Source organism: Hesperophylax consimilis, chromosome 14, assembly GCF_061612785.1.
Source record: "Hesperophylax consimilis isolate HC1 chromosome 14, BYU_Hcon_1.0, whole genome shotgun sequence".
NCBI classification, from domain to species: Eukaryota; Metazoa; Arthropoda; class Insecta; order Trichoptera; family Limnephilidae; genus Hesperophylax; species Hesperophylax consimilis.
The window spans coordinates 24,051,270-24,563,099 of NC_142849.1; the positions used below are offsets into that span (position 1 = coordinate 24,051,270).

The 511,830-nt window shown below is 34.0% G+C and overlaps 3 protein-coding genes and 1 long non-coding RNA gene across 6 annotated transcripts; 1 reads left to right on the top strand and 3 right to left on the bottom strand.

Moving 5' to 3' along the window:
• Positions 1-873: 873 nt before the first annotated feature.
• Positions 874-12,737, bottom strand: LOC149418095 (cytochrome P450 6j1-like). The gene is made up of 9 exons (XM_089639322.1): positions 12,530-12,737; positions 11,921-12,050; positions 10,450-10,662; positions 8,710-8,891; positions 7,624-7,760; positions 7,446-7,540; positions 7,073-7,199; positions 4,703-4,960; positions 874-1,649 (listed from the first exon to the last, which is right to left on the bottom strand). Exons 1-9 carry the CDS (start codon positions 12,715-12,717, stop codon positions 1,462-1,464), a joined length of 1,518 nt encoding a protein of 505 aa, XP_089495448.1. The 5' UTR covers positions 12,718-12,737; the 3' UTR covers positions 874-1,461.
• A 3,252-nt stretch (positions 12,738-15,989) lies between these two features.
• On the bottom strand, positions 15,990-435,640 carry Atg16 (Autophagy-related 16). 3 transcript variants are annotated; one of them, XM_089639325.1, is made up of 15 exons: positions 435,240-435,640; positions 433,395-433,496; positions 429,167-429,341; positions 424,087-424,249; positions 420,908-420,996; positions 419,465-419,518; positions 405,943-406,186; positions 401,157-401,262; positions 400,351-400,493; positions 42,916-43,036; positions 32,804-32,983; positions 32,259-32,343; positions 17,747-17,896; positions 17,016-17,124; positions 15,990-16,332 (listed from the first exon to the last, which is right to left on the bottom strand). In XM_089639325.1, the coding sequence occupies exons 1-14, from the start codon at positions 435,340-435,342 to the stop codon at positions 17,025-17,027; spliced, it is 1,815 nt and encodes a 604-aa protein (XP_089495451.1). In that variant the 5' UTR covers positions 435,343-435,640; the 3' UTR covers positions 15,990-16,332; positions 17,016-17,024. The 3 variants fall into 3 exon arrangements, with proteins under 3 accessions (XP_089495451.1, XP_089495450.1, XP_089495452.1); XM_089639324.1 differs by having other exon boundaries at positions 419,465-419,521; XM_089639326.1 differs by lacking the exon at positions 419,465-419,518.
• LOC149418097 (uncharacterized) lies at positions 45,923-52,459 on the bottom strand. The gene is made up of 3 exons (XR_016303153.1): positions 51,896-52,459; positions 51,444-51,492; positions 45,923-51,328 (listed from the first exon to the last, which is right to left on the bottom strand). It is a non-coding gene; the product is annotated as an uncharacterized LOC149418097 (long non-coding RNA).
• LOC149418098 (uncharacterized) lies at positions 116,975-324,203 on the top strand. The gene is made up of 14 exons (XM_089639323.1): positions 116,975-117,233; positions 184,913-184,951; positions 219,006-219,045; positions 263,316-263,686; positions 267,486-267,646; positions 299,751-299,952; positions 319,120-319,214; positions 319,314-319,470; positions 319,792-319,876; positions 319,987-320,231; positions 320,554-320,803; positions 321,179-321,349; positions 321,752-321,918; positions 322,145-324,203. Exons 4-14 carry the CDS (start codon positions 263,340-263,342, stop codon positions 322,512-322,514), a joined length of 2,250 nt encoding a protein of 749 aa, XP_089495449.1. The 5' UTR covers positions 116,975-117,233; positions 184,913-184,951; positions 219,006-219,045; positions 263,316-263,339; the 3' UTR covers positions 322,515-324,203.
• Positions 435,641-511,830: the final 76,190 nt, after the last annotated feature.

A 511,830-nucleotide genomic window follows, 5' to 3' on the forward strand; every position in this document is an offset into this window, starting at 1 on the left:
CTCGATTCAAATCACCCGCGCCGGTACAATCTTCCTTGTTCAGGGAGCAGGCGCATTAGAAGATTAGGGCATTATGGCGATATGTAAATGGTAAATATATATGGGCGATATCAAAAGTCAGAAGAAACATCCACCGATTTTAGTTTTGGGATGATCTTGTGGCAGTTTTTTGACAAGTGTGAATTTAGGAATTTCACTTGACAATCTCATTTCGCTGATATAAATAGAATTTTTTTATTAAAATGTTCAATATAAAAGCGCAATTGAGATGTAACCTCAAAACTTGCATTTCTCTTTTGAGATTCAATAGGATTTTTTTAAATATGATAGGGAAACAATGTCATCTTTCATCATATCAACAATCGGACCAGGGGCATCGTCAGTTTCCAAGTTGGGGGGGGGGGGAGCATTTTCTTTTTTATTGAGCTTACAGGGAAGGAACAAGAAGTAGTCAGAATAATTCAAGAAATATTTACATACAAGCTGAAGTGTTCCCGGAGTTGTTCAGGGTTATGAACCATGTATCAGTTTCCATACCAGTACTTCTTTATGGTTTCCTTCTTGTCTCTCAGTCTATAAGTTCCCGATTCAGTTCACAACATGATTCCCTTTACAGTTTATTTTCCCTGTCCTTATTTCAGTTACCTTCCCTGTCATTCTATTCTACTTCATGGTTCTCTTTCTGTCACCCTACCTGATTCCAAATCTCGAACTCCTTCACGGTTCTCTTTCTGCCTCTCTTCCCAGATCCCTCCTTATCTATCCCTCTCCCAAAATACAAATATTTATTTATCGTAAATTATTTTTTGGGTATTATGCCGTGTTGCAAATCTTCCTTCTTTAGCCAAAGTTTCAGACAGCATTAGAGAGTCCAGCATCAGGCAGATGTGTAGATTGTGTTGAAGTATGTGTTTATGTATGTAGAAGCTTTACCGTGTTGCGCCTGTCAATCGTCTCATGGGCCGTATTTCAGTACAATTAGTTAACATGAATACTGGCCTTACGACGATTACCAATAATACCCCAACAATAAATTACGATGATAATTCTTTTGATGGTGAAAATCTCAAATCACATACAATTATTGATTTTTAAATTTTTTATATTTTATAAACTTAAAACGTACAATGGTTACTTACGTACTAATATAAACACAACATAATAAAAATAAAAAAAACAAAGTTAAAAACTACAGTCTTACAAAATATTTATATTAAATTTAGTTTCTTCTTTCTTGAATTTAATCGAATGTTCCTCTTTCTTTATATTGGTCGGTATTTCTTGGAAGATATTTACCGCTTTATATACAGTAATGAGTTCTGTAATTTTGACTTCTTTCAAAATGTCATTACATTTTTTCTAATTGTAGAGTGATTGTGTTACAGAAAACGTGTAGGAAGAACAGAAGTAAAATAACAACAACAAAAACGGAAAGAAAAAAACAGTTTTTACAATTTTTATTTATGAATAGGTCTCTCCTTGATTCCTCGGACTGAAGGTCACGGTCAACTCCTGCGCAGGCCTCATGACAAACACGTTTGGGTCTATTGGAATGGGCCTCGCGTAGCGGTCTCCCACAGGACGAATTACGAAATTCTTTACTAGGAATGCTAACACAACCTTTGCCTCTACCGTGCCTAGCTTCATACCTGCAAAAAATAAATATATAAATACATATATTGAAATCGCTTTCCAATGGAATCTTACCAACAAATTAATCTTCTGTTAGCAGTTGGTTTAATTTTAGTTACATCATATTTTCATACATTGTAATGCATGTCAAAACTATCCTGAGTTACTCTTCTATTTATTTTTTGGCAATTTATGTATTATAGCTACAGAAATAAGAAAAGATTAAGACTAGGTGGAAAGAATACTTCCAACAGCTCTTGAATCCCAATAACAACCTGACAGTCGAACCAACTCACATTCCGGATGAGCTAAATAATGATGAAACGACTAGAGCGCCATCGGTGGCAGAAGTAAGGGCTGCCCTAAATAAATTGAAAAACAATAAAACACCGGGAGGAGACAATATCCCGGCAGAGCTCTATAAATATGGAAACGAACATCTGAAAAACCTGCTACACAATCTTATTGTAAAAATATGGACCGCCGAGAAAGAGTACCAGAAGAGTGGCAAACTAGTATAATATGCCCCATACATAAAAAGGGAGACAAATTGAAATGTGAAAATCACAGAGGAATATCGCTACTTTGTACAGCGTATAAAATCTTCACAACGATTTTGAAAGAAAGACTAGAACGTCATTCAGAGAACTTGCTGGGAGAGTATCAGGCAGGTTTTAGGAGGGGGAGATCCACCACTGATCAACTCTTTACTACTCGACAAATCCTGACAAAATGCTGGGAATTCGATATAGACATATATCAACTATTTGTTGACTTCAAACAGGCATATGACAGTATAGATAGGGAGAAAATATATGAAATACTCCTAAATTTTGGTATACCGCCCAAAATAGTCAAGCTTGTAAAAGCAACGATGGTTGGTTCACGATGTCGAGTAAGGATAGGAGGTGAAACAACGGAGGATTTTAACGTCTCCCAGGGGCTGAAACAAGGTGATGGCTTAGCTCCCACTCTTTTCAATATTGTTCTGGAGCACGTCGTGAGGAAGACAATGATTGCTACCGACTCAAACATTTGCTACAAAAGCAATCAAATAGTTGGATATGCAGACGACCTTAACATTGTCGGAAGATCCTTACAGGCTGTAAGAGAGGTGTTTGACCCTTTGGAGACTGCAGCAAGAGAGGTGGGCTTGCAAATCAACGAGAACAAAACTAAAATCATGATGCAAACCAGAACCCCACACCGCAGAATAAAAGATAAAGTGAATTTTAAAAACTCCTATAACTTTGAAGTGGTCGAAGAGTTTGCCTACCTGGGCTCCATCATAACGCAGGACAACGAAGACCCAGTAGAAGTAAGAAAGCGCATCACAGCCGCTAACAACACTTACTTCGCGTTGCTGCCAGTGTTCAAATCCCGAAACGTCCATAGGAAAACCAAAATAACCCTGTACAAAACAATTATTAGAACGGTCTTGGCCTATGGATGTGAGGCGGGAACACTGACAGCAAAGTCTGCGGAACGGCTGGACACCTTCGAAAGAAAGGTACTTCGAAGAATCTTAGGAGCGGTGCGAGAGGGAGAGGCATGGAGAATCCGCCACAATAAGGAGCTATATGACATCTACCAAGCTCCCAGACTCTTTACTCATTTACGGCTCCAAAGACTAAGATGGGCCGGACATGTGCACCGAATGCCAAGCACACGTGTACCAAAGAAGGTTTTAACAGGACACCCGGGAGGCAAACGAAAGGCGGGCAGACCTAGGCTGAGATGGGAGGACGATGTCAGGAAAGATGCCAGAGGACTACTCCATGTTGCAGATTGGAAGACGACGGCCGAGGACAGAGGGCGGTGGAGGCTCATGTTAAAGGAGGCCAAGGCTCGAAATGGGCTGTAGCGCCATTGAAGAAGAAGAAGAAGAAGCTACAGAAATAAAACTTCTTTCTCCATGTATTCACTGAATTGGACTTCATCTACTAATGATTTTAGAGTGATAACCTGGATATTCTCATTCTTTTGATGCAAAACAAAAATCCAATTTCAATTTATTTTTCACTTCGTTACTTCTTGAACGTATTGTCAAAGAAACCAACAGAAACAAATCGCATTTACAGGCCAAAAAGTGGACACTAACTACTGTAAATGAAATAAAAGCATTCTTTGCCGTCTTACTGGAAACGGGGATAACAAGACGAGCCACCATTTTTCTTAAAGGAAAAGGTATTCCAATGAGATAAGACGATCCAACCTCATATGCATTCGCTGTAAGATGGACTACATGAACTTTGCACGGTAAAACACGTTTGTGAAGCGAAATAATTATAATTGTTTTAATAATTTTTCTAATTGTAAATTTGCCGTTTTTTTGTTAGAAGCATAACATTTCATTTTTTACTTATTTAATTTCAAAAAGAATCATTAAAATTTGTTGATATTTGACCAAGTTCTTGCATTTTTATTTACCAAAATTTATATCTAAAAACTGTAGAAATTTACATATATACTTGCAAAGTAAGCAAAGCACTAAAACTGTTCACCAGTTTCCCGTTTGTACTGTTCGTACACTGTATACAGGGTGTCCGGAAACTCGTAGTACAAGCGGGAAACTGGTGAATCTACATCACATTTGGAGTCGATTTTGTAGTATATATTTTTTTTTGATTTGAGCTTTCGTTATCGAGTAAATCGAGTTAGAAGTTGATTTTATTTTTTTTTAAAATCAAATTCTTATAAATTATTACTGAAGATCAAAGTACCCAACTAATTAAAACTATTTGAAAGTAAAAAAAAATGAAGAAACTCGGATTTGAAGCATTATTTTGAAATCACCCTTCATTTAATCCGTTGTAATCATAAAATATTTCTGCTCTGCAGGGTTAAAATGTCTGTTGTTCAACCCTAAACACCAGAAAAAACTTTAACCCTAAAATAGCCGAAAAATATATTTTTTTGGTTTTTTTTTTTTTTTTTGTTAAATGCTCAAATTAAAAAACTTTATGTTTATTTGGGTTCCCCATGTGGTGTAGATTCTCCAGTTTCCCGCTTGTACTACGAGTTTCCGGACACCGTGTATAAACAAATAATATGTATAATGTTATTTTACCTATACAAGTTCTAGGTCCATCACCAAACGGCATATAGGTGCTCTTTGGGCGTGTTTCAGCCATGCCGGGCGCGAACCGTTCGGGGTCAAACTTGTAGGGATCGGGATAGTATTGGGGGTCCATGTGGATAGCCAGGACCGGAACTGCCACGGTCATTCCAATATGGACCTTGACCTGGGTGTCACCTTTCTTCAGGGTTATGGGCTGGGTGCACACGCGGCTAAGGTGGATCAATGGTGGATAGTTGCGAAGGATCTCTGGAAAAGAATAAATTGTATTTTATCTACATAATAGGGAATTCTCGTGCATTTTGTAAATAATTTATTTCAATAAAGATAATTATTTTATTATGTGCCTCTTTTTTTTCTTTTTTTTTTAATGCATTTTCAATTTTTTGTAGTTGTTTTAAAAATTGCGTGCTATTTCGGCTCTGAAAACGGTCATGCGCCATTTTGACCGCTACGTCACACCTTTGCCGTTGCCGCCGCCATCGGTTTGCAGGATCTACTCGGGCCGGTCAACAGTGACGTCATCGTTCGCCCTTGAACGCTTGATCAATCACCGGGCGTTTTTAGCTAAATTGAAATATTTCGTTCGCGCCTGTTTTTAAAGTCATTATAACTTTAATAAATGATTTTTGAAAATTATAAAAACTATGTATTCTTGTGTCTGAAGTGTTTCTACATGTGAATAATTAATAATAAGTGATTTTTTGGTGTGAAGAGAATTCCCTATTCATTAAGTCAATTATTATTAATTAATAGTTTTATGCAGTAATTTTAGGTCATATTGCAGTATTATGTATTAAGACCCACTTGGTCATAAATATGTATAGGTTTTTTTTTGTGTGTTTTTATCTAGTTATAAAAAAGTTACATTTTTTTTATCTAGTATACACCTTTTAACAACTTATTTCTATTCCATTAACCCCTTCAGTAATCATTTAAAAATTAAAAATTAAAAAAAAAACACTTTTTTTTTTATCAATGAATTTTATTTAAGTACTCAAAATATATATCCTCATATAAAAGCCATTTCGGGCCCAAAATGGGACTGAATATTGATGTTGTGGTGCATAGTGTGAAAAAATAATAATTTTTTTTCTTTAGTATGAATTCCGAATTCTAGCACATAATAGCCGCCGAGTATACTCGGGCGTGGTCCTTAAGAGGTTAAGGACACTTTACAATACATCTAAAACTTAATCTTTATAGTATTTAGGCATAACCCACGAAAAGCAGCAAGGCTTCTTTAACATCTGTCGGTAATTGATTAAAAATCTTGAATCCATTAAAATAGAGATTATTTTGGGTTCTCTACAAATTTCTTCTTAGTCACTAGTTCTAAGCCTTAGTTGTAAATCACTAGTTATAAGTCTTAGATGTAAGTTACTAAGGCAAACTTGAGGAATTCTGCAGCATGCAAAGGCTCTTTAACCCTTAGGAGTCGGAGCCCTGCAATTGCAGTGTCGAAGAATTGTGCCCACGCACGTCACGAAGCACTGCAACTGCAGTGTCGACCTTATACATTCATTTTGCCTTTGGATATTACTTCTACTGGGTTTGTTAAACACAAACATCTAAATGATACTTTGTCAAGTATGGCATTATCTTCACGTTGGCCTTAACAAAAAATTATTTTTATTTATTGAACATTCTTGTCGGCTGTTTACACCTATGTATTTAAGTATGAGCTTTAAGTCGTATATGCACTGAATAGGTTTTTAGGGTAACCGGATAAATCATCAAAATGATAATTCATCACATCTTTAAAAAGTTATATAAAGTCATGGAAAGTGATGAAACAACAAATTTATTAACTGGGGTAGGTTAGGTTAGGTTAGGTTTAAATTTTTTTTTCCTCGTTTTTAATGACTTTATATCACTTTTTAAAGATGTGTTGAATAGTCACGGTGTTGAGTTATCATGGAACCGGTTTTTAGAGATTAGTTTGGGTTATTTTAATAATTTATGCATATTTCCTAACCTGAGAACTTAACTTTGATTGAGAAAAAATTGAACTTTAATGGATCTTTTACTATCTCCCAACACATAAATAGTAATTTTTTGTAGTATTTAAGTTGAAACCAAGTGCTATTCATATTTTTTTTTGCGCATTAAGCATGCAGCAGAATTGAAAAAGTTTATCATTGATAGTTAAGTTTCAGTAGTTAGTTGCTAGCTCTAAGTTTTATTTATAAGTCATTAGTAATAAATCAACTCCTAGGTGTAAGTCTAAGTAATAAGTTACAGGTGAAATAAATTAAGTTGTAAAGAGCCCTTAAGGTCATTTTCTCATGAAAACAACGCTAAAGAAATAATCAATAGTGATTATTCAACATTAAATCAATTTCAACGAGGCAAGCTAACCTTGTAACACCATATCCAGATAGGGAAGTTGATTGATGATATCATAGTTCAGTTCTCCTCCATTAGCTGCTGCGGCATCATCTAATTCTGCCTGCAGTCTTGTTTGTACATCGGGATTGCAAGCAACCTGCATAATAATAAAAATATTATGTAGTATAAATAAAAAAAACACTTTATGGTTTCAAAAAACATGTAACAAAAAGTAGGAATCAAATAAGTAACTTATATCAATTACTAACACGTGTTAATCAACTGACATAAATCGATCTAGAGATAAGTATCAACTACGGATGTAGTTGAATTTGTAAATTGTTAATTGATAAGGAGGCTAATAATGTTAATAAATAAGAATTTATATAAATCGTTAACTTACTTCAAAGAGTCCGAAAGACACGGGCCCACTTGTAGTTTCAGAAGCATCCAAGAGCATTCCAAATATTCTTCCTGCCAAATCCAGTTCACTGAAGGCTAAAAATATGTCATATAAGTATGGAAAAGTACTGCGAAATAAGTAAAATAATCATTTATTCAAAATATCGATTAAAACTAACTAGCATGTCCATCTGCGATACTGTAATTGGTTAAAGCAGTGTACATGTCATTCTTGGGCAATCCAGTCTCTTTTTGACACTTCATGATATCCCTGGCAGCACTGAATGACAAGTCAACAATTTCTTGCGACACGAATCTGGAAAAAAATTCAACATTTAAAAAAACAACATACAGAACATTCAACCCCTTGTTAGCCAAGGATACTATTGAAAAATCATCTCTCTTGACATAACTAGCTAGTCTGGAAAACTAATTATAGTAGATTATATACTACAGGGTTTTCCAATAAGAGGTGTTATTTTGAATAGCCCGCTATTTCGGTAGATGTTACTTTTGAAGCTGTCATTTTTTGACATTTGACAAGTAGAAACTACGCCATTAATAAAAATGGAACGATATACGCTTCAACAAACGCATTGAAATTATTAAAATTCACTTGAGTGAATCAAATGCAAATCATCTTGAGTGATGAGGCCCATTTCCACCTCGGTGGCTTCGTCAACAAGCAAAATTGTCGCATCTGGGGCTCGGAAAACCCAAGAGTTATTGTTGAAAAGCCTCTCTATCCTCAACATGTGACTGTTTGGTGCGGTTTATGGTCCGGCGGAGTCATTGGACCTTACTTTTCGAAAATGAGGCTGTAGCAACAGGTGAATGGATTGTGCTATCGAGAGATGGTTAATGATTTTTTATGGCCGGAATTGGATGGTATTGATCTGGACAACGTTTACTTTCAACAAGACGGCGCTACGTGCCACACAAGCAACGAAACCATTGATCTATTACGATTGAATATCAAAATAACACCTCTTATTGGAAAACCCAGTATTTTTATAAACATATAAACATGTTATCTGGTACGACGGTACAATTTACAAAACCATAATTTTGCATAAAAACAAGTAAGTTATTACGAATACAGAATCAGCTGGTGCACGACGAAACTTTAGCATCAGTGATCAAGAAGTTAAGTATCTAAGTTAACTAATCTCTATAGTATATAGTAGTTAAAATATTGTTCACATTTGATAATTTTTTGAAATGTGGTTTAATAGCAGGGGATGAAGTGTGCACTTTTTTTTTACCTGAAATACTTGGCCAACCAAGGGGCTACCACAAATGTGGTGGTAAGTAGACCAGCCCAAAAATCTGATACGAAAATGGAGTTAGAGATAACCTTGAAGGGATTTTGAGGATCGGCATATGAATCTATATTTACTCCAAATGTTCCCAGAGCGATGGAGTCCGTTAAAAACGACGCAATCAGCTGTAAAAAAGAAATAAAATTACATTATACGACTATTAGTATAAAAAATCTATGTTGTAACGTTTAGAAGGTAGAAGTACAATGTACATCTACATAGACCAGGTGCTCGATTCTCCATTAGCGATCAAGAGTTATTTGTCAAGCACCATCAACGCAAAAATTTAAGGGGTCGTCTGATTAAATTTGTCGAATGATTCATTTATTCTTGAATGTAGAAGGGTTGAAGAGATGATTAAATTGTTGGCTCAGTGAATATTGTCTATGTTTCTGATGATCATGACGTTTTTATGGTGATAGTTTGAAATGTCTCCGCATAATTTTTTTGCTCTCCTTAGTTTCGACATTTAAAGCTGAAGAACGGAGACACAATGACTACCAGCTGACATACTAAGGCTTTGTTAAACCTAAAATTCCTGAAGAAGTTTTCGTCTGTCAAATTAGCGAAAGAATGGAGCCTCTTGCGGAATGTTCTTGTTGGTCTCAAAGCAGCTGCTTCAGATTGCTCTACAGCCATTAAATGGGACCTTAAAAGATATTATAAAAATAAACGATGCTCGTTCTTCGAAGGGCGTGCGAAAAACGATCTTAGGTTAAGATACAATGGACTAGATTTTGACAGCCGTCGAAGATAAGTCTGGCGTCTAAGTGCGTACCTTCGATGAGGGTAAGAACGTTGACCAATGTATGTACTTTCTACAGTGATTGCGAGCCGATTGGAAAATCGGGCCTCAGATTGCAAAAATTAATCATCTACCTATATATCAGTCTCTGTAGCATAAAAGTCTAATAATTTGGCTTTGAGTCTGGAGAAAGTAAGCTCGATTGTTGCCACAGCAAAAAATAAATTAACAAGACCTGACGTCAGAAGAGATAGACTTGCCCTAACATGAAATCCGGGTATCGTTTGGGCAAGCTGGAGACAAACCACGTGACCATTTTTTGGCACCATGAGTGTTCGAAAATCTTTGGATAATCTACAATATTAGTTGAACGTCGAATGCCGAAGAGCACAAATTAAAATATCTGGACCCTGAGCAGAACAGCAAAGTTCGCTAATGGAGAAATATTTGGGATATATGTAGGTTTCTAAGACTCTTTCAGAATTTAGTATTATAATCCGACATATTTACACAGTTAAAAATGCTAACATATTGCTTGCAAGTAAAGAAAAAGTTTTTAAAGTCGCTTACTGGTGAATTTTATTCTGAAAATGTAATTAGCACTTAACACAAAACTAAAAAAAATATTTAATTAGACTAAGGTGTTATAAAAGTTATACCGAATTCACTTTTTTTTGTTTCATATTTAAATATTGTTTCACAAAACTATTAAAAAAATTTGTGGAATGTCTATGGTAAACTTTTGTATGCAAAATGAAAGCGTGGAGATCTCTATTTCTAAGACTGTTTAAATCATATTTCCCACCGTAAAACATGAGATAGCATGAATTTTATGAGTCCGTAACAGACTGGGAGAAATAGCCCCCAAAAAGACAAGGGTGTTTGACGTCTGGGAGAAATATCTCCCGAAATTGCTATAGAGGTTAAAAAAAACTTACATCTCTAGCCAAGAACTCCGTATTAGGATTGGCCTTGACCCTCTTGTTGATGTGAGCCACCATGACCTCTGCGCGGTTTGCCATGCTGACGTAAGACTGCTTGATCCTGCCCGGGGTCACGTGCGGAGTCCACCTCGCCCTGAGAGCCTTCCACACCTCGCCCTTATTGGAGAAGGGGTTGGTGCCCCACATTGGGTCTCGCTCCAGATTTACCTGAAATGGGAAATTATTGATTAGTGATTTTTGATAAATAATTGTGAGTACATAATTGTCGTACTTAAAGTGTTAACTCAGCACCCTCAAAAGTGATTTTCCACAAAACGGTGCTGTACGAATTATCTCAATTTTATTATTAACTAGCTGTACTCCGTAACGCGTTACTGTGGCTGAGTCTGTCTGTGCAGATAGAGAAACAATAGCGCGTTTTGCTAACATCCAACAGATGGCGCTGGTTTAAAAAAAAACATGTTTTTACCTGTCACTGGTCACGTCTATATAATATAGATATATAAAAACAGACATGTATTTAAATGCAACATTGTGTCAAAATTTCAAAGCAATCGATTAAGAACTTTCGGAGATTTAAGATTTTGAACAAACGAACATTAACATTTTTATTTATATAGATTCTAGTTGTACCCCGCCACTCGTAACTGTGGCTCAGTCTCTATTTGTTGCTTTTACTTCCAACGGATAGAGATGTTTTTTCAAAAATGAATGTTTTTCCTGTCAAAACTTGAAAGCAAATGGGTAAAGAACTTTCGGAGATTTAAGATTTTGAACAAACGAACATTGTCATTAATCAGCAGTTTCAACAGTGACTAACCTGCGAGCCCTGCGACTGCTCGCTGCCAATCCGCGTCGTGCCTTCCACTACAGACTACGGACCTACTCTACTACGCCCGGCTTTGCTTGAACCTTAAAAAGAGGCTACGGTTTATCATGGACTCCTCGGGTTTGCATCAGCACCCTGGCCACTGACCTGCGCTTCTCACGCGCATAGACCCTGCGACACCTTTGCTGGTACCCGGCCTGCATCTAGAGGTATTAGGCAACGGAATATAGGAATTTCAAAGGTTAAATAAGGTCAGTCTAAAGAAAGTACCATTTGGTAAATGGAACACCTTAACACAACTAAAGTTAAATATAACTGATCATTAAGGTGAAATCAGAAATTCTACACTTCGAAGGCATTTACTGAACACAAAATATTATGAACAAGTAATATTTGGAATTTTAGAACATTATTTATTGATAAAATTTATTCGTGATGAGAGTTTAATTTCTTATCTTTGTTATGCTAAACTGTAAGATCATTATCTACTAATGATTGTTATCTAGTTATATTGATTGTTATCAATTGAATAATTTTTTGTAATGTAACCATCGTCTAATTCAGTGAGCGTAAATATAACATAGAGAGAGTTGTATAAATAATTATCGCATGTTGCTAATAAATGAATGAACCTACCGTAAAGTCATTATCGGTGAAGCATCGGAAATCTGTGACCAAAATCTGCCTCGCTATTTCTGGGTCCCTGGCGAGAAGAACTGGATCTTTACTCTTCATGATGCCCACAAGTGGTGACGTGGTGAACTTACTACAGAGAAAAGAACATATTTTAAAATACATCATTTGAATTTTGATTTTGTTTTCTGGAATTTATGAATAAATGAAAGGAATATTGGAAGTGGTAATGTAATAAAGGTAACACAAAATAATAAACAAGCAACACAAAAATAGATAATCTGCCAAATATCCTCTTCTGCTAATCACAATTCGTTCAAAAGCTGAAAAGGACTTAGTACGGGTAGATTCACAGAATTTGAACAATTCATCAAATTTCAAAGATGATTTTCAAGTTCCGTGAAAGTTCTATTGAAGTTCTGTCATTATTTCACTTTAGTGATACAACTGGTCAATAATGATATATGTAATAACAAACCATCCTTAGAATCGGTATTTTGGAAACTTTTTAACTGTCAAAAAAACATAATATGTAGCACTGAATGATGCCATTTGAGACAATGTTACAATTGAATTTTTGAGAAAAATCTGGGCTAATTGATGTTAACTTACTTGTAGAGATCGGAATACATAAGTCCAAAGTGTCTTCTCCCCAAGAAAGCATCCTTGAAGTTTCCAAATAAGAAGTCTGGCTTGATGAATGGGATCCCTCGCTTCTTCCAGTAGTTATCATTGGCGGTGAAATACAGGTAGAATGATCCCAGCAGACCGCTGAGCAGGAGAAGGAACTCCACTAGCATCTTGATTGAAAAGATGTGACACTCGTAAACAACTACAATTACTTGGCAAAAAAATCACATTTTAAGCAATTTTTATCAGAGATTAGACAGTGCAGTAGGTGAAACAAATATTACTAAAGATTTCTAATCTGCTCATGTAATTTTTTTTGATATATAAAAAATATTGATCTTACGATAACAATAATAGTAATCTTAACTTCTTCTTCTAGTGGCCTCTCCTATCGGAAATTGGCTATCATCCGTCTTATCTTCACCCTGTAGACTGCAGCCCGGAACAATAATTACTAATTTAGGCTTCGAAGCTAGGGGGTGTAGTGACCCTCCCTAGTGACTTCTTTTATAACTTTCCACCAATCTTTCTCCTTGTTATTAGTTAGTAATGTTGTATTTGTCGCTCCTTCACGATTTGAATAAGATAATGACATTTTTTGCGAAATGAATGTTTGAAATGCCAAGCATTCAAACCATTGGGCAAGAATTATGATGATCTGTTGTATAAATATCTCAAGAATAGACCGCATAGTTAACTTAAGATTAAACGCGACGTTCGTTATAATCTACGTGTTAATATATGGTGTGAGTTTAATTATTTTATTAAAATATGCTTTTTGCACGATATGCTTTACAATATTAAGACAAATTATTGGTTTGCACCCGTGTTTCGCAATATAAATATGAATAAATAGTTTTGTCCGTGTAAAAACTAAATTGTTTTTAAAAAGGGATACAATATTGTATCGTCGATAGATTATAAGAAACATCGCATATAACCTTCCCTTTATAGGTCATAAGCTAAAAACGGATAGTTTTGAGACCTGAAACATTAAGGTCTAAATTTATTTATGTTTACACGTTATGATCGCCCTTATGGGTTGTAATCATTCTGAGGTAACACACAGAGGTCTTGAATCGAACCAACCGCCCAGAAGTTCGCACATGTTGAGTAAATTTACAAAAATCGCGTCCTGGTCAGTTTCTCTATAAAATTATCAAAGCAGTTATTCTCCTGTAACGCAAATAAATAAAAGTACATTTTTTCTTACCAATCTGTCTTTTTGTGATGAAAACAAAAATTTTAGAACATATTTTTTTTTTGAGTAAATGGACACCGGTCAGAAAAAAGACCATGGAAAATCGAAAATTTCAAAAAGACTAAGTAAAAAAAAAAAAAAGTTTTTTTCTGTTCATCAAAATGAATATAGAATGCATAAATAAAACCATTAAGGGCGTATAGTTAAAAAAAAAAGTTGTCCTATAAAGGGTTAAACACTTTGTTGTCTTTATGATGTCAAGTTTAGTCTACCAAATTCATGATTGGATTATTCATTTATCCAATGTGTTGTAATTTGTACATAATACACTGTCCTTAAAAAAAACACACAAAAATGTTAGCACAATTATTTAAAAAAATGTAATTAATATTTCTTGCAACGTCACTGCACTAAGATAAATACGACTACCCTGTATAAGATTTTAATCATACAAAATTGCTACCTATCACAATAACTAAGATGACTGTCAATTATATTGACACTGATATTCATCTAATCACTATCATTTATCAGTGACAAGTGAAAAAGTCATGACATTGCCAGAAATATCAAATAACAACCTGCAGCAATTTTATCTTATAATTTTGGTGATTTTATCAATCCAATATTCAATATAAAACTAACAAATTGTTCACAAAATATTTTCATTATACGGTCTGTCATTTTAATACATTAAATTGTGGCTTTGATGTCATATTTTTTTAGGCCTTCTTTCTTCAATCTCAGTTGGGTTTGTTTGGTCTCAGTTGAGTTTTGGGCACCATCTTACACGGTTCCTTGTTGAGTCTTTGCCATTTTATTTCCCTTTCTCCATCAAAAAACATTGATTTATCTCTAATTTGTTGGTTAAAAGTTCCCTAAGGCTTACATCAACAATTCATATCTCAATGGTTCTGAAGTTCATCTCATAAAATCTCAGTTTTGTTCAATATATTTTACATTGTAAGTAAGTTCCTTATATAGTAATAATATTTTACTCTTTATGGCAAGAAGGATTCTCGGGTCTGTCACAAATTTAAATTGACCCAAAGCCATCTAGTCAAAGTTGAAATTTCTACCGATTTCTTATTTTGGTTAGGTTTCTTCATATTATCAACAGTGGTGTCTAATAATGTCGAATTTTTCAAACTTAGGGTTTCAAACTTAGCGTTGGGAGTGGCGGGCTTTCTGAAAATGGGACATTTCCGGATCCCAACGCTTTTCTTTGGGCCAACGGGAGAGGGTCCCTAAAAACAGAACGGTCTCGTTCAAAATATGAAGTATGATCGCGTTCTGTGTTCAGTATAATGTACAGCCAATTTTGTTAATTAATAGTCATAAGGATATCCATATAAAAATTCCTTTGAGCTATTCTAAACTTTATCGCCAGGATTTTGGTTTTTATTCTTATTGGGAGTGGCTTAGTCCTTTTGCCCATGAAGCCAGTGGCGGCTCCAGCACTTCTATGATGGTGAGGACTGACATTTTTTATATCATCTAGTATACTGAAATCTCACCGAGAATATAGTATAAAACTTTTCAAACAAAAATTACACATAATCAGATGTCTGAACACAAAATAAATTAAAATTTCCGTAGGTATATACCAATTTATAACATAGTATAATAAAAATAACACAATATCGTGTAAGATTATGGTAAAACTTAATTTGAATGAGTGAGATTCCCGCCCGAATTTTCTTGAAATAAAAAATCGATTCAGTATTATTTTGGCACTAGGGGATTCAATGGACTGTCCACACGGTATTTGAAATTCACATACAAGTGTGCATGCGCGGTTAAGAGGATTGCTTTTGATCGAGAAAGAAACACAAAGAATGTACCCAAATGCCTGAGGGGACATTTCGGCTTTTCTCCGTCCTGCAAGGTTTTGTGCACTGGTCGCTAGTTCTAGTTAGTAAGCGTCAAAACGCGGCGTGGAGAGGACCTATCATTTGAAAATGATCTGGAATAAATTGTTATACTATATTTCTGAAAATTGCTTTTATGTTTATAACATTAATTCATTTTGGTATAGACAACGCTTGGATTGTTTTTGTTTAGCAGGTTTTGGGAATATCTGTTCCTACCGTCCCCCTGTGAAGATCCGCCACTGCTCTGAGCAGTGGGCTCCTACAGGGTATTCACAAAAAGACATATTCTACTAAATAAATAAGGTAGCAAACAATTTGAAAAGAAAAACAAAGTATTTAGTATTAAACACAATGTGTATTTGCTCTTTCTTCAGCATGAATTAAAAATAGATAAAAAAAACATCTCAATCAAAAGATTTGCCAATAGAATTAGAAACATTCAATAAATATAATCAATGTACCATGGACAGCTGCTGATCATAAAAATATTAATAATATTTAATATAGTGAATGTGATGTTCGATATTTCATTGCTCAAGTTCATAATCCTAATAATAGCTTAATATAATTATATTTGTATCTCGCAATATCAATGTTATATAGGTACATAAATAATGTATATGAAAAAACATTTTTGTTATGATTTAATTAATTAACAGGCTAATATTATCTTCTTATGGAGAGACTGCAAGGCAGACGCGTTAATATATCTGAAAAAAAGAAGAAAAACGTGTATTTAAAAAAAAATTCTAATTTGCCATATGAATAAATATGCAAATAAGATAAAAACAAAGCAAATTTTATGGAAGTTTTGAAAATAGAAAACAATCATTTGTTTTATGTGAGTCAACGATTCTAACTTTGAAAATCACAATAATTATTTTTATTTTTAATTATTCATAAAAAAATTGTATGTACAATAATTCAGATTTTACAAGAAGTGTTTTTTTAAAATTATTTAAGGAGAAAACATAGATACAGACAGTAAATAAAAGATAATTTTATAAAATAATAACTTGCGAATTCGCCTGCATCCTAACTACATATTTCTCACAGATTGGTTATTTTACATCTTAAGATTTATACAACTCATTTGAAGAATTGGCTTATGGATTGGACATGTGTGAAATTTTTTTTTATCAATATATGATGGTATGTACAACACTTGTAAAATAGTATACATTTCTGAACGAAGAGAAAAGTATCTTGTTGCATCGCTAATATGTTTCTTGTTCAATTTAATTTAAATTGTGAATTTTTATTTAAAAACAAAAACTTCACATTGCAACTCAGGTTGCAATCAGGTATGGGCATGATTTTTTTGTACGCCTATTCAGTGCTTAAAACATATACTTGAAAAAAAGCATTTTAAGTAACACAAAAATAATCTAACCAGACTCATTCATATACACTGGTCCCCCCAAAGAACTGCGCGCTTGGAGCGATCCACACTGATGAGGGACGAACCGTGGGGATGCCACCCTACGGACGTTACAGCAGTTCTGCAACAAAAACAATATTCAGTTTCCATCCAATGAACAAGCAAGGTTAGTGAAATAAGCATTCGATTGAGAAGCAGAAAATCTGTAGCCACACTAGCGATGACCTTTAACCACAACATTCCCGATTGGCGTATGCTGTAAGGCTGAAGGTAGATGGGAGGTGGGATAGAGGAAAGTGGGGAAGTACCTGGCTATTCAGACCTGGGCACCGAACACGACCAAAGGCATTTCAAGCAATTAAATTAAATTCTGAATGGTGGTCTTACACCAGGGCGATACTGAGAATATCTTCCAGAGATTCAAATGCCAGTGTGCGCAACCATTTTTTTTTGATGAATTAGTGTTATTACATAATTTACTCATTTAAAATAATAAATAGTATACTTTCAGCATGTTCCAGAGTGGAATATAATTTAAGTATCCCTCTGGTTTGGCGACCAGATCAGAATAGCCAGGTACCCCACTCCTTCCTCTTCCTCATCTCCTTCCCCTCCCCAATACCTTCAGTCGCATAACATACCCCAATTGGGGATGCCATAGTCTCACTGGCTGCAGACGGTTGTGAGCAGTTAGGACTCTTGTGCGGTTTATAAAAAATAAATAAAAGAAGAAGATGACTCACGAGTGCTCCCCCTTGAGGATGGAGTCCAGCTTGACAGAGCTGACTGTCCAGAGGAAGACGCTGCCATCGGCCCCGCCCGCCGCGATGTGTCGACCATCGGGGCTGAATGCGGCGCGCGCCCAATCGCACCCAACCTTAAAGGCGTCATTACTAAAAAAAAAAATCAAATATTTTAAACGATCATTATTTTAGCCCTTGAGACCTGCCTGAAAACTTCGGCAGTAGTCGTCACCACGACATGATACCGCACGGCAGAACAGATGAATCATAGGAATCTTGCCATTGAATGAAATTTCTGAAACAGAACATATTATCTTTAAAAAACCTTTTTTGTATACCTATCTTCACAAATGTAAGGAATATAAACCCTTCAGTCAAACTGGTTCGGTATAGCGAACAAACAGCTAGTACCCGTAGAGTCTATTAGTACCCGACAAACTTTAACCAGCTATTCCTCAGCACATTTGGAGTAAAAAATGTTATGGGCGCTTTGCTGTCCGGTAACATTTTTTTTCCATTTAAAACAAAAAATAAATAAAAAAATCCACACTCCGTCACTGTCATTTGCATTGTTTCTCGTGTTCAACAGCTGTTATTAGCAAAGTATGTCAAAAAGGGTCCTCGCTCTTTCGTACACACTAAATAATAATAGTTAAAAATGAGAGGAATGGTGCCGTGCCATTTCGTTGTGATTGTAAAAGCGCGCCAACGTAGGTATGTACGTACATTATTCAACGAAACTCGAACAAAATATTGCCAGATGGGTTTTCAAACTTTGACAAAGGATAAAACATTGGTGACATGTGGTGAAAATATGAATAGTAAATTTTTTATTAAAAAAAATGTTACCGGACAGCAAAGTGCCCATAACATTTTTTACTCCAATTGTGCTAAGGAATAGCTGGGTAAAGTTTGTCAGGTACGTGCCGATACACCCTGTATAGTCTAATGGAAATCGTTGTATTTCCCTTACTATCATGGTGAAAAATATGATCCAGACAGTTTTAGAAAGAAAAAACGCAACGCTACAAATTTAAACATAGAAGCTAAAAACAGAATAATTAAAATAAACACCTATATAAAACCCAAGGTTCCGACCGCAATTTGTGATAAATATATGAAACTTTGTGACAATAATGTTTATACTACATTTGACTATTAAAATATGTATTTTTTTTCGTCATCAGTTATTTTAATTCAATTTTATATAAGTAAGATAAGCCATTTTTAAAACTTTATTGTTTGCATTAAAATTTTTAATATATTTACTTCAAATAATACAATTTGGAAGCGTATTTCTTCACCCTTCAAAACCAGTTTTCAATTTTTGGATACGTTCAGAAATGTTCAATTTATTTGGATTTTATTGCAACACCGAAATACACACAAATTCCCCCGCCATATGAGAGTCGTTAAGAAACGGAGACCGGATAACTCATCAAAATGATAATTCATCACATCTTTAAAAAGTTATATAAAGTCATGGAAAGTGATGAAACAAAAACTTTATTAACTGGGTTAAGTAGGTTAGGTTAGGTTAGATTAAGTTAGGTTTAATTTTTTTTTCATCGTTTCTAATGACTTTATATGACTTTTTAAAAGTGTGTTGAATTGTCACTGTGTTGAGTTATCATGGAAGAAACATAACAGACAATATGACAGAGGATGGGCAGAGACCTGAAGGGTTAAAATAAAAAAAGAAATCTTAATTGGATAATTAATCTGTCATACGATAAATTAAATAAAATTGGTGCAAAATCAAGAATGAACGTTTGATATACTGAATAAATTTCCGCCGCAAATCGGCACACAGCATTAGTATAACAGACTATAAAAATGATTTCAGTTAAATTATATTGGGAAATAGTTAGGTACCATATATAAGAATTTTTAGATAATAGAGAACAGAGGAGCTCGAAATTGTATTTTAAAACCCTGTAGTAAGTGTTCAAAAGGGAGATATGTAAATAGAAATGTTAGAGGGAACGCGCTCCCTTTAATTCAATTCTTTCAAAACTTCAATTTTAAAAAACGATAACAATTAAGGCGATGCACTACGTAGTAATTCAAAATCATGTGTTTTTGGTTTAAAAATTTGGTCGCCTAGAAATGTTTCAGATGCTTTATTTAAATACTGCGAGTAGAATACATCTTTACCTTTGAAATAATCGAGTAGTTTTTAGATAAGTCTTTTTATAAGCCTAGAAAAAAATAATGTATAAGGTCTATGAAAACTGCTTTAAAGTTCAAAATCTCCTACTTATGAACCCATTTTCGATTATGATTTAATTGTATAATGTGGCAAATTAAGTTATTTATAAAATGATCGGAAAAAAATTACATATTTATGCCTGAACATCCACAAAATAAAATAAAAGGCACTTTTTGGCCATGTTTTTTTCTTGCAAAATCAAAACAGGCGGATGGTGTTAGGCGGAAATTTAAACCTTATCGCCATCTACGTAAGGGGTGTTATTGATAGCGGCTCGATTTAAAATATTACATAGTGCATCGCCTTTTGTTTGAAAAAGCTTTCGATAAATCCGTTAGTTGCACTTAAAGATACTCTGTGAATTTTTTCATGCGTATAACATATTAAATAAATAGAACAAAACGAGTTTTTAATAATTTTTGGATTTTACTTTGGGAATTTTAAATAATTAACGTTTCGGCATAACAAATGTATACATATTATCTTCAAAATAACATATTTTTTTTTAGAATTTAAAAACTTAAAGAGTTAAAAGGAAACTTGTTATAAATCGGTAGAGATTGGGAAGGCGGAAGCTTAACTACTTTTAAATTTCTCGAAAAAAATGACGTTAATGAAGATATTTTTATGTTGACGAACACATTTTCTATAACTATTTAAAATGTGCCATTTTGATTTTCTGCATAGCGTATTCGTTGTTATTCGTGAATTCCGCGATATTGACGTCACGCTGATAGCCCAGTCAATGAAGGGAAAAAAAGACCCAATGTCGGAACTAATTCCCCGGAAGCTGAATTTTTCACAGATGTTAGAAGACCTTTAGACATGTATTTTTACAAAAGTCCCCGACTTTCCCCCTTGTGCTTCCTTCCCCACCCCCTCTTGAATATATTTTTCAAGGCCTTTCGGAATACGCTAATATCTCCTTAATGGTTTTATTAAATCAAATTATTTATTTTTTATTTAGTTTTTAATTAGTTATTCTAAAAAATTGTATTCTTTCATTTTTGCGAGAAAAGCTATACAATCTCTACAATTTATTAGTAAAGGAAAAATATCAGTTTTTAAAATAGTATTTCAGAATATATTTGCACATAACTTTTTTCTGAGCCCGTTAACGAAAAAAAATAAATCAACAAAACTTGTAGACAATATTTCTAGCTATAAAATAATGTATATAATAATGGGTTTTAATTTATAATAAGGCACGTAGGCTGTTAATAAGGAGCACGGCGCGCGGCGGCTCGACCGCGCAGCGGTTCGCGGCGCAGCGAGAAGTTACATAAACCTAAGGAAAGTAATGATTAATTCGTGTGTTTGCTTTATTTTTATAACAAATTCATCTAACGTTGAAGAGTTTTATTGTTATTTACGTTTGATAGTTCGGATGGGAGGGGGGGAATATAAATATTTTCCCCTGTCCAATGAAGCGCTTTCATTATCCACTAACCGCCGTGCCCCGGTCTGGCTAAACAGTCATATTATGTTGTTTGTTTGTTTGTAACTTATTATTTAAATAAAGGTATGTGGGAAATTTATGGGAATCAGTTTACGCGTCCTCAACAGTAACCCACATGCTCCAGGAACATGAATATTCTCGGGCAAACAGAGCCTACACTTTAACAGCAGCGTCTCTTGTCCACGTAATGAGAAAAGAATACCGAGATATTGATGGGAAATTAAGACAAATAGAAAATATGTATCAAGATTTAGTTACGTGGAAAAAAGATATGGAGGAGGTTAATAATTATGACAATCTAAAAGAGACGATTCCATATACTGAAGCAAGTGAAGACAGGATTAAGGAATCTTCGATTAGGACTGCCAAGTTGTGGCTTTACCTTCTACATTGAATCGACCTCATGCTTAGATTTATATTTGTCCGGGAATCGGAAAATGCACTTAAATACTATTGTTGATAGGCTTCAATTTTTCCACCGGCAGGACATTTACCATACAAAAAATCAGCACATATGTATGTTCAAAGTATGTTGCAACTCGAATCAAGAATAACTAAAGAAGAATATTAACTATTCACTGAAAATGGGTGCTTTACAATAAGAAGAAGCGACAGATATTGGTCCGGTACGTGGACGGACATGATCATCGAGCAGTGTCTCATGCGACCAATGAAGTCAGTAGGAGGTTTGACACTTGGGCGCGGAATCACTGACAGCGCTTTGTCAAAGTGGAAACTTGGAACCACTTACTGCGTGAAAGTGTAAGAGAGCATTGAAGAATTCATCGGTTTAGAATTTCATTTGACTGAACAGCATGTTGAGCTGCGCGAATCACGGAAGAAAAGGGATGAGCTAGATATAGGAAAATATACATCATGGCTAAGACACCACAGCCCGTTCACCAAGCTCTCAGGGGAGCTGATGTCCTTTATCTTCAGGGTTTGTTTCAGATAATAGTGTCAATTGTGATAACGCCTATGAGGTGGGCCTGGCAGCAATGCAAAAAATGAAAGGATGTAATTTTGGAGATATACGACTGAAAAGGAAAGACATGGTGACTACCCAGCAAGATTCAAATCCGCAACAGTTCGGACGAGACAAGTTGCAGTAAACCCCCAACAGCTATTTAACAGAATACTGTGCATTATTGATAGTCCTAGCAAGCTTTAGACCTACTTAGGATATGAATTGGCTTCAAGACCCCTTCTATTTTTTATGAAGTCTCCCTTCGTAAAGGAACAAAATCATGTATGGCGAAAGTATTTAGCGAAAGTATTCTTGATGAAGTTGATTTGGAAAATGCTGCAATAGTCATCGATGGGGGATACCTCCTATACTCTGTTGTTTGGCAAACTGAAACAACTTACGGAGACATCATTAAATCATACTCACGTTTCGTCCATACTAAATTTGGCAAACATTCTATTGTCGTTTTCGATGGATACCCTGAAGAACCAACTGTAAAATATGAAGAGCAAATACGTAGGTCGGCTAACAACTCATCGTGCGATATTGCATTAAACTTCACTATACGTTGTTTGACTAAGACGGAAGCTTTCTTATCTAATAAGAATAATAACAAAAAATAATTATTGAAGCACTGTGTCATGAATTTAGTGAATCTGGTTTGAAAACTGTCACGGCCGCAGGTGATGCCGATATTGACATTGTACGTACCGGCATCGAACAACTAAACATCTTCTCACAAGTGATTGTTGTTGGCACGGATAGTGATCTTTTGGTATTACTTGTAAGTCTTGCTACTGAAGAAAAATCTATTTTTTTCTGTAAAGATGTTGGTGGAAAGGCCCCTTCAAGAACTTTCTACATCATAGAGAAGCCTATAATGTTACTTAAAGATATTCGAAAACATATGCTATTTACCCATGCCATTACGGGCTGTGATACGACCCCATCTTTATATGGGTTAGGAAAGATAAAAGCTGTTGATATGATGAAAAACAATCCCGAAGCAAAACGCGCAGCGAAGCATTTCTGGAAAAAGATGCAACTGAAGAGAACTTTTTGCAAAATGGGAAAAAATTCGCTCTCGCCATGTATGGTCTTGGTAGCTACTCTAATTGAAACGAAGCTCGATACTATAAGTTTACCAGACTAACGACAAAATCAGCTTTTAAATCTAAATTTGACTTGACAAAACTACCACCGACTTCAGAATCGTGTCATCAACATTTGTTGAGAGTTTATTTGCAAGTACAGTTTTGGTTAGGAAACAAACTAAACCCTATAAACTGGGGATGGAGGTATGAAACTGTAAATGAAAATGGTGGAAAGAAGAAATTTTTGAAACCTTTTTCTCCTGATGACCTTCTTTCTCTGGTGTCCTGTTCCTGCAAGTCTGGATGTGGAAATTACTGTGGCTGCAGAAAATCTGGATTTACCTGCTCTGCCATGTGCTACAACCGTAACTGATTATCGTATCTGAACCAATGGTCTGAACACACCCCAGTATGATGAAGAAATGGAAGACTCTCTTGACTAGAAAATTATTTGAATATTTGCCTAATTTTGTCATAGATAATATTTATATATAATATAATTTACAAACCGTTTTGTCATTATAATATTTTTAAGGTATATTTTAAGAAGCTTGTTTGAAAGTAAACCATTTTAGATCTATGCTCTATTTTAAGTGATTTGTTGTTTCGGTATTTTATTGTTGATAGGTGCACATAATAAAAAAGTGAGAATTACCACAAAAGATTTTTTAGAACTTCGCCATAACATAAGGTCTGCAACATTTTAATGTGGTGAAAGGGTAGTCCCATGCTGTCGTAGGTATTTTTGGCTTATTTCACATAACTTCATTTAAATAATGAGTTACAAACAAATATACAACATAATATGACTGTTTAGCCAGACCGGGGCACGGCGGTTAGTGGATAATGAAAACGCTTCATTGGGCAAGGGAAAATATTTATATTCCCCCCCCCTCCCCTCCGAACTATCAAACGTAAATAACAATAAAACTCTTCAACGTTAGATGAATTTGTTATAAAAATAAAGCAAACACATGAATTAATCATTACTTTCCTTAGGTTTTTGTAACTTCTCGCTGCGCCGCGAACCGCCGCGCGGTCGAGCCGCCGCGCGCCGTGCTCCTTATTAACAGCCTACGTGCCTTATTATAAATTAAAACCCATTATTATATACATTATTTTATAGCTAGAAATATTGTCTACAAGTTTTGTTGATTTATTTTTTTTCGTTAACGGGCTCAGAAAAAAGTTATGTGCAAATATATTCTGAAATACTATTTTAAAAACTGATATTTTTCCTTTACTAATAAATTGTAGAGATTGTATAGCTTTTCTCGCAAAAATGAAAGAATACAATTTTTTAGAATAACTAATTAAAAACTAAATAAAAAATAAATAATTTGATTTAATAAAACCATTAAGGAGATATTAGCGTATTCCGAAAGGCCTTGAAAAATATATTCAAGAGGGGGTGGGGAAGGAAGCACAAGGGGGAAAGTCGGGGACTTTTGTAAAAATACATGTCTAAAGGTCTTCTAACATCTGTGAAAAATTCAGCTTCCGGGGAATTAGTTCCGACACAAAACCTTCATTGACTGGGCTAGCCCAGTCAATGAAGGGAAAAAAAGACCCAATGTCGGAACTAATTCCCCGGAAGCTGAATTTTTCACAGATGTTAGAAGACCTTTAGACATGTATTTTTACAAAAGTCCCCGACTTTCCCCCTTGTGCTTCCTTCCCCACCCCCTCTTGAATATATTTTTCAAGGCCTTTCGGAATACGCTAATATCTCCTTAATGGTTTTATTAAATCAAATTATTTATTTTTTATTTAGTTTTTAATTAGTTATTCTAAAAAATTGTATTCTTTCATTTTTGCGAGAAAAGCTATACAATCTCTACAATTTATTAGTAAAGGAAAAATATCAGTTTTTAAAATAGTATTTCAGAATATATTTGCACATAACTTTTTTCTGAGCCCGTTAACGAAAAAAAATAAATCAACAAAACTTGTAGACAATATTTCTAGCTATAAAATAATGTATATAATAATGGGTTTTAATTTATAATAAGGCACGTAGGCTGTTAATAAGGAGCACGGCGCGCGGCGGCTCGACCGCGCAGCGGTTCGCGGCGCAGCGAGAAGTTACAAAAACCTAAGGAAAGTAATGATTAATTCGTGTGTTTGCTTTATTTTTATAACAAATTCATCTAACGTTGAAGAGTTTTATTGTTATTTACGTTTGATAGTTCGGATGGGAGGGGGGGAATATAAATATTTTCCCCTGTCCAATGAAGCGCTTTCATTATCCACTAACCGCCGTGCCCCGGTCTGGCTAAACAGTCATATTATGTTGTTTGTTTGTTTGTAACTTATTATTTAAATAAAGGTATGTGGGAAATTTATGGGAATCAGTTTACGCGTCCTCAACAGTAACCCACATGCTCCAGGAACATGAATATTCTCGGGCAAACAGAGCCTACACTTTAACAGCAGCGTCTCTTGTCCACGTAATGAGAAAAGAATACCGAGATATTGATGGGAAATTAAGACAAATAGAAAATATGTATCAAGATTTAGTTACGTGGAAAAAAGATATGGAGGAGGTTAATAATTATGACAATCTAAAAGAGACGATTCCATATACTGAAGCAAGTGAAGACAGGATTAAGGAATCTTCGATTAGGACTGCCAAGTTGTGGCTTTACCTTCTACATTGAATCGACCTCATGCTTAGATTTATATTTGTCCGGGAATCGGAAAATGCACTTAAATACTATTGTTGATAGGCTTCAATTTTTCCACCGGCAGGACATTTACCATACAAAAAATCAGCACATATGTATGTTCAAAGTATGTTGCAACTCGAATCAAGAATAACTAAAGAAGAATATTAACTATTCACTGAAAATGGGTGCTTTACAATAAGAAGAAGCGACAGATATTGGTCCGGTACGTGGACGGACATGATCATCGAGCAGTGTCTCATGCGACCAATGAAGTCAGTAGGAGGTTTGACACTTGGGCGCGGAATCACTGACAGCGCTTTGTCAAAGTGGAAACTTGGAACCACTTACTGCGTGAAAGTGTAAGAGAGCATTGAAGAATTCATCGGTTTAGAATTTCATTTGACTGAACAGCATGTTGAGCTGCGCGAATCACGGAAGAAAAGGGATGAGCTAGATATAGGAAAATATACATCATGGCTAAGACACCACAGCCCGTTCACCAAGCTCTCAGGGGAGCTGATGTCCTTTATCTTCAGGGTTTGTTTCAGATAATAGTGTCAATTGTGATAACGCCTATGAGGTGGGCCTGGCAGCAATGCAAAAAATGAAAGGATGTAATTTTGGAGATATACGACTGAAAAGGAAAGACATGGTGACTACCCAGCAAGATTCAAATCCGCAACAGTTCGGACGAGACAAGTTGCAGTAAACCCCCAACAGCTATTTAACAGAATACTGTGCATTATTGATAGTCCTAGCAAGCTTTAGACCTACTTAGGATATGAATTGGCTTCAAGACCCCTTCTATTTTTTATGAAGTCTCCCTTCGTAAAGGAACAAAATCATGTATGGCGAAAGTATTTAGCGAAAGTATTCTTGATGAAGTTGATTTGGAAAATGCTGCAATAGTCATCGATGGGGGATACCTCCTATACTCTGTTGTTTGGCAAACTGAAACAACTTACGGAGACATCATTAAATCATACTCACGTTTCGTCCATACTAAATTTGGCAAACATTCTATTGTCGTTTTCGATGGATACCCTGAAGAACCAACTGTAAAATATGAAGAGCAAATACGTAGGTCGGCTAACAACTCATCGTGCGATATTGCATTAAACTTCACTATACGTTGTTTGACTAAGACGGAAGCTTTCTTATCTAATAAGAATAATAACAAAAAATAATTATTGAAGCACTGTGTCATGAATTTAGTGAATCTGGTTTGAAAACTGTCACGGCCGCAGGTGATGCCGATATTGACATTGTACGTACCGGCATCGAACAACTAAACATCTTCTCACAAGTGATTGTTGTTGGCACGGATAGTGATCTTTTGGTATTACTTGTAAGTCTTGCTACTGAAGAAAAATCTATTTTTTTCTGTAAAGATGTTGGTGGAAAGGCCCCTTCAAGAACTTTCTACATCATAGAGAAGCCTATAATGTTACTTAAAGATATTCGAAAACATATGCTATTTACCCATGCCATTACGGGCTGTGATACGACCCCATCTTTATATGGGTTAGGAAAGATAAAAGCTGTTGATATGATGAAAAACAATCCCGAAGCAAAACGCGCAGCGAAGCATTTCTGGAAAAAGATGCAACTGAAGAGAACTTTTTGCAAAATGGGAAAAAATTCGCTCTCGCCATGTATGGTCTTGGTAGCTACTCTAATTGAAACGAAGCTCGATACTATAAGTTTACCAGACTAACGACAAAATCAGCTTTTAAATCTAAATTTGACTTGACAAAACTACCACCGACTTCAGAATCGTGTCATCAACATTTGTTGAGAGTTTATTTGCAAGTACAGTTTTGGTTAGGAAACAAACTAAACCCTATAAACTGGGGATGGAGGTATGAAACTGTAAATGAAAATGGTGGAAAGAAGAAATTTTTGAAACCTTTTTCTCCTGATGACCTTCTTTCTCTGGTGTCCTGTTCCTGCAAGTCTGGATGTGGAAATTACTGTGGCTGCAGAAAATCTGGATTTACCTGCTCTGCCATGTGCTACAACCGTAACTGATTATCGTATCTGAACCAATGGTCTGAACACACCCCAGTATGATGAAGAAATGGAAGACTCTCTTGACTAGAAAATTATTTGAATATTTGCCTAATTTTGTCATAGATAATATTTATATATAATATAATTTACAAACCGTTTTGTCATTATAATATTTTTAAGGTATATTTTAAGAAGCTTGTTTGAAAGTAAACCATTTTAGATCTATGCTCTATTTTAAGTGATTTGTTGTTTCGGTATTTTATTGTTGATAGGTGCACATAATAAAAAAGTGAGAATTACCACAAAAGATTTTTTAGAACTTCGCCATAACATAAGGTCTGCAACATTTTAATGTGGTGAAAGGGTAGTCCCATGCTGTCGTAGGTATTTTTGGCTTATTTCACATAACTTCATTTAAATAATGAGTTACAAACAAATATACAACATAATATGACTGTTTAGCCAGACCGGGGCACGGCGGTTAGTGGATAATGAAAACGCTTCATTGGGCAAGGGAAAATATTTATATTCCCCCCCCCTCCCCTCCGAACTATCAAACGTAAATAACAATAAAACTCTTCAACGTTAGATGAATTTGTTATAAAAATAAAGCAAACACATGAATTAATCATTACTTTCCTTAGGTTTTTGTAACTTCTCGCTGCGCCGCGAACCGCCGCGCGGTCGAGCCGCCGCGCGCCGTGCTCCTTATTAACAGCCTACGTGCCTTATTATAAATTAAAACCCATTATTATATACATTATTTTATAGCTAGAAATATTGTCTACAAGTTTTGTTGATTTATTTTTTTTCGTTAACGGGCTCAGAAAAAAGTTATGTGCAAATATATTCTGAAATACTATTTTAAAAACTGATATTTTTCCTTTACTAATAAATTGTAGAGATTGTATAGCTTTTCTCGCAAAAATGAAAGAATACAATTTTTTAGAATAACTAATTAAAAACTAAATAAAAAATAAATAATTTGATTTAATAAAACCATTAAGGAGATATTAGCGTATTCCGAAAGGCCTTGAAAAATATATTCAAGAGGGGGTGGGGAAGGAAGCACAAGGGGGAAAGTCGGGGACTTTTGTAAAAATACATGTCTAAAGGTCTTCTAACATCTGTGAAAAATTCAGCTTCCGGGGAATTAGTTCCGACACAAAACCTTCATTGACTGGGCTATGAGCGACGTTGGTGACAGCCGTCCTACCAGACATTGAAGTTTTCTATCTCATAATGACGTTGTAGCTAGTTGGAACCGTTTCGGAATGTGTGATTTTAGATCGTTTTTGAAATCAACAATTATGAATGACAATTTAAAATTGTTTATTTTTTGTACGATAGTCATACATAATCAGAAAAATAAACTTTAAATCTTCTACACATTTTAAACAGTATCCGATGTTTGTGGCAATAACCCATTGTTTGCAAAATTGAATTGCGCTAAAGGCGCTGATAGTTACATCTTACTTCTAAGGTTAGAAGGCCGCCCTATATACAGGCGACAATGGTCGCAGAAAGTCTATCCGCAGTAGACTTTTTATAGGTGTACAGTAATAAGTTTCCAAAGATGGTGACATTTTTTCACAATAGTCCGTCACCGCAGATGTACAGAATAAGCACCCATCTAAAACATGACATGTCGTCCGGCCAATTATACAAGCAATTGAAAAGCGGCAAACAGCCGGTACACGATCATCTATTATGGAGTGCCTCGAATGAAACACCTCACTTTATCAGCTGTTACCATGTTTTGCACTGCGCGGCACTACACGATAACTGGGCTCAATAACGCCGGTAACAAACAAAAAAAAACAAAGACATTCAAATTAATAGACTTGCCCTAACATGAAACCTGGGTATCATCTCATGAGCTACAAACCACGTGACCATATTTCGGGCACCTGGAGGGTTCTAGAATGATAAACTACGAAGTCGTACACTGGCCACCGAGAGCACACATTGAAATAACCAGACCAGAAAAGTAAAGTTCGCTCAAGTTAGGCAAAGGTTTTGCAATGGGTAAAATAAACACATTTATAAAAGTGTCTAACTAAATAGTGTAACAAAATATTACACGGAAACAATCCCGAACTTTTGTATACACGATTTGGGATTCGCAGTTAAGTTTTTTATGCAGACAGCAATTTTCGCGCCATTGTAGGCGCGAAAATTATAATCTGCTCATGAAGGCCTAGTAATTCATAAGCAGATTATATCTTTGAGGACCAAATGGTGATATTACAATGCGAGTTGGCTAAATAGGGTCAGATTCATGTATTGACAAATCACAGAAAGGGGGACGGTAACATCGCCTCCCCCTTTCCCTGATTGACTGGTCTATTAATTTGAATACCTATGGTGTAAACGCTTGTACAAAAAGTTCAAACGTTTGGGATATAAGAAATTCTAGGAATAAAAAAAAGAGAAAAAAGTTGCCTTGTCTTGACAAGCAACATACACATTAAACCAGTAAGAGACAATACCCTAAAATAAAGCCAGACTAGTAAGTGAAGCAGCCATGCACAAGAAATAGCGACGCGGGGCCCTGGTGTATTGGACAGACCTGAAGTTGAATTTTCCCTATCAAATCTCTAGAATAAAGTGGGAATTTTAGGGACTAATTTTGTCGACTAGTTTATGTGTAATTTGGATAAGTGTGCCAAGGATGCCAAGTTATGTGATTAAAGCTATCTACAGGGTTTTCCAATAAGAGGTGTTATTTTGAATAGCCCGCTATTTCGGTAGATGTTACTTTTGAAGCTGTTATTTTTTAACATTTGACAAGTAGAAACTACGCCATTAATAAAAATGGAACGATAGACGCTTCAAAAACGCATTGAAATTATTAAAATTCACTTGAGTGAATCAAATGCAAATCATCTTGAGTGATGAGGCCCATTTCCACCTCGGTGGCTTCGTCAACAAGCAAAATGTCGCATCTGGGGCTCGGAAAACCCAAGAGTTATTGTTGAAAAACCTCTCTATCCTCAACGTGTGACTGTTTGGTGCGTTTTATGGTCCGGCGGAGTCATTGGAACTTACTTTTTCGAAAATGAGGCTGGAGCAACAGTTACGGTGATTCGATTGTGCTATCGAGAGATGATTAATGATTTTTTATGGCCGGAATTGGATGGTATTGATCTGGACAATGTTTACTTTCAACAAGACGGCGCTACGTGCCACACAAGCAACGAAAGCATTGATCTTTTACGATCGAATATCAAAATAACACCTCTTATTGGAAAACCCATTTAGTAAACAATATCTACATCTTTCAGTGCCAACTGTTAAGACGAGACGCCTAAAATGAAGCCAGAATCTTAACGAGGTTAAGCGAAGCGCCATGAATCAAATCTCTTTAAATAAAGTGGGAACCTTAAAGACATAAGTGATGAAGTCGTGTAAAACAATATACGGCGCGCGGCCCGGCCTAATGGACGGACCTACCGTCGACTTTGCACTAGATGGCCTAGAAAATATATATTTCCGTGAGGTTTATTTTAATCATTTCTAATGAACGTATTACTAAAATCTCAAATGTTTCTAGAAGAATCTCTCGGGAAGTTACTAATTCATCGCCTAGAAAAAAAATCTGGTGCTCTCCGCTAATTTTAAAGTTGAAAAATATTTAATAAAATTTTCAAACCGTTTTACATAAAATATTTTAATTTGAATGTTTTTATTAGTCTTAAATATTAATAAGATGCATCCATAGGGATCCCTCTAGATACATTTGAGATTTTAGTAATACGTTCATCAGAAATAATTAAATTTGAGCGTCGGGCAAACCCCCGTTATTAGAGTCGTATGTCGCCTTAAAGTTGTTGTACCGCGAATTTGAGGTTCACTGCAGAAAGGGCGTAGCAGATAATGTAGATATCCTCGGGCTAAATACGTATTTTGGGTTCCCATCTATCATATTATAATAATTAAAGCCATTCTGCATCGACCGGTTTGATCACAATCTTCGATACTCTGGGTTCAAATAAACAGATCGGAATGTTAAAAGATTCAGTTGTTTGATATTTCTAAACAAGATATTATTTATCTTGAAGGGTTTAGTGGGAATACTGCATAGTATAACTATACCTGAACGATCCAATGATCGCGTTCATCCGAAGATCCAACAGTTTTATAGTGTCATCTCTTACACACGCTAGCAGGTAGTTGCAATCTGAAAATAAAATCTAATTAGTCAAATAAAATCAATGAAAGTCGGTCTATCGATCGTCCAATTCTTAATTTAATAAAATATGACATACCATTTTTTTAATTATACTAGTTCTGTAACCCCACAAAAAATGCTCCATAAATTTAATTCGCAAAAATGGTTTTCTCAAAATATCAAGAAAGAATATCCTCGATAAAAATACAGAAAATATAAAATAAAAAAGATTTGCCGAAATAATGTGTGTTGTTGCCAGCTAAAGACTTATAATGTTATTGCAGTGGTTGTCCGGACCAAACCATGTTTAACGACTGAAAACGGCACGACCCTCTCGACACAATTAGATTCCTCCCAGGTTCCTATCCCCCTACACGGGATGTATCGGCCCTTCAAAACTGAACAGTCTGTTTTACTGCACCTTGTACTTCCCTGATTTAATAATCTTTAAAATAATTCCTTAACTCACCTCTAGACAAATCCAGTGACGTGACCTTCCCCTGCAGCATGATTTGATTGGCCGTGGCGTCAGACCGGATGTCCCAGAACCGGATGCTCTTATCAAAGTGACCGGATATGATGGTGGAACCGGAACCGTCGGAAGTTACCAGGTCGTTGCAACTGGATCCGGCGAACTTAGTTTCTATGCCTGCGAAACGAGAATAAGTTATGGTACATAAATGAGGAATGAGAAAACAAGTCTGTTCGGACTAATAATTTGTAATACTATAAAACAAAATGTGAGACAAATCTATAAAATACCTAATATCTATTTTAAATTTTCGACCTAGTTGCGCCGTTTCTTGAGCCAACTTAAGTTTTTTTTTTAGGTTTGACTCAGGATTGAACCATCATCCCCAGGGACTAGAACCAACAACGCTAACACCTAAGCAAAATTCTAATAGGATAGTACCTAAATTTATTTCGTATATTAACTGCTGTAAATTTTTAATTATAATGTTATGCAATTTCAGAAAAATGTATGTATTGTCATCGACAATGAGTTTATCTGCCGAGTTTCAGCTCGATCGGATGTCGGGAAGGGGGTTAATTTCCACTTGATTTCATTTCATTCATTTATTCAAGAAACAAATACTAATTCAAATGGATGTGAATTGATTTGAGATTTTCATGGTCAGAAGTATTAAGTGATTTATTTTTAGTGTATTCGTCTGAAATGTTGGCTAAAGAAGGAGGTAGCGCAACGCGGCATAGTACCCCAAAAAATAAGTATTACAGTGATTTATGTTTGGTGTATTCTTCGGAAACGTTGGCTAAAGAAGGAGGTAGCGCAACACGGCATAATACCCCAAAAATAAGTTTCACAGTGATTTATTTTTGGTGTATTCGTCTGAAACTTTGGCTAAAGAAGGAAGTAGCGCAACACGTCATAATACATAAAAAATAAATCACTCAAAAAGATGTATTTTGAAATTGGGTTCACAAATCGTCTTCAACTGAGAATACGAACATATCAATATAAGAAGGTCAAAGTATAAGTCTTTCGTAATTGTAAAAAGCATTCACTTTGTGGCTCATCATAATTTATAATAAAAACACATAAATTTGTTTTTGACCACGATAGTTTTATTTTCACTCTACCGGTTTCGGAAGATCCCTTCCTTCGTCAGGAGAGTATTTAAAACAGTTTTAAATATTCTCCTGACGAAGGAAGGGATCTTCCGAAACCGGTAGAGTGAAAATAAAACTATCGTGGTCAAAAACAAATTTATGTGTTTTTATTATATATATAAGTCTTTCTTTCCAAAAAACTTCCACCACTAAACAGTTTAATTTAAGATGTATTTCTCTAAATAGTATAAATTAAAGTCGCTGTTCGTGTCGGTCTGTTTGTGCGTTTAGTTCTTCTAAACTACGCAACTGATTTTGAAAGGGTTTTCACTATCATTTAGAGAATTTCTTCCTTCTTTATATGTATAAAACATGCGTATTATATTTATAGAAAGTAGAGAAAAGTCGATGTTTTGTTATCAAGACGTAAAAATAATATTTTCTGGCGCTTACATTGGTAACGCTGGCTAAACCTTGTGAGATACATCAACAATAATATACTACGGAATTGTATATCTTAAAAAGGCCCACACAAAAGTCCGTGATGGTATATATCTATCTCCCTAGGATAACCCACAGCAACGCCAGGTACATGTCAGCTAGTTAAAAATAAGGAATAGAGCAGACTACAAACATTAACACAACAAAAAATGGGATTTTTTCACATCCAATGCCCAAGTTTTAAATCGGGCCAACTCTACACGGGAGCTGATGACAGGCATCGGAAGATTTAAGATTGTTTTGTTCAGATATCTGCAAAGGGGCAACCAATAAGAAAATCTAAACCAGAATGCCAATATAATAACTAAAGCTGATAGAAAGAACATTGGATTGCAGGTCACTCATCCTCAAAATTAATTTTAACTTCAATAACCTTTAACTACCGTAATTTATCAAATAACTCGACCCTACTCAACCAAACCAAAAACAAGCTATGTATAATACCAATTGTTTTTAAAGATCTGCCGATAGAAAGGTTTATAAAATTGGACGGTTCCGCTGGGCAGGGCATGCAGCAAGGACGTGAAAAAGGCCACTACTGAAGAGGGTTCTCTGTAATAAGCCAGCAAGACGACGGAGTTTTAGGAGACCTATATTTAGATGGATGGATGTAGTAGAGGTAAGCGGACTTCAGGTAGAGCAGGAGACCAGCAGGAGTGGAAAGGTTTCCCAGAGGAGACAAGAACTAATTCAGTGGCGGCTCGTGACTTTTTGGTGTACTAGAGTGCTAATATTGCAAAAAATGGCATTGTTGTAGCTGAAAATGATTTTTTTTCGAAAATAAGAATTTTAATATGAAAATTTTCAGGAAATTTCAGTTTTCATCTACAACAACATCAATAATGCCATTTTTGTAGTATTAGTACTCTAGTACACCCAAAAGTAAAGAGCCGCCACTGGAACTAATCAAGTATTTGTAGTACCTACCTACCGATGATGACGATAGTGAAGAATGATGAGCTTATGCAATTATTAATTTCCCTTGTGTCCCTGACTGTAACTTCGGTTCAATGAACTCTAGAATGATCGCCTTGAATTTAAGCATAATTTAACAATTTATAAGTGTGTTTGGAGAATCCAGATAAGCGATACCAAGAATATAATATTTCTAACAGAAAATTATTTTTAATGCCTTTTTAAAAATTGGAACTGATTTGTCGGGAATTCAGACTATCCCCATTGAGACACGAAGCGAAAAATTGGTTCCATTTTTTTAAACTCCAATTAGTTCAGTTTGACATTCAACGCCCTTAAGCCGAATGACCGGAAACTACCGAATTCGGTCCCTGCAAACTGCCACAGGCGTGATAATAGTGGAACACGTTTCGATGAGATATTAGAACACAATAGCGCCTCAATGAATATCTCATGAATTTCACAGGTCTGTGTAGAGTAAAAATTAACGCACATCGCGAATAGATAATGAGACCATCGTAAGATTTTATAGATGATGATCTGCCAGATGATGATCTGCCAAAAATTATGACCATTCGAAACGCCCCAAAGGCAGACCAAGGAAGAGGATAATGAATTGTGAATTTGAAGAGGGTTGGAGCAGGACGGGAAGGACTGAGGGCTGAAGGTTTTCAACAACATTTGCGGAGGAAGCCAAATCCATCTGTGTCCACGCCGCTATAAGCTTAGAAGTCACCAACACTAATGCAGCAAATAACTCGCTATCACAACACATAGCCACTACAAAAAATTACTACACCTTTTTCATGATTCCTTGCCAACATACAAAACTAATTTATCATTTTATGACTATTAATTTTTTATTCATTTTTACAACAGTCAATTACAATTACAAACTTACAATTAAATTAAAAGAGGCGAAATTACTGATATTGGATGGACCGACGTAATAGGTACTTTAATCATGTATATATAACTTATAATCTGTATCAATTAATTATTATTTTGTGAGTTTCAAAAGGCAACTAATTTCAGACCTATTTGCTAGTTATTAACTTGTATTATTTATTAGCTTTAAAAGAAAAGTCTTGTCTCTATTCCTTCCAACGTTTAACTCACATACTCCTTAGTTTATTTGTTATTTATTTTTTTGGACGGATATTAATTACTGTATGCATGTACGGTCATACTTGATATGTATATTATACTTTGATTTACTTTACCACTATTTAAATTCGATATTAATTACGGCGTTGGTATTTTGCCATTACTTATTAGTTTTTTTTCTATAGATAAAACAAACATTATTTTTCTTCTTTTTTTAAACATTTGTTTTATAATAAATATCAGTATATTATATATAGTTATTTTGTATTTACCTGACGAGTAAATTATTTTACTGTTTTCAGTCTAACTGGTTTTGCAACAAACATGAATAATTAAATGCATATATGAATATACAATGTACATACTTAGTTTACACTTGAAAGTTTTCTTTATTTACAATATTATTTTATTTGGATTTTACGTTAATCTTAGTAAAAGCATTTGATTTATATATTTTTTGTATTTAGTTATGCTATTATCCATGTATTATGTTACACTTACATACATAAACTGTCAATATACTCTGTAAAAGCCCGATAGGGCGTGAATGAATAATAAATAAATAAATAAATAAATAATGTACTGTGTATGTCTGAATAAAAATATTTTAAAAATACAAAACAAAATAAGCTGTCATAATAGTGATGGTTTTTCAACCATAATATATTAGGTAAGTACCTACTAGGAATAACAGCTCATCACGTGTTAAATCTGACAAGAAAAGTATTTAGTTTGACAAGCTCAAAAAAATGTAATCTCTAATGTTCATAAGTAGCCGCAACTTCCTCCCATTGTTAATACCCTTTAATGATAATTTGTTTGTTCAATATCCAAACGAGGCGTCACGAATTCTTCTTGAATCAACCTGATACACGTGGGAAATTAAATACATATGGGAAAAGTTTAACAAATTACCATGAACGATGTAATTTTTTCTCTCCAAAAACGGAATTAGGCATGATAAAAGTTGAGAAGTAAAATGATTAATTGGTGCGTGCTGGTATGTCGTTAATTATCATTAAATAAGTCAAATAACTGGAGAATCAAAAAGTCAAATAACTGCAAACTTACTTGATTTGAATGTCAGTAAACAAATCAACGGGTTCAGCAGTTATAATTGGTAAACAATAAATCATCGATTGTGAAGCGTGCAGACAACCAATTAAAGTGCTTTACCGGTTAGTCAATTAGCGAAAATGTTAATTGACGATTAATAAATATCTATAAAATTTGTAACCATGGGGGGGGGGAGTTGCCAGAAATATTTACTGTTTCGGACACAACGGTGCGTTCTTCAAAGTAAAAAACAATGACACAATAAAATACCTAACCATGACGAGGTTCATTTAATGTTCGAACCGTAAATATATGAAGCAGCATAAACAATCAAACGATGAATTCTGGCATCACAAAACTTGTACAGCTTTTTCTATCTGAAATTTCTAGACCTACGTAACTTCTAAAAAAGTTTTGAATTTTTATTTATTTAATGGAAATATATTTGTTTACAAGAATATGTATATTTCGATTTATATTTATAATAGATTTTAATTATATTCGTAGTCCTCCTCACTAGGAGATCCTTTGTTGAGGGGGACTAGGTTTTGGAAGTTTTCAGCGACTTCTATGATTCGACTTCATGTTTTGGGTAAGGTTTTCCATAAACTTCTACGACGATGTTTTAAGTTTGCTAGTAAGTTCTTTATCCGGCAGTTCCTTAAGCAAAGATTTAATGTCCTTGATGTAGTTATTTTTTGTTTTGAATTGTTTGATACTAAGCGGGAGTTTGTTATATACGTTTACTGCTAAAAATGCAGAGCTTCTTTGTCCAAATGTAGAGTTACACTTTGGTATATTTAGTATCTCTGTTTGTTTGGCTCTGGTTTTATGAGTATGTAAGGTGTTTGCCTGTAAATCATTTTTGAGGTGATGTACTAGAATGTTTTTGGATTAGATTTTTTGTATATTTGGAACGTCGAATTGTTTGAAAATTTCTGTTTTTGACGTCCTTATGGGAACTTTTATTGTGGTCTTTATGATGCGATCCTGAGTTACCTTCAGTTGTTTAACGTGTTTTGATGCTGCTGAGCCCCATCCTATTATTCTATATTACAATTTAGAGTGGCATAAAGCATAGTATACTCTATTTAAATTCCTAGTTGACAAAATATTTCGTAATTTTCTGAAGAAATTAGCCACGTTATTTTCAACGTGAGCTAAATAAATGTATAAAAAATAAGACGAGAGACGCCTTGATGACAAACAGTTTGTGAATATTTACAAAGAAATCCAAGATTGGTCCATTATAGGTTCTCGCTGTTATTTGCTGTATTTTCTATTCATCGGTTAATTTTTCTAAACTCTTCAGGCCTCTGCCACATTCTGTCAGACGGTCGGAGTATTTCCACTTTGCCATAAAATCCAAATAAATGGAATATTTCTGAACGTATCTGAAAACTAAAAACTGTTTTTGAAAGGTGATGAAATATGCTCTCATATTTTATTATAGAAATTAACACATATTTCTTGAAATATAATTTTTTTGAATGAAAGCATAAACAAAAAAAGATCACTTTGTTTTTTTAAAACTAAAATTACTGATAGCAAAAAAAAACATAAAACACACGATTATTTTATTAGACAAATGTATTATGTATTACTGTAATGAATTGTCTGGACCTGGATTAATAGGTACCATGTAGGTACCCAATTCGTAGAAACGTTAGTTTAACAATATTGCTCTCTTAATATATAAAATTTGTGTTATTTTTATTATTTTGTAAAATCATTAACCACAACACAGGCTTGTCATAGTGAGGTTAAAAATTCTAACGTAAAAAAAGATACAACGAAGAAACAATTATAAACGTTTTGGTCACCTCACTTTTTTGTCGTTTCATATAAAAATAATTAATTAAAAATTCACGAAGTTTCATAAGTTATTTTCAAATTGCGGTCAGTTATTTCTGTTTCATAAAAGTGCACATTTTGATAGTTTTGTGGTAAATTTCTTGGTTTTAATATAAAAGCGTGATATTTTCTCTTTCTAACAACGTTTAGATCATATTTCTAACAATAACAGTAAGGAAGACACAAAGATTTCTAGGAGACCATATAGGCCAGTGCAATTAGCGATTCGCGATCGAAGTAATTCCGATAGTCCCAATTTTTTTTATATATTATATAAACTGATCCCCTGATGTAAAATCTGAGTTTCCGACCTTGGCGCACCTGTGCTCTCGCCGCCATTTTGAAAAAACTGGCCGAAATCGGGCCAAAATCTAGTTTTTCCCAAATATCTCATTTCCAATGCAAATTTCGGCTAAAGTATCTTAACAAGTATAATAGAACATAAAATAACCTACAACTTTCGTACAAACAAATTTCTTCTATCTCTAATAGGTACAGAGGTAGAAAGTCGTAAAAGTGCGTATATTTTTGAAAAACAAGTTTTTTGCGCGACTAGGTTTGGTTTTTTATAAATACCTCGTTTCCAGTACAATTTTGTGAAAAATTTATTGATAATAATAATAAGAAATAGGTATATAATTTATATTTTTTATCTCTATTACGTATCCAAACTCTAATCCACCAAAACCAGGCCAAAAATTGAAACAGAGGTTAGGTGTTTTAAACTTGGCATTCCTTGATTTTATTTTTCTTTAACAATTATTGTTCTAAGAACATATACGTTGACAACAATCGTCATGCCTGTGTCAGACCTAGCTATAAATATAGTAGATAGACTATTTCAGCATATCGGTCGCCATACATTCCCATTGGGAAGACCACTAAAATAGGCCAAGCCACTACATTTGTGCTCGCAGCTTGGTCTGACATGTCTATCAACGTAATCACAACATACATTTAAGATTATTAATACAATTAAGACGATAAGGTACATAAAAAAGATAAAAAATTGGTATTTTCGTAAAATTAACATTTATTGACATTCTTTTCTTTATTAGTTAAGTTGTCAACATAACAAAAAATAAAATTAATGCTAGATCAGTTTAGACAGAAGTACGAGCCCTTGACTATAGTTTCTTACTTCTGGCCCTGAATAGCTTCTTCATCTGTCTTATCACCCAAATTTGTGGCGACTGGGTCATCATATTCCTCGTCATCGTCATCAACGAAGTCTTCTACAGCATTCTCGCAGGAGTTGCCATTGCAATGAATGCAGAGTAGGGAACATTTCAAACCCGACTTTCTGCAGGTGCACTTTCCATCGCAACCTTTTTTGCATTGACATGATATGAAGTTCAGAAAGGCCTGAGGTGCAGCTTCCTTCAACATTGTTACTGGAGTAAGTAACCCAACAGCATCCTTTTTCCACCCCCATTCAGTCGGATCTTTATCGTTACCAAGCCAAGTCTGCACTTGCAAGTATGTTCTTGAAGCGTGTTGCTGGACTGCATCTTTGGTGGGTGGTAGCCTGGATAAATTGAATTTGTTCTTTTTTACTCCTTTGACAAAAATGATGTACATTAAATTTTCCAAATTCGATTTCTCGTTGCAGCCATACAAAAGTGCAAATAGTTGTTCGGCAGCCAAAGTGATTGTTTCTGTCTTTGTTTTTGGGTCTTGAAATACACTAACAAGTTCATTCACTGAGTGGTTCTTGAGAAGAATATTACAAAATTTGTGTTTGCCTTGACCGAACGGAGCTTCAGTTGTATCGCAACCACTTATGGCATGAAGGAATAAAAATGTTTTCAACTATTTCAATGTGTTTAAAACATTTGTTCGAGTAAAACGCGTTAGGTGATTTACCTTTTCCAACTTTTTGGTAATATACGTTGGGAGGTGAGAAAGCTGTGAGGAGTACCAGCAGGTCAATATCCTGACCAACGATTATGACTACATCATGTTGAGATGACAACGAATTTGCTGTGTTCACTATGAGAACGTCAGCATCCTCTTCAGCTTGTACTGTCGTTATGTGGGATCGTGCAAATGAGGTTCTGAGTAGGGAAATAAAACGAGACTTTTCCTGTGGCCCTTGTGGGTGCATGCTTTCAAAAAACAAAACTTCAGCAGAAGTTGTAACTCTAGCACGCCGTGCTGTTTCCACCCCTTTAGTGCTTTTCTTTTCCATAGAATCTGGGTATTCATCGAATACCACTACTGCATTGGATCCATAATGATTTTGTACATACCTGACATATTGCTGGAAAATTACTGAAAAAGGTTGAGAACGACCCCATACAACTTTGTGCAGTAAATATCCTCCATCAATTACGTGTATTTTACTGCTTCCCAGTTCTTTATTATTTGGTAGAGGGTTGAATGATGAATAAAATATAGACTAGGCTATACTATACTATAATATATAATAATACTATAATATAGGCTCAAGACGTGACACGCGGCAACTGAAGGGAACCGGAGGGGAGGAGTAGAAGGGTGGGGGGTAGCCCCCCCCATACCGAAGTGCCCTCTAGTAAATTTATAGATGTATGTATTTAAAAATGCAAACAAAAATCTAATAACGTGATAATAAACTGTGATAGATTTTCTGTGCGTACCTACCTAGATTTGTTTATTCTTTATATCTGTAAAAAAAACTATATAAACATATAAACTGCACAGCCTTTTTTGAAATTTTATGTTCTACATAATTGGTACCAATAAAATTTTCATGAAATTCCACTGGAAACGAGGTATTTATAAAAAACCAAAACTAGTCGCGCAAAAAACTTGTTTTTTCAAAAATATACGCACCTTTACGACTTTCTACCTCGGTACTTATTAGAGATAGAAGAAATTTGTTTTAACAAAAGTTGTAGGTTATTTTATGTTCTATTATACTTGTTAAGATATTTTAGCCAAAATTTGCATTGGAAATGAGATATTTGGGAAAAACTAGATTTTGGCCCGATTTCGGCCAGTTTTTTTCAAAATGGCGGCGAGAGCACAGGTGCGCAAAGGTCGGAAACTCAGATTTTACATCAGGGGATCAGTTTATATAACATATAAAAAAATTGGGACTACCGGAATTACTTCGATCGCGACCCCCTTTTTGGCGCTAATTGCACTGGCCTAATATGAGTTGTTCCCAAAAGCGAAAAAATTTGCCTGAACTTGCGAGGTCATCGTGGTTAATTTTTTTTCCAGTAATGAGTGGAACTTAGTTAATAACAATAAAAATACATGAAACTCTGGTAAAATGCTATTTTTCCAAAGGAAAGATAATTTTAGTTTTCTTTTGGCTGTTATCTATAATCTATCTGATTTGGGGTAACGCAATAAAATCAGAATCTTGGAATACGGAATTTTGTAGCTGTGGTATTCGAAAAACTGATCTAAGATGTCAATTTTCACAAAATTCATAAAGGGCCACTTTTTCGAAAACTAACGATTTTTTTCTAAATCGTCATGTGTTGGCCTGTCAGCCCTCCAATGGATAAAGACTTTTAAGATATTCTATAGGTATATTAGAATGTTAAACACAATGAAATGTTGAATGAAGTTGATACTCACAGGCTCTACTTCTAAGGTCCCAGATCTTAAGGGTCCTGTCGTGGCTTCCTGTGATAACTTTCGAGGGCTCCCCTAGGAACTTGGCGGCCATCACCTTGCCGCTATGCCCGGTGAGGGTATGCTGTGAACAAAATAAAACTTGGAATGAGCAAACATTAATAAACCACAGTTTTTTTTTCTAAACAAGGTAGAGGTAATGCTAATTCAAGTCTTAATAATGGTGACTGATGTCAAAAGGAAGATTTTCAACGGTTGAAAAAAAAGCCTAGTTAGTTCGTAGTGATTCTCACTAAGACAATAACGAACAGTCAACCAATAATAGATTTGCACATCATAAAATTTAGACGAAAAATAAAAGTAGATAGATAATTATATAAATAAACAAAATACTAGAATAAACAGAGTAGGTACTTAAAAATTCATAGCTTGCATCACTTAAATGGCCATTTTAATAATTGTCCCTCATTGGTAAACGTTGACCATGTTACTTTTCTAGGTGTAAAAATTGATCAATATTTAAAATGGACTGAGAATATAATATTAACTATTTACACATTAAATATTAAAAAAACGAAGTTTTTTCTAAAAAACAATCAGGAATGTCTTCAGTAAAAAAGGGTTAGGACGGGTTGTTTCGCAGAATTTGAACAATTCATCAAATTTCAACGTCGATTTTAAAGTTCTGTGAAAGTCCTATTGACATTCTGTTATTATATAATTACGGGCGAGATGCTTCACAGAACTGAAATAATAATAGAATTGGAATGGAACTTTTACTGAACATGAAAATTAACTGTGAAATTTGATGAATTGTTCAAATTTCTTGAAACAACCCGTCCTTAATATAGATCTATATGGCTCTTTGCAAATCGCTCTTAGAATACGGTATTATCAGATGGGGGAAGAAAATGACAATATCCTAAAATCACTCATTAAAACCTAAAAAACGTAATGAAAATTATTATAACTTGTTCTGTTTCATGTTTCATTTGGATTAATTAGTATTTATTTCTTAGATTCTTAATAAGCAATACTCATTTTTCTCTATGCAGGCGAAGTGTAAAAAAGAAAATATACATATTGGGTTATTTGAACCCCGCCCAATTTTGAAAGATTTTTTCACTGTCTTTACGTTTAATGGTGCAAAATGCTACATAATACTATTATTATTTAGTGCTGTCTTGCAGAGTATCCCATTTATAGGACGCCACAGAAAGGACACTGACCTGCGGCTTTATAAGGCCATTGGCAAGGTCGTAAAATCAGCGAGGTGTGTGATAAGTATGGAGTATAAAGCGAAGGATGGGAAGGTTCGTGAATGAAGATAAATCATGACAATAATTAATACTCGAGATGACGGAGAAAAGTAATTAAACTGCTAATAAACACATATTACAAAATATAGGCGCTTATGAACGCACATAAATACTGTAATATAATCATTTTTCTTTCCAATGATCACAGTAAAATAAATGAAGGTTATATTAAATTTTATTACCTATAGATTTTCATTACATCGGAACAAGTTGTCATTCATTACATCGGAACAAATCACAGAAGAATATATATTTATTTATTTAGAATTTACGGCACAAGTGCCATTTACATACAAAGTGTTTATTTTATTTTTTTACATAGTATTAAATTTTGATGAGAAAACATAACAAATAAAATAACAGTAAAGAAAGAAGCAATGACAATAGACTGTTATTTAGTTACCTAATTAAAATAAGTGGCGTTAAAATGTGTTATTAGTTCAGCTTTATACTTTACAAGGGGAATATTAAAAGAATCTGCGATTTTAGCATAAAAGTTCCCAAGTGTGTGCAATCTATTTACAACTGAGTTATATCCTGAGACTGTTGTATGATTGCCACAATAATACATACAAGAGGACCTTGATCTAATGGTAGGTACATGGAATTGAATCAACATTAATATGTCAGGGCTATCCAACTGATAATTTATAATTTTCTATAAAAATATAAGATCAAAAATTTTTCTTCTATCACTTAACTTAAGCAATTTCAATGAATGTAATAAGAAATCATAATCTATTGTTTCTAAAAGAATTCCAAGCCGAAAATTAATACACCTAAAAAATTTGCGTTGGACTCTTTCAATGGTATTAATGTGATTATTAAAGACAGGTGACCAAATTGTAGAGTTGTATTTTAGAATACTTCTAACGAGAGATGTGAACAGAATTGTTAATGTGTTGATATTTTTAAAATCCTTGGAAATTCTTACTATAAAACCTAACATTTTCATAGCCCTGTTAGTGATAGAAGTTATGTGATCAAATATTATGCCTAGGTCAAGTATTTCGATTACAGAGTCAAGTCAACATTACACAATCAATAATTATAGATTATTGGTTGTTTGATTTAGTGTAACCTCATAACTTGGCATATATTCGTAGCTCGCACATGAGCAAATAAATTAGCGTTTTTCATTATTTATAACTTTTCATTACATCTGAAAAAGTTGTCATTCATTACATCAGAACAAGTTACAGAAGAATATATACTTTCGTAGCTCACATATGACCATTTTATCATTACCTATAGCTTTTCATTACATCGGAACAAGTTTTCATTCATTACATCGGAACAGTTTACGGTAGAATATATATACATTCGTCGCTCGCATAAGAGAAAATTAAAATGACATTAATGACCATTTTTCTTTATTTTTAAATACTCTAAATACACACAGCCTTACTAATAAAGTGGAGTAATTTTTACACAATAAGGAACAGCAGTGAAAAATATTATGGCTAAAATATTTATTCAAGAGAGAGTACCAAAACAGTGTGCAATATTTTATTTTATTTTTATTTTTGTTTATTGCAGAAACAAACAGTACATAATTACATAGATGACAATAGTTACAAAGTTATAAAAGTTAGTATAATAATTTGTACCAATGACATGTCGCTGTCATATATACATAGGAGGTATATTATACATTTACGGTTAAGTTACATTTTTAAGTTAAAGGCATATAATAGGCAAGGCAGATTTCCGAAACTACCAAAATATGTTTATTATTACATCGCTAGGTGGCAGTAAGGATGCCTTCACCGATGTACAATATTCAACATTATACGTGAGTTATGAAGAGACATATAGATATTCAAGTAAAAAAACAAACCAATAACAAAATGTGGCTTGTTTATGGAACTTACAATTTGGGTAGAGTATTTAGTATGATCTTTTTTACAAATGTTTCATCATTTGCTTGTTATTGTAAATCATATTAGGTTTGAAGAGCTGACAATAGGTTTTTAAGTTCGCGATATTATGTGAAAGGAGGAAAGCAACCGTAAGCGGCGTTTTGCACCGTTAGCGGTTGCTTGGTTCCTTTCGTGGTCGCGTTTCGTTAGGGACTGAAGTGTGGGTAGGAGTGAGCGCTATTCCATTGTAAACGGTGTTTGGGATCTCATGGTTCAAGTAATCCATTAAATTATTATCAATAAATTTTACATGTTATTTAATGTTATCATGTTATACATTTTATTGTTACTGTATTTGTAATGTTAAAGTGTTGCTTTGCTTGATTCTCCGTAATGGCAATCTTGTATTATTCTTCTTATATATTGACCTCGAGAAATAAAATAAAGTTTTTTTTTATATTTTTTATTTTTTAATTTTTTTGTGTTATTTAGTACAACTAAACAACAATATTTTTTAACCATGGCAGTAGCTGTCGTGCAAGGCCGCAGAAAACCATGACAAAACTGCAGCGACACTCACTCTTTATTTTAATAAAACAAATATAATAATGAGAGTTTATTCCAGAATGTACAAAAATAGTACAAATATTGACAAAATAACAATGCATTCATACATAGAATGGAACAGAAAAGAAACAAAAAATATAGTATATGTTAATAAATGTTCATGGGGGATATTTGACAGGCTCCTGTTTCGTTTGAAGGCCATCAGGGGGGACTCCATCCAGGCAACCATGGCAGTGATGATGGTATTCTTCGACTGGCGTAGTCTGCGCCATAAGCTTCCCCTGCGGTGGAACAAAGGTTTATTTTAATATACACAGGATGTTAAGGGACGTACTTGACTTACTTTAACCAGTGATTCCTGACATTATTTAGAGAAAAAATGTAAATAAAATTTTGTTCTCCTGTGACTTTTTCAAAATGTCACCGGAAATGTCACATCGAACATCAAAAATGTCACCGGTGACCGTAAATTCATTTACAGTTTTTACTGCAAATAATATCAGGATTTACTGGTTAAAGTAACTCAAGTACGTCCCTCAACACCCTGTGTATATGTTTAATACATTACATAAAAGGAACTTCAAGGAAGGGTTCTTCAGAGTGAGCTCTTCAGGAAGTTATCTAAAATCGTATCAGAATCTAAAATTTGAACAATATTTACATTAGTTTCAATAACACGTAACAGATTTTTCTTGCATTTTTTAAGTTTTTCTGTTCGAATTTGTGTCGCTGCTTTTCGTTTTTTCTCCAACGCGGATATAATATACTGTGGGTCACGAATGGGCATTGATCTTTTAAATCTAGGATCTATGATTTCTGGTAATAAACAATCCATAAAGAAAGTACTTAATCTGCTTTCCATCTTTTCTCCCCAAAATTTGTCATCTCGTTTTATTATTTCTATCTTTAATGGAATTGCTTCACCCAACCAGACGGCAAAAATACATACAGACTTATTGGAAATGTGAAGTTGACCCTGTACTTGATAATACCAGTTGTGATTTGTATTTGTAAAAATTTTTTTTTTGTTTTTATCTTCCTTCCAGAACGTAATTTTTTTTTTTGCTATTGCTTCTTCAAATAGCATCCCACTAGCAGAAATCGGACATTTAATTTCTAATATTGTACTATCATTTACCAAACCATCTGGAGTGGCTCCTAAGAATGGGAAAATTTCATCAATAAATAAGCCACAGTCATCGACCACAATATTTTCTTGAATGCAAAGTTGCCTTTTTGCAACTTGCTCATGGTCTCTACCATATTGCACAGATTTTATATTATCTAGAGAGCGGCCGTATAATATTGATTTAACTAAATTAGCACAACTGATGGTTTGACTTCGTTTACAGATATTACCAAATAAAGAAGCTGTTAACATGTTTCTTCTGCGTTGCAGCCACTCCCCGCTATCAGACTGCAAGACAGTTCGTCTTTCAACTGCCTTCTTTTCACTTTTTGAAATGTCGAGTAGCTTTAAGAATTCTGCCTTAGCACATTCATATGCATCATGTTCCATATCCATTTTTTCGCACAATTCGCCATAATGGATATCAGGTGCTCCTGATTTTGTAAGTAAATGTCTCCCTTGTTTTTTTCGTAAAGATCTTTTATCGTTTGTTTTAGAAGCCACTCTTCTTTTTTTTCTTTTCAATTCTAATCGTTTCAAAAAATTACTAGGGCTCCTGTTGAAAATCTGCTTATGTAAAGAATAATACGGTCGCTTGGAATTGAAAGAAACTACTGCAGCTGCACAACGACCCATATATGACTGTTTTAAAGAATAATTAATTCGTTTTCCACCAATAAATTTTGCAATAACTCCATTGAAACTCTCAACAATATTACTGTCTAAACAATGTACTAGACTCCGGGCATTGTTGACAAGACGAGAATTAGCTTCCATAATTTTTGAAAATATAATATTGTTTTGTAACTTTGGAACGTGATTGTGGTCTAATGTTTTATTTGGATCAATTTTAAATTTGCAGAAGTACAGTAAACAATCTTTATGTTCACCGAAAACATGTTTGGGTCCATTTAATAAATCTTTCCTTAAATCGATAATTTTTTGGTCTAATGTACTATTTGATTGCATCCTGTAATTTGCAGCTCCAACTACCGCCTTCCTAAGACGAAGTTTGTTGGTTGAAACAATTTTTCTAAATTCCAAAGGAAAGCCGGTATCTTTCGTAATTTTTTCAATTTGATTGCTGTAGTTTCGAATTAAGTGGTTAGAGCATTCTATTTTCTGTACTGTAATATTGGGATATGGGTGACTACTTCTGATTCTGGCATAAGTGCTGGAGTCTCCATCGGCAATGAGGGTTGAATATATAAGACCGTACATACTTATCGATTGTTGAAATCCGTCTAAAATTGCTTCAGCTTCCATTCCGCTTGAAGAACCAACATAATTTTTGAAGCATGTGTGCTCGGGCACAGGAATTTTCAAATTTATAGCTCTTGCGCAGTTCGTACAGTACTTATTTTTAACTGCCATGTAAATAATTTTTTTTGTGCGGTAACCGATTATCGTAGCAGCTCCTGAGAGGGCGGAGTAGTTGGTTTTATAAGATCGTTTAGACCAACATGCATCAGCTACTACAGTGATCATTGGCGTCCCGTTTTCATCAACATCGCCGCTTTGAATAGCCAGTTTTTTTTCTTCATCGGCTGCCGCAGCCATACTGGTAAATTTGGTTTTCTCCCACCATTCACAAACCTTCTTATGGCATTTTCCATATCCAGCAATAGATAAGGACGGAACTTCAAGGGTAGCACATATTTCTTCCATGCCCGAATAACCCGATCCTATGCTCATTATTCCCGACACAAAAGATTCGTTGATGCCAATGCCTTCTTGTATGCTTTCGGACGTTTTAAGTTTAAAATGTTTACCACATAACACACATTTTAAATTAAAAGTAGAGTTCAAACCATTTCTATTTTCTGAGGTAAATCGTAAATGCTTTAAATTGCAGTTAAAAAGGGAATCATGTTGACTAATACATTGGAGTTGTTTAAAAAAATAATCAAATTGTACTACTCTCCGCCCTTCTATGCAAATATCATCGCTTTCTTCTATCGCCTTTTCAATAACAAGCTCTTGCTCTGATTCTTCACAGCTCCATCCTTGGTCATTGGTCACAGGTTTTTTCCCCAAAAAATTGCTGTCTTTTTGGTCCTGAACATAAAATAAAATTTTAGTAAAATACAAACCTATTATTACGATGTTGGGAACACGCGTCATAGAAATCATAAAAATTCTCGCCTTTCGACAATATACTTCATGAGGGCTAAAGCAGGTGCATGTAACAAGTGTTCCGATATATCAGGAATATAGGTAGAGATGGCAAAAAAAAACGCGAAAAAATATTTATGGTTCGAAAATAGGGCATTTATAAGTTTTCTTTGCGTTTCAAGGCATTTGAAAGTGTTTCCAGTGATTTCTATTTCGCGAATTAACGCGAAAAACGTGATTTTGGCCGTATTTCAGCTAAATTATTCTATTTAGCGAAATAGGCGCGAATTTCCCGAAAATACCGGGTATTGACTGACAGGCGTACGAGAATGAAGGAGCCCACTATTGAAACGTGCGCAATGCTATCATTCAATCAGTAAAGTGCCACATCCATTGTTGCATGTATTTACCTGTATTTCAAATATGCCTACTTTATTTCATTTTTGGAAGCCTGTCCTACCTCTTTTTACAATTTTGTTACTATTTTATGTGTAAATATTTAATATTTTTAATTTATACTGTACGCTGAATTTAAACGCTTTCCGAGAATATAGCGTATTTTGTAAGTCAAAGAACCATACAAATTGGAGAAGCTGATACAGTAATATTTAGTCCTGTACAACTAAAGAATAATTGAGAAAAATGCATAAGGAAGGTAGTTTCATGTGAATGTGCAGGGAAAAGTATTATGCCTACTTTATTTAATTTTTGGAAGCCTTTCCTACGATTTTTTATAACTTTGTTACTATTTTATGTGTAAATATTTAATATTTTTATACTGTAGGTTAAAATAGCTTTTTGACATTACCCATTTTTTGCGAAATAAATTACGCCTATTGATGTTAATCGCAATCTGCATTTGTTGTGTTTGTGTTCGACCCGTACTTAGAGTTTCCTTCCTTATTAATTTAATATTAAAAATAATTATTTATAATCTTTCACATGGAAATATGTACTTGCAAATGAAGGTTAAACATATATTTTACCAAAAATACTTAAAATATGCGCTAAAAACATTCACGAAATACATTTTTTTCTATTTTGCTACAAAACGCTAAATTATGCCTCAAAATGCTATAAAACCCTAAATTTCCAATTGCTAATGCTAACAAAATCTGAAAATTAATGCTAAATTTTGCCATCTCTAAATATAGGTAAATAGGCTATGAGAAATCGTCTTTTCAAACTTTGACACCTCATATCTCAGAACAAGTTAAATGAAGTTAGAACCCTATCCAAATGAGGTGACGAATAGTAAATGCGAGATATTTGAAGTATATAAGTACCTTTTCGACAGTAGTGGCTGATGAACCAATAAGAATATCCTCGTGGTCTAAATCTTCCAAGTTTGGTCCTTTGTGTGCAATATTTACAGTAGACTCATTTGGTTCTATCGTATGTTGGTGTTTTTGCTGTATTTTTTCCTAAATAAAAAAGCAAAAAAAAAAATATATTATGATGAAAAAGTCCAGAACCCCCCCCCCCCCCCCCCCCCCGTGACTCCAACGCACTCAAATTAATTTGTTGCTCGAAGCATACCTTGTTTGGAGTATTTTTTCCGGCTGCTATGGATAAATCATGTGTTGATCTACAAAGAGAAAAATAATATAATTATTTGAAACTGTACAACACAACACATAGATAGAATATCTTTGATTTGACAATGTGTGAATGGTTACGTGTTTATACGCGGAAAGGTGATATGAACTAAAAATGATTCGGCGTGAGATGGTAATTTTTGGTTCAATTACCAAACGTGCCCTATGAAAAAACGTTCTATCTCCCACTTAGTCAGAGCGCGTAAAGACAATGAATTCTCTCACACACACTTGCATAAAGATGCCGCCAGTAAACAACATGACGTTAGTGCTAACCGTTAGGAAACGGAACGCATATTAAATGTTGGATATTACACGTTTCAAAGAATTTGACACTTGAAAATATACAATGCGACAAATTTATATGAAAAAAGAGAATTTGTGAGTACTTACTGTTTTCGTAGCTTCTTTAAATTATTGCAATGCTTCAAGTGAGTCGGTATTCTACTTTTAGACCCATTAATGAAACATTTTGATGGCATTTTCGAAATATATACGCCGTGAAACAGGGAGCGATAGCTTCAGTACCGTTCACGGGGGCTTCTCACCCGTAATAAGTAAAATACTGTGAAATGTCTTGAAAATTTGGTGCAAGATGAAGTATTTATTTAATTGTTAATATCCACAGATATCATAACGATAATAAGAGGCCGTACTTCTACAGATGTGTGTATTATATACATATTTTAAATTAAAAATATTGTGTAAAAGCGTTTTTAATGCGATAATCATGGATCGAAGTTTTAAAAGTGGGTTGTATGGTGTATCAATGTTTTTATTTTTTATAGTCGAATGCCTACAACAACTACAAAAAAAAATAGGCAGACTGAAAAATAATAGTCCATTAATTGGTATAAAAAAATATGAAGTCTGAGAATGACATACGAAAGGTAGTATTAAGCCGTTTTAGGGAGCCGTTTTCCAGCAAATCACCATTATGCCCTATAACCCACTCTTAAGTTAATTAGTGTGCTGGGGAAGGAGAGAGGTGTGTGTGAGTGTTTGTGTGTGTGTACGTGTGCGTGTGTGTCTGTGTGTGGTTGTATGTGTTATGTTGGCGAATTTAGTGTGCTAAAAAAGTTTTTCTTAAATAGAGGGAGAGAATCAAAAAATATATCGGTACTTGTGCTTGTTTGAATTGAGTTGAATGTTTGAAGGATGCGAGAAATAGGGGAATTGGCTGCAGCGTTTGTATTATTACTAGTCGTGTAAAAAAGGTTGGTGTGTCGAGTTCTTTTAGATGGGGTGTTAAAATTTATTTGGGATAGAAGTTCTGAGCAGTCTATTTCGTTATGTATTATTTTATGGAGAAATGTCATGTCAGCTACCGTTCGCCTGGATTTCAGGGATTGGAGAGTGCAGATATAATTATTGTTGTATTTATAACCTAGGTACTTAATAAATTTATTTTGTATGCGCTCCATATTATTGACATAGTAAGTGTATTTGGGATTCCAGACAGGCGATGCATATTCCAGTGTACTTCTGACTAGTGAGGAATAAAGCATTACTAGCGTACGTGGATTTTTAAATAATTTACTCAGACGCAGTATGAAACCTAACATTTTGTAAGATCTAGCAGTGATTGAAGAAATGTGCGTATTAAATATAAGTTTACTATCTACGTAGACTCCAAGGTCAATATAGTTGTGAATGAGGAATACTTGGAACAGGTGAATGAGTTTGTGTATTTAAGAAGTATGTTTACGAGAGATGGTAAGGCTGACAAAGATATTGAAAGAAGGGTAAATGCAGATAACTCCATTAATAGAGGACTGAACGCAGTTGGCGCTAACAAACAATTGTCCAAAGAAGCAATGTTAGCAGTCCACAATAGAGTGCTGGTACCTACCCTCGTGTAAGGAAGTGAGGAATGGAACTGGCAGAGAAAGGTTGGAAGAAGACTGAATGCTGCAGAAATGAGATCCCTGAGGTGTATGTGTGGTAAAACCATATATGATAGTGTGAGAAATGTGGAGATCCTTAAAGAGTGCAAGGCTGATGTAAGTTTGATGAGTAAGATCAAGAAAGGGACGCTTAGATGGTTTGGGCATGTAGAGCGAATGAGCGAAGAAATTAATGTAAGGAGAATATACGATGCAAATGTGAATGGTGGCAGAAGTCGGGGACGCCCGAGGAAGACATGGCACGACCAAGTGAATCCGATACTTGAGTCGGGCCATGTTAGGAGTCAGAATAATAGAAGAGTATGTATAAGACGATGTATGAATGTGACTGAGGCAAGGAGTGTGTGCCAAGACCGAGTTGTTTGGCGGTCCGTCTTCTCTACCTACCCCTGCGGGGAAACGGCGTGATGGTTTAGTTAGTTATATTTTTTATATAGGTCAACAAACGCCGATTTCGAATATATAAATTTTATTACATATACTATAATATAACAACTATATTATGAGTCCGTCTCAGTTTAGTAAGGAGTTGACCCAACTGAGTTAAAAAAGAAAGCTCCTTGTGACGTAACGGGCGTTTTAGTGGACATTTGAAAATTATAACTCTAATAATTATTTTAACTATCAAAACTAACTAAAAATAAAGAAAAATATACATTTTTTTTGTTGTTGTTTTTGATAAACAAAAATGGACTGCAGTTCCTCAACGGTGAATGTAAAATCCTTACTAAAAGAAACGTAAAAGAGAAACTGATATTTAAATTAGTTCATAAAAAGATAAACATTGTTTATACAGCCAAAGAGGGTTGTTTATATGTTGTATAAGACGTAAATAATGATAATTTCTCATCGAATTTCGGAATGTTTTCAAGGTATTTTAACTGTCCTATATATTTTTGAAGATGATTTATACCATTTAAGAACCTAGATAAATTTATTTTCTATATAAATGTTTTTATTTAATTTCGTATTATATGAAAAATTTCGACGATTTGAGTAAAAATGTTTGTGGTAAGATTTTTTTCATAATCATTATTAAAATATTCCAATTTATATATAAAAATATATTTATATTTATATTTTATGGATTATTTTCTAATCCTACACCTTTCACCCTTCTGACTAACTTAGTTTTTTAACTACAATACTTACTCATTTTATATTTTATTCAACGAACTGTTTTTACAAGTATTTATGCATTTCTTTGAGAAAATCTTAAGTGCACATAAAATACTAACAACATATTATTAAAGTAACAAAAGAAATATATTTAATTCCGACGCGAACTTTGTAAATTGAACAGAAACCGTGAATTACCAAACTATGTGTTTAGCCGATTAATGCATATTCCCAGAATTCGGCGCGAAGAATTCGATACAATCTGTGTACGGAATTTCACACACAAGACTGTAAGGCTGTATTGTAATATACAGCGAAGTCTTACAGTAACAGTTATAATGGTTCGAATGACACGAAACCCAAGCAGTTTTGAAGTTAACCAGCGGTCCCATAGTTTAGTTAGTAGCGCGAGTGATACGAATCGAAGCACCTAAAGCTGCTACCACGTGAATTACTTAGTCTTACACAATGAGGAGCAAAGAGCAAAATTAGTCTTCTATTCTCAAGAGAATAGTGGAAAACGGGGATACTTTAATTTTTTAATGATAAATGTATCTTTGCCAAAGCATTCTATTTCAATAAAACGCTTCGCAAAAACACGTGTAAATATTTTACCCCCAGAGCAATTTGGGATATTTCTCACAGATGTAGATTTCGAACGAGAACACTCGTAGATTTTTTTTGGAAGATATTTCTACCAGCCTACCACGGACTCATAAAAGTCATGCTATCTTAATTTGTATTATCTTGTGATATAGAATTTAACAGTGTTAGAGAGAGAGAACACCACGCTCTGTATTTGCATACAAAAGTTTACCATTGAAGCTAAGGAATTATTTTAAATAATACTATGAAACAACATTTGCCATTTGAAATACGCATATAAACACACACATACACACAAAAATATATATATATATTATATTATATTTATTATATTATATTATATATATTATTATTTTTTTAAATTTGAATACCGTACAAGAGTCCCAACTGCTCCCAATCGTGTAGTGTAGTAATTACCGTTTACACGATAAAAATCATCGAAAAGCGATATAAAAAAAAAATTTATTGTGTATAATGTTAATTGTGTTTAGTGTTAAATGTGTATAATGTTAATTGTATATAATGTTAATTGTATATAATGTTAATTGTGTACAATGTTATTTGTGCATAATGTTAATTGTGTATAGTGTTAATTGTGTATAATGTTAATTGTGTATAATGTTAATTGTGTATAATGTTAATGGTGTATAATGTTAATTGTGAATAATATTAATTGTGTATAATGTTAACTGTGCATAATGTTAACTGGGTATAATGTTAATTGTGTATAATTTTGATTTGTAATACTAACATCGAAAAGTGTATTTCATCTGCTTTGAAATACAGGGAATTTACATAAAATCGAACATAATGTGAAAATATTCTCCGCGCAATCCGTAATTTGGAGAAATACATTGCTATAAATGCATTGAAATAGTTTTTATAGCATAATATTATAGACTTAGCAAGGTAAATTAATTTGTGGCCTGTTTTAATGGTATGTAATGCAATATAGTATGTATTTTGAAAATGGAATCTAGGTCTGGGATAATTTTATGCAAATACAAAACAAAAATATTTCCTTTAAAATTAAACAATAACTTTGTAAACATCACTAATATATATCGTATAATACAGCCCTGATGAAGCTACGGTTTTAGCGAAACCCGGTAAGCATTAAGTATTTACCTATTAGTGATGTTTACAAAGTTATTGTTTAATTTTAAATTATAATGTCACATCACAAAGTAACCGCTTCATATGAAGAAAAAATATTTCCAATAAATACTTTTAAGAAAAGTCACCGGAGACCCAAACGTAACCTAAATTTTTACTCCAAATAAGCCCAGAAATCACAGATATGTCCCTCAACACCCTGTATATTCAGAAAACAAGTATTTAGCATTTACTATGGGTCAAAGCCACCACATTGTACGGAATGTAGGTACTTACAAGAATTCTGTGAGAAGTTTAAGTATTATTAGTATTTTGTATGGCAGAACGGTAACAGTGTTCTCTCGACCCGAGTAAAATTAATGATGTATGGATACTGAAAACTATTCATCTTACTATATTTGCAAAAGCGTCCGTAACTAACATTGAGCTAGGTCGCGGTTTCGAACATATTGATAAATCCATAATTTTATTGAACAGATGCATCGAGGTAAGGAATATAGGGCGAATAAGCAAGCTGGAGAAAGATAGTGGTGTATGAACTCCGCACCAATCTAAATACATAAAAATTCTGAAACAAATCCAGAAAAATCGTATTTGCGTTTATGTGTAAGCGTAACTTGTCCGAGGTCCATGGACTGGTCCAGGACTTACTAGACGTCAATTAATAGATTTACCCTCGAAACCAGACATTATGCAAATCTTGCAATACTTAATTTTAATATAATAGTCGTCACCACGAATTATCTAGGTACCACACGGAAGAACGGAAGTTCTATCACAGCATAGCAAGACAAGAGTAATGGTGCTATTGAAATGACGATCTAAAATAGTAGATAAATTAATAACCTTACAGCTTTTCGTGCCCATATCTTCCCAAACGTTAAAAATGTCAAAAATGTCGTACCTTCATAAATGTAAATAATAAAAAAACATATATATCACACGGAAGTGAATGGTAGAAAGTCAGGGACACATAAGGAAGACATGGCACGATCAAGTGAATCAAATACTTGAGTGACAAACAGAAGAGAATGTATGAGACAATGTGCATGAAGTATGTAGTGAGTGCCAATACAAAGAAATTGTGGAGAAACGGCGTCATGGATAGTTAGTTGATAATTTGGTAAACTTTATTATGCATGCTTCGATGTTGTGATGTTGATTGTTAAAATTGCCTCGCAGAAATGTAAGAAAGATTTATGAATAGAAAAAATACTGATCCATAAGTTTAGCTGAGCTTGAAGTTCTATTAACTGAAAAGTTGTCACAATAATGCAAAAAATATGTTCCGCTTGTATGGTCTTTTGTGAGAATTGTAACGGTTCATTAAATTGATGTAGGCTATTCGGGTTTTTCCAAATATAAAGAATTGGAATATGTGTATTTCATTCTGATGATTGAAATTTATTACTTTTCTTCAAGTATTAAAGACATTCTATAGGAGATTCATGTCAGGTGATACAGTTAAAAGTTGTGACAGATATCTAACTTTGTTATTCATAAATTAATTTAAACTACAAAGCAGACAACTTTTTCACACATGTGAAAATGTACAGCATTTGTTTAAACATCGGGGTTGTGTTACTTGTTTTGAATGCCCATACATATCTATAACCATTTTTTATTATAATTTTAGTTATATTTTTTTATGTGAATACCGCACAACAGTCCCAATTGCTCCCAACCGTCTGGAGCCAGTGAGACTATGGCATCCCTAAAGGGGTATGTTGCGAGGCTGTAGGTAGTGGAGAGGGAAGGGAGATGGGGAAGAGGAAGATGAGGGAGAACCAAGCTATTCAGATCTGGTCGCCAAACACGTATTAAGCCATTTCAAGCAACGTTTCATTTCTGAATGGTGGTCTTACACCGGGGCGATACTGAAAATATCTTCTACTCTAAAACATGCTGAAAGGATACTATATATTATTTTAAATGAATAATTTGTCGAACACGTCGGGATTTGAACCCGCAACCTTCGGCTTGCTAGTCGAGAGCCTTACCCCTTGACAAGAGAGGTCGTAGATCTAACTTAGTCTGATAATTCAACAAAAATTTTCGAATTCTTTTTGATTTAAAATATGAAATATCTGGAACAAACAACGCGGCGCATTTCCTCATTTTCAAACAGCTTAATTGGTATTTTAGAGCGCTACAGCTCATAACGGAACTGACGATGTAAGAAAAAATCAAAAGTAGCGCTAACCCAGAAATTATGTGTGAAAAAGAGCTGTGTAACAGAGCATCAGTAAGCCGAAAGTTAAATACACACTTATCATACATATAGATATAAAACAATTCAAGGGGCGGGTATGGGTACCGCTGCCTGGGAACCATTTATTAATCGAACCATCAAGTCACCCCGAGAGGTTCCCTACGTTGGTGACTTAGCAGGGGTGCCCGTGTTCATGGAGTGAGGCTTCACCTTGTCTTGGCGGCGGATGAGTATGCCCACCAACTGCGTGGCAGGCCGAATCGGAAGAGACTGGTTGGGGGAGACCTTTTGACCTCTCCAGCAAGACTTTAATTTATTTATTATGGTATATTTGATATACTAAAATATTAGGCCAAATAATGAATACATGGATATTGGATATATGCACAAAGTACAGTAACAACAACATCCCCAAAGATGACAAAGGCCCCGAGGGAATTACTTTCCGTAACGCCTAATACAGGATTTTCCAATAAGAGGTGTTTTTTGATATTCAATCGTAAAAGATCAATGGTTTCGTTGCTTGTGTGGCAAGTAGCGCCGTCTTGTTGGAAGTAAACGTTGTCCAGATCAATACCATTCAATTCCGGCCATAAAGAATCATTAATCATCTCTCGATAGCGCAATCCATTCACCGTAACTGTTGCTCCAGCCTCATTTTCGAAAAAGTAAGGTCCAATGACTCCGCCGGACCATAAACCGCACCAAACAGTCACACGTTGAGGATAGAGAGGCTTTTCAACAATAACTCCGAGCCCCAGATGCGACATTTTGCTTGTTGACGAAGCCACCGAGGTGGAAATGGGCCTCATCACTCAAAATAATTTGCATTTGATTCACTCAAGTGAAATTTAATAATTTCAATGCGTTGTTGAAGCGTGTATCGTTTCATTTTTATTAATGGCGTAGTTTCTACTTGTCAAATGTCAAAAAATGACAGCTTTAAAAGTAACATCTACCGAAATAGCGGGCTATTCAAAATAACACCTCTTATTGGAAAACACTGTATAATGTAAAATTCTAATATTTTAAAAGTACAAATTTAAAAATAAAAATTGTGATAATAATAGAGTCAAAATAATGGATAAATGACATACCTCCTTCAACAAAGTCGACCAAGTTTTTAGTTCAATCGAATAAAATCGACCGGTGATCTACTTTAGTCCATGGTCGATACAAAGTATTGTGAGTCATCGAGTTGACATCAGAATATCTGATCGACACGTGCAGGAGGCTCGCATTGACTGCGAATGCCTCCATTAAGTTCGATTCCGTGCGTGGAATCCAGAACCGTGGTGTTTTCTTTTTATAATTAAACATACCGTCTTCGATTTAAGAATCCAAACAATGTCATTTAAATGTTTTTCCAGTAAATATTCTCCAAGTTTGTCTCATCTGGAGCTGGGTGTAAATAAACTGCAATTGACAAAATAAAAAATAAAAATGAGTGAACTCAGCCGTTTGACTTTCATCTCTCCGTAAATTTGTTTGCGTGTTCCGTTTCTGGTTAAAGATGGTGGCCGTGTTGGATACTACATTTTTATCCCGCCAGAGTTCGCATGAGCTTAGATCCCACCATGAGCAATATTATGGTACCTATCCTACTGAAGAAAGTTTGAAAAAAGAATTGTCATTTCTTTGGACGGTATAATTCCTTGTTTTAATAAAAAATATTTATGCTTAGTATTAAGGTAGGTATGTAAGTACCCATTTACAAGTCGTATGATTTCAGAGGAAATTTGGTTTTAGAATTTTTAAACATATTTTTGGAGGCGAAGTCTATTGTTCAAAGAATTACTACTATTTATGTTTCAGCTTGGCAACGACCCATCTTAATACATATAAAATATAAAGGATTGCCTCATTTTAGGTTTTGTACATCCTTTTTGCTTTGGCCCTAAAATTTTATACGTTAGTTGGTGTCATTGAAATACCGGAGGAACAAACACAGCTTTCCTTAACAATCATTAGAAGAACAATTGCGCGGAAATTTTGACTAATTAATTAGCTCTTATCATAAATTAAATATGATATCGTATATTGCCATCGGTGACCGGATAAATAATCAATATGATAATTCATCACATCTTTAAAAAGTTATATAAAGTCATGGAAAGTGATGAAACTTTATTAACTGGGTTAAGTAGGTTAGGTTAGGTTTAATTTTTTTTTCTTTAATCGTTTTTAATTACTTTATATCACTTTTTAAATGTGTGTTGAATGGTTCCATGATAACTCAACACAGTGACAATTCAACACACTTTTAAAAAGTGATATAAAGTCAGTAGAAACGATGAAATTTTTTTTATCGTAACCTAACCTAACCTAACCTACATAACCCAGTAAATAAAGTTTTTGTTTCATGACCTTATATAACTTTTTAAAGATGTGATGAATTATCATTGTGACGATTTATCCGGTTACCGTGTTGAATAGTCACTGTGTTGAGTTATCATGGAACCATTGCCATCACATTTGAATTTCACAATAATGGCGAAACACAGTTCCGCAAATAAAATTCTCAAGACTTTTGGATTACGAAACACATCCTTATGGCATTTCTTCTGTTCTTCTCTATTCTATTATCGTATTGCTCTTCGTTCTTCTTTCTGAAGACAGTTGTGTACTCCACCTTATCACAGAATTGATCTACCGATCTGCAGCAACTACAACTTTCCCCCTAATAACGACTATTAGCACTTAGTTAGCATGCTATTACACCAGCACGCCAGCCCCATTACCCTGATGTGTTCTGCGAATCCTGCTCCCTCGTCCCGGTCTTGCCGAGACCCGGCCTCATGAAGTTGGCCCGTCTCGTTCCTGGTGGTCTCTTCCTGCCACAAATTAGCGCACATCGCTATTATTATTTTTAGCCGTTCGTTTCGCTATGCGGAAGTACTATGAAGATGCGACTCGGAGATGATAGCTCGCAGGAAGAACAGGTCTGGGCGCGCGACAGCCAAATCAAGAAGTCAGTGCCGTCGCTAAGTAAATTTCATTCTACTTCCTCTGTCTAATTAACATGTATGCAGTAAAATAACACACAAATCAGCAGTTAAAACGAATTTCAACAAAAATCGCCGCCATTTACAAACCGTAGTTGTTGATGGCACCCAGCCTGTACTCTAGTCGGCCTCGGCTGGCAGGCAATTTGTATAAAAATGATGGCCCCGAGCCATAGACTAAATACATCAATGCCCCGAGCACAACGCACAGGAGTCCCAGACTGCCCAGAGCCAGTAGGTTTATGGCATTCCCTTTTTTATGTGAGAACTGCACAAGAATTCCAACTGATCCCAATTGTCTGAAAAACTGTCTGTGCAGCGAAACTATATCATTCCCAATTAGGGTATGATGTGAGGCTGAAGGTAGAGGGGAGGGGAAGGACATGGGTAAGAGGAAGGTGGGAAGTACCTGGCTGTTCAGATCTGGTCACCAAAAATGGCTAAAACCATTTCAAGCAAAGTTTCGTTTTTATACAGTTGTCTTTCACGAGATCGATTCTAAAAGTATCTACCACTCTGGAAGGTTCGGCAAATATACTATGTACATTATTTTAAATGAATAAATTGTGAAATAACATTAATCAAATTAAAATAACACGGATTTTTGAACCAGTGACTTTCGGATTCGTAGTCGAGGATCGTAACCACTCAAACCACAACCGTCAACCACATTTGTCTAATTGGGATGTCATTGACTCCTTTTTTCCATCTAATTCCACGGCACATGTTCTGAAATCTTCCTTAGTGCTGTGCGCGCTAAAACCAAGCTCCCTTCCTTATCATACAGATAAAAAAAAAACAAAACATTATTTTTAAATTCAAATAATATTCAGTCAGAAAATGTCTACGGAAAAATATCAATCACCACAAAGCAAGATTTTATTCTTTCGATAAAGATTTGGTATTAGAGCAAAATTGTGTATCGTCTAATAATAGCATATAAACATTATTGATTGCCTTATCACAATCTCAATCACTGATATTAGGCAGATGATTAAATCAATAAATGACGCAAGTATTACATAAATTTACGAATAAAACAGATTAGCCCCCCTAGAGATCGAAAACGAAATGAGAACACCCAAAGGCATTTTCATTTTGATGAGTTTACTGTGGACTCTTCATCGTCATTTTTTTCCTTTCTCCACTAGCTTCAGGTACAGAAAATACCCTAATTGGGGAAACTTTAGCTCAATTGGCTTCAGAAAAGACTCTTGTGTAGTATTCACAGGATAAAACACAAATAATTCATTTGTAAATTATAATATGACAATAAAAAAAGAAAAAGGAAAAAGTATACAGCTTATGATTAATTCGGTTTTTTTTATTATATCATGGGTGCATACAAAAATTAAATAATAAAAAATATTGGTGGCTTTCATTAATATGTTATTGATTTTTTGGAAGTGAGTTTGGATAAAACGTAAGCATTAGTATCACTTGATGTAGCATGAGACAAGATTCGGTACAATTCCTAATTCATAACCTGGATGATCAATACCATCAACGCAGGGGAGGTTGCTTGCGCAATGATGGCGGGCTTGGTCAGTTGAGCAATTGAACACTGGGTGGGACTCGAAGCAATTTTCAAAACAGCCACCGACCGCCGGACAGTAAATGCAATGGAGATAAGAACAAAAACGTATGAAATGTTGAACATGGGGAAATAATTCCATAAAAAGCTTAGATTAAATATTTATTCTTAAAATTCTAAAACGAGGATATTCGTTATTCGAATACGCTTTAATTTAATTTAACCGGTAGATACAGTTTTAAGGTGCAATTCGGGGGATTAGGATCACAGGGGCCTATCTCAAAACATAGTTTGTAGATAAACGAAAATAAAAATTGGAATGCTAATTTGCCCAATTGTATGCCCAACTGGTGTATCCAAAAATATCTCTTAAACATATGTATGTACGAGATGGAGATTCATGCCACTAATAAATATGATTATGGCATTACCGAAGCCAAGCTTAACTCAAAATACCATTTTTTGTAGCTAGGCCTCTGTGATCCTAAGTCCCGAATTATTTACCGCAATGTAAAAGGAGCTAAACCAGAAACGTACCTTCGAAAAGATCTCGGTTAAAGACTGTCAAAAGCGTCACGCTTTGCCCAAAGGCGGAAAGGAACAAGCCGCAATTTCTCAAGTAGCCCGTTATAAGAGATAGAGCAATGCTTTTCAGACCAATACATAGAGAGCAGAAACTCTCGGTTTTAATACATTAGCTGTACAAAAAACCTAAAAGAATTATATTTAAAACAAGGAATAGAGCATTAAAAATTTTCGAAAAGGTGAAACCAAAGATATTTTTGAAATTTTTAGATCCATTAGGCGAGATACATAAAACGACCGCGGTACAACTGTGGAAAACCAAACAAAAATCATTTAAGATGAATAACGTTAAAAATTTGTTTTAATGAGAAGGTTGGGACTCCGACAGACGATATGTTTAAAAACTTTCAAGTAACAATGTAAAAAAAAAATTATTTCAACTAAAAATAACACATCTGAAAACTCCATTGCCCAACTAAATACTCAATATTTTAACTGAGCCAAAATAAACTGGATATTTCAAATTTTTTTCAACATTTTTTGGACAGACGAATATTAACTTTCACGATACGAAAATATAATATAATGTCACAACATCAACAAAAATACACAGAATATATATAAACGAAAAGAAAACAAAGATAAAAAAAACGAAAGCCAAAAAGTTGCTGATAGAACAGAGCGATTATATGTTTGCAGACATTATAAAGAAGATGTCAAGACATCTAGATAATTAATACCAAAATAATAAAATAAAAACTACATGCCGCCCACAGAACATGAAACCTTACTGAGGGGACAGTGAAATTTTTTTCCGTAATTCGTGAGCCACAATCACGTACTACCTTTTAAAAAAAAATCCAACGGTAAACACAAAAATTTTTTTACGACAAAAAATATCTGGCTTGACTGAGGATTGAACCTTTATCCCCAGGGACTGGAGTCAGCCGTGCTAATAACTGAGCAAAATCCTGATTGGGTAGGACTGGCATTTATTTCGTATATTAAGTGCTGTAATATGATACAATATCAAAGAAAGTCAGCGTAAATCTCCGAGTGTGTACGCATGATTGCCAAAAAAATTTGATGAAAAGAATACTTTGTCATTAACAAATAGTCTATCAGAGTCAGGAAGTGGGTTAATTTCTACTACAAAGATTTGCGTTCATTCATTTATTCACTAAAACGAAATTGAAAATGAAATAGAGGTATTTAACAATTTAACAGTTTACATAAAAGTTATTTAACAGTTTACATAAAAGTTAATTAACAGTTTACATAAACGTTAATTAACAGTTAACATAACATTTTTTAAACAATTTGATGGATTTGCACAGCGCTTTGCTAGAAAAATATCATATGTGTACAATGCAGTTATCTATTATACTTTTCATATGGATTGCAATTAAAGATGTCTAGTTTGATAGCACACCATTATTGTATTGCACAATCTTAGCGTGCAGGAATTTTGTTTACAATACTCTAACTGGGAGAACTTTCAATTCAGATGAATATACTCGGGTATAGCAGATACATTGTATTTAATAATCCGTCTAATGATAATACGGACGTAAATTCCTCTGTTTATTAACAAAATGATAAACAAAATTTTAATCGGCTAATCAATGATGGATTGGTGAGAATGGTGAAATAGCAGAAATTGTAATCGTCAAGTTATCGCTGTCTACTGAATCAAGATTATATTATATTGATTATTAATTGTTTGCTTGACAGCAAAACCAATAGTTTGTTGTGATTTCATCAGGTAAAATGCAAAGATTGTTTTCAAGATTATGTAATTTATCGACACACAATGCCAAAATATCTGTTTGACAGGTTTGCGGTCGAGTGGCCAAAATACTGTCAGGTTCTGGAGTATTTTTTGTAAAGACAAAGAAAATAAAACGGTTACGATGGCAACATGGACATGTAACCTCTAGTTCCGACTAGACTAGAGATTCTGTGTTCGAGTCCTAGAGGAGACCTTTTCTGAACTGACGAACTAACCATCACGACGTTTTCTCGAAGGGTAGGCAGAGAGGACGGACCGCCAAACAACTCGGTATTGGCACAAACTTCTTGCCTCATACACATTCATACATTGTCTCATACATACTCTCTTATTCTGACTCTTGACATGACCCGACTCGAGTATCTTTTTTAAAATTATTTATTTATTATTGAATTTTTTTTATACATACGTGGATAGTTACATAAAATATTGAAAAATGTATAAAAAATATTGTTTAAATATTGAAGACAATATTAGTGATTTTTAAACGAAAATCTGAAACAGAAAAATCAGAAAAGGAAACGGTCACATCTGGGACCAGATGTGACCGTTTCCTTTTCTGATTTTTCTGTTTCAGATTTTCGTTTAAAAATCACTAATATTGTCTTCAATATTTAAATATTACAATTTGAGGTTTTACTCAATTAAGTTATTCCGAAAAATTAATATTCATTCTAGACTTGCAGAAAAGTCAACAGATGTCGCACATTAAAAATAAAAAATAAGATAGGTTTATCTAAAAAGACGCTGTCTGGATTGCATTTAGTTCGGGTTGAATCTTGCGATCATACATAAAGATAGTTGCCAATAAAAATGTGCGGTGAAAAAATGAAGACAATGTTGGTAGTTCTTATTCGAAGTATGATACAGTTAAAAGTGACCGAGTAGGATAGGGTCCCATTAGCGCAGTTGGTAGAGCATTGTCCCGGAAAGACAAGGGTCCTGGGTTCGTGTCCCAGATGTGACAGTTTCCTTTTCTGATTTTTCTGTTTCAGATTTTCGTTTAAAAATCATTAATATTGTCTTCAATATTTAAATATTACAATTTGAGGTTTTACTCAATTAAGTTATTCCGAAAAATTAAAAAATATTGTAATAAATGTACATAATTAAAAAAAAACCCACAGAGGCGCAGCCTGAGTGTGGGTATAAGTATTTGTATCTTATTTCCATGGTTTAAGTGGAGATAGAATATCAAATATAAATTTAAGTTATTTTAAAAGAGTAACTGTAGAGATGCAATACAAGAAACTAAAGCATGAAATATATGTAAAAGTTTTAAAATAAGGTAAATACTAGTTTTTAAAGAAGACATCTGAGAAAGTGAATTGGCAGACAAAGCATTACAAACAACAAAATATATCCGCTGTTTTGTATGTATGTGAAATAATAAAAAATAATCTCTCTGGATATAAATGTTACTGATAGCTTTGCTAAAACTTATAAGAAAAAATATCTGATTCACTTGATCGTGCCATGTCTTCCTCGGGCGTCCCAGACTTCTGCTACCATTCGCATTTGCATCATATATCCTATCACTCCTCTTTTCTCTCATTCGCTCTACATGCCCAAACCATCTAAGCTTCCCTTTCTTAATCTTACTCATTACGCTTACATCAGCCGTGCACTCTTTGCGAATCTCTACATTCCTCACACGATCATCATACATGGTTTTAACACACATACGCCTCAGGGATCTCATTTCAACAGCATGCAATCTACTTTCATCCTTTCTCTGCAAGTTCCATGCCTCACTTTTATGTCTGTTTACGACACTGTAATGCTGTCCGAAACGTTGGCTAAAGAAGGAGGTAGCGCAACACGGCATAATACCCCAAAAACAAATCACTATTTTTTCTGTTGTTTATATACGAGGGCCATCCAGAAAGTAAGGTTAGAAGGGGTACCGAGGTCGGGGGATTTTTTCGTTTCGAAGTTGGCGCACTTGGCGCGTAGGAGAGATCTTAATGGCCAGTTTGTGTGATCCCCCGTGTTTGTCAGTATTTTTTTTCCAATAGTTAGTGCACATATGTTCATGGAAGAATTCCAGAAATTATTCCATTCCCATTATTATTATTATTTTTTTAAATATAAAAACGTGCAACGAAAATTTTTTAATTAGTTTTACGAATCCGTATCATGTTTGTTTTGTTTCTTTTTTTTTGCCGCATGAAGCGAAGGATCGTTTTATTATTTTTGAATTATATAAATATATGTACCTATGCATATAACAAAAATTTACTAATACATAAAAAACCGTAAATATTCGTTATTATCGTCTCCTATATAGTTTCCATTATGTGACTTGAAGCGTTTTACCTATTTACAGTCTACACGAAGGTACTACGATCATTTTTATTACAACGCTTTGTTATGTTCCAAGGAAGTAACATTTTAACGTCAGTGTTGTGATCAGTTATTGTTGAAATGATTGCATATTTGTATTATGAGCCATTTAAAAGCCTAACATTACGAGGGTAAAAAAACATTACGAGGTTAAGTTTAACGATCCTTAAATTGACCATCCATTCAAAAAACACATATAAATTAATTTAAATAATTTGAAAGCCTTATATTGAAGAATTATTGCCTATAACTAAATGAAGGATATGAGCAATTTAATTATTTAATCCATTACCATATAAATGGGTAGCAATACATAATTTATAACGTAATATTATGACTTAAAGTCTACTTTAAACATAAATAATAAAACTACTAGGAAGAACATCCTCTCACAGGAAAACTCTAATGGTAATCTGTACGGGCTTGAGCGTGATTTATCTCAAATACGTGTTATTTGAGTTGAGCATTGTAAAAAACTGAATGCATGTGTTAAATAAGATTAACTTGATGTAATCCTAGGATAAGTTTTTTTAGTGATGTGCATACTCGAGACATGTTTCGTTTTCGAATAAACAATTATATATGAAATCGAAACATAAAAAAATAAGTGCGACCTTCCAACTTAAATAAAACCAGTATTTTTTTACAAATGTCGATTTCACAGTTAATTTTCGATGTTTGCTTTTTTCAAAGCCCGCCAAAACGATCGAAATCTGGCACGTACGGCGTGGAGTGATTTGTACCTCGGTTTTGTCGAAACAGGTTAATCCCATTCGGGTCGGTACGAAATCAACAAATCACAATAAAATTATTTGGCTAGATTTTCAAAATAGGTGAATTCTTTTCAAATAATTTGTTTGCCGCAGTATTTGCGCAAAATTGTTCGCATTCGAATGCACGCCAGAAACCGCCGACCAATCACAGAGCGTTTAAGTCTCTTAGGATTTTATTCGCTTTTAAATGATGATTTATTAATTCTTCGAACGATAAAACTTATATATTCAGAATCAGCGTTTGTTGATCTGTACGGGTATATGTTTTTTAAGCCATAATATTTTTTACACATAAGTATGAGCCTGAATGGAGTGAGGAAGGGAATCAGAGGTATTCAGATTTGGTCACCAAACATGGCTAAACCTATTTCAGTTAAATTTTAGATCCTAAATGGTGATATTTTTCCAGGGCAATGCTGAAAGTATCTCCCACTCTGGAAAAGGGTGTGAAAATTCTAAAAGATTATTTATGGAGGATTGTCACTCTCAGGAAAATACTACAACCTTAGAATTAGTAACTTCAGGCAAATACCCTATAACATTAATAATATTTTATTTTATTTTATTTTTGTTTATTGCAGAAACAAACAGTACATAATTACATAGATGACAATAGTTACAAAATTATAAAAGTTAGTAAAATAATTGGTACCAATGACATGTCGCTGACATATTTGCATATGAGGTATATTATACATTTTACGGTTAAGTTGCATTTTTAAGTCAAGTTAAATTAGTGTGCTGGGGAAGGAGAGAGGTGTGTGTGAGTGTTTGTGTGTGTGTGTACGTGTGCATGTGTGTCTGTGTGTGGTTGTGTGTGTTATGTGGGCGAATTCAGAGTGCTAAAAAAGTTTTTCTTAAATAGAGGGAGAGAATCAAAAAATATATCGGTATTTGTCCTTGTTTGAATTGAGTTGAATGTTGGAAGGATGCGAGAAATAGGGGAATTGGCTGCAGCGTTTGTATTATTACTAGTTGTGTAAAAAAGGTTGGTGTGTCGAGTTCTTTTAGATGGGGTGTTAAAATTTATTTGGGATAGAAGTTCTGAGCAGTCTATTTCGTTGTGTATTATTTTATGGAGAAATGTCATGTCAGCTACCGTTCGCCTGGATTTCAGGGATTGGAGAGTGCAGATATAATTATTGTTGTATTTATAACCTAGGTACTTAATGAATTTATTTTGTATGCGCTCTATGTCAAAACGTAATGTTGCCGTAGAGAGCCCCGCTGCTGAGGCTGGTTCAGAGCCAGACTTTGGTAATTTACTAATTTTGTTTAAGGACGAAATTAAAGAATGAAATTAATAAAGTGTTCATGCAATTAAAAACAATGAATGATGCGCTAAGAGAGTGTCACTCCAAAATTAATAGCCTCGAAGTCAAAAACAATGAACTTCAAACTAATTATAATCTGGTATTGTCCAAATTAAACCGTCTTGAGCAAACCTCATTAAAAAATAACGTGGAAATTATTGGCATACCGGAAAAAAGAAATGAAAATTTAATAGATATCATAAAATTGCTAGGAGCCAAGGCAGGTGTTGATGTTCTCCCAAATGATATTGATGGAATCTCTCGTACAAGGGTCAAGGAATTACCCAGAGAAAATCCTAAATTTACTCGTCCAATTGTAGTAAAGTTCACAGCCAGCCGCAGTAGAGATAACTTTCTTGCTGCTATAAGGAAGAAAGGCAGTCTTAACTCAAGTGATTTGAAGCTTCCCGGGGACTCCAGAATTTATGTCAACGAGCATCTGACTGCTGCAACCCGTGCGCTCTTCAAGACAGTGAGAGACTTAAGCAAGGATAAAAACTTTAAATTCAGATGGATCAAATACGGAAAAATTTTTATACGCAAAAATGAAACTAGTCCCATTATTCAGGTGACATTGGAATCTGACGTGACTCAGGTTTTTTGCTGATAATCTTCTTAGATTTAGCATCGTCTCGTGTGACTATAAGCTATTATCAATTTATTTTTCCTATCTACCTTATCTTTTTTCCTACTTTAAAATATCATCCTTTGTACTGGTTTTTCTTTATTTGTATAATATTAACAACTAACTCTTTTAAAACTACCAACTTTAATCCAAATTATCCTACAATTACTCTGCTTGCGTTACTACAACACCACTCTAATATTTATAATTTACTAGAACATGCTTACAACTATTTTATCAATCTTATATTTTATATATATTATCAACTAAATGTACTAAAATGTTGAATGTATATTATCAAAATGTGACTGGACTGCGTTCTAAGACTGATAGATTTTATCTTAATGTTACCAATAACAACTATGATATTATTATGATAACTGAAACTTGGCTTGTAGACAGTATTGCTAGTGAAGAGCTATTTGACAACCGTTACCTGGTATTTAGGCGCGATCGCAATGAGCAAAAAAGAGGAGGTGGAGTAATGATTGCGTTGAAGAAGCACCTCATAGCTCATGAACGTAAGGATTTTAACACGAATGCTGAAGACATCTGGGTGACTGTTAAGATTAATAATTTCATAAAAATTCATTTATGCTGTGTTTACATACCTCCAGGAGTCAATCACTCACAAAATATAAATGAATTCATGGATAAATTATGTGAACTTCGAGGACTACATCACGATGATCATTTTGTCATATCGGGTGATTTCAACTTACCTCAAATTAACTGGTCTTTAAGTAATGGTAATAGTATGCATATTACGAATGGCTCTAAATCTGAAATTATTTCCAAACTATCTGACACCCTTTCATTTACTGATCTATCACAGTACTGCACCTTTCCAAATAATAATCATACATACCTAGACCTTGTTTTTAGCTCGATCCCTGTAATTGTATCAAATACTGACCAGTATCTCATCCCTGAATGTAAACATCATAAAAGCATTCTTGTTGACATTAACATATCTCTGGAAACTCCTATGGTGGACAACAAACGAACAATCAATCTTTTTAGGAAAGCTAACTATGAAACAATAAATAACGTCCTTAGTAGTATTGATTGGGATGCAGAATTTTTAAACCTATCAACCAATACTGCTATTGACCGCTTTTATACAATTTTATATGAAATCATTCGATTAAACGTCCCGTCAAAGGAAGTTCATATTAATAATTCTTATCCCTATTGGTTTAGTCCAGCCCTAATAAAACTGACTAAGGAAAAATATAAAGTGTTTAAAATGTGGAAAAGGTGGTCCAATCCTTTAGACTACCATGAATTCTGTATCCTTAGATCAAGGCAAAAGAAATTGTCTAGAGAATGTCTTAAACAATTTATAACAAACGCTGAACTTAATATATCTCGTGACCCTAAAAACTTTTGGTCTTATGTTAAAGGAAAAAGAAATAATTCTGGTTTGCCTCATGTTATGAAACTGGGCGAAGTGACTGCTGAAAATCCTTTCGCAATATGTAACCTGTTCTCACAGCATTTCGTCTCCACCTTTAATTACAACACTATTTCCGATGTACACTCTACCAACTATCATTTTGACAATCAAGTTAATATCTCCTCGGTATCAGTTTCAAAACAAAAAATAGAAAAAATAATCGATACTATTTCTAGCTCACTGGGTGCGGGTAGTGATAAAATTCCGGCTTTCTTTATCAAAATGTGTAGCAAGGTAATCTCGAAGCCCCTATTATTGCTCTTTCAATCCTCATTGAAAGAAGGTATCTTTCCTGATCGTTGGAAGAGTGCTCTCATCACACCTGTTTTTAAGTCTGGGGCTAAAAATGATGTCCAGAACTATCGACCGATATCTAAATTACCAATCTTTAGTAAAATTTTTGAAAAAATTGTTCATGAACAACTATATAACTGCATCGAGTCTGTAATACTCGTGAACCAACATGGCTTTATGAAAAAAAGATCGGTTGTATCTAATCTTGCCATTTTCATTGAAAATATTACTAAATCAATGGATGATCAAATCCAAGTTGACGTAATCTATACAGACTTCTCAAAAGCGTTTGATAAAATTGACCACAGTCTTCTTTTGTCCAAATTACTAGCTTTGGGAATTCATGGGGATTTATATAGATGGTTAGTCTCCTATCTTAATGGGCGCACTCAGGGAGTAACAATAAATGGCTTCATCTCTGAGATTGTAAATATACCCTCAGGTGTGCCCCAAGGATCTCACCTGGGACCGTTACTGTTTACAATTTTCATCAACGACATTCTAAAATGCTTTAATTATGCAAATGTTCTACTTTTCGCTGATGATATGAAAATATTCCTGCCTATTAATTCTATAATTGACTGCTTTAAACTACAAGAAGATCTGTATAGGCTTAATGATTATTGTATCCGCAATCGTCTCAACATGAACACTTCTAAATGTTATGTAATTACCTTCACTAGAAATAAAATTAAGTTTGACCATAATTATCATATAGCTGGCCAACTACTCAAAAAAGTTACACAAATTCGTGATCTAGGTGTTATACTTGACAGTAAACTTACATTTGAGGCTCATATTGATATGATTGTTAAGAAAGCCCTTAGAATGCTAGGATTCTTATTCCGTATTGGAAAAGAATTTAATAATATCATAACACTTAAAATATTGTATTTTTCTTATGTTCGCAGTCATCTTGAATTCGCTTCTCCCATATGGAATCCTCAATATAATATTTACATAAATCGCATTGAAGCCATCCAAAGAAAATTTGTCCATCATTTAAATTTCAAACTAAATTCAAACCTTGACGTAAACAGCTCGATGGACCTTTATGGACTTAAGCCATTAAAAACTAGAAGAGACTCCGCAGATATAATATATCTCCATAAAATTATCAATGGCTTTATTGATTGTTCTCCCCTTCTGTCTGAAATTAATTTTAGAGTTCCGAGCGTTAGAACTAGAGAAAAATCACTTTTTCATCTCCATAAATGTTCTACTAATATAAGACAAAATGCGTTTATATTCAGAGCCTGTAGTATATTTAATAAGAATTTTAATGATATGGACATATTCTCAAGTAATTTAGGAACCTTTAAAAGATATGTAATAACTAACATTAAATAATTTTAAATATTCTACTTGAAGTTATCATGTTATTGCTTTGAATCCTTTCCAGTTACTTACCTTCCAATTTATACTCATGTGTTCAATTTAGTTGTAGGTATACATTTATTATATTGTTATTATTGCTATTGTGTAGTGTTATTGATTGCTGCTGTGTTGAAATTTTACAATACATTTTGTTTTGAATTTTAGTTGGTTATTAGTATATCAGTTAAATTTAAATTTTTGAAATTTAGCTGGTTATTAGTATATTATTTGTGTTCCTAGATCTGTTATTATTTTTTATTTATTATTTACAATTTTGAATTTTTTGTAAATTTCTCAGGCCACGGGTACAGAACCCTTAGTTTCTTGTTTTAATATTTTTTATTATTATTATAATTTTAAGTGAAAATCTGTTATTGGATTTTATCTATATTATTTAGTTTATTCTTATATATGTAAATAATCTGTTGATTTTCCCAAATAAATAAAATAAATAAATAAAATAAAATAAAATAAATATTATTGACATAGTAAGTGTATTTGGGATTCCAGACAGGCGATGCATATTCAAGTTTTAAAAATATGTCGAACTACAGTAAACTATTGGCAAAATCAAAACGCTGGCTGCCGAAGGCGCTAGAGTAGCACATTGGTTGACATTCCTTTCAATGTCCGTAATATTGAATTTATTTAGTACATGGAGGTGGCGTTTTGCGTTTTCTATTTTGTATTTTAAAATATATTGATAATAAAAAACATATTGTATAAAAATGATCTTGTCTTTGATGAATTTGTTTAGTGAGACGGGTAAAGAAAACCTTGTATAATAATAAAAAATAAAAAAATTTAAAAAAACGCCCGGGTTGCCGGAACTAAACTGAAAAAAACTACAAAACAACGTTGACAGGTTTGTTATAATTGTAGGAAATGCATTGAATAATAAGTAATTAATAACAGTAAATAAAAAGTACCATGTAATATTAATTAGTGCTTGCCTTACATAAATAGATTTCATGATAATAATTATAACATCTACATATAACATAGTTAACGATCACCAAAATGAACCAATACCAAGTGGAAAGTCCAGGATTTGCAGTATGAGAAATTACCCATTGATAATAATAATAATAATTTCTTTATTTAGGAAAGTTTACACATTACAACTATACATATATATTATGGTGAACATTGATTTGTAACTTTTATATTTAAGGTTATAAAATTTACAAAAATGAAGAACTATTAATACAAATATAATATTGTGAAGGTAAAAAGAAAATAAAAGTAGAGTTGAGGTTTCTCAAATACCGCCTCACTAGGCTAGCCTGTGTTGAGGCAGAATTTTTGGTGTTAGTTCCTAATACCTTTGAACATACGTATACTTGTATTAAGAAGTATTTGCTCAATAATGTGTTGACTTCAATAACTGCAAATTTGAGTGAATGCACCGGTGAAGGCCCTATTCTTATTTTTGATCCAAATTTTTACATTATCTTTGAAATTTTTTTGTGAATCACATTGTTTTATGTTGTCTGGAAGAATGTTGTAGAGTCTTGTCGCAAAGTATTTAAAGTTTCGTTGACCAAACGTAGTATGTGTTATCGGTATTTGTAGTAAGTTTTTGTTGTTGCTTCGAGTACATCGTGTATTTGAAATTTTTTCGTAGAAATTGTGTATATTTGAGTATAGATGAGTAAGGATAGTTATTGAAAGCAAAAAAAGTAAATCGCTACGAAAGAAAAAATACAAAGCTCGAATTCTCTAAAAACTTATCTGTACACTTTTAAGCATATTTGAACATTCCTCTAAGTAGTGATTTGTTTTTGGGGTATTATGGCGTGTTGCGCTACCTCCTTCTTTAGCCAACGTTTCGGACAGCATTGCAATGTCCATCATCAGGGCAGATGTGTAATCTGCAAGTTCAATTACACATCTGCCCTGATGCTGTCCGAAACGTTGGCTAAAGAAGGAGGTAGCGAAACACGGCATAATACCCCAAAAACAAATCACTTTAATACTTTTGGCCGTGAAAATCTCAAATAATACCTTTCTATGTAAATTAAGAGTTGCGGAGTGCGGTGTATTCCACATTATATAACATAATATACGAGTATCTATGTATGCACATGCTAACATTGTTTGAACCTTCTGTTTAACGCCGTGCAAAGGGCCCGTATTCATGAACTTTCCGGGAACTTTACATCACTGGATAAATAATAGTGTTCTATGTAAGTTACAAGTTAATATGTTCTAGGCACTTTTCACAAAACCTCTTGTTGCAGATTTAGTTACTGCAGAAAAACTACTACTAAAAGTGCTCCGAGCGGTAAGGACTTTACTAAGTTCAATGATTGAAGGGTTCAAAAATCAACGAAATTCAATGAAACTTATTGATTTTTTTTCACATGTAGCAAACATGTCACTTTGAGGATATACGTCTCAGTATAAAAAAAATCGCTATCCGCGTTTGTCTGTTTGTGCGCTTAGTTCTTGTAAACTACGCAAAAGATTTTGATAGGGTTTTATATACAGGGTTTTCCAATAAGAGGTGTTATTTTGAATAGCCCGCTATTTCGGTAGATGTTACTTTTGAAGCTGTCATTTTTTGACATTTGACAAGTAGAAACTACGCCATTAATAAAAATGTAACGATACACGCTTCAACAACGCATTGAAATTATTAAAATTCACTTGAGTGAATCAAATGCAAATCATCTTGAGTGATGAGGCCCATTTCCACCTCGGTGGCTTCGTCAACAAGCAAAATGTCGCATCTGGGGCTCGGAAAACCCAAGAGTTATTGTTGAAAAGCCTCTGTATCCTCAACGTGTGACTGTTTGGTGCGGTTTATGGTCCGGCGGAGTCATTGGAACTTACTTTTTCGAAAATGAGGCTGGAGCAACAGTTACGGTGAATGGATTGCTATCGAGAGATGATTAATGTTTTTTTATAGCCGGAATTGGATGGTATTGATCTCGATAACGTTTACTTTCAACAAGACGGTGCTACGTGCCACACAAGCAACGAAACCATTGATCTTTTACGATTGAATATCAAAATAACACCTCTTATTGGAAAACACTGTATCATTTAGATTTAGAGAATATATTCTATTCTTATAGTACATGCACATTATATTGAAAGAAAGTAGAGAAAAGTACTCGGGCAACGCCGGGTAAGCTTTTGCTAGTAATGTAATAAAATAACTTTTGAATACCACTTTACTCGAGTAAAATGCATAAACCAATCGGATTCGATTCGATTTGAACCTTCATCAAGATTTTATAAAATATATTAAACTAATTACAGAGTTATAGTGTACAGGTAACAAAGAATAGGGAGAAAGCATATGTACTTTGGTGGGGGGCGAGGGGGAGGTGTTTAAGAAAGAGGGGTTAAAAGTGGGTGCAGGGAAGGGGAATACGTTTAAAATGGCGATATTTGATAAATCTATTTGTTTCTTTAATGAATTGGTTTTATTTATTTTTAAGGCATATTACTTTCAAGAACTTCTAGGTTATTAAGACGTAGTTTTATCGTATATTAGCCATATTCAAAGCATATGTACCCGAAGATTTATGAAAAAAAAAGATTTTCTCAATTACATGATGTAAATTTCGAGAACCTACACTGTTTTGGCACTGATGTGGAAGTTTTCTCTCCCTCTTATATGTTACCTGTAAATCTGTAATTAATTTATTATGTTTTATTAAACCTTGACGAAGTTTCAGATCGAATCGAAACCAGTTGTTTTATATATTTTACTCAAATAATGTGGTATTCAAACTAAGTAATTTTATTTTTAATGATAAAGTAATCTTTAAGACACGAGTTTTTTTTTATGTAAAATATTATTTTAAGCAATAGTTATTAGCCTGATATTATGATAAAACCTACATAAGTTGAAAAATCTTCCTCGTGAATTGAACCCGTGCTCTATCAATTACGCTTCGTCGGCCTTTTCAATTATTTCAATTTGCGTCGATTTTTTCAATTTATATAGGTGTTTCAGTCTAATAATTATTGCATAAAAATAATTTAAGTAATTTTATTCTAATTATAAAACTTAGTTAAATGAATACTGATTTTAAAAACATACCTGACGAAATCAATTATAAATACATATATCGATTTATATATATAGCATCTCACTATACATAGATTATGTTTTTTCTCATAAAAATCAACCTCACTAGGACTAAGCCTGTATCGAGGTTAACAATTTACATTTGAAGCAAACATAGAGTAATCACAAACATAAAGTAATACTACATTCAAACACAAACAAATGTATTAAATGAGTTACCAGATGGGTAATTTGACAGTACATTGTAGCAATATTTGTACCTTATTAATAGTTATACCCAAGACAGCTAGGGTGACATTCAGTTTTTAGTAAATGGGACTTATTAATATAAAATCTTAAATAAAAAAATTAAGACAATCGTCTGTCGATACAAACTTCTTAACTAATTTTTTTAAATTTGACCAAGGAATTGGTAGACTTAATATGTTTTGGAAGAATATTAAACATAAGTGGTGCCTGATAAAAATAGTTTCTTTGATCAGAAGTTTTAGTATGTACCTACGGTCAAAAAAGTTCAAAGTAATATGTATACAATACTTAAAATGGGAGGTAAAGATATCTGGAGCCACACGAAGACAATGCAAAACGTTATTGGATGGTAGAGGAAAGGCTAAAATGTTTTGCAGATGATACGAAGGAGAAGAAAAAGGAAAAAAAAAACGGGAGAGGCACACACATAAGACGAAGTAGAAGGCAGATGAATAGCTCAAGAAATTGATCAGCCTGCAAATGAAGAGTCTGAAGACTATTAAAGATATCAGAAAGAAGTTCAGATTGCTGCTATCAGTGGTCGCCTAACATATACATTGATACGGTATCTGATGTTTAATAGTCATCAAAATAAAACAATCAAACAAATAAACAAATTGAAAATTGCCAACCAGGTAAGTTATCAATATTAAAAGCTGATATAAATATAGAAATGTTGGCCTTCTAGAATCAGCCCCAGCAGTATTATGTATCGTCCGTCGTCCTCTTCCGCACAAATGGATGTTCTAAAACATAGTAATAATTCATGAATAAGACATTCTCTGTACAAAAACATTGTACAGAGGCGAGAATAACTCGCACTGTTACCAGTTCTCAGCACAATCCATTCTGGTTTAAATACAAACACGTGAATGTATATATTGTGTATTGTAATGTTGTATAACTGTGATTTATAGGCGACTCCAATAATCGGGGCTGTTGGGGGTAATATATTCATCATTGCATTGTCATTACAACATACTTACGTACACAACAAGTACAAGACCTACAGGGGTGTGAAAAACCAGCATCAATATGTTGTACGGTTACATACTATTCATAAAAACTAATAATTTAGAACTTTGGGCATCGTAATATTAAAAAAAAACTTACTTTGACGCTGTCGAGATTTTTTTTGTATTAATTTGTAATAACTCACATTTTTAACAAAATAATGGATAAAAATGAATTAATTTGAAAAAATAGAGCTGGTACGCCGGTCGAGAACACAAAATATTGATTCAAATCTATCTAGAAACTCTAATCACTGAGACAGTTTGTTTAAGATTTTGTTGTCTAAACGCTCAAGACACAGACTAAAAAAGGGTTTCTTCGAAAAAAAATTATGAAGGGTATCCGCGAAATTATAAAATTATGCAGAAAGCGACTTGGACAAACGTCAAAACTGAAATCAACAAAGTTGGAAAGAAAACCCTTTACTGAAGGAATTGTTAGAAATTTCTCCAAATTTAGTTCGTCCTTTTTCAAACACTGCTCCTTCGAGCCGGATACGGACTGATGACATCTTGATTTACAGTCCGGCGTATATCATAATTTCGTTTGTACCTTTCGCAAGCACCCATACTTAGAGGTGTAAAATTGCGTTACGCAGATTGATGTATATTACAAAAATAACTTCATAGCCATTGGAAAAACACTTAAACAAAATAAATATTACTATGTATCGCTTTACAATGTAATAACGTGAAAAAACAAGGTTAGCAGATAACAAGATCGAGCAGCCTCACACTAAAATTACTTCATAGCCATTGGAAAAACACTTAAATAAAATAAATATTACTATGTATCGCTTTACAATGTAATAACGTGAAAAAACAAGGTTAGCAGATAACAAGATCGAGCAGCCTCACACTAACAATTAATAAGAGACTGAAAAGTAGACAGTTGCCAACAGCGAAGTAACACATATAACTTATTGCTAAATACGTACAATAAGTGATACAAAATAATCAAATTGTAATCATTAATGCATTCAATAAGAATACAATATTATGTGTGGTTTTATTAAACTCATTTTACTCCTAAGCGAACGTTGGTTAATGGGTAATTGATAAAATATTACACTCTTGATGTATTTATAATTTTTACGCAGCAGATGAAAAAATCAATTAATTACTTATTAAAGGATGCCAACATTAAGATTTCGTAACTGATAATCCAGAGGAAGATTGATGGAAGATGGGGAAGAAGATTGGTACAACAAGCGCAGTTTTGTGATATTCCGGGCTGCAGTATTAAGGGATATTAAGAATGCCCTGATGAAAGAAAACTCTGATGGGAGAGGGCATCAGAAGAAGTATCGATGCTACATCTCTATTTACGAGAAGAAAAACGCTAATAATTACAGATCTAGCCCGCAACTGATGGGCTGACGACAAAGAGATCTGCCGCATTTAGAAATATTTAAGATGGATAATATATCAGAAAGCTGATCAATAATAATGGAACTTGAACAGAAACTTTAATTGACTGAGCGTAGCGAAGTCCTGTTTCATCTCGACAACTATATCGTCTGTCTATAAATTTGTTTACGTGTTTCGGGTCCAATAAATCCGGTCAAAGTGGTAGCCGTGTTTAATAGTACATTTTTATTCCACCAGAGCACTCTGGCGCACGAGTTGTCAAATAAAAATAATTGACAACGACAAAAGACGGAAAAAGTTTTAGTCGCATCTAAGAAATGAACCCAAGACCTATACCTTGCCACTGATACAATTTGGACATATATCAATTCTCTTTTAACTTTATCATACTTCGAATGAGAGCTATCAATAGTATCTTCATTTTCTTAGCGCTTATATTTTTTCTGCTGCGTTTCGAAAGGAATATAAATATACTATTTTTGAACACAATGAATGATATAATATATACATGACACAGGGTTAATACTTAAAAATTCAATTCTATTATAAACAAAGATATTAGAAGAACGAGATATGCTATGTTGGCCGCCGGACCGTAGGCGGAGTACTACCTAGTTAGGGTACTTTGAATACTATCGGGACGTGTACGCACAGAAATCAGTTCTATGTATTAGTGCGGATACCTTAGCCTAAGCGAAGGTGTGCAGTAGTATTGGTGAACAAAACCGGCGACACTGGACAAAACAATTCCACACAGTATGAACTGCTCATAGCACATCTCGTTCTTCTAATATCTTTGATTATAAATATTCGAAGTATATCTATATGATTCTTCAATAGTTCAGGTTATACACATAATTTTTTATCTATATTTATCGAGTAACTCGAAGTAATTCAAAGGAAACCAATAATTCAAAACAGACGTAAATTTTCCAAGAAGTTATTATTTGAAGTAGATTTATGCGGCGCCATCATACAGGCAAACAACATAGCAATAGGTTTCGTTAAAAACGGATATTAGGGACTGAGGATTCCGTCCCGCGCATCACGTTCAAAAATAAAAATAAAATTACGTGATTGCTTGTAGGTAACTTCAATATATTTTGAGGCAAACGATGAATGAACGTCACTCGTAAGCGAGAATTATACATTATATAATTACTATAATAATGTATACTGAAAACACATTTAAAGTAAAATTTTAGATTTCAAATATCTACTCTAATGGTAATATTACCTTAGGCATTTTAATAATTTGAGTTTTTTTAAGTTTTGACAATACAGTTTTTCGACCAGGTTTTAAGATAGAAATTTGAAGAGAAAAATATTTTTAAATGTAGACTAACTAATCATGACTCCCGCAGAGGTAGGCCGAGAACATGCTTCATTCACATTCATACGCCGTCTAATATTCTCCGTTATATATTTTGAACTACGAAGAATAGGCTTAGGAGTAGGCTTAAGGTTGTTTCACCGAATTTGAACAGTTCCTCAAATATCAAAATTAGAGTTCAAGTTCTGTTAGAGCTTAATTAAGGTTCTGTTATCATCCAAGTACTGTGAAGCAACCGTCCCACGGTGAAATAATAAGAGACCATAAACAGAACTTCAATTTAGACTGAATTTTTTAAATTCTGTGAAACAACTTATCAGAGTTAAAATATTTATTTATTTCTATTCTCCAGTAATAGGGAAAATGTTAATAATCAGTTACTGTATGTAAATTGGTTAGTAGTAGTGTGAACAGCTCACTAGGAGAACATTGCTGAGGTGTACGCATGCTTTGCAAAGTGTTATCTGTCGTAAGTAAAAACACAGTATTCTCCTTGAGACTCTCAAGGAGGTGGTTCCACACATGGAACCAGTATTGTATATTAGGTTAATAGGAGTCAAAGTAGATCATATATACAGACAAAATATACTACCTGATGTGAACTTAATGAAGTAGGTAAGATGAAAAGAGAATTGAAAAAACAAAAAGTAGATGATGATTGATGCCCGTATTTTAAAACATTACCAAATAATTGTACAAAAATAATCTATTTTTATATATTAATATCATTTATCGTCTCTCCAATTTTTTTGGAAAATAAGTTTTCAGAAACCTTCAAAACATAGTCTGTATTTTTATGGGTTTAAATATTGTATCTCCTAAATCTACCGTCCCAAAGATATAAACATATTGTAAATCCTCCAGGAAAAGTTTTTATAAGCACAGATATTTTTTTTCTCAATATAATTTATATTTAGGTAAAACGAAACTAGAACCAAAAATATTGCATTTATATAATAACGGGCAAGAAAAGATACAGAGGAGGCAAGAAAATGGCAAAAAAATCAGAAACTCGAAGCAAGAAGAATGGGAGAGGTGAGAAACAAAAATCAACGATCAATTTATTCATTTATTCCTACCTATCCTTAATTCCAATATTGGCCCATTAGGTTGCCGTGTATACTGGTCGATTAAACTACAATCTTTTCCAATTATCAGAGTACGTGTTCCAAGTCCTAACAAAACAGTGCCTCCGGTGTAATGGTTTCACAGAGACAGGAGTGCTCCTGACTGGGGTGGTAAAATCGTAACGTATGTTCAACGAAATTCCATACCAAAATATTGCTTCTTCAATAAATGCAAAATTACTTTGTGGCGTCATTTTGATTACATATAATTAAAATACTTTGTTGTTTGTTTTTGTTTTCAAGCTATTTTTTTAGGATTTTAATCAGCTATTCCTGAGCATATTTGCAGAATCAAACGGAGATGTCATTTTTCTGTCCGAAATTTTTTTTTCAGTAAAAAAATGAATAAATTTTTTTTTTTCCATTACTGCCACGCATTAATTTCTGCCACTATAGGATATAGCCTACTCCGTCTCATTCCAAGCAGCATATCAGATGAGACAGTGTAGCAGTATGATTAGTGACGAGGCTTCATAGATATTTTATTGTTTTAATCGAAAAAAAATCATAGGTCAGCTATATTTTTTACACAAAATGTGTTGTAGCTGGTTAAAGTTTTTCAGATACGTGTTGTTACACCCTGTATACGAATGAAGCCCTCATGTACTTAACAAAGTATTTCAGAACAGGTTCAGCCAGTGTTCATGCTTGCAAAATTCGAAAAGTAGTAGAAAAATATAGCTAAAATTTTTAAAGTGTGTTCTTATTAGTGTCAGGAGCGTTTAGAGATGATTGGATAGTAGAAAGAAGAAGTCGGGGACACCCGAGGAATATTTAACGCAATATCTGTTCTAGCATCAGAAAGAGATAATGTAGTTTTTTAACAGTAACATTGTGGTATGGTAGTGAATTGTGGAAGAAGTCGAAGACGCCTGAAAAAGATATTAGCAATAGCGAAGCATTGCCGGTCTACTAGTATATTTGATTACTACAGTTCAATAAGCTTCAGGGTTGCTGGCAATGATATGAAAAAGAAATCATAGAAGGTACAGGTAAATATTTTGAAATAAAAAATATTTTAAATAATTATAACAACAACAAATTGTGTTCCTCTCCACAACGGTGAAGCCAGTTTAGTTAAGTCCCACGTAACACAGACAAGTCAGTATCCATACAATGAATGAAAAGAAAATATTAATATGAATGAATGAAAATATCAATGAATGAAAAGAAAATATTAATATAATTTTGCGGTACAGTGAGAGACGTAGGTACGTAGACGTACCTACAATAAACCTTCTGGATTCAAAGAAAAAATGTGTACTCCACTTCACCACGAAAGAATTATAAAGTATTATTTTTTTAAAGTTTCTAAATGAGAAATATGTCTAAGGATAAGTTGTATAGCTTTAATAGACGAGCACCCACAAAAACTTTAACGAGAATTAGAAAAAATACACCCGGAAAACCTCGTATCAAGAAAGACACAATAGTTGTTTTTTATTTGGATTTTGAATGTGATCTTGCTACCGTGAATGAAAGATCAAGAAAAGTTAGATAGCTAATACATCATCAAAAATGTGTTTGTGTCAATGAAATAAATTTGGGTCAGAGAGACAGCGCTGAAATACGAATCAAATCGATATGTCACGGCAGATGTATAAAATTACACGAAATTTGACTATGACAAAGTGGTATTAAGGGATCAAAAAATGTTTGAATGTTTAGGTATAAATATAAAATTTATTGAATAGTAACGCAAACCCGTTAAAAATCACTGGATATATTAATAAAAATGTAAGAATTGTGAAGGTGAAACTTACAAAATATTTGCCTTATCAAAAAATAATTATAGAGACGATCAGAAATAACTTTAGAATAAACACCGTTAGTAAAATTTAAAATCGTTTGTGTTTCAGATTTCGATCTAACGAAAATTTAAACAAAAGAAATACACATTTCAAACTTGAAACAGAATTCTTATTAAAATAAAATAATGCTGGTACTAAAAAATATCGCTTGGTTCCATAATCGTTTTTAATTTTCAAAATTAAAAGTTCATTGAAGGTGAAAATTTTAACGTATTACATTATGAAGTAATATTTCACATCACACACATCATCACTGATAACCGAAATTACCATGTTTGATATAATTTCGGTTATTTGTACTTATGATGATGTCCTATAATTGTAAAATTCTAGTACCCACATGAAAAGAATTAATACCGTCGTTAATAAAATAGATGGTGGGAAAATGGTCAGCATAGGTTTGACATTCAAGTAGTTGACCGAGGTTCTATTCTTGGCCGTGGAAATTTATTTTTACTTTTATTTATAACATCAGTTCCAATTTTGTCAAAAATTAAAAGTTCATTCGATGAATTGAACGTGAATAATTTTACGCAGTAATATTTAAAATCTCGCACATATAACCAAAATTAATATATTTAATCACTAGACAACAATGGTTTCCAGTGATTTTCACAAACAATAATGTATGATCAATAAAAGATCTAAATAAATCAATAATGAAACACCTAGAGCCCATGTAAGGTATAACGCCGAAGTCACGCAGGGTTTAGTGTCTATTTGTCCTTACAGTCAGTTACAATTTAATCCTGGGTAGGCCCTTGAGCGCATTCCTTGTGGGACACTTGAGGGTCTGTCTAATTAACAGCTCCGGGGAAATTAACTATGCAGAATGAGGTGACGCAGCGAAAGAGATAAAATGGAGACTGAGTGAGCACTGTACCAACTGAGAGGTGTGCGGTGTGACCATGATTGCAGGAGATAAGGAGAATGTAACACGTGATGAATTCTACTGAGTAAATTACTGTCAGTTGTGACAGAAGTGATTTGTAAGTATGCGTATGTTTAGTTATTTAAAAGAGTAATACGATATTGAAAATACATTTATGAACAAAAAATATGTGTAACGAAAAAATATTCGAATCAGGTAGGTACTGATCTTAAGCAAGGCTTTCCACAGTTGATTTTAGTAGATAATAGAGCATACCGTGAAGAATCACGGGATAATTTGAATTGACACATCAGATTCTCAGTGGTATATTATATACAGGTAAGTAATTTACACAATTATTGACAAAATCAGTTCCAATTTAAAAAAATGTCACCTGAATTCGTATTTTTATAATAACTTACCAAGCGAAACAAAAATCATACAAAAAAATAAATGTTTGAATTCCTTACTAAAAAAAATGCAAGAACAAACTAACTTACCATCACGCCATTTCCCCGCAGGGGTAGGCAGAGAGGACGGACCGCCAAACAACTCGGTCTTGACACACACTTCTTGCATCATTCACATTCATACATACTCTATATATATTCTCATACTCTTGACATAGCCCGATTCGAGTATCTGATTCACTTTATCGTGCCATGTCTTCCTCGGGAGTCCCCGACTTCTGCTACCATTCGCATTTGCATCATAATTTTGGATGGAAATAGATGATAAACGTCTAATTCAACGAAAGCAAAGAAACCTGAATGAAAAAATATCTGATACCATAAAATAATTAGTTCAAAATGAATTGAATTATGTTCAGTACTAAAAAGAATCCAGAAAAAATATTTTACCATTTTACTTTTTTTATTTTTTTTATTGAATAAATAGTTAGTACCTACATATCAACAAACAAGTCCTGCTAAGCCAATTGAATTGGCTTGTCAACAGGTGCTTAAAGTTTAGTTACATATACACTTTTATAAGTTATAATTTACATCTTATATCTACAGAATCAACATTTTTTTCATACAATTTTTCATACATATTAAAGTAAATATTTTTTTTCCGATAGCCAATTTTTCACCATATATTTAACCTTATTCATAGACTTACATTGCTTTATAGTGTCAGGTAATACATTAAATATCTTCGGTATGTTGTATTCAAATGTTCTCTGTCCGTATTTATTATTAAATTTCGAAACTATTAACCCGTCATTGCGCGTGAATTTAGTACTGTATTTATGTTCTAATTTTTCTTTATGCTATTTTTCTTTATACTGATTGTTCTAGAGATAATTTAAGGTGCTTGTGAACATTGGATAATATATTTAGATTTTATAAGACGTCTTGAAGGTGGAATTCAAACTAGAAGCTTTCCCCACACCGGGCTAGCCACTTTGGAAAGCAATAAAATTGTACATAATCATTTTTAAAGAGTTATTAATCTATTTTACAGCGCATGGTCACCTTGTTAATCTAGAATGCAACGAGTGCAGTGGCGTTGATTGATTAGGAACACGGGAGGGTAATAAGCAATTAGCGCAGCCGACTGCATTGTCCCTCTGAGCCGAGTGCAACAAGCCAAGCCAAGTTCACCAGAGCCAACTAGCCGACTCCATAAGCCAGGCTTAGGCTAGCAATAGCAGTATGCGCTGGTCTATAGGCACATAATAGCTAAATCATTCTAATTTCACTTGAATGTGTATGGCTTCACGTAGGCCGCAGTCAAAAGACCGTTAAATAGGAAATAATAACTTTATCACTGTTGCAGCTGTCAATATTTCAGCTCGGGTAGTGAACGCAAGACGCGTTTAGTCTAAATAATGACAAGTTTACGGAAACAATTTTCAGTAAATAGAGCAACGTGCGAAAACTGTTACGTTAAGCGAAGACAGAAAATGAAATAAATTAAAAGAAAACGGTCACCTTTAAATCCAGAAGTACGAGATTTAAAAAAATAAAATAAAAACCGTATCCCATTATATACCGACGTCTAGAAGAAAGAAGAACATGTTTCTTTACTAATTGCAAAAAAAATCTACAAAATTATATTGATAACTCTAATTAAAATCACAGGAATGTTATTAAGAATTTGGTTTCAGGTTCTTCAAAGAATAGAAGATACCAATGCGAAGCAATTATATTAAAGAAAAAGTTGACTACAAAGAACACTAAACAATAAAAAACGTTTGTTTGAAGGTGTGATTTAAGAATAATACAAAGGCGTAATAAGTAAGCTCACATGAGAGAGTAATAATATCGCATCCCCTCAACTTGAAACATTATTGTCATAAAACTATTTAAAAATCTTTAATTACCCGCTTTAACAATGTTGGTAACTCTTTAAGAGCTGCGTAAGAGATATTATACGAGCGTTTTTATTTTCGTAATGTAACATAACTCCATAATTTAATATCATTCCATTCCATATATACAGGGTGCAGCAAAACAGACCGTGAAGTTTTTAATGGCCGGTACATCCCGTGTGGTGGGGGTGGGAACCTGGGAGGGGTCTCATTGTGTCGGAGGGTCGTGCCGTTTTCAGTCGTTACGTTTAGTCCGGACAACCCCGGGGCTTCGACGTCCGCACGTTTTTTTGAAAATTGTTATTTTTTCGTCGCCACACAGCGGGCCTTACGGCTGCAATTTGCAACTTTTTCCTGTGAGGCTACCCGAAGAGAAATGTTTTTAAATATCGGCCTCACACCTTGGAAGAACTCAAGGATGGAATTCGGGAAGAAATCATCGCTATACCAGTTGAGATGTGCCAAAATGCGGCCGAAAACTTCAGAATCGCTGCTGGTGGTCATCATCTTTCTGATGTCATATCCAAGACTTAATTAGATGTACCGAATAAAATCAAATAAGCCCCATTTCTGTAAGTGGTGCCGTTTTTTTTTAATGGCCCTTCAGAGCTGCACAGTCTGGTTTTGCACTGTCTGTTTTAGCGTACCCTGTACAACAGAACTAGGTGAATATCTGTGCAAACACAATTATTACTTTAGAAAAATAAAGAAATGGTTCAGAAACATTTTTGTTACTTGTGGTGTATTTGGCTTGGGATGCTGGACGAGCGAACCAAATATGACAATGTAATTAGTTTCAGAGTCACATAATGCCGCAAGCGGAATAAGGTTCCGCTAACTGTTAAAAGCTTTTAGCAAGAGGAATTTTATGGGCGATCGTCCGGCAAATAAACCAACTGTTCACCAGTCTATGGCAATAAATACAAAGTCGCACTGAATAAGGCAGAAAATTGGTCAAATTTTGTCACGAGTGTGGTAGCGTTGACCAGTCTTGATAATAAGCAATAAAAATATTAAGTACATTTGAGACATGGTCGTCTGGAAATAACAATATTTGCACAATACACGTGATTGTTATTTGTAGACAATTGGTAGCAATATACCCATTTAAAATGTGATAAAAAGGTTTGGTTTTTTAGAAAAATGAATCAAATCACGATATTTGAAAATTATTCAAAATGCGAGACACCTGAAATCAACATCTATATATGAATAAAAATGTAAATGTTAGTTTGTTAAAATAAACCTGTGACAGATAAAAACATGTTTTTTTAAAACAGCGTCATCTGTTGAACGTAAAAGCATCACGAGCTAAGGTTTCTCTATCTGCACTGATAATCGGGGTACAGTTAGTATTAAAATATTTGCACAATAAAGCAATATATAAAAAAAACAACTGTAAAAAATAAATTCGGTAGTGCTTTTGTATCCGGTGGGTATTTGTTTTAAAAGATAACATTGTAAATTCTGATTTTAAAAGAACAACAGATTCGAGGAAATGACAAACCCAATCTGTTAAAACTTAAAGGCAGTATTGATGAAAAAGTAGTTGGTGGTTGAAGTAATAACAATTATTGACAAAGTAACGAGGTGGAAAATGATAAGATTACCAAAGTACGGTAAACTGTTAATAATTAATGAGAATATTGGAAGGAAGCAAGATATCTTTTACGGTGGCCTAGTAACTACAGTTCAAGGATTCGGCCACAGACAGCAGTAGCCTGACTTTTGCCTGCCGGCGGCAGACAGGAAGCAGCAATTACAATGCATAGAGCATAGAGCGAAACAGCATAAGATCGCTTTAATCCATAAACAGCATCCGGAGCGCAGCGAGATCTACTGATTATACACGATCCCACCGCAAGCAAAGAAATCAACTTGCTACCAAGCGGCTGCAGGGTTACCTAAAGGATCGCTTTTGACACCTAAATTGCAAGGATCATAGACACGGATACTTCATTCAACTATTCAGCCAAGCCGTTGTTTTTTAAACCAGGAAGTGTCAGAGATGTCAAATTTTAATAGTCATCGTACTGACTGTGTTGCAAACGCAACGGGTTTACAGCAAAGAATGAACTTCTGACAGCGAGAAGTGGTAGCCAGGAGCCATATTCGCAGAAGCCGTTGAATGACTTGTTGGTTTATTTGATCGCATCTGCTTGTACAGTATTAAGAAACATGAAATGTGATATCCTGTTATATTTCATTGAAAATTATGAAATACATATTTGCTTGTAGGGACATTGATGGTAACTAAAATTATATCAGATAACTCACGGGTTTGGATAACAGAGAAGTTAATATCTATGCGAGTTACATAGTTCAAATCTAACCGAATAATTTGAAATATTATGATCGCTGGAAATGAATGTTTTTCTGGCGCATTTAAGAACAAGTACGTGCATTTATGAGACGTACATTAAAAATATTTTTTAAATGCATTTTTATCTATCACACATTTCAGAGGTCAAAATTCATAATGGAAACGTCGTTGAAACTTTTTTAACGTTACGTTAACCCTTCAGGCTTTTAAAATATTTTTACCACCGACACGGTGAAATTTTGGAATGCTTCGGAGGTATTTTAAATGTGGTACGCACACATTTCTTATTTCTGGAGTTATCTTAAAAATAAATGATCTTCTAGGAACAAGATAAATTTATATAACTTTCAAAATTGTGATGATACATTTTTTAGGGATTTATCCACGGAATCATGCATAACTATTTGAGACAAATCGAGAAGAATTATTATTTGTCTTTACAACGACAAAAAATAATATATCTCCGCATTATAGAAAAAAATATTATAATACTTATGAGGTGTGTTCAGGATGAGCCTACCCACCAGCTGAGTGGGAGGTGCTGGTTTGGACGCTTTGTCTTCTTTCGACCCAATGCCTTGCGCCGCAGTGGGAGGGATAAACACACACCGATCCCTAGATTCCTACCCAACCCTCATACCTTTTACATTCCCAGAACTTCCATTCTTTAAAAAAGACCCACAACACAGCATTCCCTAAGATAGGCCGTGAGCCTAATTGTGCGTAAATGCAAAAAAAAGAAATAAACAGTTTGTGGCTAGTAATGTCTTTGCAAATCTTGAGAGGTTTACCAAGAAATTTCAAACAGAAAACGATGTGAAAATTGCGAAGCGTCATCGTTAGATTTAGCGGCATCCATATAGCTTTATACTTTACGGTACAATTTGACCAGTGAAACTTATTGACGAATGTTTGACTACAATATCCTTTATTTGATAGCCTTTATTTAATAGTGATAATAGTTTTTTAGATAAAATGTTTAATAGTAGTAATTTAATTTGTTTTGCGGTATTATGCCGTGCTACCTTCTTCTTTAGCTGATGTTTCGGACAAGCATTGCAGTGTCCATTATCAGGGCAGATGTGTAATCTACGGTTGTTTTTTTTTTTTTTTGATTTTATCGATTCTTTCGTAATCCTCTAACTAGCTAGGGCTTATAACAATACCCTTTCATGTTTCTAGCTGACTAGTACTACGGCTCATTTGGCCTTATTACTATCACCATCTGATGGTTGTATTTACTTGACTGATTTTATATTACATTAATGAGTTTTATGAGGAAAAATTCTTAACTGGATAAAAAAACCTGGTGAAGTGTGTGCTTATGTATGAAGATGCGATACCGTGTTGCCAGCTACAACCATCTAAGGGCTGACATTAACATATAATTTCAAAATAGTTTTGTGTTTAGTTCTGGTGTAGCCGCCAATTACCGGATACCAAGAACTACTGAGCTTAACTCCATCGTCTCTATTAACGAAACATTGGCTAATGAAGGAGGTAGAGCAACACGGCATAATACCCCAAAAACAAATCACTATAATACTTTTGGCCGTGAAAATCTCAAATCATAAATGATACTTTTATTTTACAAACAACATAAAATAAAATACCTGAGACGGGGTATTTGACTTGTCACACAGAGGATAATGAAATCAGCTAAGGTTACTGAGTAGGTGGTCGAGAGGAATTATTTAAAAACAAACTCCTTCAATAGCCAAAATGTCACCTTCACCCCATTGACACAGCAATCAACAACACGAAAAAAGCAATACCCCACTTAAACCTTAAATGGGCGTTAAATCAAATAACACAGACTACGAACCCTTTCAAAAACGGGTTATAACTTAAAATATCAGTTATTAAAGGTGGTAAGCGATAAATAATACTAATATGAATAATTTTGTTTATTGGGACAGGGTAGCAAAGGATTTACGAAGAACATATAATTAATTAAACAATGCAGGGGCCGCTCATATGTGGGATTGATAAATGGACTACAAGTAGTGTTATTCTGTCTTCTTTGTCCGACCGACAAAAGAAGGCGTTAGCCGAAACATCCCAATAAATTCACGTGACTAAGCGATCCAAGAAAAGTTAGTATTTCATTTGAATTTTAATATAACGATAACTCCTTTGGATGTTGCTTACTGCTTTCCTCGCTTCGAAATCTTAGCGAAGGAATTTGATAAACATTATTTACTAAACGGTGTTATTGACGTTGTGTTAGTAATTAAATGCTTTAAAATAAAGGTAAGATGGAGATAATAAAAATAAATCGATTAACTTTGTTAACAATCTAAAGGGACCTTTATCTTTCTTGTGGAATGAGGCTCTAATGACAGAAATGTTTTCCGATTAATTAAATGGATTGAAGCAAACGGAATGTGAAGTACTTAATACAGATAAGAAAACATTTTTAAATAGAATACTGATTTAGATGTAGAAAATGTTAACACAATAATTATTAAAGGAGGCGAGTCAGTGGCAACAACGTTAAAGTTGTAGCAATAAAGTTGTTTCGAGCAAAGGGAAGTTGTAGATGTGTGTAGATAATAATTACAATCAGTGGCGGTTCTTCCCTTAGGTCAATTGGTGTTTGACCCCCCAAAATTATAAGACAACAATAATAATATTCAATTATGTGCATCAAAACAACTGGTCTTATTCTTAATTTATTTAAAATGTACTGCGAAACAGCAAAGCTGCAAGCGGCGGCGGCTAGTGACTAGGAGTGACATCTGTTGTCTCTAATAGAAGCTAGAAGCTTTCATTCACAAGTCCATACGATTCGAGAATGTCCACTTTCGCATCTTCTGTCCCTATGCGCGCCATAGAATAAACGAGATGGCACTATAATTTTTGTCGAAGTAAAAATTAGGTACCGAAGAAAGCTTAGGGACGCTTAGGTCATGACCGTGAGGGAGAGAACACGATGAATATTATATGTTTTACAGAGATGGTGACATAAACACATGTCGGTTTTTCATTTTACACGCTTGTATTGTGTAGAACAATGGTTGTTTTTCAATTGGATAGTTCGGAAAAGGTTTAGAATAATTATTTATGTTGTTATGAAAACAAAAACAAAAAACGTAAAAGATCACTGTCAAATAGAATCAAACTCTTATTTTATTTACTTTAATGTTGTGCAAAACTAAATTAAAACCTAATATCTTAAAAATAATTTGCCGTAAGTACATACATGGATTGTGTATTAATTTCCAATTTACTATATTAACAATTTTTTTTTTCTTTTAAAAAGAAAGACAAACATTCCCGGGTTACGAGTAACCTGACAATATTTGAAAATCTCCTACTACCACCACAGTAAGCTGAAAATGTTGCTTGTGTTGTGATGGAGGACTTAGCCAGCCGAGGAGTTGAACACACTACGCCTGGGTGGGACCCAAACGCGATGTCAACTCGGCCACCGACCGGTCAAAATATAGATAATAATATATGGACTTTTTTCACAATATAAAATAAAGATTAGTCACACATTTTTTTTCAAATGACCTACCACTACTGGATCCTTAGAGCCGCCTCTGATTACAATAATAGAACAATTGATTAAAACAATATTAACACAATCTTTAAAGAGATAGGTTAGTTATCAAGATGTTTAAGCAAAGGGAAGTTTAGGTTTACGGCAAGTAAAACTTACACAATATTTAAAAATTATTTTTAGGTTTAAAGAAAATGGTAGTTTTATAAAGATGTGTATTACAAAAATAAATAGAACACTGATGTAGACAATGTTTAGCACAGCTATCAAAAAAGGCGAGCTAACGATTAAGATGTTCCGCTGCCAATTAAATGGTTTCAAGCAAACGGAAGTCAGTGTTTGGGAAGATAACTACAATGATATTAAAAAATAGAGCTTTGATGAGAAGAAGCAAAGGAGCGCTTAATCGTGAAATGAGAGCTTTCGTTAAATGCTGGGAAAATATAAAGAACATTCAGAATGATTTTATTTATAATCTGTAAAGTCTTCAGACAACACCGGATGTTCAATAATATAAATTATATATTTTTTCTTGTGCTTGAGCATTATGAATTGAAAAGGTGTCTGGTTGTGAATTCAGAACTAATTTTCCGTCTCGTTAGAATCTCTCAGTCACGAGCTTTGTGGTAATGCCGCACTTTGGATCCTCAAGGAACTATACAGCAGGGCCGGTCCTGTGCAGGCCCAATTGGAGCAGTCCGCTAAGGGGTCGACTTGCCAAGGCGCCAAGGAGCCATGGCACTGATAATTACATAAAATCAAATACAGAGCCCTTGAGGTTTTACTAGCGCTATTTGGCTCAAAGCCACCTGCCCTGAGTACAGTGCCTTAAACTATGCTTTTGGTGTCTTTGGTTGGTTGAGACACCGCTCGAAATTTATTAAATGATAGTCAAGGTAATACCTACTAATATCTGAACTCGTTATTAAAGCAGCCAAATTACATTACACCAAGAGTTATTATAAAAAATAAAAAAAATCATTTTACTACTCTATGTGCCGAACGCCTACTTTTTTAACTTCATCTACATTTTTCAGTGATAATACTTAAGAATAATATAATGCCGGTGGTATGAACGTAACGGTACTGTTGTGCACACGTAACATTCTAAAATTTAAAAAAATACCCCATTAATTTTTTACGATATTTTCAGTACATATAATGGAGTTTCTTAAAATAGTTGGTGGAGTAATGATCAGCATAGTTGCCTTGAAGTTGTTCGGGGTGTGATTTTTTGCAGTGTCTATTTTTTTTTAAATTTTGCTAATCGTGCTATTTTAAGGGTCTGATAATAATTAAAATATATAATGTACTTCTACAAAATAAAAACAACAAAAATTTAATCATACTTTGCAATCATAAATCGAACGTTCTACTGCTTCAGCCCACATATGCTTTCATAGAGTTAGATTAACCGATTAGAAGCTGAGTAAACAAATGCGTCGGGTTCCCAACCAGGCGTCGCGGGTAAAATCCTATCCTCCATCATTGTACAGGCAAGAAAAGACTCTTTTGCAGTAATCACTTGAATAAAATTAATGCTGATGATTATGCAAGTAGGAGGAACTTAAACATTTTGAGGTTAATCGTTATTTCATTTTTAGTTCAATCGGGGATATAAAAAAAGGAAAAATACCTCATCTTATATGGTCTTTTCCATAATTATGGAATATATTCCCAGGATCTAAATGAATTTAGTCAAACAACTTAACCAGGATTAGCGACATACTCGTAGTAACACTTACAATTAAATTTGGCGATACTTTAACGGCTGCGCGGCCCTTTTCATACAAAACAAAATATCCAAAAAAATTGAAAATGTTTTTTTTTTAATCTTAAGGGATAGCAAATATATAGAACGTATATGTGCTAATTTATCTGTTTGTGTTATAAATTATAAAATATAGGCTCTTCAAAAATTGCATTTTTCAAGATTTTAGAAACAATTTGGCGTTTATGTTTATTTAGTGAGTTTATGATGATTATTTCTTAAAATAGTTTTGCTCTGTTTATTCTACCAATACGATGAAATATAAAATAAATATTAAAGATGATTTAAAAAAACATTTTCATGGTCTTAAATTCAAATAGCCAACGACCGACTTACGCTAGAACACAAATTTGTTGGATGTAAATTAAAATTTATACCCAAAACAAAACAATTTTTTAATTTATTTTTATTTTTTTTTGACTCTGCAAGTAGGGTAAGATTATTTGTTTGGTAAGTAGAAAAACTCGCAAAAAAAATCCAAAGTTGTCTCTAAAATCACGCAATTTTTTTATTGGTAATTCAACATTAAAAAAATAAAGAAAAAACACATATCCAGACTAGAAATTTTTTAAAGCTTTGGTTAAAAAAAATAATTTTTCGGTTTGCTTGGGTATTATAGCCTGAAATCGAAATTTAAGTTTTGTATGAAAAAGGCCGCGCACCGTTCCTAATATCCAATTTCTACCGATTTATAACAAGTTTCTCATTAACTCTTTAAGTTCCAGATTTTTTTTTTATTATTTAAGATAATATCTATACATTTTTTATGCCGAAACGTTAATTATATGAAATTCTCTCGATAGAAAAAAATCACAAAGTCAGCTCAGAAAATTATTAAAATTTATTTGTTCTGTTATTTAAAATGTTATAGGCATGACAAAAATCACAGTGTATCTTTAAATGCAACTAAAGCATTTGTCGAGAGATTTTTGCTATATTTCAAACGAGTCGTGTTTTATTAAATATTTTCACAATTTTCTTAATTATTTTCGTTTTTTTAATATTAGCGCCCTCCCTCTAACATTCTTATTTACATATCTCCCTTTCAAACCATCTTTGAACGCTTACGACGGGGCCTTAAGGCTAAATAATACATGATCAATACGACAAAACTAATTTATTTAATTTTCCCACATGTAGAACCAACACTAGAAAAAAATCCCCAATTCCTCGAATATGTGCGCAATATAACGCAAAATTTCACAATACAGACATTCTTAGCAATAATCTTAAGAAATATCAAGAAGAAATAAAGCATAAGATTATGAATTATAACGTGACTATGAAATGTATCGGGAGCATCTCCTATCCTTATTCTAAATTCCCTTTCCTCTACCCCTTACCTAAAATTAGATTTAAGATTATTGCTAAGAATGTCTGTATTGTGAAAACGCAAGATTTTACAATACAGACATTCTTAGCAATAATATTAAGAAATATCAAGCAGAAATAAAACGTAAGATTATGAATGACAACGTGACTATGAAATGTATCGGGAGCATCTCCTATCCTTATTCTAAATTCCTTTTGTTGTACGCATAATCAAATTGGCCCAATTTCGAAGCAATTCAAAGCAGATCAGGTCAACAACATCGCAAATGTCACATGAAGAAAGTGAAGTTAGCAACTAAACGCGAAATGAAAAAATCACTGTGTTTTTTAAGATTGGTGGTGCCAGTCAAACAAATTTTATTAGGGAATCTTTATAAGTAAGACGGTAAGTTTTTAAGCTCTTAAGAAATATGTGTTATTTTTGAAGATTGAAGAGAACAAAAAAAATTATCTTACAGTTCTTAGACATGTTCTCTTTTACCGTCCGTACTATATCCTCAAACCAATCTTCACTAATCCCTAGTTATATGCCTCCACCCCCACTTCAACACTTGTTCACCCGTTAGCGCGCTCCCTATAAAATTCTCTTTTTTAAACCATCTTCTTCTTCTTTTTGAACGCTTACCAATCTCTCGGGCGGTATCAAAAGGAACGGGTGGATTTTTTAGCAAGTTTTAAGTGTTCTCATTTTCTTATCTTTTTAATTGGAGGTAACTGCAAAAACTCACTTTAGAGATAACGGCAACTGTTTGTAACGAGAATTTCATTTTAAAAATAAGTAAAACCTAGAAAGGTTAAGAAAACAATATATTTTCGGTTGGAATTTTATTACAGAATGTCCCGAGAACCGGTGGTCAAGTCAAGTCAAGTCAATAATTTATTTTTAATTGTTCTACCTAGACAAAGTACAATACACAACAATTACTTATAAATAGAAACAATAGGCACGATTCATTAGACCACATAGATTAATTATGTTGGTACTTAACTTTTAAAGCAGATAATTCGTGTACCCACCGAGGCAGTCTCCTATGGTTCATGGCTGCATTCCTTGGCTAGTTTCAATGATTATTGGGTACTAATATGATTGAGGAATTACCGTCGATTGACGAAAGCCGACTGCAGCAATAAGCTGCACGTTACATTATTTTTCTTGTTTGGTTTCTTGAGGAAATTTGTGGCATTAAATTGGGCATAGTTGGAACTGATTGAAATAGAAAAAAAAATTAAGCAACTATGCCTTAACTTGTTGAACTTATCCATACAGCAGAAATCTGCTTTCTGTAGAGGATTAATGATGAACTCTGGCACTATGAAGTTTTCACAGCTTCTCTGTTTTATTTTTTTTAGCTAAATGCACGTTTTTCCAGTTTGTGAGGTCATTTTCATAGCGGGCTACGAAGAACTGAAATATTGATCCATTTAACAGTTAATTTATTTATTAACTCCCTTTTACGGGGCCTTTACATGAGAATATTAAGAAATATACTATATTTATTGTTCTTAACTGAATTGCTTCATTAACAACATTTTATATTTGTTTAAACATAAATTGAAGATGTCCATTGACTTGGTATAATTGTTTAATTAATAAAATTAACATTTTAATTTAATCAAGTAAACTAAGACTCTGTATTGTCCTCTCACATTATTTTTATTATTCGATACGGAAAAAGCACTTAAAATGCGATGAAATCTTGAGCAAGTGTAGGTATAGATAGTAGTCCTAGAGAGAGACCGTACGTGATGTCTAGTATCTTCTGTCTTTTTGATTTTAATGTGAGACGTGTTAGAAGGAAGAAGACGATCGTTGATGACACGTGTAAGACCTCTCTCTGGGAATACTAAAGTAAAATTTATAAACACGTGATATACTTACTGAAAAGGCGATTATCATCTGACAGCTAATGATAAAACAGTTTTAAAAATAAGTTCATTTCTCGTACAATATTGTTGCCATGCAAACTGGGTCTAAATAAATCACAATCAAAGATATTTCCTCTCTAACGATCAACTGACATTTAAAATCAAGTTTATGTCATGACAGAATCGATGAGCTTTCAGTAGCGACCATTACCCTCGAAGACCAAGCGTGAGACTGTCTCGAAAATTAATATAAAAAATACATTCATTGATCTAGTCGTGCCTGCAAAAACTTTACTAATTTCACATCAGATAGCATTATCGGACATGTTTTCATCTATGACAAATCATATTTCAGATTAAATCCTGCTCTACAGATTATAAACGAATTAAGGCATCAATGGAATATAAAAGAGGTATATATGTTAATAGAACCTTTTTAAAAACCAAACGAATCGAGTCAGATTTGGCGCCATTAAAAATGAAATTTACTGAAATGATTTGGAATACAATCGAATCGGAAAAAAACTGATAGCAGACGCTTTTTCCACATCGATACACAAAACAAGAAAAATGATTGTAGTCAAGATACCAGAAAGACAAGAACAGGAAGTGCAAATTACAAGAAACGACGTTAAATTATCAAAACTTTTGGAAGTAAATTTAAATTAAGATTAACCTATACTATATTTGTGTGAAGTCTGTGGCGGACGGGATGCTTGGATTTGATAATAATGCAAATCTAGTTTCATTCAGAAATTGATGAAATTTTGCACACTTGGTCTTCAAAACAACAGAAAGGTCATTGTGTACATAATATTTACATATATAATACTGTGTAAAGCCCGGGCAACGCCAGGGACTTCAGCGGGTCAAAGAAAAACGAAACGGTTTATAATAAACTTTGATAAAACCGCTAATCACGAACATAAAACCGCCGATTTCAAAGAACTCTTCACTTCGTCAGGACAAAAGTAAGTATCAAAAATAATTTTTAGATTTCCTTCTGATGTAGAAATAACGTTGCAAAATACAAATTAAGTATTATTACAAGCGCAGACCCTTAACCTAACGAGAAATAAAAAAAAATCTGTTCCTCGTCATGTAATTTGTAACACCCATTGTTACTGGGCAATACATTGGGCAATACTGGGCAATACATATTTATAATAATAAGTAAACGGAAATACTCAATAATATTTCTGTGCTCCTGGTATTTTGTTCCCGTGGACAGTTTCATTTGTTGATGTTTAGTTTATTTATAAAATACCCAGCGCAGACCCGTGAAAATTTCTAATTTTGGAACAGAAAATAATTTTCTGTTTCAATATTATGTATTTATTTCGTGTGTTTAAAATTTGACATGCATAGTAATTTTTCAAGTTCACTAACAATGTTCATTCAAACAGTAAATTTGTGATCACCTCTAAAATTTACAATGTTTGTTTTTGAAAGGCAATGACCCTGATGTAAATATTTTTTTAATAAATATTGAGCTTCACAAATCCTACAATTATAAGATACCTTGATGATGCTTAAAACAACTTATCTATGTAACCATATTTTAACGTTTTACCTACTCGGTCGATTAACTGCTAGAAAATTATTCTCTCAGCATACACAAGAAATAACAACTAATAATATACTGACACCGAATACAGACTGAAACTAAAACCACTCAACTTAACAAAAAAAAATAATATATTTCAGAAAAAAACACTATTTATAATAACTTAATATTATGCATACTACTAAATTTTAATAATATGTTAATGAAATCCCCAGCACGAGAGATCCCAGTAAGGACATCATTATATCTATTTGATGCAAAAAAAAGATAATAAAACACTTATTATTAACCAACACCACACATCTAAAAAAATTTCTGTAGTACTGTATAGGCCTCCAAACGAGGAACCAACAAAAAAGAGTCATAATATCGTCAATATCAACGTACCGGTTTAGACAGATTATAGAACTGTACCAGCGTATCCAACAAACATAGGCTGAATTTGAAGAAGCTCTGTGCAGGCCACTCCATATTTTTTTATGAATATGTCTCGTCATGAACGTAACGGACATCGATTGATATAATTTCTTGACGTGGGGGTCCGCAATAGTCAGAACAGTTCCAGCCATAGACATATGAATATTAGTAGACCTGCCCTAAGTGATTAAAAGCGTATTATCCCCACTCCCCATACCGGTTCCATTGAGCCGGCTGGGCTCGCGTATGGCTTCCAATGAATCAAAAGAATGTGACGTCATCATTCTTGTTCGAACTAGCGTCGAGCTACGGTCGAGTTCGTTTTACGAAATAACGCGGCAAAATGGTCGGTTGCGCTATGAAAACTTGTAAAAATAGAAGTGAAAAAGAGAATAAACCCAATTGTCGTATTACATTCCATAGGTAAGCATTATTTTAATTTGTTTTAAGCTTATCACATCGTATAATATAGATCAGTTTTAGAAACATATACTATCACGCGATGGACGCGAACAACAAAGCCGTGTCCACAAGAATCAGGGATGTGCCTTCGCCTTTTGCGCTTTGATAAAATATGTATATATATATATATATATATTTTTTTTTTATTAATTTAAAAAAAAAACATTACATATTACAGTGATCTTTGGCTGTCCAACTAGGAGATAAACCTGTTTTAGGACAGTCAGAAATAGGCAGATTTATTAAATGCGATTCTTGTTTTGTCTAGTGTATTGACTTTTACTTAATTATTGCTCTTTATAAATAATTTGAAAAGTTTTCTTGGTTGATACAAGCAGTTGCTAACTATATATTTTAAATAATATAAAATATATAATAGTATAGTAGATATATATAAATATATAAAGGTTGTATCGGCACGTACCCGACAAACTTTAACCAGCTATTCCTTAGCACATATGGAGTAAAAAATGTTATGGGCACTTTGCTGTCCGGTAACATTTTTTTTTTAATAAAAAATTTACTATTCATATTTTCACCACATGTCACCAATGTTTTATCCTTTGTCTAAGTTTGAAAACCCGTCTGGCAATATTTTGTTCGAGTTTCGTTGAATAATGTACTATGTACCTACGTTGGCGCGCTTTTACAATCACAACGAAATGGCACAGCACCATTCGTCTCATTTTTAACTTTTATTATTTAGTGTGTACGAAAGAGCGAGGACACTTTTTGACGCACTTGCTAATAACAGCTGTTGAACGCGAGAAACAAGGCAAATGACAGTGACGGAGTGTGGATTTTTTATTTATTTTTTGTTTTTAATGGAAAAAAAATGTTACCGGACAGCAAAGCGCCCATAATATTTTTTACTCCAAATGTGCTGAGCAATAAATAGCTGGTTAAAGTTTGTCGGGTACTTGCCGATACACCCTGTATAATAGTATCATTTGGAACGTCTATTTTTTCATGTGTTATTTCTTGTTGGAACTCCGTCGTATTAATAAAGGATAATAAACCAATCATTTTTAAATTTATTCCACTTTAATGGCGTTATTACTAATAGTTATTAATAATAATAATTTTACACAATTCATTAACAACACTTAATATAGGATAAAATGATTGGTTACCAATTTTGAAAAATTGGTATGTTTGGAAGTAAAATGTAGATACAGTGAGCATGTTTGGAATGAAAAATGTATGTGTCATTTTGCTGGCCGATGATATTTTTATCTATTAAAATTAAAAATATTATATTTTTCTATCGTACGTCGCCACCGATCATATATTATCTTTGGATCATACTATCACACGTCGCAACGGACCACGTGTTAGGTACGCGCGTTGTTTCGTATGTATGGTACTGCTGGAACGAGAAGGAGTGCATATCACGTAATGCGCTAGGTTATACCGAGTGGCGATGTGTGATAGAAAAACATGTTTTTTGTTTTTAATTGAAAAAGTGTTATCGGACGGCAAAATGATGTCCAAATTTTTACTACAAATACTCTTAAGAATCGCTGGTAAAAGCTGTTTGTGTATAATTTCATTTGTTTTTTTAGTTGTTTTCCTTTTCTATTATCTTCTTAAAAGTGAAATGTTATATATTTTCTTAAAGATTTCCCAAAAAAGAAGACTTGAAGACAATGTGGCGGCTTTCATCCGGTAAAAGTGAGCAGACAAGTGTTCGTAACCTTCGTATCTGCTCAGAACATTTCAAAGAGACAGATTTTATAATAAACAAACATGGCACACGTGTGCTACGTGTAGGTGCGATCCCATCGGTCTCTTTGTCACCTGTTACAGAAAGAATTATCGTTAGTATATTAATTCTTTAATGACTAATAATTATTTTTTGTAGTTATTCATTACATATAATTATTTTAATTTTACTATCTATCCATTTCAGAAATTAAGCGACAACTTCTCTGAGAAATCATATGTATGTCTTTCTCTAGCTGATGAAAGGGCCAACAATACTTATTGGATGAACCCACAAGAGAATTCTGATTTTTCTCTCGTTTCTTGCTCACCTGCTCTACACAGCACACATGTCGTGAGTTCATTCTTATATTTAATCATTATTTAAATAAATATTTTATAGATAGTGCATGTCACAAATTTGTAATAAATATGTACATTTTTGAAATAAAATAATGACTATATACCTAATATTGTCAACTTTTTCTCGTTACGAAAAGGAATGCGAACCAGAACCTATGACTATGTGCTTCACGGAGATCGAGGCCGTAGCTGCAGCTGCACAGTAGGGTGGAGTGACATTGCAAAAATCAAATCTCGGTATTGTAATAGCTGCCAAAAGATGCTTCATGTCATTCATATTCTCGTAAAAATACTTAAAAAAATCTAAACTTATGTCTTCATTCAACAACCTAGCGATTTCGTAACGTAAAAAACGTAAATTTAGCCTTTTTTTTCCAAAATCTGAGTACAGTCTCAAAAATATAAAATAATATCCATTACTTTCAATCGAATTTACCTTATTGAACATTACATGTTTTATAAAAAAAAAAACACTGCATAAATTGCTCTTAAACTAGTGAGTTTGTGAGCGCTGTGGAGGTGGGGGGGATAATTTCGCTCCTATTGTTTCGTCGCAGAAACTAGATACGACTTGCATCTAGTTTCGTTTCGGCTACCGCTGACCGTAGACGTGTTAGAATCCTTGTCCGATTAAATTTTAACACATATAATTGTTGTAAAAATGAATGCAAATTACACGAAAAGCAAAATTTTATGTCCAATATTCGGGGCACCAACTGAAATGAACCCTCAAGTGTTACCTACTGTCTCAGAAGTGATTAAACATTATTTGTTCTTACGATATGAGCGTAATCTTAACTCTACAAAAAAACCGTCAGTATTCGAAATAAAAAGTGTTATATCTGCAATTGTTGAAGGAATTTGGAAGCGCGCTTCTATTCCCATTGTTTCACACAATCGAGTGATGAAACTGATCCAAGATCATTATAACGAATACTTAAAACTTAAAAATTGGCCAACAAAAGTGTGCATTATTATGTTAAGTTAAATTCTTATAAAATCAAAATGAATAAACTTTTCGATATTGCTTCATGCAAATGTAACAATCTGAATATGTGTTCCTGCGAAAAGACGCGCAAGGTACCCACCAAAGAACAAGCATTCCTTGAAGACCAAAGATCCTCGAGAAAAATGATGCTGGGAGCAATAGACACCGACACAACAAAAAATTACATCGGAAAATGAGGATGCAAGCTCGTTTATCTGAACTTGCTTCGAAGGTCAGCTCATCTACAGCATCAGCGACAAAACCACGTCAACCCTTTTTTGATGAAAACCAATCATTTTCTTCACATTCTTCGCAACCCCCAGAAAATTCCCGTATGATGTTAAAACTCCCCACTTTGGCCAGAATCTGCGATCAGTATGGTTTGTCAGACAGGTCGGCATCAGCTGTTGCAAGTGCTACATTACAAGATTTTGGCATAGTAACCGAAGACGACTCTAAAATGGTGATTGATAGGAGCAAACTCAGACGAGCTAGACAAACGTGTCGCACTTCTTTAATAAAAACATGGCAGATGTCGTCGGAGTCAACAAAAATTCGAGGTCTATATTTCGATGGAAGGAAGGATAAAACACTGTCTCGGGAAAAAATAGGGGATAGATATCATCGGAGAACGATTTCAGAAGAACATTATTCCATTTTTATCTGAGCCGGGGTCTCAATTGGACATGTTACACCATCATCAGGAACTGGCAAAAACATCGCAAAGAGCATGTTACACCATTTAAAAGTGAACGGTTTTAATTTGAATGATTTATCAGCGATTGGATGTGATGGGACTGCTGTCAATACAGGCAAAAGAAATGGAACTATTAGATTCATGGAATTGGAATTAGGTCATCCGTTACAATGGTTTATCTGTCAGCTGCATGCAAACGAACTTCTCCTTCGCCACTTGTTTCAACACGTAGATGGTGCTACAACAGGACCTAAAGGGTTTTCAGGACCTATTGGAAAACTTCTTTCAAGCAGCTCTGAAAACACCGTTATAAATTATTCACCAATACACTTTGAGATGCACAAACTCAACGCAGAGGAATTGAAAAATTTGAGCACGGACCAAAAATACTTGTAATATAGGAACAACTAACCCTTCAGTGAACCTAAACATTCTTGCTGAATATGTTGTTAAAGCATATGCTCCGACATGGTTTGAGATAAAGAGGCACCCGTCGTGTAAAGATGGGGCATTACATGACTATAATAAAACTCACCCGATATTTGAGAACCGATCTACGAGATATAATTAATCCAGCAATTCAAAGAAACGCCTATTTTTGCCACCCGGAAAATCTGCTACTTTCCATGATAATGGATGACAACCTTATTGTAAGAGAATTGGGTTTGAGACGAATATTAAATGCGCGAGATAGATGTCCGAGTCCATCTGTTGTTAGAGACTTTATTATTCCAACAATAAACTTTTCAGCAAGTAAATATTACGATATTATCAACTGGCAGGAATGCGAAGTTACACCGCCACCGATACTATCCGAAATCAGTAATGATGGCCTAGTCGATAGATGATAAATAATTTCGGTGAAGAAAAGGACAGTATTGAATTTCCCAGATTTCCCTGCCACACTCAAGCAGTCGAGAGGTGCATCAAATTAGTTACCCAGGCATCGTTGTCTACAGTTGGGCCTGAAGCAAGAGATGGATTCATTCGGGCGACAATAAAATCTAGGCATATAATGCCTGAATTTCACACCAAATCTCATTTCAAAACACGATAAATATTATAAAACTTCGATAACGTTTAAAAAAATTCTCTTTGTTAACGTATTTTATTTAATAAAAAAACATGTTTCTCAAAAAACACGAAAAAAACAATAAAAATCAATAATCCTCTTCAAAAAACCAAAAATAGACCCCGCCTTGAAACTATGGTAATTTTATTTTTATTTTCAGATGTGTTATGCACCTTATTAGCTATAAAAACCCTAATAAAATTGTATTTTTGCCATGAATATCGCTTGTTTATAATACTTGGCAGAGTTTTCAGCGACTTTTTTCATACAATTTTTTTCTAAATATAAATGTGCTGGTTGTTGAATAAAGGAATGTTTCGATCGAGTTGATTTTTTTAGACGAAAGAGGTGTTATATAAAGGCAACTTTTTTTTGCTATTACAGTACTGGCATCTTTAAAAAAAAAAGTCCCATACAACGTCACTCCACCCTACTGCACAGTCATGTGTGCTCGTCAGTTGTATGTTACCCACTCCTATTCCAGAAAGCATTGTGAGTACCAATTGATTATTGACCTTTGATGACTTCAAAAACATATTGTATTATAATGTAGTGCGCGGATCACCTAGTAACCGATTTAATGTTTTATACCTAAAAATATAATATTATGTCTCTATTCCGCAGATTCAGGAGCCCCAACCCGTCTTTATGGAAGAACCACTTATAATATCAAAAACCACTCAAAAAAATAAAGCAATTGAAGTCAATTGCAAAAAAATGGAAAACTTATTATTAGAAAGTAAGTTACTAATTAGAAAATTGAAAAAAATTAACGTTGTTTATAAACGTAAAATCTCGCAACTTACTTGCAAACTGGAAAAATGTAAATCAAATCAAACCTCACATGGCGATATTTTAGCTAATTCTAAATGTTTTGAGCTCGTTAAAAGAGTAGAAACAAAAAACCAAAAGCTTAAGTTACCTAGAAAATATTCCGCATCACTTAGAGTATTTGCTTTTACCCTTAACTATTATTCTCCCAAAGCTTATCAGTACGTTAGAGAATATTTTGATTTTTGCCTTCCTGCCCCACGAACATTGTGTAAATGGCTTCAAGTGATTGATGGACGACCTGGTTTTACAAAAGAGTCTTTTCGTGCTTTGGAGTTAAAAGCGTCGACTACAGGATATAAACTTGTTTGCAATTTGGTCATAGACGAGATGGCCATAAGGCAACTTGTGGAGTGGGATGGAAATAATCATCATGGCTACGTAGACTTTGGATTTGGCGGAGACAAACTCCATCATGGTCAGTCCGTTGCAAAAGAGGCACTCGTTTTCATGATTGTTGCTATAAACGCCAATTGGAAAGTACCCGTTGGTTACTTTCTTGTGGATGGCGTATCTGGTCGGCAAAGAGCTGACCTCGTGCTTGAGTGTTTAGAGGAAGCTGACAAAGTGGGTATTGATATTGTGTCCATGACGTTCGATGGTTGTCCCTCAAATATTTCTATGGCTAAGATACTCGGTTGTTCATTAGAGAGTAATAACTTGAAACCATCCTTCATTCATCCGGTTACGAAAAAGGAAGTGGCTATTTTTCTTGACGCTTGTCACATGCTGAAGCTAGTACGTAATGCATTCGAAGCCAAAAAGATATTGATTGATAGTAAAGGAAATGAAATAAATTGGAATTACCTTTGTAAATTGAATGAGATTCAGGTGCGTGAAAAACTCCACGTCGCAAATAAATTAAGGCCAATTCATATTGATTTCCATAACAACAAAATGAAGGTTAATTTGGCCTCACAATTATTTAGCAATAGCTGTGCTAATGCTCTAGAATTTTGTAGAAACGATTTAAAACTAAAAGAATTTGATGGTGTAGAAGGAACCGTATTCTTTTTAAGACTGATAAATGATTTATTTGATATTTTAAATTCGCGTAATTTGCATCAATTTGGTTTTAAAAAGCCGATAAATGCTGAAAATTACAATACAAATATAATTTTTTTGAATAAAGCCATATATTACTTAAAAAATATACGCATTGCAGCAAACAACAAAAATATTATAAATACGAATCGAAAAACAGGTTTCCTCGGTTTTTGTATTTGTATAGAAAGCACAAAACGGTTGTACAATACCTTAATAGAAGAGAGGCAACTATTAAAATACATACCTTTGTATAAATGCTCACAAGACCATTTAGAATTATTTTTTTGCAACGTTAGATCGGCTGGAGGATTTAACAATAACCCAACAGCTCGGCAATTTATGTCTATATATAAAAAATCGCTAGTTCATATGGAACTAAAACAAACAACAACAGGCAATTATATTCCGTTTGAACAAATTTCAGTTTTAAACTGTTCATCGGCAGTAGAAAGAATAAATATTACATCTGGTACATATTTTGAAAATTGTAGCGACAATGACGATAGCATATGTTATTTTGACGAAATAGATAATTATTTAAGCCAAGACTTAGTTACGGTTCAATTGAACCTCATTGTTGTGACATACATTTCAGGGTTTATCGTTCGACACTTAGGAAAAAAACTACGCTGCAATCAGTGCATTAACGCTCTGTTTTCCAATGAAATATACCCTGAACATAGATTGATAGTAATTAAAGATAAAGGTGGATTACTTTATCCTTCAAAGGATGTAATTGATGTTTGTTGGAAAACAGAAGTCCTCTTAAAAAAACTTCTGGCACAAAGTGGAGGAACCGTTATTTCACCAAAGTTTAAAAAATCTTGGATGGTAGGTAAAATTTTAAAGGCATTTCTAGCTACAAACCTATTTCATTCATTGTACAGTCATCAATTCGATCAATTTCCTACCGAAAATCACATTCACGACCTTATAAGAGCTATTGCTGACAAATATACCGATGTTAGACTACATTATTTTTCAAAATTGATGTCTAATTCAGGGAAGTCGAAAAGACAAGTTTATACGAAAGCGATTTTATTTTCTGGGAACTGAAATTGCTTTATTCATTTACTTAATATTTTATTAATTTTATTTTATACATATCACGGGTACGTGTTGTTTACATTTTTACACAAGGTTTAGTAATAAACAATAGGTTACCAAAAATAATTATTTGAAATGATATTGAAAATTGTGGTTTTATGCATCGAAATCTTTACTTGTTATGTTATCTTTGGTATATTCATTTGCGAAACTGTGCAGATGTCATCTGTGTAAAAGATTAATTTACCATTTACACATAGGTGTATTAGAAATAATAACAAATAATAGAGTTCTACCGAGCCGATCCCTCTGATATGAAAATATCTGGAGTCGGTGAATTATTTTCCCATTTGATCTCTGGTGAGTTGACGTGTTGTTCTTGTATTGTTTTGTATTTATATTGCTTATATAATGCACTTGCATAATGTTGATTGACTAGATGATAATTTGTGGAAAAGTGTGTGAAAGGGTTTAGTTTTTCCTATGGGGAAGATTTAACCCGGACATAAAATTGGAAATTTCAGCACCTATTCTATATAAAAAATATATATTAATTAATTTAATTGCCGGCAACCCGGGCGTTTATTGAATTATATTTAGTTAATGTTAGTAAGTTACCCGCCTCACTAGACAATGTATGTTCTGTTTTAATTGTCGTATTACGCACATACATAGGAATTAATAGACGAGAAGATAATAGCGAGGGGTAAAATCAACTGTTGAAGAACGAAGGGGGTTAAGCTGACTGTGATTCGTCAATAAATCAATCTGACAGTAAATAGGCATCTCGCATTATAATATCACCATTTAGTTCTTAAAAGTAAAATCTGCTTTTGAATGAATAGACATTTTTATATGGGAGCGCAAATTACTCGCCACGTTATGAACTAATTTGCGAAGTCCAAATTCGGCAAAGTAAATTTCTTCTGTTTGCAGAGTCGTAGTTAGTTTCAGAGTATTTAGTTAAGAGACTTTTACAAATGTTTCATAATTTACTTACCCCAGTAAACAACGATGAGCACACTTGAGAATCGCTACATTGTGATGTGATAGTATGTGTTTCTAAAACTGATCCATATAATACGGTGTGAATAAGCTTAAAATAAAGTAAAATAATGCTTACTTATGGAATGTAATACGACAATTGGGTTTATTCTCTTTTTCACATCTATTTTTACAAGTTTTCATATCACAAGTCAACATTTTGCCGTGTTATTTCGTAAAATGAACCGATGATGCCTCGACCATAGTTCGCACAAGAATGATGACGTCACGTTTTCAAATTTCACTTGAGGCCATACGCGAGCCCAGCCGGCTCCAATGGAACCGGTATGGGGAGTGGGGATAATACGCTTTTAATCACTTAGGGCAGGTCTACTAATATTCATATGTCTATGGTATTACGTTGTTTTCGATCATATTCAATTATTAACCTATCAACTGTGGGAGGGACTCCGGAGTCCTCCAAACTAAAATCGAAGATTTTTTTAAAATCAATTTTAACCCGTGTTTACAAAGGAACTGTATGAATAATACGGCCAGAATCGCTTGCGCTAAATATTTCTTTAGGAAATATTTTTTATTTGATAAACGCAGCTTCTTTGACGGCGTTGGAATATATTATCTTCCACTTTAGAACGTGCCGCAAACATCCTTTAAATTATTTTAAATTAGTAAATCGTGAAATAATTCAAATTAATCAAATAAAAATTTTATTTGCACGCTGGGTTTCGAACCCGAAACTTCCCGCTTGCTAGTTGAGAGCGTTACCCCTCGACTACGGAGACCTTCATATCTATGATTTGTAATTTTTCTCACGGACACGGGCGTCATCACAGTCAACAGATTAATACCTTCTTTCTATGTTGGTTCATCTTTAAAATATATTTTTATTCAGCTGTTATTATTTATCTAGCATCGATAATATAACTATTGTACATGTTGTTTTCTCTTAAACTGTGCTTTTATTTTAGTACATTATTTAAACCCCTGTAAGTTGTTTATTGGATGCTGTTCTCACAAATATACTTTAATTATTAACCCTTTTGTCTTTTTCTTTTGATTTCTTCCATTGTCCGTATATATTTATATACAGGGTGTATCGGCACTAACCCGACAAACTTTAACCAGCTATTCCTTAGCACATTTGGAGTAAAAAATGTTATGGGCACTTTGCTGTCCGGTAGCATTTTTTTTTCAATTAAAAACAAAAAAATTTAAAATTTCCACACTACATCACTGTCATTGGCATTGCGTTTCGTGTTAAACAGCTGTTATAAGCAAGTGTGTCAAAAAGCGTCTTCGCTCTTTCGCACACACTAAATAATAATAGTTAAAAATGAGACGAATGGTGCCGTGCTATTTCGTTGTGACTGTAAACGTGCGCCAATATAGGTACACACGTGCATTATTCAACGGAATTCGAATAAAATATTTGCCAGATGGGTTTTCAAACTTTATCAAAGGATAAAACAGTGGTGACATGTGGTGAAAATATGAATAATAAATTTTTTATTAAAAAAAAACGTTACCGGACAGCAAAGTGCACATAAGATTTTTTACTCCAAATATGCTAAGGAATAGCTGGTTAAAGTTTGTCGGGTACGTGCCGATACACCCTGTATACATAATTTATATGTATAACTCGTATATTTTTTAATAATATTATGCATAGTCTTAGAATACTGTTATTATGTCGGTGTATATAATACTGTTTTACTAATTTCTTGCAGACATATTATGATGCTTAAATGTACCTAAAAAAATGTTTATGCAAATATTATACCCAAAAAATAAATAAAAAGCACCTTCATCGACAAAATACTCCCAAATAATACCCCACACCTGGCTATGTGGTGGTGAGAAGTACCTAGCTATGTAAATCTGGTCACTGAACACGCCTAAAGCCATTTCAAGTAGTTGGGGCGATACTGAGAGTGTCTACAAAAACAAGGAGCAAATAATAATGTAAATGCTACGTATTATTGTGATGAAATAATGTTTGAAATAATTCGCGTAAATTAATTTTAATTAAAAGTGATAATTACATTATTTTATTATTAATAGGAAAAAAAGCGGTTGTGACAACCCTAGATCATTGTTCGAATGTGGCCGTTGCTTAGAGTAATAATATAGCCGTTGTCAAGTGTGCTTGTCGCTGTTTACTGGGGTAAGTAAATTATGAACATTCGTAAAAGGGTCTTAACTAAATACTCTGAAACTAACTACGACTCTGCAAACAGAAGAAATTTACTTTGCCGAATTTGGACTTCGCAAATTTGTTCATAACGTGGCGAGTAATTTGCGCTCCCATGTAAAAATGTCTATTCATTCAAAGCAGATTTTACTTTTAAGAAGTAAATGGTGATATTATAATGCGAGATGCCTATTTACTGTCAGATTGATTTATTGACGAATCACAGTCATCTTCACTCCCTTCGTTCTTCAACAGTTGATTTTACCCCTCGCCTTTATCTTCTCGTCTATTAATTCCTATGTCTGTGGTTCCAGCGATCAGACCACGAGATATCGCCTTTGTGCCCGCTAACGGACCTTCACACTTTTTCCTCTCCCGACCGTCAAAAATTTATTGAATCCCGTGATTACATTTGTGGATGATTCAGGTAGATTCTCCACGGCAAGTGTCGCTGGTGCGTTTATCAAACTGTCAGAAAAAATGCTCACTTAATGCCATTATGCGCCGGAGCTTCACGATTACTTAGCATGATCGGGGGGCCGTGGTCGATTCTATTTCTGGTCTAATGGACAGGAAAAGCCACGATGTGCAAGAATGTATTTAATTGAATTAGGAATTAGTCTTACTGCTAACGACTGTTATAAAATATTATAAACAAAACCCAACTACATAGTTTGTTAAGAAAAAAGACACGACAGAAACGGTAGAAGAACTTTATGCTTTAAATAAAAAAATATTGTTCATTGTTGTTGCAATCTTAAATTTTTAATTTCGGAATTTTTTACGAGTGCGTAAGAGATTTTTCAGAAGCAATTTCTTCTAGTCTAAGACAGCTATGATGTGGTAGCATGTGCGGAAGAGTTAATAACGTAAGTAAAGGGTGTTAGCAATGCGGAGGAGAATAGTGAATGCGGGAAACGATGTTAATAATGAGGTAAATGCAGAAATGAAATCGATTAGAATCGATTACGAAGTTTAACGCGTTCAGCAAGGATCGGGTATCGGTCTTAATTTATAGCTCGAAATGGTTAAGGCAGATTGATTGCTACGTAACAAGGATATAAATGAAGAGTTTAAATGAATAGCGGAACGAATAGAAGAAGAGATTATATGCAAAAGATTGTAGCGAAAAGATCGACGGTAACTTGGTAGTAAACTGAAAAAGGGAAAGTAAAAAAAATATATATCAACCGTGAAAAATTGGAAAAGAAAGAAGAAATGAACGGTCAACGGGGTGAAGGACTAATCTGCCAGCAGAAATATGAAATCTTACAAGGTGTTAAGAGTTTAACCGGAAGGCATTAGTAGGTATATAGGTAATAATGCAAGATAAATGCTTCACAAGAACCACGTATTACATGTATAAACGTTTGGATAGAATACCTAAATAATATCAGAGATAAATCGGGTACAAGTGAATTAACAAAAAATAATTGTTGAATCAAAACATAGTCGATATGAAAACGTGCGAGAAAGTCATGGAATGAATAATCCAAATAATGATCATTTCAACTCCTAGGTCGGTAGTCCTAACTCCTAACACTCTTCAGACCCGCGAGCATTTATATTCACGCTCGTTGGTTCTTGTAGTTGCGAATCTGGAATATCTAATAAGTTAATCCTAATAGGCATGCCTGTTCCGTGCTATACCAATCTCAAGTACCTATCACGTCAAATCATACTACGAAAGCTTGCATGCTGCAACGTATTAATAAAATCTCCGTGCGAATATGAGATATGTTTTCAAGTCGTCACGCTACTCATGATCATTTTACTCTGAAGTTAACCGAATTGGGTTTTTTCACAACTGTACAGTTAAAAATAATCGGGCATCAACTATGACAAGTAATTTGTGAGGGTCTTCAAAATGTGTAGTGTAGCCATGGGAAAGTGGACACTCTAAGACTTACGTTAAATACTTGAAAAATGCTGAAGGCAATAAAACTATGTTTCACAGGCTTCGGGTGACGTTGTCCAACTTCCTTTGTATTTCTGTAATTCGAGGCAGAGCTACACATTTCTGTGTTATCTTTGAATCCACGTACAAGCACTTTCTTCCAACCCTCAAGAGCCCGCGAGTCGCTCAGTAATTATTGCATAATGGGAATTCGCTACAACAATTAGTGGAGAGGTAGCAGGCTATATGGGAGACTTCACTAGATTATCACCCGAGAGTCATGTGTGAGAGAAGTTAACCTGAGACAATGGTAGGAAAAGATTACATCAGTAAGATGCCACGAAACCGCTTCACACGTCAAATGGAAGACAATGTGAAGTAGGGTTCCCGCAAACTGAGGCTGCTAGGGAGCTGCTCATTTATCTACCCATCCTGCAAATCTTGGGTGCGAATCTCACCAGCTCTTTATTTCATAAATTGAGCAACAAACTGCGCTTTGATCTCGTATCTCAGGAATCAATTAATGCACACTTGACAGACTTTGAAACGACACAAAATAATAAAAAAAAAATTAAGAGAAGATATATGTGAGATGAGCAAGGTTTCAAAAACTTTCCAACGGTTCTTAAAAAAATATAATTTTTAGAAATGTTGACTGTTAAATTTAATTTTAATATTCGTGTTTTAGCATACAAATATCAGTATATAGTGTCGTAGTGAATTTGATAACTAAAATTACTTTCGGTAAAAAAATATATAATAATAAAAATAAAATAACTTTGTTTGAATACCACTTTATTGTGGTGTAATACCAATTATACAATACATAATTATAATAATTAAAATAAAATAACCCTGAAGTTAATAAAGTTAACAAAGTGTTTGCTATAAGTGAAAAAAAATACATATATGTATATTTTTAAGAAGTCTTCATTTTATAAACGTTTTTTAGGATAGATCCATCCAACATTACATTATCATTGTTATTCATTGAGCAGGCAGCATTTTGCTGATGCTCTTGTATCTGATTTATTTGTTTTTGTTTAGTTTTTGACAACAATTTTTATATTTATTTTTTATTTTCATCGTTCTTCAAAGTACAATACCGTTAAACCGCAATTAAGCAGTTTGTCAACAGTAATTAATCAACTCAATTTAACAGAAATTGAGCTGTTTTAAATTTTAGAATAAGATAATCCATTCTTCTCTCCGAATAAGAATCCAATCGCGCTTTAAATAAGTTTATATTTGTAGATTCAATGACATGTTGTGGAAGTTTGTTCCGTGCGTCCACTACTCTATTTGCAATGAAGTGATTTCTAGGATTAGATGGAAAAGGTACTTTGATAATTTTATTGTTGGTGCTGAAGATTTCTTGGATGTTAGGGCAACTATAATGTCCAGATAAAATTTTGAATGTCTCAATCAAGTCACCCCTTTCTCTTCTTTCTTTAAACGTTGGTAATCTTAGTTCATTGAGTCTATCAAAGCTCTTGGTATTTTAGTAAATCATCTCGGTAGTCTCTCTATTAGATCAATATCCTTCGCAAAACATGAACTCAAACAAAAGATGTGTAAAAAATGGCGATTGGAGTAAGGTTTTAAAAGACATTTTTTTTTGATATATGTCACAAAATTTATGTATTAATGATGATAGGATAGGAACCTTGATATAGTTCCATAAGTATAAATTATCAGAACGTGCACGTTAGTATTATATTATATTAAATACGAGGTTATATTGACATACCTATAATGTGACGTCTACGTAGAATAAAATGTAAGGAATAGAATTAAATCATACTTTATTTAGAGTTATTTATTCTTTATTTATTCTTGAAATTGAAACACATGAGTCATTGTTTGGGTGTAAATACTTCTACGTTGAGAATTTACTCGAAATAGTATGGAGATGTGAGAAAATAATCCACTTATACAAACAGGAGCATAGACACAACCTGATCTTTGATATAAGAAAACGTAATGAATTTCGTTACGGTATGTTTGAAGGTGTCAGAGTAATATTACACAGCAAACAGACAGACATTCCGAATAGATAATATTCTCATGTAATTGGTTTTTTTTATGGAGAGTGAGATGGCGTTTTGAATTATGAGACGAGAAGCTGCGAAATAAACCAATATAACGTTTATTTAACTAACAAAAATTATGATAGTTGGTGAGGAAACAGAAAAATAATCAATATTATCATAAAAGCTTCCCGTCTTATTGCGATGTATAAAGCAAGCATTTCCGTCCATTAGCAATATCACCATTAACTTACAAGTTCAAGTTATGAATAATAATCATTATTATGATTAAAGGTTCACATGTGACGGACATGGAGTAATCCATTTGGTGTTGGCAGTACATTTCCTGCGTTCAGATAATCGAAGGGTTCGTGGCAGGGATTACCAGGAAAGACTAGATACTCCAACGCCTGCCATTGCGATGAGAAATCTACCCGCACGAGTGCGATTAATATAAATCGAATTAATCATCCACCGCGTCTATTACGCAACCAAGTTCAACGGCTCGCTTAGCCCATACTCGGCTAGGAACAAACGGAGTGTCACTGCTTCCACACGCGAATCTGCTCGTATGAGTGCACGCGACCAGAACTGGCTGCAATGCTAAACCAATGAGCAGAAACACCGACAGCAAAGACATGAACATGATTGCGACATAGAGAAATAGAAACGCCTTTGCTATGAACACACAAGTCGAAGAACTATAATGCACCGAATCACCTCCTATGAAAGCACGCGAACATAACAGCCAGCAATGCGGAACAGCCGAGCGAAAACACCCACTGCAAAACCATGAACTTGAACCAACGGAGAGCAAAAGAAACGCCTTTGCTATGAAGACACAAGTAAGAGAACTATAATGCACCGCAGAAGAGATAGAGCAAGAACACCAAGTGGAAAAGCAGTATGCCAAACAACAGCAAAAAGAAAGGTAGACGAAAGCTTTCAAATGGGTCATCGCGAAGCGAACGAACTCAAAACCACCTTGCTACTAGAAGGTAAATTACTAGCGGAGGTTCTCAACTCTCTTGGTTCCCCGATCGGCGGAGGTCTTCGGCTCGGCAGGTGTTTCTTTCTTTCGCGCGGGATGGGCCAGCCTCACCTGTAGCGCTGTCTCGCTCGGGAACCATCGGCCGTCCTTCGGAGTATCTCTTCCTCTTGCGGCTGCAAGGTTAAGGTTGCACACTATGTTATAACCGACCAACGGGGAACGTTCAAGTTCAGTGTCGCGACGGCAGTGGTACGCGAAGGTTGTTCACATTTCTCTTGAAAGTAGCTCTCACGGTCTCCCTGCAGGCATTTCATCCCCTCTTGTGGAAATCTAGCTAGTGGAAGAAAAGCCGTGAATTGTTTACTGAATTCGGTATAGAACGGTCAGATATTTTTTTCAAACTCCATCGAAGGACAATTTACATTTTGTAAATTTTGTGGGAGCAGATTGTTTACAAAAGTGCAGTTGCTGTGATAACGGTATGTATTTTAAGGAAATTACACTTCTTTTAGATATTAAGGAATCATGTAAGGTGAAACCACAATTCTCTTAAATGCTCACAATATATTTACCGCGTTTTCAAGGCTAAGAAATAAAACGCATAAAAAAATAACATTTGCGATAAAAAATTAAGCATGTTAAAAAACCATTGTAACATTATAGTACTCATTTATAAATAAGTGGAAAAATCTTTTTTTATACATTGAAATTATAATATTAATATATTTTTTTATAGAAATTCCACAATCAGATAAAAATGAAAATACCAAAATAAAATGTTCAAATGATTGTACAAGGCAAGAAATAAATATATAACGTAACTTTTTGAAAAGAATTAATGCAACGAAGAGCGCAACAAAAAGCCCATAATACATGAACGGCTTTCCTTTCCCGCCAATAACAAGCAACACTGCGCCTATTAACTACAAGCACGTAAAATCGCAGTACATAATATTACATCACTGTACGGGCTTATTGTATTGTTGTAATGGCTATTTACATATTTGATGGTCGGAAAATTCACGTTTGACGATGTTTCTTAACAACACACACAATACAAACCTAACAACGGAGGAATATCTTAGCCACGGATTGACGTAGTATAGGGGGAGCGAACTGATTTATGAAATGCGCAATTGTAAGGGGAAATATGTAGTTACAAAGAGTGTCCGTCTTTGTACGCCCAGGTTAGCCACAGTAAATACTTGGCGAAGTATAAGTATAAAACAATTTAAAAAAAAAACTGCAATGCATAAAATAAATTCTTAACACTATGCAATATACCAAATAACTATTTTTAGCAGGGTTAGCCGGTTTTAACCTTATTAGACGAAAAATTAAAAGTACTAATTTATCTTTATTCCATAATATACCAAAATAAAAGAAGCTTAGTTAAATTTAGAAGTTGCTCAAAACATAAGCGAATCATGGTGTTGGTTTGTGAATAATTAAAATAAATAACAAGTTAAATTTATGACAATACATAATTATTTGTTGTTACAATTATAAATTTATTATTATTAAAGTTATTGTTATAAATACTAAATAACTCAAATATAATTTATATTTACTTAAAAAACTAAACAAAATTAAGTAAAGAATATAAAAAATGTATATAAATATAATGTTAGAACCAAAAGGTTACACAGAAACTTATACATAAAAAAGGAACATTCAATACAATAGAATCGCTCTAAAATTGGAAACAAGAAAATTTAAGAGATAAGTTTGGGATATTTTAAAATATTAAATGGAACTGAAAAAATTTTTTTTTTAAAACATTGATCCGTAACTATTCGCACAAAGTTTTGTAAATAAAAAGGGCATTTTTCATTCGGTGAAATGGACAAGGACCGTTTTTGAATAATTTACTTGTTTAAATTAAAATTAAAAAAAACTAATAGATAGATCGAATAAAGAGCCCAAAAATACTATTTAAATATGTGTTAATTTGTTTAAAAAAACCTTAAAGAACAAACATTTTTCATCAATTAGAACAAATATCAGGAGGGTACCATCAATTTTAACGCAAGCATAAGAAACGTTAAAGTTATAAGAAAATACACGCACATCAATTTTAATGTAAGGATAAAAAACGGTCGAAATTGCCACAAAACGCCGATGAAGCAAGATTTTCCTTGTATTTAAAAAAATTGCGATTCAATGACCACTCGTCAGGTCGTTTTGCACGTGCATAAAATACCTGCGCGGGGACGCTTTGATAAATAAACTGCTCTAATTGCACGCCATCCTCGCTGTTAAAGAAATAAATAACGACGGCATGTATCAGCGAAAATCCAGAGCATATTAAATATTACAAGAAGGGTGCAACAGTATTAAAAACCCATAAATAATAATGCATTCGATGTGTTGATTTTGATCTTTTAGATCTTTTTACGAACCAAAAAATTCTTCGGTCAAACACCTCAGTAACAAGCCATACAATTTATGGAATAAACAAATATTTACAAATTTCCTCGTTTGAGCATTAGGTTATATTTATTAAAATTAATAGAAATACGTCAACGGTCTCTAAAGATATGAAGTAGATAGGAATTAATATTGACTAGGCAAACAGAATGGCAACTTCAACTTACATGTACAACAATTTCTAGTAAATTATTATGTTAAATACAAACACAGAAAGCTTTAGTTTAATAAAGTTTAAGCGTTCATTGGACAACGTATTAAGCTATTAGTTGCAGGTAAGATTGAAGGTAAAACTGATAGGAATAAGTGGAATAGAGCAAGTGGGTTTTAATTGAAAGCATTAAGCATTAACTCATTCGAAAAGCAAGATAAAACTTTAATGCAAAATACCATTAATTCAATTAGTGTCAGCAGGAGACGCTTGATAATTAACTAAGCCATATTAATACAGCGGAGATATGCGAAGAAACTGGAGTATCCAATATTATTGAAACGGCTTCTATGCTACATAAGTACAATAAAATTTAATTGAACAAGTGAACTTATAAATGATGGTATTCAGGATGCATTTCTGCGGTACCTGCCCGCGCCGCACTTTGCTCCCAATAATTTATAGGCTAGCTTTCAGTGGCGAGTATATCAGGTTTAATAGCTGAGCTTTCAGAATAAATTTAGTCCAGGAAAGCTTCTGCGTTCTGTTCAAGGATGGCGGCGTCTTACCAAAAGAATCGCAGAACAGGGTGACTGCATTACCATCATTCTTGGGACTGTCCCAAGAGGTAAAAACGCCAGACCACTCAACATTCGGGACTTGAAAACATCCAGTTTGGGATGCTTTGTTAGATGCGAGTTTGCCGTGATTTTTTGGTGCGCTACGCGCAATTTTAGGACCATTAAATTGCAGACATTTCTTTTGTTCATAAATTACGATACTCTCTAATTGGGTCCGGGGCTTCGTTAAGTAGTCATACCGACTGAGTTACGGGCACAAAAAAGGAGAAGGTTTAAATTTTTTGAGAATAGGGTCATTGATTCAGCGAAGTCAGTTGAATGTCAAGACGTAGACTAAATAATGTATTTGAACAAGAATTTTTGATAAATTCTCTTTCGCATAATCTGTGTAACAAAACACGAAGCATTTTTATGTAAGTAATTTCGTAAATTTAATACATTCATGTGTTTCACATTTAAAAGAATTTTTATTTTTATTATATAATTCAATTATATTTTTCGTCGATCATTACTAACTCGATTTCAACTCTAAAATATCATCACTCTAAAACGTTCTAGACAGATTCGTCAATTTTATCAAAAAACCAAAATTAAGTAGAGAAAAAATCCAAAATACCTATATTAATATAAATAATACAATAAAACATATTTTAAATGAAAGGACGGCGGATGATAAAACAAATGCAGAACTGCGGATACAAACATCACTGATGGCTCCGTTATAACCTCTACCTCATTCCCATAAGTGACGTTTGAAACAGAAAGAGAGGCTACAGCAAAGCTCTCAGCGGCAGGACCATATCTCAGTATCGACGCGTGCTACCAAGCCAAACGCCATGCTTCCAGTCCACTTGCAATAAATGGCTACGTTTGTGTCCAGGCCGCCATTAACACCAGGATCCTTTGAGTGTCCAATAAATTCCGCCGATATTCTCCGGGAAGGTGTCAGGGGCCCGCGCATGCGCATTACGCAGGAGGGTGAGAGCCAATGGGTGAAATACTATCAGACGTACCGGGTGCAATAAACAATCTCACTTCATTACATTCCCGGCTCAATAAAACTTCGTATTGCCAGCTTGTATCTGATAAATTTTATTATGTGAAAACTATAAACTGTACGATGGTTTAGCGAAATCCCTTTACGGGGTAATGGAAGCGAACCTGTGAATTGCCTTTCAATATTCACACATTGTTTAATCATTCACAATGATATTTACGATACACATGCACCAAAATAAGTCTGAATCTGATAGGGTATTCCGTGATTGCTGATTTTATTACAGGAATCTCCAATGTATTCGTTAAAATGTTAATTATTTTCTCTTGGGCGGTTAAATTTGGAAATGTGGATTTTTAGATTGAAATTATTTATTTGTCCATGATTTTGAACCAAATACTCTTCAATTGATAGATTGTGGTTTCGACATCATTTTGAGAGACTCCATAGTTTTGTTTTTCCTCAAGTGCAATTTGGAAAAATTAAAAAAATGTTGAAAATTTGGTGAATTTTTAGAACTTATTTTTAAAATTTATTTGTTTATATTTGAAACTACAAACATTAACTACTCTCACCAAGTATTTCGTAAATGTTGGTTTTGATTTAGATACTGGTATTTTAACATTTGGCAAATTCCGTTTTACTTGTCTAAATGTTATGTTAAGATATTCGTACCCGCCAAATATTCGCTTCATTGTAATATTAAAACCTCACCAAAAACCCTAGATTTCCTAGATTTCGGATAGGACATTGCTAGTAGATCATTTTAGAGTCTCAATTTTCTTTAAATCAACTCTTTTCGGACAATTTAAAATTGCGAAAAATCTTAACTGCCTGTTTTTCCATGGTACACGGATTTCCACCTTTAAAATCTGGTATCATGATTTGTGTTTCTTTTATAAAATCCAATTGAGTGAATAATATTTATAGCCTATCTTGGGCTTAATGTGGTAAATAAGATCCTATGCACTTTTAATTAATGTTTTATTGAAATATTATCCTGGCCGGAGTGCATAATGTGCAGCGAGTGACTTTGTACCCGCCCTGTGAAGAGTAGATAAGAAGGGGATCCCGATTGATTGAAGTTTTAATGGAGAAGTTTGTTGATTTATGTGGTGCAGGTATTTCTATAAACGCGCAGGCTTTTATGCAAGGCAGCAATTTGAGCCACATTGCAATAAAAGCATTCAAGCTGTATGCATGTACCTATAAAATATACATGGGTATATTTATATATCTATACTTCACGGCCCGCCCCATGAATGATATACATTGTATGCTATGTGTCGAATTATCAGTGCTAAAGAAAAACATTCAATAGAATGTAATTAAAATTTAATTTACTGTACGCTTGTGAAGCGAAATAAATACATCGTCCATACCAAAGATATTAGAAGAACGAGATATGCTATGTTGGCCGCCGGACCGTAGCCGGAGTACTACCTAATTAGGGTACTTTGAACGGTATCGGGACGTGTACGCACAGAAATCTGTTCTATGTATTAGTGCGGATACCTTAGCGATGCCTTAGCGTAAGCGAAGGTGTGCAGTAGTATTGGTGAACAAAACCGGCGACACTCGGCAAAACAATTCCACTCAGTACGAACTGCGCATAGCACATCTCGTTCTTCTAATATCTTTGGTCCATACAGATAAAGGCTTAACAATCAAATGTGAAAGTATCTTTCAATGAAAGATTTTACAAAATCTAGTTCGGTTAAGTATTTAAAAAATCCTCCTTATAAGTAAGTGATTGCATTGTATCGTACAGCATTAGATGAATTATCTATAAAACAAAATATCTATTTTACAAAAAATAACATAAGGGTGATTAAATTAATACCCAAGAAGTCAAGAGCGAAGCCGGATAGTAACCCAATTATCGAAAACTTTAAGCAACAAAAACTCAAAAACTGAATTTTTCTCACTTGTTTATTTCTTTTGTATCTAGATATGTATCAAATTGTCTTGTTTGTTTTTTCATTTTGCAATTTATGATGATTTATATTTTTTTACTTAGGTAACAATTCTCGGACACCATAATGCGGGCTTTGCCTAGTTTTCTGACCGAGAAAACATAAAATTATTGTAAATGTTCAATAATGAATAAAGAAAAAAAAACGAAAACAAGCTAACGTTTCCATGGAAGAGTTGCATTTTTTAAATAAAGAAATATACTCATCGCATACAATAAAATCAGTCTAAAATTAAAGACAGGTTCAAAGAATAACAAAGTTAAAACATCAATAGTGCGTGAACTTCATGTTAATTTCAAATATTTGACAGCCAAATTCGTATCGAATCTGAGCACGGTTGATCAAATTGTGATTATGATCGCACCTCAAGTCAAAACAAAATTACCTAAGCGATTTTTCGCGTCGATTGGACATGCTTATCAATTCAAATCAACTGCAGCCCAATGAGCACTTCTCGGTTAGTGGAAGAAAAAATGCAAACAATCGAATAAACCCGGTAAGCGGAATTACGATTCAGTGTCGCCAACGCGCAACGAAGCAAATTACATATTTATGAGCATTACTAAGCTGGTACGCCCTCAAATGACACTTTCCATTCAGAATCAGGTACGTGGACGCATTGCAGTTTTTGACACAGTTACGAGTTAGTGAAAATGAATATTGCCAAGTCGTTAAACTTCTTGTCAAAGGCTTTAAATGAACTTCCCTCGAATTTGACATTTACGCAGTGATTCTATCGAAAGTTTTCAATGGTTATCAAAGAGATTTCTCTTGACATGAATTCTCATTAACTATAAAATATAATCGTATCATATACTACAAGCACCCATCTAGTTATTACCCGGCTTCGCCAGAGTTTTAATCTTTTTCAGAATCTTGAAAAATACTTGGCCAAACTGAATTATATATTTTTTAAAAATCAAAAGCTATAAAAATATCTAGTACTGATAGATGCACCTCTTTTAAATTGTGTTATAAATTATAAATAAAGAAATCAATTTTTCACAATTTTATAGGCAACCTTGAATTGGCCTCAAAACCAAATTAAAATTTTGCATGAAAAAGGCCGTGCAGTTGTTCCTCTTAAGAGTTGAAAATTTACGAATATACGATATAAATATTTAATACGACCCAATTCGTTTAATGTATTTTTTGCAAGTCATCAAACAGCTCTTACATAAGCTGAGCTGTGGGAGCGATTTTCGGCATATTATGCCAAGTTTACAAAAATGTGTTGAGCGATCGTGCCATATTTAAAAATATATGATAAACGGCGAATTCTAGGTGGATTCATTAGCTTTAACCGCAGCAAGCAGTTACATATAATTTCATATCAATATTTTTGAGGAATGGTATTAAATAAATAATAAGGTAAATGTATAGACATGACACTAATCGTTCGAGTGGATAAGCAAAATATTATAAATAAATAATCATGATAATTAACATATACATATTTAGATATTAAGTACATAAGATTCAACAGTAAATATCTACAGAAGAAACAAATTAAATTTCATCTTGGTTTTTACTTATACTTCTTATATTCACCACGGAATGCTTGGACTTGTGGGTGTCTCTAATTTGAGAGAATATAAGCGTTTTCTCCATTGCATATATCCGCAGTCTGGGCGCACTGACTGGTGGATGCCATTGCATTGGCACGCTTTAAATTGGAATCAATATAACTGGCTCTGATTAACGGTGTTATGCAGCGATGACCGGCGATGTTTCGTATGATGCACTTGCTTGCTTGCATACGAGAACGGGACTTGCCTGTGCCGGGCGAGAGCATGCGCCGACCGAGCCCTGTACCGTTTTCAAATCGGTTTTATTAGATTGTACGTAAATTACGGCGCCGATAGCTGAACGAACACCGTAATCAAGTTATACGCACTTTTGACTTCACCACTTAAATAAAATTTATCTACGCGTGCGTCGGGGCGAGTGATCAAATAGAACGTAAAACTTACATTTTTCCATGTGCTTCCCTTTTCACTGTCTCTTTACACACTGCCTTAATGGAAAAAGGCGTCCGAAACGTTGAGAATGAAGGAGGAATTAGCGTAACAACAAATTCGTTGAATGTAGGTATGTATACACGGTGTACAGAAACGGGTGAAACTGTATCACTCAGAGAACCCAAATAAACACTTTTGTTTTTTAATTTCAGTATTTATTTAATTATCATTTTTAACTTTTCCCAGTTTTCAGCAACCAAAGGGTTTAAAAAACATTTTTGAAGCCGGGTCTACGCTTCGAGGCAATTTAATATAAAATGACCGTTTTTATTCAAATTTAACTTTAAAAACTCCAAACTAGAACTCGAAGTTACTCAAAAACGAAAGTTCTAACCCAAAAAGTTACCACAAAATCGATTCCAAATGTGATGAAGATTTACCAGTTTCCCGCTTGTACCACTTGTTTAGAGCATGAAATGTATGAATACCGCACAAGAGTCCTAACTGCCCGGAGACGTACAAACCATTGCTTTCCCAAAAAAATGCCTCCAGAAAGGCCGAACAACGCACGTGAGCCGCTCCCAACTGGCAAATAAATAATTAAGCAGTTAAAAAGGCCACATAAAGTTCATGAAATCAATATTGTGACTATAATAGTGTATTCAGGCTTTCCAATCAAGTAATCATTAAGTCACTTGTTATTTTGACTGGAGGCAAATGATGATGCATGTTGAGAGCCTGAGAGAGTTGGGAAAATTTTCAGATAGGGAAGCGGAGTGTTGGAAAGCACTTCGATATTTATAACGGGTCACTAAGCACGGATAAAGCATTTTCAAGCAAAGCTTAGATTTTGAATGGTAGCGTTTCACCAGGGTGATATTAAGAGTAGGCATCACTTTAGAAAGTGCCTCAAATACACTATTTTTAATATTTAATTTTAAATATGTGATATAATTATGGGCATACATTTTATTCAAATGTACAATAATATCACAATAAGACAGCAATAATTGTTTGGAATTAATAGTAATAGAAACCCAATCCATACAAAACACTGAAAGCATATAATCGTTACTTTCACAGTCATTGAGATTATTGTGTAGAATTCGAAAGAAAATAATTAAGAACGATTTATTAGTGGAACGAGAGATTTCATTTCAGATATTGTGTAGTAAGAAGACAACCGCGAAAACCAATAAATAATAAAGTTAATCGATAAGAAGGTGATCTGTAATCTGTAGAATTGTATTGTATGAAATCAACGCTAACGGCAGCCCGCGCGGAATTACTATTATTAACGACCTTCATTTCCTCTGCATCTAGTTCTAGTAACAAAGTCAGTAAAGGATTAATATTTCTAAGTATCAATTTGAATGATATGTAATGCATTATTTCAGCGATATAAGGGTGAAGTTAGCCTAACGGAATCAATATCTAGTTTCGGAACGGTATTATCATAATCTTGGAAATAATCGTTTACAAAGTTAGGTTATGACGTTAGGAGAATGATAAATGAAAATAAAACGTCAATTTCGAGAGACGATGAATGGGAATTCCCACGGAATGGTTAGCAACAATTGCGCCGAACGAGTTCACGACTGCAGAGAAAGCGAGTACAAAATAAAACAAATGTACAAATTTGAGCAATGAGGCAATTGCATATCCCTAACTCCTGGGAGAACATCCGAAGGCGGAGGTAGATATTCCGATCTAACGATTCTCATAACCCCCGTGACCTAGCGCCGGTTACACCGCGGCTATCTCCTGCACCAGCAGTACATTCTGCTGGCCTGATACCATCGACAATGATGTCGGACTCCGAGCCACAACACACACACTGCCAGGATGCATTACTTTCCGTGCGAGATTACCCCGGTACAGCCAGTGTTATCGCCTCCTCGTTGCTCCTGCAACCCTGCTCCCGCTTCTAGGTGGCACTAGATCTGGGAGATGTTTGTTTAATTAACTTTATCGGGACAACAAACATGTCCTTAGATGGAATGCGCTACGCAACGCACACGCTCTCGTTACAGCGGAGACCTGACCGCAAATCTAACCTATCGCTAACAAGCATTCGGACAATATGGTTCACGCCTATCTGGCCAGCACAGCGCCAGCCAGCTTACATAAACAGCACTTGCACTAATCAACTGAACGGCTGCGCTGCGCTGGTGCGTTAACAACAAACTACAAAACTCCAATAATCCAGATAGAAATATTGCATTAACGAGCAGGAATTTAGTATTAATTATAAATACTTACGCTTACATCAGTTGATTAAAGTAATATAAATCAATAGCACTGCGTGCGCTAGAAAACGGAAGTAATTATAAGACACGCGATATAATTCAATGTAGAAACAAATGTTATATAATATATTAGGTAGCATGTTATTTCCTCTCGTTAGAGCAACCAATATCAACAAGACGTTTAAACTCGGCAGAGATTGCGATAGGCCGGTTAGAGTAAGCTCACACCACAATATGCGACTTAATTGAATAACAGGTTAGGCAGAGTTTTAAGTCTTGGCGCCGATTGTTAAATCGTTGCAAATCTAACAATACCATCGGCGGCGGAGACGTCGCAGTGGACAGGTACACGGACGGAACATACTCTACTCTCTATACACTCTACACTCTTACCGATAGCGGGGATAAGGGACCAGGCCCTAGGGGATCTACATATACAACAGACTAAGAAACGAACAGCTTTCTGGACTCATTTACTACAACGGATTTATTTCATGTCGCTGACAATTGCTAGAGAACTATTACAAAGTGAGCAGATTGTAATCTGAAGTTTAACCAAGAGTAAAGTCCTTCTTGATATTATTAAATGCAGTAAAAAACAGTTTAGATTTAATAAAATAGATATTTACCCACATGCAATAACTATTGTGCAAATTCTGATTATGGACAATCTGAGTTTCTACAATATTTAACTTCCCACGAATGTGAACATTTTAAAAACTTGCAATATCAATGAATACGTAAATACCAGTTTCATAAAGTCTCTCTTTAATTATATGGCATTTAAGTAATGCATACGTAAATGGTAGGCATTTAACGCAAGAAGGATAGGTAGTTTATAATAAATATAAGTTTTAAATGATATTCAAAGTTCACTCTAGTTCGAACAATGTATTTAACAGACAGTGGAATTTCGCTGTACTAACTTCAATAGGTTACCTTCTTAAAAAAAACATCACAAATTATGTGGATCGGATTCTTTTTAAACACGAAGTAATCCCAGTGATTTTGGCGCGAGACTAAGACGTACAGGTAGCATTTTAGATTTGCGATTGTAATAATAATTACATATTGCATAGAGCGGAATGTAAACATCCCAAATTCTTTACACTTTCTGCCCACTGCAAGCCAGAAGCGTTCAATGACCGTCGCAGAAGGTAGAGAAGAGTGATAGAAGAGCCGCAAGTCAAGGTGGAATCCAGGCCGTTACGAAATTGTAGCGGACCTACCACCGCAGTATTTGTAGCACGAGCGATCGAGTATGACTGACTGATTTGCTGTGTGTAAAACTTTGCAGTTCAATTTATTACGAAAAAGATGCCTAGAAAGACAACTCAAGAATAGTTAAAGAAATATGTTTCTGCTGAATTATAATGGTGTTTAAAAACATCATGTGTATACCATGTAAGAACACGGAGAGTTTGAAAGGAAATGGGTAACTCGATGATTAGAACAGCAGCAGGAAAAGCAGATAGTCTCGATTTCAAATCTCAATAGCGGCAATATCCTTTCTTCTCTTGCGTTTTCTAATTATTATAGTTTGTATTTTCTCATGCAGACAGATGTGATAGTTGGAGTCGTTTTGAAAAGAATTGAAAAGAGTTAATAAAAAGATATCGCAGAGGATGACGGAAAACAAAATTCAAAGCAGTTGCAAGCAACTTTAAATCGAATCGCCATACCGAAAAATTAAAGCGCTACATTCTGGACTAATCTAAACCTGCAGATAATTTTGCATGGGACCATAATTCCAAGAGAATGGCCGGTTTATTATAGATAATTGTATTCCTTCTAAAAGCGTGTAGATGCCCTTTAATTTTCCCTTAGAAAAGGTTCTCACTTAATTGAAAGGGATAAAGTTCACTATTCTTAGCATCAACTACGAGCATGGACTGTGATAACAGGCGATGTGACTGGGAACTGTATGGTCGTGCAATTATTCAGATCAGATAGTGAACCATATCTTTTCTGTAGGGAACTGCATACTTGGCACCCGTGTCAAGCCTTGCAGGGAATTTCTGATACGTGCTATCCATACCTCGGCTCCATCCTGAAGATAGTGCTATCCATGCTCGACCCTCTGTCCTAAAGATAGACTACTGTAGACTGCAGCCCCTATGCGAGGCGGGTTCAGTGGCATTGGAAGAATTTCCCGAAGCGGGGACTTACTGATCCTTACGTATGCTACTACAAGTACTTGTGCAATTTTCCTTTTAAAACGTTTTAACTGTCGTCTAGAATCTAGATTATCGACATTCTTTTGATGACATCAGTTTAGTTCTTGGTAAAAACTTTCTTAGATATCAGCGCAAGTATATTTATTCTTCTAGCGGTGCATTAATAGCAAATTTGTATTTTTTTTTTTAAATTTGTCAATATGGACACGATTTTAGAAATAAATTTAGTCTTCACTTGTGCTACTTGTTCCTAGCAGCATTTATTTAATTATAGTTATTAAAATTTGAATACACCTGGCTTCTTGATTACTGATATTCTACAAACGATATCGGTTAAATTCTTGTTAACAACTTTTTTACAAATCGTTGATGGTATATTTTTTCTTTAAGCGGTGCATCAAATATGATCATAACGTCATAAAATGGACACGTTATTAAAAATGAATTCGTTCTCAACCAAGTTGTACCAAGTGATAATATGCAATAAAATAGAAAGCCACAAGCATGAGAGGTACACATCAGTTAGTTTGGGATTGTTCCAGTTTGAAAAATACCGTTTTGTTTCTGGAATTTTAGTCGGCTTTTCAAGCTTTGCTGCGGTTTAGTTTTACCGTCTAAAGGTGCAATATATGTTTTAAAACACACCTAGGAGTGTTTGGGATAGGAACGTTAATTTCTGAAAACATCGTCTGGCGTGAGTGAGGTTATAAAGAACCACAAATGCAGTATAAATACCTGTATGGCTCAGAAGGCGAGAATATTTCATTAGTTATACATTACACGTATGACCGAGGTTTATTTTTATGATGGGATATTGACTTTAACAACGTATAATGGCGCAGAATCTTTAGTCCCTTTTTCTGGTCACTTCTTTTAGATCTGAGCACGTCCGCTGATCACAAAAAAGTACGGTTATAAAACTATAAACCTCACGTTATAAATAATAACAAATTAGGTATCCACTACCCAGAAGCCGTTCCGCTAACTTTAACCGAAGACTTATATTATTTCGTACTTAATAATATATTATTGCATTGACCGTAGGAATATATCGCACGGTGAATACCAAAAAAATCAAGAAAGGTTTCTAACAATAAAGCAGCAACTGGTAAACAAAGAATTTGGTGAGAATAAGTGGTATAGCTTTTATACTAGACCCTAATTTCCATTCCTAAGGCAGTGCTTCGTAAGAAAAATCATCACTTTGAATTGAATATTAATCGAGAAATTTATGAAAAACTTAAAAAGATTTTTTTTCTTATAATCTTATAAGTTTCAAAACAATCGCATTTAGGTACTTTAACCTAAGGCTCGATATAACTATGGACACTTTAAAAAATATTTAATGGTTAAAAATAATATAAGGTCAAAAATAAACGCAATTATTTAGAAATCTAATGACAGGAGTATCATCAAATCAACGCATCCAAAGGACGATGAAACTAAAGGGCAAATAATCTGAATCAAAAGATTCTTCCTTCGAGATATTTTAGCGATTACGTCAAGCAGCAAGGTGGATATTATGTACTTTAAGATAAATCCAGTTTTTCCCTCGAAGCATCTCCCGTCAAACATTACATCGAGATGACACAGCATCACAAGCGATTATATTCAATTAGATACGCGAATTCAAAGGGAAAACTAAATTGCACACAAGCCGCCAGAGATTTTTTGTTTGTAACGTGGTAAAATTATACGTCATTATAATTTGCAGCGTATTCCCGACAGAACACAAGGATAGTAAAAGTATGCAGATTTATTATGCAAGATAGTGCGTTGGGTAATCAATTATTGCAAAACGTTTATTATCTCATTCCACACCTTAATGGGATCATTCGTAATGGATAGCAAAATCTCATCGAAACTATTGATGCTAATAACGGATTACATAGATTCAGATCGTGCCATTGAAGTTGTGAGTGCAGGTATAGCTTCCGTTGCCATTTACTTGTTGCAAGCGCACTTTTCCACAACTTTACAAATAATATAACACTTGTACCAAAGTAACATTTAAAAATATCTGTTGAATTATTTAAATATTTTGAAATGTTCACAGGGTTAAGTTTATTGTATTACCGAGCCATATGAAGAAATACAGGCATGCAAAGTTTGTTTTACAGGTAGTGCAATTACTGCTAGCGTTGTGCGCCATCGAGAAAAACGACGAACAAGAGCGGAACACCCGTTTACAGTTGATGTCGGCAGCATGATACCTTTTTTTGCAAAATAGTTCGCATGATGAACACAAGCTGTCAGTATTTGTGTTTCCCCTTGCATTTCATTCCTCTTCAAGACCAACAAATCACTACCATAACCTTCCCCAAAACGTTCCAAAAACGGTTGACAATATAGAGGAGCTGCGAAAAATTATGAACTTGAGGATAAGAAATCTCCTATAAAAATATAAAGTAATAAACTTTTTCAAAGTAATGGAAATGTAATTATTAATAATAGCCGATATCCAATTTAAAAGCAGACTAAATCACCTTTTAGTCACATGTGAAAAGCTTAACGGGCGGATATTGAACTGATAAAAAGATTGATATATATGGCGTCGATCACTTTTATACGAATCAATTAGGCGGGGCCGTAAAACATAAAATAATATCCAATTGGCGTCGCGGTGAGCCGAAGAATGGGTTCCAATACGCGAGATTTCTATACGTTCCTATACCAGGGATCGATCAACACGGCAGGATATGCGGGTTCATTATTATGGGACGACCTCGCGGAATATATTGCCAGTGTTAATCGGCGGTGTCATTGATCCTGGAAACGCCGGTTCCATTCCCAAACTCAACCATAAGCGGTGGCTCGTAAAGTAATAGAAATATTATTCAGTTTCTCACAATTACTGCCAAACGGCCAGTAATTAAAAGAAATACGATGCCTTTGCTTGCTTTAAGACCGCCACAAAAAACAAACACAAATAGACAAGCGAGGAATATTGAAAAGAATTTAATATTTTACCAAAATCTAACATAATTTATCGAGGATATCAAGAATATTTATGTGGCGTAAAATTTCATTTCCGTTTAGTAAAAAAGATTACAAAACTAGTTGATGAAATAAAAAAAAATATATATTGATGACTTAAAAACATATTTTTTGTCGTAAATGCGTAGAGAGCTTATTTAGGATGACAAGAAAACTAGAAGGAATGAAAGTAAGGATGACCAGGTAGTTGGAATTGAATAACTTCCAGACTAGACCAATCAATGCTATGGCGGGGGTATAAGAGGACATCAGAAGAAGGATAAGAGAAAAAGTGGTCAAGTGAGAATAAGACTAGAAATAGACAGCAGGGTCTCGGCTGCCTCCGCGATTAACCAGAGATGCTGTGGTGCAAATGATTCCGACAGAAAGAGAGAGGAATTTCTTGACAGAATAAGGTGAAGTGATGCAATTGTGGAAGGTAGTGCGGTTAATCGAGCACAAAGCTTATACAACCGAGTACCAGCGAAGATTGTCAACAATCCAGTTTATAAATAAATGTGGTAATTAATTATTGAAGAGCGATGAACTTGAAATAGAGTAACTTTTTATGTTAAATTGTAATAAGAATTTGTATAACGTGTGTCTTAACGTGTGTTTTTTATTGTTTCAGGTAAGAGAAATTTAAAAAAAAAATTGCTACGACGACAAACACGGCTCCGGAAAACGTACCGGTATGTGATTTTAATTAAGTTTATTATTTAAAAGAAGAAAAAAAAAGATTTATGTAAACTGGTTGATACATCCTTATTCAGTTTAAAACCAGATGCAGATTCATTTAATTAACTGCAAGAGTTGTATTTTCATATTGAAAATAATCGCAGAGAAAGGGCAAGAATATTGATAATCCAATATCACGATATTGTTTGTAATGGTTCGTGAGAGAGATTACTGAATAGATAGTGCGTCCCGAGACGTGGTTTAGTAGAAAAGTCGGTTTAAAGCCTCGCGTGCGACTATGAATTCCGATATTCAATACAAACCTGCCGGACAAAATATTGGATACTTTGATCAAATCTTTCGATGGTTTATTTACTATAAGTGTTGATTGTAGAACATTAAACGATAAAATCGCTTCATAAAATGAAAGAATTTAGTATTTAATTGAAGAAAAAAAATAGATTTACAAGTATTAAAGATTTCATCTTGACTAAATAGTGGGATATAGTATAGGACTGGAATGCGATCCCTGTGGTACTCCCATTGATATGCTGCATGGCGTTCGGCGCCTACTTAGAAAGTACGGGGGCGACTTGCTATATATTCGAGGAGACTAGATCTGCAGCAATTTACCATTTCACTCTTACAACACAGGAATAATAATGCGACACAACATGGCCCATACCTCATGTAGGAGTATATGAGATAGAGACAGGAGATACATGTTAATGCGAAATACAATTTTATGTGTGTTTTTGATGATCTCTCAAAACCATTTACTTAGTTACCTAGAATTTCGCATTTAACTACAGCTTCAGAATATTTAAATGGTAACTGGAAATGGATACTATTTAAAGATCTTACAGGAATGTTACAATGAGGAGTTAGTGGAAGATCATTAAGAATACAGCAAATTTTTGATTTTCCTTTTCCAGTTTGAATACTTCATCGAAAGGAATATTTTAATGATACATTATTTCTACAAGAAAGCATACTTTTATAGATCGCTTAATAACTACACTAAGATACTTCCAATATAATTTTTGCGTTTAAATTACAGCTTCAGACTCTGAAGTTAGTTCAATGGATACCATTTGAATGTATTTCATGAAGGAATTTAATGATATGTTTTTCGAAGAACTTGTTGCATTCTAAGCAAGCAGACCAAAATTGGCCATGAAAAAATCTCGCCTGGTAAAAATTATAGCACGCCGTTATTTGTTATCAAATTTAATTAGAAGACCTAGCAGTTTGTGGGCCTTTTAAAATATATTAAATATACAATAACGATTAAGAATGTAGACAAGTAAGCCTGTAGGAGGCAAAGTTCAAGATGTGAAAAAGAAAACGAGCCATAGAGAGATGTTAAGGTGAATATGGAGCGAACGTCCCGAAGATGAATAGCCATCGGACCGAACACTGCGGGCAAGGTACCGGGGTGAATAATGGCATGGCGAAAACAATAAGGCTCATACAAAGGTCATGAATACACGGCGCGGCCTGATTTATATGGGGAGAAAATCACGCCAGACTCGCCGCGTCTGCGCAGCACAGTGCACAGAGCGTCGTCTATGAAGGGTTGACCGTCGCCTTTGGTCATTTTGACTAGCTCCTTAATAATAACAAATAAATTCAAACTTTTCGTTAAAATATTTCTAGCTATTTTTATTATCAATTTGAGAGGCGGGTATGTGCACCGCCCCGTGAACCATTTATTGGATAACCAACATCACTGCCGTAGATCAATCCAAGTGGTTCGCTACGTTTGGTGACTTAGCAGGGATGACCGGGTGCATGCGATGTATATTCGGGTATTGGCGGCGGATGCGTCTGTCCACCAATTGCGTTACAGGCCGGATCGGGAGAGACTGGTTGTGGGAGACCTTTTGGCCTCTCCAACAGGACTCTCTCAGAACATCGCCTAGCACCGCAGTGGTAGGGATGGAATCATACGTCCGTCCCTTCTGGACACACTGATCCCAGATTTTTACTTACCCTTCGAACCTTTTTCTTTCCCAGAACGTCCCATCCTTATTTTCCTAAGAATACCATCCACACAGCATCCCCAAAGATGACGTATACCCTGAGCGGAATTATTTTCGTCAAGACCTCCTGTGTGGAGCCAATGTAAAATAAACTAGACTTTTAAAAACTGTGCAAGAATTCCAGGAAAAAAACCTTCAATTACTTAGAGTAGTTTTAATTTTGCAAGTTGCTCCTTCTATATTTTATTTTTCCCTACACTCTCTAAAATAATTAATTATGATTAAAAATTTAATATAACGATAATTATTGAAATAATGTTATAAATAGGTATAATGTATAAGTGCTGAAAAAAATTTATGATGCACTGCCGAAAATCATTAAATTCAAGATAACTAGTAAGAACCACATAATGAGTAAGTTAGGTAAGATATAATTCAATAGTACCTATGTAAATTATAATTCGTTAGATATTTAAAAATTCAAATGAACAAATAAGTATTAATTAATAACTAAAATAAATTATGTGGAGTATATAGATAATTATTTAGCAAGTTAAATATACATTTGAAAGCTCATGGTGGTCATGCAGTTGAGATCTAAAAATAGTTGCATTTAATAAAAAACCAGATCACATCACAAATAAATGATTAAATATTAAAAACAAAAGTGTTCAGAAGTTAAAAAGTCATTTTACTTAGTCCAATTTTGTGAGTAAAGATCGCCTACAAGGTTTATAATAAGTTGTTATGAAGATAGCAAAATCCATTTAATATCATAATGATTTATGTGGAGGTGAAGAGGAGTTCACGACCAAACCGCTGCGGTGATATAACAAGTACAAGACGACTCAATTCAATCAACCAGACTTGTGGCGCGGAAAAGATATAAAGCATTGCTGGCAAGGTCGTAAATAGACAGAAAATAAAATATACAGAGACGGTGACGTCGGTTAAAGATCCCCTACACAATATCTGGATCTGTACAGAGATATCAACACCACAAGAAAACATTTTATCTCTGCGATCTGAGATGGTAGAGGAGGACTTACCGTAAGTGAGAATATTTACATATAAATAAATCAGGAGTAACATTACACCTGCCCCGTGAGAGTATTCAGTATATATACCAGTCTTCAACAACCTTCTGAACCTAAAGGTGAACAGCTATTCAACAAACGATAAATCAGAGTTTCTCTAATAACAATAACAATACAAATTACTAACATGAGGAGATATTCCTTCTGAGGTAACCGTATGCTACCTGCATAAAGAAACTGTAAGGCAGCAGGAAATAAAAAAGTGGTTAAGAGGAAGCTACAAGCCAAAAATGTGTAAATTCTTGGTATATCTTATATAGTAGATAATAGGAATTTAAATCGCTTGACAAACGGAGTCCAGTACCGTTCGATTTCAAGCACAAAACTGGTTTTTATTTATTTTGTAAATAATTTTGTAAGAAAGCAAAAAAGTTAATCAAGTGAAACTGTCACAGAAAATCTTAGCTATAATACTGTATTTTTTTAAAGTTGTTTCCTTTATGCGTTCATACATTTCTATTGAGAAAATATTTTTTTTACTAGTTTGCATTTATATTTTTTATTGAGTAATTTATTATTTTAATTGTATTCTACACAAGCGAAGCGATAGGAAAACCTTCAATTTATCTAAAGCATGTTTTTTGGTATTCTTAATGTACACCAATTCGTTATAAAGATTAATCAAAATAGTGATTTGGCATTAAGCTTCGCCTTAACGTAAAGCCTATTGCTTGAAGTTTGCATTTCATACATTTTTAGTAAAAACCGATTTTCGAAAATTGACAGAAGTCTTAAATATTAAGGGGAACGGCTGCTCTGACTTTTTTAAAATAAAATTAAAATTTGGATTTGATGTTAAAATACCCAACAAAACTATATTTTTTTAAACAAAAGGTATAGCAAATATCTAGAACGCATTTGTGTTTTAAATTATAAAATGCAGGCCATTAAGAAATTAAATTTTTCATTTAAAAGATAATTATTTAAAAATATAATTTTGCTCTATTTACTATACGAATACGATGAAATATGAAATAAAAAAAATATGCATCATTGAAAAAGCATTTCGGTTACGTAAATAAAAATTACAAACGACTCATTTATGTGGGAACACAAATTTGTTGTATATAAATTAAAATTTAGATCCAAAACAACGCTTTTTTTAGAAGGGTTTTATCTTATTTTTCATTACATCGAGACAGTAGGTGAGGCAAGATTATATTTTTTATTATTGCAATTAGCGAAAAAATGCCAAAGTTGCCTAAAAAATCATGCAAATTTGAATTATTTCATAATTCAAATTTTTGTATTTTAAAACAGAAATAAATAAAATAGCACATATCAATACTAGATATTTGCTAAATCTTCTAAATCAGTTTGGTTGGGCATTTTGGTATAAAATCCAAATTTAAGCATTGTGTAAAAAAGGCCACGCAGGCGTTCCTCTTAACATTATCTTCACAATAAAGTTATTTTCCAAAAATTGGTTAAAATTCTAATTAAAGATTAAAAATCTTTCTAAACTTTGAGAAACATATTTTTGATAAAGGTGTCAATGAAAAGCTTGTTTTATTTACTGTTCATTTAGTTTTCTTTTTGTAAAGATGACCGACCATCTTATATTATTTTATCCTCGATATGAAACGAAAACGTCGGAAATTAAATTGAATAAAAAATAAAACAGTTAACTGATAAAACTTGATACAAGTATAAGTTGGTGCAAAAGTAATGTCATAATGTGAATGTGTCATCATTTTTTCAAATGGCGTCCAAATGTCATTGTGCTTTGACATTTATGCTGTGGACAGATAGTGAATTCGTTGACTACAAACAATAGAGCGATACACACCTGAAGAACGGGGAATTATTTTTGCTGCTTATTTCACTAATTTCCGGTCTCTTGTAACGCGGGGAGCAAAAATAATGTCATAATGTGAAATGGCTCCCGTTTTGTAAGAATAAAAAAAGGGCTCTGTTTTCACAGAAAGTTTATTTGAAGGTTTGCGCGAGACGCTCAGCCAAATGCTCAGTTGTTCACGCACATGGTGCAGGACGACGACAACATTTACGCTGCAACAGACTGGAAATTGGTTCAATAAGCAGTAACAATAATTCCGTTTTCTCCAGGTGTGTATCGCTCCATTGCTTGTTGTCAACTAATTTTCTACATGTCTTAACATAAATGTCAAAGCACAATGACATTTGACGCCATTTGAAAAAATTATGGCACATTCACATTATGACATTACTTTTACCCCACCTTGCACTATGACATAACAACAATAGCAGAATTAATAACATTAAACATAGTTATTTAACAAGCTGTTTTTATAGATGGCAATTACTGTTTTTTTTACACATATTGCTATTGAGCGTTTCGCTTTTTTTATCGCTGATAAAAAAAGCAATCAGAACACAAACGGTCCGGTATGCTTTGCAAGGTGAGCGAAAGACGTATTGTCCCTTGAAACATTCGTGTATTGTTAATGCCGATTTTTAAATAACGTTTTTGACACTATGAATAGTGAAATAAGAAAACGAAAATTTTAACAAAAAAATTCGCACGCAAACAATTATAATGTAACGATCCAAAAACAATAAAAAATAATATAGTTTTTCCCAAGTGTGAGATTTCAAGTGACGCCAAATTATATTTTAATCGAAAAAAAATAATGGGAAGGTTTGGGTTTTAACCTGTTCTGTTATGTATTTATCATTTGCTGTTTTTTCACGGGAATTTCTAAATAATAAACAAAATACTCGATTACGCAGACAATACAAGCTTTAGGTCGATTAAAGCGAAAAATGATCACTGTTTGTAAACGGTTGCAACCAAAACAGTAATATCTATTAATCTACTGCAAAAGTAGGCCGAAAGGCCGTATACCGTAATGTATTTTAGGATTACGAGGTAATTCGACACCAATCCAATATACGCCAGACTCTAATAAACTTTTGAAGAAGTTACTTTTCAAATTATATGTTATCTACTTTGGATAATAAAATATCTTGGAATGTTTTCTGAAACATTTAAACCCGATACATCATTTTGCAGTACATCGTAAAACCTATTCCTGCTTATTCGCCAACGTGAATGAATTTCAATATAGTATTTCCAATCAGTTTCCAACTATTCTTTGTCACTCCAAATGTTCCTGGCGCAATATCCCGCATGTGTCGGTACTAAGAATTATGGCTTTACGGTCATTCTGAAATTCTCGTTTCTCACTAGGACATAAATTGTATTACAACTCATTTGTTTAAATGACCACATTTCAATGGCATTAAACAACGAACTGGTTACAAAGTATTTTAAACGATTTAAAAGGGATCTAGAAATGAACCTAAGCTTAATTTAACAGACAATCAGGCGATGAATAAATAAAATATTGAATACTAACTCAATAAAGCGATGTGAATGCAATGCTACAGGTTAATTTCCTAGGTATGGTTAGGTGCCAAGTGGTCTGGATCAAAAGATTACGGTATAAGATAACAGTTTACATAAGATAATCATTTTTACTGTACAGCGCGATCAAATCATTTGAAAAAATCACAATAGCGTTTGTGCACAACACATGGCTTCAATAATGGGAAAATGTTGGGTACTTTCCAGAAAGTCACCGACTTCCCCCTAGGCAACGGTTAACAATACTGTAACAGCGAGAACCTTATTAAATATATCACCCGACCACCCTGCAGGCCGTAGTTAGGTAAATTCAATGGTCACATACCATTAGGAGGACATTCTGCATTCAGAACTTGTAATAGTATGGTCAGCGAGTTACTGGATAGTGGGACGATACATCATACGGAATATAGGAAAGGGACTGCTACAAGATGCATAATAAACTATTAACCAAGGCAAAATAGAGCCAGATCTGACCAGCCCATAGAACCTTTCAAATGGCTCTGCTTTGATGTAGACTGCAAGAGGTCGGAGCAAGATGAATTTGCGTGCGTTTCTTAGGCAACAAGTTATAGATTCCATAAAAAGTCCCGTTTTAATTTTACACGGACAAACTCATACACGAGAATCAACGAAATGGTTGTTAGTTAGGAACGATTGAGAACCCATTTTATTAAACTAAAATCTTTCCAAACCAACATTGTTTCCCATTCGGATTCTTAAAATAATATTTAATAAATCCAGCAAAGTAACAATCAAAGATACAAATTTCAATTGTCCATGTTCAATGAACTCAAATTTGTTTTGAATTTAAGTTTCATTTAAAAAATTGAAAATGATTGTATGAATAATAATATATATAATATTGTGTTTGAAAATAAAATTATCATAATTGAATATTTTAGAATTGAGAATTTTGATGGATCTGCGCTAGTGGTATTATAACAAGCGAGTATATTTTACAGCATCAGTCATGATGCAAGCAATTTCTAGAATATTATATGCAATAATTTGCACGCTAGAGTTCCATAAAAAAACGTCGGCATTCAATTTACAAGAACAAAACTGAACAAACTCATGACATCTCAAAGGATGAAGAATGAAGGTTCCGCCGCTTTATTAAACTTAAGCCCTTTCAGAACAGCACACTTGCCAAGTAGTATTATGAAATCCCAGCAAATAGATAATACGTGCGATCCCATCAATCAAGCTACAATAATTTCAATCGCAAAAGTTAATTATTTGAAGATGATTATTAGCCTCGTGGCTGCTCGCATCACTGTGAGGTATTTCAAGAGTTCATCTCAGAATCTGGCGATGTCGGTGAATCTCAATGGACCCATTGTTGGTGGCTGGTGTTCGCGTGTCAGGCGGCACCAGATATGGCGTGATGAATTATATGCCCCACAGGGAACAATCACTCTTGCCTACCCATAGCTCGCGCACTGCACTTTGCAGTCACACTATGAGAAATATCTCTCCCAAGCTCATGCTCTCCTGGTAATCCCATATCGTCGATTACTTTGATATTTGATGAGGAATGCTCGTATATCGATGCATTAATACTGATGATCCAATTTATATTAATTTCTGCTCTTCCATTAATAATATGGGGTTCGTGACACCCTACCTATAAGGATAAACTTTTCCGAAACACGAATAAATGAAATTGTTTTAAACAAGGTATTTTTATCGTGATTTTTTTTGGACTACTTTGCCGTGTTGCGCTTCCTCTCTCTTTAGTCAACGTTTTGTACAACGTTACTATATCAACCATCAGGGCAGATGTGTAGACTGTAGTAAAGTGTGTGTCTAGGTATGTAGTAGAAGCGATTCCGTATTGCGCACTCCAATACTATTAGAGCCGGTATATTTAGTTTTTATTTATAAGCTATTTTTGTTAAATTTAGGCATATATAAAGCTATATTGTAACTGCATTATATGAACTTATTTTACAACGGATTGCGCAAGTGCGCCATCGATGATTGCTATGCGAGACTATTAGTAACATTGCTTTTTCATGCACGCATTAAACATCAAATTAGAAAATACTTCGGTGTTAATGACGAATGATTTAAAGCTTCATAATATCCTACGAGTGGTACCTAAGCATAAATGTATCTACATATTTACGACAGGCAAAGGCTGACCAAGAACACACCGGACGCTGTGGCGTCATTGGAAAATACAAAAGCAAGAAACCATTTTTTTAAATGATTACGAAATCTACGAAATTACCCATCATAAAACGTTAACAATCTATTTAACTCAACACATTGGAACATTCAAGTGATATGATTGACACGACCGTTAAATAGGAACCAGTGCAAGGTGATGCAATGGCGAATGATAGTCTGTATTATTACCAACAAGTATTTTGTAACACAACATATATATTATTATTTATCTATACGATGCTCGGGTGTAATAAGGTTTGAAGAAATACATAATCGAGTGTATTGAAAATTGGGTTTCAATTTGACTGTGAAAAGAAATATCGCATTGGTAACTGATAACTTGTCGGCGTGAATTATCAGGCGTACCACAAGGGAGTATGTTGACACCTGCTTTGTTTTCTAATATAATTAAAATAAAATCCACTAAAATATATTCGCACTTCGATCCAAACTAAATAGTTTGCTTTAAAATACTAAAATGTTAAGTAACTAGATTATAATAAACTGATATTTCCAAACCATCAACACAACATTTTTCAATAGATTGTGACAAACAGAGTAAAAGAAGAGTCTTGTGCGCTTTTCGATTTCCACAGATTTTTAATTCAAACCAAATAATTGTAATTACGCTGAATGGCTTAATCATACCTTCAGCGCAGCAGAATAAAACGACAGTATTTTACGTCATACATAAAATGTATCATCCATTTTTTGGACTTTTAACAGCGAGCAATAAAACTTAAACGCACCTCTAGGTTCAAAACCTTCACTCCGCCTCGGGGCGTACGTAATAAGAGGTACACTTGTTTCTTCAAGAGCAATAAGTACTTCGAGGTGCGTGCATGTGTTAATAATATCTGACATCACAACATCGTGGTGAAATTTTAATAGATCAAGCACAGTCAAGAGAATCTTTAAATTGCCGATGGTTGGGAACTATTATTACGCTGGCGACTTTAGATGGTAGGAATGCATAGATGCTGATAGTGTTTACACAATTTTATGGAGCCAAAACGTAAAGAAAACCGGCTCAAAGTACTTAAAGTATTAAACATATTGTGTGCGTAGGAAATACTTATTTTTTAATGATGTAAGTCTTTTAAAATGTCTTCTTCACGAAGATATGCGTTTAGTGTAGGAATTAATAATACACACAGAAATGTGCTGGTACGCGAGTAAATTATAAAGTACGAAGAAAATGATCGGTATTTACAAAAAATCAGTCAGAAACACCAAAGATTGGAAATATTAAGGAACGCGTGTGGCCCAAAAATGCCGCAAGGTAAAATTTGTCCCTCAAAGAAATAATTACTTACCCCGTGGCAAGCATTATCTAAAAAAAAACTTAATTTTGTGGCAGGTAGAAGACAGGTTTAAGGAAATGTGCATTTATAAATAATCAACATAAAATTATACGAAAAAAAATTTTTGACAAGAAAGGAATTTGAACATTTTCCTTGCACGTTCGCTAAACCGACATACTGCTAAAGAGAAATCTTTAAGATTTCTAAGTTAATATCAAATATCAATATATTGAAATATAAAATTATACATTTGTTTCAAGATATGACTACTATATATATTATCAAAAACAATGGTGACATTCAGTAACCATTCAACAATGAAATTTTGTTTGAATAGCTTTAGTAATTACCCAGTAATAAACAGGCAAAACACCACTTAATTTATTGAGTTAACTATTATTAGAGTTGTTAAATGTGGAAGTAATAGAAAAAGCTAGTTTTCATTCTCCAGTCAATAAAAGCTACAAACCGCGACGCACCACAAAGAGACACCAACGCGTGGTTGGTGACAAAACCGAAAGCAATCCTCCGCAGATCGCGTGCTGGTAAACACGACTCACTACTATGAGTAAATAAATCAGTAAGTTAGTTTGTCAAGTGTCATCGTCCACGGCGCAGCGGCTTTACGCTTCGGAGGACGTCGGATGCGTCTCCGGTTACGTTGAGACAAGGTTTCAGCGGACTGTATCGTAACCAACAACGTATTGTCGTAACTTAAACCGACGAGAAAACGAAAGGTTTCGCGTGTAACGTCTTGTTCTTCTTGATCGTATGGCGACATGTGGTATTATGGATCCAGAGCAGTGGTGTAGATAACCACCTTGCAGTGTCTGAAAGACCATAATGATCTTCGTCCTGAATATGTACTTTATTATATTATATACTGGCGCAGACCCATAAAAAATCACGGTACATTATAATTGACAGATTCATAAAGCTAATAGCATTTATAAAAAGAATATAAGCCTCATGATCATTGCTTTCCAAAAAGTAAATTTAAGGAAAATAAATAAACATTTCAAATATAGAATTAAAATAAATTAATATCTTTGGTACCTCGTATATCGCTTGTCTGAATCGTTCCGACAATCAATGCAAATTTAAAAAACCAAAGCAAATCGCAGAGCTATATAAAGTTCATTAAACACGAGTTGCACGTAGACAGAGAAATACACCACCGAAATTATTATTATTTTTTAATTATTATCTAACAGCTCGTTACATGCTCTGGTCAGATCAGAAGAAAATTTAAACAAAAATCAAGCTTCCCAATTGAGTTTTTTGAAGACCAATGCTAGCTTGTTGAAGAATTCTTGCTCATGGAAGAGAAAAAATCATACGTAGGTAACGGGAATAAGAAGAGTAAAAAATATTTTAACTTAGAGTTCAAACTGAATATATCAATGATTTGATTTACTTCGCATGCTGAAGAACCGTTATTCTTATAACGCATCATTATTTCACACATTTTATATGGACCTGATCACTGATCATGCAATAAGCATGTTATATTGCTATCAATGTTATATGTATAGTAATTGTTTCATTTGGCCAACGCCGATCTCCCGCAGGGAAAAGCGAGGGCTTAAAATTAATCAAAAATCAAAAGGAAAGGAAGACAAATTATGAAGATAAATTGTTTGAGCAGTAGAACAGTTAAATAAAAAATACAAATAAAATAACAATGCTTAGAAGTCCAAATAAGCAAAAAAACTAAACAAAATTGTAGATTTAGAGAATATAATTTATTGAAAATTACGTTAATAAATTCACAGTAGAAATGGTGAAAATTTTATTGTAAGTAAATATGATTGTTTCAAATATATCGTTAAATTTATTTCTGTAAGTCTACGCGAAAATAAGAAGTATCGATAAGACCATTTTACAGATAAATGGCCATCAATGATTAGAGAAGCAATAATTTCAAACTATAGTAGGTATTAAATCAATTACGGTACAGTAGTAAATAAGAGTTTTTCTTGAATTCTTTTGAAGAGAAGAATGATTGAGATAGTTAATGGACATGCGTTATAATTGGCCCCTTATTGGGGAACAGGATAACTATTTTCTAGATCGTATAAAATGATTTTTAGTCTTTTGCCGCTCTTAAGAAAAAGTCTAGCATTTTCATAGCCTTATTGGATAAATTTAATGGTAAATGCAGAAATTTATGGATATTTCAAGGAAAGAGTAACAAATCTAAAGTTGCTCTTCAAGAAATAGAAATATTTGCGGAGAGCAAAGGGCTTCTCAAGGACACTTGTTCTTGCGGTCAAGTGCTTCCCCTATAGAGTCACGTAATATAACTGAAGTATTCCATTCCAAGAAGCAAGCGAAGTTAAAGTTACATTCTGGAGACAGCATCTCGATAATAGAATATAGCTGCCAATAGATTCTCAACCACAAATAGCGTTAAATAAATAGCACACTGCAAAGCAAGAAAAAAAATGATTCAACCTAACTCAGTTACACTATAAATGAGATATTCAAAGGAGATAATTAAGTACAAATCATCACGAACCACTTATGTTAAATAAAATATCATATTAAGACAACAACAGTTGATTCACGAATCACTTATGTTAAATACAGTATCATATTAAGACAAAAACAGTTGATTCCCCAAAGCCATATATATATATGTAGTAAGTTTTAATACAGCTAGGTGTACTTTTAAAGATGTTTCTTGGAGATTATCGGGATGAAATATATAGAACGAATTGAAAATTAACATAAAACACATTTAGGGTAGTTATTGAACCAACATAGCCACACGAACGTTGGGTATTGAACATAATTCACCGAACTCGGAGGTCTTTAAGTGAAACATAACTGTTATTTTAGAAAAAGAAAAAAAACTTCAGCAAGATTTGAGCAAAGAAAGTTAAACACGTTTTTTTGTAAATGATTTTGAGAGAATGAGTCTTATTAGGAAAATTATGAATTTAAATCACGGTGTTTGCTATTATTTACGTGGATAAAACGCTGAAGAATATTTAGCAATATTTTTTGTGGACGTAATTACTGACACTGCTTTTTATTTACCTGATATCAACACTGTCATAATTCATTCGAGACACAAATTAGGTAGTGGAAAAAACAAGCCTAGAGGTCTGCTAAATGAGCAAAAACAATGTTTACTGGTCATATTAATACTTTATCACTATTAGGATCGCGTTCATTACGGAGCGTTCAAACGCAAATAGAAACAAAGATAGTCAAATATCGCCATTAAAACAAATTATATGAAGCTTGCAAGCGCCGCTATTACCTGGCAAAATATTTCTGTTCTCACGATGAACTCTTCAAATTATTACACTAAAAAAAAAACAAACAAGTAACATGTAGGTATAATATCAGATGGGAATAGTGTGATACGGTACACGGACCACAGAACCAATGCCCGCAGGGGACAATCCATGTTTAGAGCCGTCGAAATATCCTCTAGGTTCCATGTACCTATCTAGCAAGAATACTTAGAAAAAAGAGTCCAACAAATTTTTAATAAACAGCACTCTTCCAAGATGTAGTTTCCCTCGGGTTATTGAGCTGCAGTTCTCGCTTACAATAAATGAAATGTAAGGGAAGCGGATAAATATATAGGAAATTACGCAGGTATAATCACAGTGTAAGGAGTATCTAAATGGAGATCGGAAACCCTCGTTGTTAGCAAAAGTAAACAATCCTTTATTGGAAGAACAAAATTTAATACCCGAGTGTCGGACTATTATTGTTGAAGATAGAGATGTTGGGGTCGAGTGTAGTGCTCTGAAATGCGAGAGATAACTAGCAAATGGCACAGTGTATGAACTAAACGTAATGAGAGCACATTTATTTATGACGCTGATACAATCACCAGGTTTTGAATTATTATTCTTGTACAAACAAATGGAGGGATAGAAATAGAGATGCGACTGGTCATACATAATAAACACAGATAAAGTAGACGAAACCTTTGCAAGAATTCATAGGAATCTAGAATGCCCAACAGATTGTTCAACAGATTAATTCTTGCTGCATAATAATTAGAGACAAATTATTGTGACAAAGTCTCGCGATGTTTCCAAGAGGGACAACATCGCATCTTTGACAGGGTTAGTCAATAGTACCTGCGTTTAGTGCTCGGTTTAGTTCGTCCTAAGCTCTGTATCCGATCCGATGGTTCTTGGTCGGGTTTGTTTATTGGCTCAGGTCATGGCGTTACCCGAAGCGACCGCTGAAGATTCCCCCCAGAGATTGTTGACGGAAACGGCCATTGTTTGGTGCCAGACCGTGAACTGGCCAGCACTTCCGACATCGGCCATCCGTGGGGTAATTGCTGAGGGCAGTGCATCAGCGCACGGCATCAGGTGGCGCGCCGGCCCGTGCCCGTGCCCGTGCCCGTGCCCCGCTAGGGACTGGAGACTGGGGCCACAGGAATGTGAGCAGATTCGCGAATGGATACACCAAGAGGACTACCTAGTCATGCTTAGACATTATTCTAAGACACACAAAGCTTTCAATAAACCGCAGACCATAAAAATAACGCGGCAATTACGGAAATTCAAGATAACTTTCAGCAACTACAGGACATATTTAATAATGTATTTTTTAAGAATTAAAAATTAATAAAATTGGGAACACTTTGAGGTTAAAGAAAGTGAGTGAGGGATGTACGAGATGGAAAAAAGAAAGGTTAGATAGAGTAATGGCTATTTACATAAGTAACCTAAGAGCAACGAAAATGTTTAATTTCTGAATTAATTAAAATTTAATTTGAAACCACTTGTGCAAATATACAGTATTTTATATTAACTATTTGATTATTTTTAAAATAAATATAGAAGTGTTGTTGCTACGCCGGGTTACGCCTGCAATCCATCGTATCTATCGTAAAATAGCGCACATTGCTTAAAAGCAATAAAATGTACATAAATAGGAATAATTAGCATCGCAGTTCGATTCAGCGAGACTCAATACATCGCAACGAGAGGAGAGTTGCCCTAAGATATTGCTGCATGCAGTTAAACAAGTTCAAACTTAATGAAATGGATATGTCGAGCTAATCTAGTTTCCACCAAACCTGTAGAATATGTAATGACTCTAATTGAATAGCAATAATGCGCACGGGGAAATACGGGTAAATATTTATGCCCGGCCAAAAAGCACACAGGTACACGAGAATCAACCCAATCGTGATGTGTGGAACCACACTAAACACAGTACTTAACTGCGGTAATGCTAATTTACAAATCATTAGCCGTTAGTTTAGTCCGTCACGACCGCGACCAGCGACCCACTATGTGCTTCGGATATCCCGTCACGGTGACATTCTGGCTTTATATCATGATAAACATTCCGCACGGAAGGTATTTAGAGGCAAACCCGTGTAATTTCAATTCAGAGATAGCGCCACTTTTGCACAAGAACAGATCGTATCGCATCATTAAGATAGATTGGAAAGGGCGTCGAAAATCATGATTCGCGGCTGAAGCGATCAACCCATGTACTTTATGAGCGTTAAAAAGGAGATGAGAATGTTGAAGAGGCATTTCAATGCTTTTCTCACATTTACACATCCAACCTCGGGTAGTTAGCTTTTGATCTAGCTAAGCTAATCAACGACAGTTGGGCATTCTAGCCCTTTCGTACTCTTCAATCGGCAACAGGTTCTTGATCTGGCAGCCCAACTAGCCAATATCATCTTACGAAATTTGCCTTCATATATACATACAACTTCTGCCAGGTGAGAAAAAACACGTGCGCTGTCTGCTAAGCGAACCATACAACATTGAAAACGAAAATATTTTATATGCAGCCAGGAAAGATGTGCTCTGTTTATTTTTAAATTACTTAACAGCGCAGAGAGGTTGTTGCACCCTCAGCGTCAATAATTTGCATTTACGCAGAATACTTTCCATCTCCATTTATGAGATATTTTTAATAATTGCGGTTGCAGAAAAGGATCCGTGTTTTTCAAAAACGAACGTACGTGATCTATAACATGTAATCATAAGGAAAGGCAGGGAGGGAGGGGCTATTAATTTGCAAAAGGGTTAAGAACTTCCCATTTTCGTGAACTTCAAATCGGTCTTAATAAGAACCCTCGCTTGTTCAAGAAAAACAAGGGAATTATTATGCAGCAAAATATGATCCCTGATCTCTTATCGAATGCACGCTGAATTCTTGCAGTGAAAAAGGTAAAGAAAATAAAAATAAATTCAATAATTTAGATTGATTTTTGGGGTATTGAACTGCGTTGCATTTTCTGATACTTCATGATCCAACGTTTCGGACAGGGCGTTATTTTTGAGTAACTTGACCGCGAAGTGGAAACTGTAAAGGAATTCGAAACGTTTGACAAGGAGGACAGCACGGTTTACTCAAAAGTCTAACAACATTGACCGTGAGAATCTTAAATCATATCCAAAGATGCAATTGGTATTTACACTTCATTAGGTTGCAGATATTTTTTTTACAATTTCAAATATTCGTCCCATTAATAAATAATGGACATGTTGAAGTACAAATAAGGCATATCATTGCAGACGGAAATCCCATGTTATATGTACGTTTAGAGCTAATTACTTGATTTCGTATCCTGACAATTACTCCTTGGCAATTAAGCGAAGAATTTTTTTTTATTTTATTTTTTTTTTTTTATTTTTTTTTTTTATTGAAACATATAAACAAGGTTACAATTTTTTTAACAATATAAACAAAAATATATCAATCACTCTCCTAATAAAGCAGCTGCTTGTGTTTAGGAGAGGACAACAAAAATATTTTTACATTTGTTTAAATTAAACAAAAAATATTAGTAATAAAACAAAAAATAACACAAAAAATAACAATAAAAGTAATAAAAATATAGGTTAGTTAATAAATGATTCAAAGAATTTAAAAGGAAAAAACATATTTCTAAACAATAAGTAAAGTTATGAGGTGGTACAAGAGTATTTTAATTTAATTTTTTTTTTATATTTTTCGTAGTTTTCTTCCGATCGTATATCAAGGGGTAATTTATTAAATAATTTTACACCCTTGAATATATAGTGATGTTGTGCTGTTGTGGTTCGTGCTAGTGGCACGGTTAGTCCTCCAACAGATATTATTCTTTTGCTAATATTCAATTGTGGTAAATTATTTTGACTAAAGAAATCTTTATGTATTTGTAGAAGTGCAATTTTGTCATAAATTTTTGTAAGTGGGGGAACCGGGAAATCTTGAAAAACATTTATAGTTGGGTAGTAATATGGCTTTTTTAAGATGATTTTTATTAGTATTTTTTGAATAGTTTCCAGTGGGAGTAGGGATGATTTATATGCACCCCCCCAAGCCACGATTCCATATTGTAGGACAGAGTGCGCCAATGCATAATAAATATCTTTTAGTATTTTTAATGATACAATATTTCTTAGTCTAAAAAATATATAGATTAGTTTTCTCATTCTGTCTACTGTGGAATTTATTTGACTTTTCCATTTAATGTTATTATCAATAATTATTCCAAGATATTTTATTTCTTTTTTACTACTAATGTTTATACAGTTTGAATTACAGGGTGCGAATTTAAGGAGGCAATTTCTTTCGTGAATTTTTATGTTTAGATTTACATTTGAGTTATTCCCTGTTAGGCTATAAGGTATAAAATGGGTTTTTTCGACATTCAGTGTCAATAAATTTTCGTCAAACCATAGTTTAACGATATTTATTGCATTATTAGCTGATACTACGACCTCATTCCATGAATTTCCTTCAATAGTTATAACTGTATCATCTGCGTAAGATATGATGTTTCCAATGATTGGGAGTTGAAAAAGTTCATTAACATATAATATAAAAAGTAAAGGTCCCAAAACAGTTCCTTGTGGAATTCCAAAATCTATATTTTCTATTTCACTTAATTCGTTGTTTACTTTAACCTGTTGAGTTCTTTGATAGAGATAACTTTTTAACCATGTTTTAGCTTTGCCAGTAATTCCTATATTATTTACTTTATTAATTAATTTTGAATGTGAGACACTATCAAAAGCTTTACTGAGGTCAATGAATATACTTAAGCATTTTTTGCCTCTATCTAATGTTTTGTAAATAATCTTAGTTAATTCTGCAATTGCGTCTTGTGTGCTAAGTTTATCTCTAAAACCGTATTGACTAGGGTTAATACTTTTTTGGTTATCTGTATAATCAGTAATTTGTTTTTTTATTACTTTTTCGTGTATTTTTGCAATGTTGGATAATAAGGATATTGGGCGGTAATTGTTTACTTCTTTTGGATCTCCGGATTTATATACTGGGATTATAATGGCTTTTTTGTAGTTAGACGGGAATATTCCGTATTTAGTACTTACATTAATTATATGCGTAATCGGTTTGGTTAGAAAATTGCAGTATTTTTTCAAGATTTCTGTAGTTATACCGTCGTATCCTGGCGCACTACCATTTTTAAGTGATTGTATTATGTTTTCAATATTTTTTTCTGAAGTCGGTTTAAAATTTGAAAGATTGCTATTTGTTATTTTATCTTCATGTATGTCATCAGGTTGATAATTTTGGTCAATTTTATATGCAAGTTTTTGACCGACGGTAGCGAAAAATTTGTTGAAAATATTTGCGCACATTTTTGGTTCACGGATAGCATTTATGTTAGTTCCATTATTGTTTATGACATTTATTGTAGACTTATTTTTATTATTTTTATTCATTATTTCATTTATAGTGTTCCATGTTTTTTTAGGGTTTTCTTTTGTGAGGATTATTTTCTCCCTGTAATATTTTTCTTTTGTGTCTTTGATAATTTTAATGAGTTTGTTCCGGAATATTTTGTATTCGTTTTTTACTTGGCTACTGGTAGGGTTTTTTTTTGTGTCTATGAAAAGTTTTTCTTTTTTCCGGATAGATATGAGTAATCCTTGCGTAATCCATGGTTTGATTTGCCTTAATTTAGAACTTGGTTGATTATTTATAAAGGTTGTACAGTCTGCGATATGAGCATTTAAAGTTTCTTCAAAGAAGTTTGCGCACATGTCTGGGTTTTGGCAATTTAGTATTGAGGACCAAGATTCGTTACTTAATTTATTGTTTAATTTTACATTGTTCAATTTGGAAATTATGTTAATATTTTTTCTAGAGTCATTTAATCCTAAGTTTTTATTGAAATCATAAATAAAAATATTTGTATGGTGATCTGTTATATCATTTTTCCATATAATAGATTTAATTTTTTCTGTGTGTTTAATATTGCTCCATATGTGGTCCAGGCATGATGGCGATTGGTTTGCAAATTCTCTTGTGAAATTATTTACACATGATATAAAGTTCATTTCATTCATAGCATTTATATAATCTAATTTATTTTTACAGTGGTTATTAGGACCAATATTAATATTTAAATCACCTATTACGATACAATTTAGATGGTTTTTGTTACATAGTATTTTTTTTAATTCTTCTATAAATAAAGGTACATCAGAACTGTGTGTTCGATATATTGCGATTATATTGAATGGCATATTATTTAAAACAAAATTTAATGACAAACAGTTTGCTTTGCATATGTGTATTTCGGTAATATTGATATCAGTAAATTTTTCTTTAGCGTATACTACAATTCCACTATTTTTATTAATCTGATAATTTGTATTGTAATTTTTGTAGTTTGGGATGATTGGTATATTTATGTTTGCATGTATGTGCGCCTCGGATAGTATTATGAAATCTGGCTGTGAACATAATGTATTTAGGGATACCAAAAGTTCATCCATGTTTTTATTTATACTTCTAATGTTTAGGTGCAAGATTGTTAGTCTATTTATTATATTGTCATAGATCTTATTGCATTCACTGGCTGCTTCACATACGTATTCTTCTATATTTAGATTTTTATCAATTTCGCTTAAGTTAAAATTTTCCATTGTATTTATTTAGGTGTGATAAAATATGTATATAAAATTCTACGAGTAAATGAATAAGTAATAATGCTCATAATTAGTATAACACTATTCTTGCTCGATTTCAGTTCATATCTAAAATTGTAGGTTTTGATTTTTTCTATAAGATTTATTTTATGTTTAGATAATACTCGGAGACATAGTGAGTGTTTGTTTAATTGACAGAAATAATAAATTTGATTCGTTCTTCTTTTTATAATAATTACAATAAAAAAAAGCGTTTGTAAGAATATATCAATAGTACAAGTGAACATATAGTGTAGAGATTTATTGCATATAGAATATTGGCAGCATGATATATGGATTAGTAATGTATATAATAATAATTTTGACAAATTAATATATCTATAATTAGACTTTAGTATTCTGTAATTTACTAGCATTCGATAAATGCAGTTGTGGATTGTTATTGTATTTTCTATTTTCTGGTAGGAATATACAAATGTAGAACGTAGATGTAATGAATTGTAAAAATAAACATAAAAGTGTAGTAAGTAGAGATGTGTTATCATGAAGAAAATATTTAGGTTTTTTATCTTATATATAGAGAATGATTTAAATTTTTTGGTTTTAAATACATATATCCTGACTTTAAAGTATGTAGAATGATGAAAGATTTGTCGGTTTTTTAATGTATAGACTATATTATTATTATTTTTTATAGCTTGTGGATATTCAAAAGTACATGCGTATTTGTAAGACATTGAGAATAGATATGAAATATTTTTATAGACATCTTTAAAATTTATAACAATATTCCAGTTTTTGTTCCGTGAGAGCAAGTATTTTTTTGTAATATTGACAGTTCGTTTGATTATGGACATTTTTTTTTTAATTTTTAGTATCATTTTTGAATATTTCTTAGAATTTTCAGTTTTAATAGTAGGTATACTTGTTTTATATACTGGAGATTGATAGGGAACATCATGTTTTTTTAAAGAATATGTCATAGCATTATTAATTTTGTTAGTTTTTAAAATTTTGAAAGTGCAGGTACATGCATAATATATTGACAATAAACATGAGTTACTATGAAAAATATACCTTGAATCCAAATTAGTATTCAATTTTCTGTTGTGCGAATGCCAGCATTTTTTTATAATATAAACAGTTGGTTTTATCATTCGCATTATGATTGGTAGGAAATGACAGTTGAAATCTCTCATTTTGAAAAGTGCAGTTTACACACCTCGGTTGATTTGTTGAGGCACATTCTTTGAACAAGTGAGCAGCTCCACAGTGCGAGCAGGAAGGCGAATTGTTTTTCTCTTTCTGGTTGCAGTTTCTTGATGTATGTCCGTAACGTAGACAGAAGTAGCATTGTATTACTGGGCAGGCGTCGCCAACCGTAACTCGCTGGTAGCCAATGTTTATTTTTTCTTTATTTAATAGAATCTTCCTGGTTGTGCTGTCTACTTCTACTATGTAGTTAGCGGTGTCATTGTATTTGTTTTTAATTATTGCTTTTATGTTAAAAATAGAATTTTTTTCTGTTTCTTGCGTTACAATTTTGATATCCTCATTTTTGTTCAAGATATCGTCAGTAAAATCTTCTTTGATAAAGTCGTTGAAAATTCCCTTGAATATCATTGTTGGTTTTTTCTTTGTTAATTCTTTGCAGTCAATATCATGTAGATCTTTAGTAATTAAAGTTTGTAGTTTTTTAGCGTCTTCTTTATTAACACAATCGATTACAATTCGATTTTGGGAGATTTTTTTAATGCCTTCAATGCATATTCCTAATTGGCTGGTTTTAAAGTGCCTTTGAATTTTATTTTGTATTTCTGTTGATGTATCTTTATTTTTTGGAGTAATTAAGATACTGTACTTGTTTTTTATATTTTTTTGTTTTTTTATATCAGCAGGTTGATTATTCTCCAGAAAGCCCATTTTGGTAGCAACAAGGCTTATATTCCCTAGCAGTTCTGTGAGTTTTGGTGACAATTTCCCCATTTGTTCTTTTGTAAACTTATTGCTTGGGTCCATTATAGTATTTTGTAAGGAATTTATAATTTGGTTTGCCGCAGAGATGAAAGAAAAGGTGTCACTGGTGTCCATGGTACTGCTTCGAAATGTAGAGCGGTAAAAGGTTTAGCGGCCCTGCGTGGACGATGTTGGTCGGCGGTCGAACGTCGTAGCACGTACACACACACACACACAAACTGAGTTCAACACTGGCCTATTACCGAGTAAATCGCTGTTTATCAAATGTTTTGAAAGCAAACTTTTTTTTCAAAAATTCGGATTTAGGTTATTACAGATGTACTAGTACAGCTTGACACTTCTTTACTACACTGCTACTGCAATTCCGCATATATTAGTGCACTATTTTTTGTCAAATACGTTTAGAATATTTACTTGTTTGATTTTAAACAGGAACGAAATTCACAGCGTGTTTCTGTACAGCGGTATTATTGTTGTATCTTGATACTTTTATATTAATTTTATATTAATTTTTTAAGTATCTTGATACTAATTGTAATTGATACTTTAAAGTTCCATTATTATGGGGACAGTTTAGCGACATGTACAGCGTACACTGTAAAGCTGCAGCTAGCCGCGGGGTGGATGCTAATTGTTATGGCGTTAAGTATAACATGATACCGCAAGATTCATCTTAGTCTATAGGATCCGCTGGCTGGCTGCATACCAACTACTTCAGTCTGGATAACAGCTGCATTCAGTTGCGGTTCAAACAGGTATACTGATGCAAAATGCAAGGTGCAACCGGTAAGAAATGAAGGAACATTTGATGTATTAATGGATACATGTATCGGTTTGGTACATTACTCATGCTATTGATGTTAAATCCGAGAAAATAAATTCAGTGGCTGAACGTAAAAGGTCTGTTTTGGAATCCTTGTGGTATGCCATGGTAAAGAATTCATTAATTTATTTATCACTGAAACTATTTCGATAATATGCATTAATTTACAAGCATCAGAAAACAACTGAGAAAGGGGTTATTAGTTCTGAGCTATCGCGTCAGATTTGAAACCTTTCATATTCCTCCAATATATACGGCGTTTTTACCACCCACCTTCATAAATACAAGATAGGTGGAGATCTTTGGGTGGGTTAAATGCGTCTTATAACAAAAACTTATAACAAAACGTCTCGTAACGAAAATCAAACAAAAAAAAATAGTACGATAGATTAGTGGTTAGAGCAGATACAAGGAGAGCTGGAAAGCAACGAGCTGAACTCCAGTCGAATTAGCAATCCTCTTTGTGATTTTTTTAATACAAATAAATAAATGAAAAAAAAATTTTTAGATTATTTAACATCATAAAAGGACTTCATTGAAAACTTTGAGGAACGCCATAGTAAAGAAATCAAGTACTCATTGCGAAAATGATTTTGAAATAGTTGTATTGTTACTACATTAAGCCATATATTCCACCGTATATCCTGGGCGTGTGATTTGCCCTTTTCCATTGTTTATGCATCGATTAGAAATGTAATGTCTTTCCTCCGTTAGAACCGAGAATAAGATGCTTTTGCGTCTTTCTTGGCTGTAAATCCAGCGAGCACACATTGATGTGTCAGAAGATATTTAGTGAAAAATGAACCTGGTTGGAACGCGAACCATTTCAATGTTACTAGAACAGTAAATGATATGTCTTCAGACTAAGTGGGAATAGTAATGCTCAGAGCAGTCGTATCGACCAAGGAAGAAGTACGGCCGAAGGTGAATGATGGTTAGCACGATCACAGTAACGCAATCACAAATCAAATAAAGCATAAGTCACCCCGGGCGCGTTTAGGAGACTGCCAATGATCGGATTCGATGCCTCGGCCCTTTGGCAAGGAACGCTAACAATGTTACCAATGTTGCTTAGTAAAAGCTTTCAATGTGAATTGAACACGATAAGCAAGGAGATAATTGAACCTTGCTAAGTCGAACTGAGAAGTACCTAGACGAAATAAAAGCATACGCATGATTGTGAACAGACAATACAGGAACATATAAAAAGACAATAATAAAAAAATTGAACAAACGGAATTTAAAATAAGGTATTAGATACAGTCCGGCTTCTCTTTGGAATTTCTGAACCCCGTTTTTAAAACTAAAAAAAAAACACTCCTCTTTTTTTGACATCACGCCAAATGAATATGAATATTTAAAAACTTGTATTAGTTTAATGACTTCAGAACTCACCAGTCCAAAGCTTTTTTCGAGAATTGCGATTGGGATCAAAAAGTGATCATAGAAAGTAACAAAGAAATTACACAAATGTGGGAAAAAATAGATTTTAATCGTAATTCTTATCAAAGTAAGTTGGTACACATCGAAATTAGCAGTTAAATCAATCAAATGACACGAAGAAATAAAACAAATGTAGTAAAAAGCGTAAGGGGGCTTTTAAGTCAAATTACACCGTATTAAGTAACATGTGTTGAAGATAATGAATAATGAACCAGCGATACGCGTCAGATTTTAAATACAAAAATTATATCCTCTGGTATTCTTAGTCGGGAATAGTCAATCTCGCAATAATTTTACATTCATGACCATCGAGCTCGTAAAACACCAAAATTAATTTCAAATTCAGAACTAACATAAAAAGATTATTTAGTTAAAATCACAATACACATATATTGCAACAACAACTTCGTAGGTAGTTTACTAGTATGTTAGCAACAAAATTTTATACATACCTTATAATATTCTGAAAGGTGCCAGAGGTATATAAAATATCTTACGAAATCATTGATTTTCAAAATGGGTGTTAAAAAAAGCAGAAAAGGTAATTTTATAATCTATTAGTAATTCGTTACAACTGATGGCAAAAAGCATCAGACATTTATCTTTTGATAGAGAATAAAATTTCGTTGTCTGACGTGCGAATCGATAGATTTGGACCAAGAATTAATCAATTTGCCGTCGATTTATTTTAATGTTCATGTAACTCGATGCAAATAAGAAGTAAAATGAAACGAATCGATCCGGAACAGAAATCTATAGGAATATTACTACAAAGCAATCCCAGCATAAGCAATTATAAAATTAGAGATACGAAACCAAAAAGGTGAAGATGCAAATTACTTATTGTAGTATGGTGGTAAAAACAATGTTTGTTCTAAGCGAGTGCGCATTGGCTGATAAAGTCCCAAGGAGTGTTTATATTAATTATTAGCTCTGGTTGTTAGGCGTGCAAGTAAAGAAACCGGAGAAACCAATTATCGTTTATCTCGAGTATTTAACTTCACTTAATCGATGATTGCTTCAGAAGAAGAAATTATTTCCGTTGATTTAAATCATTTGATAGTTCAACTAAGCAATAATACTCACCGGCCAGCTGTTCCCGATGCACGAGTGCTTTTCAACATTTCAATAGTAATTGATTAAAGAAGGGTAGGCGAGTGGAATTGGTATACAAGGAAATTACACCGATACCGAAGGAAGCTACCTAATAGACCAAATGATTGGATAGTGATTAAAACAAATAAGAAGTTTAACTACAAAAGTTTGTAGTATCCGATGCCTAGTCTATTACGATCGGCAAATTGCTTTTCGCAGAGTCACTCTGTGTTGCTGCTCGAGTATATGTTAATTGGCAGAAGGTGGTATTATGCGAAGTGAAATACTCTTATGAGGCTCTTTTGTATCTTCCTACGAAATGCTATGTACAATAATTGTAAGTAAGAACACACAAAGTTTTAAATAATTGGATTGCTCGAGTACGACGAGTCTTACCATGAACCTAATGGGTAAAACATACCTGTGCGACAATAAACTATGCTTAAAACATGATTATTTTCATGGCGTGTTTATAATTTGCCAGTTTGCAAAAAGCACAACTGAGAAAACGTTAAAATTGATTTAAAGATACGATGAAATTGATTATTTTATTGGCTTGCCGAAACACATTTCATGGTACATGGTACCAAACCGTGTGAAATGTAAATTGATATAAGGAGAGATGACTTCACAATTTGCTCCTGCAAAATTTAAGATCACGATTTTGAGATAAATTTGAATGTCCACTGAGATGAAATGATCCAAGGTAGGTAAAGTTATTAAGGAATAATGTTGTCGCACTCTGGGAACCAGGTGATCGATGCCGACAAGCGGCACGACAACCGTTAAATCGCCATCTCAAAAACAAAACTAACAATAAATAAGGCAAACCGTAGTAAAGTCGGCGACTGTGGGGGACATTCCAATTTATAGGAATGGTTTTGGGATGCAGATCGACTATCGATAATAAATCAAATAATAACCATACAAGGAGAGTCTAATTGATATATTAACTGTCTCGTGAAGAAAGGGTTCGTTAGATAGAATTACACGATTTTAATTAAGATGATAAAAACCAATAAAAATGCCTCCCGCCGCTGTAACCACATGAATTGAATTAAATTAAAACAATTGAAATAAATTTGTATATTAAGAATAAAAAGAATGTTTAAGATAAGTAAAGATTTACTGTACCTTTTAGGGATAACAAAGGAGATTTAAGATTAATAACTAAGACTATAATTTTGATAGGATATTATACATTATTGGACCATTGGTGGTATGTTTCTTCAAACGCGCTGCTTTGGACATACGTCTTCTTTAAATAACTACAGTTTTTCAATACCAGGCGGATCTCACCCATCCAAAGCGGCAGTTATTTATGTTTAAAACGCCAGCAAACTAATCCGCTCAGTAGTATTTCTATCTGTGATAGCATGGTTCTTTTTGTGATGCATTTTCATTTCACATGATTTTCATTTTTGTCACAACTTTCTTGTTAGTGTTCAGAGATCGTGTTAATGTTAGTATGCATTTATGCAGTTATTTTACTAAATACTATTCTCACTCATTATTTGCGTATATCGTGGCTCTTTCCTCGTGCAATCACTTCATTGAGTGAGAACTCTCCATAGAGAGAACCCTCCACACAATTCTTGTGGGTATTGGGTAGCACTCCACCCACTGGGTTGTAAGTAGTAAGCAGTAGGAGAAAGAAGGCAGATAGAAGAAGCAAGATGCAACCAATAGCGGAGGAGGTAATCAGAAAGCAGATAATCTGCATAATCAGGCTGTGAACCAGAAACGGAGTCAATTGCATCGCAAACGGTCAGATCGCTCCGTTGACACAGTAACATGCAAATTGTCCACTTCTGCGAAATAAACTGTGAACAATGCAAATATCCGAGACACTATGCGAAAGATACCCATCGGACGGCCCACAAAAGTAGCGAGCGCGGAACACGAACAAACTGCAGCCTGGAAATGTCCGCTATGCCTTGATAAATACGTGACGTGAAACAATATTTATGGGTTCGATTGTGTAAACCAGAGTTAAACAAACTTATTTGACACACCGCCAATTTTCCAATAATATTTGTTTTATCGTTTTTTGTTTACTAATAAAATATTTAATTTTGAATTGATTCAAACTGCAGCCTGCAGAGTAAAGATTGTCCCGATGTTAGCTAAAGTTCTATGGGAGGGCTACGAGGAGAACACCTTCAAATACATTTTTTTAAAAGCAATACTAAACACACAAATATAAACACAATTCGTGGAAAGCACATTTCTTAAAACTGTCGGGATTGGTGGTTGTAATATAACTTTTGTACGGTTACTTGAGATATAAAGCACGTAGAACATACAAAAAACGGATTATAGGTTTCTCGCAAAGATGCATTATTAATAATTTGACCAGTCAAAGATTTAAATATTTAAAGTGATCAGATTTTTTCATCTTCTAAAATTCCCTGTTGCCCTTACGGCCACGAACACTAACTTTGGGAAACATCGGTGTAAGCATACAATAATGACGTTGGATATCGAATTGGTTGACGTATTGCTTTATTGTGTTGTGTTTGACATACTGACAATCGTGCTGACAATGCAGCAATAACATTATGATCTATCAATTACGTGACCCGAGGAACGCAAAGTGAACCGTGGAGATTCCAGCGACCATAATATTACAATATTAAACAACCATAAATATTAATGAAACAAGTAGTAGTGCAATGCACGAAAGGAAGCCATACAATGAAAACGAAACATGAGTTAATTTGTTCGAGTGAATGCGAACCTGACCTACGAATTTCTCGACGGGAGCAACAACCTCAGATACTTCACATACGTTAATGTAAGTGGAACTACCGTGGCTTACCAAATAGTTAATATCACAGGGGAGACTTAATGTAGAAAAAATGATATATTATAAAACGTGTGTATGGTTAGAGCATGTACAAATGTAAAATAAATATGGAGATTCAAAAATAATACAAGGATGATGTAAGCTTAATAATTTAAAAAAGAGAGGTTTCATATTTTGGACAAGTTGATTGGATTGATTGGAGAACGATGAGCCAGAATATGACATGCAAGCGAATAAGAGAAGAAGCCGGAGACGCTTCAGGAAGAGATACCACGATGAAATTAATCAGATACTCTAGTCGGGTTATGTCAAGAGTCAGTGAAATAGAAGAGTATGTGTAAGACGATGTATGAATGTTGATGCAACAAAGAGTGTTTGCCAAAATTGAGTTGTTTGGCATTTCGTCAAATCAACCTACCGCCGGAGTTAAACCAGAGTTCAAAATACTCTCATAATCGCTGTAGAGATTACATAACAATTTATAAGTGAACGGCTTTGAAATGGTTTGGTTAAATGTAGTAACCAGAAATGAATTGTCAGTCGATGTCTAAACATCGTCTCCATTCGTTTTTCCTGAGTTTCTTCAGAAACTCAATATTACTCTAATTGGGAAAACCATCATTCCGCAGACTCCCAGTAATTGGGACTCTTCCATGGAATTAATTAGTAGTAACAAAAAACATAATTGAGGGGACGGTGAGTGTGTTCGTTACTAATTTCTTGCAATTAAACGGGAGAAATACTACAATAAAAAACATCGATGGATCTTTGAATTCCACCGGTGATTATAGTCCGCGAGAACTTTGCTCAGATCTGAAACGAAAAAAGGCGGCATGTATTCCCTTCCGGAAGTAACGCTCCACGTGTTCGCCTATTTATTGGTCAAGTCCAGGAAGCAATCCGCTCTTGGGTGATAGCCAAACCAAACTTGCGGAACGAATTGCCCCATAGATGCGCCGGCATGCACATTGCACATGCGTACCTACTTAGTTCTTGCGCAACGGTACTGCATATATTACATACATCACAGGTTACGGGAGGCGGGGAAGGAGCACTGGTCTCACCGGCCAGACTGTAATATTGCATAAGAACCATCTAAGCTGGGAGATAAGAAGGCATTAATAGATTAAAAAGCGGTGATGTTACCTCATTGGAAGAAGATCTGTTAAAAAGTTAGGAAGATGATTAGTATCACGACTGCTGAAGTTAACTCATTATACAACGATGGAATAAAACATTAGCCCATTTCAAAGGAAACGAAAAGTATATTGAAAGTCATGGCGACTCTTTAGGCTTCGGATTTTCAGAAAAATAAAATACACAGAACTTTTGTAGTTTGTTCCAGCGTGGAAGATACTGTAAATACAAATTCAGAGTCTTTTGTGGTCAGATCCAAATATCCAACAATTTTGTAACTCCACCTTCCACTTCTATTTCACAACATTTGCTTTCATCAGCTTCACAATATTTCCCAAATGGAAATGCCATATCTCCACTGGCTCCAGGCAGCAAAAAATAATCCCACCAACTATAAAACATCGAAAATCAGGGCAATTGAAAACAACACGGACTGTAGAAGCAGCTATAAATAACGTTATTCGCTTTAAACAAAGGTGCACGAACCTATGTACAGACCCCTCGAAGAAGATGGGAAAACATTGAACTAAAATGTTTAAATGTTTTCCCGAGCACTTTATTAACGGTGTGAGAAAAACAATCTGTATAGTGGATAAGTGCTGCACTTCCCTTGCACTGCAAACTAATTTGCATTCTGCCAGCTACGAGCAGTGCTTGTCTTGGCTGGCGTGTGGGAGATGACATGTTCGAGTAAACTGACAAGTGGTGTCTACGAACGGGATGCCGTGAAAGATCCTACCTTTCATCTTCAAAGATTGAAGAGAACCAATACTATAAAACGAGAAGTAATCAACTTTACAAGCTAAATCGGTACACATGGTCTACTCATTAGGATAAAAATGAACAACAGTAGTAATATCAATTAAATTAAAAATAAATGTGATCAAATATTGAGAACGCTCATAACATCATTCAATAAAATATACAAAGAATTATACTGATAGCTTAAACTATTGCAGACGGGCTGCAGGAATGTGATGGGAAATAAGTTCTTACAGGCAAAGGAATTTATTGGATTATGGACAATTAGCAAAAGACAATAATCGTATTATCAGAATGAACAACAAACTCAACTGATTAAACAAGAATCATATAAAGTAAAATATATTGATAGTTAATAGTAAAATATGAGATAAAATATATACTAAGAAAACTTATGAATCTGAAAAGAATGCACCGTGGGAATATGTTATACAAAACATGTTATTCACAGCAAAAAGTTTTCAAACACAATGAAAAGAGTGATGTAGTATTGATTTCAAGATAGTTGCACAGTTAGAGATTTAGAGAAGGTCACAATAAAACAATAATGAATACTATTCAATGTCACACTAACATAAACATACAAAGCTGCAAATATCAATTTGCCAAGCAATGTGACTACCCTAATTCAGGATGCAATGAATGGAACGTTTGGTGACTATGGCAATGTCGGTGTAAAATGCAAATACCTTTTTGTAAAGCCACAGCGGATCGATAGAGGTACTCAAGGCGATCGATGGGCGTTTGTAATGAATCTTCCCTTAGCATTGAATACTAAGTAGGAAATGAGCCGGGCTGAGTGAGATCGGGAAGGAATGTATACGACTATTTCTGGTTGAAGATCTCAAGAGGGAGGAAGAAAAAAATAGGAAATACACGATGACTGATTTATGACCAATTTTTAATGAACATAAATATACTTCCATTACTTCTCCCGTATGATGGGAACGCTAAGTGTTAGACTTAGTCTAGATACACAGTAATATGAGTCAAGAACTGCAGTTCCATGATTTTAGCCTTTCATTGAACGGGAGGCATTTCAATGTTAGACTCTTGAAATAATGAATGCTCGTAAGCTTATTTTACAATTGTAAAGAGCCAGTGGTCTAAATTGAAGTATCACTAGATTTAGACAGAATATTCACACCTTTTTTCAGCCGCGAAATACAGAAAATTCTTTACAAACACGTGAGCGTGGATGCAGCCGTAAAAAAAGATAAATTCGGATCTTTAAAAATGGCATAATAAAAGACACGTAAGACGTATTTAATATTGAAAAGAAAACTTAATTGGATCACGTTGCATGAACAGAATTATTGTTTGGATGAATAGAAAGAGTTTGTAAAACTTATTTTAAAGAAGAAAATACCGAGATGTCCGAAAACCGTTGTAACGATAAAAAATGTAAGCCAATATCAATCGAATTCTCTGTTAAAATGGCCTGACCCGTGAAATATGGCTCAACGCGTATCGCAAAAAGACAACTACAACGCACGCTACAAATCCACTGTTAATCTGTGCCGCCGCTGCATTGTCTGGGATAAGCCAGATTAACAACAGTTAGTCATCCGGCAAAGTCTCCGAATTATAATTCTGCAGAGACGGAAATACTCACCGCAGAGTCTCAATCTCCCGGCGACCTCAAAAACCCAGTCACGATGTCCAGTTCTAGAAGAAGACTTATTATTCAAATGCACCGAACAGTATTAAATGCGAATTATTCGGAGCGTAACCAGTATTGCCACCGGATTTTTCAGATTGATTATGTAAGATGATCTGATCAATTAGAATGGTGGGTAAATAACGAACCAACTGACCATTACGCTATTTCCCTAAATGGTGGGTAGTGATGATGGAACGCTGCGTAACTCTATTTTGGCATACACTCCTTGGTTCATTCATACCAATACTTCGTCTCTAGAAATGATCGAAATCATTATATTATTCACTTGTCCGTCCACAAACTCATCTTCCATCTACCCTCTCTATATGTCTAAAAAATTTCACTTCCATACTCAGGGTTGGTATCAGTGCGCCGTTGTAGACAATCTGCCTTGCTCTATTTGATAGTTAGAACGGCGAACAGGTGTAAATATTTCACGATGCATGTGTGATATCTAACAGAGATCAATCTTACTGAGTGAATGTTATGATGCAAACTCTTTCTCTGGTATTATGTTATTATAATAGGTGGTTGTGAAAAATGTCAATTGGGCTATAAGAACTTTGACCCGTTGTTTACTGTTATAAAAAAAAACTGTTAAATGAGAGGTTTTGATTACAGAATGATCTGTAGATACGATATATCAAAACATGAATGCAGCAAAACAAAGAACGAAACCAGTTCCTAAAAGGTATTTTTTACAGATTTTGATTTGGTTACATGATGAACAAGCTACAGTCAGATTGAGATCAATGACTTGTGATAGATGTAGAAAATGGTTATCATTGATGGACTTTAAATTACACGAAGCATCACGGATTAAATCTGAGGATTTAACATCTGTAATGGCATCGGCCAGGAGAAGAACAAAAAATAGTGGCGCCTGGTAAATAGAAGCCTTAGAACACGTATAGGAAACACAAGAGAGTACTAAAAAATTCAATGAGATATGAGTTTTTATTATAATTATTATAAGATAAATGGTTTGGAAATCATTCCCACGTCACAGACATAGCTAAAATAATGGCAATACTTAAATGGTAAAAAGATTCTTGATTAATTTGTGTTTAATTGGCATCTACAAGAAAATAAGTCAAAATGAGAATCACAGTAGAGGTGATACGATGATATCAAAAGTTGCGGGGCTTAAATAGCACACCCAGACTCAAAAGAGAAAGTACTGGATGGACAGGAAGAGGCCTATAGAAGGAATTTGTATTAAAAATGATTCTTTGTGATACGAACAGATAAACAAAGCGACGATTAAAAAGAAAATTTAATCATAATTGTAAAGAACGTCAGTCCGTAACACGTTTTTATAATAACAAACATAAGATTATAAGACGTACGACAAGATCCCTGAGGGTACAAAAAATCAGTAAAACCAATAATAAATAATCGAGTAAGGCAAAAGTCCTTGGTTAAATTTAATAGCAATCTCATATTTTATTCTGTCCAGGTTTCTTCAACATGACACGAATGTAGGTATATAAATTTCCAACGGCCATTTAAAACTCGGGTTATATTCAATAGAAAAATATTTCACCCACGCTATTGGCAGTAGGCGGTAGTCCAGGGGTACGAATTGTCCTTCCATTTGGCGATGGCGGCGGCGACGGTATGGAATAAATTACGATTAAAGTAAATGCACGTATTTAATATAGTAAAGTTGCTAGAGAAAGGGAAACGAAGAGGGATAGTGTTGGAGATGACACGTTGGAAAGCACGTGAGCGGAATAATAATGAAGTAAAGACTAATGCCCTATAAGGAAGACGATTAAATCCATCGGATTGATTGCAACTGCAACACAGAAATGCGACAAGTGACAATACGAATGTCGGTGTAGAAAATATCAAATAAAACAAAATAGAAGCTTTGCAAGAGAGACTGCGATAGAAATAGTAACAGAAAAAAATAACACAGCAAAATTTATAAACCTTTGTAATATAATATGATATTCTTGACGTTAAGCTAACCAACACAAAAATATTTTTAATGCTGTATTATATTATCGACCCTTTCTAAATCTAATTATAAAGTTATGATATTGGTATCATAGGTTTATAATAATAACAAAAGTCAAACCACTGATAAATATCAAAATAATAATTTCTGTTTTCGGTGCGTTAGTTATTCCATCGTGAAATCTGGTGAAATGAATTCAAATTTGCTTGGAATTTAAGTCATTTCAAAATTGGAACTGATTGTGATAAGAATAATTCAAACAAGCGATAGAGTACCTATGTACATATAATCAGAAAATTGTTTAAATTTATATAATTAATTGATAATTGATGTTTGAAACCATGTTTCCTTTTTTTAATTTGTGGCAGTTTTCAATTTTAATTACTCCAATTTGTCAATTTAAATATATTATAAATAAAATTATCAATATTTTTTTTTGAAAGGCGAATGATCTTAACGTTAATATTTTATAAATGCTTTCAGTTACACAAATCCTGCAATAATTACAGTATCTCGTGATTTTTAACGAGTCTGCGCGGAGGTTTTCGAAAACACAGAACAGAACTACAGGCATGAAATTATATCATATGGATGTGGTTCCTAGGATTGGAACTGTGTGGACAGTTAATTATTAAATAATTTATTTAATGTGTGCAGAGTTGAGTCACAAGAAGCCCAGCGCAAATACGCCCGTATCACATTAGCATAATGATACGTCAACCTCCTGGCAGTGACGAACTCATCTAAATTCAAGAATTTAGTCGAGGAAAATACTCTTACGGTAATTATGATATCACGATTGTTTGATAAATATTCATTAGCACTTACATCGGTCTCAAGGTCTCTGAAAAACACACCGCAAAAAAACGCCGAATCTATTCTGGTAGGCGATAACGGTACACCACCGAGCTTCGAGGGAAAAATCATACGCGCTGGAGGTGTTTTCGGTAACTCCGATGGAACAGTCAGATTGTTGATCTATGAGAAAACTAATAGGATTTTTTTAAGACAGCCCTCGTACGTACATATCTAACAGGTTTTTTGAAAATTTAGCTCACGGTTAAGAGTGAATTCTTGAATACATTGAAGGGTAAATGCGTTTCGTGAGAGGTGGTAATATTTTTACATTTCCCACAGGGCCCATTTTGGTGATGTTGTGCGGGATTTTTTTAGGAGAGGAAGGAGTGAACACGGGTCTTGAAGAGATGCATGTTGTAGGAGGGATGAAACGCAGAGACCGGAAAATCGTTGCACAGCCGAGCTGTTGAACCGTGTCGTGGAAATGACTGTTCTCATGTGACAGATGGCGCGCGTTTGGCATGTTTACTATGCACGGGTGCTGCAGGGATCAATGTCACTAGTTCTTGGAAACATCTCCCATTTAAATACCGGTAAAATAAGAGCTGCATTCACACCTGACTTCTGTGCTCTAAAGATTCAAATATGTTTGATATAATAACGAGGAAACGCGGAAATATGACAAGTTAGCAAGAAGCGTTAGTCTCTTTTATGTAGAATTCGTTAAACAATCTATTACAGTTATAAAAATAACTCCTATAACGCGGAAATTCGTTATTTTCGAGGAATAATTAACTTTCTTTATTTGTCATAATTTTTGATAAAGCTGACAAAAAGTAAATGGGTTTTAACGAGCGACTATCAATTCATTTTATTATTCGATACAAATGATTGGGCATGCGGAATGATCGGGATTTGGTTTAAACCTCGGCCAGCGGCCTTTGAAGGTAGTTTCTAGATTGTAAACAATGGGACCCAGTACAGCGTTCATGTAATTACACTAATGATTTGACCACTGCTGAAAATTACCGGGTACACATTATACTCGTATTATAACGATTGAATCTACGGGGAAGATTAGCTGTTGGTATCATGTCTAATTGAGCGGATTCGGAAAACGTTAGAATGGCCTTGAAAACGAATAATGGCCGCCTGGAACTAATCAGGACAGCTACGAAGACGTGAGAGCATTTTATTTGGAAACATTTCCTCTGCGTCCATAATGTGTGCTGCTCCAAGCTTCTTACGGGAAATCAATTTAAGAATTACTCAACTACCGTTGTACATTAAGAAAAATGAGATTGAACGATTGTCAATTCAAAAGTTTGGCAGCAAAAAACAGGAACAAAAAAGACTAATTCGAAGGCTGTAAGTCGACAGTTCGGTTTCTGGACTAGCGGGCTTTTGACCCCCCACGTAGCGACCGTGGAATCGTTAATTTGCCAGGAAATAAATGTAATAAAGCGAAAGAGCCGATGTGATGTACTGGAGAACGTGTCCTATTATGTCATCCACAGTTTTGTGACGAAAATCGGACACCGGACCGGTTTCACGAATCTGTCCAATTAAGTTTTTCATGCGCGGAATTCCAGTAAGGTGGTAAAATGGAAATCAAACGACAATCACGCTGCCATTGTAGGCTGGACAAGGAAAGCGTGACACGAGACGAGATGAAACAGGAGACAACAGAGGAAGATTAGAATTCGTGATGGAGAACGAGTGAATGGAGGAGATTGAATTGGAAGGTAGCCACGTTCGCATTCGAAACCTCTTACGGATGCTTCCGTGTCTCTTCATGAGGTCGGCGAACTTATTCTTTTTTGCGAACTCCACAACATGAGGTAATACTGAAACCACCATCGATAAATTACCCGTCACCATTAATTAACTCTTTTCTCCACACTGCGCACTAGGAGCTACAGAACTGAACAAGGAAAAGCTGTATTTATGTATCTACGACTTTGGGTTATGATAAACAACTTTATGTAGTCACGGAAAAAAAAATAACAAGATAGAACGGCAAATACAAATAAAAAAAACTAATGAGTAAGCAGAATCAACTTTAAGCTACTTTTTATCGTCATCTCAAAAATCCTTACCATAATCGAATTACATGTTTTTTCATACTTTAAATTACATGGGTTAAGGTAAGGGCTGTAGGAAGGGATTTATTATATGAAGGAGGAAAACAGATGCCGGTAGGACGTTCCACATACGAGTAGACTTAACACAAAAATTAGTCGAAGAAACGACCCGTTTTTATGAAGCCAACACCAACTGTGAACGGGTGTCCGTCCATTTTCGCACACATGCACCGGTGCACAGGGGATCAATGCTGCAAGCTCCTCAGAGCAAGTTTCATTGAAATATCTGCAGAACAGACTCAGAATGCCTACATTGGGTCTGTGCATAAGATATGGTAATCGGTCTGTTAACAACGGATTGTCAATCAGACAGACCGCCCCCCTTTGAAGAGAATCAAGTAGGTTTATCAAGTATTTTGAAGAGGTGGTTCCTAAATTCAATTGTTGAACGAACTTGAGATTTTTACAGGGTTAGCAGCTGGTCACCATTGAAGAATGTGCTAGCCCTATTATACAAGACCCCCCAATTCTGGAGCCCCGATATTGGAGTCGGTCTGAGATACTTAGGTACTCCAAGCATCTCAAATATGAGCAATAAGTCGAATGGATAACACCGTGAAACTATAAAAATAGGAAGATAGAACTAAAAGCTATAATCCAGCCGATCTCGTCTCCTGGATATGGGCCCTTAATTAAAATATCTGTCAGAGCATAACGGTAATGCGACACGTAACGGGACTAAAGTAATCAATAAAAGCTTAGTGATCATCAAAATTAAACGAGATTTTCTTTGATTATTGCAAAAAGCAGAAGTTTTATGCCAAGTTTATTTTGCGTACCGCTGATATACAGTGAACAGTTTATTGAGAGTCGTAAAATAATGAAGAACTCTGTAAGAGGGAGTGAATAACATAAATAAACAATAAAACGAGGGTTAATGGATGGATTTATTGGCAGAGCTCATTTAAACACCAGGTGCATCTAAATAACGTTGATGACGTAAATGACGTAATGGCTCAAAGGTGAGGGAAGACATATGGATAGCGAAATGTCTCGATTAAAATATAAGATTTGTGATTATGTAGGTATTTGTAGAAATGAAACGTGCAAACAAAATTACAGACGGACAAAATTCAAAACGGTCGAGTTAAAACTGAACTTTCCTGGGCTTAGGTAATAATTACGATTATTTTTTTTCCGTTACAATATCAGTGGCGGGTTTGGTTACCGCCGCACCGGCAACCATTGATTGGATCACCAACGCCCCTGCCATAGGTCCCGCTACGTTTGGTGACTTAGCAGGGGTGGTCTTGGCGGCGGATGAGTCTGCCCATCAATTGCGTGACAGGGCGGATCGGGAGAGAATAGTTGAGGGAGATCTTTTGACCTCTCCAGCAGGACTCTCTCGGAACTTTGGTTGGTTTCATACATTCATCATTGCTGGACATACTGACCTTCAGATTCCTACCCACCCCTCATAATTTTAACCTTCCCAGAATTTCCTTCCTTTTTTTAAAATACCCACCACACAGCATCCCCAACAATAATATAGGCCCTGAGAGGAATTATTTTCCTCACGGCCTCAACGTGTGAAGAATGCAAAAAAATAATATTATTTAAAATATGTGGTTTTATAAATCCCAATTTATCGAAAAACCGTTGGTCAACGGTGGAACACGCCGTTTTGAACAAAACGCTATAATTTGCTTCAGAAATTCTGTGAAATGACATAATAATGGGAGAAAAAATACATTCCTAGGCAGGGTCTACTAGCTAATGGAGCGTATCGTGTGAAATTAGCGGTTTCTACGGTGCTCGATAGTCAATAGACTCCATAGACACCGACAAGCCTTAATACAAAAAGTATTGCACTATTCCTAATGGCTACAAATAATACAATCGAAAAATTATTCACAATTTGAAATAATAACTTCATTCAACATAAAAAAATAGATTTCAATGATAAAAAAATCAAAACAACGACAAAAGGAAGTCATCAAAAAAACCCCTTCACAATTCCCAATAAATTTAGATTCAGATATTTTAAATTGACATCAGCGCAGATATTTTACAAGATAACCTTTGATAGCTTAACTAACAAATTGCATAAAGGTATTAGGCTGATTTACTTTATAAATATCTCATTAATAAAGATGACTCCATTAAACAAGATAGTACCTTCTTAAGGACATTAAAATAATGTCGATCAATGAGTGGGAGCACAAAATACTTGCAATAATAATTACATATTAAAGCATAATGGAGGGACAACAATCTTAATGTAATACACTGTGTTGAGTCTCAATATGGCTGCGTCATTATTTTGATACCGTACCAAAGCGAACTAGCATAATAATGATCATTATTGCACATTGGTAAACAGATAGCCTTTAATTTTAACGCAGAAACTGGTAATCAACTCCAGTTACATGGGCATTTGCACTAGCTGACAATTGTAATTACAAAGTGGATTGTTACAATATGCGAAATGCAAGATGTGTTTATATACTCAAAGGTATAAACATAATAAAATGATATTTGAAGTGGTTCCGACTGTTCGATGATGCCCCATGGCTGATAGCTGAGTTGGTAGCTGTACACTGGTATTGCTGGTGTATTAACGGGAGAACACGTTTATATAGCGGACTGGCGATTACTCCCCCGAGTATGTCCAATAGTGGTGCCACCAACCTGCCGCGCGGCTGGGATCTCTGCCCATCCAGATACTAGATAACACATTGTAAGGTGGAATGCCGAAAGTAGCGCTGGTGACAGTGCTTTTGCAAGACCTCGTATACATACGCAAACAAGTATGCCATTTTGCCCAAGATAAGCAAACGAGAAGACCACTACAGAAATAGTAATCTATCCACTTTACACGAGCTTGAAATACATGCTAGACATTTTTTATATAGGTATAAAAAAAAGCTTTCTCAAAATTAATAGTCTATTTGACATCCAGTTTTGAATATAAAACAAAACGCGATCTGCATGGCAGAAACAAAATGTTTTTGGACTAAGGTCATAAATTTTCGATTGATCTGTCTAATAAATTAATTAATGCATATTATTAACTGTCAGTTTGCATAAAATACGTCTCTAAAAGCGGCTAAAATTTTATCATAATATTAAACAAATGCAAGACTTTTTATAGCCTGACAAACCGCTCCTAAAAACTGGTTATGCATAATTTATCTCATAAAAAGCTAGATCGAATAAACAAATATAATAGCCGTTACTGATATTGAAATGTAAATGATACTAAATAAATAACAGACAATGTGAACAGCAACAGTAGAAATAAACTGATAAATTCAATGCAGTCAATAAGTTAAATTATATTGGACAATTCAATTTCCAACGAATAGATGTGCATAATTGGCGCGCTATATCTCTCAAATTTGACTCGTGCAATGCGAAATGTATCGAGCGTGAAAGGGATATTCAAAGTCCGATAGAAATAGAGCGTAATAAATATGTCATAAATAAATTGGTAACTAAACGTGAAGGAGTAATACGTATGCATGTGCTACAATGTATTGAAGAACCTGTTGAGAATTCCTTCCTGGTTATTAAAATAGATATGGGATCTAAGATGAACGACAAACTATGCGACATATTAGGTTTCTTAAAAAGTATAAAAGTAAAAAGTATAAGTAAATTTAAAGTTACTAGACATAATTTAAAAATGATTGAAACCTTAAAATAAGCCTGAAATTGTTGACTCGCTTAAACAAAAATGAGTTGTTTAATTGTGTTATGTCGAAAAATCTTTAAGACGATATAAGACTCTAATAACATATTACTAAAATCACAAATGTTTCTAGAGGGATCCCTGCGTTTGTATCTTATTTATATTTAAGATTAACAAAAACAGGACCTTGCCATTACTTTTTTTTATGTAAAACGGTTTAAAAATTTATAAAAAGTTTTTCAACTATAAAATTAGCGGTAAGCACCAGATTTTATTTTTTTAGTCGATGAATTAGTAACTTCCCGAAAGATCCCTTTGGAAACATTTGAGATTTTAGTAATACGTTCATCAGAAATAATTAAAAATAAACCCAACGGAAAGATCGATTTAATAGGGCAAAATCGACCGTAGGTCCATCCATTACGCCGGACCGCGCGCCATATATTGTTTTTACACGACTTATCACTTATGTCGTTAAGATTCCCACTTCATTTTAGAGATTTGATAGGGAAAATTCAACCGCCGATCTGTCCAATACACCAGAGACGCGCGTCGCATATTTTTGTGCACGGCTTCATTTTCACTTCGTCGTTTATTCAGATTCTGACATTATTTTAGGGTATTTTTTCGGCTAAAAAGTTGCACGAAAATGGTTATTTGTTCAAATTAAATAGCCTGATCAAATATCTCTGTAGGCCTTATATACTTTATGGTGCGTTTAAATATTTTTTTATAAATGTAAATACTTTTTTTGGCTTAGTGGCATTTTAAAAATATTGATTGTTTATTAGAGTTCAGATGTATCAAAAGAAACAACAGCATTCATTTATAATAACATTATAAAAAAATCGTTAAACTATTTACAGACAAATATAACTATTTTCAAAATAAAGGTGACAGATTCGTATAAGCACGATAGAAAAAGCAAACAAAATATATTTAAACTTTAATAAAGACTAAGAGTTTTGTTGAAGGTCACCATTAGCTTGAAACAACCTTAATTTATTAAATAATATGGGAACAGGGAAACGCGCCGGGTGGCAAGAAAACCATTTAACTAAGACCATGGAACAAATTAGATGTATTACCCGTAAAACCTAATCGAGGTTTACCGTTTATGACGTCAAATTAATTATACATTCAAAACGGCCATCAATAACTATAAATAATGCAACCTGGGGGTTCTGAACCTGAACGTTCACCCTTGTGGACAAGAAATTAATATGAAAAAATAACGTCAAGTTTAAAAAAAAAAGATAAAGACAAGAATAAATAATATATTGATAGTCAAAAGTCAGAGATTCAAAAATGATCGGTAAAATAAAATTATTTTTTTCCAAAATGGAACTTTAAGTTTGTAAAAATCGAAAATGTGCAGTGTGCTTGAAAGCATTATGAGATTATTATTCTGATTACAATCATAAGTACTCGACGATGGGATCGTTTTATCGGTTTTTATTTATTTATTGTTCAAGTAAATTAAAATAAGGTGATGTAAGAAAAAACTTCATTGATCATTTCGGCAACAGACTACCAGAGAACCAACACCTCTGCAATCGGTCACACCGAGTAGTTCGTTACGTTTGCTGATTAGCAGGGGTACCCGGGTTCATCGGGTGAGGTTTGTTCCAGATGCGCCTGCCGCCCACCAGCTGCGTGGCGTACCAGATCGGGAGAGACTGGTTTGGGGAGACCCTTTCACCCCTCCAACTGGTCTCTCGAGCAATCGCCTCACGCCGCAGTGAGAGGGATATATTAATATGTCCGTCAGTCCTGGACACAATGATCCCTAGATTCCTACTCTACCCTCATACCCTTTACCTTCTCAGAACTTTCTCTCCTTCCTTTCTTTAAAAACAGACCTTCCACACAACATCCCAAAAGATGACATACACTTCTGTGTAGGGTTGATGTAAAAAAAACAGTGCACAGTCTGTAAATATCACAGAGATGATATTCTAGGCCATGTGGGAAACGAAAATTTTTGACAAAAAAAATAAATTTCAACATACACAAAATAACACTAACAGACCAGTTAGACAAGCGTACAAAGAAAACATATAAACTCCGACAGTAAATTCAAGCTTTGGACAAAGACACTACCAATACCATGCTATAAAAGCTTTCAACAGTGTAAAACTTGAAATTAAAATTGAGGAAAGTAAAAATAATTTCACACACAAAATTACAAAATGGATTAAAGAACAAAAAAAAAATATTACCAAAATATCATTGCATAAAATAAAATAAAAACCTACACGTAACACACAAAACCAATATAAACACAAACAACTCACAAACACACGAGATTATTTTCAATGTATTATTTTTTAATTTTAAATATTTTATTATGTAGGTATTATGTATTTTTAATTTTAAATGTATTATTTTTTCTTTTAATGTATTATGTAGATTATATTTTCATATTATAAAATGAAGGCCTCAGCACGGGCAAGCCACCCAGTGAGGCCTACATTACTGGAAAACTTAAAATGTAAAAAATATTTACCAAATAAAAAAAAATAAAAAAACGGTCTCCTGTGAAGAGCTATTGTAAACAAAAACTCTACCAATACAGTATCTTTACTTAGTAAGTTATATAAAAGCAAATCAATTAAATAAATAACGATAAATTAAGAAGTTTAGTATCTGTGGGGTCCCAAACGATTAAACGAACCTTCAAACAACATATTATTACATCTGCTATCACGTAATGAATTATGGCCTATTATTACTTGCATGTTTGTAGGTGGCATCCACCATTTCTTCAAGGGGTGCATTCAACGTCACATTCGTTATCCTAAATAGTTGGTTTAATGAAGCCGTTGGGGCGTGACGCTTCTTTGAGAGCCAATAACTGGTTGAAGGCTTAAAATGTTTATATTTAGCGGCAGGTAGTCATCTTTCGATCTAAAACTAGTTTTTAAAATAAAATGAACTTGATTATTCAACCAATTTAAAACAAGCCAATTAATACAAACTATGTAAATAATAAAAATAATTGACGCCATAGCATAATCAAGTCTGACCTAACCTAACGGTATTAAGAGAGATACTAGAAAGCCTCAATTTTTATACGATGGAATTAGGTACAGCCTGATTTTTCTAATACGTTTTAATCGATAGTTACCAACCTACTATTTTTTAAGAAAAACAATTAAAATCCTACTTAAAAGTGGATCAATTTTTTAACAAGAGTTGAATCAAAAGTAGTTTTTAGAAATATTTAAAAAAAAAATTATAATTTTTTTACCAATTTTTTTAGAATACAAATTTAACATAGAACACAGCGCCCCAAAGCGCTTTTCAAAATAATCTATTATTAAAAAGGTACAGCTAAAACAAACAAACATGTGTTTGATATTGTTGCCTATAAGTGTTGTTAGTAAAAAAAAGTACGCAACGCAAGTGCGAAGTCGATTACTGACAACCACATGATATATCTTCCACGTAATGATTGATGGAATCCAAAAAATAAGAAATACAAATAGCTCTCGTAGAAGTTCCGGAGACGGTCGGCAAAGCCAAAAAACGTATCCATAAATAGAACGGTTAACTCCGAAAAGGTGAGTTGTCATTTTGTAGCGGCAATCCTTATTGGGAGATGCCGTACGAAGCAAAAACAACACATTATGTGATTTTTTTATCGAACGAATTAATTATATTGCTTGCTGCTTAAAATGTGTGTGAAATTGTGCGGCAGTTATTATAACATCGAGAAGTCACACAGACAAAATTAAAACACCTCAGTGTCAGATTTCAATAAAGCGTTTTATTTAAACTGTGAGCATGATGACATTAAAAAATCTTGCTAATTTATTTCAAGTAGCTTGTTGTCCAAGTACCGTACAAAAAATAACAAGAATTGAAAATATGTTTCTGTAGCGGTGAATTCTGGCGTCATGAAATATGTTCAGCCTTTTCAGTCTGAAATTTGTAGATCAATGTAAACTTTTAGCTTGCAATGTCAATTATATCATTAGCTATTATGGAGCGTTGAATATGTATTGACTTAACTGACAACTAATATTACAAGACGTATTTTTTGAAAGTTCACTTTTCCGTAATGAATGAATGCAAGTCTTGGTAGCGGAAATTAACCCACTTCCCGACTTCCAACCGTGCTGAAACTCGACATATAGACTCGTTGTCGATTAGAATGCAATCTAGAAACTATAGGCGCCAAGTACACACAATCGGACATAAACGCATTTCTCTGAAATGAGGGACATTACAGCAGTTAATATACAAAATAAATGTCGGTCCTACCCGATCGGCATTTAGCGAGGTTGGTTGATTTGTCGACTCCATTTCCTAGGTAGAAAGGTTCAATCCTGAGTCAAATCATTTTGAATATAATTTTGTTTTAATATTATAACAGTAAAATAAATTATGGGTTGATTTTTTATTGTTCAATTAGAATAAAAAACGTTAAAGTTGGGTAGCAAATTTGAATACTATTAACATAAACATATCTGGGTACAGTTGGTTTATCAATACGTACTATATATGTTGATATACCGAATTTGACCCCGGCTTATGTCTGGTCAAAAGATATAACTGCGTGGGGGTCACATAAAAAATATGTTAATAAATAAATCATCGGATACCATAAGCGGTTTCAGAAAAAACTTGCACATACGGTGATCGGACGCAAGACAGCTTGTCAGTAGGTCATGTTAGTCATTCCTTACGGTGATACCGACGATTGGTACACAAACAAAAGGGAATTTTAAAGAATTCTGGTATTTTGTAATTCCGTTATTATTGCTAAATTATAATGGTACCATTCCAACACCTTGCGGTTTATCGCACTTTTAACATAATTCACACAATTTTGAATTTTGTTATTATTATTCCGTTATTGTTTGAAATTGGAATTAAAAAATCAATTTTCTAATTGTATTGTGGGTGGTGCAGTAAATTTATTGTCAATTAACGTTAAGTTCATGTGATTTAAACTAAACTATCTTGGTACTCTCGGCTGCACTTTTATAAAATAATTTCACTGACACTAAGGACGGGTTGTTTCAAAGAAATTTAAAAATTCTTCTAATTTCAATGATGACTTTCAAGTTCTGTTACTATTTCAGTTTTTTATCATGGTATAATAATAGGACTTGAATAGAGCCTTCACAGAACTTGATAATCAACTTTTGAAATTTGATGAATTATCCCAATTCCGTGAAACAACCTATCCTAAATCAGTTTAGGCTTTATGAATTGAAAATATTAGGTGAACGTATTTTGGAAACTAATAACTTATTTATGGACTATTATATGTATGTAATTTTGTGACTATCAAGTTGTTTGGACGATTATATCTAACTGATTAGATTATATTTATCTAACACAATTAAGTATCTTGCACAAATATGCATACATTATAATATTAACCTCTGCCTTAGGTCACCCCAAGTGGTTCGCTACATTTGTTGACTTAGCAGGAGTGCTCGGGTTCATGGAGTGAAGGATGTGGATTACGTGGCGGTCCCGGTTGGGAGAGGTTGAGGGATACCATTCCCCTCTCCAGTCAGACACTCTCGAACCATTGAAATTATTGCACCAGAGTGGAAGTGGATTTATACGTTTGATACTCCTGGAAATACTGAACCCAGATTTCTATCCACCCCACAAAAGCTTTTCCTTCTCAAAACCTCCTCTCCTTGATTTCCTTAAAATTCCCTCCAAAGATAACATAGGCTCTGAGAGGAATTATTTTCCTCGGGGCCTCCTGTGTGGAACTTATGTAAGTCCTACAACCTGGGTTCACTATTTCCTTTCCCCGAAAAGGCCCTCCTAAAGTGAATATCCTGCAGAGGGTTATTATTAGGAAGGTACCAACTAAAAACATTAACATTACATCGCTAAAAGTACGTTTTTATAAATTCATGAAAAAAGACTAAGAAAATAAAAATAGATCAATCATGCACTTAAAGGTGCTATATTTGACATCGGACATCGGGTCGAACCGACAACAACTCCTTGATTGTATATATGTTTCATAATATTTTGTTGAATTTCTGCTTAAAAAAAGCGTAAATATAAGTAGGTCAAAACACCCGCTTATAGGTGCAGTATTTGCGTCACAGTTACGGTGAAGGCATTTACCTATCCTCGTCCGGTGACACCACTATCCGCGTGTGGGCCCACGGCTCACATCCCACGGTGACCGGTGACCGGTGACATCGGACATCGCGCATACGGGGACGCGCCGAATAACCTGTTGCGTAAAGTAACGGGAATCGCTGGCTGCTCCCTACAACTGTTATCGGTTCCGCTTACCTGCAACAAAAGAAAACGCACAAATCAAATTAAGCGAACATTGAGTAAATGAAAAATGCGTCGAATTGCAGTGTTATTTTTGGTATCAATGATTAATTGCACTGTTTCATTTTCTGTATTCATGCGCGGTAAGAAAATGTTACCTTGAAAATTATATAAAAATATGTGAAATGTGAAACTTTCTCACCAATAATAAAATAAAAAAATTATAAACATGCCTTTTAATGTAACGTATTATTGTTGCAAGGATTATTTAAAAAGAAAATATTACATAAAATCGTCAATTTACTCTGAAATACTAATAGTTCGATCGACTTGAAAACATTCAATGCTGAATGCTTACTTGTGTAATTTGGGACAAATCCAGTTTGCGCAAACTAAGGTTTGTGCCAGCCGTTTGCGCGGTTATAGTTTTGCTGTCTTAAGGTACTTGCTTACTTGTGCAAAATTAGAGGTGGTGCCAAAAAGATTGAGTATGTAGACGGAGCTTTATCGAGTTTATTTAAAAAGGTTGAGTATGTAGATGGGGCTTTATCGAGTTTATTTTAAAAGATTGAGTATGTAGACGGGGCTTTATCGAGTTTATTTTAAAAGATTGAGTATGTAGACGGAGCTTTATCGAATTTATTTAAAAAGATTGAGTATGTAGACGGAGCTTTATCGAGTTTATTTAAAAAGATTGAGTATGTAGACGGAGCTTTATCGAGTTTATTTAAAAAAAACTACATAAATTTAAATAAAACGCAGCGTTGTAAGTCACTCTTTTTAGCAGGCAGATTTGAAAAGGAAAAATGATACGTTTAATAATTGGAAACATAATTTCAAAAGACATAAATTATATTATCAGCCATTCATTGAAGCCTACACTAAGGACGTGTTGTTTCAGAGAATTTTAACAATTCATCAAATTTCAACGTTCTTTATCGGGTTCTGTGAAAGTCCTATTCAAGTTCTGTTATTATATCATTATTGTCTAGTTGCTTGACAGAACTGAAATAGTAACAGAACTTGAAAATGAATTGTCTCTAACATCACACCAATTGATTATTAAAATTAAAAGATATTAAAAATGCACTGAAATGCAAAGTAATGAATAAGCACAGATCAGCCATTTTACCGGAATATTCTCATGTTTGTTTACATCAGATAAAATCCGTGTATTTTTCATTATGTCAGAACATTGAGAAACGTCTTGCATAATTATTTAAAGATGAAAAATCTTCATGCTGACTTTATTGAATAATTCATAAACATTATGCCTTTAGTGTCGCAGCTATTAAACATAAGATAATAACAATGTGATATATTGACCGGTCAGACAAATAACAAATTATTTAGAGGTTAAATATGCATGATGGCAATTTTTCAAATGCAGTTAAATCTAAAAGGTATTTGGTAACACGAGATACATAAATTAAGATCGTAAAGACGAGTGAAATTAAACCGCAGTAATCCCAGTAGTCCACTGAGACTATTAACAAAACACGGTTATTTTTTAGTAAGATGAATTTTCTCAAGACAAGGAATTTTAAGCATAAAGCCTTTGCGTAGGAACTTCTTGCATTCCGTTTAGTTGTGAGGTAATATATTATTATTATCTTGTTTAATTCCGTTAGATTTTATTGAACTGTTATTATCTCCTGAATGTATTGAATAAGTACACAGTTTTCATATTGCAACGCAATAAAAAATATTTAATATAAATATATTACACACTTGTTTATTTTTTTTAACATGTATGACGGGTTATTTCACAGAATTTGAACAATTCATCAAATACAATTTTAATTTTCTAGTTCTGTGAAAATCATATTCAAGTGCTGTTATTGTATTATTGTGAGCCAATTGCTTTACAAAAAACTGAAATAATAACATTACTTGAAAAACAATGTTGAAATTTTTAAAATTCTGTGAAACAACTCATCGTTATACGTTTAGTGTAGCATGGGTGTATATTAGCATCACATCGGTACTTCTTCAGCGTAGCATCATTATTCAGAAAAAGACACAGACATAGGAATTAATAGACGAGAAGATAATGGCGAGGGGTAAAATCAACTGTTGAAGAACGAAGGGAGTAAGGCTGACTGTGATTCGTCAATAAATCAATCTGACAGTAAATAGGCATCTCGCATTATAATATCACCATTTACTTCTTAAAAGTAAAACCTGCTTTTGAATGAATAGACATTTTTACATGGGAGCGCAAATTACTCGCCACGTTATGAATAAATTTGCGAAGTCCAAATTCGGCAAAAAAATTCGGTTCTATTTTCAGAGTCGAAAATTTCGTTTAAGTATTGTTAAGACACTTTTATAAATGTTCATAATTTACTTCCCAGCAACCAACCAGCTTTGTGTTTCGCGTCCAGACGTTTCTCGATGTGATAGTATATGTTTCTAAAACTGATCTATATTATACGATGTGAATATGCTTAAAATAAAGTAAAATAATGCTTACATATGGAATGTAATACGACAATTGGGTTTATTCTCTTTTTCACATCTATTTTTACGAGTTTTCATAGTACAAGTCAACATTTTGCCGTGTTATTTCGTAAAATGAACCGATGATGCCTCGACCATAGTTCGCACAAGAATGATGACGTCACGTTTTCAAATTTCACTTGAGGCCATACGCGAGCACAGCCGGCTCCAATGGAACCGGTATGGGGAGTGGGGATAATACGCTTTTAATCACTTAGGGCAGGTCTACTAATATTCATATGTCTATGGAAAAAGACAATTTTTTTTATATGCGCATCAGTATGCTAAAAAGCAGTAATGTGTGGGCGGTACGTCAATTTCGTACTGTTTAAAATTATAAACTTTTATGTGGGATTAGACAAATTGAGTACCTATTCTTGTGGATTGTGAAATAAAACTAAAATTACTATCTACCAATCAACTACTTCCGACACAACTTAAATAACAGTTCAAATAAAATAGTACCTAATGGAGGAAACAAATGGAGCAACTATCTAAAGCCAAGTGTTATAATATGGCCAAAGATATAATAATTGGCAGTTAACATAATAACAATAATTTCTTTATTACAAACTTCAGACATTTACAAATAAAATACGTGGATAACTTTTATTTTTTTAAATTTATCATTGAAAAAAACATACATATACTATTCAAGGTAACATTAGATGTATAAGAACCTTTATAGAAAAATATAAAATAAATGGTACAGTAATCAAGAGACAATAAAAGCAGATATATTTAAGTTGGACATAAGGTGCCTCCCTTGGGGAACCCGTATTGAGGCAGAACTAATTAATTCACTGTCTATGGTTAGTCAATACATATAACATTTGTTCCCATAATATTTAGCTACATTTTGGTGATGCTTGGGACCAGATGCTATCGTTATCTTAAAATAATACATAAAACCGGTGACATAAAAATCTCATTGCGTAACAATAATTATGGCATTTCCACATCTCGACAAACCAGTGTATATTATTTATTCTCTTCCGATGATTCACTCAAGATCATTGAACGCTTGAATGACGAATGCAATAATACTACTTAGATAATAATATCAACTGTGTTTTGGAAAAAACCTTCAAGCTACAATTTTTTGGAACGTTATTTTTTTGTTTTCAAAGTACGTTAACATTGTAAAATGATTTTTGCTGGTTAAAGTATTTTTAATACTTTTTTTTCGAGTTTGTTTATTTATAAATACATGGTGTATAAAACAGCGTTTTGTTTGGAACAAATTAGTCCAGCAAAGCTGCCAAAAAGCTGCTTTTTTTAAAGGTTTTTTAGAAAAAATCGTAGGAAGGTGAAATAACTAAACCCTCAAATATCTCATAATTATAATTTAAATTGCAATATTTTATATAAAAATTTGGAAACCCAATAAAAATAACCACTAAAATAAAAAATAAAAACATAAAGTTTTTTAATTATTTTTTCGGATTTGAATTTTTTTTTAATATTTGTTTTATCGTCCCTGAAAACTTTTTATTTTGTGGCTTGAAAGATTTTACTAAACCGCAGTATTGTCGAGCAAATATAAGGTACCTTCACACATCGACAAAGTAAAGACATCACAAGACATGATTATGTTTCGATGATCCGATGATAAATATTTTATTAGTTATATTGAATTTCAATGTATTTTTAATTTTTTTATTAGTTATATGTTCTGGTTTTCCAATAAGAGGTGTTATTTTGATATTCAATCGTAAAAGATCAATGGTTTCGTTGCTTGTGTGGCACGCAGCGCCGTCTTGTTGAAAATAAACGTTGTCCAGATCAATACCATCCAATTCCGGCCATAAAAAAATCATTAATCATCTGTTGATAGCGCAATCCATTCACCGTAACTGTTGCTCCAGCCTCATTTTCGAAAAAGTAAGGTACAATGACTCCGCCGGACCATAAACCGCACCAAACAGTCACACGTTGAGGATAGAGAGACTTTTCAACAATAACTCTTGGGTTTTCAGAGCCCCAGATGCGACAATTTTGCTTGTTGACGAAGCCAAAGAGGTGGAAATGGGCCTCATCACTCAAGATGATTTGCATTTGATTCACTAAAGTGAATTTTAATAATTTCAATGCGTTGTTGAAGCGTGTATCGTTCCATTTTTATTAATGGCGTAGTTTCTACTTGTCAAATATCAAAAAATGACAGCTTCAAAAGTAACATCTACCGAAATAGCAGGCTATTCAAAATAACACCTCTTATTGGAAAACCCTGTATATTCTTGCCTCCAACCAAATTGTAATGAAGCAGCTTGCAATGCATTATCATAAGTGTCAAATAACGGGGAACAACGGAACAACCCAAGAAGTGATTCATAAAATAATATTTATTATAAACAAGAAAATTTGAAATATTATAAGCAGATAATTCATCACTAAAAACTGTCGGAACAGTTTGATCAGTTTTTTTTGTTCAGAATTTATAGATGAAAGCATTTTTTCAGCTTGCAATCTTATTTCCACCATGGATTGTGGAGTTTTGAAATATCCATGCAACTGTATCAAAACCTTCTTTTACATTAAACCTACACAATATGCCATCTTTTGGGATACTTTGTGAGGGCCTTTTTAAGAAAAGGAAGGGTAGAAAGTTCTGGTAAGGTAAAAGGTATGAGGGTTGGGTAGGAATCAAGGGATAAGTGTATCCAGGAATGAAGGATACATGAATATATCCCTCCCACTGCGGTGCGAGGTGATGGGTCGAGAGACCAGTTGGAGAGGTCAAAGGGTCTCCCCAAACCAGCCTCTCCCGATCTGGCACGCCAACCAGCTGGTGGACAGGCGCATGCTAAACATACCTCACCAGATGAACCCGGACATCACTGCTAAATCGCCAAACGTAGCGAACCACTAGGGGTGACCTATGGCAGAGGTGTTTGTTATCCAATAAATGGTTTCCGGTTGGACGGTACCCAAACCCGCCTCCTAAATTGAAATGTTCCATAATATCCCCTAATGTGTAATATCCACATTTACCAAATGTTTAATAAGAATAAATATCTCTAAAATAGTGTTGAAACTCCGAAATGATAAAACCGGTTGATATTAGGTACAATACACTTATTAAATTAAATTTAAAAAAAACATGTAAACTAACATTTTATTAAGTATTTTTCTTATTTTTTACAGAACTCCTCAAAATCCGGAAAAGGCACGTTTCAGCAAACGGTAAGAAACAAATAAAATAATTCATTCAATTTACCAGATTCAAGATCGACGAACGGTAAAGGAGAGCAAAAAACGCTCAGGAAAGAGCACCGATAATAATAATAATAATAATATCTTTAGCAAAAGGAATAATCAAGTAGTGTTGTGATCTCAATGACCAAAAGCACATAACCGGTTGCGGGATAATAACAGTCGCAGGTTGCGCAGTTATTCCGTTTGCTCAGGACTGCGTGGGCACCGCGCATGTGGACTAACGTTCCTCCCAATGTCAAATGAGGGAACTGTAGTAAGGAGATTGAAGAATAACCTAGATTATCTGAGTTAATGTCACATTTGATTGAACATCTATATAGAGACAGTATTTATATTTCAATAGCTAGTTATATAAAAAATATACTACAAATAGTCTAAATTCTATAGTGAAATCGAACACAAAAACTGTCAAACCGAATTAAGCAAGAGATCTATCAATATGAAGCGCACATTCCTAGCTATAAACCCATGCATAGATCTATGGTAGATCTACCCTGTCTTATGCTATTTCGACTATTTAAATGACCAGGCCCATATACTTGAATCACTGCCAGTTTTTCCAGCCGCTTGCATCCATAGGTTTTAATGGGTTTCACCCACTTAGAATGAAACGATAGATATTTTGTCAGTGGGATTACCACAATCTGAAGATGATTTAAGGGAGACGAAACAGTTGTCACTTTCTTATTAGGTCATCCCGACTTCAATTAGAAGGTAATGCTTTTATTGTGATAACGATCATAAAAAAGCGATTTCCTCACCGATTAATTTCAATAAAATTCTCTAAAAGCATTCATAATCAAATTGAAGGTCAGTTTAAAAGAATGTCGAACCAAAAGCCGTAATAAAAAAATAAAATTGAGATAAAGACCGATTCATGATGCGAATCGCGTTAAAATTTGGATTTTGAGGTTAAAAAAAACTCCCTTTACCTTCCGATTTATTCAGAAACAAACTTGTATAAAAAGCTGTGACTGACAGTCATAAAAAACTCATTAGTCACTTTGTTCAATCATCGTTCCACTGTGCAGTATCGGCACTGGGCGGAATTGGAAAAAAATTCTGACGAATTTATTTCGTTACCACTTATTAGGGGCCTGTTCTCCCGTTAGTTGCGGCGCTTTAAATCGAACCAAACGGGAAATAAAACGAACAACAACGAAATGATGAATGAAAGAAGACAAGAAGGTCGAATTATTTTGGGGAAACAAAACAGACGGGAAGTTTTGCCTGTTACATGAAATGTGACGTGTGACCTGGTGAAAAAATATATTCTTATGCGAAACATGTAAGTTTGCTCGCGCTTTTCATGTGCTGAAACATGTGCTTTTCACATTAAGCTTTGCTCACGTATATAAGAATGTAGTCAGAATATCAAGAGAAGGTATTATATGTTTATATACATTTTATTTTTATAATTATATTTGTATACCCATATCATTAAATATTAATTTCACAAAAAAACAAAATTTCGCCACGCACACTATTAGGTATAACTTACAAGAATAACTGCGATACATCAATAAATAACTACATTCTAGTAGAAAATCGAAACGACACTAGAGAAAGCGTAACACAATATTGCATTACTAGTGAATTGAGACAAAATCTGATTAGTAGATTTACAAACGCCATTAAAAGCAAACGGTTGAAGAACAGCAGGAACAAGCAAGAAAATAAAAACGTTCAAAGTTTTATAACTATACCTACTCTAATCTCTAGCTCGGCCGGTGACATCTCGGTGACACTCTGGAGGTCCCGTGGCATCAAACATTCTCTATCGCGGCGCACAAAGATATTTTTGTTTAGGCGTAGATTTTAAGATTTCACCGATAGGGGGGTTGTTTTTTTTGTTTAAAGCAATTTTATTTATTTATTTAATGGGGGCTCCGCCACCGAAAACCGCCACTGTTAGAACGAAAGTTGTTTGAGTACAACGGTAAGTAGGCAATGGCTTGACTCTTGGGACTAAATAGTTAATACATAATGAGTATGATATTTAATCCATTCACATTGATCAGTCGAGATATGCTTGATTGAGATCGTTGTAGTTTTGTAAAAGCGTGAGCACTTTCGATTAATAAAGGTCTAAATAGTGATCCCTGCGGTATTCTTATATTGAGCGCTAACGAGGTAACTGATTAAGTCCTATAATTCTTTTCTAAATTCCACAATGCTAAAGAGATTTAGGAAAAGGTTTTCCAAAAGACTACTTTCAGAAGAAACGTATAATAGAATCGAATATTACCAGCTTTAAATAGCAACCACTGTAGTGTGCTTGTATGCACAGTGTTTGACATGAGCTTGCGAGCTTAACAAGCCGAGCCTACCGCCGCGGCTCCGCACTACAGTGCCGGTGGTTGTCAGAAAGATACTAGGGAGTACAGAAGTCCATTACCGGCGATAACATTGTAACCCCATGTCAAGGGACCTGTCAACAAGCCGAGGGCCTTCACGTACACCCGTATGCAAAGTATCCACACCGCGGTGCAACGAACAAACAGTATTATGCGGTTCGCAGGAACTAAGCACTGCATTAGGCACCTTTAAACACTGTTTATCTCAATAACTATGCTTTACACCCGCAGACACCCTTGCAATTATAAATGCAGGTTGAAGAAAGTCACTGGCATAAATAAAGAAATCACAGCTTGTGCAAATTCCAGCATTGCAATAAACTTTGACGTGGTAATATAATAACATGGCTATAAGTAATGATATTAAAAATTATGTTGTTTCACTCGGTCGTTTGCGAATCCTCATGATTCATCACTCCAACGTTTTGGACAGCCTTGCAATGACCATCACCAGAGCAGAAGTGAACACAATCATAACTAATATTAAAAATAAACAAGCGCCGGAAAAAATGAATAACATATTAAATAAGCTAGCTAATATTGGAAACTGAGATTTAATTTTGTTACAACCGCGAAACACAAAGGTAGATGGTTAAAGCAACCGAAATGATAAGAAATCATATTTAGGCCCTTTACGAAATTTATAGTTTAACCTCACGGAACAGAACAATTTATAATCGACAACGGTCTGAGGTATTTTAATTCAGGAAATGTGAAATAAAATAGTTGATATAATAAGAATGATGCATGTTACCCGTATATTCTCCCAGGTTCCAGCACCGCAACGACGCGGAGTTAATTGACCACATAAAAACCTCCCGTTACTTGGCAGTGTGCTGTACCCTAATAGGCTTTGCTGACCGATCACATTGCAGGGCAGTCCCGAAACAGGACCCACCCTTTAGAAAATCTATGAGATGTTCTCAAATAATCTAAATAAATATGAGAGATAAGCTAAACGTTGTGAAATCGTGACACTCTGGTTTTGATTAGCTATGATGCGTGAGATTTTTAAACATTTCGGCAGTCACATGGCAAAAGGATCGACGAGATCAATTTCGATAATGTTGAGAAGAGCAAAAATACATATATTTTTTTGGGTAAAACTCACTTAAACTTAATAATTCTAGAAACACGTTAAGGTTTGTTGTGGAGAAAAATATAAGAATTTTAATTAAGGCGAATTTTTCTCCTCAATAGAAAAAATCTACTCGAATTCAAATCTCGTAAATAAAATAATATCACAAACAAATAATTTTGTTCCGAGATCGTCGTTGGAAAACGATATTCCTTGGAAAATAAATAATTTATTTCAAACCTTGTTTGTTAACCTCACTTGTTCCAAAAGTATTTGATTAAAGGAATACATTTTCTACCCGGTCATGTAAGGTGTCCGGTACCGTTACAAGATGGACCACAAATAAGGCAGTTCCAAGAAAGGTTCTCGGGGTTAAAATAAAAGCCTCCAACTGGGAACGTCCTCACTTCCATAATGTTACCAATATTAACGATAGAGTTCATTTTATGGTCCGAATATTACTTGTAGGTAGCAGTACCAAAGGTGGAATTTTTTTATAGGCAACAGTGAGAAAAGTTAAAGAATGCAAATATCAAGGGATTCATGTTTGATTCCCATTGAAGTAAACATACATGTACGCAATAAAAGCATTTCAATAGTCTGTATTTTCGAAAAATTTATCATCATTTTTATGGGCAACATTGAGAATAATCGAAGAATGCAAATATCAAGAGATTCATGTTTGATTCCCATTGAAGTAAATACACATGTACGCAGTAAAAACATTTCGAACGTCTGTATTTTCAAGAGATTCATCATCACGGCGAAATCAACGGTTGGATTTGGCCGCCGTGAGATTGGTGAATTAATTCAGCAACGACGAGTATTACCCAATAAAATATTAGATATCATTATATTAAATTGATAAACATTATGCTTAAAATGTTTTGACGAACGTGTATTGTATATAAGAAAATCCCTCTCCCACGGAAGCTTTCATTCGGATGTTGAAATAATAAACGGAATTTTAAAGGAGCTTAAAATCCAACGTAATAATTTATTGAAGACTTACGTTTATATTACGTTAAGCGTGGGCCAACATACACATTTTACCTGACCTCTCACCCGAAGTATCAAGCCCATCAGATCATTAGTATCTCAAGTTACCATTATTTGCTGTTAAATTTGAGATAAGTAGGTACCGTAAATAGGTACATTTCCAGATAAGTACGCGTACCACGATTAACATGCGTTAAAGAAAAAAAAGAATGATGTAAAATAATTGGTATAATTTGCATGTATTTTAATCTTAGCATAGCAGTTTCAAAAATCATCAAAATTGTAATCTTTTAAAATTTAAAAAAATCTAGTAATTGTTGTCATTTTTTAATAAGCAGAAAACAAATAGAAAATACAAAATGGCGAATATACTATTAAAGAGATGGGTGTTTTATTGCCTATCGTAGATTCATAGAGTTAACTACCTTATTGCATCATAGAGCAATTGCATTAATAGCTTAATGTACGTAATTAGTTTTAAGTACGGTTTATTAACTGATTGCGGATTTTAATCTTTGATGAGAGAGTACCATAAAATACAAATAAGGAACGTGCAGTAAACGAACCTTCAATAACAAAAAAGAGATCCAAAATATATAATGAATAGATCCATGTAAAAACAAAACGTTTAGGAAAACTAAATAATGCTGATAGCCGTGGCCATTTTTACGCCAATTTAAAACCACATGTCTTATGATGATTCAGTCATAAAAAAAGTTGCTTGAGATGCTTATGACATAATACCTGTAACAGTTTAATGATAGCCTTTCAGTCATTCGTTTACGGGGATCACAATTTAAGACATAAATACCATAATTACATCACAGAAGCGGGCTGCCTCAAATAACTTTTCACGCTTGAACACATTAATTTTTTTTGAGTATTTATATCATTTCAAAGTCATGAAATGATGAAGGGTTTTTGCGTGTGGATGAGAAAATGAGAACTAATTGTAGGAATAAAAACAGAGGAACGTCATAAAGATCAGAGAGAAAAAAATAAAGCTTGAATCATTATTGTTTCAATTGGATAGTATGACCATAAAATAGAGTATGTGCTAACAGTATCGCAAATATTAAATGTGCTCCAAGTCACTTGTCAAATATGAGCTCGATTTATGTGTTTTAATAAGATATGGCGAAGAATGATACCATACACTTCTCTACCAAGTTCCAAGGGCACAAAGGAAACACGAGATCGATATCAGGTGCTGTAATTGTAGGAGAAGGTGTTAGATGATATCTGAAAAAGAAGAAGTCATTGATGTGGTAGGCCGTACTAGAAAACACCCCGAGATCTTAGCCTTAAGATATATGCATTTTAATAAGCGGGTTGTAAAATAACCTAGATGATTTATCAGCATCATTAAGAGATATAGCCACTTTGCAAATGCTCGCCTTGCAGATTACCTATAGCCCGCAGCTCTTGCCAGCATAATCAAGGAAAAACTAAAATGTTTAGGTACAATTTAAAATAACTTTATCTAGAAATACTAGTGCGGATGACTCGAAGAAAATAAGAAAAACAAATAGCTTGGCAGATAAGGATAGTTGGATGGAGGTGAGAAGGCAATAAATGTATATTAGGTATAGGGCGTATAGGAAACACACAACTGCCCGCGGTAGAAAGAACAAAAGGACTGTTTTTAGTTTGTACTGTAGAATGAACAATGGGATCGGGTGATAGTTATCAGGCGTAACAATAGTTGCTGACGGTATTAGATAATATCAAGCTTTTCATCATTACGCATGATCATGATCATTGCATCGCCCAAGGAAAGTAACAAGAAGAAGCCTCCAGAATGGAAGCCACCTTTCAGGTACTAGCGAGAAAAATCCACCATATAAAAATGTTATTCTTTGAGTTAGGCGGCATAATGTTCTCAGCCGCACGAGACTACATTATGTTCCATGTCATGTGAGTGCCTTATCAGGTTATGACATGTTATAACTAAGCGAAATCGCAAGTTAAACAGTTGACATAAACGGAGAACTACTTGTGCAATCTTCCCTTTAAGGAAGCGCAAGGGTTTATTCCACTTTTTAGTCCTGACAATCCCAAAGATCTACATAGACTTAAGGTAAACGTTTAAGGGAGGTCTTCGAATTGACATTTTCCAACGGTAAAAAAACAGCACCGATCACTCCGGATTTCTTCATAAATCGTTAGATGAAAAATATACAATGCTTCCAGCTTTTGATGTAAATAAGCTTGTAATGCATCAGTCATATATTTTATTGGCACGATGTGATACCAATAGAAGGATTACAGATCAACTTGAATCAAAAGATAAAAACTACGATGATGTTGAGAAGATGACTGGCGTATTGTAGTACAGTACAGTAGCTATGAAGGGAGGTGATTTTTTGTCCATCTTGAAAGGTGAAGCATATACCATCTACATCTTATACGAGGCGGTTAGAATACAATCAAATCTATGGGTGAATCAAATAAATTAATGTATTCTTAAATTTAAATTGAATCGGAATGTAGGATCAGTAAAAAAATAAAACCTTTCAACTTCTTTGAAGGCGGTGCTTGCCGGTTTTCAGCCACTTAAGAGAACTAGATTGATTCAAATTAGGATCACAGGATAAGTCCAACCAGTGGGGCAAGTTTATAAACCCAAAGAAAAATAATAACTTTGGATATCCATCGTTGAAACAACTCTTGAAAAGTTGTGATTATTTACATTACAATATTCTCTAGGGAGCTTATTTGTTGGTAAGCTTCGTTAAGTCCATCCTCTCTTCGTGACCTTCCCAGAGGAGCTGCAAATCTAGTAATTTACGACTCTTCAAACAGAGTTTGTGATTGTTTCTTGACTGTCAAAAACCTTTAAATGGCTTCAAAATTTCAGCTGAAAAATGTGGAAAAAAAAAACCACGAAGAAATTGGTTAGAAAGACAGTTCAGTCAGGTAATTCAAAAAAATAGAATTTAACAAGTAAATAGTATTTACTACTAAAAGAGATTTCAAATAATGAATCACTTTAATTGACCGAGAGGTTGATCAATATTTTAACACTAATTCCAGCAGTGTTTAATAAAAAAATTATACGCACGTTTTTGTATATACATAATGCCGCTAAATTAGTCTCGCGCTAGTCTGAATAAGTTAACAACAACTATTATGCACAGAATTTAACATCATTCCTGTCTTAATGCCTTCAACTCATATAAGACATGCTAATAAAAATATTATATTATACATATATGGACACGGTCGATAGAAAATAAAGTCGATTTTATTATTCAGTTATTATTACGCTGATGAAAGTCTCACGCTGCATACACAGGTGAATGTTTCCGGAAAACCTTCAATAAAATTATAAATTACTAATAAGAGTCTGTTTGATGTCATAGGCTAATTTGCTCGCTTTTGGAAACAACTCAAACGAAATGGTTGTGTCTCCTTTAGTGTCATGGTTGGAAAAATTACCTAAACTGTGTTAGAAAGAGACAACACCACGCTTTATATTAAAATCTAGAAGTTTAACATAAAATAATTACAATGTACACTTCGACGAAACTAAAGGTTACGACCGCAATTGGAGAAAAAATTATGAAACTTCGTGAATTTTTTGATAATAATTTTTATACGAAACGAAAAAAATAAGGAGACCATAATGATAATATTACATTTGAATAATAATTTTGTTTTTAATACAATTTTTTTAGATCAGTTTTTAGACGTAAAAACGTAAAGTTAGAACATTGCATTAAAAATTATAATATTAAACAAAAATAATAATTAAATTGTTAGCGGGTTTCATTACTTTTAAACAGTTTTTAGTTTAGGAATACATACATTTAGAATCATACAATTTACTAAGATTTTATTACAAAGCGGAAAAAGTCCGACCTTCTGACAGAAGAATATGCCAGATGCACGTTTCAATAATTATGGGAAGCGAAACATCATTAAAGTAAAAAGCAAGTTAAAGAGTTTCGGGTTTTTATCTTAAAAGAATGGTAACTTATTAATTTGTTACCTTCGAAAGAACTACTGCTGAAGCAATTTCTAATATAATATATATTTATCATAAATTGCACGTGACGAGAACCCTCAACCCCAGTCAAGGTAGCATCATAGAAAAATAGATACACAAAAATTAAGAACATGTTGAAGGAGTTAAATATCTTGTCATTTAAACAAATTATTTACTTTAATACCATATTTTTAATCTACAAGATAATCAATGGCCATACGTCTAGTGAATTCCTAAGAAAAATTGATAAACTACAGAACAAACACACACATGAGACAAGGAAAAGAAATGAATTGAGACTCCCCTTCAGGAAAAAAACACAGAGTCAAAAGTCATTGATGTACGGAGCGTTGAAGATATTTGGAGAGCTACCAGAAGAAATAAAATCAGAAGAAAACATAAAAACATTTAAAATTAAATTAAGAAAATATGTGATTGATTCATTTTAAATGTGTTACCATAATTATATGTGTATAAGGATTGTATTAGGACATAGATAACTATGTACCTACTTAAAATAACACAATAAACAATAATAATAAATAAACAATCATTTGTAAACAAAACAGTCGGCCTAGGAAATTTAAAGAAATAATAATTTATAAGTATTACATTATAAATAACTACTGGATCCCGCAATGGTTCGCTATTGCTAATGTCTTTCTCGGGCGTCTCCGACTTTATCCATCATTTACTGAATGCCACAAGTGAACTGTTAAAAAGCTAAATTACATCGATTTTAATTCGACTCCGTATCTCATTCCAGTGCAGAGATATCGCGTTAAGTATTCCTCAGGCGTCCCCGATTCAAACAACTCTCTAAACACTCCTGGCACTAATAAGAACAAATTTCGAAACTTTCAGCGATATCGGTCGACAACTTTTCGAGTTTTGCGAACATACACAGGTTGAATTTTATTACGATTTCATAGTACCTAAGTATACCATTAATTCGATGGTGATTTTTCGTTGATGATGGAAACCCACTGTTACCAAAAATAAATGACATCCACTTGACATCTGCATTCAACGATAATAATATATCATTAAACATCCATTTATGAAGATTAGCAAACATTTTTTTACGACTCGTATCAGCGTATCAGATATTTGAGTTCATCCAAGCGCAAGTAAGGAAAACTTTATTCGAATCATCCATCTTCGAGCAAGGCGAGGAAACGATAACAAAAACAACAGTGAGTCGGGTCGATCAGCCGAGGCAGCGGTCTTCAATGTGTTTACACAATATTCGCTAATGATTGCTACCACCTTACATTATCTTCTGCTGCAAACAGAGCTTGATTGATTGCGGTCTTGCGCCTATGTACACATGGACGTAATACACGACGAGGCGAAAGAAACAAATCGGAAGCTAATGTGTGTTTTTTTTTCTTGAAATTAGTCGCACATGGTTGTGTTTTTATATCGACGATGGCTCAGTTTGTAGAACAATTTATACTAAAAAAGAGTAGCACCACGATAAGAGAGTTTGAAACATGTTCCTGGACACCTTTTGAAGAATTTCCTAGAGAAAAACGCATAATTATCACCCTCATTTTAATATACATATAAAATATATTTTTTTTATAATTTTATTTTATTTAAAAATATAATATTTAATAATTTTTATAATATATATAATATTTAATAAATCAAACTGACGTCGATCTTCGTATAGATAATAGAAACTTTCACGGGTTCCGAATTGTCTGACGGTATTTGAATTCTCCATACTAAAAGCAGAAAACGTTGCTTATGCCGTGATGGAGCACTTATTTAGGAGCGATAATTTCAACCATCAGGCCACTAACTAATTATTTGTTTTAGAAGATGCCTCTTCTTAGAAAGAAAGGTATAAAAGAGACAGTGCACGATCTGGCAAATACGCACACGGAGAAAACTTTGTGATACGAAATATTGCTAATTTATTAAAAATCTGGTAAAATTATTCGTATTCCCGTTAAAAACGGGACTGTAGGCCTACGAATGAATTAACAGATTTCCTAACAAAGTATCAATAAAACGCGAATGTCTTATGAGGATGTCGGAACATGTCTTTAAAAAATCTAATTTTTTCGCAATTCGTCATTATGTAATAACATCGACTGCGTGAACGAACATAATATATGTTCGGATATATTATGAAACAACTAATATTTTGTTAAGAAACGGAATGCTATCATGTTTTTAACAAGATTTTAACAAATCAGCCATACTCATTTTCTCCGTGCAGCAATAACATAAATATGGGGGAGTGAAGATAAATTCCGTATATCCCCCTAGCTTGCACCTACAAAAGCTAGTTCAATTACCGACGTATTATTTTTCAATACTAAATTAAAGTGTGTATGTTCATTTTTAGACATCTCATTACAAGATGTATCTTATTGTTGACATTTTTTATTCTCAAATTCTTAGAGTTCTTGATTTATTTATTTATTTTCAGGAAATCGACACTTAACGTTTAATCAGTTTGTACATAAGTATTATATAGTAAAATAAAACCAATAATGGATTTCCTCCTTGTGACTTTAACTGAGACAGCATAATATGGAATAAGTTATTTAAATTTGTGAGAAAGGAATATGAATTAAAATTTTTATAGAAAACAAAAGATTATATGGAGAGAGGTTGTAGATATAATTGAAATCATAATAGAGATATAAACAGTAGAGACATAAACGCTATTCACAAACCATCAGAGAAATATTCTTTTATGGACCTCTTGTATTTGGTAAGTTCGCAACTGAAAATATCAACCTTAGATAATACGATATTATAAAAAATATCCAATATTTCTAAATACCAGACATTATCGGATCCCAAGACGTGGCCGAGTGGCAGGTTCCCGTACCGGGGCAGCTAGTTGATTCACAAAGGCGAGGGTAAACGCCTATTAGCGGCAATTATATAACAAAGATTCAGCGACAAGATATCCGCCATTATGTCACACACAATGGGGTGATAGTTATTCCAAGCGATAAAAAACTTTTTAAAAGTTAGAGTGTCAAATGCGGCTACAAAGAATTTGGGGTTATGAGTTGATATTGACAACCTTTGAAATAGTGTTAGAGGTTAGGATAGTACTATAATCGCGCTAAGAAATTAATAATAATGAAAGAAAAGATTTTAGATTACATCATAAATATCCAGCGGAGAAAAGACGAGAAACATTTAATATGTAAATTAACATGCCAAAGGGGCCTTTGAAAAAAAACGCGGATTAATTTAAGTAAAGTAAAATAGGTAAAAAAATTGGACCCTGACATCATACTTTGGTGAACTTAATAATCAACATAATAATGCTTCGGATATTCCAATCATATTATAACGTTTTGGGTGTGGAAAAAAAATCGTGATCTAAATATCTATTTGAAAGTAACACATTTGCAAACAATATAAACGAGAAAGAATGTTTCTGTAAACTGTAAAAAAAAACCGTGTTTATAATTTAACACATGATGCAACCATCTAAAAATGTGCTATTTTCCATTGAAATTATTACCTATAGTTGTATATAGGTAGTTGTACGATGATGATGACAATCATGTGAAGTACGATGATACCGCTATACTAATAAATATTATAACCTGGAGCGAGGTTACCCACAAACCGTAAGTAAATCAATAAACCGAATAAATAATGCTAATTTAATATAGTTCTTGAAAATCGCCAAGTCAATAAATTCTAATGAGCGTCAAAATATCACCTAATGCCGAAACCAGAATTCTCAAGGTCTTTAAAGAAACCGTTATTCAGGCTAGAAGAAGTGTCAACGACATTTAATTCTAAGCGAGTAATAATACTAATTTTTAAGGCCATTCTTCTCGTATTATGTCACTAACGTCTCGGTGACTTCATAAGAGATGAAATAGATCAGGATTGTAGTTTTTTTCAAGGGTCATCCAACTTTTTGAACGGGTGAATAAATATTTGAATAAATATTTGAATAAATGCAAACTTGTCAATAGAATCTCTAACTAGCTATGTGAAAACACTAGGTAATTGAATTATAAGTTAAATAAAAGTTCAAGCAATTAGTTTTAAATCACTAACTCTTGTTACATTGTTAACTAGGTTTTGCCAAGTTGAAATAACATGCTTTTGGAAACAAGTCTATTACAATTAATCTAAAATTTATCGATAGTTTAGTCTTATTAGGTGTGTAAAATTAAAAGAGCGCAGCAGTGTTTAGTATAAAAATTTCACAGCCGATGTAAACCACGATACAAAAACAGAAAATGAATGTAGACATCTTGTTATCCAATTTCAAGCGAGCATTCGGTAGATTTTTTAGGATGGATGCAATCAAGGATTACTGATCTGAACTCGCAATGCCAAATTAGTATTATTAAGTCGGGTGTTTTTACAATAATTTGATTGGTCGATTAAGAAAGAGCAGGACCAGTGTAACCAGTGAAACAAAAAAGAATTTTTCAAATCCTTCTCACCAATCTTCCTCAATCTCTAAGCGATTGGCCGTACCACATTGAGATCTTCTGGAATTCCCATAGTCAATAATTACATCGGATGCTCAGGATATAAATAATGGGATGGTCTTCCGATAGTCTGGCGAGAAAGAGAAACCTGGTGGAAAAATTAATCTGCGGATCACGACGATCCATCGAACTGGGCAATGTATTATGTAATTGGTGTCTGGTATGAGAGTTACAGCCTTCATCCCGCATCACACAGCACCCCCAGTAATGAGGGATGGAGCGTGGATATCGACTGTTCACATGCAAGCCCATGGAGCTATTAGCCAACCCGAGTTATGGTGATTAGAGTGATATAAGATCGATTCGGAATTAAATCCTGGTGCCGATTCTTAGTAGCACGCGGTGTGCTGTAGGAACACTGATCATTTGCGGAAAATTAAATGTCTGAAGTCTTAAATTTCTGATGAAGAAAGATTCTTTTGAAAATGATCAACAGTTTATATAAATTTTACCGTTGAAACTAAGTATTTGTCTCATAAACGAGTGTCCAATATAGAAGGGTTTACACAATCTCAAAAAGGTTGAAGTTATTTAAACAGCGTGTTGTTTTGTTTTCAATTTCACAAAATTTAACGTTTTGTAGTTACAATATCTAGGTTTTTATTCATTCTATAATTGGAAAATTTAATTCTCATAAAGACAGGCAACCAATATTTGGCATTCTCCACGCACTACACTGTAAAAAAACTACTTCACTTAATCTTCAAAAGTGAAGAGTCCTGTTATTGAATTTAACACGCGGGTTTGAGGACCATCACCAAACGTCCAAACATCAATCAAAACTAGTCTGATAACAAAAGTCTTTTCTGTAAATGGCAAAAAAAACAATTTGTAACCACTTAAAGAAACTCGCGAAACCAGTTCCATCAGATAAGTAGAAATGACACGCGAGAGATATTGAGCATTTCTTCGGTCATAATTCCATGATCTAAGACCGATATGGAAAAGAAGGATTTGTCAATTAGTACGATGCAAATAACTACTTAGGGGAAGCTGAAGGATTATCACCACTTGGCCATCATGTGGAACATCTTACATTAGCTATACCGAGCGAGAGTTGATAGCTTTACCCCGTATGGCGGTACTTGTTCACCGGACATTTAATGTAGCATACTATCACTTTAGTTTTACGGCGTAACACTACTAAATGTCACCCTCTTTTATGCTGGTAGTCAATAACGATACATATTTTTATTTTATTAAAACTTTTCTGTTAATTAACAACTAAAAGCACGGTATAAGCAATAAGGCATCTTGTGTTATTTTTTTGTCAGATTTGTGCAAAGTTCTTAACCAAAAATACGTTTTTGCTGAAAATTGTTGCGTTTGTCGACATTTTCTGTTACCGATCATTTTCACGATTATTTATATATAATTTTTTTATGCGATTACCGCACAAGCGCCCCAGCTACACCACACCTTCAGGAGCCAATGAGCCTATGACATCCCCAATTGGGATATGTTGTGATGCTGAAGGTAGAGGCGAGAGGAAGCAGATATGGAAGGTGAAGGTGAGGAGTGCCTTGCAATTCAGATAAGGTCACCAAACACGGATAAAGCTATTTGATGCAACTTTTCAATTCTAAATTATGGTCTTACACACTGAGAGTATCTTCGACTCTGGAATGCGTGGCTATGTATTATTTTAAATGAATAAGTTGCGAAATGTTGCACAAATAAAATTTACTTGCGCATGCCGGGATTTGAACCCGCGACCTCCGAATTGTTAGTCGAGAGCATTACCCCTCGACAACGGAGGCCATTATTGATTGATTTGACGGTGTATGTATTTCATTCTTCCTATATATAACATTATCTTTTCTTGAGCCAAGGCTCACTATATAACTAGCCTTCAACACAGCATCCCCAAAGTTTATGATCCTGTGCGGAGTTAAAACATAGTACATATTATTTTTTTTTAATTGCGAAAACAGCATGTTAATTGTTACATGGCTATTAAACTTCCTCATTGAAGAATTGTTGAAAAGATCTCAGAAGATATTTTTCAGAGACATTGTTACGTGTGACAATCGCGGACTCGTCGTAGAACAATGAGCAGCCGCTATGGGGTTTTATACGAGAACAGTTATTGCCTGGGCCAAACACAGTATTTCATATCGTTTCGGATTTATATGGGAACCAGAGCACTAAATCGTGTTCTCATAATTTCTGTGGAAAACCATTGTTTAACGATACTTGTAAAGAGCTAACTTATCTGCGAGACAGATCAACCTAATTCATTAAATAATTTATCGGGCAACTTTGGCAGTAGGTACTTAATTAATCCCAGCCGACAGCGCAAACATAAAAAGCAAAAAAAAAACTTTATTTAAAACAAAATCAATCCAAGAAGTGATATTATGTCACTACCTGAAACCTGAACCTACCTGAAATTGTTACATTAAATAAATAATATACTAAGGTTCGGTATTTAATAATAATATTATTACTAAAATCACCTCAAAGTCGCTAAGATGAGAAACTAATTTTTGGCGTGTATTATCAGAAATAAAATAAAGTTTCCAAGTTGTTAGATTGGTAATAGCTATTACGGAATAAACTGAAATCAATGTATGAACTTGACAGTTCAGTACATCAAAAACAAAGAAACATAACACACGCCCAAAAACATAAGCAACACCTATTATGAATAAATTTACATATTTAAGATGAAGGGTTTTGGCATATATAGACATTGTTCGTTGTAAGTACTTGACACGTACACGCAAACAGCATACTTATTAAGTTATACATCATCTCAAGCGTGTTTCTGTCACCAAGGTTCATGAAACGCGCGTGCAATTAAATTACCGCAGTCCTTTTCAACCTCAATGGATCGTTAAGTGGATTTATCTGATTATTCTCCCCATAGTGTCAGTAACACCAGCTTTGAACCACTTTGCAGAAAGTGTCTACTATATTTAGGGATTTAACCATGCATGACTCTAAGTACCAAAGCTAATGGAGTGGTATTGGTTACATGATGATTTCTGAAGTGGGGTTTCTGTTAGATGATAAAAAAACTCACACGCTATATGAATAAGTTAATAAATGCTTTGATAATGTACACAATTCGGTTTTGTATTTTTATGGTACTTATTAGATCCACGATACATTCATGGATGATCATTAAATGCAATAGAAAAAACTTATAAATGCACGTACAAAAACGTTACATTAAGCGATTACAACAAGTGATTCATTACTGACGGTTAAAATAGCATTCATTTGATATGCTGCTTTAATTTTAGACTTGTGCTGTGGGTTTATCTTCTATAGTGACATCATCTTCAATGATGGAGATGGAATGAGTTCCACACTGATATCAAAGTGAGTTGTTGGTAATTGGCGTTCTATACGTCCGTTCATTAACTCTGTTACATACATCTCCACGCAGATTTACTTTCAAAATGAACCCAACACACGAAAGGTAATTATGGTCTTAATTAGTATTTTGCTAGCAGGCCTGTTAGGCAGAAAATCTTACTAAAATTAAGCAATAACCTTAAAGCTGTTTCAATCGAGCCTCTCCGAGTTTAATAGCCGCTTGAAACTATAAATACGCACCGAAGCAAGTACTATCTGATTAATAGTATGCATCATAGAATGAATGAGTCTTAAAAAGCCTGGAGGCAAAGCCGAACGACTCGACCAGGGCAGGTGTTAAAACGCCCGGAATCAATAATAGCATCTACCTGCAATATTATACCTCTAATAAACATATCAACGAAAGCCAGCACATAATCAGATTAACACTGTGCACTTACTTCTTAACAGTGGAAAAATAATTAATTACTAAAGTGATCAATAGACAAAGTTATAATAATACAAATTAGATCAGGGAAAAACTTATGCAAACAAAACATAGGTACAACAGAACGATACATTTCTTAAGAGGCAGTAATTTTTTGGTCAAATGAACTCCGTACGGAACTTGGAAGACTGCTTGGCATTCAATGTAACTGTTCGGTAAAGCCCGGCCGATGCCATGCAGTTGTGTAATACCGTGGTAAAAACCTCGAGACAATAGACACAGACTGAGGCATCCGCAATGAACTTGAGTAATTATTCATTCTCCCATGGATAGCGTCACATGCGGTCTGGCAATTAGAATATCCAGCTCGAGGGACCGAGCAGAAAGAGCGCAAATGCTTGGAATAATTAGCATTCCTGCTTTTATATTTATAGCTATGGTCGTTTCTACCTTGTGGCTAGAAATAACCACACAATTAAATAACAAACGTACGTGAAGCGCAAATGTACGAGATTCAGTTGTTCGATTTGTCAAAATCGCACATTCAAGAAATTCAGACAGTAAAATGTGGAAAAAAATATGAAGTTCAAGGTTCCGCTAACGGCGCTAAGCAGGCGCTAATCAGGCGACAGCTCTGCTGAATATGTTAACATCATTGATGGTTGTAATTAGTCAATGGTTTACATACATGTAAATGATTTGTTTTTATTTATTTTTGATTTCGAGAGACTAACTAACTAATCATCACGGCGTTTCCCTTTCAGGGATAGGCAGAGAGGACGGACCGCCAAACTACTCGGTCTTGGCACACACTCCTTGCCTCATTCACATTCATGCATTGTCTCATACATACTCTTCAATTATTCTGACTATGATATAGCGCAACTCAAGTATCTGATTCACTTGATCGTGACATGTCTTCCTCGGGCGTTCCGACTTCTGCTACCATTCACAATTGCGTCATATATTTTCCTTTCTTCGCTCATTCTATCTACATGCCCAAAACATCTAAGCACCTCTTACTTTATCGTACTCATTACCCTTACATCAGCCTTGCACTCATTGCGGATCTCCACATTTCTCACACGATCATTCACGGTTTTACCACACATACGTCTCATTTCTATAGCATTCAGTCGACGTTCATCCGTTCTCTGCCAGTTCCATGCCTCACTTCCATACATCAGGGTAGGTACCAGCACTCCATTGTGGACTGCTAGCATGATTTGGAGATTTTTCTTAGAAACAATGCCAAAGAACAAAAACAAAATAAATTTAGAAATGTGGTAAAATTAACGTTCAAGCTGCTGGGCTTAGAATGAAAACAAATTATGTAAAACCAAAGTGCAAATAATAATTATAACATTTGGATGATTTGTATTGCGCCGTTTATAGGCAAAATCACCTCAAGACCACTGTAAAAATATAAAGTATGTCTACAATGATCTTTCTTATTGTTAACTAAGCCAAAGATCAACCCTTATTAGAAGGGTTTATGCGAAGGCAAATATAGTTAAGAAGAGTTGTTACTCTGATGTCTCTGTTTACACTGTTCAGGTGGTTTAAAGTGTAAAAAAAGTTACGATTTAAGTATGCGATTTGACAGTATGCTTCAACAACAATGCAATACTATCTTGATTGCATTCTATTGTTTACATCTTCTTCTGTTATTACGCACACATTACGTCGAACATTCTCAATTGTTGCTGATATACCTAGGTAATGTTTTTTGCATTTCTATGCCAACACTTTGCAAATCCCGTAAATGTAGTGGTGGTAATTTCGCCATAAACAATAAAATAAACACGGGTTTGTTCAAGACCAGCATTAACAGATCAATAACTACAGCCTTCGTCCTTAGCACGCCTCGTAACTTTTCCAACGGCTTTTAAGGCAATTCCTGCACAATCGACAGGGATATTGTTATTTGGATTGTTGAGTACTCTAAACCATGGACCGACATGATCACCAACACAGAAATTCTCAAGCGGGCTAGAGCAGAGAGAACTGCTTAGATTAATAAAAATCAGGAAAATTTCATATCTGGGTCATGTACTTCGAGGGGAGAAGTATCACTTGCTCCAGTTAATATTGAAAGGCAAGATAGAGGGTCGCAGAGGGCCTGGTAGGAGACAAATGTCTTGGCTGCGAAATATACGAGAGTGGACCGGCATTAGAAGTGTGGAGGAGCTATTCCGGGCAGCGCAAGACAAAGAGACATTTTCTAGAGTGATCGCCAAAGTCGGGGGGAACTGATACGGCACATAAAGAAGAAGTACTCTAAACACAAGTTTCCGAATCCATTCCCAATCAATGTCAAAATCTCAGAGAACCAATAGATTTTACTGCACATAAAATAACTGACCAATAGTGCATCGATGTTTACTACGGTCTTTCTTTAGAGCGATTTTTTAATTTCGATGCTCCATAACTCATGAAGAATTTGACACAAAAAGCTGTGCGGATTTTATGATGTGAGAGTTCACCGTTCCGGAGTATCTACATTGAGACACATTTTTTTAGCTAGTCTATTTGATAATACATATTGTACCGAGATTCTTTGAAATGTTGCCAACATTTTACTTTGTAGTTATGGAGTAATAATTACAAAGCACTTATCCTATTTCACAATTTGGAGCTCCGGGTTCATAGGATTACTCTCGGAAATAATTTAAAACCATTAGGTCTGTATTTATACAAGTAAAAACTACATACATAGATAAATAATATTATAAAGACCGAGATACACAAAAAAACTGCACGAAATAAAATCAAGTAAGTATTCTGCGGTATTATAAACATTTATAAACATGCAATGGATTTAAACACAAAGTGAATAGAAAAAAAAACTAAACGCGAAAACAGATGATATGGATTTTTATACACTTATAACACGTTACATGGAATTTCAAATGAAAATATGCAAAGTTTTCTTTTTTTAATAATTGAGAAATTCAGTGAAGAGAGGAGATATCATTGAAAGCATGATTTATAATTCAATTTTGTTGAACTACAACAATCTTTGAAGAGGAAACTTCAAGCCAAAAATGTGTATATTCTTGGTAAACCTTATATCGTAGATAATAGGCATTAAAATCGCTTGACAAACGGAGTCTATAAACGTTCGATTTCAAGCACAAAATTAGTTTTTATTTATTTTGTAAATAATTTTATAAGAAAGCAAAAAAGTTAATCAAGTGAAACTGTCAAAGATAATTTTAGCTATAATACTGTATTTTTTAAAAGTTATTCCCTTTATGCGTTCAAACATTTCTATTGAAAAAATATATTTTTTTGGAAGTTTACATTTATATTTTTTATTGAGTAAATTATTTTTTTATTTGTATTCTACTCAAGCGAAACGATAGGAAAACCTACAATTTATCTAAAGCATATTTTTGGTATTCATAATGTACACCAATTCGTTATAAAGATTAAGCTTCGCCTTCAACGAAATTAATGTGCTTAAATTGTCTGACGGAAGGATTTTCGCTGAATTAGTTTTTCTATATAAAATTATAAATGATGCATATGATAGTCCAGAATTGCTTGCATGGATAAGATAAGATTTCGGACTATACTACGTAATACTAGAAGTCGGGATTTATTTCAGTGCAGAAATTCCAGTACTAACTACCATATGTACTCCTCATTGCCAGAATACTTTTAAAGGAAAATAATTATACCGAGTAAATTTATCACTTAACAAATACAGAAGATTGTTACTGAGGCTGTTTAGTTATGTATAATAAATATTTACTGCATTAATATATCATTTTTATTACTCATATGTAAAATCCTCTAAAAAGGGCGTTATTAAATTAATAAATAAATTATAAAAAAAATAACCAGCTTTATTACTAGCGGGCATACCTTGAGATCTAACAATGCATTTTTTCATAAAGAGCAACCGAAAATTGGGGATGAAAAAATATGACGTATTGTATTATCTAATCGACATTTCAACGCTCCATAAATCATGGACATTGTGAGCTAAAAACAAATGTATTCTAGAGAGAAAAGCTGTACAAATTGCATGACGCCAGAGCTTACAGAGAGTTGTTGCTAGTACATTTGTAACTTTTATTTAAAATCGTACAAAGAATGGTGCGTCAGTATTTTGCTAATAAAATTCCATACCGCAATGGAATGTCTATAAAATAAAGACCCTTAATTACGTGTCAGTGAACTCGTCGCAATTAAATGTTATAAATTCCGAGTTTTTAAAATCAACAACGACGATAATAAGCGAAAAGAGATCGAGAGAGTGAATGAAGTTGATGAAATGATCATTATATCACACAACTCCTTGTGGCTGGTGCCGGCAACCAGGGTCAGTCATCTCAAATTAACTTGATTCTCCTCTATCGCAATGACATGTGGATGGTGCAATTAGTCACGGTTGCGAAGCGCCGAACGGAATAAATTAATGATATTATCAGCAAATCATTGATAGAGAGAGACATGAGAAAAAACTGGTGTTGCTTGGATTAATCAGAAAATAAATTCTGTAAGAATAAAAAAACAAATAATAATATTTTTTAAATCTATCTGAGGTTAGCTATCAAAACAGTGCACTGCAGCCAGTAACAACAGTGGTTCTGCACTCGAACCAGTCACGCAGTTACATAAATGAATTAACTTCAGAAATTAAGACGAAAAAATGTGTTTTCACGCATCATAAAGTTATTCAAATCCCTGGAACAGTCGAAACACTTAGAATCCAGCACTTTCATGCATCGCCAGGCATCGTGAACGTGTGCCAGCAACTGCCGCTCACTGTCTTTGGTGAAGTATTCTGTTTTGCCGATATGGCGACTCCGGCCAACGGTTCTTCGGACCCGTCCAGGTAATAACCAAAAATAAAGCCAGAATCTAAACGACGTAAGTGAAGCAGCCGTGTACAAAAATATGCGACGCGCGGCCCTGGTGTAAAGGACAGACCTGCGGTTGGATTTGCCCTATCAAATCTCAAATTACAGAGTCGAATAATACAATAAAACAAGTGGGCATGTCAAATAATAACAAAGTGGATAAAAAAGAATAACAAATGAATAACCAAGTAGGAATGCGTAAATTATCGAGTTTGAGGCGATGCACTACGTCGTGTAATATTTTAAATTGAGCCGCTATCAATAACAACCCTTACGCAGATGGCGATAAGGTTTAAATTCCCGCTTAACACCATCCGCCTGTTTTGATTTATGCAAGAAAAAAACATGGCCAAAAAGTGCCATTTATTTTATTTTGTGGATGTTTAGTCACAAATATTTTTTTTTTCGATCGTTTTATAAATAACTTAATTTGCCGCATTATACAATAAAATCATAACCGAAAATGGGTTCGCAAGTAGGAGATTTTGAACTGTAAAGCAGTTTTCATAGGCGTAATACATTATTTTTTTTTCTGGGCTTATAAAAAGACTTATCTAAAAATTACTCGATAATTTCAAAGGCCAAGATGTATTCTACTCGCAGTATTTAATTAAAGAATCTGAAACATTTCTAGGCGACCAAATTTTCAAACCAAAAACACATGATTTTGCATTACTACGTATGGCATTGCCCTAAAATACTATACATATATATGTAAAGCTGTAAATATATCGTGGTGAGTACTCGTATAACTGGACACTGACATCAAAACTGGCCGCCGATTTTGTAAACATTTTCACACCATGGGATGTAAAATATTTTAACGGTAAGTTACTGTTTTTATTAATTTTAAATATAAAAAACTTACATCCGTGGGCATCGGTCTAGCAAAATGCATTATAGTTACGAATTCATCGGAATTTAATTGAAATGTGAACCAAGAGAAAGCTCCCATTATAAGGGTGTCATATCGCTTTAAAATGCAATTTATAATACATTTTGTATTACTTTTAATACCTACTGGAGCTGAGGCGCTGTTAGTGTCTAGGCATTTTCATAGTACGGTTTTGGTAAGGTTAGGTTAGATCGATACGTGATTGTTGAAGAGGCCTTTCTTTAAATCGTTGAAAAAACGTTGCACAGTTGTATTTTACATTTTTTAGTGGGAGAGATAAGATAATATTTTTTGGGGCGCTTTATTCTTGGCTTATTAACTGCGACCCACGGTGCTGCTTGAAATTCGGTCAAATATAAATAATGCTTTATTATCTCCCACAACACCTTTTTACTATGCAAGTCTTTCTCCCACGTCGTCATCACTTGATACGACCATAAATAAGCGCACTGACCGTTACAACGATATATCATTTCAATTAACGTAACCTTAAAGCAGAAATTCTCTTTGTTTAAGTTTGAAGCCGTTCAACCGCTTCAAACGGTATGTCTGGCGTCAGTAAATTTGCACAGATTTTGCTGTATGGAATTAAAGCTCACTATGTCATTTCCTTCACGAATTATTAGCAGCATCAGTAACGAAATCTGCGTAAAGTTGGATTTCTGGAAAAATTTTCATTCTTACTGGCACTGTTTGGAGACTTGGGGTCGGACTAAAAAAACCATTTTATCAGGCTGTATGGGGCAGAATGGACTGAAATTTTGGAATCATGAAAATAATGACGGTCTCAAGCGAAATTGGTAACAAAATCTTCGAAAAGTTGGATTTCTTGAAAAAAATTCATTCTTACTGGCCCTATTTCGAGACTTGGGTTCGGACTAAAAAAGCCATTTTATCAGGCTGTATGGGGTAGAATGGGCTGAAATTTTGCAATTGTGAAAACAATGACGGTTTGCGAAATCAGTAACAAAATCTGCGTAAAGTTGGATTTCTGGAAAATTTTTCATTCTTACTGGCCCTATATGGAGACTTGGGTTCGGACTAAAAAATCCATTTTATCACGCAATATAAGGTAGAACAGGCTGAAATTCATTCAAGTGTAAAATATGATAATACATTTTTAAAAAGTGTTGAAACACAAGCGAAACCGGTTAGTAAATCAAATGGTTTTTACATATTTTAACACGTGGCATTGGGAGCCATTAGATTCTACGCATTTATCAGTTGACTGACATTTCTGATAATATTATTTCTTTGGGAGAGACAAGTACTCGTCATTTACCGGTTGATTTGTGTACCCATTTATTCTATTAATACGCGTTATTACATGGCAAAGAACAGAAGTCTTGCGGTCTGACACGGGCTGTTGACTGCTTGTTCGTGTATTTATAGGCAATTTAACGTTTAAAGGTTCACAGAGATCTAAACATCGATTTAACTGTACGACGTATTTACATTTACCTGAACAAAATTAAACAAAATTCGGTCAACAACACCCAAGCAAAATTCTAATTTGATAGTACCGACTTTTATTTCGTATATAACCTGGTGTAAATTTTAATTTATATAATGGCACATAATTTTAGAAAAATGCGTGTGTGCATGAGTGCCACCAGTTGGTAGAATGCATTGTCATCGCCAACGAGTCTATCTGCTGAGTTTTAGGTCGATCGGATGTCGCGTAGTGGGTTATTTCTACTTCTAAGATTTCAGTTCATTCGTTCACTTTTGAATGAATAATCGAGAAAACAAAATTGAAAATCCCGCGTTACGAATAACATTTAATTTCTCCTTCCATCATCACTGAGAGGACAATGATGCTTGTGCAATGATGGGGGAGTCGGCTAATGAACGTGTACTGCCAATTAGAAGCATTTGCCCCATCGGTTTCAAACCGGTCTCGTAGCGAATAAAATTACTTTCAATTGTTTTTATGACTTTGACGGGGTTTAAGTAAAGTTTTGCTTCGTACGTCTTATACAGTCAACTTTTCGGCAAATGCTGCATTTTTATGCTCTGCACATTTGTCTTGGTGTTTGAATGAAAAATTGACTGAAGAAGGAAGAGGAAGCGCAGCAACTGTTGTGTAACTAAGTTTAACTAGAACGAAAAAAAAATGGAAGATAGAAGAAGTTTGAAGCATAAAAATTAAATTCAGTCAAGTGTGAGACGAAAGAGGATGCACCTAATCTTAATTTTAAGTCCATTCACCGTATTACAAAATACAAAGTTTCCGTCATTGAAAGCCAATAACGTAATGCAACATTAAGAAATGATTTAATCTGATACATCCTGTCCTATAAACAGATATCTTTTAAAAACCAGCAGCATTTAAAAAAATACGCGTTGATAACATTAAGGCGAATAAATTGACATCGGAAATCGATATTGCAGCAGATAAGACAAGAAACGTGATCTTATTCTTGCTGGGGAAGCTAAAATAAATTTATGAATGCATACTTTGCAGTTTCCAGGGAAATGTGGACAAACACCGTAGAAAGATGCTCCGAGATTCTAATATGGACTTTTATTCCGATATAAAGATATATTTTTGTTATATCTCTGATTTACTTGCAGATTTCTGTGTTGGAAACTCTTTAATAAAGTAAAAGGTTCTTTACTATAATTGCGTTTATTTACGTTACAATAAATAAGTCTGGATTTAGCTACACTGTTCATTACCCGAGGGTTGGTAATTCTCTGTTTCTAGAAGCTTGTTGTCTGGCAATAATATCCCACAGACAATTGCTACACTCTAACGACATCTGTCGGACTCCGGAGAAGCTTTATGACTGGTGCCATCTATCGCTTGAAAACCCAACTTCTTACCAAACATCACAATTTTTAAAACCGGCAGCATTTAGAAATTATATAAAACTACGTGTTGACAATATTGTCGAATTAATTCATATCGAAAATCCATATTGCAGCAGATATGATAGGAAACGTAATATTATTCTTGCTCGAGAAACTGAAATTTATGCATACTACTTTGGTAGTGTCCAGGGACAAGCGGACAAACACCGCAACAACACGCTCTGAGATGCAAATGCGGACCGTTATGGACGCCAAGTACAAACAAAGGTGGCGGTTCAATTATTTTTACGATTCTAATAACTATGCACGAGAGACAGGTAATAAGGTGGCCCGCTGAGAATCACCCCGCCATAAATACTGGGGATAACCTAACGATTTACCTGCACGATAGAGCAGAGGGGAAGTAGAACCAAATGATCATTCAGCTAAATAAGCTGATAAATCAGTAAGCTTTTAAAACAGCGAAAACCCTCAAACGGTGGACGTTATGATGTCGTGATGTCTGTGAGGTTATGAAATTTGTGGATGGCGCATTTAATTGTACTTACGTAGTCCGCAAGTTTTTATTATTTGGCATACTAGCTTAGGTTCCAGGCGTTGCCCTGGATTTTGCGCAGGGGTTTTCGAAGTCAGATGTGAACATCTTATTTTGAACGTCAAGTGTGCAAAATTTAATCAAGAAGTTTCAAAATTCTATTTTAAGGGATGGAAAAAGGAGATGAGTGTGGTTTTTCAAAATCTCGTGTAGAAACTGACCTAAATCTTATTTTAAAGGTTAAGTGTGAAAAATTTCATCAATCTCGGAAAAAACCTATAGATTTGCGTAAAAAAACAATTACCCGCAGACACTCTTCTTTGTATACATATTATAAAAGCGCCCTTGAAGTGATTATTCACGAAAATAGCGCTATATACATCAGAAAAAAATTATTATTATCATAATTATGTAAAAACATCATGGAATAGTGTTTGATAATTTTGAAAAGAATAAATTTATTTCATGGCGAATAGGCACTTAGTATTATTGATAAATACGATACATATCGAATACAGTAATATTTGTATAGCGCTCTTGGGGTAATTTTTCACAAAAACGGCGCTATACAAATTATCCAATAATTATTTTTGAAAGATTTTTTAAATGAAAGTAGATAGAAGTAAAATTAAAATGATCCAATTTAAACAGTGAACATAAAGTGCTGGCTTAATTCCGGAAGAGCTTAAACGAATAAACGAATGATAGAGGGATTAGTATAAATTTGAATGAATAAAAAAAATTATGAGTGAATTTATTAGATAAAATACCGTTATAGATACATTATTATCATACGTAAAAGAATTATCACATTTGTAAAACGAAGACTTATTCAAATAAAGCAAATCATTTCGTAGAATAGATGGTGTTTGGAAATCTCTGTTTCAAATAGCAATAGAGAAACCTTGTTTGTATGGTAATGTTATGGGCCTACAACAGAATGGATAGGATATTGGAAGCAATAATAATATGGTGTAACCATCGATGTATTGGTCGATGGCTATAACACCACAACGTGTTAGACCTCGAAGCCATCAAGTGCAATTAAATATTAATTACTCATCTTGTTCAGGGTTAACGGATTGGTGTGGAAAATGCTATTTAATATACCGTTGCAAGTTATTTAAACAGAAAAGGACTCTGAACGTCGGTTTAAGAATATAAAATATTTTCCATTCCATTGTTTTGACCAATGGCCAATCAACGAACAGCTGAATACAAGCGCTATTAAACTTAAAGCTCGTGTACAACCGATGAAGACATTGAATTTACAAACGCTTCGGGTTAGTTCTCAAAGGAAGGAAACTCCTATAATCCGACAAGGGATTGAAACGTCGGACCATCAATATTCTGTGTATCTGTAAAGCAATTTCTATTCAAACCAGCCAGGAAACAACACGGATCATCCCAGAGACAGCTTTATTGTTTATGTACAAACTTATTTCTACTATGTTCAACAACTTCTTCTATTTCCTACCTTCGGAAGTTTGTGAAGGAACGCTCCAAACATGGAGTTGCGTTGGTCGGTATTGTACAAAGGATGTTGTTGCGCAAGGGTATATAAAGTTGTTAAAAGGATAAATATAACGGATTTAAACATGAGTACTTTCAACGAATGAGATTTGATTCGTTGCATTTCTAAGCAAACTCTGACTATAGACAGCTGCCAAAAGAACAAAGCTCTGCTAGGAAATACTCGTCATGCCTATTGGAGCTTAATGAAGCACACTATAAGATCCAAAGAAGTTAAATGCATAACAAAGTTCGAAAAAATAAACGGTTTATTTGTAACGAACAAGATTTTCTAAGCTCGGGCGTATTTTGCCCATCCAAATACTTACAAATTCATACAAAAATAACAAATGGTCTTCAAAAAACACGAGTCTTATCTATAGTAAGCATTGAGGCTTTGTGTAGCACACATCCTAGAAAGCTCAGTGCCGAACAAAAGCTCGCGAAAATTAAACAAATTGCAATGAACGAAAGACACGACTTCGCGACACTTCATCCATTAACGTTCCAGGATTGAGGCTCACCAGTAGACCAAGTCTTCGTTTGAATCGCTCCGCGGGATATAGGGGACCGTCTGTGACAATACATCCCACCGTTATCTCAACTGGATCACGCGAATAATTTGTACATGCCTTCCCATTGTACGACAGATCGTGTATCACCCCGTGTACTTTGCATAGTTTGCGGAGATTGTTGGTGTGATTCTACAGTACAACATGATCTGCTACTGGAAACGGAAACACCCGGGGCGCTCCGATTGACCCGTTACCCGAGCGAAGTTTTGGAGACATTTTGAACGAGCCGTATATGGGCGGAAATGTAAAATTTTTGATATTCAAATTGGAACATGCAGATTCGTGGGAAGTTACAGTTGTTGGGCAATAATGGCATTTTGAAAGCTACTTGGGTAGGTATTAAAATCGTTTCTTAGATATGTCTGTAATTAAATAAATTTACAATTCTCACAATGTGATTATCTCAGATGCTGGTTAAACTTAAACTAATGTTAGCGAATATTTTAAACTCCCTTTTTGATATCTCACCTCAAGCTTGCTTCACAAATAACTAACGATTATAGACAAAATGATTAAAAATACTAATCATAATATAGCTAAATTAGGTCTACTCAGTTAAGACGGCGCTTTATTAAATTAAGGAAATTAGGTATTTCAGATGATGCAGGCTGTGAAAAGGTTCAGTTTTGTTGTTAATTGGCATATGATTCAAATGTTGTAAAAGGGAAACATAAATACGTAATTTGTAATTCACATCGAAATATAGTTGGTAAAGATCCAGGGGGGTGAAAAATCATGCAGGTTCTTTGCATGGTTTGTTTCTTGTAATACCAATTAAAGTTATTTTCCATAAAATTGGTTTTAATTTGATCAGAATTCAAGTTTTTGCACCCAAAGTTTCAACAAACGTTAGTATTTATTTATTTATTTATTTTTCATGTTCTCCGTAAAACGGTTATTCACCAATACATTATGGAGAAGATTACAAATTGGACAAAAAGTATAGCAAAACACATAAAAAGGTCAGTTTCACTACTTTGTGACATACGTCAAAAGATAATTGTTAAACTGCCTGTAGGTTACGTTAAAAATGTCGATGGTAATGTAAATGTCGTATGTGATAAATAAATTAGGCTGAGAGCTACTAGATCGTGACCGTATCAGGTGCGAAGTATATGGCAGTGTATGGTGGGCAGGTTCAGATCCACAGGCCTACAGGTCTGCAGGACCACCGCAGGATGAGATACATACCTGGTTGTTAAAGGGAGCACAGTCTCCAAAAGCACGGAAAATTATTAAACAGACCATTAAAAAAGATATGGAAAAACTGGACCTGTCAGAAGAGAAAAACAGGCATGTCGTTTAATTGGTCATAATTAGGGGATGAAAACAAGCAAAAGTACTAAAAGATCAGCAGTTTTACAATGACTTGACCGCTAAAAAAGGTACTTAAAGTAAAGCATCTAAACATAGATATGATTTGAGAATTTTTGGTTTTGAGATTTGAAATCTAAATATAAACGAAATCAATTCAATCGCAGTCTGATATATGACTGATCATTTAATATATCTCATATTTACGACATCATTAATACCGATTGCTGGTTTCACACAGTAAAATAAAATCTACTCATAGGTAACTTTTTTTAGTGGTCGCCTGAGGTACGAGAAGATTTTTTTATAGTTTTTCATTAAAATTATGTATTCTGAACAGGTTTTCAAAGTGGCGGTGTTAGTAAAGAGAGAATGTTGACGAAGTGGCGTCAAAGAGCGTTTAAAAGCTATTACATAAAATTATATTACTATGTGATCTCACTTAATTAAAAATAAACAAGTTGAATAGCTAACCTAATTTATACTGATTGGAAATTAATTGACGTCTCAGTCAGAACCTTGCGGAAACCTATGCAAACAGTTTATAAAATCATAACTTATAGTTTGCATGCGAAAAGGCAATACCCGCATTCCCACATCGAGGGTGACGACAGAACCTAACGAGACCGTCGAATTATTGCACCGCAGCAGATGCTTGTTTATTTATCACCGTGGTATTTAGCCATCTGCGAGGAGGTTGAGAATAACCACAGAAGCAAACTTGAAAGCAAATAGCACACTACTCCCACTCCAAGATATTAATACGACATCCGGTTAAATCAGGATATAAGCAAATATGAACAACCAAGGACGGGTTTCAAATAGAATGACAGGGAAATAGTATGTCGTTTGTTTACAGGTTTGTTTTGAAGACACAAATAATAGGGTATTTTCAATGTTTTTTAATTGTCAAAAAATACGATTTTGATAGAATTTTTTATATTATTTTTCCATGTTGAAGATGAATTTATTTTGTGTGCCATTTTTGATTTGCCGCCTAAAGTACCTACATGTTAATTTTTGTTTGTGAATATGGTATTAGCGACAAAAGGCGCGCCGGCCAACGTTGGTTACAGCCATCTTACCAACCAGTAGCGCTTTCTACATGATGTAGCCAATTCGAACCGTTTCAAAATGTGCGGTTATAGATTGTTTAAAAAAAAACTAAATTATGAATGAAAATATGAAAACTATACATTTTCACTATGATCGTCAATCTAGATTGGTAGATAATGTCCTGGTGATAGATCAACATTCAAAATCTAAATAGCTTTAGGTGAGCATATGCGTATTAAGCGGTCACTTCCTTCAGCTTAACATAATTCCTCTGATTGGGGATGCCACAGTTCCACTAACTATAAACAGTTTGGATTCATGTTCAGTTTTAACATACAAAAGTTAAATAAATATATCAGGAGTTTAATTAAATCGCATGTTGTGTTTGATCTGCAGCTTTGTCAATACGGTTCGACTAAATTTGATGAAGATCTAGAAGTGGAAAGATTTCGGAAATATTATTTGATAGCTTGTAAAAGACCTTAAAAGGTTTCCATTCTTCATTCGATTCTACAAGGACTCGTGTATCGTGTGTTTACTCTTGATTTACATATTGGTCCAGGAAGCTGGGACATTCGTGTTCTGTATCTTTGATCTAGCACTTGCCTCTGCATGTTTACTGAGATGTTGGTGTCCCGTCTTACCTCATTAGTTAGGCCGGGACACTGGGGAGAGATACGGGAGTTTAGCACGGGAGCAAGCGGAATTGGGAATGGAAGTAAGACAAGAAAATAGCTCCAACTACCATTATTCATTAAATAATTTCTTTTCAATGTGTACTATCGAATGGACCTTCGGCTCTTCACGTGCTTATACCAAAATCGAAGTCTATCAATGAAGAAGATAAAATTTGGAATAGCAAGGGTAATTTTAACTATGAAGGAGAAAACTAAGTAGGTAGGTACACATCTAAAGCAGTCATAACATTAAAATAGTGTAGTAGTACGTAGTGGTATTAAAAAAAAGATATGTGAAATTTTTGGTCACGTTTCCTGTAAAAAATTGTCACTGGCTTTTCTAACATCTCGATAACATTTCTAATTGCTGGCGATTCAGCTCCAGATTCCAGAATAAGGATAGTGCATCCAGGCAAGGCTCAGATAATGAGCATGTTGATGGAAGACAATAAAGGGCCTCTTAGAATAAGATAAAGCTCCCAGCATCTTCCAGATACAGTTTAAAATAATTTCAGTCCAGATTGATATCCACAATCGGCCATTAGTAAACTTTGTTCAGGCCGTTTAGCGGTCTGGCACGATGGAGATGGTTATCGGTCCGATTAGTCGAACCCTTTCCGAGTCCGATCCCGAGCGGTAGACGCGAAACAGAAAATTGATAACCCGAAACAACGTAATATTATAATACCTACACACGGAACTAAGTACACTCAATCGAGATTAATCTAAAAATGAGCACTTGCAGTTATTTTTCACAAGCTTATGAGTACAACCTACCTACACAATAATGAGATTGTTTCAGAAAGTAATTTTACCGCCGGGAGCGACGTTTAATTTTAATAATGACGCCTCGAGGTTGGGAATAAAAAATGCTTTCAACATTTTTCCATTTTTCATGCAAAAAAATCCGCTAGAATTACAGTAATTCTGAGTGAAATTGCATAAGCTATTTTGATAGCAGTTTCACAGAGAACAAGCGGTGAATATAAATAAATAATTGCGGAATAAAGCTTACAGGTTGTTCTCGAGAAGCATAAAGTTTCAATTGGACAGCGCAAAGGGTTGAGTCGTTGAACAAAGTGATGGGGAAAGCGGTAGATGTTATCGTGGATGGAAACAAAATGTCCGAAGTGTTTTTAAGGGGAAATTGCGGTCATTATTAAACAATACATCTGTAATTGAAGATTCAATGGCCGCTGGGATCGATAAGAAGGTGTAATGTCGGGATAACACGTCCCTGGCTGTGTAATTAGAGGCAGAGTGATGATGTTGCTCGGAGGGACTCAGAGAGAAAATTGTGGGGAAAATCGAACCGTCGCGTCGCGTCGCATCGTGCTCAGCAGGTGTAACTAAAGACTATTTGAGACGAGAAAATGAGTCGTTATTTTGCTCAGGTAACCTAAAACTGAATACACACCGTACATAAAAAGTTTTGAATTTTAAAATTCATTAAAAATAACAATGTTCCACCACTGCCACAAAACCACGCATCATTTTATTTTACCTTTATCTTTAACCGCAAAATAAAAGAGAAATATCAAATTGTGTTCTTTATATATAAATATCAAAGCATTTAATTCCATATGTTATAAATTATAATAAAGTAAATGTTAAGGCAATATTGAAAAGAGAAAGACGAAGATAATGATAATCGATTCCTTGTTATTGTTCATATTACACAACTCGTCACGCCTAATAGACCCCTGCGCGTTAAAATTGCCGCAAGCGAATTAAGTCTGAGAAAGCCGTTAACCTGGACATTAAGGGTTTAAAGAAACATGACTTGTGATGTTGCTATATCTTAGAGCATCGTTATCCTTTGAGTGAAGGTACAAAAGCTTGTAACGTGAACTAATGTAGTCGGAATAAGAGCAGCTGATAAGATTTACGTCATTATGAAATGGGATTAACGGGATAAAAAACTGGCATCGAAGCAAACACTATTTTACGCGCTTTTTTACATATACAAGTTAATGATTGCTAATGTTATTTGACGCTTCAGTGATTAGAATGTATATTTGTATTCTGAGGTTCAGTAGTTGCAAAAAACCAACAAAATTGAATGTCCCTGAAAAGACCGTTCTCTAATTCTACTTCTTAATCACAGTGATTCCGTATTCACAGCGACCAAAATGGCAGATAAAAGCTGCGGTCTTTGTATGGAAATGGATATGCTATTCAACTCTAGACTTTATCGATACCTGTGTCATTAGAACTGTGCATATCACAGCTTCTGTTTCCTTACAAGGAAACACCGCATTAGATCTCAATTGGGTTGTAAAATAGACGCTGGAATAGAACCTAGCTATTATCTAACGTAAGGCTATATAGCGGTAGGATTACGTAACAAACGTATGTAAATATGATCCTATAAAACTGAATGTGTACAATAGTTAGTTGTTTCCTTGACGTGATGCATGCAAACGGCGTGGATATTTAATTGGAGCAATCGAATTGCATACGGGTGCAAAATACTTGGTATTACGGACAATTTGAACTGAACCTTGTCTATTCGAATGCTAAAATTCCCACTTCATTGGTATAGCATTCCACAAGGTACACAAATAGGGCCGAGTTAAAATTAATATATTAATTACTTTGAACATTGTTATTAACAAGCATATAGATTTTCTGATGAATCTTTAGGCCTGTGTGTTCCCTCTTATCAACTTGTTATCCATTCTGGTCGCTGAGCGCCTGCGTTGAGGAATGCATGAGAATATTAACCGCTACATATTCTTCACGTAACTTTTGATTTCCTGGTCGTCCATTTTCTAATGCTCCCATAGTACAAAGTGTCGCATTGCTGGACAAGTAACAGCTTGGTTAATTTGAAAATGATCGTCGAATGTTCGTGATCGGTAACGGAGTTAGACTTTACTCGATCTGCATAGCAACACGATTTTAGCTTACACTTTGGGCCAACGGGTAAACCAAAGAATCAGGCACGACTTGGCAGGAATAAGAAAACAAATACGAGAAAAAATTAGGCTTCTTACTGGTACAGGACATGACAATTGCTATGTATGAGTTTTTGGTGTTTTATTTTAATGGAAGTGTTTTTAACCAATTTATTATTTTGTTTCAGGTGTGCAGTAGGAAGAAAAACTAATTATTTTATCGCAGTGGTAAGTTTAATTTATGTACTTTCTTTATTAAAGTAGAATTGAAAAATAACAAAAAAGGCAATAAATCAATGATGGTGTTGTATAAAGCTAAAGGACAAAAAAATAGGTACCAATAAAAAATGACGGTGAAGATTCACCCTTCATTGATCCTATCAATAAAACAATTTGAGCAATATAATTGCAGTTAACATGCCTAGGTGGGACAAATAATAAAAAAATTCGAAACACCAACAAATGGAACACGACGTACTTCGCAACAAAAAACATGAAGGAGTCATTCTAATCAAAACATTTTTAAATAACAGGCGAACAATATTACTCTTTAGTATTCCTAAAACGTTTTGTAGCGATTATGAACGACATGCTTTTGTTAATTCTTGTATCGAACGCTTGGTAAAGTACCTTGACAACTCATCAAAAAAACTATGTTTAGTCGTCTTAGACCAGGATGAACTCTTTCATATAAATTTAAACTTTTTGTTTGGTGGTCTCAATTTGCTTGCTTCGAGCAGTGTTTTCATCGAAGTGCAATTTATAATGCATGTTGCATACAGCCCAATAAGAATGTAAGTAGGTACCCTTATTGGAGTGTTCGCATTTTGTTGCGTAGCGCCGTGGGAGCCTGTTTAATGAGGACAGCGATCACATAATGGCGCCGGTCATAACATTGGTGGACATGAATAAACTTTAAAGGGCACGGGTCAGGAGGAAAACTTTATTATTTGATTTAGTTAATGTTGGGTTCATTTCATTAAGACAAAATCGTGCGTTAATCTGTGTTCAAATAGATTATGAACTTATTTGTAGGTTAGATTTTTAAGACGAGAGAGAATGATTCAAAGGGAAGGGAAAGCGTGAAACTTGAAATAGGAATACAAGTTTAGATTTAATATTACATGAGCATTCGTAAGTTTTCATTTGTTCATTAAAAAAATTAGGTCAAACTACCCATTTCGTATTCTGAAACATCTTGGTCAATGGAAGACAACCAGTTTAGAGTCTTCAGTTATCCAACTTACTGTATACCAACACCGAGGTACCTAAATATTATCAGCTACCAATAAATGGACATTTGTCCAAATAATGGAACGGATATGTCAAATAATATTTTTTTTTGTTGCTTTGTTTTTGTTTTTAAAATATTACTTTTAATTATTAAAATTTATTACTAGTTTTATTACAGATACGTATATCATTGTTATTATTTTTATTTTTTATTTATTTAATAAATATTTACACGATGATGATGATGCAGTACATTTTCTTTTGACTATCAAACTAGGCTAATGCCCGTGTTGTGGTAGTTATTGTTATAACTATTATTATAATAAAATAACTTTGTTTTTAATACCACTTTATTGTGCTTGTTTTCAATATACAGGGTTTTCCAATAAGAGGTGTTATTTTGATATTCAATCGTAAAAGATCAATGGTTTCATTGCTTGTGTGGCACGTAGCGCCATCTTGTTGAAAGTAAACGTTGTCCAGATCAATACCATCCAATTCCGGCCATAAAAAATCATTAATCATCTCTCGATAGCGCAATCCATTCACCATAACTGTTGCTCCAGCCTCATTTTCAATAAAGTAAGGTCCAATGACTCCGCCGGACCATAAACCGTACCAAACAGTCACACGTTGAGGATAGAGAGGCTTTTCAACAATAACTCTTGGGTTTTTCGAGCCCCAGATGCGACAATTTTGCTTGTTGACGAAGCCACCGAGGTGGAAATGGGCCTCATCACTCAAGATGATTTGCATTTGATTCACTCAAGTGAAATTTAATAATTTCAATGCGTTGTTGAAGCGTGTATCGTTCCATTTTTATTAATGACGTAGTTTCTACTTGTCAAATGTTAAAAAATGACAGCTTCAAAAGTAACATCTACCGAAATAGCGGGCTATTCAAAATAACAACTCTTATTGGAAAACCCTGTAGTATGAAACCAACTATTTTTCGGTTTACCCTGAACCTTAAACATATTGGCTTATGTAAAAACAATATGATTTTTTTAACCCTGATGAAGGTTCAGGGTGAAAAAAAACCGGTTAGTTAGTAAATAATAAATAAAGTGGTATTAAAAACAAGTTATTTTATTCTAATTATGTACAATATGTTTGCTACATGTTAAAATGAATCGTATTATTTTTCAATAAAATGTCCCTACTTGTATTTTTTAACACAAGTATATGACTAGTATGAGGTATTTAAAAAAAATATTTTTTACTTCCAATGCTCATTGAACATCATTGAATTCAATCGATCCTTTATTTCGGTTTTTCATGCATTCTGCTGCCTGTGTTCTACTATTATTTTAACTTATTGACCACCACCGTGTATTAAATGGTCCAACTGGCTTTGATTTGATTTGTTCCCAGACGTGGTTTATATTGCACTTCGAGGACTGGTCTTTGAAGAGTCCAGTATGCAGGAATGCAGTCTTCAATTCAATTAGCATACGTTCTATGGTGTTGTAAAATAACCAGGTATATAGGTAATTCAACTGATTTAAAATCGATGATCCAATAGGGTCAATAAAAGCTGGAAGTAGTAAAACCTACTTATTGGCTGGAAATCAGTACCTTCCTTGAACCGTGGGAAACGTGCCTCACACTCGGTGATGAAGGCGGTGATACGCGCGTGATTTTATTAAGTTGATAGGGAATACAGTCGGGCATTTGCATGGTAATTGCGCACATATGACCGCCCCTACTTGTAAATTACAGCTTCGCCACGATAATGAGGTCAATTCTGGTAAATAAATTTCTCAGTTTCTCGGGTTACGATATATATTATAATTACATCCGAGCCCCAGCGTATCATACTCATCTAGTGTAAATAATTACACTAGAAGGTTTTCCGCCCCTAGAATTACTTATTTTTAATGGATGTGCGCTGGGAAAACAATCTAAATTTTAATAAATAAAATATAGAGGCTTACCGTAGCTAGGGTTAGCAAAAACATACGGAACGTATAATCAATATTCAACGGAAACGAGTCATTAATATAAATTGTAAGCCCTTGTAGGCACTTGACTACAAGGGTGATAAATAGCCTATTTTTAGGTGATGACAGTAAATTATCGTACACATTACTTGTTATCATTATTATGAAACGCAAATTAATTTATTCTTCTTCCGATGTCATCTCCTATCGGAAGTTGGCCATTATCGGGGCAAACTTCACAGTACAGACTGCAGTCAGGATCAGCTCAGAGTAAAAAAAACAACGGTTTTAATATATAATAACCAAATACTAAATAAAAAGCAATAAAATTGAAGCCCACAAAATATTTGATATAAATATTTAAATTTATTGAATTATTATTGTTAAATGGCTCGTATGTACCAATAATTAATGAACAGGTGTTAACTTATTAGATGTCCATTCTGTTTTGATGTTTGTAAGCGAAGACAAAATACCAACGAGCAGCTTAAATTCCAACAATAAACTAATTACTGTTACTGTTAAACTAATTACTAACTACTGTTCTCCTTATAAATGGGAATAATTGGACAGAAACATTTAAGAAAGCAGAAGACACACTAAACAGGATTAAAAAATGGCTAGACTACTATTCACTTACACTAAATGCTAATAAAACCAAATTCATCACTTTCAAAATAAAAAAATACAAAAAACTCTGAAGAAAACCATAACTTGAAAATTCATAGCCCGCATCACTTAAATGAACATTGTAATTGTCCCTCATTAGAAAATGTTGACCACATAACGTATCTAGGTCTAAAAATAGATGGAAATTTAAAATGGACCAATCACATTAGCTATTTAGATAATAAAATTAAAAAACTAAGTTATTTTTTCAAAACTATCAGGAATGTGCTCATTAAAAAAGACTTAATCAAAATCTACATGGCTCTATGCCAATCACTGTTAGAATACGGTATTATCGGATGGGGCAGTGCAAATAAAAACATACTAAATCCACTTATTAAATCTCAAAAAGCCATAATGAAAATTATACTGAAAGTTCCTGTAAGAACTAGCACTAACGAAATCTTCACCAATCTTAACATCATGTCTATTAAACAACTATATTCTAAAACTATACTCATTTACATTCATAAACACAAAACACAAGAAATAACAACAAACACGTACAATAGAAACACTAGATCTCATGATCAAAAACTTATCCAACAAATAATTACTAATACAACTTTTGGGCAAAAAAGCTTCTTATATCACAGTATTAAACTCTACAACAAAATACCACTCACACTCAAAAACCTCAACACTTTAACATTTAAATCTGAAATAAAAAGCTGGATACTTAACATAGGAAGATCTGAAATAGAAAATTTACTGAAATCAAACACAGACTAAAACAGAATCAACTGAACTATACCAAAAAACAGTACCTTACTTATTTTAAAATTACTTAAAAAATATATATATACTACATTATACTTTGTTGTAATATTAATTTCTTATAATTAAATTATAATATGTAAATGACATCCTCAGCACGGGAGATCCCAGTGAGGATATCATTATATCTATGTGTTAATAAGAAAAGAAGACAATAAATCATTATTATTATTATTATTATTATTAATCTAGGTGATTGCTGCTAGACCCGGCATGCGACCATCGTTAGAGCGTTGCCCTCTTTTTTGATGACGCAGTCAGTGTGACATACATCGAAACAAACGGGTATTGTCACCCACATTATTATTTAATACTAAGAATGATAATATCCACATTTAGCAATGCTAATGCGTTGCTAAACGAAGTATGTAGGAAACACTGAAACAGTAACCAGGCACTATGTCAAAAGGATTTTATTCAGGGGGAATTAAAAAAAGAAGAAAAATAAGAGATATTATTTTTTCACTGACCCCACTATCTCGTCGATATCCAAGTATTTCTTAGTTTCATCCGGCAATATGCATTGTTTTGTAGCAAAAACACAGTGACCAACTAAATATCATAATACAATGCGCGTTTATATTTATGGATTGTTTGAAGTGCGTGTATTTGTGTGTTTATCGCCGGTTTACCTTCAGCAATAATATCCATAGATTGTCTGACTCCATAAATTAAAACAATTATTGAAACAATCGAACTTTTATTGTTCATTTAAAGTTAAAAGTTTTATCAGTAAATTTATCGGAAATGTAGAGAAAAAGAAATAACTATCAACTGTCAACGAGGCGCGCGAGATCTCGAATGAATTCAAAATGGTTTCGTTGAACAGCTGACGGCACGAGGTAGTGTTGCCAACTTTTAAAGGTTGCCATCGGCCAAAAAGAATATTTAAATAATGTGCCAGTTCTTGTTCTCTACATATTGATGAATATCTCAAAGCTTGTCAGTATTACGTTAAGTAGAGTATCTTTATAATGTAATGTAACTGACGCACATCGAACTGCATACAAATAATCTAAATGCAGTTAGGATTGCACCAGGCGTCGCGTCGTTGGCACATTTGTGTGAATAGTTTTCTTACGATGCGTTATGAGGCATTTACAAATTCAAATGACAGGCACATCTGCGTGCTCTCAGGTAGGAAAAATAATAAATACCCATTCAAAACGTGACACCAATGCTAATTCAACTTGACAAATCACTGAACACAATAATAATATAAATAATTGAGGGATTGTTGATTTCATGTTACGAGAGATAGATGCAAAGGAAATCATAAGTATGTAGATATGAATTATTATTCTCACGCGAAATATCATAAGTGACTGTGGAACGAATTTTAAAAGAGGACACAGGCAATTAAGAGATGTAAAAAGCGACAAAGGTGGGTCAGAGGAAGCATCAAGAGTTGATGGTAACTTTTTGTACCTATTGAAGATATAATGACCCTTGTCCGTGGTCAAACTACTAAACACTACTTATCAAAAGATGATTTTCATTTTATATCTGCTAAGATGGGCGAGAGATCGGAAAGTGAGGTTTTTTCGTGATTTTTTTAAAAATGATAATTACACAAAAGAATAAGCGGAGTTAGAAAAGGATGAGGAAATTTTATTGCGCAATATGTTTTAGGAGGAAGGAAGAGCAAAAAAATGTTAATCAAATTAAATAATATTATTATTAAGTTATGCGATTGTCAAATGTGAAAAAAATTCACGAAGAATTTAGTTAGTTTATGTAGTGATGCAGAACGGTAAGTTTCGCCCTCGGCTCGGTTTCAAATAAATAAGGGAGCAAAACAAATAAAATTAAAATAAAAATGCGATTTGTCGCCGAATCTTCTATATAAATAAAAATGTAAATGTTCGTTTGTTAAAAATCTTAAATCTCCGAAAGTTATCCACTGATTTAATTGAAATTTTAACACAGCGTTGCATTCGACTACGCGTATATAATATAGATGTCACATGTGACAGGTAAAAACAAGCTTTCTTTGAAAAACAGCGCCATCTGTTGGACGCATGCTATTGATCTCTATTTGCATAGGCAGACACAACAACGCGTGGACAGCTATTTTACAATAAATTTTCAGTATTAATAGCAATCTTATTTGCCATATCCTTATCTCTGTTGCTTCCAGTGGAGATTGGGATGAGTTTTCTATTCAAATAAAAATAATAACATTTTGAACACAAAGGTCAAACTAACAAAGGCGAATAATAATGGATTAAACTCGTGTTAGTTAATAATTGTGTTGGTAAAAAAAGTACCTAAGTACTAATTTGATCGAATCGTGTGGGTAGGCTTTATTATTGCGGCTTAACATATTAATGAACTTCTCACCGGATTCAACGTTTTAATCGTGAACAGTCGTAGCTACTATTATTCCTTGGTAGTTTTTAATTAGAATGCTCATCTTCTCTGATATCTTCCGTTAGTCGTCGGTAGTGAGTTATTAATTCAAAGCGTAATTCATATCACGAATGTTTACTAATGTTGCTTTATTGAGGATGGCTTTGGCACGACTAGAGATGTAATTCTTATATGATAAGGATGCCACTCACTAGACGCAAGAGAAACAAGAAGTATATAACTGTTTTTACAAAGGCCTAGTTTTCGAGAGCATCTTCTCTTGCATGGGCGAGGAGGCTGGGTGGCATGGAAAGGAAGCCAGAAAACACAGTCCATGTACCCTTTGGAATGCCTAATAGAGGTTGCAATTATCTATGTTCTTTGAATACAGTTCTAACCCCTAGTGTACCAAGAAAAGACCGGTCGGTGGCCGAGTTGACATCGCGTTTGGGTCCCACCCAGACGTAGTGTGTTCAATTCCTCGACTGGCTAAGTCCTCCATCACAACACAAGCAACTTTTTCAGCTTACTGTGGTGGTAGTAGCTGTCGTCAAGCTAGCTTGTCGTTTAATCACTAGAAAATCTTTTATTTGTGAAAAAGCGCGTCGTAAAATGTCATAATTCTGCTTCTTAAAAGTAACGTATTTATCTAAAGGAAAGCCTCGAATGACTTATTTTTATTATGAAGAACACTTATTTCGATGGAAAATATAATGAAACTCAGGAATATTTTCGTCTTCATTATATAATATTTAAGAGAAAAAATAAAAATTTCTTTGAATATGACTAACTATCCCGGAAAACTATATAATATGTAAGATATGTGTATACATGTATACATACATCATCTGGTAAGACGGTAAAATTACAAAAACATAAATTTACAAAAAAATAAGTAAGTTAATACGAAAATAGGATAAGTTGTCAGGCGATTGGCATATTACCATTATTATCAGAGTGGAAGATACTACCAGTATCGCCCTGGTGTAAGACCACCATTCAGAATTGAAACGTTGCTCCAAATGGCTTTAGCCGTGTTTAGTGACTAGATCTGAATAGCCAGGTACTTCCCCACCTTCCTCTTTCCCTTCCCCACTTACCTTCAGCCTCACAACATCCCCCAATTGGGGATGCCATAGTCTCACTGGCTCCAGACGGGAGCAGTTGGGACTCTTGTGAGGTATTCACTATAAAAAAAAAAAAAAATTTCCCCTTGGCATTCAAAGGATTAAAGGTTATTATAAAATACATTAATAGACCTCCGCTAAGAGATCAACTAACTCTCACGTGCAACTGACAGAGTAACGTTGACGACCGACAAAACTCTCACGTGCAACTGACAGAGTAACGTTGACAACCGACAAAACTCTCACGTGCAACTGACAGAGTAACGTTGACAACCGACAAAACTCTCAGGTGCAACTGACAGAGTAACGTTGACAACCGACAAAACTCTCAGGTGCAACTGACAGAGTAACGTTGACAACCGACAAAACTCTCAGGTGCAACTGACAGAGTAACGTTGACAACCGACAAAACTCACGTGCAATTGACAGAGTAACGTTGACAACCGACGCACCAAAGTTTTTTTTAAGTAACCTGCACTTTTTGACTATTGACATGCTGAAAATTGTGATATTTTGTGGTATTTGCTGCTTCAGCATGTTTGCAAATGGTGAAAATATAATGTGGTGAATAATAACCCACAGCCTTCCAAAGGGTTAAACGGAAAGCAGCAGGTTTGCGGTGGCAATAAAAATATGCGACATATGACCTGGCCCCTACCGCAATGCGAACAATAGAAATTATCAGGTTTCTAGTTAATTATAAAAAAATTATACAACGGTAAAAAGTTGGTATAACTATGAGTGTTTGATGTATCTAAGAGAACATTTTTAAACAAAACGAACCAGGCTCATTTCAAATACTGGCATATACGAGTATGTAATAAAAAACGTAGATTTTTAAACGATTCAATTTAAGTGTGCTTTACAAAAACGACTTATTCTTCTGGTGCCTTCTCCATTTTTATTTTATCCCGCACAAGAGTCTGTAATGCTCCCTGTTAACCGAAGCCAGACTATGGCATCCCCACTTTAATAATTTATTAACGAATTATATCCTATTACAAGAAATTATATCTTACACGAAGTAAATACAAAGAGAAATGATACAATACAGGACAACAACAAAAAGTTATAGCTTTTACAAAAATAGGGCAGATAATGTTAAGTCACGACAAGGTTGCAACACTTGCGTAATGGACTGACAAAAATCATTAAGACTTACACCAAAAAATTCAAGGCTTGAATTGACAAGCCTGGCAATTCTGGAATTGGTGAAAGGTATCCATAATTTGTGAATTGGGGGGAAAGAAATTTTTATTTTGTAGGGGGGAGTCTGAAATATTGTTAAATAACGTCACTTAACACACTTAGTAGATCGCGTGAAGAAAAACAATAATTACAGAATAATTTCTACACAACACATAACTAGAATATTTCGTTTCGCAGAACAGTCAATCAGCCTGGCTAGGAACCAGTGGCGGCCGGTGGTCAAAATATGTGGCGGTTCACCGGATTACAACATTAAGTCAGAAAATAAATTAAATAAAGGTACAAACCTATTTATAAAGAAGTTCTATTCTCCGCTCCTTTTGTTTAGCGAAGACCTCTATGACTCTCGTGTTGAAATCAGGCATAGACTGAATAAACCTTTTTTCAATGCTTAACACTGATAGAGCGTTCAGTCTGTCCTGGCTAAACGTGTTTCTTAAAAAGGATTTTATTCTTTTTAACGTTGAGAAACATCTTTCGCTTTCAACTGAAGTCATTGGAATGGTGCACACAAGTTTTAGTAACTTCACAGTCTCGGAAAAGTCTTCTAATAAACAAGTACTATAAAAAAGTTGTAAAATTGATAAAGCTCCGTCAGCTTTTGAAAAATCGTCGCGGGCGTAAATTGCACAGAGTTCACCTTTTAACTGAATTTTATTTAGGAAGTCATATGTTTTAAGAGTCACATTGAAATCATGTTCTGGGAAATTTGACCTGTACACGGTGAATTTTTCGCAATCGAGTAATGTTGCTGCAGAAAGATGTTTACTGAATTCAAAGCGTTGTTTCATTTCGGACAGAATTGTATCGCAGACCTCTTTACAAATAATTGATTTGGCGGTTTTTAGTCGTTTAGTAGGTGGCTCAGGAAAATTGTCTGTAGAATTGCGTACATTTTGAACAGATTTTTCAAACTAATTGAGGTTATTTCGGATTATAACGGGATCTAAGTTTTTTAACTGCAATTGTCGGAATAAAATATCACAATGCGGCATAATTTTTTGGAAAAAATTCAACCAATAAATAAATGTTTCATCTTTGAGGTAGCGTAAGAGCATATCAGCTTGATTGATGGTATTGCTGTCATTGTCGGATTCCAAAATCGCCTCCATGCACTCAATTAGGGATTCGCGATTAGTACCAACGGTTTTAATTGTCCTTATATTAAAATTCCACCTCGTCTGAGAAACTGAGGGAATTTTGCGTTTCACTATTTCATTTAAAATATCTGTTCGTTTCGACGACCGCGAAAAAAACTTGGGGAATGTGTGCAAATTCGAAAAAAACATTTTCACTTCTTTACTTTGGGACACACTTTTTTCTACAATTAAATTTAGTTGATGGGCGTAGCAGTGGATGTAATGCGCATACGGAAACACATTTTGAATTTTGGCCTTAACCCCGCCAATTTTCCCACTCATTACAGAAGCACCGTCGTAGCACTGAGCAATGAATTGCTTCGGAGATATATTTAAAATGCCAAGTTCTTGAAACAGCGAATCTGATAATCCAACGGCACAGTGGGATTTTGGTGTTAAATACTTCCAAAACCGTTCGCAGATTTCGCCATTCCGTTCGTAACGAATGATCATTACCATTTGCATAACTGTGGATACATCAGTCGTTTCATCCGCTAGAATCGCTACAAATTCACACTTTGAAATTTGTGATTTTACTTCGCTGTGATACACTTCCAAAATTGCATCTAATATTTCATTTTGTATTGTCTTTGAAGTACCCTTGAATATAGAGTCTGATTCCATATGCTGCTTCATTGCCATATCAAGTTCGACCACAAAATCAATTAAACCACGATACACTCCGGGATTAACCGAGTCTCTTTTTTCGTCATGTCCACGCATAGCTAATTCAAATGCACCACAAAATTTTACGCAATCAATAAGTTTGGACAGGATGTATCGATTTTTATTAACTAGCTCATTATGGTGTTTAACTTGGGCACGGTAGCCTGAATCCAATTGCATTCTGATGTCAACTTTTCCTAAAACCTTTAAGCTTAAAACTTTTTGCAAATGTAAATGACAAGAATTATGTTTTTTGATTTTTTCAGAAAGGTGAGTTAAATCAGTAACACCGCTAATTGTCCAAACTGAATCAACATCGTAAATTAAACACGGAAAACAAAATAAACTATTCAATTGATCACATCCACAGAGCCAAGAAGCTTTGTTATACATTGTTTTGTTAAATGATCGAGTAAACTTCTTCGATCCAGATTTGCATTCTTGTTTTATTATCAGTTCAGGTTTAGGTGGACCGGCATTTTTTATTATCACTTTGTTTTCAAAACTCGACCTATTGTTCTTAATATATTCCACATTCAAACTCATTCTTAATTTATGCGTTGAACAAACACAAAAGTAAACATATATTGGTATAACCTGCAATTGATATGCCTTATTAATAAAATTGATATACAAGATCGATATAACCTGCAACTTCAAAACTTTCGCAGAGTAAGAAAAGTTTTAAATTCAACAGACAGTGTCCGGCAAAGGCGACGGCTGACTGAACTGATATAATAATAAATGAACTGATATAATAAGTAATCTGACCATCATTCATATCTTAATGACAAATTTTATCTTAAATGCTTGTATCGAAGAAGCGAAACATTCGCTGAAAATAGCAGATGGTTAATTGAAACCACGATATCGACAATAACATCAAAAATACGCGTTTTAGTTTAACTTTCTACTGAATAAACCGTTCCTTCTGATGTGGTGGTAAAACCCCGAACGCCGTTCATGATATGGTATTATTTGCAAAGAATAGTATGAACTGGTATGTACCCACGCTTTCGACTGTTCCACAGAATATGCGACAAAGCAGTTAAATTTTGGATCGCAATCGAAAACGAACTGCTACGAACATAGGCACAAGTCGGTCTGCAAGTTGCGCGCTAAGTAGGTACCTTTTGAATGAGATATTATAACCGAACCGAGTTTCGTATTGTGATTAGCCATGTCGGAAATATTGTTGGTTGTTCGGCGCTCGGGAGCACATATTAGCTGGCCGCCACTGCTAGGAACTAAATTCGACCTGACAAGACATACATTTTAAATATTTTCAATTATTAAATATACAAGGTTTTACCCGCGGCCTCCCTCTCGCGGTATTAGGGAAAAATTTCCCAGAAAATTAAGAAAAAGTGGGTGTGTCAAGCCTACGCAAGACAGAAGTGAAACTTCTAGTTTCAGCTGATGCTTGGCGTGGCGCAGTTCGCTGGTGTCTGAGAGAGAGGAAAGAAGAGAAGAGAGAGAACGTTCGTGAGCGGCTCCCCCACCTCAACAAGGTTTCACTTCAAAAATGCCACAGCCGAGAATCGAACCTCGCTTAACTGATTGAAAGCCAACCACGCTGAGCACCAACTGTAAGCAAAGCCGCATAAATTGATTATATTATGTAGGTTCTGAAAATATGAGAGCTTGTTATGTTTTATAATGTTACCTACATCACACCCAAAATATAATATATTTTTAAAAATAATGTACAATGTACAGAAATAGAATCCCACACAAGATCGCGTAGTGCGCTCTAGCGAACGGATATTTTATCAGAGGGAGATAGTTTTAATTTTTTTTTCTGTAAATTATTACATATTATCAAAATAAATAAATTAATTAAATAAATGTAATACAATTATCATAATATACGGATTAGATAATAATTTTAATCCAACACAATAACGCAAAGCGCGCTCTAGCGGAGTAATGTTTTATCACAGTGAGATAAGTGTTTTTATTATTTTGCAATATTATTTTCTTTTAAAAAATGTTCTGACCTACTAAAAAATAAGATATTGAATGAAAAAGGCGTTAAAAACAAAAAAAATAATGTGCGATGGCCGAGAATCGAACTCGGATCAACTGCTTGGAAGGCAACTATGCTGACCATTACACCACCAACGCCAGTTGTCGGGATGAGCTAAGAAGCATTTATATGTTACTTCAAAACTTTGACTAGATCAAATGAACTTTAATCGGTGGTGGGGGTACCCGCATTTTCGTTTCGGTCATGAGTCGGTTTTACTCCGGTCCTCGAAATTGCATGACGCGCGTAAAGAAGTTTCACTTCAATAACAAAATTTCCCTCGGGAGTGAAGAGTAGCAACTTCCCAGTCCTCCAACTATCCCTATGCAAAAATCAGGTTGCGACGTGAAAGACGGACAAACAAACGAAAAAAGACACTTTCGAATTTATATTACAATAGTTAGGATAGTAAGAATCATTATTTTATTTTTCCTATATAAAAATATCTGTGTAGTGTACTAATAAACAAATATATTGATTGAATGGTATGAAACTTGAGCACAGTTGTAAATTTTGTCAAATTCTAAACAAGCCGGTAGCAAGCACAAGCACAAAATGCCCATAAGGAAATTGCCGCCATTGGCATCGTAGTCGTAAGGTTAAGTACTCGTACTTAATATAGTAATGAACAATAAATGACTGCCTTCTAGGCGGTCATTCGATAAAAGCTTATAGATGTTCGTCATCTAGGTTTATTGTTTCTAACATGGGTTCGAAGTTATCAACCTAAACTATGAAAATATTCAAAGTAAAATCAACTCATAAAGCAGTATGTTCAAAAGCGTTCAATTATTTAGAATCTACTTTTTCTATTTTCCTGCGTAATACCAGAGTCAACATTTTTGTAAGCAATTTGTACAAAGCAACGTTTTGGACTAACTTAACAGTTAACAATTTTTTACCGTTTTGGCTTATTAAAGCCTTCTCCAGATTGGTACAAATATTGCTTAAAACTATGGTTTATATCCAAAATTTGGGAGAAAATTCATTCCCCGTAAATTGAGGTTCTTCTAAATTTAATCTCTTCCGATCGATCTTTAATCTCGGATGCCATAAAGCATCCAATATTTTTTTTTCGAGTTTTTCTTTTGTTTTTTTTCTGTGTAGACGAAAAATGACCCTGCATTTCAATTTTAATTGCATTTCTTACTTATAGTATTATCTGCAAAGCCAGTCGTGTGTTTTGAACTCGGTCTGTCCAACTACCGGTCAAACGTCTAGCCCGCCGAACTATCGACCACCTCACGGTGTAGGAATTTATTATGCTAACTTCATGGATACGCATAATAGCCGAAACTAATTTTCTACCATTCCTGCATTAGAGAACGGGTCAAACCGCAAATGTAGTTATTGTGAGGTATCTATCGCTGTGGAACCGCTGCTATTTCATTTTATTATATTTTCTGTTTTTCAACAAGTATCTTATGTACTGTTACATATGACTTCAACGATCATCGTAACTTATGCAGTAATTTACCCTTTGAAAATGTTGCTGCATCGCCTATTACATTCTTTTTCATTTAGATCAATATAATTTGTCTATTTATTTTTGAAATTCACGCTTAGCTGGGCTTTTCGTATGTTTTTTTTTACACAAAGAACATCTAAATGAGCAAGATACCCAACTGCTCCCAGCCGTCTGGAGCCAGTGAGACTATGGCATCCAATTGGGGAGTGTTGTAAGGCTGTTGGGAGGTGATAGAGATGGGGTAGAGGAAGGTGGGGAGTATCTAACTATTCAGATTTGGTCTCAAAACACGGTTAAAGCCATTTCAAGCAACGTTTCAATTCTGAATGGTGGTTTTACACCAGGACGATACTGAGAGTATCTTCCACCCTGGAACGTGCCGCAAGTATACAATAAATTATTATTAATGAAACAATTTGTTAAATAACACAAATTCATCCAATACAATTTACTTGCGCACGCCGGGATTTGAACCCACGACCTTCGGCTTGCTAATCGAGAGTCTTACCTCTATACCACGGAGGCCGTAAAAACAATCAAGTACCGTAATGATTAATGAATATGTGATTTTATTCAATACTGGCTGTACCACGCAACGCGTTGCTGTGGCTCAGTCTGTATGTGCAGATAGATAAACAATAGTGCGTATTGCTTTTACGTCCAACAGATGGCGCCAGTTTTCACAAAAAGCATGTTTTTATCTGTCACAGGTGACATCTATATAATACAGTTATAAAAAAACATACGCGTATTCGAATGTAACGTATTCTGTCCTCCTTCAATTGGTGTGACTGATGTTTTCCGTGATATTCACAAAAGGTCTAGCGTACCGAATAAACCAGTGATATATGCTTATTAATTTGGATTTACAGGGAGCGAGGAGTGTTATTTTTGCACTTATTATACTTTGACATAATTTGAGAGAAATATTAACGGCTCTTCTAAACCAAATGAATTGATCATGTTTTCATTATTCCATTTTACCAAGAAATTGCAGCTAAACAAGTTTCACAAGATTTCCGGTAACGAATGAATGACTAATGATGGGTGCTTGAAATGACAAGATCTTGAAACTGTCGAGTATCAAGAATTAGAGTACCCAACGTATATTACACAAAGTGCTTCGCAATGACGGCCGTATCGAATTATTTATTTTATCTTTGAAATAGTTCATGAACTTAACAATAATGCTGCTGATAATGATAATAATAATTAATTTGATTTTTATGCTTAATTTACTATAGAAGATGCTTCTCTTGTTGAAGACAGAAAATTTTACAAAATATAAATACGAGTAGCAGCGGTTCCACAGCCATATCAGCCGTTATCTAATGCAGGAGTGGAAGAAAATTCGTTTCGGCTATCATGCTTATCCATAAAGTTTAACATAATAAATTCCTACGCCAAGAGGTGGTCGACAGTTTGGGCTAGACGTTCAACCGGTAGTCGGACAGACCGAGTTCAAAACACACGACTGGCTTTGCAGATAATACCATATGTAAGAAATGCAATAAACAAATTCGCGTGAGAATTCGAGAGTGGGGTCAATTCTCGTGTACATAGAAAAAAATAAGAAAAAATCAAAGAAATATTATTGGATGCTTTATGACATCCGAGATTAAAGATCGATAGGAAGAGATAAGAAATAGGTAATACGGCTTCTAGGCCGACATTAAATTTAGAAGAACCCACTGCAAGCCGAGCGTGAAATCCAACAGGCAGGTTATCGACCAACTTAGTATAAAAGTGACTAACCACAGTTAACTAAAAAATATTATCTTAGTCTGTTTCCCTTTTAAAAAAATAACCGTATAATTAGACTTCTCTCGTGAGTCGCGTGGTAATTCTGTACAGTACAAATACAACAGTTTCCGCGAAGTTATTTAAAACACACGTAGCAAAAATGTGTCACGCAAATTATAAATACAGTTCAGTCGAACAGTAAGTCACACGCGGGTCATTGTGCGGCTGGTGGCAAGTACAAGCGAAGATACATACGTTGTACATTCGTGAATGGAGAAGGAGATCGCTGGGAGATTGTCGCCAAATTGGGGTAAGTGCTTTACGGTGACCTGGTCAGACTGTGTATCTGACACAACGATTTTGATGAGACTTAAAAAAATTATATACCTATCTGCTACTTGACAAAAATATACGTAACATTGGGAGCGTAACCGATTTATTAGGTAGCAATAATTGTCATAATTGACGGATGACATCAATAGCCCTAACTAGCCGTAGCCGGTAGAACTACAGAAAACCTAATATTGTGCGGTAAAATAAATGTGGTAGAGGAAAGGAGATAAGATTATTTGAAATATGTAAATATTCAAGTGGTAAATAAACGTACAAGTATAGGAAAGTCAAATATATCTTAAACGAGATGTCATTTGAATGAAAGGTCTAATATTTTCTATTGCCAACCGAGTTAATAGGAAACTAAACTAAAGGCATTATTCGTCAAAGCAGACATTATTTCAAACATGCTTGAGTATCATTGCTTTGCCGAAAAAAACTTTTGATAGAATTAATGAAAAATGCAACGATTAAACATATTCACGATAAACCTCCATTTATATTAGTAAAACATACTCGTAGTGTTTAAAACACCAAGTAGAACGAGTATCACACACAAAGGCATAAGCGTCAATGTGAGGCAAAAACTGGCCGGACTTTCCGCGTGAGGCAGGCACAGGCAGTGCTAAAGGCAGAGCCAACGGTGTTCGTAATTCGTTAATAATTGAGCAAACAGCGCTATTAAAACGGTGCGAGACTTCCACGGAGCAGGGATACTCGTATTCAGCAAGTGCGGAATATCTAAGCCAGGTCATCGTGGAAATCATAAATAAGTATTATGTTGTAGCCTTAGACCTAAGCATGGGTGGGTGAACCGGATGGAAGTATTCGAAGTACATAGTTATTATGAAATCAAAGCAAATTCATTGTAAACACCTGTGTATCTTTTAAACAGTTTCAGAATCGTATGATCTACGCGTTTGACTTAAAGCGCTGCCTAACTGGATTCTGAAAGAAGGACTAAACAAAAATGAGTTTCCCTAAGAAAAAATACGTAGGATTTAAAGATAAATAAGCATTTTGATAAAAAAGAGAAGAATTGACAGGTTATTGTAATAAATATGGACATGATGTTTCACAAACCATCTAAAATATATATTTTATATAGACATCTAGTAGCCGGTGGCGACAATATCAAACAATTTCCAAACAATAAAAACTAATAAAGTTTACTAGTTTTAGTTAAATTTCGAAGATGGGTTTTGACGAAATATCACCAAAGAATAATTTAGAATTGAAATATTAAATCAAAGATCATAGATAACTGAATTGTACCTATGTCACCACTCTGCTAATTCTAATCCGGCTCGACCACTTTCCATGATCTGAAAAATCCGAATCGTAGTTGGCTTCATGGATATAGGCGGTTGGTCTTAATGTTAAAGCTGCACTATAAATGAAATGTACGAACGTATATTACTGCAAAGGTACTTTATGGTACTGATTCCCGGTCTTTGATAGGGCGTGGGAAGCAATTCAATAGTGTGGCACACTGCCAACGAAGCAGGAGTATTGTAGTACCTAATAATAATAGTTTAAACAGCATTAGGCATAACATAACAACGAATAACGAATCTGAAACGTTATGTTTGTTTGACCTCCGCAGAAAGTAGACCGGCCTGCGGCCGGAGAAACAATGGAGAGCAGTCTATTACCTATTGCCTCCCGTGCGGTGTCTTTGTGCATTGGCTACTCTTATTTATGCTCGGTTTCAAGTGTCAAAGGTTTGACATAAATCCAGAGTGAAATGATCTTTCTGTAGATATTTGGAAACAAAGGTCAAAAGTGAGATATGAAAACATTAAAACATTAACCATCACACTTGCAATTGAAACCACCCTTCCGTGATGTTAAAAGTTAATGAATGAACCAATATTAAATGAATTTGATAAAAGTTTTATTATTGTAGCCACTGATGGCTGTTTTTATAGTGTAATCACCCCCTTTGCTCATTCATGTACTGATATTCTACTTTGTCTAAAAACGGCAATTTTTATGGCCTCACGAAATTTTTATGTGATTAGTGCGTAATTGTGACGGAGTTTAAAACGTACAAAATTTGTATTTAGAATTGATGAGGTGATAAAGAAAATAAAATTGATATTACGTGCAAATCACAAACCTCGAAAGCCGTAACGTGAATACACTCAACCGCTAAATAAATAACACGAACGCGTGGACAGGCATAAAATATTTTTTGCCCAATAATTCGGACGCGTTATATTGTTGATCGCTTATTTGATTTTGTTGCTTCCGTGATAAGATTTTAAAGTCACGTTACATTAATATAAACACGTTTGTCGAGTATTTTACAGAAATCAAAAAAACGAAACAGCTTTTGAACGTCATTCATAAAGAAACGGAACATTTTGGTTTTTCTTTGTCCGCGTAGAATTGAGAGTTGTGTTAAAAAAATATGTGGCACGGTATTGCCCACATTTCTTTAATTCAACTAGTGGTATCGATAATACGTTAATAGAATCATGCAAAATGGGGGAATTTAACGGTTGTAATGTGTAATGGAAAATGGAAACCTGATCTAACGGAACTAACAGAACGAATTTAAATGCAGGAATGTAAATTGTGAAAACAAGTGAAGTCATCGGAAACGCTTGAATAAAGCATGTATTAAAAGCAGTTTACTATACTGACTAACAATATACTGACAGTTCAAGGTTTTGTGAAACTTTGGCATAGGAAATAGCAAGAAACTCAATACACCAAAATTCTTTTTGCAGGGCAAAACAAAATTCCATACAACATTTTTAAATAATAAAATAATGACTTCAGTAAGTAATAATCGCTTATTCTAACTAACTGGTTGGCTCAAAGAAAGTGGTGTAAGTGTATACAGTGACAGTTAAATGTGTGAATTAGTGCTGGAGTCAAGAAAGATACATGCAACATCATTTGTATGGAAATCTAATCTCTATAATACGGTCTGCAAATGGTTGTCACTTAGCGAACACATTTCATGAATGAAACACGGCGTTTTTTACACCACTCGGTAATCAACACATAACCCAGATAGCATGAGTGAATAACTCCGAGTAAATCAAAGACACGAATTAACAATGTAAACATCTCAACACCAGGAAGACAGCAATTGCAGATGATGACAATACAACGTAGTATAATGGGAGATAATTTGTTGGCTCAGTCGCGTGCAAACGATTGCGATCTCTTTAGAGTTAGACTGCAGATTACCGCGGGTGACACACTGACTGACGCGGTAAGGAGGCATTCGGTCAATAGGATAACGTGCGAAGCAAACAGGTCGCCGAGTCCGACACGACACGAACTGATTGGCGGGTCACACGAGTTGATAGACAGGTCATATAAGTTGATCCGATAGATTATTTTGGTCACACGGGACGATCGACAGATTTCGACTTCATCAAACTTTGCGTCTAAGTACTTTGATTGATCGATAAATTGATGTAATATTGTTGCGTATTTGCAAGAGATGATTCTATATCTCTGTTTTGTCATTCCAAAATTACATTTACAAATAAAGTTCAAGGATTTTTCATGGCAAATATAATTGGAAGACGGCCTGCGTGGTCGGAGGATAAGACTCTCGACTAGCGAAAGACAAGAGAAAGTCCAGTTATATTCAATTTTTCAATTAAGTCCTAAACCCTGTATCTAAATTTCGCCAACAAACAATTAGATAATGTTAATTAAGTGTTAATCTCAAGTGACCTACCAGGTAAGTATTGAACTGTATATTTTCTCCATAAATAGTTAAGTAATAACACTGTAGAAATGTATTATAAGTTTGTACAGCGCCCTTGAGGTGTTTTTGCACAAAAACGGCGCTATAAAAGTCATCCAGATATTATTATTATTATTATTATTAGCGATCCGGTGGTCGGGGGTTGTGTTATTTTAGTTTATTAAATTAAAATAATATGAAGTACATTTGACGGGTAAATGAGAGACCGCTACGAAATTGCCATAATTACGTTTAATTAGGTTAAGATATTATCACGCCAATAATCATGCCATTTCCCACCTAAATCGATTTACCTAGATCTAGATAATTCGATCGATACTAATATAATATCACAGGCCCTGAATATGTTTAGTCGATGCTCCGTTACAAAATATTATTATCGGTCAATAAAATCGTGTGAACTTCATATTTGTGCAATTATTTCCAAACCTCCCACGATGGGGATCAGTCTGACCCGAAATTAACTGTCGGTTGTCGATCAACTGGCGTGATTCTTCAATCAATGAATATTTCCGGTCGATCGAATCATGTAACCGAAAATACAATATGTCGATCAGATTGTATACTATCGACATCACAAATCTTACAACTTCGGCGACCCTTACCCCTACTCCAGTACTAATTTTGTGCTTTTACATACATATTGTTACTGTACATATACATATTGTTATTATACAGGGTGTCCGGGGGGTAATGTGCGCTAACTTCTGGAGGTGATACATGATGGTAGAAGTAAAAAAGACAAATAACTTTTTTATAATTTCCAATAATTATTTTCCCATACAAAAAAATCAATTTTATTTACCTAAAAACTATCCTAAAGCGTTGGAATTTCAAAAAAGATATATATTTTTACTTGCACTATCATGTAGAATCACCCCCAAAGTTAGCGCACTTAACCCACGGATATCCTTTATGTACAATATAACATTGTGTTTAAGAAAATAAATAAAAATAACTTAAAAACATTTATTGTAATTATACCAATTTCCCGAGATAAACGCTTGATGTTTAATACAAATTGATGAAATATTTGTTAAAATCGTATCATTAAACATAAAGACGTAAATGTATCCTAAATAGATTCAATGTAATTATTTTTATAAGCAATAATTGTTCGCCTGAAACACTCATCCGCATTGAAAAAATCTCCTGATAAAAAATACATGACGCCAACGGGACTCGAACCCGTGTCCATTCGATTTCCGGTCGAAAGCTCTGACCACTGAGCTATGGAGGCTTATCTCTTACCCGCGAAATTATTCAATATATGCTAGTGTTTCATTCAACAATTACTGCTTGTTACATTTTTTTCACCTGAGAACAACCAACTTTATTTTCCTTTGTGCTATGCAGAAATAAAATCTTGTCTTAAAAACATTAATTTATCAAAAAAATAATAATTAAGATTCAATGTACTTTAAATGTCCCCCTCCGAAGTTTTAACCTTCGACTTCTGGATACAGAGCTAAAGAACATACTGCTAAGCCATGCAGGTGGTCCGTATAAGAAAATATAACATCCCTCCACTTGTTTATTTTGAACGGACCGGGCATCTTAAGATTGAAGACAATAACAAATGCACGTGCTTCAAAGTGTCAAAATTCAAACTGAACTTGATTGTAATACAAGCCTAAATATGAATGAGAAATGTTTGGTTACTTTAGCTAATAAATTAGTCGGAACTTTCAGAGAACACTTGAAACAACAAAAACAATTTAAGAACCGACAGCTTGAAGGTTAGGTAATATTATTTACCTGCTTTTTTGTAAGATCAACCACTTTACACGAAACAAAAACAAATTTAATCAATCATTTACGTAGACACCGTTATTGTATACCTGACCGAATTCCGAATAACTTGTGGTACGGAGTGTTAAGATAATTACCGTTTAATCGAAAACAATGTGAGAACAACGAATGAATTTTAACGTTTTTTTCCGCGTAGTTCGCTCGTTTCGGAATCCGGTAAAAACAGACCAAGGCGTAAGAACAAATCGAAAGCCTTTTTTCTTGCGTCTTATTGAGCTACTGGTTTTTCCACAGTCATGCAATGATGTATTTTTTTCTGTTTTGGCTAAAACATAGATTGAACAAAAACCGCCAGATTGGGAGTGATTTTGTGAAATTGAATGATAAATGGTTTATAATATATAAACGAAATAAATAGTTCTAAGAAGTCAAAGTGATCATCGAAGAGGTATTGTTTATATCGGTATTTTATTCACTCGAAAACAAAAACCTTTAATCTTCTTTAGGTGACCGTAACTCCTTCTATCACTACCGCTACTAATCTATGTATATGCTCCTGCTAATCTCAAATTATCAATTATTTCGAAAAGAACTCTAGAATTAGTTGGCTTTACAGTTTAAAGTTCATTGACTCTTAAAATAATTTAATTCACGTAGAATCTCGCCAATTTCATTTCTGGTGAAAACTTTTTTTAAACTGCGCACTACAATCTCTGAAAGTATGTATTTTTCGCAGTTTGTGCATCACAAATCTCTTTATGCCTTTTTCGCAGTCTGTGCATCAAACTTTTTTTAGTGCTGTTTGTGCATAACAAATCCCTTTATGGGTTTTTCGCGTACAAAAGCAGCGTGTCCGCGCAGTGAAAGGGTTCCGCAAATGTTAAGGGAGAATACATGACCGGGATACTATTCGGAAGGCGTCAGTATTTACATAAAGTTCGTGCGTGCTAATTCCCAAAGCGAGCGTGACGCATCTGACTGGCAGCAATCAAGAAAGTTAACCCCGAAGATTGCACTTTCGTATGCAGATTGCACTTTGCGCAAGCATGATACTGCTTTTGATAGCGAATGCATTCAGGTTGTAATCTCGTGCGATACCGCTTACGACCACCCATGCGAGTACCTGATTCTAAAAACGAGAATCCGTACATCCCAAGCACGAATTTACTTCTTCTTCTTTGTATAGTTGAAGGGATGCTAAGATTCTTCAGCTATTCCGATAGTCGTGCAGTATCAAAGTGCCCCCGGGGAACTGGGAGAGTGGACACTCCTCAACAATGTGTCCACATTAACGGAATGCAGAGTCTTTAAGTCCCTTTATAAGCGTCATGGAGGTTGTAGGATGCGGGTTAATATTGTCCACGCTTTCTGAAGGAGAATTTTTTTTTCCTGAAAGCCTTAGTAAGAAAAATACTAGATTCCAGGAAAAAAGTCATATAAGGTATTTCGCCGGTTGTAAAATAGATTTATTTTAATTACTTTTGTGTAGTTTTACACTTCGATAAATGCAACTAAAAGACTTTGACATGCACTTGTTTTATATTAAAGACTGCCTTTCAACGGCGATTAACTGAACAATAAATTCTGTGTTGATTATCTTAATCACTGCACCATGGTTAATTATTGCACTACAAAGAAGACCACCTTAATTTTGGTAAGTAGGTACTACGCTTTATTTAACTATTCGTGACTTCTGATCTAAGAACTCATCTAAGAAAGCTAACAATCGTGTTTTCATTCTGGTGGTCTTGTGTTATTATGCCATGTTCTTGTCACTACGACCCAAAGCACGTTTCGCCTATCACCAGCCCTGATGATAGACGCTATAACTTATTCCTCAAAGTCAGTACTGAAGGCTGACATGGCATAATGACCCAAAAGACAACCAGATCCTTGCCGACAGACGTGAAAACCTAAGGCATTGTTTGCGAAACATTTGCAAGTCACTGCAGCAATGACTGGTGCCGGTAGTGCAACAAAAGAGATTGGTCAAACAAGTGAACGCGAAACTGGAATTAAAGAACAACATAAAAATAGGCAAACTTCATCAAGATATATAAAAATACACAGATATGCATATTAGTAAAAGTTTGGGGAGAACCTTTGACCTCTCCAGCTGGTCTTTCTTTACCCATCGCGTTGCGCCGCAACGGGAAGGATAGATCATTCACCCGTCACTCCTGGACACACTGATTCCTAGATTCCTACCCAGGCCTCAAACCTTTTCCTTCGCAGAATTTCCTCTCAAAAAACTAAACACCTCGTGCTTCATTCAATTCGGATGTACACCCACATTTCTTAATACAAGTAAGGTAACACAACCAGTCTTTTTAGGATAGTCAAATTACCACTAGCTCTTTCTTTATAAATCTTCACTTTATGTTACTATTCTGACTTTCTTCCACTATTTTACTAACTTCCAATATCATTCCATCGCATTCTTTTCCTTCTGACATATTCTGGCCATATCGGAGAGTGGAAAACCTTAATGATATACGCTGCCATAGAATCTAAAAGATTCTTCCATTTTTACATTAAACCTCATCAGGTTATGCTATTTTTGCGTTGAAAGATATCCCTGACATTAACACTTTTAGATGGCGTTCAAATCATTCTACAAACTTTCCTCTGCGTTATTTACAGGTTTCACTTCCATGCATTGATTATCCCAAAGCACAAAGAAGCCAGAATAATAAAAGACAATGAATTAACAGAAGCATCTTCTTAGAAAATAACATGCCATTGTCTCTCAGTGGAAGACTCGCTGATGAAGCAATCTGTACGGAGACGAGAGATCAAGAGTCATTTGGATTCCAAGACGGTCACGAACGGTATCGTTTCGGTCTAGATTTCAAACCAGATTTCAATAAGAGGTCGTACTGATAACTGGAGTTCACAGAGACGCAGAAGTGTGTTTGGTTCAGTTAATGAGACTGCTGACAGATGCCTTCGCATGGACCTGAAGTGTGCCCGCCCACGACACGGGGTTGAAGGTCCGACTGCAGTTAGCAATCCGGTTCATTAATAAGGTCCTTTCTTGATGGAATGCAGAGATGTGAGATGCCGATAAGACGAGTGCCAATCTGATCCATGCTGCGGTGAGATTGAGGAAGAAATGTGATTGATGTTAATTAACAGAGTTATATCATAATTCATCGTGGGGTGATAGAAGATAAATTATTATTCAAATTTCTTAATGTCAAGTTTTGCAAGAGGTTTTACATTCAAAACTGTTCAGCTCATTGTTTCTCTTTTGTAAACCATTAGTTTGTTATTTTTAATGATAAACTAAAGTGTACGAAACAAGGTTTTTATGCACAGCACAATGGATAATATAAATTTTTTAAGCATTAATTATTTGCCTGACATACCTTTACAAATAGAAAAAATCTTCAGAGAAAAATAAATGGCGTTGAATTGAACCCACAGCCTTCTGATTGCTGGTCAGGTGCTCTGCCAACATATGAAAAACTCTAATAAGCAATAATGTTAAAAGAAATATACTAGTAAATATTGAAAAAATATTGGCGGGATTGAATAAGCCGACGTAGCGCAATTGGTAGAGCACTTGTACGGCAATGAAGGCTGCGGGTTCGATCCCGTCAGATTTTTTCAATTTGTATTGGTGTTTCAGGCAAATAATTATTGCTTAAAAATAATAAATGCGCAGAAGATAACGTTGGTAGTCAAAGAAAGGTTTCCAAGTTACGTTTCTGTTTTTAAAACCTTCAGAAACAATTATTTATATTACAATCCCAGAAAAAAAAACAAGCATAAACTTATCAATAAAGAAAAATATTTGTTTATTTGTCTGATGTACTAGGTTGAAATTCCTGGCCAACACAACTTTAAGCAAATCGCAATTCAACATTTCATCATGAGAAATGGAGCTCTAAAATAATAATTTAACTTTAAAAAATAAGCACACCCTAAGTGTTTGTTTCAATGTAAAGAAGATAGTTCATGATTCCCATCCCTTTACTTCGTTGGTAAAGATTAATGGTTTTTGTTAAAATGCATTCAAATTATTCACTTTGAATTCTATGCAATACCATCATAATACGGGGGAAGTAGACGGATTGAACTGGTAAAAATAACCATTGAATTCAATGGGTTCTGGACATAAAGTTAAAGCAGTAGGTGTCTATGGTGATATTAAATCATACATCTTCCTAATAACAGCAGCACGACTCACTTTCCGCCAGCAGTAGGTATTATGTAAGTATGTGGGTATGATATTTGCCTAGGCGGCATGACACTGAGCTATGCCGTAATAAGCGTGAATTATGGGGCCCGACGAATGCAGACACCTCGGAGCTTCGCGTGTGTTTCGGGTCAGATATTGAACTAGCTCGAACTCAACTCAATAAGGCTACTAACTACTGTCGACCAAATGAATGAAGGTCTCTGCATAAAGTTAACTGAATAAAATCATAATAAAGTTTGCGGAATCCGAATACACTATATTGGGGTTTTGTGGTAAAGAATTCAGATATGATAAAAGAAAAATGCGCGTATCATGGTTCACAGTTTACAGATGTTCGTGTTGTAATCAGTGGCGGTTCTTCTATGAGGATCATTTGGTCGATGACCTCCCAAAAATATGCTGTAATGGTATTAATATATAAAAAAGGTTTTAACAAACTACCCGATTATTAATTTAGTTTTGGTATTCGTGCAGATTTGTACGTTTTGATTCGTTCCAGTGCCATCAAGCGTCAACATGAGAAGCTATTGTATATACTTACCGTGGGTCACTTTAAATTTTATTCCAAAACCATCTCCTTTCTTTCTCTTTCATAAACAAATAGAGGATGTAAATACTATAATGTCTGATTTCCGCTTAATATCAGACACACATTATTTTAAATGGGTTTTCGGTCATTACCGAGGTGAGATAGAGATAACTATTACTTAAGATTATTAAGGCATTAGAGGGAGATGTGAAAAAATGTCAGTCAAAAGTTTTTTGTGTGATAAACTATAGCCATCTTGAACTTGTTGACGTAATTTACATGGAATAATTTAAAATGTCAAATTCTGTGGATATTGCATTGAAAGAAATGGCAAACATTTTTTTCATATTGAAAAAAATGGAATATTGCTACATAATTTAATACAGGATATAAACTGTACAGTTCATGATTGAAATTACACTCCGAGCTGACGAATTAAATTTCTATTTTTAACACTCTTGAGTTGTGCAAGTTTCATGATGCCACAGCTCAAGTCAAGATTTTTTTACTTAGCTGTAACAACAGCATAGAAAATAAAATAGGATGCAATATTTTATTTTTATTTTGTTTTACCACTTCGACAGCAGATTATATTCTTGTATTTTCTTTATATAAATTGGCTTTTGTGAGGCCTTAAGTCATAAATTCCATACAAACACCATTATCTTTTAGGTAAACAGTTCGTACGTGTAGCGGGTCACACAGACCGATATATATCTATCATCGACCTCACAATATATTGAGGTTAAACGGTACGAGCCAAATGGCATTTGCATTGACCCCCACCGGGGTCAATCCCACATCTGAATCATTGGCACTCGAGGCGGCACAGACACGGAGGCTGGGCTATCGCGATTCCATACAATCGTTAGATAAAGGGGTGAAGTTGACCGCGCCGATCTGTAATTTTATCATTTAATCTGAAGCTGGAACAAGCGATAAATCAACCAAATCTCCCGGATACCAATCGCTGCGTCTAACGTTGAGATTGCATGCTGGTACAATTTGGATGGTTGATAAAGTTATCGGTAACCTTTCTTAAGCATTTGACAGGGTAACAATTTCGCAAGTTTTAAATACAGGGTGTATCGGCACTAACCCGACAAACTTTAACCAGCTGTTCCTTAGCACATTTGGAGTAAAAAATGTTATGGGCACTTTGCTGTCCGGTAGCATTTTTTTTCAATTAAAATTTCCACACTACATCACTGTCATTGGCATTGCGTTTCGTGTTCAACAGCTGTAATAAGCAAGTATGTCAAAAAGCGTCTTCGCTCTTTCGCACACACTAAATATTAATAGTTAAAAATGAGACGAATGGTGACGTGCCATTTCGTTGTGATTGTAAGTGTGCGCCAATATAGGTACACACGTGCATTATTCAAAGGAATTCGAATAAAATATTTGCCAGATGGGTTTTCAAACTTTGACAAAGGATAAAACAGTGGTGACATGTGGTGAAAATATGAATAATAATTTTTTTATTAAAAAAAAACGTTACCGGACAGCAAAGTGCACATAAGATTTTTTACTCCAAATATGCTAAGGAATAGCTGGTTAAAGTTTGTCGGGTACGTGCCGATACACCCTGTATAACCAGTACAATATCGAATGAGTTATAATTTATTTTCAAATTCCGTTGAATTATACAACAATTAATAAATGGTCATGCTGCCAAGAGCTCCGTACTAACCCTCCTTCCGTTATGTGCGTAGGTTTATAAGAAACAGAGAGAGGATAATATACATAAAAATATTTTTTTTACTAACGCATTTCAATTTGGGGGGCGGGTATGGGTACCGCCGCCCCGGGAAACATTTATCGGATGACCAACACCCATGCCATAGGTCACCACAAGTGATGTGCTACGTTTGGTGACTTAGTAGGGGTGCCCGGGTTCATGGGTTGAGGTTTGTCTAGGTCTTGGCGGCGGATGCGTTTGAATCGGGAGTGACTGGTTGAGGGAGACCTTTTGACCTCTCCAGCCGGACTCTCTCGACCCATCGCCTTGCACCGCAGTGGGAGGAATGGATTCATGGATTCCGTCACTCCCGGACACATTGGACCCTAGATTCCTACCCACCCCTCATACCTTAGTCCTTCCTAGAACTTATTTTCCTTCCTTTCCATAAAAAGACACTCCATACAGCATCCTCAAAGATAATATAGGCCCTGACGGAATATTTTTTCCTCAAGACGTCCTGTGTGGAGCTATTGTGAAAATGACACTAAGGAAAATAATTTACATCAGGACTTATGTCATCACTAAGGATGCTGTGTGAAGGGTCTTTTTAAGGAGAGGAAGGATTGAACACGGGTATTGAAGAGATTTGTGTTTCAGAAGGGAGGAAACACAGAGGCCAGCAAACTGTTTCACAGCCGAGCTGTTCAACTCAAGAACGAGTCGTAAAAGTGACACGTTCTCATGTGACAAACGTCAATCGTATACATATGTTGGTGCCGAAGATATCAATGACGCATTCATGAGAATATATAAATTGGATAACATAGAGCGATATGCCTTTTTGCGTATGCCCAACAAAAATAATTGAACAGATACAATTTCGCAAGTTTATGATTATAAACTAAAAATATACAAAAAAAGAATCGTTAATGGTAAAGTTATTTATTATTATTTTAAAATACGTTACACCTTCTAAGAGTCTTAATTCTGGAGTTGGTAAATAATGATATACGGAAGGGGAATGAGATAATTGTGAATTTGCTAATCAGATCTGATAACAATACAATCCAATAGCCTTTAAAATCATGTTCGTTTTCCATTCTAGGGCAGAGTGAACCCGCGACCTCTGAGACCCGAGCAAAATATCTTTCCACTCTGCCACAGAGTCATGTCGAGTATCAAATATAAAACCCGTTAAATGTGATCACAAGAGATAATAAGATGATGCCAAATTCATTTTACCGTAAATGAACCACTTCTCACCTAACAAATAAATTATGGACTTTGCGATAAAAAAAACGAAACCAGCATATTAAAAATAGTTTAATGCTCTCTCAATCAATTTGCCTTGTGACAAACGAAGCAGAAAGCAAAAAATCGGATTAATTACGGGCATGAGAACTGAATAAAGACATTAAAGCCATTAGCATTGCAATTGTACCAAAACTCAGTGAGTAATCAAATAAACATTTGACCAAAAACCACGTACTTGGGTTTGCATTAAATCCCCATAATTCTCCAGAGATACGGATCGAGATGACGCGATGGCTTCTTAATCCATGGGAGAAGCAGCATTGTTTTACTGCTGAATTATTTAGGCGCTTTGTTTTAGCGTTATTTAAGCGGCAAAACCGCAATTACAAGGTAGGCAATGGTAATAAGTGGCTCGCCTACCGTTACGGAAATTATTACGCGGACACAGGGGTCATGAAATAAACTAATTAAATATATGTACGGGTACTTACTGCGCTGCATGGGAGAGGAAGTACGCTTTTTGCGACCGCCCATTAAAGTAAAGAGAGATGGGCGAAGATGACAAATTAATTGACAGACAATGATTTGATGCTCGTGAGATGATTGCACGAAGGTATAGTTTAGGCAAAAGCCTCTGGGAGTATGTCAGCTACCACATAAAAGTGCTGATTGTTCCTTTGACTAAACAGGAAATTATGGTTACGTCGTTCTCATGTAATGACTATCTCCAAGGATAATAATAACGCTTTCCAATCATCGTAAACAACAATAAAGAATAAAAATAAATGCTTGAAATTTAGCAGTGGTGTAGCGATATTTATTTTTATTTTTTTAATTTTTTATTGTACAACAGAACATTCGTTCCAGTTACAGTACAATTTTACAAACAGTATAATTTTACATCATATCAGCATTTGGGTAAGTGACTCTTCAATAATTGTTTTAGGTCGTTTAAAGAACAGTCACTTACATCCAAATTCTTTGCTAATTCGTTCAACAGCACCACTCCCCTCGTCATGCTATGCTTTGCCAGGACGTCGGTTTTGCCTTTTGGTACTCTAAATAAGTCATGGTATCGACTTCGGCTGTAGTGGTCTGGTACATATAAATCATAGCATCCCAAGAGGAATGGGCTATCAATAAAATTGTTCCAAATTTTGAAAGATATAGTGGCTAGGCTTGCTTTCCGCCTAGTTTCCAGACTCACAGAATTGGTTTCCTCAAGTAAGTCGATATGGTGCATGAATCTGGGATAGGTTCCATGCGTCCGCATATAGACATACCTGAGGAATTTCTTCTGGATTTGCTCTATCATTTCAATGTACTTCTGGTGGTACGGTGCCCAAACATCGCTCGCATACTCCAGCTTGCTTCTCAGTATGCCATCGAACAATGCTAACATAGCATCTTGGTTATTATATATAAGTTTATAAGATATAAGTTTGACCACCCGAAAAAACACTAAACGGGAATAACTCATTCAGAAAGACTGTCATGAATGTTTGATGTGACCATAAACAGGTTATTTTAGCAACCGGCTTATATTAATTTCTACCATTTCTTAACCAACTATCGATGGAATAACATATGAACTTTGTGAATTTTTATAATTTACAATGATTAAAAAAAACAACAATTCGTTCAGAAAAGTGAACATTAATTCGTTTGAGCAAGTAAGGGACTTAGCGTACAAGACGCTAAATTTTTAGTAAAATGTTCACTCCTTGCCAATTTAAAAAAGCTGCTCAGATGTTCGTTACGCCCATGGACATAAGAGTAATGTATCCGTTATTACATTAGGGATTTGCGTGCTGGGTGTTGTTATATAAAATGAAATGATAAAACTAAATTAATTTTTAGCTTTCCGGTTCTAAATTCGCAGATAATCACTTCTCAAAGCGTTGTCTATACTAATCGAAAACAATAATGTTAATGAAAAAAAGAGGAATTCTTTGAGCTCAGCCCATGTTCAAATTGGATTAACAAAAAAAACCACATGATCAGTTTAAAGCAATTTTTGAAGTCGTCGGAACTATCGCTAGATCGATGGTTTGGATCAACTAATGACTGAATAGTATTAAAAAATATGTACGGTTACTACTTTGTGCTTTAATTAAGTGTGCGAATGATACGATGACAATAGCTGTTAAAGATAAAAAAAATATAAATTATTGCAAGGTGTTATGCATAACGGAAGAAACCGGTAATAGCTAACAGTGATACCATAATGGTGGAGAAATTCATAAGTGGATATATTCAGGGGCAAACCGGGAAACTTGTTTGATTCGATTTGATTTCAAAATTCTTGAAGGCTTTCAATATTAAAAATAAAATATTCTCCATCAAGTCCGTTTGAGTGAAGAATCCGTTAATTGTGAAAAAATGCTATAATTGAAACTTCACGCAATTTCTGTATGCTTCTTGATGACCTTTGTTGTATATCTGTACAGATAAATATTTTCCATGAGAATGGATCAAAATGAAACTATACAATTTAAGATGTTGAGAGGAAAAGTGCTCCGTACATCGCATTTTGCTATATAGTACCATTATTCCAGTAAGTAATAATTTATTTACGCAAGGCTGCGTAGTGTTAAGGTGGTTAATCAATCTATACATTATATGGATAATTTGATGCAATAATTGAAAAGAGGTAGGATTGGGTGCGAAAATGAGTACCTAATCTGAAAGTATATTTCTTGTTGTATGCTCACGGTGCGGTGCTGATTTGAAACAATACGGGATAACTACAGTCTCTCGACACAAAAGTCCCTCCCAACCGTCGAAAGCCAGAGAGACTATGGCATCCCCAATTGGGGTATGTTGTGAGGCTTAAGGTAGCGGAAAGAGGAAGTAGATGTGGAAGAGTAAGGTGGGGGAGTATCTGGCTCAGCAAACACGGCTAAAGCCATTTAAATCTACGTTTCAATTCTGAATTGTGGTCTTGAACCAGGACGATACTGAGAGTATCTTCCACTCTGGAAGATACACTCTAGGATGTCTAGGATGAACGAATTATATATGAACTATGAATAAAATAACGAATCCAAGGATTTAGTGTTGTTGTGAAATAGAGAGTACGAATACAGAGTGCAATATATATGTGAACTATAAATACTTGGAGCAGGTGGATTAGTTTGTGAATTTGGGAAGTATGTTAAAGAGAGATGGAAAGGCTGATAGGAATAATATTGAAGGAAGAGTAAATGCAGGAAACTTCGTTAATGGAGGAATGAACGCGATTGGTGCTAACAAAAAATAAAGAAGCGCAGCTAGCAGTCCACAATGGAGTGCTAGTACTAACCATGATGTATAGCAGAGAGGCATGGGACAGGCAGTGGAAGAATGAATGCAGTAGAAATGAGATACCTGAGGCGTATGTACGTAAAATCATGTATGACTATGTGAAAATGTGAAGATTCGCAAAGATGCTAGCTTGATGGGTAAGATTAAAAATGGACGCCTAAATAGTTTGGGCACGTAAAAATTCAAACACTTCATCTATTGGATAAATATGTTAAGAACAACATCAGTCAGATGTTAAAAATATCAATAAAATGGCTATAATTTTGTGAAAATAGAAATTTAAGAACTTTCGTTAGAACTTAATGTGAAAACGATTTTGCCCCTGAGTTATACATGCATGAATGAAAACCTTATATTAAGTATACAAGTATAATATTAAGCCTAATTCTTAGTGAGATTATTTGAATTGTTACCGTTTGTAATAAACATTATACCATGCTTGCTAAATGTTTAACACTAAAATAAAACAATAAAATTATATGATGGGCAGGACTTTAATGAAAAGTATTTAAAGCCTTTGGCATTTTTCCTTTAAGAGATGTTAACGATGAGCCATTCTCAAACGCCTAGGAATACGATTGCACATAATGTAATAGTTTATGGCTAGGCACACGATTGCATATAATACAACTATATAAATAATTGCGGGTTTTAATCATAAAATACTTTAGCTTTGGATGGGCCCTTTATAGGTTTGATCAAATGATAAAGTTTCTTATTGAATAATTAATTTAACTTACTTAGTATCGAGTCGTCATAAAGTTGGTACAACCATTTCTGACTCAAATGTTCCGAATTTAAACTGCTAAGCTAAATCATAAAGTTAAATTCCTTGTCGAATTATGTGGAGGAGCTTGAGTATTACCTCAATAACTGGGATTGATCAAGCAAGGACGATAATAAATGCTTATTAAAACCTACTTTATGATGGTTCGAATGATGGATTTGTTCTCATATTATTCACACCCACGAGGGCTCTAGGGTTTGACCCAGTAGTAGCGTGGGAGAAATATAATTAAATGATAAATGTTTGATGGATAAGCCGTGTCAAATGTGCCTCTTTGAGCTAGAAACAGATGTTAAACATTTGTTGGCTAAGAAAATCTGCAAGTGATATATTCAGGTCACAAGTTCCGGACTAACCTTTGGACTCTCCGTATTCTTCGTTTCCAATAAACATAAATAATTCTTAAACATCACTCGTGAATTCTGCGGGAAGTGTATCGCTCCGAGAAAGGATGTCACTGGCACGTAAACGATGTCAGATAGTACTATCAGCTGATCAAAAGGTCAGATGTCGAATCGGTGCTTAAATCGGTCCTTAAAGGTCAAATCTGAAAAGACATTTGCAAGACGTTTTAGAGAAGACGACAGAATAGAATGGCGGTATAGGAACGAGAAAATTAAACCTATCTGCGATGAAGCACAATATTGATAAACAAAATTTAAGTGAGGTTTGAAATATTTATTAAAATTTCGATTATAAAATGTTTAGTGCCAAAAACGCAGGGGTCCTAAAAATAATACTAAAAAGTTATTACTCTCGTATCAGATGTAAAGCTCTGCTTGATATCTACATTTCTGAATACCCAAGGTGTATTATTTTAGATAGGATCCTTTGTTTATAATTATGAAGATGTAAGAAAGCCAATTAAAAATCCTCACAAATAATTAACCATATATCATATTGTAAGTATTATAATTAATGATGCTTAGATGAACCGCGCAAGAATAAAAAAAATGTAATCCAAATCACATTATGTTCAAATCATTTTCGAATGATTGGCTTTCAGAGATCCTTTGCTATTTTTATGAATTGCACAGGGTAATTTAAACTTTAAAAATATAATTTAGCATATACAGCCTTGCTGTTGAAACGTACAAGGCGATACTATCTAAATACATTTACAATACATTTGCTCTAAACAATTTTATCGATAGTGATAATTCTTCATCGCCAAATACAAATTTTAAAGTGTTCCGCAAGGTTCTCGATAAGTCCTATTTAAATTAATAATATAAAAATGAATATTAGTTTCATTTTAATTACAAAAAGTTATAGATTAAAATTTACAATAAAGAAGTACGGGGAGTAAGAGGATAAAGACATAGGAAGGTTGAAAAAATCTGATAATAAAAACAAAAATCAAAATAAAAAACCTTTAAATTTTGAACGGTGGTATTTTTTCTGGTTCCATGATAACTCAACACAGTGACAATTCAACACACTTTTAAAAAGTGATATAAAGTCATTAGAAACGATGAAAAAAAAAATTAACTTAACTTAACCTAACCTACTAACCCAGTTAATAAAGTTTTTGTTTGCTCACTTTCCATGACTTTATATAACTTTTTAAAGATGTGATGAATTATTATTGTGATGATTTATCCCGTCACTCTTTTTCCTAACTTCAAAAGCTTTGCGCGAAAGGTCATTAATTCAAGCGCGGACTTCTGCTATTGTTCGTTTGGCAAGTGTTAAGGCAATGTTGCTTCACCCGCAGTTTGTATGCCAATAACTCATCATTGTTATCCTTTTGTTCTTGTAAATAAGTGGTTTTCGTGTGGCAAGACAACCCGTAGTACTGCGTTCCTCGCGTTCGCGGAAGAACCCAATAATAATTGAGTGCCTCTTCACTACACACAGTGCACCGGGCAGTGAGTGTACCGAGTGTGTACTGGGTGTGTACTGGGTGTGTAAGCGGGCCCGATTCCTCCCATCACCTGTTTACCGCTAAGCTAAGGTCACCGCGTCACCCCCGAGCGGTGGATATTCACTAACTCATGGTAAACACTTCCATTGTTCCGAGATGCTATCACAGATGCCATCGGAGGACCAAAAGCCGCGGTGTGAGAATTCAATAAGAATCCGGGACGCATATCTTCGGCAGAGGTCGGAGAGCCGTTTTACTCTTAATGCAATCATTATTCAATGTGGTCAGGAGCATTGGTAATGCATGCACTTGTCACGGGCCGGGCACGATGACCGCAAATTATTACAAGGAGACTAGACTATCTGATCAGGCTAGCTCATTTCTGGTAGAGCACATCTATTCAAAATACAAACCCTTAATAAGTTTGTTTCTATTTTCTGATGTTTTATTCAAGTGCATCAAGTGCAGAGAAATCAAAGTAGTATAGACCAATGATTGAAGAAACTTCGATAGGAATTTGATAGGAATGTAAAAAATCACCACTGCACAAATTTTAAAGTAAGTTGAAAGCACAAATAAAGGACACGAAGAAGTAAATTAATTTATTCGTGTCCATTTGCATCGAAGTAACCAAATTTCATTTATATTGCTCCATAGAAAATAATAACACTGTAAAACGGCTAAATTAAAGTTTTTATACGTGGATTATCAAAAATATGTTTCTCACACTGATTGTTCAGCAAAATTTTAACACCGTGATGAATTGCCACCCGTCTTAAAAAAATTTTAGATGTGAAAAGATTATTTCATTCAATATAATGGCTTCATTAAGCATCCGTTTATCGCGGAAAGTTACAAATTATAACTAGTCCGTTAGTGTAGTTTGGTAGTATATAATTATTTTAAATAACAGGGCACGCGTTAACCTTAAAGTTAATCGAGTACTAAGGTGTCTGCGTTGACTCATAATAAATTACATAATTTAAAAAAACAACGGAATTCACCGGGATATTACTGTAATAACGAACGCGGTTTACATTTTAAGAAAGAGATTAAAACTGATATAAATGAGAACCTGCATTAAAATTCAAAAAGCTACTTCAGAATGCGATTGTCTTAAATTAAAATGGTCATTGTATTTCCGTGTAGCCTGCGGGCTAAGGAGATATTATCTTGCTTTGGACACATCTGAAGCATTTTAATTGTATGCAAACGTTTCAAGTTTATCTTACATAATGTATGGCGTAATACTACGAAAATGTAACGAAATACAAAATTTTATGTGTTTCTCGTGAATTTGAAAATATTCGCACCTTTTTAAATCGCTAGAATTATAGCTGATTAAAAAGCTTAATTAAATTCATTTGGAAAAAAAATGCAAAGCATCAGTGCAGGACCATGAATACCTACACAGCGCCCTTGAGGTGTTTTTGCACAAAAACGGCGCTATACAAGTCATCCAAGTATTATTATTATTTATTTATAATTGTTGGAATGTTGAGGTAGATAATGAAAAATCGTACAGAGGTTTAAAAACGCTAATGATAAAACTAAAAGAACAAAATGTGCAAAATATAACCTCTAAGAAATGCTAGTCGAGTAAAACAAGAAATCCCACAACCGATTAATGAAAGGAGTCTAATATTAAGCTTGTTCACTTGGGAAGCAATTCAAAAGCGACATTAAAAAGCGACATGTTTTCTCGTGCACTCACCCGCATAAAGTAAAAGCAGGCAATTTTTCAATAACAACAAGTAGCAATTGAATACTACCAGTGGGTAAGTAATACAAACTCTGACCCTCTGATAGGAGATATACTCGGCCGATTGAAGAGAGCAAAATTCCATTAAATATCGATTAGAAAACAATTTGTTGCCGGTGAAATATAAACACCATAACAGTACAGGCCGGAGCGGATTTAACGAAAGATTTTACAATGAAGGTTTCATTCAATTTAACTGCAATATGAAAAGTAACTTTGGTAAACTGAGTAATTTATTTTAAAGGGGATTTACTGCATTTTGATTACATGATTACATGGGAAATACTTGGCAGTAATGCTGAATTGACTGCCTAATCTAACAGTATCAATTTAAACAACTAAAGTAATTTTGCAAAACATCTTCTTGCCTCCATTAAATGTATATTAATGTACCCAAGTGCAACTCTTCAATATCGCTTGAACTTTAAGCCAGAGAGGGCTTTAGTATTTAGTATGTGCTTGAACTGCATGTTGAGGTTTAATAATTAATTGTGGTTAGAACCCACCTTGAACAAACAAAAAGCTATTGTTGAGAATGTGAAAGCATTATACACAGTAGAAATAGATAAATCAACATTCAAAGTCATTGCTAGCAATAATCGAGACTTGTTTAAAAAAGGTATTCATTGAATTCCATTTCACTTTCGCTAGCAAATAGTATAATATAAATATCTTGGATAATTAATTATGTTTCCACGCTTTGTAAAGATCCGTTAAGAAAAATAAGATATTATCAATAAGCAAATGTCGTATAGTCAGTAATAAATTTTTATACAATCAATGTATTGATCGCATAGGAATACATGAATTAATATGCAAAATTTGATTTGCTATCCGATGTTTGGTCAGAATTATATTTAAATGAATTTGGTGCATCGAAGGTTACACAAATCACAGCACCGTTAAACCATTATCATGATCAAGTTACCATTCAGATGCCACAGGTGAGTTTTATCAGATACATCAGCACTTAAACAGTTGCAAGCTTCTAAACAAAAAATAACGATTTGCATAGAGGTAGCTAACAGAACCAAGAAAGGCGAAATAATGAAGGTATGTAGACACAGTTAGGGTATTGTTATCAATGTAATTATCAAATTAAGATTCTGGTCGATAGCCTGTATAAGAATAATTAGCTTCTTCTTAGTTTTTATTTAAGGTGATATAAAAAAAGCTCAATAACAGAAACTTAATAAGATGTTGTATACAATTTTTATATCCTATGGAGAAAGGCAACTTGCCAAATACCACAATGTAATTAAATAAAGTAGGTTGCTATAAATACTACTATACATAACATAGGTTTTTCCAAAGAAACATTGTAGAGATTTTAATCATGGTACTACCGTGGAATTTCATTAAAGAATTAACAATTATTTTTTTAATGCAAAAAACACATTTCATAGCACAAAGGATAACAAATTATTATAAGCATTAATTACTCGCCTGAAACATCCATACAAATTGAAAATATCTCTCGAGTAAAAATAAATGCGTCGGCGGCATTTATTTTTACGGAGGAGATATTTTCAATTTGTATGGATATTTCGGGCGAGTAACTAATGGTTATAATAATTTCAGAATTAACAAATTCAAAGATAGGGCGTGATATCCTAGAGAGTAATTTAAGAGGTTACTCATAGATGGCAATAGATAGTATTTTAAGAGGCTAGCATATGTGGACTTAGCTGTCGAAAACGCAGGGATTGAGTCTGTAAGTATAGCAACCTTTAGGTCGAGGTCCAGAAAAATTCCTACCGCCTGCTAAAGAAGCTGTCAGAGCTTATCGTATCTATCACAATAAAGTCCAAAGTATTTTGTTGACCATGTAGTTTTATTTAAAAATTTGAGAAAAAAAACAAAACCTGGAGTTACAAGTGTTACGTAAGGTTTTTTTTATTTATTTATTAGATAACCTGCAGTTTTATGGTTATTTGTTAAATGCCAACGAATTTGAGTCAAATGCTTCATTTGCATAAACATGTGATGCGTATCTACAAATAAATACTATATATAATATTTCATCTTCAATATCTACAGAAAAAAATAAACAACAAAATTGAATCGACCATTTGTTAATTTTATGGCAAACCATCAATATATAAGGAATAAAAGAGATAGAAAATAAAATATTGAAAGTTTAGCGTCAATATTCTAATATTATTATAGCTTTTCATCCTGTATTATTAAAAAGATAAGAAAGAAACCAATTGTGAAACTAAGCAACAGGTCGATAACCATATTCAATTTTAACTGCAAAGTGCATGTAACCAATCAGCGATGTTCAGGAGCATACTTGTAGGCTCAAGTACTTAGAACACGATCAGATAACACGTGCTTACAGATCAGAAGAACTTACCATCATTACGCTTGAAGGATGGGTTCAATCTCCGAAGGCGAACCCCAACAATAGAATTGGGCCAGGATTTGCGAGCTCCATGACTTGCGCAATCCTCCATAGACCCCTTATACAAATATAAAACCACTTCTGTTTGTTTGAGTGGTGATTGCTTTTTTCTATTTAAAAATACTCCGTTAAAGATGTCAGATTGTCAGATACACTCGCCGAGTTTTCACAGGTGATTAATTGGTAGATGAAACATGAGAATTGCCACGGTAAAAATCATCAGGGCTTATTAAGTGGAAGGGATTATCATGTACTTCAAACGTTAGAATACTACACCTGTTTCCTATTTGTAGCTAGCTGTTACTTCTTTCCCATTGAATGTGTTGAATAGCTCATCAAGTTCATCAGATTATGTAATAATTCTTCTTTATTTAGCATATTTATTTTTAATTTATGTCATCACCATAATATCTAAATTTCATCGATATTATTATATCATCGCTATTGCAGTACAAGTATGTACTAAAAAGTCATAATGTTAAATTTGTAGAGATGTAATACGTATAACTTTGAAATGAAAATATTTTCACAAAGATAGTTTAAAATGCTGCTATCAGAGGATTTAATCCAATTACTTGACTTTTATAATATGAAGAAATCAATTAATGCATATCAGCTTCTTCAATAATGTAAATCTTATTACAACTCATTAGTGGTAAAATACGCGTACAATATAATCTCCGAAAGTTTCAATAACGATTTTCTCACAATACTTACCTCGTGTCTGCACCACATGACTGAGCCGACCGACTACATACTCAAACATTAATGGACGCATAACATTATGCAACTGATTCAGCGATATGCAGTCAATGTCACTTGTAATTATTCCTTAAGTATGCCCTGGGCACAAGAAATCCGAGACATTAAAAAAATAACCCGTTTCATAACTGCGCATAATTTTAACAACATATTCCCGATAGCTTCATGCTTTACGATCACAGGAAGTGTGTAGAATGACCTAACCTGCGTACCATGGACTTTTTACAAGCACCAAAGAAAGATGTTATCGTCTTCATGGGTGTATTCTTAATTGTCTTTGGCATTAATACATCCCGAAGAATGTTGTTCATGCAATGTTATGACAGGCTTCATCACGAATATGTTGTACGTACATTATTTAGGCACAACCATGCGACCTTGCGGTACTCCGCATTTATCCATTTCTAAGTCTGGTTTATAAATAGAGAATACAGCCGTTACAGCTACAGATTATATTGATGATGAATAATTCATACCGTCCAAAATGTGTAAAGATGATGACTGTCACTTGATGAAAGATGCTTACCTGCGAAAAAAAAACGAAAAAATATTAATTAACAGATAATATGCAAAATTATTGATGTTATTAAATATTACCATGCAGTAGTATTCATAAACTTCCAAATTTAGTAAGTTGTGAATCAAATTGATATTCAGAAACAAGTTTGAGTGACCAGAATGTGGAACGGGAAATTAACGATAACATGGTTATAATTATATTTCAACGATATTTGAGAGTTTCAAAAACAAAGACATTAATTTTGATGAGATACTTTGCACACCGTTTCTTCAAACATTTAAAATACTCGTACTATAATACAAGTGTATAGGTAAAGGAATAAATTTTTAGAATATTTTGCACACTTACTTAATTCAAATATAACACTACATAATTAAGAACCAAACGTTCAAAATAGGATATAAAGTATCTCTGATATGAAGCCGATCAAAAGGAGTTGAAACATAAAATACAAATATCTATCGACACAGTTGTATCCAATTAATTCATCAAATTGACCAGTTCTTCCAACTATGCACGAATAAGCCAACCAAACGGGTGGAATCTTTCGGTCACAATAGAGGCTCAACTTGATGGACTTAATGAGCAATCACAGAATCTCCGTGTCAGAACCGGGTGCCTATTCTTGCGGAGATGAAAAGAAGTATCTTGTGACGTTAGACCTAACTGTACAGAACTACGGAGGTTTGTGAGGTACGATGTTTTTGATAGATCAATCGATGTGTGCGTTGATTAAACGTATAGCCTATTGAAATCAGCAGGGAATCGTGGCTACGTTCTAGTATGTGTTCTGAAATACGTTCTGGTGCCAAAATAGAACCTTTAACATATTTTATTAATGTGGGAATTAGTAACTTCTAGAAGCTATATTAAAATAATTGTAAAGCAATCACATCAATTTTCATTTTCGAGGCAGGGCTACCTCAGAGAATATGTCATCTTTGGGATGTGAGCATGTGAGAAAAGGAAGAAATTTAATGAATGTGAAAATTTGGAGGAGGGAGGAAAAAATCTAATAAATATTGAAAATTGGAAGCAATTATTCAATTACATTGAACAAACCGTATCAACGAGATATTTGTTGTTTTGGTTAGAATTTTTCAACAGAGTTAAGATAATTATTTCATTTCGAGTTATCTTAATTCGAAGAATCACTTGAGAAAGTATTAAAAAAGATAATTTGATATAGTACAGGTACAGAAGTAGGAAGTTACGAAAACACTTTCAACGAGTAAAAAAAACAGCTCGTAAAGCTCCCTTAAACAGATGCTCCACGTATTATTAATGATGTACTAATGCATGCGTGAAATTTCACATCCAACGCTCACGGTTCCGCGTCATTAAAAAACGCTCTATCACAATATTTCGTAATCAGAAAGTTTTTACAATTGGAACTACTGTTTGCCCAATACTTCACAAGGCACAGGTTCCCTTCCGAGAAGGGCCTGTTGGAACACCAAATCAAAACATACTGTGACGATTATGTGCTAGAATTTTGATATAATTGGCAGCGTAGTAGTGGTGCCTCAATTACCTATACTCTATATCTTATGCAAGATAGGCTACCCGAATGATTAATTAGCAGTTAGTGGTGTCTTGTGAAACCACATAAAGCTCTTCATTAAAGATTAATAACCTTAAGTGTTGATGATGTGTCAGAATGCCGGGATTATTTCGGATGGTAACCTGTTCTATAATTACTCTCCCAATAAAGGTATTGCCAATTAATTTTATTGATAAGAAGTTCCATAATTCTGTTCTCATTCAAATGAATCTAATAGAGCAGTAGTTAAGTTAAGTTTAGCATATTCCAATTATATACAAAGCCTAACAGGATATTTTGAAAACTGCCAAATCTGAGGAATGAAATTAAGGAGAACAAAACATAAATAAAACTATATTTTTAAGCATCCTCCGTCCTTGGTTTATCATGCATCCACTGTTAGATTTATATAAAGCTCACATAGTAGAAGTGAACTAAGTAGGTATTACATACAGTCGAACGGTTTCTGTAAGGCTATATCATATCATCACGCATCCTTGATCTCGTACTACCGTTACACTATTTACGAGTAATATTGATGTTTCGAAATCACCCGGAACTCGGAGCCGATTCGACGAATCAGAGAGAAATGATTGTAGCATTAGGGCCTCGATGAAGGGCAATGGAGGAAATCGAATTTCAACAATGTCTAATATCCATCATGTAAATTCCGAGAGCAAGAAAGAGGCAATAGATATCCAGAATGACTTGCTAACAAGGGAACTACAAAACTGCGTAATAATGGCATAGCAGAAACCTACGCAATCAGTACACACATAATATGTAATATATACTTTTGATACTGGATCTAACTGTAACAAACTAATGAAAGAACTTCAGTGCGGATATCAAGAGTGAAATAAAAAGTAGAAAAACATTAGCCAACCAGGTAAAAATCGTGATTCTTCACAATGCTCGAATTAAAGACCATTGATGGAGCCTAAAATATAGCCATTGTCGCGCTAATGATATGCTCCTTTGTGTGAAAGAAAATCAACAACGCCAGTATAAAATCAATTTAAATTACATGAAAGCAAGGCGCTTTCAATTACTGCAGTTTGAAAGGAATTAGCTAGAAAAAACAGCTGGCGAAGAAACTCAAACGTAGAAATTAGATAATTTGTATTATCGTTTCGCATCACTTTGTCTGCGTCCCTGTCCCTTTTACTTCTAAACCCACGGCAAGGCCGAACGTTAACAGTTATCGACTGGGTCGAGTTTATCACATCGAGGGAGGTAAAGTAGAGATACGAGAAAGAATCAGCAGGAATCCTCGTCTGATACAGAGACATTCAATCTTAACTAAGACGTCTACCCGAGACCACATCATTATTGACCATCTGTAGGACAGGGCGAGCGACGAAGAATAGTTTTTTTTCATCGGCTCGTAGTGAAATTACACTGGCGGTTTTTTATATTTTTGTGGTAGGTAGGCACGCAAGGTCATCACACCGCAGTTTTCCGACCCCGATTAGAAAAAAAACATCAGTTCGTTATTTACTAACCGCAAATTTAAAGACCACAAATTATTACGAAAAGATAAAAAACCTCTTTATTTCACACCAAGCTTGAAGAAAGTTTGTTGTTCTGATTGCCAACAGCTAAGGAAATAACGCAACATCCATTTAACATGTTTTTATATTTAAATTTCATTTCAATGTTATAAATGCTTGATTCTTCGATTGTTTCAGAATCGAGACTGCGATTTATCAGCAATGAGAACGTGGGTGACTTTCTTCGTGATATGGTGTGTCACCATCACACCATCCATCAATGCAGCAGCTCAGAGATCTGCGGAGGGAGTTCAAGTAGTGAGCAAGGCTCCAGCAGACAAACCTAGCACCGAGTCAGTTCCCTCCACGTACAAGAACCAGGATAGTCCACCTCCTCAACCTATCACAGGAGCGCAAGGACTGTTGGGAGAAGCAGGACTACTCGAGCCATCAGCATCCCAAGGGATTTCTGGACCATCTGGACCATCGGGGCTTTCAGCGCCTTCTGCTCCAGCGAACTCTATCGATGAGTGCGATCCTGAGATGATTGGGTTTGAACTAGTTACCGGGTAAGTTTTCTGTTTTGCTTATATATATGTAATCATTATTTGGCAGTTGTTGTGGAGGAACTCTTCGGCTTAGGTGATTACGAATGATAAAAGTTGGATTAATGAATAAAGAATTAAATAGCCAAGACAAATAATAACAAAAGAAACGATAGATTTGTTGAATTGAATTATTTATAATAGGTCAGCTTTCTAATCCTTAAGAAATTGCAACGGTAAATGTTTTTCGCAATCTCCACCTACATCATATTCCACAACCTAAAGGCATCACAAAAACAGGAGAGAAGCTTCTAGAGGCGTCCGACCTTTATTTATGGACTGTCCAAAGACTCGTCGCTTTTCCATGGAAGCAATTTTCAACACGACTTACTTACTCGCGCTGGTAACACATTATAAACCAGGCAGAAAATTTGCATACCGACCGAACAATAATGTACACGCGAATACATGCATATTATGGAGGAGCTTTATAATGAAAATTGATAGGGTAGAATAAAACGTCAAACAGTGAATTATTTACCTATTCAGTAGAAGCTAATGAGCTATATCAAGTTTGCTTTTAGTAGCTATAAGGGAATTTAAACATTTTCGAACCCATATAAACATATACATTTTCAAAGAGCGCTATTTTGTGGACTGTTAGAAATTATAGTGCACAAACCAAACAATTGAAAATAGTTTACGAACACAATGTACAACTAACGAATTGAACGCTAATAAGTTTGACAGGTTAAATACGCTGTCAACTGTTAAATCAAAATAAAAATAGCATTATCATAAACATAATGATTAAAATATTGCAGAAAGGCTATCTTGTTCATTTGTATAAGTTTAACGAACGCGCACTTGATTCATGTTTCGTGTTTCTCACATGGACGGGACTCACGGAACTAAATCCGTTAGGGGGAAAACAAGCAACAAAAGGAAATTGCTAAAGCACTGAAAGGGAAGAATGAGCAATAAATCTAGTGAACGCATCATCTAGCCCTGACTGTGTGATGGAGTAATATCATCAGTGTTTGCACTCGAGATAAATTGCTACTTGCCGTTGATTGAGTTTAAATAATTTGAATTTATGGGTCTAAAACTTTGATGCATGGGTTAAAGAATAACGAACCGGGTATTCTGAAATACCGGAAAAAGGCTACATCAGTGATTCCCAAAGAAGTAGGCGAAATCTCATTTCTAAAAGGGCTGCGAGAAATGTAGGGGCGATCATAGCCTGATGAAAAATAGTGGTTGTTGAAGAACAGTAAATAGACAGTGAGGGCAAAAATAAAGCATTGAGAGAAATTCCACTGTTAAAAATATTTCGTTATCTGAAAATATGGATGAACAGTCAAGCATTGTCGCAAGAATCAACAGTTCGCGTATATTTTAACCTATTGATTTCAGCAAGTGCTTTTTTGTAAAAAATTTAGTTAACCAGTAGAAAAAAAAACAATGACAGAGATTGCCAAAACATGAATCATTGTAGTTATTATGAAAGCGGCTGAGAGAAAAACAAAGATTTACAGAGGTAAAGGTCTACACGACTTCAGATGATTGAAAAAAGAATATCAGATAAGAAGAGCAAATTATATTATTTGTACGTCTTTACCCTCGGGAAGATCGTTAAAGGCAGAGAAGAAAGTGAGATAAAAATCAATTATATCGACAACGAACACGGGAAAAGAGTGGGAAGCCACAAATTGGTCTAGAAAAGCATTTAGCAGAAGAAGACGGCCGTCCCGTAACTAATTTAGTCCGACAGTCCGCAGTTTCCATTCACTCAATTCACTGTAACAATAATTGGGTGACTTTCAGATTCCTCTCCTCACGAAACTAGTGCTTTGTGATAATAAACAGCGAAGTGAAGGAATGTAAATACATTATTAACACCTCTGTAAGGATTAATTAGGATTGCCGTGCGGGAATAAAACACCACTAAGGCAGTAAATAAAACTGAGGGAGAGATGCGATAAACAATGATGCAAATACATTAAGAAAGATGAAATTCAGATGCATTTAATTTTCAATTTAAGAAAATGTGCCAACATTAACGAAGCTAGGCTAGCAGTCCACATTGAAATTCTTCTACCAGTTAATGACAGTGAGGTGTGGAACCGAGGAAGAACGAAAGCAGACTGATTGCTGTAGAAATGAGATCCTTGAGGCATATGATTAATGTAATACCGGTGTAAGTTCAATGAACAGGATAAAGAAAAGGAACGCTTAGATGGATTACGTATATATGTAGATCAAGGAATGTCAGAAGACTTTCGAAAGTGTTAATTATTTTGTTTTAAAAATTATACTAAATAAGCACAGCGGAAGCAACACGAAGACTATAACATTATCTTCATTAAGTATTAATTCAGTAAAACACAAAGCATTGAAATTTAGTAGTAAAATAATGTTCTCATATTAGAATGCAAAAACATTACATTGTTCGTCACCCATGGGTTGCAAGTCGGTCATTAAATTAACACTATTCGTGTTTTATACATTGCTAGGGTAAATAGTATTTAATTCCTCTTCCATCTCAGCAAATTTAACAGTAATTAGTGGTTCTTTTATGAATAAAATAGTCGTTAAGGAAGAAAACAAAGTCAAGATTGCTTGCTTCTATACATCCAGGGTATTCGAAGTTCGCGCGTATTTCATCTTAATATTAAAATATACGTCCCGATATAGTATTAAACTACGCAGAAATTAAAGGAGTAGATAGCGAAAAGTTGAATTGAATTGATGGAAAATTAAATAAGAAATTATTTAAGCCATATTTTAAGACAATTATTAAAGGCGGGATGTCAAGACAAAGATAGCTCAGTAGTTTAGACTATTTAGAAGAAGTTCCCAAAGCTTTTCTCCGATGGAATTTCCCCTACAATTTGGAGGCGGGTATGGGTTCAAATACAAAAATCTAAAAGGTAATTATTTATAGTTTCTAAAATGGTATTTATTTTTACGACATCTTCAAAATTAAGAGATATATATAGAACGTTTAAAATACGTTTTATACCTAATTAGATGATAAATTAATATTATTTAAAGTTTATATAACAGATAAACAACCCTATTTGACTGGATAAGCTATGTGAATATCTTATGTATCTTTCCAGAACTATTTTATGTCAGTTTCTATTTTACTTTTCAATCAGTAGGTTTTCACATACACTGTTGTTCATCAAGTGAATAAAATTTTCACCACGTGCAAGATCGTTTGTGTGTGTGGTTTATAATATTACCGTCTTACGCATAATATATAATACGGAGAGATAAGAATAGGTTAATAGAAAACGTTACACATAATCACGTGCATTGGTACTGCGTATACCGGCTATAATACCGCAGTATCAGAGGCTGGCAGATTTTTAAACCGTCCGACCCCCCGTCGGATTAGGGACGTACTCGTATCACTATGGTATTAAGACAGAGATCGTGGACTTCGTTAAAAATCTGTTTGATTTGGCAAATATCGATCGGTCGCGCAATGAAAATGTTAAAAAAGTAGTATTACCCATTGGCAATACTATCAGAGGAATATTTCAAATTGAAATATCGATTACCATAGCAAATAAGGAAAGAAGACCGGGTCAATGACATCGCAAATGTCATCTGAAGAAACGTGAAGTTAGCAACTAAACGCGAAATGCAAAAATGACAGTGTTTTTAAGGTTTGGAACAAAGTGATGCCAGTCTAAAAAAATCTTTAAAATTAGGGAATCTTTATAAGTAAGACTGTTAAGTGTTTGACTGTGTGCATTACCAGTCGGTTCGTGTGTTCCCGGTCGGTAACGTTCTTTGTTTGCTATTCCAGGTACGTGTTCTCCGCCCCCGCCCACATCCTCGACGACATTCCCGGCACCCTCATGCTGACGGACTGCCTCGAGATCTGCCAATCAAACGACACCTGCCACGCCGTCAACTACGAGACTGGCCTCTGCGTGCTGTTCAGCTCCAACGCTGATGACCAACCAGGTTAGATATCTGTCATTTTTATACATCTAGGAGATTACGTAACGAACGCGTAATACATAGTAGATACGCGTAACATCTAGTGCATACGCATAACAAAAGCGATACTTACTAGTTCTATACTCTTACAATTTTGACATCCTTGCTAGCAACCTTGTTTTGACTGACCCCTGTGATATATGTGAAAAATCACAGGATAGTCTGAATTCTCGACAAATCAGTTCCAATTTTGAAAATGACAGTTAAAATAATTTTCTGTTAAAATATTATATTATAAGTCTGGCTTCGTCATACAATTAATTTCAATTTTGAAGCCGAGATCATTGAACCGGAATTACGCAGGACGCACAGACAGCAGAAATTAGTTTAAAAAAAATCTTTCAAAAATTGCATGGTTATTTATTACCCCCTTGCAAAACATAAATCCTACAAACTATGAGATGATTTGATAAGGAAAAATAAAGAGTTAAATTATATTTCACCACTTCCCAATGAGCGATATAAACCACAAAGAAATAAGCCAACCCATATGCAACTACTTGATGCATTGAATAAAGTGTCATGAAATAAATAAAAAAGAGACTTCCCTGGAAACCACTGCCTTACTGGGAGAACCATAAAAAGACTGGGAGCAAAGATATCAAATAAATTACTCCACGTTTCTCGGTGGTGTCTACCCACATGGGAAGTTCACATCAATCGGGTTGTTTTGTACAATTTCGCGCAGTTTTAAATAGACGATAAGCCAGTATGCAAAATCAAACACGATTATCCGCAGCGATATCGGGATTAATGACAGACGATACATCACTCGAAGGACTAATTATTATCAAGAACTCCTCCGAACAAGGAATCATCAGGCCCGAGAAAAGCGGATCCTTACAAGGTCGTGGTCACCAATTAAATAGAAATAAAACAAACGTCGTTTCCTGAAGATTATCGCGTATTAAAAGATAGTTAAAAAAAGAATATGGTGATAATTGTGAATGTAAACGCTGGTAAAAAAAGCAATGTTTCTATTCATAAGGTCATATCAGTAGAAACAATAGTAGGAACTCTTGAAAACCTCATTTTAAGAACTAGTCCTTAGGTAGATCTGTCTAGGATTATTAAACATTATTTGTTCAGCATCCAATCAATTCTGCGCCCAAGATGAGTGATGTGGAAAAACTACAGTGCTAAAATGAAAGATGAAATAGGATAACAGACTAGGAGTTATTGTTTTCTTGTGATGATTGACTATTGTAGTTTCAATAGAAATTTTGAATTATTGGTTATTATTGCATAAAATGCATTGCTCTTTGTTCAAAATGTAGGCCAGCCGTTGAAAAGTCAAATGTTACAGACAATATAATAATTCACAAAATCCATCATGAACTTAGATGAATGGAAACAAGCCAGTAACGAAGTAACGATGCAAAAGATAAAACATCTCGAGGCACAGAGAAAATGAATAAATGCTTAAACGAGAGTTTGTTGAAATCAATAACGACTCAACAGAGATACAAAAGGAAAGACACTGTAACAGATGGAATAATGGATCGTGGACAATATAGCAATTAGTAATTTCATCTGATGAGGTAGAAACTAGAAACGGATGCTGCAGTCTTGTTTCCTTGGCTGCCTGTAGGCGTGGGGCAGATAGAATGCTGCTGTTCATCTCGGATTACCATAAAGTAAACCGTGTAATCAACGAAAAGCGAGATGCTCACTGCCGCACATAGTAAAAGACGGATTTGCTGACTGATCGACACAGTAAAAAAAGTAATAGTAAAATAAAGAGAGCAAATTAAGATCAAAAGGAAAATAACGAATCCATTCATTAAAATCACTTTGTGAATATTGGAAACCATTTAGTAAGCCACCGCATCAAGATAAGAAAAAGAGTTTTTTGATCAATAACCAATTGTATACTGCAAGCGAAATTTGTATTCAAACATTCACAAAGTTAACAAATAAGCTTCATTTTACACAAATTGATTTATTATATAGACTTGAACCCGGCGTTACCTGCCTTTTGTCTACTTTCTATAAATATAATTTGCAAGTATTGTATATATATAAACCTTCCGGAAAAAATTATCAGAATGATAGCGAAAACCCGATGTGTTGTTTAGAAGAACTAAGCGCACAAACAGACAGACGCGGATAAGGAGTTTATTTTAGTATAACAAAGATACTGCCTAGCAGTTTTCTCAGAATAAATGTTCATACATTGTCTTTCTTGTCTTATTTTGGAGCTATGGAGTTCGCCGTTCGAGAGTTTTTACAGATTTAGTCCATCCGATGATAAAGTTTGATTCTATTATGTACAGAAAAAAAATGTCTAAGTGATGTAACGGTAATGTTTAGGAAAAAAAGCCACAAGAAACTCAGGCTGCATAATAAAAGGCGGGAATTATACAATTTATTGTGATCACTACGTTAATAAGGGCCAGAGACTGGATAACAACCCACTTGCCAAAAAACGAACTAATTCTTGTGCCATAACGAAGCCTATTAGCCTAAGATTAGCTAACAACCGGTGTTATTGATATAAGTAATACAAATGATAGTTTTTGTATAAATAAGCCAAATAGACTTAGATACGTAATAACCACACGGGTATTGATTATTATATTGATCGTATTAATAACACGAATTCGCAAAGGCAATCATGGCGAAAAAAAATTTTCAATTACTGCAGGAGTCATTGACTTATTACGTATTTGTTGCAACTTATTCTTTTGGGTGTTACCAAGACCCTTATAAAAATATCACCAGGGTTTTAGTTCCAGGCTCCGCTGATATCTAAACTGTATTCCATTTGAGAAAAGATGTCTCTAATCTAATGAGGGGCGCCAAATTTTTGTTCGAATGGACAAACGCTAAGGTGCTACAGTGTAGCTGGCTGTTGAATACATAGTTAAAACCTATAAGGAAAACCTGTATCCTTCCGGTCAAAGTATATCGATAATTCCCATGTTAAGTCATAAACATGATGATTAAAATTGTTTTTATACAGCAGCAACATAAAAGTCGCTCACAATACCAGCCCTGTGAACAAGAAAATTTGTATTTTTTCTTGTTTAAAAATAGTTAATTCATAACTTCATTATAATTTAATATGCCTTTTAATACAACAGGATGTTAATATTTATGGAAGCGCGTAATTTTGCCGAGATGAACGTTTAACAAAAAAATAATTTCATTATGCATTTTTGAAAAAATTGGAAGATGTTCTGTTTAGTCACCGTAAAAGTTAAACTGAAAGCTCTTCGTGGACACTATATTTTTTATGATTCAAGGTCTCCCTGGACTGCACTATGCAGTGCCAAGGCAACTATAAATAACTTCAAAAGGTCTGGATTAAGTAAAGAAGAAAAGATAAAAATTGCCAGGACATTCACATATATCTCATTCATTCATTTCATTCACGCATATTTAAATTAATAAGATTAATAAAATAAACGAAATAAAAAATCATTGTTAGTTTCGTAATTGCTAAACACCAATTTTGCATCAACCAAATCATTTTTGAAAAAATAACGACACCTGGTGTTTGGACTCTGTTTGAATCTATTTTACTAGTTTCTGGTGTTCTTGTTACAGCCACATTGGCATTGTATTCTTTGCCATTTATCTACCACCTTCATCCGTGGCAACTCGCACAACCCATGTGTAAGCAACATTAATGTTGCAAAATGTTCCCGTACGATAATTATTCTCAATTACGGAACAGTACACTGAGAAACTCTTTTGTTCAATGTTTGCGTAATCAAATTGCAATTCCTGGAACGAACCCTAATAATTATTATCAGAGCACATGCGGTAATTACGTCTTTCAATGATTTTCTTGCTGCGCGTAATTACTTCCTGGAGGTTTTTTTTTTAAATAAAATTAGTTTTCACCATTGCAGCAGTGGAAGCACGTACCTTAACGTAATTTGTAGGAATTAATGGCGTCGTTATTTCAATTTAACTGACAGGTTTAAAATGAAATTAAATTGATCGGATTATTGCTCGGAACCCTGCTGTGTTAATTTAAAAAACCTTACATTTCTTGTTAGTTCTTAGCTATTAATGCGACATTGAATCTAGGGTAATATTGTACGTGCATTGCAATTGTAAGTTACCTCGTCTGTGAATAAGACCAACAAAAAGTAAACTTAAGTCTGGGGTGAAGTGAAAATGTCTAAAATTTGTAGACAAAAATAAAGAAAACGTAATTTGGACATGCTGATCGAATTAAAACAGTAGGTAGGTACAAACTGTCCTGAAAACTCAAAATAAAATTTTAGACAAAAAAGTTGGCAGAGACAAATTGACAATATGTTCAGCAGGATGCGATAGTCTCGGAATCAACGGAACCGAACCAAATCCACCAACAATGACACGATGTCAATCCATTGGAATCGGTTAATCGATTTACCGGAGTGACCGAGAGATTCCAAGCCTCGAGCAGGTACACCACGCTAGTCGAATATTGGTTTGTTCGACTGACCATTTTTAATGAAATGGACTTTTTCATATAATACTATTGTCTAATAATGCTTTATTTATATATCCAGTAAAAAACGGAAACTTTCAAAATTGTTTTACAAGTATTTTTGTTCCAAATCCAAATGAACAAAAAAATTGTGTTGGTTTGTTCCATATTTAGATGCGGAACAAAACAATACCTACTAACAAGCACTACTAACAAGCACCCAAAAATCTCTGATGTACCAGGCTGTTCAACTCTATAACAAAATCCCGAAGGAAATTGCTGTGATAGAAAATATTAATAAGTTCAAAAATGAATTAAGAAAATATGTAAAATAAATCTTTAAATATTGAAATATTTAAAGAAAGATTATGTTTGCCAAACAATGTACATGTTTATATGTTTATAAAACGATTAGCACACACGAAGATGTGAGCTAACTTAAGATTAATAAATAAATAAATAACAATTTCGCCACTCCCCGTTTTCTTTCGTATTGGTTTGTGATGGTTTGTTCTATGTCTATAATTTGTTCAACGTCAACAAAAATGGAAAATATGGCGGCGTTTTGATATTGCAAAACACAAAATTACACAATAAAATAAAAACGGCGTATAAATGCCATGTACAGTATTAATAAGATAAATTATTGAAAATAATGGTATCGCAACGATTGTGTATGGTTAAGCATACACAATCGCGTAAGTAAACATGTCAATATGTAATGCTCGTTTCCCGTAACTTGTTAAAATGTATGTAGAACAAACCGATATTCTGGTGACGACCAGTTGAGATAATCCACCAATGATTCGGCTATCACGATCTCTCCTTCGCATATTCACAAAAAATGGATGAAAGATTGAACCATTTGGAGACAAAAATCATAATCACCGATTCTGCATTCGAAATTCAAGTTCCATGATATTGATTACAATTTGATCAGTGGTAATGAAAAGTCAGTTTTACACTAACGAGAATTATATTCATCGCATTTAATGGTTAAGTAAAATCACGCTAGTTACAAATATCATTATACTATGTAAAATATTTTCGAATTCCAATACATAGGACGGTGTCCTACGTAGGGATAAGAAATACGGGTCGATGAAAATATAAAATGCAAAAAAAACTACCGATTTCGTAAATGGAGAAAACTTACTGCTATGATATATTATTAAAAATCTGGACAAATTATTCGTTGTCCTGTTAAAAAAATCATAACCAAATAACAGTACAGCACGAATATTTTATGAGGAAATCGGAACAGGTGTTGATCCTATGCTCAGATATATTCTGATTGACTAATATTTTATAAGAAAATTATCATGTAGTCACATTTTTAAAAATACAGTGATAAAAAAGACGTACTCATTTTCTCCGTGTATGAGGTACATCTTTGTCCATAACTGGACGTCAGAAGGGGACAAGACGAACAGCAACATAGAAGGAATTTTTCACCACTAAAAAAAATCAAATATTGTCAGAGCAGGACCGAACAGTTTTTTAAAATCTCAAATCATGGCTGGCGGTATAACAGGAGAAAATTGTCTTTGTGGAAGTCCGCAGCCGTGTAAAGTAGCACTTTATGATTGATGACGACCGTGACACGGGTTGTTAACAAGACGATTGTGACATTCTGATCGGTAATGTCCCATTGTCTGGCCCGAAGCCGGATTAGGCCTGCCGGGGAGCAAACACTGGGCAATTCGATGGGCCAAGCGAGCAGGTAATGACTGTTCATAGAGTTCGGTCGCTCAGGCACCATTCAATTACGACGGGACATTGCATGTAATCTGTCACGGACAGGACCGGTCGAAGTGATTTGGTACTAAAACGTACACGTGAAAAAAGGTTCAATCAACAGTGTCCTGACAGTTTCCGCGTCTTAAACGAGTATACAATTCGTCAGAATTTCGCGCATTGAAACGTTACGTTTCCCTTTGAAATGTAATATAAATATGTTACGTTCGTTTTGAAATGTTATATAAATAAGTTACGTTCCTTTTGAAATGTAATATAAATATGTTACGTTCCTTTTGAAATTTAATTTAAATATGTTACGTTCCTTTTGAAATGTAATATAAATATGTAACGTTCATTTTGAAATGTAATTTAAATATGTTACATTCCTTTTGAAATTTAATACAAATAAATTAGGTTCCTTTTGAAAATGTTATGTTGCTTTGGAAATGTTAATTTAAAAATATCTTCCATTTTTTCGGCCAATTTTCAATTTGCCTTACCCGGAACTTAAGAGATTTTTGTATGCTTGATTTTTTTTCATATAAGTAATCATATGAAATTTACATTTCTCGTACGATGTCTCAGTATTTCATAAAAATAATTTGTTTCGCTATTAATTAATGTTATGTCATCTGCCACTGATTTTTTTTGGTATTATTTAATTTTTGCTCAACTGTCACGAAATGCAGCTCCATTACCAGTATCTATGTTACGTTGAAACTTTAATTGCTTTATTTTGTACCTTTCTCTGCATAAAATTAATACCTAACGTAGAAGCGATTGTAATTAACTTCTCTTAAAATTAACTTCAGAGTAATAATATTATTATATTATGGAAGCAAGCACTTATAACAATAAGTCAGCAGACGTCCATAACAAACAGTTACACGAATCGAGAAGTAAAAAATAAAATTAGCTTAGATAAAGTAGCTGAAAACGTAATGGAGATCAAATCTAGAGATACCCAACTTCCTGACATCACATTCAGAAGCGAATATATATTTTAACACGACCAACAACACAGCACTTAGAGCTGCACACGTCGCGTCGACTCATTTCAGTATGCAAGAGCGTTGGTTTGAAATTCTACAGGGAACACTGGGATACTAGTTGAAATATCAAACGTCTCCCTTTCATGCACCGTTGCATATTATTCAAGTTCAGATATGCTCCACACGTTTGGTCACCCTTGTAGTTTTGTAGGTACTGTTTTGATTGCTGTCCATGCGGTGTCCATGATTGATTGGAGGCATAACGGGTCAAGTACCATACTTGACTATTCCCTTAGAATATGTTTTCTTCAACGGCGGAATTTTCTTCATGGTGATTATCAATTAAACTGACCAGTCCAGAATGTTGGAAAAATCACGCAAGCCGTATCCATCACGCTTATATTAATTGATCCGAGGTTCTAGAAAGATAAGTTTAACGAAATTTAATTACAAAGTTAATGTGGAAAGCCTGGAAATCGATCGTTATGGTAATTGATGATCAGAGGTCAGATTAGACCATTAGCAACGACATCGAACAATTTATCGGCCATTGAAGGCACAAAAAATCTACGATGGACAGAGAAGTACGCTATGATGTGAGATGCGCTGGAACCGCATCCATTTATCAAAGCAGCAAGAAACAGTGATAAATTACCAATTTTATACATCCGCAGTATAGTTACAAACACCAAATTCTTGGTTAAAAAAAAAAAAACAAATGAAAATTAAGCAACAAACAAAATGGTACTTTATTTTATTTTATGACAATTTGATACGAATATTATTTTAAATATCCGTATCCCATGATGGAAATGACGACGTGAGTGAAATGTGTTAAATTTGATTTTTTATAAATGTATACATTTTATGACTCCAGAGCTCGAATGTTTGCCGAGATATACGAATATATCATCTGCTTTATATTTATAGAAGACTGCAGGTAGAGAACTATAAATAAAATTAACCCTTAAATGCATACTGTTGCAAAACTGCAACATACCGTTCAAACCACCTTTAACTCTTTGGTGTATACTTAATGCATGCCGTTTTAGAATTATTAAGTTCACGGTAATATATTTTATCGAGTGGCTTCACCTTTTTTTTCTTTTGCGAATGTCAAATGTCACTTTTTCTTTAACAAAGTGAAGATTCTCGAAAATTGGTTGGAGGTTAGAATTACAGTTTGGTTTTGCTGTAATTATTTTGATTTTCTTAGGTAAGTAGATACAATAATACAATACTTATATGTAATAACTCGTATTTTTCCGGCACACTTATTAGTTTTGAGAATTTTTTTTAGTTTTTTTATTTTTTTTTTCATACGTCAATTGTTCATATTATTTTTTATTAAATACATGGTGTTGTAAATCTGCAACATTTTTTTTTTTATCAAATATCATTGAAAAATTACAAAAAAATAAATTCTTTATATTTCCTTGCATATGCATGTAAATATCTACAAAATATATTTTTTTCCAGAAAAAATAATAAATCATGCATTTAAGGGTTAAGTTGATTGATTTTGGAGTAAATAATCCCTTGCACTCACTCCCCATCGTTAGGGCAGACGTGTAAAATGTAGAAAAAAATTTGTAGAAGTGATTACATGTTGCCTATAAATGTATTAGCATGATGTGAAACCTTAATTCACAATCAATTAAATAAGATTATAAACAGCCCTAGCAAAACATTACACCTTGTTCCCTGCTGCCAGCAATGTAAAAGGGAAATTGTCTAGAGTGTGGTTGTATGCATGCTGTAGGTGGACATCGTTTTTTGTTAACTTTCTTCGTGTCTTCACGATTTTACCCTTGGTATATAATCGTGCCTAATGCACAGCACCTACAGATAAATTTACCAAGTTCGTGCAATTTGTATCAAGACCATTATTTAGAAAATCTTCAAAAACATGCACGGTAAAATCGAAATTTGTTACTTCAGATTATAATTTTTTTTTTTTTTTTTATATTTACTCCACACAGGAGGCCCTGAAGAAAATAATTTCCCTCGGGGCCTATGTCATCTTTGGGGATGCTGTGTGGAGGGTCTTTTTGTGGAGAGGAAGGAGTGAACATGGGTCTTGAAGAGTCCCATGTTGTAGGAGGGAGGAAACACAGAGGCCGGCAGTTCGTTCCACAGCCGAGCTGTTGAACTTAAGAACGAATCGTAGAAGCGACCCGTTCTCATGTGACAAGTGTCAACTGTGTACAAATGTTGGGCGCGCGTTTGGCGTGTATCCCGACTACGCACCGGTGCCGAAGGGATCAATGACGCTAGTTCCTCAGAGCATATTCCATTGTAATACCGATAGAACAAGGACAGCATACCTACCTGACGCCTGTGCTCTAAAGATTGCAGTCCGTTTGTTAAGATTGGGGAATCTATCAAACGGACCGCCCGTTTCTGCACAGAGTCAAGGGTTTTTTTCAGGTATTTTGGGGCTCCAGACCAGAGATGGCTGCCAAATTCGACAGTAGGGCGCACTTGCGATTTGTACAGGGTGAGCAGTTGTGTACTATTAAAGTATCTGCGGGCCCTGTACAGTACGCCCAGCTTCTGAGAGGCCAGCTTTACTCTAGCTTCGATGGAGCATTAATGTTAGCACTATTATATACTAATTTGCAAGATATTGTTACTGAACTAAACTTAACCCCTCCAGCGTTTTAGGGTCATATATGACCGGGATTCCATATGTCATGTTTTAGTATTTTTTTTCATGCGGATATACGTAATTTTTTTGTCGTTTGAAAAATAAATTATAATTCTTTCCAGATTGTATCAAATATTTATACTGGATGCCATTAATAAAATCATAAACATAGCCAAATTAATGATTCATATTTCGCGTCGCTATGGTAAAAATCGGTTTACTTTAAAAATTATTTCTCATTATTTATTATATAAACGAAATAAAAGTGAAGGTACAGATTTCTTACGAATTCCACAAACAAAACGAATGTGTTTTCGAAAATATCGATTCTCTCAATTTTTCTACGATTGGAGTAAAAAATTAAGTAAAAATTGGTTAGAGTTTTTGACAACATTTTCACGTTTAATATTAAAATATTATTATTTAGAAATAGTAATGTTTATTTTAAATGGGTACACCGATAAAATAATTTTATTTAGTTTCTAAAAAAAATTAAAACTAATACATTTTCGAAAAAAAAACAATTAATACTAAGCATTTGACATTTTTATATGTTTTAATTTTAATGATCATAACATAAAGTATAGGGGATGATGATGGACACTGTAAAGCTGTCCGAAACATTAGCTAAAGAAGGAGGAAGCGAAACACGGCATGAAAACCCAAAAGTTAATCACTATACACGGTACTTTTGGATGTGAAATCTCAAATCATAGAATGACCAAACATGGTAATAAACATCCGACCTCTGTGGCAGAAAAGTTGTATCCACGGCTCGTTCCAAAGTGGAAGTTAAAGTCAATAGCGCCCTGGTGAAAGACCACCATTCAGAATCAAAAAGTTGTTTGAAATGATTTTAGCCGTGTTTGGTGAACAGTTCTAAATATACAGATTTTTTTTCAAAATCTTTCGCATCCCACCCTCTTCAGCCCCATAACATACCCCAATTCGGGATGTTGCATTCCGCCGAATTCGGGCAGTTGAAACTCGCGTGCGGTTTTCAAATGAGGAATAAAAAGTTCAAATCATCAGATTCTAAAGATCACTATCATAGTATGGAAAAGGATCGTGGCATATTAGAGAGGTAGAAAGGAGAATAAAAACTTGATATTCACATTAAAACAAGCGTGCATGTAACTAGTTATTTATGTGTGCTATTTAGCGTAAATAATATCGTAATTTGAAATAGTGCTGGCCATCCACATCAAGTAACTGTACAACGTGCATTATTGTTCGAAACAATAATATTACGTACTTCATAATAAGCCGATTAAAGATCGAAGGTCAGAATCTTCGCTGGCACTTGACTCATCATTTTCTGCAACAATCATGCATTCTTCTCAGGGACTTTCAAAGGCGAGAGATGCTGCTCAAAAGGAGATGCAAATTATGAACACATATACAGGTACATATTATAACTTACAATTAAATATGGGAACACCTCAATCAGTAAACAGAGAAAAGTTTTAAGAAAATCAATTACAACGTTAGATAATTTCAAACAACCGATTCGCTATTTTTAAGTTTTTGATTATTTCTTTGACGATCGTCTTTAGATTATCATTCTCAATTTAATCCAATTTAAAATTATAAACTACATATCGTCACCTCCGTGGTAATGTTGCGAATCTGCCATTTTATTGCAAAGACTTTAAATGAAAAAAAAATCACTATTTGATGAAAAGCACTGTGGCAAATCGTTACGGAGTCATCAAACTTATCAATTTGGGTAGGTACCTAAATTACAAATCAACCCATGGCAAATGTACAAAAAAGTAGATTTAAACATTTCGCATGATGTAAAATATGAATCATCAATAAAGTAGATCTCAAATGTCTTGCGAACAAGGCATAAAGCAAAATAAAAATATTAAAAAAAAAAAATGTTTATTTTTCTCTCCTGAAAAGTTTACATTTTGTAGATTCGCAACTTTAGTATGGAGATTACGATATATTATCAAACCTAACCCTGCCTAAAATCCTGTATTTCGTCCATAAAGCTTTAACAGTTTTCTTATCGAGTCGTTTTCGGACAGTAATTTTTAGCGCGTGTGTGAAAAATTTCATCAAATCGGTAAAAAACAACGTACAATACGAGACAAACGTGCGAAATAATCACTGTAAATTCACATTTATTTAATTGGAAATAGAAAAAATCTTCTTACAAAAAATATTTTCAAAATTGCATCAATTAAAGCAGTCTACAATTTCACGGACGTTTGACGTAAACATGCGAATTAATCAACAAAAATATTTTTTCTGACAATTTGCAATAAAATTAAGGGCGTAACATCTTACCATCACAAAAATTGTTTCCTCATTACAATCGAATTTTCCAGCCTTATAAGAAACTATGTGCATTGCTGTGGAGTTTGAGGTAAGCGTGCGAGTAAATAACTGTTGTAACATCTATAATCAACAAATAACGGTTTCCGTACCATCACCCCACCCAAGTTGGACGCTCCTGATCAAATACACGAAAGGCTGGAAATCAGAGTTTGTTCGTAACACGAGCCATCAATCAGGTGGAGGTGGTGTGATGCGCATATTTGCGTGGCATGCCGCGTCACGCGGAAGGGTATCTGGTCTGGTCTGGTCTGCCGCCTAACAATTTGCATCATCAGAGAGGCGTGCAATATTACACCTCCAGCGGGTCGTGGGAAGACCACTTGTAGGGATACTGACTGAGCACGCACGGGAAGGAACTAACGACAGACGAATGTGTTTTAGTCGGAACATTTTATTGTTATCGTGCGACAGAAGATTTCTAAAACCATCATAAATAATACTTGGAATTGATCACGATCAAAGCATAAAATACTGAAAGTAGATTAGATACATCATTGTCTAAATTCTGATCGAGCAATTTTTTTACTATACCTTTTCAAAAACTTCCAAAAAAATAAATCATCAGGCGTATAAAGGTGCTTCATAACAACACCAACATGTTTTGGTGTTATTGTATAGTGATAGAAAAACATACTCACGCAAATCTGATTTTAACAAAAACAAAGCAATTTCAACATTATCGTGTAATTGTCATTATTATCATATCAGTGTAATGAGTATATGGAAACTCCAGAATTTGAAGGTCATCTCCGTATTTCAATTTTTTTTTTTGAAAAAGTATCTAACTAAAATTAAAAGTAAGCATACATAATAAGTAGGTACATAATATCTAATAAGATCAAGATTAAGTATACCATTCGAATGATAACATATGTTATGTATATATGTTAATTCTTAGAAAAAAATCTAATAAACTTAATTTGTAATTTGCTCGCACGACTCCATAATCTTGGCTGCTAAATTGACGCACTTGTACCCGTGTTCGTGAATTAATGGTTATTTTAAAATACGGACAATACACATTTTGCGAGGCAGGCACTAAGCGTCAAATATTTACTCATCGACTAAGATCCATCTAAAAGCATTCGTGGATTTCGACGGCAGATGGCATCCGGGCCTAAGCAACAATACAACGATAAATAATATACTCTAACCACAAGTCTCCTAATTGTCATTCCTGCCTGATTGGCAATTAGAGGTTCCTCTCGACTGACAGTTCAATCCGAGTCCATTCACACTCCGATAGACAATTCTAATAACTCGAAGCAAAGCCTGAAGACGAAGTATTTTAAAAATGCAATCATACAGCACGAGAGATAAAACGGAGAGTGTCGACACGAAAGGAAATAGAAATGCAATTAATTTTATCTTGGATATATTGTTTATGGCGTGTGGCTTGAAAACTCGTTAGGAATAATCAAGTACCAGTTGTTTTGCTGGAGAGGAGCAGCCGCGGGGAAATAACTGCTTGTCGAATCTGGTGGAGCTTTGTCAATAGTGAATTTATATTCGCAGAAACGAATTCCAACCATCTTTTCTGTATGGCAATAGTTTCTACTGTCATATTAGAATATAAAATATATCAATAATTAGCAAAAGAAAACAAAACACAAATTGGAAATTGCAGCAGACAAGATATTTCAATTCATTGTGAAAAATCAGGAAAATCGAGGACTCACACGATAACCCAAAAAGAGTAAACCATATAAAATAATAATCTAGTATTTATATCCTGCCGTAATTGGACCTGTATTGTAAATAATTTTAAATGGCATAATTATGAGCATATTTAAATTAAATTATTGTTATTAACAATATTTTAATTAACTGAAAAAACAGACTTCGTAATACATTACTTTTATTGAATTAGATAGCCAACCAGGTTTCGCTTATCTCAATCTTCATCAGGACTGAAACACATATAAAAGAGAATAATACAATAAGAGAAAGACATAAAAATAGAAAAAAAGAAGACACCTTATTGATGAAAGAAAGAGTGAGACAAATTATTTTAAGAGGTATGTAAGAGGAGTTTACCCTCCCATTATAAACTGTCTCCGTCTTTTCTATCTTTACCTCTTTCCGTCATTATGTTATTTTCTTATATACATATACACACGTGTATATGTATTTAATAATGATTGGTTCCTACATATAAGCCCTGATGAAGCTTGAGGTAAGCGAAACCTGGTTGGCTGTGATTTATTAGTTCAACAGTAGTGGTTATTACAAAGTATGTTTTTTTCATTTAATATATAATGCCAGACCCCAAAGTAATTGCTTACTTCGAAAAACATTGTTATTGTATTCGTAGAACTTTATTAAAATTTATGTAAATTGAATTTAATGATGTTATTACTAAGTTATTGAAGTATTTTTATAGATTCGTGACAGTTGTTTCGGCGTTAGTGCCATTATCAAACAGCTGTCACAGTTAGAAAACTAAAATACTTACAGAACTTAAAAATAGCATTATTAAATTTAATTTACTTAAAATAATAGGGAAAGAGGTCAATAACAAATTATACCGATGAAAGCGTTCTTAAATACTTTACATTCACATAATAATAAAAGTGTTGAGCGTCCAAAAACATGAGGTTACCTTTTTCGATAATGTTTACCGTTCAACATTGTTAAAAAATGTGAAGAAACAGGAAAGCATTTTCGTACAAAATTTCAAATGATATTTGACCATAAAGCAACTCCGACCGGCGAAGCCTTCGTAAATTGCGTTAGAGATCGTACGTTGAACCATGGCGTAAATTCAATTCCACGAAATGAATCCGCATTTATTGCATATTTATGGGAAATGTTTGTCGAGAAATAACGAAAAGTCTTTGAAATAGGATAGTCAGTATAAAAAGGCATGTATCCAATGATGTTGTATGGTATTTGGCTTCCGTTATTTTACAGTTATAAGTGATAAGGTTATATGTGTGCAATCTAATATACAGGGTGTATCGGCACTAACCCGACAAACTTTAACCAGCTATTCCTTAGCACATTTGGAGTAAAACATGTTATGGGCACTTTGCTGTCCGGTAGCATTTTTTTTTCAATTAAAAACAAAAAAATTAAAAATTTCCACACTACATCACTGTCGTTGGCATTGCTTTTCGTGTTAAACAGCTGTTATAAGCAAGTATGTCGAAAAGCGTCTTCGCTCTTTCGCACACACTAAATAATAATAGTTAAAAATGAGACGAATGGTGCCGTGCCATTTCGTTGTGATTGTAAAAGTGCGCCAATATAGGTACACACGTGCATTATTCAACGGAATTCGAATAAAATATGGCCAGATGGGTTTTCAAACTTTGACAAAGGATAAAACAGTGGTGACATGTGGTGAAAATATGAATAAAAATTTTTTTATTAAAAAATAACGTTACCGGATAACAAAGTGCACATAAGATTTTTTACTCCAAATATGCTAAGGAATAGCTGGTTAAAGTTTGTCGGGTACGTGCCGATACATCCTGTATAGTTGTAAATGACGAATACCCGAGGCAGGTGAATAAGAATGTTGTGGTTGGCGCTAGCAAAAAAAGTCTAGAGAATGAATCATATCCACAATTGAGTGCTGGGACCTACCGTGTGATGCATGGAACTGGCAGAGAAAGGATAAAAATAGACCGAATGCCGCAGAAATGAGATCCTTGAGACATATGTGTTGTAAAATCATGTATGATCTTGTGAGAAATGTGGAGATTTACAAAGAATTCATGATTGATGTAAGCATAGTGAGTAATATTAAGAAACGAGTGTAAGGACAATAAATGACGCGAACGTGAATGGTAAAATAAGTTGGGGACTCCCGAGGAAGACATGGCATGATCAAGAGAACCAAATAATTGAGTCGGGCTGTGTCAAGGGTCAGAATAACAGAAAGGTGTATATGAATGCGAATTAAGCAAGGATTGTGTGCCAATGCCAAGATCCAGTAGTTTCCTTCTACTTCTTTATCCAACGTTTAGAACAGTCTTCATATGTCTATCATCAGAATAGATGCGTGTTAACACTTCTTGGTATCAGGAAGGAATTTTAAGAAGTCACCATTGTAAGTACTCCAAATTACAAAGTATTGATAATTACTCCGCCACAGTGTACAATGTACATGTCGATATATAACAATTTGGTCGATGTTCACACACAAAAAAACCATTTTAAGTCCACACATTATCCTTGATGATGGACACTGCAAGGTGGTGTGAAACATTGGCCTAAGGAAGAAGAAGGGCAACATGACTTACTGCTAAAAGAAAAAACATTTTGGTTTGATCGAGTTTTATTTTCGAACGCACATTTGTTACTTAAATTTTGTTTACTTTGATACCAGTTTCGACAACCATTGCTAACTGCGAAATTGTTACATTGTTAATGCCCAAGAATAACAAAAAAAAACAACTTATATTCTACACATCTACCCTGATGATGGAGACTTAAAAGCTGTCAGAAATGTTGGCTAATACAATTAATGACCGTGGGAATCTTAAATCAAGTCAGTTACATAAAATAAGCTAGTTACCACAACTTATTGGGCTAATTGAAGGCACCCACGCCATCTTCACAGATATAAAATGGCAAGTGTTTCCAGGTTCTAGGTACATCCTATTATTCAATACATTGATTCATACGCGATAGTTCGGTGGCAGAGACCATAAACTCCAATACAAATTACTTACAGATACCACTCGCGGAGTAGGCATTCGCCATAATTCAAGATACTGCAACCTGCGACCAAACGGGAGGGAATGGGCAGATAAACTGCACACTTTAACAATTCTCAGCATAATAACTATAAAAAGCTCATATAATTGAGAACAACTCAACTTTTATTTTTTGATGATCTTATAATATTCATGAATCCACTCTATGGAATTTGTAAGATTGCACTATTCTCCCAGTATTCCAGTATAAATAAATTATACGATTGAGCAATCAAAATAAATTACCTTCTTAATAAAATCATTATTTAAATACAGTAGTATAAGAAAAGTGCATGAAAGTCCGCCAAAACGATTGAATTCTGGCGGAGTACGCGTGACGTCATACGTATCTCGGTTTTGTCGATAACAGTAAGGTCTATCCCACTCGTGTCGGTATGAAACCAACAAATCTCAATTTAAATATTCAAAAAGATTCCCAAAAATATTGAATCGTTTGAAATAATTTGTATACAGCAATGGTAACCCGTGCGCGAGTGTACGCAAATTTACACAATATCGTCCGCACGCGGGCGGCCGACCCGTGAGAGAACCCGCCGACCAATCACAGGGCGTTTTAGGGTCATATTTTATAAAAGTAATTTTATATTTTTTTCTGTCGTGCGGAAAAACATAATTTTTTTGAAGCTGTAAAGAGGAATAATAATTCTTCCAGTTTGCCCCAAATATTTAAACTGAATGTAATTCATAAAATCCTAAAAGTAGCCAAAATGAAAAATTCATATCGCGCCGTTATAGTAACAATCGGTTAAACTTTAAAAATGATTTCTTATTTTTCATTATGAAAAAGATAAAAGTGAAGTTACAGTTTTCTTACAAATTTCCCAAACAAAACGACATATCGAGTTCTCTCAATTTTTCTACGATTGGAGTAAAAAATTAAGTAAAAATGTGGTTAGCATTTTTGACAACATTTTTCACGTTTGATATTCGAATTTAATTATTTGGAAAATGTCTATTTTAAATGCGTACACCGGAGAGAAAATTTTATCTTGTTCTAAAACAGTATTTGTTTTTACGCGAAATTAAAAAAAATAAATGTATATAGCGCATTTGAAATTCACAGAAAACATTGCAAACTGAAAGTACTGAAGGGTTAAAAGACGATTCATTTATTCTACGTATAATAATATATATAAATTCAGCGTTTAAAGTTCTTTATGAATATTTGTTTTTAAGCCAAGTCAAGTTCTTTATTTGGTGAATTAAAAATGAATACAACTGTACTTTGGTGGTGCGTGTGTTAAGCCCGATCAGGTTATTTTTTACGAAGTGGATTTTCAATTTGATACGCACAATCAGGTGTGTGAGATAAGTGTAATACAGGCTTAGCATTAGAACCAGTATTTCTATCTGTACGACAAAACTTCGAAAATAGCGTCGGTTGTGCTGTTTTACAGCTAGATGGACAGCTTGGCCACCGTGCAAAGCGTAGATTCAACCTCAGTACATGGTCTGTACGTGTGAAATAATCGAGATTTTATTTGGTAAGTCTTTTTATAAAGCAAGAAAAAATAAATTATAAGGACTATATAAACTGATTTAAAGTTCAAAATCTACTACTTACTAATCCCTTTTCGTTAAATTAAGTTTATTTAGTTATTTATTTTTTATAATATTGATTACATTTTATGATTTTGACTGTCCAACTAGGAAAGATTCAGGACAGTAAAATGTACAGGTTTCAAGTTATCCTAGACGAATACAGGATTTAAGACTAGCTAAAATAAGTATGTTAAAACGAAGATACATAAAAAGATACATAAAAAAGATACATAGAGGCGTTCGTCATTTCAAATTACATTTTTTAGTATCATTTCGGAATCAGTCCTGCCTAGATCCAACAACCATTTTTTCACTCTTGGACAGAAGGATGAGAATTCACACAGTTTCAGCTGAGAGGGGATTTTTATTTATTTATTTATTTAATACATGTTACATTGTTTTGAAATTTACATAAAGTAGATATAATGAATCACCATACTAGGCGGCTGCCTGTTTCATGGTGACCAATTGAGTGTAATTACTTTGTATGAAATATGAAATCTAGTGTAAACATATGAAATTAGTACTATACTATAGATGAAGCTAAAATTTTGGAAAAATTGTAATAAAAAGTAGAAGATAGAAATTAGAAAGGAGAAATAAGTAAATTAACATTAGATTGTAAAAATGTACATAATTATATATATAATTTTTAATTTTATTATATATTTTAGGACTGAGATATGAGTATATTTTTTGATAAGCCGCTCTGTTGCTTGTTGGAACGGAAAGGTCATTCTTTCCCTTACTTCTGGTTTGATGTTTGTGTTCGGCTGTTTTCATTTTGTTTTTATTTTTATGAACATGGATTACAATTTTTTATATAGCACTGTCGGACATCTAGTACATTAAATTCCTTGAAGAGAGCGTCGCTCGAATATCTGAAAGGTTTCTTCATAATAACACGTAAAATAGATTTCTGTGCCTCCAATAACGGGTTTAATGTTGTTCTTCATGCACCTCCCCACCCAATGCAACCGTAGGTTATGATTGAGTTACACAGCCTGTAGTATATGTTTTTTTTTTTTTTTTTTTTTTTTTAATTTCCCGTTATGAAATAAATATGTGAATCAGTGTGCGCACTCTTTTAGCTACATTTTATACTTCCATTTGAGGTTATTATCAATAATAACCTCAAATGGAAGAACCATAAGTTGTTAAGAAAATTTTCGTAAAACATTTAAATATTTGTTCCTGAACTTCGCAAAATAAAATAACACACCTTTAGCGATGTTTTTTCTTGCATAAATCAAACTTTATCGCTCGCTACATGAATTTTATTGTTAGCGGCCCGATTCCAAGTGTTAAACGATATGGAGCATCGCTTTAATAATAATAATATTTGGATGATTTTTATAGCGCCGTTTTGTACATGAAAATCTTTCGTTAATCACTTCGAATGTAGCTTTTAAATATAAGGCGACGCCATACGTAGTAATGAAAAATCATGTGTTTTTGGTTTGAAAATTTGGTTCCCTAGAAATGTTTCAGATGCTTTAATTAAATACTGCGAGTAGAATACATCTTAGCCTTTGAAATAATCGAGTATTTTTTAGATAAGTCTTTTTATAAGCCCAGAAAAAAATAATGTAATGGCCTATGAAAACTGCTTTAAAGTTCAAAATCTCCTACTTACGAACCCATTTTCGGTTATGATTTTATCGTTTAATGTGTCAAATTAAGTTATTTATAAAATGATCGAAAAAAAATTAAATATTTATGCCTGAACATCCATAAAATAAAATAAAAGGCACATTTCGGCCATGTTTTTTTCTTGCATAAATCAAAACAGGCGGATGGTGTTAAGTGGGAATTTAAACCTTATCGCCATCTACGTAAGGGTTGTTATTGATAGCGGCTCAATTTAAAATATTACACGACGTAGTGCATCGTCTTAAGAAATACAGATGGTTAGTAAAAACTTAAGATGGATACAAATTCAGCATTCATTTAGTTCAAAACTGCTTCGATTGTAGGGAATGCATTATATGGGTAATCTCAAAAGCTGAGCTAAAGGTATAAGGCAAATTGTGTGCGCTGAATTCGCCTTGGTGCTCGGATGTTGGCTTTGCAAGTTAAAAATGATTCAATCAACGTCATAGCGGGCTTTACCTTCACAGTCGTGATCCGTCAGGAGGTGGCGGGCCCGACCATTAGGCGGGAATGAGCGGGAGACAGAGCGGGAGAGCGGAAGGACGATGCGATACAAGTGCATATAGCCCGAAGGCAGAAACGCCGGACGGAAATTTCAATGGCCTAGCGAACAAGTTAATTCCGCTGCAACAATGAAGGGTCTCGGGTCCTGACGTCATTCCGTTCATTTATTCCAAGCAAATGAACGGAAATTAAAATGAATTCAAGCTTTGCGGCATAGGATGAGAATTACCTTTAGGGCACAGAATATTTTGAAACTTTAATATGAAACAATAACCCTACACATTGTTATGTAAGTTCATACTCAATTTATTATGCTATGTAATTAAAATATTTTATAATGCTACTGAACAACAAAACCCATAACATGTATATGTAAAAGCCTTCTAGGCGTTAATAAAATGAAATAAAAAAAAAGAAACTAGTGTTTACTATCCGCTTTCGTGCGAGGTCCGTTCTTATCGAAAAATGAAGACAGAAACAATACAGCATCTTACTTTATATTACGCTAGCTTAAGTCCCCGGCGTTACTCGAGCTTTACACAGAGTTTTTTGAAATCAGATGTAGATAATAATTTTACCCTTATTTTGAACGCTAAGTATGCAAAATTTCGTCAAGAAGTGTATAAATAAATTCCTGTTTTAATGGGTGGGAAAGGACCTTCCTCCTATTTTTAAGGTAAAGTATGCAAAATTCCATCAATGTCGGAATAAAACTGTAGATTTTTATAAAAAAACAAAGACACTACGCCAACCTGCTACCCGCCTGCCCGACACTCTTCTTACTTTAAATATTTAGGAGATATATCATATAGTAACGAGGATAATTCAAAGCCCAAACTGTGTAAAACTTGCGATTCCAGCTCATTTCTCTATACTTTTAACTGCTATTGTTTTAGTAAGACGTACTTCAAAGACGTGCATCATAATATCTTAGAATCCGTTTAGTCGTATGTCGCAAACTTAAAAGAATACTTACATACGATAAGAACACCTAATAAATTTCATCTAATGACCGTTCAAAAACGATTTCTTACATTTCACAAGAGTGAACTTCCATCAGATGAAAATTTGAAAAAAAAACAATAATTACCCATAATTAATCACTATATCAAGCATTTTAAATGCGATAAGTAAATTCCTAAATCAAGAATTAACCACTCGTGGAGTAAGACTTAACCTGTTGAGTAATATATTTTGTGTAAGTAATGTTGGATGAGTGATTGAAAGCCCAGCCTTCAAAATCCCATTACCTACTCACATATAATAATTATAAATTCATTATGCTAAACAAATTACGTTCAACATTATAATTTCATGTGCATGATCGGTGCATTACGGGAAAGTGCATAATACTATCTCAATGGTAACAACAAAATTTAATTGGAAATGTTAATGATAGTGGTAGTACTAATGGTAAGAGACAACAACTGAGACTCGAAACCTTGCTTGAAATGGCTTTAGATGTGTTTGGTAGCCAGATATCAATAGTTATGTACATATATACACTTACGTCAGCTTCGTATAAATAAATTGGAAAATGTAAACACAAGGAGAATATTGCTAATTTATTAAAAATCTATTCAAATTATTGGTAATTCAGTCAAAAACGGGATTGCAGGCCGTTTCCCGATTTTTTGTAAGTTTATAATAATATTGGGAAACGTGTTCATGCACCTTCGTTTGCCTTGATAATATATATTATAATGACAATATGCGAAAATGTTAGGATTATTATGAACAAGCATTTTACTAAAAGGTTATCAGAATACCAATCAATTCATTCGTTAAGGGGCTGCTATCCCGCTTTTAACCGAATAATTTAAACAGATTCTTAGTAAATTATAAATAGTTTTAACCTAACATTATCTAATTATAGCAAAACCTCCACTTTCAACCTCATAAAATACCCTAAAATTGGGGATGCCATAGTCCCACCAGCTGAGACTCTACTGCGGTAATTACATAGAAAATAAAGATTTGTAACCAAAAAAACGTCTCCTATAATACCACTTTTCATTGCGTTAGTTTAAAATCAATAACGCTAAACGATATTGACTGCACTAAAACGGAAAAACTTCATAGATGGGGAATTAAAACTATCGTTACGAAAATTGAAAAAAGTATCAACCGAAAAAAAAATGTAAAAACTAACAAAAAAAATGTATCCAATAAATTAGATAATCATTTAATTCTCGCTTCACGCTGTGTTATGCGAGGAATTAAATAGATTTAATACAAGGGACTGGTCTTTCTATTTTGCTTTGTTAGAAACCATTAAAATTCATTATGCGACTATTTGTTCTTGTAACAACGCTGACCAAATACGAACGTATTGCAATAATAATTAACTAATTGAATCAGTGCATTAAACTTTATTACACAGATTGTCGATACACGCTATTAGCTTCCTGTTAAGGGCAACTGTACAATAACAGCAAGTAGAGGTTACAATAATTGTATTAGAATTCCACATTTTATGAACAACAGGCTTTAAGGAATGCTCCATGCGAGATGTTAACACCTTTTTTTCTTATTGAACATTTGAAATCCTGGAACAAACAACACGACATCAGAACTTGTCTTAATTCAAATAAAACAAATAGTGAATACCTATGTTAAACTCAGAAAATGGCGCACGATAAAAAAATTTCAACTGAGAAAAGTTACGTTTATCTGGAAACTAGAGACAAAAAGCTGTGTATATTTCATATGACACCAGCGGTATGCGGTGTCTTAAAATTGTTGGTAATCCGGTTAAAACAGGATTCTGAGATAAACTCATTATATCGGAACACGTGTTCATTCACCTGCCTTGATAATTTTTATGTAGGTACACATTTTCCGACATCGCATCGTGATAATTGGTGCGCATTTTAATAAAAAGTTTATTAGTAAACCTATTAATTCAATCGATAAGTGCCTGCCATCCCGTTTTTAATCGGATTATGAATAATTTGAAGAGATTCTTAATAAATTAGCAATTTTCAATATTGGTCAAATTTCTCCGTGTTGGTCAAAAACTGTACACAAAGTATCAGAATATTGCTTTGTAGTTAATAAATGATGATAAATTTCACAAGAATTTACAAATTACACAGTTTACTAAATTGCTTGAAACAAATAATAACATTTGAATTTTAAATGATACTCACTCGTGAAATTAAATATTTTGTTTGTAAGATCTATCTATAAGTGTAAGATCTATGGTAGGTATTATAGAAAGAAAAATAGATGGTCTGATTACCAGGTATGATCAAATTTAAAATTCTAAATCTAGTCTATTTGAAAGTAATTATGCACGTATTAGGGCGAGAATATTAGTATCGCAAGAATAAAAACTAAGGTAATGAAAATACTTATTTAAACCGAATCAGTACCTAGTAGTTGGAAATAAGTAGAAATTTACAGTTGCACGGTTAAAAACGGAAATGAATTAACTTTATATTGAAGTTCGTTCCTTGAACTACGAAAAAGGTAATTAAAAGCATGCATCTGTTCCAACGCGGAATTCGCTCAGAGGTCGCACGGTTAGTTAGTTAGTTGGTTGGTTTACGGCGTATTGTGCATTCGGCCCTAAATCAGGAGAGTCGAATACGCCGAACATCTGAACATGGTAGGCAAAAGTAATTAGGTAAGCACGTATTAAAAGGTCGAATGATTTGTTTAACTCCCAGAACAAACCCGTTCGGTATGCAGACCGGGATAGGGGGTGGCGAGGGGGTAGGGGTCCCACGGGCGGTGCAACAAAGTGCAGAATATTCAATTAAAGCGTGCACTATGCGCGGTCCGTTGCACATTTGCATTTATTAGCCGCGCATGCGCCCGGGGCCGCTTCCGCGTGTGCATACAATCTATATCCACAGAGCATAATATTATGCTAGATAATCCTCGTGCAAGTGGCGCCCAACCTGGGACACGAATTACTGCTGTCCATTCAATAAAACCATGTTTTGTTGCAATACAAGCTGCACGGTTCAAATATAAACTAACTAATTTTAATAACTGTTAACCTTACCAGACGATAAAATGTAACCTTACTTGACAGTCGTTCAGGGTTGATCAAAGAAAAATGAACTCTAAGCAGAATTCTTGCCTGAACAGACTATGCAATAATTACAATAGCGTTTTATCCAAGGTTGATATTTTCAGTTGCGAACTTACCAAATACAAGAGGTCCTTAAAAGAATATTTCTCTGATGGTTTGAGAATAATGTTTATGTCTCTATTGTTTATATCTCTATTATGATTTGATTTATATCTACAACCTCTCTCCGTGGCTATAAATGTATTGTTTTGTAAATTTTTCGTTTTATATAATCTTTTGTTTTGTATTATTAATTCATATTCCCTTCTCACAAATTTAAATAACTTATTCCATATTATGCTGTCTCAGTAGAGGTAAAGTCACAAGGAGGAAATCCATAATTGGTTTTATTTTACTATATAATACTTATGTACAAGCTGATAAAATGTAAACTGTAGATTTCCCGAAAATGAATAAATAAATAAAATCAATATAAATTTAAAAAAAAACGCATAAAATAACAATAACTACAACACGGATGTGTACTTCTAACCTAACTATATTTTTTTTGAAAATGGTTATTTTAAGAGTTTGGTGATTATTTACATATTTTTTAAGCTTAGGATATCTTAACAATTCCAATACTTAAAAATCAAACAAATTAACGTTGGTGCAGGTTTGAAGTAAGCTTGTCAGAGTTTTTTTAACCTTCCAACAAAAAAATAAAGGTTACTCTAATCCAATTAAGCTGACCGGATGCCAGTATAATAATAATATATTATGTATTTTGATAATAGAGCAGAAAATCATTTCAAAAATATACGAATGAGTAGTTTCAATTAGCAACATGACGGGTTCAAAGTTACTAATAAGGTATACTTAGGGAATGATACCATAATTACAGAAGACATATTAATTGGTCTTAAAAAAACAAGTAATTGAAACCATTGCGCAAAGACGTGATATTAAATTGCATAAGAGCGTAGTTACCTGTAATTATATACTTAAAAGGCATCTCAACGAACAACTGAAAAAATTACATGAATTACAGTCGAAAATACAAGAGAGTGAAAGTTTCAAAGACATACCTCGCAACAAAAACAAACGGTATTTGATGTTGCTCAATACCAAAAGGCTTGTAAATGTTGAAAAGAACTTTTGGGAACCGACTTTTTCTATCGAGTATTGAGTATTTTAATTTGATTAAAAATTAATTGAGATTTTTTTTTTAATCAAAGATAGTACACATTATTTTTGACCCTGTGATCTTGCCGAAAATATACTTATTTTTGAAAAAAAGATCAAAGATCAGTTAAAAAGGCAAAAAAATAGTAGAGTAAGTCCTAAACGGAAATGTAACTCATTCCAAACGAGGGATAAACGAGTAAATTAAAAAGCATATTAAAATAAAAGACTTTTTCAAACCGAAGAAAAATGAAAGTTGAACGTATGATGTGCAAAAAAACAAAAGCGTTGAAAGGAATGTGAACTAAAAAGCTAGAAAACAACAGAATCCAGCCATTCCATGATAAGAATGTCGGCCAACAAAGCTAAGAGAGTAAAGCAGATATAAGAAAACGCTGCACAGGAACAGTAAATAGAATGCAATGAATAATTCACATCGCGGGCTCGGGGCCCGGTGGCTGTTCTGTTCTACCAGAGTCATATGGTATAGTGTGCGCCATCGGCAGGCATTAATTAACCACGTAACAGGAGAGCCAGTTGTTCGACAATTAGTGAGCGCGGTCACTGAGATGATGCAGAATGTTCCGCTGATAAAGAAGTGTGGTCATCGGGAAACATGTTCATTGGTACAGGGGGTAATTTATCACCGGAGTGGAACACGGGATGCTGGACCAATGTGCAGTATCCACCGTAACACAAAAAGGTTCACAATAGAATTGTTGAGAAAATCCATAATCCACGAAATTAATTTGAACGTCTTCACCGTACAAGATTTTCATTTGTAAATAGAGAAAACCTCCGTAATATGTAACATCTTTGAACAAACATTCAATGAATTGGCTTGAGGTGTATTTTTAGAGTTCCGACAATCCTTAACTAGTTGGCTAGGCATACCCAATTATGAAGGAACTGTAAATATAAGTAGTGACAAAAAGGGTAGAAGGTTGTTGGAAAGTACCAAGATATAATGATCTAGTCATAAAAACACATCTAAAGATATTTATAACAACGTTTCGTATCTGAATGGTGTTATCTCCGAAGGACGATTCCAAATATTAATTAAAAAATTGGATGGTTCCATATTTATTGATTGTTTATAGGAATATACAGTGAGTGATATCAAATACCTAATACCTATTGATACAAGCAACATAAAATAAGGTCATCAACTCCGTTACAAAATATTGTCATCACGCGCTGAGTATTGGATACAAAATTAATAATTATATAACTTTAATATTTTTGATAATTTATATAAAGTGATATCTCAAAATATTGTGTTGTAAACTGCGCCTGATCTAAACACAGGAGTTCTTAGGACATGCACAGTAGACACATTACCCATATGTAGTCATGTTTAAATAGGGATGAAAAAAAAACTGAAAGGTAGAGAAGAGAAGATAATATATATATAATACTAAGCAGAGTATAACAATACTATCCTTACCTTTGATTTTGTAGGTTATATATATTTCATATGGAATGATAAGTTAACCTTATCGAACCCTTAAAACAATTTGCCAGGAACGAAATAATATCACGTAGCCTTTTTAGTTTAGGTCAAAGATGGATATAAAATTTCACGCAGTTTCCAAATTTGGGCGAAACCCTGCGAAATAATACAAATTCATATGTTTTTGGATTGAAAATTTGATCACTCTGAAATATTTTAGATGTTTTAATTAAATACAACGAGTAGAACACATCATGGCCTTGAAATAATCAATAAATAAAAACTAGTTTAACAAGCCTAGAAAAAATAAAGTAACAGCCATGTAAAAAAATGCCGTAAAGTTCTAAATCTAAAAACTACTTACAAACCCCTTATCGGTTATGGTTTGATTGTATAATGTGGCAAAGTAAGTTCTTTAGAAAGTGAGCGTAAAACAGTTTAATATTTGTGCCTGAACTTCGCTAAATATATAATAAAACACATTTTGGGGATGTTTTTTGAAACAGGCGGCTGGTAAGCGGGAATTTAAACCTTATCGCCATCTAGGAGTGTTAAGGCGAAGCTTAATGCTAAATCACTATTTTGATTAATCTTTATAAAGAATTGGTGTACATTATGAATACCATAAAATACGCTTTAGATAAATTGAAGGTTTTCCTATCGTTTCGCTTGAGTAGAATACAAATAAAAAAATAAATAACTCAATAAAAAATATAAATGTAAGCTACTAAAAACTATTTTTTTTCAATAGAAATGTATGAACGCATAAAAGAAACAACTTAAAAAAAATACAGTATTATAACTAAGATTATCTGTGACAGTTTCACTTGATTAACTTTTTTGCTTTCTTATAAAATTATTTACAAAATAAATAAAAACCACATTTATGTTTGAAATCGAACGTTTCTAGACTCCGTTTGTCAAGCGATTTGAATGCCTATTACCTAAAATATAAGGTATACCAAGAATATACACATTTTTGGCTTGTAGCTTCCTCTTAATGTATGCGACCCGGTTCCAAACGAGTGTTCTTCTATATTATATATTTTTATTTGACAAACTAATACTTTCCTGAGCTATTTTATTATCATTGAGTGTAGTATTTGATGTGATTTAGACTATATATATATATATATCCGTATTGCAGAACCACCTTACCCGGCTGCTGTCGATAGAGCAATAAACCCTGACCAGCGCCACATGAAAGGCAATTAGAAAAGCGTATTCCTCTTAAAACACAAATTATCCAGGAGTGAATTATGAAGCATTTATAACACCCGGAGGATGCGCAAAGACGTATGCAACGGGTTATAATCAATTCAATGATGAAGTATCGAGGGCAAATGTGCACAAGAAATACCGAGGAGCACGATCGGAAATGCAGTAAATCTATAAAACTTGTTGCATATAAATATTGCACTTTCAAGTTTCAAGTCGTGAAGATAATTTATGAAGGTTTTTGTGGTTTATTTTTAAATGTTGTTTGTGTTGCGATGGAGGACTTAGCAAGCCGAGGAATCTAACACACCCAAATGCCAACTCAGCCACTGACCGGTTGAATAACATTTTTCACCAATTTTCAAGTTTTGCTGGTTTCCATAAATTATTGCGTGACAACTGTTTGATCCATCGAGAAGCTTAATAAATAAATAAAAATAAATTTGAAGTCGTTATGGACATATATTTATAATTGTGCTGGGTTCTTACAGATGTTCTCATTTACGTGAGAACAATCCAGTTACAAAAAAAAACTTATTAAGAAATTAATAAGAAAGAAGTCACTATACAAATAGGTACATAAAAATAGAAAAACCTACACGGTCAAAGGAGACAAAATTTTTTTTTTTTTTAAATTCATCAAAATGACAAAGAATATAAAGATAAACCAGATATACTCGTATAAGAGACAAAAGTAATACTAGAATAATTAGCCTAACAATTGTTAAATGCTCTTTGAGCAATAGAAGGATATTTTAATGAAACTGTATAAATTGTGTACTAAAATGTCTACTTCAGTACACGGTCTAATTATACAGTCGATATTTTTGGATCAGAAAGGTAAAATAGGAGACAATATTTTTAAATGCATTCAGGTGAAAAATGCTATGGCGTCTTCAACTATAGGAATTGGGAACATTCTTTCAATACTGCTAATACATAATGTAGCACCTGTGGAGAAGAAGGTGAAAAATTATATACAAAAATATTAAATCAACCAATAGCCTTCTAATTTCATACATTTTGACGCATACAAACCGTACGTCGTACGATCTAATGTAATGAAGACCACATTATAAATCAAAGTTTCACTAAGCCATATTATGCCTATTGCCATATAAAATAACATATTCGTATCTTATCTGTTCTATTAAGGTTTGTTGCCGGAACAGGGGTGATAACTGACTAACCATAAAGCCATTTCGTATAGATGAATGCAAAGAAAAGAAATGTCAGTCTTTGCACTTTATATCATACAATTATTATGTTACACCAACTATTGAAACGACACGACTGTATTTGAATTCGCTCGCGCGTCGTAAATTCTCCTGGCACTGTATTTTCCGTCAATTCGTTCTACTTGTCCAAAACGATCTAAGCGTTACTTTCTTAACCATGTTCATTACGCTTACGTATGGACGAGATACTCAAATAATTCAATGGTTTCAACCGATACACGTTATTCAAAAGCAGTTGGCAGATAATTAGGAAATCGTTACTATAATTTTATGCAATTAATTTTTCTCGCTGCATTAGACTCGCCACCTACGCAATGAACATAAAATCATAGCTTTAATCAGCAAAAAATATTAGCTTTTAATAAGCAAAGGATGGTAATTAAGTCATTATCTTTACGAAGGGTAAAATCTATCATCGACCTCAAAAAACTAATTAAATAAGAAGTCTAGTGTTAAATAGCATAGCGTGTCTAATGTTAGTGTATTTGTTTTTACATAAAGCATTTACATTTGATTAGCATTGCCAAGTTTTACAAGGAATTTGCTGTTTGGTTATTTATAGTTAAAAAGTTATTTATATTTTCAGTAAAAACCGATTTACTTATAAAATGAATTATGTGAGGCACTTTACAGTTAAAATATTTGTTCCCTCTCTCTGATGATGGCAAGTTTGTTTTAACTCTTATATAATGATGTGAATACGAAAAAAGGAAATAAAGGTATTCATTATATAGCTGGATACAAAAAATCCTTCCTTATATTTCTTCGGTAACCAATAAAATAAGTACAATTTTCAGATCCTAAAAGTTTGCGGTACGAGCGTGAAATACGGTTCAAGTGTAGTTTACTCGAAAGTCGTTCCTGTTTTGATATCAGACCATGCAAAAACGAAATGCTGTTCAAATATATATGGCATAAATATGCTGCGATTTCTGACAAGAAGATACACATCAAGTCGTTTTCCGTAAAATGCAGTTCCACGCCAGTCATTGTGGTACTAAAAATTTGACTCAACAGATCTGCCAGTTGATAGCAACACGATGATAGTATAGAACGAGTCTTGGTAACTTGCGGAATGTTGGAAGGAGTTTGATAGTTAGCGATAAAAATTCCAGGCAAGATCTGATTATAATAAAATACCGTAAACATATTTCAGATGTTTACGGATTTTTGGTTTGGCAGTCAGCCAACTGGACGGTCGTAGTTTTTTTTTTCTTTAATGAACTACTTCCCATTAGTGAATTGAGTAGATAATATAAAATATACACCCTCAGGAAGACCTCGAGGCCAGAACACCAGGACGCCAGGACGCCAGGACGCCGAGAGAAATAGGATAAATTTATTGAAATTCCAAAGCTCTTCAACTCTTCACAGAAATAACGTAGGTAACTGCAAATAGTGGTGTGGACATATAAACTTCAAGCGGAAAAAGCTGTACAGATTTCACAATGCTAGAGTTCACCGATTGAGAGATTTTGCTGCTTCAGATAGTAGACAAACATCGGAAATTCACAAATATAAAATCGTTTCTAACTATGAAGATAAGACGTTGCATACGAATTTTTCTTTTTTGGAAGAGGTGTCTGAAAGTTACCAAATATTTGTCCCTGATAAACGAAAACCAATTATTTAAGACGTCGATCAATTGAAAGATTTCTTAATTAACCCCTAGTGCTCCAACAAATCCACCGTGTATTCATGATAGCTCACCGCACTTGCCTCAATTTTATGATATTTTGAACCATAAAAAATGCTCATGGCAATCGAAAATATAGACCATTTTGGTGCCGTTTGTCCACATTAACAGCTTTTTACCAATTTTTGACCATTGTAGTGCTATTTGGAAAAAAACCTAAAATACAATTTTTTTCTTGGCAAGGAAATAATGTATCCTAATATTATTCTAGCATATCGTTTTGTCACTTGCAATTATGTTTATTTTATCTATGAGTGCGTTGCAAAATTCCATGTCAAATGTCAAAATTCGGAATTTCAAAAGTCAGTACTGTATTTATTTACAGGTAATTCTCATATTATGACAAATACGCTCATGTAGCGTGAAAATATAATAAAATTCAAGAATATTTTTATATGTTTTCATTCTATTATATTGTTTTCTCTGAATGGATACAAGTCGCTTTTCTGGGGAAACAACATAGGATAGATAGATATTTAACACATTTTCTGGTACGACGTTACAATTCACAAAAATATTATTTTGCAAGAACACAGTAAATTATTAAAAAATTGCATCAGCCGTATACGGCGTATACGGCCGTATACGGCGGGCGATTAAGATTGTACCCCTGACATGCCAAGGGTTAAGATTAATTTTTATTCTAATTTAACCTCTCTTCTTTCCAGGCGCCCTGACTAAGTCCCAGTTCCCCGTGTTCACGATCTACGCGCAGAAGTCATGCCTGGGCGTGCGACCGTGCGAACGCGCGTGGTGCTTCGACCGTGTGCAGCGTCACCGTCTGCGCGTGCCCGCCAAGCGCACGCACTCCGTGTCCTCGAGGCAGATGTGCCTGGACCTATGCCTGGGGGAGAACGAGTTCGTCTGCAGGTCAGTACCCGAAACACCACACTACCCCAAAGATTATACTACTCCAAATATCGTACTAACGCAAATACAAAACACACTACACCAAACTACTCACAAATACTACACATAAACAAGGGAGATGGACCTTGCATCAGTAGAGCACAAAACCTAAATAACGTTAAAAAAATAGTGAACTTTAATATATAATGTCACCGCTTTCCCGAATAATCTTAATCCCTCTATCGGTTCTCACGTCAAAACTCTACATTTGTTTAAACGAAGCTACTATTAAATGATTCTAAAAGCCCCCGACTGTCCCTACACGGCGCAACATACAATTATACATCCAAAACGTTTAAGTGTTCTTATCCAAGGGAATTGGTTGTTGTTCTTGAAACTTGTGGAAATAACATATTTATAAAGAAGAACATACAAAGGAAAAAGAAAGCAAATATAAACACGTTCCCATGGCAAATCAAAGTGACCAATAAAAGTAACGATGTGCTAATGTATTCATTGGCGTACCTTATCCCACTCAATGCTTAGCAAAAAGTTGCGATTTATGGAACGAATATATTTAAACGACATTTAGATAAACAGAGAGTCAAGAAAAATTATCGTAAGTTAGTACCTTGGCTTTGTAACTACATTTCTTTGAGCTTCTTGAACCTGCTGTTAGTCAAACTAAAGTAGTCCCTAGAGAAAGGAAGTACTTAACGTCATCGTTATAAGAACGTCAGTCTGTTTCATCTTCATACAAGATGTGTGAGAAGGATGAGGACAAACGTCGATGTCGTATGTACGACCTCTCTCTGGGATAAGCATTACAGTTTCCACGATTAATATATTGAATTGCCGATTTAAAAATCGTACGAAGTAACCGAACACACTGAAGGGGATATTTCACCATCCTTTAGATAGGATAACGTATATTTTCGATTAAAGATTTATTTATTTATAAAGTTCGAGCTTACTATTCGGTTCTCGAAACTGTGGATGGTGGCTATATTATATCAGATAAGTTAGCTAGTATTTATTTGTTTATTTATTAATATACGTTATCCTATGAATAAGCTATCACGAGGATGGAAAAGTACTCCCTGAGAAGATGCTATGATTTTATTAAATATCAGGGTTGAGCCCTTTACCAAGGCATATTAAAACAAGTTAAACTAACAAGCCTGGTTTTCTGTTGAAACCAAAGCGGGGAAGAATACCATCATTTTCAAGAATCAAATAAACAAGCCCTGGAACGCTGATAGGAGAATTCACCTGCGCGAGCAGATAATCCTATAAACAAGGGAAACGGGACAAAAAGAAGAAGATTCGGGATAATAGAAAGCAGTTCCCATTGAAAAGACTGCAATGGTCATATATTTTATTGCAATACGCAAACAATCAATAGGAGTTTATAGACAGTGGTCGAACGGTTACAGTGGCATTGTTAGCTAGGACGCATTCATTATCTTTGGAAACAATCAGACAATTATTTCGATTTTCGACGCAGGCTTCATATCATGCGGTAAAGTCTATCTGGGTATGAAGAATATTCTGTTCCATTATAAACTACTGACGGTGGTCAACTGAGAGAGGGCCTTTCTTGATTCTACTTAGTTTTTATGTCATTGCCATTCGCAACAATTATAGAAAATCTACCGCAAAACTACGAAGAAACTTCAGGAATTTTGAAAACGACAATTATTTCATGTATTTTATTCAAATCACGCAAATTCCGTAGGCTCGCAAAGCAGGTAGATGCAAATTGTGAGTGAGTCACAATAACCCCACTCTATCTAATTATGGAAAGTACACGGCGAGAAATTGCCTTCTTTGGGTCAGTGAGATCATGGGACATCATTTGATGACAAACGAAGACAGCTTTCATCATTATGTGCCAATGCATTACGTGCCATTAATCAAATAATGAGCAGGCCTCTTCCCAGTCCCCCCAGATGGACACAAAAGACATGTTGGTGTACCACTACCAAGCTCCGCTAGGTTCACAGTAAAGGCCGTAAATAAATTACCATAGGACTTTCGTGGAAGTATGCAGCGCAGAGGTGACACACAAACCTAGAGAAAAGTGACCAGATCAAAATAATCGGATGCATTGATTCCGAGCACCATTTCCGGCCGTGTCTTGAATTAAATAGTATCGCACGTTGCGGATCAAAATAATACTTTTTTATGGATCACGTTTCTCATTCACTTCGAAACTGTACTGTTACTCGGTGTTCCGGTAATGTCAAGACTCTTTCAAACCAAAGAGCGAAATAAACGCTCAAAAATGTATACAAGTCAGAGATGACAGTCAAAATAATGCATTTAAAAAAAAAAACTAGAGCAGTCGATTACGTGCTTTATTGATTTGGACTAAATATTTTGATCAGAGATATGATCTTGCACTGATAAATTCTTGTGGTAATAACAGTACGATCAGTGCGGGAGTACGGAGGTGATTATTTAAGATGTCTAATATTTCATGAAGAGTTGAGCACGGAGGAAGGAATGAAGCGATAAAGTTAGCAAGATTTGCCTGATGGGAAGGAAAGCATTTACATGTAAATTAGTGAATCGATCTGATCTCGATTCACTAAATCGAGATCAGAATGTATTGAAATCACGTGAATGCCATATTGAGCGATAGAGTTATGAAGATGTTCTGATTGTTTATTGGGTGATTGCATAAATGCATGAGTCGGAGCAAGCATCAAGATTACCAGCGAGTCGTAGAAAACGTCCGGCAATACGTTCAGCACTTAATCCTTCTGGCATGTGCTCGACTTGGGGACCGCGAGTCATGGATCAGATAAATATTCTAAGAGACGGAAATAATTTCGTGACAGCTGCAAAGGTTCATGATCATTTGTAATTATTACTTGTGTATGATGACATCGTAAGCTTCCAGCACTAATGTGATGGAGATAGACGCCAACTACAGTCGCGCAAATACCTCGCAAATACGTAGAATTACAAGCCTCCTAGACAGATATTTATATAATTCAGGTTGGATATTTTTTGTGGTTTGCCTGCAACCAGATTAAGCTCGTCGTTTTATATTCATGTAGGTATTCCAAGTAATGATATTGGCATTAAATTATGTTGCTCGCAGAGGTGGAAGTCGAATAAAAATGAGCAATTCTTCAGCTCCCACCGGATATCATTACTCAGGCACGGTTTCAACCTGTTACTCATTGAATTGTTTGATATCTCCCTAGGAACTCACAATTTTCCATCTCCTGCAATGCGGATGCTTAGTTTTGAACTAGAGCCTGCGGGTTCGGCGGCAAGTAAAGCGGCGTTTATAAGGAAGGTGAGGGAATTAAGTGAGGAATATAGAAAAGGGTGCATTTGGTTGGGTCCTTTTGATGGTGTTGAAAGCCTGTTGGCGCGTTGTGTTCTAGGCAGAAAGACAGAGGTTTTCCGTGGGTCGGTTCCCGCGGGCCCCGGGCTGTGGTATCACCCATCTCGTGGCCGGGACCTTCCTACGCCTCTGAGCTTTGTCTCCGGTTGCCATCGGAATGGGAAGCGAATGGAACAATCAGCGAACACAATCGTCCCTCAGTCGTGACCGCTGATCGCGGCGCGCGTGCGCGGGAGATGCTGTTCGGGACCGGCGGACAGAGATGTCACTGAGATGTGATGCGTCATCGATCTGAGACAAGGCGTACGAGAAATATTTGGCGAGATTTGAACACAAATATCCAAAGACAAAAAAAAATAGTAACTACCAACCAACTGAAAAAATACACAACAAAAAGTGAGCATAGCTCTTCAGTTAACTTCACAATAATTTAAGGTATTTTGAACAAATCATTACATTCCAAAACATAGTAATCAGGTACATAAAGAAGGAGTCTTAAAATGCTAATAATCCACAAATAACTTTATTGAAATTTAAAGAGTATTACAAATTGTTATCGTTTGGAAAGGAAAGTATCTTCGAAATCATGTTGCGGGTTCATATCCCAGGGTGCGTAAGGTGTAAATTGTGTTTAATTGATTAGTGTTTCTTTTAATAGATAGTGAAAGACCGCCATTCAGAATTGAATAGTTACTCGAAATGGCTTTAGCTGTGTTTGGTGACCAGATTCAAATAGTTAGGTACTTTTCCGCCTTTCTCTTCGTATCTCCTTGCCCAATCCACTACCTTCTGCCTCACAAAATACCCCAATTATTGGGGATACCATAATCTTACCGGCTGTAAACGGTTGGGAGCAGTTGGGTGTATTGTGCAATATCCAAATAAAAAAATAAATTTAACCATAAACATATTGTTAAATTAATTCGCCAGAAGCGACATTCCTAACATTGAAAAGGGTATGATATTTCAAATACGAAAAGCGCGATAGCCCATCAATAATGAATCAGGTACCCTGCGGTCGAAAAGGAATTATACCCGAGAAGAGGCAGCTGTACCTATATATCATTCGTGCAAATTTTATCCACCGCAAACCCTCACTGAGAATGATACCGAATCAAAAAAGGATCCAACAACAACAACAATAATAATAATAAAGCGTAAGCATCGCGTTTATCGTAATCGAAAATAAAACACAGTCCTGTTTGCAGATGCAAATTACACTTCACATAAATAAGTGACTTGCAATCAAATAACAAAAAAAGGTATAACTATAAGTACAAAAAAATCCAGCAAGCAGGTAGCCCATTGGACTATGAACATTGTTGCAGGCAGTGATACTTTAGAACAAATCTCTATAATCGATTAGATCAAGCGGCGTATGTTGATTGGAACAGAAGATAAACCAGATATAATTGAATAACTATCAGGTTACAAATTGATACGAGCAGATTATCGAAATAGAGTAGCACATATCCCCAGGTAGGCTGGTATAGAAGACGGATCGTTGCAAGACCAAAAGCAGGCTATCTTCTCCGTAATAATATCTGCGGTTAGTGCCAGGGCGATACTTGCAGAAAGCTATTATGTACATCTGTAATGATTTCTAATTATATTTGTCCATTAACTCAGAGGTTACCGACTCGCCCACGGCGTTCCTGCCGGCTTTTGATTTGGTCTCCAGTAAGGATGAGATATGCAAAAATAAAAACAATGAGAAAAACGCTTCTGCAATAAGTATTTTTGTAGCAAGAGCTGAGATTTGTTTAAACAAAGGATTTGAAAGCAGCTGGTGCTTTTATTTTAACTTTATGCATTCACACGAATTTTAGAAACCAACAAAAGTTAAGAAAACGAAACGCTGTCATACAATAAGTAGACTAATTTTGACAGAGCCATTTTTTTGAGACTCCTCAAGGGAGCTTTCTAAAGCTAAGAAATAACTTTAAATTATACTTAAATCAACATCAAAATATTTTATAACTAATTTACAAATGTCACGTGATGTGAAAGGTTCAGATTTTTGGGATGAACTATTAAAGACAAAGAATTTGACTAAAAAACTGAAAACTGAATGACAGAATTTAGCTACTACGGGCTAGCCTTTCATTTTTTTCTAATATTTCTTACTTTACATAGTAGTTTGTTGAAAGCTTTAGGGACCTACATTACTTGGTATTGTCCTACTTGATGAATTATTTCATTTCATTTGCTAATTTTAAAAATCTGCTAAATTCAAGAAACAAATATCCTCAATTTCGACAAAATTCAAACCTACCAAAATACAGAGCAAATTCGAAAAGAAAGACTTTTTCTGTAACAGAGACCACAATAATACCTATTATAAAATCACCAATGCTCCGCTGGGAAACATCTAAGAAATTCCGTCGAACTAAACCGCGCTAAGTACCGGAATATTACGGGTGCCCTCGAGTCTCGGTACTGATTGAAATCAATAGGATTTCTATTCCCGAACGGCAAATAGATCGGGCCATGAATTATGTTTGATTCTTGTTGCACGAACTCTACTCAATATATAGCTCTATTTTGTTTTGAGATCAGTGTTGGATATCTATTAGCAAATTTATCAAAGGCGCGAAGGGGCAATAAAGGACCAAAATACGACCAAACGAGAATTACAGAAACTGCTTGAATTAGTGGAATAATTTAAGCAAAAAAAAATAGAATACTACATAAAATTTAACAAAAGTCTATGGAATATCACGATGAGATATGCCCACAAGCCATAGAATTTCTGAAGGATGAACGTGTAAATGACACAATGGATTTGTTTAAAAGAACTCATTCAAATTACCACGATTTATGATTTTTAAAGACAATAGAATCACTTTGATTGAAATTGACTTTCAATCTTCACCCTTTTCACCTTTGAGCCAACGTTTCGTATATTATTGCAGTGACCATTATCAGGGAGTATGTTCAATTTGATTGTAGCTACATTCAACAGGCAATGCCTACAACCTAGTAGGTATATCGTAATAATTATATTTTTTTTATTTGATTTTGGAATCAATACGTATACTAACTTGTTCCGCAGCTTATCAGCTTTTATAAACACGAGAGTTCGTTTAACTGTACAGCTCAAAGTAAAAACTACAATAAATAATTTAGATACTTCTTGGTTATGTATTGATCGTATGAGCCCGTAAACCCTGCAGGTTATTTCCAGAATACCGTATTGGACTTAGGATAGACCGTTGCAAAGATTTATTGCTAATACATAAAACACCGAACGCCTTATTTGTAAGTCGTTTAAGATCAACATAAAATGGTTGACATCCCTACAGAAACAAAAGCTTGTCCAACAGTAGACATAAAATATATATATATATAGTCAGTTCGCGGTGGTCGGACATTTCAGATCGGATGGAACAGATCAATTATTGCAGCCTGCAGAACTGTTGCTGTATTCATATTATTCATGGAAATCAAATAGATATGACAGGAACTACGCACAGCATAAAACAATATTGTCATAATACATCGAGTGTCCGCAATTTGGTCAGATGCATTTCATCGTAAGGTAAAATAATTTCTTTATCGGCGGCAAAAATAACATTACATTATTCACAGAAATCAAATAGACATGACGGGAAATACGCACAGAATAAAAAAAATAATGTTTTAATAAATCGAGTATTCATATTTTGGTCAGATACTTTTCATCACAGAGCTTTCTTTATGACAGCGGTAAAAATAAGATACGTTTATTTTATTCACGGAGATCAGATGGATATGACAGAAACCAGGAACAGCATAAAACAATATTTTCATAACACATCGAGTGTCCTTATTTGGTCAGATGCTTTTCATCAAAAGGATTTCTTTGCAGGCAGTAGTGAAAAACAGGACTCTTTCAATATTGCATTCTATTTTATTTTAATACATTAAGACTATCAGCCACCAGCGTTGTTACTATATCACATTTATCATGAAAATTAGATAGGAATACTAAGAACAAGGAAGAGCATAAAATTCTTCTGAACACACAATATACAATGTTCAAATTTTTCATCATAGTTTTAAAAAATACAGGTAACATTACTTACCGCGGGATAGTCGAATCAAATAGCGATATCTGATAATGGTTTTGTGATTCCTGATAATCTGAGGATATTTTTTGTTCAAATTGAGCAATTCTTATTTCTAAGGACTAGTTTTTCACCGAAATTGAACAATTCATCAAATTTCAGAGTTCATTTTTATGTTCGGTAAAAGTTCTATTCGAGTTCTGTTATTTTTCCACTATGGGCCAGTTGTTTCACAGAGCTGAAATAATAACCGAACTTGAACAGCATTTTCACGGAATTTGAGATTTTACGAATTGTTAAAATTCTGTGGAACAACTGCCCTAAAGCTAAGCCTTCAGCTAATAACATAGAAAACAAGTTAAAATTATTGAAGATTGGACTCAATTTAAAAAGTGATGGTACATATTTGGGTCTTAATTAAGAAGAGAAAACGGGAGCATATTAAATCATCGGAAACAGAAGCATATGGCTCGTGAATTAAAATACAGATTTAATTAAGGGCAGTCGTATGTATTTATAATCTACATAGCACATAGGTCCATCGCTCCACCGGTCTGCCGGTGATACATCATGGAAATAATATCGTGGTCTTGACGTCCTTTCTGCGTGCCGCTTGCCCGCAGCAGACACGTGATGAATGAATCAGGAATACCCGCACGGCGTCCTTACGGTCCTGCCTCCTTAGCGGGGTGACGGGAGAGGCACAACCCCACAGGACGCGCCCTCCCCCGCGTCAAGCGAGACGAATGTCGTGGCCGGGAACGGTTTCGGTTGCACTCGAACAGAGCCAAATGGGACGCATTTGCGCACGCCGATGGATCGAAAGGGAAATGTGGCCAGCTTCCGTCAAACATATTATTCACTTGATTGACACTTGCACACGATTTGTAGGCTGTAGGGTTCAGATATATAACTGGAATGATTTTGAAAAGGGTTCAGCAAACTTCTAAAATATACAGAAACGATTTGACCATTTTATTACTGTTAAGTAACTCTTTGCACTGCCTCGAAAAGCCTCATGATATTGATTACATTATACATTATAATATCTCTTTACAACGCTGGAAAGTAATATAAAGGATTCGTAAGTACTTAACATACAATATACTCAGATTAAACGTAACTTTTTGATAAACAAAAATAGTCTATGTATAGATGTGGCGGACTTATCAATAACGAGAAACACAAAGAAATGCAATAAAAATACAATTTACAGAACAGTTTTGTATGAGGTTTTAAATCGATGATATTCAATGATATTCGAAAACGATTTATATTTGTTCGGAACGTTAATACGCAATAATTAATCTAATCCTTAAGTAATAACAAGGTAAATAATTCGGTTCCACGATAACTCAACACAGTGACAATTCAACACACTTTTAAAAAGTGATATAAAGTCATTAGAAACGATGAAAAAAAAAGTTTTAACCTAATTTAACCTACTTAACCCAGCTGATAAAGTTTTTGTTTCATCACTTTCCATGACTTTATATAACTTTTTAAATATGTGATGAATTATCATTGTGATGATTTATTCGGTCACCAAATAATTCTTGTAGTATAATTCACATTATTTTTCCACACGACCTTAGACAAAATAAATGCATCAGTCAAGTGTCTGTGCAGTAGGAATGTTCATAAGAATTTGCCCACGGCATCTTCATAAGAGCATAATTTCAAAGGCAGACCCATTAATCTTGCAAATGTAATTAATTTTGTTTTCATCTTTATGAGCTGCGTAATTAATTCCACACCTCGGTGTGAGCTTTTCTGCGCTCGCGTCGGGACCGTAAAATCGCAAGCGCTCCGGTCGGTTGTCTTACAATGCAAACATAATTTAATATTTCACTTGTTCATACAAATATCTGTCCGCAAACGGAGCCGCTGCGGGCACGGTGACAATTGGGAGGGGGGATGCCGAGCGGCAACAGTTGGGAGGCGCTGGGCCGGTCACGACGCGCAGCGAGATAGATACCCCCTGACCTTTAACTGCGAAATTGTTATATTGTGTATTCTGGATGGGAAGTAGGCTCCCTAAACCTGCACAATTGATAACGGCCGTTCTGATAACTTTCATAGACTTTCTCATTTATCCGAAGTTTCGATCTTTCTGCAGGCAATTTACTTGGAAGTATCATTATTGGTATAAAAACCTTTATATCCTGGGATCGAGGACTGTGCTACTTTAGAGCTTATTCGAACAAATTAAATATCGTCTTTGTAAGATTTTTTTGTCATGTTCCGGTTCCGTTTTAAGATGGTGCCCGTTTTTATGGTAAACATATTTTTTTCAAATATGATATCGTTGTCTTTATTAATTGATAAGATAGTATTTACCTAAATAAAAATATTATGATTTAAAAGGAAATTTAAAAACATACTTTTTTGGACCCAAGGTTTACTGTTCACAGAACTGCTATACAGCAGTATTCTGCTTGAAGGCATTTTCGGCTATCCGTAATTTCGATCATCCAACAGGAATTTACGTAAAAGTTACCAAGTATTCACAATCTGGAATCGAAGCCTTCGCAGCTTTAAAACTTATTTCAGTGAATCTCATATCACGATACACCCAGCAGAAGAAGACACTGCTTTTACCACTGGCATTCAGAGTGTTTAATCTAGGTAGATGGCTATGTTTGCGCCCACAGACAACATGCAGACAGATTTAAAGGGCTATTTTTCAACGCTAACATTGGGAGTGCAGATTAAGCTAAACCTACTGAGACACGCAAAGCTTAGTTTGACATTGATATCGTGAAAGGTTACACACATAACGTGTAAATAGAATAGGCACAAATACCATGGGAATAATCGCGATATTAAGGACTCATCGCATTATGCGAAATATGCCGCATTACGCTGTGTTACATCTGTGGGGTACCGCTAAACATTTTCAACGTGGGTTTATCAAATTAATAATGAGCTTGTCCGAAGCTCTGAGAGGCGAACGAGCTTAATAAGGTTTGTTGGCTTGACCTTCTTTATGCCGAGATTTTGAACTTGACCCCGGTAAGCCTTCTTCCATGCTGCCAGTATGCTATATGACTCAGGAGACAGTATAAACGAGCCATTACAACAGGCTTTCCACGGAGGAAGACAACCTTTAAAACATAAATACTCTTCCTAACAGTAATCGGAAGAAGTTACCAGGAAAAGAGAAATAATTTCAAACAGTACCGTTACAATTTAACGTTTTTCTTCAACATATTTAATAATATTTTTATGAAATTTATCAAAAAAAACAGTAATTCAACCAATAATTAATTCTCTGCCAATAATAAAATAGCGTCAGATTTAACCAATGTAATATTTTTAAACATTTAACTAGAATTCACGTAATTACAACGTTAGTCGGGAGAGAAAAATTAAAAAGCTAAAATTATCGTCTAATTTTTTTCTCTGATGGGCCAAGATCATAAAGTTAATTTAAAACTAACAGTTAAAACAATAATTAAATGGACAAAAGATTCTAACCATGTCAGATATTAATTAGCATATTTAATGAAAATTTCAACCAGCAAATAATGGTTAAAACGATTACATAGTTATTGTTTGACCCGTACATCTGTGGTGATCCAGCATTTTTGTCAATAATAATAATACGAACACAATAGTTAAGCACCAATCTTTTACAACATTTTACGCGGATTGAATGATGGATAAGTTGTTAAAGTTGCAAATTCACCTGGCAGAGGATGATTAAAAATGAGTTTTATTGTTCAACCTGTCACTTCGATACAAGTACCAAAATAACAGATTGCAGACAATCGATGATGCACAAATCTTATTTATTTCCATGACTAAACAAAAAAACTCGAATAATTAAATTACATATCGTCAGATGAGGAACTCGTACCTGCCAGTTTAATAGTACTCGAGATAATTCAATTACAGTAGAGTCAATGACAGGTCTATCACGAGGCAATGTCGGAACATTGAAATGATTCTGGTTTCTCTTTGACATATCCGCAAACCATTATTTATCCAAGACCACAAACATTGTAATCCAATGTCTGGAGCGGGTTCCATTCGCAATTAAACGTTAAACTTAGTATATTATTATGCTCATACGGTCAGTTGAGGTCCGACAACACATTCATTATTATTATTGCGGGCACATTCATAACGTTGCCTCTTGGACTGCTACAACCGTCAACCATCAACTGGAATATTACAAGTATAATACTATTAAGAATATTATGGCGTTCCAGAAAGTGAACATATTGGTTCTTTCCAGAACCATATGGACCTATATAAAGGACAGAAAGCATTCAGAACTAAGTCTGTCTGCAACATTTAGAACACGGATGTTCTCAGCTCGAATCATGGAATATTCTCTTTCTTTCTAAATCTTTTTTATTACAGCTGTTTACCTAACAATTCCGCCGCGGATTTTGAAAAAATCTCATCGGATATGATGACAAAAACAAATTTAATAAAACAGAAGCGAAACGCATTCTATAGCATAGCATTGTGATGTGGTACGCATTTTAAATATATTTGAAATTGAACAATTTTTGAAATTGGACATAAAAAGCTTACTTCATCAGTCTTGCAGATAAAACAAGTACAAATTTAAAAGTAGTGGATTATTTATAGGAGCAAGTTTACACCGTCTTAAACTCCCACGCGACTTACTCTAGTCTAGCGCCTTTATCTCGTACCAACTCGAAAGGCAATTAATATAATTAACTTTGACTTTATGGGGTCTCCGGTTCGTAGAGTATGCATTTATCGATTACCATTGACGGCGTATTAAGTCATTATACCTGTACTTAATCATTGCAACTAAGCTAAGGACATATTTTGAGTTGAACACTCATAATAATTCTAGTTAATAAACTGCAAGAGTAAATATGAAAGAATTCATGACTGATCATTATTGAATGATAGCCTAGTGACATGTTGCTTTTTATGAACATATTGGAAGAAAATGGGACGGTGTCGTATTTTGACAAATTTTGGCAGACAAGTTGGATTTTTTGGACTTGAAATACTTTTTTTAGAAACAACTTTCTACCCGTCGACATTTTATATGTTTCTGACAAATTATGGTGGCCATTTTAGGTTTGGTCATGTTATGAACGTCTATACGTTTCTAAGTACCAAGAAGTAGGGAGAGTTTAGAAGAGTATAAATGGAATGCTTAGTTAATAGCAAAATATATGTTGGTTTTACACTCTTAAGGGCAGCGATAAACTTAAAGCTTAAAGTGCAAGTTAGACTTAGAAATTCAATTCTTCGCAAAATTTGTGTAAAATCACTGTGGAACAACACATGATTACCGTATAACACATAATAATAAGTGCCCTTAAGAGCTGTTGATGGCGAAGAGTGTAAAGTGTACCTAAACATTATAAAGCCGAACGGAACGAGATGATAGTACAGGAGGCAACCAGTAAATAAAACCGTAAATAGGTACGAGCAGAAAAGTGAACGAAAGCCCGCACAAACCCGACTTGGAAAAGTCAACAACGCCCAGTTTTATACGTCCAGTGCAGCGATCAAACACGTCGTTACCATAAATAGAACATCTCGCGAAAAAAGGCATTATGCACTCCAACGTAATCCATGCTCATGTGTGAGCATGTTCGTGCTGCAAGTGATAGCTATTACGTTACCACCGTCAGGCTGAATGCAAATCTAGCAGCGAAGCGTGGGCGTCCCTAATAACCCGTGTCATTAACGATTCGCTCCACGCTGCGGCAAGGGTAGAAGACAGAGTCTGTGCGGGTTGAATACTTGCCAGGCAGGTGAATAAACACACCGCACCAACCTTGCTTTCCTTACTTCCAGCGAGATGGAATGAGCAATGAGCCAGTGTGATAGACGAGATGTACATTCCCCTTGCAAAAAACTGGTTCAATTCAACAGGCGAACTAAAAATACTGTAGATGAGGACTGACTAGATAGCCAAGTGACAATGTTTTATTCACCGAGATAGCCAAACCTGAAACAAAGATACGGATAGAAATATCCCAGGACGATTAAAGTGAAAAATGTGGACGGTGAGAAATTGTTCGTTACAGGTGATAAACTGTCGACACTGTCAGAAACCAGTTCTTCGTTAGTGGCTTATAATAATTTTATTCATATAAAACAACTAATGACATGAAAAAGTAAAGCAGACCAAAGTTAAAAAAAGGAAGCAACAAACAATAAACACAGACAATACTTTTAAAAGACTACAAATTACCAATCTGATCGTATGAATTGCAAAAACTCTGGAACGATTAGCTCTGAAAAATTTGTACACCTCTTTCTATGTGGAGTTTTAAAACCAATGCAACTGTTTTCAGTTGAGAATGTCATTTCCATTAAAAATACTTTACTAAACAGTAAGCAATAAGACAAGACAAGATAAATATATTGCTTGAATTGTATATCATGGATTAAAATAGTAGAAATATATTGTGACCGTTTTAGGCACACCCTAGTTGGGGTCACCACTTAAGGTATTTTGTCAGCAGGTGGAGTTTTTTTAAATTTGTTTTTAGGGTGTTATGCCGTGTTGCGCTAACTCCTTCTTTAGCCAACGTTTCGGACACTGCAATGCTGTCAAATATTCAACAGCTGTGACGTACTAGATATACGCCAATTATACGTTAAAACACTACTAAACTACATTTTTGACAAAAAAATAAATTTCAACATACACAAAATAACACTAACAGATCAGTTAGACAAGCGTACAAAGAAAACAAAAAAAACTCCGATAGTAAATTCAAGCTTTGGACAAAGACACTACCAATACCATGCTATAAAAGCTTTCAACAGTCTAAAAATTGAAATTAAAATTGAGGAAAATAAAAATAAATTCACACACAAAATTACAAAATGGATTAAAGAACAAAAAAGACAATATTACCAAAATGTTATAGCATAAAATAAAAATAAAACCTACACGTAACACACAAAACCAATATAAACAAACATCACTCACAAACACATAAGATTATATATTAAATGTATTATTTTATCTTATATTGTAGATTGTATTTATATTATATTTTAATATTATAAAATGAAGGCCTCAGCACGGGCAAGCCACCCAGTGAGGCCAACATTACTTGAAAACTTGGAAATGTAAAAAAAATATTGTACCAAATAAAAAAAAATAAAAAAACGTTGGCTAAAGAAAGAGTTAGCGCAACACGGCATAACACCCCAAAAACAAAAAACAAAAATACTTTTGGCCGTGAAAATCTTAAATCATATTTAGCATGTGGAGTATACACGAAGATAAGCAGGTAGGAGTGATTAGTCACCGGAAGAGGTACCAACATTCTAGAAATCATGTAGGTAACTGTTACAAGCTCATTTTTTAATTTGAGTTTATTTATTCTAAAAAAATAAAAAAAAGAATTGATCGTTTACAGGGGCAGGAGATTTATAGTGAGTGTCTCCGCAAAGCATATTTTTTTAATGAAAGCAAAAATTTACATTTATTCAGTACATTGGATGGCATTCAGCATAATATTAGAAAATAGTAAAATGATAAATAGAGAAAACCGGGTGTAATAAAGTAAAAGCATAGTTCATAATAAGCACGAAAATCGCAGAGTGTTGGCGAGCGGCCAGACCGCGCAGCAATACAGCAAGAGAGGCGGCCTTAAATAATAAGGGCCTTCGATGGTGGCTGCGACGGGGAATGGCGTGGCGCCTCGGGCCCGGGGTGGCAGCAGGCTCCCCGGGCTATAAAGAAGAGCGGGACAAGCGGCTCGAGCGAGCGGGCCGGCGCGGCGGTGGCAACATGAATCCCACAGCGATGGAGAACCGCACGAATAAAATATGTACAAATAATTTGCAAAAGATTATCTTTAAGCTCTTTTATCGCCAAGTAAGCTAATTTTTCGGTCAGTAAATTACAACATTATTTTCTCTTTCAGTCATCCAGACCCTTTACTCTCAGTGACGCTTTGATGAAAGACCATGATTCAGAATCGAAACATGTCATGAACCCCACACGCTCTCAATTGGAGATGCCACAGTTATTCAGTTTTCACCACCCTTTTCGGACAATTGGGAAGAGTTGAGATTGTTGTCCGGTATTCCCATAGAGAAACCTTCTTTCTCTGTACTTTGGTCATCACGACTATCTATTTGACGATCAATTATCTCGATGTCTAGATTGAAAATAATGATACATCATATTGACAAACATTTGAGATAGTCAAAGTCATCAGCAGTCAAAAAAGTTATGACTTAAGCCCCAATCAGGAAATTGTCACTGACTTGAGTGACGAAATTGATGTGTGAGGTGAAATTGTAAACAATCTGTTTGGATCGTTTCTAAAAGTCTAAATTGTTTGAAATATATGACTTTATAACATTGAATCATAATTTCCCCATTAATATAAAGTTGATTCCCACAGATTTGGAAATGGAAATTATTTGTAGCTGTCAAGCGCACAAGGGTTGTAAACTTCTGCAATATGCATGGAGGAATTTGTAAAATGCATTGATCAAATAAAATATAAAAAAAACAAGACTGCTAATAATTTACCATCCACTTGAAGTGTAATTTACATGAACGCATTTATTATGATACTCTGTGGGCACAATATTCGATAAGGTCGAGAAGAATGTCTTTATAATAGGCCTGAAATGGTGGTGAAGCATTTTGATTAAATTAAAAAATACTTTTTTTAATTCTGTGTTAATTGCTTTTGAAGGCAGTTTGGCCAAATTGGCAATACAACAAGAATTAATTTCCGTAGCTTGAGGTCGTTGGGGTCCTCCTTAACGCCAAACAAGTGGTAGTCTTTTAATTAGCTCGAAAAATACCTCATTAGGGAATAGTTTAACGCTCTTGCTGAGTAATGGGCGCTTTGTTGAGTTAAAACCGTTGAATTCTGAACCTTTTCGAAGACGAATCTTTTTTGAGTGAGGAAAAGTGGTATCCAGAACACGTTCTACAATCAAAATTGTTGACGGAAGAAATCCGGCTGCTGAGTCAAGATTTTGGTCAAGTTATTTAGTTTTGCAAGTTCATCTTCACATCAAAGAGAGACGATGCTAGGCAAAGACGTTCTTACTGGGAAAAATAAACAGATGAGACGGTTTGACGACCTGAATAGAACTGCCGACTTCGAAAGGTGAAAATTGGCAAAACTGGAGACATTTGAGGGAGACCTATGGCCAAAGCTGGATGCCAGAAGGCTTATGAAAAAGAAAAAGTTCTACCGAACGTTAACTTAAGCACGTCAGCCCCAGTTAATGGGTTCCCCAAAAACGTTTCTTTTGGTATTTCCAATTCAATACCTGGAAGTTATCATTAGTCATCATCATCCAAAGCAAAATATAATCTGATTTACCTTGTATCTCAATATAAATTTAAAAAAATAACCAGCGCGTTCAACTCAGGAGAGCTTTTTATCCAACGATTGGACGCTTAGAAATTTTTCTTTATTTATAGGTATCTTCAACTGCAAATAAAGAAAAACGAGCAAAATCCGTTCATTCAACTTTGGGATGACTCTTAACTGCGTTTTAAATGCCAATCTAAAAGATTAATTAGTGGCCAGAAGCATTTTATCTCAATGGATGAAACCCTTTACTGAAAAAGCCGTTATGTTAATTGAGTAAATAAAGTACGACTATACGATCATGATTTGATTGAACCTGTTTTAAATTATTATTCCACGTTCCTTGAGCTATTCGTTTACCACAGGTTCAATGGGAATGCTGCCTACAATTTACCGATCATACCATCGGTATTTTTTAAATCAAAGAAAATATATACACGTATATACTATTTCCGACGTAAATGCTAAATACCAGCAATATATTCAACTACTGTGAATACAAAGTGGTGGCTATAATCCGATTTGTCTTATTTATTCCAAGTGGAAAATGATCACCCAGCCCTTTTGCTACGAGGCCCCATCAAGTGTGGGAAGATAGGGACTCGGGATGGTATCGTTGGCAACTGCAACTTATGATTGTCACGGTTGATCGGTATCTCCAACCACCAAGTCCGATTCACAACGCATTATCGGCGGCTACTGAAATCCATTCTACAACACTGATTATTCCTTTGGGTGCCAACTGCGGCATGCGGTCAAACTCCACAACCAGACCAACAAACAAATTCAAACAAAAACAACAGATACAAAGCGCCGAGCAAAACTGGACAGACCTGTACGAAAGCTGAGAAACCCTTTCGAACGAAGACGAGGTTCTCTAATTCTTCCTGGGCACAGATTTTTTTCTTTGACTTTTACATGGATTTCAGAGATTTTTACGTCTTGTTTTCTGTTATTAATCACGTGGCGATTGGAATGCTCGATAATAGTGAATAAAATTGTTGACTCCATTGCATAATGTGGTTTTCTGCAATGGTTTTATTGGATTACACGATTTGAAAAAAAAAAAAATTATTTAAAGCGTGATTTTTCGAACATCAACAAATTATGTCTTTACACAAGTATTGTGGTAAAAAGGTTAGCCGGATGAAACATAGAAGTAAGACAACAGAAAACATGGAATCGCTCTCTGGTAGCGAAGTCATACGCATGCTCTTGTGTTTACATTTTGAAAGGAGAACAGAATTTACGAGTCTTATTTTTAAACAAACCCGTACAGTTATGAGTTTTGACATAACAATAGGCGTATATGCAGAATGCATTTTAGATTCTCTCTGAGAGTCACCGCCGGGCTAATACGCTAAGAGAAACGCAGAAATTAATAGGAGAATTAATCATGCAGCATCCGAAAGGTACACACAACGGTATGCTTCGCAATTCACCGGGACCATAAACAAACATCGTGAAACTGCGGCCCATATGAGGCGGCATTCCCGGAGCTGTTCTTACGGTATTACGACTAGCATTGATACATATTATATTGTAATATCTCCATTCGGAAGAACGTATGGTAGCATTCTTACCTCTCGCGTAACTACGCATTTTAATCGACACACATAGACGCCCCTTCAAACTGATTAAACTACTACTGTCACTGACTTATAAATAAAATAGTCACATAAAATCTAGCCAGAACTCCATCAAAAACCTCACACAGTAAACAACAAAGGAAAACCTTCCAATACACAAAGCAAAAAAAGAAAATCTGCCAAAAAGGCAATTCAAAAACCTCAAACACAAAACATCAAACGTACGAGTGTAAAATCATCCTTTCTAAATCAAAAGACACCACACTATACAAAACACATCATCAAGAGATATTCATACTACGTTACTTATTATGTTTGTTGATCTTTCTTAGTCTCTACTCTCATTTTATTTTTATGCACTATAAAGGTATTTTAATTTGAATATCAATTAAGTAAATCAGGAATCCCATCTGGTTTCCTCCATAAATAAATTAATGACATGATCAGATACGCGAAAATATACGAAACCATTTAAAATTCATGATCCTGTGCTTGTTCAAAAATGCAATGATAATATAAATTATATTATAACAGCACGCTTCGGCTGCATTTTAGGAACGACGAATATAATCACTGGCCCTGGTTGGATGCTACATAAATTGATCTGGACTCTTGATAATAAAATCATTCACGGATACAACCCTATTTATGTATTTGAATAAATTTGCATAAGACATAGGGCAATAATATTATGTTGCACTGCCTAAAGGGCGCTAAAATTATTCTCAATATCTCTGAGGGTTAAATTGGCGTCATTCTTGCCGGGCCCAAAAATAACGCGGATTAAATTAGATTAACTTACAGGACTAATTGAAAAGATGAGTGATTTCATTAAAGGTTTGGTATTAAATATTTATTTTTCTTTTTCACAGATCTGCTAACTACAATAACAAGACTGGGGAATGCGACTTGACCGACATGGACCGAATTACTTTGGCTGGAGGAGAACTGTTCGAGCAATACGAAGGTAAGAAAAAAAAACATAAAATATACAAATGTTCTGTAAATCAACAAAAAATAACTTCAGCCTAGCACGGAAATATATATAAAACATGTTTTTTTTCAGATACTGACTACTTGGAGAACAACTGCGTTGAAGAACCAACAAAGCTGTGCGAGTTTAAGAAAATGAGCGGAAGGATTCTAAAGACAGTGGACTCCGTGTACCAGGATGTATCAACTATTGAAGAATGCAGAGAACTTTGCCTGAACTCGCCATTTAGGTAAAATAAACCTTTAATAATATACAAAGCACGTTGTACCTAAGCATGTTGTCGAACTTTCCACAAATTTCTCTCTGTCCTCAGTCTCACGGTACAGCTTTTCTTCTTCAGCGTTTTGAACTCCTGTTCGCTGACGGGTTTTCCTAAGCCATGAAAATCTCTTATGTCCTAAACCTCTCTAACTTCCATTTATTTTATTCTAACTTCTGCCTATGTTATCAGCCCGTCTCCCATACATCAACATTCCACTCATAATAAGGCAAACAACTTCGATGGCATAAAAACATATTCCAATACTAATAACGCTTTCTTTTCAAACAGATGCCACTCATACGACCATGGAGATACCGGCGAAAATGTATGCAGGCTTTCTCATCACTCCAGAGCAACCCTTGCTGATATTCAGGTGAGTTCATGATTATTTGTTTAACAAATCGTCAACTGAAACCACGCGAATGAAATATGACGTGGCCTTTTTTGGAATAACTTTTTATATAACATATTTTTTCATTCCAGGATCCCTACTTGGATGTCCCCGAGGCAGCGACTTATGAACTGTCTTCTTGCTACAATGTGTCCATCGACTGCCGGTCCGGAGATATGGTTGCCAGGATTCAGACCTCCAAGCTCTTCGACGGAAAGATCTACGCAAAGGGAAGCCCCAACTCATGCGTTGTGGACGTGTCATCAAGCCTGGAATTCGAGCTGCATATGGGATACAACAATATCGAGTGCAATGTGAAGCAAAACGGACTTGGAAGGTAAGCCACAAAAAGCATAATAATTATCTTGGAAACGGAGATCTTTCGGAAAAACGAGGAGAAAACGTCACATTTGAAATTTTACTTCTTGAGTCGTTGCTTAGGATCATGATCCCATTACAATTGCCCTAATGAACTATGCTCATGCACACACCACGGTCTTCCACTTCACGGACCCGAATTTATTTAATATAACAATATAGCATTTTTGCTATGATACAAGTGAGTTTATATTGATTCTTCCCCATCTATTTGAAAACTAAATATGTTTGAACTGTTTTTATTCGATTCTATAACAAATGGTATGATTATCAACTTGCAGATATTTGAACGACGTAGTCATCCAGCACCACGACACCATCGTGACATCCTCTGATCTTGGACTTGCCGTCACCTGCCAATATGACCTGACCAATAAGACTGTGTCCAACGAAGTAGACCTCGGAATCCACGGAGACATCCAGCCCGCACTGTCAGAGGAGGTCATCGTAGACTCCCCCAACGTAGCAATGAAGATCACCGACAGGGAAGGAAACGACATTGTCTCATCTGCCGAGGTCGGAGATCCCCTGGTAAGAATATATTCCACCAAAATTTATACACAAATAAGACGCATGCACCGTATTAATTGTTTCGCCTCGTGGATTTCTAGTCTGCGTCGAAATGATCAACTTTAGCACTAGGAAATCTGATTGATTGATAAACATACCTAATTGAAATATTGGATCAAGGCAACCGCAAGCAATACAAATTGTTTGAAGGGCCGTCAATACCAATAATTAAACTGGGACAGCTGGGCAGGATACTTAATAAATATTGCAAAAACCACATCCTAGACCACGAAAACCTGGAAATGAAAACTTTAATCATTTTGACATTTAAAATTCCAATTTTTATTTTTATTTTGTTCTGAAACAGTGCACTAAAATAACAATATTTTTTCACAGGCACTTCGTTTCGAGATTCTGGATCCCAACTCACCCTTCGAAATCTTCGTCCGCGAACTGGTTGCCCTCGATGGATCTGACTCGAGCGAAATCACCCTTATCGATGCTCGCGGTTGCCCCACAGACGATTGGATCCTGGGCCCTATCCTCAAATCAGTGCAGAGTGGAAAGGTAAATATACTTTTAAATACATCAAAGACAACCAAACAATAGAGTAAGACTTTATTTCAAGGGATTCCCGCTGATTACCGCACAGCATTACCGTCACAATTTTTAAACTTACGAAATACAACAAACAGATTGTCTGAGATCAACAGATGACCGTTTGAATTCAAACATGTATCATCGTACAGCGTGTTTGGATAGCAAAAAGATGAATTGATCACCTAAAGAAAACTCCATGCCTAGTTTCGGTGAGAACTGCGAAGAACTGGCAAAATTAGAGACCAGCTGGATGCCGAAAGGCTGATGAAGAATAGAGATGATGTCTATTTTGCCAATTGATTGTCGTGGTTTATTGAAAGCACTTACTCCTTGTGTTAAATATTAAAGTTTTCTTTATTTGTATTTTAGATGCTCCTGTCTCATTTCGATGCCTTCAAGTTTCCCTCATCAGAAGTTGTCCAGTTTCGTGCCCTCGTCACCCCTTGCATGCCCACTTGCGAACCAGTTCAGTGCGGAAAGGACTCTGGAGCAGGAGAGCTCAGAACCTCAGTTCTGTCATACGGACGTAAGAAGAGGTGAGTGATTTAAAAATATCATATTTTAGAAAAATAATACGGAAAATCAAACTACTTAAATCCAAAATGATGGTCGTGCTAGTGCTCGTAACCTATAATACTAACGTACCAAGGAAATCATAAACTTGACGTTGCCACTAAAGATAAACCTACCAAAATACCTCTCAGAAAAAGGATAGTAGTTAATAGCCGAAGGACAGTCAATAAATTCGTTTCTTGTTTCCAGGTCTGCCCCCAACCCACGCGACGACATGCTCCTAGTTCAGACTATCCAGATCACCGACAAGTTTGGCTTCGAGAAGCAGCGCGGAGGAAACCGTACCGGATTGGACAGCGAGACCGTATTCGTCGAGTCCGGCAGCCGCACAGGCCTGTGCATGGACGCTGGAGCGCTGGCCCTCGCCGCGGCCGCCTTCCTACTAGCGCAAGCAGCCGCTGCTGCCGCGTGGGCGCTCACCAGGAGACGTCGTCGTGCCGCCGAGAAGGCAGCCGCCCTCCCGCACGGCATGCCCCCACAGCCACCCGCGAGCCGCGCTGATAGCATGTGCAAACTGTACGACACCGGATTCCGGGGCGCACATCATCGACACTTCTAAACACATAGTCTGTAGCGACGCACATTATACAATAACCAGATTTTTCAAGACCAACCCCTAAATTTAATACTATAAACTAACTTCAAACTAAAATAACAGTTATTACTTTAAAGAAATGCTCATTAGGACGATATATGAAATTTTACAATAATTAGTAAGATAAAATGGTGTGTTGTAATAGTAAAAGAAGTAGCTTTCGCAATAGTTAGGATATAAAATAGACGTATACAACGAACATTAAAAGTATCTTAAGACGAATGCAAATAATTTTAGAATTGATTCGCGAGCTTTTTAGAGGTGATTGAGAAATTAAAAGTACTCGAAAAAGGATACAAAAATATCGCCGAAGTAAACAAAACAAAATAGGAAACGCTTTTGATCAATTGAGTAATGATGTAGGCTGAATTCAAGTACAGAGATCACATATTGAGCTAGATGTTTGATACAGCATGGTTTTAAAAAAGCCTCTGAAATTGTTTTCGAAGCTGAAAAATTTGATGACACGGTTTTTAACGACATTAAAATTTGAATATTGATAAGAAGTGCAAGAACGGGAGTTTTCCAGCGGATTTGATGACCGCAAATGAACGGACGTCCTACCGCTCCGGAGACCAGCCCATACCGTTAAGGCTACGAGCAACGCAATAGTAGTGTAGAACTAATAAGCACACAGTGCTCAGTAAATAATACTAAATACTAACCTTATCGACCGAGTTATCGAAAAAAATTCAATCTCCCAGCAAATAAAAATTGCACAAGATAAAAAATAACAAAATTTATTTTTTATATTTTTGCAGTTTTTTTTGTTGTCTTTTGGGGGTTAACTCGAACGACGACGTGTTTTAAAGATGTAGTTCTTCAAAAGGACTACATAGCGAGTACTTACCGATTTATTTTTATATAAAATTAGTTAATTCATATTTATATTAATAAATTAACGCCGTGCGAATAATTCATATTTTTAAGAGCTTTTATTCATGTTGTATATCGGTATTTTGACGTCAAACGTAATATTAACAATTTATATTTTTATACTCTTATAGAAATTTCAAATAATCAATAGTTTAGGTAAATACTATTTAGTTTTAAGATTTGTATTTAATGTTTTTTTGTACAGGAGGTCGGGACGATTGAAAAGCAAATATTATGATTTATTTGAGTGATAATGAAAGAGTGGATGAACAAGTAGAAACAAGAATGAGAGAGAGTGCAAATCAACGTTCCCTTGTCCCAGTCTCCGAGGTCATAGGACGAACGACTTGAAGTGATTTTTATTAAATTTGCACTAATTTATTTACCAAAAGATTTTCAGAAAAAAAAGATTACAAAAAGTGATTTCATAAAAGGTAGATTTTTTGTATATTTAAACAGCACGAATTGTTGGAAATTCCCACACAATTCCAGTGAATTTCTTGAATAGTGTGTGGAATTTTCGTAATCGCTTCAGTCGTTCAAAGACCAGCATTATAGGATGTATTTATTAAGTATCTCTGGTAATAAATTATAACACAATCGCATTTATTGCAGAATTATAAGTCTTATTAATTATAAAACCATAATCCATTTTTATACCTACAATTAACTATTGGTAAAAAGTGCCTTCGAAACTGTGCAATTAATGAAAGATGTACTTAACAATTTTGTAATAATGTCGGCATTATATTTTATCAAATAAAGTTTAATAATGAATTTCTTTTGTTTCCTTTCTCTCTTTGAATATACCTTATTAAAAAGACACAAATACCTAATGTTTTAAAGAAATAACAAATTTTGACAAAATAACCATCTTTAATTTTTAACCAATATTAAAACCTATCCAATGGTCTATCGAAAAAGTTGAAACGTAAATATCAACATACAATGATTAAGGTCTCAGCACGGGTAAGCCACCCAGTGAGGCCAACATTACTGGATAACTATGAAATGTAAAAAAATATTGTACCAAAAAAAAAATATATATATTTTCCCCGACAAAGACTCCGATAAGTTGCTTTTGGTAAGTATTTCAGATTCAGATCTACTGAGGAAAAGGCTATATTTATTTATCGTTTCTTTATAATGTATCATTATTTTAGGTTAGAATTTTCAACCTCACTAGGACAAGCCTGTGTTGAAGTATAATACTTTTTTATATTTATAATGTTATTACTATTTTGAAAACTTTAATTCATGATGAAATTTCCATTTTAATATGTATTAAAACACCTTAAAAAAATTCTTCTTTTTTAATTAATGACTAGACCCGTTTCATCTTATTACGGGCATCTTAAGACTGGTCAAATTTGCAACAACGCATGATATGTAATATAGCATTTAGGTCCGAAATAAGCGATATTCGCTCTATACTATTTTAAAATATGGGATATATTGCATCGCACTACCCCTGCATACATTCTGGAATAAACTTTTATTATTATTATATTATTAGACTATTGTACAGGTCAACACAATTTATCAGCTTGCTGTGTCATATCCTCCATCAACTAATTATATTAAATATGTCAATGTCTTACAAAAAATAAAACAATCCGAAATTATAATTTTGGTAAACTCATAAACAAAAGATATCTAAACAAAAAAAAAATGTACTGAAGTGATAAAGTTACTACAAGTAAAATTGTACACAAAGCAAAAAAAGTAATCATATATTTCCCAAGTAAAAACGATATTTAAACAAAATGACAACCCTTTGTCATTATTATTGAATACCAGGCAGGGGATTGTACCAAAACACATAATACTAATTCAAATAAAAGTAACCCAAAAAAGACATTTTAAAATGTTTACAAACGTTTTTGCTGAAGATATTAAACCCTAATAAACTTCAAATTCATGCCAGAGAAACATTAAAATTACATAAATTTAATCCAACTTTGGACCAAAAGAGGAAAACTTTTATAACATAATAAATCAAATTATAAAGGCTAATGAATTAAAAACACACAGACCTGACGTGAAGATTTAAAAAAAGATAAATGAAATTTACTCCTTTGCACACGACAACAAAGTGAAGCGGGACAAGGTAAATCAGTGTATTCGATGCATTCATATAGGTCACCTCAAAAAATGGGTCGGAAAAAACACTATATAGGGTGAATTGTCTTATTCAAAAAAGATATATAGGTTCTTTAAGGCGATGCACTACGTCGTGTAATATTTTGAATTGAGCCGCTATCAATAACAACCCTTACGTAGATGGGGTTTAAATTCCCCCTTAACACCACCCGCCTGTTTTGATTTATGCAAGAAAAAAACATGGCCAAAAAGTGCCTTTTATTTTATTTTGTGGATGTTCAGGCATAAATATTAAAAATTTTTTCGATCATTTTATAAATAACTTAATTTGCCAAATTATACAATAAAATCATAACCGAAAATGGCTTCGTAAGTAGGAGATTTTGAACTCTAAAGCAGTTTTCATAGGCCTTTACACTATTTTTTTCTGGGCTTATAAAAAGACTTATCTAAAAAATACTCGATTATTTCAAAGGCCAAGATGTATTCTACTCGCAGTATTTAATTAAAGCATCTGAAACATTTCTAGGCGACAAAATTTTCAAACCAAAAACATATGATTTTGCATTACTACGTATGGCATCGCCTTAATGATTTTTTTTACCTACCAACAAATTTTATTTTTATTATGTTCTATTGGAAAGTTTATACGTGATTATGAATTAATTAATTAATTAGTTGAATTACGGTATGTTACTCTTTTAAGGGTGAATTGCCTTATACAAAAAAATATCTAGGTTCTATAATGAACTTTTTTTACCTACCAACAACTTTTATTTTTATTACTTTACATTGGAAAGTTTGTACATAATTAAGACTGTGTGATAATTGCAGCAAGTTATTTGTATAAAGCATTCTAAGGAATATGTAAGCATGAATCATCCCGAAGTTTCCCGTTCTGAGGCCGCCAGTAGTGTTTATATTTTTGTATTGAGTATCAAGTTGTATTTAAATTGTTTTCACAATGTTTGCGAGTTGATTACAACTTAGTTCTCCCAGCCTTGTTTTAAATATATCAATTAATACATTTATTTCGCTATTTTGCAAATCTTATTTATTAACCTAATTCTATTCTATATATTTTCTTATTTTGTCAATTATGAAGTGCATTGCATTACACTAGCCCTGCGCATACCTTCTGAAATAACGAAACATTATTATTAATAATTGTTTCACATATTTACGAGTATATAAGTTGCATTACAAAATGGAATCTTGTCAGCAACAGTGCAGTTTTTTTAAGTAACTGGATCTGGTTGAGATACCAACTATATAGAAGCATAAGTACCTACCTACGAATGCTTCGAAAAATATTCAAAGGCTGATAATCTGTTTTGGTAAATAATTTTGGACGTTATTATGAGCTTTAACGAAGCAATAAGTAATTAGTTTAAATCACAACCTTATCACAAATTAAAAGCATAATAATTAGATATGCAGAACCTATATCCTATACCATAATATTTATGAATATTAACGTAATATGCATAAGTTCAACCTCCAGTGCTAGTACAAAACTTCTAATGCAAAAATTTAAAAGGTTGCTGTTTTCTTTACGCTTTAAACTCGTCGAAAAACGAACAGCAAACTTGTGGCAGGTACAAAGGGAAAACTTATTGATATTAAATAGGTAGGTACAGTTAAATTATTAAGAATTATTATTTTTTACCGTTAAAAACGAGACTGCAGGCTTTTGAAAAATTAATTGAAAAAGTTCCTAACAAAGTATCAGTTAAAAGCAAATGTTTTATGAGGACGGCGGAACACGTGTTCATACAAATATTGATATTGGTATTGACATACTGATATTGTCGCATTCCGTCATGACATTGATTAGGAAAAGAACACATGTCCTCCGTATATTCCAAAAGACTAATATTTCAACAAGAAATTGGCATGCAACCACTTTTTTAACAAGATAATTTTTCTCCGTGTAATGGATTTATTGTCACATGTAACTAAAAACAGCATCAGACCAGTGCACCGCTGAGTTCACAGGAAAAATAGTGACATGAAAAGTATTTGATATTTTTGAGAGGAAGATCCAACGAAGAAACTTTTATAAGATGCAACCACGAGTTACACCTATACATGAAGAAAAATTAGTAGGATTGCTAATTTACTAAGAAAATCTTAAAATTATTCGTAATCCGGTTAAAAACGGGATTGCAGGCCCTTAACGAATATATTGATAGGTTTCCCGATACAAATGTATATTATCAGGATGTCGGAACACGTTTTAATAAAAATCCTCATATTTTCGCAAATCGTAATTAGGTATATATTATCAAGGCCAATGCAAATGTATGAGAGCGTGTTCACGCACGCGTTCGTGCAAGGCCTGCAATTCCATTTTTAACCGGGTTACCAATAATTTGAAGAGATTCTCAATAGGTACTCATTTTTCTCCGTATACCAACTTGGCAGGACCACTGAAGAGGTTTTGTTAAAATAAACTTGCAGGACGGAGGATTGGACGGTGTGAAGGCAAACACCGTATTTGAACACCAGAAACAATGCCCCGAGCAAAAGATATATAAAAGCAAATTGTAAAAAAAAAATCATCATAAGCACCGATACAGAAATAAAATAAATAGATCTCTGGCTTAACCACAGATTGAAAATTCTTTCGGAAGGCGCAACAGCTGTCATGCTTAGTAATAAATACCCAGCAGATCTTGCATATTTTTTCAATAATAACAATAATATTATTAAATACATTTTAAAAAATGGAGGTCTACAAATTGAACACGATCAATATAAAGTGAAGTAACTTCACTGGTAAAATGAAGAATTCCGAATAATTCAACGCTCGGTAAAACAAGCAACCCGAGTTATTGATCGGTGATCAGTTCCTACGGTATAATAATAATATATTATAAATGCACATCTGACACACTAATTTAATTACCCAGTAGGTAGAGAAATATTTTCTAAATATGTATTTCAGTTTTGTATAAAGTTGTATTTCCACAGCTTACAAGAAAAAACAATAGGTAAGCGACAAAACGATCGTAAACAAATTCCTCTATCTTTAAATTTAGAAATTTTATATTTGTCAGTTTGTAAGAGTCATTTATCTGCTTTCAAAACCAGTAGGTAATTTCTTTTGGTATACATTCAAAAAAGCGAATCGATAAGATTCATAAATTTCTGACAACATAACAAAGAAATTTTCATATCCATTTTTCCATATGAGAATTTAAACCCGCGTAGATCTGTGGCGTGATTCTAGAAACAAACGATGCAGTGATGCCAACCAAGCAGCGCGCTTTGAAGAGATCGTATTTTACATATTTGTAATAAAAATTAAGTTTGTGGCTCGCCATAATTAACAATAAAAATATATAAATTTGTTTTAGACCACTTTAATTTTAATTACACTCTAACGGTTTTGTAAGAACCCTTCCTTCCTCAGGAGAATATTAAAACAGTTTTAATATTCTCCTGACGAAGGAAGGGTGCTTCTGAAACCGATAGAGTGTAATTCAAATTAAAGTGGTGTAAAACAAATAAATATATTTTTATTTTAGATCTTATTTTATTCATTTTTAAACGATTTATTAATTCTACATATAAGTATATGTAATAAAACTTATATATACAGAATCGGCGTTTGTTGACCAATGTGAATAAATATTTTTCACTTGTGTCCTCCATAAGGCAATCAAAAAAATGTATATGTTTCGTTCCCGAAGGAATGATCCACGGTTGAGCATAGAAACTAACCAAACTACCATTAATTCCGAGGAAAAGCCAGATATATGGAACAAAATTATTATTACACGCATGGAACTTATCAGAAGTTTATACATGCGTAATATGGACTTACTTGAGGCAAGGGATAGAACTACCGTAGAAACCAGAAGTTATGCAAATCTCGCAATACCTACATAGTTTAAATAATGAATTAATTATTTATTTGGGCCTATTTTACCATACAAAAATGGCTTTCAACGCTTACTTAATTTGACAAGTGATTACTAACAATATTCGGAGTAAAAAGATTTTGTGACATTTTTGATGTTATTATTCTTTTCTCTTGAAATAAAATCAGTAGGTCAGCTAGGGTCGATGTGAGGGGTAGGACGGTTATTCGTCTGAGTGAGTAGTAACGACATGTTGAGGAATTTTTAAAGTCACCATTTATGTTCGTGTAAAAAATGTGGAGATCCACAGAAAGTGCAAGGCTGGGACGCTTAGATGGTTTGGGCATGTAGAGCGAATGAGCGAAGAACGGAGTGTAAAGAAAATGTATGACGCAAATGCGAATGGTAGCAGAAGTCGGGAACGCCTGAGGAAGACATGGCACGATCAAGTGAATCAGATACTTGAGACGGGCCATGTCAAGAGTCAGAATAATAGAAGAGCATGTATGAATGTGGATGAGGCAAGAAGTGAATGCCAAGCCCGAGTTGTTTGGCGGTCCGTCTTCTGCGTGATGGTTAGTTAGTTAATTACGTCTACCCGTCTACATACCAAATCATGTCAGGAATCACTGGTTAAAGTAAGCAATATACGTTCCTCAACACCCTGTATATACAAGGTGTCCGGGAGTAAAGTGCACTAACTACGGCAGGTGATTCTACGTGATAGTACAAGTAAAAAAAGATACATAACTTTTTACCAAATTCCAACATTTTACGGAAGTTTTCACGTAAAATAAAGTGAATTGTTTGTACGGTAAAAAAATTGCCTGAAGAAAAACGCAATTCAGACTTTTACGTAGAACCACCTCCCGAAGTTAGTGCACTTTACCCCGGACGCCTTATAAGTAGGTAGTATGAATAAATCTTTAGGTTACACAAAAACTAGTAAAAAAAGATACCAGCGAATCCCTAAAACCAATCACGGTTAATCTCAAACAGTCTACCTTCACCTCTCTCTTTCACATTTTCATATGAAATCTCATAGCCTCACGATAATTAATATTGTTAATTTTAAGCATCGTGCCACGGTGTAGTAATGCAGCGCTGCAGTAGTGGGACATAAATCGCGTGAGTCCCGTATTGACAGTTCAAATAGATCAAACATATGAAACCCACGTGGTAACGTTGCGGCTCGGCGGCCGGGCTAGAGGTGAGACGGGATAGCGATCTTAACCTCAAATCGGTTAATCTGTTGCGGTGGATGGGGGAATGTAGACGTTTTGGAAAATGCCTGGAAATAGATTATGTTCTTCAATTAAATTTTGCTGCAGTTAGTTAAAAAATAGAAAATGTCTATGTTACGCTAGGTCACCAACTGCGTGGCGGGCCGGATTCAGAGAGGTCGGTTGAGGGAAACCCTATCACCTCTCCAGTCGGACTCTCTCGGCCAATTGCCTTGTTCAGCAGTGAGAGGGATGGGTTCGGCTACGGCTGTCACTTCTGACTACACTTATCCCCAGATTTCTACCCACTGTCATACCTTTTGCCTTTTCAGAACCTAATCTTCATTTCTTAAAAATAACCTCCACACAGCATCCCATAACCATGAACCAGAGAGAAGTATTTTTTGTTTATTGTTTTTGTGTTTAATTCGTAGAACTCCATTTAATTTTTTTATAAATTTAATTTAGATTAAATTTGATAATATTATTATTAAGTTCTGCAAGTGTTTTAGTTTTTTATTATTGTGACAGCTGTTTCGGCTTACAAGGCCATTTCCAAACTGTGGTTAGTCCACATTGAGACGACGTTTTTATACTATTTCAAATGTAAATTTTGAAGGTGCATACATTGATTTATTACTGGTTACACCGATGACATGATCTATTGTTGGTTAAACCAATCTATGTTTTCCCCTCAGTAAATGGTAATGGGTTCTTAATTATTTACTAATGACTTTATTGCTATGAATTATTTGGGTGCATTATACTGCTTGGGTTTTGTGAAAATACTGAGAAGTGGTGAGTAAATTATTTCCGTACTTTATTAAACGAACGAATGACCCAAATTTAACACTAATTCACTAACTAAAAAAAAAAAAAAAAAAAAATTATTTTTTGGCCTTCCTTCTGTGTGCAGCTATTCTAATGCTCTTTTGACAGTTTGGAATATTACGAAAAGGGGCTAAATTAAAAAATACTTACAGGCTTAATTATATAAATGAAATAGCACAGCACTACATAACTTCGTCACCTTGACAAATTATCTCACACAATTCTCTAAAATATACCACATATACCACAAGTACCTATTTAACCAATCGCAGAAAAAGATGTGTGCCAGGCACAACTCGTATTTTATCTTCATTAATAACATAACTAAATGCAGTGTAGAGCCACGAGGGGTAACCGTACGAAATTTTTACATATTATTTTTATATATACAACAAAATAAGTATCTACGATATCAATGAGATATTAATAACTAACGATATTATAACTGACAAATCGGCAATTGCAAAAAACTCAAACAACTTCTATACAAATGTAGTAGACCAAGTACAGGAATCTTTACTCATCTTTACACTCCTCAAAACTCATCTTTAGTCTCAACTAACAATTCAATTAACTCATTAGAATATTTTTCACCCATCACAACAAATGAAATTGATAAACACATTGACGGTCTAAAATCAACAAATTCTACAGGAATTGATTGTTTATCAGGTAAAATACAAAAAAAAACATTACATTTGAAATCCATTGCTACATATTTTTAATATATCTTTAAAAGAGGGACATTTTTTTCCGAACCATTAAAAATCTCCATCATAATACCAATTCACAAAGCGGGAGAAACGAACATATGAGACAACTACAGACCAATATCCTTAGTCTCAAACCTCTCAAAGATATTTGAAAAATGTTTTGAAAATAGAATAATGCATTACCTAGAACAAAACAAAATTCTGTCCCAAAATCAATATGGCTTCAGAACTTAACTAAGCACTGAAGATGCAATATTCGATCCGACTCAAAAATTAAACACATCTGTTGATCAAAATAAAAAAAAGTTTAGCTGTATTTCTAGGCTTAAGAAAAGATTTTGATACGGTAAATCACAATCTACTTATCAAAAAAATGAATCGAATATGTTTCATAAATGATACACTAAAAATTCTTACTAGCTATCTCAGAAAAAAAAAAAATTAGGAATTTTTATAGTACTGAAACAGGAATAAAAAATGCAGAACCAAAGGGAACTGTGCTTGGCCCAAATCTCTTTCTTATATATGTATAAAAAAGGATTTATGTGATGTTATAATCTCTGGTAAAATTCTATCTTACGCTGATGATACAGCAATGGAAAATCCAGGCCTGAAACTTTTTTGAAGGCAACAAAATGTATTACATATGTCTCATCGTGGCTAAAAAGTAATAGACTCTTCTTAAACTATTCTAAAACATTTTACCTAACCTTTTATAAAAATAAGAAAAACAAACCCCCCAATAACCTTAAAATTAGAATACATAATGCTTTCTTTAATAAAGAAATATGCTCATCTTGCTTTGAACTTGGAGAAGTTGAAAATATCAAATATTTGGTTAAATATATTGATAAAAAATTAAATTGACAATCACAAATTAATAATACCGTCTGTAAATTAAGATAACTTACGTACAAATTTTACAGAATAAAAGAAGTGCTCAATATTGATAAACTGAAAATTATTTATTTTTCTTTGGTGCAATATTCCCTCATATACGGAAAATAGTAATAGGATGGGATGGTGCGCTTCATGCACATATAAAACCTTTACAAATAACTCAAAATTACATTATCAAAGTTTAATCGGAAAAGATCATTTTCAACATATGAGTTATACAAAAAATCTAAACATTTCTGTCTCCGTATACTATTTATTTTGCAAACTATGAAATATATCTTTAAAAACAAAAATAAATTCGAAATAAATGAAAACAAAATAATAATTTTATACTCCCCAAACGAATACCAAACAAATGCAAACGTACTGCAGTATCATTGAACCTCGTACTTTCAATCTTTTACTGAAAAATATTCGAGTGATAACTAAACTTCCTCAATATTTCAAAAAGTTAAAATTATGGCTTTTCAATACAGCAGTTGAAACTTTTATTTAATTTGTATCACTTTATGTTTCTCACAAACTATACACTTAATATTACACTAAACACCTATAACTTCACTATACACTATTGTAACCACTTTTTATACAAACCGCTTAGACAAATTATTTTTGTTTTATATGCCTACAGCTTGTTTCTTTGTACCCACGCACAGGCTGCGCCTTAGTGGGTTCCCATTATTCTTATAGATTTTTATGATATTGTTTGTAGTTAATGTAAAAATTGGGAAAAATAAAGGTATTAAAAAAATATATATGCAAGTAAAATTGTAGATTTTTGTTTATTAATAAGAATGATTATTAATGTATCTCAAACAAACATTTAAACTCATTGGTTCATAAGTCAATAAGTTGAATCAAAAAGATCAAACGCAGGTCGATTGCGTATACTTGAATCAGGCGGTAAGCATACGAATACCGTAGTGCAAGTGTTTGCACTAACAAAAACCATCGGTAAGCGACTTAAACTTACAAATTTGTTATATCTAAAATATTGTAATATAAAAAAGTAAAAGAGTTTTTCATCAGCTTTCAAAAACAGATTCTATTTTGGGATACATTAAAAAAAACAGTGAATCTATTTGAAGTTGAATGTGAAGCGGGAATAATGAATGACATGGCATTTTAAAGTTGTATATACCTGAGGGGTTAAGTGATTAAAGCCATTACATACATATTATGAAAAGTAAGAAAATTCGATAAAATATGTTAGTATTAATTCCAGTCATTCCAAAAATGGCTGCTTTCCGCCTTCTCCCGCATCTGATCTGTAAACGAAATGAATTCCACGCTTCGAGATCTCGTGGCCCATCAATTAAGATCAATTACCCGTATTAATGTATCCCCCCATCACGTTTCGGGTCCACCAGCACCAGTCAGCGCTCCTGCTTTGGGGGGGAATCGAGGAAAAATGCGGATTACGGTAATGGGAGTCTGGGGTGGACTAGATATTCAAATTATTGATTAATACTGAATTGTCTTTTTACTCTTGCAAAGAAAGAGAAAAACAAATTTTGATAATTTATTAAGAATCTCTTCAAATTATTCGTAATCCAGTTAAAACGGGATTGCAGGCCTTAACGAGTGAATTAACAGGCTTCCTGATAAACTTTTTAGTAAATTAAGAATATAATATCACGTTGTCGAATGGGTAAAACTGGAGACATGTTAGGTAAATCTACGCTCAAAACTGGATGCCAAAGGCTCATGCAGAAAAATAAGAAATCCAGAATAAAATATTTTTAAGTTGAGAGCACTAATTTCTAAAAACAGCGACGTATTTTAATTTGAGAGCATTAGCAACAGAGACGTATTTTTACGGTAATTTTGAGATAAAATTTAAAAAAAATTGCTTTTATTTTTTATCCAATTTATTATTCCAAAAACATTAGAAAAATGTGCCCTTAAATCAAAAAAGCAAGAAAAAGCTATCATTACGATCATCACTAGATCTGAATGGCCATGAAATATCTCAATCCCCGTTTAACCCTAATAACATTATTCGTCCTGCTGACCACAAGCAGCAGAGTAACTCTTAAGGTATTGTAATAAAAATGCATTTTCTGACGAAAACAATAATATGTTTTTATAAAAAATAAAACTAGGTATTTTACATAAAATATTATGCAGTTAAAATTCATCCACTTTGTATCGTTTACTCTGCAATGTACGATAAACAAAGAATAGCTCTTTGTTGAGCAGTTGATGAATGATGGACTATTTGAAAAACGACCTCATAAAACTGGTCGATTACATATTTAAGACCTGATCATAAAATAAAATTCCTGAATGATAAAAACATCTAAATTTCTCCCAGCAAAATTATTTACGGCATTAAATACTTACTACAAAGAGAATTTACGAGAAAATAGTAACATTTTCATATTTACTATTAGATAAGATAAGTAGTTAATGCGATTGATTTTTTGCAATTCAACACGAAATGACACTAAAATACGTAGAAATTTCAATATACCAGCCGGATTACAGCAATAAACTATTTTCTGTATTTTTTGGGCATTAAATATGTAACAATTACTTGATATATTGTTTTGAAGAGTTTTATTTCACATGTACATTTATTACATCATTTTTATAACCTGCTAATATTTTAATCCGTGTCATTTACCAGCAAATGAAATGAATGTGTAAAAACCGGTAGCAAAAAAAAAATCAATTACAAAATGTACTTGTGATATAAAACACGTCAAAACAAAATAACAAGATACTATGTTACGAATAGTGGCGGCTCGTTTACGAAGGTCTTTTGGTCAAAGACCTCCCAAAATATGCTGCAATGGTATTAATAAAAAAAGGATTTAACTACCCGATTATTAATTTATTTTTAATATTCGTGCGTATTCGTAAGGTAATAGCGAGTTCCAGTGCCATCTAGCGTTCAAATGAGAAGCTGCTGTATGTACCTAGAGTGGGTCACTTTAGTTTTATCCCGAAGCTTTCTTTCTATTTGCTATACAGACAAAGGAGGTAAACACTATCGTGTCTGACGTATGCTTAGTATCATACAAAATTTATTTTCAAGGGATTTCCGGACATGACCGCGGTGAGATAGAGATATCTACGAACTAAGATTATTAAGGTATTAGAGGGAGATGTGAAAAAATGTTAGTCGCAAGTTTTTTGTGTTATAAATGATAGACATCTTGAACTTAAAATTATATTATGCAGGGAATACCTTAATATGTCAAATTCTGTGGATATCATATAGAAAGAAATCGCTAACGATTCATTGAATCATGACAAACGTATTCAAATAAAGTTACAATTAGTTTATGTTACAAGAGAGAAAAATAAAGAGGTTAAAAACAAAAGTTATCATTTTTATCAGTGCATTTGCGGGTGCAATAAAATGAACGTATAGGTACTTTTGCTTTTATTGTTAAATTTTAAGTCTACTGATAAACAATTGACTGAGTTTGGAGTTAATACAAATCAAAATTAAAACTTTTTACAGGAAAAGATCTTTAAAAGAAAAAAAACATTAATTAGTTATAAGTGTAAATAAATAATCTTAAATTAAACAATATTGTACTACCGGCTTCAGAATAGGTGGGTACCGGGAAATTAATTACATACATTAGCGTTTTCATAATATTCATTACGCATTAGCAATATGTATTAACATTTCATATTAATTTTTTTCGATTGACTTTCCACTTATGGACCCCTAGAGCTGCCTCTGGTTACTAAGTCAATACATTACTATTATTAATATTTAGAATTCCACCAAGAATTAGTAGTAAAATAGTCATAGCTCATAATCTTGAAAGTATTAGCGGGTTATAAAAAGTGTTTCCATGGAGTGGAATAACAACTCAAGACGAAAGCTCAAACAAATAAAATACATTGCAAACAAGCAAAACGGTAATCTGGTAACAATCGAAAGAATATTAAATTTAGTAGCTATTACAGAATTCTTCAGAAATAATACATTTATCTCACCATAAAACTTCACCGTCCATATTAAATTATTGTGAGGTAACATTCATAATCAAAACAGCACTGATTTATGATATATTATAAGCGCATACGGACTTTTAGAAACATGCGAAATGCATAATAGTGTAATAATTTAGTGGGAACAGCAATCATGAAGTAAAATTTGCTGTAATTATTTAAGATTATTGCTAATTCGCGTGTGGGGAAAATATACGATTCGCTAGTGAAAAAAAAGTAGTCGAGTAAAACAGGACACGAGCAAGCGAAGAAAATACTTGAGTGCTGTCACATCAAAGGGCGGTGTAACGGAACAGTGAGTATAATTTTAAGATAATAATTTACGAAAGTGAATTAAACAAGGAGAGTGTCAAGACAGAATTTTGGTCATGTCCATTTTCGTTACTAGGCTGGAAATAGTGCCACTAGTACAATCGGTCGACCCCATAAACAGCCCTGACCAAGTGAGTACGATTAATTATCCCTTAGCTAATAAATACAAGATTAAAATCCACGCTCCATTTCAGGCAGTTGCTCCTCGAACTAATTGAATGTACTATTCTTGTTCGCAATAGATTGCATCGTGTGGGGAAGATGACACTTGTTCTGTTGACAAATTTATTTAAATTTAATAATATTGCTTTAATTAAAAAGCAAATATACGTGAAGAATTGGAATAATCCATAACTATGTACGTTTGTTATTGTGATTATAAGATTATTATTACTTATTAAATACTAACGGTGTTTATACACTTTTTTATCTATATATGCCAAAGCGCAATGGGCGTCCAATTAAAAAATAAAAATGAGATGTATGGAGGTCCACCCCTGTCCGGGAAGCTGTGGTACATTTCCCATAGCTCTAACCCCGATATAGAGTCCCGGCATGCATGAATCTGCATAGAAACAATGGGTTGACCGCGGCGGATTCCGCGGCATCACAATTGCTTCATAAAATCTAATCACTCCAATCGAACAAGGAATTACGTAATGCGCCGTTACCGCCGTCTGCTCTTGGCGATAAAAAGGGGACAGTTCACGGTGAAGAAGATACTAAAAGTGAGGAAAGTTGAAAGAATAAGAACAGGAGGAAAAAGAGGATCGATCAGTGAAACGCAAAAACTACAGGCGTTTAAGGTGATAAAATACGACATAGGAAACAAATTGAAAGAGAATAAGAAATAGACCACGAGCTTTAATCGAATTAGGATCGGGGGCCACAAAAAGGGACAGTTTACCTAAAGATGATACTAAAAGCGAGAGAAGTTGAAGTAATAAGAACAGAAGGAAGTGAGGGAACAGTGGAACAAAACAAGTGTTTGAGGCGTGGAGTCAGAATACGACAGGAAGTAAGGAAGAAATCAGTAGCTCTTGTCGAATTTGGGAGTGTACCTAACGAGAAATAAAATATATGAGGAAAGAAGGATAAAGAATTTAATAATATTTTTTATAAGCGCCTTTCAGATTTTTTTTTAATCTACTTTCGATAAATTTTTAGATCATTATAAATTCAGTAAGTTTATGCATTGTATATTTTACCGACCTCCTCGCTAGTGTTTCCTGTTCTGAGGCGGCCTGTAGTAATTCTTTATTGTATTGATAATCCAGATGTCTTCATAATGTTTTCGAATTGATTATCAGTCAGTTTCTCTAAGCTATGTTTTGACTTTAGTTTTAAATAAACTAGTTTCTGTTCTTTTTTGTTTGATTTGGTAAGTAGGCTTATTATTTAATATACAGTTTCGCACCATTCATTTTTTTTTTTTTATATTTTCTGTCCAAAAGATCTATTAAAATTGGGAATAACCAGATATGATTCGAGATTTTCACAGCCAAAAGTATTATATGTATTAATTTGTTTTGGGATATCATGCCGTGTTGCGCTACCTGATTCTTTTGGACAGAATTACAGTGTCACATCTAAGTGTACACATCTGCCCTGATGATGGGCTGTACAGTTGTTCGCAACGTTGGCTAAATAGGGAGGTAGCGCAACACGGCATAACACCCCAAAAATAAACCACCATAAATCGATTCTACGTTCGAATACGTAGATAGGAGCAGATATCGTTAATATTAATAATAATTGGATGACTTGTATAGCGCCGTTTTTGTACAAAATCACCTCAAGAGCGCTCTACAAATTTATAATACATTTCTACAGTGATCTATGTTATTATTAACTGACAGTAGGTACAATACTTGCTTGGTAGGTCACTTAAGATAAACACTTAATTAAAATTATCTAATTGTTTATTAGCGAAATTTAGATACAGGATTTAGGACATAATTGGAAAATTGAATATAACTGGACTTTCTCTTAGGAATGGTATATTTAATTTAAGGGTATACAGCTTAAAAAGGTAAGTTTTTAGTTTAGTCCTGAATTCTGTTGGACTTGTTATGGATCTTAACGTTGGTATTTAAACCTCAAGATAAGATAAACAAGAAAAACAGGAAGACAAGAATATACTTAGTCTATGTATTGCTTGTAAAGTGTTTATTAGCAAATTACAGAAGATAATTAATTTTGTACTTGCTAGTAAATTATTACTCCTTTATCAAACCTTTATGCTTAGTGCTTTCACGCAAAAAGTATGTGCTACGTACAATATAAATCTTGATATGCTTAAAGCTCGGTAGTTTAACTGAAAATGGCTTTACGGAAATGTAGCCTTATGAAGGTTTCAAAATTCGAGATATGCTTACTTGGGACCGCGCTTAGTTTTATCTGAATTTAATATTATATATGAAGGAACGGAAATGAATACAAATTGTTTTACTAATAAACTGCATGCAATATGTATGGGGTTATGAGATTTGTTTCAAATACAAAATCGTTGTATTTGTTGAAAATGTAAGACGATATTGCCGGCACTGATAATTTTTAAATATATGTCATCATCGGTGACGGCCTCCGTGGTCGATAGGTAAAGCTCTGGACAATGAATCCGGAGGTCACGGGTTCAAATTTTATTATTAAGTTCATTTGTGTTGTTTCACAATTCCTTCTTTTTTTTACATTAGCTCTACATAGGAGGTCCTGAGAAAAATAATTCCCTTGAGGGCCTATGTCATCTTTGGGGATGCTGTGTGGGGGATCTTTTTAGGAAAGGAAGAGGAGGAAGTTCTGTTAAGCAAACGGTAAGAAGGTTGGGTAGGAATCTGGGGGTCAATGTGTCCAGGAGTGCCGGATGTATGAATGCATCCCTCCCGCTGCGGTGCAAGGCGATGTTCTGAGAGTCCTGCTGGAGAGGTCATAAGGTCTCTGTAGTATTTGGTGATTTAAAAAGTTCGGGTAGGTTCGGGTTCTACCGAACATAACCGAACGCTACCAACCGCCTCCGGTTACATTGTCGGGTCGCGAAGAGAGCCCACTCTTTCGCTAGACGGCCTTTGGGCAACTTGTTACTTGTATTGTCAGTTTATTATATTCCGAATTAAACAGCGTCCGTATATAAGAATCTACGACTATTCAATATATTACCAGATCCTTTCCTCGTTAGAATACTGGAGATTGAGGGCCCAGTATTCTATCCTATAACCTATACAACAACGATACGTTACAGTTTCTCAAAACTAGTTTATAATCCGGCCTGCCACGCAGTTGGTGGGCAAATAGAACTGTCACCAAGACCCGGACAAACCTCACCCCATGAACCCGAGCAGCCCTGCTAAGTCAACCATTTCGGGTGACCTATAGCAGAGATTTTGGTTATCTAATAAATGGTTCCCGGGCGGCGGTATCCGTACCCACCTCCCAATTAAAAATAATACGTAGTTTATTTACGGCAAGTTTTAGATATCCGTGTCAACGAAGGGACAAAAATACCAAATGTCGAAAGTAATTCCCTTCAAGCTTGATTTTTGATGAATGATAGAAATTCTTCAGAAAATGCATTTTAAATAAATTCCTCGGTTTTCCCCCAACCCAATTTAATATATATATCAAATCTTGATATTAAACTATAATATAATATTGTATGTAACATTTTTTTAACATTATTAATTACACTGCAGTGCAAGGCTAAGGGTCGAGAGAGAGTACGGCTAGAGAAGTCAAAAGGTCTCCATCAAACAGTCTCTTCCGATCCGACCCGCCACACAGTAGATGGGCAAACGCATCCTCCACCAAAACCTAGACAAACCTCAGCCCTTTCACCCGGGCACCCCTGCTAAGTCACCAAATAAGCGAACCTTGGGTAATCTATGGAAGGAGTGATGGTTATCCAAAAAATGGTTAGTTATCTTGTTAAAGTAAAGCTTGATTGAATAATAAAGTAGATGCAGCAGATTTTTGAAACCGGAAACGGAACGTACAAACAAATATACAGACAGATGGAAAGCCAAACGGTCGAGTTAAAACGGACTTGACGACGCTCAGTAAAAAAAACTGATAAATCCCTATATATATATATATATAGGGATTACTCAGTTTTTTTTATCATATATATATATATATTAATTGCAAAGAATTCTTTCATTTCATCGCTAAATTGAAAAATTGAAGACGATCTATTTTTGGAGTAACTAATTAATAACTAAACGAATAAAATAGTCTGATTTAGTACAGTTAATGGAGATATTAGCGTTATATTCCAACTATATGCTCCATAGCCGATGGGGGAAAAACGGAAACTTGAATACATGTGCAGACAAAATTACTTCAGACATAAAACTAGAAGATACTATCAGCACCGCTGTGAAAAAGAACACCATTCAGAATTGAAACGTTGTTTGAAATGGCTTAGCCGTATTTGGTGACCAGATCTGAATAGCCAGGTACTTCCCCACCTTCCTCTGCAGAATCTCCTTCCCGTTCCTACTACCTTCAGCCTCACAACTCACCACAATTGGGGATGCCATTGTCTCACTGACTCTAGACAGTTGGGATCAGTGCAATAATAGAAAATACAGTGTGTGGCAAGCCTACGCAAGACGGAAGTGAAACTTTTAGTATTCCCAGTCGACGCTTGTTTACACATGCTTCGGTTGTAGGCACGACATCCCTACATCATATTTCACTGTTAGTATAATCTCGCCAATATGTTAAACAATCCTATCATGCTATTACAACAACAATGCTATTTTGTGAGATATTTATCCAATCTTCTTGGTTATGTTTACCTTACGTTAATGTCATCACAAATATCTCACTCGTACTAAAGTGGCAAAAAAACAATCCTATCATGCTATTACAACAACAATACTATTTTGTGAGATATTTATTCACTCTTCTTGGTTATGTTTACCTTACGTTAATGTCATCACTGTGAATCAGACTCTCTTCTTCTTTGGTGATTTTCAGGGGATATTTCCTCTTGTGCCACGAATGTTTTTCTCACTTCTATCTCGTCACTACTCATTTTTGACACTAACACTCTGTTCCAAATCGAATAAACCACAATCAATTACGTATTTCACTCGTATTACACTCACCGCGCAGTACACGAAGCAAGCAGCTGATGCCTGGCGTGGCGTCGTTGGCTAGAGAAAGAGGAAAAGAGAGAAGAGAGAGAGAGAACGTTCGTCAGTGGCTCCCTCACCTCAGTAAGCGACTACGGTGAGAGAGCGACAGTGAACGGTGAGCGGTGGTGGGGGTCCCGTACCCCCACAACCAAATGATCACGGTTTTTCGTGACGGTCATGAGTCGGTTTTAATCCGGTCCTCGAAAATGCATGACGCGCGTAAAGAAGTTTCACTTAAAAAAATGTTCTATTACACAGTCGTTACCTCCTATCTGAAAGTCAACGTTAAATGGGAGTAAAAATCCAATTTATTAAACCGCTATGCATTTATTTCAATTTGAATTATGCATGGGATCTGAGTTCTGTTAACTTCTTGGCATCCGTGTGAATCCCCTCAGAGTGCGCTAAAAAGCTTCCTTAGCGAATATAGCTTTAAACAATAAAAAATGCCAATCGAGAGAACAAAACAAAAAGGTTCATAGGTTCCGCGTTTCCGTGGAATGCGAATGTTCCTTTAGTATCCCCCTGGCACGACGCATGCGCACGCCGGCATCACAATGCAAGCCGCACAAGCGCATATATGGCTAATGTGCAATCAATAGTTATTTGCCAATATGTCAACTGATAATGAGGGCCCTTGGTCAAGAGACAATAGCAATACAATGCGGAAATTAAATAAAAACTTGTTTAATTCGTGGATAAAAGACGTCAGAATTAAGGCTATTGATTTGAGTAGAGTTAATCTCAAATGACCTCCTAGGTAAGTATGACCATAAATCAATAATTAGTCGCCTGCAATTCAATTCAATTCAGTTTTGTTTATTCATTTCAAAAACATTACAAAATTGTTAATTTCAATGCGTTTTTAAAATATTTTTGTTATAAGAATTCTTAGATTAATATTAACAGTGTGTATATCAACTATACCAGTGATATAGAGCTTGCCTTTTAAAGGAAGCTTCATTGATGCTAAAAATGTCGATATTCGAATTGATTCTGTTCAACAGCAAGATTGCTCTCCCCACAGGCATGACCATTGGAAAGTTAGTTCTGCAGGCCGGGAGATAAAATAGTCTATGTTGTCGGTGACGTAGATAACCATCGGGAACATAGAAATGAATGCTCTCCATGATGACCGAGTTTTCAAACCATCCACGAATCAGTCTAAAGAAATGTGTAGCAATGCGCACATCCCTCCTGACCCGTAGATAGTTCATTCCGAGCATACCCAAAAGAAAGTCAGTGGGATAGAGCCACGGGTAGTAGCCATTATATCAATACAAATTGAAAATATCTCCCGAGTAAAAATAAATGCCGCCGACGGGAATTGGACCCGCGACTTCTGGTGTCCGGTCAGACGCTCTGGACAACTGAGCCACGTCGGCTTATTTCCAACCCGCCAAATAATTCAATATGTAGTAGTACTTCAATCAACAATTACTGCTTACTATATTTTAAAAATATATTAAAACAATATATATTGCAATGGTTTATTTAGTCTGTAGTTAGTAATAAGATAGAGTAATTTATAAATACATTATATATTTGTAGAGCGCCCTTGTGGTGATTTTTCACGAAAGCGGCGCAATACAAATTATCCGAATATTATCATAAGGCGATGGTCAGTGTTCGCGAGTTGGTGAACATGACATTTTATAGCCAAGTCCTGTTTCAACTCGACCGTTTGGCATTTTATGTCTGTAAATTTCATCGGTTTTAACATAGAAAGCTGTGAAATACCTACCAGGGTTTCAGAAAATTAAATTAACTCAATTATGGCATCAAAAGAGCCATATTTTTCGTAAAATTGAGAAACATTTGCGAACAATGTTGAATGCCATTGAATGTGACTAGATATGTAAAAATAATGGTGTATTGGAAACTATTTTGAATTACTTTAGTGAATTATAAATTTACCTTTGTAATTGTCAATAACGCTTTTAATATATAAATGAGAATAATTTGTAACTTTCCATTAAGTCTGTATCTGATGATGCTATAAGCGAAACTGCAGTAATCTCCATATAAATAAAATATGTTAATATTCGTTTGTTCAAAATCTTAAATCTCCGAAAATTCTTCACCGATCGCCTTGAAATTTTGACACAACGTTGCATACGCGTGTGGTTTATATACCTATATAGATTTCAGTGTTTTTTTCAAACAATTCAACAGCGAAAAATTGAACAGAACAATTTGTAACTTTCCATTAAGTCTGTATCTGATGATGCTATAAGCGAAACTGAAGTAATCTTCATATAAATAAAATATGTTAATATTCGTTTGTTCAAAATCTTAAATCTCCGAAAATTCTTCACCGATCGCCTTGAAATTTTGACACAACGTTGCATACGCGTGTGGTTTATATACCTATATAGATTTCAGTGTTTTTTTCAAACAATTCAACAGGGAAAAATTGAACAGAACAATTTGTAACTTTCCAGTAAGTCTGTATCTGATGATGCTATAAGCGAAACTGCAGTAATCTCCATATAAATAAAATATGTTAATATTCGTTTGTTCAAAATCTTAAATCTCCGAAAATTCTTCACCGATCGCCTTGAAATTTTGACACAACGTTGCATACGCGTGTGGTTTATATACCTATATAGATGTCTTTCAAAGTTACAAATTCAATAGTTTAATTTCAACAGCGCCGTCTGTTGGACATAAAAGTATAACTAGCAATTGTTTCTCAATCTTCACAGACTGACTGAGCCACAGTAACACGTGGTAGGGTACAGCTAGTTCAAAATAGTAAGTAGTTTAGAAGAAAACTATTATGGCTTAAAATATATGTATATTCATATAGATCGACAAATGTTAATTCTGAATATTTTAGTTTGATTTTATATAGAATTGATAAATCGTCATTTAAAAATGATTAAGAACGTGAGGCACTCAAACGCCGTGTGATTAGTCGGCGGGTTCCGACAGCACTTAAACCGCTACCTCACGGGTTGGCCGGTCGGTACATTAATAATTCGGACAATTTTGAGCTAAGTTGCGCTGCGCACACTCACACAATGGTTTTCAAATTATTTCAAAAGAAAATCTTGCAAAATTATTTGGATTTTTTGTTTTTATTCCGACCCGGGTGTGATTGACTTTACTTTTAACTGAGAAAAACGAGGTTCGAATGACGTCATGCGTACACCATCAAATTTCGATCGTTATGTCGGGCTTAGAAAAATAATAATTTTGAAAATTATTTTTTTTATGAAATCGACATCACTAAAATATTTAAAAAAACATTGGTATTTTAGTTAAAATGTGAAAACTCCTAATAAAATAACAAAATTGTCTGGAATTCCTTATTGATAGTTTCGTTATGCTTGCACCTTTTATATTTTGACCCAAGACCAAATAAACGTATAACTATTTTATACTATGTTAGCTTGCTAGTCACTTGCTAGTCGAACTTAATCTTTAATATTATGAATGTGTTTGATGTTCGGCAGACATACGCAAAAACAATACTCACTCACATATACACAATTATACATACATACTACGAAAAAAGATCTAATACTCGCTGTACTCGAAGCAATAACAAAAACTTACTTCAAATTCCTGTAACGCACACTACTTTTGGTCAACGAAACTTTAGATATCTTGCGACAAGACTTTACAACATTCTTCCTGATAAAATAAACATATGTCATTCATAAAAAAATTCAAGGATAGCGTAAAAATTTGGATCAAAAGTAATAATAGGGCCTTTACCGGTGCACTCATCCAAATTCGCAGTTATTGATGCATCCTAATTATTGTATGTATTTTCATATAATTGTAGGTATATTATTAGGACTATAAACGAACTTGGTAAATGATGTATTGATGTTGATGCTACCTATCTATTGAGTGTTCGTATTTTTATATAATTGTAGGTACGTTATAGTACTATAAATAAACTTGGTAGATAGCTGCCTCAACACAGGCTAAGCCTAGTGAGACGGGCTATGATAAACCTTAACACATAACTACATTAACATTTCTATTCTTTAAATTTATCTACCTACTGTTTATATATTACTTTCCGTTGATAAAATTATATACTCATCTAATTTATAAACCAATGTACACAAAACAGTATTTCATGTATTTCTATAGTTAGATATAGTTTGAAAATTTGTCACAATAAAGATATAATATTATTAGGTATTATATAAATATGTGATGGGCTACATGCGCATGCGGCGCGACCCGTAAATGGCCCAGCCTAGAATAACCTAACCTAACCTAAACCTAGATAGAATTTCTGTCAGGCCAAAGTAGCGAATTACCGTCCAGAACGGTCCCGGTTCTCGCCGGGCGACATTAACATTCGTGACACACGTGGACTTCATAAGGAGTTATGAATATGAATCGGGTATATAGTCGGTCCCACAAAGGAATGCTTTGTCCTGAAGCAGCGGTTCCTTAGAAGCAGCGGCGTTCTGAAATTACTTTTTGATAGATGCAACTTAAGGGTTCTGCCGACTAAAAACAGCGGTTCAATTCCATATTCAATGTTGAGAAAGCGGAAAACATGGTGGAGAAAAACTACGATTTAACGTCGATAGCAGGATGAAATTTTTATACTGAACACAAAGTAAAAAACCCTTTCTTTTAGTGATGAACACCGATACAAGCTTCTCATATCTTGTAGTAACAGAGTAAGCTATATACTCTCGTGCGGTATTTGGACATCGCCTATACCACCATATCGCGCAATCCGATACAGTCGTCTCAAACGAGACAGATAATATACTATACTTGTGGGCGTGGTCAATGATATGCCTTCATCTGGTAGCCGAGCGATATGTGAAGGTAAATAAAAAATATATATTTATAAATAAGGGTGAGATAAATGAGGGAGTTATTTAAGGAGGGAGGGAGGTTCTGCCCCTGGTTTTGATGGGGTCACAATACAAACACTGAAATGTATAAAATCACAAGTATCAAAACCATTAACTCATATAATCAATACAAGTTTTCAAAGCGGAGTTTTTCCATCCATGTACAAACAATCTGTAACTATACCAATATTTAAAACCGGCAATCCGGAAGAACCAACCAATTACCGCCCTATTTCTTTACTATCAAATTATGCAAAAATATTTGAAAAAATTGCCAAAAAAAGAATAACTCAGTTCATAAAGATTAATAATATAATTCACGAAAACCAGTTTGGATTCATGGAAAACAAAAGCACAAAAGACGCCATTGCTAAATTATCTAGTACCATACAAGACGCTTTAGACAAATCATTAAAATGTGTTGGTATTTTTGTTGATCTCCAAAAAGCCTTCGACAGCATATCTCATGTCAAACTAATACAAAAATTAAAGATCGTGGGTTTTAATGACACAGCATTAAGTTGGCTAAAAAGTTATCTTCACCAAAGAACACAAGTTGTGAAAATTAATCACGCATCTAGTCTACCACTCACAAGTGATTTTGGAATACCACAAGGTACTGTTTTGGGTCCATTACTTTTTATCATGTACGTAAACGACATTTTTAAACAAAACCTCAGTGGAACAGTTATATCTTACGCAGATGATACAATTATCATAATTAAGGGTAATGACTGGAAAATTGTAAATGAAAATGCAAATAATGACATCCAAATCCTAAAAAACTGGTTCGATACAAATCTACTTACAATTAACGCAAAAAAAAAGTTTATATACCATTCACAATAAATAAATTCAAAACTTACCCCAACATTCATATAATAATACACAACAAAAAATGTAACAAAGATGTTTGTAATAAATCATGTACCATACTAAACCAAACAACTGAAGTAAAGTACCTCGGTGTGATTGTAGACCAACATATGAAATGGAACAGACACATATGTGAACTTGTCAAGCGCATTAGAAAATGTATCTATATATTCATTAGATTAAGAAATGTTCTCAAGCTAAACAACCTGAAAAAAGTCTATTACGCACTAGTCCAATCATTACTTCAGTATGGAATCATTGGGTGGGGAGGTGCATATGAAAAAATTTTAAGCTCTGTAAAAGTGGTACAAAAACTAATTATAAAAGTAATTTTGAAAAAAAAAACAACATTCTCTTCAGCATCATTGTTCAAAATTTTCGAAGTACCAAAAATTGAAGACCTCTATAAAAAAGATGCAATATTACAAATATATAAAGAAACTGTAATAAAAAAAACTTAAATTTAACTCATCCTTAAGGCATAATTTTAACAGCCAAATTCCTCTATTTTCAACACAATAATTACATTTACAAAGGCATAAGATATTTTAATAGTCTTCCCGAAGAAGTGAAAAAAATACCAGATTTTATTTTATTCAAAAAGAAGGTCAAATTTATCTTTAAAAAAAATTAATATCACATATCAAATGTTATAACTTCAATTCATGTTACAACCAAAATTAACGTCACAATCCTCTTTTAAGTTTATATTTATTGTACTGTATTTATGATAATTACTGATATAAACATGAAATAATTGTCAAATAACTCCTACGCCAAGCTCAAGAGCTAGCACTCTTCATTGGAGTAGAAATTCAATAACATATGTTTTTCACTATTACCTATTATTACCTAATTTTATGTACAATGTAACAATGTTATAAGTTAAACAATAAAAAAAATAAAAAATTTTAAATCAGCTGCCAAAGTGACAGATCCCTTAAAAATAAATGATATTCCGTGCTTTCTTCCCCCACACTTCCTCACCTCGCTACATACCTCATGAGAGTATAGAGTATATGTGAGACCAGCTTTAGAAGTAGTATAATAATACAAATCTAAATATCTTACTGCACATCTAACTAAAAGCCATCCCTTTTTAATTTTCCTCCTCCATTATCTGCTACCCTAAAATAACCCTAAATTCCCACTCGCAATCTTAACTCTTGTGTCATCGTAAAATATACTTCGTAATCTAAGAAGAGGTAAAATAAATATAGGTGAAAAAATTAATGTGACTTTTAAAATAGCACTCTTAATTAATCGCTAATTATTAATTAATAAAAGACTTTAAGGCTCTGTTATAAGCTTTAAAAATTAAAATGGTTTAAAAATGAAGCTATGTAAATAAAAATGATAGAGGGAGCGCGCAAAGATTTAATAAAACTTCACTTATTTAAAATAGAACAAACATCTCTTAGTATCTCAGTTAAGTAGCATTTAAAGAAACACTGAATTTGTTCATACATGCTTAATAACATGACAAGATGTGGTTTTTTTTTAATTTTCAAATATGATTTTGCGTTTTTTTTCTAACGTGGCAATTTCGTATAATTACTTTTCCAACTAGAAATCTGAATAGAGATTATCTTTAAAAAATAACACATCTATACAATTTTAAGAGTATAAAAAGTTAAATTGTTCAAGAAAAGTATGTTACATTTCGTAAGAAATTCAGAATGCGGAATCTTAAAAATTGCTTCGTACAACAGCGCGCCACTGTTGAATATTACTGATTAACTACCTACACTTGATAGTAAGTTATTGCAACATATGTTAGCAGATTTTTACCTCTTCTCGGTTCTGTTAACCTGGTACCTGGTGCCTGGTAGTTGATAGTCCAACCCTTACACGACATGGCTGAAGGTTGCAACCGAAGTTCCCACGGGGACAACGGTAACACGATAATCTCCATTATAATATGACCGGTGTTTAGTGCTGCTTATCTTCGGTCGATACAAGCTCAGAATTGAGGACCCGGCTGTAGAAAGGCTTAACTGCTAAAGTCGTGTTCTGATGTATTCAGTGATAACCTATTTATTGTTGTTGAGTTTATTTTGTTATTTGTACGGTTATTATATATTTTGAATTTCACGCCCAACTGGACATATATTTTAACACAAAGAACATCTAAATGAGCATAACATTACAAAAACAAAATTCTAGTACAATAAATTAAATTAGTCGAAGAAAGAGCTAGACAGTTTATTTAATTATATTTTATTCTACTTTCCAATTTAAAGATTCGTTATTTTGTTTGACACTAACCCCACACAGTAGAATTTCCCTCAGCGCCTTTTTATATTTTGGGATGCTGTGTTGAGGGTCTTCTTTAAGGAGAGGAAGTTCTCCGAAGGTAAAAGGAATGAGGGTTGGGTTGGGTTGGGTCCCATAAATGGTTCCCGGGGCGGTGGAACCCAGAACCGCCTCCCAAATTGAATTATATTTAGTTATTGATACCTTCAATACGTCAACAACATCCATATCAAATTCTGTATACGGCGACGGGATTATACAAACGTGATTCCGTGTTGGAGTTGTCACAATAAAACGTGAAATATAGCCCATATCAGACACGCTTTAACATAATGTTAGAAAATAAAATCAAAAACTGTATTAACAACCATTTAGCAAGTTTTTTTTTTTCACTATTAAACTTCTTGAATAATGAGCACTGGTGTTATATGTCTGAAATTTCTAGGTCACTGCAAATATATGTACACAGTTGACATTTGTCACATAAGAACGGGTCGTTCTTGAGTTCAAAAGCTCGGCGGTGGAACGATTTACCGGCCTCTGTTTTTCCTCCCTCATACTACATAGTTCTCTTCAAGACCCATGTATACATCTTCTTCTCTTCGTAAAGACCCTCTATATGGCATCCTCAAAGATGACATGTCCTTGAGGGAAATTATTTTCATATGTGGAGTTAATGTAAAAAATATGTGTACGAGTATACACATATCTTTTTAAATTTTTATGTCACCATGAGCAATAAGGCTGTAAAATTTGTATAGATATACATTTAAGTGTGAAAAAATAATACAAGACGTCACATTATTTGATGTTTGTTGGTTATTCTATAACATTAAATATTCACAGTCAATGGGAAAATCTTCCTAGTTGGACAGTCAAACATTTTTTATAATATTTTAACATGTAATTCTTTTCTGTAGGTACCAAATAAATAAACTAAATGGACTTAGTTAAATTCATGAGATATGGTGTAAAACTAGTACCACGCATGAATGACGTGATTTTTCACCATTTTAGAGGCAACCTGTGAATAATTTTTCACGATTTTAGAGGCAACTTTGAAAACAATTTTTCACGATTTTAGAGGAAACTTGTGAACAATTTTTGTGACCGAATGTTTAAAAAAAATAAAAATTTAGTTATTTTCTTTTTGTTGACAATATAGTCTAAGAAATAAAGATAAATAGAAACAAAATTAACTAGAAATAACCGTGGTAAGAATACAAGTCACAAATTTTTTTCACAATTCAGCACTTATTTATCCTGCGAAAAGTGCTAAGACTTGTGGCTTCCTTTACGGCTTTTCGCTATTAAACAGTAAACTTATTACAGTTGCCTTGTGGAACCACGTATTATGGTGAAACGTAAAATAAACACAAATGAAAACAATAATTAAGATACATTTTGTAGAGTCAAAAATCTAAATTAAAATTAAATTATTTTTGTTCCTACGGAAAAACTTTGTTAGTAACGATTCCTATACAGATAGAAAATATAATTTTTATTTGTAGATGAAACGGTTTGACCTTTCAGCGAACATAACCTACAAAAGAAAAGTCGTTTTCCCACAGTGTAGGAAGTCATGTTCAATGGGGATCGAAAACATTACATGCTCATAATATGACGTTGTAGCAAACACGTGCGTTGGATTTTAATAGCCAGGGCGGAATAAATCATTGTCAAACTAGGGTTGATGCATAAATAGTAATAATAATGAATTTTTTCCTTTGACACCAGTCATTTTGTGGTCTGAAATTAAACAATAATAATACCTAAGTCGGGGACGCCCGAGGAAGACATGGCACGATCGAGTGATTCAGATAATCTAGTCGGGCCATGTCAAGAGTCAGAATAATAGAAGAGTATGTATGAGACGATGTATGAATGTGAATGAGGCAAGAAGTGTGTGTCAAGACCGAGTTTTTTGGACGTCCGTTCTCTCTGCATACCCCTGCGGAGAAACGGCGTGATGGTTAGTTAGTTATTTAAACGATAATAACTTGGTATTTTATCCAATTTGTTATGCTCGGTAGAAATCTGGTACAAACGGTATTTTTTGTTAGAAATCAGTCACTTTCTGGTATGACATATTAATGAAATGAAATAATAAAAAAAATAGAAATTTATCTTATTTATTATGCGTCAGGTTAAACCGGGCAGTTAAAATTTGTATTCTGATGATACTTGTGTTAAATGAAACCAGTCGGTTATAATAAATTAACTAAATTCTTGGTTATAAACAAAGTTATCATGGTTTTATTTCATTAATAACGGAATATTTGCATGTAAATTCCACCGCGCCCTTTCGCGAGATGTTAGAAAATAACGCTTTTTGGATTCCAAGGTAAGAGTGCTTTGGATTTTCGGCTACATTGGATTAACAGTCACATCTTCATAGAGATGCCAAATAACTAACCATCACACAGTTTATCCTTAGGGGTAGGCAGAGAGGACAGTACACGAACCGCCAATGCGTCTAGTACCCACGCAAAAGGCAGTAATTTTTGTTTTTTTCGAATGCAAAGGGTGAAGTAACATTATAAACCTTTTCATACTAAGATAGGAGACATCTAGTCTTCAGACTTCACAGCCAAAACTAGAATCGTGATTTATTTTTGGGATATTGCGACGTGGTGTTGCTTTATCTTCTTCTTTGGCCAACCTTTCGCACAGCGTAACAGTGTTCATCATCAATTAAAGATCTGCCCTGATGATAGATACTGCCTTAAACGTTGGCTAAAGAAGGAGGTGGCGCAACACGGGACAGTACCCCAAAAATAAATCAGGATTAAGGTAGATAACTAGTTTTATCAACACACAAAAAAATCATATATTCCGAGAGGTATGATTGACAACTGCTAATACAAAATCAAACAATTTATAACCAGAAACTACTAGAACTGGTTATTTCTCCTTGAAAACTGACATGGTTTATAGATATTTACCATTTCTGTGTACCAATGTAAGCACCGTCCTTCATTCACAAATATCATTTGATTTTATTAAACTTGTTTAAAAACAAATCTATGCGTGAAGGCTTGGTTAATTCAAAGTCTCTAAAGCCAGTGGGCAGCTACACAACCTCTCTCGGATACAACCTTAAATAACGCTCAACAGAACACAGGATCATTTCTTCCTCATTTGTTACCTCATTTAAAGAAACATTATCTTGAATAGTTAGTACAACGAAGGTTTTGTGTACACAAGGAAAGCGGGATTTCTGCAATGCCCTGTGGTCCACAGAATATCTAGAAATACACGTTTGTGTCAGAGTGACTTCATTGATTTGAACATTTCATACTATTCATCGGTGTTTATTACTTAATTCTCGTGTTCTCGAAAGGAGAGAATTTGAAGTCCATAAAGTAGTTTCGAGCTCAAGTTTGTAACAGCTTTGTTGTGCCTATCGTCAAATATCAGTTAAATGTTTATCAACTAAAAACTTAGCAGATAATTTTAATAAAAACAATATATGTTTTCAGAATAATTCATTTGGTATATTCATGAGTATTTAATTCGTTTAGAACGGGCAATCTGCCTAGCTAGAAACTAGGAACTAATATCGACCCAACAAGACATAATAACACGTTTACACATTTAATTAAAATAAAATCTCCTCCATCGCACAAAAGCAACATTTTCCGCTTACTCTGGTGGTATTAGGAGATTTTAAAATATTGTCAGGTTATTCGTAACCCGAGAATGTTTGTCTTTCTGTAAAAAAATATTTCTTAAAAATAATTTTACTGATAATATTTTTTGTGCAATCTATCTGTGCTCTATTCAGGTACCTAACATTCTCATCGTTAATTTCTACTGTAATTAGTTCGTATTATATGTTTTGTACTGCGTTGTTATTAGATAATACAGTATGTAAACAAATTAAATAAACAAATCTGAAAATAGACTCTGCCCCCATAACGGCGGTACGAATAGTTATCTGAAAAAGGTGTTTGCTCGATAAATAGAAGGAAGGATATAAAACAAGAATTCAGGTTGTGAAAATGTGAAATAATTCAAGTAACTGGGAGATTTTATTTATTTATTAATCTTAAGTTAGCTCACATCTTCGTGTGTGCTAATAGTTTTATAAACATATAAACATGTACATTGTTTGGCAAACATAATCTTTATAAACATTCTAATTTCTTACGAAGATCGATTTGTGATACAAATATGATTAGTATACATAATACGGCACTTTCGAAATCCGATTCATACTTAATTTGATTATATTGTTGGCAACAAAAAAACTCCATTCATCATCACAATATTCATTTCATTAATCATTACAATAATCATTAAATGACTCATTGCAATAATAAACGTAATATAAACTTTACCTGAAATACATAACTCTATCAACTCTCACATAACAACTCACGAAACCGTACCTTCATTTTTTATATTTATTTTTTGTTTAGTTGTTGTAATCTTATTTTTATTATTTCTTCTAAATTATGCAATATGTCAAAATTAAACCACTTATACCTATGTAAAAGCCCTACGGGCGTAAAATGAATCACATATATAAATATATTCATCGGTACACGTAATACATACATTGTAAAACAAATAGTGCCCACATGATTGAGTTTTCATTGAAATTCCATAAGACAAAGCAGCATGTATTTGAATAAAGATACAGGTACGGCGCCTGTACACCCAATGTCGCGAATTAATTCCGATCACTTTCCTCGGACATACAACGCGGAAGAAATAATTAGTGTCTTTCATCTGGATATATAACGCAGGTAGATATTCAGAACTTATTGCATACAGAGTGTTTGGTAAATAATCCAGAACAGATGATACATATATAAGAATGAGAGAATTTTAACTATAATAAATAGAGTACAGCTTAATATAGGTTACTTTACACTGGCTGACGTCCCATTTTGTGATAGTCAGCTGTTCAAATGTATATGCTTAATTAAGTAATATGGTATAATTACCGATTTAAAGCGAAAAATGCGAAATCCTTTGAAAATTGAGCAGGAATCATTTGTTACAAATCTAGGGCATTCATTGAGGTTGACATACATACAAGAAAAAACGTCACAATATCTACCATTTGAAAACAGTTTCCGTCACCACGGGAATTGTTTAATCATGCTTTAACCACCCACTAATAATAATAATAATAATAATAATAATAATAATTGGATGACTTTTACAGCGCCGTTTTTGTGCAAAGTCGCCTCAAGGGCGCTGTACAAACTTATAATACATTTCTACAGTGATCTATGTTAAAACTTAACTATTTATGGAGATAATATACAGTACAATACTTACCTGGTAGGTCACTTGAGATTAACACTTTATTAACATTATCTAATTGTTTATTAGCGAAATTTAGATACAGGATGTAGGACATAATTGGAAAATTGAATATAACTGGACTTTCTCTTAGGAATGGTATATTTAATTTAAGGGTACGACAGCATTATCCATGGATGCCACAAAAGTTGTCAATCTCTCTTCACCGCTTCTTATTTATTTATTGGAAAATTTTTATAGCGCCGCTTTTGTGAGATATCACATCAGGGGCACTTTACAGTTGATTTAGGTATTACAAAAATAAAGTGAAGTTATGTTAAGTAAAATGAAGTACCTACAGGAACAGGTGACACCAAGATAGAAGATGGAGACTGCAGCAAGAATCCAAGGTGGACTTACTCGTAATGTTGCTGCTATCGGAGTCTAATGGCGTCAAAAGGGATTGGAGGGTTTTATTTTCCAAACAATTTTAAGAAATCGATTTCATAATTGCATGAATAACCATACATGTAGGTGAATATAATAAAAATAATTGTGTTTTTTGGAGGACATAATATTTTTCATTGAAGTTCCTTATTATCTCTGTCCTCATATAATATTTCGGGTCTTCTAAAAACACCCTTTGGACTATAAACTCAATCTGCGTTAGAACTTAGAACGCCAACGCAATAGGTCGCAGGTCGCGACAAACACCGCAGCGCCCTGTGAGAAAGGCGCATTATAATAGGGCTCGCACCGGGGCAGCCTGGCAACCTCCCGTCCTCCCCCAGGCCTCTCGCCGCCCGGTAAAGTCATGTTACATCTTGGGAGCACGCAGGGAAACTTGAAGGGAATAATTGAAACAAGTAAACAGGGTCATAGGTCCGAATTACCCACGGAACGCCGAGTGATCTAGAACTGCTGTAGGTGACGAAGAGTAGTGATGGTCATAAATAAAAGAAGTTGAGGGGAAAGGATCAAAATATGGACTGAAGATTACAATCATCAGTGTCTCTGGGTGATTATAACGAATAAAATCAACAATAATCGTACATACTACCTGTAAGACTAAACTAAACAAGACTTATTGATTGTGGAAATAGGTTGTAAAACGGAAAAATACGAAATTTGATGAAAATGCAATAATTATAAATATTCCTTTTTTCTCCAATACATATAATTAAATATATATATAGGTAACAACTTCATTTTCAAGTAATTCATATTTTTATTTATTTATTTAATATTAAAACAAAGAAATGTTTTACTGATAAATGAAACAAACCCCGGGTGACAGTTTGAATTGTTACCCTTATTAAACTTAAGCCAAGCGAAACCGGTTGGTGAATATTTTTTTATACATATTTACATAATGAACAGTTATAGAAATAAAATTACAATGTAGTGTTTATCAAAGCAAAACCTGCGTGTGGGTATTATAAAACTTATTATCACAATTCTAAGAATAAAACATAAAATGAAGGTGTCCTTTTTCTATGATGATAAATAATATAAAATTAAGTTATAGAAGTAGAAACAATAGATGAAATGAAAACAAAAAATAGCATTACATTTGACAATATCAGTGGAAGTTTTAAACCATACAAAAAAATAAGGTAGCTAGGTACTTGTATTTCAAAAAGGAGAATTTGTTTTTCAAATAAAAGTATATAAATATTAAGCTATTTGTATAATCAAAAAAACCGCTGAGTACTTCTTCAGATTACTGTTGACTTTAAAAAAATAGATCTATTTCAGGGTATTTAAGCAAAGATTTGATGTGTTTTTTTATAAAAGTTAATGATTTTTTGTAACAATGTCTCATCAAAAGTTGTAATCAGTGTGTTGTAAATTTTAGGGGCAATAAAATTAATATGCCTTTGGGGTACTCTGGTTTTGCAATGGAGTACTGCAAATACACAAGTGCCATCTTTGGCTAGAACGGTTATTATTTTTTGTGAAATCGTAAGGACGAATATAAAAAAAAATTGAAATTGCAGTAGGTTTTTCTTGGGTCCAAAATATAACTCCCGTGGAACAATTATTTGGGGGGACAAAATTTGATTTTATTATACATAATCTATATATTTGATTTTTGGGCGATTTCCAGGGGTTTTATGAGATGATTGTAAGTTCCACCCCGACGAATGATAGTGCACTGTAGACAGGTTTCCTGGTTTTTATATCTATAATGTTACGCATTCTTTTAAATTTATATATTAAATAAGTGGTTAAAACAAAGGGTTTGTTTGGCTTAACAATATGTCAGACAACAAAGTGATTGAATTCTACGAAAACATATCTTTAAAGAATATATTAAGCTCAGCTAGTTATGGATCGACTGCATACCGTCGACTTATTTATATGATTTTCACTATAACCAATTAAACCTTTCCTATACAGATTTATCTATTTTGTACCTACCTATATTATTTTAATTATATTCACATTCTCACTATCAATGAATCTACCATTAAAAGAGACATTCCTCGATTGTGTGAATACCTTATTGTTCACCAATAGCAATAAAATGTTAATAGTTGTACAAAGAGGGTACTATTTCAGTTTACTGACCTGCAATTAAACGTTTCTCATTTGCAACAAATCAATTGTTAAGATAGTAACTCGAAAATTTATTACAATGGATATGTTTAATAGATATTTAATATCCGTGAAATCGATGGAGAATAGGAAATTCCTCAATTTAGTGCATCTACTTGCTATTAATTTATAAGGATGTTTTGTTGAGGATTCCGCACTCTCGACTGTCCGGATTGAAATGAAATATTTGAAGAAGTCCATTTAAGAAGTGGTGGAAAGTTGAAAGTGCGGAATCCTTAACAAAACGTGCCTATAAATTAATAGCAATTTATTGCAATTTAAACTTGCTATTAATTTATAAGCAGGTTTTGTTAAGGACTCCGCACAACTGTCCATAGTTAGATGAACTATTTGGAGAAGTCCATTCAAAAAATGGTGGAGAGGAAATTTGGGTCCTGGGTTTTCTAGACTTACTTATACGAGAAACGAAGACTTCATAATAATTGCTGCGAAACGATTTACGGAAGAAAAATCAAGTAGTAACTGATCAGAATGGTATATACCTACTTTCGATATCGTCCTGCTGAAAGACCAACATTCCGAAATCGAAACATTGTTTAAAATGGTTTTATTCGTGTTTGGTGATCAGATTTGAACAAGTACTTCCCGACTTTCCTATTCCCCATCTCCCCATCACTATTTTCAGCCTCACAACATAACCCAATTAGGGAAGACATAGTCTGAGGTTTGGGAGCAATTGGGACAGTTGTGCATTAAAAATTAGTTTGAAAAATATAAAAAAGCAATTATACGGATTTTTATGGATCTTTGCTTTGGAACCAGAAGTCACTGGTTCAAAACCCTGTGTAGGCAGAAAGAAAGAAAAATGAAACTAATATTAAAAAAAAAAACAACAAAAAAACAGTAAATTTGATCCTCGTTCCAGAGAGAACCATCTCATTTGAATTTGTTAAAGGAATGCCACTGAAAATAAAATCACTAGAAGTGAGAAGTATTGTAAACGAATTGGAAAGAAAACTGATGTCGCCAAATTACATAAGACCTTTCGACTCGTAAGCTTTAGACAGGACGATAAAGACGACTCTTAGGGACAAACATAACGTAAGTAATAAACTACGCGTTCATACATGGCGTTAATTTTAATATTTTATTTTATATAAACACTAATTTTAAGATGAATTATTTTTTTGCGCCCTTAAACACGCAATATAAAAATTAATAAATAAATTGGTTCATATAAAAAGTCAATTCTTCTAAGAAAGGCATACAAATACAATATTAGATTGAAATAATTGTGTTTTTGTACGGACAAAACTATTTATTCATATTCATATTACGTAAGTTAGGGCGAAAACAAGTAATTCGTCTTAATATTTTAAAACATAAATTGTAAAGAGTGTATTTTCATAAAATAATGAAATTAACGAAATGGTAGATTATAACTAACGTTATGTTTATCCGATACTGAGAGTGGAAGATACTGGTCCAAGATTCAGAATCGTAAAGTTCCTTGAATGGCTTTGGCTGCGTTTAGTGACCATATTTGAATAGTCAGGTACTTCCGCACCTTTCTCTTCCCCTCCCCACCATCTTAAGCCTCAATACATACCCCAATTGGGAATACCATAGTCTCACTGGCTCCAGACGGTTGGGAGCAGTTGGGACTCTTGTGTGGTTTCATATAGTAAACTAATAAAACAGAAATGAAAAACTTTAGTCCGCCTCAGCACAGGTCACCCTAGTGAGGAGGACTAAGAAATACAATTTACTGTACATATATTTAATCATATTTTGTATGTACAACGTATATATAGTCACTATAATTTAAAAAAAAAAACAAAGATTTTAGAGTAGGTCTTTGAAAATTATTAATCAATTTTATCAGAAGAAAGGAAAAATTGCGCCTTAGAACACACCAGACACGACCATAACACACTTCTGTGTACCTTATATTTTGTACTCAAAACAAATCAAGTGATAAGATCTGCAAGTTCAGTGTTTTATTACGACCACTAAAGAATCTCAAGTAATCGAGTGTCGGAGCCAGTTTTTCGGGCGTCCCAATTATTCAAACTCGGGTGGCTGGTTGGACACACAATATGGGGTGGTCTGCGAGGAATAACACTCGGGTCTTATCGGGTCGGTGGGAATCGCGAGAATTCCTCCAGCAGCAGCAATAAAACCTCCCAGAATGCTGGCTTTTTCCGAAAGGGGGCGGCAATTAAACTGTCGCGAACCGGGCCATTGTGTGCTAATACACCGAAACGGCCAACGAGGGGCAAAAACGAAGGAATAATAATTAGGACAGTTTGTTGGGTTATTGAATGTATCGATTTAGGGGAAAGTTGTTCGACACTCTTGTTGATCTAAACTGTGTTGAAGATCTTAAAAAAATCCGAAAAAAGGGTGGCCAGCAAAACGTAATGTTTTACAAATTTCTTTTTTTTATTCACATTAACTCCACACAGGAGGCCCAGAGGATTTTTTGCCTCAGGGCCTATGTGATCTTTAGGTCTTCTTGAGAAGAGGAAGGAGTGAACATGGGTCTTGAAGATACCACATTTCACATACGAGTTGATGTTAAGAGAGTCGTAGAAGCGACCCGTTCTCATCTGACAATTGTCAACCGTGTGCACATGAGGGCGCGAGTTTGGCGTGTTTCCCAACTATGCAAGGGTGCCGAAGGGAACAACGACGCTAGTTCCTCTGAACACCTTCCATTGTAATAAAGCTAGAACAAGGATAGCATATCTAACTGGCGCCTGTGCTCCAAAGATACAACAAGGACAGCATATCTAACTGGCGCCTGTGCTCCAAAGGTAGAACAAGGACAGCATATCTACATGGCGCCTGTGCTCCAAAGATTGCATTCCGTTTGATAAGATTTATTTAATACAAAAAATCTTGTAAATATCCCACGAGAGTCTCAACTACCTGTGGTCACCGGGACTATGGCATTTCCAATTGAGGGTTTTGCGGCTGAAGGGAGTGTGGAAGGAAAGAAAAAAGTTAGGAGGTAGCTGGATATTCAGATATTATTTATTTTATTTTTTATATTAACTCCACACAGGAGGCCCTGAAGAAAATAATTTCCCTCAGGGCCTATGTCATTTTTGGGGATGCTGTGTGGAGGGTCTTTTTGTGGAGAGGAAGGAGTGAACATGGGTCTTGAAGAGTCCCATGTTGTAGGAGGGAGGAAACACAGAGGCCGGCAGTTCGTTCCACAGCCGAGCTGTTGAACCTAAGAACGAATCGTAGAAGCGACCCGTTCTCATGTGACAAATGTCAACCGTGTACAAATATTGGGCGCGCGTTTGGCGTGTATCCCGACTACGCACCGGTGCCGAAGGGATCAATGACGCTAGTTCCTCAGAGCATCTTCCATTGTAATACCGATAGAACAAGGACAGCATACCTACCTGACGCCTGTGCTCTAAAGATTGCAGTCCATTTGTTAATATTGGGGGATCTATCAAACGGACCGCCCGTTTCTGCACAGAGTCAAGGGTTTTTTTCAGGTATTTTGGGGCTCCGGACCAGAGATGGCTGCCAAATTTGACAGTAGGGCGCACTTGCGATTTGTACAGGGTCAGCAGTTGTGTACTATTAAAGTATCTGCGGGCCCTGTACAGTACGCCCAGCTTCTGAGAGGCCAGCTTTACTCTGGCTTCGATGGAGCCCCCGTACTTGAGCTGGTCACTTATAGTTACACCAAGCATATCAATGGAAGGCCTGTTCGGAAGATTGCTTCCGTTGAAGGAGACTAGATTATCATTTGGATCCCTTTAAGACGTAATCAGACAGGATTGGGTCTTTGAAACATTAAATTCGACGAGATTAGATATGGTCATTAAATACGGTTAAAGCAATTTTAAGCAAAGTTCCGACTCTGAATAGTGATCTTTTATCAGTGCGATAGTGAAAGTATTTTTTTTAATGAGAATACCGCACAAGAGTTCTCTCCATCAACTGATCCCAACCGTCTTGGAATCAGTGAGTCTATGGAATTCCCAATTGGGGTATGTTGTGAGGCTGAAGGTAATGGGAAGGGAAGGAGATGAGGAAGAGGAAGATAGGGAGGTACCTGGCTTTTCAGATCTGGTCACAAACACGGCTAAATCCATGTCAAGAGACGATTCAATTTCGAATGGTGGTCTTTTACCAGAACGATACTTCCACTCTGGAACGTTTCGCAAGTATATAAAATTTTCCGGGATTTGAACGCGTGACTCCATATTGCAGAGCTCAATGCGGCATCCCCAGAAACAGCCTAAAAATCCAGATCCAGATGATAGAAGCATACGATTAAATACAATAAGTTAAGTAAAATGAAACAAAATGTTTAAAACACGTTATATATAAATTGTAAGCAAGCGTTTGATTCAACATTATAAAACAGGAACAAACAATTGGAAGATAACGAGCAACGAGATTTAAAGTTGAGAGAAAATTAATAGTAGCAAACGTTTGAGTAACGACTAGGAACGCCGAAACTATCAATCATAAGTGGTAACACAGACAGGAATTAAATCAACATAACAAAGGGGCGATAAGCGCATATACGCACTAGACTAAAGATTACATAAACTGCATTTAAGAAACCCATAAATTCGTATACCTAGCTGAATAGTAAAATTAACAGAACAGTGAATTTTCAAATTACTTTTTTAGTCCAAAGGTATGGTAATTATCTAGTACGGATATGTGCTTCTTTATTTCTTTGTGTTCAAAATTATTGAATATAGGCCATTGAATAATTATATTTTCATGATTTTAGAGGCATATTTGTGAGATAATGATGATGATTTTTTTTTTAAATTTGCTCTATTTACTATAAAATATGATAAATTTAAAACAAAAAATTAAAATGATTTAATAAAGCATTTCGATGAGCGAAAACTTAAATTTCAAACACAAATTAGTAGTACATAAATTAAAATTTTTACCCAAAAAACGCATTTTTTACGATGTGCTATTTTTAATTTTATTTTTCTTATAATTATATTTCTTATAAATTCTTATACTGACTTATTTAAAAATTATTTTAAATAATTTTTAAAATTGTACATTCGGAGCTCCACAGTGACGAACTCCTGAGTCTAGTTAATATAAGAGTACCTACTCGACATATTTCATTGTCACTGTTCACAAACAAATTTTGTAAAAACCTTGACATTCCTCGTCTACGTAATTTAGCAAACGGATACACACATAATTTCGACATTCAAGAACAAATTCGATGTTTAAAATAAACATACACAAATCTTTCATTAAAAATGTTAACATAAGTATATTTGTTCTCTTCTCTTTATATCCAATTGTAAACCATGTGAAATTATTGTTTATTACAAACTTTTGTGCAAAAGAATTAACCATATCGACGCCAGAAAGACAAAAGAGCGTAAGCGACAATTTAGTCAAAAACGAGTTAATCATACAGTTTTGATTAGATTTTTTGTCTGATCAAAACTGTATACCTATTTAACTAATTTTAACAAAATTGCTGCTTACGCCATTTTGCCTTTCCGGAGTTGATAAGTACCCAATGTAGAAGCCCATGGGCAAATAATTTGTATTTAAAAAAAGAGCTTTATATTTTTTTCAAAGACAAATATATATCACAAAATATAAAAAAAATTCCATTTAAATTACTTTAAAAAAATTACCCATAGCACCAATTTTCTGTATGAAGTATATTACGTATCTACTTTAACTACTTACACTTATGTCACACCTACCAAACATCTAATGTAACTAATTTTACTTTCTCACTACAATAAAGTTAGTTACTACAACACGTAATACCTATCATATTATGAATTACTTATAAAAAACTACAAAAATGTACTGTTCACTCCTCTTCCAAACACAAGCTAAGAATTCTATGAATATTCTATCAATATATAAAAACCCAATGATATGATTTTATATGTAATTACTTTAACAAATAATTCGTCCTAATATTATACAGCAAATGTATTTTAACCAAATAATTCAATTGACTACCTAATGCGTAGATTAAAACGTTCGTTATGTTTTCACGCAATGTACGAGAAAAATTACCCGAATCATTGGGCGCTTAGCGAGGCTAGAAAATAGTAGAAAAAAAACCTAAATTAGCTTAAATATACTCTACTTGAATTAAGATACCATGTACAGGTTAAGGATGCCAATCGTAATTTGAATTAAATCTACAGATAACATTGATATCGTTGCGTCGTAAGAAAAATGACTCGAGTCAAAAGCTTGCAGATAACCTAATTAATAATATCAGGTGCCGTTGAAGATTTCAATTTGCTGATACAAGTTGAAGATACGATAGGTCAATTAATCGCATCAGCAGGTAATTTGCAAGGAGGTGGATTATTGTAATAAACGAAGAAGAAATAATAAATTTATTATTAACGAGAAACTCTCTATGAAGAAACTCTGATACTCTTTATTGAAACATTTAGAAGATGAACCGCGGGTAGTATATTACTTAGATAGGGTGCCCAGCAGAACGGTTATAGGATGGTAACCCTCTTGAAAACCCCCGACTCTTTCTCATAAAACAAAATCTTATTGAAATTATTTCAAATAAAGCTTTGAAAATGTTGGGATTTGTATTAATAATATGCATCCGATTTAAAAATATTTAAACGATAGAAAATATACATGTCAAAAGTTGGGTGTTATATCATAGGTAATAATGTGACCTGATAACTTATCAAAACATCTTTAAAAAGTCATATAAAGTCAAAAACAAATACTAGGTGAAATGATTTACTTAGGTAAGGTCAATATGTGAGTTTTTTCATCGCTTTTAATGTATTTTGTATCACTTTTTAAAGGTGTGTTGAATTGTCATTGTATTGAGGGTGACCGGATAAATCATCACAATGATAATTCATCACATCTTTAAAAAGTTATATAAAGTCATGGAAACTGATGGAACAAAAACTTTATTAACTGGGTTAAGTTGGTTAGGTTAAAAAAATTGTCACTGTGTTGAGTTATCATTGAACCGTGATTTATTTATTTACAACTAGCTGCAGTCCCCAGCGTTGCCCGGTCTTTTTGCAGAATTTTTAGAAATCAGATGCAGTCAGTAATTCTCCTCATATATTAAACGTCTCAAAATTTCGAAACGAAGTATAAATATTCTGCTTTAAGGGTGAGAAAAGGGGGTGGCTGTGATTACAGTGACCTTCCTCGTGTTTTGAAGGTGAAGTGTGCAAAATTTCATCAATCTCGGAAAAAACTGTAGATTTGTATGTACAACAAAACCACGCCGCCCGCCACCCCGCTACACACACTCTTCTTTATATATAAGTAGCTAGAGAGAATATATAGGTAGAAGCAGATAATACATTTTTAAAAACAAATTAAATAAACGCCACGAACTAATTAAACATCCAAATACTTTATTTGCATACGAACATAAATCGCTGCGTGTTCATGTGGATACCTACTCAACCTTGAACCTAAGTTATTTAGATAGTAATCTGAAGTCTTTGGAAGACCATCAGAAGAAAAAGGCTGATATTATCGTAATACAAAGCAGGCGTTTTTTCAGACTTTTTTGGTGAGAATTAATAAATTATTTTCGCTTCAATGATTACGAATCGAAAGCGTGTTCGCCGTATTATAAAATCTTTGTTTATTAGTCGGTGTTTTAATTAAGAGCATTTGCTTTTAGATTAGCTTTCGATTTTCAATTGAGGTTTTTCAATGTTTATTTTTTGAGAATTTTTATAGCAATTATCTGACATTGGAAAAATATGTACGATTTTTAAATATTGAGAGAACTTAGCTAACCTAATCAACCTTTCAAAAAAATAAATTTAAACATAGAATTTAATTTAAGACTACATCAAGAATCAAGGGGTTTTATAATTGTAGAATTTGTGAAGTTGGAAGTAAGTAAAGAACATTTTTGCCAGAGGATCATTGCCATTTCAGAGGCAATCAGATATTAGCACCGTTGGTAAATTTGAAAAATTACGACATTTTTCAAAATTTAAACAAAAGAAATACACATTTAAAATTAATAAACAATAAAAATAATAATATTGAAGTTACAGACAGAATCAAAACCGAAATAAGTAATTTTAATTGGGACGTAACATATGTGATCGCGGAAATCAAAAATTGAAACGTTTTATTTTTTATTATTTTCAAAATGAACACGCACGGTCCACAGTAAAAAATCTATAAAATTGATAAATCTCGGGTGTGATTGGAAAATCTTATCACTTTGCATTTTTATTCGTGAAAATTAAACATGTCAAGTTCTAAGGATCTCGATTTCAGAGGAGATGGGTTCCGTTTAAATGACGGTGGATATTTTTTCGCTTACGATTCAAATGACACGTTCTCGATGAACCGACAAAATTGCCTAGAACCAAATAGCCATGGCCTAAAATATCTACAAGTCAAAAAGCAAATAAAAACAAAGCCTTATATTTTTAGTGCAGTAACTTAATGAGTAAAACCTCAAATTGTTATATTTAATCATTGTTAATATAGTCAATACTAACGACTCTTATACGAAAAATGTGAAACAGAAAAAGATTCGGTAGCATCTAGGAAATGAACCCAAGACCCCACTGAGATTATTCGACAATGTCAACCTACGTTATTTTTAACTGCGTCATACTTCGACTGAGAGCTACCAACATCTTCATTTTTTGGCTGCTATCTTCATAAAGATTACAAGATTCTACCCGAACTAAAGATAAAAGAACTAGATAATGTCTTTGGGATGTCTTCTGGGATAAATATATCCATTTTTATTTTTATTTGCGACATTTTTTGACTTTTCGCTGCGATTGAATCTTTTTTCTGTCATGTCTGTTTCACATTTTTCATTTGAGAGTCCTTAACATTGTCTTCAATGAAAAAAGCCTTATAACTTTTAAAATAAAGGGTTCAACGATTTCGAAAACAAAACTAATTTATACGATCATGCTCCGCTAATAATAGCCAGCAAAGATATATGTGAAATTTATCTCTTGCAAAAAGTCTGCAAAATTCGCGAATATTGACAGCAAACAAAACCATTATATCCCTTCGTGATTTATATGGGTGAAGGTTTGGAATTCATATTAACATTTAACATAGACAATAAATAATGACCGTATATGTATAATACATCTCGAGGGTTAAAAGCTTCGCCCTAAGCCATTCCTCATCCGTAACAAATGAATGGTCCGATAAAACGTCAACGGCAGGGTTAGATGAGATATGTGGTAGTTCGAACAGAAGGTGGTCGATAGTAAGATTGATCGATATCGGGTTAAGGCGGCGATCGATACAATTATATCGATCGGATCAATAACATCGAAGAGATAAACTTATTGTGGAGGGCGTGTCGGTGAGGCCGAATTATGCTCAATTTTATCTTACTTCGGGTGAAATTGACCAAAGGTTTTGAACTAACGAAATTATTTTTCGAACACATAATTAAATTCATCGAAATGTCTGGAGCTTGGGAGCGAAAGTTTTTTTGTATTAACATCTAAAGATAGCGATGCCCTTGACTGCATACACAGTCAGTCAGAACCATATCCTCGAAATAGAACGAGTGCACAAGAGATTTAGGTGTCGCCTTTATGTAAGGGAATAAAGTACAAAGGTAGGAATTATCCATTCCGAGAAATTTTTTTAGGTTAATCTCTGGAACTATAGGTACGTAATCCAATCGTGAAAGAGGTTATCTTGTATATATAATTTTCCTAACGAGTAGGTATACACGTGGGAAATCCCTGGTACTTTTTGTGCTCCTAAAGTGAGACTTCTGCCAGAACGCGTCAATCAAGAGAGCGATTCATGTCGCGTTGATCGAAGTGAGAACTTCTGCCAAAACGCTTCAATCAACAGAGCGATTCATATCGCATTGATCGAAGTGAGAACTTCGGCCAGAACGCGTCAATCAACAGAGCGATTCATATCGTATTGATCGAAGTGAGAACTTCGGCCAGAACGCGTCAATCAACAGAGCGATTCAAGTCGCGTTGATCGAAGTGAGAACTTCTGCCAGAACGCGTCAATCAACAGAGCGATTCATGTCGCGTTGCCCGTTGAAATTTTCAACATGCCTTTCATACAGTTTAGCTAGTATTTTTTGACGCATGACACAAAATAGTAAACTTGCCTTAATTACCTTTTTATAATTCTACTTGTATTTTCTATGAACCTTTTCTAGATCTTGTAAAGTAAAGCAATAATGTTTGTTTGATACAGATTACCTGCTTTAGTATTATTTTAAATCATCAATATACACATTTTATGTACATAATTCTCCTATTTGTTATTACTACTACTAGTTTATGTGTAGTGAATTTGTTCTACATCTGTAATCTCTATAATATATTGCTGTACAACTGTTTATGTAGACTATGCAAATAAATAAATAAAGAATGTCGATTTGTAATCATCTAGAATCTAGATTCTCAGACCCTTTTTCAGCACTAAAATCCAAGATAATCATGAGAAATATAGCGAATAAATAAGTAGGCGCTCTGACGGAATAAAAAGGTACTATCAAACATCTAATATCTGGACGTGATTAGCCGGACACGGAAGACACAAACAAATTTACAGATAAGCGACATGCAAAGGGGTCGAGTCAAAATAGGATTTCGCTATGCTCAGTAAAAAAAATATATTACTATCTACTTGTCATATTCTGGATAAGCTTTGAGAAATTACACAATTTAAAATAATAATTACAAGTTGTTAAATTATGAAGAAGCTTGAGTATTCGAACCAATAATGTAGTACGTACGTGCAAATCATTTTTAAGAGAAAACAATAGAATGTATTTGTGCACACCTGTAGTATCGAAAGTTTAAAAAAGATCATTGAACTAGTTTGGAACACCCGCCCTCAGTCCCCTCTTGCCCCGAAAATGCCCAAAGATAATGGGTGCGTAGCGATGTAAATTAATTCCGTTTAAGAGGAAGCTACAAGCCAAACATATGTATATTCTTGGTATACCTTATATTGAAATTAAAATTGAGGAAAATAAAAATAAATTCACACACAAAATTACAAAATGGATTAAACAACAAAAAAGACAATATTACCAAAATGTCATAGCATAAAATAAAAATAAAACCTACACGTAACACACAAAACCAATATAAACACACATCACTCGCAAACACACAAGATTATATATTAAATGTATTATTTTATCTTATATTGTAGATTGTATTTAGATTATATTTTCATATTATAAAATGAAGGCCTCAGCACGGGCAAGCCACCCAGTGAGGCCAAAATTACTGGAAAACTTTGAATTGTAAAAAAATATTGTACCAAATAAAAATAAAAATTTGTAGGTAATAGGCATTAAAATCGCCTGACAAACCGAGTCTACAAACGTTCGATTTCAAGCACAAAACTGGTTTTTAGTTATTTTTTAAATAATTTTATAAGAAAGCATAAAATCAATTGAAACTGTCACAGATAATCTTAGCTATAGTAGTGTATTTTTTAAAAGTTATTCCCTTTACGCGTTCATACATTTCTATTTTTTATTGAGTAATTTATTTTTTTATTTGTATTCTACTCAAGCAAAACGATAGGAAAAGCTACAATTCATCTGAATCATATTTTTTGGTATTCATAATAATGTACACCAATTCGTTATAAAGATTAATCAAAATAGTGATTTAGCATTAAGCTTCGCCTTAAATTAAGACTCGCGATTCAACCAAAATAAAAACAGAATAATTTTTTAATCCATCTAGTACACCACAACACTAGTTAACCACAGACTATTTAAAACTTTAACTGTGTTTTGTTCTGCAAAATAAAGTGTTTTGGATTTATTGATTTCCATTGATTTTGTTACAGGAATGCCTAAGATAATGAAGTCGATCGTAAAACTGCAAACCATTCTTAGAAACTCTTCTAAGGCAAATTGAAGACGTAAAGCAAATTAGCTATGAATTTAAAGCACTACACATGGTTAAGGCGAAGCTTAATGCCAAATCACTATTTTGATTAATCTTTATAACGAATTGGTGTACATAATGAATACCAAAAAATATGCTATTATCTAAATAAATTGAAAATTTTCCTATCGTTTCGCCTGAGTATAAATATAAATGCAAACTACAAAAAAATATATTTTTTCAACAGAAATGTATGAACGCATAAAGGAAAAAACTTTTAAAAATTATAGTATTATAGCTAAGATTGTCTGTGACAGTTTCACTTGATTAACTTTTTTGATTTCTTATAAAATTATTTACAAAATAAATAAAAAAACAGTTTTTTGCTTGAAAGCGAACGTTTCTAGACTCCGTTTGTCAAACGATTTTAATGCCTATTACCTACGACATAAGGTATACCTAGAATATACACATTTTTGGCTTGTAGCTTCATCTTAAAGTCATAAATGAGATGTTGTAATAATAAAGTCAGATGATTCTCCCTTCATTTAAATAGCCTTCATGATTTCAGAGTGAGATCGTTCACGTCAAAATGTGACATGGTAGTAATATTATGTAATATTAATATTATGTAACAGAACACAAGTAGTTAATTTTATTACTATTAGGCCGACAAAGTAACTGAAGGGGATATAGCCCTTTTTCTAGTTTTAATCAAACCATCTTACGTGGGTACTGGTCGGGATTTAGGATCACAGAGGCACATCTGTGTCAAGTTTGCATAAGATCTACGCCACTGTTATTCTAAGACCTCGTATTCATGTTACATAGTATTCAAAATTATCGAGGAAGTTGTAAATCAAATAGAGTTATGAGCCGGTTTAGATAGAGTTGTAATTAATTTTCTTATAAAAATGAATATCTAATTTATTTTACAGTTACATTTTTAATCTCTTTCTTTTTTATAAAAGTAAGTTTTATCTGTACTGTAAATGATTTATATATTATAGTGTTTTGTGAACACCTTACTAAGAGAACCTGTACTGTGGTGTTCGAATCTTGGTAATTGTGGAAGAAGTAACGAGGGGCTTATATGTTAACTTAATTTTTTTTATAATGATAAAGTTTTTTTATTTTTTTTATTTTGTACAATATTTTTTACATTATAAGTTTTCCAGTAATGTAGGCCTCACTGGGTGGCTTGCCCGTGCTGAGGCCTTCATTTTATAATATGAAAATATAATCTACATAATACATTTAAAGAGAAAATAATACATTTAAAATTAAAAATACATAATAATATATTTAAAATTAAAAAATAATAACATTGAAAATAATCTTGTGTGTTTGTGAGTTATGTGAGTTTATATTGGTTTTGTGTGTTACGTGTAGGTTTTATTTTTATTTTATGCTATGACATTTTGGTAATATTGTCTTTTTTGTTCTTTAATCCATTTTGTAATTTTGAGTGTGAATTTATTTTTATTTTCCTCAATTTTAATTTTAAGTTTTACACTGTTGAAAGCTTTTATAGCATGGTATTGGTAGTGTCTTTGTCCAAAGCTTGAATTTACTGTCGGAGTTTTTAAGTTTTCTTTGTACGCTTGTCTAACTGGTTTGTTAGTGTTATTTTGTGTATGTTGAAAATTATTTTTTTGTCAAAAATGTAGTTTAGTAGTGTTTTAACGTATAATTGGCGTATATCTAGTACGTCACAGCTGTTGAATATTTGGTCTGTATCAGTCAGTCTATGTTTTTTTACCTCTAAGATCGTTTTCTGTGCGGTTTCTGTGTAATTGATAGCCGAGTTTGTTGCTCCTCCCCAAGTAATAATTCCATATTCTATTATTGTTTGGCAGAGTGCAAAATATATTGTTTTCAATTGTTTTATTTTAGTTATGTTTATAAGACAAGTAAATTATTAATAAAAATTTATTTACTTAAAATCCTCTCTGATAAAAGGTCACCAGTACTCATTAATTCAACCTTCTATTCCTGTTAAGGCGATGCCATACGTAGAAATGCAAAATCATGTGTTTTTGGTTTGAAAATTTGGTCGCCTAGAAATGTTTCAGATGCTTTAATTAAATACTGCGAGTAGAATACATCTTGGCCTTTGAAATGATCAAGTATTTTTTGGAGTTTTTAAGTCTTTTTATAAGCCCAGAAAAAAAATAATGTGTAAGGTGAGTGAAAACTGCTTTAAAGTTCAAAATCTCTAACTTACGAACCCATTTTCGGTTATGATTTTATTTTATAATATGGCAAATTAATTAATTTATAAAATGATCGAAAAAAAAATTAAATATTTATGCCTGAACATCCACAAAATAAAATAAAAGGCACTTTTTGGCCATGTTTTTTTTCTTGCATAAATCAAAACAGGCGGGTGGTGTTAAGGGGGAATTTAAACCTTATCGCCATCTACATAAGGTTTGTTATTGATAGCGGCTCAATTTAAAATATTGCACGACGTAGTGCATCGCCTTAAAAGACGAGGTTTTAATGCATAGCACAAAGGATAACAAATTATTATATTTAGTCGGCGGCATTTATTTTTAATCGGGAGATATTTTCAATTTGTATGGATATTTCGGGCGACTAACTATTGCTTATAATAAAAATATTATTGTGTAATACAATGTTACATATATTTAGTTAGAAAGAGAAATATTTATATTTCATTAACTTTAACATAACTACAGCATGAAAAAATATAGAAAAAGTTATGAATGAATTATATTATTACGTTAAATCAAAGAAAGCCTCAAAGAAATTGATAGCTGACCTGCAGGTGGTTCAACTCTCACTGGTAACTTCACTACTTTTGCAGCAGTAACTGAAGAAGATGTCGTACGTGCTGTGAAGTCTTGCCCAAACAAGCAATGCGCTCAAGACCCCATACCGACCTGGCTCTTAAAGAAATGTCTCCCGGATATAGCACCTGTAATTACCGAAATTATCCGGAAGTCTCTTGTAAATTCACTTGTACCGGGATCACTTAAAAAATCAATTATAACTCCAATACTAAAAAAGCAAAATCTTAATACTGATAATACAGATAATTACAGGCCAATATCCAACCTACCATTCCTATCAAAACTGCTTGAGAAAATCGTTGCCAAACAATTAGTGGGGTACTTGAACTCCGCTGGTCTGTTTGCCAAAAATCAATCCGCTTATAGACGGTTTCATTCAACGGAAACTGTTCTTTTGCGGGTTGTTTCAGACTTGATCATCGGGATGGAAGCAGGTAAGTTGGGTTTGATATCTGTTCTTGACATGAGTGCGGCATTTGACACAGTAGATCATAGTATTTTACTAAATGTGCTTGAAACCGAATTTGGCGTTCGAGGTGATGCACTCCAATGGATGACATCGTACCTGTCTGGACGAGTAGCCTCAGTAACTTTCAATAAATGTACATCACCTGAAACTCCCATAGAATTTGGAGTTCCCCAGGGTTCTGTCCTAGGCCCCATTCTCTTCATTCTCTATACGAATCGTCTTGAACGACTAATTCACTCAGCTGGCTTTGAATCACAAGGCTACGCAGATGATCGTTTGATTTTCAAGTTTTGTTCTCCGGACGAAAAAGACGTCCTTAAAAACGAGGTGGTTAGCCTCATTAACACAATCTCAAGTTGGATGTCTGTCAATAAACTTAAACTAAATCCCACAAAGACAGAATTTATGTGGATAGCTTCCCCTGGAAGGCAAGCTCTCCTTGACTTCAGTCCAATCCGTATTCAGGATACGGATATAATCCCTTCTGCAGAAATAAAATTTCTAGGTTTCACTATGGACAATATTCTTTCTCTTGAATCGCAAATTTCAAAAGGGTGAGTTCTGGTTTTTTCCATTTAAGGCAGGTAAAATCAATCAGGAGATGCCTTCCCTCTGATGGAGCAAAGTCACTCATAAATTCGTTCGTCGTCTCACGTATGGACTATTGCAATAGTGCATATGCCGGCCTACCTCAGAAACAAATCAATAGAATCCAGTCAGTTTTTAATGCTGCGGCAAGAATGATTTTTGGTGAATCTAAGTATTGCCGTATAACCCCACTTCTAAGGGATCGCCTTCACTGGCTTCGATGCCCTGAAAGAATAGAGTTTAAGATCTGCTTAATGACCTTCAAAGCATTGCAAGGAATGGCGCCAGCATATATATCGGAACTATGTATCCGACAAAACTTAAGCAATAGACAGCTTACTCTAAGGTCAGCAGATCTAGATGTTAGTAATCGTCTAATCGAACTTTCTAGGTCAAATCGAGCTGTTTACTATGATCGTTCTTTTAGTGTAACAGGCCCTCTCATCTGGAATAGACTTCCCTCAGCTCTTACTAATCTCCAGAATTTGGCTGAATTTAAACGAGCTTTAAAAACAAAATTATTTAAAAAATCTTACCATTTATAAATTTTAACTTCTTTTCAATATTTTATAATAAGCCATATTCTAAAACTTCCGGTAATTGTTTGGTTTCGGTTGTCTCCTTATTGTACCTTTTTAAAGTGTCTGCTCAGAAAATTCTCATTTCTGAGCACAAACTGCCTCCTGTTTTATGTTATGTTTTAGTTTTAATATTCGTGTTTTGTCCTGTCCTACTGTTATTGTTATTCTAAGTTTTGTCATCACTTTGTATAAACAGTGTATTTAGTGTTATAATATTAGATCTGTGTTGGGTAATGGCACACTGTAGGAATAATTTTAAGATTGTTATACGAGTAGTTAAGCGCACTTGAAGTGAAATGACACTAAACTGCGCTATATAAATTCCATGTTATTATTATTATTATTATTCTTCAAAACCCAGCTCTCAGAAATGTGTTTGAACTTCCAAGGGACACTCATGTTAGGGACATCTATTCAGTTTCTGGTATCCTTCCAATTACAATCCTTCCTAAATATGAAATCACAAGCACCATCCTACAAATTACCCAAAAATCAACTCACACCAACATCAAGCCACTTTACAATCAAGACATCCACAACGCATTCCTCAAACACACACTACAAAATATGGGTTAAAATCACTGAACTATATTGCCTATACACTATATAATTCGCTTCCAGATATGTACAAACACATCCACCATAATAAAAAATTGCAAAGCAATGCTTTAAAATAATATTTTTTAACTACATTTAAAAATGAAAAAATGTAACTGTGTTGTCATTTCTTGTTGTATCTTATCCATGTTTTTTTTTTCTTTCTGTACTTGTTTTCTATTGTTGTATGTTCTACTTAACGTGTCATTATTTTAATTTTTATGCTGTATTGAATGTGAAACTTATATTTGATATCAAAATACCGTTGTAAAATTGTACCTACTATCTCCTACATATGAATTGTAAGTTCCTCCTGTCATAAAATGAGTTCTGTAACTCATCGGGATTGCTCTAGCAAGAAATAAACACAATAATAAAAAAATAATAATATTATACGGAAAAAAATCAGGTTGATGATGAGTAACAATGAAGATTTTTAGGTATGTTAGGTCCTATATTATATCGTAATCTGACTTATCTTATTGTATTAACATTAATCATCAAGCAACATCAGGCTTCTCTTTCAAGAACTTTGATAAATTGTCGCTTTTTCTGTTGCTCCCGTTTCTTAAGAAAAAAAATCATTATAATAGTGTAAAATCGAAGCAAATTTGTGTTGAAGTGTAGAGTTTTTCTCGGGCTATCGCCCGGTATCTTTGTCTTCGCGATATCTACCGATAAATGCTAAAAAAGTGAGTTAGCTATAAAAATTTTGACAGTGTACAGAGGATAACTTTTGTCAATAATAAGTGCATAACTTAACTGAAATATCTTTTTATGGCAATAAAACTCATTGAATTCAATAAAACTCAGTGTCTGTCTTTCGAGACCCCAACGTCGAGTGCCTCTAAAGTGATTATAAAATTAATGGACACAAAAAAAAAAATTATAAATAATTTATATTTTTAAATCACTTTTATGAACAATTGACTATATTGACGAATTAATCCCTGTTCCTAATAACCGGCGATAGTGTAGTGGTTAGCGCAGTTGACTAAATTTGGCCAGTTCAAGAGGAGCAGTGTTCAATACTCAGCCCAACCAAAACATTTTTACTTTTTTCTTTTTTTCTCATAAGTTTAAAGTGCACTACAACTCCATCTATGTACAGACTACAAAAATAAACAATATTAAAATAAATTAATTCATCGAGTTTTAGTCTTGTACTGACTAAAGTGATATTTTCATATCAGATTGCCTGCAAACAGGCGTCAGAGGTAAAAGTGATATTAATATTGCCTACCAACAGGCGCTACAAAATAAATCTTCATAAACAAATACCACAGACATCAGCTGACAACTTCTGCCAAGTGATATTAAACTACAATAAATCCTAAATGGCTGACCCCCCTTGTACCCCACCAGGTGTTAAAGATCCCTTCAAAAAATCGGGAACTACGCCAAGATCACCAATAATCCGAAGCCATAGCAGCCCAGAACTTAAGTCTCCAATACAAACCCGAGCTGAAAGCAAAAAAGTAGTGGACAAACAACAAAAGAAGGGAATTAAGACCAAACCAGCATTAAGCAAAGGACAAATGCCCGCGTCAACCAGCTTGACCACCGTTGTACCTTCTCAATTTGATATGCTAGTCGAGAAAATGGAAAAAGAAATGTCAACTAAACTGGAAGCCTTTAAATTGTCGATTATAAAAAAAATTGACGATGATAACCTAGAAAGTAGAAACTCGAGAGTTCTTATCAGCAGACAATATGACAATCTTATGGCTAAAATGGAAACCATCACTAAATTGGTTGAGTCACTGAAAAATACACTTGTCGAAAAGGACAATCAAATAAAGTGCCTGGAAAACAAATTGTCGGAAGTAGATCAAAGACCACAAGGTGCCTGGAATACGGTTGCTGCTACCCACTCTCAGTCAAGTAGCCAATTTCCCCGCTTGCCACCTATAACAAGGAACAATGCTCCTCCTGGCCCTGCTAGACCTTCAGTTTTAGTTTTTCCAGCTGAAAATTCACAGTCCACCTCTGAAGCTACCCTAAAAACACTGAAAACTGCCATAAATCCTGCCACCCTGGGCATTCAAGTGACGGGGTTGCGTGAGTTAAAAAGTGGTGGGGTGTTAATCCACCCTAGCACTTCAGCCGAAGCGAAAAAATTGGCAAATGCTCCAGCGCTATCTGAAGCGGGCCTAAAAGCAACCATCGCCCCAAACCGCCTCCCTCGCATTGCTATCCACGACCTTCCTCAAAATATTTCGCCTGATGAAATTATAAGTGCCGTCCATCATCAATCCACCAACGATACAGGTCTATCTTTAGAACGTTTAAAGGAGAATATGACCTTTTCTCATAAATCTGGCCCCCGCACAGGAAATTGCATCCACATTTTCAGAGTTCCTCCATCTGTGCGCCACTCGTTGATATCTCGCACTAAACTTGCCATTGACTGGCAGCTACACCGGGTAAGAGACTGGGTAGATAGTTTGAAGTGTGGCCACTGTCAACTGTATGGTCACATTGCGTCGAAGTGCCAAGCAGACTTACCCACCTGTCCTCACTGTGCCAAAGTTGGCCACAATCGAGATGCCTGCCCCAAAAAGGAGAAATCTCCTGTATGTGCCACCTGTACTTTCTTTAGAAAACCGGCTTCCCACAACACTGGAGCTCAAGACTGCCCCGCCCGCCAAGCTGCAGAGAGACGTGAACTTTCTAGGACAAATTTTTTAGGTTGAACCTAAACAATCATTCCGTGAAAAATTCTTTCTCCACGTACTACCAAAATGTCCGTGGCCTAAATACAAAACTAAACACTATTCGCTGTAACGTCAATGTATGTCATTATGACTTCTTATTCTTTACCGAAACATGGCTCTCTGATAATGTCGCATCTGCTGAACTTGGACTGTTTGATTATAATATTTTTCGCAGTGACCGTTCAACTACTTCTGGGAAGTCAAAAGGAGGTGGAGTGATGATATGTGTAAACAAAAAATACCCTTGCCATATTCTAGAATCATCCAACAATGTTTGTGATCAATTATTCTTGTGTGTTCTATTTGGCACCAAAAAGCTTGTACTTGGTTGTGTTTACATTCCCCCGTCTTCCTCGTTAGAAGTCTACAAGTCACATACTGCTTTAGTTGAGCATGTATCTAGAAACGCTGGTTCATTGTTTATTTGTGGTGATTATAATTTGCCTAAAATATTGTGGCTAAATGACAATAAAGGTGTCAACACTCTAACTAGTAATCTTTCCTCACAAGCTATTGAAATTGTTAATTGTTTTGCCTATTTGAATATGTTTCAAGTAAATGCTGTCACTAACTGTTTGGGTTCTTGCCTGGATTTAATTTTCACTAGTATACAAAATGTCATAGTAAGTGAAGCTGATATCTCCTTATTACCAATTGATAGATATCATCCACCTCTCTCGATTAACATCTCAAATTTTTTCAAACTCGCTTCATTGAAACCAAATGTCTCATATCACTACAAATTTCTCGATGGTGACTATTCAAATTTTAACAATTATCTTTCTCAGATTAACTGGTCAACACTATTTTTAAATTCTGATATTAATGACGCTGTATATAAATTTAATGAATGTTTATCACGTGCTATTGATCTGTTTATTCCTAAGGGATTATACTGTCAACCCAAGTTTCCAAATTGGTTTAGCTCGACACTTAAACAATTAATAATTGAAAAAAAGAAAACCCATAAGTTATTTAAAGTGACTGGAAACTTAAACTTTTATCAAAAATTCTCTCAGCTAAGGGAATTGTCCAAAATTGAATCAGCCAAGTGCTATAAATCCTTTGTTGAAGATACAGAGTCAAAACTACTCAAAAATCCTAAACAATTTTGGCAATTTGTTGCGCAAAAACGTGCTGATAATGATCTCCCCTCAAGTATGTATTTTAATGAAACTCATGCTACTAATGGAAATGACATCGCCAACCTTTTTGCTAAACATTTCTCCTCTGTATATTCTGATGCGTCATGCACCATCCCTCCACTTAACTATGACCAAAATATTGACTTGAATGATTGCCAAATATCACTTGTAGAGGTATACCAAGCCTTAAATAATCTTTCTCATAAAAAAACTTCCGGACCTGATGGCATTCCAGAAATCTTACTAAAAGAATGTAAATATACTTTAGCTAACCCAATTTGTATGTTGTACAACTTATCACTATCATCTGGAACTTTTGCAGACTCATGGAAAATTTCGTATATTCGACCCATTTTCAAGTCTGGGAACAAATCAAATATTGGAAATTACAGACCAATATCAATTATATCTAATATTCCGAAAATATTTGAATCAATAATTACAAAGAAAATCACTCCTATTTTCAAAAATGTTCTTATTGAGGAACAGCATGGATTTAGATCAGCGAAATCTACAACAACTAATTTACTGTCTTTTACAAACATCATTGTTAAAGCTTTAGAAGACAACTCTCAGGCTGATGTCCTTTACACCGACTTCTCTAAAGCCTTTGACAAAGTAAATCACTCAATACTCATGGCCAAACTTTATGCTTTAGGTATTAGAAACCCTATGTTATCATTTTTTCAATCTTACTTGAGTGACAGAAAACAAAGAGTTAAAATAAATAACTTTGAATCCTTTAACATTGATGTAACGTCCGGTGTTCCCCAAGGAGCCCATTTGGCACCGCTTCTTTTTAACCTTTTTATTAACGACTTAACTAAAGTTTTTTCGCACACACGCTTCTGGCTTTTTGCTGATGATAATAAGATCCTTAAGATAATTAAATCCTTTCATGACTGTTTACTATTTCAACTTGATATTGATTCATTTAACGATTGGTGCAAACTAAACTGCTTGGAACTCAATGTTGATAAATGTAAAGTTTTGTCCTTTTACAGAGCCAATAAACCTATTCAGTTTGAGTATAAACTAAATGGTGCTTGTCTATCAACTGTCACATCCATCAAGGACCTTGGGGTCACTCTTGATTGCAATCTCTCTTTTCGAAATCATATAAATAACATCGTAAATAAATCACTTAAGCTACTCGGGTTCATTCATAGAATTACCTCAGACTTTAAACATATAAGAACACTTAAAACTCTATATTGTTCGTTGGTTCGTCCTCACCTTGAATATGCCAGTGTCATTTGGTCTCCTTTCTATGCTGTCCACATTAGTCACATCGAATCTGTCCAACATCGCTTCCTACGGCGAATTGCTTGGAGGTTAGGACTTGAAAGAGGCGATTACTCATATGAGGAAATTGAACAGACTTTAAACCTATCTTCATTAGAAAAACGTAGAAAAGATTCCGATCTAATTTGCATATTTAAAATAATCAACAGTATAACCGACTCACCTGAACTGCTACAACTCATTCAATTCAACACCCCATCCCGTAGACTCCGAAATAATGAATTGTTGTTCCTCAATCACCATTCAACTAACTATGGGTACCATTCTTCTTTGTCTAGAATGTCGAGACTTGTAAACTCAAGTCAGAGCATTGAATTTTTTGGTGTAAGTCTAAATGACTTCCAAAAAGCGATACGTAATGTGTAATTTTTCACAACTTAATCGTTATTGATGCTATGACTTGTAGTTATTTTCTATATGAACATTTTCTATTTTACATTGTCTTTGCCCTTCACATTCATGTACTCTCCATTCACTGTCATCTATGTTTTCTTATTCGTGTCAATATTATGGTTTTAATGGACATATTGTCCGTAAATTAATAAATAAATAAATAAATAAATTATACACCTCAATCTGTCTCTTACCGAGAAAGAAAAACATTTAAAAAGAGAAATTCTAATCAAATCCTTGAACCGCCCGTAATAAAACGTTTTCCAAATGATCTTCTGCGTGTCAACTGTACCTAAATTTCTCTAATAAACAGTGACTTACAGGTAAAATGTAAATATGTTCCAGTATATTATCTGACTGTACAGAATACAACTAATAAATAAAATATGTATTTTAACGCGGCATCACAAGTTCATTGGTCAAATACATTGTACATGTAGATATGTACAAGTGATCGAAGAACCGGTGGATGCAATCTGTTAGCCATATTTGTTTATAATATTTTGTCTAGTCTATGGTGAGTAATAAGATAGAGCATTATATAAATACATTATACGTTTGTACAACGCCCCAGAAGTGATTTTTTTTTACAAAAAACGGCGCTACACAATCATCCAAATATTATCATTGTTATTACAAATGATTCATAATATACTAGCTGAACTCCCGGAGTTGCCCGGGCTTTTCAAAATTTCACCAATCTCGGAATAAAACTGTAGATTTCAATGAAAATCAAATCCATCCGCCCGCCCGCAAGACATAGACACTCTCCTTTATATAAATAACTAGTGGACCTCACAATGCTTCGCTAGTGCTAGTGTCTTCCTCGGGTGTCACGGACTTCCACCATTCATTACTGTATACCACAATGTTATTGTTACAAAACTACATTACACCAATTTTAATCTAAACCGGAACTCATTCCGGTGCAGAGATAAAGGCGCCCCGTGCCTTTAATTACAGTTAAGCGTAGTTAGTCGACGTATACTGTTTGTCAATTCATTGGCGATCCACAGTTGATCCAACTTTAAAATTTTCAGCGATATCGGTTGACTATTTTTCGAGTTTTGCAAGCACAAACAGACACAGGCTGAAATTTTATATATTGCTAGCTGACGTGTATCTAGCGTTGCTGGGGGTAGACATAGCCTTAGGAGATAGACATATACCTTTTGGATTTTTCTGTAGACCATTTTAAGATATACAATTCCGTAGTACCGTAGTTATTTTGATGTATCTCATAAGGTTTCGCCAGCATTAGCTTACATTACCCGAAAATATTTTTTTCACGCATATTCAATAAAAAAATATTCACGAAAAATGTTTTTGAAGAGTTACTGATGTAAATAATTTTTCCTTGATCAATCTGGAGCAATTGTCACTGTTCTTTCAGCTTCTCAAATCATACAATTATAATAACACGCGATTTTTCCTTGATCACTCTGAAGCAATTGCCATTGTTCTTTCAGCTTCTCAAATCCTACAATTATAATAACACGCGATTTTTCCTTGGTCACTCTGGAGCAATTGGCATTGTTCTTTCAGCTTCTCAAATCCTAAAATTATAATAACAAGCGATTTTTCCTTAATCACTCTGGAGCAATTGACATTTTGTTATTTCAGCTTCTCAAATCCTACAATTATAATAACACGTGATTTTTTTAATTTTCTTAAACTATGCACCACCAAGAAACATTGCATTACAATCGTATAACAGACTCATTAGAACAATTTATTGGGACCATTAATTACCCATTATCTTGGTAATTCGCTCAAATAGAGTGTCGGAGGCGTATTTCTGAGATTCCAGAACACAGATTAGTATAATTAATTTATTACGATAATTTATTATGAGAGATTATGCAGCTAACGTTTGCGTAATATTTCCAACGGATGCAACTGTTTAAACGCAATGAGAAAACCGTTTATGATTAATTCGGTCTATGAACTAGTTCCTGATTTATTGCAGGGCTGTTCGTAATCTCGCATAACTTGTAAATTTACAGAGTGAACATTTAACATACATAGTGTTAAGTTAGTCTATTTTCAATACATGTATTAAGTATGTTGGTAGAATAATGATGGGTATAATCTAGAGGTGGGTCCTATAAGTACTTTTCGTTACTGGGTACAATGAGTACAGGTACAAAGAAATACCTGGTAAAAATACCGGTGACAAAATACTCAAAAGTATTAATACCGACCTAAGGATTGATTCAGAATAAGTAATTTCTAAACTGCACTCACATAAATTCTACCCACATATTCCCCACAAGTTTTCTACGTAAGCTTGATTCCCCCATTAATTATTCGAAATTCAGGAGGGGGGGGGGGTGTTAGAGAATTTATGTGAAACATAATTCCACACAAAAAATGTATACATCCCCAGGAAATATTTAAAATCCATGGGGGGGGGGTTGTTACAGAACTTCTGTGAAAATATTTTCCCCACAAACAAAAGTATCATATGTGATTACCCACAATAATTTTTTTTCAAAATCCATGGGGGAGGGTGCCTACAGAATTCCCTGTCAAAAAAATCCCCACATTTTTCTGATCAAAAATAAAAAGTACCCATCAAAAATACCTGGTAAAAGTACCTATTTAAAATATTTAGTCCCGGTATAAAATACTTGTGAGTATTTTGGAACCAGGTATGTTGGAGATTTGTCACAAGTACAAAGTATCGCATGAAAATACCCGGTACTTTTACAGGGTACGATAAATACGCCTCACCTCTAGTATAATCAAAAGCTCCATTATGCAATGATCGATTTTTATTAATAATCAACACTGAAAACACATTAGATTCAAATTATTTCGAAACATTTATGTGGATTCTTGTGAAAGATCGCCATTACTGCAAAACTTTTTAAATATTCAAAATCTAATATGATATACACTTATTGTCCCTTTCTCGCTAATAATAGAAGTGGATATACAAATATACCTGTGTTTACCAACATAAATGTTCTTAGATAGCATATTGTTCGACGTGATACAGTGATGGATACAATCAAAGTATGTTGATAATCGAAACAATGGCGATGCTTGGAATCTTTTATTGATCAATCCTTCTTCAACGAATGGAATAACATATGTTTTAAAAATCCCCCCCCCCACCCACCCCCACAAGAAAACTTTTAAATCTTCCAAAGCTTTTTTACTGCTGTTCATTCAAAAGAAATAAGAATATTTTGAAACATTTTATCGAAAAATCTATCTAAATTATATCCATGCAAATGAGATAAAGATTTATTATGCATGCACAACAATTAAACATATGTTTAGTGCCTTATTCGTCTTATAAAAGGTGATATTTTATAGTTTAAACGCAAAAGCCATAGTTAAATTAATTGCTTTTAAGGATATTTATGATTCGATCGATAAAACGTCGATGAAATACCATATATGGGGTACATCGTTTACTGAAATAATGTTAATCTGAGATTGATGAACCTCCATGATTCTGTGCAAAGGAGGGCAGTCCGTATGATTAAAGTTTCAATTTTAATTTTGTGTTACTGATTTTGTAAATATGACGATAAATTACATTAATAAATGAATAATTATATGAATAACAAAAGTTAATGAAATGAACAAACACTTAAATAAACGGAAAAAAATAATTAAATAAATGAACAAATAACTAAATAAATGAACAAATAAATGAACAAATAATCAAATAAATGAAAAAATAAAGATGTCATGTTTGTGAAGTCTGAAGCGGAAAAAACCCTTGAACGGTGAGATATGGCGTCATGAAATTATAGGATTTATAGCCAAGAGATTTCTTAAAAAGCGTGTTTTTACTATTTAATCCATTATTATTAAGAGACCTCGACCATGGCCTTGGTGGGTAAGGCTCTCAAACCACGATCCGAAGGTTGCGGGTTCAAATCCCGGCGTGCGCAAGTAAATTTTATTGTTGTTTTATTTTTATTTTATTTTGTTTTATTTGGAAAACCAACAGTTATAATATTTTATTTTAAAGTGTAGCAGTATAAGTAATATAAAATAAACCAATAATAGGTTTCCACTGATGAATCTTAATTGTTTAGTGAATATAAGAGAAAAAGTTCCATTGGCCTATGAGGATGGGATGGGATGGGATGGAGGAAGGGAGGGGTATGGGATGGATCTAGTCTATGTGGTGATTAACATGCTAATGTAAATGTTAAATAAGTGTTGTACGAATTGTTGAAAGTATGGGAAGCCCGGTGAATGAATGTTTCTGTTCTGGGCAATCTATCACGGAGGTGACTATTTTGTAATAATAGTACATCTGCGGAGTTTCTACGACTTTCTAGTGACGAAATCTTGAAAAACGCGGCTGACTCCTCATGCTTTGTAGTATAGTGTTGTTTCATAATTTAATCTTTTATATTTGCGGCACGTTCTAGAATGAAAATACTCTCAGTATCGCCCTGGTGTGAGACCACCATTTAGAATTGAAACGTTGCTTGAAATGACTTTAACCATGTTTGGTGCCCAGATCTGAATAGCCAGGTACTTCCCGACCATCCTCTTCCCCATCTCCTTCCCCTCCCCACAACCTTCAGCCTCACAGCATACCCCAATTGGGGATGCCATAGTCTCACTGGCTCCAGATGGTTGGGAGAAGTTGGAACTCTTGCGCGGTATATGTATCTCTTATTTTATAACTATCATTATTTGCAAAGTAAGGTAAACAAACATCAACAAACTTTATGTTTTAATCTAGTTTATTATTTTTTTTATTCTTTCTCTCCTTATCTTTTCTATTCTTCAATCTTTAGTTGTACAATATTGTTCCATGATAGCTCAACACAGTGACAATTCAACACACTTTTAAAAAGTGATATAAAGTCATTAGGAACGATGAAAATTATTTTTTTTAACCTAACCTACATAACCGAGATAGTATAGTTTTTGTTTCATCACTTTCCATGATTTTATTTAACTTTTTAAATATGTGATGAATTATCATTGTGATAATTTATCCGGTTACCGTACAATATATGTTTTTTAATTATTCTAAATTTTGCCTGTCCTAAAACGGGAATTCCCCCTAGTTGGTCAGTAAAAAGATTTTCCAAATGTATATAATATCCTGTAGGTACTAAATAAAATAAATATATATTGGAGGGGAGGCGGATTGTGCCCACAGTTAGAAAACCATAAACTTTATAATAAGGTGTTTTAAATACACGGTTGGGCCGATTGAAGTCTATACGTGCGCCAATATCACGGAGAAATCTGTAGTTTATGTGCGCGCTGAAACAAGGGAAGAATGCACACATCGATAGTCGATAGGGCTACCGAGAGTAGGTACCAAGCACAGGCCCATAAAGGTTTAGCACGTGAAGAAACAATTTGTAGCTAATTATCACGAATTGCCTTGTGAATAAGGTTAGATAAATCTTAGGGGGCAAGGGATGCGGAACCATAAATTGTAATAGTTAATTTTAATCAGAATTAAAATACCAAATTAAAAATCTTTAATAAAAAATAAAAATATAATTATAAAAATGTTTTCTAACATTGTGATTCCTCAAAAACAACTTTTTGTCGATTTGAGAATTTCGATTTTTTTCAGTACCCAAAGGGTTAAAAATACCTGGGGTCGGTTCTACGCTTCGACGCATTTTAAAAGATATTAAACAGCTGATATAAAATATATGCGCCCGTTTTTTTTTGTTCAAATTTGTTCCATAAAAATTTCAACGTCAGACTCTATTCACTGGAAAAAAAACCTCAAATAAAAATGTTACATCACAGAATCGACTCCAAAAGTGATATACTCGTAGATCAACGAGTTTCCCGTTTGCACAAAGGGTTTCGGGGCACCGTGTATAATAATAATAATTGGTTACAAATATTTAATTCGAAACAAAACATTATTTCATATTTAAATAATATTTTATGTTTTTTTTATGGAATAAAAAAATATTTCGAATACCGGTAGCCTAGTAAAAAAATATTGAGGTTTAAACTACATCTGGACAGGTGTGTTCAACAAATGCATATTCGTATTAACGCTTGGATAGCAAACATTTTCACCAGACAATAAGCTGGTCTTCTTGCAAGATAGAAAGACGAAATATTGGAAACGAGCACGTCAAAGGTTGCCGACATTATTAGCAATCTATGAGTCATCAATCTAACTCAAGTGGGACCATGCTGGGCATGTTGCACAACTAAAAATATTACACTTCGGATGGCCCCCTTAATTGGAAAAAAAGAAACAAAGATCGCGCACAGGTAAAATGACAATAAATCAAAAATAAAATGAAAATGATCAAAAACAGCAGAATTTTTTGATTTTAGTTGAAATTAAAACTCTTCAAAAATTTGGATTCATCAATATTTTGATTAAATTCTTTGACCCGACTACTAATTGTTTTACTTCCCTGAAGCTATGCGCAGAGATAGGAAGGCAGGAACATTAAATAAAAATAACCTGAACATATTCAGAAACAGACAAATGTTTTTATTTTTATTTTCTGCAGGAAATAATTTACGAAAAGAAAGTTCAACGAAATTCTTTGACTCTTTCACCAATTGTTCTGTTCCCCTGTAGCAACGCAGGGAGTGTTAAGAAAGGGAGTTGGCAAGGAGCGTGATTTAACTTGAAGTGCGCCGCCGCTAAATTGATAGCGCCGCCAGACTCTCGATTCTAAAGCAGGACTCGCAGCAGACTGCATCCAAATATAGGCTGGGAGCACTGAATATATAATTCACACTAGAAAAGCCTTCCATGAGAAACTGATGTCGACACTGACTTAGTACATTTTGGTTCTAGCCTTTTTTTACGTGACTTCTCACAAGGGCGCCGTTGTCTGTACGGTGTAAAGGCAGAGGAGCTATGTCGCCACCTGGTTGGGCAGCATTGTGATGCGGGTTAAGGTAAGGGATAAATGGATTTATTAATGTGGCTCTTGAAGATGCCCTGAGTATATGAAGGTGGAAAAACAGACGCCGGTAGTTCGTTCCACATACACAAAAACGAGTCGAAGAAGCGGCCCGTTCATGAAGCCGACATTAACCATGTACGTGCACCGGGGATCAATGCTGCTAGCTCCTTAGATCAGGCTCATTTTAATACCTGTAGAACAGACTCACCATGCCCACATTGCGCCTGTGCATTAAAGATGGCAATCGGTCTGTTAACAATGAATTGTCAATCAGACGGACCGCCTTCCGATAGACAGATTCTAGTAGGTTTTTCAAGAATTGTGGGGCTCCAGTCCAGAGGTGGCTCCCAAATTAAATTGATAGGCGAACTTGAGATTTGTAAAGGGTTAGCACGCGCTCTGTCTCTTACACTGCATATCGCTATTCTATTTGATCGAAATGAAAATTTACTTGCGAATCGCTTATTTTAAATTTATACACAGAATGTTCAGACTTTGGATCATGAAACACGACCACATCGCATTTGTTGTGTTCTTTTTTATTCCATGGCTGGGAGCTAGACCTTTGGAGATAGTAGAGGGACTAGCAGTGAGAATAATAACAATTAATCGGGCGATTAATGACTGATTGCAAGAAGCATTAAATGAGGCTTTATAGGTGCCTTATAGCAGATAAGTCGATACACATCGACGTGGTAGTAAAATTACCCGACACAATCTAACAGCAATTTCATGTGGATAATCTAAATTATGATCGGAATCGATAAATACGATTTAACATGGTTATTATGCCTGCTTTACACTATATTTTTTTTTGGTAACCGGATAAATCGTCACAATGATAATTCATCACATCTTTAAAAAGTTATATAAAGTCATGGAAAGTGATGAAAAATTATTAACTGGGTTATGTAGGTTAGGTTAGGTTAAAAAAAATTCATAGTTTCCAATGACTTTATATCACTTTTTAAAAGTGTGTTGAATTGTCTCTGTATTGAGTTATCATGAAACCATTTTTTTCATACCGATCCCCATATTGGGACGCATACCAAAAAATTTCGCTTTACACGATCATTATTTTCATACTTAGGATTTCATACAGATAGTTGATAGATCACAATCATAAAAGTATTTGTCACTGTCATTTGCGAGCTGTGTCACGTGCTTGGTCAGTATCCAATCGATGTTTTTGTTTACCCGTTCAGCTTTAAATGATTTTTATAGGTGCCTGGGCAAAATTGCCTACAGTGAAATCGATAACTTAAGAATGTCGGAATTGCCGATTATTTTATATCGATCCATAACGTCTTATGTCAATACAATATTGAGGAAATCCGCCATCCACGGTCAGTTTGCAATGTTCGCGAGCACGTTCAAAATATGATTCTGACAGTCAAAGCCGCTGCTTTTAGCGAAGCCTTCAAGGTGTCGGATAAGCTGTCAATATACTGACTATTTTGATAATGGTATCCGTTATGTAAAATAAGTGGCTAATTAATGAATGGAGGTGAACTAACTAAGCCCTAAAGTTGAAAGAAATCGTAGACATGATCCATGAACGATCGAAACGCGATCAATTGATTCCGTTCCAACTTGGAGGAACAAAAGTTGTTAGTCATAACTAAAGACCTCATGAACTAATTAATTTCCTTTTTTAGTGTCAAAAAGGACATGCAGGTTGCAAGTGTATATTAAAGTTATTATTTCAATTCGACTTTGCATATTTATTAATATTTTTTTAATTTTACGTAGCCGTCTGACGCTAATTCATTTGCGATCTGCCAGTATTGCTAGCGTATATCTATATCGGTTGGCGTATCGATAGTCGGACCGTGCTAGCTAAATCGCTACGAAATCGTCGATAGTTCCGCCTATCGATCCGACATTGTAAAGTTATTAATTAATACTGGCAACACTAAAGTAATTTGACATTCCGAAACATCAAAAGTCATACATTTATGTAAAAATATTAATAAATTGGGATTTTTTAATTGAAATACTAACCTAAATATTGATTGGCCATCCGTATTTAATTTTTGGCATTAAAAAGAGAGTTAATTAGATCTTCATCCACAATACAAGATATACCTACCTACGAAACAAGTGTCAAAACATGTTGTTTCTCCAAGTTCGAACGGATTTAATTAATTGCATAAACGACGTCTTGCAATCCTACGCGTTTTATAATAAAAAAATAAATTAATCAATAAAAAATATAAATGTAAGATTCAAAAAAAATATTTTTTCAAGAGAAATGTATGAACGCGTAAAGGAAACAACATCACTCGCGCACCGAACAGGGGGAACACTGGTACACAAAAGAGTGTTTTATGTTTTATCTCAGTTGTTTTTTACACCACATACTCTTTAATTTAGGTAATCCTAGAAAAACTATTCAGTTATCGATCTACATTTGAAAAAAACATATCGCATTTATATTTCTTTAGATATTAAATAATTTACAACAAATTCTGGAAATTTACTCCCCCTTCCGTCTCACTTCAGCTCAGTAACATTGCTGTAGTTGCCCCGCTCGTATCCCTTCCATTAAAAATATTCGCCGAGCTATGCAGGTGGCGAGATCCCGCGAGATACGAACTCGACCGTAAAAGTTGCATTTTAATAGAAAGGGCGGTGTCGTAATATTTGAGTCACGTTTGCTTTCCTACCATTACTTTTTACCTTTTTGCATTACTTAAATGATTGACCACTAGTTGAAATATGGGCGTCGGCATAAATGGACAATACTAACTGTAGCTACTAATTTCGAAGTTATACAGAAAGGGCTAAATTCCGGTCGCTTACACTGCATATTTCGTATGTCCTTTTGCTATACTAAGATGTTCTTTTGCCGGGCCAAGATGTTGGCCTGTCTGGAATACATCCGGTGTGTGTCACAAATTTTATGAACAAGATTAAAATTATATCTGTCTCTATTTCTCACATGAAAAACACATGGACCAGACAAAGACATTTATTTTATATACAAATTTTGAAGGAAAGTGTAAACAAGGAGTTTGAAAAAAGTACAGTATGGTTTTAAATAGTTTATCGCAAACATGTGTTAGCAATAATTGTGTTTTAGTTTATGATTCCTAACTTTATCGTAAATAATTATAATCTGTGAGACCGAACCAGTTTCTCTCTGTTACATCTTCAGACTGGTAAGTACATTTTAAACTTTGGAAATGGTGTTTTTTAAATACTCTTAAAGGGGTGTAAAACATTTATTCTATACGATATTAAATTTGAATGAGGAATGTGGAGATCCGTAAAGAGTGCAAGGCTGATGTAAGCGTAATGAGTAAGATTAAGAAAGGGACGCTTAGATGGTTTGGGCATGTAGAGCGAATGAGTGAAGATCGAAGTGTAAGGAGGATATATGATGCAAATGCGAATGGTACCAGAAGTCGGGGACGCTCGAGGAAGACATGGTATGATCAAGTGAATCAGATACTCGAGTCGGGACATGTCAAGAGTCAAAATAATAGAAGAGTATGTATGAGACTATGTATGAATGTGAATGAGGCAAGAAGTGTGTACCAAGACCGAGTTTTTTTGGCGATCCGTCCTCTCTGCCTACCCCTGCGGGGAAACGGCGTGATTAGTTAGATATTAAATTTTGCAATTTAGTCGTTTGATTTTATTAATGAAATAAGGGTCGGAATTTCCATCTCGGTATCTAACTGCATATTTTCGCAGCTTATTATGGCATCTTTACATAAGTTGTAAATTTGGTTCGAGATTCATATTTATTTCATGAAATGATTAGATATAGATTATGATTTCCTTTATTCATATCAATAAAGTACATTTACTTTTTAAGGCATTTTTATTTGGTGTGCCGCGGAACAAATCACATTCATGGTTAGGAGCAGTTGGGACTCTTGTGGGATATTCACAGAAAAAAACATCAAAAACAGGTATTTCTGAGGTTACAATAAAATATAACTATAACAGTTTTAAAATATCTTGTTTTTTCACTGTTTTAATCCGTTTTATTTCGAACCTTGACAGAAGGACGCGTTCCCAGATGATCGCGTTGATTTGATGTCATCTGCGTTCACCGTTAAAAATATAAGTGTCCTAAAATGAAAAACTTTTAACTGAATATATAAATATTTATATATATATTTTTCTAATTATCAATTTTACGCCCGTAATATACCTTCAAACGAACCCATCATTTATCGTAAGGTAAACACTACGATTTGATCCTAAATGTAAATATAATATATCAAATCATAAATTAGGAGAATAAAGAATTTAATACCTTCATTAATATCTAAATATGCTATAATATTCGCAATAACATCCGTAACCAGTTTGGTAGTGGTAGATTTGTTTAAAAAATATATAATAAAAAAATATATTCATCATTTACAGACCATCCTATGCAAGAAACTAGCCACCCACGTCGACGCTTAATCGCCAATCGGCAGTCGAGATTCGGAAACGAGGCGCGATGCTTGCTACGTACCCGCCTTCTCTGTTTTCTTTGAAAACATATGCGTTATGGTCTAAATTCATTAGAACATTAATTATGACTTTATTTATGAAACGATTTTGATAATGACTACTGAAATATGTAATATATACTTCCCTCTAATTATAACCAAAACAAATTTCATCGAATTATGTCATTAACACCTTTTAATAAGCAAAACAAATTGGGGGACTGAGTGACCCCGCTTCGGATCCAATGTGATTTTTTTATTTCCGGGACGAAAGGGTTAAAAATACAGTATTACCTATAGCTTAGAATATCTATGACAGTTTCCCTTGATTAACTTTTTTGCTTTCTTATAAAATTATTTAGAAAATAAATAAAATCCACTTTTGTGCTCGAAATCGAACATTTCTTGACTGCGTTTGTCAAGCGATTTTAATGCCTATTACTTACATTCGTGACAATATAAGGCATACCAAGAATATACACATTTTTGGATTGTAGCTTCCTCTTAAGGTTTACCTGACCTAACGTACGGATAGACTGGCAATATTTTTAGCGCACCGCCCATTTTTATGAGTACAAACCGTATCTTGATAAGTACGATATTCTTATGTGAGGTGAAACTACAAAAAACACAACAGCGCAGATGCCAAAGCAATAATTGTCTCAACCCTGTCTCTATTCATTAATTTAAAAAGTGTGTTACAATATGAAGTTAAGGCCGAGTGTAGTTTTTTATTAATTTAAAATAATGATTATATTATTAAGCAAATCGATTATGATAGTGTTTTCAACAAGTAAAATTTTTTTTATATATTTTTTATATTAACATAGGCTTAGTAATTATTAAAATCAAATCGAAAATATGACCTTTTTCAGACCGTAATTTTAAGTACTTAAAAAATTATTTATTTATATTATTTCATTTAATTCATTGTTATCTATTGAATTTAATGTGTTAATTATTGTGCATAAAACTATGTAAAACCAAATGCCAAAATGTTTTTAATAGAGATATACATAATTAAGAAATTGGCACATACATCATCATACATGTCATAATATGGAAAATCAGGACTAAAGATATATGAAGAAATAATAATAATATAAGCGATTAGTCATAATAGACCCGATATAGTTTTACATGAAAAAATTAAAAAAATTAACTTATATCATTGATGTCGCTATACCAAATTTCTGTAATATTCAAAAATCTGTTACTGAAAAAATAAGAAAATACACAGATTTAGGAAATGAAATAAAAAGAATTTGGCATTCTCAGACTATAAAAATATTACCATTCGTTATTTCGGCTACTGGCATTATACCTAGCTCTCTAATTAAAAATTTAGGCGTATTAGATCTTTCAAAAAAATTATATATAAAGATGCAAAAGTCGGTCATTTTGAATACATGTAGGATAACAAAAGATTTTTTAAATATTTATGTTGAGGGATCAGTAGGATTTATAGGCCCTGTTAGAAGTTCTACCGAGCCGAACCCTCTGATATGAAAATATCTGGAGTCGGTGAATTATTTTCCCATTTGATCTTTTGTGAGTTGAAGTGTTATTCTTGTATTGTTTTGTATTTATTTTGCTTATATAATGCACTTGCATAGTGTTGATTGACTAGATGATCATTTGTGGAAAAGTGAGTGGAAGGGTTTAGTTTTTCCTATGGGGAAGATTTAACCCGGACAACAAAATCGGAAGCATAAAAAAAAGAAATGTCAGGCTTTCTGTAAAAATATTAAAATACATACAATTAAATTAAATGTTACCTTGTATATATTCGTTTACATTCTAATTAAATAAATAATACAAAAAAATAGTGCCATCTGGTAACTGAAATTCATAACTTTTATAACGAAGATTTACATTACCGCCATCTTACTGTTTTCAGGCAAACGTTTTTAAAATAAATTCTAGTTAGAAAAAATATTGTTTTGGAAATGAACAACAGAGTTCGTGTGTGTCGAAAATAGTTGATTTTGTTAGGTATACAATCACTCTTAACACTCATAGATAATATTCTTTATTTCAGGAGTTAAGCAGTATGTACCTATGTAAAGTTTCATACAAGATTGCCAGCTCGGTCTTTGAACACTTTACAACCAGTTCTGTACCTTCCTTCTATTATTTCTTACCTAATAAGTACATTTTTATTTTTATATCTTATGTTTTCTAAGTTTAATAACTATTATATTATTTAAGTTTGTAATTAAATTTCTTATTTTCTTAATTATATTGTGTTATCAAATTTATCATCTAGTTTTATAACTATTTGTTAATTTTTAGCTACATCAATTAATGAAATTTTACAACCTATAAACCATAATGACTCCCAACACTCCCCAACTCAAACACGAGAAATAATTTCTCAATTGAGTTGGGCAGTTTCGTTAAAAATTTCTAATTTTTTCGCAATCAGCCTCGAAATATCGACATTTGTAAATTATTCATCATCATAACTGCTGACAAACTGCTTTGGCAGTTTAGCGGGTATAAATAATAAAAAAAAATTGTAATGTGTTTGTATATTCAAAAAAAAAAAATAATAAAATTAAAAAAAAGTGCTCGTGTATCATTTCCTCAAAACAAAATGTCAAATGGTCACACACGCGAAATTCACAATACCTAACAGTAATACACATTAACAATCAGTAATAAATACATATTGTAGACTTTTTATTGATATTTAAAATATAAAACTGAAAAATATTCAAAATTTTAACGAAATATACTCGTAGTAACGTAAAACAATGAGAGATGGCAGAAATAAAATGTCAAATCATCAAACATACATGCGAAATTCACAATACCTAACAGTAATACACATTCAAAATCAGTAATAAATACATATTGTAGTCTTATTAATATTTTAAATACAAAGCTGAAAAAACATTCAACATTTTTGTTATTTGATTTTGGGGTGTTATGCCGTGTTGCGCTAACTCCTTCTTCAGCCAACGTTTCGGACAACGTTACAGTGTCCATCGTTTTTTAAATTTTACTGTAAAACTAGCTCGCAGAGTAGTGAGCTGGCAACACGGTATCGCACAGACATTACACATCTGCCTTTATGATGGACACTGTAACGTTATTGAAACGTTGGTTAAAAAAGGAGTTAGCGCAACACGGCATAGCACCCCAAAAACAAAGAACTAAAATACTTTTGGCCGTGAAAATCTTAAATCATGTCTGCTTAGGAGTCAGTTAACCCAGAGGGAGCTTGTGCTTCACGCGAGATCAGTCACTTATGGCAGGTCAGACCCAAGATACGCTTAGTTAACCGTCTGCTTAGGAGTCAGTTAACCCAGAGGGAGAACTAATTACAGATGCTTCACGGGCCATCAGTCACCTCTGGCAGATCTGACCTAAGAGGAGATCTGTTAAACGTCTGCTTAGGAGTCAGCTAACCCAGAGGGAGCTTGTGCTTCACGCGAGATCAGTCACTTATGGCAGGTCAGACCCAAGATACGCTTAGTTAACCGTCTGCTTAGGAGTCAGTTTTTTTTTTTATAGTGAATACCTCACAAGAGTCCCAACTGCTCCCGTCTGGAGCCAGTGAGACTATGGCATCCCCAATTGGGGGATGTTGTGAGGCTGAAGGTAAGTGGGGAAGGGAAAGAGGAAGGTGGGGAAGTACCTGGCTATTCAGATCTAGTCACTAAACACGGCTAAAGCCATTTGGAACAACGTTTCAATTCTGAATGGTGGTCTTACACCAGGGCGATACTGGTAGTATCTTCCACTCTGTACACTCTGTAGTTAACCCAGAGGGAGAACTAATTACAGATGCTTCACGGGCCATCAGTCACCTCTGGCAGATCTGACCCAAGAGGAGATCTGTTAAACGTCTGCTTAGGAGATCAGCTAACCCAGACGGAGAATATTCGTTGGAACCCTTCTTGGAAACCAAAGGGTGAAGGGAACCTAGAAGGTTTCCTATGAACGTATGAATGAAAATTAGACTCCAAATTTATACCCATAATAGTGTTCACCGATTAATATAATTGTGCATTTATTTAATAAATGTGTTATAAAACAACATAAATTAGGATAAAAACAAAAATCATTTCAAGAAGATTTTCGTACCTATACCATTTTGTGTGATTTTATTTCAGAATTGCGTCTAAGAAATCTTATAAAGAATGGTAATAAAGTTTTACAAAAAGGGAAAATCAAGAGTTTTAAAAATTCTCCATAAAAATTCAGTGTGAACCTACTTACACTTTTTACTAACTACGGTTACGTGGGTCAATCGTATTTACTAGTATTTTATTTTATTTGGGCTTAAATCAAAAAAAAAATTACATTAAGATATGCATAAATCCCCTGAAGTTTACAAGTTTTTAATAATCACACACAAATAAAAAGCCTGACATCTATTGCGAACAAGGTTGCCACATCACTTTTCACTTATTGCACTGCTTACCCGGGGACATAGGCAATAAACCAACATGAGTACAATAGACACACTTTCCTTTTATGTGCGTACTGCAAAAGAGTCCCAAATATCTGGAGTCTATGGCATCCGAAATTCAGGTATATTGTGAGGTTGAAGGTAATGAGGGTGAGGAAGATGGGTAAGTACCTGGCTATTCAGATCTGGTCACCAAACACGGCTAAAGTATCAATCAATTTTTCGATTCGGAATGGTAGCCTATCACCAGGGTGAGACTGAAAGTATCTACCACCCTGTAATATACCGTAAATATGCTATATATTATTTGACACTAATAAATTGTGAAACAACACAAATTGATTAAATAAATTCACTTGTGCACTCCGGGATTAGAACTCGCAAGTCCAGATTCGTAGCCAAGGATCTCTCAACTGTGGAAGCTGTCAAAAAGCTCTCTTTAGTGAGTATAAGCCATCAAGTGAGTATTTTACGAGGCAACATTTATCTAACAATATCCCTGACAGAGAAAATTCATAAAACAAACATTTTGATTAGACATAGGTAATAAGAGAGTATGATTAAGAAATAATGTATATTCTTCAAATTCTATGAGTGTTAGATAGAAATTGTAACGGACGTTGTTGGCCACATTTTTCCATTTTTCAAAAATATGTTTACATTTATAAAATGTGCCAACTCCACGCCACTGGCAAATTCCTCACTCCCCGCCACTGCTCATTTATATCCCGTTTCGGCCAAAATTGCCCGAAAATTCTCACCCCGGAAAGCATCGATACCGTATCGCGCACGTACCCCGGCCGAGCGGTACGATGTTCAGTTTTTTTTATACAAATTTTACTAACTAAATTATAATTTATAAAATGTTAATAATACCTGTTTTAACTTGTACATCTCCTCAGCGGTAGTCAAATAAAAACTATTCGCGATATGCTACAACTGAGGAGATATTTAAAATGCCTTTTTTTAACGATTTAATATAACCATTTTTTTTATAATTAATTAACATATTTGTCTCTACAAAAATCCAGGAACCTCGTAGCATAGTGAATCTTTCCTCTTTCGGAGCGCTATGTTACTGGGAATGTGTCTATGAACCTTAAAACTCTTGATCAACGCCGAGATATCAGAGACCTAGTAATGCTATATAAGATAATCCACTATTTTATTGATAGCCCATACCTTTTACAAAATATTCATTTCAGATGTCCATTAAGAGTAACTCGATCTCCGGACACATTTTATATTCCTAAGAGCAATACTAATTATCTTGAAAATGTATTTATAAGAAGAAGCTGTAGCACCTTTAATAGATTATGCACAAATATCGATGTGTTCAATACGAGCCTCGCAGGATTCATAGCATTCCTAAGAGAGTAGCGTTCGATCGTTGTGGGAAACTTAGTAGTGTTAGTGTGTGTATTGTTTTTGTATGGGTTGAATCTGTAGTCTTTTTATTTGTATTTTTTTGGAGATGTTCCTTTTCTACTAGTTAGTATTTATATTGTATTGTATTATTTGTATTCATATGTTTTTCTACCTTTATATAAAATGAATATTCTGTGGAAACTTTACTGGTTTATGCAACTTGGTAAAAATGATTTGTATAAAAATATATTTGTATAACTGTTTGTTTCCCAAATAAAATAAAATAAAAAATAAAACAAAATAAAACCTGCGAAAAATACTGTCATAACCCTTTTACAATTTTATTTTACAAACATTTCTTACTTTTTGTCGTATCTTGACAAACTAAAAATCTAGTTGTCAAGATACACATTGTTATAACTACTATGTAATAAAACTATGTAATTGTAATACAGGCGAGCTTGCAAAGTCTCAATTTCAAGCGTCTGCCTTCAGCTAATCCACCGGCAGAATGAATATGCGACGCTTTGCGGTGGCTTATGTACGCATATGTGGCGCGGGTAAATCCCCACCCCTTTTTCGGTTGACAGCCAAATGTCGGCTGCGAGTCAACCTTATAGGATATAAGCAGTGACAAAAATAAAATAAAATCAGTTCAACTTTACCATCCAAAACAAGTGTTTTACTTCTACAAGTGACTCTTGCCCTCCAACTGCCTCACCTCGCCTAGTCTTCTGCTCCAAATCTTCTGGTGTTACCTCTTCAAGACCAGCCGGCCCTGCCTAGGAAAACCGCCAAACGACAGAAGCGAGCAGAGACGACAGCACACCCAGTGCCCAACATTCACCGAGCACCGGGTGCGGAAGGCAGATTGCCATAAAATATACCACTATCATCATCATCGGACGTAAAGGAGCATTCCCATCGGTTGAAGACACGGTTTGGACCCGGTGCCCAAATCTACAGTCTTGTGCGGACTCTTGTCCAGTACAGAAACATTCAACATTCTGGTATTTTTGTCTCTTGTTTTCATGCAAAATGTTTGAGAAGGAAGATAATTATGGAATAATTTAGCGTGTTACACATTATTTGTCAATGGCTCACTACGTCCCTCTGCTGGGATCAAATATAGCTTCATTTTTATTTTATAATACCTAAATTGTTAGTAGCGTATTAATTACACAGGTTAACTCTCCTTATACATGTGTGCATCACTAAACCGCATTTACAAACTACAGAAAATATTGCAGAGGAATGTTCCCTTCACCAGTTTTCCAAAGGCACATCTGTGCTGAACAAAATGATTCCCAACACATCAACTATCTTAAAAACCTCAGCATTCTACTACAACGTCTATTCTATTAACCAAATTTGCCACGAGCGCGATAGCGCTCGCGAAATCAGTTGCTGTTTAGCGAGCAGTAGGGGAGGTCGCTCGCACGCATCGTTAATTTTTTATCTTTGTACGTGTTGTACATTAAGTTCAAATTATAATATTATTAGTGATTACAATATAAAAAGGATATAGAAAAAGACAATTTTTAACCCAAAATGTCGGAATACGAAAATAGTTCGAGTGAAAATGAACACTCTTCAAGTTGTGAAGAAAGCGATAGTGGGAGTGACATTGTGGTGCGGTAACACCGGTGCAGCAACAAGGATTACAGCGCTGTGAAGAGGAGCAACTTGATTTGTGCCTCCTATAGGAAGGGGCTCCATGGAGTCTGTGCGGGAAAGCACACATGTTAACTTTTATATTCCAGTTTTTGTTATAATTTTTGTTCACAATATATATTTCCATAATTTTCTTTGTATTTTATTATCCTTGAACAAGTTTTTATTACGAAAACGCCGAAAAAATTATTAAAATTGGAAATTTTTTTGGAAAAGAGATTTTTTTTTTCGAGACAAGGGTAAATGACATCAAAATCAAAAGATTCCTTTGGCATTTCTAAGGATATATGAGTAAAAAACAATGGCACTAAAAGAGTTAATGTCAACAAAGGGCTCCGTAATCAAACACAGGATGAATTTTGAATTTCAACTGAACTACACACATGTTGTAGTCGGCATAGAGAGGTAGGAATTAGGTAGGTGGACAGCAATAATTTTGTAGGCAGGAATCAAAAGGAAAGATATAAGGTATAACAATGCTAGGTACCAACAACGTCTTTTAATAATAAAGGGTACAAATTTTTAATATCTGTGTTTTAAACTATCTCTTGATCCTTATATATCTACACACAATAACAAAACGGTAACTGGATAAAAAAAAGAACAGTGACAAAACAGAACACGATGAATGAATAGGATAGGTTTGTTTGTTTGTTTGTTCTTTTACTTCAATGTTTTGATGAAACAAATTATGCAGGTGATATTGTAGGGTGATATTGTAGTTATATATTACAAAAACTCACCCTTAATCGCTGATCTGAGACTGTCCACACCCGGCTGGCAAAGTCGTTTGAAGCTCCGAGGATCAGGGTACCCGTGGAATCAAAGTCAACAGACATCACAGCCGCGTTCGATCCCACCAGCATGCCTTTACTCTTGCAGGCACCTGGGGAAATACACATGGTATTAGTAAAGATCAGATTGCATGGTTTAACCAGGGGTAAGGCTATTTGGTTGGCTCAGAGCACATTTGGTTTGGCCTAAAATATTTTTGAAAAAGTAGACAATATTTCCACTTTCCAGAAATATGTATCAACAGATATCCGAAAATATCAACAATCTAAGAATATACAAAAATTTCAACAAATAATATCCAAAATATTTAGACATATTCATAAAATATACAAATATCCACTAAAACGCAAAAAAAATAAATTTTAATGTACAAAAGTATTGCTCAATTGGACCTACATGGTGTCCAAATAATAACAGCACGTACCTGAATGATTTTAACCAGCAATTCCTGAACATATTTGGAGTAGATGTCATTTTGCTGTCTGATGATAATTTTTTTCAATTAACCCCAAGAGAGTTAGTTTATGAGAATAAAGTGTTCAAAAGAGTATATTATATGAGTTTATAATAAGAGTATTTCCTTTTTTAAATTGTATTTATAGTAAGTATTATAAAAAATCGAACTTTGAAAAATCGAAAAAAAAAGTTTCTATCATTTGCATTACCCCATCCGATAATACCAAATTGTAACAGTGATTGACTAAGATGTAGATCTTGATAAATGAAATAATAAGAACATTATTGTAATAATTACCATTGGAGACATCCCAGAGTTTTAATTTCCTATCAGCCCCTCCCGTTGCAACTATTCTATCAGTCGGGCTGAACTTGACAGCATTCACTTCACTGTCATGAGCATCCTGAGGAAAAAAGCACAAGAATTATTAAATACCACAAGCCAAAACCATGTAAATTATTATTCTCCGTAAATATCCAGATACACTGGACATTAAATTGTTTTAAAAACACTTTGAATCAGTTGAATTATAATGATGAGTATCCTATTTCAGTCACCAGAGAAGAAAATAAAGTATTTAAAAAAAAAATTTGTGTTCACTTGGCGGCTATTATTATTGATGTATAACATAATATAAAATAAAAATTGGGTTAGGTTTTTCTCTTTTATTTTTAACCCAAACTAAGAACCTAAAATTGGTTTTAGCTTGGGTTTGAATAAAAAATAAACTATCCTAAAAAATCTACTTTCAGTATGTCAAAACATGATGTGAACAAAAAAAGTAATTTTTTAAAGAAACTACTATTAAAATGCATTGTTTTGCATCTCCGGTGACTAAAATAGGTGCTCCTCCTTGTTATGAAGATACAAAGAAGTAATGTGTCTGGATATTTAACTGATTCTCTTACCTAGTATGAACTCATGATCTATTGGGATCATTGCATGTAAACAACTTTCCTCACACCCTAACCTCAAACTTTATTCCCAGCATTTAAAAAAAAAATTACCAAAAACCTTTACCACGAAGCTGGTGTATTCAATATTGAATAAGACGCTCAGTCAAATCGTAAATTTCTGTCGAACATCGAACAAGAATTATGGTCCTTGAATCGTTTGATATCGAACAAAAAAGCTTCACGCGAGAAGGTACACACATTGAGACGTGTTCGAATGACCAAAACCATCGAGCATGAACGTGCTTGGGAAGATACATATACAATGAAATTTTATTCCCTCCTTCCCCCCAGCCATACAAATAAAAAACACACGTAAGAATAAAACAGTACAAGATTTGAAACATTTAAGTATATCTTATTATCTCCGTTGGTATAAGAACTTACTATGTTATTTTAAATATCACTTGGGTTTGTAATAATATGTAGATATCTAAAAGTCCTACATACGGTACATCGGTTGGCGGTTCGACATGTCGGGAGCTGCACGTCGGCTCGAATGAAGGGCCTATTAAGTTGGAATAAGGGCCGGCCCTAATACCATATACAGCACCCTTGACGTTGTAACAAGTGCCAGCCGCTGTTTAGCTCACGGCCGGACCTGGCTGGGATCCCATATATGTTAAGTTATCAATTTGATCATGCTAGACCCCTTGATGGTACTTTCTTACAAAACATTTTCTGTGGATTTGGGAAATGTTCATATAATTTCCTTATGTTTCTAAGGGCATGAAAATAATTGAGGAATTTTAAAATTAAAAATTCGAAAGATTTTTTTAAGGTTGATGGCATTGTTTCAAATCATTGCATTACCTATTATAACAGTACCAGCAAAAGCTCGTACGTACTTCATCGATGATCGTCCTCTTCCTTTTTACAAGTCTTGAGTGAAAACGAAAAAGACTAGAACTACTAAAAAATACTAGAACGATTATGTCGCGTACAACCTGTCACTGGGACTATTATATAGATGTATTGTTATTATTACTCACCTTACTCTGATTTATATGTCAGTTGTTTTGAAGTATAAATTTTCTTAGAAAAGAAGAAATAGACACAGATTTGAGCAATTTCAAAAATGTTCAACTCTAAGGACGGGTTGTTTCGGAGAATTTGAATAATTCATCAAATTTCAACGTTCATTTTCGGGTTCTGTGAAAGACTTATTCAAGTTCTGTTTTTATATCATTGTAGGCTAGTTGCTTGACAAAACTGAAATAAAAACAGAACTTGAAAAAATCTTTCACAGAACTTGAAAATGAACGTTGAAATTTGATGAATTGTTCAGATTCTCCGAAACAACCCGTCCCAATACTGTACACTCTCAGTAATCTGTCGCGCGATTATCTGACTACTACTATAATTTGCCTAGTTGAAAGCACAAAGTAAAGTTTTATAATTCGCCGGTATTTGTATGTCAAATTCAGTAATCTACTACGTACCTAACTTCTATCATTCTTCGTGGTTCTTGCAAGAGCTACAGCGGCATACACCTATCACTGCTGATATTTTAAATAGTAAATAAATAAAAATTACCTGAAACATGGATAATTAGATTATCGTAACTATTTTTAGAAATAGGGAAGAGTTTGTAGATTGTACATAGGTATGTAGTTGGGAGTAATAGTGAAATGTTAGGTATGATTTGAGATTTTCACGTCCAAAAGTATTATTGTGATTTGTTTTTGGGGAATTATGCCGTATTGCTCTACCTCCTTCATTAGCCAACGTTTCGGACAGCATTGCAGTGTCCATCATTAGGGCAGATGTGTAGTTTAAGGCCTCTTTCACAGGGATACGCAAGTATCCGGTACTCGACGATTCAAGTATCTTGGCGACTACCGCCACATATCTGCGTGGAGGTTCATACACCAGCATTTTGTACATTCTTCCACGACGCCAGTCTCCCGAGACCAGCAGGTCGAAGTCATTACAACTCACCTCGTCGGGACTTTAAACATAATGGAGCAATTAATGAATATGATTGTCTAGCAAAAACATGATCTCATCATCAGACATTTTGTAAAAATGCTTTCAAAACAATTTACAAAAATATCAGCTACAGCAGTTGTGGTGAGGTTATGAAAGCTAGTTTTCGAGAGGTACGCAGGTCTCGTGACTTGTACCTGTAATGTGTACTTGTAACATGTATGGGCTGTGCACTGCAAGTTGTTTGCGACGTGAATACACAACATCGGTATTGGACACTTGCGTATTCCTGTGGAAGAAGGGCCTAATTGTATGTAAGAGTTGAAGGAGAATGTGTAAACATATGTTTGGTTGTTTTTTGATTTTCAGCTAGCAATATTAACTGAATATTATTTAGTATCATTTTTCCAAGATTTTTTTCACATTATCCATTAGTGAAAAATAGGGGACGGGAGATGTTTAAGATAGTCAAGATAGTTAAGATCGATTACTATTGGAAAATCGATTACTATCAAAACATCTATTATGGACGGAACATCAATTATCATCACACTGCCGATTATTGTTTGAATATTGATTACTACCTGGAACATTGATTACTATTGGAACACCTATTGAAATCGGAACCACGATTATCATAGGAACAACGAATATGTACTGTAGTTTATTATCAAATATTTATTCTTATCTTGATTATGTTCATTGCTAGTAACAGATCCATCCATGCAATTAGTGTTAAATAATCTGTTTTGAGCTTTCAATTGTGTATAGGGGGAAGGTACCTAATATTGTAGGTGTAGATTTGATTTATATCTACAACTTCTCTCCATGACTATAAATGTATCGATAAATGTTTTGTTTTGTAAATTTTTCGTCTTATATGTACAATCTTTTGTTTTGAATAAATTTTTGAATTCATATTCCTTTCATAGAAATTTAATATACTTATTCCTTATTATGCTGTCTCAGTAGATGTAATCTCACAGGGAGGAAATCCATAATTGGTTTTATTTTGCCTATATAATACTTATGTACAAACTGAAATAAATGTAAACTGTCGATTTCCCGAAAATTAATAAATAAATAAATTAGTAAATGTTATCAGGGAGGCATTCGTGGCAGAGGTTCAAATTATATACAGAGACATACTTGACTTATTTTAATCAGCGATTCTTGACATCATTTGGAGTAAAACGAATATTGAATTTTGGAATCGATGACGGATTTCCTGAAAATCTTCATACAAAAACCGAATTTACAAAGAAAAAAAAAAGACATTTTCGACTACGACAACATAAATAATGCAATTTTTGTAATATTAGCATTCTAGTTCACCCAAAAGACAAGAGCCGCCAATGATCAACACCCTGTATAGACATGCTCCTATAAAGTAACAAGTTTGCAGAAAGAGTAGGTTAGGTACTTTTCAAATGTTGTCAGCTCTTGAATATTTGAGGATTGTATCAACATGCTTCTCTTGAGTAGCAGATTTGAAGAGTGAGAAGGAACTTTACTAATATATTGTCACTCTCTCCCGTAGAGTGAGAAGGGATTTTGCATATATAGTCAGCTCTTGTGTATTTGAATTATGTATCTACATGCTCCTGTAAATTAAAAAGCTTGCAGAAAGAGTAGGTTACTTTACATATTTTGTCAGCTCTTCTGTATTTGAGTTATGTATTTACATGCATATGCTTCTGTAAAGTAGCAGATTTGCAGAAAGGGAGGTATTTTACCTATGTTGTCAACTCTTGGGTATGTTTTCACTTATATATAGATATCCTCTTGTATAATATACCAAATAGATGTTTACAAATAGAGTAGGTACCTTATGTAAGTTGTCAGCTCTTGTGTGTGTATTTGAGTTGTATATCAACATCCACCTGTATAATGTACTTAACAGATTTGAAAAGGGAGCAGGTACTTTACTTATGTTGTCAGGGGTGAAAAGGTATTTCAGTTTGTTGTCAGTTCTTGTTTGAGTTTCTGGACGTGAATTATTATCCCAATTTTCCATGATTATTGCTGGATATATGTAGAGTCCATCAAAACTACAACAATCACAACATAAAGTACGTCACAATAAAAAAAATGTTCAAGCGTGTGAGTAAATAATGAAGGATGGGAAATGAATGACAAGCAGTATGGGTAAAAATGTAAATAAAAAAATCATACATTTCTCAACATATTTATTCACTTACAAATTTGAGCGCCACTTTGCTAGGGAGCTGCCCCGAGTGGAAGGGGGACATGGGTGGCCCGTGCGGAAGGCCAAGGGGGAGGGGGAGGGGAAAGTCGCGGGAGGGGGAGCCCGCCCGCCCCCCCTGTCCCCCCTGAAACTCTCCCCCACCCGAGTCGAGGCTGCATATACTCCCCCGGCTGCTTCCCCCCGCTGCTTCACGCACCGCATCTTCCAGCTCGCGGCGCATTCGCTCCCCACGGATTCTGGAAGACCAAATGACAATGAAAAGAAGGTTAACGGTTGAGTGATTTGTGAAAAGTGATTGAGTCAAGAATTGGTATAAGAGGAGAATATAAAAATTTGAGGTAGTTAGCGCAGAAGTGGGGCATCCTAAAAAAATGTCAGGCTGAAATAAACAAGTTTATTTTTAACAAAGTTTAAAAAAAGTGGAGGTGGTTCAAGTAAAAGTTGAAAAATACTTGTAGGATTCTTTGTTTTGTCGACATAGCCTTCTCTATTCCAAGAAACAAATTATTTGAAGCACTTTCCAATGATTGCTTACTTCATTTTTGCATTTTTTCAGGTAACGACACTTCTGCGCTGACGAAATTACATTTATTGAATGGTGAATGGAGAAAGTAGTGAATCATTTTGAAATGTTTTAGTTAGGTTAATGAATCATACAGGGTGCATCGGCACGTATCCGACAAACTTTAACCAGCTATTCCTTAGCACATTTAGAGTAAAAAATGTTATGGGCACTTTGCTGTCCGGTAACATTTTTTTTTAATAAAAAATTAACTAAGTATTCATATTTTCACCATATGTCACCACTGTTTTATCCTTTGTCAAAGTTTGAAAACCCATGGCAATATTTTATTCGAGTTTCGTTGAATAATGTACGTACGTGCCTACATTGGCGCGCTTTTACGATCACAACGAAATGGCATGGCACCATCGTCTCATTTTTAGCTTTTATTATTTAGTGTGTATGAAAGAGCGAGGACGCTTTTTGAGACACTTGCGAATAACAGCTGTTAAACACGAGAAACAATGCCAATGACAGTGACGGAGTGTGGATTTTTTAATGTTTTTGTTTGTTTTTAATTGAAAAAAAAAAAGGAATAGCTGGTGAAAGTTTGTCGTGTACGTGCCGATACGCCCTGTATACTTAGGTTGGGTCATGTCAAGAGGTGGTATAACGCAAGATTAAACGATGCATGAATGCAAACGAAGTAGTGAGTTTGTGCAGAGTCAAAGTTGTGCGGGTGTTCTTAGCCCGTCTTCCCACTGAGTCGGTAAGGGTAATCGACATAAACCGAAGACCCTGCGCAGAAAAGTCCCACATTGGCAGCACTGCAAACGGTAGCGAACTTTACTTTTCTGCACAGGGTCTTCACTTTACGTCGATTATCCTTATCGACCCATTGGAGCAAAGGACTTAGTTAGATTAAATACTGTTATTTCAAATAAAATATTCTGATGATTTTCATATTGTTAATATACTATATCCAACTTACACTTTTCAATAGAATTTCGGATACTACGTAAGTACAGCTAATTTTTAAATGGTTTTAATACAAATGATGAAGAAGCACAATGCCAAAAGATCATCACATATTTATTTTATATTGACAATATGCACTATTGAGAGGAACGACTGCGTGGCGTTTTTCATACGAAACTCAATTTGGATTTTAGACCAAAATACCTAATGAAACTGATTAATTTTTTTTAAATCCAAAGGCATAGCAAATATCTAGTATGGAAATGTGCTACTTTATTAATTTATGATTTAAATTCTAAAATAAAGGAAATTAAATAATTCTATTTTTCAATTATGACAATTATTCGTGAGTTAATGATATTATTTGAAAAAATAATTTTGCTCTATTTAACGCATAAAATATTGAAATATAAAATTAAAAAAAAAAAAATTATAAAAAAAAGCATTTTGATGGGTGTAAATTTAATTTAAGTGATTTACATTGGAAGAAAAATATTTCATAAACAAATTTATACCTAAAAAAATGCTTTTTAGTAGGTAGGCCAAGATTATTTTTTAATAATTACAATTAACGCTTGCAAAGTTGTATCTACAATCTTTAAGTTAAATTCATTAATGGCTTATATATCATAATATAAAACAAAGATAAATAAAATATCCATATTAGACATTTGATATTGATTAAAAAAAAAGGTATTCAGTTTGCTTGGATATTTTGGCCCCAAAAGCTAATTTAAGTTTTGTACGAAAAAGGCAGCGGAGCAAGTGTGTGTGTTCTAAAGCAGACTCGGCCACAACCGGTCGGTGGCCGAGTTGACATCGCGTTTGGGTCCCACCCAGGCGTAATGTGTTCGATTCCTCGTCCGGCTAAGTCCTCCATCACAACACAAGCAATATTTTCAGCTTACTGTGGTGGTAGTAGGAGATTTTCAAATATTGTCAGGTTATTCGTAACCCGGGAATGTTTGTCTTTCTATTAAAAAAAAAAAAAAACCTCAAACATTTTTCTTTTCGCTCACATTCCGTGTGCTCCCTTTGTTGAAATATTGGGGAGCGGCGAGCGTGGCCACAGACATTATGTTATTACTTTGTAGATGTCCGACGAGGAAGACGTGCATGCTCTCAGTTTTTCGCTGAATCACAGAAAGTATTGCATCAGGAAGGAAACACAGATCTTGGATTCGATCGTACCTTTGACCATGAAATTCTTTTATTTATATCAGGAATTGAAAATCTAAGACAGATTTGGTTTAGGTAATTTCATCCGCGTCTTGGAAACTGATTTTGAATAATTAGTTTTATTTATTAGCCTTATATTTGTAGCAGTCTCGTTAAGTACCTACCGTACCGACAGTCAGCATTCTCAAGTTGCCGTCTTGTTTTTGCGAACTACTCTGAAGGACGCTGCGCTGCATTTGGATTTGGTTCTGTCAGTTGTGGCTCGAGTCTCGGTGGCACGAGACGTTCTGAAAGACTTGCCGACTTTGGCGGACCCTAAATATACGTAAGAGGCCCTTTAAATTGAGATTGATATACTTTAGGTTCTTAGGGATTACACTGATAATATATAAATTTGTTCAGAATTATCTAATTATGAGCTGGGGCCCATTTAATTCTTATAGCATCATTTATTCTTTCTAAATTTTCAACTGACATGACTTGCATTTTTAACTATCGAGATTTCTATCTCAACACGTCTTGAGATATAACCTTTTATATTGAGTCTCTTGCTTCATTTATTAATTTCCTAGAGCTATGTGTTTAGAAACCGCATTTTATATAATAAATGTTAAATTTGTCATAAGAGTTTTATTACTGGTGCAAGCATTTAATCTACCCACATGTATCCTCGAGTTCCTTTTATGGAAGTATTAAATACAGGTAAGATAATTGCTACATATTTAAAAAAAAAAAACCATGTGGGGAAGTGACGTCATTTCACCAGAAATGCTTTATTTATGTGAATACCGCATAAGAGTTCCAACTGCTCCCAATTGTATAGATACAATGAGACTGGCATCCCTAACTGGGGTATGTTGTGAGGCTGAAGGTTAGGGGGAGGGGAAGGAGATGGGGGAGAGGAAGGTGGGGAAGTACCTGGCTATTCAGATCTGTTCATCAAACACGGCCAAAGCCATTTTAATTCTGAATGGTGGTCTTACAGCAGGGCGATACTGAGAGTATCTTCCACTCTGGAACGTGCCGCAAATAAATTATACATTATTTTAAATTAATAAAATGTGAAATGACACAAATTAATCAAATGAAACTTACTTACAGGCGACGGGATTTAAACCCGCGACCTCCGGCTTGCTAGCCGAGAGTCTTATCCCTCGACCATGGAGGTCGTCAAAGACCACGAAGGCCATGGTGTCACATTACGATTTCTCATAACTGGGGATTCATATATATAGAAGCCTGCTGTACCACTTGAGAATCTCGAAACAGCAGCTGTCAAAAATTGTTCCGGAGGTTTGTTGGGCCGTCTACAATAGGCTTTACTTAAAAGTGGGTTCTTGATAGAAACAATAATCCATTACGACATTATTTATTTACAATTAATAAAACTCAATATTATTGTGCTCACTCAGTGCACATACCTTCAAAACTTGTACGATTTATGTTCCGTGACAAACCGCACCGCGCGGTGGCCATCAAAAAATTAAATAATCTCCTCCCCTGCTTTCCCGTTTCCAATGAGCGGAGAATGTTTTCCGTCGGCCATGGAAAACACAAACATTAAGTTTTCAAACAAAAATGTGGATGGGATGCCCCCTTTCCAAATGTTTGGAGCAATGTTCATCGTGATGTTTAGGCTTAATATCGATATTGAAATAAAGATGAATTTCTAAATTTAAAATCATTATTGTTGATTGTGTGCGGGCGGTCAAAAGGTGTGATATTTAGACATTTATAGTAATGGCTCTGAATTGCAAGCACGTCAATTTTATGATAATTAAATTAGTCTTGTCTTTTAACCTCTCAGACAAAGACTTTTATTTACTTTGTGTTCCTTTGCGAACTGTCAAAACGTGAAAATAGTGATATTTACGAGTTTTGTTAAAAGCTTCATAACTCACGTTTTGGGAAACGTAGCCTCATTCTAAAAAATGTTTTGGAAAGATTATGAAATTCACTATTGTATTGTTATACGTAAATATTTGCGTTTCTAAATATACATTTTCTGAAAACGTCAAAAATATGTAAAAATCGCTGACCATTATTTCAAAGCTGTGAAAAATGTACTTTTTTCTGAGTATCATAAAGAAATAACACTTTATATATTGAAGAAATATAATTAAAAACTATTAGTCACCTCAAAATATTAACCGTCCAAACTAAAATATTTTTAATAAATTATTTAGAAACGCAATAAATTATGAACGAACAAGATGACAGATCCAATCGACTTGCAGGTGATGCACCTCTACATTCCATAGATATTCTTGAATACAGACGCGTAGCGTTATTCATTATCGATACTCTGTTTTTTAAATCATGGCAATCCGTATACTAGTGATGGAAATAAATCGATTTTTGTAAAATCTCGCGCGTTTACGTGAAAAGACGTTCTAATGTCTTGACCGCTATTATCATATTTACGTCTTTTGACGTTCTAATGTTCTGAGTGGTTAAATTGCCAAGTTTAATATTTATTTTTATTTACTTTTACTAACTTATGTCGCATGGTTCAATTAGAAAGCAGCGAAAACTATATTGAATTAAGATCTTGCTTATTGGATTATGTATTGAAATAAACCTTAACTCCTCAGGCTAACTGTTCGGTTTTGGGAACAAACTACCCATAGAGTCAATTTGTTCCCTTTTCGGAACAGCTCATATGGTCTCATAGCAATCATGGTGTCTACCTTACCGTCATGGTTAGAAAGATGAACTAAACGGTGTATAAAAGGGAAATCACAAAAATATATATTCAAATATAGACGTTAACAACAGAATAATTAAAATGTACACCTCTATGAAACCAAAAGGTTCCGACCGCAATTTGAGAAAAAATTATGAAACTTTGTGAATTTTTCATTAATTATTTTTATATGAAGCGACAAAAAAGTGAGGTGGCAGTAATGTTCATAAAACTAGTATTTTTTTTATTATCAGTAATTTTACTTACTGTTTAGGCAAAAAAAAATGTGAGGTGAAACATTTTTAAACATTTTTAGTACAATTTTATGTAAATTAGTTAAGATAGCATACTAATAACAATAAAGCATTCAAAATAAAATTATTAAATGAAAACAGATTTTATCCATTTAATCTTTTTTTGAGTTTGAAACAAAATAAATATTTTCATAGAATACTTTGTACAGCAAAAATAACTTCAATGTGCAATTACAGTGATGTGAAGTATTGCATACGGCGTCAAAAAAAAATTAACTTTTGTAAATTACAGGAAAGTAATAGATTTACTTCAAATTTTTATATTCATTACAAAAATTGTTAATATTATACTTAACTTGGTATAACATTTAGAAAAGATATTCTTCATTGAGAAAGTTTCCCCACAACAACATTCGAATCAAAGATGAAAATTCTACTAAAATATTAATCTCCAATCTAGTAGATTACTGCACCAATTTTAGATATATGTTTTACTTAAACTTGAAAAAAAAAATCGAGTATTGGTCCTTAAAACACAAATTAAATATTTCATAAGGAAAAATAATATTTAATTATTGAAGACAATATTTGCGATTTCTAAACGAAAATCTGAAACAGAAAAGCATACAGTCGCATCTAGGACTCGAACCCAAGACCCTTGCATTGCCGGGGCACTGCTCTACCACTGAGCTAATGAGACCCTATCATACTTCGAATAAGAACTACCAACATTTTCTTTCATTTTTCTCACCGCACATTTTCATTGGGAACTATCTTTATGTATGTATGATTGCAAGATTCAACCCTAACTAAATGCAATCTAAACAGCGTCTTTTAGATAAACCTACTTTTTTATTTTAATGTGCGACATCTATTGACTTTACTGCAAAGTCTATTGAAAAAAATTTGAGGTTTTACTCGCTAAGTTATTCCAAAAAAATAAATAAAAATAATTTAGTTTAAAATGTAATATTATTACGAAAACTTGGGTATTTAACAATAATATTTGTACGGGAGGTGCAATTTTATTTCATCTCACGATGAAGATAGATGGAAAAAAATCAATACAAAAAAAATATTTTTTTTAACTATATTACAGTGTATTTTAATTTTGTCAATTTTTTATTTTGGTCTGACTGAGGATTGAACCTTCCTACACAGGAACTGGAGTCTACAACTCAACCAACCGAGCCATGTCCCGATGGGATAAGACTGACATTTATTGCGTATATTAACAGCTGTTATGTCATTGAATTTCAGAGAAGTGCGAGCGTGTGAGCATGTGTATACGTGATTGCAACCAAAAATTGATAGAAAGCATTGTCATCGACAACGAGTCTATCAGCCGAGTTTCAACTCAATCGGAAGTCGGGAAGTGGGTTAATTTTCACTTTCAAGACTTGCAAAAAATACGAAAAAAAAAATGTAATTCAAATAGACGAACAAGTTTAAAAATGTTAAAAAATTATAGGCTTCAATATTTGTTGAAAAATTTTTGGGATGGCGTAATTTTAATCTTCATGCTTGATAAATAAGGTTTTACTGCAAATGAGATTAAGGCGATGCCATACATAGTAATGAAAAATCATGTGTTTTTGGTTTGAAAATTTGGTCGACTAGAAATGTTTCAGATGCTTTAATTAAATACTGCGAGTAGAATACATCTTGGCCTTTGAAATAATCGAGTATTTTTTAGATAAATCTTTTTATAAGCCCAGAAAAAAATAAAGTATGAGGCCTATGAAAACTGCTTTAAAGTTCAAAATCTCCTACTTACGGACCCATTTTCGGTTATGATTTTATTGTATAATGTGGAAAATTAAGTTATCTATAAAATGATCGAAAAAAATTAAATATTTATGCCTGAACATTCACAAAATAAAATAAAAGGCACTTTTTGGCCATGTTTTTTTCTTGCATAAATCAAAACAGGCGGATGGTGTTTTAAGCGGGAATTTAAACCTTATCGCCATCTACGTAAGGATTGTTATTGATAGTGAAAATATTACACGAAGTAGTGCATCACCTTAAGATTTAAATGACTAACATAATATGAATAATGTTGAATGAACTATTGACATAATTATAGTGATTTTTTTTGTAGTACATATTATGCAGTGTTGTGCTACTTTCATCTTTAGCCAACGTCACGGACAGCTTTACAGTGTCCTACATCGGGGCAGATGTATAATACGATGGACACTGTATAATGCTGTCCATAACGTTCGCTAAAGAATGAGGTAACGCAAAACGGCATAATACCCCAAAAATAAAGCATTATATATAATACTTTTGGCAGTGAAAATCTCGAATCATATCTCTTGACAAAATATTTATATTACATAAAAGGCACAATATAAAGTTAATACTCTTATAATGATAATTAATATATTTTCTATATAATGATTTTGATGCAATGATTAATTAAGAATAAAATAGTCAAGCATTAATTTGTGAAATGAATAGTGATTATGATTACAACTATATTAGGCTTGAAACAAATAAATGATATAGATTAATAGTGAAAGAGAATACATATATATATATATTAGGGTGTCCCAAAAAAATTAAAGTTGTTATTTTTGAACGCATACCCTCTAATTTTGTTTTAATAATGACAAAAAGCTTATAAAATTTTTTTCGTTTACTTTGGACAACTGTAACCCGTGCCGACTTGCATCGAAAGATGTCAGTACTTGTACATGACGCTAGCGAGCAAACGTGTTGATGAGCTTGTAGTAATTTTTTTATTTATTGTTTTTGTGTTTAATTCGTAGAACTCAATTTAATTTTTATAAATTTAATTTAGATTAAATTTGATAATATTATTATTAAGTTCTGCAAGTGTTGCAACGAATGACCCAAATTTAACACTAATTAATAAAGTACGGAAAATAATTTACTCACCACTTCTCAGTATTTTCACAAAACCCAAGCAGTATAATGCACCCAAATAATTCATAGCAATAAAGTCATTAGTAAATAATTAAGAACTCATTACCATTTACTGAGGGGAAAACATAGATTGGTTTAACCAACAATAGATCATGTCATCGGTTTAACCAGTAATAAATCAATGTATGCACCTTCAAAATTTACATTTGAAATAGTATAAATACGTCGTCTCAATGTGGACTAACCACAGTTTGAAAATGGCCTTGTAAGCCGAAACAGCTGTCACAATAATAAAAAACTAAAACACTTGCAGAACTTAATAATAATATTATCAAATTTAATCTAAATTAAATTTATAAAAAATAAAAAAAAGCTTGTAGTAACTTGCTATTTTGTTAGTAAACGAAAATCACTCGTTCAGGCAAGATGTTGTTAGATTAACGCACTTCTAAAAAGAGTATATTTTTAATAGGAGTCGTAAAACACCAAATATCGGGTTTTAAATTGGCATCTAATGGACAAGTTCTTGAAGTTTTGTTCTACAATATCCGGAAAGTGAATTTAACTGTCAATATATACCAAATATAGCCATAGTTGGTAATAAAAGCTGTGTTTGAAGTAAAAATCAGTCAAGTGACTACAAGCCCTGACATACCACTCTTCAAAAAGTTTCGAGATAACTGTAAAAATGTTGATCCCGATAAAATTCAGTGCTACAGAGAAAATCTCACATTGCACCTAACCGCTTAAGAAATCGATGATTTGCTTGACTTTTACCGTACTGCACTGACAACAAAAATACTTGGAGATGACTATTGAGAGTTTTTAGAGCTCTGTGTGATAGTTTTAGGAGGAGATACATCGAAAATTTAAGATTTGGCCCCCAAGTGCTCGATGGATGGCAAAGGCGCTTTATTCCTTGAAAATATAATTTATTTGTGCACAATTTAAAATTACGGGTAAGGATAAGGCGGCACTTTTAGACGTTTGCCTATTCATAGTAACATCCTATGTCAAGCCATGGTTACAATGTATTATAGCAGTTAAAGCACCTTACCAGGACTTGTGCTTTTTGAAATCGATGAAGGCTTAAGAAAAAATTGATGAAAACATCTCAATGGCAGCTTTATTTCTATTCATTAAGCAGTTATGGTATTTGACCGATGAAGGATCTATTTTATCGCTGTTTGACGATGCTGTGGATCAAACAACTAAAATAAAAATGCTCGAAATATCAAAAAAAATCATTTATCAACCCATGACAATCGTTACATCCCATCGAAGGAAGATCTTGATGGTAAATTGTATGGTAAGTTTATTAAGAAGTTTAAATTATGTTTTGTTTTGAGGTTTTTGTTCATATCATAATTTAGTGACTTTTGTTTCAGAGAAAAATATTTACGACTTCATTTCAGTCAAGAGCAAGTATTTGTTTGATCGTCTGAAAACAGATGCCAGTTCGAACGAACGAATTCCCTACGATGTGGTCAAATAATGCTTCGTATCAAGAAGTCAGAAAGAAGGTGTCGCCGCTGAGGGTAGTGAATGATACAGCTGAAAGAACTGTTAAGTTAATGCAAGATTTTCATGGCTTAATCTCACGGTCGAAGAGGAACAAAAACAATTTTTGTTACGATGCGTTCAGGAACACCGGAAGATTTATCCTGACTGTAAAAAACAAACTATGAAAAAAAAAATAAACCATTTTTAAATATAAAATACTACATAATTGAACATTTGCGCATTTTTAAATTTTATTTATCCGACAAAAATGAAAGTTGAAAATCCTTCCATATTAACTCTGTATCATATGTTTGGCATCAAGTCGGCACGGGTTGCCGGTGTTTAATCAAAATAATATTTATTATATGAGTAATAACTCATATAATAATCAAATGAATCAAATGGAATAAAATAAGAGGGTATGCATATTTAATTTCATGAAAAAAAAATTCTTCCTTATGTCCTGGGACACCCTAATGTATATATATTTTTCAAATATTTTTTTTTTTTATAATAGTGTAATGAAAATAATTAAAGAACTTGGAATAAAAGTTTAAGAGCATTGCATCTATGAAGCATGCAAATTTATCAAGAACATTAAAACAAAAATAATGAAATAAATGATACAGGGTGTCTGGGTGTTAAGTGCACTAACTTCAGGAGGTTATTCAACATGATGGTAGAAGTAAAAAAAAAGTGTTTTGAAATTACATTGATTTTTCCCATAGAAGGTAATTTGATTTTCCTAAAAAACTACATTGAAAGTTGGAATTTCGAAAAAATGCTTTTTTTTTGTACTATCATGTAGAATCACCTGCAGAAGTATTGCACTTTATCCCCAGACACCTTGTTTATTATGCATGTTTAATAAATCATTCCTAGTTATAAGACATATAATATTTGACTGTCCTAAAAAGGGGATTCCTTGGAAAAGTTGGACAGTCAAAAGTCAGTTTCAAAAGAAAGTCGAAGTGAAATGACACCAAACTGCGCTATATAAATTCTATGTTATGTTATTACTAAAAGGATATACAATTGTACAATATGTATTTCCTGTACCAAATAAAAAAAAGTAAGTACTACTGCTGCGCCAGCTGTTGTGTTTCCACAAACAGTTCTCCCACTCGTCGTGGAAGGAGATTATAAATAATTGGTTCTTTGTGATAAATCAGGGATTTATTAATACTTCGCGTATTACAATGGTGACTTGATAGTAGACCTAACTAGAAGCTGGCTAATTGAGATCTGAAACAGTAAGTTTGTCTGGGAGCATTCTCACTGGCCCTGGTGACTACTGGCCGCTAGCTGCCATCTTGCGGACTTCCACACAAGCTCTATGCACTGCCCTCTATGAGTGCATCTGTGAAGCTCTTACTTCCCAACAATGTAATAAAAACAATACGTGAAAATTCATATTTTTCTTGTCTAAACAGTAGAAGTTTTGATATTTTATGGACAAGTAGTTTTTTTAAAAAAACTAAGTAAATTTCAATTTAATGGGCCGATATAGTGCCAAGAATCTTGTATAAGAAAACTTTTAGTAAAAACATTTGATGCGGCCAGATTAAAAATTTTTTTTTGTTTATTTTAAACATTAAACATAATCAAATACTTCAAGTTTATGTTTTAAATGAATCGTGAAACAATACATTTCTGATTAGACAGATCATACAACTCCTGACCAATGTACAAACCCAAATAACAAAACACAGAATAGAAATAACACCACCAGATGGAGGTTTGAAAAGTCAATGAAATGGATAGCAATATTTAAGGGTGCCATAAACCAAAAATCAGAGTAGAAAAGAATCGTAAATATCGATTATGTGGATTAAAAAAAACTGTTATATTATTATTATGTATATATTTAGCTAAAATATTGTTGCCGTTCAGACAAAAGTCACCAAACCACAACAAACATTCTTTAGATAATACAAATTGGAAAGCTAAAGTAAGCTACATTAACTTTAAACATTTCAAAGTTTTATCTATTAGCATAATGATAGAAAAAAAATAAAATCAATCAAATAAGATTATTTCTCTAACATCAAAATTTATATATCTCTACATTTTCGCAAGTGGATTGGTGACCTTTGCCTGAAAGGCGACAATATGTACATACAACATAATATAATACCAACACGATAATAATTATATGTAACACAATATATAATATTATGAGATTTTAAGCTTTGTATAGCAAAGCAAACAAAACAAAACAAAACATGCAAAAAATAAAGATTTCAGCAACCCAAGCAAACTATACAACCATGCCAAAAATAATATCTAACAGTCCAGTGATCATTGCTGCAGTATTAGATGTAGTGCAATGTAGTTGCAATGTGAAATGTGTTTATTTGTGCAATGTAATGTGTATTTTTGCAAAATGAAGTTTTTTTTGTAGCATATAGTTTGTAAATGTATATTTTTAATCAGCAGTGGCGAAAGCAAACTTAGAAAATAAAAGCAATGAAGAGCGGGACCAATTGTCTGAAAACATCAACTTGTGAGATGCTTTGGAAGGTGTCACGCTTATTGTCAAACTACACACCGTTTAAACATCTATTTCAGACAACTTGTGAGATGCTTTGGAAGGTGTCACGCTTATTATCAAACTACACACTGTTTAAACATCTATTTCAGACAACTTGTGAGATGCTTTGGAGGGTGTCACGCTTATTGTCAAACTACACACTGTTTAAAAATGAATGTACCTACCGTAAAACTGCAAACAAGCAAGATGTGACGAGTTTTTATGCTCAACTAGCTGACAGTTGAAATAACCTCTTTTTTATGTGAAAACTGATAGAAGCCAATGGAACTATGGCATCCCCAATCAGGATATTTTGTGAGGCTGACGTGAGTTGGGAGAGGAAGGAGATGGGGTAAAATATGGTTGAGGAAGTACCTGGCTTTTCATATCTCATCTCCAAATACGGCTATTGCCATTTCAAGCAATGTTTCGATTATGAATGGCGATACTAAGAGTATCTACCACTGGATAGAACTATTGAATACAAAAATGTTGTGCCATTTTAATAAATAGTCATTGCAAATACTAAATAATGGAGACAACTGATATCTCCATGCTAAATTTTCGTGCTACAGGTCTCCCTCTTCAACGTAACCCGAGGAAAGATAGGCAATTTTAGGAGGGGACCAAGATTTTTCTACCATAATAATTATTAAAATTTCTGTCCAGAAGATCATCTAATTATTCAAAATGTACCGATTATATCCATTAATAATAATTATAAATAGGTAATGAAATGTACCGATTATATCCATCAATAATAATTACAAATATGTAATGAATGTACCGATTATATCCATTAATAATAATTACAAATTCGTAATGAAATCTGCAAGCACTGAATTACGTTACTAACAAAACTTCACACTACAATAAATGCAAACTCCCTGTCGCATTCGCTAGTAAATTGAAGATGTATTGTAAAAAAGTTTGTATCGTGTGTACTGCATGAATGATCACTGGGCCGTCGTGTCAGGAACTTACCCGAGACTAACCCTACTGAAGGTGTTCAGTAAAAAGGCAGTTGGTTTGCTTGTCCTGCTGAAATTAGACACACAAAACCAAAAGAAGAAAAACCGCCAATCATTTATACACACTACACAGAAAGGGGTTAGTTATTTCCTCCTAAGTTACTGAAACTACAATATTGTTATGTTACTTTTCTACAGGAGTCAACCAGATATCAAATTCAAATAAAGAATGTGTCACAATGAATTTGTCAAGAGTTCAGATCTGCGCTAGTGTAACATAAAATGCATTTTGCTTAAAGTAGAAAAAACGAAATTACCAGTTTTGTATCCCTTTGTAATGTAAAATAAAATACATTTTGCAAAAGTTTGTAAAAATAATAATTTGCATTAAATTATTATTATGTATCTAGTTTACTTTTCTATTCTAATAATTTTAATCGCACAGTAAACCATTTCACCAAAGGTAAAATCAACTATTTCATGACAATTAACATTCCAATCTAATATCAAAAGGCTAAAGCTAAATAAAAATTGAATAGGGGTGCTTAATTTTTTTTTTAATAATTTATTCAATACTATGTTCACAAAATTTTGATTTGACAATATTTATAAATGTTGTCAATTTTCATAAATTTTATTCAATGGTATTGTTAACTAGGAGCAATTTATAAAGATATTTTATTTAATGTAAAAAAAAAAAAAAAAAACTAATGGGAAAGTTTTATAACTGCTATGCAAGTTTTGTTGCAAAATAATAAACAACTGTGGTTTTCTATAGCTTATGTGTATGTAACAACTAACAGTAAAAGCGGAATTAGACTTCAAAAATAAGAAACAAATAAAAACAAATCATAAAAAAAAATTTAAAAACACACATCTTCAAAAAAGACTTTTTCAAAAAAATCACTCAAAAATCCAAAACCACAGAAAAAAATTGAATAATATGTACTAAAATAATAACATACATTTTAATTTGAAAGATAAAAAGCTGGGTTATCTAAAAACTGCGCAAAACATAAAATGAAAATGATTGATGCTGAAATTTGTATATTGTTAGGGCAGAAAAATTAATATATCAGTTTTATAAGAGGAATTCTAAAATATAATTGAAAGATAATATAAAAAAAACAATAATTATTGTTTTTATATGGAAACTTAAAAATCCAAAACAAATTATATTTTAATAGTTAATGAACTTCAAAAAAATAATGTATATATTTCAAAGAGGTATTAAAGAAATAGCAATGTGTTGGAATATTTATCAGTGGACAAGAATAATAATTTATTGTCAATATACATTGTTAATAATGAATGAATATTGATCTACTTTTGAAATACCAGGCAAACTATTTATTAACATGGGTAGTCAAGCTAAATAAAATAGTATAAATTACTACATACTTCTATAAGTGAGTGCAAACAAAAAGAGATTTTAATGAAAAGGAAACAGACTTACTTTAGGAAATTTTCATTATCTTCATTCATCTTGTCAGCATCCTTTGCCTTGTATTTGATAAGTCTCTCGACAAGTTGGCGGTTTTCATCCTGAAAAGAAACATTATGCAACGGTTAGTAGCTGAGACGACAAAGGTGTCGGGTTCCCACTAAAGTATCCCGGGTTCAATCCCCTGTTATCTAAGTTCTGCATTCTCCATCATTAGAGGAACGGTTGGGTGGGCTTTTAATACTAATAAAACATTGCTTACATTTGAATTTGAGGCCAAAATACCTACTAAACTTAAACATTAAGTATAATTTTAATCAAAGATGTTCTACTTTAATAATTTGTGTTTCAACTCCATATGGAGTCAGTGAGACTACGGCATCCCCAATTGGAGGGGAAGGAGATGGGGAAGTACCTGGATATTCATTCAGATCTGGTCGCCAAACACGGCCAAAGCCATTTCATTGAAATAATAATAAATAACCGAATTTCGTTTAAGCTTCAATCAACACTGCTGTATTTTTGAATAATCGTAAAAGGAACATGTCTAATTATTTAAAACAATTAAATGGATACTTCAAGACTCCATAGCTCATATTTGAAAAAGTTACAAGTTGAAAATAGTTTCAATGACCTAAAAAGTCCAGACAGAAAATTATGTGCCAATTATACGATTTCAGAGATCACTGTTCGAGGGTTTTGAAGCTTCAGATAACATATTTTCTGCTTTACAGTAGATATTTGTTTAAATACAGAGTGATATATACACACCATAATAAGGTCAGAATAGGCAAGTACATACTTCCAAACTCTTATTTCCAAGCAGGAAGAGTATAAACTAAGATAAAGAAATGGGCGCTTAGGTGATTTGGGCAAGTAGACAGAACGGCTGAAGAAAGGAGCAAAATAGCAAAATAATATACATAGATAATAGACGTAGGGAAAAACACATTTCTAAGAAGATTTAATGGTACGATCAAGTGAACTGAATGCTTGAATGGACTTATAGTAAAAGTTCGAATGACAAAAGAGAAAAATACGTTTGGGAAGAAATTAGTTTTGATTAATTAACATTTATCTGAGATAAACGTTAAACATGGCACACATTAGGGTATACAATGTAACACTAACAGAAAAAATATGACCAAAAAATAATACCTTTTTCTTCTTAATCCTTCCAACGCGATCACAATCACTTACTTCAAACATGATTCAAATTGATTTATTTCACTGAATTAAAAAATATTAATTAATGAAAAAATAACATATCAAGGTTTTGAAAAATAATTTCGAAAAAAATTCTGGTAAAAAACGGAAACGTGACTGCAACTGCCGAGTGAATGCAACCAACTAAAAAACACAGAGTTGAATATGAAATGGTTGTCTGCCAAGAGTTCTGGAGAAAATATCGTGGGTGGGTCAACACTTAATGGATTACCAAACGGATTATTGAAACTATTTTAGGAGCTCATAGCGTTGGTGCTCCACTCTAGACGGGATAAGCAAAAGGATATGTTTTTAATAGAATATTGCTCTTTGTAAAATACCACATAAGAGTTACAATTTCTCAAAGCCAGTGGGACTACGGCATCCTCAATCGGAATATGTTGGAGGCTAAATGGGGTGGGGAGGAGAATGAGATGAGGAAGGCGAGATTGTTAAGTACCGGGCTGTTCGGGTTTGGTCACTAAACACAGTTAAAGCCAAATCAAGCAAATTTTAATTAAAACCTGGTATCTCTATCGCCCAGGCAAATAAGCTTTAACCTGGGCGATATTTTATTTATTTATTACTTTACATTAAAACATATTATATATATAGCAAAAATAACATAAATAACAATAACATTAATACATGTTATTATGAATTGTAGGTCGATATTAGTTCTCACCTAGGATATACGTACTCGTATGTATTTTTGGATACAGGATTTGGTAAAAGTTTGTCAATGTAAATATTATTATTACGTCAGATTAGTTGCAAATCTGTTAATGCTTTAGAGAAATTAAGCAATTTAAATTTGTTAATTTAATTTAATGTTTTTAAATTAAACTATATTAAAGTTAATTTCATTTTTAAAAAGAAATTGACAATTTCTTGTTATTATAAGTCATGTTATAACCTTTTTAAGAGCAAAGCTTGTGCAAAAAAATAGGAGAAATATAAGATAATTAATAGTAATCAAAATATACAAAAATTACAAATAAATAAAAAGAGCACAAGTACAATAAGAATAAATAAAGAAAGGAGTACATACCTAACAAACAGAGGTAGAAAAGAATATGAAAGAGAAAAAAAATAAAAGAAAAATAATGCACTAAGTATACCTAATATAATAGATTAAGAGTGTAACAAGCCTGCATTTAAATAATTAAATTAACAAGTTGAATAATTTCAAATATTATAATAAATAAATCATTCTGTTTCCTCTGTAAATGTGTATGTACTGTACATTTCAATAAATCATCCAAATACTGCACCCACATGTGACGGCAATAACACATAAAGTATAAATACGTTATACTATTTCACAGGATAATCCTAGTTAAGTGACGAAAAACTTGGCATTCGTCCACATTCACGTCCAACACGTATTGTGTGACGTGCGGTACATTCGTTTACACGCGACCTGTCTAATCTAATAGTTGGGAAGAATATGTTGGTGACATTTCACTGTCGCTGCATTTAATGCAAGAATTTTGTCACTAATCTCCGGTAATCTGCAGGAATTTTGGAAGGCGCTGAACTATCCACGGATACGTGAATAAATATTATTATTGTGAGCCCCATTGCTAACGCAAAGATACTAATCAGACTAGATGAATCCCTCTGCTTGTGAGTATGTATTGAAGTGGTTCGTTACGTTCCCTTCAACTGCGGTGTAAAGCGTTGGGTATAGAGTTCGGCCGGAGAGGTCAAAGGGTCTTCCTCAACCAGCCTCTCTCGATAAGATATGCCACTCATCTGGTGGGCAGACGCATCTGCCACCAAGACCTGGACAGACTTCACCCTGTGGACACCAAACCTAGCGAACGACTTATGGTAGAAGTGTTGGTTATCCAATAAACGGTTCCCAAGGCGGCAGTACCCATATCAACGGGTCAGTGGAAAACGTTTGTGGAGAAGAGCGGGAAAAAAATACAAAAATTTGAATTTGAAGAAGAATTAAAAAGCATTAGTGGATTATTTACCTGTGCCTTCCTTAGCTTTTCTTCCAACGCAGCACAGGTGATCTGCAGGGCCTGGTGTTCATCCCGGAGGTGCTGCTCCAAGCTCTTCAGTTCCTTGAGGCTGGTGTGGAGGCGAGACACGTCCAGCTCCAGGGATGAAATGCTAACTCTCGCGTGCGATAGGCTGTAATTAACAATTAATTTTGTGAATTTAATTATCTATTCTTACTATAAATACATAATCGACAATGAGCAGGGATATTGTATAAAGCGGTACAAATTTAAAGATACTAATAATAACTTTTACATGCTCTTTGGGTCTTTAGCCATTGAATATTTCTTAGCAAAAATAGCTTAAAAATTGAGTGTCTTAAAAAACAATTTTGGATACAACAATATTTATTTTAATATTTAATATTCTCCTTGCAAAAATTAATCAAAAGAGTGAAAAGTTAAAATGGATTCCAAAAAAAGGGATTGCTATATATGTGTTATTTTTATACATAAAATTACGAAAAACCAAATGCCAAAATACTTCGGATGAAATTGTTTTTAACAAGTGGACTATTTTTCACAAATGTGCATTACACAAATATGTTAAATAATAAGATACCTACATTATGTAACAGAAAACAATTGCAAAAAAAACAGTTTTTATCCTCCTTTATGATGTATGTTCATGTATGATGTATGTTTACTCATGCATGATGAGATGCCTAAAAGTCTGAAGAATTAATGTATTTAAAAAAAAAATTATAATTTTATAAACAACTAGTGGACCCCGCATTGCTTCTCTATTGCTAAGGCCTTTCTCGGGTGTCTTCGACTTCTTCCCCATTCAATACTGTATACCACAATTTTACTGTTAAAAAACTACATTACATCGAATTTAATTCGACCCAGTACCTCATTCCATTGCAGAGATATAGCGTTAAGTATTTCTCGGGCGTCCCAAAATTCTTCTACGATTCAAACCACTCTCTAAACACTCCAGGCACTAATAAGAACAAATTTTGAAACCTTCAGCGATATCGGTCGACTACTTTTCGAGTTTTGCGAGGGTAAACATGCGCAGACTGAATTTTTATTTATTAAGATGAAATATAATCTTGAGCATGTTAATTTGTATTGTACGAATACGTAATACAAACTAATTCAATAATTAATAAAATAAAATAAAACTAAATATCTCCCTGCTTCTTCAGTCTTACAATGTATCACCATCACATTCATTGACTCCGGGGCAAAGATATTAGAAGAACGAGATGTGCTATGCGCAGTTCGTACTGAGTGAAATTGTTTTGCCGAGTGTCGCCGGTTTTGTTCACCAATACTACTGCACACCTTCGCTTGCGCTAAGGTATCCGCACTAATACATAGAACAGATTTCTGTGCGTACACGTCCCGATACCGTTCAAAGTACCCTAATTAGGTAGTACTCCGGCTACGGTCCGGCGGCCAACATAGCATATCTCGTTCTTCTAATATCTTTGCTTCGGGGAGACCACTGTATGGTATAACAATAAAAAAATCATAAATTTTTGTTGCTTCAAAAAAAAACAGATTTTTTCTGCTTTATAGTTAAGATAACACGTCAGAATGATGTGTAAATTTCATTACAAACACTCTTCACCAAAGTTATCACATTACCTGTTTGCGAAATTGTATTATTTTATGTTGGCTGGATTAATTCTACAGTAAGAAACTCAGACGGCAATGAACAAACCACAAAAAAGATGTGCATAAACATTTTTTAATCTGAAAAAGATTTGCATAAATTATACAGCTTCCAGTAATAAAGAATATAAAAATCTGTATCAGAATGAGATCATTGCACTTAAAATCTATTTAGGAGTCCATAAAAGATAACTGGGTCAAATAGAATTTATGTAACACAATTTAACACAGCTGTCGGGCTATTTTCTAAAATCTGATCAAATGTAAACAAACCAGTAAGAGATATTTTAATACATTTAATGGGGAACTAATTTTGAGGACTTTTATTATTTGGCGGAAGCCAGTATTATTATTGAAGTTATTTATAATATAAGGAAGTTACGTTGTGTTGTAAGTTTAACCCTTGGAATGCCAACCTAAAATACGGAGTGGCCCGTTGTACAACGGCTAACATTATTTTTGTAGTATATAACTTATTTGTTTTTTTGTAGAATTATGTTTTTACAAATTCTACCGTCTTACCAGATGTGTTTGTATTTTATAAAAAAATTGCATACAGAGTTTTAAGGGATGTACTTGACTTACTTTAACCAATGATTGCTGACATTTTTAAGAGTAGAAACGTAAATGATATTTTGATCTCCGGTGTTTTTTTTTATTTATTTTTATTTTTATTTCAACAAAAAACATTGAAAATCAGTAGGAATTGGATAGCTAGGGTCGATGTGAGGGGCTACTTGACGGAATACGATACTTTGGCAGTTACTCGGCTGAGTTATCAGTGGTGACTTGTGAAATTTTTTTTTCAAAAAAATTTCACAATTGTTACTGGATACTGGAATTTAAATTACACTTTTTACTTGAAATAATGTCAGAAATCACTGGTCAAAGTAAGTCAAGTACGTCCCAACAATCTGTTTATAACTATCCTACGTCTGTCTCGACACAAGTTTATCCTAGTGAGACAGACATCGAAAAAAAAAACCTGTAAAAAAACTTTATATTGTTAATAAAAAAAAAAATTTAAATAAAGTTTCTTCAGGATAGCTACTTATGTATATAAATAGAGAAATGTTTTTCTTTCTTTAATGTTATAAAAAAATACAAAAGGTATAATAAAGAAATACAAGATTATTACATTTTCCAGCTTAATAAACATTCTTCACAATAAAAATAAGCGATAATTTTTGAAAATCAGAATTACGTCATTATACATGGAAATTTGCGATATGCTTTTTACAGATAAAATAAATATGTTTGCAAGTGACAAAATGACAATAATATATTAGAATAATATTAAGATACAGTTTTTCCTTGTCGACCAAATAGAATTAAATTTTTTCATATGAAGCAGATACAACCATAAAACAATAAACACTATATTTATTTTTAATTTTTTTTAATAGGTTTACAAAACCGTAGCGTAATGTATTATACTGCCCTGACGAAGTTACTAGCTTCATCGGCAAACCTGGTCGGCATTAGGTATAAATAATAAAAGTAGTGCATCTCTATTACTATAAAATTCCGGAGCGGATTTTGAGATGACTCATATCTGCTATGGAAATGCATTCATGGGGTTGACCAAGAATGTACATAATTTGTTATAGCTCAGTTCAAAATGGTAACAAGCTCGAAAATAAGAAATAAATACTTTCCATCAAACCACTCTACATAATATCATGCTCAGAGTGGTAGATACTCTTAGGACGGGTTGTTTCAAAGAATTTGAACAATTCATCAAATTTCAAAGTTCATTTTCAAGTTCTGTGAATGATTTTTTCAAGTTCTGTTTTTATTTCAGTTTTGTCAAGCAACTAGCCTACAATGATATAATAAAAGAACTTAAATAGACTTTCACAGAACCCGAAAATGAACGTTGAAATTTGATGAACTGTTCAAATTCTCCGAAACAACCCGTCCTTAGTATCTTCTCGGTCAAAGACCACTATTCCATATCATTGAAAAGTTGTCAAGAATTCAGAATATTCTGTGATTTTCACTGTTTGTTTTAATTGTTCTTAAATAAATGTGTAAGGTATTTGTGATTAAAATGAGTTAAAAGCCCATTCACTTTAAATTATCTTATTTAAAGTAGTCCCTGCAATAGCTCGTACGGACGTCATCGACATTTGTCCTATTCCTATACAGAAAATACTAAATACGTTGACGTCACATACAATCTCTCGCTGTGATTAGTATATTTAAATTGTAGCATTTCCATTTTGCAACATTCTATATTCTGTTTATCATAAATTGACATAGTTTGACAGTGTGGTTAAGACTCAATGTCAAAGAAAGATAAGAATCAAAAATTCAACAAATATTTAAACGGTTGGCTCACATTAACATATTAACTACCAACCCCGCCAAGTAAATAAACAAAATAGATAAGTAAAAAGAAGACAGATTCTGATAAGACACCTTTTCTTATCTTAAATCATGCCCTTTCGTAATTATTAAGAAAATTCTGCTATTCGAAATAATTCAAAATAACTAATGAACCATCAAGCTGTTTTCAATAGGTAGAGACGATGGAATGACGCATTCTCAAACAGAAACCTGGACAGATAAGTGACAAATTTTCAGACATGACTAGTGATCCAAAAATAAATTCCAGGGAATTTATTTTTGGGGAATATTCCCAGGGAATAGGGAATTTATTTTTGAGGAATATTCCCGAAATGGGGAATATTGCGGAAATTTTCATCTTAATGTTGAAATCCTCAGTAACTAATGGGATTGTCTCTTACAATGAAATTTCGTGTTATTTCAAAAAGCATAATATTTATTAGAGGATGCTGAGGACAGAACTTTTTGAAATTTTGGAAAATAGTGAACACATAGTACCAAAGATATACGGAAAAAAAATTGTTAATATTTGTGGCCGGTCGATAAGTGTGTGATGTTAAGGTACATAATAACAGGGGCCGCATTGTTGCAGCACTGCCATTCGAATTACGATGTAACAAGACACAATCGTGTCCAATTTGTTGGCTTTTGGGAATAGCTCATAGAAATCATTGTGTCTCCATTACTGTCATGTTTAGAAATATGATCTAAACTGTATGAGAAAGAGAAAACATATTTACTTTATATTTAAGTCTAGAAGTTAATCACAGAATATTTAAAATGTACCCCTTTATGAAACCAAAGGTTCCAAATGCAATTAGTGAAAAAGCTTAATGAAATTTGAAATTTTTATTAATTATTTTTATATGAAACACAAAAAGAGGAAACAATAATATTAATAATAAAATGTGGGTTTTTCACTAACCACTGGAGCTTATTTAGTCACATTTTGGCCATTTGCAAAACCCGCAAGCTTACGCTGGCCAAAATGTTGCCAATTTGAAAAGATCCCGAGATCAGGAACTCCCAGGGGTCTAAACCACATTACGTTTCGAAAACACAATTACAATACCTTTCATCTTTGAACTGTATGGCTTTTTCCGCTTCCTGCAGCTTAGTGTTGAGATTGATGATCTGTTGCGCATTTTCCCCCCGGCGCCGGTGCAGGCTGGTTAGTTCTTCCTGCTGCGTCAGCAGACGCTGCTCCAGCTGCTGGATCCGCTCCGAGTTGGCCCCGGAGATAAGACCTAGAATTAAACAGCAAAAATAAATCTGCATCCAACTCTGCAACGATGGCTGGTCTCAGAGGTCTGTATATCCCACTTAAATAAACCTACCTTAAAAATATAAATAATACAAAAATTTATAGTATTATTGCAATAAATTAATCTACACTTTCATAAATATGAACCAAATTCCAGCTACAAATCTCTGCGCCGCGTGCGCCTCTATGACCGCCCTACTGACTATAACGTGTCAAGCTAAATATGCAAAATGATGCACATGACATATTCAATATGTTGACTGTATGCCACAACAAAAAAATTATGTATGCGCAATGTGCATTCAAGGGAAGACTAGTTTGAGTTAGTGTTGAAAAAGGCCGTGCCTCTCAGTACAAATCACAAATGTAGCAATCATTGCCATCTGACTCTGTTTTTTTTTTAATAGAGTGGAGACATTAACGTATAGTTCCCGTGAGGGCTCGGGCCATGGGCCCATGGTGCTATTGTACCTATATTAATTAGTATGATGTTACTAACGGTATAAATAAAATAAAAACATGTTTACGTTGGCTTTCTTTCATCAATAATTATGTGGTGAAAAAAAAAAAGGAATTTTTATAATGTCTAGTACAGTGGTACCTCGACATACGAGTTCAATTCGTTCCGCAACCTTGCTCGTATCTTGAATTACTCGTATATCGATTCAGATTTCCCCATACAAAACATTTAGACTACCATTAATCCGTTCAAACCCCCAAAATGTCACCCCAGTTATTTTTGTTACATGGTTTTGAATAATAAAAACGTATTTATAAATGACAAATATTTATTGTACAAAAACAAAAAAGAGAATGTAAATAAATAAATAAATTAGATCTGGTCTTTGCCTTTTTCGCTACATTTTTCTCGCTTTCACCTGTAGGCCGTATAGAAAAAAACATGTCCAAGGAGGTTTGTTTCTTCCTCCCTCTCAGAATGTTCCGGAAATGAGTTAGGCAAGTGTCATCAAAAAGATCAGATGCACGACCTGTTGCAACTTTTTCTGGGTGTTTATTTTCCACGAACTGTGAAACTCTCCCACATTCCTAAGATCTCCTTTATCTCACTTGTAGAAATAACCTCCTCCTCCTCTGACTCCTCGAAACCAATTTCTTGCATAACATCCATATGCTGCTGTGACTGTAACTCTTGTATCTCCTCAGTCGTCAGTTCCTGGGTGTGCTCCTCGACGAGTTCGTTCACGTCTCTCTTTTCCACCTCTAGATCCATGGATTTTCCCAGAGACACAATCTCCTCCTCTACTGACATACCGGGTTCCAATTCTTCATAGATCCTTTCAGCTACAGCTTCAGGCCACAGCTTTTTCCATGCAGAGGTCAAGGTCCTCGTTGTAACACCCAGCCAGGCCTGATCGATAATTTTTAGGCAAATCGCGATATTAAAGTGGTCCTTCCAGAACTCTCGAAGGGTGAGGTTTGTGGCCGACCTGCTAAACCGAACTCGTATCTCGAATTTCGCTCGTAACTCAAAGCAAAAAATCACTCACTCGCCGGCTCGTATCTCGAAAAACTCGTATGTCGAGGTACCACTGTACTTAGCTTGTAATATGAATAAATTAAGAGGTTATATGTCACACGGATATTTGATTGGTAATCCTAACTAAAATTAGCTAAAGCTGGGGTTAAGCCATTCTTGGCAAAAACTTGCTATGCCTATGCTTGTAGCAAGATGTAAATTAATTTTCTATTTTTCCTACTGCCTAATTGGAATGGATGCAATTTTTCCATGTTTTCATCTGTACAAATACTGCGTTAGTCCGAATATAGCGATGTTTTCACCTAATTTCATTTAAATTAATTTTGCATCCCAATAAAAGCAGAAGTGGAATTCTACGCCTATTGAAGAGGGTTTTAAGAAATCTTACATTACAATTTGAATGGGGCTAAGAATGATTTATGGGAAGTTGAAAATAATGATTCATCGAGCAATAATTGCTCAAACGACACAAATAGTTTCATTCTTAATTTTTAATCTGCATTTTAATTATTTCTTTTAAAACTTATTCCAATACATGTATATATTACATCCGTTGTGCTATATTCAAGGTTGTGTTACATTCGTGATGACTTAAGACGGGTTGTTTCGGAGAATTTGAACAATTCATCAAATTTCAACGTTCATTTTCGGGTTCTGTGAAAGTCCTATTCAAGTTCTGTTATTATATCATTATAGGCTAGTTGCTTGACAGAACTGAAATAAAAACAGAACTTTAAAAAATCTTTCACAGAACTTGAAACTTAACTTTGAAATTTGAAGAATTGTTCAAGTTTTCCGAAACGACCCGTCCTTAGTGGAGTTAGAGAAAGAATTTTAATTTATTTAACTAACACCTCCCCAATAAGGAAGTTGAGTGAAAAATATTTTGACTTATAAAAAATATGTTCATGTAGATCAAAAAATATCGATTCTAAATATGTAAATATATTTCTATATTATTATTCTTAGAATTAGTTAAACGTTCTTGAAAACGCTTTCAATAGCACTAAACTGAATACGCTCCACGATTGGTCGAAAGAATTCTGACGTCACATGTGTCGTGACTTGTACGTACAACGGATCACCTATGGTGCATCTCTTTCTATTACATGAGAGATGGTCGGTTTAGATGAGAGAGGTGTATAGGCCAAACGTTTATTTGTGTCAAATCACAGCCGGTCATTGAGTTAAAGCTTCCAAGTAAGTATATCAATTTATTAATTGTGTTCATTTGTACATTACGATAAATATAATACATTTTTACAGTATAATAATCATTGCGAATTCTATCCATCTGACATTTACCAGGTATATTTTTATATACCTTTTATATAAATATTTTTCACTCAACTTCCTTATTATTCTCTACTCATTATAATATATATTATAATGTGGTGATGGCTTTTAAATATTTCATCTTTTGTTTACCATATAATAAGGCACTGCTGAAAACCAGCTGCATTCCCGGAGAAACTAATAATAGAGATAGAGACAGAAAAAAATAGCTCCCATCTATTGTCAAATATATGTAGGTATTTGTTGTTATTATTATATGAAATGGATTTCTAAAGATACATATTCGTATAGTGCTTTATAATAATATGTTGTTTATTGCATCGCTTAGAAGTTTTTATTATTATAAATGTCACATTACATGTGATACACTTCAGGCCGCCGCGCCGCCCAGAAAAGTCTCACAGTGAACTGGGCTGTAAACCGTTATTTTACTTTTGGTCTTTACTTTTCTGCGCGGCGGTCCTGAAATGGCGCGGGGCACGTCAACAAATAGCGACGGCAATACCGTACCGGGCGGGAAAAGCAAATATTCTAACTTAAAATATTAATTTAACTATGAAATCTTAATCAATTTTTTTTTTTTTTTTTAATAATATCAATTCTAATAGACGGTTAACATTGGTAAAAAAATTACTGGAATTCCTTATAGAAGAATTAATTTTTTTTCCATACAAAATGTTTAAGCGAAGTGGTTCTAACAGTTTGAATGACGTCACACCCACACCCCGCCTCTTACCGCTCGGATTCCGCTCGTTTTGGCGGGCTTAATAAAATTCAAACTTTGAGAATTAATTTAACTATGAAAACAAACTTTAAAAAAAAAAAAAAAAATACTCGTATTTAAGTTTGAATGCTAACATTGAGAAAAAAAAATAAAAAAATGGACTCAACTTCCTTATTGAGAATAAGTTGTTAGTAATCATAAGTAATTAGTAACGAAAATTTTATTTTGTTTAGTTATAATTTGCATATACATACTTTGAGGTATAACTTTTTAAATTATTTAATCTTATTTTACTTTTAAGGTATATAATATAAATACACATAATTTAATATGGCATATTGGGCACCCATACCTGCTGGAATTTATTTATTCTTCACTATAAACACCCGCAAAACTTCCAAAGCAGTTTGTCAGCAGTTTTATTTGACAATATTAATTATAGCACTAAAGAACAATAAATTAAATAAATAAATCGTGGCAGTAATTCCAATAATTAAGAATATATATTTTCAAGTTACCTCCGCCCACTCCTCCATTTGATGTTCGTAGTTTTTCATTCTGTATGGAAAGCTGGAGGTTCTCTCCGCGTAAGGAATTCGCACTATCAAACAGGCGGCTATCTGAAATGTTAACATTTATTTTTTCACAAAAGCATCTCCAAATTACATTAGTTTGATGTGAAATATTATGTAAAGAACTAACTGCAAATCAGTAATTTTACAGGAGCAATCGCAACAGATTTTGTGAGTTTTACCACAAATTATGCAGAAGTACACCCTAATGTTGAATTTAGCAGCCGCCTCTGGTCTGGAGGCCCAAAACACCTGAAAAAAACCCTGACTCTATGCAGAAACAGGCGGTCTGTTTGATAGATTCCTCTCTCTCAACAAACGGATTGCTATTCTTAGAGCAAAGGCGTCAGGTAGGTATGCTGTCCTTGTTTTTAACAGTATTACAGTGTTATTATTATTTTATATATATTGTTAATATTATTATACATGTCCGCATGTGTGAGCGTGATTGCCACCAAAAGTTGATAGAATGCATTGACATCGAAAACAAGCCTATGTTCCGAGTTTCAACTAGATCAGATGTCAGGAAATGGGTTAATTTCCACTTTCAAGATTTGTATTAATTTTTTTGTTTAGTTTTAATTACAAAGTTTGTACATGATGTAGGTATAAAGTATAATATAGTTATAATTTTTTTTTAAATTCACAGTCCTCTTCACTAAGGTTTCCTGTTCTGAAGCGGCCTGTAGTTTTTAAACCTTTGTTTTTAGTTTCATGTTGTCTTTACATCGTCTTCATAATGTTTGTAAGTTGAATATCACTTTGATCGCTCAGTCATTTCATCATGCAGGGTACAATAAACACGAAGATTTCATTATTGAAAAAAGAATTTTTACTCAAACATTAAAACGGCCACCATCTTGAACCGGAAATGGAATGTACAAACAAATTTACAGACGCATCAATAAATTTCTTCATCATGTTCTTCTTGCGTCTTCACCTATCAGAGTTTGCCAATCATCAATGGCTTTCTTGTCAAACTGATTTTGCTTTGTTTCTTGATTTTGTATGTCTTTCCAAGGTTCAAAAAAATATATTAAAAAAAACATAGGGAAGGCTAACGGAAAAACCATTTAGTGAATTGCTTTAAGATTATGTCAGATTAAACATAACAGCTGTTTCGCTTTCATATTTCGACATAAAACCAAATGAGAGATATATTTACAGATCTTTGAAATGAATGAGCTAGAATTCAAAGTAGTATTGGGTCATCTGATGGATTTGACAGCTGTTTCGCTTTAATATGCCAACATGTAACCAAATACATAGTCCCATGATAAAATATAATAATTATTAATAGGTTTTCATCTTGTCAAATTGACAGCTGTTTCATTAAAAGATATAACATCTATATTATTATTGTATCATGAAATTTAAAAGGCAGATAATTTTGATTATCATAAATTAATATGACAGAGTCAGGATTATATAATTGAAAATATATATATTAACTTATTAGATTAGGTATTTATAATAAAATGTACAAAAGCAATATGTCAAATGTAATAATTTTAAAAAATCAAGAAATTCGGGTTTATAAGGAAAGTGGTGATTCAAATTACAGTTCCACTTTCTCCCACTTGATAAGGCAGATAAATTTCTCTTATCAAAGTTATAATTCGATACAATATACATTTTTAAAATATAAATCACAATTAACAGAATACAATCGAAGATATAATAGCATCTTTTTAGTCTAACAGATCAATATAGTTGAGCAAAATGATTGATTTAGCTTAAAAATTCACCTGTACAAAATCAAAACAAAAAATAGGGTTATGTTTTACTTACTGAGAGCTATAATGTCCGTAAAGAGTCCGGTTTCTAGTTTGTTTCTTTCGTGTAAACTATTTAATATTGTGTTTCTCCAGCCAGACTCGTCAGATGCCATCATAAAAAAAACTCAAAACAACTTTTCCTGACAGAAATACGAATTACTTATCACTCAAAGGAAATTTGTTTACATATATAACTGTCAAATATAAAAATACTGTTGCACCAAGGACTCGCTATTCACTGACGGATATTCTGTCACCATCACCATGTCTTTGATTAGCTAAGTATCCGTTTGTGTTAGATATCAATTTAATTTGACATAATATTATGCTATAATAATGACATTTCGTATTATTTGTTGACAAAAGCATGGAGATATGAGTAACGAAAGACACCATGAAATTAGCACCAAAACAAATATTTTGGCAATGTCGGCAGGGCAGAGCCATCTCCATGTCAGTCGATAAATGCGTCGATAATGAAGCTACCTTCATTTATAATGTATCCGATATTTCAACCTATTTCCATAGATCGTTTCAGGTGTAAAAATTTAGATGGCGCTTTTCAGAATCTGCACGTTCTATTCTATTTCATTGATAATTTTATTATAATATATCAAGCCCATAAATAAACCACTCCCAATCGAGCCTATCCCGACAGTACTTTGTTATGGAAAATAGGAAGCTACAATTTGACGATTTTTTTTATTTTCTATCCGCACGTCCAAAGATCTCATGAAATGCAGCAACCGAACTCATTAATATCATATTATATTTTGATTAGAAGTTTAGTTTTCGAATAAATTGAGTCGGAAATTTGAATTTCTTTATATTAAATTTGAAAAAAAAATCGGTGGCTGGGGGTTAAGAAGAGCAAAATATATGTCAAAGCGAAGTTTATAAGCACCAAGTAAGTTTAGGTATAAGGTGGAAAGTTAAATTTAAAAAATCACTTTTAGCTATGGACGCTTAGATGGTTTGGGCATGTAGAGCGAATGAGCGAAGAAAGGAGTGTAAGGAGAATATACGATGCAAATGTGAATGGTAGCAGAAGTCGGGGACGCCCGAGGAAGACATGGCACGACCAAGTGAATCAAATACTTGAGTCGGGCCATGTCAAGAGTCAGAACAATAGAAGAATATGTATGAGACGATGTATGAATGTGAATGAGGCAAGGAGTGTGTGCCAAGACCGAGTTTTTTTTTTTTTTTTTTTTTTTTTATATTTACTCCACACAGGAGGCCCTGAAGAAAATAATTTCCCTCAGGGCCTATGTCATCTTTGGGGATGCTGTGTGGAGGGTCTTTTTGTGGAGAGGAAGGAGTGAACATGGGTCTTGAAGAGTCCCATGTTGTAGGAGGGAGGAAACACAGAGGCCGGCAGTTTGTTCCACAGCCGAGCTGTTGAACTTAAGAACGAATCATAGAAGCGACCCGTTCTCATGTGACAAGTGTCAACTGTGTACAAATGTTGGGCGCGCGTTTGGCGTGTATCCCGACTACGCACCGGTGCCGAAGGGATCAATGACGCTAGTTCCTCAGAGCATCTTCCATTGTAATACCGATAGAACAAGGACAGCATACCTACCTGACGCCTGTGCTCTAAAGATTGCAGTCCGTTTGTTAAGATTGGGGAATCTATCAAACGGACCGCCCGTTTCTGCACAGAGTCAAGGGTTTTTTTCAGGTATTTTGGGGCTCCAGACCAGAGATGGCTGCCAAATTCGACAGTAGGGCGCACTTGCGATTTGTACAGGGTGAGCAGTTGTGTACTATTAAAGTATCTGCGGGCCCTGTACAGTACGCCCAGCTTCTGAGAGGCCAACTTTACTCTAGCTTCGATGGAGCCCCCGTACCTGAGCTGGTCACTTATAGTTACACCAAGCATATCAATGGAAGGCCTGTTCGGAAGATTGCTTCCGTTGAAGGAGACTAGATTATCATTTGGATCCCTTTTAGACGTAATCAGACAGGATTGGGTCTTTGAAACATTAAATTCGACGAGATTATTTTTACCCCAGGAGGAAATACTCTCGAGATAACCGTCCATTCTCTGCTTCAAAGCCCTCCGAGCCGTTGGAGTTTGTGTGCCCTTTGGGGGCTTGTCAAACAAAAAGCTATCATGAACTGTACTGTCATCCGCGTAACAATGAATCGGTGCACATGTCAAAAGGTCATTGATGTGCAACAAAAACAAAGTCGGAGACAGAACCGATCCCTGTGGGACGCCAGCATTTATGGAGTGCGAGGAAGAGGTGAAACCGTCAGCAACCGCCTGAATCGACCTATCCCTTAAAAAGTCAGCAATCCACGTACACAGGGATGCGGGAAGTCCGTAAGAATGCAATTTGTTGACAAGTCCTCGGTGCCAGACCCGGTCAAAGGCCTTGGATATGTCTAGTGCGACCGTTTGGGTCTCACCGTGACGTTCCAGGCACCGCCCCCAAACATGCGTCACATACGCGAGAAGATCACCGCACGAGCGGTTCCGCCGGAATCCGTATTGACGGTCGTTGATAATTTTGTTCTTCTCGAGGTATGTGAGCAGTTTGTCGTTGATCACACGTTCCATCACTTTGGACAGAACTGATGTGATCGCTATGGGGCGGTAGTTGGCCGGGTTGGAGCGGTCACCTTTCTTGGGAATAGGGTGAATTACCGCTTTTTTCCAACCAGAGGGCACAGTGCCACACTTCAGGGACATTTTGAAGAGCTTTGTCAAAACTGGAACTATTTCCGCAGCACACCTCTGCAATACCAGGGCAGGTATTCCATCAGGTCCACTAGCTTTGTTAACATCGAGCCCCCGTATGACGTGGAGTACATCCCGATGCCGGATCCTCAGCTTTTTCATATAGAAGCCGCAGTGAGGAACCGACGGCGGAACAGCACCCCCGTCGTCGAGGGTCGAGTTTTCCGCAAACATTTTCCCTAAAAGGTTTGCCTTTTCGGTGGCGGTGTTTGCTAGTGAGCCGTCAGGTCTGGTAAGAGGTGGCAAACTGGGTTTGCAAAAATTTCGACCTATTGAGCCCGCAAGCGACCAGAATGCTCTGCTGCCATGCGGGCAGGCAGCCAGCTTTTTGTTGATCTGCAGGTCGTGTTCGAATTTTGACCTATTGATGATTCTCTTGCATTCCTTTGCCGATTTGTTGTATGCTGATCTGCTTTCGGGCGTTCGAGATGTGTTGTAGGCTCGGTAAGCCGCGTTTTTTCGTCGAACTGCTTCGGAGCATTGTCGACTGAACCACGGCTTTGAGCCCACACCAGTTTCTTTAGTAGTCGATTGTATGAAGCCATCCATTGCCGATTTGATGACTTCACCAATCTCCTGGGCACATCTTGAAGGGTCCGAAGTCCGAAAACAAACAGCTGACCACGGAAAAGCATTGAAATGGGCCCGCATACCGAACCAATCTGCTGACCTATAGTGCCACACTTTTCTCCTCAGCCTCTCATTGGTTGGTCTGAGGCTAACGGGGATTGATGTCGTCACTAGGCAGTGGTCAGATGATCCCAGAGGCGCTGTGACGTCAATCTTATAACCGTGTGGCACAGTAGTTAAGAATAGGTCTAACAGATTGGAGCGGTGAGTCTGGACATCAGGAACCCTTGTAGGCTCCTGAACCAATTGCTCTAATCCGTAGCAAATGGCAAAGGATTCCGCCTGTCGGCCAGCCGAGTCCGTTGGGCCTGAGAACTTCAACCATGGTTCGTTATGAACGTTGAAGTCCCCCAAAACAACAAACTCGGCCGAAGGGTAGCGGGGCAAGAGATCATCAATAGTATCGCTCAAATGTTTGAAGAGCTCGGAAGTGTCTGATTCGCTATGGTTCGGTGAGCGGTATAGACATGCGTAGAATCTTGCCGTACTGGCAAGATTGACGCGCACCCACATTACGTCGAATCTGGAGTTTTCCAGACTCAATAGTCGCACACAGTTGACGTCAGCTCGACTATAGAGGCAGACTCCTCCTTTCAGTCGGAATTTGCTTGCGAGGGTAAAGCCCGGGCAGTCCAGATAGGAGGAGTCTGGCGGCTCGGCTATCTGAGTTTCGGATAGGAAAAGAAGGTTGGGACAAAAGATGGTGATGGACGGAATTTAAATTTGTGTGCAGGCCGCGAATGTTGGCAAAATTTACCAACAGTTTTGGCCCGCACCGGGGACGCCTGCTACTCGCCGCTATAAAGATGTTATGTTTGTTTTTATGTATATTCATGATTTTAATTTTTTTTTTTTTGTTTTTTTTTGTTTTTAAGGGTATGAAGTGAAAGGAAGGTCTGGAATGGAAAGGTGTGAGGGGTGGGTAGGAATATGGGGTTCAGGCTGTCCAGGAGTGATGAGCGTTTGGTTCCAGCCCGCCCACTGCGGTGCTAGGCGATAGGCTGGGAGAGTCCGGCTGGAGAGGGCATCCAATGCGCCCCAAACGCTGCTGCTGGGTCCCCTCCGGTCACGAACCGGCACAACAGCAGTGGCTGAGCAGTGAGTTGTTTGGCGGTCCGTCTTCTCTGCCTACCCCTGCGGAGAAACGGCGTGATGGTTAGTTAGTTAGTTAGTTAGTCACTTTTAGCTATCCAAACAAGAGGAAGAAGAATGGAACTTTTTATGTGATAAATAATATGATTTAAGATTTTCACGGCCAAAAGTATTTTTATGTGATAGTTTCGATTAACAGAAGTACTAAATTTTAAACCTAAACCTTTGATCTTCTGTAACGATCACATAGTTAGGTACATATTTTAACAATACAAAAAGTCACAAAAATTGTTTCTACCTATACATACATGTTTTTACTGAACATTTTTCACAAAATGGCGTCTATACCTACTCATATACAGAATAATAAGATGGGGCGGTGCACTGCATGCATATATAAAACCTTTACAAATACCTAACTCAAAATTATATTATCAAAGTTGTGTATAATCGGAAAAGATCATTTTCAACAGATAAACTATGAAATACATCTTTAAAAACAAAAATAAATTCGCAATAAATGAAAACAGAATCAATATTATTAATAAAAATGTATTTTATACTCCCCAAACGAACACGAAACAAATGCAAACACACTGCAGTTTCATTGAAAAATATTCAAGTAATTACTTCCTCAATATTTAAAAGAGTTAAAATTATGGATTAACGCCCTTCATCTTGCCCAAGTGTATCAGGTAAAAAAATCCTTCAGGTGACATTACTACAGTTTGCAAGACAAAGGAGTTTAGTTCTCCCTGTGACTTGCTAAAAAAAACCATTAGATACCAATGCAACGTTGTGTCAAAATTTCAAACCAATTCATGCAGTCGAAATCGCATCGTAAACAAAGCAATCTACTTACTACAAGCACCTACTTGTCTACCAGGTGACAATACGTCACAGGCCGTCTTTCACATTACGAGAACTCGCCAGAAGGTTCGAGTCTACCGCCTAGGCATAATTGCCACGCCGCCGAAACTTCGGGAAAGGGCCAGACCGAGCGAGTGGCCTCGATTTAGTTGCCATTTAACTACCTGCTGTTGCCACCGACCGAACAATATAAATAAGCCCGACGCAGCGAGCATATTATTAGTATTCAGTATTTACTATCGTCAACAGCTGCTACCTACGAGTACTACGACCTAGTTTCGCGAACATTCCATAGTATTTGTGCATAAATAAAGTGAAATATTGTGATTGTAAATCAGCTTTCAACTAATCAATAAACGCTATACCCGAGTTCGAGAGATCTTTCATTTATACACCACGATAACCACAAATATAACGAAGGAGTGATACTTTTTATTGAAGTTAAAATGTATAAAATAAATCTCTTATTATTATTCATCTTCCTTCGAAAACTACATTCATCTGTGCCAAACAAAATATTGGAAATTATATCATAAGAGTACAACACATTGACATAAAACTATAGAAGGGACATGACACAACATCGTAAGAGCCAAAAGTAATTGCATTTGAGACAATTATCATGTTTTCATCAAATCCTTAATGACATACATAGGTTTTTAATTTTAAATAAATTTATTATACACAACCTTAGATAGGTACTTAGAAAAAACCTCCTCTGGTAAAATGCAATTTTTACGCTTACGTTCTTATGCCAGGAAAGTCTCGATATTACTTTCGAAAGGTGATATTTATAAAGAAATAGAATTATGAAAAAAGGCCTACAAACCTAACCTAACGTTGATTTAATAATATAAAGTCAACACTTTTGATGACCTTATATTTTCACTTTTCAAGAGGGTGTTGAGGTATATTTTTTTTGGTGTTTCTTTATCCATACAAGTTGAAATGATTACAGTTTTTGTTTTCTACAGCCACCATACTAGGCACATGCCCGTATTATGATAGCCATATTTCTTTAGATTACAATTTTAAGATGTTAGGATATACAGAAATAAGATAGAGAAAAAAAGATATAAAAATAAGAAGAAAACTTATGAATATAATGGAATAAAAGAGCAGTTAATTTAATTTAATGACACGAGACATTCTTTGCAATAGTTCCTTCCCTTTACCAATAGCCAATTCTGAATATGTTTTATATAAAGATGTTCAGTTTCCGATTTTCTGGTATCTATATTGAGTGAATTGAATATCTTGGGAGCAATACAGGAAAATTGTCGCTGGGCAAATGCCGTTTTTGTTTGAGAAATTACACATTTTTGGTGTGACGAGTAACGCGTATGAATATTTACATTATATATATATATATATTTGAATATTTGATGATATATTGTTTTCCATATGTATATAAAAATAGTCTTAATGTATAATTGAAAAATGTTTAGGATTATAATTTTTTTGAAAGGTGGCTGTGATGGGTGCGACGGGTGACATTTGAATATTATCTTTAGCAATAGTTTTTGAGTTAAAATCATGGGACGGAGAATTGAAGATGCACAACCTCCCCATCCCACAATCACATATGCAGCAATTGCTTGAAAGAGTGCAAGTAGACACATTTTAATGTTTTTAGGTTAAGGATAGATCTGAAAATGTCTTTTTGTAGTATAATTGATATTGAATTGCCACTGTCCCGAGTTGCCCAGTTGCCATATTATTGATAGTAATTAATCTTGTCATTTATTAATAACAGTATCATGTTTTGATGTATGTCCTTGAGTTCACTTATTAGTGGTTTTATATAAATCTTGCGGAAAAATTAATGCTACTTGAAGTATATTTTTAAGAGTTTGATGGATAATTTATTTATAGAGCTAATTGAGATAATTTATTTTTAATAAATTTAAAAATAAAATTAACTTCACTACAATAAATAATTTAACGAATTAGAATGACGATGATATCTCACTAAATTATTTTATAAATTATTATATAAAAAAAACTAAAATCTCTTCACTTTATATGTTTTTATGATTCTTTTTTTCTTCTATTTACATATGTATGTTAAGTTTTTATTATTTTCCCTTTACACACGAGTTTTAGACTCTTGTAAAGGTAAACATGTTAATTTTTATTGAAATATGTTCTTACTATGTAAATTTAAACATTATACTGTATTTTATAAAATAAATAAAAAAAAAATTAAAAAAAAAAAAAAAAAAAAAAAGAGCGGAGACGGTTTACATATAGTTCCCGTGAGCACTTAGGCCATAGGCCCTTTGTGCTAATAGTCCAAGCGATAACCGTAAAAATCCCATCCCATAGGCCACATGAACCAAATTAGTACTGGGCTTTAACCCCAAATAAGATTAGTTAAAAAAACGCATTCATCCAGATTTCGGCCCGGGAGGAGTCCTGGAAAGCGACGACTTCCGGTGTCATTTTTGGGATGAAAATATCCGACGTGCCACATTACCAAAACTAACAGCAAAAGTTGATTGCAAATTTGTTAGGAAAAAAAAATCGTTCGGCCAACTTTTGTGTGGGGAGAAGTACCTAACAAATGACATTGTTGGTATCCTCCAGATGCTGCAAAATATCTCATCGGTCACGCGAATGAAATCGATTTCAGAATTTAGATAAAAATTCCCTGTTTACGAATATGTCATTCGGCCGAAACTCGGCCGAGGAGAACCTTGTGGTCTACGCGATTATTCGAGCGAAAAATACCTTCCTTCTAGCGACATTTTTAAATTACCTAAATTAATAACTGAATTGACTGCTTCGATGATTGCGCGGCACCACTTACCATTAGAAATGGTTGAGTGGCCTGGTTTAAGGGAGCTAGTAGCCTATATGGAGCCTAGCTACAAACCAGTGTATTCCGACACCATTAAAACCCACATAGAAAAGAAGGGTGCGGAAATGAAAAATGACACAAGAAGCTTTCAAGGAGATATCACCCGTTGGTTCCATCCTCCAATACATGGCGGCAAAATTCAAATACACGCTACAGAAATCGGCGGGGTTTTCAAATGTTTAAAAACCCGGGTACCCGCCCGGTTCCTCAAACGGGTACCCGGTTCCCGAAAATGAGACCTGGTGGCATCACTAATAAGAAGTGACTTGTGGAAGTGTTTTGTAATCCAAATATTTGCTTATTCGAGCCTTAAATTTCTAATACTTTATTTATTTTTTATTTATTTATTTATAAATACAGATTATTTACATTACCGGTTTTGTTTTATATTAAGTGCTAAATTATGATATGAACTAAACTTGTCAATTTGACTGGCCTAAAACAGGATCCATTCCTAGTTGGCTAGTCAAAGTTTCCGCATATTTTATTGTATGATTTTTATGTGAAATAAATTTATTATTATTATTAAAAGAAAGTACATATTACTTATTAGGAAACTTTGCCTGTCCAACTAGGAAAGTTTCCCGTTCCAGGACAGAATTGTGTTTACAAAATTTAAATGGGATGGAGATCTACGATAATAGGCTAGTGTGAGACGGAGAACTAGGCAATTGGGCTAAAAAGAACATTTTTTAAATTAAAATATGTATGGGAGACACTTCTAGTGTTAGGTAAGTTTTTAGATTTTCACGGCCAAATGCATTTTTGTTGTTTGTTTTTGGGGTGTTATGCCGTGTTGCGCTAACTCCTTCTTTAGCCGACGTTTCGGACAGCGTTGCAGTGTCCATCATCAGGGCAGATCCGGTAGATCCGAAGATGTGTAATTGTTGGATCTGCCCTGATGATGGACAATGCAACGCTGTCCGAAACGTCGGCTAAAGAAGGAGTTAGCGCAACACGGCATAACACCCCAAAAACAAACAACAAAAATGCATTTGGCCGTGAAAATCTAAAAACTTACCTAACACTAGAAGTGTCTCCCATACATATTTTAATTTAAAAAATGTTCTTTTTAGCCCAATTGCCTAGTTCTCCGTCTCACACTAGCCTATTATCGTAGATCTCCATCCCATTTAAATTTTGTAAACACAATTCTGTCCTGGAACGGGAAACTTTCCTAGTTGGACAGGCAAAGTTTCCTAATAAGTAATATGTACTTTCTTTTAATAATAATAATAAATTTATTTCACATAAAAATCATACAATAATCAGTGTGAAAATTGTTTATATCAGTATTCACTATTTTTATTATAATTTACCTCCTTTGACTGTAACTCACGTTTCTTTAGCTCTCTCTAAAAAAAAGTATATATCTCCATAAATAATACTTTCACTACAAGTTTTTATTTGAATATTACCGCTATATACTTTTCACACACCCTAAGCATAATACCTAATATTTATCAAAATAATTCATTCTTACTTTCATTAGTAGCTTTCCCTAGTAACATCAAAATTATTATAAAAATTGCGAATCTTACAATTAAAAATTCTAACCATACTCTTCCTCTAAGCAACAAAAACCACGCTGTTTTAGTATTCTTTAAAATATCTGTTTACTGTGTAAATATTATTCTTCCTGCATGTTCTCGTAGGAATCAGAGTAGTAATATCTATTTACTCACCATATGATGCTCTTATTTTCTTCAATAATCTTTTTATTTTGGCTAACTTTTATTATATTCACTTGTATTTACAGAAATTACATTAACTACAAATGCTCGAGCTCGGTCAAAATAATGTTTTTGTATTTCTCAAAAACCTTTACTACTGTTTTATTTACATATTTTATTCGCACATTTTTAATCATACTTTTGCATTTTTCACATGTTACTAAATTTAATTATTGTCCTTTATCACACCTAACAATTACAATCAGAAGCTTTATACACTATAGTATGCACTTTACGTTTAAAATATATTTTAAGTTGGAATACTATGTATCAACATTATCATTCATGTTATATAATGTTCTCTCATTATCTCATAATATTGCACTCTCTCTATTCTCTCTCTCTGTGCTTCAATCAAACTCATATGTACGTATCACAAGCAGCGAGAATCTTTGTAAGATTATGTTCCCAACAAATCTATGTAAATCTGGAAAAAATCTTAATTTACATAAATATGTCCTAGTATTGGTTCTTCTTTGCATTTTTCGCATGTTATGGTATTTAATTATTGTTTTTTGGCATTTTTTTTCGCATCAACTCCTCTACAGAATCAGCACATACTTTACATTTGGCCATTTTATTGATTTTATTGTTTTCATATTTATTGTATTTGCAGCCTTCATGACAGATATCTACATAATCATCAACTGCTTAGATTGCTCTATACGAAACATACCAACACCATCATCTTTTATATCTAATATAATTAGTGGAATCAACTTTCATCTCGAAGTAAAATACGCATCATACTCGAATTATCAGAACTCACAATCTACTATACAATATATTAATAAAACACTGATTAACAACACAGTAATTTACACTTTCGTTTTTAACTTTTTGTTTGCAGACTTTTCGCAAAAGAACTACGGGTTCACCACCACACATCATAGTAAATTTAATCATAATTATGTTTCAGTTACCTTCGGATAATTACAATGATTCTGTAATTAGCATTAATATGAATATAATTCGAGATCTGGAGAATTTAAACAACTATAACTGGGACTCATATAGTCTAAAAATCATACACCAGAATATTAGAAGCATATCAAATCTCGATGACTTTACAATTTTTCTGGATCAATTTAATTCATCTTTCGATGTTATAAAATTAACCGAATGCTGGTTAAATAAATACTACACCGTAAAATCAATCCACAATTACTCTGAATATCACACCACAACCAACCTCAACAAATCTAGTGGAATTGTTATCTACATCAAGGACAGAATTAAAGCTCATGTAGAGGAAATTACTTTAGCACAATCAAACTGTATGAAAATAGTATTGAATAATAACATATGCATATTTGCCATTTACAGATCTCCTTCCTTCATCAATATTGACCCCTTCCTTTCTTTATTGCAAGCAATTTTAAACAATGCGAAAAAATTTGAACAGCAAATTATAATGGGAGATTTAAACATTAACACTATCCCTGACTACCACCGTCAATCAATCGATTATCTATGTCTACTCGCGGAAAATGGTTTCACACAGACTATTAACAGCTTTACTCGTGAACAGGGCTCGAGTAAATCCTGTCTTGATCACATCAATGTAAAAAATATTAACTTTATTGACACTTTTGTTATACACTCAACTATTTCAGACCACTATACAACATCTCTTTGTCTTAAAAACAAGCCTCCCACTTCTTCGAAAATTAAATACGTTGCTAAAACTAATTTCAACAAGTTAATTGAGGACTTGAGCGCAGAAAACTGGCTAAATGTTCTAGATAAATCAGATACTGACTTAGCAATGAAAGAATTTATTATCAAACTACACGAGTATATATAAAAACACACAAGTAATATAACCGTATCTAATAAACAAATTAAATTCACACCATGGATCACCCTGGGGCTAGTTAAATCGATTCACAGAAGAAATCATCTTCATGAAAAGGCAAAAACATATCCTGAGAATTTGGTATTACAATGTTATTATAAAAAATATAGGAATTTGTGTAAGAAATTAATTACATCGGCGAAAGAAAATTATTATAAAAAGCTCATTTACGAAAACAACTGCAATCCAAAACGTTTTTGGGATACCTTTCGCAACATAACCAAATCCAAAATCAATAAATCTTCTGAAATAAAATCGCTATACATTAACACATCAAACTCTGAAGTCCCCAAAGATATGGCAAACTTTGCAAACAGTTACTTTTCATCTGTGGGTGGCACACTTGCGAAAAAAATTCTCGATAAGTGTAAGAAATCAGAAACCGCTCTCGCCAATTTAACTATCCCTAGGATCGGTCACAAAATAGACTCAATCACAACTTCAACTAACGAAGTCATGAAGATAATTGACGACCTTAAGTCATCAAAAGCATGTGGTCCCGATAAGATTTCATCAAATCTTCTAAAAATCATTAAAGTATACATAGCCATACCGATTGCGTTCATTGCGAATCTAAACTTTAAATCAGGGAAATTCCCTAACCATTTAAAGCAGTCAATCGTCATTTTACTGCATAAAAGTGGGGACAAATCACTGATACATAATTACCGGCCTGTTTCCTTGCTCAACTCTGTCTCTAAAATTATGGAGAAAATTGTAAAGAACCGTCTCATCCTCTATCTCGAAAATAACAACATCCTTTCTAGTAGACAATTCGGCTTTCGCAAAGGTTTAAGCACTGAAAACGCCATCGCTAATTTGACAAAAATCATCTCTAATAATCTAGATAAAGGTAATAAATGCATTGCACTTTTTTTAGATCTAGCTAAAGCGTTCGACACTATCTCGCACAAAATTCTGCTGAATAAACTACAGCGAATTGGGATACAGGGTCAAATTTTCAAGTGGTTTGTTAGTTACCTAGAAAACAGGAGCCAAAGAGTGGATATTAACGGTACTCTAAGTGATCCAGCCAATATTAAATATGGCGTACCGCAAGGAAGTACACTAGGTCCCATATTGTTTAATGTTTATATAAATGTGTGGGGGCAAGAACTGTCTGCCAGCCTAAAATAATATTTTAATACGGAAACACTGTTTCACGGATGGCAACCCGACGTGAAACAGAGCTCGCTGCCAATTCATTACCGACGAGCATTCCTGTTTCTCTGATCTTCCTTGGCGGTCGACATTTCTTGATTCCTACTAAATCCTTCTGATATTCAAATCGTGTAATAGTGTAACGTGTTTGCAATAAACTTAAATTATCAATTACATCTGTTTCACTTTATCACAACCTACACTATACACATTTATTGGCAGTTACAAGGTAAGTATAACACGCACACTAGAGCCAAATTGGTGACCCTCCGACTCAGAACAATATACCGACTTTAGTATTTTAAAATCATTTTGCAACATTCCGTCACGGCCAAGGATCAGAAAAGAGAAACAGCAATCCCGGGCAAGATCAGTAAGTAAAATCCAATTCATATATCTCTTCCAAATCAATTTTTTAATATAAATGCTAGTAAATGTCCCGGTAATTTAAGGAAATATACACGTGGTATAGTTCCCATCAATACCCTATTTTGTCAATCAATCCCTAGCTTGAAATGTTTTACTATTTTTACGAAAATTAAGTGCGTGTTAAAATTAATTTCAGTGAGAACGATCCTGAAATCAGGCTGTCAACAACGTGGCTAACCATGGCATCATAATCTTTCGATGAATTACAACCTACCCACTACAACCTACAACGGCAGCATCTACTCCCCGGACAAGGAAGATGACGCAACAATCCACGTGGACAACCTGCAGTTGAACAAGCCAACCTACCCACATATCTCAATCAAGTAACCTATATCACGATTTCTTATTGCCATTTCGCAAAACAATGAATTGTTCAGCATACCTACATGATCATGTTTTAAATGTACATTATTGTAGTAATATTAAGGTTATTGTCCAATAATTGCCAAACCTTACTTTGAGGTAATTTAACATCATACTATTTTGTAATAACAAATTTAAATTATTGATGCACTATATAATAATAGCGCCATATTTGCATATCGGTATTTCACAATAACTTACGTGACGCGGTTTGCGTCTTCACTAAAATACAATACAAACGCGAACTCGCTAATAACTTGCTAAGATATCCGGTAGATGGAATAGATTCTTACACAGTATTCTCTAGTTTTTTTTTGGATTTTTTATGTCTTGCATAACGTATTACGTAACATATTATTGGAAATGATCTCATCGGAAGAAACAAACATACCCGTAACATATTATTGGAAATGACCTCATCGGAAGAAACAAACATACCCGTAACATATTATTGGAAATGACCTCATCGGAAGAAACAAACATACCTTCATCGTTTCAAGAACCTGCAACAATTTCACAAGAAAAGTCGAACAATATGGAAGACCAACGCGCAGGACATTCGGAAGCAAACATACATCATGTATTTTACCTACAAATACTAAAGCTTCCCCTTCAGATGAAACAAATCAAACCAGTCATCAATCAGCCGTCATCAATTAGAGAGAAACACAAGTAATAATCCGCGCATCTTCATCGCGCGAAGGACAATATTCCCGGCTCTGCTCATGGACTCCATCGGGACATCATTGTAGCGCCCAGGTCCCGGGAATCATCCCTGGCCAGCCTACATCGGATCTGAACGCCCTGGTTCCAGCAATCTGACCAGCGCTTCATCCATACATCGCAACCACAACGAGGACACGCAACATCCTCACTGGTCCAAACAACTCCCGCTCAACCGCCTGCAAGGTCCACTGTACCTTCGGCCTTTACATCAGCACTGGCGTACTTGAAGAACCACGTTCTTCCCCAGTGCCTGATCATCATCGAGTCCGGTCACCAGCGCCCGGCGTCGACACACTGACCCGCGCTTGACCAACAAACCGCAAAGCAAACCATCGCGCGCACCCGGAGAATTCTATATATGTCACATCATCTCTCAGCACGACTACCGCGTATCACCCACAAGCAATAACCAGTTTAAAAGCATCTTTCATGGCAAGTGGTGAGCAAAACTGGATGGAAACCCTCCCACTTATATTACCAGCCTGAGATCTACTGTTCGCGAGGAATTGAAATGTTCGCCAGCCGAACTAACTAATGGAAGACTTCCTTGCGATAATCACACATCTGTTCCAGACCAACCTGAACCAAAGACAACAACAAGATCAGGTCGTCAAGTCCATTTTCCAATAAGATACGGTACATACTAATGCATAAAAGACACAACTTTTCTTACATATAAATTTTCTGCAACTCATGATAGAAACAATGATTAAGAATCTACTCTTGCTATCGATTTAAAGATTGAATTCCATATACCAACATTTATATTCTCTAAATTAATGTTACATACATAATATTTAAGTGTACAGGTTCTTGATGAAAACCTGACCTTTATATTATAATTACTTTGCAAATTACCACGTTTTTTACAATTTTATAAAAAACCTTATTACGGTGAATACTTTCATCCTTTAAAACCATGAAGTGATACCATGTAATCGCACAAAGTTACCTAGCTAACTTTTAACTTACCATATTATAGTGCAAACTCATGTACATATATTTTCTAGGATAATTATCCATTCCGCTATATGCGACAACTTCTGTATAAATCTTGTTTAGAAATAACTTACCACTATATGTGATGACTCTGTTACAAATATAAATGCTTTTAACCATGTTAAATCAAATGTACTGATCACGCATCTGATGTAACATGTCGTTGAGACATATATGTATTATTATTAATTTTTTTACAGAATTGAACCATTGTCATTTGTTCGTAAGAAAACATAGCCATTTGATAATATTATCAATACAAACACATTCTACGAACATATGACAGTTGTTTTTTGTTATATTTTTAGTTATCTTGTAACCTCCAAAATAAAGATTTAGATTTATGTACTCACAGCCATGCTATTGCTAAATGTACTTTTACAAAAACATTTAAATATGTATTTTTTTCTTTTTTTACACCTTTTTTTTTCCATAACAAGGATATAAATAATTTTAATATAGAGACATTAATAGTCGTTTCTTTTTGTTCAAAGATTGAAGAAACACTTCTGTACATACTTTATACGTTGATATCATGTTCCTATATTATAAGACAAATTTGTAGTTATTTAAATATGTAATAAATAATATTTAGAATAATCAACTTTAAAATAACTCAATAATTGACAACTCATGCTCCGAACACTGTGTGTAGACGCATTATTAAAAATATATACAAATGGAAATAGATTCCTACTTTTTATTTTATAATTAACTTATGCTTAATTTCATAATATGCTCCGACAACACTGTTCGTAGATGCATTACCATATAAAAAGGTTTAGATAAGTTAAATAATAACCACTTGTGTCAAATGTTGTAATACCATTTATTGTTTTCAAACATTAAAGTATTAAATGCACTCTGTTTGCAACTTTTGGTTTTGAAAATAAATACAAAACATACAATTGTCGATGCAGTAAATGCTCCAATTATAAATATAAAATTTTGTCGATGCAGTAAATGCTCCAATTATAAATATAAAATTTTGTCGATGCAGTAAATGCTCCAATTATAAATATAAAATTTTGTCGATGCAGTAAATGCTCCAATTATAAATGTAAAATTTTGTCGATGCAGTAAATGCTCCAAGAAAAACATACAGTTCGTAGATGCAGTACATGCTCCGAACATGTAATTATATCAACACATTTTTAAAAAAGGATTTAACTTTCAAATAATGTTATTATTAGGAATTTGTTCATGACTATGCGTTCACAAACATATAAATGTATTGTTCATAAAGTAACTTCACCATTTAAGAGATATCTTTCTGAACGCATAGGCTTATGTTATTTTGCGATGACGTCACACACCGAATTTGTTTATATTATGTAACCGACGTCATGCAAATTTTGTGATATGTATATATTTTTTCTAGAACCCCTAATTTTTTCTTTTATGTATCGTTGACACTGGGGGGAAGGTATGTGGGGGCAAGAACTGTCTGCCAGCCTAAAATAATATTTTAATACGGAAACACTGTTTCACGGATGGCAACCCGACGTGAAACAGAGCTCGCTGCCAATTCATTACCGACGAGCATTCCTGTTTCTCTGATCTTCCTTGGCGGTCGACATTTCTTGATTCCTACTAAATCCTTCTGATATTCAAATCGTGTAATAGTGTAACGTGTTTGCAATAAACTTAAATTATCAATTACATCTGTTTCACTTTATCACAACCTACACTATACACATTTATTGGCAGTTACAAGGTAAGTATAACACGCACACTAGAGCCAAAAATGACTTATGTAATACTTCATTTGCAGACCACATTATTACATTTGCTGACGATACAGTACTTTTATTCGAAGGCAAAACCTGGAATGAGTCTTGCATTAAAGCTGAATTTGGCATAAACAAAGTTAAACAGTGGCTAGATAGTAATCTCCTCACTCTAAACTCGGATAAAACGAAATTCATCTGCTTCAGTTCAACTCAAGCGGGTCAACCACAAGAAATTATTAACATTAGAATACACCATTGTTACGACACTATTACATGTAAATGCAATACCTTAGAATGTGTGGACAATATAAGATACCTAGGAATTATCATTGATAAATTTCTGAGATGGGACAAACACATAGCCTTTACTTCCACAAAGGTCAGGAAACTTACACATCTGTTTATAGCAATAAGAAATATTCTATGTCTAAATGATTTGAAACGAATTTACTTTGCAATGTGCAATTCCATACTAGACTATGCTTCCTAAGGTTGGGGAGGTTGTGCTAAAACCATACTCGATCCCTTAGCTAAATCCCAGAAATCGCTTATAAGAGTCATACTGAAAAAACCTTTCAGGTACCCCAGCGATTCATTGTTTGCAGAGTTTCGTGTTCTTGATGTAAGACAATTATTTATGAGGAAAATCATATTACATACTCAAAAACAGAGGCACTACTTAGCTTCCGTAAACCACTGTCATAATACAAGACATGCAAAAAAAACCCAACAGTTCCGCCCACCACTTCCTCATCTTTAGCACAGAGACAATTCTCATACTTAGGCCCTAAACTGCTCAATCTCATACCTGATGCATGGAAGGCAAAGAGTACTAATATTCTGCGTATGCAGGTAAACAATTGGCTTCTGGTCTTGGGGAGAGCTGAATGCGAGAATATGCTAAAAAACAGTAATTAAATTGTAAATTTTGTTTTCTTTACATTCTTCTTTACATTTTAACTTATATTGGTATTATATTAGCATTACAGGAACTGTATTTTTACATAAAGAAAGTTCGAAAATTGTTCAATTCTTCGTGATATTTTTCCTTAAAGGAAAAGTTCCTCCTTTACTTTCATTTTTTATTTTTTGTTATTTTTCATTTCCTTGTTTTATCTTTTAATATTTCTTTAGTTTATTATATCAGCTAAACAATAGTAAAAAAAAAAAAAAAAAATGTCGTGGTATAACTGAAAGTATACTAGATTATGAATATACATTTGTATTACTTTACCAACAGAATTTCTTCAATTCAGTTTCATTTTCAAATTCATTTTCTTGTTTTTATCTATTAATATTTCTTTAGTTTATTATGTCAGCTAAACAATAGTAAAATATGTCGTGATATAACTGAAAGTATTCTAGAATATGAATATACAATTACATATGTATTTTTTTTAATAACAGAAGTCAACACTATAATTTACTATAATTTTACATGTAAAAACATTATCATATTGGAATGTCCTAAAACGGGCAATCGCCTAGTTGGACATTTTAAGTTCATTAATTGTATTATGTAATATTTACAAACAAACAATAAATAAATAAATAAATAAAGATAACAATAAATTTACATGGGATAAATTAAATTTATATGAAAAAGATAAAAATATATACAAAAAATAGATTAGAGATAGAGAAGCGATAAAAAGGGATACATTAGAGATATACAAGACAATGTTTAAAAATATTTAAGCAATATACAAGAGATAAATAAAATATATATTAGAGATAAACATGAGATAGTTAAAATATATTGGATAAATATCAGAAAGATAAGAGAGAGATACAAATATATATATATGCGATAGATAAAATATATGTGAGACAGATAAGAAAGAGATGTGCAAGAGATAGATAAAATATATATAAGAGATATACATAAGAGGTAGATAAAAAATATATACATGGGATAGATAAAATATATAAATATTAGATGTGCAAGAGATAGATAAAATATATTTAAAAGATATACATGGGATAGATAAAATATATTTGAGATAGATAAGAGATAGATTAAAATATATACACGGGAAAAATAAAATATATTTGAGATAGATAAGAGAAAGATCATAATATATACATGGGATAGATAAAATTTATAAATATTAGATAAATATGAGATAGATAAGAGATAGATAAAAAATATGCACATGGGAAAGATAAAATATATTTGAGATAGATAAGAGATAGATAAAAATATATACATGGGATAGATAAAATATATAAATATTAGATGTGCAAGAGATAGATAAAATATATTTAAAAGATATACATGAGATAGATAAAATATATAAGATTAATATGAGATATATAAAAGATAGATAAAAAATATATACTTTTGATAGATAAATATATTTGAGAGAGATAAGAGACAGATAAAAATAAAAACAAAGGATAGATAAAATATATTTGAGATAGATTTTATTTTTTATTTTATTTTATTTTATTTTATTTGGGAAACAAACAGTTATACAAATATATTTTTATACAAATCATTTTTACCAAGTTGCATAAGCCAGTAAAGTTTCCACAGAAGATTCATTTTATATATAGGTAGAAAAACATATGAATATAAATAATACAATACAATATAAATAATAACTAGTAGAAAAGGAAAATCTCCAAAAAAATAAAAATAAAAAGACTACAGATTCAACCCATACAAAAACTATACACAAACTAACACTACTAAGTTTCCCGCAACGATAGAACGCTACTCTCTTAGGAATGCTATGAATCCTGCGAGGCTCGTATTGAACACATCGATATTTGTGCATAATCTATTAAAGGTGCTACAGCTTCTTCTTATAAATACGTTTTCAAGATAATTAGTATTGCTCTTAGGAATATAAAATGTGTCCGGAGATCGAGTTACTCTTAATGGACATCTGAAATGAATATTTTGTAAAAGGTATGGGCTATCAATAAAATAGTGGATTATCTTATATAGCATTACAAGGTCATTGATATCTCGGCGTTGATCAAGAGTTTTAAGGTTCATGGACACATTGTTTACATCATTTCGCATGCGATAAGAGACATATTTCAAAAACTTTTTCTGAACTCTTTCTATGTTTGATTTATATGTAGAACTATGAGGGTTCCACACTGTTGATGCATACTCTAGGTGGCTTCGGACGTAAGATATGTAGAGAATCTTAAATGTTTGTGGATTTTTGAAAACTGAACATACTCTAAGTATAAATCCCAGCATTTTCAATGCCTTCGACGTAATATGCTCGATATGAGATTGAAAAAGAAGCTTACTGTCCATTAGGCCTCCAAGATCTCTAATCACATTTACCCTGTTTAAGAGTTTGTTTTTAATTTTGTAGGGATATAATATTGTGTGTTTCTTTTGAGAGTAAGAAATGACGCTGCATTCGTCTGCATTCAAAAGAAGGTGATTTTTTTAACAATATTCATTCACCAGAAAGTCAAGGTCATGCTGGAGTTCTATGCAATCCATCTCAGACTTTATGATTTTGACTATCTTTTTGTCATAAGCATATAAGTATAGCTGAGAATTACGCATAATTTTGCTAACGTCATTCATAAAAATATTAAATAAAAGGGGGGCAAGGTGAGATCCCTGGGGTACTCCTGAGGTTACGGGCACGAAACTAGAGCAAAACCCTTGAACAGTTACAGCTTGTGTACGATTGTAGAGATAAGAGGCTAACCAACGAAGGAGGTCACCGTGTATCCCCATTGCTTTGACTTTCTCAATTAAAATGCTGTGTGGGATTTTATCAAAGGCTTTGGAATAGTCTGTGTAGACTACATCTATTTGATATCCGCTATCCATAGCAACTAGGACTGTGTCAACAAACTCACAAAGGTTAGTTTCTGTTGATTTTTTGGTCATGAAGCCGTGTTGATTCGGAATAATGTGTGGCCGTATACAAGGAAAAATATTACAATTTTTTCAAAAAGCTTACCCATTACATTTAGTTTAGAGATCGGTCTGTAATTTTCAATATTGTGCTTGTCTCCTTTTTTTAATATAGGTACAACATATGAGCTTTTCCATTGCTGCGGAAAAATGCCAGAAGACAGTGAGGTTTTAAATATTTGACTTAGCGGATAACATAAAACACCAGCGCAATTCTTTAAAAACACTGGGTGTATACCATCAGGCCCACTGCCTTTGGTAGGGTCTAATGATTTAAGATATTTATAAATTAATTCAGCGTCCATATTAACATTACTTAGATTGAGTACTGAGGTGTTTGGATTATATACTCGAGTGGTAGACGAGATGCACGGGGTGTGGGATTCGAAGGAGGATTGGAAATGTATATTGAATAAGTTACTTATAGCTTCCCCACCCGATACATGCTGAAAGTTAAGATACATATTGTTAGGTAGTTCAGAGCTTTTTTGCTTAGATTTAACAAATGTTCAGAAATGTTTGGGATCGGTATTAATATAAGATTCGGCCATATTAATGAAATTGTCATAGCATACTTTCTGCATGCACTTTTGTCGTTCTCGAAGAAGAGAGAAAGTATGATAGTCTGATTAACGGTTATAAATTTTGTATTTTTTATGAAATTTAAGTTTTTCTTTAATTACTTTTTTTAAGGCAGAGCTGTACCACGGAGGATATCTAGAGTCTATGTTAACTGTTCTGGATGGTACGTGTGCGTCAATTACCTTATTTAATTTGGAATAGAAACGCGCTGTGAGTGAGTCTACATTACTGCTATTTAAGGTCGTTGTCCAGTCAACGGCTCTCAAGGCGCTATTAATCAGTACATAGTCAGCGCGTTGATAGGAGCGGACCGTGCGCAAGCACGGGGTTTGGAGGGAAGGTTCGCGGGATATGCGCAGCGCCAACTCTAAGGAGCGGTGATTTGCATCTTCTGGCACTAGTGGAGTGTTGCAAGCACTTACCGTGCACACGTTACTTGAGATTACCAGGTCAAGAATACGTTCGTTTATATTAAGTTGGTTGTTGAAATGACGGAAGCCAGTAAAGTCTAAGAAATCAGAGAGAGTTGAAGTAAGTGCATCGATTGAGGATCCGTTAAGTAATAGAGCACCGTCTGCGGTCAAAGGCAGAAGCCATGGGGCATGTGATATGTTGAAGTCTCCTAATAGAAAGAATTCATCATTGGGGAAATTTGTATACAACGCAGATATAAATTCAAAAGAGTCACTTAAAGATTTAATCTGCTCCGTGCCCTGCACGAAGTATGAACAGTATATACGTAGTTTAGAAACATGCCCACTAAGGCCTAGTACAAGAGTTGCTGCCGCTATTTCTGCGCGTTGGACAGGAGAGAGAGAAGTTGAGGGGCACGTCGGCAGTTCGCGGCGCACTGCAATCAGTGATCCACCGCCGAGCGCCTGTCCCAACCGCACATAGTCGCGATCAAAACGATACACTACATAACGGTTATCAAATAATTCCGAGTCAAATATACTTGGCAGAAGCCAAGTCTCAGTCAAGCATATCACGTCATAATTGGCATTGAGAACGCTGGAAAGAAATACATGAGTCTTAGTTCGCAGACCTCTAACATTTTGATAGTATATATTCAATTCACCGAGAACATGCATTTGAATGTAGCATATAGGTCAAACATATGTGTAAACAATAATAATGGAATATGTCGAATTCCGAAAACATAGAAGAGATTAATTGAATATGTAGAGATATAATTGAAATGTTGGTATTGAAAAATGTATAATAGTATTAAAAAAATTAAAAATTCTAAAGGGATCCTTAGTTAAAAAATCCGAAAAATTACATTTTCATGGATACAATAATAATACACATTTGTAGCGATTGCAATAGGCTGATATAAAGATAAAAAACCGGTTAAGTACTTGCTATAAACTAAAAGATCTGTCAGTATACTAAGAGTGAGAAAAATAAGAGTAATCACAATCTTTTCTGAATACTCGTACATATTGTCAAAAAAAAATATTTTCGTGCATAAATTCCTTTAGTCAAGTTTCGCAAATAAGATAAATTTCAAAATTGTTCAAAAGGACCTGATTTAAGAAGTTATGAGTTTTTGTGGGAAGAACTCGCACATTTTTAAAATATTTGCTAAGCATTTTATATATTATGTTTGTGAAATTGGCTGGAAAATATTTTATAAATATAAAATAATTATTTTGTGACTGGGGGTAATTTTGAACATCCGAATTATGTGTTTGTTTCTGGTAAATTATATTGTCTATGATTCCAAGAGGCTTTAGTTTTGACAGATTGATAGGTATATCTATGGACATATTCACATGATTAATGAATTGTAAACAAGCCCTAAAAATAATAATATTACTACGACTTAACATTATTTCATAAGTATTTGGTAGTATTTTGTACTTAACAAATGGTGATAATTCGTGTATTGCAACGAATGACAAATTGTGTACAGTATTCAGATATTTCCATCCTTGCCAGAGATTATATTTGACATGTAAGGTTAATTTTCTAAAGGGGCCGGCGCTTGTGAGGCAGGTTGAGGTGTCTCCAATTTGGAGAGTCTGTTGACATCATCTTGATCAACAATTAAAATTATAGGGGTTGAATCACTTACACGAACGAATATTTTGGAGTTTTTTACCCAGCAGTAGCGAATTTTTTTTTCATTTTTATATCTCGACATTGTTTTAGAAGATGTTGGTTTTTAGAGGTTAAGTGGTCATTAATGTAAATTCTACTGACTCCAGGAAGCTGCAATTCTGAAACAAACATCCCTTTTCTCTTCCTTATTGCAGCTAATAGTTCATCTTTAAGATATCTGCGCGTGAATTTTACAACAATGTTCCTCGGTTTTCCATTTGTTACGGTACGACTGATTCTGGGGGAAATTCTGCTGGCGAAGTCTACTTCATTTCGGGTGATTTTGCATCCAGCTGTAGCACCAATTTTAGATAGAATGTCATAAACATTTTCAGTTTTGTTTTCCGGAATACCACTTATTATAACAATGTTTGAGCGATTATAATGATCACTGTTTTCAATTTGTCTTTCCAATTGTGTTACTTTCTTCTTAAGTTCTTCAATTTCCTCCTTGTACTCCTTTTTTATCACTTCAACTATAGTTTTTTTAAAGTCTGCAAACGTTTTTTCTAGGAATTCAACTTTAAAGTCGTCGAACTTTTTATCCAGAGTTTGTAGTAGTTCTGGACTAAGGTTACTGGTAGACTTGAACGTGTAGTCATTATTATTTTATATGAAAATTGTTTTTTTTTTATTATTATAATATTGAAAAACAAAGGAAGAGCAAAATTTGACAGTAGTTACAAGCAATGTTAAGGGGACGGTATCAAATCTCGACTTCAGTACAGTTAGGTATTATTGCTACTTGTAAATGAATCGGTCGGCCGCTAGAACACCTGCGTCTTTTGAGTAGATAGGGGGATGATTGACACGGTTTTGATAAAATACGAAATAAAAATACACGTGCTTTATAAAATTTATATTTATTTACTAAATAATGGATACAACTTGACAGAATAAAAATCATACTAGCAAAATAATGGATATACAGTCACATCTTTTACGCCCTGGACCTTTTTTGACGTCTCAGTTTTTTACTCAAAGTCACATAGAATCTAATCGTGTTTTGACTTGGAAAAGATTTTTGGTTCATAAATTTGATTGTATGGTTTGTGTAATGACAATAACTGTTTTTTTTTTAATATAATATTACCAGAAAGCAATGGGTGTGAAAAAAGGGAAAACGTAAAATTAAGTTACGACAAATATTTTTTGATTATATATTTAGTGCGATAGAAATGGAAAAAAGTTTATTTGTAAATCATGAATTTAATTTGAAAATTTATTTCAATATTTTTTTCGTACTCGGGAAAGAATATATTTTACAATTTTAACTTAGATATACAAAAAAGTAGAATGAAGTACATAAACTAAGAAAAAAACACAGTCTAAGATAGATATAAAGAAGTTGATAAAAATTGATATAAAATTATCTAAATGTCTTGGTTAAAAATACTTTTTTCATGTTTTTAGCATAATATCCTCGAAAAGTGCCAAAACTTTGGCTTTCTTTGTGGTTAAGGCTATTAAAAAAGTTTTTTGTACATTGTATAAAATACACTATAATTCTTACTATGCATGTTACCGGTAATATATTATTTTATATTTATTTTCTCTCTCTCTCATATATATATTTTTTTAATAATTTATTTATAATACTACTACCCGGAATTAGCCATCAACGAAATTCAGTGCATTTATCAATGGATCTGATAGACATTGTTCCCAATCTTAGCGACAGTTTGAAAGGAATCGGTAGAATCGTTGAAAGCATTTTCACACTAGTCTCGCAAAGTCCATCTCCAAACTCCGTAATCCAGATTTTGCACCAAATCGGCAGAAAACTCAAGAAATTCAAGCTGGATGCTGAAGTTATGACGTTAGATCCGAGTTCAATGCACATCCAAACTCCTTAATCCCGATTTTGAACCAAATCAGTAGAAAACTCAAGAAATTCAAAATGGATGCCAACATTATGTTTTTTGACGTTAGATCCGAGTTCAATGCACATCCAAACTCCCTAATCCCGATTTTGAACTAAATCGGCAGAGAACTGCAGAAATCCAAGATGGATGCTGAAATTATGCATTTTGACATTAGATCCGAGTTCAATGCACATCTAAACTCCCTAATCCCGATTTTGAACTAAATCGGTAGGGAACTGAAGAAATCCAAGATGGATGCTGAAATTATGCATTTTGACATTAGATCCGAGTTCAGTGCACATCCAAACTCCCTAATCCAGATTTTTAACTAAATCGGTAGAGAACTGGAGAAATTGATTGATGCCGAAATAATGCATTTTGAAATTAGATCCGAGTTCAAGCCACCACCTACTCCGTTAAATTTGTAGAAAACGTGTCCATCGGAATGATGTATTTTGACAAACCTTATTCTTCTTTTCCTCCAGTGGAGCGGTCTCTTTCGGCGCTGTACGCGCGAGTCCCTTTATTATTTCCCATTTATGTGCCCCTTTATTATTTACGTATTGGCACCTGAAAAAGGTAAAAAAAAGTTGAGACCGTAAAACAAGTTTCAAATTATATATTACAAAATAAATAATATTTAATTTCCACTTACCCCTTGGCTATAGCACCAATCTCCTCTGGATTCCTATTAGAAATTTGAAAGTTGGCCGAGGACTGGAGAATAAACAAAACAAGCGTGCTCTCACTTCCGAATTCACCTCGAGACTGACAGTGACTAGCGGTGTTCGGTCAAGCCATGGACAATGATTTCATCCATAGGATTTTGTATGACGGAAAATAATTGAAATATTCGGGAAGTTTAATTGAATCACAACAAAAATCCATATATCTTAAAGTGTTTTTTATTTATTTAAAATGACCTGTATCGTATTTACTTTGAGATGACCGATGGATTTAAAAAAAAAATCTCTCTGATAGGAGCTATTCTGCTTCCAGCGAAGGCATTTTTGAAGTTTTACGTAAAGTTGCAATGTGTATTTCATATAGAATAAAAAAGTTTACGATAAAAAAAGTTCATTCACTGGTAACATAAGACATTTTTCTAACTACTTCTATAGAATTTTTAGATAAATTATTAGTGGTATTCCTTTTACTAGGTAAATACAAAGTGATGTTTAGCGCTATTTATGATACTTCCCCCTTAAGATAAGAGATAGATTAGAATATAAAAAATTGGATAGATAAAATATATTTATATAAGATAAATATGAGATAGAAAAGATAAAGATATAAATATATACATGGGATAGATAAAATATATTTGAGATAGATAAGAGATAAATAAAAAAATACATGTTACAGTTAAAATATATATGAGATAGATGAGAGTTAGATAAAAATATAAACATCGGATAGAAAAAATATATTTGAGATACATAAAAATATATACATGGGATAAATAAAATATATTTAAATAAGATAAATATGAGAAAGATAAGATATAGATATAAATATATACATGTTACAGATAAAATATATATGAGATAGAAAAGAGATAGATAAAAATATAAACATGGGATAGATAAAATATATTTGAGATGGATAGGAGATAGATAAAAATATAAACATGGGATAGATACAATGTATTTATATTAGATAAATATGAGATAGATAAGATAAAGATAAAAATAAATACATGGGATGGATAAAATATATTTGAGATGGATAAGAGATAGATAAAAATACCAACATGGGATAGTTAAAATAAATTTAAGATAGATAAGAGTTAGATAAAAATATAAACATGGGATATCTCTTATCACACATGTTAAAATACATGTTACAGATAAAAAAATATATGAGAGAGATAAGAGATAGATAAAAATAAGAACATTAAATAGATAAAATATATAAATATTAGATAAATATGAGATAGAAAAGGGATAGATAAAAACTATAAACATGGGATAGATAAAATATATAAGAGATAGATTAAATATATATACATGGGATAGGTAAAATATATTAATTATAGATAAATATGTGATCGATAAGAAATAAATATAATTATGTAAATGTTACAAATAAAATTTAGATGAGGTAGATAAAAATATATACATGAGATAAATAAAATATATTTGAGATAGATAAGAGATACATAAAAATATATTCATGGGATAGATAAAATAGATAAATATGAGATAGATAAGATAAAGATAAAAATAAATACATGGGATGGATAAAATATATTTGAGATGGATAAGAGATAGATAAAAATATCAACATGGGATTGATAAAATATATTTGAAATAGATAAGAGTAAGATAAAAATAAAAACATGGGATGGATAAAATATATTTGATAAAGATAAAAATAAATACACGGGTTTGATTAAATATAATAATATAAGAAAATATGGGATAGATAAGATATAGATATAAATATATTCATGAGATAGATAAAATATTTTTTAGAAAGATAAGAGATAAATAAAAAAAATACATGTTACAGATTTTTTATATATGAGAAAGATTAGAGAGAGATAAAAAATATACATGGGATAGATAAAATATATTTGATATAGATAAGAGATAGATCATAATATATACATGGGATAGATAAAATTTATAAATATTTGATAAATATGAGATAGATAAGAGATAGATAAAAAATATATACATGGGATACATAAAATATTTATGAGATAGATAAGAGATAGATAAGAGATAGATAAAAATATTTACACGGGTAAGATAAAAATATACATAAGATAGATAAGAATATAAACATGGGATAGATTTAAAATATTTGAGATAGATGAGAGAAAGAAAAATATTAACATAGGATACATCAAATTTATTTGAGATAGATAAGAGATAGATAAGTTTATAAACATGGGATAGATTAAATGAATTTGAGATAGATAAAAGAAAGATTCAAATATATACATGGGATGGATAAAATATATTTGAGATGGATAAGAGATAGATAAAAATATCAACATGGGATATATAAAATATAATTGAAATAGATAAGAGTAAGATAAAAATATAAAAATGGGATGGATAAAATATATTTGATAAAGATAAGAGAAAGATAAAAATAAATACACGGGTTTGATTAAATAAAATGATATAAGATAAATATGGGATAGATAAGATATAGATATAAATATATTCATGATTAAGATAAAATATATTTGAGAACGATAAGAGATAAATAAAAAAAATACATGTTACAGTTTTTTTATATATGAGATAGATAAGAGAGAGATAAAAATATATACATGGGATAAATAAAATATATTTGAGATAGATAAGAGATAGATCATAATATATACATGGGATAGATAAAATTTATAAATATTTGATAATTATGAGATAGATAAGAGATAGATAAAAAATATAAACATGGGATATATAAAATATTTATGAGATAGATAAGAGATAGATAAAAATATGTACACGGGTAAGATAAAATATACATGAGATAGATAAAAATATAAACGTGGGATAGATTAAAAATATTTGAGATAGATAAGAGAAAGAAAAAATATTTACATAGGATACATCAAATTTATTTGAGATAGATAAGAGATAGATAATTATATATACATGGGATAAATAAAATGAATTTGAGATGGATAAGAGATAGATAAAAATATATATGGGATACATTATATATTTTAAAGATAGATAAAAAATATTAACAAAAGATATATAATGAGATAGAGAAGCGATAAAAAAGAGATGTCCTTTTTAAAAGAGATAGTTAAAATATATATTTGAGATATAAAAGATATGGATAAGATATATACATGAGATAGATAAAAAAATATAAACAAAATATCCATAGGAGATAGAAGAGATAAAATATATGAGATAGATAAGAGCTAGATAAAAATTAATACATGGGATTTATAAAAAAATGTGAGATAGATAAGAGATTGATAAAAATATGTACACGGGTAAGATAAAATATACATGAGATAGATAAAAATATAAACGTGGGATAGATTAAAAATATTTGAGATAGATAAGAGAAAGAAAAAATATTTACATAGGATACATCAAATTTATTTGAGATAGATAAGAGATAGATAATTATATATACATGGGATAAATAAAATGAATTTGAGATGGATAAGAGATAGATAAAAATATATATGGGATACATTATATATTTTAAAGATAGATAAAAAATATTAACAAAAGATATATAATGAGATAGAGAAGCGATAAAAAAGAGATGTCCTTTTTAAAAGAGATAGTTAAAATATATATTTGAGATATAAAAGATATGGATAAGATATATACATGAGATAGATAAAAAAATATAAACAAAATATCCATAGGAGATAGAAGAGATAAAATATATGAGATAGATAAGAGCTAGATAAAAATTAATACATGGGATTTATAAAAAAATGTGAGATAGATAAGAGATTGATAAAAATATATATGGGATACATAATATATATAAAAGATAGATATGAATATAAACAAAAGATAGATATGTGAAAGAGAAGCGATAAAAAGAGATGTGCAAGAGATAGATAAAATATAAATTAGAGATATACATGAGATAGATAAAATAAATATAAAGATTTACATGAGATAGATAAAATTTATTAGATTAATATGAGATATATAAGAGAAAGATAAAAAATATATACATTCGATAGATAAATATATTTGAGGGACATAAGAGATAGATAAAAATAAAAACAAAGGATAGATAGAATATATTTGAGATGGATAAGAGTTAGATAAAAATAAAAACATGGGATAAATAAAATTTATTTGAGATGGATAAGAGATAGATAAAAATACCAACATGGGATAGTTAAAAAAATATTTAAGATAGATAAGAGTTAGATAAAAATATATACATGGGATATCTCTTATCTATCTCAAATATATTTTATCTATCCCATGTTTATATTTGTATCTTACTCTTTTCTATCTCAAATATATTCTATCTATCTTTATCTATCTATATAAAAGATAGATAAAATAGATATACAAGGGATAGATAAAATATATTTATTTTAGATAAATATGAGATAGAGAAGATATAAATATAAATATATAAATGTTACAAATTAAATTTAGATGAGATAGATAAAAATATATACATGGGATAGATAAAATATATTTGAGATAGATAAGAGATACATAAAAATTTATTCATGGGATAGATAAAATATAAAATAGATAAGATAAATATGAGATAGATAAGATAAAGATTAAAAAAAATACATGAGATAGATACAATATATTTGAGATGGATAAGAGATAGATAAAAATATATACATGGGATAAAAAAAAATATTTGAGATAGATAAGAGATACATAAAAATATATACATGGGATAGATAAAATATATTTGAGATATATAGATATAAACCTAGCGTAGCCGCTAAACTTATTGAAAACTGGGATGTTTTTCTTGCCCTGACGCGAGCAGGCGGTATTAAAGGGAAACTTTCTTTTGAATCACAAACCATGTTACACAAACCTAGCGTAGCCGCTAAACTACTTGAAAACTGGGATGTTTTTCTTGCCTTGACGCGAGCAGGCGCTATAAAGGGGGCACTTTATTTTGTATTACAAACTTAGCGTAGCCGCTCAACATCTCAGAAATATTTAATTTAAATAAAATTTGAACGTAAAAAAATAAAATCCAGCTAATAAATTTCAATCACAACGCACACAATGCATGGATATTAGGTAAATACTAATATGACGGAATTTTTTAACATTAAAAAAAACTACCGCGCGATTGTCTCTAGCTACTTCTAGCCGTTCGTTTCGTCCTATAGTAACAGAAATACCAGCAAAACAAAATGACATTTGACAATAAACAAATAAAGTTTGAAAATGGACGGTCTCGTTTCACAAAACGAAAGCTAACTAACTAACTAACTAACCATCACGCCGTTTCCCCGCAGGGGTAGGCAGAGAGGACGGACCGCCAAACAACTCGGTCTTGGCACACACTCCTTGCCTCATTCACATTCATACATCGTCTCATACATACTCTTCTATTATTCTGACTCTTGACATGGCCCGACTCGAGTATCTGATTCACTTGATCGTGCCATGTCTTCCTCGGGCGTCCCCGACTTCTGCTACCATTCACATTTGCATCATATATCCTCCTTACACTCCTATCTTCGCTCATTCGCTCTACATGCCCAAACCATCTAAGCGTCCCTTTCTTAATCTTACTCATTACGCTTACATCAGCCTTGCACTCTTTGCGGATCTCCACATTCCTCACACGATCAAACATGGTTTTACCACACATACGCCTCAGGGATCTCATTTCAACAGCATTTAATCTACTTTCATCCTTTCTTTGCCAGTTCCATGCCTCACTTCCATACATCAAGGTAGGTACCAGCACTCCGTTGTGGACTGCTAACTTCGCTTCTTTGGACAATTTTTTGTTAGCGCCTACGGCGTTTAGTCCTCCATTAACGGAATTACCTGCATTTACCCTTCTTTCGATATCTCTGTCAGCCTTCCCATCTCTCGTAAACATACTTCCTAAATACACAAACTCATCCACCTGCTCCAAGTATTCCCCATTCACAATTATATTGCACACTGTTTTCGTACTCTCTCTTTCAAACACCATTACTTTAGACTTACTTACATTCATCATTAACTCATTCTTCATGCATACTTCGTTCATCCTAGACACGAGAGACTGTAGATCATCTATACTATTAGCAATCAGCACCGCATCAATTTAATTTTAATTAAATGAAAGCTAATTTTAATTTTACGTAATTGAAATTTTTATTTCAATATTTTCCACCGCCCCGAATGCAAAAAGTTGTGTCGTACAGTAATTAAGGTGAATCTAAAGGTTTTATCTAAAAAATATTCATAATAAGCGTGGCCAGTGCGATCGAAATTTTAACAAAAATATATATATGGGATAGATAAAATATATTTGAAATAGATAAGAGATAGATAAAAATATATACATGGGATAGATAAAATATATTTGAGATAGATAAGAGATAGATAAAAATATAAACATGGGAAAGAGAAAATTTATTTGAGATAGATAAAAGGAAGATTAAAATATATACATGGGATAGATAAAATGTATTTGAGATAGTTAAGAGATAGATCAAAATATATACATGGGATAGATAAAATATATAAATATAAGATAAATATGAGATAAAAAAGAGATAGATAAAAATATATACATGGGATAGATAAAATATATTTGAGATAGATAAAAATATAAACAAGGGATTGATAAAATATATTTGAGATAGATATGAGATAAATAAAAAAATACATGTAACAGTTAAAATATATATGAGATAGATAAGAGATAGATAAAAAAAAAACATGTGATAGATAAAATATATAAATATTTGATAAATATGAGACAGAAAAGAGATATATAAAAACTATATACATGGGATAGATAAAATATATTTGAGATAGATAAGAGATAGATAAAAATATATATATGGGAAAGATAAAATATATTTATTTTAGATAAATATGAGAATGTTAAGATATAGATATAAATATATAAAGGTTACAGATAAAATATATATGAGATAGAAAAGAGATAGATAAAAATATAAACATGGGATAGATAAAACATAAGGGATAAGACATTTTAGATAAGGGATATGGGAGAAGGGAGAAGGGAGACGGAAGTAGGGAGAAGGTTGAAGGGAGAAGGGAGAAGGGAGATGGGAGAAGGAAGAAGGGAGAAGGGAGAAGGGAGAAGGGAGAAGGGAGAAGGGAGAAGGGAGAAGGGAGAAGGGAGAAGGGAGAAGGGAGAAGGGAGAAGGGAGAAGGGAGAAGGGAGAAGGGAGAAGGGAGAAGGGAGAAGGGAGAAGGGAGAAGGGAGAAGGGAGAAGGGAGAAGGGAGAAGGGGAGTGGGTTGAAGCCGTCTAGTTTTAAGCCGAGAGTTATAAGGCTACTGGCGATTCAAACAAAAAATCGAGGGTGCTAGCGCTACACCAAGGTCACTTGGAAAAGCTAACCCACTCACACGATGTTTATCTCATTTCTACATTTTACTTTACTTCACTTTACTTATACTCTTTGTTGTATTGTTTCTAATAAAATAAAGTGTTTCTTACTTTATGTCTAATGCTTAAAATTATAACAGAGCCGAAACTGAATCCTGAAATCTCAATTTTTATTAATTTTACAAGAGAGCCGAAAGAATATTTTTGGATTGTTTTGACAACCAAAATCGTTTAAATTTTTTTAAAATTATTTATTGTTTCTTTAAAAAGTACAAACATAGTGACAACATTTATGTATGTATCCCAATATTTTTGAAGGGTGTTGACTTCTTCTCAATGTTTTTTTAAGAATTTTTTAAAAAATCTCGGTAATGTGGCATTGGCGAAAAAATATTATTCTTACGGGCACAAATTTTTTAAGTTTTTTACTATTTTTAAATGGTGCAGTTCTATTTATTATTTTTTTTAATTTTTAATGTTAAGTTTAATGCATTTAGTTTTATTAAACTTTAAATTCTTTAAACAGAATTTATGATGAATTTGTATAAAATGGTTTAAATGGAATTGTTTTTAATATTATTTTTGTGCAATGGAAAGCGGTTGTGTATGTTTTTTTATTAGTTTCAGTCCATATATTATTCTGATTATTTTCACATCAATTCGGCACAAAGGGTTGGATACTTTCCTTTCTACTAAAAAATGTGTGTTAACAAGCTTAATAAAAATTGGTTTCCATTATTATTTTTTTTTATGTAAGCAGCTATGATCGAAAAATTAATTGTGGGGAAGTGAAATTGCTTTATTTACCGGAAGAATTGGCCGTTTGGTTCAAAAGTGCTTCAAAATAATTGACATCCTCTGATGGGACTCAATTCCATGAATTCCCCCCGAGTATAAAGGTGGGGTAAATTCAATCAGGCGATCATTCATTTACATTAAAGCATCAAAACTTGTTTCTTGAACGAAAAAGATGAAACGGAAAACGTGAAACGTAAAACGAAAAACGTGAAACGGAAAACGTGAAACGTAAAACCTGAAACGGAAACGTGAAACGAAAACGTGAAACGGAAAACACAGAAAAAGTTTCGGTCGCATATAGAAATTGAACCCAGGACCTCTGTCTTCTCGGGGCAGTGCTCTGACCACTGAGCTAATTCAACGGTATGGGTAAATTTTTCACTGTATTATTTTTATTTTTTTTATTTATTTTATTTATTTTATTACAAGATAATACATTTCAAAATGATAACAAAGTAATAATGTATTATTCCCAATGAGTTTATAAAACTCATTTCGGGAAAGACAATATTAGAAAGGACAAGGCAAATAAATAAAATACATTAAAATAAATAAACGCAGATGTTATTATGGAGTACCAGAGAAAGATTGTGTTATTCATTAATGAAACTGCTAAGGAAATATCTTTTAAGAGCTTTTGTCAATGTTTTTTTGTTAGTTGCCGGAAGTTTTAAATTACTAGGTAATGCGTTATATTGTTTATGTGCAATGTATTGTAAGGAGTTAATTCCAAATTTGGTCGTGTAAGTAGATGATGATAAATGTATTTGATTTTGTGATCGTGTTTTGTGCTGGTGTATGTCAGAATTAAAGACTGGTTTAGTGTTGGTGTGTGAGGAGTGTTGAATTATTTGTAGAATGGCAGTTGTGATGTTATTCTTTGGCAGGATTGTAAAAGGAAGTATTTGTGTCTGTGAGTATATATCTTTGACATGTGTATCCCATGGCAGATTATATATATTACGTACGGCTCTATTTTGAATTACTTGTATTTCGGAACTTTTTTTTTTGGTAATGGTTCCCCAGATACTAACTAGATAACTCAGGTGGGAGTGGATCATAGCATAATATGTTGCACGCAGTAAAGATGTGGGGAGCACACCTTGGAGTCGATAAAGTACACCGGTTATCGGGGAAATTTTGGATTTTACATTCTCAACATGGGAGTTCCACGAGAGGTTAGAGTCTATGAGTAACCCCAAATATTTCGTTACTTGAACATGTTGTAGCTTTTCATTTCCAAGAATGATATTCATACCCATGTTATCTTTTTTTCAGAAAGTAAGGTAATGGGTTTTTTTAACATTGAGGCTTAATTTATTTAATCGAAGCCATTTAGCCAGCTTTGCGAGATCTTTATTCATTAAAGCTTCAAGTTACTTCAGATTTTTACAATGGTAGTAAATCACAGTATCATCAGCGTAAAGTTGAATTATACTTTTGAGAGTGTTTAATATTGTGATTAAAATAAATCTTTTCGCCATTGCTACACTCGGAGTTTTGTGTTTGAGCTTACACTTTGTTTTTCTTTATCAATTATTTCTTTGTTACATACATTTAATGATATATTTTAAGAAAAAGCTGTTTTATGAATAAAAATATAAAATGTATTAAAAATGTAAAGATCAAAAAAACACGTAACTAAACAAAAAAATATATAAACATAATATAATAATATACATAATTTATGATAATAAAAAAAACCACATAGTAATAGCTAGTGGGTAAATTAAAATGAAAGAGTGAATTAAATAATTTAATTTTACAATTGAAGAATGCATAATGTCCAATAATTTTTTTCTTCGTTATCTGTGATTATTTAACAATTTTTTTTAGCCATTTTGCTCCTTTCCTTTTATGGGACAGCAGCACTGTGCGTTGCTTGAAATGGCTTAAGCCATGCTCGGTGACCGGATCTGAAGAGGCAGGTACTTAAACGTCTTTGTCCTTATTACATCCTTCCCTTTCCCAGATCCTTCCATTTCAAACCCTACCTGGGATGCCATTAAAACAGTAAGGCGGATATTGAGGTTAAGTATTTTTTTAAACTAGTAGATTATCCACACTCCTTCGCAAACCAAACCTATGAACCTATTTTGTATTGAATATAAAATATGTTCTTAAATAATCTTCAGAATTAATCTATGAATGAAAAAAACCCAACCTAAAAATTTTTTACTATATTTTACAAAATTGGAATTTAAATGCTATTTTTGTTTAATTTTGTACCCTGATGATGCTTATGTTGAGCGAAACCGTTCAGTTGTAATAAATTAAATAAATTCGTGGCTATATACAAATTGTTATTGTTTTATTTCATTAATATGTCAAACCAAAAAGTGACTGATTTGTATTAAAATATCAAATTAGCGAGGAGGACATCAAAAGTAAAAATGTAAAGAAAATTATCGTTCAGTAAGTTTAATTTTATATTTGATATTTTAATAATCAACGCGTTTGAACGAGTCTGAATAGTAAAACTTAAAAATTTATTTCTTTTGTGTCGTTTAACGCCTTAAAAATATGAAAATGACTCTGGTTTGTTAAATATAAAAAGGTGAAGAGATGTCCATTGTCCATTGTCTACGGTAAACACAATCAGCCGGGAGATTAACCTCTTCATTTCCGCTTGGCTTTTTGTTCCGCGCTTAGTTTTCTCAAGGACCGTTTACGAAGTAACAAAACCCGTCTTCTTTGTCTTTGTCGCGTCTTTATAAATAATACTCGGAATAATCCAGTCGCGAACCCCCATTACGGTTTATGGCGCGATGCAGTTTTCACCGTCCTGATTTTGCATAATTAGAAATCGACAGGAGAGTTCCGTTCATTCGGTGATCAGTCGTGTCTGATTCGACTAAATTGGACGGCGAAAATGCAACGTACTAAAAAAACACTTGGTAGCAAACATTAAAAACAGTTGATTGAAATATTTTTCAAATTAAGAATTTCACCGTCTTCACCTGGAAAAACGAGACAGTAACGATAATATTTGGCGTACCTACTTTAAATAAGTAATTAGCTTCATTTTTGTTGGAGCTTTTTGAACTAAGGCCCTTTTTATTATAATTTATGAATGTATTGCTTTAGAAAACCCCTGTGATGTGTGGACATGTCTTCTGTAAAAAAAGATTATAACAATAATAATAAGATACACTAAAAAAGATTTAATGGTGTTTCTCGCCCTCGAAATGCGAGGCAAGAAAAAAATGCTTAGGATTCCACGGACAGTCAGACACTATTAGATTTACCCATTCTGAAAGAGCTGGGCATCGACAATAGGCTGGCAATTGTCTGCGTAGAGCGTCCTTTCAGGTATTACACGTTGCTCACCAAACTGAGGACTCCAACCTGGAGAAATTTATGGTTACATTCTCAGTATGTATTGAATTATGGGGAAACACAAAAATTACTTACTTAAATTATTTACAAAATAAAGTCATAAAAAATTCTTCAAATTCAACCGTATGTGGGTGTACCCGACTTAAAAACTATAACAAGAAATCAATTTATTTATAATTAAAAAAAGTTACAAATACAAAATAGGTACGCCTTTTAATCTACAAAATAAAAAATGGACTAATATGAAACAATATTTATGAAAACGTAAGAAATACACAAACAATATACATTAATTGTACACTAAACATAATAAATTGTACACTAATACAATAAAGACTGATATTGGTAAGAGGAGCATAGGCCATGAGGTTATTCAAATTTACAATCTCCTCCCCGATAGCCTGAAAACGGGGGGTAAATAAATTCCGCTAGTTGTAGAATAACTGTAAACATATGATACATTATTATTAAAAATGATTACTGTCATGTGTATTCATATTATTTAGCGGTATGCATGTAGTTAGCAAATGAAATATTTGGCAGGAGAAACAAAAAGGTCACCAAAGGGCTGGAGTGATCAGTATCATTGACGTTACGGTACAAGGCGTCGTTTCCTTGGCTCTTCATGCAGGGCAGAATCACGAGGAGTGGATAGGTCTTGGAATTTGGAGTCGGTGTGATGACCCTCAGTTCCAACTTAAGAACAAGTACTTATCAACTTTATTCTTTTCTATCTCTTTACTCTCTCGCCTTAATTTCTTCAACATGACAACATAATTCAAATCGGGAATCTTTAGTCCCTATGGTTCCGGGCAGTTAACTCTTTTACGCAAATATTTATTTATTTAATATCCACGGCATAAAGAAAACATAAAAATAATTCCATGTCACAGTATACAAGCATAAGCAAATATTAGAAAGTTGTATATTTTTATGTAACAATTAAGTGTGGCATTTGATAGTAAAACGACGACAGAAAGCATAAAATGAATTCAACCTTGAGAAGGGTATAAACGTGGGAGATACAAGTACATACAAAATATAATATATATGTATAAGTTGTCTAAGGTTAAATTAACATTGATTGAAAAGTATATAAGTTGTGACAAAACAAGTCGACATGCTTTATTAAAATGTTATCAAAGTGAATAATTTAAACAACATAATATTTTTAATTCAATTCAATTAGTTTATTTCTTTAAAATCATTACAAAATTACATTTTATTTCGTTTTTAAGTACATTTGTAAAATGGTATTACATAATAAGTAAGCGGTGTATCAACTATACCAGCATCAATAAAGCTTGCCTTTTAAAGGCAGCTTCACCGATGCTAAATATGTCGATATCCGAATTGATTCTTTTCAACAGCAAATTATCCCCACCGGCATGGCCATTGGCAAGTTAGTCCTGCAGGCCGGGAGATAAAACAGTCTATGCTGTCGGTGACGGAGATAACCATCAGGAACATAGAGACTAATACTCTCCATGATAGTCGGATTTTCAAACCATCCACGAATCAGTTTGAAGAAGTGTGATTCAATATGCACATCTCTTCTGACCCGTAGATGGTTCATACCGAGCATGCCCAAGAGAAAGTCAGTAGGATAGAGCCACGGGTAGTATCCATACTTCCTCAGGTAGAGGAATCTCAGAAATTATTGAATAAACATCATCAATGATTAAATAGATATAAAATCACGTGGGGTACGCGGCGATGTTTGCAACAAATTATATTTCTCGAGTAAGGAAATATCCGAATAGATCATTTTGCACCTTAAAGCAGAGTGCGAGCACATACACTACCGTCCGTAAGGTTTGCTACAACCCTCGGTTGAGGAGGCAGTAAAATAATATTAACTCTTGCACTGCGAGCAATGATCAAGATGTTTCTTCAAGTAGGTGAGTTTTTAGATGTATGGAGATCAGGAGACAGTATCTGCAATAGTGATAATTGCAGTTTGCCGATGTAGATTATCAATGTCTTGAGGTGTTATGGAAGTTTCCCGTAGAATAATGATAACTTGTGAAGTTTTAGATAAAAATAACTTTATTTAAAGTAAAATATAATAATTAACTTGTAATTATAATTAAGACAATGTCAATAATAACGGAAGGACAGCGTGTAGACTGTACTTCGTTGTAATTAAGAGTGAACGTGGTGGAACAGTTTGTTCCTGTTGAAATAGTAAATCTCGTATCCCGGATTTTTTTTTTTTTTTTTTTTTTTTATTTAAAGAAAGCAAGACAAAAAAAAATACATATTACAGTAAATAATAAAATAAAAAATACAGAAAAAAATAGAAAAGTTCCAATAAACTACTTTTCAGTAGTTTGTCGATGGCAACTTTTCACATAAAAAATATTTAAAAAAGATAAAAACTTATTTTACTTAATGACAACAGTGATAACAATAAAAATAACAATTTGTTTTAAAAATATAAAAACATATACACAACAGTGATAGTATCTACCTATAGTTTGTATTAGACTCTAATACAAACTATTTCTTTCAGCGAGCCAATTTTTCAACATAATATTTGTTTTTACATTTGTACATTTTTTTATTTCAGCAGGTAACATATTTAAGCAACTAGGTATCATGTAGTCCAGTGTTCTTTGTCCATATTTGTTTAAATGCTTAGGTACAATTAGTCCTTCATTTAACGTAAAACGAGTATTGTAAGTGTGGTCTAGTCTATTTATGTATATAGGGCTATTCATATGCGGAAATATAATTTTATACCACAGAATTGATCTTACTGACAAAATTTTAAGATTCTGATAAAGGTATGGAACATTATGCCTTTGTTCGTATAAACTTTTATGAGCTAATAATTTAACTAGTGAATTTTGAACTGATTGAACATGGTTTATATTTGTTTTACATGAAAGCCCCCAAGCTGTGATTCCATACCTTATAATAGATTCAGCTAGTGATAAATAAATTATTCTAAGTGTACGTATTGGAACATAGAATTTTAATTTATATAATCTATTAACAATAGATCTCAGACGTTCACATACTTTATTTATTTGTAAGTCCCATTTGAAAAAACAATCAATAATAATACCTAAATATACATACTCTGTGACCAGCTCAATATTTTCACATGTACATATTGCAGGAATACCAACATGTAAGCAATTTGAAGTGTGTGTCTTTATTTCAGGTGTAATAATATTTGCCTTAGCATTGGGTGATCTAATATGTATCAATTTAGTTTTTTTGGCATTTATAATTAAACCAGAGTCGTGAGACCATTTCAAAAGTTCAATGTAATCTTTTTGTAATAGTTCAATACATAATTGCAAATCACTGCGAGAAATCACCAATGCAGTATCGTCCGCATATACAAAGTGTTTTACATGTTTAAAAATGTACTTAATAAAAGATACATAAATAATATATAAAATTGGTCCCAATATGGAACCTTGAGGAACGCCTGCTGATATTTTCCTTTGTTTACTTAAGGTGTTCAAAAGTTTTATTTTCATGCATCGGTTGTTCAAGTAATTTTCAAAGAGTTTTAGAAGTTTCCCTCTTATTCCTATGATTTCTAATATTTTCAATAATTTTTTATGATCAATAGTGTCAAATGCCTTGGAATAATCTATAAATAAGACTAATACATGATTTTTACTATTTAATTCATTATTTATTAGGCTGGCATTCGTGGGAATTATCGTAGATTTAAGTACTAGGCACAAAAATGATTCGTGTGGAATTCGATTATGAGTTTAGTTAATTGATTTTTATAGAATAATGCGTTAGTTTAGAAACGCATGAATGCACAAAAGGTTGACGCTAATGGCGTTAGATTTATAACTAAGGCTGGTATTATAACAGGTTCCTTAAGCCTTCCTCAAGTATGCGCATTCGACATACATGCAAACTTTTTGACTTGAGACCACCGTGTTTGGTTTTTGTGTTAGTATGAATTACCTTAATAATAAATCTTATTAATTACCAAAAAAAGGAAAAAAAACTATCTAAAGGCTTTTAACACAAAAATCCTAATGTTAAATTTGCGTACGGTTACCCCATGTGACTCTATCTCACTATCTAGTCCTAGCCCGTCGTCCCACGGTCGGTAAGCAACCGATATAAACCGTTTGCTGCAAGACCCTGGGCAGAAAAGTTCAACATAGGACTGCGCTGTTATCTTACAATAGCGAACTTAACTTTCTGCGCAGGATCGGTTTATGTCAATTGCTTACCGACCCGTGGGACGACAGGCTTACTCTCTGTAAGGATATTACAGATGATGAAACCGAGCATCGAGGACGGTGGTGAAGAGAGATTGATTGGTAAATATATTTGCTTTTGGTTAAGTATTTATCGGAAATTGCACGCTAGGATATTGGTACTCCAGGTTCCTAACACAACTATTGCATCAAGCTACCGAATTAAGATGTATTAAGCCCTGGATAAAGGATTAATTGATTGACAAAGGCAGCCAAACGTATCTTCATCTTACATACAATGATAATAGCCATTTATTATTATGTTTAAGTAGCGCAGACTCGTAATACGAGTAAATCATTGCAAATTATAATTGTAAAATTTGTTAAGGTCAATGTATTTATAAAATATTTTCCCCAGGATGACTGACTGCCTTACAAAAACATATAATATTTTTTTTTTCATAAATTAGAGAGAAGAATAAAAACCGTCAGTAAACTTGAAAATTACGAAATCTGTCAAAAATATAAACAAAAGAAATAAACGTTTCAAATTCTAAATTGTAAGTACATTAATAATTTAAAATAGAATTATGTGGGTATCAACTATGTGACGATCAAGTCGGAGAAATGAAACCGAAGATATCAGGGAAATAGATCGACCTCAACTTCGTAAAGTACCCATTAAATGGGTATTTTAAAGTTTTTGGTTTTCGATGATTTTATTTCTAGATAATCTTCAGCTTAAAAAAATTAGTACGAATCCAAAAATATCGATCAAGTCGGAGCTGTAAAATCGAAGATATCAGGGAAAATGGTAGAAAAGTTCCCATGATATGAGATTTAAAAAAAATTATACTCTTCTACAATTTTTTCAAGTGTCGTCTTCAGTTCACAAATCTCGAGTGCGAATCCGAAAATGTTGATCGAGTCGTTGTTTCAGAACCAAAGATATCAGGGAAAATAGTTTAGAAAATAAAACCTAACCTAACCTAACCCAACCTTGAAAATGTGGGTATTTTAAAATTTTTGGTTTTTTGACCAATGTTGTCTTTTAGTGGAAAAATAGCTTACATTGAAAAATGCCCACGAAATCATCTTTCAGGATCGTTTTAGTTTATGAATCTCAGTAAGAATTCGTCCGGAGTCATAGAACCGACGATATCAGAGAAAATATTCTAATGCCGACCTTGAAAAGTGCCCAAGAAATGTGATTTATTTAAATTTAATTTTCAGGATCATCTTCAGAAAAAAGGTAAATTAAAAAATAAATCCTTGACACTTTTCTAGGTTGTTTTACACTTTAAAGATTGATAGATACTATCAATATCGCCATTAACCGTGTTTAAGGATCAGAAAATCTGAAGAGCAAGATAATTCGAATCTTCCTCTGCGCTATCTATCTCCTTCCCTCACGAATTCCCAAGTACAGTTGTTAAAGTTGGATCAGTTGGTGCTCTTTTTAAAACGTGAACTCATATTTGATGTCAGCCAATCTCCGATAGGCAATATAACCAGAAAAAGGAGTGATAAACAAAATGAAACTGTGTTATTACAGGGGCCAAGCTTACTTGGGTCATGTCAGCTAATCCAAGTTAAAAGTGAAAAGAAAAGTAAGATATGTCAGGAGTTTGTTAAGCCAGCTGGCCGTGCAGGATTTGCTCCTAACCCTTTAGTGACGGGCGGGTCTTACAGGCCCACATGGATGATAACAAAGCCTCATGTGTATTATTTAATAGAAGAAATACACAAAATAATTGTAGACAGGATCAATGCTGACTGCAGATTCTTCCAGAATTGCTGATTTTTACAACACGACGGCCTTCCAGAACTTCTAGAACTGTCGGGATCGTTCTGCAAGAAAGCGCGCCAAAGCTGACCTAAGGGTTGACTGTGCTTTAAATAATTTGTTGAGAGTTAGTGTGAAAGGAAGAGAAAATTAACTCCACGTTTACTTAATATCGCAAAAAAGTAAATATATATACGATGCAACAAAAAATATACGTATGTTCTCAAATATGTCGAAAAAAATGTGATCACACAAAACCTGTAACTTTTCTGTTGGTTTTTGGAAATAGCATTTAGTATTATGAATGTTTTGTATACCTAATTGTACGCCATTGTGTACAAAAAAGAGAAAGGCATTATTTATAATATAACAAATTTCCTCTAGATAATTATTTACCAAAAAAATTATACCACATTACATTACGCCATGAAACGTTTCCTTTGTCGCCTCGACGGTTCGCGGCGCCGTCAAGGCCCGTGATAAATGACCCGAAACAGATTTATTCTGTAAATTTCACCACATAAATGGAGAGATATCCCAACTTTTCATCCCGTCGCATTTCTTGGCAGGAATATTATTACCTTGAGGAGAGGTTGACATGTCGGGCCTTGTGGAACACCCTAAATGTAACTGACTTTACAGGCTCTATAGCCAGCGTCGGGCTCAAACAAATGGAGGTTTCGCCTCGTAACTGAGGTTATAAAATGTACTTAATACATTTTTTGGTTGATTACTCGGATGGTGGATGTTCGCAGCGTGTGCGATAGATAAGTTTCGCTAGTATAGTCATGGTGAAAACGATAATTCGAATTAGAAGAATTGCTTTAAAATGATAAAGCCATGATTAAATCAGATCCAAATAGCCAGGTACTTCTCTACCTTACTCTTGCCCATCTCATTTTACTATCTAACTGCACAAAATACCTCAATTGGGGATGCTGTGTGAAAGATCTTCTTGAGGAGAGGAAGGATTTCTTTATTTGATGTGAACATAGGTCTTAAAGAGACCCGGTCAATGACGCTAGTTCCTCGGAATATCTTCATTTGATAAGCCAGTAGATCAAGGACAGCATTCCCACCTAACCAAATATTGTAATTCGTCTCAGGGAATATATTAAATGACACAGCGTCGAGGGGTTTATTCGGGTATTTTGAGACTACAAACCAGAGGCGAACTTGCGTAGGGCCGGCAGATGTGTACTATTAAAGTACAGTATGGCCAGCTTCTTAGACGTTTCTTTGACTCTGGTATCGATGATGCCTTTTTGCCTGAGCTGATCAATGGAAGTTCTATTCAAGTTCTGTTATTATATCACCATAGGCCAGTTGCTTCACAGAACTAAATTAATAACAGAACTTTCCTAGAACTTGAAAATGCACTTCGATATTTGATTAATTTATCAAATTTTGTGAAACAACCCGTCTTTAGACTCTTACAACGTAAGCACTCTTCCAAACATGCCATTCATTCATTCAATTTTAGAGTTGATTTTAAAGTTCTGTGAAGGGTCCATTCAAGTATTGTTATTATATCATTATTGGCCAGGGCTCCACAAAACTGAAATATAACAAAATTTGAATAGAACCTTAACAGAACTTGAAAATCAGCTTTGTAATTTAATGAATTGTTCAAATTTTGTGAAACAACCCGTCCTTAGAGTTACACCAATCATTAATAAATGGCATATTTGGAAGAGTGCTTCCATTGAAAGAGTCTCAAGACGGGTTGTTTAACAAATTTTATAAATTAATCAAATATCGAAGTGCATTTTCAAGTTCTGTTATTAATTTAGTTCTGTGAAGTATGTGGCCTATAGTGATATAATAACAGAACTTGAATAGAAATTACCTTGTGATTTTATTAAAATTTTATGATTTTTTGTCATTCTGTTACACAACTGGCCCTACTTCCATCACTATCGTTTATGCAGAAGATGTTGCTTGTGCAGTGATGGAGGACTGAAAGAATACCTATCGTAGGATCGAACTCCTGGGTGGATCACTGAAAACCCTACGCATTTGAACACTCGACTACTAACCTGTCTGTTGTTAATATATTATATTTATTGTGTTGAGAACGAATATCAAATATTTATTTGAATTTCATCGATTTCCACTAGATTTAATTGAAATTTAAAAAATATTTATTACTGCATACAGACTAACAATAGACTACTAGGAGCACATAAAAACTGCAGGTTAAGCGCATCATTTTATATTCCGTGTGCATTCTCCCTATCCCACTAACAGCACACAATACATATTCTCCCATGAGCTTAATCGAATCTATTGTTTCCGCGCACTAAAAAACCATTTCGGCAACGTGCGAAGCGTTGACACAATATCACAGGCGTTTTGAATTTGATTTCATACGTTTTAAAACGCGAATAGATGCGATGTAGACGGATAATTTGAATTTTTGAAGAATCAGTTCAAATTTTAAAAATGACTATCAAAATAATTGTTTGTTAAACATATTATGATAAAGGTAGGTACTTTATCGCAAAGTAATAATAATAATATTTGAATAATTTATACAGCGCCGTTTTCGTAAAAAATCCCCCTAAGGGCGCTGTACAAATATATTTACTAAACAATAATTACAGTTGGCTTACAACTAGAATTCATAATAACAAGTGACTGACACTTATTTCTACTGACTTACATCTAAGACTTTGACTTACGACTAAGGCCTATAACTAATGTATTAATGACATATATCCATTTATATATTTAGAGACTTACAACTATAATACTAACATTTAAAAAGATATCAATAAATATTATTTCTAATTTTACTAGCGCCAGAATAAGAAGGAAGTTTTATTGTGTAAATTCTTAACACAATTAGTTTTGAAAATGACACTTAAATTCATAACAAAACTGAGTTGACAGACAGACATACACCCGAAATTGGTATGGTTGTAGGTAGGTACTGGTGGTTCCATGATAACTCAACTCAGTGAAAATTCAACTCACCTTTAAAAAGTGATATAGTCATAAAAAAGATGAAAAAAAAATTAACCTAACCTAACCCAACCTACTTAACCCAGTTAATAAACTTTTTGTTTCATCACTTTCCATGACTTTGTATAACTTTTTAAAGATGTGTTGAGTTATCATTTTGATGAATTATGTAATGACAGTTAAACAAGTGTTATATCATGGTGCCGAGACAAAATCACACAGGCATGAATTTAGAATATTATACAGCTAGAATTACACATGGACGGAAAAATACATGTAAAGAATTTTACACCTACTTTAATTACACCTGCTGGAATATCTTGCACAAAAAAAATATCCGTTTTTTTAATATTGTTTATAATTTATAGTGTTTATAAGCGTTTAAATACATTTCATATATGAAAAAAACAAAAGCAAAAGTCAGGTGAATTTAGGTTTTTTTTACGAGTGTGCTTCCAGCATGTGCAATTAAAGTAATCGCCCTTGAGTTGATTTTCTCACGGAGACGACGCTATATTAATAATGCAATTAGTATTATTATTAAAGTACCTACGTCTAATTATCTCGTTTAATTGCGTCAAGTTCTAATTCTGGCAGTGTAATTAATATTGGTACGTGAAATTTACGCCTCTGTTATTTCGTGTTGTATTGTAACCTTACTTATATATTGGTAACCGGATAAATCATCACAATGATAATTCATCACATATTTAAAAGTTATATAAAGTCATGGAAAGTGATGAAACAAAAAATTTATTAACTGGGTTATGTAAGTTAGGTTAGGTTAGGTAAAAAAAATATTTTTTTCATCGTTTCCAATGATTTTATATCACTTTTTAAAAGTGTGTTGAATTGTCATTGTGTTGAGTTATCATGGAATCGTATATATTATATCTTTAAAAAGTTATATGAAGTCATGGAAAGTGATGAAACAAAAACTTTACTAACTGGGTTATGTAGGTTAGGTTAGGTTAGGTAAAAAAAAATATTTTTTTCATCGTTTCCAATGACTTTATATCACTTTTAAGTGTGTTGAATTGTCACTGTGTTGAGTTATCATGGAACCGTATACATTATATCCTACATGTCTTTTTTTACTTTCTACTACCGATTTATTTATTTTTACTGGGTTTTTACAGACGATCTCGCTTACTTAAGAACAATCCAGTTACAAAAAGTCAGTAATTACACAAATGGGTACAACAACTTGGTACTCAGTCGTAGAATATATTAATGTTCATACATCTAAATAAAGATCAAAATATAAAATAAATAAAAATTACATGAAAGACAAATAGTACAAAAAAGTAAGAGACAAAAGAGACACAAATAGAGACGTAAGTAATACTAAATATAATTAGCGCAACATAGTTATTAGCAATTGCAAAACATTTTTTCCGAATCCATATAAATTATCAACGAAAATGTCTACTTCAATACACAAAACGACCTTTCCCATGTATTTCTTCCTTTACAATGACAATACGAAATGTGCCTAGTTCAGTATAAGTAATTTATCATAATATAAATAATTTTGAATTTTATCAAGAAAATGTAATGAATAAAAGGAAGTCAACAGAGATAGAGACGCATTCTAATATAAAATATAAATGCACAATTCACTAATTTATTACAGTGCAAAAATGAATTTCTAGTACATATTATGTTTCCCATTTGATATTCGACGTTATACATGAAAATTCCATTAAAATTGGAAAAAGGTAAATAATTAAAATTTTAATATTATTAAAGGACACGCTGGAAATTTTAAGGAATACATATCAAAACTTTAAATTTTTAAATATGATTTTGTCGAACGCTTAGGTACAATCCTTGCCCCCTTTTCATTTAAAACAATAAGCAGATGTTAACTAGACAAAAGGCTGTTTCTCAGTGACATTTGCAAAGGGCATCATTGTGTATACATACTATGCACTATTACACACAATCCCTAGTTTGTATTATTTGGGTAAACTATTTTAGAACGACGATATCTATATATATATATATATATGCATATTTTTTTTTAAACTGAAAACATTAAAAACGGTATTGGAAAGTAAGGGTCCAGGTGGGGGTTCGATAGTTATTCAGGAGAGTGACCAGTGACGACATGTGAAAGAAATATTTTTTGTATGTTTTGAATCTCAAATTTAAAATAAAACTACAAAAAATATCAGTCACATTTTTTTGCTTCAAATAATGTCAGGAATCACTGGTTAAAGTTAAGTAAATACAAGGATACACCCAAAGATATTAGAAGAACGAGATATGCTATGTTGGCCGCCGGACCGTAGGCGGAGTACTACCTAATTAGGGTACTTTGAATACCATCGGGACGTGTACGCACAGAAATCTATTCTATGTATTAGTGCGGATACCTTAGCGTAAGCGAAGGTGTGCAGTGGTATTGGTGAACAAAACCGGCGACACTGGGCAAAACAATTCCACGCAGTATGAACTGCTCATAGCACATCTCGTTCTTCTAATATCTTTGGATACACCTGAACCAAATTACAATTAAAAATACAAATTAAGGTAGCGTGTCCGCGTAACTCCGGTCCAATGTCCTAAGAAATAGTAATTTGCTTTGATTTTCAAAATTGGAACCAATTGTGGAAAAGATTCAGAGATGCATGTGGGATTTTTTTGGTTAATTTGCTAAATGTATTATTCTTTACTTTTTAACTGTTTATATAAAAAAAAGTGTTTCCTTTATTGTAAAATTATACAAATTTATGTACCAGATAAATTATTAAGAAAAAATAAAAAGGGCGATAAAATAGGTATAAAAATTATTTAATTAATTAACACTTCTGTATTTCCTAATATTTTAAATGTGCATTTCTTCGGTAATTTTTTTAATCAATTAACACTTCTGTATTTTAAATGTGTATTTCTTTGGTAATTTTTTTTTGAGGTGTCGTAATTTTTCGAATTCACTATCATTCTAAAGGTAAATTTCTGATCGTCTTTTAAAAGGCAATATTGTTCCTGAAGCAAATATTGTTTTTATAAATACTTTTAACTTCACAAATCTCCCAATAAATACATTATAATATTACTAAAATGTTTAAATTTTGTAATTTTTGAAACAGAAATAATGTATGCACGTTCTACGTGGAGGAATAACGTAGTATGGCGTATTATGACTAGGTTTCACCCCAAACGATTTTGCGCACCCCCTCCCCCCGCTACATCCCATAAGCCGATTTGCATCTGTTCCGCGATTGGTTGAACAGTCTATCGCAAAATAAATCAGCTTAAAAGTGACGCACTCGTGCATTTTGTATCAGGCACGCAGAACCATACTGGGAAATATTTTATTTTTTCTTCGTTCATGGAATTTAATTAACACACTTTGTTTCTGCTGTTGGAAGGCTCTTCTTGCCCATCGTTTAATAGATGGAGAAAGATAAGACAAATTTACATTTTAAGATAATTTAATTAGACATATTTATATATGCCCATTGATCATACATCGGTAAAAGAAAGTACGATTAACGTCATCAACTTATTAGTTGATGTAAGGTGAAAACTTGAAAAAGGTTAATTAGAAAAGAACTTTGGAGTAACTCTACTGGACTAAAAGATATTTATTGAAGAAAATGCCGATTTTATTGCCAAAAATGGCTTAGAAGGTGTCAATATTTCCTTGGAAGAATTAAGAAAAATCTCGATAAAAAAAAACAATTTTTATATTTTACGTAACAGTTTTATCACCACATATATACCATTTTTTTAGTATATCTCAGTAATGCAGACAGCTTAAAAATTCTTCAAATAATCTAGAATGAAGCAATGAGACCATTTTCGAATTGAAATTTAAATTAAATTAAATGTAAACCAATACAGAAAATGCTCAAAGGTTTTTTAACCCCTCCAGCGTTTGAGGGTCATTTAATTATTTTTACCTTTTTGAAGTGAAACTTCTTTACGCGCGTTATGCATTTTCGAGGACCGGAGTAAAACCGACTAATGACCGCCACGAAAAACCGTGATCATTTCGCTTTAGAAGCCTAGCTAATATTATATACCTAGTTTAGGTCACTCTCCAAACTCAGCTTCGCGGTCTAGAGGCAGAGCGCCCGACTCTCGTCGTGAAGAACCGAGGTTCGATCCCCGCTTTAAATATATATTTTTTCTTTTTGTGATTTTTTTTAATACGAGGAAAAGTGATAAAATGCTCTCGTGCTGCGACTTTTAGATATTTTGACTATATGATATTTGGGTCGAAATATAGCTTACAAATTGAGCCGGTAGAGTCGCTCGGTATTATGATTAATTATTTTTATTTTGAATCATTAAAATTACTAATCAAGGCCGATAACGCGACTAATTACCCTCGCAGACGTGCGTGACAAGTTTTTTAGTAAAAAACACAGCCGTTAGTGAGTTTTAAGAAATTTAGAAATGTTTTTCAAATTCAGACTCCATACGGGTATGAGAATGTTAAAACACGATAGATCTTTTCCAAAACGGACAAATATACGGAAATATTTTGAAAAACGACAGATATGACTTCACACTGCCGATATATCTTCGATTCGACTCTATATAAAGCGTTAACGAGACGTTATGTGATAGGAGTACACGTTGTATACGCGGTTCTCGTCGTGCGAGATACTTCTCCTCGCGGTCTAGAGGCAGAGCGTTCGACACTCGTTATGCAGGACCCGGGTTCGAATCCCATATTTTTATGACATTTAATTTTTTTTATCACATGCTACTTATAAATATGTCAATATTAGGAATCTAGTTAAACGTTCATTTGTTAACAACACGCCTATAAATAAATTTATGCTTTTTAAAACTATAATATACAGCATTCTGAATAATAATAATATGAAATGAAAAGAGAGAGAGAAGAATACTAAAAGTTTCACTTCCGTCGTGCGTAGGCTTGCCACACACTGTATTTTTTCTATCATGTTAAAATACATTTTTTTTTGGAATTTGGAATTCATTGATAATGTTATCAAAACAGCAAAACTGAATAATTCATATTTTACGCTGCTAACTTGACAATCGGTTTAACTTTAAAAATATATCTTATTTTCTATATTATGGGATGTAGCGGGGGGAGGGGGTGCGCAAAATCGTTTGGGGCGAAACCTAGTCATAATACGCCGTACTAAGTTATACCTCCACGTAGAACGTACATACATCATAAAATTGAAGGTACGGTTTTCTTACAAATTCTTAAAAAGATATCAAGTTCTTTCAATTTTTCTATAATTGGAGAAAAAAATTGAGTAAAAATATGGTTAGCGTTTTTGACAATATTTTACACGTTTGATATAATTTTTTTATCATTTAAAAATAGTCTGTTTATTTTAAATGCATACACCGGAAAGATAATTTAATCTTGTTTCTAAAACAGTATTGGTTTTTACGGAAAATTATATGTTATTATTATAAATTATAAGCATTTGAAATTCACAGAAAACATTGCGAACTGAACAAATGTACTGGATAAGGGATAAACGTTTTAATTTTTTTCTACGAAGTTTTTAACCATTTATCACCAACTTATTTTAGAGACTTATTGCAATACAATAAAGACTACTCAATTAACAAAGAATTGTCAAATGTATAAAGGAATCCAAATGTAAAGCTTCGATCCAACTGAAATTAAAAATGTACCTTGATTAATAAAATTAAAAGAAAAATGCAAAATTTATTGTCAAATGTAAGAAGGCACGGAGAATTCTTAGTCGAATGACTGCGGAAATTATTTTTTTAGATGATTTTGGTGGAACCATAGAGGTATACAATTAGAGGTCATATTGCATACTGATATCTCAGAGAAACGTGTTCCACTATAAAAACGAGATAAACGGTGCAGATACAATAATAATTTTATAATTTCTGATCGTTCGGCGTTAGAACTATGGGGGCCAAATCGGAATAATTGGACGTACAATAGAGGAAACTATTTTTTCCCTGCTTTTCTTATCAAAATGTAATACTTCAATCGGCGGAAACACAATTTTGATGGGTCATCCCTTTGTGTGAGGGGATAGTAAATTTTATAGGACTGATAGTAAGTTTAAGTATATTTGCGGCACTTTTCAGAGTGGAAAATACTCTCGTCCTGGTGTAAGACCACCATTCAGAATTGAAATGTTGCTGGAAATGGCTTTCGCCAAGTTTATTTTTGCTAAAACAATGTTTGCATGTAACGCGCTTACATTGGATAGGCTTTCACGTGATGTGCTTTTATTTTTATGGGGTAACCAGAAAATTTAGATGGTCCGCAGTCCAGTCCTGTGGCAGGGTCCGACGCAATCCCTTGTTATGCCCGGATTAACTTAATTAATCTGTTTGGCAGCCTGCGCCAATCATTGATGATTGTGCAATTAAATATTTAAAAAAATGTTTGTAAAACGTAACCACGGCCATTAATATAATTTTATAGATTTTATGGTGATTATTAATGGGGCGTAAATATATTACTTAATTCACATAGATGTGCACCAGAACTACCAGATAAATAAAAAAAATACACGAATTTATCTTTCTAAGAATTGATTTATAATTAATCTTATTCTATTCGTATTCTATTACATGGAATGGACTGTAAACCAAATCAACAAGGATTAAAATATAAAGCACATTCAATGGGGTTTGGATATCACGGGAAACGTGGAATGATGGAAACAGCCTACCTTGGATTCCCATGAATCCCTGCAATATGGCTCTCGACGAACTGGCACTGTACACAGGGTGAAATTTCCTCCAAAACGAGTTGATAATGTGCAAAACAGAGCAAAAAGCATGTGAATACACGACGACACAACGAAAGCAACTGCTTGCCACAAATTCGAATAATGTACTGACTCGCGACAGTTTAAAAAGCAACAAAAAATCATCTTCTTCTTTCCAATGTGGGAAGGCTGTTTTTAAGAAAGGAAATTGATAGTATATGATGGGAAATTGTGGTAGGTATTATTCCAAACTGTTTCAATACTAAACACTTATTATTGCGCAATTCATATTGTAATCGAATTTTGACTACGTTTTTTTCTCGCTAAATATTTGGTTTGACTTACTGATTTCGGTTGTCTGTGGTTCAATGAACTTAAATTTATTTTGAATTTACTTGTCATTTTTAAAATTGAAACTGAATGTGTGAGAATTTAGACAAACGATAAAGTTGAAAAAATATATTAAACTTCCTTTGATGTAAACTCTTAACTGTTATTTTTGAAATTGGACCAGATTTGTCACGAATTCAGGACTATCCCGGGATTTTTCATCCCTGCAAATAAAATCTAATTATTTTCAGGTAACTCAACACGTCACTCATCTGTCAGCTAAAATGTTAATTGCAGGGTATTTTAGGGAGTAGGTAGTGATTAGGCAAAAAGGCCTACCTGGTAAAAATTAACTGATGACTTCGGTGACTTCGAATATTCTCGTTCTCATAAAACAATTGTAATATTACTAATCAAACCATGGAAGCAATGTTTATTTAACATAAGAAATAGGTTTTAATATGTATTATATTATATTTTATTTTATTTTAAATTAATAATATTTCTCGTGAACGAACTTAACATTAATAGAATGCATAAACTTTAATAATTTATTTTCGAGTAAAGTGTGATCCAATTCAAGTTTCCTGTATTGGCAAACACTGTAAATTAGACAGTTGTCATTAATGGCGCGTGTTTAACACATCAAATGTGAGTTTGTTAATGGTTTGATACAATACATTTACTAAATGGGTCGTGTGATCACCGCTTAACGCGTAAAAATTGTTCTATTATTCTACGGCAATAACATTGCTGTACGAACTGTGTATCGAAGTTTACGAGAAGATTATGGTGAAAAGTTCAGAGGTCGTATTATTTCACGTTGCGATGACGAAGATCATGCGTTTTAACGCCATTGGATTTTTTGTGGGGTTTTCTACAAACTAACATCCGCCAAGCTATACCCGAGACCCCTAAACTTACGAAAAGGTCATCGAAAATTATCTCAAACAAATCAACTGCTGCCAAAGGTATAAGAAGGTAATCTATCTATAAACAGGGTTTTCTAATAAGAGGTGTTATTTTGAATAGCCCGCTATTTTAGTAGATGTTACTTTGGAAGCTGTTTTTTTTTGACATTTGACAAGTAAAAACTACGTTTTAAATAAAAATGGAACAATAAACGCTTCAACAACGCATTAAAATTATTAAAATTCACTTGAGTGAATCAAATGCAAATCATCTTGAGTGATGAGGCCCATTTCCACCTCGGTGGCTTCGTCAACAAGCAAAATTGTCGCATTTGGGGCTCGGAAAACCCAAGAGTTATTGTTGAAAAGCCTCTCTATCCTCAACGTGTGACTGTTTGGTACGGTTTATGGTCCGGCGGAGTCATTGGACCTTACTTTTCGAAAATGAGGCTCGAGCAACAGTTACGGTGAATGGATTGCGCTATCGAGAAATGATTAATGATTTTTTATGGCTGGAATTGGATGGTATTGATCTGGACAGCGTTTAATTTCAACAAGACGGCGCTACGTGCCACACAAGCAACAAAACCATCGATCTTTTACGATTCAATATCAAAATAACATCTCTTATTGGAAAACCCTGTAGGTAAAAATGTAAATGTTCGTTTGTTCAAAATCTTAAATCTCCAAAAATTATTTACCGATTGCTATGAAATTTTGACACAACGTTGCATACAAATACGCGTGTGTTTGTATATAACCTATATTATATAGATGTCACGTGTGACAGGTAAAAACATGATTTTTTGAAAAACAGCGCCATCTGTTAGACGAACATGCTTTTTTGAAAAACAGCGTCATTTTTTTAACGCAAAGGCATCACACGCTTTTTTTGTTTCTCCATCTGCACATACAGACAGGGCCACAGTAACGCGTGGCTGGGTACAGCTAGTTTTACATAAGTAATTATTGATATCAAATATTCGATTAAAAATAAAAATTTAATATATTGAAATTTGTGTGTTTTCTGATAAATAAAATATAGGAAACTGGAATTAAATCACCTTTGTAACAGGTATCATTGTGCGGGATAAACAAAACAAATTATCATGTATCAATGTTAGGGTGGTATTTTCAATTCTCGGCTTAGATCTTTGATTGAGTCTTAAAATGACGCGTCGCAGGATTTGCACGGTAAGAACGTCGTTAATGTTCTGTCACGTGACCGAAGATATATCTTCTTTGAATGAGTGAAGTGGTAAAAAATCCAAAGAATCATTTGCCAAATTGATTCATTTATCTTTATCTATACTTAGACCTCTGAATAGAATAATGGAGTAAAGGTCGAAAGGCTGAATAACATTGGCATTTGTTTTGCGGTGACTTTGAAAAGTAAATGGTTTTGATTTGTATAAAAGATGTTTTTAGTTTACAACTTTTGCAGTTGATTTAAAAACAGTTCGATTTAAAAAAAAAATTTGTCACTTTTATCTAAATTTAAATCAAAACATCATTTATTAATAAGTTTATTTATTTTCTTATTTTATTTAAAGAAAGCAAGACAAAAATATATATTACAGTAAATAATAAAAAAAATACAGAAAAAACAGAAAAGTTCCAATAAACTACTTTTCAGTAGTCTGTCGATGGACACTTTTCACATAAAAAATATTAAAAAAAGATAAAAACTTATTTTACTTAATGACAACAGTGATAACAATAAAAAATAACAATTTGTTTTAAAAATATAAAAACATATACACAACAGTGATAGTATCTACCTATAATTTGTATTAGACTCTAATACAAACTGTTTCTTTCAGCGAAACAATTTTTCAACATAATATTTGTTTTTACATTTGTAAATTTTTAAATTTTTTTTTTTAATCTTTGTCTATACTTCGACTTCTGAATAGAATAATGGAGTAAAGGTCAAAAGGCTAAATAGCATTGGTATTTGTTTTGCGGTGACTTTGAAAAGTAAAAGGTTTTGATTTGTATAAAAGATTTTTATAGTTTACAATTTTTGCAGTTGATTTAAAAACAGTTCGATTTGAAAAAAACTTTTTGTGACTTTTATCTTAATATAAATCAAAACATTATTTATTAATAAGTAAACACAGAAGTCACCGCTCATAGAAAATAATAAAAAATATAAAGTATAGTATCATGTGTTATAAAATGTGTTATAAAATGTGTCTGACCTTTCATTGGCTTGGCCTATTTCATACAATTCCAATGGGAATGTATGGCAAGCGATATGCTGAAATAGGCCAAGCCACGAGAGTAGATGTAGCGCGCTTATGGTATGGTCTGTCACAGGCTTGATGCTCTGAATGTATTGTTAGGTTATGTTTGCTAAGAATTGTTTCCTTTCCACCTAAAATGGTGTTAGACATTTTGTTGGAATTTTCGTGAAGGTAATACTTTTGTTATGTGTTTCCATGCTAATTGTTAGATACCTACCTAGCTTAAACAAGTAGTTCCGTGAACAGTAGTTGACCTTGCGTTAAAAAGTATGTTTCTTATTTTCTCTGATTTGATAAATCAAAACCGAAATAAATCGAAATCATAAGATTTGTATATTCGTAATTAAATACCTACCTACTTACTTAAAGTAATACATTTTATGTTAAATGTATTTAAAACTAATTTCATGTGAGGGATTACACTATTTTTCAAAAGAAATTTTACAATCTCAATGAAAATTCCTTTTCAAACTTCCTAGATGTGAAACTTGGTAGATACCTACCATAATATTGATTATTCCGATCGAACAGGTTGAAGTAGAAACCACGATCATGCAAGTTCTGGTGGGGTAAAAAAGTTGTTTCCAACAAGACCACCATCTTGAAACGGAACCGGAACGTAAAAAAACAAATCGATAGACGTATGAAATGCCCAACATTCGAGTTAAAACAGGACTCCGCAACGATCAGTTGATAATATTTATTAATCAATAATTATCAATAAATTATGTATCATGTATGAATTATAAATTAACGTAGCTTTTCCTATGTTAATAATTATAATAATAATAATATTAATTTCTCACACAATTACAAATTAGGGTTTAATGCATATAAGAAATTAGGTTATATAAATTTTTTACAAAAGATTATGTTAAGTGAATATGCATGAATAGGCATTTTGGCTGCCAAGTAGGACGAAATAATTTAAAATAAATCCCTTTCACTTCATTTACCGTCTTGTCAAGAATAAAGAAGGAACATTTTATTGAAACCGATTATCGTTTGAATTGTTTCCGGCGAAACCCGGATAGCTGTCATAATATCGGAAGGAAATTGATATATATTCCGCTATTGAATATCAGTCAGAAGTCTTATTATCTAAAGTTCCAAACAGGATATATCATATAATATAATAGGACTTTGTTCCTGTTGACTTACTAGCTTCTTCGAAAAAAGATCAGTTTGCTCTCACGGCCTTCGTTAAGTCAACTGGACATCTGAACATCTGGACATCTGAACATCTGAAAATCTGGACATCTGGACATCTGAACATCTGGACATCTGCACATCTGGATATCTTTATATCTGAACATATGGACATATGTACATTTGGACTTCTGGACATATGGATATATGAACATCTGAAAATCTGGAAATCTGGACATCTGAACATCTGGACACATGTACATATTGGCATCTGAACATCTGGAAATCTAAGCATCTGGATTTCTGGACATCTGGATATACGCACAAATGGACATCTGGGCATCTGGACATCTGGACATCTGGACATCTGGACATCTGGACACCTTTACATATTGGAATCTGGACATCTGGACATCTGAACATCTGGACACATGTACATATTGGCATCTGAACATCTGGACATCTGGAAATCTGGGCATCTGGATTTCTGGACATCTGGATATACGCACAAATGGACATCTGGGCATCTGGACATCTGGACATCTGGACATCTGGACACCTTTACATATTGGCATCTGGACATCTGGACATCTGAACATCTGGACATCTGTATATCTGAACATTTGGACATTTGTACATTTGGGCATCTGGACATCTGGACATCAGGATATCTGGACATCTGGATATATGGACAACTGGACATCTGGGCATCTGGCCATCTTGACGTCTGAAATTCTGGACATCTGAACATCTGGACATCTGGGCATCTGGACATCTTGACGTCTGAAATTCTGTACATCTGAACATCTGGATATATGGACATCTGGACATACGTGCATCACTGGGGAGATCACGGAGATTCGAAGGAATTTACGGCATCACGTAGTATTAAGAAGCAACCTTGGGCAGGGGGTAATATATGGGAAACGTCCCAGACTTTATTGAAACCATTTTTATGTACCTTCTGTCGATGACTTGCGAATCAATTTTCAAAGAAATTGATATTATTCAGTCGAACCTGCTGGTAATATTTTCGTGGAGATAAATGGTTTAATATCAAAGGTTATTAAATATGGTTAAAAATAATATACAGAAATAATAATGACATTTTAAACTTTTTGCGGCTGATTTACTCATTTGTTTTCAACTATAAACATAACTCTCAATAGTATATACAGGGTATGAAATAAATAATTTTCATTGTTTATTAACAACATGTTTCATGAGCAACGCTCACTTCTTCAGGGTTTTTAATAAAACTAATTAAAAATAATAGAGTTAGTTGTATTAAAAACTCTGAAGAAGTGAGCGTTGCTCATGAAACATGTAATAAACAATAAAAGTGGTTAAAACGAAGTATTTTATTAATTTCAATTAAAATGGTGCCACAAAATAAGTTTGCTGTGTTAGAAAAAATAATTTTCCTTGAAATTTCGAAATGTTTGACTTTTTTTTGCATTCAATCCATACAAGAGGCCCTGAAGAATATCATTTCGCTCAGAGCTTTTGTAATCTTTGGGAATTCTGGGTGGAGGGTCTTTTTGAGAAGGTGAAGGTGTGAATATGAGTCTTGAAGAGACGAAAGAGAAAAAAGGAAACACATGCGACCTTTTGTCAGATTAACTTATTTCTATAGAACAAGAAAACATGAACAAAACTGTTTTTTTATTTCGCAATTGACAATAATATTTGGATTATGATTGGAAATCACATCTAGAAGAAAATGGCTGTTCTACTATTTATTCAAAATTTCAGAATTGTTTTGATGACTTGTAGAAAAATAACCCAATTGTGATAAGTAAAAAAATCCAAAACCCGGCCTTATGCGAAAAACGATTGTATACCTTCCGATGTTTTATGTAAAATTAAATAAAGAGATAACTTATATAATAATATAACCTTGGAAAAATGCTCCATCAAACAAATATTACGAGAAAGAATATAAATGTTTTAGAAATGTAAATGTATGTTAAATATACAAAATATGGAACTAGTTAAAGATATGTTTATTTAGGTGTCAATATTGATTGCTTTTTCAAGTGGGATATACAAATAAACAATGATTGTGCATGACTAGATCAATTGTAAGCAGATTGTATAAACTAAATTTTTTTGTTCCAATCCACACACTTCAAACAATTTATTTATCTCTAGCTGAATCTGTTATAAGGTATGGAATAACAGCTTGGGGATTTTCCTGTAAAACTAATATCGATCGTGTTAAATCTGTGCAAAATTATTAGCTGAAAAAAAATTACACAAAGAAAGGCATAATATTCCATCAGAGTCTCAAAATTCTTTCAGTGAGAGCAATTCTGTGGTTCAAAATTATATTTCAGCACATAAATATCCCCTTATATATAAACAGGCTAGAGCACAATCATAATACTCATTTTAACTTTAATGAAGGACTTATTGTACCTAAGCATACAAATAAATATGGACAAAGAACGTTAAACTATATGATTCCCAGTTGTTTTTCATGTTACCTGCTGAAATTAAAAAACTGTGCCTAAAACAAACAATTGGTGAACTCATTGAAGACTTGGCTTACTGAAAGAATTAATTTGTATTAGTTTACAATGATATATTATTCTAAAGACTTTTAAAATTGTTATTTATGTTTTTTCATAATTTTCTTTTGCTATATTTCTGTAAAATTTTTAATTTTTTGTTTTATACATATAATTGTAAAAATGAAACTCTAAACTAGTACTAATATAATAAGATTTATAATGTAAAGAACCCATTAGACAAACTGCTAAAAAGCAGTTCATCAGGACTTTTTTTGCCTTATATTTATAAAGTGTGTAAAATATAATTAAAAAAAAAGAAAAATAATATCTATTTTCATTGGTATTAAGTATACAAAATAAAAGTGGTGTTTACTAAGTTATTGTTTTACTTTAAATTAAAATGTTAATATTTTATTAATCTATTTTAAGAAAATCTTAATGACTTCACCAGCTTCTGTCATGCCACTGAATAGACAACTTCTGTACTATATGTAAATAGAATTTATTAATGTTATTATTTAGTTCTGCAAGTATTTCAGTTTTTTTTACTATTGTGATAGCTGTTTCGGCGTTCAAGGTAATTTTCAAACTGTCAGAGCGTTTCAAACGTTCAAGGCCATTTTCAAACAGTTTGAATGGAGTTCTGCGAATTAAACACAAAAACAATCAATTCTGTACTCCATGTTAAAGGCAAACAGATTATTCTGTGGTGAATTTCGGTAAAAGGCTTTAACGGTACTTTTAACTATTTTTATCAAAAATAAATGATAACCTCGTCGTAGCATTCCTCCCTTTTACAACTGTTCCTCACTGGGAATATCAATGACCTTAGTTGCGGTTTATCGCATCTGATTTCCATATAAACAGGGTAAAAAATATTTTACGTGGTTTATGCGTTCTAGAATTGTTCCCTTCAATATGACTTGGGGGAGGTTTTATGTCAGAAAAGGTAAATAAAACAAGCTACACTTTTAGAATTTTTTTTTACCATCAGTATACTTGTTTTTGATGTTAAATTTTTAGGCCTTACTAACACAAATATCATAATGGGGTATTTTCAAAAACTATGAATACCGTTAAAATGTGGAAGATTTAAAGTTTATTTTTTTCAATTCTGATCGTTGTAATAAAAATTTTGCTGTTTTGATTTTAAAAACGACCTAAAACCGAAAATTCCGAAACGGTTCCAACTGGCTACAACGTCATTCTGACACAGAAAACACTAACGTCTGGTAACACGACTGTCACCAGCGTGGCTCGACGTGGCGTCAACGCCGCCTAATTCACGAATAAAAATGTAATTTTGGAGATAAATCGTAAATGGCACATTTTAAATCATTATAGAAAATGTATTCGTCAGCATAAAAAATAACTTATTTGTTGTTATTTTATTTTTATTTTTTATAATAATAAAAAACAGTGAAAATATCCTATATATTTTATATAATTTAAAATTCGAATATTTACCTATTTTTTAACTCGTTTGCGCATTGGGTCCTTTTGAAGATATGTTTTCTTTATTATATTATTAATACATATATATGGTTGTGTACAATTTATATGCGCCTAATATTTTTTTCGTTAAATTAAATGACAATTAAAATATTGATAAATTACATTGAATTAAATGTTAAAGTAATAAATTGGTGGGTGCATTACAATGAATTAAATGACAATTAATAAATCGATACATTACATCAAATTAATTAATTAAAGACGATTAGTAAATTGAAACATTACAATGAACTAAATGACGATTAATAAATTGATGTGTTACATTGAATTACATGGCAATCAATATATTGATACATCACATTGAATTAAATGAAGATTAATAAAATGATGTATTATATTGAATCACGTGAAATACAACAAATTGGAATGTTATATTGAATATAATCACGATGTACAAATTCATAAAAACGTTTCATTGGTTTAAGAGGAAGCTACAAGCCAAAAATGTGCATATTCTTGGTATACCTTATATTGTAGGTAATAGGCATTAAAATCGCTTGACAAACGGAGTCTAGAAACGTTCGATTTCAAGCACAAAACTGATTTTTATTTATTTTGTAAATAATTTTATAAGAAAGCAAAAAAGTTAATCAAGTGAAGCTGTCACAGATAATCTTAGCTTTAATACTGTATTTTTTTAAAGCGTTTCCTTTTTGCGTTTGTACATTTCAATTGAAAAAAAAATTTAGTAGTTTACATTTATATTTTTTATTGAGTAAAATATATTTTTATTTGTATTCTACTCAAACGAAACGATAAAAAAAACCTTCAATTTATCTAAAGCATATTTTTTTGTATTCATAATTTACACTAATTTGTTATAAAGATGAATTAAAAAAGTGATTTGGCATTAAGCCTTAAAAGACAAAATAAAAAAAAATGATGGGTTCCTTACCATGAATTGATTGAAAATATTCTTTGTAATCAGATAAAATTGACATAAAATGCTTTGGGCACAAAAGCATAAAAGTTTTAAATGGTATTTTGCAAAACTATTTTTATAAATTATATATGAAAAACATTTTTTTCGTGAAATGCTTCACCAGGCAAATTTGAATAAAAAAGTTTTTAATCATACACGAACATTAATTTATTGTTTTTAAAATCCAGAAAGAATCGTGATTTTCAGGACAAAACAAAAGTGCACATGTTTTTGATAAATGACTAAACCATGCAGCACTCCATGATATCAAATAAACAAAGACTAGAAGCGATACAATGATTTCGAGATCGAAACCTGTGGCGTTGATATATTTCAACATACTCACACTTCTACCTTAAGTTATAAGCCTTTGTTTTGAACTCAGGCCACGTATAGTCTATTCACTCTGTTCTTACCAAATGACAAATGCAGTTGACACTCCTTGTCAAGTCTGTTCCCCTCACTGACTCCCGCTGCGAACAGACTATAGGGACGCAAAAACTATCCAACTATCGTACATACACTTGAGGTACAGTGTACCCTAAAAGTTACTATTATTTTTGTAACATTAAAATATGTTTTCTTTGAAAAGAGACTAATTAAGGCATTGTCCCGTAAAACCGGATTGAGAACATAGCTTATCAAACATAAGAAACGCCAAAAATGACATTAAATGAACGTTCAAAATAACATATGTTATAAATAACAATATAAAATCTTTTCACTTGGTCACAATCAAAATCAATGTCAATCACAGTCATCTAAGAAACCCCCAAACTTTTCATATTCCTTTCCGAATAAAGAACATTGCTTACTATGTGGTATCCACTGGAGCGGCAAAATTTTGGACATATTTGGCGATAGCAAGAATTTACTTGAATCACTTGTTTAAACTGGACTTCACTTGACTTAATCTTTACTGTCTCTTGTTTTTTTTAAATACGTACGTAGTGTTTTATGTTTGTTGTGCACCATTATTAGATGGTTAATATTATTTATTCTTTGTTATTTCCTTGTATTTTTTAAGGTTAACACTCGGTCTGTTGTTTACGCTAATAAAATAAAATAATGTACATCTTGCCTTTGAAATATCACTTTGCCAAACTGAACTCGACATTGAGGGTTGAAAAAATACCAACCAACTGATTAATTTATAATTACTTATGAAAATTGATTGAAGACATGGTAGAAAAATACGCATTGAAACTAACATGACTTGAATGCAATTATTTGTCATGCAGTTGGGCTTCATTCTCTAGAGTGAAGATTTTATTGACGCCAAACTCCGATAGATAGAGGAAGAATATGTTTTATGCAAGCAAACCCAGATTTAAGTTAAGACGACACAATACCCTTAAATAAAGCCGACGAATCTACGGCCAAATCCGCACTAGCTGAAATTCCAAAATAAAGTGAAAATCTTAACGACGTAAGTGAAAAAGGTGTGTACAATAATATCCGGCGCGCAGCCCGGCGTACTGGATGGACCTACGGACGAATATGCTTTAGCAGACTTAATTAATCACTCCGCGGGGCTTATTCGAATTAATTCTGATACATCTATGACTAAAATCTCAAATGATTCCAATTAAATACCTCGGAAAGTTACTAATTCATCGTCTAAAAAAATAAAAGCTAGTACTTACCACTAATTTTAAATTTGAAAAACATTTCAAAAATTTTACGTAAAATACTTTAACGGCAATGAACTGTTTTCAATACTCGTAAATATAAACAACTTATATCTGTGGGTATAAAAAAAGATTTTATAGTTACGAATTAGTCGGAATTAATGAAAACCTGAGCCTCGCGTAAACCTCCCCTATTCGAGTCTTGCACCGCCTTAATAATACCATATTGGTACAAATTTGGCCTCAAATCTTCTTCACTATCAAAAATTAAACATCTCTTTTGGCAAGAAAATCCGTGCAACTAAATTATATAACTCCCTTCCAATCAAAATTTAAAAAAATATTATGAAAATAATTAGTTAAATAACAACAAGATGAGGAAATCATAAAATTATAAAGTAAAACCAGCACAACAACAAACAATATTCAACAAACATGAATACTAGTAAATTAGAGAAAACATTCAGCAAACATGAAAATGAGGCCTAGCAACACGAAATATATTCATAATGAAAAAAAACATTTTCGGTTGCTAAATTGCTAACGCTAGCTAAACGTTATGATATACGACAAAATAATGTAATACGGCATTGTATATCTACAGAAAGGTCAGTTAAAGCATATATCTATATCCTAAGGATAACCCTCAGCAATGCCGGGTTTACGTCAGCTACTCTTAATATAACAGTAACATTGTGGTATACAGTAGTGAATGATGGAAGAAGTCCACTAGTTAACAATATATAATATAATCCAAGTTAAATATTGTGAATTTCATAGTTTATTTATAGCTTTTGTGTTTTATTCGAAGAACTCTATTTTTTTTTTAAATTTAATATAAATCAAATTAAATAATATTATTTTTAAGTTCTGCAAGTATTTTTTGGTTTTTTGTTATTAGGTCAATTTCAAACTATCACCTTGAAAGCCGAAACAGCTGTAACAATAACAAAAACGAAAAAATACTTGCAGAACTTAATAATAATATTATTAAATTTGATCGACATTAAAAAAATAATAATTTCTTAGATAAACAAAAGGTTCACATGCCTTTTGTTTTTTTTTTGCTTTTTGTTACTAGGCCAATTTCAAACTGTCACCATGAAAGCCGAAACAGCTGTAACAATAAGAAAAACGAAAAAATACTTGCAGAACTTAATAATAATATTATTAAATTTGATCTACATTAAAAAAAAGAAATTTATTTCTTAAATAAACAAAAGGTAATTTTTAACCACAATGCACTTGCCTTTTCCTTACATTTTTCAAAACATAAAAGAATCTCCCAGATGACAAAGGAATGTAGATTTTTTCCCGGAATCCGCGGATGGTCCACGTGCGATAAATTTCTAGCAGTGTGTTTTATTTAGAGCACGTGTTTCGTAAAAAGTTTTCGGTACACAATATTATGAAAATTGTATTTTTCGCTTCATTTCTTTTGTGTGGCACACTGTTGGCATGAAATCACCGGTTCTAGGCACTTCTGACGATATTGTTATAATGTCTTACATTCTTTCGGATCTGAATAATACAGTTATTATAGGAAGATTTTAGCGGTTCAAATATTCAACGTTTGTTGCTTTTATATTTTTCATTCCTTGTGAATCAACATTATCATCTATGGCTTTCATGTTTTGTTTTATTTTTTATATTTGCATATTTTACTACGTTGTTTTAATAAACAAAATACAATAATAATCATTGATTTTTTTAATATCGACATCACTGAATAAATTGCAGATTTCAATTCCAGTATTTAAACTACACGTTTCAACGTTTATATCACGTTCTATACACAACATTAAAACACTGCTAGCTAAGTCCCCCATCATTGCACAAGCAAAATTTTCCGCTTATAATTATGGCAGGAATAAAAATATAATCATGTTAATTATTATTATTAGAATTTAATCACATTAATACAAATATGTATTTTTTTGTTTAACAAGTTTTTACTTTACATAAATAATTATTGTATGCATATATGTATTTACTTGCATGTATATTTCATATAGTTATTATTTTTACTATTTTTAATTTTTTTTATTAAACTATGGGCGTCTAAATAAATAAATAATACGAATATATTTGCGCCTACAAAGTGATATTTTTTCATGAAAATAAAATGACGCCACAAAGCGAATAAGTGATTCAATAATCGCTTCTCGAAGAAGTTCTTATTATAAGATTGCCGAGCTTAAAATACAGCACGTAAATATTTGATTTTCTTTTTCCAACGAAATAAAAAAAATCTATCGGGAATACGTAAGAACTTTAATAAATAATATTTTTTCTTTAGCTTTATATAATTGATTTATTTTAACAAGGGTTTAACAGGACCCATTAATTTTTTTAACTTATCGCTAAATCGCCATCTGCAGCAAAAACAAAGGAGTGTTAAATTTCATAACCTCAGACATTAGTCCTGAGATGTCGTACGATTGAAGATTTATCCCCTTCCCCTCCCTAACATAAAGCATCCTGCGGGTCTACCAGCTTGGACCAGCTCTAATCATATCACCCCCCCACCCCCACACCCCCTGGGCATGAACTGGTACTGATCCTCACCACCCCTAGTGAAGATCTTAGATAGGGTTGGAATTTTGACCACAATATACGGCATCAAGTTGTAAAAATACAAAAACTGAACAAAACTAGACGATTAAATATATTTTTTTAAATCTTTTGATGTCCTGACTTATCATGGGTAATATTATTACGATAATATTCACCCCACGGGCTACAGTCCTGTGCTGAACTACAATCATACCAGTCGCATCCTAACTATTTTAAATAAATATTCACAAATTTCAAGAAATCATCTCCTTGCAAACAAACACTGCGAACTATTGATATACATATATGATTTAAGATTTTCACGGCCAAAAGTATTTTTGTTATTTGTTTTTGGGGTATTATGCCGTGTTGCGCTAACTCCTTCTTTAGCCAACGTTTCGGACAGCATTGCAGTGTCCATCATCAGGGCAGATGTCTTATTTGAGGTTGTGTTAAAATGTGAGCTTAAATATGAGGTTGTGATACCGTGTTGCCAGCTCCAACCCTCTGAGCTAACATTAACGTATCATTTTTTTATTTAAAGTGGTTTTCTTCGTTTAGCTCTGGTGTATCCGTCAATTACCGGATACCAAGAACTATTAAGCTTAGCTCCATCGTCTCTATTGATGTTTACGGGATTTTTATGAATTTCAATGGCCTCCGTAATCAGCCGTGCTCTATAAGTTTTCGGTCTCCCCAGGATTTCAGGAACAAATCCAAAGTAATGCCCGGTGTCAATCAAATGCTCGGCAATTGCCGATTTGTCAGGGTGGCCGAGTTTACAAGCTCTGAAGTGTTCCGAAATTCTTTTGGAGATAGTCCGCTCTGTCTGGCCTACATAGACCTTGTCACATCCGGAACAGCTGAGTTTATACACTCCATCTGTTTCCAGAGGAAACTTAGTCTTTGCAGACCTCAGTAAGTCCTGTATCTTTGTTGTTGTTCCGAAGACAGTCTTGATATTTTCCTTTCTCAAAAGCTTGGCAATTTTGTCTGTCACATTGTGCACATAAGGCAGGAAGGCACAGCCTTTCGACTCTTGTTCAACTCTGTCTTCGTTTGGTGCAGATTTGGCTCTTATGATTTGCCTTGTCTGACTTGCTGGGTAGCCGTTACGCTCCAGTGCATCGGTCAGCTTCGTAAGTTCCGCTCCGATTTTATGTTCTTCGCATATTCTGGTCGCTCGGGTCACCAATGTATGGATAAGTCCTCTCTTCTGCGCTGGGTGGTGGTGCGAATCAGCGTGTAAGTACCGATTCGTATGGGTTGGTTTCCTATAAACAGTATGCCCTAGGCTACCATCGTGTTTCCGCATCACCTCCACATCTAGAAAGGGCAGGATTTTATCTTCGTTTTCCAGTTCCATTGTGAATTTAATTTTGCTGTGGAGAGAATTAAGATGGTCCAGGAATTCGTTTAGTTTCTCCGTTCCATGAGGCCAAATGGCGAAGAAATCGTCGACGTAGCGCCACCATACTTTAGGGACAGCCGAAGCTGTGTCGAGTGCCACTTCTTCAAACTTCTCCATAAAAAAGTTGGCTAGTACTGGCGATAACGGACTGCCCATCGCAACTCCCTCCAATTGCTCAAATAGTTCACCCTGAAATGCAAAGTATCCCGTTTTGAGGCAGTGTTCAAAAAGTTTGCAAATGTCTTCCTCATATATCTCCCTGAGCATTGTCATGGAGTCTTCTAGAGGCACATTTGTGAAAAGTGACACGACGTCAAAGCTGACCAGAATATCTCCTTCCTCAGTCTTAACTTTCTTGAGCTTACTTATCAGATCTGTTGAATCCTTAATCCACGATTCAGTTTTACCAGTTTGCATCTGCAGTAATCTTGAGAGGTATTGGGAAAGTTTGTATGTAGGAGCGCCAATAGCGCTGACAATCGGTCTCATTGGGATTTCCTTTTTATGTATTTTTGGGAGACCATACAGGGCAGGAGTTCTAGAGGCTTTTACAAAAAGCTTAGACCAATCCTCTTTCCTGATGCTAGAAGCTTTCACTAGTTCCCTTGTCTTTATGTCAATCTTGTTGGTGGGGTTGTTTTTAATCTTCTTATAGGTGCCTGAATCGCACAAGAGGTCTTCCATCTTCTTTGTGTAGTCTGCCGTATTAATCACGACAGTGGCATTTCCTTTATCGGCTGGCAGAACCAAGATTTCCTCATTGGCGCGTAATTCTTTTAGGGCCATAAACTCTCCTTTCGTGATATTGGGGCGGGGTATTTCAGCCCTTTTCAAAATATGGCAAGTCTCTTGCCGGATGTCCTCTGCTTGGACCTCTGACATTTTGTGTACTTTCATCATTGTATGTAGTGCAGTCTCTACACCACATACGATGGATTCCACAGGTATCTTTTTGGGGGCCACAGCAAAATTCATCCCCTTTGCCAGTACAGAAGTTGCGTCTGGTTAGCTCAGAGGGTTGGAGCTGGCAACACGGTATCACAACCTCATATTTAAGCTCACATTTTAACACAACCTCAAATAAGACATCTGCCCTGATGATGGACACTGCAATGCTGTCCGAAACGTTGGCTAAAGAAGGAGTTAGCGCAACACGGCATAATACCCCAAAAACAAATAACAAAAATACTTTTGGCCGTGAAAATCTTAAATCATATTTGACGAACCTCTATGGGGAGGAAGTTCACACACTGGTACGACGATTGGAGAATCTGAGAAAGAAAAGAAACCATTTTTTGGGCAGCCTTGCTTTTCTCAAGAGGTGTAAAGAAGAATCGATTGTACCAGTACACATCCAAATAAAAAGACACATCACATCCCGGAAAGCAGATAGAGTATTCCAAAGAGCGGAGGCTGCACTATTAAGGGAGAGGATCCACAATGTGCGAGGCGAGCTGGATGGAGTATCTCGGGACCTTTTCGCTCTACATCTGCACCTAAGTGCAACCCTTACCGAAGAAGACTGGAGAAAAGTTGACAACATGACTTACCAACAAGCAGTAAGATCTAAGCAGTCAACAGATGCGAGACAGAAACAGAAGTTTGAAAGGCTCAACCGAGACAAAAAAGGTGATCAAAAACAACTCGATCAAAATAAAGTTGTCATCAACATTTCGACCCTTGCGTTGAGCCCAGACGCAACTTCTGTACTGGCAAAGGGGATGAATTTTGCTGTGGCCCCCAAAAAGATACCTGTGGAATCCATCGTATGTGGTGTAGAGACTGCACTACATACAATGATGAAAGTACACAAAATGTCAGAGGTCCAAGCAGAGGACATCCGGCAAGAGACTTGCCATATTTTGAAAAGGGCTGAAATACCCCGCCCCAATATCACGAAAGGAGAGTTTATGGCCCTAAAAGAATTACGCGCCAATGAGGAAATCTTGGTTCTGCCAGCCGATAAAGGAAATGCCACTGTCGTGATTAATACGGCAGACTACACAAAGAAGATGGAAGACCTCTTGTGCGATTCAGGCACCTATAAGAAGATTAAAAACAACCCCACCAACAAGATTGACATAAAGACAAGGGAACTAGTGAAAGCTTCTAGCATCAGGAAAGAGGATTGGTCTAAGCTTTTTGTAAAAGCCTCTAGAACTCCTGCCCTGTATGGTCTCCCAAAAATACATAAAAAGGAAATCCCAATGAGACCGATTGTCAGCGCTATTGGCGCTCCTACATACAAACTTTCCCAATACCTCTCAAGATTACTGCAGATGCAAACTGGTAAAACTGAATCGTGGATTAAGGATTCAACAGATCTGATAAGTAAGCTCAAGAAAGTTAAGACTGAGGAAGGAGATATTCTGGTCAGCTTTGACGTCGTGTCACTTTTCACAAATGTGCCTCTAGAAGACTCCATGACAATGCTCAGGGAGATATATGAGGAAGACATTTGCAAACTTTTTGAACACTGCCTCAAAACGGGATACTTTGCATTTCAGGGTGAACTATTTGAGCAATTGGAGGGAGTTGCGATGGGCAGTCCGTTATCGCCAGTACTAGCCAACTTTTTTATGGAGAAGTTTGAAGAAGTGGCACTCGACACAGCTTCGGCTGTCCCTAAAGTATGGTGGCGCTACGTCGACGATGTCTTCGCCATTTGGCCTCATGGAACGGAGAAACTAAACGAATTCCTGGACCATCTTAATTCTCTCCACAGCAAAATTAAATTCACAATGGAACTGGAAAACGAAGATAAAATCCTGCCCTTTCTAGATGTGGAGGTGATGCGGAAACACGATGGTAGCCTAGGGCATACTGTTTATAGGAAACCAACCCATACGAATCGGTACTTACACGCTGATTCGCACCACCACCCAGCGCAGAAGAGAGGACTTATCCATACATTGGTGACCCGAGCGACCAGAATATGCGAAGAACATAAAATCGGAGCGGAACTTACGAAGCTGACCGATGCACTGGAGCGTAACGGCTACCCAGCAAGTCAGACAAGGCAAATCATAAGAGCCAAATCTGCACCAAACGAAGACAGAGTTGAACAAGAGTCGAAAGGCTGTGCCTTCCTGCCTTATGTGCACAATGTGACAGACAAAATTGCCAAGCTTTTGAGAAAGGAAAATATCAAGACTGTCTTCGGAACAACAACAAAGATACAGGACTTACTGAGGTCTGCAAAGACTAAGTTTCCTCTGGAAACAGATGGAGTGTATAAACTCAGCTGTTCCGGATGTGACAAGGTCTATGTAGGCCAGACAGAGCGGACTATCTCCAAAAGAATTTCGGAACACTTCAGAGCTTGTAAACTCGGCCACCCTGACAAATCGGCAATTGCCGAGCATTTGATTGACACCGGGCATTACTTTGGATTTGTTCCTGAAATCCTGGGGAGACCGAAAACTTATAGAGCACGGCTGATTACGGAGGCCATTGAAATTCATAAAAATCCCGTAAACATCAATAGAGACGATGGAGCTAAGCTTAATAGTTCTTGGTATCCGGTAATTGACGGATACACCAGAGCTAAACGAAGAAAACCACTTTAAATAAAAAAAATGATACGTTAATGTTAGCTCAGAGGGTTGGAGCTGGCAACACGGTATCACAACCTCATATTTAAGCTCACATTTTAACACAACCTCAAATAAGACATCTGCCCTGATGATGGACACTGCAATGCTGTCCGAAACGTTGGCTAAAGAAGGAGTTAGCGCAACACGGCATAATACCCCAAAAACAAATAACAAAAATATTGATATACATATTTCGTTTTAACCATTTTGTGGGTTTCAAAAGGAAACTAATTTGCTAGTTATTAACTTTTGTTACTTCTCATCTTTAAAAAAAACTTGTCTCTTATATTAGTATATTACTTTGGAGGATTGTTATTATCGCCAATTTAAATGGGTTGTTGGCTGGATGATTCTGTGGTTCTCCAATCCGAAGAATCCAAGGTTGCGTGATTAGTTGACGGTTGAGACCACTGGAGAGAGAATGAAATGATTTCCGCGTGAGGTATCGCGCGCGAGGTTGTAATGTTACCAGTCGCACGTGAATGGGGAACTGTAAATATTATTGTTATTTTCGGGAGATATTAACTCCCTTTAAGTTATCCTACATTACCTTGCCTACGAGTACATAACATTCTCTAATTGATTTCTAACACAAATATTTATTTTATCACCACAATTTTATAAAATTTCGGTTAAAAAATATTGATTTATTTATTTAGAAGCCCGTTAGGATTTTACTATACAAGGTTTACTAAAAAAACGAAAGATTATTAGTACATAATAAGTAGTAATAACAAGAAAGTAAATATGCATGTGCATACAATAAATATTTGTGTTTAGTAAAAACCTGTTTTAAAAATACATCAAGAGGCCTATTCGTTAGATAAAAATACCATAAGTGTACCATTATACCATTATATAAAAATTTTGTTTTCAGGAACAAAAAATAATGTTTTTTTTATTATTAAGTTTGATCGAAATTCATTAACATAAGTAGCAACAAATGCCTGTGTAAAATAAATTACAAAACTAAAATTTAAAATTAAATGTAAAAATGAAAGTATAAATTAAGAATTAATAAAAAAATTTAAAAAAAGATCATGGAGTTACTGTGTATTAAAAAATAATAAGGTTATGCCCACTAGTAAGATATAAAATACTATACAAGACATTTTTTTCTAATTTTTTTTAAAGTAAAAAATAATGGGCTTAATTATTATCAAAGGAGAATACTACATATAACACAGATCACTAAAACTACATTACAACGCTACTTATAATTTGTAGAATTAAACAAAGTGCTGGTATAGATAACGCTTAATTCAATTACAAACATTATGAAGACAATGTAAAGACAATTCAAAACTAAATACAAAAATTTAAGAAAAACTACAGGCCGCCTCAGAACAGGAAACCCTAGTGAGGAGGACTGTGAAAAAAATACAAAAAAAATACTTATATTATACTTTAAACGTAATAATGTACAAATTTTGCTATTGATATTATTAAAAAAAAAAAAAAAAAAAAAAAAAAATATGGTGTCAATAAATATATCAATAGTACCACCTAACCTTTGCCTAGATCATGCATCCTGTTGATAAGTGAGTGTGTCTGATAGTTGGTTGTGTATGAATTACATAAAAATGTTACATTATAATAAAACAAATGTATGATTGTGTGATGTACGAACGGTTCCATGATAACTCAACACAGTGATTATTCAACACACATTTAAAAAGTGATATAAAGTCATTAAAAACGATGAAATTTTTTTTTAACCTAACCTAACCTTATCTAACCAAACTTACTTAACCCAGTTAAAAAAGTTTTTGTTTTATCACTTTCCATGACTTTATATAACTTTTTAAAAATGTGATGAATTATCATTTTGATGATTTATCCGGTCACCATCTCATAAGGTTTAGCCAGCGTTAGCAATGTGAGCGCCCGAAAATATTTTTTTACGACTTGATAACAAAACACCGACTTTTCTCTACTTTTTATAAATATAACGCGCACGTATTACATATATAAACCAGCCGGAAGAAATTATCTTAATGATAATTAAAACCTTATGGCGACTTTATTTTACACTATTTAGAGATTAATTAGTAAAGATATCATGTCTTATTATTTGGATTCGATGTTAATCATAGTATTAATATTCATTTTTAAATAGTTATGCTATGCGTACTTCAAGTTTAATATATATATCCATGTATCCTGTAATAATAACATACTATAATAAAGTGCCAATTTTCTTATAAAAGCTCTATGGGGCGGTAATGTAAAATAAATATATACATCTTTTCTTGGATTAACAGTTGAGAAATCTTGGGTTGCTATACGAGTGTATACTCGTGTATCTCGCTGAAGCGAGTGACCCGTAGTTTACCAGCGGTCTCGCGTAATTACTGCCGCCACCGGCTGGGCTATATAAATAGGCCTGACGCAACGAGCAGTCAGTCAGTCATTAGTCAGCCAACAATTTGCAAGTCTCGCGAGTGACAAACGGCCAGCCTAGCGCCCCGCGCAGGACCTTACAACCGGCTTTGGACGGTTCATCTATGGACTCCAACGGGATCATCAAAGCGACCTGGCCCCGGCCATCGTTCCTGGCCAGCCCTACATCGGATCATCACAGCGCCCTGGTCCTCAAGTCATCTCATATACGGCAACTTGACTCAATAAAACACTTTGACCTTTACATCATCTTTCGTTGCGTGCCTCCTCACCAGATCCCCAAACTCGTATATGTATTTTGCGTTCCTCATAATATGACAAAGATATCGGAGTTTTTTCCACTTCCAGCTAGTACAGTTAATTGCACAATTATCTTTTTGATTATTAGTACCTTTGATATATATTTATAACGGACTTCCACACTAGTGACTAAACACTTGTAATTTTTTACGAGATGGGATTGAACTGAAGATTTAAGCTATAATAGTCAAATACAGTTCTGCCACCCTTCCATAATTATTTTTTCTTGTTTTTATCCTGTTTTAAAAAAAAAAAATTTCGTGAAATACTAATATAATGAACGACTTATGCAGTCGGTTTACTCAAAATCGATTGGCATATTGTTATTTAGGTAAACATATCGGTATTAGATGACATCCCTACCTGGCGGTCAGACAGGGAAAAACGAGGCAAAAGAGGGGTGAAAGAGGTACAAAAAGGGAACAAAGAAGACCCCTTGTGGGCCGCGGGCCGTGCATCAAATAGACCTGCAATAAAACTGCCTGCTATAACTCAGCACGGTGTTCGCTGCAATATTTCAGGGGAGTTCAACACATACAAATACATTGACACGTTGTATTTAAGGCAATTTAAAAATAAATCTATATTTGAATGGGTTCGCATTTATTTAACTGTTGTAGGTTGTAAATTACGATACGAATGAATGAATATATTACGGAATTTATTTTTGCTTTTTTACGTGTTTTTTGTATGGATGTTTCAATGTCAAAATAAGTCGTAATTTTTCAATCTGTTGTAAGATTATTGAGTTAAAATTTGTGTTTTTGTAATCTTAGTTTATACCAATCTCATTTTTAAATTACATTTTTTTTAACAGTGACTGTAAGATAGGTACGTAGTATAATAGTATCTACATCCATACTCCGCCCCACCAGGGGTTCTTGTTTCGAGACGGACCGTAGGTTGTTGTGTTTGTGTTTCATGATGATTTCCTCATCTTCATGTTAGGTCTCATTTCGTGTTTTTTTATTTCGTTAATGTTATGTTTGTTGACTGTATTGTTGTGTTCGTGTTAAATCATAAATCATACTTATATATTAAGTATTTTGAAATTGTATCAAAACTAATCTCCTCGGTATCCGATCGAGTTGAAACTCGTCAAATTGACTCGTTGTCGATAATGATGTATTATATCAATTTTTGGCAGCAATCATGTACATACGCGGACATTAGAACAGTTAATAAGTAAAATAAATGGCGGTCCTAACCGATCGGCATTTGGCAAGGTTGATAGAGTTGTCGACACTAAAGTAGTTCTTATGGGTACTTCCAGGATCGTTATTATTGTTATTTTTATCTAGATTTTACTATGCTAATTTCAATATGCACAGTACTTTAATTTAAAGACGAATTCATATATCCTTCGGAAAGTTCTACAATCATTCTTATCAAATGTTTTCATGGTTAAAAGTTTACCTTGGCGCTGCATAAAACTACACCTTTTTCAAATGTCCTGACATTTTACAATTATTTCTATTTTTTCAAATTTAAAACTTATTTTTGGAGTTATTATTTGAGCAAAAGTTGAAACTGAGGAAGAAAATTTTCTGCATTTTACCTTCAAAAGTAAAAAAGTTACTCAGAGTTTAGTAAATTAACTCTTATATTTCTACAACTTTATTCATAAAAAAATGTATGTCCA

Coding starts and splice junctions, on each gene's coding strand:
- LOC149418098 (XM_089639323.1), top strand. CDS start 263,340: ATGAGAACGTGGGTGACTTTCTTCGTGATATGGTGTGTCACCATCACA. Junction 299,953..319,119: donor GAGAACGAGTTCGTCTGCAG/GTCAGTACCCGA, acceptor TCTTTTTCACAG/ATCTGCTAACTACAATAACA. Junction 319,215..319,313: donor ACTGTTCGAGCAATACGAAG/GTAAGAAAAAAA, acceptor GTTTTTTTTCAG/ATACTGACTACTTGGAGAAC.
- Atg16 (XM_089639324.1), bottom strand. CDS start 435,342: ATGATGGCATCTGACGAGTCTGGCTGGAGAAACACAATATTAAATAGT. Junction 433,497..435,239: donor TACGGACATTATAGCTCTCA/GTAAGTAAAACA, acceptor TTAACATTTCAG/ATAGCCGCCTGTTTGATAGT. Junction 424,250..429,166: donor ATACAGTTCAAAGATGAAAG/GTATTGTAATTG, acceptor TGTTAATTACAG/CCTATCGCACGCGAGAGTTA.
- LOC149418095 (XM_089639322.1), bottom strand. CDS start 12,717: ATGCTAGTGGAGTTCCTTCTCCTGCTCAGCGGTCTGCTGGGATCATTC. Junction 7,541..7,623: donor TATCGCAGATGGACATGCTA/GTTAGTTTTAAT, acceptor ACATATTTTTAG/CCTTCAGTGAACTGGATTTG. Junction 7,200..7,445: donor TGTCTTTCGGACTCTTTGAA/GTAAGTTAACGA, acceptor ATTATTATGCAG/GTTGCTTGCAATCCCGATGT.